Source organism: Falco rusticolus, chromosome 13 (assembly GCF_015220075.1).
Source record: "Falco rusticolus isolate bFalRus1 chromosome 13, bFalRus1.pri, whole genome shotgun sequence".
Taxonomy (NCBI): domain Eukaryota; kingdom Metazoa; phylum Chordata; class Aves; order Falconiformes; family Falconidae; genus Falco; species Falco rusticolus.
The window spans coordinates 5853564-6315922 of NC_051199.1; the positions used below are offsets into that span (position 1 = coordinate 5853564).

Genomic DNA, 462359 nt, shown 5'->3' on the forward strand with positions numbered 1-462359 from the left:
CTATCATAAGGACCAGGCAAACAAAACACTGCTTTGTGGAAATGACCTTCCAAGGAAGATGGATGAAACAATCTTATTCATGTCCTTGAAATTGTTCACTACAGTGGGTGTTTGCCTGGAAAAGATTTTAGTTGAACTGAAATTAGTTAAGTTGAACAGAATTCTAAAAAAGGTCTTAGAATCGTGGAATCATTTTGGTTGGAAAAAAACTTAAGAGTCCAACTGTACACCTAACACTGCCAAGTCTACCATTAAACTATGTCCCTAAGTGCCACATCTCTGCATCGTGGGTTGATATTTTATTAATCCACCTTAGGGTGGTTTAACATTAATAAGTTTTTCTGAAGTGACTGTTTGTAGACAACTTCTTCCCATGGAATATTACTGTGCTGTTTGGTCCAAAAGCAGCATGTTATAGCATGCGTAGAAGAAACACACCAGATACCTGAATCATTTGCCTTTGGGGTTTTCCCTGATCTATCTGAACAGGACCAAAGGAGTCACCAGGGCAAAGTCACAAGCACTAGGTTCCTGTCATTCTTTTCATAAATGTCTTGAGTTTTGTCTTCAAGATTGTTAGGCTTCTTTATTTGCCAGAACCTCAAGGCTGAACTGATTAGCAACCTTGTAAGGATGTCTCCACACAAGAGCTAGAAATTCAAACCGAGACTGTTTACCAGAGCCCAGCTATCGACCTCTCCCAGGTCACATAAGTGAACTTCTTGGATGTCACTGTGCCTGCCCAGCACTTTAAAGTGAAATGGAGAGCGGTTGACTTCAACGTGATTTGGCAGCTGGGGGCAGTAATCCTTTAACAAATTGCAATAGCATGACTCACTAAAGGTATTCTAATTTATAGCCTAAATATATTTCCTGGTCAGTTTTTCCCCTCTTTTCTTGTGCCAATATTGGCACTTTGTTTACCACTGCTCTCTTCCCTCTCCCCGTGGATTTACAGTGCAGTTGGCTGCTGTCTGTAACCTACAGACTGAAGGGAGTCAGACACGCGTTCCAGGGACTGCGTCTGTGCCATACAGCACTGGAAGAATAATTAAATCTGCAGTTAGGTCTGTGCCTCAAGATCAGTTTCAGTGTCATGAGATATGGAGAATCTCCAGGCAGGTTAACAAGCGCACAGCTTTGGGTTTGAGGTTTAGTTCATTTGCAAAGATTTGGATAATTCTTCAGTAAAACTAATTAACCTCCTGCAGTTTTAGTAACTAATATTAGAGCGTCTACTCCTGCTGCATCAGTTGGCTGTGTCATTTTCTAAGGGAAGTTTCATATAGTAATAGGTCAGAAGGAAACTGTCGTTTGTCTGGTTGCGCTCGAGGTAGCCCTGAGAACCCCGGGACTACATCCCGGCGCCGGGGACCAGCACCAGCTGCCCCAGGGACAGGTCACGCAGCTCCCACAGGCAGTTGTCTGCTCTTTGCTTCGCTAGTCACTGGTTTTGTACACTGAGGTGTTGTATGTCCTTTGGACAGAAACTGATTGTGGCCATTCCCTGTGGGAGGTGGGTATGTATGGCAGAGGGGAGAGGGCCTGTAATAGGAAAAGGAAATTACAAGTTTCCTTGAAACTTGATTTCTGTTGCCTCCTGTCTCCACCCCTACCTCGCTGCTGGTAACTGAGGGCACAGCACTGCTAGTTCTTGCCATTTTTTCACAAGCCTCGTGATTTTTTGCATCTTCATAAAACTACTGATCCTGAAAGTTTTTGTTTTTCAGTATTCTTGTAGTCTTTCAGACTGCAACATGAATCCAAAAGGTACAAAGAGCAAGAAGGCGAATAAAACCATCTCTTTATGAACTGCTACTAAAATGTCAGAATTCCTGATAGACTCATAGTTAGGAGAGGGAAAGGAGCCAAGCTGTGGTTCTGCTATTTCATGTTTGTCAGTGAGGGATGATCTGGCTGACACTTGCCCCAGGTCTGCAGATGTGGCTGGGGAGCCACCACAGGAGAGACAAGAGGCTGTTTTCTGTCTCTGACATGTAGATTTAAGGATTTTTATTTGGAAGTTTATGTGGACAACTTTTTTCCAACTCAGCAAGTTATTTTTCTCAAGAAAAAAAATACAAGTTTTGCTACTAACATCATGGGAGAAAATCAGCAACCAGCTCCTGAGGGCTACTTGTTTTTAGGATGATTCCCAGTAGGAAGAATTGGTCAGCTTCAGCAGCCACTATCATTGGTTTTGGCAACAAGTGAAGATAGAGAATCGCAGCTCCTCAAGGAGAAAGGGACACACACCCCATTCATCCACCTTCCCTGTCCCTGTAGACCAGCCAGTACTGCCAGCCAAGTCAAAGGTGGTAACTGTTCTTCACAAAACTTTTTGACATCAAATACTCTTTTTAAAGGGCATTTCTTCGTCCCCTCTGAAAAGGAGAGTGGGATGGGACAGCCTGGGACAGCATGGAAGCGTGAGAAGTGCTGCACCCTGCAGAACAATAGGAACATAAAGAGGGAAGGGGGCCAATTTAAAAACCAGTTGAAAATTGACGATTGTGGGAAAATAAGGGTGAGAAAATGGTGGGGACTGGCTCCCGCAGAGGTGAGTTTCAAGGCATGAAGCAGATTCCAGGTGACAGGATTTTGTGCCATCCTTCTGAGGGAAGGACACAGTGGAAACCTGTTGAAGGGCATGCATCTGCCCCACAGGGTGCATCTCCTCTGCTCAGCCTGCGTGGTTGCAGCAGGCTTACCAGTGCGATCCGCAGGCACTGCCGTACTGCTGAGCACTCTGGCATTAATGTGGTGAAATTAGGAACCCATGGGTTTTTTCTCAGCCCAGCATGCGAGAAATACTATTTTTAATACTGTATTAAGGCAAAAGGAGACGTTACAGAGAGGGAAGGAGAATGGAAGGAGTCACTGTTCTCTGCTTGGACAGATTTGTTTTGCACAGTGTTTTCTGTCTTGATTTAATGGTGAGTTGGCTCTTTCCAGCAACTAAGCAGGGGAGGAGGGATGGGAGTATGTTCCCAGCCTTTGGCCAAGTGTGTCCCAGGCGTGACCTCTTCACTGTTTATTTTTCTTTCTCTACAACTGACCCAGATGCTGGACTCTCCTGGCCTGTTGAACATTTTCCCCTTCTGGTACAGCATGTGATGGTCCCGGGAATCAAGGCTGGGAACAGTACCTGGAACTGTTTTTCTCTCCAGCACACTGTTGTGTCCGTCTGCGTTCCAGGAAACCGAAACCCGTGAGAAAACTCCTGGGCGAGCACTGCCACCCAGCGGGGATGGAGGCGGGGATGCGAGCAGCCGGGGGGCCGGGCCGCGCTCCTGTACGGCAGCAGCGAGAGGAAAAAGCCCTTCAGGCAGAGCAGTGAACCACCCCGGCATACAACAGAGAAACGAGGGTTTGGTCTGCGTTATTAGAAAACAGCTACAGTGACTATCCAGTGGAATCAGATTAGCGTTTATTTATATTTGCAGCCTCTGCAGTCTCTTTCTTAAAAATGACAGCAAGGTTTGCAAACAGAGATGGATATTTTTTTGGTCACGCTGAACTGAAAACCTAACAAAGTGTCTTCAAGCAAACAAACAAAAAAAACAGTTTTAACTTAATGTAACGTGCCAACCACAGGGGAAAAAGCACAGCTTTGGAGGAAATGATGTTTTGTTTCACCAGTTACAAATCTTTCATTCCAAAAAGCATTTTCTCTTTTTCACTAGTAGGTGCTGCAAATCAAACTTAACACAATAAATAGTTGAACAAACTTCAGGACCAGGCTGAGCCAGTTCAAGCACATTTCAGGGCAGATATAGCTGGGAAGCAAATTTCCAACCTACACTTCCCATTTCTTTGCCTGATTGGAGGTATTGTGTTGGCAGGAGTAAACTACAGCTGGTCCCTTTGTTTTTCTGTGAAGGGAAGGAATTAAGATAATTTAAGGATATACTGTACAGAGGAAATGCAAGGGCTGAGCATATATACAGATACTCCCCAGAGGACCCCAGCGGTGGTATTTCCATCCATTGCTACCTGCAGCTAGAAAACTGCCACAGGGGCACTGGAGGTACTGGGCTTCTTTGCAGTTCTCCTACAGTCAGACAGAAACTGCCCCGGGCACAATCCTACGGATGTGCGTGTAAGACTTCCTGAGGGTAACGCTCCCGTGATGAGACACCCCCCGAGGCAGGACACACTCTTCTGTCAGCTTCTGAGTTTCAGGGTCCCAGCACAGCACTGTTGCAATGACTTCGTTCTTTTCATCTCGGCCCCCGGTGATAAACAGCTTGTTGTTGCAAGGAGAAATCCCACAACTGGCTCTCTCATGGGTGAACTGAGTCACCAGGCACCATGTGTCTTCTTGGGGGCTGTAGCAGTAGAGTGCTTTCATTGCCCCACCTGGAGAGGAAACATATCAGTTTGCACTTGCCATTCCCGTAAGAGATTTTAATTAAAGCACCCGCTTCAACAAGGCTCCATTCCTGACATTTGTAAGAATGATTTATGCCCCAAAGCTAAGGTCACAGGATACTTTATTGTTTTGAAAGCCAGATCTGCAGAAGGCCACTTATTGTTCATAAGGCTGTGGAATTCAAGGCCAGAACAAACTTCTGTGGTCATGCAGTTGTGACTGCAGTGCACCCAGAAACAGACCTTTCCCATACCTGCTCCCTCAGCTAAGGACACAACTTCAGAAAAATACAATCGTGTTTGGAACAGCTTAGATGATGAAGGACTAGGTGTGGTAAGATGTCACTATTAGAAATGGGTACACATTTTTTTCACTGACTTGTCTTACTTCAGTGTCCATCTGCCCATCAAACCTCCTTCTGCCTGGAGCTGGCTGTTTTCAAAAGCCTCTTCCTTCCTCATTTAGGGGCTTGTCAGACTGAACTAGTAATCTTCTTATGGGTATGCTAAACAGAGAGGGACCTTCAGTTTCTCCATGTTTCCCAAATCTGCATTCATACTTGAAACATTTTGTGCGCCTTTTCCAGTTTGGCAGGGTCCTTTTCTCTTGAAAAATGGTCAATAACCCAATACTTAAGAAAGGCTATGGAAATATATTCCCTCCTGAAAGTACCAACAGCTAAATGGTTCTTATTCTGAGATTTGCAGGGACTGGACCTGTCTTCTATAGCAGCTGTGTAGAATAGGGCTGGGGAAACACCGAAGCTGTGGTCTTATTGTGAGGTGCAGCAATGCCTGGGATCCTACCTGCTGGCAAAGTGAGCGTTTGTCTGTTGTAGTTACAATAAATGCTGGTTTGGACAATACTAGCCCAGTACTTGAGGGATGACTGAGTCATTGTGAAGTGACTTAAGTTTTATTTCCCAGTTGGAGCAGACTGAAAACATACATGTTGTTAGTTATAGTGATTCATCTGGCGGTTGGTAATTCATTGGTCTGGGCAATTTAATTGCTTTGGATGGAGTAACCAAATGTTCTTTTATCTTTTAAACTTCAGGTGGGGCTAATTTCTATCTGATTGAACTAGATTTGTTTCTCAGATAGGTAAACAACAGGTTTAGTGGTGGATGTTCCTGTCTGGAAGATGCTGAATGAATGTAACTGGAGTATCATGTCAATTTTTATCGAGAGTTGTATCATCTAGCCCGTAAGTCATGCCTTCTCTTTCTGTCTGTTGTCCTGTACAAAAAGGGTGAGGTCAATCCCTGTGCTGAGGAGAAGCATGAGGTGTTCATGTACACACAAGGTGCACACATATACATATATATATATGTGTGTGTGTGCACACACATGCAAATTATAAATCCTCCTTCAGAACACCATTTATTATTTGGTGATACTCTGGCTCTCTGCCAGCCCTCAGCACCATATTGATCATGCTGCAAGTGAGAAACTTTCTGCACCAAGGCTGAGAGAGGGAAGGGGAACTTTTCAGAGCTCCTGTTTTGGAAACAAATGTTCCTCGTTCCTCTTTCCTTCTTTTGGTTTTTCCAGCACTGTCTGGAAATGTGTGCAGGCTCTCTCCTCCCTGCACAGTTCAGCTCACCACCATTAAACTCTTGCTCTTCCATCTTTGCTTCCAGTTCTGGCAACTGACAATTAAACCCAAGCATGATCTAGTGAAGAGGTCTTCGTGTATCAGTGGCTCTGCTCCCATGACCTCCTCCTAGGACCCATATCCCTACATAAATCCCGTTTGCAGTGGGCTGTGTAATGCCCCTGGAGAGAAGAGGGGACATGATATAGCCATGAGATCATGCCCTTGCCACTATGAACCCACTTTTGGATGGCTTTAAGTTATTTTTGGGCTAGGTCCAGCTTTTCAAGATACCTACCACACTAACAGGGAGTTTGACCTGGTGACTCTTCACTACTGTTTGTGAATGTGCTGGATCCCCATCCCTCGCTAAGCTCAATGGGAAGAGCCATCTGACCATTTGATTGTACTTCATGGAGTTTGTCGGTGAAACTAACACACAAAAACAAGCCCTGCCGTGTCTATACAAGAAGGAGCAGTAACACTTTGCTTACCCACAACATAAATGTGATCACGGAAACTCGCAGCATTGATGCATTTGGCTTCTACTGGCATGGCAGCTTTCAGGCTCCATGCGTTGGTCGCAGGGTCGTAGCACTGAGTCTTGTCTGTCGCCAGCTTCCCGTTGGGGCCTCCCCCGATCACGTAGAGCTTCTTCTTGTAGCTTGCTGCTGCAAAGGAGCTCACATTGACCATGAGGGGAGCAGCCTGTGTGACAGCAGAAAATCGTTAGTAACCATCTGAAGTAGTCAGACTGATGTCTATGGGACAGGAGCCTGCTGAATTTTAAGTCATGTATCCCTTTTAAGATGATCAGTAGGGTTTGGAAGATGACATTTCTAGGGATAAGGGTGAAATACATTTCAGATTTTTCTTAAGACTGTAAAACCCTGAATAAGAATGTGCTATGTGCAAATGCTGTTCTTAAAATTATGTTATCAATAATTCAAAAGCTAGGAAACGTCAGAGGTGACCAAAATCTCCTTTACATAGTTATGTACATTGAAAAAACACAAGAAACTTGTTCATACCGACCTTTCTACTTGAAGCTGTGATTGTTAGATTCTCCACATCACTTTGTATCATCTAAAACCTATAGAGTTTCTATCTGCCATTATGATGCCTAATCTCATTACTTTCATGGATTAATTGGCTGCCTAATACTCTCCTCTCATTGCTTGAAGTACACTTAGTAGAACTGGGTTTTTTCCATCCTGTTTACCTTGAAATTTGTACTTTCAACTTAAATATAAAACCCATACTGTATATGGTGTATATGGCACAGGTTGATATAGACATTGTATATATACATTGTGTATCAGAGCAGTAGTTTTCAGCCTGTGCTCTGGTTCATGTATACTATGTATATATGTTCATGTATACTATGCTCTTACTCACCAATTACTCACCAATGGACTACTAGCTTTAAAAGCCAACTAAGAAAATGAAATTTAGGCATTAGATATCTCACAGGCAATGATTGGCAGGCCATCCTGTGATATTTACTTTCTGAACAGTATGCATTTCTATAGAAAAAACATTTAGGGTTTTTACAGACCAGAAATACTTAAATGAATTGTACTAGAGCCTGTCATGTTCATTTTTATGATTCAAAGCCCTAACATTTTCTGATTAAAATGTTCTAAATGAGTAAAATGTTACATGATGCAGCATCTTACCTCTGACCAGCAGTTATGAAAGGGATCATATGCTTCCATGCTGTTGATCCTCTGCATGCCATCAAACCCACCAATGACATAAACTTTGCCACCCAACACAGCCATTTTATGCCTCCATCGCCCAATATTTAGATACTCAATTTGTATCCATTTGTTGATGGAGGCGTTGTATTTCCAGACATCATGCTTTGTTTCTTTGCCACCTGTAGTGTACATGACACATGTAAATATGATAGCGTAGCTTGTATTTACTCAAAATCTCCAATATGTTTAAATTTTAAAATGTTATCTCACAATAGAAAATAAATTACTGTTAGCTTCTCAATTATCTACACCAATGGCCTGGCCCTGTTATACCAGAAGAAAATTTCTGCATTTCATTTACTTAATAATGAAGAAAACTCTGAACAATTTCTACAACCAGATATTTGGTAAAGATAAGTCACTGTTCCTCACTTTACCAGACCACAACCACTTTCATTTTAATACTGAGGGAATCACCAGCCACACACAGCATGGTGATATGCAGGTGACTTTTGTGCACCACCAGGGCTTTGCAGAATGCTTCCAAGTGACAAACAAACATGATTTCATTAAGATAGCGGAGGATGCCGCAGCTGGTAGCGCCAAATCCCAGCAAGATAGGCCTGGGGAACTGCCAGTTTGTGCAGGGTAGATCCAGTCAGCTAGCCTAGTACTTTACACAAAACAAAAGACCTGACTCTGAACTCCTATCAACAGTGGCCCTTCATGGCATGTTAGAAGCTTTACTATTCAACCTTGGGACCTATGGCTGGGATCTCATTTTTGTGCCTTTTCTTCTGGTCTCTTTCTCTACTGATTTGGATTTGCTTCATGTTTATAGATTGAAGATCAGAACTGGACCCTGCAGGCTTGCAAGTGAATCTTTACTCATCCTAAAGCAGAAAGCAGTCTTTTAAACAAGCACTTTTGTTTGCCTGTAATTTTTGGTGCAACTGCAATATAAATGGATCTAGTTAGGCCTGAAACCACGTTTACAGACTGAGTAGCTTATTCCATCATCTGCAACCCGATTAAACATTTGCTTCAGTGGTGAATATACTGAAAAGAGAATTCATATTCCATTGAGAAAGTGTCTGCCTTCATTGGTATTCTGTGCTGCAGCCAGATCACTGCAAACTGATGGAGCTCATCTCTGGGCCAAATAGCAGATTGAATAGGAGATAATTAGCATGCTAGAAAGAGTCGTTTGTAATGCTTTTGTCTCAGTATTTTTCACATGTATGTGTTGAATTTTATTTGCACTCAAATAGCTGAAGTGGCTGAAGGGCCTGAATGCAGCATTCATGGCTACAATGGGGCTGAGAGACTGCAGGTGTTGCCCTTACCCTCCCTTAACATTTCTCTTTTACATGAGCTTGCTCTTGCCTGCACAGGCTGAAACTCTGGTAGGAGCCTGAGGTGGACTGGGTGGGTAAATTTGTGGCACATCGGGGGCAGGGAGAGATTTTTGAAAGAACTGGAGGTTTATTGTGTTTCTGTTCTTTCTCCAGACCACAGTTCTTTCTAATTTGAGGAGAAAAAATGAACTAAATTAGTAAAAGTAACAGAACGGTGAGTGCTAATTCATGTAATTTTTAGTTACATTACAAATGTAGTGTTTCACTCCATCCAGTCAAAGCATTTAAACTGTTTGGGGAAATGGTAATCTAAAAGTGGTCATAGTCTTGTGCAAAGAACTTTCCTACTGTTCAGATGCTAAAAGAGTGGGGAAGACTCCAAACTGCACCAAGACACTGAGTGAAATGAGCACGTTGGAGGTAGGAAAGATGTAAGTCAAGTTCAAAAAGAACCAAGTCGCAGGAGCTAAAAGAAAGAAAAGGAGTAGAAGGACACACAGCAGGTGGCAGATGTTTAATCAGGATTGAGGCACTAATAACTTGGTTTAGCTGGAAAGAAACTACTAATTACTTTGGTCCACTCAGCCTTTTATTTGGGTGGGAAGGGTTAAAAGGAGGTAGGAGAAAGGCTAAGAGGGAATGGAGAGAGGAAGTCAAAGATACAAAATTAAGCAGAGAAGGAAGAAATAGGACCTGTGAGAACAGCAGCAAGAGGAAAGCCAGCTTAGAAACACCATAGCAGTTCTGGAGGCAGCCTGGATAGAGCATAAAAGAAAAGCTGGATAAGATGTCAGGAATAAAAGGAAGCAAAAAGACCTTGGGAAAGAGGAAAGGGTAAGAAATTAAAGGCAAATGGAAAAGAGACCTCTCAACTCAAGGGTGTGAAGGTGTGAGGGGTGTTCCCTAGTTGGGATGTTTGACTTAGGTTCCCCTCTGCAGCTACCTTTTAACACAGAGTCTGTTGCCAGAGTAAAAAGAAACTCCCTGTGGTGGGCTGAAAGGAGAAACCTCCTTTATTTGTAACTAGGGAAGGAATAATCTAATTCTTATCCCAGGATAAGAATTTAATAAACTTTAAGTTGGAACGAGGTAATAAAAATATGTGGCTTTCCAAAGGAAAGAATGCAATGGCAGATATTTGAATAAAAGCAATGGACTGCTATTCATACTGGAGCAAAGCATTCATGCTTTGGCCCTCCCTCCTCCTTTCTACTCTCCTGTTTTAAGTGAGCATAGCATTTGGTGGATGATTTTGTAGGAAAAAGTATCCTATCCGTGGAGGCACTGCTCTGTATCGTGGTCTGTAACGTGACAGCAATTAAAAGCTTGCTGTCACTTTTCCTCTGGAAAGCAGAACAAGACCATCAAAATTGGTTTTGACAGGCCATCAAAACCAGCTGTCAAAGTGACCAGCAAGCTTGAGTGTATCCTTTCTGTTGTCAAAGTGGAAACTATAGCTCCAAGATCAACCCCCTACATGGAGCTCAGCTGTGTTTGCGTGGGAAGTTAAGTGTGCCTCCTGAAGCTCTCAGGATGACGATCTGCAAATGGGATGCTCAGACCCATGCTGTGCGTCTGGACCGTTGGGTTTCATCTGGCTGTGACAGTTATTATTGCCGTTAGCAAGTGGGCACTTCTAGAGTCCTGTCTGATGGCTGTTGAAGTGCTCCTGAAAGTGTGGTTTTCAGGTACCAGCCAAACAGTGGTGACAGTTCCCTGCAGGTTCTTGACTGATTCTTGCAGAATTAATCAGATTCTGGCAGGGTTTGGCTTATGCATGTGGAGCTGCAAATGGAGGTGTTACAAGAAGATGCTGGAGCAATTGTTCTTCATTTTAGGTTTGGTAAATGGTTCTCAGGGGCCCTTCCGTGACCATGCTCACTGAGTGTGCTGCACACAAGTAGCCATGCATATAGATCAATGTTGTTTGAAAATTAATCCTGTGCTAAAACCAGGGCTAGGCAGGACCTCACATGTCCAGCGCTTCCCTGGAGCCTGTTCAAAGCCGAAGCATTAGGAATACCTGTACTGCTTCATTCTCCTAAAGCTGCCTCAAGCGTGCTCTCAATAAAAGCTGGAAATAATTGTGAGAACCCTCTGCTCCCCTCTTCCACTCCCAATGTCTTGTTCCTTACCCGATATGTAGACTTCATTTTTTAGCGTAATGCATGCAAACTCCACCCATTTTTTATTCTCATTCTCCGTCTCCTGCTCTGTGATTGGTAATTTTGCTACTTCCAGGCGGCTTCGCCTCAAAGGGTCCAGACAAGTCACTTCTGCTACAAACTTCTCATCTTTCGTACAGCCCCCTATGATCATAAACACCTCAGACTGGAACTCGTGCATCCTGGGCTTGGTTCTTTCTGTAATAATCTAAATGCAAGCAAGACAGAGTGAGTACACAGGGCACTTACACCTACAATTACAGAAAGATCTGGCAACCTTTTTTCTGATTACCTGTTTTGCAATCAGCTGAAACAATTATCAAATGCTTTCTAAGTTGAAAGCCTGGAAAGCATCCTAGAGGCATTCAGCGGAGGTTGCTGTATCCTTCTTTCAGCAGGATTTCTCCAACACTGGACTTAGTTGCTTTTGCCTAGCCACTAGGATCTTTTCAGATCCTCTCGGGAATTCCCAGGGTGGCACCAAGAGCTGTGAAGGTGAGCACTAGTGACAAGGCTGGGTGCATGTGAGGCAGCTGGAAAGGACAGGTTTTATTTGGGCTGACAGAATGGGAACAAGGTAGGAGGGCCCCAAGGTTTAGTGTACGCCCTGGGGAGCTTGGAGAGGGCAAGGCTGCAGTTAGCAGAAAGTGCTCTCATCATTTGTCCTGAAGAGATATGTTAAAGTGTCAAAGCCATAACAGTTCTCAGCTGAGGGGTTTTTTAAATTTGTTTCTTTGTTTATAAGCCTTAATTTTAAGCCAAAATTAGAAGATTTACTTAAAGCCAGCACCAGGCTCTGAAATGTGGCTAACTCTAATTTACTGCCTCTTGGCTCAATTTATTGACCAGGTCTTTGTTTCAGGGACACTGGAAAAAGCCACTTTCCGGGTAGATGTTCACCAGGAGCAAAGAATGCAGGGGTTGCTTGGAAACTTGTGTTCTGCTTGGAGGAAATACTTGCAAGGAAGGGGAAATGAGTGCATTAGTGTCCAAGGTATGCTGGCTGTGTGCTGAAGGACAGAAGGAATAATGTTCTTTACCCTCCCCTACCCCCCAGTTTTTCATACTGGAAGAAATGCAGTGTAAAAGGCGTGGGGGGCACATAAAGTTGTTCCTCTGCTTATGCTGTAACTTAGGGCATTTGCCAGTTTGCAGATCCTCAAAGCCTGCTAGGAGGGATCTGCTCTGAACTCTGAAGTACTGCAACTACTCCTCTGAAGTAACGGTGGTTGTTACCTTATGCATGCCCCAGAAAGGCAGTTCGTGGAGCCACAGGTTAAATGCTGTGACAATAGGCAGCTTGCTCAGTTTTACTTCTCTTTCTACTTTTAATATGTTTCTATAAATTGGCATAATTTATCTATATTAAAAAATATTCCTAACGCAGACATAAATCTTGTATTTTTCCTATGTTTAGGAAAGTATCAGGCAAGGTTTTTTTAAAACATCTGTCCCAGAATTCACCAGCTTTCAGAATTTTGTTTTTAACCTGTCCGTCACCACTGCCAGGCATCAGCCCCAGGGAGGGTAGCTGGCAGGGCTGCCTCTGTCGGCTGCCCCTTTGAAGATGAGTGTAATGAGTGTTCAGCCCTGAGCAACACTCCCTTTATCTACCCGCGTGGAGCTGACAGCACTGCTGAGTGGGGCAAGGCTTCCTCGAGGAGTTCCCACCCGACTGGCCGGCACTGCCCTGGGTCGGTGTGAACTGTCTTACACAGTCACTGGCACAAAAAGCCTTTGGCCTCTACCCCCCAGCCAGTGACACATCTGCTGTTAGCGATGGATCCACAACATGCTCCTGAGCCTCCTGCCTTCCTCTGACCCTCTGAGGAGGCACACACGTTTCCTCACATGCTCACATTCCTTTGCTCCTGTTGTGAAATCTGACCTCTGGTTGCTCTCCCCTCTACCCCATATTTTGAGCCAGGAGATGTGACTGATACCTAACTTTCCAAAGAGGATGGGCAGTTGAGGAACTGGAGATCCAACACAGCCTACCTTGAGCAGGCAGGACAGGACTCAACTGGATGTCAGGATGAACCTGTCTCGTTGGGTGCAGGGACCTCTGCAAATGAGGAAGATAGGCAGACCTCTCCTCTGGGAAGAGACTGTCTTCACAGGAGGTTCTCACTTTCTGAGACATTTCCCCCCATAAGTAACAGATGGAGATGTTACATATTTGTAAGTCATTACAGATTGTGGCACAGTTTAGTGGGAAAATTATTCTTCCTTTCTTAGGCTTCAAATAATAGCTAGGAGGGTGAGGCGTCAGGAGTAACACCGTTTGCCTTTTTACTAGTTAAGTAACGTGGGATCTTTGTTTAGCTGGGCAAGCATGTGTGTGAATGGTTGAGCTTGGGTGTTCATAAATAGGAAGCTGTACACTTTGTTTTAAAACAACCTACCAAAGCTTCTAAACTCCCTAAATCAGCAGGATAACTGGTGAGGCCCACCTTGACTTTTCAGTAGCACCAGTCAGTGCAAGTTCAGCGTGAGTACCTTTTTCTCCCTCACGGTACTGCTCCTTCCGATCGTATTTTTGAGCAGAAGCATGAGACATTTAGAAAAAGCAGTAAGTACCTTCCTTTTTTACTAACCTCATTGCCCGACAGATGGTACATTCTTGCTTCCTGGAGCAAAGGAAAGACATCTGGACACTGTCTAATGAGTTGATCGGCTTCAACAGTCTCTACAAAATACCAGGGGTCCAAGAGGGGCAGCCGGACATTCTCCAGCACGTACGGCAGGAGAGGAAACCTTTCCGACTCCTTGTAACGAACCCAGTTCATTACAGTTTCGAACACCTGTGCCTCTTCCGTGACGTAGAGGTCATCGCTCTTCAGCGTGCTGCAGAGAATGTCGGCCGGCAGCTCCAGGAACTCCTCATGGTTCAGCACCTGGGTGAAGTTCTGAATAATGTAGTCCTGCACTTGTTGTTTCAGGCTGTGCAGGGAGTGTGCATCAGCCAGCCTCAGGATGCCCACGCAGTTCTCTGGCTGGAGGGCTTCTGTGAGGAAACTGGCACAAGCATCTACCATGCGAAGGAACTGTGGGCAGAAAAGCACGTATAAGCACAGAGCAGTTACTTGTATGACTGTATCACGGAAGAACTATCGAGCTTTGGGGCTGAGTCCCAACCAGCCACGTGCAGTACAGCAAAGAGCTGGGGGAGACAAGAAATCAGTCATATGAGGACAGGTATCTCCCAGAATCTGCAGTCTGAAATGAAAATTTCCTCCTCAGACTGCTTTTTCCCCCCTCTGCAACCATACTGCTTCTTTTCCCTCTTGCAGGACACGGAAGACCTGTGAACAGCCATGGATTTTATTTGTTTCACAAAAGTGAAGGGTTTTCTACCATTCCACTTCCCTCCATGAGATCTCAAAGCGCTAGCAGCCATGGAGTTACAAAGCACTGGTGAGGTCCCCAGGCTTCAGATGTGCTTACCCTGCTTCATCTTGTATGTCAGCTCAGATCAACTAGAAGAGAGTGGTTTTGCAGCCCAGGTGACTTCACTTTCTGCATTTATGCTCCCACCATCCAAACTCTGAACGTGTCTGAGGCCTTGCAAGGGTGGTGGAAAATGAGTGCTGAGGTCTGGGATGCTTGTGTCAACATGTGCCCCCCCGCCCGCACCAAGTGCTGGGGCATGTTGTCCTGTACTGGGGCACGTGGCAGGAAGAGACTGACCATCAGCAAATCTTCGAGTTGCCTGACAGCCAGGGTTGCCTGGCAAGCGTATGTTGTGAGGGAGGCCTTCAGAGGTTTTAGTGACCTTGTCGTCACCATTGGTTGAAAAATACATAGATCTGCATTTCACATGCAGAGCCTGCTTAATCAAAGAACTTTCCACGTTTGCATTCAATAGGGCATCACAACTACTTTCATTCATTCCCTTTGCACAGTAGCCCCACCTGAGGGTCCCAGATGTGCAGATCCTGGATCACAGACATCTGCAGGGCATTTGCCATGAACTATGACGTGAGCTGGGTTGCTGGTGATTATTCAGCAACTGGGATACCAGTTTTGGGTAGAACTGATAAGTTACAGTGCTTCATGCTGGGCTTTCCATTGCCTCCGTGGTTTCAGATATGGATTTCATGTTGGTTTTGCCACTGAGCTGTGCAAACAGCAACATATAGAAGGTGGGTCAGAAATGGTGCTGTGCATTTCTTTCTATGCTTTTGGGGTCTTTTTTCCATCCAGTGTCAGCAAGTAAACCATTTTAACTCATTCTGTCCCACTGGGGAAAGTTGCAGAACAGTAATTTAGGGGCAAAGGGGAAACGAAACATTTTTAAACACTTTAGTATGTAGATTTGTTTCAGTGATTAGGCTAGAATCTTCCAGACGCGGCAGTGTTGTGTTGACACATTTAGACTGTTTACCAGAGCTGAGTGATTGCAGACACTGCGTACAGACTACCTGGTTCCTGTTTTACATTTAGATGTGGTCAAGTGTTTAGAGAAATGCAACTGACTGATGGACGAGGGTATGCGAGGTCTCAGAACATGCTGCTGCCGTAGTGATATAAATTTGTCAGTGGCACACTGTGGCACTGCGGCAGAGCTCAGCGGCTCATCGGTGCCTGCCATGCTCGTGTTGCCTGTTCTCTGGGCTAGCACAAGGCTAACGTTTTGAACTCAGCAGTGCATTGCCCCGAGGATCTGAAAGGACCTGCCAGCACCAGGTAGTCCTCAGACCTGCCTCAGCATTAGCCCTTTGAAAGCTGGCAGTAAAGAGATGTAAAAAAATCAAATCTGGGATTTGCTGAGGCCACTCATCAAGTCATCCACAACTCTGGAAACAGACCCCAAAACAATGTTCTCACCAGCCTACGGCCCAACCACTGTAGAGGGCTCTAATTATTTATACATGGCTTGTTAAGAGCAATACTCACGAGATGACACCAGAGAGTTTTCTTCCAGGCAGTGCATGCTGGTCTAACGGCCACGCAGGCACCACTAATCACGCTGGGTAGCTGTGTTTGTGCCAGATAAATGAGGAACTGTGAGGTGTGGGTGTGAGAAAGGGTCCCCACCAGGGGCTTAACCAGAGAGGTTGGGCTGCTTGGGAGCGTACCAAGGCAGGACTTTCCCCGGCTGCTGCTCCTTGTCCCCGTGCTGCACTGCCTCCCCAGCACTCCCTTCATTTAGAGACAAAACTCCCCAGAAAACTCCCCTGAACTTGCTGGACACGGTTCAGTCAGTCCCATGAGAGCAGGTGACTCAGGAGAGCACCCAGGAGGAAGACAACCGTGAACCCCCTGAACCTCTGCTTCATCTGCTCCTATTGTTCTTGCAGAGCTCTGAATTTTCTTCTTTCCTTTCTGCAAGTACCCCTCCTAATGCCACCCCAGGCATTTTAAAAGACCTGTTCCCTGGGAACAATTTCTTCAATAACTGGGTCCGTCTCCTAATACCCCTTGAATTCAGGTTCTTACCTGCTAGAGACATGCCATGTGATTATGAGCTGCCTTTCTGAATAACAAAACGTATTCACCCCATTTAAGTCCTTGCTTGTCCCAGCTTTAATTCAACTGTCTAGTGTAAGCAGCCCTGCACCCTGCCATGACCCCCAGAAACGGAAGGGAACGGTGGTTGAAAAGGCTCTTATTCATAGTCCCTCTCTGTATGCAGCACACTTCGGGGTCAGATCCTGCACCCTGCAGCTGCGCTGCCCTCGGCCACCCGCTCTGCCTGTGGCTGCAGGGGCAGCACGTCCCAGCTCGGCAGGACCACCTGCGTCCCACGGGAGCCGGCTGGGCAGTGAAGGGGCACAGGCACCCTCGCAGGGTGGCTCGCCAGGGAGCCAGCAGCTTTCTGAGCCTGCACACCAATGTCTGACCTGGAGCTGCCTGGAAGCTTTGTTAGCAAATCATGGAAACATAGACCCATAGAATGGTTTGGATTGGAACGGACCTTGAAGATCATCCATTCCCACCCCCCTGCCACGGGCAGGGACACCCCCACCAGCCCAGGCTGCTCCCAGCCCCGTCCAGCCTGGCCTTGGGCACTGCCAGGGATGGGGCACCCACAGCTGCTCTGGGCAGCCTGGGCCAGCGCCTCGCCGCCCTCACGGGGGAGAATTTCTTCCTCATATCTAATGTCCATGTGCCCTCCTTCAGCTTCCAGCCATTCCCCCTTGCCCTGTCGCTACGTGCTGCCTGGGCTGGCACTGCGCGGTAGCTGCGGTGTAACTAGCACTGTCCTGCCACAGACTCCCTGGCCGTTCACTCTTACGTGGCTACAGGATGGTTTCCAGATAATTGGTGAGGTATTTTCCTTGTAGCATCTTGCTCCTGAGAAGTGGATTCACACTGGGATGAGAGGTGCCCTGGGAGTCAGTGATGTCACCAGGCTGGTGGTGCTCCAGCCGTGTGGGGGGGCAGAGCAGCCCCACTTAGAGCAGCCAGGGTGAGACAGCTGGGGCCACCCCCCACTGCGCCCACTGCAGCTGGCATTTCCATGGCTGTGGTCATCACAGCCCCCATTTTACCTCTGCTCAGGAGCTGCCTTCCCTCCCACCGTCGCTGCTTCCCCCACAGCAGGTGCTGTGGGCCTCACCCAAGCTGTGCTGAGGGAGCGGGGTAATTCTGGGGGGGCAGGAGGGGTGTAGACGGGTCTGAAGGCTGCTGCTGAATTACCGCAGGGGAGGCAGAGCTCTCTGCCAGGGCCCTGAGGAGCAGCCGGGGTCTTGGCACTACGGAGAGGATGAGCAGCATGGGGAGCAGAGGGTGCTGGGCTGGAGCCGGGGTGGGCACCAGCCCTGCGAGCCTGGTGGCTGGGCAGCTGCCAGCCCAGACAGAAGAGATGACTGTTGAACTCATGTTGCAACTGTGCTCTAGGTGGAAAAAATTTGTCTGGGTCACTTCAGGGTGAGGCTTAGCTGTGCAGCAGCTCCCTGCTCCGAGCCCTTCACCTGCTTCCCCGAGGAAGCACAAAGCACACTGCCTGCTGCTCCCACCGAGCAGCTTCCACCTCCTCCTGCCCTCAGCTGTGGCTGCGTTTGGTCAAAACTTATTGGAAGCGACTAAGGGAAGGCAGAATCACATCAAACTTTGTCCGAAAGAGTTTCTAGAGAAAAGTGGAGTATCTATATTGGAATATCCAGAACTGTTCAAGTTCTTTCTTTTGTGGTTCTTTGTCAAGCCTGAGAGATTGAAAAAGGCACTGCCAAAAATTGTTGCGACTCAGATAAAATACTCCTATTTGGAATTTGGTTTTCTCACACGTCATTAATTGGAAAGGAAAACATTTCTCAAACAAAAATGTTACAATAAATGGCAGAATTAATCTTTTCAGCTGTTGATGTATTGAAACATTTGACTCTTTCAACTGTTCCTGTTTGTTCTTCGGCATAAATAGCAAAGACAAGCTGGCAGAATGCTAGTAGTTACTAAATATTTTTTACACAAAACACATTTTCAGCCAAAAACCTCAACCGTGTATAATGTGAGCCTTTAAGGCCTTGTAAATCTTGATAGTATCCAGGACCGTTGCATTAAGACTTGGGATCACTGCTTTTAGTTGAACGTTCCTGAGTTTCTAGGTTTTTGTAGTTTACTATTCTTGCTCATGGCACCCACATGATTTTAGCGTTACTTTAACAACATTTGATAGTTTTTCTTAAAGCACCAGCTTTGGGAGTCAAATTTAATCTTAATTTTAATGAAAAATAGTGAAGAGAAATGAAAAAAACCTAAGTTTATACTTTTGACAGTTTCAGGGGGGAAAAAAACACCTGGGGAATGATCCTAAGGAAAAAAGGTTCCCAAGAAAACAAAAATAGCATAGAAAAGTGTCCTGAAAATGGACCAAAATAACCTTTGAGGGCGACCAGTTCACAGTATTGGTCTGCTGAAAATGCCAGTAAGTTCCAGCACTCTGGCCTCAGGTGACATTAAAGCTACACCACCTTTCCTGAGTTACCTTGGGGAGCACTTTTTGATAACTTTCCCTTCTCTCCCCACAGCAAGTACCAGCTCCCATTACCCCAAAGGCCACAGGTTCATTTCAGAGCAAAACTTCCCAGGTAAGATTCAAGAATCTGACATTCATAATGAACCACAATGATAATGAAGTCAGGTGTTTCTTGCCTTCCTTAATGAGAAGACTGGACACACATACACACATTGGCACTTTGGCAGGTTATGCTGGTTGCAATTTGTTAGCAATTTGCAGTTTGGTGCCAGGGACTATAATTTGGTAGACCTCACAGATGATTTACACGACACGTGAATACCTCACGGACCAAAGGCTGAGTAACGCTGCTCAAGTCTGACGTCCCACATGTCCCAGGTCATGACTAAAACCCTTTACATCAAGAGTCCTACAAAGGACGATGCTAACTTTGGCTGCTGAGCCTCCATCTCAAGGCAATGGAGAGGGAGAGACAAAGTTAGCTTCCTGGCCACACCAGCTGCTGCCCACTAACTCTTTTGGGCTGGAGGGTGACCTTCGCAGGCTGGCCTGAACCCTGGGGAGCACTGTCCCAGCAATAACCCTGCTGCCTGGCAGGCAGCACATGGGAGCAGCTCTTGGAAGCAGAGACCAGCTGTTTGCCTGTTTCCCCAGCACCCAGCCCATGGCTGCGACTGCCATTTTTTACCACAGTGTAAGTAAATACAAAGCAAAATGCTTCCAGAACCCATGAAAGCAGAGAAGTTTGCAGCATGTTAACGAGGGTAAGACATGGTGTTGCCAGAGCAACAAGACTGGATCAGTGCATTTGACTTATCTGTACCTGAAAGAGGCTGGCAGCTTCCAAGACTTTCTGTACATTTTGCTTTGTGATGAGCATCTTGCTGGTGTAGGTGTAGTCCAAGAGTATATTCATGGTTTCTGCATCAACTCCTTTAAGTATGATCTTCTCTTCATATTTCTCTCTTAAATCATTGCAGAACATGGCCCTGAAAAGAAAGACGTTGATCTTTTACTGCACCCCAACCAGGATGAGGCATTCTAAAGATATTTGGTTATATAGATTTCAACACAGAATACTCCGATTACTTCATAATTTATGCAATTGTAGCAAAGTAGCACGGCAAATCCTTTTGTTGTTTTCATACCTCTCTACTCATGAGTGTGATAAGGCATACACACATGATGGATACGCCAGAGCTGGACTCTACAGTAGACCTGGAGCTCCATGGAAGCAAAAGGCAACTGGGACCTTCTCTGGGTGGTGCTTTGTGTCTGGACTGATGCTGCTGAGCAGTTGTGATGTCTCACCTGCCAGCCTCTTACAGACTTCTACTCCTTCTGTTTCTAGTAGAGGCCCTGCTCATTAAGCCCAAATCTCCAAGCCACTGACATTCTCCTTACTTCGTTAACACAACACATGCACCTTGTAACCCTTGGCAAGGTCAATACCCCTGCGCTTGCAGGCTGCAGAATGCTGCTTAGACTGAACCCTGAGGGCCAGACCAGATCCACGTCTGATAGCCTCACCTCTAAGCCTTCCAATGTATCTTTGACCCCATTAATACCAGGGATGGGCCAGGAGAAAATAGCTTATGGATTTTCTTCTAATTAAGAGGCTGACTTTTCCTCTGCTAAATGTTGGGAGCTCCTGGTAGGACTGTAGAGTTGGTACCTCCTGGCTGGAGAAGTACTTGAATAATCATGAGTTGAAACTACTGTTGGTGAGAAAGCGCAGAGGTTTCATGCATGTTGGTACCGTCTCTTCTTTGGTGGGTAAAACTGCATGTGAAAGGTGACTGCCACGCACACCTTTGGCACCAGTCAGACACGTCATGTGGGACATCAATCAGAAATTTCTCTAAGAGCTATTTAAATCCACTTTGCATTGTGACAGCTGCAAGGCAAACACATCCATCTCCACCTGCATTTTCAAGTTCATAGTTTTAAGTGTTTCTTCCAATGCTTTTGCTTTTATTTAGAAGTTTGATCCATTCTGTCTTGTTCACTGCATTCAGAGAGTGAGATTTCACATCATTTGCAGTCTGGCTCAACAGATTAGAAGTATGTGAGTGCACTTGTAACTATGTTGGTGAAAAACATGTGCAGATCTAAAGTGTAATTAGAAGCACTCTTTACCCTGAATACCAAACCCTTCATTAGTCATGTACAATGTTGACAGGACAGCACAACCTGGGAAGTGTCTAGAGGTCCAAAGTCTTAGGCCACGCTTTTCTTGTAAAAGCAGTGCCAGAATAAAGCTGTCTGATTCACCCATCTTACTCGTACCAAGTTGTAAACAGTTTTTATTGCAAAGCAGTTAGGCATGATGAATGGCAGATGGATGGAAGATGCCAGCTGCTTGATGCTCTAAGAGCTACCTGCTCCTTGCCTCAGCAGAGATTTTACAGCAAGAGAGCTGGCATTAGCTATCTTAGTGTATAAAACTGCCTTTTGGATAGAGAGACCTAATTTTGAGCAGGAAACCTGGGAAAAGAAATTACTTGTCAGAAAAGATGTTCAGGCAGAATTCTCATTTTCCCTTCACTTAGCTTGTTAGAGGTTATTTATTCACTGCCCTGCTCCATGGTCCAGTTTCTGCTGCCACTGAAATCAGAGTATTTGAAAGGCATTAAGACAAAATGCTCCTTAACTTCAGCAAGCACCAGACTGGGATGCTCCTTAGCTTCTCTCCCTTTTGGCAGTGTCAGATGCTGTATGCCTGGGGCATGCAGCAGGTGGCCGTTTGAAGTCAGCCCTCCTCAGCACCCGCTGCTCCCTGGGCATGGGGCTTCCACGCGGAGAGGGAGGTTTGTACAAAACAGCCGTTTCAGTTGCGCGGGATTGATAGGTGCCGAATGTTTCATCTGAATCAGAAATACGCCGTTGTAGGATGCAGGTGGTGTCTGCTCTTGTTCCTTTTATCTCTTAAGCTGGTGATTCTAGTCTTGTATTTAACCATCCCTGTCGGGGAGATGAGAGCTCTCACTTCTGTCCCGCTAAGCCAGAGTATTTGGCGGAGGTTGGCTAGAGATATCCAGCGTCATGCTGTTGCAAGGCTGCTCAGAAACCAGCCTCGGGATTCTGGTGGAGGCTTTGCACAGGGGTCTTGTCAAAGTGCTTTCACCTGTCTGTCTCCTAATCTGTGAAATTGCGTTAGAGTTGCCATCCACTCCCTGTCTCACAGGGTGCAGATTCATGTAACATGGGTGCAGCCTGCAGAAATCACACGTCTAAAGCACCGTGCTCTCCCACCAGTGCTCCTCTCTGGAAGGTGGCAGGGCTGAACTGGACAATGCTATCCAGGAGAGCCGACTTCTGGAGTTGCCTGCCTTCTGCTCCGATGGGGAGCACCTCATTCCCACCCTATGGGCCGACCGGAGGGAACACCCTGACACCACTCAGCACTGATCAGGCTGAGCTTCTTCTCTGCTGGGGATTAAAATGTTGCTTCTGAACCTTTCTGTGCTTACCCAGAGAGGTGTGTGATTATTTTCTCTGGGGTTCTAAATCCTTCAGATGTGGCTACTAATTCTGTTGTCTGTTTCCCTGTTTCCTGTTCCTGTGTAATTCTAAACTAAGCCTTTGAACCAACGTTTATTCTGAGGAATGCACATCCGAAGTGAGTGCCAACGGCCAAATTTAGATACCTAAAAATGGGTAAATTTAGAAGAAACAGGGGAAAAATCTCAATTAAATAAACGAGGGGTTGCAGTTTGTGGAGCACTTTTTAAGCACCCACCCACAAAGGATTGCTTGTGCTAGGAATTACGAACCCGACTTCAAACAACCGTGCTGGAGCTTGAGGATGCTCTGGAAAATATTGCTTCAACCTCTCCCAGCCTCATTCTTCCACTACCTTTGGCAGTGCAGGAGTAAAGGATTACTGCTCCACCTTGGTCAGCTTGTATGTCTCTTCTCTGCTTTCTTACCTTCATCTGGGTAAATGGAGTTAATGCTTCTATGTCTGTAGATGCAGGATGCGTCAGAAGTACTAGTCTATCTACTCTGCAGCTTTGCTGAAGGAAGTCGACTTTATTTAACTGTGTTTAAGTTAGCTGCTATGGATTGCTTGCATTATGGCACCCAACATTCAGGAAGAGGGTTGTGTAATGTGCTGTTGCAGGGGAATGAAGCCCATGACTCACAGGGTCCCTTTGCTTTGCTCCTCTGCACCGGTGTTAGAGGCCCTGTAATAGCATGGAAAGTACTAACAGAATAGTGTGATTTAAGTATTTCTTCTTTCTTTGGGCCCATGCAGCTTGCAGTGAATTACAGCAAGATCAAACAAGCTGCCTTGTGAGTAGCAAAACTAGTGAAGCTCAGTCCTCTGCAGGCTTGAGTGCTCCTCTCCCTCTTAATAACCTCAGCTTCCCCTTCCTGAGCCCTCCATTCTCTCATTATTCCTCGCACACACATTTTGCAGCCCCTCTCAGGACACTCAGCTTGCTGAGCCCTCCGTTTCTCTCCCGTTATCCCTCTCAGGCACGTTTCAGTGTCCCACTCAGGACACTGGGCTGTGTGCTGGCTGCCTGTGCCCACCCCAGTGAGGGCAGCGCATGCCTGGCCTGTTCTGGGCACCGTGCATGTCAGCTGGCTGGGACGCGGTGCTTGTCACCCGGCTGAGCACCGTGGGGGCACGGTTCTGGCTCTGCCTAGCTGCAGATTTCCATCAAACTTGCGGGCACTTCAGTTTTGGGATTCCCAGCCTCTGCCAAACGTGACTGAAACTAACCCAAAGAGTTGTGACAGGAGACACTGGCAGAGAGGCAGACAGCGCTATAGAATAAATCTCCACTCCCTGGGAAGCCTGGTCAAACACGAGCACCCAGGGGGGCAGACCCTACGCACGTGCGCAGTTGCCTTGGGATGAAACGACCTCCAGCCAGGTATCCCCCTTCCTTCAGAGGGACAGGCTGTAGCTCAGGGCTCAGCGAAAAACCAGCCAACAGCGGTGATCAGACAACTGTCTTGCTTGTTCTTAACTGTTGGAGTCCCTTCTGATTGCAGCAGCTTTCCTCAGAGCAGAAGAGGAATTGTTTCTTGTCAAAATATCGTTATGGTAATTCTGATTTTTATTTGTGCATCTACTCTTCTTCCTGTGCACAGTGCTGGTAAGACATGTTTGGGCATCTCCGCTTTTAGTTGCACATTTTCACATATGCAATATATGTCATCTATCTGCAAAAATAATACCTATCTCTGTATATTCACAGACCAATCTCTATTGTGAGATGGTAAAAACAGAACTGTTCTTCCAGGCACTACTAGCAAAGTTTACTAGACTCCATTAAAATTAGCTTTCTGCTTATGTCACAAGTGGTCACAGGTTCTTTTTTCTCATGTTTCCTCTGTAACTATTCAGTCATCTGACCAATTTAGCAGAAAAAAAAGAAAGAAAGAAAAAAAATCCCAGCCATGCAAATGTGATTGTCTACAACGATAATGGAAAATCTGTGTTAAAACTGATACCGAGTTCCCCTGTGTTCTAAAATTTGTTCTTGCTGGCCAGTAGTCTCAGACTATCTGCTGTAGTACTGAAAGGATTAAAAATTAAAGAGGACCAGAAGGAAGAGGTGAAATGGTAAAATGGCTTTCAAGGAGAACATTGCCATTGCAATTGATTTTCAATAACCCTAGGAAAGAAGGAAAATTCCTTCTCTTTGCTCCTCAATAATTTTATGCAATACATATTGTTACCACAGAATGGTAATGGGAAAAATTACCGAGTCCCACAAACCCACTCCTTATCTCAATAAAAATACCGTGTGATCTGAATGAATATTCCTCTTTGCCTGAATCTCAAATGGACAATACAAGGGGCTACAGATACTTGGTTAAAACACCATTTTCTCATCCACTTGTCTGCCAACCATTCTCTGTTCCTTTGCATGCCTCCAGCAGACTTGCTGAGTGCTGCTATCAGAACTCCGGCAAATCCACAACTTGGCACCTGCCTTATTTGAGTCACCAACTTTAAAAAAAGAGCTGAAAGGTGTCAGGAATTACAGACTCACTGCAAATTTGCAGAGTTTAACGCCCAATTTACCCTCCTTGGAGATCTTCAGTTCAAGCCTAAGAAGCAAAGTAAGTTTATTGGGTTTGTTTCTTACGTGCCTTACCTGAAATAATTGCTTGCTGCCGCAAGGACCACTCGGTGACAGGAGAATTCCCTGCTGTCCACGCACAGGATGACATCTGTAAGGGAATTTTCAAGCCGAAGGTTCTCCAGGCCATTCTGGAGCACCAAGGAGAGACCTGTATCATCAAACTTGACCTTTTCACCACTCGAGACTTCCACCAGGTCCCCCATTTTCGTCGAATGTTCATTGTCCGAAGAGATCTGGGGTTCCTCAGAGCTCTTCTCCAGCGTGTCCCCCATTATTCTGGCCAGCACTGTCTCATTCTGTTGGTGCTTCAATCTAAAAAGAGCTCCTAGGCTTCAGACGAGTCACACTGCAGAAGTTGGGCGGATTTCCTGTCCAGAGGTCTCTGCTTATCTGTAGCTGTCACACACACATAACAGGAAGCCTTGCACTTTCTCATCCTGTTAACACAAACAAAGGCTGCGTTTTTTTTCAGTGAATTTCAGGCAGTATCAACGTGTTTAGAAAGGACTTAAGATGCCTCTGGATGTGAGAAGATTACAAGTGACAGGGAAGGCTTGCTTCCCACCCTACAAGCCAGTCCCTCACTGTTATCCATCTCTGCTGGCTGCAGTGATAGGTGCGCCACGGCCATCAGGTCATCCTGGCAAGAGTGGGCTGCTAAGGGGAAGAGGGTCTTATTTAAAAATGTCTTTTTCCAGGTATGTGGTTATTAATCATCAAGCTGGTTTGGCGGTTGTTTTAGGTATTTAATCATATGCTCACCTATTCAGAAATCCCTCCGAGTGGCTGTTTCTGTCTTTCATGACGTGTTAGCTGACAGGCATTGGGTGGCTTTTCTTTAAGGCTAAACCAGTGTAACTCTCCAGGACATGGAGCAGCACCAAAGATCTCGCAGCTGATGGTCTTCAGGCCACGCTGCTGAGCACAGTGATGTCCCGCATGGGTCCATGCAGCCACTGCCATGCCACCAACTCAGTCTAATAGTGGAAGCTAAAGGAGAGAGCCTAGGGAGCAGTGTAGGCATGCCCATCCCCACCACCCCACTGCTGGAGGTACCCTGAGACACATGTACACCTAACTTGCAGTCCCCAAGATAAACTGGGATGGTGGTGGGACTGTGGGCTGAGCAGCCGGCAGTGGGCACGCTGCAGGGGGGGGCTGGGGCTGACCCCCCAGTGTGACAGAGCACACAGAACACAGGGCTGAAGGTGTCACTTTCACCTAAGATGGAATTGGGTCTACTTGGACCTCACCTAGATGAGAAGCTGACCCAAGCTCACTGAGATAAGCCACACAGCCTACTGAAAGTAACAGGGTAAACCCCCTGGCTCACTGTGGAGTTCAAAAATCACAGCCCCCCTCTTTGTCCCCACCCCCCCTTCCCCGAGAGGAATGCAAGGCTAACCTCTAACATGGGTAGCCAGAGTGCTAACTGACCTTGCCTTGGTGATACTTACTTCTAGGAATCCTCCTTTGGCCAATCCTCCTGTTTTTATTGTGTGTTTAGTTTCCTCTTTTGTCTCCAGCTTGTACAGCTGAAGCTGAACTCACGGTGTTAGAGGCAGCTTGGCTTAGTAGAGGAAGGTGAAAGCAGCACTGAGAGCATGCCACATTCAGGGGGTTCTTGTATAGGGTAGGATGATCAAGAGGAAGGAAAGCAAAAAATCTCCCTCCTGCTTTCCTCTGCCTCCTTGTAATAGGTTTTTCTTCATTTTGTGTAGTCTGTGAAGCACTTTGGCATTTTCCTTTCCCAGCTGATGTAAATGTATTCCAGCTGCCTTTTGTGCTAACTTTTGGTAATGAATGCTTCCTTTTCTAAGGCCAGTCCCATCTTTCCACCAAGTACTCCTCCAGGAATACAATCAGAAAATGAAGAAGACTTAGGAGACTTCTCAAAAATAGCAGGTGTGCTTTTAAAATTACAAATTTTTAACCCTATCTTGGGCTGTTTTTTCTTTGTTTGTCGCCATGACTTTTGACCTTAGGGAATTCATTTTATCAGGCTTTTCTCTGATGGTGAGAAGCTTCATATTTTCTTTATCTGTTTAAGTGAAAGCTGAGATTCAGCAGTGATGATTTGATTCCAGTTGCTGAAGCTCTAAACAAAGCATTAACAGTTGTGAAAGCTGAAGTTAGATTGTATTGGCTGTGAGCGCTGGGAACGGAAACCCTGTAATAACTAGGTCAGTTGATAGCTGTGGTGTTGTCTGTGTGCTACCCATTAACTGCACGGCAGAAAGGACCTTAGTAGCTCAAGCAAGTGTTGACTAGTGGTAGCAGTGATCACTATCTGCAGTCTGTCTCCTATTGCCAATGCTTATGATGTAATTTTAACCCTTTTTTTTTTTTTCTGCCAAGCACCTCCCTTCCTTTCTTCTTCTGTCGGTCTGTTTTTATAGGGCTGCCTAATATTTACAGAATCCCTTGCTCAGGGATTAGGCTGCCAGTGTACTAGCTAGTTTCATTATTTGGACAAGCACCAGGGCAGGACTGAGGTAAATGTTGTGCCTTTGCAAATATAAGGGAACAAACCCAACAGCAGGGAGCTGCTTTCTTGAGCTCTTCTGTCACCCAACACTGCAGCAGCAACACGTTATTTAATCCTGGGGCAACTCCAGCTTACTACTTTATGGTAGCAACTTCCAAATACATTCTTCTTTTTGGCCTTCAGAAACTTGTCCTGGCTGCACTCCTACTGTTTTCACTAAAGAATTACCTGCTAGCTAAATGAACTGCTCAATCTGGGAAGAGCTGAAGGCATGTCTGTTCATGACACGTTTGTCTATCACTTTTAGCTTAAACATACTGAATTGACCTATTCTCTACTAGCTTGAGCTAGCTGCCTGGAATTACTGGCTAAATAACGTATATCGATGGCTTCTGTCACATAGTAAGTTTACAGAGCTACGTAACATCACAGACTACTGCTGGTACATATGTATCTCTGGTTTTTACATGTTTAGCAAACTGAGTCCAGAGACTGCTTTGCATCCTTCCCTGACCTTCTTATTCTGTGTCCTCTGTTACCCATTGATCATGCTCCTTGATTAAATGTTGAGCTGTAGCCAGCACCAGACCGTTTTCAATGGTCTGTTCCCGAAACCAGCATCTCATCACTGTGGCATTTCTGTACTGTACAGCTTGACCATGCCAGGTGAATCTGCCCAGACTGGCCAGGGGTCCTGTGTCCCGTCTTAGAGAGTGCAAGATTCAGGCAGTCCCTGGAAAAAGCCATGGGCATGGGGCCATGATTAAGAGGAGGGTCAGAAGAAACCACAGCTGGGACACCCACCAACAATGGACTGAGAACAAGGAGCCGACACATTCTTAAGGCAAAAGCAGAAACTTAGAAACTTATTTCTGAAAGTTCTTGTTACTTGTTTTGCTTCACACAGTCCTTGTAATTTAGCTAACAGAGCCCTTATGAACCCAGCGAGTCTGAGAGTGACCAGCGAAGAATAATGGGAGCATGTGGCTGCCTCGGGGAAGAGGCCAGGTGAAGACTGAGAAAGAAGATGCTGAGCCAGCTTGGTATCGCATTGAGATCTGGAAACTTCCTCCTCCAGGTAATGAGCAGGTTGCTGAACTTGAAGATGGCAATGACCTTGTATGTATTTCTGACTTGGAAAGGGACTCTTCCCCGAGTGTCCTGTCTCTGCAGAGCTCCCACAAGGCACGTCCTTGTTGTTTGTCTTCTTCCTCTTATTCCAGACCACGTCCATTTTGTGACCACCGGTGTTGCTCCAGGTATGTGTGATCCATGACCAAGTGGCTGCTGTTGGCTGTTCCCCCTTATACTTCCCCCAATGCTACAAAACTCATCACCAGAGCTGCCTAGGAGCAAGCACATAACTAGTAAAGCTGAATCCACCCAGCAACGTATTGACAGCTACATCTTCAGACCTCAACACACTTCCTGATGGTTGTGGGAGGGAGCATTCGTTCATCTGAAGTGGCCTGTTCAAAGGTGCTAGCCTCCAACAGGAGGACACAACAGCAGAAGAGGACCCTTGGGAAGTTTTTGAGTTCTACCTGAAGTCCCAACACTGCAATCACTTCCACTGTGCAACCAGATAAACGCCGCAGAAGCAGCCTCACGACGTGGAGTGCCCTGCTGGGGGGCTTACAGCCAGCTGCGTGATGCAGAGGCAGTTCCTTTGTGTGGAAGCAGAGATGGGGACTGCAGCTGGACAGCTGGACACACATAGCGAGGCTCACCTCACCATGAGTTATTTTCTAGCACAATGCAAAGCCTGACATAACCTTGCCAAGCCTGCAAAGTTGCTGGATTTTTGTCTGTGTTTTCAGTACATTAAATACTAGCTTTAAATAGAACCATAGAATCATAGACTCATAGAACCACAGAATGGTTTGGGTCGGAAGGGATCTTAAAGCCCACCCAGTCCCACCCCCCTGCCACAGGCAGGGACACCCCCACCAGCCCAGGCTGCTCCCAGCCCCGTCCAGCCTGGCCTTGGGCACTGCCAGGGATGGGGCACCCACAGCTGCTCTGGGCAGCCTGGGCCAGCGCCTCGCCGCCCTCACGGGGGAGAATTTCTTCCTCATATCTAATGTCCATGTGCCCTCCTTCAGCTTCCAGCCATTCCCCCTTGCCCTGTCGCTACGTGCCCTTGTCAAAAGCCCCTCCCCAGCTTTCTTGTCGGCCCCTTTAGGTGCTGGGAGGCTGCTACAAGGTCTCCCCAGAGCCTTCTCTTCTCCGGGCTGAACAACCCCAACTCTCTCAGCCTGTCTGTAGGAGAGGTGCTCCAGCCACTGATCATCTTCGTGGCCTCCTCTGGGCTCGTTCCAGCAGGCCCACGTTCTTCTTCTGCTGGGGCCCCAGAGCTGGACGCAGTGCTGCAGGTGGGGGTCACAAGAGCGGGGCAGAGGGGGAGAATCCCCTCCCTGGACCTGCTGTCGGTCACGCTTCTTGTGATGCAGCCCAGGATGCGGTTGGCTTTCTGGGCTGCGGGCGCACACTGCCGGGTCACGTTGAGCTTCTTGTCCCCCAGCACCCCCAGGTCCTTCTCCTCAGGGCTGCTCTCAATCCATTCTCCACCCGGCCTGTATTGACACAGGGGGCTGCCCTGACGCATGTGTAGGACCTTGCACTTGGCCTTGCTGAACTTCACAAGGTTCACACGGACCCACCTCTCCAGCCTGTGAAGGTCCCTCTGGACGACATCCCTTCCCTCCAGCGTGTGACCGCACCACACAGCTTGGTGTCATCGGCAAACTTGCTGAGGGTGCCCTCAGTCCCGCTGTCCGTGTCGCTGACAAAGATGTTGAATAGCACCGATCCCAGTACGGACCCCTGAGGAACGGCCCTCGTCACTGGTCTCCACTTGGACACTGAGCCGCTGTCGGCAGCTCTTTGAGTGCAGCCATCCAGCCATAGCATGTTCTTATTTTAGCTATGGGGAGACAAATGTGATTTTCATTTCTGAAAATACATCTAGAATTTGTGAATCAGATTTTCTATAAACTGCAAGTTGGCACCTTTGTTTTATCACAGTTGTACCCCTTTTCTGAACCAGCACCACCTTCCATTTCAAAACCTACTCCTTGAGCCTCCTCCTATCCCTCCCTCTGGGCAGCTGCAGTTGGTCAAAGTCAGCCCCCAGCCGTGACTTTTTGAGGGTGACCTGTCTCACCTGCTCACTCTTGAAAAGCACCTCCTTTTTGAGAGTATCGCGGTGTTACTCTGCTAGTGCTGCACTTATCTTCCCAACTTTTGCTCTTAGACTGGTTTTGCTTGTATTTGAAGTCTCTGGGATGTTTCTAGAAGAATTGCTGCTTCCATGTTTTGTTTTCTTAGGGGCAGTGGGATGGCCAGGCATTGTGCTAACAATCCAGATGAGTGACTCCAGACTGTGCTTTCACCTTGTACGAAAGAGAGGTCCCAGCTGACCAGGCTGTAAATGCCAGATTATTTGGGTTCAGCGTTCGAAGTCTGGTTGTCACCCTAATCACATTACTCCCGTGTGTGTTATTGACTTATAGAGGTCAGCAAGCCTTAACCCTGACGTGTGGATGGGCCAGCTGAGCTTGAGAAATCTTTGATCCTCTGCTCATAGGCTTTTCAGGGAGTGGTGTAGGTAGGCTACTATTTAAATCAGCCTTTATTCTATTTGAAGAAGTTGAATTGCAGTCTGGGGGTGCAGTATGGTCACTCCCAAAGCCGCAGGCAGAACGAGCTGAGACATCACTTAGTGCTGTATTTTAAGACCTTATAGCCCAAGATGAGATGCACCCAAGTGAAACTGGAAGGACTGAAGCCCAGGGATGGGGCTGAAGGTAAGAATCATATGAAATGCAGTAGGTGCAGGCCATGGGAGCTGATGAGGGCTGTAACCAGCCTTCCCCATTCAGAACAGTCTTTTCCTTCTCCCTGGAAGAAGGGTGCTCTTTCCTCAGCATTTTGCACCACTACAGATTTTTCGTGCGAACAGACAAGTGCTTCCTTTTTTCCCCCCACCAAGAGAATCAGTTTTTGAAACAAAACAGCGGCAGTTACTTCCATTCCCTGTTGTACGCAAACGGGGAAGGAAATGTGATTCTTGCAAGTTGGTTTCTACTAGAAGTGCCCCATTTTCTTTTAACTTAGTCCTGAATTGCTCTTTAAAAGATTTTGCCAGTGTTACTCACAAAGAGGTTCTGTCATCAGCATCAGACTCCCTCCTGCTTCAGTTTATGTAACCAACAAGATGCTTGGGTCACTTGTCTAGTGCTGGCTGCCATGCCACCCATTTGAATTTAAAAGCATCTTCTCGGTATTATTAGTTAATGGCTGTTTATGCACAAATAATTCTTCTTCTAAGTAAATTATACCTTTGATCTCCATAAGTGGACACGGCCCATGCTAGGAGAAGTAGAGGCCTGTTGTCCTCCGTGAGATTTTGATCTTGTATTCTTCCTGCACCTTCATCTGCTACTGCAGCCAGGCTCTGGCGTCCGGCATGTCACGGTAAGAAATGCAGCTTCAGTGGGAAGTAACTGCACTATAGTTCAGGCCCTTGTTCCACGGCTTGATAAAACATGACCACCAAAGCAGCTCTTGAAATGAAGGAGAGCTGTTCTGCTTGGCAAGGGCTGGGAAATGGAGGAAACTGCCATTTATAGTGAATTATGTGGAGGTCTGTGCTTTAGGGCATGCTTGATGTTAATGGTAGGGACATCGGCTGGACTGAAACTTCAGCTCTTGAGTCTTTTCACAGAATACGCTAAGTGGCCCTGTGAACTGCTGGCAGCGTGACCCCAGCCCATGGGAAACAAACCTAGTCTCGGATTGTACTGAAGTCTAAAGCAATGCTGACTTCTATTTTTCACTGAGGCTTGTCGATCTCAGCCAGTTCTGCGGACACATACCTAACTGATGAGTTCACACTCCGAGTGACGCTCCAGAGCTGTGACCAAATTTTGCTTTGCTTTTTGGACTGCCTGAAGCTTAGAAATGCTGGCCCCAGCATCAGTGCGGTCCTTACAAGCCTCGTGATGGGCTTTGGCTAGTTTGCAGCACAGATTTTCTTCTCGGGTTGTAAAGACTCTCAGCCTGTTACTTGGGAAGACCGTAAGAGGAAAAGCCAACACGATGCTCCGTGTGCTCCGTACCCGCACCACCTGCTGACTGGCCTCGGGCTCCTGTGTTCCCGTCTCTGCAGCATTAGGTCTATTGGACTAGAAACCCACATGGACCCAAAACAAAAGAAAATGTTCAAGTGAAGCTCAATCAGAACAGGCTAAAGCCAAATGAATCTTTTTTGCCACAGGTCGTAACAGGGGAAGGGAGCAGGACATTTTACAAGAGGGAGTTGGCATTTTGTGTGGTGCACACAGCAGCTCACAGAATCAGTCATTTCTTTTGACCACAGTATGAGATAGTTCCTGCTGGTGGCTGGTGTGGGGTCATTTACCACCGTGTCTTATTATGCAAAAAATAAGGGTGCCTTTGGAAAATATTGCTCGTCTTGGAACATGAGTTTTTCACTCAAAAGCCAAAATTTATGTAATTAATTCTTGTCTCTCCTTTCCTGACTTAATGAAGGGCAGAATCAGTCTGCTCCCTGGCAGCTGACTTCTGACAGCTCAGCCTTGCTCGATCTGGGGGAAAGAAGCAAACTGGAAAGAAACAGAATTTTACACGTTTTCAATAAATAAATACATAACTTTTGGTCAAAGTGCGATTTGACTTAATACACTGCCACACATGCTCTTCTGTACAAAGCCAATACATACATCTGTGTGATTTCCAGTTTATTTTTTTCCTCCACAGCTATTTTGTTTTGCTCACAGCTAACCTTTCGATGCTCAACTTGACAGTGGGAGGAATGGCAAACGTCTGATGAACGTGAACGCTAGTTTAAAAAATTGATGATAGCACTCAGCTAGTTCCACGTCATTGTTACAGCAGCTGAAGTTTCAGCCAGTTTTAAAATACTGTTAAAAACCTGAGCTTTTGCAATTTTTCAGCAGGGTGTCTTAATTGTCGCTTTTGCAAGAAATGTAAACTTGTGTGAAACTGGTCTTCGGGCAGTGTCGTCAGCTTTCAAGACAATTCAACATTAGTTATAGAGGAAGGGTGTTTAATCTTACCGCTGCACGGTGTGAGCCAGGGAGCTGGGGAGCGTGGAGGAGCCCTGCTCCACAGCTCCCACCTCCCTGCAGCCTGTGGAGCAATGAAGTTGGCACATTGTTAGCTAAGTAGCCGAGCAGGTGAAAAAATATTAATCTGAACAGATATTATGCTGTAGAAATTTACTTTTTGCTAATTATTGCTAGTAGTAAAAATCGTTATTGTTACGTAACTGAATTATGAATGACCTAAAGTTAGAAACAGCGTCGGTGAGTTAATATTCTTATGCAAATAAAGGTATTGCATGAAGTGTGATGATTTAAAATATGAAAAGAGGAAGTGCTGAAAAAGTTGTAGTATTTCCTGATGAGGAACGGAAATTATCTGAGTATGCTTTAACTGCCTTCGTACTGAATTTGAAGGTGTTGTGCTGTGAGGAGCCTGTGCGTTTGCTTGTTTGTTTTTTAAGCTGCTCAGAGTAATCTTAGCTTAGCAGAGCCACAACTTTCCGACTAGGAATACAGCAGCTTCCTGGCAGCTGTGGCCAGAAAAACACATTACAATGTTCTAGCCCAAGCCCTCCTCCTCCTGCGGGATGAAGGCCAGGCGGTCCCATGCTCTGTGAGACCCGTGCCCCAGGCTCTGCAGTCCCCAGCTCCTGGGCAGCGAGGGCTGCAGCCCGCTCCCCAGGTGCTCCTCCAGTGCCGCCTGGGTGCCCACTGACCACCCCGCGGGTGGGCACCCCAGCGGGGCCGAAAGCTCTGCGGCTGGACGCACCAAGACTGGCGTTGGCTTTAGCCTCGGTGGCCAGCAGGCAGCTCAGCCAGGCTAGGGAGCCCATGCTGGCCGTGCCACACTGCCGGTAAGCCGTGGTTTACCCAGGGCAGGGAGCGCGGGCAATACGTGCTTGGGGAAGCTCGCAAGCACCGGTTGGCTTGCAGCGTTGTCATACCCCAAAGCCTGCCGCTGCTGCAGACCTTGGTGGCGAGCAGCAGCCATGAGTCCCGGGAGGTGCTGTGAGGGCTCCTCAGTAGCTGTCGGGTCCGGGGCTGTGCAATCCGTCAGGGAAGCTGTCTGGAATGTAGGGCATTGGGACAGCTGCGCCAGGCCAGGCGAGGAGCGCAGGAACGCGCAATGCTTTGGGTTTGGAAAGCGTGACAGATACTTGCGCTGGCTGGTATCAGGGCCAGGAGGTGGAGCCCAGCGCGGTGGCTGCGTTAAGTGTTCCCGAGCGTCGGGGCAGGAGCCGAGGCGCGTCCAGCTACGTGTGAAATTTGGGAGGTGTGACATTGGAGAAAGAGGGGAGCAAAGTCACCTTAGACTTGAGAAAGCAGGTAACTTTTACAAGTTTGTCACTTCTCATTTTAGAAATTTTCGACTTTAGAAATGCTACTTTAATTTTTCTGCCAGTCAATATTGATTTAAAAAAAACCAACAAAACATTTTCCCATTATAAAGAGAATGAAGAGTTTTGATATTCCAATGCCATTTCCATGGTATCTGCCCAGGGGAAAGAGAGAGTAGCTTCAGAATTTCATACTCTTCTTAGTGTGTTTCTGTGGTAGAAAAAAGATGGGCATTATTAGGTTTATGTAGTTTTGGGAGGAAAAAATATAAATATAGCAAACTTCTAAAGAAATGAGACATGCATTTGCCTTTTTATTGCTTCCTGCCTACAGTAATGACATGTTCCTCATTTCAGTTCTCCTCCCCTTTTAAGATTACAAAATGTTATCTCCTATACATAAACATGTTAATAAAAAAGGCCAAGAAAGCCTGTCATACCATACGTAGTATTTTACACCTTCCATTTTTGTTTCAAGGTTCAGTACAGTGCAGACGTATGCCAGAAAAGTCTAGTAGCCAGCTGTGACAAGACGGAACAACCTGTTTATTCTCAGAAGCTCACCGACCAGCCGATGTGAGCCTTACAATCATTTCTGTGTACCGATACTGGTTATGAATAGGTTGGGTAGGGTAGGCTTAGGATCAAAGAGGAAACCGCAGATTTCACAATGGTTTCTTGGCAAAACAACGTGTTGATTTAGCTGCTGCACTGGAATCTGCAAACCTTCATTAGTGTGTTTTTCCTGGGATTACTTTGGCTACCGTTTTCTTTCCTGTCTTCCTGTGACAAAGCTTTGTCCAGGACCAGAGATCTGAAGTGGCTTTAGTCTGGCTTAGAATTTCAACTGAGCAGAGACCTTTCCTTACAGAAACACGCAGTTCTTTTCCATAGGAGTATTTCAGGCTCAGAAACAGTCCCGTTTTAGACCTCCAGGCAGGTGCTCAAAAGCTTGTTTACAAAGGAGGGAGCGACCGGGGTGTTGATCGAGGCTGGGATTTTGGGTGCCACTCCGGAGCAGCTGTATCAGCACGGCAGCTGCCGCCACATCCCTCCCCAAGCATCCATGCCCAAGGCAGCCACGACTTTTGCACAAGGCAGCAGCGTTCAGGCTGGGAATTCCAGGCTGGTGGGTCCCACCGGTGGGTGCTGGATAGCAGGGGGGCTCTTTTCTGTGCTGCTCTGCTGGGTGCAGGAAGCCTGGGATTTGAGGACAGATTTCCCAGTTGTCCTTCTGGCATCCCACGATTCCTCCATCCTCTGAGAGCCGAGTCCTGTCAGTCAGCTTGGAGAGACACCGTTTTGCACCGCAGTGCCAGTAACGGCGAAGCAGCTGCTTGTGTCTTGGAAAGCTGGTGCTGTGCCATTCAGCGCGTCTGGCTGCAAGCAGGGGTTGGGGGGAAATCGTGGAGCTCCTGGTGACCTAACCCTCCCTGGGTTAACTTCACCTGGTGAAGCTTTGTTGATGACCAAAGTGAAGGGGTACCCAAAATTATAAGATGGCAAAAGTCATCTACTGATCTGCCCAAGCATCACCCCGGAGGCGCAGCAGCAGTAGACTAGGCGAGGACCTCCTCGGCACGCAGGGTGGCTGCACGGCGGCTGGAACCTCAGTGTCCCAGCCACTGTCAGGGCGAGCAAGGGTGTCCATCCAAGCCAACCCACTTGTGAACTTAGGATCAATTCCTCAGCCTGGTGCCAGAGGGGTGTGTACAGCACCAGAGGAGCTGGTGGCACGGATCTGGGAGCAGGGAGGTCACTGGGAGCTTGGCAAGCGTGGGATTCCCAAAGGTGGAAGAGTGGCAGGCACACGCCAGTTCAGGGTTTTTTTTGAAACCTGCCTTGTTTTCTGCTTCACTGGCAAACAAAGCTTTTCACAGTCACTTGGGTTGGAGAAAGGATTTATCTAACTTGTGAAGCACCTGAAGGTCTTGGAGGTGAAGAGGTGCAATGCTCCTGGCCGTCACTTGGTCCCAGCATTGGCAAATGGTTTGAGGAGGGAGCTGAAGTGCGGCTGAAGGGCAGAGCTGGAGCTCTGCAGCAGGGAGCTGCAGAGAGGGGGGGCCTGTGGCACAGGGACGTGTGAGAGAGCACTCGGTGAGAGAGCACTCGTGAGAGAACACTTCACGTGAACGGTTGTGGGGCTGTGGTTGGACTTGAGGTTACGGGGCTGGGTGGGAACGTGGCGATTCTGCCACATCAGCTTGGGGAACTGTTTTTGCAGGTACCTGCCTCGCTCTTTCACTCGGTCACTGGCTGCATGTGTGTCTGTGCTGTTCTGCAAGAACAGCTCCCTCCAAGGCTTCGCCTGTGTGGCCAACAATTTTTATTTCTTTGCTTCTTATTTCTCCCTGAAGAGAAGAACCAGACAAACCCCAGCAGACTCTCTTATCTCCCCTAGTGAGGCATTGGTTTCATGTGTCTCAATACTGTTAAAAAGAAATAGTTCAGTGTTTATAGCAGCGGTGGTGCAACGTTCATTCCTCTCAGCTCTGCAATTACACTCCCAGGCTTGGGAAATGGGAGATACTGGGTGGAAAAATGAGACACACACTTTCTGCACAGGAGCGCTGTTGGCACTGGCCTTGTTTAGAGGTGCTGACAGCAGCGAACGGCTACTGGGATGAGTGGGAAGAGAGGGGATTTGCACGGGTCAGGAACATGGGCTGGCCAAGTGAGGATGGGGGCTACGCAATGCTAATTGCAGGGCTGAATTAGCGAACATGTTATTGATGTTCTTCCCAGGTGGCTTTTGTGCCTAAGTGAAGTACACCCTCTGTCATCCCAGCGTCCCCACGGCTGTGATCCCAGTGTCCCCACGTCTGAGCAGGAGTGAGCCCCGAGCATGCAGGCAGTGGGACAGTGCCCAGCACCCAGCCCAGCACCAGCCATGCGGATCGGGCATGGCGTGGGGCTCCAGAGGGTGCCCCGTTTCACTCCCCGTGGCAGGGCCCGCACTCATCCTGCCCCTCGCCACTGCGGACGCACGCCCAGGGAAGCACTGCCGGCCTGAGCAAAGGGCTGGGACGCGCAGCACGCGGAGCCAGAGGGAAGGGGGATCTACAGAGTCAGCCAAGAGGCCGGGAAAATGGAAATCCTGAGTAAGAGGTGCCTGGGGAGAGGGGGTGCTGGTTTGCCAGGGCCCTTCGCTGTTCAAGCGCCAGCACAGCAGTCTGTGTGGCAGAGGACGTTCCCTGGTGTAGCTGCTGTTTCCAACAGGTGATGGGAAGGGGAGAGGCTGCAAGGGGCCAGCCCTGGAAAAGTGCCTTCCACCCCGAATGCTCGTACCTGCTGATGATCCCACAGGGCAGCTCAAGTCGGGGTGGCCCACCGGGCTTTCGGGAGGATGATAGTGAGAATCTGCTCAAAGTCAAGGGGAGGATTTTAGCAAGTTTTGGTGTGTTCTCTGTAGTTCTTTAAGAAGTCTTTTACCAAGCGAAGAGACTTTGCTGTACTTTCATCGAAATCCAGCCTCTTCTTTTTAATGCTATTTCCATACACCTCTTCCTTTTCACTTACTGCACCTTAGCACTTTTTCCTGGTGTACTGAAAAAGCAAGTTCCTCAATGGTTACTGAACTCACTCTTCTCTTCCTCACAAATTTTTAACATCACCTTTCCCCTTGCTCAGTACTGACTGTTGTTTGTAATCCTGCTGAATGGCTTCTGTCATTACGTTTTGTGCCTGCTTGCATCAGGCTCTGCAATGATGTTGTCACTCAACACCACCTCTTTCTTTTTGAAGACTTCTGTCCACTACAACTTTGTCTAGCAATGCCAGAACCTGTTCCCCCTCCTTGTGCTGGGAAGGATTTGTTTCATCTCTGCTCCACTCCTTGCACAGCTCCTCATAACGTTCCTTATGTTGCTTATTAATTGTCAGTCATTATCCTGCACTCATCTTAAATGTCTAAATTCTGTCTTTTAGCCAGTGATAAAATCCACGTTGCATTCAGGGTTTTTAATGTTGTTCGCTAGTTAATGTTGCTCTTCTCTCTGATCAGCAATCAGGGTAAGGGACAATCGGGGTAAGGGACAATCGGGGTAAGGGACGTGGCACACAGGCTGTCCTCTCCCCCCGTATTCTCCTGCAGCTTCCTGCTCTCAGTTGCCGCGGCTCACCTGCATCTCTTCCTTCCTTCAGCTCCCAGCCCTTCCCCGGGCTGGGTAGGATAAGTGTCCGTTAGCAGTAAATAGCTACTAAAAGAAATCACGGACTTTCTTTGGTTGTTTTCTTCATTTTACTTGAAAACCATCTGGGTTATGCTTAATTTTAGAAAGATCCAGGCAGCAGCTACAACGCTCCTCACAGCAGAGAAAAATTCTCAGGAGTGTACTGGCACACCGCTTTCCAAAATAGTTAGTCTTGATTTGGAGGAATGCACTGACCCATTTAGGCGGCACAGTGCATCGTGGAAATGTGTCTGAAAAGTGCCGGATGGTGGTGGTGTTCAAATGCAACACCACCAGAAAAACACATGAACTGTTGGGTGGATGCATGCCAACATTTTCACGCAGACTTCTAATTTTAGGCTTTAACCTTTGGGTGCCCCAAAGATGCCTTGAAAATCTGCAAAATCACTGACCTCTTCAAAAAAAATTGGCCTAAATGTTTTACAAGTACTTGACATTGTTAAAAAAAGTATTAACAAAGCTTTATAGAAATGAGTAATCTTTAATAATTGGCTTCAGCTTCTCAGGCAGCATGTAACTGCTTATTTTGAGAGAAATGCTTGGTGCAGCTTGAGCAGGAACAGCCAACCCCCCTGCCAGCAGAGGAATGAAGACCAATAGGATGTAGTAGCAATTCAGGTATCCTTAATTTCAGACATCCTTGGTGACGGTGGCTTTCAGAACTGGAAGTGCCTGGATGTGACTGCACGCATACATGTGCACATTATGAAACAATTGATTGCTCAATGAGTGTTTTTAATTAGTATTTTCCTTTTAAATGCTCCATTTACCCCCTTCACACAAGGTATTTTTGCCACGTGCAGGTTTTATTGGAGTAAACATACTCCATTCAGATAGCTCCTTCAAGCCAGTTCAGAAGTATCTTGACCCTCTTTCAGTTTTTTCCTTCCCATGACGCATTCCTTTAATCCCGCTGATGTTTTCTGAAGTGAACTCTGCACAGTCATATTGACCCCAAGAGTTACAGACGAGAGGATATATCAGATAAGAGATCCATTTTAAGCAAAACATTCTTCTACAGTCATATACTTTTTAGATTTAATGTCTTTGTAACAAGTAAGACTTTGGGTTATGAATCTTTATCTTCAGTGGGTGGAATAAGTTATTGCAACATAACTGTACTATATGAGGTGAGCTGCCTGCTGATTTTCTCTCAGCTTTCTGTTGTTTGGGGTCCTTTTTCCAGCCAGAGGATGAAAAATTGACCGAATGGTCTCACTTCTAATTAAATCTGTTATGCATTTCTGAGTTTTAGCTGAGCAGGAAAACGGTTGCAGGTTTCATTTGTTTAAGATCTTCATGAAAACAATTTACATGCCGAAATCAATTGCCATGTTCAGTCTATTTTCAGAAATGTAGCCTTTTAGTTAGAAATCCGAACTGTTCTGCAAAGCTGCAGTTTACCTGACCCCAGGGAAAAGCAGAGCTCATTTAGCCTGCAAAAATCTGAGACTGGCTTGCTCCAGAGAGGATCGGTCCTGGAGTCCAGACGAGGATCGGTCCTGGAGCCCTGGGCATGTGCTGCTCTTGGAATAGTTTCAGTCAAGGAGCACCATCAGCTACCGTGAAGAGCACAGGGCTGGCACCCACTGCCCGGGGAGGCAAGAGGAGGAGTATCCCGAGGTCAGCAGATCGTGTAGGTTCACTAAAAGGTGAAGATGTATTATGCCTGGGATTGACACCTAATATATAGGAGAGCAGAGTAGGTGGCAGCTAATAAAAGAATTCTTCCTTCCCCTGGGCACTCAGGGGCAGGAGGGAGAACTCATCCTTCTAGGAAGGCGAGCGGCAGCCAGTTACCTGCCAGCATCAGCTCCACGACGTTGCATAAAGCCTTGTTTAGTACCTGGTAATGATCTTAATTTAAGCATGCACATCCCTGCCCTCGCCTCGCTACTCTGCATGAGGGACTTGCAAGTTTGCTTATGCTAAAGGGCAGAGCAAAAATAAATTTCCATACTCCCAGGCATGTTCCATCAGCCTGTGTTGGAGCATGGGCCGGTGTCCAAATACTTTGGATATGAAGCGAATCTGGGCTGCAGGACAGGCTCAGACCTGCTCTCGAAATTGCAGGGCGATGACACCAGGGTCCCGCTTTGCTATCTGCAGTTGAGCCGCTGCCACTGCTGCGGCCCCCAGCCGCCCTCCCCGGCTTCTCCGGGGGCTCCCCTTTCGGCCACTGCGGAACAGGGACCGGTGGGAAGCTTTGCCGGTTGGAAATGGGGTGGTAATTGGGTGAAGCTGGGGCTCAGGTAGAGAAAGGCCCTCGTTTGATGGGGTTTGGGGGTGTAACAGTCTCCGGTTTGGTCATGTAGGCTGAAGAGGTGCACTGGGACTTGTGGCACTTGTCAGTCTGGGAGGTGGCTCGTGTTGGGGGGTCCTCGGGCTGGCGGCAAGGGCCCCCCGGCCATGAGTGCCGGCAAGGGTCCCCTCGCCAAGGGTGCCGTCCGAGGCCCCGCTGCCTCACGGGGGGGACGACCGGGACCGGGCCTCCGCGCGTCCCCCGGGCCGCAGCGCCGCTGGGGGCTGGCCCGGCCCCTCCGCCTCCCTCGGCCGTTCGCCCCCGGTCCCACCGCGGCGAGACGCGCCGCGGGGCCCGGTGCCCGCGGCCGGCAGGGAGCGGAGCGGCGGGAGCGGGCGGGGCCGGGCGGGACTACAGCTCCCAGGGCCGCGCGGAGCCGGTGACATCATGTGCGGTGGCTGCGAGGTCACATGCCCCGCCGGCCCCTTTGTTTTGAGCGGCGCTGGCAGCGCGACCAGCGGCGGCGAGGCCCGAGCGCACCGCACCGCTCCGCTCCTGCTCCGCTCCCAGCCGCCCCGCTCCCACCGGCCCGGCCCCGGCGGCAGCTCCCGCGGGGCGCAGCGCGGCGGGGCCGCTCCCGGCTGTGAGTGCAGGGCTGCGGGCCGGGGGCGCGGGCGGCGAGGGGCCCCGCGGCGGGCCGGGGGCGCCGGGAGGAGGGCGCGGGGTGCCGGCGGGGCGGCGGCCGGTGCGCGGGGCCGGCCGGGACCGTTAGGCACCGCGGCGGGAACAGTGCGTCGCGTCCCGGCCCTGCCGGGCAGCGCGGGGCGATGGCGGGGCAGGGCCGTTGGCAGCGCCGGTGCCCCGGGACCTGTCGGCTCTGCGCGTGTGTGTGCCCCCGGCCGGGGCGGTGCGGGGCTGGGCTGGGGGGTCCCGGGGCGCCCGCGGCAGTTTCGTAACGCGGGTCTCCCCCGCGCCCCTCTGTGCCCCCCGGCGGCGGCGGCGGCAGCGGTAGCGGGGGTGGTGTCTCAGCGGCCGCTGATTGGGCGGGCGGGCGGGGGGAGGCGGGGCCTCAGCGCGGGACCGCCCGGGGATTGGGCAGGGTGCGGGGGGGCTGTCGCTAAGGCGGCCCGGGGTGAAGGTGAGCTGGAGGGCGCGCGTGCGCGCGGCGGCCGCGGGCCGGGGGGCGGCGCCATGGCGCAAGCGCTGCCCGTCACCGCAGGGGGGGCGGGGCGGCCCGGCCCGGCGGGCGGCGGGAGGGGCGGGAGCGGGGCGGACCGCGGCGGGGGCGGCCGGGCTGTGCGGGCGGCCGCGGGGCCGGCTTAGGCCCGTGCCCGCGGGAGGCGGCGGGGTTGCGCCCTCGCGGCCCGTACCTCCGGACGCGGCCATTTTGTGCCGGTGCCCCCTGTCCCCCGCCGCTGCCCGCGCGTGCTGCTGCTTGTCACTTGCTGGCTCCGGGTCCCCGCGCGCAGCACCGCGGGGCAGCCTCGGGGCGCTGCGCGGTGAAGCCGCGGGGGGTCCCGGGGCGCCCCTGGCCGTGCCCCCCCTTCCCCGCCCCGGGCCGTGCCGTAGCGCCGTGTGCGCGCCGCAGGGCGCTCGGGCCGGGGAGCCCCGGGGCCCCTCAGGGCGGCTGGCGGCGCCCCCCGCCCCCCGCGGCGGTTTGGGGGTTCAGCGCGTGGCGCGGTTGCGGTGACCAGCCGGGGGTGCAGCCGTTGGGGGCGTGTCCGGGTGTTTGGTTGTTTTTTCTTTGAACAGACTCGCCGTGCAGAAAAACAGCAGAGAAACCCGGGGGGGGGGGCTCTTTCCCACCCCCCACCCCCACCCCCACCCCCCGATCGCTGTTGCGCAGCGCTTTTGCTTCCCCCCCCCCGGGGGTGCTTCAGCGCAGTCCCCTGCGGACCCGCGCGCCCTGCGCCGCTTGCTTCGGGTTTGGTTTCTTGTACCCAATAACCGCCAGTGCCGTGTCCGAATCGGCTCCTGTTTTTCCTGGGTGATTTCTGAGGACAGTTGGCTTCTTGTGTGTGTCATTAGCTTGGTTACTCTTCAGTTTTGGCATTCGAAGTATATATTTTTTTAATCAAAACAGTGTCTTACATTGGAATAAAAAACTTGCGTGCAACTAACTCCTGTCGATCCTGTTGTTTATTAGTCAGTCTTCTTAAAGACTTCATCCTGAAGGCATCCAAATGCTCAGTTGCTGTTGTAAAACAAGCAGATTTTTTTTTTTAAAGTCCTTTAAAACCAACAACTTCTTGGTTTTTGGTTGTTTTTTTTCTGATGATACAAAGATAGAAGAAGGAAAAACAAATGCTCTGTTTTGCGGAGGAGGGAAAGGTTATGCCCCTCCCCCCCTCCTTCCTCTCACAAGAAAACAAGGGCAGCACGTGCTGGGGTTGCAGTGGGGGCACCGGGGGTTTTGCTCCGCAAGATCTGCTCTGCCTCTTGCGGTAAGCAGCCATCTGAGAGCGGCACATCTGCGGTGGCGTGAGCTGAAATCACAGATCGAACAGCTCCAACCCCAGTTACGGTTCCCACGCTGCAGGACAAAAATACCATTTCTTTTACTAAGTTTGGTCGCGTTACCTCGGGGGTGCCGGTACTGATGTCCTGCCAGGTAATAGCAGGCGTGACTGGCCCGCCAGCTGCCGCGCTGGCTCAGCCGTGCCCCAGTGCTGGGGCTCCTGCCCTTCCCCGGGGCAGCGATCCCAGCGCCTCCTCTTCTCCCTTCGCAGACGGACACCGATCCGGCCACGGACACCGATCCGGCCGCGCCAGTGCGGGTGCGGAGGCGACGCGGCAGCGGGCGCGGGGTGGAAGCCACCTCCGCTGGCAGCAGCAGAAGCCCAGCTCGGCTTCAGGTACTCTTGAAACTGCCCCCTGAGGGCGAGCCAGCCGTGGAGGCAGCGCTGGGGCACACCTGATGACGAGGTTTTACCCAGGGCCTCGCCCCAACCCTGGCTGCGTGGTGCCTCTGCTCCTGGCGGTTCTGCTAACGGACCGGGGGAGTTGGGTGGCGCAGAAGTGGCACTAAAAAGCTCTTCCAGGAGGCTGCCGGCCGGTGCCAGAGCTGTGGGTGAAGGGAGAGGGGTAAAACCCATGAGGATGTTGCAGTGGAGGAAGGAGGAGTTTAGCGCAACTTGAAAAGTAGTTTGCATAGGAGGATTTACTGGGAGAGGCTGTCGGGGCAAACTTTTTATAGAGCTCATTTACCGGCTCCTGAATTGGGCTCTCAGATTATTTCTGGGGAACGTCTTGTGTAGACAAGCCTGCAGATAATACAGATTAAGGAAATAAGAGGAACCTGGTCTTCTGGTGAACCCAGCCTAATTTATAGAGATACGCAGGTAACATCGTGCTGGAGCCATGTAAATTTGTGAAGCATTTTTAAAAGCTGTTGATAGAAAGTGTGACTTGTCTTTCCTTTCCAGCTGTTTCAGTAGGTAGTCTCTGATGTGCTTAAGGTCTGTCCTTGCTGACCCTGGCTCAGCCAAGCAATCCAGTGCATTTTGTATTTTTTTGATACAATAGTTTCAAATTGTATTTAGGGGAGTTCAATTGAAATTTAGGGGAAATTTCTTCTGTTTTTCTTTTGCTTCATTTAAGCTTACTGAAGAGATCTCAATGTTAAATTCTGCAATTAATAGGTTCTTTAAAATGCAGAGTCTGTAGGCACGTCTAAGGACCTTTATATCCACGGGAGAGGTAGGCAGGTGTATCTCTGGAGCGTGTGTCCCTCCTTTGGGCACTAAACGGTGTGGCATCAGGCACAGATTCCCCTTTGCCTTTCCAGCTTTGGGGCTGAAATGTGGGGCTGTCAGCTGGAAGTGGTGACATTTTAAAACTGCCAGAGCAAGATTTGCAAGAAGGCCATATGTATGTCTGAGAGAGCTGAACATGTGATAGTGTTACTGGTAGTCTTTATAAAAGGACTTGAGCAAACCTACAGAAGTAATTAACTGGATAGAAATCAAAGCCTAGGGCATTAAAAAGCAGTAATTTCTGCCATGGACTGTTAACTCTTTTTCCTTTTTATTCTTTTATTTGTGAATTTGCAGTATTTATCCCCTTGATTAGTTTTTGCTGCATGGATTATTTTTTTTTTTTTTAGTCTCACATTTCTTTAAACCATTGGGACATTAAAAAAAAAAAGTCATTTGCTGACTGATGTTCTGTTGTTCCAAGCTTAAAGAAGTCGTTGCTTCCTTCAGTGAGCAGTCTTAACTCAGAGCCCTTATTTCCATTTATTGGTGATTGCATCATATAGTGTCGTCTTAAGTCTCCTAACATAATGAGAAAGATTTAATCTTGAAGCTTCTTTTGCTTAGTTGCTGTGTTTTGCCCTTTCATGCAACATGCCCCTGTCTTGTTTCTGATTTCAGGCTGACTTTGCTTAGGAAAGCTCCATTAGCTTTAATGAAGTTCTTCTGATTGAAATCTCTGACACTGGAGTCAAGCCTTTAGGCTTTATATTCTGATTTTCATGGCTGCATTTTCCATTTCTGCTGCTGATGCTTCATTTCTGCCCACATTCTCATGCGGAATAGCATGGGATTGATTGCAGATAAAGGTCAATGTCAGGGTTAGTGTGGTAGCAGCAGAGCCGGTAAGGAGGTGGTGGTGGTTCGTGGTTTTGTTTTTTTGTCCAGCCTGCGTCATGACAGGGTAAAATGGTTGTGAAATACACTGGATAGAATATCAGCTACAGATTAGACTGTCCATTTATGTCCTGTTAAAATCTCTCTGAAGTGATCTGTTACTGGATAGGCTACTGGATAGGCCCATTGCGACAGTGTTTTTCAGGCATCAAAGTGACAACTGATCCTTTCTAATTCAATTAAAATTAAATATTTTGCAGGGTAAATGAGCCATACCAAGATTCTATTTTGTAAATACATGTAAAAAAATTTATATGGCAAATGATAGTTTTAAAACCTCTTTTCTCAATGAGTAAATGTACAGCGCATGTTTTTTTCTTACTCTTTGTTAAGATGGTGCCTTTTAAAGGTGCTGCGTAAAAAAGCGTGTTCATTGTGTTCTATATTAAGCGATGATGTAGCCAGACTTGGATTGGGTAATTGCAGCTCTAAAGATGCTAGCACGTCAGGAAATGAAATTGCTGTCGGCAGCTGACGTTTACTGACTGTGTTAGTGGGGAATGAGGGACACTGAATGTAACCTCTTGGAGGCATGAAAAAAATTTCCATAAGCTTTAAAATAATACAGTGCGTGCCCTTCTCTAAATGTACAAGTAAATATTCCATGCATTTGGAATGATGCCTCTGTCAGACCCAAGAGGGGGGTTTGCCCAGCCTCTTGCCGCCTCAGTATATTTTCATCCACTTTGTTTTAGAGCCCAGGAGTGGCAGCAGGCCCTGTTGCTGCTGGATCGGTCGATGACGTTACCTCCAATATGCACTATCTGCAAAACTGGCTCCCTTTTTCTTCACCTACAGACTTTAATATCTACATACGCTAATGTTTGAGGACCTGATTTTTGCAGCTTCAGTGCTCCGGTAACAACAGTGTGTTTTAATATTGGGAGAAATGTCATACACTTGTATCTGAAAGTGGAAAGCGTTTGAGCAAAAAATTCTGCTAATAACTATTTGCTAGTTGTAATTTGGAAAACAGAAAATCTCCCTGTCCTCAGCAAGTTGTCTTTGGTTCTTGTCTTCAGTAGTTTTACACAATGAAATACAATTTTCTTCATTTTGTTTTGTGCGCTAGCAGTTTACAGTCATTTTTAATTGAGTCTTAGATTATCGGTGAACTGATTTTTAGATGCTAGGAATGAACAGGTAAGAACTTACAGTCAAGGTTATCCACTGAGATAACTGAGTATTATTAAACACTAATATTGTAAGACTTCATTATTAGACTTTATAATGAAAAGGGAGTGATTTCTCAACTGAATTTTTACTGTAAAAATTTCAGTTTGTTTGGGTTTTTTCTTCTTCCCCTTTTGACTAGCATTGTTATAGTAGTACTTGGATGCTCCAGCTGAAATGAGGATTACACTGGAAAATTAGAACAGCCCAAGCTCTGAATCTTTATCCAGGAAATTTTTGGCTTCTGTCAGCCGGGTGATTTGCTGGAGCTGAGATTTCAGATGCAATTTCAGCGGTGCTGGGACGTTCAGAACTTGCCATCCATGAGATTGTTCTGTGTTGGTTTGTGTTTAACCTGTAGCAGATAAGGCTGCGTTGCCCTGCACAAGGTGCAAGGTAACTTGCCTTGCAATACTGTGTCACCTCTAGTAAAGGTCAAAACTTGTACCAGTTCTTTGAGTAACCAAACAGGTATCTTGTCTGATTCTTATAATGAGATTAAGAACGTATCAGACTGAATACCCAAGTGTTTTGTTTTCCAGACTCCAGCACTGCGAAGGAGAAACTCTGCAAATTCTTCTCAATGACTCTATAGCCAACTGATGTAACAATGGTACTAATATTGGGACGCAGACTGAATAGAGAGGATAGTGGGATACGAGATTCCCCTGCAACCAAGCGGAAAGTTTTTGAAATGGACCCAAAATCGTTGTCAGGCCCCGAGTTTTTCGACTTCTCCTCGGGATCATCCCATGCTGAAAGCATTCTCCAGATCTTCAATGAATTCCGAGACAGCCGGTTGTTCACAGATGTCATTATCTGTGTGGAAGGAAGGGAGTTCCCCTGCCACCGGGCGGTCCTCTCGGCCTGCAGCAGCTACTTCAGAGCCATGTTTTGCAACGATCATAGAGAAAGCAGAGAGATGTTGGTGGAGATCAATGGCATTCTGGCTGAAGCAATGGATTGCTTTTTACAGTATGTATACACGGGCAAAGTAAAGATCACAACAGAGAATGTGCAGTATCTCTTCGAAACATCAAGTCTCTTTCAGATCAGTGTTTTACGTGACGCCTGCGCCAAGTTCCTGGAAGAGCAGCTGGATCCTTGCAACTGCCTGGGAATCCAGCGCTTTGCAGATACGCATTCGCTCAAGACGCTGTTCACCAAGTGCAGGAATTTTGCGCTGCAGACGTTTGAGGATGTGTCCCAGCACGAAGAATTCCTTGAACTGGGAAAGGATGAGCTTATTGATTACATTTGCAGCGATGAACTGGTGATCAGTAAGGAAGAGATGGTGTTTGAAGCTGTCATGCGCTGGGTGTACCGAGCAGTCGAGTTGCGCAGACCAGTGTTACATGAACTGCTGACACACGTCAGGCTCCCGTTGTTACACCCAAACTACTTTGTTCAGACTGTGGAAGTGGACCAGCTGATCCAGAATTCCCCAGAGTGCTATCAGCTGCTGCATGAAGCCAGGCGATACCATATCCTTGGAAACGAGATGATGTCTCCCAGAACTAGGCCACGCAGGTGAGGAAACTGGTTTTTCCCCCCCCTCCTAATTTCTGTAGAAGGACATAGTTTGATGTACAGATGCTTGATATACACATGCCCAGAAAAATATCTCTTGCAGATTATTTTATTTTGCTTTCTGGAGCCACTACAGTTACGCTTCTGTACTTCCCCATAACATGTGAAGCTCACACGTGTCTTGAAAACGTACTTAAGTGAGTCTTTCTGCACAGATCACTTTATGAAATAAATGAGTGTTCAGGTAAGTGAAGCTGTGTTACCTTGCAAGTAATATATTTTCTAAAGGTTAACGTTTGCTAGATGAGATCTTAAGTTATTTTATACAATAGCAGTGTCTACGGTGCTATAGCAGGTAGACTATGCCGTTTCCCAACCTTCCTTCTTTTTATAACAGTCATGTAAGTGTACAGCACACTACAAAGGATGGGGATTCAGAGCATTCAGTTACATCACAAATACTTCACAGATGGAGTAGTACACACATTTGTAATAGACAGCAGAACAACAGGTTCCTAACTATAAAGAAACTAAATTTTGCATTTTTAAAGAATTATGAAACAGTCCCTGAAGTATTTCATGCTTATTCCATGACATTTTAATAATTCAGAATTGCTGCTGCTTAATAATGTGTTACACAAATAGGTGACTGAAGCTGCAAGAAGAAATGAGGAAGAGTCCATTAGTGGCATTTATGAGCAATGGTGGTTATGATTATTCTTTTTCCCTGAAATACATTTTCCCAGCCTTACCTCCACATGATAGTTGACATGATAGTTTATTGTGAACTCCAGTTGATTTTAAGCTGCAGTTATAAAATCATGTGTTAGATTAAGACAATGCAATGATCTGGTCTGGACAACAGATAGTGTTAGGAATTATTCCTCTGTTTACTTTTAGTTGTATGTGGTTGCTGCTCAGTGACTGTGCAGGGAACCTTTATTTTTTTTTGGCATGTGTTAAAGGCTTGCTTATAGTGGGGGAAATAAACATTTGGCAAGCGTTTGTCCCATTAGTGGCTTTCCAGTCTTCAGTCCTGCCAGGAGAGAAGAAATTCTTAAACTCTTTGCAGCCCGGCTGCCAGTTTTTCTAAGCTGTACGCTGCCAGTTTGTTTCATGAGCCATCGGAGAGGGGCTGTATCTTGTGGTGTTTGTTCTACGTTTAGCACTCAATTTGATAAAGAGAGCAAATACACTCAGACTTAACAGTTTTGTGCGGGTGCATGGTGTGTACATGCTTGAGAAACTGAATAGCCTCAGTGTAGCATTGCAGTTTGTGAGCAAAGTGCCTTGCTTAACACAGGTGATTTCTGAAGCTGGGGGGTGAGGGCAGTGTTGGTTTGGTATGTTGTGGGTTTTGGTGGGTTTACTGCTGAGCTTATTAAACTGCACTATGAATTCGAGTAGGCGGGAACAAGAGAAATAATTTACAAAGAGAAAAACTGGCTGGCCTCCCAGCAGGAATATTTTTCCCCCCCTTTTCTACATTACATTCATGGAATAGTTCTTTGTCATTTGTTTCTGTTGCCTATAGCAAAAAGAGATCGTGTTTTAAAATAGTTACCAGGCACCCTTTCCCCCATGTTTTCATCACACATTTTTTGGGCATTTCTGGGGGGTTTGGGGAGGACACTGGAGGAGCTCTCTTCCTTCTTTCTTGCCTTCCTCCAGATTCTTTCTTTATATAAACTGTTTCTAAAAGGAGACAGGCTGCAGGATCGGAAATTCCTATGCCATTGTTTTTATTGAAACTTCTGGAAATTAATTGTCATTGCTTGTATGGGTATGTGTGCACCTACGGTTGAAGTGTTCTTTTTTTAAAAAAAGTGTGGATTGCAATTCGCAGTTGATTTTTTTTTCCTTTTCTTTTTGAAGCCAGTGAACAGTTCCCTGAAGTAAATAAAAGTTTAAAATGTGGTGTAAGGGTTGCCTGCTTGCCTTTTTTGCCACTAGGCATGGTTGACAAATGCAAAAGGTCTTTTTGTAAGAGCTTTTCAGTTATGTACTTGCAACAACATAGTGACATCTTGAGGCTGTCTCTCCTGCTCCTTTTAATTCTCTCTTGTCCCCTGCTGTTGTGTTGCACAGCAGATCTCTAAGCAGAGATCAAGCAGTGAGCAGTAACACATCGCTGTATACAAACCAAAACAGGCTCTTTCTGCTGCTGTATGCTTTGAATTATCTTCAGATTTCCATGTACCTGTGAATTCAATCGCAGAGCTTCTGTTAAGCTGTCTGGCAATGGTACACGAGTGCTGTCTTCAATTAATGAAAGTTACTATTTTTATACATTTTAACACCTCCTTTTTTGGTTGCCTTTGGAAAGCTTTAATGGTAGTCCCTTATTTCCACCCCCCCCCCCCCCCCCCAAGGAGAAGAGTTTTTATTTCACTTTGCATTTCTGTTGTCACATTACTACTAATAAGTGAATTAACCGGGGGCGGTGGGGTGTGTGTGTGTGCAAAAAAAGTAAGAGATTTACCAGAACTCCTGTAATTTGTCTCCCAAACTTAAAATGTTCTTGAATGTAATCTGCTTGAATTACTGCAAGTTCTTCTGTCCAGCTGACGCTGTGCTGGTTGGTGTTCTTGCCTCGTCTGGAAGTCTGCGTGTAACTCGGGACCCCTTGGGACCTGTTCTTGGGAATGCCTGGGATTATAGGATATCTGCCATTCCCCTTTTCTATGTATTACATCTCTTCCTGATGGCAAGGTGTCTCCTGGAACATCTCTAGTGCCTGTTCTAGCACGCCTCTGTTACTTTGCTCACACCGTTTCTGCTAAGGGTTACAAGGAGGACTTTCTGTACCACTCATTGAGATCATAGCTTTTTCTAATCTCCATGGAGAATCCTTAGTTCCTTTCTGTAATTAGCCTTTGCCTGTATGCTCTTTTTGTGCACTCCCACATTTTCAATTTTTGTTTTTTTAAACTGATGTGGCCTCTGTAATTTGCAAAAAAATCTTCTGGAACTAACATTAAAAGCTATGAAGTGCAAGATTCCTTCAAGAAAATGTACTGGAGAAAATGCTTCTTAACTGAGGAAGGGATATGGTTATCTAGGTACTAAAATGTTGGGAATTTTTTTTGTAGTCTGTGGATTTGAAATACTGTATTAAATATTTTCTTTAAAGGGCAGAACTTCCATCATAGGAATTCATAAAGAGCTCTCTCCAATCAGAGCTTTTTGGTTCGTTTAGTTTTAAAATAAAAATTGATAATCTGGTTCAGTAAGCTTTTCAGTAAGTGGACGCCTTAATTCTAATCTAGAAAGTAATCAACAGACCAGCCTCTTTCATACATACAGTTAAGCTGATGTGTTTGGGCTAGCTTCTAAGGCAAATTGAGATGAGTGTCTTGCTTTTAAGGAAATTCTGTGCCTCAGTAATGCTTTGCTGGCATAGGAGCTTCCCCCCTCTTATCCTTTGAGAGATTCTTTTCAGAGTTCTTCCTCAAAAAGCAAAAAACAGTAACAGTAAATACACGAGAGTGAATTCAAAGCTGAGCAGCCGAAGAAAGTGTTTCTTTTGGCTAGTTCAGGTGTGCAAGGTTTTCCCCTTGTATACATCTCTTCATTTACATATTTTTATAGTACATTATAATTTAGTATTGCCTTTGCCTATTTAAAAGATGCTAAATAGAAATATATATGGTATATTTAAATTATGGTCTGTGATGACAAAGAGATAGAGGGGCTAACTAGTTTTACTCCTGATGTTTCAAAACAGGGAAGGTGTCATCAGGATTTGTAAGTTAACATGTGCATGAATTCACATTACGAAGTCTGGGGACAGATCATGAAACTTAGGTCAAATCCAGTCGTAAGTCATATTTTCTAGAGAGAGGACCTCAGCAGTGGCATGAATGAGATGTCTATGCATGTCGGGATCAAAGTTAGAACACAACACAACAAAAAGCCTTACCAAAAATAAAATCAGTCTTGCATTCTGTTTAATTTAATAGACAGTAGTCTTTGAAATAACTGTATCAGTACAAAAACCTTTACCTTAAAAATGCCCTGAAAGGAAAGGATTTTGACAAATGATTACAACAAACTATAAATTTGAGAGGAGGAATAGAAGTTGGCCATAGTTTGATTTGCACATCAAAGATGGTTGGTTGATTCTCCACATTCAAATGTGGATGAACATACGAGTTACTGCTGTGAACGTAGGATATGTATAATGCAGAAGCATCAGGTTAGAAGGAGAATGTGTGTGTGGAATAGAATTCAAAGCCTTATTTGTGAACATTGCAGACTGTCTAATGCTTAATTTTTTTCATATTGAGTTTTAGTTTTTGTTTTAGGCCTGAATTTTTCTTTCATCATTCTTTCTATTGCTACACTTGCCTTTCTCTTTTTTTAACGATGCATTGGCTCTAGGGTCTCTTTCTTTTCCCCTATTTCGGTGACTATATGCCCTCAGCTTTTTTTTGCTGGAAATAACCTAAAACATTCCAAACTTTTTGAATATTTAAGCACTGTAAAGTACTGTGAATTTTGTGAAATTTGGTGGGGGACACAGGGACTGGTTTCACTGTGAAGCAAACTGCTCATCTCATTGTCTCAGGCCTTGCTTGAACTGTATTTCTGATATCTCTACATTACATAGTCAAAGGAAAAGTATTATAGTGTAAAAGCTTTCTGTATTTTTTCTTTAATTATTTGGTTTTTACATAGAACGTTATGCAGTGCAATTTCATTTACACGGGACGCCTGTTGGTGTGATAACCTGCAGTGTAATGAGGCAGCTGGAAACAGTGAAAATTTGCTAAATTACTTTCTTCCTTTCTATTTTTTCTCTTTGCTCTATAAGTTAATGCTACATACTAAATTTTCTGATTTTTACACAGTTTCGAAAACAGTGTTGTTTGGCCTCCATGTACTGATAAATATCTTCTACATCTTAGTTTTCTGTGTTCACTTTTTTAGATCAACTGGTTATTCTGAGGTGATAGTTGTTGTTGGAGGCTGTGAACGAGTTGGAGGGTTTAATTTGCCATACACTGAGTGCTATGATCCTGTAACAGGAGAGTGGAAGTCACTGGCCAAACTTCCGGAGTTTACCAAGTCTGAGTATGCAGTGTGTGCTCTACGGAATGATATTCTTGTTTCAGGTGAATAATCCTAAAAAAATTTAAGACTTCTTCCTTTTCTTTGTTTTGGTGGGGTTTGGTGGTGGGATGTTTCTGGGTTTTGTTTGTTGCTTTTTTCTTTTTTTCAGCATAGTGTGGCAGATCTTTATACTGTGAACTTCCAGAACCTCAACTGAAAGTCATTTTCACTTTCTGATGTAAATGGTGAACACCAGCCCCAAACTAATCTTAGAGAAAAGTGTTTTCTGGGATTTTTGTTTGGTATTAATCATCTTTTTTTGGGGGTATCAATCTGCAACAAATATTGGTTGTATTTTAAGAGACTAGCTCATGCTCATAAAGTATGCCGCTTTAAAGTATAGTTGTGGCCTGTTTGCAGCAACAGTTGGAAAAATTACAAGCAAAAAATCCCAAGCAGTCTTTTCCCAGCACCACTTTCTCCGCTCCAAAGCGTGCTGTGTGCTGTTTAAAAAGACGAGTTGCCTAGGAGCACTGCGGTGCTGACACGTTGCTGGTGACACGCTTCTGTCCTATCATTCTATCTGTGCCTAGACTCTAAAGAAAAACAGTTAAAGCTGCTTCTCATCGTGAGAATGTAAAATGGGAACAAATTCCTTTGAGCACCCAAGTTGGGGATTCATTTATGCCAGTCATTTACAGTGAAATAAGCAATAGCTGTACGGTTTCTAACACCTTTCATTCACAATTCTTTTAGCAAGGGTAAATTACAGGGTACAGCTGATGGTTTAGACACCAGGCCCCCTGTGTTAGCTTAACCAAAGAAGTTGTCTCTGCAGGTGGGTAGTACCTGGGTCATTTGAACAGAATGTAAAATGAAGGAGATGTATGCATGAACCAAACAGAGGAACAGCTAGGGGTAGGGATGTGCCATGAGACACATAAATGGCTAAGATTTAGAGTCTCATCCAGGTAGGGACACTAAAGGAAATCTGAAGAGCATGACCAAAAGCCATTAAAATTAATTCCAATCTCAAGAAATAATCTAGTGCGATCTCAGCAGTGTTACTGGGAAAGACACACATAAACTTACTGTATGTTTTCATGTTTGAAATCCATTGAAACCGACTTTTCTCAGTCTAATGTATAAATGTAGATAGATCTGTATTTCACCTAAAGAAGATACAAAGTTGTCATTGCCCATGTAGAGGGGCCTGTTAATAGTTAACGTTTCTCGTCCAGTAAGGAATTTATTCAAATTGGAATATTTTTGTTTTTAAAGGTGGAAGAATCAATAGTCGGGATGTTTGGATTTACAACTCGCAACTTAACATTTGGATCAGAGTTGCCTCCTTAAATAAAGGCAGATGGCGTCATAAAATGGCTGTTCTTCTTGGTAAAGTAAGAGAAGTATATTTGTAATCTTTTTATAGTGGAGATGTTTGCTATATGTAAGAAAAGAGTGGAGAAGTCATACATGCATGTTTAGTATTACTTTGTATTTCCTATCAAATAATTTTAAAAATACATAGTTTCAAATAAAAGAATGTTCTAAACAATTAATCTGTTATCAGTCAGCTGCTACCTGTGGACATGAAATCATGTTACCCCTCAGGTCTGGGGGGGGGGGGCGGTGGCGGTGTTTTTTCTTATCTCCAAGAAGCAACTCTTTGGGAAGCAAAGAAGCATCTGAATTTGTGTGTACTTCAAAGGTGCTGTCAGAATAAGTTTATGCAGTTATTAACAGAAACTGGTACTGCTCTGAGTGACAGCTCTGTGCTCTTTTGTTTTTATACTTATATTTTATATTACATCTAACCAGATGTATGCTGTGGGGAAATGGGAAGTTTTGTTTATATGCCTTAACATAAAACTAGTAGTTGGGATCAAGTGCTTGTGGGGATTCCATTAATGGACTTCTTAAGAGGTGAGGCTTGCAGCTGGAGCAAACAGAGGGAAGAAGGTAGATAAAATAATAATGAACTCTGCTGCTTAGATACAAGAGAAGCAACAGGAAAGTAAAGCAAAGCTTACAAACTGTGAGGAAGAAAAATTTCTGTAAGCAAGTAGGAAAAAAGCAAAACACAGAAAAGCAAAGGTAAATTCATATGGACTTTTGCTGCTGCCGTTGCTGAATGTAATCTGTAGAAAAAGAGAAATGCAGAGAAGTGCCTTTTTTAACAAATGCCATTCAAACAGGAAGTTTCTAGCTCACTATTAATAATACTATGCTTTGGAAGTGTGTTTGCAGTGTCATTCCACATGTGACTGAATGGAACTCTCCAGGGAGTCTCTACCTATTATTTGTAGACCATATGCTTCTCCTCCTGTATATAAATTACACATTTGAGGAAAGTATCCCTTTACAAACTTAGCCAATTAGAATTATTGCAGCTTTAATTTAATTTCATATTTAAATGTAATAACCATTCTAGAAATGAAATGATGATAGTTTTCACCACTTTGCATAGGTATATGTTGTTGGAGGATATGATGGGCAAAACCGCCTCAGCAGCGTAGAGTGTTATGATTCGTTTTCTAATCGATGGACAGAGGTGGCTCCCCTTAAAGAAGCTGTGAGTTCTCCTGCAGTCACCAGCTGTGTTGGCAAACTGTTTGTGATTGGGGGTGGTCCTGATGACAACACATGTTCTGACAAGGTCAGTTAATTGTATTTGATTGCATCTTCTATCCATGGTAAACAGTACTGCTGGTTTAAAACGAGGTCGTACAGAGATCTGTTTTAATTGTTTTGCTGAATGGAATACGGAATTATTATAATACAAAAAATACAGAGTAGAGAACGTTAACTCAGTAGTACACAGTTACCGGGGAGTTTGTTCATAAGTTCTGTGAATTCTTAAACCTGCGTGTTAGGAAAATCATGTTGAATATAGTGCATATGTAGATGTTACTGATACATGGACCAGTGTTTATATTGACTTCTGTTTTCTTGGTGAGGTATTGCCCACCAGGTATTGCTGCTTGGGCTCTTCATGTATAACCTGGGTGGGTGTGCCAGGTTATAATTTCGGTGAGGTTTTTAAACTGAAATGCATGTATTTGTTTCCAGGTTCAGTCTTACGATCCTGATACTAATTCTTGGTTGCTCCGTGCAACTATCCCTATCGCAAAAAGATGTATTACAGCAGTGTCTTTAAACAACCTGATCTACGTTGCTGGTGGGCTTACCAAAGCAATATACTGCTATGATCCAGTTGAGGACTACTGGATGCATGTACAGAATACATTCAGCAGACAGGTAATTAACACTAAAAAAGCCTCTAGACATCTGAAAGGTTTTGAGTTTTTTTCATTAATATCTTGGCATGAAATGAGTATCCTGTTAAAACTGCATCTCTGATTCCATATTTGCTTTACTACTTCATCTGCATAGTTCAAAACCTCACAGAAGAGGAAGTTTCTAACCCAGTGGCTTTTCAGTTGGGTGTCAGTTAGCCAGTCCAGACTTTTTTTTGAGAGCAGTTACTGTTGGAGAACAATGTAACAGTATAATGGACGATGTTTTAATTGTGTTGGAATTGATCTCTGTCAAGTTACGCTACATGTTTTAATTTAGACTGAAGATAGTAACTTCCTTTATAATTGATTAAAGCCTTTCAATGTGACAAAAAATATTGAAGGAGGTTTTTACAGTGTGAAAAAAACTAATTTGTCACAGAAAGTGTCGACTTCAGCAGCACGAGCTGTATCACTTCCGTGTATGGAACACTGAGCAGAATTCAAAAATGTATCCCCTCAGTAGTAAAGTGCATGTATACCAGTTAATTTTCCCTTATGTTTTAAAGCACCAATCACATACTCTACCTTATCTACCTTAACATAAATTTGTTCTTCTTTTTCCTGGCCTTCTCTCTATTCCTTTGTTTTGATCTGTGTTCTCTATTTAACTGATTTTTTTTTCATGCCCGCTTTTAAGGAAGAAATAAAATGCTATCTCTTTTTGTTTCAAGTAAGACATAGGATTCTTTTTCTGATGCATTCTTTTCTTAGTCATGGCTTTTTTCCTCTCCCCTGTTTAAATCCCTCTTCCTAATCTATTACTCCTCTAAGGTGCTTCTCCTTGTTCGCATTTTTTTGCACTAATAGTACCTACTGTGGTCCCTCTTCTGAAAACCTTTGTTCTCTCCTCCTTTCCTTATCTCAGATGTTTAAATGGTAAGTACAGTGTTCGGCTGTATTCTGTTGTATTCCATTGTATGCCTTGTCTGAGCTGCGTACTGAAGGCTTAGACCTGAAGTAGTTCTTTCTGTAGGATTTTTCCGTAGGATTGTGCTGCTGCTTTCCCCAACTATTGTGCTTTCTGCATTGGCCCTTTCAGGAGAGTATAGGCCAGTCTGTTAACAAACGGTAGTCACAATGCTCTCCTCCTGCACTGGGGTAGACAAGCAGGATTTGAGGTCTTGTTTTTTCATTAATCATGTATTCCTTTGTGTATTTTGAAACAGGAGAATTGTGGCATGTCTGTGTGTAACGGAAAAATCTATATCCTTGGTGGAAGACGAGAAAATGGTGAAGCCACAGACACTATTCTTTGTTATGACCCTGCAACGGGCATTATCACAGGAGTAGCAGCCATGCCCAGGCCAGTATCATATCATGGCTGTGTGACGATTCATAGATTTAATGAAAAAGGCTTTAAACTGTAATTTTCTTGAAAAAAGAAGATGATGGCATGAATGAATCCAGTGGTCTGCTGCAAGACAGGCTTTTTAAAGATTCCTGAAATGGGAAAATGCCCTTTCCCTGCCTAAGTGTCATACGAAAATTATATCCTGTGCCTTTAGAAAAAGGGTTAATTTAACTTACAAAACAAGTCTACAAATCTATCCAGTAACCAGAGTTCAGTTGTATCTGCTGTGGGCTCTGATACAAGAGCAGTAGTAGTACATTGTACTGGTGTTCAGCAAGTTTTTCCTGTATGTGATTAGTAATTAAATTCTTGGAAGCTTTTAGGAGAAAGTGCCTTCACAGGCATTTGTGCCTGTGTCCTAAGAAGCGGTATCTGCAAGGTGTTTCAGGTTCTGCTAATTGGAAAAATACATAGGCAAGTAAATTCCAGAGAATCATCTAGGATAACAAACTAAAATTAAAAAAAACTTATATAATTCATATGCACAGCATTCTTACAAGCAGATTGCTTGGCTTAACCAAGTAGATTTTATGTTGGATTATGCATGGTTTGGAATTTAAAAAAAAAAACAAAAACAAAGCCACCCAAACAAACAAAAACCAACCAAAAAACCCAAACTGCATAGGACAAATACTAGAATCTGAGGAATGCTTTTTTTCTGAAGGAGAAACTGGTTGTTCAGTGAGCCACTGCGACACGCTGCAGTGACGATTGTGTGCCTTAACACTATGGACCTTATTCATAGTGTTGCTGAATGTTCATCAGAAGTACAAGGCTCCGTGACATGGAAAACTAGTGACCACTGGGCTGTAGGCGTAGAATCATAGAATCATTGGGTTGGGAAAGACCTTTAAGATCGTAGAGTGCAACGGTAAACCTCACACTGCCAAGTCCACCACTGAACCATGTCCCCAAGTGCCACGTGTACGCACTCATACTATCTCACTTCTTTAAAGCTGGATCTCAGCTGCCCTGCAGACCACATGGGAAGAAGGCAGACTAATGCATTTGAGTGGACTGCAAAGCTTAGTATTTTTTTAATTTACATCACACTGCATAGACCCGTCAGGGTGTGAAGCAAATTTTGGATCCTAGTTTTTAACTTTTTCAATAGTATGGCTGAAGTCTGAAAATTACTGGGTTCACTCTTTGCTCGCTGCAAAGTATCTCTAAACTGTTCAAGAAATAAGGGATGATGAATTCTGGATTCTTCTGCTTTTCTGAATCCCATGATAAATTACCTGATGATAGAGGTGGGGACTTGGGTTGCAGCTTACAGCTTATAAATTGGTCTTTCAGATATCTTGTCTGCAGAGATGGCAGGGTACCTGCCAAGTATTTCTTGGCTTTTCTTCAGACAATCACTTACTTTAGCACAGTTAAACTACTGTATAAGCTGCTTGGCCACAGATAAAGTAGTTCTGGAAAGTTCCTTCCTATCACCAGAAAAAAAACTGTGGACCTATCCATGTAGCCATATGAGGTAACTCCCACATAACATGTTCTGGATAGTTTTGAAGCCTAGAAGGGGCCTGTATTTTATTGTCCTGTCCCCTCATCTTTTTTTTTTTTCCCCCCCTTTTTTAAGTAAACGTATTTTTTTTTAAGTCCTTCCTAGATTTCTGTACTAGAACTCTTTATTTCCAGTACACAGTTGCATAGTTGAGGCACAAGTTCGTAAAAACTGAAGTAGCACTTGAGAGTTGGAGAATGAATAGGATTGTCTGTGTACCAATTTCCTGTTAATCGCCAAAAACCTCAGGAACTGCCCTTCAAAGGAATTCTGAGGACAGCAGCCAGTAAGGAAGTTGGTCAGTGCCAGGGCAGGGGAAAAAAAAACCCAAAACATAAGGCCCCTGCAGAGACAGCCCTGGCCTCAGGCTTCTGGTCTCCATGCTTGCTCAGGAGGGTGAAAACAAGCACCATCTCTGGAACATTGTTCCGCTGGACTTTCTTCATCTGTTTTCCCAGAGTATTTCTTTATGAGATGGAAATTCTGACCCTCAGTGAAGCCATGCCAAACTGGGAGTCAGCATTTTCCATAAGATATGGTCATGACTTTTAAAGAGCACTGGGAGCTGCACTTTGTGATGCATTAACTTGTAACCTCAGGAAAGGACACAAATTTCAGGTTCTGACTGAATACCAAACACTGCTTTGTATATGTTAAAAATACTGATAAAATACAAATTTCTGTGTATCAGTGATGTAATTAGGAAGTTGGTCCCTGAGCATGTACATTCACATTGCCCTAAAAAAGATTAAGTCCCTTGGTAACGTAAGACAAATGAGTCAGATAAATTAATCCTTTTCTAAGTTCCTTGTGTTTCTGCTCACCAAGTGTTACTTTAAAAAGGTAATTTCAGTACCTGTGAATAAGGTCCATTGATAGCAATGATAATTGCCCAGTAACTGATACTGTATACTAACACTGTATGTAACTAGTGCCATCATTGTAAATGAAAATGTAAAAAATGATAGGAGCACTTAATTAGAGGTGCAATTTGAAAAACGTTCTCCTTTCCTTTGATTTCCTTCTTGCTTGTATTGAGACTTCTAATGTTGATTGTCATGCTAAACTGGTTTTAAACATTCTTTATTCTGTAGAACAATGTTGTTTATGTATAGATATCTTTTAACCTGTTCATAATACTGCACTACTCTGTAAATAACAAGATACTGCTTTCTGTGGTTTTGAAAATTCATTTTATAGTTTAGTTGTCTTTTCTTAACAATGTATGTACTGTTACCTATTATTTTGAAAATGACAGTGTTTAATGAACCAGCAAATGCAGAAATGTAGATGTAGAAGAAAACTTCTGCTTACAATTCTTGAGAACCTATATTCAATGCTGAACAGTTACATGTGTGGAGCATTGCTAAAATGGCAGTTACTCATGCAATGATTTCCCTAAAACAAGCAGTGAAATTCTTTTTGTTTGTTAACTGTAAATAATTTGCACTTATGGCCTGCTCTGTTAGAAAATTATTTTTAGATGTACTAGAAAAGAACAATTCGACTTTGGCTTAACGAAAACTTACCGTTTTTCTAGAAGGATGCATTAATTTGGAAGTAGCACTGCTGAGCCACCTGTTCTCCGATGCATTTCACTTAGGTATAGATGAGTTCAAAGATTTAAACTCTCACTATTACGCTTGTAGTTTATGTGCAATCTGGCTGCTTCTAGTTTATGGGCTTGAGCAGCAAGCTGGGGTCTTTTTGTCTCAGGAGAGAAAACTATGTCATCTAGTATAATCAAAAGATTTCTATCATAAATGTTTTTTTATGATGGAAAAAAACATCATAATAGGTTTGGTACCTCTGCACAAAGATGTAACTTCAGTCTAACCATACATGGCAAGAGGGCTCAAGTATCTCAAGTCACACCTAAAAAAAAAAATTTTAAGAGTTGTCTAATGTTTCACCCCACTAAATAGATAATTAGAGAAATCAAGTATTTCAGTCTTAAATAAGGGTAAATGTTTTCCTCTCAATTTTAATGTCCACTTCATGAATTACATCCTTCTGTTCTTAGCAATATGATGTTAATTGAAAAGAAAGTCAATGCTTTTTGCAGCCTGACTTCGAGAAGGTTCTGAATAGGTAACATCAGTCCTGCATTACAGCAGAGCTCATAGCCTGCCGCTTTTAGACATACCATGCATTCCCTTATTTTGCAGCCATCGAGCATGTAACTTTGCCTGGTAATCATTGTTTCGCCTGTAGGCTCCCTTCTTGGTAATGCTTAAGTAGGCATATTTTGTGGAATCTCTTCCATTTTTACCATCAGATGATTCCTGTTACACTATGTGCCTGGTATGCATTTTGAGGATTGGGCACTGTGCTTTCTGCTTTTGGCACCAAGGGTCCAGAGTTGTAGTTACTTTCTTATTTTAATTGGCACCAATGCAGTTCTCATCAAAGATTGCTTTTGTTCCTATTCTCTGAAGCACAGGTGTCTTTAATGCAGATTATGTTGATATGAAACCTTATCATAATTTAGTCAAGCTTTTTAAATGGTATTTTTAATACTGCACATTTTTGAGAGAGGCTGACGATGCAGGGAGAGGAGGTGCTCACCTTGACAGCAGTTCAGAGGAAGCTTTGGTCGCTTGTGCTTCAGAGTAAGGACACTGCTGACTGCTCCAGCTTCTTCCTCAAAATAGTTGAGTTTACCACATTATCTTAGATAGTTACTCAATTTAGCATGCTTTTGTTTTATTTGAACTGCAAGGACAAAACAAGAAGCAATCCCACTCCCTGTGATTTCATGTTCCCCTTCAGCCCAAGGCACGGTGGTGTGCTGGAACAGTCACCCCTGGCAGCTAGGCAGAGCTGTGAACTTAGTCCAGCTCCAAAGAGAGAGATGAGAGAAACTCATTGGTGCAAGGTGAGAGATACCAGGAGGAAACACACTGCCTTTGGGGTTTGTGTGTTTGGCTGGGCTCGCCTAAACCAAGATGTTCTGGATGCTCATAAGTTTCCAATTCCAGGTGTTGAAACTCAGCTGGTAAAAATATTTCGCATTTGTCAACTTGGTGAACTGAGCTGAGTGATAAAGATGCCTATATGGTCACAGTCTTCTAGTGGCAGCGTTCAAGAAAGCCAAAGATTTGTATTTCGGAATTGCCCATCCGGGCAAGCATATGTGGGGCTTTTTCTACCATTGAAGATGGCAAAAGCCAATTCAAGAGCGTTAAGAAACTCACAAGACTTGATCACTGTGAGGCAAAATGAGTATTTTCATCTGAATGTAGTCTTGTGCACACAAGAAAGCACAAATGAAATGGTTTGTTGTGCCTGGTTAAAAAAAACCTGAGCAACATAGAAAAGGAGTCTACAAGATTAGATGAGATTTTTAAGCAGACGTTTGCTGTCTGGTTGGGGGCCAAGCAGTAATTTCTTTTTAAATACATCCAGCGCGCAAGTTTTCTCAGTGTTGAATTATTTCAGGTGGCATTAATAAAAATGGATCTGACTGTCAGTTTATGATGATTGTGTCAGTGCTATGCACATTGCCACAAAACAGTAAGCAGCCTCCTGCCAACCCCAAACCAGATGTGTGAATCACAGGTTCTCTGCATGCTGGCCTTGCGTCAGCAGTCTTCCATAACTAATGTTACACATAAGTTCATGTTACTCAAAGTGTATCATCCTGATAACGTTACTAAGAACTCTTATTTACAGGAACATTTCTCTTTTTTTTTTCCTAATGTAGTGCTCCAGTCTATGCTCATGTTTATTGTGCGCACATCTGCGCGTGTGAGTAATTTTGTGATCATTTTCTGGTAGTGCTGTTACAAGTAATGCACATAAGAGCCCCTGTGTACAGCATGTAATTATGGCTTACTTTGTATTATTAGTTCCAAAGAAAATGTGTGTTAATTCTGAAAATGCCTGTGCCTTGAATTTACCTATATTTTTATCTATTGTGAAAAAGAGCTTGGATTACTTCTCCCAGTTTATCGTTATTAGGATCGGTCTTGCTGTCTAGACTGTTGATGCGCTTCTAAGAGAAACAAATCTTGCCATTCATTAATTAGAATAGTTAAACCTCTTGTTTAGAATATGCCTAGAATGCTTCCATTATTGCAGTGCTATGGCAGATTTAATCTAGGGAAATTGGTACTTGGTTTTCTCCTATGTTTTGTTTCCAGCACTCCTTGGTGACGAAGGATTTGAGTTCAGTCTTTGACTTCTTGTCCATAACATGTACAGTCTTGTGTTTTAGTCAATAGCTTCTGCAATATTTCTGAATGCTCTGACTTGTCAGTCATGAACCTCTTGTTCAATATACATAATATGAAGCAGTGATATGGTGCAGCATGGCAATAAGCAAATCAAGAGACTTGAATGTAATGTACTATTACTAACTTCATCTGTGTAAATGCTGGACCTATGAGTCATTCTCCTTTTGGAGCACCTGTAGCAATTTGGAGTCGGATTGTAGGAGCTATTTGGCTGTGGAAAGAGAGTTTACCTCCTGAACTGTTACTCCTATGATATTTTATCTTCACTTGAAATCATGTTTTGATTTTCCTTTTTTGCTGAGGAAAACAGCAGTTCATGTTATTCCTTGCCAGTTCCTTTATTTACAGAAACATAAAAGGCATAGTTGCGTGAAGAGCTCATCTTGTCTTCAAGAAAAACCTGGTGCAGCACAAATGACATTTGAACAAATAAAGTGCAGACCACTTACAGTGTGCCAGACTCAATGTTACATTATCTCGCATATAACATTAAGGTCTTCGGATTGTGCTGACAGTAGAAAAGTGATTTTGTAATGTAGCACAATTGCAATAACACCTGTTATATTTAAATCTATTTCTTGCATAATTCTACAAAAGTTTTTTAAAGTTCAGTGTACCTAATAAACATTTGCCTTTTCAATAGTTCGCTGTGTTTTATTTAGGTTATGAGAAGTTCCAGGGTGGGGCTTGGTGGTGCAAGGAGGAAACTCCTTCCTGTTTTTTCTGGTTCATTTCACTTCAGTTCTGCCGCTTTGCAGTCTCCATATCTGTCAGTCAGTCCATCCTTCTCTCTCCCAGTCTAGGTGTTTTCCCTGGTCATCTTTCTGTCCTCCTCATGGAACTTAGTATTGATGTGAATAAAGGCAAGCTGGAGGCCGTGCAGAAGAGTAAACTTAAAAGAGAAAAATGATACAGCCAGGGGGTGGGATGTGAAATACTGGTTAGTCCTGGGTGTTGTGATGAGCAGACTTGGAAGACAAAACCAGCATGGGAGATCTGGAAAAGGTAACAATGCTAGGGAGGTGACTGGCAACAACACAGGTTGGAAGGAGTCCTATAGAAAGTTTATTTTAAAATTAGAACTTGCCTGTCTCAAGGTTCCACTTGCAGATGGCAGAGTAAGGGTTCAGACTGTGATGGAGAGGTACACCTGCAGCTGAACTGATAGGAAGAAAGCATTTGGTTTAATACCCTTTTTTTTTTTTTTACAGATTAATCCATCTTTAGTGGAACACTAATCTGTACTCCTGTGTTCCTCTTCCCTATAACATGCATTCTGGATCTCAGACTTGGAACTTGTCCTTCATGTAATCCTAGTCCTGCCACCTTCCCAAAAACATTTCTTGTAGGTATTGTGGCAATCAAATACAGCTTCCATAGCTTTGCACTGTAGCCCATGTTGATCTAATCTATATCACAAGTCTATTCCTGGTGATGTATTCAGACATGGGGTGTTCTGGATACACAAAAAATAAAGACCAAGGCACTGGGGCCCTGATAACTCAATATACTCTGTGTCTCTGACACAGAAGTGTAAAAGAAGCTTTTCGTAGAAATAGTGCCAGAAATTCTGCATTCTAATATAATCTACTTAAATGGACACGATAATACTGATACATCCTTTATGGGGTTTTTTTGCAGTTTTGAGATGCAGAAGACTGAAGTAGCTGCACTAGTTTCAATAGTTTTGAACCTGCCCCCACAGAGATGAGGGAGTGTATGTCAGTACTATTGGGATATGTTGTGGTTTTCAAATACCTTCTAACACGAAATAAAACTTGGCAAGCCAACAGTGTCTGCTGCAGTTCTACACTGCAGCCAGGCTTATTTACAGCAACCAAGTGGCTCTTGCTGTGGTGCCAAAAGTAAGTTACAACCCAAGTTCAATGCTTGCAGAAGTTTACTTTTCTGGAAGTTGCCTGAGACGGAATCCACAGACTGCAAAGCAATGGAAGTATTTTTGAGGGACTAGAAGCCCACCTTAAGGTGTGTCTTAAATGTAGTCAACTGGTAGCAATATTTCAACAGCAGCCTTTTCTTCCTCTTTCCATATAGCAGGAGGAAGAAAATAAAATTGAACTACATTACATACATACTTTTCCTGATGAGCATGATACAAATGCGAGTACAAGAGTCTCCATCGATTTGCTGTAGTTCACGTTTGTTGCTTTGTAAGAAGTCGGAAAGCTGTTGTAGTAGTGGTCCTGAAATATAAATAAATAAATAAATAAAGGAATTCAAGGGCTAAGCCTTGAACATTCAGCATACACTTGCTAATTAGTGGCCTCATAAATGAGCTGCAAGTACACCTCTGAGCGGGATGTTAATTTCTGCCGGTTAGCAGCTCGCTGCATGGGCCGCGGGGCTGCCGCAGGCAGGTGCTACAGCCCGGCCAAACCCGAACCCCCGCTGCAGTATTAACTACGCAGATTTGGGCAGGTTTACCTCAGATTTGAGGGACTATGAGACACGGCAAGCAGTAAGTACGGTACGAGATTTTCCTGAAGCCTATTTTTAGTCAGATCAGGGCAGGAACTCCCTTCAGCAGCCTTGTGTGGGCGGGGGGCCGCCGTCCCCCCGGGCGGGCTGCTGGCACCTCACGCCTCCCTCAGCCCAGGCCTCGCCTCTTCGTTGGTTTTTTGGCGAACTGTCAGCCTTTCACTGAACATCTTCCGTCTCGAAACGTCTTTCTCAAATTTTATGACTAATAACAATGCGGTTGTTCCACCCAGTAAGTCAGGACTCGGCCAATATATGAATATACCCCCACAGGAGCCTCTCGGTGTCGCTCACCGCGGGGCTGAGGGGAGGCGGCCGCCCGCCGCCACCGCCGCGCTGAGGGAGGCCCCACGGCCCCGCATCCCCGCCCCCCCCCCCCCGAGCCCCGCCGCGCCGCCGCCCCCGCCGCGCCGGCACCTGCCCGCGGCAGCAGGTGCGGGACCCCCGCCCGGGGAGGCCGCCGGCCCCGCCCCGCCCCCTCGCCGCTGTCCGCCTGCGCGGGCCCCGCCCCGGCGGCTGACGGGCAGCCCGGCACACGGCCCTGCGCTCATGGCGGCGGCGGCGCTGCTGGCGGTGGTGGCGGGCCGGGGCGGCGGGGGCCGGCGCTGAGCGCCCCGGGGCGGGGCGGCGGGCGGGGGCGGCCGGTGGCGGCGGCGGCGGGGCCGGGCGGCGCGCGGCGGAGCGCGGGTGAGCGGCGGGGCGGGCGGGGGCGGGGGGGGAGGAGCGCGCGGCCGCGGCGGCTTTGTGTGCGCGGCGGGGGGAGGGGAGCGGCGCCGCCGCGCACGTGGGCCCGGCCGCGCGGGGGCACGGCCCCGCCCCCAGCGCGCTGAGGGGGCGCCCCGACACCGGCCCCGCCGCCCCCCGGGCCCCTGGCGCGCCGCGTCCTCGGCTTCACCTCACACGGCTCCCGCTGCCGCCCCACGGCCCGGCGGGGCGCGCAGGGGGTCGAAGCGCCGTCCCCCCGGCTCGGAGGGGCCGCGGGGCGGGGCGGGACCGAGCCCGCCGCGGGAGGGGCGGGAGGCCAGCCCCCCCCCCGCACCCCCCAGGGCCGCCCAGCAGACCCCGGCCCGGCAGCGGGGACCCTCGGCGGGGCGGTGCCCCTTGAAGCCCCCGTGCCGGGCTTTGCAGGTTAACCTGTGGCGACGGGGGGAGGGGTGTCCGGCGCCCCGGCCGCAGGCCTGCCCGGGCTCGGGGGTGGGAGCCTGCCCGGGGGGTCGCGGTGGGTGACCTTAATGCTTTTTATTTTTCTTCTCAGTGGAGCAGTGGGGAGATCATGTCTGGGATCAAGAGAGTGATCGCGGAGAAGGACCCCGACTACGAGGAGATCACTGTCGTGCATCCCAACAAGCGTTACAAAGCAGCCGAGCAGTCAGGTAGGAGCTGGCTGAAGTGAAGGGGTCTCCCGGGGGGAATTGGAAATGCTGGGGGTGTGCGTGCTGCCTGCGGACCGGGCGGGAAGGGGCCGGGGTAGGAGCTGAGGGGTCGGACGAAGGGAGCTAGCGATACCTCTGAATTACCAAACGAACGTGTGATTGTCATACACGGTGCGGTTCCAACCCACTAGCTGAACCGTAAGTAAGGTGTGAGGACGCAGGCTTTGGTGCGTGGTAGCAGCTAGAGCACGAGCCCTCCAGGGCCCCAGCCGTGTGCTTTGGTTCCCGTTGCTTGCTGAAGTATTATTTGCCAGTGCATCTTCCCAGCAGTTACCCATGCTGAGATGTGCTCCTGACTGTGCATCTGTTTTGCAGTTTCCAGAAAGATTGTCTGGTAGTTTGGGGGATACAGGTCGCAGCACAGCATGGCAGGGGGAGCAATCCATGACCCGGCAGTAGGAATTAGAGAAGTCCACAACCCTGCGGTAGGTAGAGTGGCTCTCGGAAGGTGACAGATGTTTGCAAGAGGAGTCAGATAAAGTGAAAGGGAGCAGCATAGAAGGGGTCAGCTAGGGAGGAGGAAGGGGCTTTGAAAGATGCAAGGGAGGAGGAGGAGCAGGAGCAGCTACTTGACTGAACGAAAGGTGGATAAAGAAGGTGTAGTGTAGAGAGTAGCTGGATGAGTAGGTTTGTGTTTGGCACGCTTGGATATGCTTGCTTTGGGAACCAGCCTGTTGGCAGGGTGCCAGGGACAGGTTGCAGTCATCTCTGGGCAAATGAGAGTAGAGCTTCTTGCCCCTGGGACAGGGAGTAGGCTAGTGATTTTTGGCATAGCACAGCTAGTGAGAGAATCGTGATGGGAGGAGCTGACAAACAGGGAGGTGAGAAAACCGAAGCTGGCTGTGGGATCTGAAGAAGATCCAGGAACAGAGCAGGATGCCAGCGCTGCCAGTTGGAGAGGGACAGATGATGGCTTTGTGGGTGATGCTTTGGACAATGGCATACAGCTGGACAGGTCTGAGGAGGCTGAACTCTGAGTTGAATGTGTTGCTGGGCAGGTCCTGTCTGCCAGGTTGGTTCGGGGCCCCGACAGCGAAGCTGTGCTGGAGCTGGCCGTGGCAGAAGAGCCTCACCACTCCCAGCCGCCTGCCCTGCCTGGCTGCCAGAAGTCGCCACCCTCTGTGGTGGAGTGTCCCAGGGACTGCAGACAGATTTTTGATCTGCTTCTGAAGCAACTTTTCAGAAGGGCTTAATAATTAGCAGGCAAAGTCTCAGGGCCTTGCAAAACTGTCCTTGCCAAAGTGAACTTTGTCTTCTCCTCCAAATTGGCTTCTTTCTTGCTCTTGTGGAAGATCTTGGACTTTCAATACAAGAATTCCTTAAGTATGCAAATTTCACTAGCACGATCTTAATTAGGGACTGTGGTTGACACTAAGCTGGGAAAAATATAAAAATAAAGTGTTCTTAAAAGCCTCTGTAATGGAACCACAAATCCTAAAGTGCTTTAGTTATCATAATGCTGGTGTTGCATAGCATCAGTCTCGGGAAGAGATGCAGTTGTCCCTGTCTGAACTGTGTGTCTCATACCTTAACCTGTGCAGGTTTATTTTAAGTGTAGCCTTACATGTGAATTTCCTAGGCATGGTGTTCATGGCTGGAGGAAAATTATATCCCTCTGGTATTTAGATTTGCATTACTCACACAGGTTCAACCGTAATTCTTTTTTAACGTTGGCTTTAACTATTTCTGGTCCTAGAATATACATATATGTACACACGTGTATCTAGAAATAAGTAAAAATATTTAGGGTACCCCTGTTGCATATACAAGCATCAGCTGCCTTACTCCTGTTACAGGTACCTGATCAGATGGTAAGATTATGTATGCTAGCTGGAGCATAGCAGCAAAGTCTTGACTTGCTTTTGATTTATTTATTCTTTCTATTGGGATATTAGAAACCTCTTCAAACAGCTATGTACCCTTCAGTAAAACAAATGCTTCCTCTGAAGCTCAAAACAAAGTCTTGCTGCTGTTGCCTCCTATTCCATGTAGAAACAATGTGAGACCTTTTTCAGAGGCACCCGGGCTGTTTCTCTGATCTGCTTTGCAGTGGGGTCGCTGTACTTCTGACACAGGCTGGAGGACCTTTTCCGTGCTTTCTTCTAGAAGTACAATTCCTGCTTTTCCAAGTTCTTGCTTAGAACTTGATAAAAAAGATGTTGTTTGAACCCCCTTGATATAATCGAGGTGATATAAAGGAAGGGAAGTATTAAAGTCTACAGTAGGTGTAGAGCAAAAAGAATTGTTCTTTCTGTGTTTATACGTGTTCGAGAAAAACACAATGAGATGCCAATTTAGTTCTTAGCTGCTAATTTCCATAATGTATTTGCACAGTTTGAAATATTGAACTACTTGCTTTCTACCGAGGTCAATAAACTACTGAAGGGCTAAAATTTTTTGACTGCTGTGCTGGAAGTGGGTTTTGTAAGAGGTAGACCAGCTTTCGATACTGTAGTTTCCTTTGTGGGTAATAAAAGGCTTGTAGGCGCTCCAGAGCAGGCTGCGCTTCACGCCAGCGCTGAACGTATAAAGTACTAGTTTGCCTTATTATTGCTGCATGATGTGGTGTAAATTTCCTGGATATGAATCGGGCCAAAGAGAGCAGAAAAATGTACGTAGCGTTCCAGTGTACTCCTGCGCAATCGCAGCAGTAACTGCACTTGGCCATAGTACTTTAGAGTTTTCCTTTTACTGTTTACAGCTTTACTGAGACAGAAGTAAACAAACTGGTCCTGTTCTTCCCATCTTCTGTTATTTGTCATCTCAGACCTAAAAAGGGAAAAAATAGCTCTCTGCATAAGCCAGCTTTTAAAGATACATGTGGTTTTTGTTAAGACAAATTACTTACTTTTGCAGAAAGATGATCCTTCCCTTTTTTTGTGTGTGCTGAACTTACTATCCCTACACTTCTCATTCCATGATGATTTGTGATGTTTATGCTTTCAAATAGAGCCTCAAAAATAGAAATATGAAACTTCCTCCTTCTTTATTTTCCATGTGTGGCCTTGTACAGCTCGAGATGTTGCTGTGCAGAAGATTGAGACAATTATAAAAGAACAGTTTGCCGTCGAAATGAAGAGTAAAGAACATGAAATTGAAGTTATAGATCAGGTAAAAAGGTTTTGTTCTTAAAAATACACAAGGTCCTGGTGTATTGGGGTTTGGAGGGATTGCTGCAGTGGTTACCCATTACTATATGTTATCTCTTCTTTTTGTAGCGCCTGATTGAAGCAAGAAGGATGATGGATAAGCTGCGTGCTTGTATTGTGGCTAACTATTATGCATCTGCTGGTCTCCTTAAAGCTGGAGAGGTAAAAATTGCTTTGGGAGTAATAAGATTTTAGGGAACGTTTTCAAAGGACGATGTGTAGTTCACTGGTTGTTCAGCTGATACTTGTTTTTGAGATGTGATTTTCTGAAATGGTGGAATACGATCTGCAAATGGGGTGGCAGTGGGAGAGGACACCTGTGCATCACCAGCTGGGCCTCAGGTACTTGGCAAAGTCTTCAAGGAGCAGTTGAAAAGTCATTCAGCAGCCCTCAGTTCTGGTTTCTGAAATGCTCTGTGCTTTTTTTTTTTTTTTATCAGTTCTTGCACGAGAGCACCTTGCTTCTCACACACTGCACAGTTTGTCCTTGCAAAACGATGAAAAGTGGGGAACATGGTTTCCCATTTTGCAAGAAAAGAGTGGAAGCAGATGGATTTTGGAACCTCTCAGGAAATAAAAATTAAAAATCAAGACTTCTTGAGGCTTGGGCAGTGCCATGACACCATCCTCCTTTTACCCTGGCAGCCAGTCTGTTAATGATTTGGTGAACAGACTGATGGCAGCAATAAAGCCTGAGGTAAATCAAGGAGATATCACAGAGAGATTAAAAATTCACAACAGGATTAAAAAAAAAACCAAAACCCGAACCCTGTTAGTGAAACCCCAGTTCTGAGCACTCTGTCCTTAGTGGGGTGGTAATCGTAGGGTGTTCATGGCTCGTGCGGACTCATGCAGATTGGCGTGTAGTTCACTACCAGCATAGGTATTTAGTTAGCATCTTTCAGTACAGGGAGTTGATCTAATTTCCAGTAAATATCTGAGCTGATTTTTGGAAGCTGTAGGTGGATGCTGCAGACCTGGGTTTTACTCTAGTCCCATGAGAATTTCTGTTCAAAGCAGTGGCTCGCACTGATCCTCCTGGTTTTCCTGTTGTGGTTTCCAGAAGACTTGGAGTGGGGTAAAAATAAAAAGGTCTAGCTTGTTTTTCCCTCACTGAACTTAGATTGAGCAGCTGGAGTTGAAAAAGGTTGTGGTAGTATTGGGAGGCTTGGAGATCCCTCTTTCCGCCCCTGGATTTTTGTGTAGGCAGTTGAAGAACATGAGCTAGATTCTGATCTTTGAAACTACTTTCATTCAGCATCACCGTGTGTCAGCAAGAGCTGTACCATCCCCTGTTCTTTACTCTTTCTGCCATGCAGGGTGTTCGGTTTTTCCTTGCTGATTTTCATGCTTGCCAGAAATAGCAACTTTTGTAATTGCTTCAAAGCATTCACAAAGTTTACTGGCGCATCCTTGCTTTGTTTAGTTTTCCTGTAGTTTTTATGAGCTAATGTAGCTGTATCTGCAATTACATTTTTACTTTTTTTTTTTAAGTCCTGATTTGCATGCAGGCTCTATCATTTCTGTTTTTGTTTTGAAGTTGTTACTGCTTTCAATTTTCTTTGTTGCCTGATTTTAATGTGTGCTTAATGTATGTTTGACTTGGCAGTGAATGATTGTCTTGTTTCTGCTTCTGGTAGAACGGGAGTCTTTGCAGTTTAATTCAGAACCTCTAAGAAGATGATCTGCAAATTCCTAACCTGTTCTCATAAATATAAACAGTTCTTCATCCCAATGCTTGCTGGGTTTTGAGGCTTATGATTCTGTATAGTTAGTTTATTATGTTTTTCCACAAATTAGTGGACAAGTGTTGGTCATTTTACTTGACTAGAGGTTTTAAAAAAAGAGAGAGGTTCTTGGTGGTTTGATTTGTGTTTTGGGGTTTTTATGGTCCTGTTGTGTGTGTGCCTCTGCTGTTGGATATATGGATATGACTGTCATAAGCAGGTAATTGAGAGTTGGTAATTGCTTCACTTATGTACCTAACAGACAACTGGAAAGAAAGCTCTCAAATGGAACTTTGGAGTCCCAGGTGGGACAATGTTTAACTCCACTACTTTTACTACCTCTCAGGGGCAGTTCTGCTGCTCCGTGGTCCTGGTGTCTGTCCCCATGTCACGCCCTCAATCACGTTGGCAGAATTTTGAATCAGGGAATTTATATGGATTTAAAAAAACCCTGCAAAGGAAAAAAAAAAAACCCAAACAAAACCAACAAAAAAAACAACCAAACAAAATAATTCCAAATCAGTTTCTTGATTTGTTTTACTTTGTGACCTGCCCCCTCCCCATGAATTATTGTGCTGTCCTGGCTGATGCGGGTGATTCGTGCAGGGAAGAGGAAAAGCTTCTTTCAGCTGGTACTGCCTGCAAGAAAAGGAACTCTAGAGTGAGTCTGTGGCTTCAGGAGCCAGAGTGAGTCTGTCTGTTGGTGCACTGCTGCTGGTAAGAGGGGTGTTTCTGCTGACTTGTTTCATCATCAGACCAAGGTGATGGGCAATACTGGTGACTGGGAGAAGTGGCCAAGGGACACTTGCTTTGAGTGATGAGTGTTTTCCTTGCTGTTTCTGAAGTTAAAACAAATGCAGGAGAGAAAAAAAAAAAAAGGGGTGGGGGTGGGGCAACGGGCTTTGTTACAGTAATGAAAAAAACAAAAGAGATTTAAACATTCCTCTGCCCTGTCCTCCCCCTTGCAGGTTCAGGAGGATCTAAGTTTAGCTCCGAGATGTCCATTTTGAGGAAAGTTTGCAAGCATGCCTAAGCACCTTATTCTTTATCCTCTCTTATGCTTTGGGAGCAGACAGGGTCCTATGTAGCTTGCCTCATAGGCATTGACAAGACTGCCAGGGAGTATCAAACCTAAAGAGCCTGATGCATTTATGTACCCTGCTTGCCTGCAAGAATCGGGCAGCTGTGGCCTTTCTATGGTAAAAGACCGTAGGTGTTGGCCCAGGGAGGGAAGACGTTATTTTCAAAGGGACGTTATAGGTATTTGAGCTGGCTGCAGTCCTTTTCATAACCAGGTGGGTGTCTGAGATCACAGGGTCTAAAGGAACAGATTCAGTGTGGGGTGCTGTTTCTGTAGAACCATTTTAAGCTTTTATCTTCCGCAGCATATGTTTTTCCTGCAGGGCAGCTGATTAAATATTTGTTCTTTCTTCATACATTGACCTTTTCTCTTCTGGCACAGTTTTATTTTTACCTGGGCTGCAGGGAAATAGTAACCGGATCTGCCTGACCTCTTTGTTGCAGGGCACCAGGTCATGTGATGCAACAATTCTTAATCACCCTTCAATCAAGAAATTCTTGGAATCTCCCTCTAGATCATCGTCTCCAGCTAACCAGGGCTCAGACACTCCATCTGCCAACCACTCCGAGAGTGACTCGCTCTCTCAGCACAATGACTTTCTCCTGGACAAAGACAATAGCAACTTGGATGCAGACGAGCGGCTGACAAACAGCCTGGACCAGAGACAGAGCAGAAATACTGGCCGGGTAAAGTAAAACTCGAGTGGTGGTCAAGTTGTTGGACGTGTGTGCTCTGTCTGGACTCAGTGCTGGCACCAGGAGCTCTTCATGTTTTCACCCACCTTGCTGAAGATCTGTTTCTTACCCTCTCCAACTGCTTGCTCCCACTCTTTCAGCCTGGCTTTGCTGTAAGGCCAACTGAAGTGTATGTAACCTGGGTAACTCTTTTAACTCAGTCATGGCCAGCAGAGAGGTCAGCCAGGCAGTGGTGGTTGGTAGCCTCTGGGGAAGGAGGAGTTTCACAGCTTGAGCAAAGGGTTTTGCTGTGCAGATGGAAGTCAGGTCTGGAAGGGTAGAGCCTGGAGAGAAAAGCCAAGATGTGTCATTCCCAGCAGAGTTTTTAAGAAGTAATGCTGCTGCCTGTCCCTGGGTGCCCATGGGGACTGCATTGCTCAGAGTGGTTGAACCACTGGAGTTTGGGGTTTGGCCTTCTCAGCAGACTGTGGTGAAAACATAGTCACGCCGGTGGATTAGCTCACCCTGGGAGCATGAGCTGGCAGAGCCTGGGTGGATAGTTTGTTTTTCTGTTGGTGGTGCTGCTTGCAGTTGTGCTAATATCACTGTTTGCTTAACTCAGCCAGACTGACCCGGGTTAAAAATGCCTTTTCTCATTGTGTCCCTATACTTTTTTCTGGGTTCTTTGTGACCTGGATCCATTCCCTTTATGGCTCGCTGTGCAGCTTCAGAAATGCTTTACCTGTTCGCTGCAGTTAGCTGCGCCAGGGAGGCTCTCTCACTGACTGCAGGTGAAATGTGCCTTAGTAGGTGAGATGAAATTCCTCTGTTTCCTTTCAGTTCTTTTAAGCTGTCAGGCCTGCCAGAGGAGTAGAGCCTCTAACCCAGACCAGGGATAGGTATATCTCTGCATTCTGCAGCTGAACAAGTTGTAATAACATGGCAGAAAGAGCATCGATTTCTGCCTCCACTGAGCAGCATGACACCCTTGATAACAGGGCTGCAGTTTGCTGAAATTCTGCCTAGGGTCTATAGCAGAAGGCAGATACACAATGTGGACCCACCTATATCATAAACCACCAGACCAGTGTACTTGTTTCTGCACTGGGGGCATTGGTGGAGCAGTTGTGTATGTCTTCGACCAATGCAGCCTGTGGCCCAGAGGTGGCTGAGGGAGTGATGAGGAGCAGGAGCCATCCCAGCCTTCTCTGGCTCCTTGCTTGTTTGGGGCATCACTGACTTAACAGAGGAGTCATAGTGCTCCCCACGCTGACCCTCGTCTGATGAGTGCTGGGTGGATTACGCTTCAGGAAGCTGCAGCACCAACCCTGTTGTTCGTGAGAGAACAGCAGTCTCTTAATCTGTCGGCATTCGCTTCATCCAACAGTCATAAAAAAGCCTCTCGTTGCCATGCAAGCAGCGGTGCAGCCCGCGCTGGCACTGTGGGCAGTCATGGCATCGCTTTACCAGGGAGTCTTGGCCACTGCCTGATAGCTGAGGTTGTGTTACGAGGTTGCTGGATTTATAATGCCCAAGTATTACAGTGGATTTGTAGGCTTATCCAGATGTCGGTGATGTGGTATAGCTGACTGCTATCCCTGTTGAGTTGGAGCTGAATTCTTGTCTCAAGCCCAGCCTCAGTTCTTTACTGGGAAGCAACACTTGAGTTCCTCAAAGCAGCAGAGGCTGGGGATGAGAAAGATTCAGATTTTCAGAAGCCACTCGTGGGAGATTTAGCTTTGTTTCTGATTAGTGACCAAAATGATGCCACTCTAGCAGTGCTTGACTTTTTTTCAGATAGTGCAGTGGCAGTGCTTTTGAAATGCAAGCTGAAATCGTGGCTCAGATCCATGGTATGTCGCATAACGTACACTCAGTTAAGCCATGCAGTGTACACTTGGCTGGGCAGCATATCATTGTTGCGTGCCTGAGTCGCTTAAACGTGCCTAGATAGCAATTTAAGTATTTTTAGGGATGTTTCATTGTTGGTCTCTCATTTAACTATGCAGGTTTACTTTTTTTAACAATACCTTGCTTTTCTAGCACCAAACAAAATGATGTTTAAGAGGAATGTTTGGTTTTTTGTTTGCCTTTTTGTTTTCTTCCCCTACCCTCAGGACAGTTCGGGTGTTTCAAGCTCTCAAAAACCAGGACAACGAAATGCCGGACTGTCAAATGATGAAACTTCACGACTTTATGTGAAGAAAACGATTGTGGTTGGCAACGTCTCCAAGTTAGTATACGGAGTCTGAGGGATGGTCCTTTATATCAGGATTAAACGGAATAGGAGGTTAAAATTAGGAGACAAATAAAATTGCTAGGCTGTCACAGTATGAGGTATTGCTCTTGAATAATCACTGTATGAAAGGCTACCCTCCTCAAGTGTCCGCATGATTTTTTTGTGGGATGAAAAGTGTTTTAGTAGTTTATATATCTTTATATAAAGGTTTAAAGATCTGTTTCTCTCAAGGGGTGTCTTTCAGCCTGTTCTGACCAGTTAGAAATCCCAAGTTTTTCCATGAAAATTTGGAAAAGCAAGTTGTCCTGATGGCTAATTCAGTGTGTCCATAGGGACAGTGTGGGGTTTTTTTTTAAACAAAACAAAAAAAAAACCCCAAACCACCAGAATGAGGAAAATTGTGAAAGTCCAGCACAGTCTGAAGAAATTAATTTGTGCAGTTTTTATTTATAATTTTTTCCCAAAAAATTTTAGAACGGGTAAATAAATATACATAACTTCTGAACTTTGAGGAACTTGGTGGAGAAAAGCATTCATTTTAGGAAACTATGGACAAGCCCAGGTTTTAACTCTCCACCCTTGCACTACTCAAGTCAGTCTTTTCCTCTTGCATAGAAAGTAGCAAACATTTGCTGACGAAACTTACAGTGTTAGAATTGTCTTGAAAATCTGCCTAAGTCTGGGCCTGGAACCAAGTATTGACTAAAGTTTCTTAAAAACTTAAGAATTGTTATTTTTTGTATTTATGGTAGCAGAGTTGCTGATGTTGTGTTTTGGTGCAGTTTTATTTCCTGATATCTGACAATAAGATGGGGAAAGAGATTTCACAGTGGTGGAATGTTAAAATTAAGTATTTCTAAATAAGTGCCAAATGTTTAAATGGACAAATTTCATGTGGCAGTTGTGCACTAAAATAGAGGAAGTGTGTTAGAAGCATAGAGTGGTTTATGGGACTTGTATCTGGTTTTGGATGACCTGTCAGAGTGAAAAACACACAGGCATTTTACCATCCCCAAATTTTATGCCTAATCTTGCCCAAAGTACTACTTGTGGTATTTATCTATTTGGGATTTTTATTGTGCATTTGTTTTTTAATTTCTTTGCCAGGTACATTCCCCCTGACAAGAGGGAAGAAAATGATCAGTCAACCCATAAATGGATGGTGTATGTCCGAGGCTCTCGGAGAGAACCCAGCATAAATCATTTTGTCAAGAAAGTTTGGTTCTTCCTCCATCCCAGTTACAAACCTAATGACCTAGTAGAAGTGAGGTAATAATGAGTTATTCTAGTCAGTATTCCAGTCTTTATGCTTGCAAGGCTTACCGTGCCAAATTTCTTAGAAAGTTAGCAACTTCTTTTCCTTGTTTAGTATTCCATGTCTGTCTTTAACCTCTGGCTTGGCTTGACTTACTCCAAAATAATAGGAAAAATAAATTTGTGTAGCAAATGTGCCAGACAGCTGTGGGTTTTATTTGTTGGGGTTTTTTAATTTCCTACTGAGAAAAAGCATTCAGTTGCTGCATTTCATATTATTCGTATGAGTCTGTGCATCTCCTGTATGTGTTGCAATGCTGTGCAGGTTAGATTTCTGTTGCTAAAAGAGATGTTTTCTACGTCCCTTCCATTCCAGTGTGGAAAAGAACAAGGAGTCTCAGAAAGCTGTTTTCCCCACAGTTTTAATAATACGTGTGCATTGGGCAAGAAATTGTGTCCCTCTCCCAAATATTTCTCCACTGTAGTGAGATCAGCGGCACTGGCTTTATGCTTCAGGGTATTTCCCATCAGTGTGGTGGTGCTGGCCCTACAGAAGCAGGGCAGCTTTTCTGCCCTCTCCCAAACCTCCATTCAGAGCTGTAACCCTCCTGAGATGAGCGGGGTCAGTTCTCTGTTGACCGCTGCAGGCAGGGAAATGCCCTGTCTGTATTTCCTTCTCCCAGCTTTGGACCAAGAGGGTGGGAGGATGCCTTCCAGCTACTTTGTGTCTTCCCAAAGAAATTTCTTTCCACAGAGAGGGTGGGGAGGCTGCCTAGGTACAGAGTGGCAACTTAGTTCTTGCAAACTTAAACTGCTGACAGGCAACTCCAGGAGGACTTTTATCTTAGGTAAGAATTGTTGATAGGGCTCAGTAATGTTTCTGAGAAGGCAACCCTGAGCAAGTTGAAAACAAACTTCTTTGTATTTCTTGTATGACATAACTAAAATTACACTTGATTGCTGTCTTTTTGTGCCTTTCTCAGTTTCCACTATGTGATGTCAGTGTTTGTATTCTGTTTTAATTCCATCTGGTTAATTGATTTCTTGTTACACAGTTCCAGTCATCATAGTGACCATTAATGTTCTGGACTAAAAATAGCCTTTAACTTTCTTGGGTTTTGTTCCCTTGCAAAACTACATTTGTTACATTTACAGTAACAACAAGCTGAAATAACAAAGTAATGGTAAATGTTAAGAGATAAATACACCCTTCTTTCCCAGCCTGGAGAATGACTGTGGTTGAGTTTGCTTTTCATTGTTGTCTGTATGTTCTTCCTCTGGCGTTCTGTGAAGCGTGTGCCTTCTTGCTACTGCACAGGGAATAGCAGAAGGTGATTTCAAAATGCTGCATTGAAAACTCACCTTACAGCTGTGTCCTAGGAGATGACTTGGGTTTTTTTTGAAACAAATGTTTTTTATTTGGCATTAGAGCCTTCGGGTTTTTTTTAAAGTGCTTGTTTCTTGCATTCTCTCATCCAACAGTGTTTTACCATTTTCTTCCCTGTCCCCTTGTGCAAAATAAAAGTATGTTTTCAGCTGTCCAAAGCTGTAAAATTCTACTTTCTGGGATTGCATTCTGTGGTGCATAGCAGGCCTAAAGATAGCTTTAGTTGTTAGCTAGAAAAGCAGCCTTTGGCTTTCTAAAGAAGAGGTAGGTGAAAGCTGTACCACTTCTGCATCCAAAATGTGAACCGCTATTTGTTTCCAGAGAACCTCCATTTCACCTGACTAGGAGAGGCTGGGGAGAATTTCCAGTGAGAGTCCAGATACACTTCAAGGATAGCCAGAACAAGAGGATTGATATCATACACAATTTGAAGGTATTTGAACAAAATATTTGAGAGAAAGACAATTAAATGAGCTCTCTTGCAGAATCTAGAAGAGGCTCCACTTGTGTGTCTGCTTCTCTTGTGTGTGTGTGTGTGTGTCCTGCTGGTTATTTGCACATGAATAGTTGAGCTGGAGAAGGAAAGCCTCTTACCCTGGCTATTTTGGAGTTGATGTGGTAGCCAGGGAACCCAGCCTTGCAGAAGCTGGAACTGATTCTGCTCAGAGCAGCAAATCGGTTACCTGCTGTTTCCTACAGTTTGAGATATTTGTCGTGCTCTTACTGGCTTTCATTTGACAGGGTGCTGCAGGGCTGTTTTTCTGTTGGTAAAGTGATTGCTGTATCTGCTCTGTTCCTTCAGTGCTTGCATGTATTGGGTAGAGATTCTTTTGTTAGAGTGGCAGGGAGGGGCCAAGATTCCCCATTTGCTCCTTTTTTCCTTTTGAAGCGAGTGTTATTTTTCAACTCTTTTTATCAGTCCTGCAACACTTAGTAGGATTTGTAGTATGCAGTATGCAGCAGTCCTGGAAAACTAGGCCATTGCTCTTGTTTTCATTAATTAGTAGTCCCTACTGTTAGTGGAATTAAGTCCTGAGCTGGTTTAGTTTCCCATTTCTTTGAGCAGCATGATTAGTTGTATTTAAACTCTGCCTGTATTAATGAATTTCATGCTAACATAGATACCTCCTCACAACCCCAAATACAGACGGTAGAGAAGGTTGGAAATGTTCCCCTGGAACTTAGGGACATTTATATGCAGACAATGAGTGAAATATAGTTGGAGAGAGATAACTGGGGGAGAAATAGGTACCAGTATGATGGCCATTGTGCAGCGAAGGAAGCTCAGCCAACAGAAGAAAGTTGAGCCAGTCTGTTGCACGCAAGAACTCAAATCGGCAAATCTTTGCTGTTTGTGGGGTGAGCCTGTGGCTGCTGTGAGTCGATAGAAGTGAGCTGAGCCTTCCACAGCTGGCAGCCTGTCTGCCCCTGAGCTCCAGGGCACCACAAGTCTGTCAAACCCAGCTTCTCTATAGGTATTTTGATAGATGCCTCTGGGATTTTCTGCCTCTTTATCAGCTGGTAATCAGTGTAAAAGAGTGATTTAATCAAAAATTATGGTGTAAACATAGCCTTTGTGCTGGTCAGTTTAAATCTGATTTTTTTCCTAGTATTGTTTCCTCATATTGACATCAGGAATAAAAAAGGACACTCTGAAAGACTCCTCTTAGACTGAAATAATAGTTCCCCAACAATCTCATTGCCTTCAGCTTTTGCTCCTTCCTCCTTCAGTGCGGGCTTTGGGTTGTGGTTGCCTTTTTTGCAGAAGAGAGGGTACTTAACAAAGCACACAGATTTCTGACCCGGTGGCCTCAAAACTTTGGAGCGCTGCTGCTCAGCTTAGTTTCATCTTTTTCAAACAGATTGTATTGTAAATTCTAGATAAGATACTGTTTTGCCCTAGTTAATATAAATATATTGTATTGTTTTACCCAGTTGGACAGGACCTACACAGGCCTGCAGACACTTGGCGCAGAAACGGTAAGTCAGTGGGTCATGGGTGGATACTGTACTTTGATTACCTTACGGATGTTTGAAACGATATACAGGATTATGCACTGAGTCAGACCCATTTGACTTCACAATTTCTGGAAAGCAGATTTTTGCTCTCTTGTTAAATGAAATGATGATGACACCTTGTCACTAATCATGACAACAGTAATTTTTTTCCCCTTTCTAGTTGGGGGAGACTGTTTCCAGCTCTTCTTTCATAAAGAACTTAACTTGTACTACAGTTTTAATGTTTATTTCTTTGTGGAGCTTCTGGTACCAAATGCCTTGATTTGCATTCTGATGTGTTCCTGTGCAACCCGCTGTAGGTGACCCTGCTTTAGCAGGGGGCTGGACTAGGCGATCTCCAGAGGGCCCTTCCAGCCCTGACCAGTCTGCTGCAGATCTCATACATAAAAGAGATCTTTAAGTTAAAGAGATCACCTAACTGTCCTGCTGAAATTTTGCAGTATGTTAAGTATTTCTAAGTTTCTGCATCTGTTGAGATTCAGCATCTTCGTGGAAAATGAACTCTTAAAAACTTAAAATAAGTGAATTAATAACTCAGTTTGCTATATCTCTAAAGGTGGGTTTTTTATTACTTTCCCCTTGTTGTACGTAGTGAACGGAAATTTTTGTGGTGAAATTGCATTACTTCAGCTTTTCAGTCTGTGGAGAAAACATTAATGCGAGATGTCTACTGTGATTAAAGAACACTTTTGAAGAGTAGATAATGTGGTGTGTTTCTCAAGGCCTTATGAAAAAAGGCAGAAAAGGCAAGCTGCAGTTTTGTGCTTGTCCCTAAGGGGGGATGCTGTCCTTTCCTTAGTGGGATGCTTGGAGCTGGGCTCTGTATTCCTTCCAGTGTTCACTGCTCAGATTTTCACATGGACTGAGAAATGTGCTATTTTACTGTGGAGGTTCAGTGTTGCAACATTTTTTGTCTTAGCTCAAGTGCTGCTGGACCTCTGTGAAGTGTTCCTGAAATGAATAGAAATGTTGTACAGAGGTGGGGAGAGGAGAGGCAGAAGTTTCTAGACGTTAAAATTAAAAGAAAAGACAGTTGTTTTCATTTTTTGTATCTTTACTTAGCCACCAAATATTAATGTTGTCCTTTCTCCTCTTTTTGGAAGGTAGTGGATGTGGAGCTACACAGGCATTCCCTTGGCGAGGAGTATCTCTTCTCCCAGTCTTCAGAGTCTGACCTTTCTGATGTTCCTACATCTTTACCACTGCCATTGAGTATCCCAGCACCAGTGAAAGCTTCTTCACCAATTAAACAGTTGCGGGACTCCAGCCCAGATGCTTCTGTGGACAAAGGTAAAGCGAATGGGTGTTGGTGAAATTCAAATTCTTGGAACTTCAGCTCTTCTGGATACCTCCTTTTAGTTGTTTTTGTGCCTTAAAGGTTGCCAGTGCTACCTGCTTATTGCTCAGCCTAGGTGATTGTTTCCTCAATGTACTCTGAAATGTAATTCAGAAATTGTTACGTTTTTTGGGGGGTTGGTTTGGGTTTTTTTGTGTGTTTTTTTTTTTTTTAATCTGGAGTTTGAGTGGGCTGTTTTGCTAGATGTAGTGAATATGGAGCTTTATGCAGCAGATACAGTTGGAAAAATGGTTGTTGGATAGCACTCATAGTTTTGTTCTTGGCAGACTGTTTTCAGAGCAGTTTTTAGGTTTCTGAATTTTGGGCGGACTGTACGCGTTTAAGGAATTGGTCTAGTGCTGTGTTCAGTTATATACATTGGTGCCTAACATGAGTTGACCTGGGGAACACAAATGACTACATAACTGTGGTGTTGGACATAGAGACTGAAAAAGATGTAGTGTATGTTTGTCTGACGGGTGGCATCTGTGCATGTCATGGTCTCATTCTCCTCCCCTTGTAAGGTCAGGAAATGCACTGCCCGTTGCAGTGGGGCACCACTTGATGCCTTAGGATCATTTGCAATGCCTGAAACAAGCTAGTGCTGGCCCCTGGGGCACACTGTTAGGTTTTTAGTTCATGTGAGGTAGGAAAAACTGTGCCTCTGTTAGCATTTAACTTTACTCTCTAAAATACGTGGTGTCAAGGCTTACGTGACGGACCTTGGTTAACTGGGCTGAGAAAGAAGGGTGTCTTCTATGGTTTACACATTTCAGTGTGAGAAGCTTGCTGGAAACAGCAACTTTATGTTTCAAAACACAGTGGCGTGCAACATTGTCTGATGCCTTTCATGATTTCTCCTGGCACTTCTGTGTTCAAGGAATGGCTTTAAGCTGGTGTCGTGCATGGTGTGCTTTCTGGTAGGTGCCACGATGCTACTGGCAGTGTTCTGGCTCAGCAAGAAGAATGTCCACTGTTTAAATGCAGTGTTCTCTTGTGGCCAAAAAAGCAGAAACACAACCAAATTTTAAATTCACAGGCTTTTTATTTGAACAGGAAGATATGCAGCACCTTTAGGTGAGCACTGCTACAGCCAACAGGAAGCAAGTAAACCTGCCTCTTTCTTACACTGACAGGCAGTGGCTTCTCTCGTCAGCTCCAGGTTAATTGATCTCCTTCTGCGTCAGATAACCCAGGCCAAAAGGCAGTAGGTGTTCTCCTTGTGCTCTTACTCGAAAAAATGTGCTGTGAGATGCTCTCCGAAGGAGGTCCAGCCTTAGCCTTGTGGAGCCCTAACTGAGGACACTTGAAACTACCAACAGCTTTTGGTCAATGGAAAGGTCATTCCAAGAAAATGCTTGAGAAGTGGCTGATCACCTGCCACAGCTGAACAGGCTGTGCACAGTAGCGTTTTATTCTTCTGTTCAGAGACGAATCCAACAAGCTTGCGCAGGAGGAACCCCCTACCCCACTTTCTCCCTGTTCAGCACTGCCCGCCGGTTGTTTTTCCTTCCTTCCTTCAAGAACATGTTTGTCATACCTGAGTTTTGTTTGTGTGGAGAAGCACAGTAAGGAATTAGATGTCTCAGCCTAAGAACTATTTCTCTTGTTTTCCCTGTTTTAATCAGGATTCCCTGGGAATGCTGAAACCGAAAGACATGCCACGTTTTATTCCCTGCCATCTTCGATAGAACGGACTCCCACCAAATTAGCCACACAGAAAGTTGCCTTTGGCTCTCATGGAAATTCAGCCTTTCAACCCATTGCAGCTAGCTGTAAAATAGTGCCTCAAGGTCAGAGTCCAAGCCCTGCAGAGTCACCAGGAAAATCCTTCCAGCCTATCACCATGAGTTGCAAGATTGTATCAGGTGAATGTTAGTTTACTTATCCCAGTGCTTCACCCTGGAAAACGAGAGAGTGAACCAGTTGGACTTGTTTTGTGTCCTTCCCCTGATTTCCTGCCAATCTTTGAACATTGGGCAGTAGGAAACTCTATGATAAGGAGCTAAACACACTTCTTAATGTTCAAGAAAAAAACCACACAAGTGTGAAATGCTTCACGTTGGATCAAAAGCAGGATGAGAGCTGTTCTCTCCCTGTTCTTGAATGCTTTTAAGTACGAAAAAGATAGAAAGATAGACTTTAGCTGGACTGCTACCCACAGAAAGGCCCAGGCAAGGATGCAGCTTCCACGTCGGGTATTTATATGTGGGAAGAAGCCCACATATGTGTTCTTCTCCCTCCTGTTTTCAGACAGCTGGGATGGATTAAGAAGAAAATTTTTTTCTGATTATTGGCAAATAATTAGGTTCGACCTTGTACACTCAAATAGTCCCTCTTGTACTTGCGATATATCCTCAGATGGAACAGCTTTGCTCTTCCTCTTCCAAAAGTCCACCCTCTGTTGGATTAAATTGTCAGCTGACTGCAGTGAGCAATGTGATACACTCTTTTGATAGCTTCTGAATCAAACGTGGTCAAGGTGCTGTTTACTCATTTCACTTATAGTCCCTTCCCTGCCCTGGGCATGATGCCATCCACTGGATGATGTTTTACATCAGAAGGTTTTAATGTGCAGCTCATCACGTCATATGTTTTGAAGCTGAAAGGACCTGTTAACGTTCCTTCATTTTCTGGTGTTCTGGGTAGAGAGGATGAAGCACCAGCTATCAGTATGTGTGATTTCTGATGATCTGCTCCCAGATAATTTTCCTCAAGTGTGTCTGGTTTGTTGGTTTTGTTTTGTTTTTTTAAAATTACATTTCAATACTGTTCCTTGACATCTTAAAACTGTACTCAGGCTGATTTACATTTGAACCTATGCCAAGTGCTTTCTTCTTTCTTAATAAGCTCTCCTCTTGATCTTCTTTTCCCAAGGCTTCCCAGAAAGCAGGAATTATAGGGGCCATCCTATCCTTAAAATCCTTGGACTGCTCTCTGTTGATCTTTGCTATTTAAATGTTTCCTTGCTAAATATTTTCCAAGGTTCTGCCATCTGCCAAGAAGAGTCACCCCTTTCAGATTCCAAAAGCAGTTCATAAGACACGGAGATTTTATTTGATCGGCATTTATGTTCCATTTTAATTGTCAATCACTGCCAAGAAAGCAGATTAACAGGCAGTCAAAGCTTAGTGTGCTTGCTGCCATCTCTTTTTCTCTGATCACTGCCTTGCCTGTCCTTTTCTCTGCATTTCTTGTTTACTGCCTCATGCAACTTTTTTCTTCTCTGGTTTTTCCCTTTCCTGGTCCTGTTACACAGAAGTTGCACATTTTACAGTTAAGGGCTTCTGCTGTAGTGAGAGCAGCGAAGGGGCAAGAGTGTCCATGACTGTCTGATGGCTGCTGTATCGCACAGCCTTGTTACATGAACTGCTCAGTTCCTGGCTCTGAATGCCCGTACTGTGGGCTCCACAAGAGAAGGAGAGCACCTCTCAAGGAGCTCAGCTCTTTTGCTTTCTTCCTCTCCTTGGATGGACTGGTCTTGGCAGTGAGAATGATTTAGGTAACATCCCTCAGGATTCAGGGACAGAACATTTGGCTTCTCAAGGTCCCTTTGAACCCTGCTTGTTCTGGTAGGCAGAGAATGTCCAGGGTAGGTATGAGCCATAGTGCTTTACATGCCTTTCCTCTCCTTCTGTCTCCTCTTTCCTTCTCCAAGTCATGTGATCTCACTCAGGCTGGGAAATGCATCCTCAAAAAATGTTCCTTCTCTAAGCCATTTTAAAAAGTACTACTATTGCTGTATTTTTATGTTCTTACAACATTTACAAGATAGAAGCATTGGACTTTTTTTCTTAAGGTTCTCCAATATCGACCCCTAGTCCATCTCCGCTACCTCGTACCCCAACCTCCACTCCGGTGCACATGAAGCAAGGCTCTGCTAGTTCAGTCATTAATAATCCGTATGTTATTGTGGACAAGCCTGGACAGATGGTTGGAGCAGCAGCCACAAGCACAGGTGTGTAGTGTGATCACCAAAGGCAGTGGCTTAGTCTTACCCATTCAGGTTTATTCTTCCTTTAAAATGATGAGTGCAATAACAGTATTTCAGTTTGTCAAGGTGGAAGAGTGCTCGGCAAAGAAAGAAGGAGGTATTGTTGGTGTGCACAACTGGCCTGTGTAACATGGTTAAGGTATCTCAGACTTTAACATGACTTCCATTAGGAAACAGCACATAGCATAAGGCCGAATGGGATCCACAGACACCTCTTCAGAGAGAGCCTGTTCTTTGCAGGCAAAAAGGGAAGGGGAGGAAGTAATGTAGACTGTGGTGCATGGAGATTTAGACAGAAACATGGGTGGCTGGGTGAGAACTGTGTTGCGGATGTGGGCACAAAGCATGGAGAGCTTGCAGTGACAGGCAGATCAGTCTTCAAGTCCCAGCGTACGGTGCTTTACATGTGTTGAAATGCATAGACCCATGTTACCAGAGCAGCCGTGCTGGGTTTTGTTACTGCTTTTAACTTATAGCTGGTCCAATTCCAGCCAGTTTGGATTCCTCTAACTGGATTATTTTGGTGCTTCAGTGGTGCTGTAAGCCTGGGTCCAGGGGGAGGAATGAGCTGCAGGAGATGGGTGACGGGTGTGGGGGTCAATGGGTAGTTTGTGTCAGTGCTAGAGGAAAAAGTTACTCAAAAGTCTTTCATTTGTTGTGATTTGTGGCCAAGAACCACTGTCTATTTAAAAACATGTTTGTTTATGTATGTGTGTGCTTGCTAGCATCTCAGAAGGATGCTCAGAGCTATGTGATGAAGTGCAGTGTACATGTAATACGCAAACTGTTTGCTGGGCATGGTTGGAAAATGCAAATATTCTTCTCTTAATAACAGTTCCTCCTTTTATCTGAGGGAACACAGCTGTCATGTTCATTTTAGCTTCTTCACAGAGGGAATTGGTAGGGGGAGCATAGTCATAGCTGAATTTTTCAAAGTATGTTTTAGGAATTTCTTGCTAACACTGAAGCTGTTTCACCAATAGGTTTTTGGGGTTGGGTTTTTTTGTTTGTTTGGGGGGGTTCTGCCTTTTTTTCTTTTCTGTTTCTTCTTTACCTCTGGCCTTACTGTCTGCTCTGCACACGTGGTTTATTGTTGTTTGGGTAACTTTTGTATTGTCCTAGTAGAGATTTGCACATGGAGGGTAGGTTCTGTAGATGCACCAGATGGTTTGGACATATAAATCTCAATGCTGTTAAAGGTGCAGTTTCCCACCACGTTAGTGTGGTGTAAGTGCAGACTGGCCTGGAAGAAACTGCCTGCTGCCTCTCCCTCCCCTGCGCTCCTGCTGCTTTGCTCGTATCCTGCACAAGTCAGATCAGGTCAGTGGCAGAGCAGAAAATTAATGCCCTCCTCTCCCCAGACTGAGCTTTGTTGTCAGATAGCTTCATCACCAGACCCTGTATGACAGAGCAAGAGGGAACGTGGAACTGGCTTTTTGGCTACAGCAGCCAGGCTGGATTGAGCATAATGTGATACTACAGACAAAGTCACTGGGACGTTTTTGATAAGACTGCAGATCATATTTAAAATGAGTGGCAAGAGCTCTATGCTCTGAAAGCCAGCCTTTCCAAACCCCTGAAATGGCTGCTTGCTTGCTTTTAAATTTAAATGCAGATTGTAGTACAGCTGTGTGAGAGACTATTACTGTGTTTTTGTGTGTGTTGTCTGTGGCTTTGGCATTTCTTGAAGAAACAAAACTAACCAACCAGCCCAACAGCAGTAATAAACTGCTGCTGAGCAACAAAGTGTTATGTACACACTGATAATGCAGGGTAAGTTTACCACTGAACCCCCATCCGTTTTGAGGGGTCAGGAGAGTGCTGTGGCACATATATCCATATGTTAATTTTGCAAGAGCAGTCTTCTGCAGATAGAGGACCCTGTGTCTTAATTCCTTGGTTTTGTTTCTTCCTTCACCCTCCTCACTCTGTCCCTTCCTCATGTTACTCCTCACTTTGTCTCTCTCCTTTCCTGGCCTTCCTTTTCCTTCCTGCTCCAGCCTCCTCCAAGCCTTCCCCTCTGCCAGTGTCTGAGGCTGGTGTAGGTTCAGAGGGCTTCTGCAGCAGGTTCTCACTGGCAGCTCGTTTACTGTCCTAATTTCACATGTTTGCACCTGTAGCCGATACCCTCAGGCTCCGAGGAAGGTGCCTTTCCATTTGCCTGCAGCAAACGGAGCTCTGGGTGCAGAGTACCCCCTCTGGGGCAAGGGTTCTGCCGGTGGAAATTTGGTAGTGGATTTGTTTTGTGCCCATGCCAACTCCCACTTGACGTACTTCATGGAGAATACACAGTTGAAAATAAATGCTGTGTGTCGTCTTAGAAGAGGTTTCATGTGTTTGTTGGCACGGCTCGCCAGCCCTCACCTGACATGTCCTTTGTTTCCTGATACGCAGGGAGCCCAACCAGCAAACAGGCCAGTGTTTGTCAGGCCTCTCACGGAACTGGATCTCCTGTATCAAAGACCCATGGGAACAGTTTTGTCACCTCAGCTGTCAAGGTAATGTTCTCGTTAGGTGTGTACTTTCCATTTAAAATTCAGCTTCCTATTAAATAGGGCTTTTTAAGTGTTATAAATCCTGCATTTCGAGGAAATTCTTTAGGTTGTCATTTCATATGAAGATTTACTGTGTCTAACAGAGGGAGCTGTGTGAGAACATGGTGGTTATACAAGATGATAGTGTCACTTCATGCAGCTCTAATTAGACGTGCCTACACCTCTGTTAAAGGCATTGCTTTTTTGCATTTTCTACAAGGGGATCCATGGAGAGCATAGCTCTCAAAATGTCTTGTCTTTCAAAAAAGCTCTTCTGTAGCTGACTTTGATCTTTTTCACTTTTAGTGACAATATGTGATTAAACCAGAGGTGCCTACCTCAAAACCTTCACTCTGTTCATTATCTTTGTACAGCAGCCACTCCTAGCAGCCTGAAAATAGCCCATTTAGTGGTTTTATAACTGCCTGCTTTTAGAAAAATGTTTGTGTAAACAGTGGAGTAACCCAGTGTGTAAACAAACAGTGATAAATGGGGTCCACCATGCATCTGATCTGCAAAGCCCAAAAGGTATGGAGCTGAACTGTCTCACATAAAATCTCTCCCACATCTTGTGCTAGGAAGGCTATTTCTGGCAGGGAAGCGCCGTCAGTGTGGCTCTTTCTGAAAGCAGCTGGTGGGTGTGCTGCTGAAAGCAGGAGCGTTTCCCTGTCTCCAAGTCAGAAAAATGTTAATGCAGGATTTGGTGGGGAGCAAAGGCTTGCCAGTCAGCCTGCGGAGACCAAATCTCTTTATATTTGGAACTGAAATACTTCCTGTGTCTGTTAGGAAGAAAGTGGTGAAGGTTGCTGTCCGAAGCAATTGGTTTGGAGTAGTGTTTTAAGTGTCAGGTGTGCAGGTAGCTCTTCAGCTTTTAAGAGCCTGTCTGCTCAGATGGATTTCACTTAACTATGCTGAAAACTATTCATGAGTCTTTAATTTTCACTGATTTGGGACAGTTCTTTCTGAAAGGTTCTCAGTGAGTCAGAGTAGGCGCGTGTCATTAGTGACAGTTGAATTCTGTATTTCCAGGGCAAAGTTAAAAACTGAAGGTATGTTAGAAAAAAAAAGATCATAGCTCTGTAAACAGTAATATATTTTGATTAATGTCTTCTGGTTGGTGGAAAAGTGTAATTTTATGGTTTCTTTAAAGAGGAGGGAGTGCCTGATAGTTCACTGTGATGTTACAGATTGTGCTTAACTCGCCACTTTTCATCACTGTGCTAGCTTTCTCTGTATTTTTTTATTACTTAAAGCTGTGTTTCTTCAGCCACCTTAAAATGACCGATATGCAAGCTGCTGTGGAGAGGACTGGTTGTGCCTCTAGCCTTGTCTTCACACTCCCCGTTTGCTGCCACTTGTGCAGTGGTGTGGTGAACCACAGCAGGCAGATGATCTGGTTGAAAACTGATCTGTTTTCAGCTGTATGTGTCAGCACAAGGAAGATGGCAGGAGCGCTAGGATAGAGCCTGAGGGCTTGCTTTCTGGTCATGATCCAACCCAAGGATGGGCCAAGTGATTGTGAAACCATGGCTTTGGAGTTCACGTTGATTGTAACAGAGTACAATTATTTTACTTAAATAAAACAGAATGGTAACAAACTTCCTCAAGTGCATTTGGTTTTTCTACCAGCCTCAGATCCAGAAATGCCAGGTGCATGATTTTGCAGGTGTGAAAATATTTTTAGTTCAGTTGCTTATGTATCCTCACTGTTTCTGCCAAATAGTGAGTTCTGCTTGGGAAGACCGTATGCCATCGCATCTTCCTAGTTACAGGACAGCAAAAATTCATCTGAGAGGATTTTGCTTGCAGACTTAAGTTGAACATATTTTTTCCCCTTTGTAACTTGTTTCTTCTTAGATTGTCTTCTCTCTCTGAGACTGTGTATAGAATAACAGAATGATGGAGGTTGGCAGTGACCTCTGGAGTTTGTCCAGTCCAACTCCTCTGCTCAGAGCAGGGTCAAGTAGAGCAGGTTGCTCAGGAGTACATCCAGTTGGTTTTTGAGTATCTCCAAAGCTGGAGAGTCCACAGCCTCCCTGGGCAACCTCTTCCAGTGTTTTATGTCCATTAAATATTTTTTTTTCCTTATAATTAAACAGAATGTCCTGTGTTTCAATTTTTCAATTTGTGCCCATTGACTCTTGTCCTTTCATTGGTTACTGTTGATTGTTATCTGGCTTGATCTTCTTTACACCTTCGCATCAGGTATTTATATGCATTGATAAAATACCGCTTCAACCTACTTGAATTTTACAGCTCTGAAACACTTTGTATAAAAAGCTAGCCAGGGAAAATGAGTCGATTTCTTTCACCTATGTGTGATATAGTAAGAAACAGTTACTGCTGTTGGAGATGTAACATTCCAAATAAAGTTTGCTTTGTAGGTTGTATTAAGTATGTTACACTCCATTTAATTAATTGTTGACTGATTCTGGAAATGTCTTTATTTGTGCAGGTAATTTGGCCTGCCTAGATGGTCCATACTACCCTTTATTAGCAGTCACTTGTTTTATTACTTCCATTAGACATTTCACTGATTTTGTGCACCATGTCTTCCTATTTGCAGCAGGAGGATTCTCTGTTTGCCACCATGCCACCCCTCTGTCCCATTGGGAGCCATTCCAAGGTGCAGAGCCCCAAATCAGTCACTGGAGGACTTGGAGCTTTTACAAAGGTATTCCTCTTGGCTTTTTTGCCAGGACAAGAAGCCCAATAGTGCCACTTCATGCTGTCTTGTGCCACAAACCACGTAACTTCCAGTGCATGGAAAACTATTACTGGAACCAATGCGTCTTCCTGCCAAGGGCTGTCTAGCACCTCTCAAAAATGTTTGGGTTTGTTCTTTTTTTTCTTTTCTCTCCCTGTGGCTTTACTGTACCTGTCATCTTTCTTTTTACCTCCTCTTTAATCCTTTCTTGGTTTTCTTTGAATCACTTTCATATTGAGGCTGATGTTTTAAAGCTGTTTTTAGTGGGATACAGTGAAAGTGAACTGCAGTAGATCTGTCAGGAGCTACTTAAAAAATGATACAGTGATTTCTGAATGTCAGATGTTGCTACTTCTGAGTACATTTCCTTAAATGTTGTCATCCAGAATTATAAGTTGGTTCTGGCAGTATTAGGTGATCCAGGTAAAAGGTGGAAGAATGCTTCCGACCAGTTACAGTGCCTACAGCAATCTAACACAAAAGAAACCCCAGCCTTTCTTGAGTCGCTGCTCTTTGGGATTAGATTTACAGCCTGTCCCAGAGAAACGTGAAACATGTACATGAGAGAATAATGCCAGCTATAATAATTTACGGTATCTATAGCTATAATATTGGTTGTAATATTGCAGGATATAAAAAAAATATGGAGGTTTAGAACATGTTCTGAGCAGGAGGGTGCTTAGAAATTTGAAGCCTTAGGGTATTGCGGCTCAGTGTTGAGATGCAGGGCCCGAAGTCGTCAGGTCTGGTAAAGCCCATTGTTAGCATGACTAGTAGTTGTAATATTACTTGCTGTTTCTGTGATTCTGTAATTTCTATGAGCACCACTCAAATCTGGAATGCTTTGTAAGAGCAGACACCACCCACACACCCATGTTGGTAGTAGCCCTTGTCTTGGAGCTGAGTTAGTGTCCACCTGGTGGTAAGAACCATGTCTGACTGTTGGCCTGCCCTTTCCTGCAGACAGGCTGTTTCAGAAATGATCCTCGACAATTTAAGGTCTTTGCTTTCTTATTATTTCTTCCTATTTAAAAGGTGATCATAAAGCAGGAGCCAGGAGAGCTGCCCCAGCAACCGCAACTACCAGTGACAGGGACAGCCACGCAGACCTCTGTGCAGCAGTATGTCACTGTAAAAGGGAGCCACATGTTAGCCTTGTCACCGCAGAAGCCGGTCGTGAGCACAGGCGAGGGGACAGTGCAGTCTAAGGTATGAGGCACTTGGGTGTCTTTGGTGTGGTGTAAGCTGTCTTTCTTGTGGTTTTATTACAACATTTTGTGCTTCTCTTGGGGATACAGGGTTGCTTCTGTCTCAGACCCAGGCAGCAGCACCATGCTTAGCTCGTTTTTCTCCATGTGCACAGTGGATCATACCATGCTTACCTTGTATTACCTGCTTACCGTGAGAAGGGAGCAGGGTGAGCAGGCACTATTGCATTTTATTACATACAGGGAACATCTCCCGCTTCTGTCTAACCCATTGCAACAGTTGGGATGGGGGTGGTTTTGAACAACCCAGACAGCGGGCTGCCATCATCAGCTCTTTCTGAAATGCATCCAGGTATTTCTGTAAGAGGGGTCAAATTCTTTCCTTATTTCTTTGGACTGCAGTCCAAGGAAACAAGGCCTGCAACAGAAAAAAGATCAGGACAAACAAGGAGTGGGGTGGAGTCTGAGCCAGAACTAGCATTAGGCAGAAGCAGTGCTACTTGAGTGACAGCTGAAGTGTTCTATTGTAGGAGTCTGTGCCAATGCAGTGCTGCTATAACAGGAGTGACACAGCTTCTGAGAAGGCACAGTAACTGTGCAGTGACAAGATGACAGATGTGTCAGAAATTGTCTCCGTTCTTGCCTGTTTCCATTGTGGATAGAGTCAAATCATGTGCCAAGCACAGGAGACTACGTACAAAGCTTTCACTTTTGCATAAGTAAATACATATTTACATTTGCAACAGTTTGTTTCCATTTTACTTCCTTATTTGCCTCTTTGAGCAGGTATGCAAACTTGTGTTTCCCTGCAGTTATTGTCAACACGTAAAACTGAAGCAGTTTGTGATTCTGCTTTGAGGCCATAGTTTTCCCAGGGAGTCTGTTCCCATTAATGTGTTTGAAACTAAATTTCTGGATCTCTGTGCTTTGCCAACGCAAGCTTTATCTTCAGCTGGAATTAAGGCATTGCTTATATATGAGGGGAAAAAATGGAAGTGCCCTGTAATTTGAATGTTCTTAATCTTTTGTGGGTGCTCTGAAATCCTGGTTGTGTTTATCTTTTTGCTTAGGATTGACCTCTTGCCAATTTAATTTTGTTTCTGAATTAATAGCTTTTATACGTGACTAGACATGTATAAAGTGTCCTGAATTGTCTAGAGATGGAGGTAGCTACCAGCTAGAATTCACATGATTGCTCTTGGCAGCACTACATCATCCAATACTTATTTCTTGCAGGTTGTTGGCGTTCCAGTTGGTTCTGCTTTACAGTCGACAGTGAAACAAGCAGTGGCTATAAGTGGTGGCCAGATACTTGTGGCAAAATCTAGCTCTTCAGTAGCAAAGGCTGTTGGTCCGAAGCAGGTTGTGACTCAAGGTGTAGCCAAAGCCATCGTGAGTGGAGGTGGAGGGACGATTGTTGCTCAGCCTGTGCAGACTATAACAAAGGCGCAAGTTTCTTCCACAGGTGCTCAGAAAAGTACATCTCAAGGCTCAGGTAGAGTAATTTTACACCTTGTTAGTAGCTCATGATGGGTAGTCTTTGAGGGTCTGTAATGATTTCTCCAACTGCAAAATAACTATGTGTGATTGAAAAACTTCAAAATTACTAGAGAGGTCTGTAGGGGAATTCAGGCTGACTGAGATTAGTTATAAAGCAAATGTTCACTCATTATCTGTAAGGGGGAAGAGGAGGGAGCACAAGTACTTTAAAACATGCAGTGTTCTGTGAGTGGAGATCAGATATGCTGGGGAATGTACTGGAGAACTAGCAGTCTTTCATGGAGCCAGGTCTCACATTTTTGCCCAGCATTGTGGTCCTTAGATGCTCAAAAAGCTCCACATCAACAAACAAGAGCCAAACTGCCCTTAATGTATCTTCACATCTTCCCCAGTTACAAGGGTTGGGCAGAAGCACCCTGCCTGCTTCTGCCACAGCTGGCTTTAGCTGAGCATGTTAGCTCAGGGTCTGGACTTCCTGAAGGATGATGTGTAGCCTCTGGGCTGGAGGATGCCTCTAGACCCTGTGGCTGTGCTGCTTTGACCTGCAGCCGTAAGTGATTCTGCATGCAGCGAGATTATTTTTTTTTTTTTCAGACCTATTCAAAAAAGCATCTGTGCATCACTGGTGGAGTTAATCTGTTAGGCCAGCTACATGTGGATTATCAAAAGGCGAGCTGCATGTCGCTCCTAGTACTTCCGTCCTGTGCAGATTTCAATGCGTGCTACTTTCTGCAAGCAGTAGTTTGATTTCTTTTTATTGTTTCTTTCTTTCTAGTTATGGCTACACTGCAGTTACCAGCCACCAACCTGGCAAACTTGGCAAACTTACCACCTGGCACCAAACTGTACCTCACCACCAACAGCAAGAATCCTTCTGGGAAAGGAAAACTGCTTCTGATACCCCAAGGAGCCATACTGCGAGCCACGAATAATGCTAGTTAGTCTTGCAGGGAAATCTAATGAATTAAATAATGTAATCACTGCATAATTAATATGTTTGGCATTTTTGCTATAAAGCATCCTGGTGCTGTGGAAGTCAGTAGTGGGATGGGGTTTCTTTGTTCACAACAACACAGTATATGGTGCTTTTTAAGACTGAGATCTTACAAGTGACTTCTCGATGAAACTGCTTTTCCTGCAGTGCTCTCAATGTCTTTCTGTGCTGAAAGCAGACAGTGTAATTTTCCTCAGAATTCAGCAAAGGGTTGTCTTTAACTCTTCCTTGTGATCTTTAGGAAGACAACTGCATTTTCACGATATTAAACTGAGATGGATTTGAATGTGTTGTGAAAGCTATTAATAAGTAATGGAATGACACCCTGGAGAAACTAGAAGCATAAGGAGCTAAGTTTGAGAAGGACAAGATACTGTATCTGGAACTAGTGGAAGAGACCGTTTTGAATAGAGATACAAGGTTTGGCCCCAAGCTGTTGAGACCAGCAGAAATACTTTTTTGGTAATGGGCCTGTCAATCAAGCTTGCTGTGAAATACCTGGAGAGTAACATTGCTAAAATAGTTCTGATGGGCAATACTTCATTTTATAGTGTGCTCTTGCTGTAGGGAGAGAATACTGCAGGTTTTGGACTGTGTAGATGAAGAGTTTTGTCGTGAGCCCTCTCCCGAATGCCCCTTTTGAGGCTGGGGGTTGGGATGGGAGATGGATTTGGTGTAAAGTTTTTGCTCCCAGTTCTGATACTGGCAGTAAGGAAGAGATATTATTCAGCTTAATATGTAAGGCCGTAAATACCAGCAACATAGCAATAGAGTACATGTCACTGAAGAAGTAGATACTCTTGGTGAAGGTATTTCTGGGCTGTAGAATGTGATGGGAGCCCCATTGCTTGAGATTTAGAGAGGAAGCTGCGGCAGGCCAGCTTTGACAAGGAAATAATCTCACAGGCATCAAGGACGAGCCAATACTTGTGATTTTTGTGACAGAGCCATAAATACTTTGTAATCCTTACTCCTTAATGAGAGACTGCAAAAAAAGTGTTCAGGCTGTTCCTTCTGGAGACAGAGCAATATCAAAGTGTCACTGCAGATTACCACTGCATGGTGTCCATGATCTAATACTCTGTTAACAATTGCACTGGACAGCCAACAGAAGTAAAATTAAGAAGCCACTGGGATTCATAGTCTTTCTAGGGCTTTTGCTGCAAATTCATAACCTGCAATAGACTGATGAAAAGACTGTTCATCTGTTGGACAGCATTTTCTTTTGATAGAAAATTCAAAACAGTCTGAAATGACATTTGCTTGCCCACCAGTCCTCCTTATTTCCCCCATAGCTCCTTTTGTTCGCAGTGTTTGCTGAGCTTTTAGACAGCATCTATGAACTGTGATGTACTGGATAATAATGATACTCAGCTGTAAAACGTGTGTCAGCAAATGTCTTGCAAAGTGTTTTTTAATTACAACTATATACAGGGATGCTTCAGCAGTTGACAGTGTTGGGTAACCAAAGGGTCAAGCCTCTTCTTCTGGTTGTAGGTCTCCAGTCTGGTTCTTCTACAAATAGTGGAGGAGGAGGAGCCCAAAGCACAAGCAGTAACTTGTCACAGCACCTCACCTATACATCCTACATCCTGAAGCAGACACCCCAGGTCAGTGGCATAAGCATCTCATTTGAAGCAGATCAACATTTCCAGGCTGCAGTGGTGTTAGGTTGGTGTCCTGTGGTTCTGTAGTACATGAAACATTCTTGGACTATGGGATCTAGATCCTCTCTTAACAACCCTTCCATCTCTTCCCTCTGCCAGGCATCTACTTTACCACTTGTTGCTGTTGGCACATCTCTGCCCCTCACCTCCCCTTGAGGGTTGTACCCTCATGGTTCCTTGCAGGCTGAGAAAGCAGCAGTGAGTAAGGCCAGGGTAAGCAGTGGGTGGAGAAAAGACAGTGTGGTAAGAGTGCCTGGTGGCAGGGCCACCAGGGTCACTGAAACAAGAGAGGTGATACGATGGAGTTACCTTACACAGTAGGATATGTAAAAGTTGGAGGAAAGCATGAGAGCGAGCAGAGTAAGGGGGAGTTATTGGAGTGAAACAGCAAGGCTGAGTAAGAAAGAAAAATGAGGAACCAGAAGATTATGTGAAGGGATCCATGTGTGACAGAGGGTGAATGAAGCCTCTGAAGGGGGTAACAACTGAATATCGATGTGAAGTAGGAAGGGTCTAAGGTGATAGGTTATTATAGTGTTGGTGGTGTGATTTCTGCATGCCGCGCTCTGAATGTATAGCTTTTGTGAGGGGACTAAATACATTTTGAAGTGAGACGGTGTCTCTTTTTTTTTTTTTTTTTTTTTGGCCTTGCCCAGCAGTAGCCTCTCCAATCTTGCTTGCTAAGCAGCATTTGTCACAAAGAGTAAACTTGAAGAGCATAAAGTTTGTTAAATTGTAGTGGATGGCTCTGACAAGATGGGGAACTGAGTGTGGCTTTTTTCACCCCTTCCCTTGCATCAGAAAGTGTTCTGCGCCAAGAATAAAAGGCTATGTCCCGCTCTTAGTGCAGAAGCATCCACTGTAATTAGCAGTGCCACATTTTAGAAGATTAAATGTTATTGCATAATAGCTATAGGCTTTTATCCTGTATTGACACTCCTAGATTTCTGTTGACTCTTAACTGTGTTTCAAAGTGGTGACCTCTCGTAACTTATTTCTGGAGCAGGGCACCTTTTTGGTTGGCCAGCCTTCTCCTCAGAGTTCTGGGAAGCAGCTGACTCCAGCTTCAGTTGTTCAGGGCAACGTAGGAGTTGGAACATCTTCCACACAAGGACAAGCATTAAAAGTGATAACTGGACAGAAAACAGCTCTCTTTACACAGGTAACCTGCAAATGGTGTGTTTCTCTCTTACCAGTTAGTATTTTGTCAGATAAGGTATAGGAACCACAGCTGCACGTTGTAAGAGCTTTTCCTTTTGTAGTTGTTTGGTTTGGGTTTTGTACAATTGTGATGCTGGCTGTACTGTGGCGAAGAAGGCACATGAAGGCCTGCTTTCATATGCAGCTATTGGACTGCTAACATTTTTCAGCTTTAGTTCTGTTCTCAGAGTGGGTCACATGTAAGCTTGGGTTGCTAGTTTGTAAACGTGCTCTGGGATTTCTTAGTGAAACAGAGAAGTAAATACAGTTAGATGCAAAAATGTTCTTAAATATTTGAACCTTAGAAATGGGTCATGTGCTAAAGCTCTTAAAATGTTGGGGTTTGGTTTGACCTTTAAGGTCCTTTTCTAAAAACTTCTAGGTAGTCCCTGTAAAATTCAAACTCCCCAAGAGTACTTGTAATTCATTGTCCAAAATTCAAGATTGATGGACATATTTTTGCAGTCAACAGTTTGAAGTTGATTTCTGAGGTCATAATTTTGTTCCACGTATTGTTGCCACAATTTCGTCATCATCGAATGATTCGGGTTGGAAGGGACCTTAATGATCATCCATTCCCACCCCCCCGCCACGGGCAGGGATACCCCCCACCAGCCCAGGCTGCTCCCAGCCCCGTCCAGCCTGGCCTTGGGCACTGCCAGGGATGGGGCATCCACAGCTGCTCTGGGCAGCCTGGGCCAGCACCTCGCCGCCCTCACAGGGAAGAATTTCCTCCCTATATTTAATCAAAATCTACCCTCTTTTAGTTCAAAGTGATTCCCCCTTGTCCTATCACTACATGCTTTTGTGAAAAGCCCCTCCCCAGCTTTCTTGTCAGCCCCTTTGGGTACTGGAAGGCTTCCATAAGGTCTCCCCAGAGCCTTCTCTTCTCCAGGCTGAATAACCCCATGCCTTTTTCAAAAGTCTTCTGAAAATATTTTTCAGTAATACCAAAAGCATTTGTCTTATTTGTTTTATTGTTGTGATTTTGGGGAAGGGTTAAGTAAAAGAAAATCCAAAACAAATACACCTTTTTCCTTACGCTGAGTTCTTTCTCAAAGGCTGCGCCCAGTGGACAGACATCACTGGTGAAAATATCAGATGGGTCTATAAAATCAGTACCTGCCACATCCCAGCTCTCCAAACCTGGCACCACTGTGCTGAGAGTATCAGGAGGTGTTATCACCACAGCTGCTGCTCCTGCCGTGGCCCTTCCCACAAACGGGGTGGCCCAGGTGAGAAACAACATTGCCAGAACTCTGTAATACAGTGTTAGCGCTCTAGCTGATACAATCTCCAGGAAAGGACTTCTTTTTTTCCCTATTGGCGTTCTTCTCAGTCAGCATTGCTGGTGGGTTTGCTCTTATTTTTGTGTACCAGCACAGTGCCCACAATTCCTTTTCTGATTGGGTTGTTTGCTGTTTTTTATTTTCTGCGAAGAAACAAGGGGAGAAGAGAAACTGAAACTTGTGACACTTGCACTCTCTTGCTTTTAAGGTTGTTAAAGCCTTCCTTGTCTACCTGAATTTTATCTGGAAAAGCTTTTGCAGTCATACAGATGAGATCTTTTGAGTTGTGCAGCTCTCAAACATCTAATCTGCTGCTGGCACAAAAATTTGAAGAAGAATGTGAAGTGCCTGACACTTCGTATCCAGCAGGCCAGTGAAAGCCAGCAGTAACTAGGCTGTAGGTCTCCTCTCAGATCACAGACTCTCCACAGTGCTTAGTGCCCAGTCTGCTGTCAACAGATTGCAGAGGCCGGCAGTGGCCAGCCTGGACTTCTGAGCAGTAGGGAGACATGAAATGTTCCTGGGTCACATTTCTCATCTGGAGACCTACCTGCTTGCTGATGTTAAGGGGCCTGGCTCCGGGCACTATCAAAGCAGCTGTGGTAGCAGTTCCAATGTGCAGTTTCACTTCTGCTTGAAACCGCCTCCATTCTGTATGTACCATCGTCGTATCTGGGCTTTTGGATATGTGCTTGAGAACATTTTGCTGCGTAATGACAGACAGATAAACGTTTGGTTTTGCTGCTTCTGGATATTGTTACTTCGTTGTGCTTATTGTTATCTGTGACACAAAAAGGACCTTGTTGTTCTTCTCTGCCTCTTTTATGCAGCAAATAGATAATGCAGGTTCCAGTTCATCATCTTCTGGAACTCCTGTAGCAAAGACATCGGGACAGCAACACCAAATCTGTATAAGCCAGAGCCAGTCTACTTCATCAGTAGTGAATAAGACTGCCACTTCCACTGTTGTAAGTGTTGCTTCTCTGATGACTACACCAACGCCTGTGACTGGAAAAGCTGCAGTATCAGGTATTAAACTCCCTTTCATGCCTTTCCTATAGCAAGTTAGAATCCAGGTGTGAGTTCTTTAGTTGTCTGCACTGTAAATGGAAGAATAATCACCTGCATTTGTGAATGTGTAAAAGTAAAATCCTGCTTTCTAAAACTTATCTTATTAGTATAACTTCTGGCTTAGCCGAAGAGATGTCTAAATAATTTGGCATCCTATCACTCAGTGCATTGACTGAATCTGTTACCAATAATAGTGCGAGTTGCCCATTGGTATTAGAGAGGGATTTTAGTTTTCATGCCGAGTTCTCATCTGCCTATTCAAAAGCACAGTGTATCACTGAATGCTGAAACTGTTAAGGTACCAGCAATGCTACAGACTTGATTAGTTTGAAAGTGAAACTCCACTGAAGTTGGAGAAGCTGCATGAGCAGAATTTGGCTCTGAGGCTTTGCATCTGCTGTGTTTGGCTTGGAAAGGAGAGAGATGTTGGTTGGGGGGATCTGAAGGCTTTAAATTTGAAATCCATTAAGTACAGTGAGGTAGACAGGATCTGGAATGCTTCAAGTTAATAAAAATGAGATAATAAAGGTGGACTGCCCTTCTGTAGAGGAGAGTTCTCCTTGTTTAGTTTTCTTGTCTTCCAGTATCTTTTGTATCAGTATTTGAGTATTACACGTTAAAATCGGAAATTTTAATTTTGAATAATTTACCTGCTGGCATGTTCTGTTCACTTACTAAGTGAACTTAAGAATGGCTTACTAAGTGGAAACAGAGTAAAAATACAGAAAATAGAAAATAAATGACACTGAGCTCATCTGACACTGTCTTTTGAAAACAGCTGCTCTTGTTTCCCATGTGCACAGTCTTCCAAACTCCTCCTTTTTCATCACTCTGTTTTTCCCAGAGCTTGAAAGTAAACAACATAGACTGCTAAGACTGCCACAAATCTGAAATCTGCAATAAGCAGTTGAGTGTTTTCGTCTTTGCAAACAAAGCAGAAGTTTTTTTTGTAGAAAATACGCCATTCTGAATAGCTTTCAGATTAAAACTCCCGTCTTGATGTAAGAATGTTACCTAGATCTTGTTTTGGTTTTTGTAACCTGAGGCACTGACTTCATCATGAAAATCTATTTCTTCAAGAATCCCAGAAGAAGCAGTAGCTATAAACCATGTTATTTCAATGTAAAACAAACAACCAACCCCCCCCCCCCCAAAAAAAACCCACCCAGAACCAAAGCAGTGATCAGATTCTGAAGATTTGTATTTTTAAAGGCAGCTTTTCAAAAAGACAGATTTTTTCCCTTGTTTTGCAACGAACAATGTCTGCTACCCATCAGGCTAATAGCGTTAGTTGAAAATGTCCCTTCTTACTCTCCTTGCTGTTTGGGTCCCTTGCTGTCCCATCCTGACACGTCTGTGCATCCCACACAAACAAATTGGTAAGAGTGGGTTAGCTGCCTTGCCTGGAGGTGAAAGCCTAACTGACCAGTATCTTTCAAAACCAAGAGACATCTTCACCAGATCTTGCATGTCTAGTACTTGGAAGGCAGCTGTGTTTCTTAAAGAATAATAGTAAAATATGTGAGAATGAAAACTTTATTGCAAAACAAATCGTGAGTATAAAATTACCATCATGAAACTAAGAAGTCTTCTGTTGTCCATGTTCTAAAGTAGAAGTCTATTAAATTTCCACAATCCGAAGAAAAGTTAGCTATAGATTGAATACAATTATATTGAAAATAGCCGATTTACCAGTAGAAAGGATGGACGTAGACCCAATTCACAGTGTTAAGAGTGCTGGCTGTGGTGGCTTGGGATGTGGAGGAGAGAGCTGGTGGACAGGTGATGGGCGCTACTTGCTGTGGCACGGCTTGGAGCTGTGCTGATTTCCACCGAAGTCCCTGGGTGCTGCCATTGAGAATGCAGTTAATGCCTGAATGTCCTGCTCGTTCTATTAGCCTTGACTGAAGTTGGTGATTTCATTCAGTCCCTACTTCAATACGCTTCATAGCTTGAGTAGCCATCCTTATGGATGTGTTCAGTGCGCGTTACAGAAAGACACAGGACATTCGGTCCCGATATGTCCTTCATCACACTTGCTGTGCAGCCTTGGGCTTGTCACTTAGTTGAAACGTGGTGGTTTGTGCTCCGCTGACTGCAGCGGGTGCTGCTAAGCTGGATGGCAGAGGTGCGTTCAGCACTTGGATACCTTGGTGAGAGTGGCTGTGTAAGTACAACAGAGCTGTAGTTCACTGGCTTACCAAACCCTTGAGCACAAGGTCTTGTTCTGACAAGTGTTTTACTCTGTGCTGAGCCTGCTTCAGCTGGAAGGTTTGTGTTACATCAACTTCTGCTTAAGATTACTTAGGTAATGAGGAAACTTGCTGTACGAACATCAGAGCGGCGCGCAGCATGGAATACTGCTCACTCTGTGGTGCAGCACCCCAGTATTTTAGCAATCATTTGTCAGTAAAAACTTGTCTGACAGGTCACTGAACTGTGACTTGTTAAGAGGGTGGCAGTGCTAGCTTACATACCATCCTGGTTCAGGCAGAGAAGTAGCTGGAGATAAACTAAATGGTGTGTTTTATTTAACATTTTGTCTTCCGTTCTTCTTGCAGGGTTGCTAAAAATCCACTCAAATCAGTCTAGTCCACAGCAGGCTGTTCTGACAGTTCCCAGCCAGCTTAAACAGCTCGGTGTAAACACAGCTTCTGGAGGTGTTCAGACAATACTCATGCCTATGAACAAAGGTAAAGGGCAGAGGAGGATGACAGATGGTGTGTGAAAATCCCCTTTGACACAGGGTAGCTCTTGGTCACTGTTGGCATACATGGTCCAAAGTTAGAGGTAGAAGAAAATGTAGCAAGGAAATTCATCCCTAAACCTTGTGCTGCAAAAAACACTGTTGCTTCTGAACATGGTTATTTCGCAAAGTGTATGAGGTTTGATTTTTTTTTTTCTTTGTTGTCTTTTTTCCTTCTTTCTTTTTCCTCTCCAGTGATACAGTCACTTTCTACCAGCAAAGTTTCAGCTGTTTCAACTGTCACAGCAGCAAGTACGATTGTCCCTAGTCCCTCTACAGCATCCGTCACTAAAGGTAACAAGGAATTTCTCAGTAAGATAAAGCTGGTGCTGCTTTATACAAGTGGCCTCATGATGAAAGTAGAGCCTGTGACTGTGGGTTCCTTTATTTCCATTGTCAGTAGGGTTTAAATAAAGCAAAAATAGCACTTGGGGACTAGGCGATTAACAGTGAATTCCCCATGAACAAGTCCCAAAGCACAGGCAAGGACAGAGAAAAAGGGGGATGTTCTAGAAAGCTACCATGAGTCCCTTAAACATTCATTGTTTCAGGCCATTGCTGAAATGCATAGAGCAGCATGTATTTAATCACAGTTACTTCTGTCCTCAGAACAGTGGCTATGGTGAAATGTACTAGAGAATGCTTTCCAACAGCACTAGCTGTAGACAGCACGTATGCACGTGCACAGACATGCGGGGGAAAGATGTACATGCGGTACTTCCCAGAATAATGCATAGACCAGAGCTGAGAGACTCAAAAGTCCAGTTCTTGCAGAACTGTCGTGTGTCTCTCCCATCCCAGATGAAGGACCAGACTGCCTGGCCGTTCTTGGTTGGGAATGTGTCTCTCCCTTCCCCTGTCTCACCAGAGTTCTGTCCTAGACATGAGAAAGTTCACTGATGTCAAAACCAGCACTGTCTTCAAAAAAGTTCTCACTGAAATGACACTTCTTGCTAAAACTGTTAGTAGTTTTCTATCCAGCTCTTAGTTTACGAAGAGGCCAACGTACACTTTCAGGCAGTTCAGTTTAGATCAGGCAGTCATACGGAAAACATCTCAGCAACTGGTTACGCAGATTTTCTAAAAAGGATAAGATGTGAGCACGTTAAGATTTGGAGGAGGGGGAACATGTTCTGGTGGCTTGCTTTCAGCAGAATTGAAGGTCAGATTTGTTCATGCTTAACAATCAGAATGCAAACAACAAATGATGTTATGTAAGACCCTCAGTCTTACTGGAGTCTCACAAGACACTATTTATCAAGCTGACTGGTACTTTTTGTCTTAAATGTGTTCTGTTTCTTTGAAGTTAAGATGGAGCCTGATTCAACGGGACAGAACTGCAGTTCTGTGGGTACCCAAGAAGGCCAAGCAGCAGTGAAAACAGAAGAGAGCTCCGAACTTGGGAATTACGTTATCAAGTAATTGTTCATTTCTCTGTAAGGTTTTCTGATCTTTGAAATGCCAGGGGGAATGGAGATTTTAGGGAGATGTGCAGCAGTGTTAAGTTTGACCTAGAAATAGATTATAAAATCTTCTGTCCCATATGCTGCTGTATCACTGCTAATCCTTTTGAGTGGCATTTGTTTTGGACAGTATTGCAATATTTTCTTTGCAAATGGATTTGTATGCAGGGCTTATGAAAGGGGGAAAAAATATTTAAAGGTTTGCAGTTGTTTTGGAGTTTGCTAAAATCTCAAGCTGCTAAAACCTCTGTATCATCCACTGCTTGTGTAATTCCCATTGCCGTTGTGTGTTCTTGCTGAGGTCCAACTACCCAACAAAATGCAGGTCACAAAAGGGGCATCTGAAATTAGTACGGTCATCTTGCCTCTCTAGTCTTGTTAAGCTCATATACTTTTGTAATTACTCAGTATGAAGGCTGCCTTGGTTCATAACTGGAATTAAGTAATTAAGATCATTGGAGTATTCTGAATGCTGTGAAATCGAGTGCCTTGCTTTGATGCTCTTGCAAGTACTTGTTAGTGATTTTTCAGCAGAACTCAGTTGGCAAAATTTTCTCTGCATATTTCTTGTAATGTGTAGGATGTTCCTTCTGCTCTTGATTCCTCCAGTGGCTGACTTCCCTGATTCCATATTTTGAGAAGTTTTGTTATCCCGACATATACCCTCCATCAGGGTAATGTCTGCAGGGATGTGTAGGAGACAGGAATAAATCTTAAGTCACTACATGCCAGAAATTATCTTAGTTCTAAAGTAACTAACGGAAAATACAGTACTTGGCAGTTAGATACAGCGTGGCAGGTTAAGTAAAATTTACCTAAACTCCCTAAGTTCAAAGTTTCCCATGCAGTATCACATGTTCCTACTGCAACAGCCTGCACTTACAGGTGTGTCTTATCCCTCAAGTAGTGTTGCAGCTTGCAAGATGATGCAGGGGTTTCTTCCAAGCTTGCCCAAAAAAGCCTCTGATGAGTTTCCTCAGCTTGACAGATGCAGCTTCAGATGTGGACACTTTGGCAAGAGGAAAGGCTGTTTGAAATACCTTCTCCAGATTCAGGCGTAACAGTTTATCCTCCCATTACTATTGCTATAATGCCTTGTGGCTAGAGACTTTAGACCATGCAGTGATTTTTAAACCTTTTGCATCTGGTTCCTTCCTTCCAGCAGTATTCTTCATTGTGATTCTTTTTATCCCTTGCAGCATAGAATATTTGGAGAACATCCAGCAGCTTTTAACAGCAATAGTGAAGAAAGTTCCATTAATTGCTGAAAAAAGTAAGCAGTAAATGAAAAGGCTTTGCTTTCTATTTTCATTGTATCAACAGAATGCCTTGCATACCCTGTAGCCACAAAAATTATTAAAAGGTGGAACGAAATGAAGCCATTCTCCTTAGAGAGCTTATTCCAGGTGTTAGTCTAAAGATGCTTGAAATTAGGTTCTTCCAATAAAGCCAAATACATTGTCACAAGTTATTAACTTTCATCTTTTTTTTTTGTTAGAAGTAGATTTTATTTCCTCACACAATGGCTGCAAATTGGTCTTCTTTCCCTCATTTGTCCTCAGTGGATGTGGTGGGGTTTTTTTCCTTCTTTTTTTTAATTTAACATCAGGGTTTCAGAAATGCTTGCAAACACAATAAAATAGTTCAGCATTGTAATGATTGTTTTTCTTTTTTTTTTTTATTAAACAAAAGGTAGTAGTTTACAGGGAAATCTATGGTACTTTATAGTTGCATAACTCTTACTCATGTACATAGCTGAAAATCTTAACAGCTTTCTCTGGTAACTAATGCAGTTTGCACAAGTGGTCCTGGAGACCGGGTAGGGCAGACCCCTCTCAAGATTGTCACAGTGAGCCAAGCAGGAGTGGGTGGCACGGTAAAGCTTTCATTACATTCAGCTCTCTGGCCTACAGTAGCATTTATGAATCCATTGCTTAGGATTCGTTTCCTCAAAAAGATTTTTGCCAGGAAACCTTTTCACTGTCGTTTCATTTTTATGTTGTAATTCATTTGCAAAAGAAAAAGGTTTTCCAAAGGAAGAGACTTCGACCAGTAAGACAGATCTACATTTCTACATCATTACAGTTTTTTGAGGAGAAAAAGACTTAAAACAGCCCATAGCCACAGATGTCTCTGTGTGACTAAGAAGGGTGCTGGTTTTGCATCCAAAAAACAGTGTCTGCTGCACTTATCTCTGCTGTGCTCAGAGAGAGCACGGCATTTGTAAGAGCGAGAGAGTTTCAGTTCCCAATCTTGTGAGCATGAAACATATTTCCCTCTTTCTCTCTGCTAAATAACAGAATTAATCTTACTTCACTTACTATAAATTTAGTACTGGTTTTGCCTTTGTGTTTTCCAGGTGAAGATGCCAGCTCTTTTTGTGCCAGTTCAGTGGAACAGTATTACAGCTGGAATATTGGGAAGAGGAGGGCAGCCGAGGTAATCCTCTCCTGTGTTTCATAAGCAGTCACTAGGGACACAAGAAGGATTTCTGAATTATGGAACCTCCCTTGTTGTTAGCCAATTTGTTTTCTGAAACGGTCTGTCATATTTTAAATGGAAGAATTCCTTACTGCATGATGCGCTGATTTGTGTCCAGATAGTGATCCAGTTTATTGTTCAGAGAGTTTCTTGAGCAGAAGAGGCTGTGAAGGTCATTTTTCAGTTGAAGTAAGGTGTTTTTGAAGCATTTAAAAAATCAGAATTTTTGCAAACTGTCCTGTTAGCACTTTATCCTCATCACTTCTCTGTGGCACGTTATGGTCATGGGAATTTTACCCAACGTACTTTGTCTTTTCATGGGCTTTTTTCTGTTTTCAGTAGGAAGAGGACTGAGGGATCTGACATAAGGAATGCTAGTGCTGAAATAGATTATCAGTTCACCAAAGTTAAATATTTCAGTGTATCTGGGCCTTTTTGTGTTGTGGTTGTTATGTTTCTCCCTATTTCTTCATAATTTTGTCATCTTGCTATGGAGTTTTGTGTGGAAGATGTTAAAACTGATTAGACACTCTGCTGTTGCCAGCTTAAATGATTGAAGCATCTAACCAGCATTTGAAGAAGCATATTTTACTCTACTGGATTTCTTGCACTATGCCATCTTAGGTGTCACTTGGGAGGTGAGACATTTCAAGTCAAGACAAGTGTATCTAGGCCCCTATAAATGTGTGTCCCTTTTTTCTGAGGTTTTGTTTGGATGACAAAGCAGAGGTTAAATGACCTGCCCTACAGCTGCCTGGTATCAGAATTAGGACCATCTTCCATATTTATTTTTCCTTGTCATTCTGACTTCTGAGAAAATCATATTCCTTTTGTTTTCTTTGCAACCTGGATTATTGGTCTGGGCCATGGTCTAACCTTAAATGTTTTAGCCAATTTGATGAGCTTTCCCTTCGGTTTGTCACAGTGGCAACGAGCGATGACAGTGAGAAAGATCCTTCAAGAAATCATAGAGAAGCACCCCAGGTTTCACAATATTACACCCCTGAAAACAAAGCACGTGGTACACTGGTGTCGATGCCATGGCTACACTCCACCTGACCCTGAGACCTTGCGGAACGATGAGGACTCGATTGAAGATGTGCTGACACAGATAGACAGTGAGCCAGGTGAGTGTGGAGGGACCTTTGGAAAGCTCCTTTCTGCCAAAAATGCAGTTTACTAAGTGGCTCAAGACTGTATAGACACACATGTGCTGCTGCTGTAGGAGAAGGGATTCTTACTTCCTTTGGTTTTAATTTAATTCACTCTGGAATAAGAAAAGTTGGAGGTAATAAGGGCAAGCCTGCAAGTAAGGCTGTCCCATGTCCCTGTCAGTCCTGATGTTTTCTGGGGCATCTTTTGGGTCTTATTGTGCTTTGGGGCCCTTGGAGGCCCAGTGTAGATAAAGCGTATGAGAGAGGATCCTTGCCCCACGATATAACCATTTGTAAGTGGGCACACAAGTGAAGCATGGCGAGTAATGACATTTCTGCCCTTGGGTAAGCTTAGCCTCTGTTAAGACTATGTAAACAATATGAATGAGTTCAGGTACAAAAAAACCAAAGCAAGGCAGGGAAACCTGGCAGTGGCAGTGTGGAGCTCAGTGGGGGTTAATTTACCCCCAAAAGGGAAGTGAAGTTCCACATTATGTTACTACAGCTGCTGCATTATTCCACTAGGCATAGCTCTGGGATCTTCACAGTCTATTTTAGTATGTATTAAATGTACATCTGTTAATTTCATTCATTCTTCATAGTTAAGCTCCCTTGTTTCACCTTCAGATAATCCCTTTCCTAAAGCTGAATGGTTTTTCTGTTCTGATCATACAGGGATTTAAGGTATTTCACAGAAGTGTATGGATTTGATGATTATTTGCCAAGTCTGGTACTGCATTGCCATTGTTGAAGGTGGAAAAGAAGCCTACGTCCACCTTTTAATATTTTTATCTAAATAACTAGATTTGTGTTTGTCTTAGAAGAAAAAAAATGTTTATTGCATCGCTTTCCACAGAAGGTTTTACTGGCTCGTGTCGAGCATGCAGAGAAGAGGTTGCCGTTTTGTAATTCCACTGTGAATCTGTCTTGTGATGTTTCTTAAAAAATATACTACTTGTCATAACGTAAAAGATGATTTAGTGCTACGTGGTACCCACATAGTAAAAACTCAGTTTCTCCAAGCAAGTGGAAGAACAACAGGCTGCTTTGCAACTGTCAAAAAGCTTCTGTGAGAATGTTTAGGAGGCTCACATTAGCCTGGTTTTGTTTGAAATGCAGCCACCTTTATTGGTGTAGGGGCAGATGAGGGAGAGGACCATGAGTGTCATGACGATATAATTAGAAGGCTCTCAATGACTGCTTGCGTTTCTGTTCATCCTTATGTTTGGTAGGAACTACAAAAATAACTTGCAAGTACCTTAATTTCTTACCATATTTTGAGTGTGCATCTGTTTATAAACAGCTTTCCATAACCTGTCATGTGTTTAATTGATTGCTTCTTTTTCAGAATGCCCTTCATCTTACAGCAGTGGTGAGGAGCTGTGCCGAAAACTAGAGGAACTACAGCAGTTTCTGAAACGAGAACCAGAACATGAAGAGGAAGTAGATATTCTCAACTTCAACGAGCCATTAAAAATAAACATTAAGAAAGAACAGGAGGAGAAGCAAGAGGAGATGAAGTTTTACTTGGCTTCCTTGCCTGCATCAGAGTTTGTGAGGGATGCTGCAGAGAAGGTAAGAAGTGACTCGCAAAGCTAATCACAACTAGCTTAATAACAGTTCTTGTCTTACATATATTCAGTTGCCTTTCTTTAATCTATACGGCCCTCTGGATGCTTTATGGAGTTTTTATAAATGCCGTGGAAAAACTGGAATTTCTGACTCATGACACTCAGCTGGCTAGTGCTAGCAGGAGAGAATGAAGCGTGCCAGCTGGGAGGTCATTTGGGAGTAGCTGTGTTGCAGGGCTTAGTACCAGGAAAATCATCCTGGAATGCTAGGAGAAAGGGGAAATGAGGGAAGAGGAGCACCAGCACTGAATTCTTCCTGTCCCATCATGTGCAGTTGGACCAGTTGTTGCTTGGACCAGTGCTGTTTAATAGCAGCTCTTGAAGAGGGGTTGCAGTAAAGCTTAGACCACAGCAAACTTCTCTACTGCTTGGATTTCTTCCCTCTGTTCAAATTAGGGTAAAAGAAAGGGAGGGGGGGTCTTCTGCCACAGCAGCAGGGAGGAAAGGGAGGAGACTGACTTGGCCTGGAGGAAAGAGCGCTTGCCATTGTGCCAGCAGAGACAGAGCGACAAGAGGGGTTTGCGTGCAGCGGTTGTGGGAGAAAGAACGGTCATCTCCACCTCAAATGCCAGCATCAAGGGACAAACCTTTGGTTCTGCAGTTTAGCTGTTCTCTTGCTAAGTAGGTGACACGGGCACAGGCGTGATGAGGTGGGGGATGAAACAGTCTTTTGATGTGGAGCTTTTGTGCCAGGAGTACTGTTTAAAGTGGTTTCAGTTGCCATAGTTAGGTGTGGGGAAGATGATGAATAGATGGATTGAATATATGTGCAGTTTTAAAATGCAGCTTCTGTTCTCAATCAAAAGGTACCCAGTGCAGACTGGTTTTTGCGTGGACTTGCTGAAACAAAAATTAAAACCTGCTTTTGTTTATTCTGTGTTTTAGAGGCATTTCTGCAGGCTGTTCTAATGGTCAAGCTGCATTTCTCCAGATTTTTTTCTTGAGATTATACTGCTAGAAAGTTCTGCAGTGTCTACTTGCTTGTTTTTTAACTACCCTTTGTAATTGATTTTTTTTCCCCTGTTAATCTCATTCTCATCTAATCTGTAGTACAACGTGGGTTGTGTTATTTGATGTACTGATTTTTTTTCTCTTGTATTTTATAGATAGGGATTTCTTTTCAGCCTGCTGAGGTACAAAAGAATGTTTATGCATCAGTAATAGAAGATATGATTTTAAAGGTAAGAAATTACTTCACAATAAGAACTTTTCTGTAACCATTTTGATTCAGTAATGTAGAAAAAAAGATGGAATATCCTTATTGATATGCATTTATCAAATCAGAAGATGCAGAGCCCGATGTCTGTCTTTGTGCATGTATGGAAAAAATACGTAGCTGGCCAAACAGTCACATACTTTTGTGTGTGTTTCTAGCTTTCTAACTGATTTATTGGCTTGGACATAGAGTAGTGATGTGCAGATTCTTGCTGCCAGTAACATACTGCCTCATTCGGTAACTTTGGAAGAACCCTTTCCTTTGTCCCACCCTTCAAAACTGGGGAGGAACCTGCCAGACTTCTGTAAGACTTGAATATTTTATACAAGGTTAGCTATTTTTTTTCATAAATACTGCGCAGTTCCTTTTGGCCTGTGTTGTCTCTGCTGGGAGAATGCTGAATTCCTGGAGACAGTAGCAATTCTGCCTTATATGAGAAACGATTTCTATGTCAGAAACACTTCTGGAAAAACAGAGAGTGTCTTACCAAAACTTTGAACAGCATGGAGTTGGAGTTCTTGAGTGTGGACTGAAGGCTAACACAGCTTGCTTTTAGCACTGCTCTGCTGTATTTCAAGCCAAAGGCAATTTTTGGGGTTGTTTATACAGGCTGCTGCTTATCAGATCAGTTTTACAAAAGCTAATTGATTCCAGGTTACACATGCACTCGCATGCACGCTTCTGCTCTGCTGTTACTTATAGTTGGAGTCAGATACATCCATTTGTAGACACAGATGGTAACTGTCAGATTGCTCCATTATAATTGTAGAGTTATGCCAGCTCTCCTGACTGAACATCCCAGAAACCTCTGCTCTGTTCTTGATACAGGCACAGAAAGCCAAGAGCCTTAATTAGCTTTTGACCGAACCTTGATTAAGCCAAGTATGTAGGGTACAGGGCTGCCATCTGCTTGCTGTCCAGGCTGGGAGGTTTTTGTGAAAGTGACTTGACATAAGCCTAGTGACCACAGGGGGTGGCTAACAAGCTTATACCAGCTCCCAGGAAAATACCTGGAATCTGCCATGTGCCAAACAAGCTTTGGTGTGCGAGAGGAAGGGCCCTAAAATAGGCTTTGAAGCCCAGGCTCTGGAACATTGGATCCACCCTGCTGTGCACGTACTGCTCTGCAGGTCCAGAAAGAAACCGGGCCGGGCAGTTGCAGCCCGAGCTTTGTGCATCTATAGGTCTCTTTCTTTCTCTTAAATATACTTGGTTCTTATTACTGTGCTAATAAAACACACTTGGACGTCTTGAGCTGCTCCCCTGCTGATCAAGGACAGGACTGAAGTGAGCTGGAATTCAGCTGCCCTTACACTGATACTCAAGCAAACAGCATGTTTCTTTCCTCTTTTTGTAATACTGTCTCCTAATGTTGTCTTTTGTCACAGGCCACTGAACAGCTTATGAGTGATATCCTGCGGCAAGCGCTAGCTGTGGCATACCAGACGGCTCCTCACAACAGGTACGGCAGCTTATTTCCTCTTGGACCACTTATGCCAGCATTAAGGGCTGAACTGCTTGAGGACTTAAGTCAGATTTTGTGTGGCTCAGACCATGTGAATGAGGGAATTTGAACTATATTCTGGGAGGATCCAAGCCTTATAAAGGGGTTGGTCATCTCCTAGCTCCATAGTGGCAAAGTAAACAACATGAAAAACTGAGGCAGGATTCTCTGGTGTTGCCATGCCCAAAGACAGATGACCTGTTCCTACAGAGACATGTTGGAAGGACTTTCTCACTCTTGGCCATCTCAGGTTACCCTGTAGACAACTTAGCCATGGCCTGCCAGAACTTAAACAACCTAAATAATCTCCTTATTTTACCAGTATACTCTTTTTCAGGCTCATGTGATTTTTTTTTTAAGGTAACAATTGGGCCTCATTTTGATTTCTGTTTAGCAGCAGGATTTGGGATAGCCTGAAATTGGGGGGGGGGGGAGGAACACTACGAGAAAATGCTTAGTTTAAATATTGTATGCAATATATAAATATATATTTATTATATATATATTATATGTACATAGTTGTGCTATAGAAGTTCAAGAATTCATGCTTCAGCACTTGATTTCCCTGTCCCAATGCCCAAGATGTTTCCCCCAGTCATTTGTCTTTTTTTTTTGTGTGTTCTGACATTTTAATGCTCTTCCTGTCTTGCTCTAACACCTGCTCTTTTATCCTTTTTTTTCAATTGATCTTCCCCCACTCCCCTCTGTTAGTAAATTTATTGACTTGCTGCTTGATGGACACGTGTCTTTTTATGTATTATAATGGCATCTCTGATGCATTCCCTGCAGGACTCCAAGAGAGATCACAGTGATGAATATTCACAAAGCCATCTGTAATATTCCCTTTCTTGACTTCCTCACAAACAAACATATGAAGATACTAAATGAGGAACAATGAAATAGAGCAGAGAAGATGCTACAGGAAAGGTGGATTTATGACTGAAGTTGGGTTGACAAATCCAGTATTTCTGTAGGACACTATTATATACATTTATAACATTGGGCTACTAGATTGTTACCTCCAATTAAAGATGCACCTTAATGCAACAAAATGATGCTCTGTTCCAAATCAAGTTGTTAAATGTCAGTGTTTACTTGGTAAGTGTATGTTCAGTGGCTGAACAAACATTGTCAGTTTGCATCGAGTTGCGAGCTGTGAGAGACTCCACAGGCCTGGTCCCTCTGAGACAGCTGTATTGATGAGATGGAACATTTTTTTTAAAGAAAAGAAATTATGCTTTTTTATGCAGTCTGCATATGAGTTGTTTCCCCATGCAGTGGGCAGAATAGCTGCTTTGGCTCTCTGGATATGAGAAAAGTCGAAGGCAGATTTTAGAGGTGGGTTGTTTGAGTGGATGGGTGGGTGGGTTGGTTAGGTTTGGGTGAACAGAAGGCTGATGGCTGCAACAAATTCTGCCAGTCCTGCTCGAGTGTGATATATGTGACTGAGAACACAGCTGGGTAGACTTATGATGAGCTTATGCAGCTAAGTATCACCTAACCAAATTCCTTGCCTCTCTGGTGGAGGTTTCTTGGTCACCGCAGAAAGGCTAGACTGGCACATGCTCAATCAGGATGAACAAACCATGGCCAGGCTTGGTAAGATTAGACTGACCACTTGTCCTGCATGGGAGAGGAGAGGCACGAGGCCAGTATTCAGTGTTTATGGGGTTGGACTGGCTGAAACCCTTTGCTTGGCTCAGTGAGTGCCTCCTCAGGCTGCTAGCAGGTTTGGAGTGTGCTGGAAGGCAGGTGACCAGCTGTGTTGTACAAGTCTTAATGTTTTGACAGCATTCGCTGATGATCAGCTTGGATTATAAAGTGCTGTGGAAGCAGCACCACTTTGGCTTAAGTTCTGCTCAACGCAGAGAGGCCTGATAGGATCAAAACATCAGAGATTTGCTGCTTGTGGGGAGCTCCTCTGATGTCTTGACTGCAGATCCAAGTTCTGCTACTAACCCCAGCACTTACCTGTCTCAGGAACATCACTGGTGTAGGAGACACATCTGCAGCCTGGCTGTCAACACCTCGCTGAAGAAGGCTTCGCTGACAACATCCTGACCACCCCGCATCCACCACCCTTTTGTCCTGCCCCATGGGTGCTTGCTAGTGGTGTGAATAAGCTGGTGGGACTCCTGTTGGACTGTCGTGCTTTCAGGGTGCTTGTTTTGTGAGGCAGTGCTGTCATGTGGCTGGAGCATGGGTCAAACAGCCAGAACCTCCAATGCGCTGATCTCAGCTGGGTCTCTGATCTGCTGCATGGCCTTTGATTTAATCACTCTGTGCCTCAGTTTCCCCATCTCTGAGCATGGGGAGCCAGGATACCTACCTCACAGGGGTGTACTGAGGCCTCGCTCTTGTTGGTGCCGTGCTTTGACAATACAAAGCCTTTTATAAACATTAAACTACAGTTATCTTTCCTGGCCTGGGGTAGGAACAGAAATCTTCAAAATGTTATCTTTTGGTGCTTTTTTGGGGCTGGAAGACAGGTGATGGTAACTCAATGTGCAGGAACTGTGGAAGACAGGTCAGGTAGAGGGTGGTTTCAGGCTTCCGAGGAGAGTAGCATAGGTTTGAAACAGTTCTTAGGCTGAGGAAGGTACGACGTACCTCGGATGAGATGCTGCCTGTCTTCTCCACCTTCAATAAAACTAGGGTCTGCAGGAAACTCCCTCTCAGTTCCACAGAGCTAGCAGGGAGGTATACGAATATACGAGTGGCAGAACCTAACCCTTGAATATAGGAAATGGGACCAATGGACAAAATGCAAACAGTATTCAGAGGACTTAAATGCCCCCTAGAAAGGGCGTTTCAGATGCTCTGGATTCAAAAGATAATCCCGGCTTGTTGGGGTGACCTGAGTGCAGGGTTGCCTGCACAAGTACAGTGCGCAGCTCAGCCCTGACGTGAGGTTTTTCAGCTGAGGTCAGCGTGAAGGAGCCAAGCGGTGGCGATTATGTCTGAGCTCAGTGCTGAGAGCTGGGAGGAATCCAGGTAGCTGGGGAGCTGCAGTGAACTCCACATCCGTGCTGCTTTCAGGCACCCCTGTACGCAGCTTTTACAAAAAAAAAAAAAAGGGGGGGGGGGGGGGAGCATTTTCAAGATATCTGTCACTACTGCTGTGACAGCCTGCAGGTTGAGTGGGAACAGCCTTTTGGGCAAACTCAGTTGTGCTATGATCTTCTGCAATGACACGTGCATTTCCAGCCCCCGTCTCGTGTGGGCTTCGTTTCTGGGATGTTGATACGCCCAGAGCAGCTCTTGAGGATGCAGGAGCTCGTCTTTGGGCATCTGTTGGCAAACTGTGGCTTCCTTGCCTGTGTCCTGCTTTTTCTGTGAGGAGTGGAGTTTCAGAGTGAGTCCTGAACTTGGCCCTGAAGCAGGCAGGTAAAATGCCCCTTGTTCTTAACGGGGTTCTTGCAGTGGAGGTCTGTTGCTGCATTTCTGAGCAACCACAGGTTACTCTCCTAGGAGATGCTATATTAATAACACATTAAGTTTGCTGAAGAAAAACTTGTTAAAAGCAGATAGAAAATAACACATGTGTTTAGTCCTTCAGATGTAGGAAACGTTTGCAACAAGTTCTTTGAATTTTGAAAAGCAGTGGGAGAAAAATGTGTCGGTGAGAGGTTCCTGTGGGAATTGCTTGGAGATGAGTTGGAGGCTGTGGATGTTTCGTGCACCCATTCAGGTGTGTGTGGAACGCTACAGGTGATACGGTGTGTTGAAATGTTACGGTATATTTCTCTGGCTTTCTAAAGAGTCTTGATGCAAGTTAAAGATCTCTTTACAAATATTGCCCCTGTTTGTAATGCTGAGTGTTTAAATCCTTCATGTTATCTGTATTATACTGTATAATTGTGTAAGATACGTATGTTTACAATAAATTCTTTTATTAGCTGTGCTAGGATTGTCTTGACTGTCACCTGTCACTTGAAGTTTCCCCAAATCCACAGGCTTTTGTGTGCTCTGTATATTCAGAATGTTTTGCTGGATAAAAATCAGTAGTTGGGGAACTGATCTGAAGGAAATTTTCCCCTTTTTGAGTTATTTTGAAAAGCTCTTGGGTTTGGAGGCTGGGCGAAGAGGAGCACGGCAAGCTTAGCTCCTCCAGCTTTTCATCCTCCAGAGCAGCCTGTTTGAGCGGCAAGTAATTGCTTTGTATGGAAGATGGAGAAGCCTGGTGGGTTGATGTTGGCTGGCTGCCAGACGCCCACCCAGCTGCTCTCACTCCCCTTCCACAGAACAGGGGAGAAAATAAGACTAAAAAGCTCATGGGTCAAGATGAAAATGGGGATGTTGCGTACCAATTACTGTCACAGGCAAAACGGATTCAACTTGGGGAACATTACTTGAACTTGTCCCTCAGAACAGAGCTGGATGGTGAGAAACAAAGACAAAAAACCCCACACCTTTCCCCCTACTCCTTTTTTTCCTGAGACTTGACTGTTAGTCCTTCATTCCTGACTCCCACCTCCTCTCCCCCAACAAGAGGCACAGGTGTTGCTTTCTTAAGCATCCTCTCACAGGGGCAACACTGGCTCCTCTGCGGGGCTCCCACCATCGGCTGCCCTGGGGCCACTGGCACCCCCAGCCGCTCCTCACAGAGACCCCACAGCCAGCTCCCGCTCACGGGCACCTGATATGGACAGGAAAAGGAAGAAAAAAAGTAAGAAAAGCTAACTTGTCCTTTTCCCCAGGCTGTGGGGAGGAATTGTAGGTGCTTATGAGCAAACTTAATGGTAAAATCCTGCAAAACTCATTCTTGTTTGTACTAAATCCCATAAAAGTGCCTCCTCAGTGAGCAGACGCTGCCATGCCTTTACGCTGCCAGAGCCAAACAAATGACACCAAGGTGGCCAAGGAAGCTGGCTGGGCCCTTGGTGCTGATGCCTCCCCTCCTGGCTGCCACAGCCCTGCCCTTGCGTGGCTGACCGCATCTCCGGGATGTGGTGGTAGGTGCAGTGTGCCCCCAAGGCACTGGACCATCCGCTTCAGAAACAAAGCTGTGGGCACACCGAGCTGGCACGGGAGCAAGTAGCATGTCTGAGTCCCAGGGTGCAGCCTTGGTGCCACCAGAGCCTGTGCCACCAGGAACAAGGATTCGGCAATCCCTTCTGTGCCACTTCTGCCCTGAAAGCAAACCCAGCCTCTGCGCTGCGTGGCACCAACAGCTGTTTGTGGCAAGCCAGGCTGGTCCTTAGGGTCGTACGTTACTGTGATGGCCAAGGTAGAGAAAATGGGTATGAATAAGGCAGAGGTGATAGGTTTTCATCCAACTGTTCATCCTCCATGAATTAGTGCAATGCGAAGAGAAAGGTGCAGTTTATGAAAGCAGACAATTCATGAATGTGCTGCTTGTGAACTTTTCAAGTTCAGGTAATGAGCTGTCCTGAGTAACGGGGTTATTTCCCATGCCAGAGCTTCTCCTGAACACATGGAAGCGCAGATGCTCACAGCTTCATGGCACAGGGGATGCAGCTGGCACAAATCTCGCTCTCAGCATCCCAGCAGGCCAGGTGTCAGCAAGATGGAATGAAATGAGCACACTCAGTGTCACCCTATAGGTAGTAAACTACAATGCTTCAGGTGTAAAACCTTCCTTTTAAAGGATGTTTCTTCATGTGTCAAATAACCCTTGTTTGCAGTGTGATTCACAGTTGGAAAGCCTTGAATGGACATGGACGTGAACCCAAAGTAATTGAGAAGATGAACAGGAGTGTGAGAGCAGCGCTGGAAGCAGTCCTGGCATCGTGGGCAAACCCTGTGTGGCTTTGCCCTCTTCAGAGGAACGTGGTGCGGTACCTTTCAACCTGGCCGAGGCGGTGCTTTCCGGGCAGAACCGCGCATACCGCAGCCATCGGGAGCCGGTTGCATCACCCTGTCCCTTGCCACGGTAAGTACCTGCTCGGTTTTCCTTCCGTTTGTCTCTTCTGTCGTTGGAACCAGGCAACGGGTCGTGAGCCTTTGGCTTTCTCCTGGAAGTCCGAGGCACGGCTAGAAGAGCTGGCAGCGCGCTGTCCAGGGAAGCCCGTTGTACCTGCAGCACCTTTATTCACTAAAATGTTCTTGGGAGCAACTGTAAGGCGATGGTCTCTGTTAAAATTCAAAGCAAGCGCTAGTTCCCCGTAATCAGTGTGAGATGGCGGAGGGAAAAAGAGGTGAAAGGGCAGTTCTTGTCCCTTTCCATTAACAGGGCGCACGGTGGGCACCACAGAGAGGGGACCTGGAGAGTATGGCACCTGTATCGGGGTCGATCCAGCCTCTCAGCGTTCGATAGTGAATGTGGCAAACTGGTATCATTGGTTTGTCCCTTCTCCCTTCCGCGCCACTGGACTGCTTGCTGAATAGTTTGCTTTCCCTTTGCAAGCATCTGGGAAAAATCCCCGAAGTGATTATGAATTCTGCAGAGCCACAGCTTTCCTTTGGAAAGCAGCTGCGCTTTCAGATCCCTGGTCGGGCCACAGCTTGAAACGTGCCTTGGAAGCCATTCCTGCCAGGGGCCCGTGCCAGCAGGTAAGCCTGAGGGGTAAGGAACGTAAGGAACGGCTGCAAATGCTGTCGCACATCTCCTGGACACCTTCCTTGCTGTCCTGTGTGCCCCGCCCCTGCTGCTCTGCGAGGGAGAAATGCAGCAACAAATTGTCCTGCAAGGCTGAATACTCGAGGGTTATGCTCTACAACAAAAAAATATTTGGGAAAGAACCAATAGCCAAAATACATTTTAATTTATTAAATTAAATCCAGTCCATTTGATAAAATACAAGCTTATTATATTACCAGTTTGTTTACAACTGGGTTGTTGTTTTTTTTAAGAAATACAATGAATTAAGAAGAGATACTGAATAGACAATTTATCTTTTTTTTTTTTCTTTTTTTTTTTGCTGTTAATAAAGTCCAGGATTGAAATGAACTTAAATTGTTCGAACAAAACTCTTAAAAACATTATAAAGAGATTAAACAAGCAGATTGAATTCTTAGAAACATCTAACATGCAAAACCTCTAGTACAGTTTGAATGCTTCAAATGAATTTCCTGAAAAATGAATCTCCTGAAAAATTGTTTTGGCGAGCACTGGTATTCCTGTAGGTTCCTTGGGGTCCAAGGGGAGTGTGGGAAGTGCCACCCCTTGTCCCACCCCAACACGGCTGACTGCGGATGGTGCCTGTTCTCATCCCACTAGTGCAGCGACCAGAGGTGGCATCCCTCCGTTCTCACACGGTGCAGTGAGAAGATGCTGCCTGCCTGGATTCCAAACACTATCCACATGCCAGCAGTTCCAAAATTGTTCTTATGGGAATTAACAGCAATGCATACATGTTTGCAAAGTCCCCAGAGATCATTAAATGTGCCTTAGACTTCAGCTAGTAGGAAGGTTAAGAACAGATTCTCCTGCGTTAAAGTCTATTTCGTTGCAGATGAATGAGTGTCTGATCCCTGTTCAAGTCTGAGGATAGTTTCTTTTCGTTCTAGCTAACACACGTGTTGCAAACTCATAAAGTAAAAGGTTTTTAATTTTTTCCCCCCAAATAATTAGTAAAACCATTAAATGAGCAGTAGTCTAATAATATTGCATAAGTCATTCAGATAGAAACTGTAAACTCACTACAGTCTCTGAGGACAAAGGCTAAAAAATGGTTTCTTAAAACAGGCGTACCTCAGCAAAAGTTAAATGCAAGCTAATCTAAAAAAAATCAGCTTTAGAGCAATGACACTTAAAATGGCCTATCTTAAAAATGAAGGATGTCTTACATTCTACGTGACGTTTGTCTTTAAGAAGAGTTCCTAAGTAACATTCGCTTCTGGTTGTTCCTAGCATTAGCATTACCAATATACAGGCAATAATTTAGGAATTTCAAGGCAATATTTTCCACCTCGCATATGCAAAGAGTTAACATGTGTTGAAAGTAGAAGCATGTCCTTTTTGTTAAAGGATCGCACATCGCTTTAGGTAAAATCCATGTACAATATTTACACTCACCCTAACAGCTATACAGACTACATAAATATCTTTGATGCTCTGGACCCTGGAAGGTGCCAAGCTGGCGGCGCCCACCAGTGCTCTCCCGGCCAGGCTGGCGCGTCGCTGTCAGGGCTGTGTCTCTCCCGAAGCTCAGTCCCCTCTCGCTCTTGCTCAGCCCACCAGTTCTGGAAGCACCCAGCTTTCCAGCCTTAAAACCACGAGACACTGCATGCGCCAGCTTTATTTAGGAGTTCAGCGATGCTGGCTTCCTCCAGCTCCTAAAACCACCCTGGAGGTTCAGAGCAGCCCTGTTTCAGGATGCTGTGATTTCTGGGGATGCCCTTTGAGGTCCTATTTCCAAAACCCCTCAAGCAGCTCAAAAGTCAGCCAGACACTCCCTGTCTTTCACTGGCCTATTTAGAGGGTGCTGCTAAATAAACCTCTTTTGGGGGGGTTTAATTATCCATCCCGCTTGTGATTGTTTTCCCTCCCGCCCTGTGTAGTTACGCATGGGGACGCTGCCTGCAGTACTGCCTTCGCTGCCCAAAGTCGCTCTCCCAACACGATGCCAGCTGGCGCAGGAATGACCCTGCTCCCATGGAAAACGAGGTCGCTCCTCGCCGTGCGTTTTGCCAGTTTTGAACCAAGCGCTTTGCGGTTTGTTGTGTTAACAGAAAGCCTGTGTGTGGGTGCATATCATTAATCGCCGAAGCTGCTTTTGATAATACCAGTCCTTTGATCTTAACACTCCTCATGAAAATTGCATAGTGATAGATCTGAACAGAAACGCCGCGTTTAAGCTGCCTGCGTGTGAGGAGGGTGCGGGTTCACACGTTGAGGATCCGTGACGGCGCCTGGAAAACAGCAGAGGGGTTGGGGGAGAACCTGGTCTTCACCTCTGGGATCTAGTGGGGTGAGGGGGGAGAGAAACATTAGTGCCACGTGGGGTACGAGTGACCGGAGAGCTCAGGGGATCTGGGCCGTTGCGGGGACCTGCCTGCCCTGTAACGTGCCGCTGCCCCGCAGCGCCAGCTCTTGGCTGGGTGTCGGTGAGCCCGGCCCCGGTGGACGGGGCGATGTGAGGGCACATGTGATGCTGCACCACCGAGGAGGGGCTCGTTGTAACCCAGCCCTTGGAGCCCAGAGGGGTGCGGAGTGATGGGGTCACCATGGCTGGGCAGGCTTGGAGGATGCAGGCATCCTGCAGGATGGAGAGCTGCCCTCTTCACGTGCTCTACAAACGTCACCATGAATTCACCGCGGGATTTCAGCGAGAGGCACCGCAGTGGTGCATGCCTGGTCCTCAATCTTTTGGAGGATGCCACCCAGGGTCTGTCAGGGCGCTCCGCTGGACGGGGCGACAAGCTGCAAACAGGGGCACGCACCTCGGGTACCTGCAGGGGATAAATGGGTACCTGGCCATGCCAGGCTGTGGAGTTGCAAGGACTTGGATAAGGATGGAAACTGCTGCAGCCTGGGAAGGGCAGAGCTAACAGAGGTTGCTCTTTCTGACGCCTGTGGAGCCAGAACTCCGGGTGGTGCGTAGCTGTTGTGGTTGTACGGAGGCACGAAGGGCACCTGCATGCTTTTGTCTTCCCTAATGCTTAAAACCCAAAGGATTTGGGACAGGACCAGCCTTAGCTGCACAGGCAAAGGCAGCGCAGGGAAAGCTATCGACTTGTTTGTTGTTGTTTCATTGCTCTGATATTTCCATTCCTCTGGAGATGCATCTGACACGCTAAGGAACAGGAGGAGTGTCACAAGCAGCCTGTGCACAGCTCGGGAGCTGGGGAGCACCAGCGCTCTGGGTCTTCCCTGCAGGCTGTTGGGACACAGCGTACGCCTGACTCCCGGGTGTCCAGCCAAAGCCGTGGGCTTCAGGCAAGAGGGAAAGTCCCCGTGGCTGAGCGTAAACCAGGGAGAGGCTGACTTCTCTTTGAACTGGTGGCTCCTCGGCACCACCTTCGTTCCAGACTACACCTTCCCCACGGTGTCCGCCAGAGGGGCCGTGGTGGTACCCTGGGGCTCCAGGAACCGGGACCTTTGCTTGCACGGTCTGGAGTGCCGCATCCGTGGTGGCGTGTCTTTGTGTCTGGGATGCCAGTCTTCTCTTTCCCTTCCTTGAGACCTGGTATGGGGACTTGGAGGGGTTCCTCTAGGACCCTCTCCTTTGCATCCTATCTGCCAAATAGGAAGACACTATATTTACCCCTGCAGGGTCAAAATACAAGGTTTAGGGTTAAATACCCTCTATGCCGTTGCTGCACCACAGTGAGCAGCCCAGACTATTCAGAGCAAGGAGGGAGTCGGGTGAGGTTTGCCAATTCTGTTTTGCCTGAGGTCACTGTCCCACTTTCAGTGGAGCTGGATATACCCATCGTGTGCCCTGTCGCAGCAGTGTGCCAGCAATCCTCTGCGGACGAGGCACTTGGCTCTCTGCTGATTAAACACTCCTTTCTTGCCTTCTCCAAGGCAAAGATTTACTTTTTGCACTTGGCCCTGGAGTAGCTGCCGTTACCCATACTGGCACAGCACGCCGCAGCTGGGGAATTCCGCCCCAGCTCTGCTTTCCAAGTCATTCAGCGCAGCCTGCGCATGGCTTTAGTGGCTGGTTGTGTGAAGTGCTGTTCTCTTTGGTGGTCTGATGCAAAAAGCAGCTAAACCAGAGCAAAAAGCAGCTAAAGCAGAGCCTCGTTGGCATGCGCTTTGCTTCCCTGTGGGGACGGGGAGCAAGCGGGGCCCTGCCAGGGAGAACGCTGGGTACAGAGAGAACATTCCCTTGTGGGATTTTTAGCAATGCTGAGATGTATTTCATCAAGAAAACGATCTTACGCTGGTTGTAGAAACTTGCAGAAAAATGCCGAGGAAGCCTCAGAGGCCCAGGACCTGTGCGGCTGCTTCCACAGCTGTGTCCCCCTCAGCACTGGCAGCGGGGGCAGCTGCTGCCGGGGGGTCTGTCCTGTCCGGGTGGGTGCTGTTCCTTAGCGATCTGCAAACATTCCTGTGCAAACACCCCTGTCCATGGCCGGTGTTAGCACCAGAGGTTTCATCTTGTGCTACAGCCCTAACGCTAGCGCACGCTGAGCGCTCTGCGTGTGCGCAGGGGTGTGCGATGCACCTTGCACGGAGAGAGAGGTACGCACACCTTGTACGTAGGGTATCCAGTGGAGGGAATCCTAACTCCCTGACTGTCATGCAGTTTAAAATCCTGGTCTCGGGCTGAATTATGGTAAGTCACGGTATGGCAGCTCTAACACATCCCTCTGAAAGCAAGGGATGGCCACGTTACCTGACAGGCAGTGACAAGAGTGGTCAGTGAGGACACGGCTTTATGCTACACGCACCACATCGATAAAAAAAATGAGTAGCTCCTGATGCATCCTTTACTCACATTGACACTGGGATTTTAAAAAATCTAGGAATTTAAAAAATGTTAATTACCTTAAAATCTGCCTTGTAGCTTGTTTCCTGAACAAAATGGTCTTCCGGGATAGTGAAGCCTTGCTTTGTCTTTATAGGCTTGGATGGTTTTGCTCCGGTCCATGGGCGATACTCTTGCCTGAAATGAGATTGTCAAGACAGAAGAACTTGTAAAATGCAACATACTCACAGGGGTACTTCTGCTCAGGATGGTTGCACAGCCAGAAGGCAAGGCTGGTTACGATCAGCTCGTAAGGCTGAGCATGTCTAAGGCACACCGAGAATAAAAGACAACCTGTGCCCAGAGGCCCGCCTTGGTCAGACAGCCCAGGCTGCAAGATGCGGCAGGGCACAGCCGGGGCTGACTGCTGCCCTGACTTAGCTCTTCCTTTATTCCCGGCAAAATGTGCCCTCCCCCAGAGCTGCTTGGTGCTTTCCTCCTGGGTAAGAAAAAGTCAGGGTTACTTTTTGCTTGATAGCTCCTTGACCGCTTACAATGTAAAACACTGGCTCGTCGGGCACCTACAGCGTAAAACGTTGTGGTCTGGGGCCGCGAGTGCCTTGCTCACGCGTGCGGAGGGAGGCTGCCGGCGGTCCCTACGTGGCCCTAGCTCTGGTGACAGCGGGCACGCTGGCCGGTGTGTGCTGTGCTCGCAGCTGTGGCAACCTGGTCTGAAACGCATCCGCAGGAGACGCCACCTCAGCTGGCAGATGCTTCCGCTGATGATTTTCCTTCAGATGGGGGCAAGTGCTTTGACTTTGCTTGATGATGCCTGAGAAGGTGGCACTTGGCTGACTTAGCCTGGGAGCAGTGACATCTGAGAAACGGGCAGCACACGTTTCACGCACGCTGCCGAGCAGTGTGGCAGGGTCTGGCTCAGCTCTGCTGCCCGCTCCCTCCTGCAGCTTTCCCTCTGCACCTCTTGTCACGCTTCCCTCTGCTTCTCTGCACCTCTTGTCACAAACAGGCTTTACTAATGCCCCCTCCGTGAGGACTTTTGGGATGCGGCAGCAGCAGCCAGGTGAGCTGAGCTGGCTCATCTGCTCTCCGAAGAGAGAAGCCTGCTCGGCTCATGTTTGCATCTCTGGCAACAAGCTCAGGCGGCGTCTGTAACCAATGGGGAGGCAGCTAAGCAAGGTGGGACAATTTTATGTTTATACCCCGGCATACTTAAATAACAACTGCATCTCACTAGCTGCTTATACGCAGGGTCAAACAAGATCAAGTCCTGAGCCACATCCAGGCGAGGGAAATAGGTTGTGTTTTAATGTGCCGGGCTTAGCTTTGATCACAGCCTCTCTGATTTTAATTCTTCCCAAGCATGCTATTTGCTATTTTGATAGTAGCTGCAAATTCCTCTTTTTAAAATCTTATCTAAAATGTCTAAGTATGGAGTATTATTTTAGAATGTGTAGTTTGCTACTGATCCTTTTAAATATATTACCAAAATATCCACTGCCTGGTTTATGCTTGATTTCTAAACATAAACTCGACCTTAAAACGCTGCCTCTTTTCTTGGTTGATTTGTAGATAGAGGGTATGACCCTGGACCGTGTTTAAGTCAAGCAGAAATATTAATACAAAATATTAATATTAATACAAATATATATAATTATATATATTTATATTTATTTACATATATATAAATATATATAACATAAAGTACAAAAAAAATAAGTAACTGTTTCTTGACAGAGTTTGCTGCCAGGACGGAGGCGTATGGGCACAGGCACAAGGGAACAGGCAGGAGCCCGCGGCCAGGGCTGACAGCGGCGTGCCAGCTTGACCAAAGGTGGGGTGAGTTCTTAAATCCACCCAGTAACAGATAGTGCTTTACGGAAGAGCTTCCAGAAAGCAAAACCAAGCCCCTGTCAGGGCTGTTTACGTGCACTGCAAGCATTGCCTGTGCTCGGTTCGCTCTCCCCATGCTGAGCCTTCCCCGCACCTTGCTGTTCAGGCTTGCTCGGGCAGCAGGTAGGTGCCTGCACAGCTCTCCCGGTGCAGCTCCTGCTGCTCAGGATAAGGAAGCTCCTTTGCAGAAAGGTGATTTTGGCCAAGCGATGCCCCGGGAAGGCAACCTTTCAGCAGGGAATCCCAGGCACGTGTGAACGCCGAGTTAAGAGTTAAATCTGACCTCTGCTGTGCCGCACAGCTGGAGGCAGGGCACAACAGCTACTGGGCAAAAGACCAGCAAAATGGTACAAAGCCACCAATTACATCCCAGCTGCTTCTAGGAACTGGAACCTGCCACCCCACATAAAGCCGGACTGCCTCAAGGATGCTGGTGGCATCCATTCCTAACCACTCCTCCTCGTGCCAGCCCGTCTCCCCGCTGCGTTCTGTTGCAATGGAGTGCCTCCCCGGCTTTCAATGAATGCCTGTGTCACCCGGCTCCGCGGCCAGCGCCGTCCCGCTGCTTTGTAGCAGATCATTTGCTGATTTGGCAGGTCCCCAAATGCAGCCCTTTTGGATCACGGGGCCCTCGCTTTGGCTGGAAGCCAAACTGTTCTCCTCTCAGCCTTTGGATGGCCAAACCGCCTTTTGAGGCACCTACGTGCAGTGAGGAGATGCTGCCTTCACCCACGGAAACAGAAACAGAAACGTGAGGGCAGACAGTCATGGCTCAGACCCACAGCGGCGCTTCTTGTTTGGAATCATCGGGATCTCCGATCTCCCCCTGTGCAAACGCAGGACTCTGAGCCCCTGGGAAGGGCTGGGCAAAACAGAGCCGACTTACCTCCTCTGGGAGCTGGGGAACTTGAAACAAGAAAATTATAACCCCTGGTGCAGAAAGTACAGCTAACTAAAGTCACTCTGTCTTTCAGCTTGCGGGACACTGCCCCCGTCTCCCGCTGTACAGCCAAGAGCCAGCAGGAACGCGAGCCCCGGCAGAGTTCGGTGACTTGACATCAGCCTTGGAGTCACGAGCGGAGTCAAGATGCATGAGCCACCCAGCGCCTGGGGAAGGGGGATGACGTGTCCTTAACGTTACTTCGCTCAAGGTGTCAAGGTTTAGTCCTCCTCCCCCTTGTGCTCCCTGGCGCAACACTCGCTCCCTGTGCTTGAGGAAGCATCACGCCCGGCTCAGCCGGTGCATTGCCTCTCCCTCCCTTCCCCACAGGCACGGCGGGTGCTGCGCGGTCCCGGATCACACCGGTAGCACTTATTGGCAGGAGAACAGGATGGTGGGAGAAGCAATTAGCAAAATGGCATGGAGAAGGGCAGAGGGTGACGTGCCATCCAGCTGCTGCTGGGGATGGACGTGAGAGGCATTGGCTGTTGCTGCTGGAGACGTCATCTTCGTCCTTCCTGCCGTATCCCTCCTCCTCCCCTTGTCCCCAGACAGCAGCAGTCAGGTTACTTTGGGGCCGCAGGGACCTGCAGCGGAGGGGAACTAGCCTCCAGGCCCATAACTCCATGTCCAGGCTCTCTTTAGGTTCTGTTTTGTTCTCCACTGTTACAACCTAGAGGTGAGATTTTTGATCTGCAGGAATAGAAATGACCCAGTGGTACTTGTAAGTACTAAAGCACTGGGGTTGTGAAAGGAAAAAGGCCTCCTAAGTTGTATGCAGACTTTAAAATCGTGGAGATCAAAAGGGAAAGGCTTCTTTTTGAACACTGTGGCTTCTTTACCGCCGACTCACTCCAGGAAGGAAGAAGCAGCAGCTTTTTGCAGGTGGATGCCCCGTTAGTCTGTGGAACAACTTTGATCGCATAAATCACTGCTTTGTAGATTGTTTCTTTGCTGTTTCTCATAATCAGTTAATAGGGCCTGGGGAAAGGTGTTTCTTTTGTAATATGCTGGGATGTGCCTGGAGGGAAAGGTCTGGGTCAGTGTGGTGGGGGGAGCGGGGACCCAGTTTAACCCCCAGTGGTGATGAGAAATGGAGCAAGTGGGAGCACAGCTATCAGTATATGCCAGGAACAACAACAAAAAAAACCACAACGCGTTGGACTGTCAATTACCAGGGGGTTACTACGAAGCCCAGCTTTGAAGAGCGCTGTGTGTGTGCCATCTCCCTTCCCGGATGAGCAGGACTGCCTGGACCAGGGCTGTCAGACAGCATCCACAGGGGGTCAGGCTGCGGGGGGAGATGCTCCCACCACAATTCACCGAGTGGCCTCGCAGACTTCAGGGCGTGATTTGGGAATGATGGATCCAGGATTGGTCCTTCTGTTCCTTCCAAACACAACATGCTGCTGCTGCAGCTCAAGCTGCTGGGTGCCACGACCCACGCGGCTGCCGGCCCCTGTGCTGCCTCCAGCCCTTCCCGTTTCATGTGCTTCACAAATGTCTTCGGGCCTTGCAGAGAAAGCCGCATGCAAACTCTTTTTTTATTTCACTGATCTGGTGAAAATCAAACTTAGAAAGCTTTTTAACTTCACTGAGCTGGAGAGCATTTCTGTTGGGCATGGGGAGGCAGAAGGTAGAAATACAGACGGTGCTGTTTGTGATGCTGGGGCTGCCGTCTCCAGCCGGATTCACCTACAGCATTTATAGCGTTCCTTTGCCCCGCAGTACACCACCAGTGCCATCACAGCTGTACCATCATTTTAGTACTTCATCTTTATGGCATGGTTTGCTTCACATGATTGTGAGCTGCTGCATTACAATCCCATTTCTCATTTAAGAAATGGAGAAAAAGGCTGATTCTGTGTAGCCGAACGTAACTCCGAGCCACACTGCCCGAGCCACTCCGCATTCATCCTGCTGCTGCCCTCCTGCTTCTCCTACCCAGCACGCCCGTGAGAGAGAAGCAGCATAACGAGCATTCGTCCCGTTTTCCCTTCAGAAGGAAAGGGGTGCGCAGCCTGGGGGTCCCTTAGTGCCTTTCCAAAGCACAGGCTGCCCACAGTGCCTGCGGGGGAAGCCAGGCCGGCGCGCCAGGCTTCGGGCAGAGGGTGTGGGGTGTGAAACCTCTCTCCGTTCGGGACACGGCTCCTCGCCCACACCTGGCACGGCCGTGCCTCTGCCACTTCAGGGGGGCAGTTCTCCTTCGCTCTCCCAGAGGATGGGCTGAGGGTGCCCACGGCAAAGCCCTGCAGGGACCAGGCTGCTGCCACATCTCCTCGTCAGCGGTGGGCCGCAAATGTTACGAGCCACGGAGGCAGCAGCAAGAGCTCTGCGCGATGGACAAAGCCAGGAGCCCTCCCGGGTGATGGAGCGGTTACACTGCCTTTCTCTGAGCCATGTCCGACACCGGTGGGGTGGCTGGGGGCCCTTCCAAGCCTTGGGCACAGGAGCAGATTGTGCCCCTTCCCCGATCCAGGCAAAGAGCACGGCGCCAGGACAGACATGGGAGAAAGGAAAAGCTGATAGGAAAAAACCTAGAGGGGTAAAGACCAGCAGGCAGGGATCAGAGAGGAGGGACACAGAAGACCCCTGGCTGCTTCCCACCCCGGCTCTCAGTGTACCAAGGTCAGGCAGTAGTCAGAGCGGCTCTTAGCTCACGGGGAAGAAGCAACAAATAAGACTGGACTGAAAGGCCAGGAGAACGCCCTGAAGTCTCAGAGCGCTGTCTTAGGGGGAGTTTGGGGAACTCGCTCTGCTCACAGACAGACCCCCGAGGGGGGAGCACTCCCAGTGGTGTGCTGGGACAGGCAGCCGCTTCCCCCTCAGTGGAGCCCTGTGAGTTGGGGGCTCTGGGCAGCTCTGAGGGTCTTGGCTTCTGGCATTATCCCACTTCCCATTCTTTCCCTCTAATGTAAGTTTGGATACACTTTGAGTAGAGAAAATTCCTCCTACCTTTACGCAATAGCTTTGAATCTCCCCCCTTGCAGTTCTGCAGTGTACTTCGCACAACAAACATTCTCTCTTAAGCCTCTGTTTCCAGCCCCCCTCGCTCTTTCCTCCCACGCCTCTGTCCCCCCCCAAGCCCTCCCCTCCCCCAGCCAGGCTATGCAGCGCACTGCGAGTCTCTGGATCCATCCCAACGCCTGCACCAAGCAAGCTTACTTCTTAAATAGCGTCAAAACCAGGGGCTTCAGTATTAATTTCCCCAAGCAGCAAGATACTTAAGAATGTCAAGACAACTGTAAGCCTTGATTACAAAAGCTTTACTCTTATTATTGAGGATAAGCATTCATTTAAATATCTTTTAAGGATCAAGGATGGAGCTCCTCATACGCAGTACTATTAACCCTGCCAGCTCAGGTGTGTGCCACAATCCCATATGCTGAACACGAGTGCAAGTGTTTCCTCTGATTTCTTCTGCACAACTGCACTAAGATGCTTTTCAATGAGAAGCAATCACCACAGCTCACCTTGCCCTTCTGCACAAGCATGCTTTGAAGGCAGGTGAATAGCACAGGCAGCCAAGCAACGAGCTCTGTGACTGCATCCATAGTTATGGGGAAAAGCGTCTTTCCCCTTCGTTCAGCAGCATCTCCCCTGGTAGGAGGATTCTGCCCCACGGGCAGGGCGCAACAAACAGCACGTGCTGAACACTCGTGCAGGAAGGTGGGAGTTCAGTTTGCTGAAGGATCTTCTACCCCTCTATTCCCAAAATCATTAGCAATGGCACATCAGGCCCTTTCCACTTAATGACCCCAGTTCTTTATGTGTCTTCATCGAAACAAAACTGCTCGCTCTGGGCAAGCAAGAAACCCTGCTGATCCAAAGCCCCCGGTCTGGTTTGCTTTACTGCTCTGACTCCCACCTGCAAACAAGTTGGGCGCTCTCGACTCTCGCGCCTGCTCAAAACACTCATAGCGCAGAAACACCGACTGCAGAGACCTGGCGCTGTGCATGTCACAGAAACTCCCCTTCCCCGAGCGCTAATACAAGCAAAGCCAACGGGTGGGGGAAGAGCAGCCAAAACCATCGCTCACAGCGCTGCTGCCACGTTTTCACTTACACGCTGAAGTGCTTTCCAAAAGCTGGCAGGTTACCGAAGGGGAAACTGAGGTCTGGAGTGACTGAAGGAAGTACAGCTGAGCCTGGACCGGGGCTCTCCTCCCAGCAATACCAGCCCCAGCAGGGAGGTTGTGCCTTCATCCCCGTCACCTTCTAACAAGGTAAGATGACATCCAGAGAACAGAGCCAGCTGGAGATACCTGCTGACAGCACCAGCTTGTCTCGTCCACTGTAGAAGGGAGTTAAGGAAAGCACTTACCTATTCCTAAAGTGTCTGCTAAATGCAATCAGGACCTAGCAGTACCATTAATCCTGTGCAGAGCCAGGAGTACACAGCACCTGCAACTTGCTGCTGGAAGGGAGAAGCCACTTGCGTGACCCCAAAGGACAAACCCTTGGGAAGATGCAGAGGGGGCCGCTCAGCACTCCCTCCTGCCTCCTCCAGCATCAAGGAAGGTGTAATCTTTTGCAAGCCTCTGCAGCAGTCCCTGGGATCTTTACACAGTTGGAGCACATCCCATTTTAGCCTTTCAAGTGCGGCTTGTATCCACCTGCCTCAGCCTGTCACCTCAGCTCCCCCTCGGGTAGCCCAGCTGGGGTTTGACTTCAGTCAGACCCTGCAGAACTCCAGCTGAAATCCAGGGACTGGAGACAGGAGCCACCCCAAAGATCTGGGGACATGGGGCAATAGTTTGGAGGGCAGGCAGCTGTGCTGTCCCTTTGCTCTATACAGAGATATTCTTTCAAAATTAAAAATAACTTTTCCTCCTCACAGGTACAGGTATTCTTCCAACACCCCCTCCGCCTTTATCCTTCTGCTGCTTATGGAAAAGTTCCTGCAGAAGTCACTTGGAATGGGATTGGTCTTGGTCACTGATCCTGGAAGCTTGTTTTGTTCTGGGAAGTGCCGGGTCAGGCTGGCTGGCTGCACCATGTACAGCCAGTTTTGTATGCAGCCCAGTTCCCTTCTGAGCTTAAAAAAAAAAAATAAAAAATAAAAGAGTGCGGAGAGAAGATGTAACAGAAACTTGCAGAATGAAGTCTCAGGGGAGCAGTGCCCTGATGCACAAAAGCCTGTCAAACCGAACGGTGCTGAACGTTACCAGGGTCTCACCGAGACACTTGGGTGCTTCACAGAAACACACAACAGGCTGTGTTGTAGTAGAACCCTGCAATCAGCATCCCAGGATTAAAAAGCAGCAAAGCACAAAACCTTAAAAAAACCCACCTAGCACCTTACAGAATAAAGCAATAAAACCACTACTGCTTGTGAAAGCCTGGAGTGGACCATGCATCAACCCCAACTTTTCTGCACTGTCCTGCTCAAGCCCAGTCCTTCCCCGCCTTCAAGACCTTTTCTCTTTCGCATGCAGCAGGCCCAGGCAGGGTCACAGAGCGCAGCCGGGGGCTGCTGGCCACCAGGAGCCCGTCCTGCAGCACAGCCTTCATGGTGGGCAAGTGGCACACCAGGCTCCACGGACCCATTCCTTGTAGGAGCGGGCACGGCTCCCCAGGGCCACCCTCCCTGCTCCCAGGCAGAGCCACAGGGAAGGGCTGATACTCCTGCAACAGCAGAAAAGGGGGAATCTCCCCAAGGGTCTTCCTAGCAAGGAAATGAGAGTCACCATAAATAACCAAAAAAGTGCTTCCCACACCTTGGCTCCTCTCTAACCATCCACCTGCCTCGGTCCCTGCCTGCATGTCTCTGTGCAGGGGACACTCTCCCTTTTTGCCAAATCCCTTAAAGACATAACGTGCTTCACCAGCCTTCATCAGCTGCTCCTGTTAACAGCCACCCAGCCCTGCTTCTAGCACAGCTGACCTGCCCCTCACCCACACCTGTGGGTGGGCACAGCCTGGAGCAGCGGGGCCGTGCGGCCACCCAGGGATGGCTTAACACACAAGCAGCATCCTTCTGGCCTTCAACAGGGAGGATGATGAAGAACATCAACGCATAACGCTGCTGTTCAGCTGCTTCCTGAAGATAAACGTCTGCAGACTGCAACGCTGCCTTTGGAAAACCAGGAGGTAAGAGGAAAGGAGGGCTGAGCCGTGGTGGTGGCGGTGTCGCTGCGGTTGCGAGTGCCTGACTCGCAGGAGGCGGGTGTGCTGGGGATGATGCCTGCCCTGCCACAGACCCCGGCACTGCTCCTGGGGCTGCGGCGTGACCAAAGCCACCAAATGCAAACCCAGTGCCCCAAGCGTAACTGAAAATGCCTGTAACTCTGCCAAGTACCTGGTTAGTTGTTCTGGAAAGGAAAAAAGGAACAAATCAAAATCGAAATAGACTCTCTGCAGCCTGTGAAGCTGTTGCGGACTTTTCTCCTGCTGCTTGTTGTGACTCTGGTGTGCTGGGTGGCATGGGGATTTCTTAAATTTGCAATGTTGTGAGAGGTGATAATTCAGAGAAACTGTGGGCAGTTACCGGAATAAGATGAAGGTGGTTTGCCTCGTATAGTTCTGTCTGCACTAGTTGTAACCGTACCGCCTTCCAACAGCTTAAGGACTTCATGTGAGAACCTTGCGCTGCTGTGGCTGCCCTGCCCTGTGCCTCCATCCTCATCCCGCACCTCTCCTCCTGTCAGCCGCGAGGAGTTCCTCAACTCCCTTGAAGTCTTACTTTGTGGAAAACTTGTTTTGATTTGCGTGTTGGTACTTTGTTGTGCGATACGTAAACTTCTTGCTCTTCCAAGACTAGCCGAGAGCTCTGTGTAAGAACAGCCACGGCCGAGGGAGGAAGGCTGCGAGAAGGGGCTCCTTGCTGAGCACTGCAACAGCCGTAGGGAAGCTGCAGCTCTAATGCAGGCTAACGCACCCTGCTCTGGGGTCAGGCTACGACCTCAACGTGGAGATGGATGTGTGTCTGAAACACACACCTGGCTAGGCTTGCTCGAGGCGGGCTTCTCTGAAGTAATTCCTGCGCTGCTTTGCAATTGAAAAGCGCTTTTCCTCAAAAACAACCATTGCTCTGTGAGATGCAGCAAGGGAAAAGATAGTGCATGAATTCAGGCACTGCAGTGATCCCTCCGGAGCCCGTACCCTAACTGCACTAGTAGCAGGGCAGCTGCCTGCACTGGGAGGAGTGGGATCAGCAACACATTCCCCCGTATTCCAGGCCTGTAATCCTTCCCGGGGCCCCCAGCGTTTTGGTCTTAAAAGCGCTGTGATAAATAATCCAGTGAATTGCAATTATGAGGAGAAACATCTCCCAGGTACATAACGGATAAGAAGCATCTAAATACTAGGGAATCTATTGGAATAAAAATAATTGCTCTATTAATATACCTCGTAGGTATATTAAAACCTGCCAAACACCATCACAAGGGAGCGTGCGGTAATGGTGTGGAAGCGGCGCCGTGTCCGTGTCCGACAGCAGCCTGGCAGGGGCTGGAGTCCCCGCTCGCCCGTGGTGGATGCCGGTGGGAACAAGGGGTGAATCCGGCGCATCCCCATGGCTCGTTCCAGAAAATAAATGCCTGTAAGCAGCCAAGCGCCCGCAGGGAAAGGAAGGCACCGACCACGTAAAAGGCTCCTAAGAATTTTTAAAGGCTCTTTGGGAAAGGTGGCTGGTGACAGTTTTTCCCGTTAAATGGCACGTTTGGAGCCCTGGAGCAGGCTCTGAGGCGTAACGTGCCTCACCTTGAGCGGGGCAGCCCAGGAGTTTTGCAGGGCAGGAGGCGGGGGGCTGGGGGGGCACGGCCAGGTTGGGGGCACTGCGGCCCGGGCACGGGGGGGTGCAGGCCCCGCTCCCCCCGGCTGCACCCCGGGCGCCCCCCCCGCTCCCCCCGGGCGCAGCGGGCAGGGCAGGGCTCAGCGCCCCGCGGCCGCCCCCGCACACCGACGGCGCCCCCCGCGCCGGCCCCGACCCGGCTCTGGCGACCGGCTGCGCCCCCCCCCCCCCCCCGCCCCGGTTCCAGCCCCCCCCGCCCCGGTTCCAGCCCCCCCCGCCGGCACCCCCGCCCCGCGCTGCGGCGGCGCTCCCCCCGCGGGCGGCAGCCCCCCCCCGGGCCGGGGCGGGCGGCGGGGCCGGTTACCTGTAGGAGGTGGTGTGGGCGCCGTCCGGCTGCGAGCGCGGCCGCAGCTGCTCGGGGCCGCCGCAGCCGCCCGCCGCCGGCCTCCCGCTGCCGGGCAGGGCGCAGGCGGCGCGGCCCGGGGCGGGCTGGGGGGCGGCCCCGTCCCTCCCGCCGCTGCTGGCGCTGACCCAGGGGAAGGCGTCCCTCCTCGGGAGGGGCCACGCTCGGAAGTCCCGCCGGTACTGGGTCTCCGCCGCGAAGGGCTCCCCGGCGCCCACCGCCCGGCCCTTCCTGCGGCCGGCCGGCTGCCCGGCGGCGGCGTCCCGCGGCGGGCGGGGGGCCGGGGCGGGCGGGCGGGCGCTGCCCCGCGGGGGGGGCCCGCCGCGCTGGGCCGCCCCGTCCTCCTGCTCCTCGATGTCCGAGTAGTTGTGGATGGTGAGCGGCACGGAGAGGTCGGACTTGTCCAGCTGGCTCCAGAAGCGGGCCAGGCAGCACACCCGGCTGATGCAGGGCCAGGCCATGGCGGCGGCCGCAGCCCCCGCCTCGCCCGCAGCCGGCCGCGCTCCCGGCTTCAGCCCTCATCGGCGGCGGCAGCCCCTCCTCCCGCCGCCCCCTTCCCCCGGTAATGACACCCCCTCGCCGGGATTACGGCCCGCACACGTGACCCGGGCTGCCGCCGGGAGCTCCGTGCAGCTGCCGGGGCTGGCGGCCGGGCGGGGGAAGCCGCGGGGCCGGGTGCTGCTGCGCGGCCGAGATGCTTGCCCCGGGGGGGGTTACCGGCCCTGCCCGCCCCGGGGGGGGTTACCGGCCCTGCCCCGGCCCGGGGGGGGGGTTACCGGCCCTGCCCGCCCGCCCCCTCGGCTCCGCACGGCGGGATCCCGCGCCGCTCCCGGGAGGCTCCGTGGCGTGTCCAGCCGCGGGCAGGGGCCGTGCCGGGAGCCCCGCCGGGAGCCCGAGAGCCCCCCCGGGAGCCGGGGAGCCCCGCCGGGCTGGCACTGCGCTCAGCCGTAACCGCTGTGACCAGCGGCAGCGCTACCGGCGGAACCCGGCGTGTGTGGGAGGTGGCAGCCGGGCAAGGGCAGCGTCCCACGACGGTGTGCAGAGCACCCACCCCTCCAAACGCCCCCCATCTCCATTAACAGCTTCACCCCTTCACGTTTAAAAACACTAAATGGCCAAATTAAAATACCTAATTACCAAAAGCCAGGCATCTATTATAGATCTTTTATATATATATATATATATTTATGGTCCTTATATATATATGGTCCACCTCATTTACTGCTTGCCAGAGGCCAGGAATTGCAGCTTTTCCCTTGCACATTCTGGTTCCAACCCAAGCAGCCCTGTCCCAGCCCACCGACGCCGGCAGGATGACATTGGGGATCAGTCTGCCTTTTCCCATTTGACATCTTATGCAAGAGGTGGCTCCAGGCCATAACGCTGCTCCACGATTCCCCGTTCAGTGGGTTGTTACGGAGGAAGCAGGATCTCCCAGTGGGTCACCCTGCTGTGAAACATCAGGAAGGTGAGGAATGCAGATAAACGGAGGAGCCACCTATTAGAAAACCATCGGTTTAAAGGCTGACTAGGCAGGTACTTGATTTCAGAATGTGACAGCCTAGTTACAGGTGGATACTTGGTAGGATGTATTAAGAAATTAATTTTGCAGGGGAACTTGAAAAGCAGAGATGTACCGCTTTATTTCAGCTGAGCAGTCCATATCTGCAGCGCATCAACACCTCAGGCTTCGGTCCGGATTTGCGCCTGCTTCTGGTGGGGAGGAGGGATGGGGAGGTGGGTACGATGGAGGCAGATGGCTCCGTGAGCAGCCAGCCTCTCCTCGCAACACTGCTATCAAGGGGTGGAAAGAAATTCCTTCGCAGATGATCCTGTTGTCCTAAATACCTGATGTGGCACTTGCTGGTGCTACTAGTGGTTTTGATGTCACGCCCCTGCCATGCGTGTCAGTTAGGACAAGGAGGCTCAGAAATTTCGGGCAACAACGCTTTGGTCCCACACAGAAGTCTTGATGCAGTAACATATGGGATAGTGGATGCTGCGTTTCATTTCTTGCCTGAAAACCCCCACAAACATCGTTCTACTTTTAGGAATAAGCAGGAAGATATTTCCTAATTTTCTGCTGCTCTTCTTTTCTAGCAGTACTCTGCTCTAGTTAGTGATTTTTAAAATGAAATCATATTTGTGTGAAGCGCAGAACACTTCACCCTGGTAAAGAGAAATGAGCTTCCCAGCCACGGGAGAAAACAGAACATCCGCCGTATCATCTGTTATCACTGGCACAGTACAAATGATGCTCTGATCCTTGTTCCGAGGCCTGACTTAGCAAAATGCATGGGAGAATAAATCAGATGGCTCTGCTCTCCCTGTGCCTGCCGCTTCCTAGCACTGAGTTCAGCTCTGGCACTCGTGTCTCGGAGCCCACCTACGGCATCAGGGAGTGCTTTGAGCAGCTGCTCATCATAGCTCGTAGGATGAAATTGGCACAAAGGCTGTCTCAGACAGGGAAACCAGAAGAAGCTGGATGAGATTAAAAAGTTGTCTGCATTTAGAAGAGATTTATCACGATTAAAAGCTTGGGGGGTGGGGTGGGGGGTGGTACTGCAACTGTAAGACGAAGGAAAGCCACCAAATCGGAAAGCAAAACAGCTGTTGCTGCCAGGGATGCGGCTGAAAGCTCCAACGGGCAGTTTGCTCTAAGGCTAAACTGAAATGTCAATAGAGCACGTAACAGCACTGGAACAAAATATTCTTTACACATGGCAAGGCCACAGCGGACTTTCTTAAAGCCACTGAAAAGAGGCTGAAGGGTTCTGTCCCTCCGTGATTAACCACGACTTGATACCTACTGCTATTTTCCTACACAAACACTAGCTGCTGTCTCTGCCAGGTGTCCCCATAATTACCACATTGTATTTTTATTCAGATTAATAAGCTCTTTGAGAAGGGGGGGGGGGTGTAAGTCGTCCCATGTGGTTAGTTTTGCTTTAGGTAGCTGTTTTCTTTTGGTTGTTTTATTTTTTCCCCTGGGTTTGGCGGTTTCTGTTCATTCTTTTCATTTCTTTGCCATTCGAAGGGGTGACTAAATACTGAGATACGGGCATATACTGATGACAGATTTTGCAAGAAGGACACTTGCTTGCCAGAAAGGTATCTTACGCGTGAGCTGTCATAACTCCAGGCCATTCCTCGTCTGACTGACTTGAGTATTGAGAGTCATTTTGGACCGGAGAAGATAGTGTTTCCCTTTGGCAGACAATGCAACACAAAAGCTCAGGTGCAAAATGACATGAAACCCACTGCTTGGCCACTTTAACAGATATTTAATACCTTTAGGGCTTCTGTAAGTGAGGAAGAATCAGGTATTGAGCCTTTAGAAGGGTGAAGGCTGTTGGTTCAGGTGAAGCTTAGGTACAAGAACCTCAAACCACAGCCACTGACTGAAAAGACGGTGACCTCCAAGCCTCTCTGGCAGTTCCAGGCTGTTTTTTCAGGAGCTGTGAGCCCCCACAATGCCAAGAATCCAGTGGAAGTGCAGGTATTGCCTCTGAACCGTCAGCCTGAAAATGCCACAGTGCCCACTTGTCAGCTTGGGGAAGGTAATACCACACTGCCTCAGTGGGTCTGACAGCCCGCGAGTGGCACTCCGGTCTCTGAGTGGCACTCTGGCCTCTGCGAGTGACACAGGGGCATGACTCTCACGCCTGGAGGTAGGCACTGGCTATTATGGTGAAGGACTTAACTGGAACCTCGGCTTATTTTTCTAGACCCGCAAAATACAATGTCCTTCAGGGTTTATATGCTTCAGAATTTCATTTCGGGCAGTATTACTCCCTGCTCCCTGCTGCTTTCAGCCAGGATCTCTAAAAAGCCCTTGGAAACCAGAGAATTGTTGAAGAGAGAGGCAAGTTCTTGAGTGGACAAGACATAATGCAAGGAAGAGAAGGGCGGGAGGGCAAAAATAAAAGGAAGCGGACAAAGACAACAGATAAGCATCAAACGGGTAGAACACCTACATGCGAAATCCTGTGAGCTATGGCTGTTGAGCTTCTTTGGCATGAAATACTCCCTTCTGACAAGGCTGTTCAGTGGCCATCTTCTGATGCTGCTGGCTTCTCCCTGCCTCCGCGGCAGGCAGTGGCTGCTGGCAGCGGCACGGGAGCCTCGCTGCGCATTCGGCTGCCCTCTGCGGCAGGCAGGGCTGCACTGTGGCTGAAGCCCCAAAAACCGGCATGCTTGTCCTGAGTACCAGGGAAAGAAGTAGGAAAGAAGTGATGGATTAGGAACTGAAAGCCAGAAAGCTTCTGGAGCTGAGCAAAGGAATATTAGATACTCCCAACTCCTTCATTTTTTAAGCGTTTAAGTTGACAGGCGCTTAAAGGAACAAATCCTCAAGTTCCTCATTTTCCAAGGGAGAAAAAGATTTAGACTTGAGCACCGGCCTGTGGCAGTAAGGGAGCTTACAGCACTTTTGTATGCCATCATTTATTACAACTGGTGCCATTTAGTATTAGGTCTTCTTTATCCTTCCAGGAGATGTTATTTTCTGCAAGGCACTGTTGTAAAGTAAAAAACGCACAAGCTGCTTCTTACAAATGCAAAATGTTCTTTGGCAAGTCAGTCCATCTAGAATGACTAATTGAGCCTACAGGGAAGAGTTAAGGGGTTGAACCCACCAGCTCCTATCTGGGCAGATTCCTCAGCCATTTGCAAGGGGTCTGGTAGTCATCCTTGCAGGACAGGCGTGGAATAGCAGCACAACCGAAGTCCAATTTTTTGCTAATATTTGTGTAATAGGAACACTTTGGGTTTACTTTAGTAATTACTCCTGGTTATAGTGTTGCTGAGCTCAGGCACCTCGTCTATTTTTGCTGAAGCTGCTTATTTTTCTAGAACAGGCACATTCTGAACCAAATGTTACTATTTTAAAATTCTTAGAAAAACCTTAAAGGAGACTAGCAATACAGCAAAGCTTAAAATAAGAAAAAAATTCTGCAGTGTAAGAAAATAGAAAGAAATGTAACTCATAGTAAAATATCCCAAACCACATTGTAAATCATTCTTCCGCTGCATGTGATTATGAAAAAGGTATCACTGTCATAAATTCTAACAAGATGTGACAGCATCTTGGAAGCAGATAGAAATGAAAAACAATAGGTTGACTAAGCCCCAGCTGATGAATAAAGCTGGCCCATTAACCAGTACGTAAGCTTTGGCAAACAATCCAGTACTGCTTCACGTATTTCAGGATGAAGACCAAAAGAGACCATTGGCTTATCCAATCTTTTCAACAATAAAGACCACTGAACTTCACATTAAGCCTTACGTTCAGGCCAGTCTGTCTGAAGCATGCCTTCTACAAAAGCACCTAGTGTTGTTTGGCTGACATTAGGAGGATGTGGGATCCATTAACTTCCTCAGTTTTAAAAATGTCGATCTTCCTAAGTATTAACCAGATGTACCCTGTTTTGAAGCTTTTTGGACAGAGCTTTTGGTCACTTCATTGGAAAGCTTTTTTTTTCATTCTCCTTTAAGAAAGGTAATGCAGACTGTTACTTCAGAAAGCAATAGGATAAAAACCTTTATTGTTCCACCTTTGTCAAGAGTTCATTTTCTATTGATACGCATTTTTGTAACTGTAGTTTACAACAGAAACTTCAGCTCCTTAGAGGCTTAACGTGGAGTAGCAAAAAAACCTTCAACACCAATCTGAGGACAGGTCTTCAAGTAATACACCACTCGGGCACCAGGAATCCCTAGGATCAGAATCAGTTAGATCTTCCACCTCCTCCCTTTCCTGCATTCTTTGTCCTCATTTCATGCCAAGCCTTCACCAGTGGTTCTCTGTTCTTCCATATGAGCTCATGGCCATAAGTTACGTACCATCTGAGAAAGAAAAAATGAGTTAAAACTTAACTCCAACTTTCCTCTGTATCTAAGGAAAAGACGGATCACTAAATGCAAGTGACACAAATGCTTAGTATAGGAGACAAGAAAAACTGAGGCAGTAAGAACAACATTTTTGGAAAGCAGCAATGACAGGCAAGCCACTTGTTCTCTCGACTCCTAATCGTTAACCTCTTTGTGTTCTTGCTTGACTCAGTACTGAGAATGAATGGTTTTCATGCCTTTACTTTCATGCTTTCATTTCTACTTCTATTTCCATTTAGAAGACTGTTAAAAACACTACTGTTGCTTATGGTAATCTTTACCAATAACACCAAGTATTTTTCTCATATGTAAATACAACTGTCCCATAATGAACAGCCACATTCCATTCAAAGTGCCTTTTCTTCTGTAACCATCTAAATGAAGATTTAATCTAGCAAAGTGTTCTAGCTTAATTTACACTCACAGAGAACTATAAATGCTGATATATGAATATTAAAATAAGTGATTAAGCAAGGGAGGTTATGGCGGAGAGAAGAGGTGAGAAGGGAAGCAACTGCATGGAAACAGGTTGAAGGCTCTCCCACAAACCTAACATCACACCCCCATCCTGAACAACAAAAACACTTTTACATGAGCCATATCAGCCAGCGCTAGGTAAACTGGCGATTCCTTTAAATCATATAGCTGCTTTCTGAAGCAGGCAATTGTCTGTGAGGCAATGTACAGAGAATACTTTGGCCATTCATTGGCCATATGCCCTAATTAGGGGCCCTGTTTTAGGATGAAGTGACCAAAATGATCAGAGTAGAACATACAGGTAGAACCTATGTAGGTGAGGAAGGCAAGACACTTGCCAAGTCAAGAAAATTTTTACTGCAACTGCTATCCTATTATGTGCGTTATAATGAACAAGCTGATACAGATACACCATGGCAGAAAGCAGTTATGAATCAGCAAGACTACGTCAAATGCATCTATGATGCCAGAGAAGGGGGGAAAAGGAGACACTGCAGCAGAGAACTTACCGACAGCGAAGCTAAGAAATAGCAAATACGTTCATAGACCAAAATAGGAGTCTTCCACCTGCACTTTGTCTGGCCTAGTTAAATCTCAGGTAAGCTTTTAAAATGCCTACATAAACCATTTAAAAATACTCTTAGCAATAAGCGCACAAATTAAAACAACACTGCAATCAGATAGGAGGGGAAAACCTCATTGGGTAATGTAGTTCAAACATGGAACAATGCAGAACTGTTTCCTGCAACCTGATTTCTAGTACTTCTTCCCAATTAAGAAGGTTCCACACAAAGACAACACAGCAGCACTGAGAAACAGCAGTAGATGCTGCTCGAAGGAATTTGGCCTGAGTTTATACTAACTCTGCAGCGCGCTCTAAATTGGCAATTAGGGGGAGAACACTGAGACAAAGAAACTTTCTCAGCAGTTTAATTCTAAAGTTATTTTAATTTGTCCATGCTGTGTTTTGTGAGAATCTTTCCTGCCTTGTAGCTCTCTTCAATGTGCTGGGGGGAGCAGGACAGAGACAGCCAGCCCGGGTTATGGTGACAGAACAACCTGACATCTAATCTATCATTCTAAGGCAGTTCAGCTCAATTTCTTTCAGTTCTAAGCATCTGTTAAGTTTTCCCGCACAATTTTATAGCACTACAAGGAAAAGACTGAGTTGTCTTCAGTGCTACTTCAGATAACTTTCCATAAAAACCCCATACTTCGGAGATAAAAGGAAGAGGAAAAAAATCACAGGATGAATTTAAACATGAAACAAACAGAAGTTAGTAAATACAGACTTACATTCCAAAGAGAGCTCCCCCGAGATGTGCAGCATGGTCAAAAAGTCTCCAGCCTAGAGCAAGCCCTGCAGTGTCAAACGCAATTATGGCTTTTAAAGCCTGGAAAGGAACAGAATATGGAATGGAGAGCATCAGTCACAGCATGTAATGGTCACTGATAACAGCATTTCCTATTCAGGCAGAAAGTAAAAATCTGGGATCGTAAAGGATCACATAAATTTTATGGGAAAGCAATCACTGTAAAAAAACCAAACAACTAAACAAAACCAAGCTGTTTTAAAACAACAGACTCGGTGCTTAGCTGTACTGTGCTGTCAAAACACAGACACGAGCAGCTACAGAATATTGTGGGGTAGGAATGTACCCTTTTCAAATACTCAAGTCTCTTCCAATCTTCATTTCTAAAGCTACACATACATTCCAAACTCAGGTCAGAAAAAAGAAAAACGGAAGTTACTTGAAAGAGTACATGCAATAAAAGACACCACAAAAGATGTAATTGCAACATTCTCATTCACTAATTCTGACATAGCTTAGATTTATGTGCATGTGTCCTCCCCAACACAACCCTTTAGTGGATGGAACATGTGGGGCAGTATCCCTGTCACCTTATCTGATAAAAATTCATCATTACGCTCTCCTAAATGACATATCCATTGGCAGGTAGAAAATCAGGATGATGGTGAACAACTCCATGACTGGAAACAGCGTGAGCCACAGCACACATCCTCAGGAGACACAAACCACCATAACTGTAATTATGCAAAATTTCACCGAACACCTCATTCCAAAAAGACCAACAGATTTAATGTTAGGATGAAATGTTACTTTTAGGATTTTTTTCCTTAAGCGTATGTGTTAGAATAGCAGCTGCATTGTGCCACATTGGCTTGTTTATTTTAAAAGCTGATTACAGTGTACGTAAGGTAGGCTAAAGGAGTACATAAAGCTTAGAAATACAATTATATAGTAGGGCTAAAATCATTCCAACATTTATATTACAATAGCCAATGCTGCTCTTGTTTTACTGCTGCAAGGAGTACTTCCTCATGACAATGTTCTCTGTGGCTCTGACAATATTTCTACCCAGGCAATCTTTTTTAGGAAAGATCCAGTTAAAGGGTAGCATGCAAAAAAACAGGTCCACTCAAGCAGAAGCTACATCTAAGAATGCTTTCTCAAATCTGTAAGCTTCAATTACAAAAAAAAATATTAAATCTCATGATCTTCAAATGACAAAGCTTAACCGCTTAAATTAAAACAGTAAAACAACTTTAGTAGACCAAAGATGATTAAGATGATTAAAGCCAAGACATACATGAGATGCTTTTCTTAAATGGGGCACTGGATGTGCTTAAAAGAACTTAATGAAACAAAGAAGGAGTCCTGGTACTACATATGAAGAAAAGACTCAGTAGTTTATTTCTAATCCCAGCAGTGTTGTTGGAAGTATCAAAAGATGGTATGAATCCAAATAAGGCAGCAGGTAGTCCTCCAGGGCTGAAATGTTATTTCCCTTGAGAAGTGAAATTCTGTGTTTCTCATTGTGATAAATTTTTCTTCAGAAAGACTGTATCAGTATTAGATTAGCCTGTTAACGAGCGCTCCTATAAAAAAATATCACCTGTCACAGAAAGAACAGTATATGTGTGTGCCCATCTCCTCAGACAGGTGCATCCAAGTCCCTCCCAACCTCCTTCACCTCTTAGTATCAGATTTGAAACATATCCATGGAGGATGGAATTTGGGATAAATCTAAAAATCACTACACACTTGTGTCATGACTGTGCTAGTCTGCAACAATTCAGAACCAGTCTCCAGGACTTCCATGACCTGTATTCTCGTTCAAAATAAAATTAACAGCTTGGAAACACAAACAAAGAGGACACACGCTCAGATACTGGAGAGGTACGGGAAAAATGTTTAAAGAGTAGGATTTCTTTGAAGTTCAAAGGCACTTACATTTCCTGCTGTAAATGTGAACATTGGAAGAAATATGATGGCTAGTTTTGCTTCTGGCATCTTTGCACATACGGCTGCAAGGACAGTCATTATAGCTCCTGACTGTAAACACATTAAAACAGACAAAAGTAAGCCGAGACGTTACATAAAGGAAAATTTATTTTTCTGCATGTGAACATGTTTTCCTTTTTTTCTTTTATTTTCAAACGCGTCCCTGTGGTAAACCTCAAAGTAAAAAGCACCACAGCAAAGTTCAGAACAAAAATAGAACAAGACACCCTTATTTAATTTAAATATCTGAAATCATAAATACTGTGGAAAAAAATAGCCCTCAGATGCTCTTACGTAAGAAATAACCTCCCTGATTTTTATGGTAACAGTTTATGTTAATATGCTTTTTCCCCAGAAACCCTAGAAATCGTATTAATCAAACACAGACATTTCAGATGAAGGGAATCATTCTGAAGCTTGTACCAAAACAAGGAAAATAACAGATGGACAAGGACAAAAATCTTTTGTCAATGAAACAAGCAATTCCCTGGTCTGTACTGAACTGACCATGGGCTTTTGTATCCAGGAAACATCTCAATGGAAAGGCTGCAAATACAGTCAACTAATGTTATGTGTGGCAATTTCAGTAACTTCAGATCAGTAAGACGAATGGGAAGTAACTTGCTCCAGGTATAGTTAATTCACAAGATAAAGGGACAATCCATAGAAAGCACTACCGAAAATGCTAACCTTGGGACAGCTCAGTGGATTTTTTCATTGCAATTGAAAAATAAGAATCTGACTTTTGGCTTTTATCAACATTATTCAGTAAAGTTAAGAAGCCTTTAGAACTTGGTAAATGGCTAGGCTCACCTCAAATGTATAGCAAGTTAAGTGTTTTAAAATGTTCTACTACTAAAAGTACTTGTAAAGAACAGACACCACCACCTCCTCAGCCTGCCTTGTCTCTTTTATACTGTGAGACTTTTGGCAGGAGTGCAGCCCGTTCTGCACAGCATGCCCTACAGCTTCCACTAGTATCACATGCTGATTTTGATTGTCTGATTACATTCACTCTAAAATATTCTATTTTCAATTAAAGCAGACTGATACACAATTACAAAACAACATTTATGAAATAAGTTATAGAACTGAAATATCTGCTCAGTGACAGGAGCTCCTGCTGTTAAGGACTCATTTACAAGCCATTAGCATTAAGTGGCATTAGTTCTGGGCTGCTGCTGCAACACAGTCAACATAACTGAAGAACAGGCAAGTTCTTGCATAGGAATCACAGCCTGGTTACTTGGGTTTGGTAAACTTTCCCAGTTTCCATTATCCCAAATATATTCTTGGCTTTTAAGCAGGTTAAAGAATACAACAGGCAGCGAAAATAGCTTCAGAGATCATTAGAAGGTCTCCCATATTCTGAGATACTTACAGCTCCAAGGGATGGTTCAAACCTTCCAGTGGCCATTTTAGCGACATAACTGACAAAAGTGGAGATAACCCCTAGGAAGTAAAAAAGACTACTGAAAACAATGTCAGCAATGCAGACAAGCATCAGAAAGTGCAACAGTGTTACTGAACATCTTCCTAAAGAAGCTAGTGTAGGTGCTGTGGGGTTTTTGTTGTTGTTTTGGGGTATTTTTGTTTGTTTTAACTTGAATCAACTGTCATCTTTTCCCACAAAACTCCCATGAGTCTATATTAAGAGCTATTTTATTTTGGTAGCTACGCATGAATTAAAACCAAATATTTGTATTGTCATATATTTTGAAGCCCAGTGTCTTAAACCCATCAAAATTCTGTATGACAGCAAGTAAGTACTGCAGTTAGTATAGAGCAGTAAGTGGGACTGAGCAATGGCCACCTGCCATCATACATCTATTAACCATGTACACACTTTACTTGCATGAATACATATTTATACTTTTTAAAGTGTTGTAAAGATATATAAGTACTATTTTAACATTACCAGCAGAAAGATATACTGCAATGAACTGCTCACATCCCAGAAGAGAGACAATGCTGCTGGAAAAACTCCATAAAACATACATATTTGCTGCCATGTGGAATAGAGAGAAGTGACTAAATGTAGAGAGCAGCATGGGAGAACAGAGGGCTCCTACAAAAGACAAAAACAATTACTGAAGCAAAAAAAGTCAGTGTTCCAATTGGCTTCAACTTGCATGCAATGCAGAATAGAAATTTATCAAGATAATAGAGGCTAATTATGTTTAGAATTCTTAAATACAAGCTAAGTAATAAGCCCAGAAATGTAACAAACTTCAAATTCTACACAATACTTTTTGAAAGGTAGAACACATGCCCTACAGGTATGCAAGCTGTACAGCTACTTTAGAAAGCCTTAATTACCTACTGGGGAATGTTTCATATAAAACATTTATCTTATGACAAAACTCCTGTGCTTTGGAAAGGAAAAAAAGAGATTTTATTTATGTATGTATACGGTGAAAGATTTTTAATGTATTATCCGAGCATCTATATAAAATTATGTTGCTACAGAGATGGACTCATAAAGATAAACTAGTCTTCTTTTCAGAAAGCTACTAGCTCTCCTCACTGAAACAGCGGCCTTGAAAATGCAAAAAAGCCAATTAAAAGGTTTGAAGGTCAATATTATTTAAAATAGTTTTTGGGGTGACTGATGCTCAGATCTGTGTAACAGCTGTCCTTAGCTTTGGAGTGCATGTGGAGAATTGCTTGGGTTTCCACTTTTTTGGCAGAAACTAAGAGGACAGCATAAAGTACTCTCCTAATGCATGTTTGTCCTTTTAATTCTTTACTGTAGAAATGAAAACTAATGCCATTAAATACCAGCAACCTGCTTTCCTAAGTTAACCTCTTCAAAACATTCCACAGTGAAAGCCAAGTTTGCATGTGTGGTTTTTTTCTTTTTTAATGTGACTCAAAGCACAGCTTTGAAACAAGGACTCCGTACATAACACACAGACTAATGTTTGTCTATTGACAAAAGCACACATGCATGTGACTGATGACTGTTCTACCAGCATCCCACAGAACACTGCCAGGGATGGGGGGGCAGGGAATAAAATCACATTTGAGTGTAATTTTTGAACAGCATTACACAGTACAATTTATTTTCCTCCTTCCCAAAGCATGGCACGATTCGCATTCTGTCCAGGAAAGCAGCAGGGGTTGTTATCACTGGGAGAAGTGCCTCTTCACCTTCACAAAGGCAGGAGCTGCATCCTACTGAATGCAGTAAAAGGCCAACGAGCAGGCAATAGTTTTGACATTACAATATTTAGAAAAGCACCAGTTTTGTTTGTTTTAAAAACCCCACGATCCTCTAACTTTTTTTTTCTCCCCTCAAACCAGTTACTGTCTAGACAGAATGATGTGTTTGGGTAGGATTGAGATTGCTCGTGGGTGATGGGAGCTACAAGCCATGCATCATCTGAAGTTTCTGCAGTATGATCAATTACATCAATTCCTAATTATCATTAGTTCAATCACATCCCAACGTAGAAAAGTTACCCACATGACTGTTCACTTACTGGAGGATGGATCTGAAGTGAAATATGTAAACATAATCCGTCGCATGCCAGGCAGCCTCCATAAACAGAACACAAAGACATTTGCAGCTATAATACCTATCAAGAGGGGAGGAAAAAAAAGTATAAAAGCAAATTATTAATATAACACACCATAATGCTTACTGTAAACAAGCATTCAAAAGTAAGCTTACAAGAATCATCCTCTTTCTTCACTATTCCATTAAAAGCAGTAGAGTTTAGAAAAAGCAAAGAAAAATACCGGAAGCTAGATTTATACAGTGGAAGTCCTTCCGAAATATGACATCTAATTGTTACTGGTTTAAGTGCAATGAATGCAACAGTCCAGAAAATCTGAAGACATTCAAAGGATCGTCTCAAACTTTTGTTTCACTGTAGAACCAATGAAACAGCAGCCAGCTTAGGAGGTCCCATTTCTTCCCTCTCTAGCTGTTTATTCCCAAATGCCACCAATCTGCTGCACGGTTGCATTTAGCTGCGCATGGAGGGGAGCAGGCACAGGGAACCATACAAACACACAGTACACATCCTGTCCATTTTTCTGGGAGTTTTGGTTTTGAGGGAATTGTAAAGGTAACATTTATAGATCAAACATAAAAAAATGAGTTGGCTTTGTTATGCCATAGTCACCTTTGGGAGACAGCAAACATGCAGCTTTTTACTTCACAGATGTTTACTGCAATCTTACTTTATTTTAAATAAAAATATAAATTATTAGAAACATAATGATGCAATTCATCATTTCCTGTTTAAAGCGCCTTCTCTATTTCTATCCAAGCATTCAGGTATTTAAAATGTTTTATAACAACTAGAAACATTAAAGAGGAAAATAATTGTGATTCCTTACATAGTGGTAAATGTCACATAATTAAGTTTGCAACAAAATGTAAGAACTGTGGAAAGCTACGATATATAAATCCTAGAATCAACATTTCAATTATCTTGTCTTTTGATGCTCCATCCTGTTTCACCATGCTCTTTTATTAGAGGAAATGTTTTCCCTGCATGCTAAACCAAAACATTACAAAACTGTCAACTATTGCAGTGCAATAAGCCCAACTGTGTTATAGCAATCAAGGGCGAGTAGCTGAACAGCTCAGGGTCTACCAGCCAGAGTTTGTATTGCTTGTTAGATCAACTAGATGTTGAGGGACACTCTAGAGAGCGCATAATCAAACTTCACGACCCCTGCCCCAAATGCCATATTTGTATCTGCTTCGTGACCTGGTTTGCATGTCGAAGAGCAATTCAAAGCATTATACAAAAATTCAGGACAGCACTTGTAAATTGAGTGGTCTGAGATTATTTTTGCCCAAAACATTTAGCACTTATGCAATCTATTCTCAGACTGGGAGTCAACTCATCAAAGAGTATACTGCCTGCAATTTTTTTTCTAAAATGCTTCTGTAGAAAAGTAAATGACATGGAAATAACATTTAAGTAACCTGATGCTAACCACCTACTAATATAGATTCAATAAATACTTAACATAGAATACGTAACAGCGGGTATGGCTCAGCTACATCATTTGGATTTGAATCAAATTCTTATCAGATTCTCTCCACACATTACATTTATCTTGGGGACTTCAAGTGACGTTAAGCTAACCAATCAAAACTATATCATAATGAAAGGAAAGCTCACAAGCTTTTTTTTTTTTGCTGTTTTACATACATCATCCGGCAGACAAGATGCAACTATTAGGGAATTTTACTTCCACATACCAGTGGAATATAAATGCCTGTTCCTTCTGAAAGTTTTTGCTGGTTTTCACAGTTCCTGAGAAAAAGTCGCTGGGAGAGGATTCTAGTTAATCCTTCACCCTTTCTCGTACAGATGCATAGGAATTTCTTTAATGCATACAAAAAAGTTTGTGCAAGGAAGTGTAGCAGAAATAGTGTGGTGCAGGTATAAACTTATACATGCTTTGGGCCTAACAACCTAAACGTGATATGAAAGCCATCTGTTTTAACATACTGTACCTGTTTGCCATATTTCTCTTCCTGTGAATGCCTAATACTTGTAAGCTAACACAAACCTGTCACAGTCCGCTGACCCTCAGTCAGGTTATTCCACCAGCTGTTAACCTGGAACGGAATTGTTGTACATCAATGCCACTGCAGAGTTATTTGCAGTTTCAGAAACAGTCAGGTACAGCGCTACCTTTTTAAGAACAGAAAGCATTTGTTTGGAATCTGTTAAGTAAATCGGTTTTAAACTTTTTTATTTCTGATTGGTTTAGCCTTTCAAGTTGGCATTTCCTTACTCAAGAGTAGGTATCTACCCTCCTTTTTATAAAATATCCCAACACAGATGAAGAGTTTCTTCAAGAAGAATGGGATTTTATTTATTTATTTATTTTACACAATTCCATGGGTTTAACTCTGCTTGTACTAAGTAAGGATCTAACCCATAATGCTTACTTTAGCAGATTAGCCAAAGTTAGCATAAATCCTGCCTCGACTAAGCCTCACCCTAATGCTGTCTAACATTACACCACCCACCTTTGAGAGATTCCACTTTTGTGCCAGGGTCACTTTTGCAGAAGTGGCTCACAAGATGTGGAATCCATTCCCTCTTGCGTCCAGCTCACCCAGCCCTCCTCCAAGTTTAAAACCCCTGAAAAAGTTTATTTTGAGTGTAGTCAGCCCACAGACAACTTCCACCCCCTTTTCTCTTCCTCAGCTTTCAGAATAATTTTGGACAAATATTTCATTGATAGCTCAATGACCTTCCAACCATATTGATCGGGACGATGTCATAAAAATTATCTGTAGGTTGGAGGCAGGGGGAAATAATGCTGTATGAAACAGATAATTCACTATTCGTTACCAAAGTAACAACTTCATTGCTTTTTTTTGTTTAATTCTCTGGCACAGGATACCAATACCAGTTATTTCCTACAAAGTTCTCCAGTATATGAACACTAAACAAACATGATTTTTCTACAGTACAGGAAGCAGATGCCCTCAGAAACTATTGGGGGATCCTGAACTTTTAAAATAGAACTTAACCAGTTGAAGACAGGGATCGGGAGTTTAAGCCTATTAACAACAGGTTAATTTTGTTTTACTTTTTTGATAGCTGATTATGAGATCTTTCCCTTCAGGTTTTGAAGGAAAACAAAAGTATAAAACCAAAATTATTTAAAATATTAAGTTACAATCATAATCTCACCTGCGGTTCATAAACAATGAGCAAGAAAGCATGCTGTACTGGGCCTGGCTAGGGTATAATTAGTTTTCTTTATAGGAGCTCATACATGGTGCTGTGGTTTATGTTTTTGACTAAAACAGTACCGGCAACACACTAATGTTCTAGCTTTTGCTGAACAGTGTTTGCACAGTATCAAAAGATCTTTCCCATTTCTCACTCTGCCCCTGCAGTGATAGACTAGGGGTGTGCAATAAACTGGGAGGGGATATAACTGGGCAGATGACCCAAGCTAACCAGAGATATTCCACACCATATACTATCATGCTCATCAATAAAAGGAAAAAGAAGGGATTTTAGGAGGTTTAGTCATCTTTTGCTCATGAACTGGCCAAGCATTGGCCCCCCCACAGGAGACTATGAGTGACTGCCTTTGCATCACTTGTTTTGTGTTCTCTCTCCTCCCACTTACCAAACAATTTTTTGGTTATTGTTTTATCTTTACCCCCAGTTTTCTTGCTTTTAATGTTCCTTTCCTCTTCCCCCATCCCACTAAGGGTTTGTGGGGGAACTGAGAGAGCAGCCGTGTGGCACTTAGCTGCCCACCAGGGCTAACCCACAACACATGCCCATGTCAAAAGTGGTGCCAGAGTGCATGCAACACACATTGCAAAACCTCCTCTGCGTCCTACGCAGGACCCTGTGTTACTCTAGCTCCACATTCAGCCCCACCTCCCTTCAACACGCAGACCTGGAAGAGTAATCATGCCTGGTCTACCACAAGCCACAACAGTAACCTTGAAACAAAGGTAAAACAAATATGCATGTTTAGTTAGTTTTGCGTGCACCTAATTAAAAACTAAACGAGTGATACTTTTGGGATGTCACCTAGATGTGTAGTAAGTCTTGCAGCACTTGCATTGCTCTTACTGCCCAAAGTACTTGCAATGAAATGTCAGCTCTCAAACCAAAAAAGCTCTCTAAACCCTCGTATTTGTGAAGGCTGAAAATACAACTGCTTTTCAGGAGCCAGAGCATTAAAAAAATCTCATGCTTAAGGTTCAGAATTTAAGCTAGCTCTGTCCAATCTGGGAACCCACAGTCATTTTGAGAACGCTGAGATGCAGCAAGAATAGTTTGGGTGTTTTTTATAGTGAAAAAGCAAAAGGTACCAAGTTTAGATATGCAAGCTGCTACTACTGACCCATCTTCCCCACATTTCAGGGTGAAGACGGTATTTTTCCCCAGTGTAGCCATTGCAGATATTGCCAGTTACAGTCTTCTAGAACGAATTCTATCTGTCTTTCTCATAAAGAGACGCATCTGCTGCAATTTGCAGAGAAGCTGTTATTTCTCCAAGGTGCAGAGCAGGCCGAAAGGCTGCCGGGGCGGCGGCCAGGCGTGCCCCCCGGAGCAGGCCGCGGCCGTGCTGGGGCGCGGCGGGGCCCACGCGTGTGCCGGCGGGCCGGGCCCCCCACCTGCTTCCTGAAGTCGCCCCTCTTCTGCGGCCGTATCTTGTCCAGCCAGTCCGCCCGCGCCTCCTCCAGATAGGTCTGGACCCGCGACTTGAGCGACTCGTACTGCCAGATGGCGGCGCATCCGAAGGCAGAGCCTGTGAACTGGGCCACAGCGGGGACAGTCAAACGCGAGGCGGCGTCCCCCGGCCCCGGCCGAGGCAGCCGGGCTCGCCCCCGCCTCACCTCGCTCCCCGGCCCCGGCTGACAGCCAGGGCCCGCCGCCGGCCCCACAGCCCCCGGCCCGAGCCACTTACCCCCACGGCGAAGAGGAGCGGCCTGAGCAGGCGGCGCGGCGAGGGGCGGCCAGCGCGGGGCGGCGGCGGCGGGCAGAGGCTGCGGCGCGGGGGCGGCGGGCCGGGCCGCGCCTCGGCGGCGCTGGCGGCGGGGGGCTCCTCGGGCCGCGGCCGTGCCCGGCGGAAGCCCTGCCGCGGTTCCAGCAGCACCATCAGCCTGCTGGGGAAAGACGCGGACCGTCAGCACCGCCGTGGCCGCCCGGCCAGCCCCCCGCGGCCGCCCCCTCCCCGGTCCCCGGTCCCCCGCCGCCGTTCCCCCCTCCCCGGCCCGGCCGTACCTGTACGGCCGCGGGCCGCAGGCGCGGGCCCAGCACCGCCACGCCATGTTGGGCGCCTCCCCGCGCGCCAAGCCCTTCCGGGGCAGCCGGGCGCCATCTTGCGGGCGCTGCCTTGGGCGCCCGGCGGCGGGGCCGGGGCAGCCGCTCGCTCACACCCCCCGGGGCGGCCCCGGGGCTCCTCCGCGCCGCCAGGCCGCTCAGCACGGTGGGCGCCCGCGGGGCTCCCGGCGCCGTGCCGGGACGGGGGGCACGGCCGGCAGCGGGTCGGATCCGCCCCGCGTCCTGGCCCGGCCGCCATGTCGAGAGGGTCACCCCGGCACTGCCCCGCCATAGCGGGCGTGGCGCCGCGAGCCCCTGTGGCCGCCATGATGAGCGTGGCAGCTCTTTGCCGCCGTGCTCCGTCGGCGGCTAGCCTTGGCGCCATGCCATTGGGGGTTTCCATGGTCTTGATATATTCTTTTTCTAGAAGCCCTCTGGAATATACAGAGCCTGTCTCCTAATGCAGAGCTCAGCCTGCCGCGGCCCAGGAGGCAGGGAGGCAGCTGGGGCTGCAGCCTCAGCCTCGCCTTGCTCTGCCGTGTTGCTGCACTTCACCCCACCGCGCCTCGCCGTGTCTGCTCCTCTGCCTCCTCTGCCCGGCCTGCCCATTGCCTGCTGTGCATGGCCCCACTCACGCCCCGCAGCTCCTTGGGCTTCTTGGCCGTGCTCGCCTGCGCTGGGTGCCCCCAGGTGTGCCGTGCTCCCTGTGCCACCAGCCGGGGCTCCTAGGCATGGGCGCTGTGCTGCTCTGCCATCTTCCTGCCTGCAGGGCTGGTGAGGTGTCATGCTGGCACCGAGCAGTCCCTGCCCAGCCGGTGCTGTAAACACCAAGGCACCCCTATAACTAAGCAGAGAAAGAAAACAGGCCTGCTTGCTTTGAAAATAAAGTGTGGTTTGTAAGTTTCAAGAAGTTGCATGCCCCTGTCCGGTTATCTGCAGTGCTGTGGAGATACTTGATGAGACAGCCAAGCAGCACAGGCGCCAGCTGTGCCTGGGCCTCCAGAGTGCAGGGCTGCCGAAGTCAGGCCGCTGACTAAAGAGTGGTTTATCAGTCAGGCCGCTGACTAAAGAGTGGTTTATCAGTCAGGCTGCTGACTAAAGAGTGGTTTATCACAGAGGTGTGGGGGGGACGAGAGGCAGCAGCCCTATGTTGCAGCAGGAAAAGCTGTGCGTGGGTGTGAGGAACACACTGGGTGGGAGGGCAGCTGTGCTGTCTCCAGCCCCGAGGCAGTGCTGTATTGCGACTGCTGCTCTGTTGCGACTGGGCGAGGCTTGGGCAACCTGGCCCAAGACTGAAGCTGTGCTTTAGTGGCAGGTTGGCATCGGTGCGGTCCCTTCCAACCCAAATTACTGTGTCCTTCGTTGTGTGAAGGGAAAGTTAATAGCAAGATGAGAATGGTTTGTACATTGCAAGTGGCTATAAGCCTGATTACACTATTAACGTTACAGCAACTTCAGGACCACGCTTACAAAGTCAAAATGTTTGGAAGTGGAGAGGAAGAGAATTAACATCGTTCCTGGTTTTTAATTTGTGTTTTGTGGTTTTTTTGTTTGGTTTGGTTTGGTTTTTTAAACAAGTATTGAAAGAATTTGCTTTCTCAGCTCCAGGCCAGACTGACCTGAGGAAACCTCTGTAAGCTTGTGGTGGGAGCCTACTCTAAGTGGTTTAGTACTGTATATAAATCTGCATTTTATCTCTTTCTGATTATGCTGGTGGCCATGGGTCAGCCTCAGAATTTGCTTGAACTAAGAACAGATTAGCAGGTTCAAAACCGTATATTACCGGTGTTAAAAATGTATCTGTGCATAAAATGAAACCAGTGTTGTAATCAGTGGTCTATGTTTTTCTATGTATCAAAATGAAAAAGAAGTGCAAGGTTTTTAACTTTACAGTTTAGACACTTTTATCACTTGTTTTTACTTCCAGACACTTTATCAGGACTGATTTGTTTGTTTAAGTGATTTAAATATTTTTGTTAACCCTTTATGTGCTCTGTTCAAACCACATACATTTTGGCTGTGCTGTTTTTAACGTTAAGGTGATCTTTTTTCTCCCCCAGCTCCCCCAGGGCTTGGGGGGTTTTTTGGGTTGGTTTTTTTTTTGGTTTTTTTTTTGATGTTACAGCTCTTAGTTGTATATAGCCTCTGCGTGCAATTTGTGAGGGATGATGGTCTGGGCTTTATGTATTTATTTGGGTTTGGTTTATGGTCACTCTTCTTTGGAAAGCTGCAAAGCATATTTGCTGTTAGTCGTGCCATCATCTGAAATCTAGAAACAGTGAGAGTGTATGGCAGCGAGTACAAACAATCAGGTCCTGAAGGGTAGGGTGTACGTGGTGCAAATTGAAAGAGAGGATGGATGTGGTGTCAGTTGGAGTAACAAGGTGCTTTTGAAGGCTTCTCATTTGCAGATGGTTTCTATTAGCAAACTCTCACCCTGTTAAAGCAAAGCATTTTTGTGACATTACTTTTGCTGTTAAAACTACAAGAGTGGTAAGAAATCAGTGCTGCCATCGCATGGGGACTGCCATCTTGTGCATGACTGGTGTCCCAGAGGGAATAAAGTGTCGTCTGGGCTGTCCCATGGGTTTGGTGTGGGAGCAGCAAGGTCGGGAAGGGATAAGTGAGAGTGGCTGCTTAGGGCAGAGGAAGGCAAAGAGGAGGAACAACAGCAGCAAGGTGGTTGCCGAGCCCTCTGGGGCTGCCAGATGACTTCAGCCAGGAGCCCAGAGGTCTGTCCTGCCTCGGGGCATGTCTGAGATCACAGTTTCGTTTGTTAATGCGATCCACTGGATGGGTGTCTGTCTGCTCTGATTGCTGACTGCAGGGCTTAGATGCAGCCAGGGAAATGTAAAAAAATTAGAAAAAATGGATTTTTTTTCAAACAAGCAAACAGCCCCTCTCCCCTCTTCTTTTTTTTTTACTGGCCCTTGTTTTACCCACCGGAGACATGCATTTCAGGAGCAGCCCTAGCGCTCTCTGCTTCTGCCTTGTGTGGCCTATTGATATGTCACCCATCATCAGGCTCCCGGTCCCCACTGAGGTACCAGACCCACTCCCTGGCCCCTAAGATTTCAAATGCCAGCACTGTATGCTTTGCTTTCTAAGTAGTAAAGATTTTCTTTGCATGCTTGTCTTAAGAAGATCTAGAAAATAAAACATTGTGTACCATGCTATCAAAGTTTATTCTTCTTGCCACTTTACGTCTCCCTGTGTATTGAATTGAAATGTCACCATCTAGGTTCAGACCACATGTGCACTTTTCTGTTGAGGAATACGCACCCACAGGAGGAGCTCACGGATGTTGTATCGTCTCTAACAGGTGCATTGATGTGGGACAGTCATTTTAAAGGTTGCAGAAGGACACTTAGAGTGGTACTTGCAGTCCTGGTATAGCATGGTTGAATTTGGGTCAGGGTGAAGGAAGGTTGTTACTCTGTATTTGTGAAATCTAGTTCCCAAGCTTCCTCAGTTTGAAACCTAAGGTATTTTAAATTGTTGTATTTTAATTAGAAGTTTGTGTTTACAAGTGACATATGTCCTACCCATAGTGATAGTGCAGAGCATATAGTTACAACAAATCCTGTCTTCAGTTGTTTGCCTATCTTATATGGACACAAGCCTCCTTTCATAATAACAGTGTCTTGATGACAAGTGCAGCAAATTTTCAAGTAAAACAATTGTGAAAATGGTAATATTTCTCTGTATTGCTTTGGAGTCTGATGGTGTGTGGGCAGCTCCGTGGTGCTGACACAGCAAATTATATGCCAATGGTTGCCAGGTTAATCTAAGCGTCTTTGGTACTAAATTACATGATTTTGTTGTAGTTTTCTTGTTTGAGTCGTCCATTTCACTGAACCTTTGCTGTAGCAAAAAGCCATGCCTCAGCCTTTGTGCAACAGTTGGGCAGAGCTTTGGCCCTGGGTCCTTGATTTTTAGAATGGGGGGAAAGGTCCTAAACAGTACGAAGCTTTCACTTGTTTGATCAAACTGGTCCTCACATAGTGCTGACACTAGTGTCTAGCAGGAAGGTAGATGAAACAAGTAAGAAACGTACTGTAAACGTGAGTATCAAAATGTATTTTGTTTTAAATTTGTATTGATAAGCATTATAATTGGGAGATGATTAATTTATTAAAGCATTTGATAGTTTTAGTTTGTAAATAACGTTGAGTTAGCAAACAAGTAAAGAATGGATGAAACATTGCAAATTCAAGTTAGAGAATTCCTCAGCTGGGTCCTCTGTTTTTGCTCTGTTGGTATTTTTTTGTGGTAAACATGTACAGCAATAAAAGTGTTCCTAAGAATATACTCAGATGTCATAGAATATTCTAAGTCTTCCAGTTATTTAATGAGATTCAGATTCCAGTTCTTCAGTTCCCTTATATGATAAATTATTTTGTAGGTAGGCATCTTTTTGGTGTTTTTGTAAAGGTCAGGTTTGTGTGAAGATAAATCCATATACCGTATGTATAAACTGTTTCAACAGGTTCCTAATACCAGAAATTTTGGGAGGCTCCTTTGAAAACAACTTCTGTCAGAAGAATGGCATCGTCTTCCCTACAGATTTGTGCATTGCTGCTGGCTTTAGCAGGATTTACCATTTTACTTGTTACTACCATGTCCAACAGATGGAAAATTTCAGACTCTGCAACAGTGCTAGTTACTGCAGACTGGATTTCTGAAGGTCTTTGGATGGACTGTGCAGTGACTGCTTTTGGATCAATAGAGTGCAAAAAATTTCCCTACATGTTGAGTTCAGAGAGTAAGTGTGCGTGACATATGTATATAAAATCCTGGGATGTAGTTTTATTCCTTCTTTCTGGGCAGCACGTTAGCACAGTTGGACAGCATACACTGTGTTATCACAGAGGGTCTAGTATGGACAGAATTTTTCATGTACTACATGCAGACAGGTTAAAGGGCTCCAGTGAAACCCATATGCTTCATCTTACAATTCAGCTCAGTAACTGCTGTGGCTTTTGTTGCCATCTCTGTTGTGTTGACATAGAGATATGGGTGATATACAACAAATCTAAGATTTTTTTAATATATATATTGTTTTGGAAGAAATAGCATCCTTTTACTCAGCCTAATTCTTAACTACAAGCAGATCATAGGTCAATAAGCACTGGTGCTTGTTTGTGCTTTGGTATGAGGCAGGACTGCTTGGATATTCCAGAACTTGTTTGATACTTTGTGCTAAATCTGTGTATTTGTTCTGGAATTTCTCAGAGGTGGCCAGCTTAAATTAAAATACATCTGCACAACTGATGCTTTTGTGTTTTCTGAGGTAGACTGTGCTAGAAGAGTAGTTAATCTACAAATAGAAAGAGAAGAACTGTCTTTGTAGAGACTGGAAGTTATTGGTTTGGATTGTTTTGGATTTGAAAAAACCCTTTCTGTAAACACCATTTTTATGGCAAAGGACTAGGAAGGACTAACATTGAAGTTCTTTCCTCAGAAAACTGTGCAGAAGCAGTGACAGTATAGCCTTTGAAAACTGGTATTTTGTTAAGCTTTCTGTCTTCAACAGAACTTGTGTTTATTCTTTTACAACTTCCAGTATTGTACAGTCACTTTATGAATTATATAATGGAATCATTTCTTCAAGCCTTTCATGCTTTATAGATCCCTGATTACTGCCATTGCTGTTTGCCTGGACTCTTTCCAGCTGATTTATTCTCGATAAGAAGCGTTCAAAACTCGCAAATACCATGCCTCGCAGACTATGAACGCTTGTTGTTGTGGACTCTGCCGGAGTCAGAGCTGCCTTACCATAAGGCAGTTCTCTAAAATGCAAGAGTTTAACTCTCAAGAGTTAACAGTCAAGATTTAGCATATTCGTGGTTCTTCCTCAGGGCCCTGGCTTTGGTGGCCTCATCTGCTTTCACAACGATGGTGCCATAAGCATCAGCATCCTGTAACAAGGCCAGAATTTGTAGCCTCAAAAGGCTAATCATGTACTTCCCAGGATTTTAGACATACTACTCGTGTCAGAGACAATGTCAGCTTTTCATACCGTTCTGGTACCCATTCTGCTTCTCTCTAAGACTTCCTCTACGTAGATACCAGATACCTAAATGTCATCTAGAAACTTACACATGATTTCTGGAAATCAGAGTGATGAGATGGTGCCCACAACCCTTCAGTTCTCATACGTGGTAGCAAGATGGCATGGATGCTTATGGTGGTGTGGCAGCTCTGCCTTGTTTCAGCCCTGTTATGGAGACAAGCAGAGTCAATATAGGACAGACTCCTTTTTTAAAAAAACACAGTTTCATTACACTCAACACGGAAAGATAATATTCCCCAGGAACAGAAGAGTTCCTGGGCGAACCAAAGCAGTTGCCTCCCAGGAATTCTCTTCCCTTCCTTCCTGTGGCCCCCGTAATTGGAAGAGAGGATGCCTGGCTGGCAGGGCTGGGTGGATCGTCTTCAGCTGTTCAAAGACCTGCATGTCTCCTAAAATCAGTGCAGGGTTCCTCGTGCTAGCTGACGGGCATGTCATGTGGCTGCCTGCAGAGTAGTTGCTATCTGTTGCAGGACTGTTTCTCTTCTTACAACGCTCAGTCAGCATTCCTGGGTCTTGGAACAAATCTACAGAACTGATCAAAAAGGTACAGCTCATGCTGATCAAACATTTAAGTTAATATTTTTCAGTATTTTTTTCCCAATTTTCTGATTTTTAAAAATACTATTTCTGCCTGTAAACCCTCTCTCAACCATATTACATGCAAATATGCTCTGTTTTTGAGAATATCAGAGGGGTTAGGAGCAATTGCTCTCCTTGGTCATATATTGCTGCAGTCATATATGTTCATATCTTGGCACACTTTATTTAAATCAGGATTTTGTAATGAATTTTCCAATGAATCCCATTTATTGCACTTGGTTTGCATTGTGGAATGGTCGTGGAGTGTGCAAATTGGTTTCCTCGTGAACGAAGCAGAGCAGGGAAATGTGCTCCAGAAGCACACTTCCAGGCTTCCAGCTGTTGATGGCGATTCAGTTCACCTGACTGGGTTAGAGCACGTTTGTAGGAGAATTCCCAGGTTGTGGGTGGTGTTGATGTGAAGCTATTAACACCAACTCTTCTACACTGCTGATGGTAGCGCCTTCTGCAAGGCAGCATTTTCTTTTATGCCCACTGCTTACCAAACCATAGTTTAAGAAATTTAGTGAAGAATAACCCTGTGTTCTTCAGCACCACCGGAGAGTGATTTCCTCAGTGGAATGATTAAAAATGCCTGGTGCCATCCAGGAAAACTCATATATTCCAGGTCTGCAGTTTAATATTTTCTGTTTATATGTGCTTTATGACTGCCTGTTGAAAGAGTTTTCTTAATTAGGAAGAGATATTTTTTTAAAGAAATGAAATTCTTATTATTTTTTTTTTATCCTTGGCAGAGTATAAAATCTGGGGACACTTAATTCAAGGTTCCAACTAAACTCAACCTTGAAAGTGCTGTCAGCAGAGGTGATTGCTGAGGTAACCAGGGTAGCACCTATGTATGGGTAAATTAAATTGAAACTCTTTGAAGGGCTTTAAATGGTATGCAGATACTCCATTACGCTGGTACAGTGTGTTCATTTTAGTATGCCATCTTTTTTCAAATTGCAGTGACTTAGCAGAAGGAGGGAATTCAGTAAAAGTCACTGGAGAATAATGATTCTTACCTAACACACCATCTAGGTTTTTTAAAGGACTGCAAGTGTAGAGCTGCACAGGATCACACTGGCTGTGCTGCCAAATCTGTCCTTATTTAAATCAGTGCCAGCGATTCTCTTGGCTACCAAAGGAGCAAAAATGTCATGGTGGCACTGTAGCATCCTTTTGCAGCTGAACCTGCCAACCTACAGCATCAGCTCTTTAAGTCGCCAGTGAATTTTGGAAAAGCAAAACAAAAAAACCCCAAACATATACCTGTTATGGGCAAGTTGTGCCTCTCTCAATGGCTAATCCTTCTGGTAGTCTTTGTGTAAATGCTGCAACTGTTACCATGTTGCATCATAGCAGAATTATTTTATGAAGAAACTCTGACTCCATTTCCTGGAGATAAGAGCAGGTTATCGCTGCAAAAGAGGGTTAACCCCATTTGGATACACAAGCAGTTTAAGGTATTAACATTAGTGGGTGATGTGAATTGAGTCTATGACTTTGTCTAGTCAAGAACAGAAGCAAGTAAACCAAGTCTAACATACTTCTACTTCGCCTAGAATAGGCGTTTTTAAAATACTAAGATATTCTGGCAAACAGACGCCATCAGCTGATATGTATTATTTTTCAGATAGCTGTTTTCCTTCATCATTTTATTCCTTTGAGATACATCTGTTACACTGTCTCATTCATTCCCTTATATTTCATTTCTGTGAAACATAGATTATTACAATTGTATTCCACTGTAACTGGGACTATTTTTAAGACTCAATGTGTTTAACTATAGATCAATAGACTGTAAAATATTAATGGAAACCAGTCATCCACAGACTTAACCTTCCTGAAAGAAGTTGGCAGTACAGTTGCTATGGATTACTTATGACCATAACTCAAAAAAATGCATTAGATTTTCTAGCAATAGAATAATGTTCCCATTCTCAAGCTTGTTAATACTTGAGTCATCAAGAAAATAACACAGTAAAACTTTTTGATTTGAGATCAATAACAAAATTACAAACAATTTTAACCTGTGTAAACCCTAGCTGACTTCAGAGGAGGGAGAGAAATAAAGTATTTGCCAATATTATCACTCTTAGAAGATATTTTGCAGAAATACTGGCTGGACTTTCTAGGCTGAGACTAAGAATAGGCTCATTTTGTCACTTCCCATTAGGAAAAGAATTAATATTGTCATTTAAAAAAAAAAGTTAATATCTTTATCATGAACTGCTCCCATTTCTTATTGTCATGCACTGTAAGCCTTATCTCTGGGGTTGAGCAAAGAGCAAAGGTAGCCTCATTTTGGAGTGAAACCCAGAGATAAAACAGCAAGGAGGCTTCTGAAAGGCTTCAGTTGATTGTAATCTAATTATAGGGATATTTAACTGTTACTAGTCACAAGCATGACTGCTGCATTGGAAATTGTTGGTTTTCTTTTGTGCTTGAGTGGGTGGGCACTTATTGGAGCTACTTTGCCGAATAATTACTGGAAAGTCTCCAGTATACATGGTAGTGTGATCACAACGTCTACATTATTTGAAAACCTGTGGAAGAGCTGTGCAGAAGACAGCACTGGAGTATCCAACTGCAGAGATTTTGACTCTATGCTTGCACTGCCTGGTACGTGACTTCACGCAGTCTTGTTTCTGTTGCTTAAAAATTTGTTGGAAAAAAAGTAGTAAGGCTTTTGTTTCAGTAGTCTAGTGGTACTGGAAAATAATTGGCCAAGAAGGACGTTGTGGGTTGTAGTAATAAAAATCTCTTCAGCAGCAGACTGTGTCAAGCACATTAGGAAAGGCTATAAAGTAAGGCAAATGAAGTTGTTTGATCAGACATTTATTTTAATAGGCATTTCAAATATGGTGTAATCTCTTTTCTAGCATCTTGTAGGAGGAATTAGTAGGATGACATTTTTGAACACATTTTATGACAGTTCCATGTTTATTTGGAATTCTTGTACAGGCCTTCTTTTGCAATACTTGCTAGCTAATGTACTGTAGCTGGAGTTTTTCACATAATAGTTAGGAAATACTATTTGTAACTAAGATGTGGTAGTGGGTTTTGGGTGTTGAGACTGAACACCATACATAAAGCAAGAAATACAAAGAGTATATGTTATACATTTCATAACATAATCATAACATACTATATTATAGGTTATACAATGAGTATACGTTATAAATTAATATACTTGGCAACTAATGTCTTCTTGGATGTTGTTCTAAATATCAGGAAATTTAGATCTGCTGGCTCCTGTACTCTGTCTCAGTTGTCAGCAGAACTGTGGATTGTCCTCAAATGCTCAACTAAGGCAATGTTCTTTGGATAGTGAGCATGTTTATAGACAGTAAAGCTAGTTTTAATTAGTCTTGAATAATTCCCAGAATTATTCCCAGAATAATTATCCCAGAATAAAAATGCCTTCCTACTTATTCAATCTATATTGGGAGGCAGCTAAACTAAATAGGTAGGAGGATACTCCTAATCCGAAGAATATGTAATATAGGATTAGTGGGAATTCACTTTCTCTCTCAGTCTGAAATAAACTGCTGTTGGTGACCCCCTCTGACCCTAGTGCAGCAATTCTCTGAAGCTGCCTATGCCCAGTATTTAGGGAATAATCTGTTCTTTTCATCTTTCAGTGTTATCTAACAATTGGTTTTAAAATGCATGTGTGTATTAAGAGGAACATAACCCTATTTAAACTTCTTAGACTCAGTGATAGCAGGATCATGTCCATCGGACATTATCCTCTGCAGAGTGCTTATGTGAGTGTGCATTTGGTTCATGTCTAAACCACTGCAAGGGCTGGTTCATAACACTGCTGCTGACTCTGGGCAGCATCTTGTCATTGATGTATTTACACGGAGTGTTGCTCTGAGAGTGCCACAGAGCTCCCGTGTGTGCACATGTGGGCAACGGGGCCACATCAGGTCAACATCTTGGACCTGCTGAGAAAAAAGTGGGTTTTAAAGAAATGGGGCTGGGGGTGGGGGGTGCAGAAAAGAGAATCGTGAGTAGATGTGCTTAAGCAAAAGAGAAACAAATGCAAGCAACAGCAAGGCTAATTGAAAACTGCAGGTAACAACATGGAGACAGGAAGGAAAAAAATGAGGCCAGACAGAAAGCAAATGAATACGTCAGGCTCTGGAAGTGAATTTCCGAAGATTAAATTTCATCAGTTGAAGACATCAGTTGGGCTGTTGAGAAGATGGCAGTATGTTTGAGAGGTGTAGGCAGGGGGAAAGGGAAGGTAAAAGCAGCTTGCAGAATTGTAGAGAAAAAAGGGATTTAGAAAGGAGAACTGGAAAAGAAACAATTTAGAAGACACTGAATTGTAGAAAAAGCCAAGAGGGCAAGGGCAGTTAGGGAAACAAGGAAAGAGGAAGAAAGTGGGGTTGGTAGCAAAGAGGGCTGAGCAAACAGTGGGACCTCCAAGAAATCTCTGTAGCACTTGCAGATATGAGCCAAAGCAGACTAAAAACAATCGTGGCCAGTTTAGGTGTGTTTCAAATTGCTGTTTAGAAGCTTAACTGAAACTGCTGCAGCAGAAGATGCCAGGGATCGGTGGTAGGGGAAAAAACAGGAGTGTTTGTTACCTCTCATCAGAAGGACAGTGAAGATTTTCCATGAAGGTTTTTCCTTATTGGCAGCTGAACTGTGTGGTGTACCTCTGGTTTTTGTTTTGTGCATGGGAAATATCAGATGTGGTTCTCTGAAAGAGATTTAAAGCTTTTGAATTCAGCAAGCCATTAGTCCAAATCACAAATGTTTGAAGTGAGGATCTTTTTAAAAGCAATACTGCATAAGATTCACTGGCTACTATGTATAGCTAGCAGTAGCCATCTAGTCACAGCTAGATTAAACATTTGGTATAAAAACATTATTTACCTGCTAAATGTTTTTTAAACTATCTTCCCCTCCCCATCCCCCCCCCCCCCCCCCACTTGTCAATGTTCCAAAGGTTTTTCTTCCAATGACACAATTTTGGAATAATTTCTTACAATTAGTATTAATTGCTAAAAATGAACTGACTTTGTATCTTGTTCAATAAAATCATTTTTAAGTTGAAAACAACAAAAAAATGAGATTTCTGGACTGTGAAGTAATCTTCTCAGTTAAGGTTGCTGAGGTTATCATATTGCGGGACAAAGAGGGTATGGTATGAAATCTTTTCTGTTAAAATAATACAGCCATTGGCTTGCAAGCAGTTAGCCCGAGGGTACGCTTGTGTGGCTGGGAAGGACATGGGGAGTCCCATCTCATACTGCAGGAGTCCCAGAGACCTGAAATGTAAGTCGTTGGGTCCCTGCTATGGGTAATTCCTGCTGCCATGGTGTAAGATCCCCAACTAGAAAGCAGCAGTGGACTTGAGTGCTTGTCCTAACAGCATCTTTTGCAGGGAAATGCCTTGACTGTTAGTGGTACTTGGAAGGGTCTTTTCACTTTTATTAGTCAGATTTTTTTCCCCTGAAAATTTTAAAATCAGTGCTTGACAATACATTAATTCCTCAAGTGTTATCCTTAAATTCTGTGTATTTCTCTCACGACTGCTTATTACTGTCTTTGATAACTCCTAAGCTTGCAGGACCAGTAATCTTAAGCCACATAAAGCTATACACCCCGCTGAGTCCGAGTGTGAGTCTATCACTTTGCCTCCTGTTTCTGTGCCTGATTTTTGTTGTCTGGAGTGTTATGGGCTCACTGCACTACAGAGCCAGAGAGTAGGTTAACATGGAGGACACAGAGGTGACCAAGGAGCAAGAGCTTGAGCGTTAACATCAACATTGCAACTGTCCAGATGTCGACCAGTTCAGACCCTTTTGTTGTGTGGTTAGAATCATTTAAGTTGGAAAAGACCTTTAAGATCATCAAGTGCAACAAAGTTAGCAGCCAAGACCTGCTGGATTGATGACACTTGGCACGTTTATCTCATAATAAAGGTGCCAAAGTGCCATTCGACCCGTAACCTGCCAAAGCCAGGGTGTCATTTTAAAGGAGCCTGAAGTCCCTGTCTGACCTTCCTCCTTAGGCTGGTTAAGAATCTAGTCCTGGTGTTTGTGCAGTTGCTACCTCCATGTGAAGACCAGGAGCTAAAGTGATGCAGAACTGTCAGCACACCAAATTCTGCAAGGTGCCCTCAGCAGCTGTAACCTCTCCACGGGAGTGTGTCCTCGGGAGGAGTGCTGCAGCTTCCCGATCCGCTCGTCTCCTCTTCGTTACCCTGACTCGGAGTTTAAAGTGCACTGCTAACTCGAGCACTTTCTTTCCCATCTCTTGCTGGAAGCAGCAAAGCTGCCACGTTTTTCCAGTGCCTCTGTAGTGCCAGAGCCCCACACATCTTGGCTAGGCGTGGGTTCAGAGGTGTCCTCTGCGCTCAGCTGTTCAGGTGTAAGGAAGGCACCAGGACTTGGGAGTAGGAGGCTTATTTCTGCTCCTGTAAATGACCATCTATGCCGCTACACGTTTTCCACAGGACTCAACACATGTATACTGTGAAGGGCTTGCTATAATTTTTCAGGATTTACTAAAGGCCCAAGAGGATTTACTGAGCTTATAAAGTGTAAGTGTGGTTCAGCTCTGAAATCTGATTGACTTGAAGGCTAAACACTCCAGGGTTTGGAACCTTCTTTGAACCAAATAATGAACAAGATTCACTCATTACTCCTATTAATTTCATCACTCTCTCTAATCACTTCTATTTTTTCAGCACAAGATTAATTTAATTTCTGTATAGAACCTGATTTGTTTTTCTCTTTTTCTGTCTTAGCTCATATTCAGGCATGCCGTGCCTTGATGATTACTTCCATCCTTTTGGGATTCATAGCTACAGTACTCTCGCTGCTTGGTTTGAAGTGCACAAACGTTGGGTTGAGCGATGAAGATGGAAAAATGAAGTTTGCTGTCACGGGAGGATTTCTCTTTATTTTAGGAGGTAATATCGAGGCTGAAATGAGAATGCTATCAATACTTTGTATTGCTTTCACAGCTAGACTAAATGAAATGAACACTTGCTCTTGGTTTGAAGCTGTTATAGCCATTAAAGGAATCACTCATCCGTGTGCTTTTTAACTTTTCCTGGTAGGTCTCTGCTCCATGGTGGCTATTTCTTGGTATGCTGCGATGGTTACCGCTCAGTTTTTTGACCCATTGTATGCTGGAACCAAGTAAGTTGATAGATCTGTCATACCAAAGTCCCATCGTGTTTACAGGCAGCTGCACCAAGAGATGTTGGTGGGGAGGGAGGAGAGTTCTCCAAGGTTTAGTGACTGTGTGTGGAATATAAACCCCCCAGCTGAGGGGTTTCTGTACTGTGTTTACATTTTCTTGTGAGACTCATTAAAGTGCACATCTCAATTCTATGAAGAAGAAAAGGTTAGTCTTATATTTTCTTTGGCATTTAGACCAAAAGAGGTAAAGAATTCTAGTTATGGCTAGAATACAATGCCATAGATGTACAAGCAAATGAAAAAAACATACAGAAACCAGCGTCAGTTGTGTACTAGTGACCTGCAGATAGCTGAGAAACGTCATTGAAGCATGCTGATTGTCTTAAAGAAGTAAAAACATATTTTTCACTACATATTAACAGCTCAACTCTTGTTTGCCTTCTTACGAATTAAAATGAGGCGCAGCTGGTGGGACTTTCAGCCCATACAGTTGTGCACAAACAAGTTCCGAGGCATAAATGCCCTTATTCTTGTCCAATATAAACCCAACAGTCTTCAAAACCAAATGCCTGCTTACAGCACCTTATCTAGGTGCCACACTTAGCAATGAGGAACAAGGGTAGAGGTGACCGGGCCTCTCCTTCAGCGAGGGGGAAAAAGGGACAGGGAAATGTCATATATTGTCTGTGGAACATGAGAGAGCTGGTTTGGGGGAACAGGAACATTTCTAATTTGCCAGTACCTCTACTGAATGTATACTTTTTAGATCAGTAAACTACAAATCTTTAGTTGCTAGGATCATGTTTGAAGTGTTTTGTAAGCTTCCTCCTGAGAATCAATTCAGGGAAGTCAGAGGTGAAGTGCTTTGTTATCAATCAAAGTACTTTAGGCAATTGCTTTGGATGTTTGTCAGTTTTCCTTGTGTTTTCAAAGAAGCACTTACAAAGAAATTGCACTTGTGAATACTTTTTGTTGTTTTATATCCTCTTGAGAGAATTATGCGAAGGGTAATAAATACGTTAGAGGACTGAAACAACTGTTGATAAGGAATTTCAGTTAGTGGGATAGTTGGCGAGTTTTATAGTTACCTGGTACAGCTCTGGGGCTTCAACATCAATGCATGTTAATCAGTTACCAGATTGTTTGCATTCAGTAGCTAAAGAAATCTTTTTTTTTTTAATATCTAAACTTCATGTTTAAGGCTATCAATACACTAAGCAGTTCTTAGTGAATTAACTTTGATCATTGGTAAAGCCAGACATGCTCTTGAGGAAGTTTGTGCTCCTTGAACTCAGTGAGACATGTTTAAATTCAATTGCAGGTCAGTATTGATCCTCACTCTTAAGAGAGTGACAGATCTATTTTTTCAGCTTGCATTTTTTTGGCCTGACTTAAGCAAATTAGTAAAGTTGACCTCCTGTAATTCTTAGAGGAACTTCTCATACAGCTGTGAAGGCAACCAAAGTTCTGCAGAGCCCTCCCATATACTTTCCTTTGGTATGACATCTACAGCATTCCTGTCTACAGGTGACTGGTGAGCAGAGATGTTTGCACACACTGGACAACACTCGCTGATTGTTCCTTAGTATTCCTCCAGCAACTTGCACTCCTGTTTTTTTGAGATAATGATTATCTCCTTGTTCCATGTTTGGGAATTGCCTAGAACAGCGGAGACCTTGTGGCTCCAGTGTGCGATGAGAACATGAAAAGCAGTGACCCTGTGTGAATCTTCCTGTTAGCAATTAATTCTGGACTAAGAAACTTTGACACTTGAATAACAATTTTGTGTTTGCAAGTGGAAAAAAACGCCACATACATGGTTTCAGTATACCTTCTACGCAGTCCATGACACTTATTTTGCCGTTACGTTAGGCATCTCAGACCACAGAGGTCCAGCTGTATTGTGGATATAGTATTTGAATATAAAAACTTGCTTGCCTTTTTTTGTGAAACTCCTGCCAGACTTTCCCAGGCTCAGTTGTGTCTAGTCTTTGGGTCAAATTCATTGTCAGTGGATTTCTTGGACTGGACTTGGGGGTTTCCTGAAAGATTTTGTACAGTGTTGTGGTTTAACCCCAGCCAGCAACCCAGCACCACGCAGCCACTTGCTCACTCCCCCTCACCCAGAGGGATGGGGAGGAGAATCGGAAAGGAATGTAAAACTCAAGGGTTGAGATAAGAACAATTTAACAGGGAAAGCAAAAGCCGCACACACAAGCAAAGCAAAACAAGGAATTCGTTCCCCACTGCCCATGGGCAGGCAGGTGTTCGGCCATCCCCCGGGCAGCGGGGCTCCAGCACGTGTAACAGGTACTCGGGAGGACAAACGCCATAATGCCAAATGTCCCCCCCTTCCTTCTTCTTCCCCCAGCTTATATACGCAGCATGTCATCATATGGCATGGAATATCCCTTTGGCCAGTTTGGGTCACCTGTCCTGGCCGTGTCCCCTCCCAATTTCCCGTCCCCCTCCAGCCCTCTCGCTGGCAGGGCCCAAGGAACCAAAAAGTCCTTGACTTAGTATAAACATTACCCAGTAAAAACTAAAACCATCAGTGTGCTGTCAGCATTGTTCTCACACCAAATCCAAGACACAGCACTGCACCAGCTACTAAGAAGAAAATTAACTCTGTCCAGCTGAAACCAGGACATACAGTAAAATGGGGAACTATTCTTTTCTTTTCCAGCCTGGGATTATTCATAAATGTATTCCAGACATATAACCACAGAGAGTGCTGAATATTCTTTAGGACACAGAAGTTTGAAAACTAGCCCTATACAAATAGCTACTTGTAGGTGATCTTGCATTGTGTCTATAGAAAGCTGATTTCTATGGTTTCTATGTTTAGCCTTTTTTTATGACATAGACAGTAAGGTCTGACTCATTCAGTTTCACAAAATGACTTCAGTGGCACAGCTGATACAATGGCAAAATAAGTGTCGTGGCCTGCACAAAAAATATATTATTATCATTTATTATCAGCAATTTATTAAATATATGCAAGTATTTATTGTTACTTATCTTTATGTTGCTTAGTACTGCCTGTACTGCTGCTAATTTGGCAAAGCACTTAAATATACATCTAAGAGTTTTACTGAACAGACACAAAGACACATCTGTTCTCTTATCTGTTTAAGTACCTCTCAGTTAGCTGATTTCTCTGCAGGCTAGAATTTGGTTTTGCATGATTTGTGCACCTTACGACTCAGTTGAAAATAATGGCTTTGTGATCCTGTTATATGCTGTTTCCATAAAATGTTTCCTGTTTCAGGTATGAATTAGGAGATGCTCTGTACTTAGGCTGGGCTGGATCTGTTCTTTATATGCTTGGTGGGATCTTACTGACTTGTTCTTGCAAAGGGAAGAAAAAACAGGATTACAGGTAACCTTGGATTTGTCATTTGAAATAGTAGCTGTCAAATAGGTACCATTTTCTACCTGTATGCTGTGCTCTTTCTCTCCCCACTTGCCTGGTATAAGCCTGTAGCCATATAAAGTACAAAGAGGAAATTGTACCTATTAATTCAGTGCTTTGGCATTTCACAGACTTGTGATGGCAGGGGATGCCGTACCAAATACTTGTACCTCCTAGACAGTGTAGTTGTTGATACTTTGCCATCAGTGGTCACCTATAACTAGTGTTTGGTAATCCTGGGTACTGCTGATGGTTCTAAGATAGACATAATGAAAATGAACATTGAAAAAGCAAACTTATTGGCAAAGAAAAAGTATATAAAAAAAGATAGTGTCTTATATTATATTCAAGTGTCTCTGCAATACTCACTACTATGGAAATACTCAAGCGCCATTGAATTTGCAGAAAGCGTAATGTCATTTCCTTCCCAATGCATATCCAATTGATCATTAGCCGCATAGGCTTTTTTCCTTGTTTCTTATGGAAACGTCTTGTTGCGCAGCAAATCAGAAAAGTTGAGATTTCTGGCCTCAGTATTTAACCGTGCCTGGATTTTTTTTTTTTCAATTTTAAATTATTCACACATACAGAAGGTCCCTTTCTGAAGGAGAGGGATGAAATTGTCAGAAATAACAGAGGTCCATATATACCCAGAAGAACCCAAATGACTTGGAGCTGTACTGGCTAAGCCTGAAAGAATGATAACGTGGAAGGAAGGAGCATGCTTGCTGCTGCTGTATTTAATCTTAAGAAAGTTATGTCAAAAAACATAATACGTGAGAGTGTTCCTCTGGTACTCCATTGCCTAATCTGAAGCCATTAACTTTTATGGTAATATTTCATCAGCCATGTTGGACTTTAGATCTTGCTCACCATACTTTGATACAAAGTACCAAATATCCTGAAAATCAGGTAAAACTGATGTATGAAATAGAAGCGCAACATGAAAAATGACAGCTGAAGGGGTTGGCTGAAGACACTTCTGTTTTCCTTTCGCACCATCTTGATCTCTGTCTTAAAAACTGCAGCTTGCACAAAGGCATTAAGGTCTAGATTCTTTTCTGCTTTAGGGACTTGACTAAATCGCCATGAGGAAGAGCACATGTGAGTTAGGGATCCCGTCTGTTTCTGGTTACAAGAGAGATGGCTGTGCTGCCTGTCCAAGAGCTCACCTCTTTCCCCTTAGCTATAAGGCTGATGAGACTGATGGGCCTCTAATTTCTGCACCTTTGTGAAGCTATTGGTGGGATGGCTAGGGACTTAAATGAGTAACTTCCTAAGTATCTGAAGCAGTGGACAGGTGTGTAGTACTTATTATTTTTTATCTTTTTTTTTCTTCTTAATTTACAGTCGCAACAAATACACATATACAGCAGGCCAGGCACCTCATCAGCAGCGCATTTACACCAGCAACTCTGAGACAGTCATAAGCAACAAGGAGTACGTCTAAACTTGCTTGCACGTCGCTTGTAATGTTAGCAGGTTGTGAACTCGAATAAAGAAGTGAACTACTTCCAGGGTTCCAGTTCCAAGTTGCAATCTTTCATCTTAATTTGGAGCAGTACAAGGAGGAGTATAGTTTTCAGTGTAAATAAGAATGGTTTTCCAGGAATGGTTTTCAACAAAAAATGCTGTGATGTGAAATCCTGAGGCATGAAGGTTTGCTGCGCGTTGAGAAGTCTGGTAAAATTTAACCACAGAGTGCGGTGTATCCTGGCAATCAAAAGCAACTGTTTTATTTCAGCTGACTCAGAAATGCGGAACTGTTATGCTGTAGCTGACTGCAAGTTAATATGCCTCACCGATAGAAATGTATTGTGTTTGCATTACTGTTCAGCTTCCTACTTTTATGTAGCAGCTTTTGCTTCTGGCAGGAAATAAACTTTATTCCACAGACTAACTGAAACAGATTTTTGGATGAGTGGTATCCTGGCCATTAATAAGGATATACTCTATATACTATGGGGTTGAAGTCTCATGTTTTACTGAAATTCATATTATCTATGATAGTTGAGCTTTATAAAAGCTACAAAAAATTTCCTTACAACCACTCACCTCCAAATCTGCAGATGTGCAACAAATTTCCTGTTGGCTGTAATGCAGATAGCAAAGACAAATGGTACAGAATGAACCAAACACAGCTGGGAGTGGAGAAAGCATCTGGTCCAAAAATGCCTTGTGATAACTAAGAAGAGGATAGCCCATTTTTTTAATTTTTATTTCTATGTTTTCAGCTTTTAAAATAATTCTGTTTTAACTTTGAACAATCTTTGACTTTGGGAACTTCTACTGCATCTGAATTGTCTAATCCATGTAATTCCCCAGTGGCTTTATCCTCGTCATTGTTTCATCATTAGAAATTCTGCCTTAAACCACACCACTGGCAGGAGCATATGTTTGCCTTGTTTAAGCACTTAGATGACGATGAGGTAACTCTGCTTCGTATTGATGTTTTGAGCAACGTGGACTGGAATTTAACACTGCAGGTTCACAGGTTTCGTAACTTGTCCCTTTTAAATTACAAATGTATTAATACAGTTCAACAAAATACCTTCTCTCTGCTTTTAATGTCTTGTGATAAACATCACTGTAGCCTGATCTAGAAGTTTCATGCAGCTTCCTTGATATCCCAATAGATAATTTCACAGGGCAACCTGCAAACAGTCTTTACAGAAATGATTTCGCCACCTTGCTTGCGTGCAGATACAGCTGACTTGTAAAACTGACACATTAAGGCGTGAATTGGCCACTGACAGATCTCGTCAGGCTTAGTAAGTAAAGCTAGAAGGAGTTAGGGTTACTTTTAGATTGCTAGTGTCATCTTCTGCCCTCCACCATCAACTACTGTTTTTAAAAGAATTCCTTTGGTATTTTGGAAAATAATTTCAGAAGCTGAGAAGGGACTTAACTTGCCTGGTGGGAGCTGAACTCCTTACCATCATCTGTACGTGCTGTCCTCTGGATTTTTAGGTAATTTTGTGACAGTATTTTGGTCTAGTTGACCACAAGGAAAATTCAGAACTTGAGCAGAGATAAAGCAGTTCCAGTGTCAGTTTCCCACAAACGGTTGTGTCAGCTCATGAACATGAATTATGATTCAGTAGGTGAGAGAAATTCAGAACTTCCTTGGTCTGGCATCAGATCTTCTAGTGATGTCACTGAGAAGTTTAATTAAAAACCAGGAGAAGTTTAATTGAAAACAAAGAGTCAAATCCCTATGCAGTAACTCACTCATTTGTTCGATACAGTGTTACCGTATTCAGTGTCATTCAGGGGAAAATAAATGTGGAAGATACCATGCCTTTTGCTGCTTTGTTTACAGTCCTTCCAACCATTTTCTGTTTCTGCTGCTTCTCCCTTTCCCAGCACCTTCAATGGCAACGCTCTGAACAAAGTCAGCGAACCATCAGCTCACTTCAGGGAGTAAGGCGTTTTATGTATAGGTGATACTTGATGTGATTACCTTATTTTTTTTTAAAAAAATCTCCAGCAAGCCACTTCACTCCTTTTATAACATCTTCACACATTGCTATTTTTAAGTCCTTTGCTCAGCAGATCAGACTGCTTTGCTATCTGCAAATCTTCTTCATATCTCTGCAGCTGAGACCAAAATCCTGCATTGGGTTCTGCTACTGGTCTGGCAGACTTCACAGTCTAGGAGAAAGGAGAGACACTGTAGGAGCGAGGGTGGGTATCGTGCAGATGGATTATTTTCCTCTTAGACTATTGAGAAGATTTACTTTGGCTTTGATTTGGCTACAGAATAATAAACAGATATTTTGGTGAGCTGACCTCACTCTGCACTTGCTAAGGCCTCCTGGCATGTGGTCCCTCTTATAGAACAGATTCGCGGGCAAGGCATGAAAAGGAGCTGTTGGATTTACGGGAAATGTGACTGTCTCACAAAGCGGGGTGGCATCGCCCACGTTTCAGATCGTGTGAAACTTGGTCACATACCTGCCCGCCTCTGTCTGGTACTGAGCAAAACAGTATTATCGAAATGAGAGACCTCAGTGGTACACCTACCGGGTGGGTGACGACTAAAAGACCGTAGAGCACGAGCCATATGTATTGCATGGGCATCCTAATAAAGTGGAGCTACTACTGCCCGTAGCCAGCTCATCCCCAGCTACGTAGCAGGCCTAACTGGTGATGTTTCTTTGCTGTGATAAAAGCAAATCCTGCAAAACAACTTTTGCACGGACCTGCATCCATTTCACTCATTTTCTTTGTGTCTCGTCTTTAACATCACTTACTGTGACTAGGCAAACCACAGGGAAAATGTTCACAAGCCAACCAACTTTGCAGATTTGCTACCAGTCCTTACGGCCTATTTTGCATTCGTGGTGACACTCGTCCCAGAAACCTCACAGTGAAAGCTTATTTGTCCGAGTTGGGGGCGAAAAAAACTTACAAGGAAATTTTTATTCCAATATTGACTCTCTGTGTAACTGCTAATAAACAGGTGAGAGCAGCACAAGAATTCTATGAGCAATCATCATTACCCATAATAAGCAATGCATTTCTTACCCAGAAGCTGTCTGAACATAAAGCTGGGCGTAAGTACAATACCTCAAACGCGTCCTTGAGTGGCAGCTTTCGGTGTCTCATCAGATAAGCCGTGCAAATGGCAGCTGAGCGGCTGCGGCCGTTTTTACAGTAAACCAAGCACTTCCCACCGCTCTTCACAGCCTCTTCTATAGCATCGCTGCACTGCTCGAAGTACCGGTACAGGTCTTCGGCCGGGTCATCGAACACCGGGACCCGTATGCCCCGGACCCGCTGGAGCCTGGGGAACGGCTGCTGCCTGGTGACATTAACGCAGAAGGTGACTCCCTCTCGCGTGAGCAGGTCCTCGTTGCAGGCCGCCCTGGCATTGCTGATGAGCAGCGAGGCCGTGACCTTGCAGAGCTGGACCATCGGCCACCGAGGCCACCTTGTCACTGGCCCCAGTGCAGGGCTCCTGGCTGGCTGCTTCTGTGTGGCGGCCGGGCTGCGGCACGGGCTGGGGTGCCGGGGGATCAGGGTGCCGAGGGGATTGGGGTGCTTCGCCCAGCAGTGCGTAGGGAGCGCTGCCTGGCAGCCAGCTGGGCTGGGCTATATTTAGCCCCGCTGCACAGTCGTAAAGGCTTCAGGCAGGTCCTAGTGCCTGCGGGATCCTCAGAGCTGCCTTTAAAAAAAGCTAAAAACACTTTCAGAGCCCACAGATCATTTGCAAAACAATTGGATTTGTACCATCCCTGTCCCCACAGCAGCTCCTTACAAGAAGCCAACACCCCCATCTCCCTTGCAGGAAGGCTGCTGCTGCTGCTGCTGCTGCGGCTGCTTCTGCTGCTGCTTCTGCTGCGGCTGCTGCTGCTGCTGCTGCTGCTGCAGCGCGAGGCAGTGCCGATGCAGCGATGCAACGTGGAGCTGATCACCTCCAGGTCACGCTGCTGCCCCTCACCCACAACAAACGCAACCTTTGCGTAGCCAGAAGATGATTTCCCGGACTAGCTAGGTACAGTACCACTAACCCTTCCAACCTTCAGTAGAACTGCCGGTGCGGTGCCAGGGCAGAGGGAGCGCAGGCAGGGGTCCAGCTGCGAGGGGCCGGTGGGGATGGGGCCAAGGGCCCAGCCGAGGCAACGCTGCAGCAGCCGGTGGCTGCAGGGCCAGAGGCAGGTACCAGCCACAGCTGGTGGGCTGAGCCTGGGGCTGAGCATCTCAAACAGTTTTCTCTCCGGTCACGATGCAAAAAAAGAGCCTGTGACAGGTATTTGCTGCTGGCACAAAGATGGACCTGGACTATCACAGCAGCAGGGCATGGACATCAGGGATGGTGTGAGACCCAGTGCCACAGCAAAGGCTCAGCTGTGAGGGATGAGGGTGAGCTTCTATTCCACCAGGGAGGGAGGGGAAGCCCACCTGCTGCACACCGGCCACCACTTGGTCAACAAGGGCCTGACGGAGAGGTGCCAGCTCTGGGGCCAAGGCAGACACTCCCCTGCATGAGCACAAGAGAGTTGTGTCTCCTGCGCCTCTGCTGCCCTTCTCTGCCCCACTGCTTCCTTCGCCCAGGGCTGGCAAAAGGCTCTTGCCAGCCCCAGGACGTTCAGGTCCCAGGAGCTGAAAAGGATAAAGCTCAGCAGGAGAGCATCGCCCTGATGCTGCCCGCCCCAGCAGTGTGAGGGGGCCCTTGGGTTTTCCTGCAGCCACAATTTGGGGGATTTTTTTTTTTAGGCCCTCCCTGGCACCGACTGCCACCCAGCTCAGCGGTGTCACCGCACACCCCCACCGCCGGGCCATGCTGCTGCAGGTCAGGCGAGGAGCCTTTCTGCAGCCACTGCCTGGGATGTGCCCCATCGGCCGGGCACACACCAGCTCCCCGCACTGTGGAAAGGCACCAGCCACTGCCCAGCCTCCCTCCTCCCACCTGGGAGGTGGCAGAGCTGCTTCTTTCTTCTTCCTGCCCACATCAGTGGCCTTTCTTGGGCCCTTGCAGGGGTCCCTGCGTACCGGTGCATGGACATGCTCCCATTCAAACCTGGGTGCAAGGAGAAGGCACCAGCGTGATCCAAGGCAAGGCAGCCCCTTTGCAGCACACAGCACTCGTCAGAGCCATTTCGGCTGTGCTGAAGGCCATCGGTTTCCAAAGCAGAGCGCACTGCACCCCCAGGACGCCAGGGAATGGCATTGCCAAGCAAAGCAGCCCAGGCCATGGTGGAAGGGCAACGTTGCCTGAATTCCTCTGCGTGGCCCGTGAGTCCTGCCTGACGGCATGGCGGCGTGCCAGGGGTGCAGCTGACAGCCCCTCTCCCGTGGGTCCTGGCTGATGCCACACGTAGGCACAAGAGCAGCCAGGGAGGGTGCTGGGAGCAACTGCTCTGAAGGCGGCATTCCCAGCATCTGCCTGTGCAGGCAGGCCCAGCGCTGCCAGATCAGACCTGAGCCGCTGCCAGCGAGGTCAGCCGAGGGCTGTGGGCATGCACGTACCCTGGAAAGGTGATGATGATGACGGTGATGCAACTGGAGTAGGACAGGGAAGCTGCGGCTGTTGCACGAGGTATCACCAAGTCCAGCATCCCTGGGACCTCCAGCAGAGGAGCACAGGGCTGAGGGAGGCCATGCCGAGGAGGTGACCTCTTGCGCTGACCAAGGCAGCTGGCTGCCCGCTGCCACAAGATGACACTGCCTCTCTGAAACCATCACAAGTGCTGTGTGATCACCATTAGCCCACCCTTCTAACGAGCTGCCCAGCAAAGGTGTGATGCCACATCATAAACCACCCATCTTTTCTGTCAGGGCAGCAATAAGGATGCTTGAGCAGGGACTGGTTCTTGCTGACCTGAAAGCTCAGGCTTTGGGGCATCCCTGCTGTGGCTGAGGCACTGAGCACTGCAAGAGCTTGTGGGACTGGAGGTCAGGTCCCATCCAGCCCGAGGGGCTGCCCAGGTCCTGGCTGGCTGAAAGTGAGTGGTGCTGGCAGGAGCACTGCGGTGGGATCTCAGAGGGTGAGGAGCAGTGGAGGAAAAATGAAATTCTTACGCTCAGCAGAGCTTCTTCCAGGCTGCCCTCTGTCATCATTTCCAGAAAATCATGGTAGTATTTAATTTGCAGTCATGGGTCTTTAATGAGGGTCATGCCTATGTCCCTCAGGATGAGCACGCTGGTCTTTCCCTTCCCGATGCAGCAGAAGAAGAGGGACATGGTGTCCTGGATGTGCCCCACCGCTCTCTTCAAAGACATAAAAGTGGCCACAGCTATCTGAGTGTGCCACAGGGGCTCCAGAACTTCCCACCTGGAAAACCACAGAAGTGATGGGGTCCATTATTGCAGCTGCCCATCAGCAGGCTGTGATCGAGTGCTGGTGGTCCCAAGGCTCTTGGGTGATGCGTCACTACAGGTGACAGTTCTGAGCTGTGGCTGGAGCCAGCGGTGAAGGGCCCTGTTTCTCATCGAGCAGTTTTTAGGAGAGTTGGCTGTTGTACCCATTACACACAAAGGGTCCATTTTTGGACCCGCTCCACAGCAGGAGGTTTGCTTTGGAGATGTTTGAACTACTCTCCACCCTGGGGGTGGGATATGAGATGTTCAGTCACCCGGTCCATGCGGCGGGGGAGCCTGCACCCCCTGCAGTGGCCAGGGCAGCAAGGTTTTACCTGCAGGTCTTACCTGGCATGTATGCCTTGTCGTCTGTCAGGCAGGAGATGTCAGTGAGGTTCCTGGCTGGGGAGAAGACTGGTCCCTGCACAGTCAGGTCACCTTTCCCAGCCTGGTCTCCTGCAGGGGTGGTGTTGGGGGAGCGGAAGGTGGGCATCTGGACACCCTGCAAGCAGAGGAAATAGAAAGACGGAAGGGCTGGAGAGAAAGCACTGAAGATGCCCTGCCAGAGCTTTGGAGAGGAGCTGCCAAGCCCTCGCACTCACCATGAAAGCTGTGCTGGACCCAGGCAGAAGCACCCTCAGCCCCAGTGCATCCAAGAGGCTTCCAGAGACTGGGATACGGACCACATCTGTGCGGGGCTTGGCCAGGAGCCCTGGCATGTGGTCCCTGCTTCCCAGGGAGGGGAAAAGTAATGACAGCCTCTGGCCCAGGAGCAATTCCTGAGCCCCCCCCCAGGTCAGAGACGGGGTGGAGGGTAGGAGCCCACCTTGCGCAGCTGGAGCTGCTGTTGAGCATAGGCAGCCAGTGTCCCAGATGGCAGCTCCGGCTGGGAAGCAAGCGAAAGCCAGGCCATGATCTGCATCCACCAGCAGCAGCTCTTCAGCTCACCACCACTGGTGCTGTGGTGGCACAGGGAGGGTCACGGCTGCCCCCAGCCCAACTGGAGACATGCTGGAGAGCAGCGCAGCGCCAGGACTCGCCCTCGTGATGCTTGGCTGCATGGGGAGATTGGTAGGGGTGTCCTGACACTGCGATGCAGTGACGGTGGGTTGTGGCCTGTGGACAGCCTTACCTTGGGTGGTGGTGGGCAGCACCATGAGTGCCGCAGCCCATGTCCCAGAAGTCCATCCTTGCTCATCTCCGGCTGGCGGGTGCTTCCCCATGGCAGGGGGCTGTGGAGAGCTCAGCCCTGCCCTGAGGGCCCCAGGGGCAGCCCCACAGAGCAGATGGGGCTGGGGTGCTGTGGGGTAGGGGGTTGATGCCACTGGGGCCCCGTGTTGCTTTGGCAGGTCCTGACACCTGTCTGCCTGGGGGGATGCTCCACGTGTCCCCTGCGCTTTGCCTGGCCTGTGCTGTACCACATCTTCCAGGCCCCCACGGTGGGAGCCGGGTGCTGCTGCGGGGGTGGCAGTGCTGCCAGCCTCTGCCATGGGGAAGGCTGCATAAGCAGCCCAGCAATCCAGTCGAGCATCACTAGCATCTTCCCCAGCCTTCCCTGCCAGTGGGGGGGCCGCCTGCAGCCCCCCTTCCTGCAGCAGCCCTGCAGTCCCCACGGGCGACCAGCTTGCTATGGGCCGTGTGGAAATCACTGGGAAGAATCTGTAAGTGGCAAGTAAAGGAAGGAGCAAGTTTGTTTAGGCTGTGGTTGCCTTAATTTGTACAGTTAAATTGCCATTGCATCATGACGAAGTGTTTTCCGCTGTCCCCTTTCTTCACCTGAAGCGTAGGGCTGATGCCCCGGGCAGCGGGAGATGCGGCACAGCCTGTTGGAGGGACTCGCTCTCCTCCCCGTGTCTCAGCTGCTGGTGTGGGGGGGCCTGGCCACTGCCTTTGCTGCTGCCGGGCTGCGCTCCGTGGTTTCGGTGGGCAGCGCAGCCTCTTCCCCCCTTTCGCCACCCCCCTGGCAGCTCTGCCCCCCCGCCTGCCCCGCGCTCCATCCCTCGCCCCCGGTGCCAGCAGCGGTGGCCAGGCGCTGCCGTGTGCCCCCCCAGGGTGGGGAGGCTTCCAGTGCCGAGGGGCACCGAGCCGGGCTGAGCCGGCTGCTCCGTGCGAGCCCCTCTGCCCTGTGTCCCGCGCCAGCTCCCCATCACCTCCTCAGGGGTGTTCCTGCCGGGCACCGTCACCTCTCACCAGCAGAAAAACGGCTTTCGCTGCTTTGTTTTCCTCCCTGAGCACTTGCTATTTGCTTCTGTGTGTCAGTGCAGCCCAAAAACCTGTTTAGAGGGCTTACCCCGCCGCAAGACAACGGCTAAGGGCAGAGCGCCGCTGCCTTCGCAAGGCGCCGCTTGCGCTGGGTGTCCCCTCACGCCTGCTTGTTACCCAAACCGTGATTATTTTGCGTGGCATCACGAACCCTCCACCGATCCGTATGGGCAGCTCACGCTGGGATTTGCCAGACACGCCTGCTGGGACTTAATGGGCTCACCAGCCCCCGGCAGCTCGCCCCAGCACCGAGCTGGGAGGGCCCCAGTGCCACCAGCCCGCAGCAGCATTGTCACACCGGCACCACCAAACATCACTGCCTCGCTAGGAGGCTATGGATGCTTACGAGCCGCCTGCCTGCAGCCGACTTGAGGACGGTCCTTCTTGCCCGAAAGGTTGTCCCCTCCCACCGCCTGCCCTGTCCCTGTCCCCGCGCAGAGGGACCAGGCGCAGCGCAATTAGCGGTACGTGCACGCTTAACGATCAGCTAAACGCAAACGCCATCTCCCGGCAGCCAAGCCAGTCGCCTGTTCTGCGAGAGGACGGTCAAACGCATCCCCCGGCTAGAAAAGGTGTGATGCTTCAGTCCGCATTTTGCTGGGGGGGGGTGGGGGGGTTGTTCAGGCCTTGGTGCCGCTGCCGGTGGGGGCACGGGTGGGAACGGCTGGCACGAGCAGCCCCGGCTACGCTGGCTCTCGCCCGTCCTCTCACCACGCACCGCTGGAACTGCCCCCATCGCCTCGGCCAGCTCAGCCCTCACACCCCCACGCCTTCCCCACGCACGTTCTTAGCGGGGAACCTGCAAACACACGGCGTTCAGCAGCATCGCAAACCCACAGCAGTGTTTTCCAACGGCTTTAATACACGCACAGCTCCAAGTGGCCATTATTTAAGATCACAATTAGACACAGAGGAGGCAAAGGAGGTGACTGACCAGTCTGCAAACAAGTTCTAGGAGGTGGCCAAAATTTCTACACTTGTCTGTATTTATAGAGAAGCGGGCATGTGGTGCCAATAGCTGTAACTGCAGGACAGGAAAATAAAGAAATGCCTACTCACTCAAGGGTATCACTCAATTTATTACATTTAAGTGATACTTGCTTCCAGGCAGTTAAGATGGCTTTTAGCAGTTTCCAATTACCCAGCCTGTGTCAGACACTTCATGAGCAGCTTTTCAGCGCATCACCTTGACTCCTGCATTCCCCTGCTGCGGTGGCCAGGGCAGGGCTGCAGCACAAACCTTTCTGCAGCATCACTTCAGCCTCCAGCATGTGCTCGGGATCAAACATCCACGTCACCGCCACGGCCCAGCGGTCTGCTCCACACGCTGTTAACCCTGCCAGCGGCTGCACTACTACAAGACCACAGTAAATAATCAGCACAACACTTATTAATGACAAATACCGAGGATACTTCTGATTCCTTGTACGATCATGCCATGACTTTTTGGGCATCTGTATGAGGACGAGAACATTCAGCATACTTGCTTTGCTGACTCAACTCCGGTTCAACTTGTTTCCACGCACATCACAGCCATGCAACCTGTTCCTCCAGGCTGCACGGGGCTGAACACAGGCAAACCGCTATCGCCAACACTGGCATCGGCCCATTACAAACCCTGGGGCTGAAAGCATCATTTTATACCTCGGGACTCCTGACCTGGCCTGCATCTGTGCTTTAACAAGGAAAAAGAAAGAAAACTCCAAACTCAGCTTAAATGCAGAAGAAATAAAACTGCCCTGTAAATACAGATTTAAGTCTCCAGCCTTTTTATTTATACAAGGATTCAAAGAACATATTTCAACTTTAGATAAACAGTGCAAGAGAGTTACAAGTACCTTGGTAACAGAAAGAAATAGATAACTGTCCAGCTATGCCAATAAGTGAAATAATTCTTACTCCTGCAAATAGAAATGCATCTGTTTAAAGCAGAGGTGGACTTTAGATATTTTGCTATACCTTAGCCCCTACCAAGCCCACCGGAAAACAACAGGCAGTTTGTCATTTGTAAATGATAAGTAGCTGCACTCTCAAAGCCTTTTGAGACCCTCGCCCTTAGTTAAAACATACACATTATGGCACAAAAGAGCAGGCTGAAAGACAGAGACACTTGGAAATCCACTATTTCTGGTTCTCCCCTTTCCAGGGACAGGGGTCCTTGCCAATATTTTTTCCCAGACCACCACCCCACTCTGCATCCCTGTGAAGTTCAAGGCCTTTTCAAACCAGACCACCAGGAACCACCACCTTGGTAACACGGAGGCAAACATTCCTCCCCAGCCACCCCCCTCCCAGAGCTCCCCACTCGCGTACCCGGCCCAGGGCAGCCCTCCATCCGCCTCTGCCACGGGGCTGGGCACGTCTGTCCCCTTTCTGAGCGGGCAGTGGCCCAGGAAATGTCATTTATAAGCGCTGAAAGGCCCCAGGCTCTGTGCCAGCCCGAGCATGGGCTCAGGGCTGGCCTGGACCTGGGGTGGCTTCAGCTTGTTGAGCCCTGCCAGCGGCTGTCCAGCCACTGGGTTAATCGCGGGTTGCTTTAGGGGGGCTGTAGTTTAGAGCGACACGAGCCGATACCCTGGGGGGACCTGGCCAGTTTGGCTCCCCGGTGGAAGGTGACATGGCCGAGCACAGCCCTGAGCCACCCGTGGAAGGTGGCATGGCCACGCGCAGCCCTGAGCCACCCGGTGGTAGCGGGTCAGGGGAACCACCTCAGCGCGATGAAGAGAACAGAAAAAAATGAATAACCAGGAACCGACAAAAAGCAGCAGCACAGGCTGACCGTGTGAAAAGGCATACGAAATAAACTCAAGTGGACCTGGGGCTGAGGCGGGAGGAAGCGTCAGCTCCAACATCTTGGGATTCCTGGGAAAGAGGGGGCAGAGCCCCCGGCACTGCCCTCGCCCGCCCGCGCAGCCTGTGGACGCTGATGCTGGTCCAGCCCCCAACTCGGTGCCAGGAGGGCTGGAGCGGTCACCCCTGGGGCCCAGAGGGACACCGAAGTGGGAGTTCAACCCCAGCCAAGGGGGGAGGCATCACCAAGGGCTTCTACTGTATTCTTGAGGCTTTGCCTTATTAAAAAAAACCCTGGACTATCAGGTTTTATTATGGTAACGGGATCAATAATTGGGGCTATTAAATTGTTAAAAAATTAATTGGACAATGAATAAATTCTTGGCTTCATATTTAAGGTGTGCTCCCCTTGGGGCCTGTGAGAAGGTTCTGAGGGTGACAGGCTGACAGCAAATGCTAACTGCACAGGAATGGAAATGACAAGGACTTTCCGTTCAGTCTCCCATTCTGCAAAGCAAAACATTGACCTCAGCATCCATGTGTTAAAACTCCAATCCAACCATTTTTTTTGAAGAAGGTACGATGTTTTAATGTCCCCTCCCCCTGTTCTTTTGCTTTGGACATAAAGTTTCTGCAGACTGGTTGTGGGGATTTCTGTAACTGAAGGCTACATTCGTATTGGCAACTCTGGGTTAAAAAAAAAAAGAAAAAAGACAGGAACCCTTTAGAGCAGTAAAAGTAGTATGGAACTTGCCGTATTTCTAGAAGTAAATAAATCTGTATAAATCCATGACCTGTATTTGTCCACTCCTGGGTTCTGATGGGTCTAGATGGATCCTTCAGCCAACGTCCAGCATCCTGACCTTCGTTTCTGAAACCCTACCAGATTAGATCAGTTTTAACCTTACAAGAAGGTGAGTACAAGGCAGAAAGGATACCAGGTCAGTAACATTAGTCGCTGTGACTTGGAGAAGCCAGTCAAAGTTGGCCTAAAATCTCTGCCTAGTCTGAGGCACCGTCAGCATCGTTACCTGGCCCCAAGTGGGACCCCTGCCCCAGGGAGGGCAGGTGACAAGCTCCTCCCTGCCCGCCTGTACCAGTTCTCAGCGTTACCTTGCTCATGTTCTCATCTTCCCTTAAATTGCACATTCTAGAAACTGCTAATGTTAAATTTATTTTTTTTTCCCTTTCTTTGAAAAGCCAAACCCCAACCCCATAATGTTTGCTCAGCCCAAAGACACATCTCCTCTAGCAGGAGAGGAAATGCTCCGACATTCGCTGTGCAGACCAGTAAGGCAGAGAGATGCGCCTCTGCCCTCCCTCTCGCCCGCAGCACAAACACATCTGAAACTCAAACCCAGCCCTGTACAAACGAAGCCCAAGCGCTGGGCATGCTCTTGGCCCAACCAGGCACGGTGGCTGCGCTGTATCTATAACATCTGCTAAACCTACGCTCCAGCCGATGCTTGCCATACCTGCCAGGTACAGAAGCCTCCTGGAAGCCCTGAAGCACACAGCCCTATAAGCACAGACACTCCTACAGCTACATGAGGGTATTTATATCTGTCACTGACCACCCCCAGTCTCAAAACTCAGTACGGAGCCCACCCCACCAAGCGTTTCGGGGTCAGGGCAGCCGCCCGTGTGACCCAGAGGCTGGTGTGTGGTGGGACGGGGCAGCAGAGGCTGAGCCTGGCCCTTCCCTGAGCCAAACCAGAGCTGCTGGCGGGTGCCTGACCCACCGTCTCACCCCATCCCCGCAGCCGTTAGGGAAGGCGCATCAGAGGGTAGGGAAGGGACATGGAAAGTGGGGATTCACTTAAAAACCTACAATGCAACAGGAACAAACACCAGAAGAAAAATAAAAATCCCAAACGAAACGTGTCCCATCCTCACATCCCCCTGGTAGATGCTACCTTGAGTCCATCTCCTGGGTGGGGACAGTGCCCAGGGCTAACGGCCACCAGCCCTGCTCTGCCCCAGGGCAGCTGCCCCGGGGGCACTGCCATACGTGCCAGCTGTGAGCTCTCACAACCAGCTGCAATGCTCCAGTTAGTAAAAAGTCCCTGGTCTTTCTTATTTACCAAAAAAAAAAGGGATTCCCACCCACAGCTGGGGCCAAAGGAGGAGGAGGCAGCACAACTGTCTGTCAAGTGGAGAATCCCACTGTGCATATTTTCATCTCTCTGTTACCTACGACGGTACTGCACTGCAGGTAGAAATTGGACCATTATTACTTGGGTAAAAAATGGCTTTCCAACTAGCATGCAAAGAAAAAATACCCCAACCCCCAACCCTTAACACTCATTCCCAGTCACTTAGATGTAGGAGACCTACATTTCAAATTGTCGTCAGCTACAAGCTCTAGTCAAGAAACCCACTTGTGACCTTTCCAAAGAAAAAGGGAGTTCTGCATTTTTGGGTCCAACAGCCACTGCCAAACCGTTTCAGTTCAACCCACCGAACCTGCTCACGCTCCTACGCACGCCGCTGGAAGCGAAGGGCCATCTCTCTCTGCCTGGGAAGTACAGAGGAAAAACCCGAAAGAGCCCCTGAATGCAGCACTTGAGCAGCGCTGACGCTCTCGGTCTCTCCGCGGTACGACGTGGCGTTGCTCTCGGCACCGTCCTGCTTTCGGCAGCTGTATGGGAAGCAGCGCTCTGGCCAGCGGCTGGGAAACAGGATCAGGGCAATTGCATATTCCATGGGGGCAGCAGAAGAGCTGCCCTCGGAGGGGCCAGCCGGGTTCCCCCCGGCAGCCTCTGCAAAGGCTCGTTTCAGCCCCGAGAGCCAGTTTGTGGCAATAACAAAAGTAAAACAATGAGGTACGGAAAGAAGGGCCCAGCACTGGGGAAAAGACCAAGAAAGAAGAAAACAGCTGCTCGAGCACTGCCAGAAATAGCAAACAACTGAAACCTTTTTCTCCTCCCTCTATTTTTTTTTTTTTTTTTTTTTTTTTTTTTTTGCCAAGGTGAATTAAATATGTCCTTTGGTTGGTTGGTTGGTTGGTTGGTTGGTTTTGGCAAAGTGAAGCCCTCGGCCGCAGTCTCTTTCCTGGCTGTGCTAGTGAGTTACCGCCACAAGTGCTGCACGGCGATGAAAGCCACCGAGAGGAGGAGGAGGAAGGCAGAGGGCAAAGATCTGCTGCTGGCTCCATTGATGCCGTGTCCAGACTGCTTAGGAATAGCGTGCGTTTCTGGCTGCCTGGTGCTGGGGCTCTTAGAAAGTCTCTTGCCACAGACGTCATCAGGACAGCTGTCGCCACTCCCGGAGCCACTCATGTCGTCACCTGCACAGAGACAAACGTGGGGTGAGCCCCGACTGCCTTCCCTATGGTGGGTGCCATCCCTGCCTTCCCCTTGCTGCCACCCAGGGAGTTCTGGCCACCAGCCCTGCCCTGGCCACCTCCTCCTCTCTGCGCCCCCCCACTACGGGATGCAAGCCCACACCTGATCTCCAGCTGATGTTAAGTGCCCCCGGCAGCCAAAAGCCAGGCCACCACGATCCCTCTGCCACCAGGGCCCAGCTGCGGGGGCTGCACGGAGACCCATGCAGGCTGCCAGGGCTGCTCAGCCTCTCCCGCCTGCTGCGGACCTCTCCGGTCCTGCTAAACTCACTTGCGTCTTGGAAATCCACGTCGTTCCCAATGTTAGCGTTGCCCAGCCGGTTTGTCATGATCTTCAGCTGCATGATTTGCTGGCGAATGGTCATATCTGGCTTGGTGATGTCCACCTCCACCTCCGGGTTGTTAATCTGATTAGCTAAGCCGTCCCCCATCACCTCGGGCAGGTAACTGCGAAGGAAGGTGTTAGGTTTAGATGTCTCCCCCCAGCCAAGCTCACCTCTCCCTGTTACACCAGTGACCATCCAGCCTCTCTGAACTGCAGAGAAGCTGCAGGCAGTGGCGCTGGCTTGTCCAACAGCCTCCGCGTGCTGACGTTTGCTGCAAGGCAGTCAGCTCTGTGGATGGCCAAGCCATGCTGCTGTGGCCAGACCCCACCAGTCCCCTGGAGGTCGCCCTGAAGCCAGCTCAGCTTGCAGGAGGTGGCTGGTGGCCTTGCAGCATCACTGTCCTGGCATGGGGAGAGGTTTCCTGCAGGACAGGCTCTGTGTGGGGCTGAGGGGTTGCTCTCAGGCCGGTACCCACACAGCCACAGCGGCGCTCCCCATGGAAAAGCTCTGCCCATATGGGAGGCTGCAAACACCTCCATCCCTGCCCCAGTTGAATGCTGTGGGGAGTGACACCTGGGACGACTGAATCCCCCCAGCCCCGTACAACGAGACGGGCCCCCAGGGAAGCTTCAGTCAACCGGGGGCTGTCAAGCAGCGAACAGAGCCGCGCTGCTCCTCTCGAGTGCCCCGGCCCATCTGCTCCTGCACAGCTGCGGCACTGCAGTAACGACGTGAAATATGGAACAACCGAAGGCACCGGCTCCAGGCTGGCAGAGATCAGCCCAGCAGGAGAAAGGAGGTGCAGGGCCAGCAGCTGCCCATCTCCCCTCACAGCCACCCTTTAGCTGCCAGCCACGGGTGGGAGGTGTTTCTGCAGCCACTTGATGTCACCCAGGTGCCTCCTCTCATGAGGGAACAGCATTTCAGGGCAGGTATGGACAGAAAGATGCGTAGGCAACTCTCAGCAACAGCTCTGGAGTTTGGGAGGTAAATCCAGCCCATTTGCCTTCTGAGTGCACGTGGCACTGCAAAACTGCTTCATTAGTACAAAACTACACAGTTATTTCATGGTTAGTGCATTTCAGTGCTTAACCCTCCACCACATAGCAAAATAACAGGCTTGACACTCCCAAGCACCAGTTTTTCAGGAAACACAGCATTTCTGTGAACAGGGACAGACCTTTTGGCTCAGTCTGGACAAGTGGGGCTGGCTGAGATGATGGCTAAGTGCCTTTTATCAAAACCTCCCTCCCCCACCCTGGAACAGTGCTATCCTGGCACCTTGACCTTCTCCATACCTGCCCTTGCTCATCCCATTCCAACACTTGTCATCCGCCACTGAGCTGGCCATTACTTTTTTGCTGCACAGGCTGCTGGGCAGGGTGATCCAGTAAGTCTTGAGAGCTGTCAGATTCCCTTTGGCATCTAAAACCTGTAAACAAAGAGGATGCTCAGGGCCAGGAGAGCTCTGGGGCACTCTGAGGCTGCGGAAAGCACAAAGATTTTTCCTATTTTTTTTGTTTTACCATCACAAATTCTGTTTTTATGCAGACAGGGATATATAATCCCCTAAAGACCAGCCTTCAACCCAAGCACTCAAGGCTGAAGGTGACATGCTAGAGCATGTTCTGGTACTGTAAGATTAACCAGGAGAAGATCATCTTCTGGGCCACGAGGACAATACTGAGAAGCAGCCTTGGTGGGAGCCAGCAGGGCTTTACTAGGGTGGGACAGGCAGGTGTCTGTGGGCGAGGAGCCTCTGAAATGTGGGACCACGGCAGATCCTGCAGCTCATCGTTCACGGAATCCAAAATCTCCATGGAGGAGGACCTCTGGCCCCAATATCCAGGCTGGACTGCCCGAGGCTGAATGACACCAATGGCAAGGAGCCTTTTCAGGTAAGATGGGCACCAAACCCCTGATAAAGTGGTTATCAGCAACCTAGACCCTGACCCTGTGCCAAGGCAGGATCAGATCTGCTTAGGTCATGCCAGTACTTGCCGATCTGACCTTCTTCAGACTCGCCAGCAAAGGCGATTCAGCAGCCTGGGGGTGGTGTGACCCGACCAGCAAGACCCAGTGCTGCGCTGGCTGGGCTCCCAGGGCTCCTGGCACACCAGCAGGACCCAGTGCTGTGCTGGCCGGGCTCCCAGGCTCCTGGCACACCGGCAGGGAGGGACCTTTGGAGGCAAACTCACCAGCATCTCCAGTGCTTGTGCAGAGGATTTTGCTTCTAATGCGACCTTCCCCCGCCTTTTCTTGTCCTCGCTGCTGGAGCCTTTTGTACTGATTTTGGGATTTCCACAGCCTTGGAAAACCTGAAAAACAAACCAAACTCTCTATCCTATCTTTTGATATTATTTCTTTAATTAATTAGCACTCCACAGTTATGTTGTTTTTTTTCTTCTTAAGTATGTTTATCTTTCCTACCTGCAAAATCTCTGAGATTCTGGCTTAAGTTTTTGGTCAGGTTATTCTTGTGCCAGAATGTGTTTTCAGCACACTGTAGCTGGCTTTGGTTACCGCTATCAAGCAAAATGTTCAGCAATAACACAAAATTAGCACATGTTTTTGGATGAGTCACCGATGTTGCTATTAAATTATTTCTAGCAATTTTACCTGTTCCTATTATGACTGAAAAATAAAATTCTGTGAAGAACAAGATGGGAGTTGCTCACGCTCATTACACCAGTGGTGGGGGATTCAACATGGCAAAGCATGTGAGCTTTGCTGATTCAGACAGCAGACCGGGGGCTACTCAGCACCCACACTGCACGTGAATGCCCGCTCTGACCAGGGGAGTGAGAAGACGGCAGGTGTGTCACAGTCCGTCAGGTTGGATTTTCATTTCAGGGGCAAATGAGGAAGCCAAACTGATTTACCTCCTAACTCTGGGTACCTCCTGCCATCCTAATTACCCATCCAGGAGCGCTCTGTAGCCAAAGGAGAGCAGAAGCCCTCTGAGGGTACAGATCCTCAGACTTTGCCTCTAGGAGGAGACGAGGTGTGCCCTGGAAGTGCTGTTTCTCCTGGTCTCTGCATGACCAGTCCAGGCGACCACCCCTCTGCAGCAGATAGCCAGTGCTCAGGCAGCGGAGCCTCACCAGGGCTGGTGGAAGGAGTGCTTGGACAGCCGGACTGAACGAAGTGCCAAAGGTCAGGGGGCCTCTGCACTGTCAGTTTGAGTCAGGAAACATCAGCCTTTACAAAGCAAGCCATCTGATTTGAAAAGATGGCTCCAAGCTTCTTGTGGTTACCAGGGCGCTGTCAGAAGCTATCGATAAATTCAACTTTGCATGGTGTCCCCTTAAAGCGGAGAAGTCAAGACCTCAGACAGGAGCACTGCTGACGCAGCTCGTGCCAGCTGCTGAATGCTTTTGCTACTGGATTCTGACAGCCATCAGCAAAGTCCTGAGGTAGACAAGAGTCCCCTTGGTGACAGTGGGTTTCATTGGTGTGGCTGCGGGACATTCAGCCTAGAAAGCCCCCTCCTGGGGTGCACTGTCCTGCTGACCAGATGGATCTGACTGGGGCAGTTCAGCACCAAGCCGATTTGTTCAACTGTCTCCTTTGGTCCGTGCAAAAAGCCCCACCTTGAAAACTGCATGTAGAGGACTTTCATTTTGGTTTTACCAAAACAAAATCAATTCATTTTCACTGCTGTATCTTTCTTATTGGCCTGTTGCTGTCGTTAGCAGGAGACAACTCTTTCAGGAGGTAAAAGCCCTGGGAGGTGTGCAGGACAGCGGCTCTGGTAGCAGCTCCAGCACAGCATGGTGTCAAGGTGATCTTCTTGCCAGCCCAAGGGCTATAGGTGAGCAACGCCCATTACTGATGGAAAGAACACGTGTCCTGCAGACTCCCGCATGGTAAGACCAAATCGACATTTGCAGCCTCTGACAGCTCCTGCTGCCTGAAATCCATCAGCGAGCCACAGGGAGCGAGGGGGGTTGCGAGGAGGCAGGGAGAGTGCTCAGCAGTGCAGTGAACCCATGACTGAAGGTGTCACTGGATCCAAGGGCCACTTCTGGCTCGTCTCACAAATGGCAGACAGCTGGCAATGTTTGAAGCCCCCAGCTGCAGCCTGAGCCTGCTGCCCTTGGCCCCGAGAGAGGTCCCTGTCACGGTCAAAACCAGAGCTTAGAGCTGCAGTGATTTGCAGCTCCTGATCTCTGCTACCAGTGCCACCAGCAAAGACTGCCGCATCCATCTGGTCACCAGATCATATGGAGAAGCTTATCAAATATGTTTGGTTGCTCCAATTGAACACCAATTAGCCTATTTACTCCTTTTCATTTTACCAGATTTACTATATGCCCCTCAGAAACACCTTTATTTGCAGATGATGCCATGTTTTCCCACATCATGGGCTTGCTTTTATGTGGACAACTTCAGTCTCACCTAACAAGGGAAGAAAGAATATGGCCTTTCATGTCACAGAAGAAACCTAAACGAGTACTTGGATGCATGCTGCTGTTAGCGCTTTGACATGTAGCCAGTGAATTCCTGCTTGGCTAAGCAATACTTCTGGCCCTTCCCTTCTCCAAGACCCAGTTAGGACCTGCCCGGCTCCTTTCATCTGCATCTCTGCCCCAGCTGCGGGATAGCTGCAGGACTGGGGGAATGTCTGGGCAAAAAGCAGAAGCCCTGGAGGGCTGTTTTTGTTCCCAAAGCTTCTCTTACCTGCAGCTACAGAGGTGGCTGTGGTTATGTGGATAAATACACTAAAAATAAAGACCAATAGAAGACAGCTTCATAATATGCTTCCTGGAAGGCAGGTGAGCATCAGGAGAGCCTGTTTTATACTCTCCAGATGGACTGCCAGATTGCAACTCTGTCCCCCAGATAAAACCTGATAGCCCAGTGTTTCCTGGGCAAGGCAGGTTAAAGCAGCTGCCTCCTGTCACTAGGGACTGTGCACTTTCTGTAAATGCCTCAGCTCAGCCAAAATACTTGGGGACCCTTCAGACACAAAGGCACCTGACAGCAAATGGCACCACGCCTCCCACAGCCACTGCATGTGCAGTCCCACCTTGTGTGTCTGCTCCTGAAGGCGGCTGGCTGGATGTGGCAGGGAGGAATATTTGGAAACACTTGAGAAGGTTTTTGCCTGTGTAAGATGGGTGGTCTCATATCATTAAAAGAGTGGGCATTTGATCTCTTTCACCCTTCATTTCCTTTAGTTCAGTTGCACAGTGAGCACAAAAAACGTTTGGTCCTGGCAGTTCCACGTGGTGTATCCTCAAGCCAGGCCCAGGCACACACTCTTACCTTGGCTGTGATCGAGTCTTTGTTTTCCTGCAAGTTAGAAATAGCTTCAGCGATCCTCATGTGAATGGTCCCTATTACAGTATCTACGTTGTACGGTCCGTCAATCCGGTCAGCCACTACGACCAGGGAATCTAGCGAAACAAGACAGAGACATCGCTCATCAGACTCTGTGCAAGCCAAGTTAAAGATCACGCTCACGGTGGGTGGGATAAGCTGTTGGTCCCTCGGCAGGCTCGTGGGGAGACATCCCTCCATTTTCACTACTGCCCAAGTGCACGCTCATTCTCCCTCTGGCATGGGAGAGCTGTCCCTTCCCAGCACGTAAGTAAAGCCACCTTCAGTGGCAGGCGAACAGAGGTCACCTCTGGCAAATGGCAAATGCAACCTGTATTCACACAAAGTGACCAACACTTCCCGGGGTGCTACAGAAAGGAAAAACAAAAAATTGGGGAAAAAATGTTAAGTAACGCATAGCGGTGCTTGGCCCTAATCCTGCTACTCACTGCACTGCAGCCAGCAGAAAGTGGGAGAACTGGGCTCAATAAAGTGCCACAGGTACTGGATGTGGGCAAGAGCTTCTAGGGCAGTGAAGGCCTGAGGAAAGCGGTAATGCTGCTCACCATCACTTCTGGAAGGACAACGTGTGACCAGTCAGGGAAATACCAGGTTATAAAGGCAGAGAACCAGACCGAAACGCCCACAATTAAACCGATACACAGGACAGGGAGTGACTGAGGAGTGCCTCTTGCTCTCAGTTCCTCTTATCTTGGAAAGCTCTGACGTCCATGTGCTCCTCCCTGGCCTGGAAGCTCCTGCCTTGATGGTTGGGGCTGTGCTTGGCTTATAAAAGAATTACCCACCTCTGCCTGCCTCCAGAGGTGATTCTCAACACTCCAGCTGGGTCTGAAGCAAGGACAGCCTATATGCTCGCAGGGCTCGGGGCACTCGGGTATGCCACCGCAGAGGAACACTGACATCCTTGGTGTTCAGCAATATTTAAACAGGATCTCAGGGTGGGGCCAAAACTGGGTTTGCACTTCTAAAATGGGATCTTAACCAGGTCTGACGTTGCCAGTCAAAAATTATAATACTGAAAGTCACTGCTATGCTGCTACTGCCTCAAGTTTCCTACCACTTGTGCTTTAGTAGCCTGAAGGCCAGCTCATGTATAAGCTTCATCAGCATTGAGGGAGTTGGCATTTACGTGTGACCTCAGATGGCTCCGGTGTAGTCTGCGTCCCCCAGGGCACAACAGAAACCTCCTGGCAGGACAAGGGACCAGTCAGAGCACTGGGGTGGCCCATGCTCATCTGGAACAGAAAGTGCTTCGTGTTCCTGTGGCCCCGTCACATGGAAGAAAAGTGACATGGCTTCATGTTCGTTCTTCTCTACGCAGTGTCAAGTCCCAGGGTTTAGGTTGGAGATCTGTCCCATTCATAAACTGAGTTATTCATTAGGAGTCATTAATTCTTCTGTCCTAAATCCTGATACCTCAACCTATCAGCCTGGCAGGAGACTGTCACAGCAGATGCTGTGATGTTACAGAAAAGTTTATTCAGTATGAGTTTGTACTGCCAACATTATTCGTGAGCAATGAAACCACCAAGTGACTTATACCTGGCAGTTCAACAGAGTCTCAGTAAAACACGTCCTTCAACCTACACCATCCCACAGCGTGTAGGTCACCTGCAACACTGCTGTAAAGGACTGACGCTTATCTTTGAGCCACACAGCAAATTTCCTTTGAACCGGAGTCCAGCCAGCTGGGACACAACCACAGCCAACAGCCATTTCAAACCTGTGTGGGAAGTGTTCAGTCCGTTGTCTTGGCAAGCCAGCAGGACTCAGCAGAAAGACCCCAAAGGACTTCCACAAGGTCTAGGTGAGGTTTGTGTAGAAAAACGAGGCCCATGGTGGATGTAATGTGTTAATAACAAAGGTCTGATCCTGAGCCCACTGCTGTCAATTTGAAAGTGTACGCAACCCTTGCAAGTATGTTCTCTCTGCTGTTACATGATTGATGTTCAGAGCCTGACAGCTCTCCGAGAATGACCAGGTCAAGCAAAGACTAGATGATGGACAGCACAAACCCACAGAAGATACCAGATCATGCCCACAGGGCTCACAGTCTGAAAACAGGTCCAGCCTGTGGGGAGCGAGGGCGATAGTCAAACAACTGGGGGGGCTCAAGCCTCAGCCAGTCTGGAGCATGGATCGCAAAATACTCTTTGCTCAGGTCTATAATATAGGATTTAACAACATGCAAAGTCACAGCTTGGACACATCACATATTTTTTTCAGCACTTAAAAAAAAAGAAAAAAAGGTTTTGTTGGTTAGCTTGTGCAAGAATGGAAGCAAGGGCCACAGTCCCCAAGTTAATGTGCTCTTCTCCTGCAACACAATCCTATGGCAGCGCTGATTCCTAAAGCTAAACGTGCCATACAAAGGGGTAATGTTTTTTTGTATTCTGGGAAATAGCATCTCCTGCAACATTAAAGAGCTTGCAGTTTAACTCTGCTGCCACTCAGGGGTTGCAGCGTCACCTTTGAGACTGTATTTTCCAGACAATTTCAGCTTGCAGAGGCACTAATGTTGAGATACAGACATTTAAATCAAAGGCTGCACGCCAAAATTACTGATAAATTATGTTCAAACCACTTAGTATAAAAATCTCCCTTAATTTGACCTGCCCTAATTTGTCAAACTGAAAGAGTCACTCTGTGTTTAGCGTAACAAAATCCTCTTCAGCTACACAGAAGGGCCTGGAGAAGGGTGAAGAATGGACAATGCTGGTGAACTGTTACCTTTGACTCTGTGTTTTGCTCCAGTCCTTGATCAAACTGTGACCTCTGACACTAAAATGTACAACTGCAATTTGAACAAACTCCTATTTCCTCCTAGTCATCACCCCTTGACAATGCCTCTTGGGGAAGAGGGAGCCAGAATAAGTGCAAAATGCACCCGGAATTGCCTCCCTGTCAATCACGGGGAGCTGTAGGGCTGACCTCTGTGAGACGGGCAGTCACCCTGCCAGGAGAGCAGTGACAGGTACCGGTTGGCTTGCTCTGGTCAGAAAGGCTGAAGCACCATCAAAATCCTGGTGTAAACCCTTGGGGAAGGGACTATTCCCACTCCCTGCTTTAGCAGCAGCCTCTCAAGTTGCTGTCATGGGGAGCACTTCCAATTAGCTGCAGTCCATTGCCACTTGGTTCGTTAGCGCCCGGAGCGGGGCGGGCAGCTGGCCAACACACCTGACCCAGCAAGTGCTCCGGCCTCTGCGTGAGTGGTTCCCTATTTATTTTGCAATGTCCCTTGAGAGGCAGATGACACTCCTTGAACTGCATCGGGGTCTTTATTGTGAACACCCCCACATGTCAACCCTGAGCCACCCTGTTGGGCTGCAGCTGGCTAGTGAGCTGGCAGTCTTGCTGGCCAGGCAGTGGGTGCCAAGGCAAGGGAAAAGGCCAAGCCTGAAGCTCGTCTTGTCTGGCGCTTGCCTCCCGTGAGCCCAGACGAACATCAAGGCTCCCTCTGGTCTCAGATCACTCCAGGTATAAACTCCAGGTATAAACCTGAGACAGAAAGAGGAGCTGGCTGGCTGATGATGCTCTGTGGGCACAAGGAACAGCGAGAGCTTCACTGCTGCAACCGACCCTCCCTGATGGACAGCAGATGGGGAGAGGACGTGTGCTGTAACATAGACACCGTTTTCTAAACACAGATCCTCACCAGCCTTAAACCGTGTCCATTAGCACCACAAGCCACTCTCAGCAGTAGTTCACGTTTTAACCAGGAGCCACAGGCTCTGGAAAACCAGCTGAATGACACCTGAGGTCGTCTTAGGAGGGATGCCTGGGTCTGATCAGGCAATGCAGAATTTCCTGCAGAAATGCCAGGTTGAAGTTCTCCAGCTTGTGTTGCACCGGAGATCTGGCCACACCATCACAATGGCATTTCTGGCTTTAAACTCAGCAAAACGGACACCTCTGCACACATACCACCCACTTTAAAATAACCATCATCTTAGCTGAGTAACACAACAAAAATGAAATGAGCTCATTTCTTATTTAAAATACAAGTCCCATTCTTCCATTCCTGGCGATGCCTGTGACCTCCCCCTCCCCAGGTATTTAAGACACCTCTTTCCATTCAGAAGTATGTGATTCACAGCCCTTTGCTTTCCACCCATGGAAACAGTTTATGGCTTTGTGTCTCCAGATTGCCTCCTAAGGAGGGCAGCAAGTCCTTCTCCCGCTCTCACAAGTGCTCTGGCGCGGATAAGGTGGCGGCTCTGACAGCGTACAGGTGGCAGGATCCGTCCCTAAGCTTCAGCACTTGGGAGGGAAGGAAGGACTACTTGAATGCAAAATGGGGGCAACCCCAAATGAGCACAGGCAAGATGAAAACTCTTTAAGCCCTTGTTAGCCAGCCCAGCAGTGTGTTTTCTAATGGTATTAAAGCCCAGCAAAACTTCCTTCAATAGCTTCTAGGCATCAGATCACAGAGAACCCATAGTGTAAAATAGCCTCCAACAGTCCTTTCTTTACTCACCAAACACTGTCTCAGAGAGCTCAAAAAATGCCACGAGGGGCAGCTGCGCTGTAGGAGAGAAAGGCTGTCTTACCCATCAGGTACTTCCACTCGGTGTTGAGGTCTGCTTGGTTGGCCAGGCAGCCCTTCACGACGTTCAGGCAGTAGTTGTTGCACGGCTTCACGCTGGACATGCCCCGGCAGTGCGGGCAGTACATCAGCTTCATGATGGCGCGAGTGCACTCGTGGCTGAGGGAGACCTGGGGGTGACAGATCGGAGTCAGGCACACGGCTGGTCGGGGGGCAGGCGCACCAGCTCCCCCCGTCCCTGGGGTGAAGGAGCTTGGCGTGATCTGAAAGGTGGCACTGCTCCCCAGGGGCACAGCCCTGGGAAGGCTGCTTCCCTCTCACTGCCTCTGCTTCTCCCCACCCTTCCTCAGGTTTTACTCCTGTTGGAAGGACAGGACCCCCGAGGCAGCTGCTAGTTTCTCGGGCTGTGTTTGAAGCCAGGGTTCTGGGAAAAGCCCGTATGTGAGCATCATCCTCTTTCCAGCCAGGTCTGGTGGCCACAAGGACAGTGCAGGTTGCCCACTGGCTGTAATTGTGACCCGACTAATGGTGCACGTGTGGCCCTGGAGCCTCTGCAATCAGTGCCACCGCCATGCCCTTTCTGCAGGAAGGGTTTGTTGTCACTGCCTGGCAGATGCAGATGTCCCCCCACAAACTGCATCTCTGGCTTCCTGGGGGGATGCACAGCAGTGGCCTGGACACGGCAAGTTCTCAGCTGGCATCTTTGGAAAGGAGAATGGTGTTGGGGAAAGACTTTAACAATTCCAAAAGTATGGGCAATTGAGAGCACTCGACACTGGGAAGTGATTGCTCTCTGAGAGTACTTCAGGAGCCGCAGGCAGCCGGTGAAGTGGGCCAACACATGCCGTGCCAGCAGCTCACAGGCACCGCACCTGCAGCCGATGCTTTACAGAGGTGACTCCGGAGGTGGCTTTGCCACCTTTAATTAAACCACTCTGGCCCCAGAAGCACAGAGCCAGCGCAGGTGCAGAGCCCAGAGAGCAGGGCAGCAGCCTCTGCAGCACGTCCAAGTCCCCCCTGCCCGTCAGCCATGGGACAGTGTCCCCCTCCGACTGCCACAGGCAAGGGGCTGTCAGTGCCAGCTGAGGGATGAATAACGACCTGGCAGACCCAGCAGAGGTGCTGGCAGAGCTCAGTGCTCCCCTGCCTCGTTGCTAAAGTGTTTTTCTCCTTTGTGGTCTTTTTCCATCTTTGCTCAGATCCATTTGCAACTCCCTTGTCATTCTTTTAAAATAATTTACAAAAATAAATGTAAGTGTCTGTGCTTGGTACCCAGTACTTGGCACTCACAAGGAGCCCAGAGGGGGAAAAGTGATGGAAGGGGCAACTCTCCACAGGGCAAAATCCCTGAGCCTCAAGCTGCAGCTGCAATGCTGAGAACGGCCTCAACCTCGTTATTATTTGTGAAAAATACTTTGAACACGGCCTTTTAAGTTCCTTCTGGAGGACTCCAGAAAGATCCCGTTCTGAGGTACCCTCAGGAGAGGGAGAACATGCTGAGCCCACCCAGCCACCAGAGGTTGAGCTGCCCCCTCCCTGAAACTGCCTGCATGGTAGCACCTCACTCCCAGTCAGCCTTGGAAAACAGCCACTGGATCGTGCTGGGGCTTCATCATGCAGGAACACATTAAAATAACCTCGTGAGAATCTATTTCAGGACCGGGACAAAAATTTCAAGGTCTCAGAGAGGGAACCCAAACAGAGAGCGCATCCCTGCCTTGGCAGGCAGAACAAGCCCTGAGATGCCTGCGGATGCTCCACCGCGGCCGGAGGGGCTGACAGGGAACACCATGCATGCCAAGGCTTCTCCCCGTGTCCTCAGCGAGCTTTCTGCCTCCTTGCTGGCACAACTCCCTCAGCCAGGAGCCAGCGGGCGGCTGCCGTGCGGCTGTGCTGCCAGGAGATGGAGGCTTCGTCCCACCGCACCGCACGGGAGCCACATGCTCCATCCCAGGGAGAAGCTGCAGAAGGCACCTCTGCCTCTTGCCTCGGCGATCTGAGAGGGGATGCAACAAAGCAGAGGGACGGGCAAACAAAAGAATAGCTTATATTTCATCTGGGGCTTTAAATAACCACGACTGGACTGAAGAGACAACAGGCAAGAGCATGTTGAACGCTAACACAGGCTGTAGCTGGAACCCTTCCAAAACCAGAGCATTACACAGAAACCAGGAGACGCAGCTAGGAAAGGAGCTGTGACCTCTCCTTCCCGACAGAGCAACCATGAATTACACCAGCTCCAACCAGAGCATGTAACCTGGGCAGGCAACCAGACCCTGAACACAACTTTGTCTTTTACCGGCACTCCCTGTCACCGCTCGTCCTGGCTTACCCAGCTGTGGCCGCGGAGCATGGTCACCTCGCACAGCACAAAGCCTGGGAGCCGTGGCACCGATGAGTCACACAGCTGGGCCCCGAAACGTGGGACTTTCCACAGCGCTGATGAGAACCAGCGAGCAGCCGGCTGGTTTGCCTGCACCCACACCCCCCCGTGGCACACGGCGCAGCCTTTGCGAGCGGGGGGAGCTGAAATGCTTTGGTGGACAGCAGGAGTGCGGCATCGCCAACGCAGGGAACACCCCAGGCCAGCCATGCAGCGGCAGAGAGGACAGCCAACAGCAGCTAGAAAATAAAGCTATTTGGTACACTGCCAGAGCCTGTGGGGGACAGGGAGAGAGGCAAGCGACAGATCTTGGCTCAGAAAAGCATCTCCAACATGCTTAGCTTTCAAGTACGGTGTAAACACAGCAATAGTACTGGAGCTACGCAGGTGACCACAGTGAGCCCGTATTTAAATGAAGCTGTGACAGCCCCAGTGGGCATTTCACATGTATTTCTGCTTGCAGAATTTATCCTGGTCTCTGCATTTATTTTTGTGAGTGTCTTCTGCAAAACAGAAAGGACCTTCACACCCTGAGCACAGCACTGCCTCACCCAGCGGCGCGTAATCGTGCAGGGCCACCCGTGCCCTGCCACCAGGCAGAGCTGCAGATGGGGAGCAGCAGCGGGGGCTTGCTCCTTGGTGCCCACCTACTCCACCTGGCCTTTGGCACGACTGGCAAGCGCAGGCAGCTGCCAGGGCTCCCTGTGATGCAGACAGCTGCCTGCCGTCCTACAACCCACCTCCCTCCAACCTCTATGTGGCTGTCCGCCAGCCAAAACGGCCCGTCCCCAGCTACACCGCCTGCGTCCACACTGGTGCCCACAGAGCGGCCACCCCCTGCCCATGCAGCTCTTGTGGGCTGCTGCCACCTGCTCTGGGGCAGTGCGTGTAGGCAGAGCACCGTGTGACAACGGCACCAGAGGCTCAGGATCAGCTCCCGAGGGGCTGGAGGGAAAAAAATCTGCTTTTGTACCTTGGCAAGGATCAGTTCTGGAAGTCAGAGAGGAGCTGTGTGTGTGCTGCCAGCCTGTCACTCTTGCAAGGTGGCTTTGTCTCCTGGAGGACAGCAGAGTGCCACCCTGCCCCAGCCTGCAGCACCCCAGCGAGGCAGCACCCTCACCTCTGAAGATGAGCAGGTGACACATCCACCACCAGCTGTTGCTCCACTGAATCTGGCAGGTGCCAAGCGTTCCACTTAATCTCTTGGCAGAAGGGGTAAGTATTCATTTTCGCAGGTGGAAGAGGCCAGGCTCCACTCCCGTTCCCCAAAGAACAAGGCAAACCTCTCCTGCTGGCAGCAGCACTCCTTTCTCACGGGCAGGCTGCAGAGGTGAACCCAAAATGGAGGGATGAGAGGGCAGGAAGAGGAATTTCAGGGAGTATTTTCTGCATGCTTTGCTTGGCCAGAGCTCAGTTCATTGTCGTTCCACCCAGCTCATGCACTCCTGCTCCACACAGGGCAGAGGGGAGCAAGGGCTTGGGGCTCTCAGGGCCCCCTGCCCCAGCCCTCTGGGGGACTTGCAGCATGTTAAGAAACAAAGCCCTTCAAACGTTTCTTAGTCCTTGCAGATTAGTCTGCTGAAGTCAACTTCCAGTTTTTTTTCAGGCATGCTGTATCCACACAGGGGGATTCCAGCCCCCATTAGGAGGAGCTGAGATTCCCTCCCCTGTATGGATACAGCAACACCCCCAGGAGAGCGCTGCAGGTCTCCTGCCTGCTCACCTCTCGGGCACATCCAGCTCCAGCAGTGGGACCACGCGCCCTCCACGGCAGCTCGTTCCAGACAAACACCCCCACGGGCAGAGCGGAGCCATTTCTCCAGGCTGGCAAAGTCAAGACTGACCTTCACTTGCATGCTGAGATTCCTTCACTGCCTGTGTTTCTCCTTTCACCTTTCAGCCTCTGAAAGAACCTGAAACGTTCTGACCTAGCCCCCTGCCCACCAGCTAATGGATGCCAGCTGAGACCCAGCCGAGAGCCCCTCTGGCTTCCCAGCGCGGATCTGCAATAACTGACAGATCAATAAGCAACGTCCTCTAGTCATCACAGGTGGCCTGAAAGCAGGAGCTTGCAAACTCCTGCAGATGGAGTGAAAGCTAACATAATTTCTTCATCTTTAAATGATCTGGCACAGCATGAGGATAGTACATGACAATAATTGATTTCTCTAAGTACCATCAACCTGGTCCAGCCTGTGACTTGTACTCCTTTAAGGAGACATAGTTCTCCTCTAACTTTAGTGGCACCTATAGTCTTTTCTTAGCTCAGTGACCTAGAAACTGCATTAAGATGTCAAGAGAACATGCACAATACATTGAGGAAGCCATTTTCCAAGGATCTGAAAAAAAATTATTACTGAGAGGTATGGCTTGGCGCCAGGGGCACTCCTCATTCAGTTGTCAGAGGTATAAATAAATATGCAAAACAAAGCTAAGCCCAGCTGAAAAATACATTGTTCCTACGCCATTGCTCAGTTAAAATCCACATGCTCTGTTCTGATCCCAGTGACATCAGTAGGTACGGTCCCTTAATGTGTAAGCCCAGCGATGAAGTGATAAGGAAAATATGTTATTTTCTAAGATATAGCCAAAATAGGGGACAAATAAATCATTTTAATGAAAACTACTTTACAGCTGGGGATACAGTAGTTGATTTGAGTAGCAATGAGATAATGCAACGGGAACAGGTGGCTGCCTCATAAAAAGCCCCATTCCACCATAAGCGCTGACATTTCAAGGAGGTTGTCATCAGGTATTATCCCGTGACTGTGGCTTGTAGCAAGAGCCGAGCGCTGTGCTTTTCCATGGCTACTTTCCAAAGCCTGATGTGCCCATGCTTTGTGGATGGAGCCACTCAACCAGATGTGACTTGCTGGAGGCAAGCGCTTCGCCGGAGCAAAAGATGCCCGGGACAGAGCTGGAGCTTGCTCACAGGTCTGCGCAGCTCACGGCACAGCCCCCGACGCGACTGCTGGGCTGGGGGCTCGCCTGTTCCACACTGGCATCTGCACAGCACCCAGTAGAGAACAGGCACGTGTGGAGACAATATGACAGAAAATTGAGAACACGTCATTCTCAGCATTCCGAGTGGCGCTGGTTTCCCTCATTCTTCCTCCTCCTGAGCAATGTTTAAATCAATTACAGTAAAATTAATGACTTCTGCAAGCAATTTGCTGAGAGGATGGGCTGGGGGATTAGTCACTAGCTGGGTGCCTTGCCACCCACCAGCCAATTTAGAAAACATTCAGTGTGAAAGGCATCTAACAGTTTGGGATGGCCAGGGCTTTAGTCCCTGTAGGACACACAGCAGCAAGGCAGTGCTCTAGTCAAAACGGGATAGATTTTTCCGGAACATGGGAAAAAGCCTTCTTAACTTTCCTCTGTGCCTTTAAAGAACAAATCAAACTTGTGATTTGCATGTTAAGCCCAAGTTACCCTTCTTTGCACAGATACACACGCTCAACAGAAAAAAGCAAGTTTCACAGAGCCACAGGACACTTCCCTCAGCCCCACCATTATCTGTTCTTTCTCCCCTGAAAGCTCCCACCCAGGTTATATGTTGATTTTCCAACCAACACCCGCTGATTTGTAGACCTCTTTTCAGTGTAAGGTTTGGTGCAAGTCACAAGGGATGCAAAAGAGATGCAACGCCTCCTGGCCTGGCCCTGGACCTCTCTGAACCTACAACAGCGGGAGGTTTTTACCCTTCTGAACTGGGACCTCATTTGACAAGTCACACAAAAGAGAGAGGTACAAAGAAGAGACGTGTCTTCTGCCATTACCCTAATGCCTACTGCTTGGAAAATATTCAAGACCCTCCAAAACACCTTGAGTAACATTAGGGCACAGGAAGGACCATGGAAGCGATGATTAAGTCTTACTGAGTTTTCACAAGTGCTTTGTCTCTTTTAGCTAAAAGCTGCTACACCCTCCTCACTCCAAAAAGCATTTTTTAATCCAAGCCAATTATTTCTTGAAAAGATGGCCAGAAAGATGGAAGAACGAAGCGTGGGATGCAGAGAGGAAGGCCCTGGGGAACAGCAACCAAAGAGGCACCAGTGCCGGGACAAGCTCCGTACGTCACGCCTGGGAGTTACGTTCATGTCCAGGAGATCGAGCAATGATTCTCCCTCCCCCTGCCAGCTTCCTGAACGCTGGAGAAAGGTTGAGCTTTGGGAAGCCACAGGCATCTGGAAAACCGTTTCACCAGTGGCAGCACCGAGCTGGTGCCGCAGCAGCATGGTGTGCGGTGGGGCTGTGCTGCCGGCTCTGGGGCACGGCACAGCGGCTCCGGCCAGCGGCGAGGGCTGAGCCCAGCTCCACTCCGGCAGCCCGCGGCAGGGCTCCTCCTGCACCCATCACGAGGTGGCCAGCTCCTTCGGCACCCAGAACCTGCAGCCAAGCTGCGGATGCTGCTTTTGAAGTGCTGGCTTCAAACAAGGGAAAGAAGAAAAAAAAAATCAAGGAAAAAAACCCCAAACCCATTCCCAAATCCGCTCTCCTTTTGAAGCCTGGCTTAAAAGCAAATGAGAACCTGTAGCCTCGCTGCAATGTGATGGGACTCCTCGGCCTTCAGGGGCCTTTAAGTACATCTGAAAGGCATTTAACACCAATAAAATAAGCTGAGCTCTTGCTGGTACTTTTCCTACCCCCCCTCCCCTTGCACACTCCCCACCATGCTGCTGTGAGCCATCTGTGCCTTGCTTCCCAGGGGAAGCAGGGTTAGGTACAGGGGAGAGGTTCAGGGATGGAGAAAGAGGCCTGGGTGAAAAATCCAGGCTGGTGGGAGTGCTGTCAGTCCCTCGGCTTGTCATGGGGACACAGGCAGGTCGGCTGACGGAGGGAGAAGGCTGAGCTAGTCCCTAATGCTGTCAGTGGAGGTGTCGTTCTGTGGGCTCTGTCCCCTCTAAAGGTTTTGCCCAAGGGGGGTGTAAGGGTGGGCTGCAGGGAGGTCTCGGCAGCATGCCGCTGGTGTTCATCGAGTGGGACCATGTCCCAGCTGGGCGGCCGCTCTCCTGGTCCCTTCCTGGCTCCAGCCTCCGCGGACCAGCGCAGACCCAAGGGGGCACAGGGACCTGCAGGAGCTGGCTGCGGCTCTGGTGAGATGCGGGGATGGTTGGAGTGAACACAAAATACCTCCAGACATGTCAGATACACGTCAAAATGTACGTGTCACTAACTCTCACTTATATTTTTCCAGGTAGAAGGCCTTACCATCTGAACAGCCATTCTAAACTCCAGAAACACCAGTTAAACCCAGTTTAACTTAGGTTTCCAAACCAACAGAGGCTTTACACCCAGCAGGTAACAGGCAGCATCCCAGAGGCAGGCACGTGCGCTGGGCAGCCAGGGGCAGAGCGCACCCACAGCTGGAGCCTTCCACCGGTTCCGGGGGCTGGACGCAGCTACATGACGGTTGCAGCCAAGGTCCAAGCACCCTCGCTTTCCTCCTCACGCATATTTTAAAGGCAGGGGATAGAAGTAAGGGGAGTTTTTCCTGCCAGCTGTGAAAACCCCATTCTGGGGTAGTGTATAAGAGAAAACAGGTCAGCTCTTCAATTCACAGATCAGGCTGTGTGCGCTGCAAATGCAGGTGGGCGTTCAGAGCCACTCCAGTTACCCCAAATCCCTCAGCTGGAATTGCACAGTTGGGATAAAGGTGCCAGTATGAACAACAGCAGCTACAAGAAAAAGGCCAAGGAGGGGAGCAGATCCCGCCAGGTGGGTGGCGAGGAGCACTGCCGAGCTGCCCGTGGGACAACCCAGAGCCCAGGAGCGGGCTCAGAAAGCCAGCCTTGCCCTCTCCTTCACAGCAAGGCGCTGGGAGGACAGGTGGTGTGTTTCGCCAGGGAGCTGGCTGGCTCGGGAATCAGGGCGATCTGCAAACGTGGCAATTTCATGTCGGGAACCATTTCATTTTTAGTCTTCCTACAGAAGAACCTTCAAATACTACGACCAAAAAAAAGAGCAGGGCTGTGTTGTTCTTTGCATCTGCATGGGTGCAAGCTGGAAACCAGGGCTGTGGCTGCTCTGTGCGCTGGGCTGTCAGCGCCCAATTTCCCCGGCGAAAGGAGCAGGAGCTGCAGGTGCTCCCGGCCCTCCACCGGCGCAGGGGAGCTGGCGCGGGGAGCAGATCCCGCTCTCTCCACCACATGGTCAGCAGCTGCCTTGTGCATGTTTATGCCAGCCCTGATGTAATTAGCACCTTGACGTGTGTTAAATGAACCAAGCTTTCCAATCTTTCAGACTAAAACTCTAAAAGAAACAGCTGCGGGGCTGACAGAAATATGATTCTTTCAAAGTCTAATGAATTGTATAATCACTTCAGTCATTATTTTGCATCTTCCTTCCACAAATGCACAGCCACGAGCCCTTGGAGCACAGTGACTGTAAGGTGTCACCAAGCCCATCGTTCAAGATACATCACGTGCATTTCCCAAGCCCCGTCAGGGATCAAAACGCGAGCGGGGTGCAGGCGCAGCGTGCGGGGTGGTGGCTGTGCCGGGGTCCGGTGGCAGGGGCAGGGCACAGATGACCCTGCAGTTTGGTGACCCTCTTGCTTTCCCCTCACTGTGTTCAGCTCGGCACAGGCTGAGGGACTCAGAGCCTGGAAAGCTGATGCCAAATTCGTGCCCTTCATGCTCCAGCACACCAGAGCTGCTGTTAAGCCTGAGGCCAGACAGACTGCCTGGGTCCAGCCCCACCAGCCCAGCCGCCAAATGGCCATTTTGCAGACTCAGAAAAACCCCCCAAACATTAAAAAAAATGAAGGCTAGGGTAATCTAGCCAAACTGGTGCAGCAAAACAGGGAGCGGAGGTGTCCCCGTCTCCCTCTGCAGCCAGTGGTGAGGGCTTGTCCAGCGGGCAGTGACGATGGCTCCAGAAGGCAGTACAGCCTGCAAGGGACGCCAGACCTGAGGGCAGGACCCACAGCTAACCAGGGGGATCTGCGCTTTCAGATTCCTGTCTAGCGCCTAACTGCCTTCAGGTATTAAAATGAGGAAGATTCATGTGGGCAGACAGACTGCTGTTGTGCTCCTCTCCCTCTGGAGGAAAACACTGCAAGCCACCACCTGCCTATTCAACACACTCCCTGCTCTGTTCATCTGAGGCAGTTATTTCCAGCTGGTACAATTTTCAATCCTTTGAAAACTAGATTCAATTGACTTTTAACCACCAGGTAAATATGGAGACATATATCTGCTTGCCTGCATTATTTCTATTATGTTCAGAACACCTATAGGTTTTTATCCCCAAAGGGTTGTTATTTAAACATAGTAACAGATAGAAATACTGGAAAGAAATATGTGAAATACATCAGGATGTGTTCAAGACTGCATGCTCCCCATCCAGTTGGATTTGAATCTGCCCAAACAAATTCCAACATTACCGCAAAATTCTCTCCCTAGCTTTACATGTAGTGGTGCTGGAAAAGAGCAGTGGGCTGCGAGGGGGTGTGTGGGGCTGCAGGAGCTGCTGTACCAAGGTGGTTAAAGCAAGGAGGCAGATGACGGCAGGCTGGTGACTCGGGGAGCACAGCCAGCTTGGGGAAAGGGATACTGAGCTTCTGGGTTTGCAAAGGGCATTGGCCCGACTGGGACTTAGATCTGAAATGTTTTAAGCCATGTAATCCCACGTATGAACTGGCCAGGGACAGCTTTCAAACACGAGACCCTTCAGCAGAGGTGACACTGACCCGTGACACTGATCTCAGCCAGGAAGGGCATGTCCCAGCCCTGCGCACCCCGTGGTGCCCAGCCGTGAGGCAGGTCTCGGCAGCCGTGCCAGGGGCTGCGTGCGGGCAGGAGGCAGCGAGCACAGCAGCCGCTGCAGGAACTAGTCCCAGGCTTCTCAACTCCTGGGACTTCAGTCCTCCTCCTCCTGAATACAGCCAGACCTGTAAAGGGTGCTGGTGGCATTTTACACCCTACGAATTGCTGCTGGGTCTGCAGCAGCAAACATTTAGCACAGGCACTGACCAGCTCATCGTCAGAAAGGCCCATCGGTGGTTGGCAATGACAGTAGGGAAAAAACCCAGCATGCTCCTGCAGTTGCTGTTTGTACCTGGCTGTGGCGAGCTGCATCCCTGCCAGTAACGCCAGCACCCTTGGGACCCACAGCTCCCCACTGCTTGTCCCCCACACGGAGAGCCCACAGGACTCCATCTCACATTACCTCTCCTCATTTTTTTAAAGGGGGATGCCAGACCTGAGGCTGAACTCGTGGATGATGGCATCTTATCAAGCAGAACTGTCTAGAGGTACAGGTAGCTGCTATCTGAAGGTGAGAAGCTCATAAAATCCCAAGCAAGCAAACAGATGATGTCCCTGAAGAAAAATGCTACCTCCCTTGGTGGGAGCAGGTCCCAGATGAGAGCTTCTCCCAGATGGAGAGATAATGTACTGTGGCACCTTATTGCTCCTTGGGGCAAAGCTAATCTCTGCACGATGGCATCCTGCTGTCAAGTCATCTCCATAACACAAGAACACACACTTCTGCCACATAAAAACTGAGCAGCTCGAAAGCCAGAGGTGGGTATCATCCAGTGAAAAGGAAATAAATGTGGTGCTACAAGGATATTGCCACTTGCCAGTGCCACGGAACAACATTCTCATGACATCTATTTACAAACACTAATACTGTCTTTTCAGGATCAAGAGAAGGCCAATTTAGATAAATGCTTGATTTCATTACAAAAGTGAAAACCCTTAAATGAAATAAAATGTTATTTACAGTTGTATGTACTTGCTGCTGATGCTCTGAATGAAGACAAGCCACTGAAAGAATGGAGATGTGTCACCGAGCACACGGGACAGGAGTTCACTGCACTTGAGCTGTTTTAGCCCAGTGGTTTCGTAAGTGCGTGAAGATTATAATCTTCATTTTAACCAGTCAGATCAATTTTATGCCTGCTTTGCCCAAAAAGCAACTGGAAGCTCAAAGACAGAAGTCAACTATGCCCTTGCAAGCTATGGAAAAAAGTGGGGTATGAGAAATGGCTGCAATCTTAAAGGACATAAGGACCAGGGACCATACTGTCTTTGTTATATTATTGACTTGTTGGAAATGTAAAGCATGTTTAGATAAACATTATTTTCCATGTGTCCAGCACATTCACTTAACTATGAAAAACATCTATAAAAATTCTATTTTTGGGCCTTTTTAATTGGAATTTGGTTCCCATCCATATGTAGCTTGACCCACCATGTGTTTAAAAGTTACTCATATGGTAAATAGGAAAGCTGCTATTGACCTTACACTAACACAAAAGTTTAAAAAATAAGGCTTAAATAAAAATATACTGATAGAAGACCTTCATCGGTAAAATGAAATACAGGATTTAGTGAAAATTCTTATAATTAGTAAAGAAAATCATCATCAAATCGAATGAGAATCAGCCTTAAGAACATTTACTCAGAAAAGTAAATGCAAACAACTATTCAAATTGATTATTTAAGTAAGTGTTTCTTCCTTACATAGCTGGTCTTGCTTCACATCAAACCCCTCACTACCATGAAGAAACTTAAAATTCAGGAGCAAGAAGCAATGAAGGTCCAGCAAAGGAAGAACTGCCCTAATAACTCATTTCCTGACCAATAAGCAAAACTAATTTGAAAAATGCCTTCTTCTCCCTGCCTTTGGAAATGGAACATTATTTCTTTTCTTTTTCTGCACTCTCACTTGAGCTTCACGGGTTGTCAGGTCTCCAAGGGGAATTTCAGGACTCCGGATGTTTTTTGACAGGCACAGGGCAGCTCTCCTCCCCGTCTGTCGGAGCAGCACGGGTATGGTGCTGAGACGCAGGAGCCCACCGAGGCGCCGTGCACAGCCTCCCTGCCCCTCCTGGGTGCCCTGGTGCAGGCAGGATCACGCCTGCTACCTGTCCCCACAGCGCTCTGTACAATAGTCCTGACCTAAGACCTAGATGCCAGAGCAGTATCATCATCTGAGTAATACGTAACAAAACCAGCCAGGATACTCCTGCTTATCATGTTGCACCTCTCAGAATATTTTGCTTTTGTTTTATAAGGGTTTCTCTCTCAGCCCTTGCCATTTTTACCATCTCAGTTTTGCTTCCCCCCCTGCTGTATTTCAATTCACTCACTCCACGTATTTCATAGGAGCACATTCTTGCTTTACTCGCTGAACACGGCAATTGCTCACGCCCAGCGTGGCTCTCTGAGCAGCAGCTGGCAGCAGCAAGTCCCCCAGCACAAGGCCTTCACCTGTTCACATGAAGCTCGGAGTTGCAGCAAAGACTCCTTTTGGGCAGCTGTTCATCTCACAACCAAAGAAAGGGATACTAACGAGAACTGGGATATTTCACTTCTCTTGCCCTAGCACACAGCACAAGGTGTGCACCCCCGGGGAAGCCCCTTTTCTGTCTGCCCTTCACTAATGATTTTGTGGCTGCCGCAGTTTCAGTAGCTGCTAATTCACGGAGACGATGAAAAATGCACTTGATACTGTGCAACTGAAACAAAAACCTGCGATTTGTGCTGAAAGGATAGCTACGGAACTAACATGGACACAGAGATGCTGCCCCAAGACCCCCACCCATGCACAGCGCATCAGTAACCCCTAACCCCGTACCAGGGCAGGGCACCAACCTGCACGTCCATCCCTGGCCCTACTGCTCTGCCTGGGCTGCAAAGAGCCACAGCAGCCACGTGTGTGCCCCCAGCCCCCTCCCACAGCCGCCATGCAGATGGCAGCGCTTCCGCCGCTGTCAGCGTGGGGCCAGGTTGGTGGCAGGAACTGCAGCGTTAAAAGCTTTAGATCTTGGTGTCAGAGCCTGCAGCCTGTCAGGGTGACTTTGTCTTAAAAGCTAGGACGGCAGTAAAGATGAAAAATTGTTTTGCCATTTTCTCCCCGGCTGCCCTCAAACTATTTATCCCCAGCAGGACGCAGAGCGCCTGCTCCCAGCACACCGCTCCCGTTCCTGCCCCTGCGCTCCCATTCCTGCCCCTCCGTGCCCACCAGCCACCGGCCGGGGGCTGCCTGAAGCCATGGCTTCCCGTGGGATGGGGCAGCTGGAGGCTGGGGAAGCAACACCCCTTGGGAACAGCGGAGAGGCAGCAGGCATTAAAGAAACCTCAGGAAATTCCCGTCTGTAGCTCAGCCAGGGAAGGCTCTTCCCCATTTTAAATCAGCCAGAAAAACTGGCCAACAGCACCGTATCTCTGGAACGCCCAGTAGCGCGGATGCTGCACTGGACCTGGAGCAGTGACAGGATACAGGTGACAAAGACCAAACCGGAAATGTCAGAGAGCCGAAACCAGGAGGGTGTTAATAGAAATCAGTAGCTTTTCTGGGATTTGCAAATAAATAAAACTGAAGTAATCTAATTTTTCAGAAGCTCAAAGCTAGGTAATTTATTTCTAAGTGTCCATTTAAATTAGATTTTCTCAGACTTCCTGACCAAAACACTCACCGCTGCTCCGTACAAAATTTCAGCTCAAAGAGTTATTTTTAAAGGCTGCTGCTGCCAGCTGACAAGGAAGTCGAATCCTAGTCTCTGATCTTAATAGAAGTCTTATACACTTTCTCCTAATGTTGTAACTATAAAGCAACATGAAAAATGACTTAAACCAAACCACCAGTTGTGGATCGAGCTCAGCACTTCACATCCGTTCAGTGCTAGTGTAAATCCACATCTGGTAAAGGACAGTGGGTAAACCAGGCCTTTTATTTCAGACACAGCTGAGGGCTATCAGGGCATCCATAAAACGGATTTCCCACCTCAGCCTTCTCACTCCCTCTTGCCTAAAGTACCGAACCCATTCCTGAAGACAGGGGAAATGGAGCAGTTTTGGCCTTTGCTATAAAATCAGCTCTAAGGGAGGCTTTGCTGAGGTTTCCCGACTCAGTTCATGCAGATTGTGTTATAACAACAACATGCCAGGTTAACTGCAACCCCACGGAGGGCTCTTGTGAGAGAGATGAATGGTTGGGACCATCCTGGAAGACCCTCTGTCCTGGAGGAACGGGCTGGGGAAAGCAGAGGGAAGAGGAGGATCCATGACTGGTCGTGTACCCACATCCTGTTTAATAAGCGATGCCGACAGAAGGAGAATTCAGAAAGGGGGGACTGGAATCCAAAACCAACGGGTCAGAAGCCTACATGAAGGTGGGGGAAAAATGTACTGCATGTCTGTGTCTCGGGTCCTTCCCTTCCACTGATACCACAACTGCAGTTGCCTTGCCAAACTGCTGTACCCACCAAACTCGGCTACAGGTGGAATCACGCACATTGAGCTGGAAAACTCTGACTTTCAGAGGATTTATGACAAATATTTTACTTTGGTCCCCCTGAAATTACATCATTCTCCTCTTTTATCAGTCTTAAGTGTCATGAGAGTATGATGTTAATGAGATGTACAAAGGCTTTTGGGTAGCTGAACAGTTTCACAGTCCCACATTGATAAATTAAAGCATTTGTCACTGTTACCACATTAATGTTTCTTCCGAGATCAAAGTCTGGATTTGCTGCATCAAATAGTACTGTCCTCTACTATGCATTACCGTGCATTACCTTCCAAGGAAATGAATTGTGATTCTGTATTTCTATATTCACAGCTTAATCATGCCCTGATTCTTATACCTGCTGACTGCCATCGCCACACGCAGTATGCAAGGCATGTTTTAGTATGGATTTTCTCCTCGTTACCTGTGTGAAAAGCCTGAATATCTTGTTTCAGGACAATCACTTTTTTCTGGCTCTGAAAGGCTGCTTCTGCAGTACCGAATACAGCCAATTTCCTTCCTCCTGAAACCCTGGAATCGGTCAAGCTAATTTAAATTTATATAGCACCTTTCATCCCTGAAGATCCCAATGCACTTTCTCAAACTCACCCTCTCTGTACACAGAAGCTGTACAAATATACATGGCTACACAAGCAGACACAGCAATCCCATCACCGACCGCTGAAACGCATCTCGCCGCATGTATTCCCAGCACACTTGTGGCAAGCCAACTCTGCACACCCTGCAGCATGTCACCATCACGGAGGAAAATAAGGCAGCGTGATATAGAGGCATGTCAGGGAAACGCGAGGAATCTAGGCAAGCAACAGAATGGCTTCTCCACCTGGGCAACTGACACCTTGATGCTCTGCTGCGTAGGTTAAAATGAGGTAAGACTGATTTGCGGTGAGTTATACCTCACTGCTGCTGCACTCTCAGTGCCTGCAGAGGTCCAGGCTATCTGCTCCCTTCCACCAATGGGTGACCCTCAAGCAGTTTGTTTTATAAAACTGAAAAGTATCTGCTTGCTTTGTAATGAAAACGTAAGGAGAAATAAACCCTCTTCTCCCCGACAGCAGCAGTTGACTGGCTCCGGCCAGTCTGAGGATGGAGGAGAAGGAAGAACATACCTGAGAGACCTTTCTGACCACGTCACTGCCCACCAGGAAGCCCTGCGCGTAGGAGCGTGCCGCGATGAAGGCTCGGGTTGCCTTCACCTTCAGGTCCCTGGGAACTTCCCCGAAGGGTTTGTGCTGCTCTGCATGTTTCACCATGCAGTCCAGGTACTCGTCTGTGATATGGTACTGGGGATTCATCAGCTTGAAGAGCCGCTCCAGCAAGCGTGTCCAGAACTCATTGAGGGCCTCTTCCAAGTTGATGTTGGAGCCCCGGTAATAGCGGCGTAGCTCGCTGTACAAGTCCTTGAAGACCTTCATGTTTTGAGTGTACAATTCTCCATACATGCTTGGAAAAGCATCATAAAGGGCCTTTTCTGACTTGTTCAACAAATCCTGGAAATAACCTGAAGAGAGAAGAAAAAGGACACTGTGATGCATCAGCGGGACAAGCAAGAATCCATCGGGCTGTGCTGTTTGGCAGCACAACCCAATGCCCTGAGAAAATAAAAGGGCCCTAACAGAGCTTTTCCTCCAACTGACCTTACCCAAGCTCTCAGCCTTGACCCTTAGCTGAGAAGAGTGAAGGAGGAACTCCCCAGTGCCTGAGAACCATGGGCTGGGGCTCTCCACCTCTTCTGGCAGCCTCACCTAGACCCAAAACTGAGGCTCTTCTCTGAGTGCATAAGGTGCCACAGTGTTACTCACAGGTTTTCTTTACAAAACGCATCAGCTGGCATTGCTTAAATATACCATAACGTCCCACAGCTGTCAGCCAATGCCTTACAAGATGCTCAACTTTGAATCAAGAACCAGCTGCTCCTGGCACAGAAGTTGACGCTTGTTACACATCACTAGAAGATGCAAACACACAAGGATGTCTGGACGTTGCTCCGGCAGTGGAGGTCTGACCCGTACCAACTGCTGGCAGAGTCAGTCCAGCCTATCAATATTAGCACCCACACCAGAATGAAGTAAGAGAAAGACTTCACCTAGAAGATAACCTGAAGTCTTCCATTTCACCACAGGAAAGATTGGAATTTCTCCAGCATCACCCATTCTTACCATCACACACAAGTGAGGGCTCTTCTGGCGAACACTGCAACTTCAATTTTAAAATGGAACTTACCACCCCACCCCACTACCAACCCCTGCCCCCTCGATTTCCTTTTTTTCTTGGAATGCTGCCATTCCTGGCTAAGGCACTGATGATCTGGAGAAGCCAGCAGGACTCCAGTATGACATACATGTCTGAAGCACAAAGCAAAAGCGGTTTAAGCCAAGGTCCCTGCAGGCTCAAGGTCTTCTTTGGGGCAGCACATGTACCTGAAGAGGACGTGGCTTTACTCTGACTAGCTGTCATCTCACTGACCCAACACCACCATGATCCGCTACACAACCTGAAGCTGCCTTTGGAGAGATCGCTGCAACTCGTCTGAGCTGCCTTTCCTGCCTCACTGCTGGTTTTCCAATATGTTAATTCCAAAGCCCTGGTGAGATGGAGCAGGGCTGCCACCTGTGATGATGCCCAACCCTTCAGAGATGCCCCCATCAGCCTGAGTCATCACAGCCAGCCTGGCTCCTTGGCACAGCCCCTACTGCATGTGCCAGAGTCCCACGTGCTACAACAGAACAGGCACATCTTTTTATGTATTTAAAGACGGGGTTGTACTCTAGTGTTTTTGAACTGAGGCCAACGTCACCATGTCTGCGGTTCTCATCCCATTTGCTTATTTGGATGTGCATCCTGCTTTTGTTTAGGTATTAAACAACGGTTTTGCACCCCAGGTTCAGTTGTTGTAGAAGTGACAGAAATGTGACTCTCCTACTACATACATGCAGCAGGGTAGACAACAGGTTCGACTCCTTCCATACCAACATCTTTTAAGTATTTCCACCCTCGAGTGTCAGCAGGCTCTCTGAGACTGCACAGTGGGGAACCCATAGCAGGACCAGCCTGATTCAATTTATTGATTTACATAAGCAACTTTCATCATCTTTTAAGTCAGTGAGAGGAAAAATGATTTAAATAATCATTTTAATTTCAATTACCTTTGCACTTTTTATGGCCTTTTTGAAGCAAACGTGATTATACTATTCTTTAAATCTAAAGTACTATTTTTGTTTTTCGTGATGTATGATAAGCTCTAGTTGGAGAGAAACTGTTATTCAATTAAAATCACAGCATGTATTTACATATGTAAATTAACTCCACTGTGCTAAGCATATAAGAATAGAAAGAAAAGCTTCTGAAAAGGGCATACTGCATGTACAAAGTTTTATTAAACAAAGTGTTTTTTGAGGGAACAGGACTGCCCACAATTAAAGACCTCTAAGATTTTAGAACTAGTAAAGCTCATTTCCATGGGTCTTGTTTATATCCACAGACTGGAAGGGCCATACAAGTTTTCCTACATTTGTAAACTCTCATTGGCTTCTCATGCTTGATTGAAGCTGAAACTCAACAAGCAGATCACAATTGAAAAGACCCTCTGCATCTGCACCACAGGCTCTTAATGCTGAAACTGCCTGTATTTTACCAAGCTGATGCAGAGCATTGATAGCCTGGCTTCCTCCAGCCACAATCATTTACTACTTAACAGTTTAAAATTTAAGTGCCTTTAGAAGACTGTGAGCAAATTAGGTCGTAGCAGAAGTTTGGTTTAGTCACTTATGCAGAAAGTAAAAATGTTATCTAAAATGCTGAATTAGAACCATGGTTTTCCACTGTACTTTTGGAAGAAATTTAGAAATTTATTCTTACTCAACCTGATCTGGCTGGCAGTTTGTATCTCCAAACGTTTGTACTGGGATCCCTCTGTCTCTCACATAACTGACTTGCATGCGTTCTCCATCTTCCCTATTAAAACCAGTTTTCTTCCTACAGACGCCAGTGTAAGTGTGCTGCCAGGGCACTTAGACCACCTATAAAATTACCTTGTGATGGGGGTCCTTACTATGAAAAAAGTCAGAAGCTGATCCCATTAAGTACTTTGGTAAAGGACCTCAGTTTAATAAGAAAAGATGCCTGCAGCACGTACTGTCCTAACCCAGCTCATCAGAGCCTCTCCTGGGGAATCTCGGCACAATGATTCAGTCCCTGCTCTCTCTCTGGGTCCCAGCTCCTGCTCCCCTGCCCCAGCTGCCAGAAAGGAGAAGCTTGTCTCTCCCAAGGCAGGACAAGCTTTCTGCAAGGCCCAGGGCCCCTCATCCCAGCCCAAGGGACCTTCGGGTGTGGATCTCCTCCTACTCCAACGGTTCAGCCATCTCTAGTCCCAAAGACAGCAGCACGTGGCAATTTTTTCTTGTGACAAAATTACCTCTACAAACTGCAGGGGCTAACACAGGTGAGAGCTTTCCTTTTACCAAAAGGCCTCATCTACACTGAATAATTGTACAATGTGTAATCAAAACTTGGCAAGGGTTACTGGCACATAGATAGCATCCATCCTGGTAACCCATGCAGGCTGCTCTGCTTCTGCGAAGCCTTCCGCAGCTCCGTCCCCAGCGCAAGAGGTGTGTGCACCCGCTGCTGGGTCATTCTGGCTACTCCACCAACACGCGAGAGGCTGCAAGAGGACGATTTACCATTTGGGAGCTTCTCATCCAGCACCCCTCTCCTGCCCTAGCCTGGGGGCCAAGGCGATCACGGTGGGGCAAGCCCAGTTTGGGGCTGCCGCAGCCCTGAGCTCCCAGCCTGCCCGCTTTGGCACTGCTGTGAGCTGACTGGGGGCTGATCCTGCTGCAGCATCACCGCTTCTTGTTGAGTGGTGTTGTGGTTTAACCCCGGCCAGCAACCCAGCACCACGCAGCCACTTGCTCACTCCCCCTCACCCACAAGGATAAGGAGGTGAATCGGAAAGGAATGTAAAACTCAAGGGTTGAGATAAGAACAATTTAACAGGGAAAGCAAAAGCCGCACACACAAGCAAAGCAAAACAAGGAATTCGTTCCCCACTGCCCATGGGCGGGCAGGTGTTCGGCCATCCCCAGGGCAGCAGGGCTCCAGCACGTGTAACAGGTACTCAGGAGGACAAACGCCCCCTTCCTTCTTCTTCCCCCAGCTTATATATGCAGCATGTCATCATATGGCATGGAATATCCCTTTGGGCAGTTTGGGTCACCTGTCCTGGCCGTGTCCCCTCCCAATTTCCCGTCCCCCTCCAGCCCTCTCGCTGGCAGGGCCCAAGGAACCAAAAAGTCCTTGACTTAGTATAAACATTACCCAGTAAAAACTAAAACCATCAGTGTGCTGTCAGCATTGTTCTCACACCAAATCCAAGACACAGCACTGCACCAGCTACTAAGAAGAAAATTAACTCTGTCCAGCTGAAACCAGGACACACGGTCACCTTCCCTTGCAGCATCTCCTGAAGGGGCTCATTCCTGGGCTTGCTCCTGGGCTCACAAGGCAAGCAGATTACTGCCAGGCAGACGATTTGTCCTGGCAGGACACTTTTTTGGGTATGATTAAGCTGAGATGGCTTCATTTTTCTGTTGCCACAGCCCTCCTATCTGTACAATGAACAGAAATGGCATTCGCCATTTCACAACAGACACAAAAAACAAAGTTTCTCTGCTGCTCAATATCTTAATGTATCACTCCAAGTGCTGGTTACCCATTCACAATTTAATTAAATTGAGCTCAAACTCTTACTTGTATAATCAGTGTTCTTTTCTCTGTGACAAGTGACACTAACGGAATAAATTGCTCAGCAATCCAGGTACAACATGTAGCTTGGCACTCACCATCAGGAGGAAGAAAACACCAACAAACACAGCCCAATTTGTCATTTCAGGGTAAAATGACTTTCTTTGTATTGCTACAGGAGCAACAAGATGTATATCTTCCTGTCAAAAAATTGGAAATTGCTCTCGAAAAAGTCCAAGCTAATTAAGAGTTGATGAACTGTTACTTCTCACCTAAGTGAGAGAACACCAATTACAGTCAACTCGTTTGTGGCTGGTTCTCAGAAAGTTCTTCTAGATGTCACACGCTGAGAAAAAAAATATATCTACATTATCTCGGGAAAATTAATTAGCAATTAAGACTAAATGTGTTTGTGATGAATGGCTGACCTGGCAGGGAATTTAAATGCCCATTTTGCAGCATTAGAAGGCACTAAGCAGCGGGGTTTGTCAAAGGGATGCAGAGAAGCTTGTGCTAACTGCCCTGGTCCTTGGTGTGATCTCAGCCTGCAGCGCTTGTACACTTAGCACAGGTATCTCCAATTAACACTGCATCTTCTCCCCAACACTTCTTGCCTGCTAATATCCAACCTTTAATGCATTTAGACATGTGTCGTAGATTAAAGATACGCAGGGCCTGGGGATAAAACAACTTGTTCAGGCACCTGTCCTTGATTACAGGTAGAAGCAATTATTCATTCGAGGGGAAGCACCCCATTATCTGTAGGCATGGTGGGTGGGGGACCCTTAGGTAATCTGGGTGGTTGGAGACCTCTAATAATACAGCTGTCCCGCGATTTCTATAAGAATGTAAAAATGACCACCCAGCGGGTCCATTATTAAGTCTCACTTGGTCCACCGCTGCTGGGTCTGCCCTGGCTCCCAAAGGATGATTAGAGTGACTAGCTCAGGCAGAGCACAAGCACATGGAGGCTTCATCCAGGTCACATCCTGGACATCCCCCAGGCCCCTGATCTCTGCTGATGCCACATGCTCCAGGCCAGCAGCAACAGGCTCAACCTGTGTTCACGCACTGTAGTACACGGCTTCATTAGCCTCGGGATTGGCAGGGATGGAGGGAAAGGGCTGACAAAGGGTCAGTGCTGGAGCTGTAATGCCCTTGTGGCTCCAGGAGTCACCACTGCACTCCCATCCCTGGCAGCAGGTACGCACACAGCTGCGGTGGCTCTGCAGAGAGCCAGCTTCCCTCTGAAATGATGTCACTTGGTTCCACGCTGAGTCACAAGCAAGCAGTTACATATTTTCTGGACCCACACTGAAAAACCACGGATGCTCTCAGCTTCTGCCAGCCTCAGAAATTTTACAGTGAAGGTGTACTAGCCAGAGATATCTTTCTATGAGTCACCTGCTAAATCCATGGCTGGCTTTCCCTCTTTCAACGAGTTTTCTCAAAGGGCCATTGAACAGGTGAGTCCGTCCTCACCACCACCGGCTAAGGGCTTCACAACACTGCAAAGCCCAGCAGGTTATATTCTAATGCCAGTAATTCAGACAAATCCAGCTCTATTATCCCCCAGCACAGCTCCTCACTCAAGGCTGTTCCTATGTGAAACATCCCCTTTCACACTCTTGCTGCAGAAGTATTCAAAATAATAATAAAAAATGAAATGGCAGTCTTTTATTATTATTATTATTACCCTTACTATTATTGCCTTTCACTCCCAGGCTCAGAAACAAGACAACTGGCTTTGCTCAAATGAAATCTGCCTTTTGGCAGAGGCCAGGTGTGAAAAACCTCTGCCTCAAATACAAAAATGCCAGAAAGTTATGAGCAAACAAACGAAAGGTTTTTACAACTGAGATAATTCTGCAACCTTGGCCGCTGTTCTCTTACTGTTGTAGTGACAAAAATATCTCAGGGAATTAAGTTTTCAACCAGAATCTATAACCTTTGCATCCAAGATTGATTGTAAATCCCCACCTATTCCTCTGCTTCACAGCTTCCCAGTGTTTGCAGCTCATATTTTCACAGTTTCCATGTTTTCACAACTCTGGATTCAAATTGGGAAGCTGTGAACAGCAAGGAAGGGACCAGCAGTTGCTCTCTGAAGATGGAAAGTTCTGAGTTCCCCCTTCCTCACCCTCCCCAGCACCAAGTACTTTATCCAAGCTCTTTTATACTATTTGATCACTCAACATCTGGAACACACTGGGGTTTATTCAACTAATATAATGATGGAATGGAAATGGATGTAGGAGGGAATGAAGAGGGCACCGAAGGAAGAACATCCACATGCTCTTTGGGCATGCAGCAAATCAGGCTTTCTTCAAAACCCATCAAATTCTAGAGGCATACTAGAAAAAATATGAGAATTGGAGAAAGGTGACTGAATTATTTTCTATCTGAATGTTATTAAAGTCTTAAGCAGAAAACTGCAGTACAAAAAGTCTTAAGCACAATTGGAAAGAGCAGTACCAGATTGGAGGAGACGAAGGAGGAAAACACATTGCTCAGATGATGCCATTAATTCCAAAATCAGATTTTAAGAAGAAATCTGTTCCTAAAGGCAGGTTTAGCAGTGATTTGGTGAAGACTCTGGACAACAACCTTTAGCTACATCTGGAAGTCAGTCATAAGAGGAGGCGAAAGGCACCAGGGTACAGGGCTCCAGGAGGGAGGAAGCAGGTGATACCTCCAACCCTTCACTTGCCCTTGGAGCAGCAGAAGCAGCACACAGGCTCTGCCCTGCTTCTACCTTCCAGCTCCAAGCTCTCCTCTACTTCTTCTATTCTTAATACAAGAGCAGACTGCTCCACCCCAGGACAGCAAAATTCAATTTTGCTTATGCTTCTGGAAAGCCTTGCGTAGTCCCTGCAGGATCTCCTAATGCTCCTAATGACTTATGCTGCAACCATGTGGCACAGCAGTGCTCCACAGCTACAGAGGTGTTGTTCTTCTGCAAATGTCACCAAGTTTTTCAGCAATGGGGCAAGAGGAAAACCCTTCTGCGGGATGGACAGCTTTGCGTGGCGAGCTAGGTTTGTGGTCCCAGGGCCTTGCAGTGCAGCCATAAACTGCCAGGACAGCTGGAGGTGGGGGCAGAAATGTGAGGAGGATGAAATAGCAAATCCTATCTTGTAGTTTCTCAAGTTTGAGCAAGCACACGAGCCTGTGGTGGAATCCAGGCAGGGCCGGAACCATAGAGCATGTCTGCAGGTCTGGAGGGAGGCAAAGCCAAATACGTTCACCATCAACGGTGCTACCATGTTTCAGGAAGACTGGACTAAGAGCAGGAGAGAAAAATAAGCCGACTCTGTGGTGTCCTGAACACCAGTAAAAGCAGGGAAAGAAGTAGGATGGGGATGTCTGCTAGAGCAGAGCTCCCTCCCAGTGCCAGCCCAGTTGGTCTGAGGCACAGCATTTTCCTGGGCTGAGTTTCTACTTAATACACTGCTGCACATCCCAATACCAATTTGCTTCTCCAGTTGGTTTTAATGCTGTCCTTGCAAACTACTATTAGAAGAGAATAATTCAGCAACAGATATAAGCCATTAAAATCCACATCTAATGCATTCATGTCTATTTTATTCACTTCAGCAAGTACGATGATATTTTATTTATAGAATTGTTACTACTCATTATTAATTTAAGTACTCCCCATGGCTGTGCTGGAGAGCGGACAGCAGTACAACAGCAGCAATATGCTCCGGTTTGTACCTTAGCTGGGTGCTGCCAAAGGAAATAACCCCAGCGAGACCAAGGCATATAAGGCTCCATGTACACATGGCTCTGCGCGTAGCAGCCCTGATGGCACTGTTCTAGGGGTTTACCTCTCTCCTCGCAGTTTCATACTCGTGTGAAACAGCTGAGCTGTCTCCTCAGTCCTGACTCACCCTGGAGGATGCAGTTCCTCCCTGCTGTATTCTGGATCATCTACAACATCCCTCCCACACTACGCACTGCCCCTGCTTGGCGGCTGTGACCAAAGAGGCACCGGGACAAACCGAGACTCAGATTGCAAAAAGCCCAAATAAATGGAGATAAAATCACCTCCTAGAAGCCAAAGGACAAATGGTGTGAACAAATGTGCCAGGACACAAGAATCATGATGCTTTCAGGGGACACAACTTCCAAACTTTTAGAATTCTCTCTAAAGAGCCACTTCACCGATCTCTCCTCTGCACACTGTGTCCTGGGTGTGTGTGATAACAGCACAGGAACACAGGACTGAAGAGATGCTGTGGGTCAATGAGCCAAGTGTCAGCTCTTCCATGCAATCATCGATTTTGTGCTCTCCTAAACCTGCTCAGTGCCCAGCAGAAGAGAAGTTAGAGATTTTGACCTCATTCCTACTGGAAGGCTGGCTCAGAACGCCTCCTCAGATGGGTGAACTCCTTCATTTCTGGTTTAAGTTCACTCCTTATCCACTTGGTCTTTACCAATGTGGTCCTACAGTTTCAATAGTTGTTTTTGTTTCCTAGTGTTCACTGCGATGTTTATCCACAAAGCCCCACCTTTTCTCACCATCCGTGCTGCAAGCAAAGGTACTTTCCTCTCTCCACACCTGACAGACTCTCTCCAGTCCTCTTGATCGTTCCACTAACTCTTCTCTTCACCTCTTGTGGTTGGCATTCATTTTTCTTAACTGTGGGTGGTCAGGACTACAAAGACCATTTCCTTTTCTTCACTGGAAATAACGCTGTTAATACTACAAGGACTGCACTTACCTTTTTTAGGAATGCATCACATTAGCATTTCACAGACTTTCTGCCACCAGCTGGTACATCCCCGACTCTCCCCTTTGCTTTTTCCAACCAATTAGTTCCCAGCTGTATATCTCACTCTGGAATACTGAATTTCATCCTATTTCTATTATTTTTGTCATTATGGTTATCCACCATCCTCTTCAACAGTGACAACCTTTCCCAGCACTGTGTCATCAATTAATCTCATGAACACATTTCTCATAATTTGTGCTGGTCTTTAATGGGGCTGTTAACCAGGCTGGGGTTAGGAGTGTCTTTGAGAACCACAACGTCCCTCTAGCCCAGGAGCTCTTCTTTCAACACACTGTATTGCTGCCTCCCCCTTAGCTAGTTCACCTGATAATTCCCTTACTACTTGCCATCTTCTTCAGCTTAATTAACTACTCAAGGCACAGATCCAACTGTCTTTCAAGTCTCCTGAGATGAGATTAGTTGACAGAACAGATACACGATGAGCAATAGTGGAAGTAGGCAGCTATAAAGGATTTGACCTCATCTGTACAATAGCTGGCTTTGGGTAAGAGGAAAAGATGGGTCTACCTTAAACCGGTTTTAGACTGGGATATACAGCAGATAGTTTGTTTATTTTGTTAGGGAAAAAAAAGAGATTTTTTTTAGAAAACATGAATGTCTTCCTGCAAAAGAAAGTTGCCATTGCATGAAAATACATTTGGAACATGTATTTTCTCTGCTAGTGAGAGCCCCTGGGAGGAAGCACCTCCAGTCGCTCCAAACAAAGTGCACTTTTTCTGCCAGGACTTGGATAACATTTTCATACTTTATAATAGAAGCATTCTGCCCATTTGACACTGTTTCGAATGGCAGAGAGATGTAAGTATTTGCACCTACTTTTTCTTCTGCATATTATCCCTTCTCTGTTTCTACAGTTTTCCAGGGTAGTTTGCTTTTATCTAAGGCAAGCAGGACTGGATCCAGATATCAGAATAAGGGAGTGGAGGACGTTCCCTGGCAGGAAAGTTGGCCAGAGGGTAGAGGTGACCCTCACTTGAGGAACAGCAAGAAGCTGGATATTCTGCTTGTCCTCCTGGTGAGCAGCATACAACTATTGGGGGTCCAAGGAAACCCAAGGTGACAGCAACAAGCCTGGGTGTCATAAGTACAGCTACCATGACCCCCCCCCCAGCTCCAGCAGCAGCTCTCTCCAAAACATGGCGAGTGAAGAAAGCACTTTAGGCTTTTATGATCCTGAATCACGCAGCATTACCTTCCTAATGGTCCTTGGAAACAGATCTGGGCAAACTTTAAGACACCCCTGAATTCAAGTTCATAAAACAACATTGCAAAGGTAAGAGCCGTTTGGGGCTGGGGGGCAAAGAAGGCTAATTAGTTTGTGTGACTGGCAGGACATATAAGCAAAGCCTGTGTGTACGCTGCAGCGTTAACAGCAGTCAGCATCCCCACGCCAAAGCACCCGAGCCTGCTGCGCTATTCCCTTCTGCCTGGTGGAAAAAAAGCAAGGACGGAGCAGGAGCAAGTGGCACGCACCTGCTTGGAAAGTGATTCCAGGCGCCACACAACACCCTCGCAGACCCTGGGATATTAAATACCACAAAATGTAATGCAGCTGACATCCAAGCCATTTGCCTGGTAGGTCCTCTATTGTTTAGGCTCAACATTCCCACGTTAGGAAGCTTGCTGCAGTGCCACACCAGGGGCAGGAGGAGGGTGCGTGGGGTGCCGGCAGAGCGGCAGCTGCTCTGGGCTGCACACGTGGGAGCACACACGTGCTGCGTGTGCAGCCATGCTCCAAAGGTTGAAATGACTGAGCGGCACTCAGCTGTTAAGGTGTGCCAAGGTCTGTGTGCACAATGACAAGGTCAAACGGCCTCCAGCGATGCACGCAGTCCGATGGCCCCTTGAACGTGCATGGCTGGAAATATACAAAAGTTGTATGCAACTGTGGCTTTGTGTCCGCATGTGGGACTGGAAGACACGCTGCATGTAGGCTAGGTATTTCACGTGGTTTTCTCAGATTTGGGCCTCCAACCAAATTTTAACCCTTTTCCCTGCACTTCTCTCAAAACCTTTTTCTGATGGAAGCCTATAGACCAACACAGAGCAACAAGCCACTGAATTGTGTCTCTTCTCTGGATACTCTGAATATTTACATATGAGGCTATAGTGGGTCATACCAAAGCGATACAGTCTGGAGTTACTGGCAAGCATGCAACCCTAGAGGCAAGGCAATACTGCATGCTTAGGAAGGGCACTAACAACAGGACAAGGGATGATCTTACCCCTCAAAACCCATCCACTAAAAGGTTTCCTGGCCAAGCCTCAACATTTAAGACTCACTGTTGGTCACCTGCTTCTGTGACTTGTCAGACCCTTTTTACAGCTTATGTACACTACTGGGCTATTGCAATGAGCCCCACATTTAGTTATATTTTTCTGGGGAAAAGTACTTCACTGGTTTTAAATCTCTACAGTACAACAGGCATAAACTTCCTAGTGCAAGAAATACAGAATACTCACTCCTTACTTGCCACCTCCAAGCATTTCACAGACCTCTATCGTACCTCCATGTTTTTGCTAAGGTGAAGAGTCTTATGTATAAAAAGTAACTGTGTTCTTTCATTTTCTTTGGCATTACCCTTTTTCTTCTCAGCACAGACGCCTTTTGCCAGTGTATCCAGCTGAGAAGACTCTTGTGGTCCAAGGTCCTACAGTCCATGCTGAGGAGCCTTGTGCTCCTGGTAGAGAACAAAGAGCTGTGCTGCAAGGTCCTGCTGCAAGGAAACCTGCCATAGGCTGAAAGCCCTTGCAGATGGGATTTTGTCTGTTTGCATCCAGGGTGGGATAAGCAAATACAAGAGATGTGAATCTTAAGATTATTTTCCCCGCGTGTGTTCCTGGGATCTGAGCTGGCAAGGGATTTTAATCATGGCTCCCTCTAAATATATCCATGCTACAGCTACGGACTTGCAGCAAATGATGAACTGCAAGTATTGCCTCAGCAGGCTCTTATCAAACAGATTTCACTGCAACCTCTCTGCGAGATAAAGACTGGGCAGGCACGTGGGTGGGATTCATCAAACAGGAGTCAAATCTGATCTGGAGGCTTAGACCTCACTTAAGGAAGAAAGGGCACCTCCCTATTTAGCATGAGCTGAGCTCTTCCTTAGGGCCGCTCATCTCTGTGGATTGTAGTAGGAGCTGCAATAACTAAGCTAGAGTAGGCTGAACTTTTGGATAAATGAAACATTGTGAGATCAACTCCATTCTCATTTTTTCCCTCTTCGAAAGCCTGCATTTAAAGGCAAAGCAACAAGCATCATAGCTAATCACTGACAGGAACATGAAAGGTGGTAAAAGTAATTGCTAATACTGCCTGTTCCTTTCCAGGTTTATTCAGTAAGACCTGAAGGGCTTGATTTCTCTAACACTAAAATAAACTCAATACTGAGGGTTGCTGGCAGTTTTAAAAAGTGCGGTATAGACCCTGGATAAATGCACAGTGCATACCTATACAGCAGAGGTATTTTTCACTCCAGAAAGAAGTGAAACTCCAGAAAGTGTTCCTTTCCTGCAGCTGAAATAAAGGGTCAGTTATGCAGAAACGTGCTCTCCCAGCTGCAGACAAAAGGGAGCCAGCCAAGATAACCTCCTGGCACCCCAGCTGCATGCCCACGTACCGGGCTGGTATGAGCTGCAGAGACATGGCATGAACGAGAGAAGCAAAGGATCTGCTCAGGAGATCCCCATGCAGGTTGTTGTTACGTTTCCAGCAACACCTTCCCGATCAGCCTCGCTGAGGTTGGCTTTGAGTTTCTGCTCCTTTCAGCAAGCACCAGACAGCTGCAATTTCACGCGTTCACCTGCCAGAGCAAAACATCGCCGCCTCCCTCCCTCGCTTCAACTCCACGCTGCTGAAGGTTGAAAATAATTAAGTCTTTATAGCTTTCAATACACATCTTCTGAGTTCTTCCTTACTTATAAAAGATACCATTATCACGAACCAATTTGTCACTAAGTCAGGCTCTTTGCAGTAACATTCTAATTGAGAAAAACATCAGTGAGTGATTAGCTCTTTAGAACTAAACGCATTTCATTGTGTCTGCAAAAAGCACAAGGAAAAAACCCTGTAGTTTGTGCCTATCTTTGACACTTCCCATGTTCAAAGAGGGACTTACGCACTCAAGCACCCTCACTACATAGTTTTCAAGATCAAAACGCCTTGTTTAAGTTTTCAAAAGCTGTAGGCTTCATACTGTGGCAGTTGGACAGAACTGACTTTGGCTTTTTATCTTTTTCATTAGTGTTGCCCTCTGCTCAAAATGGCCTCTAGACAAACTATTTATTTTTGGGTTAATCAGACTACTTGAATCTATGCTTGCCATCGCATTTTTGCAGTATAGACTATCTAAGACACATGGTCCTTGGATATCTTGAGTATCTTTAGTATCTGACGTGGGCTTTCCCAAAGAAACAAGGACAGAAATCACCAGCTGTGGGGATAATACTCTAGACAGGCAAAGTTCCCCTGTTATTATTGCAGGAGTTTATCTAAGTCTGTATAAAGCTCTTAATCTCTAGTTTTCTCTCTTTCAATGCCATTAAAAAAGAACTTGTCTCTGTAAAAACAATTTGCTTATGACACTCCCACCCATGGAACCAGTATGAAAAAGAGAAATAGGTAAAGATGAGAGAAGACAGGCAACTCGAACTATGCAGTATGTATGTGTATCTGACAGCTGGATGTGGAAAGAATGTACATGTATTCAATAATACGCATGTCTGTTACTTGAATAATAGGCTAATTAGTATCAATTGCTATTTTAATATAGCTGAAATATGAATGTATTATATACAGCTACCCTAAAATAATATTAAGACATTAGAACACACTTTCAGAAATTAGGAATAGTCAGAAGGATGATGGGTAACACAGCATCCCTTCAGCTCTTCAATGAATGGGGAATATACTAGGTATAACCACACGGCACTTCTTTCCCGAGACGATAGAGAAGTGTGTCCTCTTCCCAAATTTTAGGTGCCTCCTTCAAAAGAAGCAAATTTTCTCAATTGTTAAGTAAAAGGAATTAATGTTCCATGACAGATATTATACACACAATAACAAATCCAGTAGCAAATTTTAGTTCCCCTCCCATCTGATGGCACCTGAGCCAATGCTCGCAGTCCAACAATTCAGCTTAATCCCTGTGGCTAGCCACGCAGGCTACACCTGGTAGTGGTGCATAACGCAGCAGCAATCTATAAATATATGGCTAGTGTCACTTCTGCACCCTCCTCCTTCACTCTGTATGACCAGGGCAGACAGAGGACATCAGCATTTCCACTGGCCCATGCGGCATCTTCACTTTGTGCAAGCATTGCAATCCTGAACTTCCCTAAACACAATATAGTCTTTATTTAAGGGGCCAAAGTAAAGCAAAACAGAAACTAATTCCTGCTCGGGATGTCCCACCCCTCCCAGTCAAGCATGCCTCCCCCAGCCGGGGCTAACCTACAGACCACCAGTCACCTCCTCCACAGTATCTGTAGGCATTTAAACCCATCAGAACCTCATTGGGATTAAATACAATTTTGAAGGCTTGGGAGAGCCTGCGAGATGATGAGAAATGTCCCTTGTCTGCCATGGTCACTAATTCCATTTTAAGATGTACATACAATACATGTTATTTGTAATTTATATGAATCAGACAGTCTTAGAATTTGCAAGCATTAAAAAAAACCTTAAAAGACCACATGTTTGGGCACCTTGTGCCTCTCAGGACTATCAGCTGGATACATCAATGACTGAGAACATCTGCATCCGCCATGGGCTGTCATCATGCTTACAGAACAGAGATCAAAAATGCATGTTAAAGAAAATATTAGCTGAGAACCGGAATGCTAACCGCACTTTGACTGCAGCTATGCTTAGAAAATAAATAGAGGAAACTACATGTGCTCCTTCCTTTTAAAAATTCATTTAAAACAACTAAATAAAGGCTTTGGTTACCCTCAGATGCTGGCAGTCTCCTCCTGCCTGAGTTGGGGTTTCTGCCGCTTTTGAAGCATCTCTGGCTCAGGTCCAAGTTAGAAGGATGGGAGAAACAGATACTTGTTAAAAGCCTGTGCTTGCTCCCCTTTACCCAACTTAAAACTCTTTTTTTTTTCCTGTCAGATTTTATCCCAAGTACATTGCACCAGTGAACTGGATACAAGTAATAAATTCTGACCTCTTTAAAATGTCATCCCATGAATTTAGAATGAAATCCTCATTAAACAGCTAGATATCTAATGCATTGAGTATGCATTTATGAGGATGCACAGAGATGTTGACAAGCAGCTGTCATTCACCATTTTCTCTTATCACAAACAGCTGGGGACAATCAGAGAAATCTCAGATCTGGCAGAAGATGTAGCACATGCAGACATAAGGAAATACTATTCCAGAGAGCCGAGTTACGGAAAATCTCACCCCTGTTACAAATGTCCTGGATGCTTAAGACTAAAATAGACTCAAAAGATGGTCAAATCAGGAAAAGGGAAGTCCATTTGGTGGACATGAAACACGATGAATAAAGTTGTCCAGGGTAGCAGAGGAACCACAAAACACTAATGGGGCAGAAGGCACATAAGATGACTTCGGTGCTGACTCTGTAAGCAAGTGTGCATCTCACTAATTGCCATTACCCTAATTACCCTGCGATGCTGTCAAGACTGAGGTAAGAACCAAAGCCAATTTTACTCTGGGAAAAGAAATTTAAGAAACTGGTTGCTAGACTCAGAACACGGACTCACCAAAGTGCAGCAAACCCACAGTGTCCTGGCCATGGACTGCTCCCCAGAGCCACCTCTGCTCCAGTCCACAGGTTCTGCTCCACTCACCAGCGATGAGGCACCCCACAGCCTGCTACAACCAGGACCTGGGACAAGCTCTTCTTTCTGGCAACTGTACCCCTGAACCAGAACCCTCTTCTTATCGCACACGGTGTGTGACCTTGTGCTTAAATGTATCCCCAGAGATATTCCATAATTTGGAAACTGAGTGATTAACTGAACTGGGATAGCAACCTATGTACCTCCTGTTACTGAAAAGCCATATGATACACCACCAGACGATGACGTGCAGACAGACGTGCTGTCGGTACAAGAGCTCAGCCTAAGTGAAGCAGACCATGCCATAACCCAATTGATTCACAGACATCTTGTCCAGATGACACAGATGCAGCCTTTTCTTTACAAACACACCGGTGGGGGAGACCTGAAAATCTCCTCTGCATGTAAGTGAATCCAAGTAAACCTACAAAGATGTCTTATACTATCAGTGCAATGATGATAATACATGCAGCTTACTGTCAGCCCTGGGCAGAGGCAATAGATAACAAGACACCCTGAGCAGTACCCTCATTAGGGCTCTCTGGGAAGGAGAACCTATCATACGTATTGACTTTTCCACGCCTGTTGTGGTAGGGTGTAATTTGACAATTTGACTCTGATTCCCTTAGGATGCCCTGTCTTGGGTTCAGATCAGTGGCCCACCCGGCTGTTTCAGCTGGAGCCTGCTTTTAACCTGCTGACTGCAAAACAGTCATATGAATTTCTGGTGTGCTTAGGAAAAAATATTAGTGGTCAAGTGATGCATATTCCCCAGAGCATTTCATCTGAGTGAGCCAATTTGTGTCCGGAGGAACCAGTTTTGGGTTGTGTGAGCTTTCCAAAAGGATATAAGTACTTTCTGTGCAGTTTAGATAGGACAAAGCAAACAGACAGACCCATCCCAATGTTTGAGGGAGCTGAAGAGCTGCTCCCAGCCCCAAAACACCATGGATGTGGAAGCTGCCAGCCGGAGGGGCCACGGAGGAGGACCACCCCCCTGACCGAGCACGCCCTCACAGCACCTATTCTGAAATCCTCATTTACGCCATTTAACTGCTGCACATAAGCAACAACTTAGGTAGCTGATTTCCTAGACTTTTAATTCCAATTTCAACTATATGCTTGGCAACTTTCTGTTTATACCGTTCCACTCTCTTTAAAGAGAAGAAAAGCAGCTCCACTCCTCATTAACGAGGTAGGGGGCAATAGCACTTCATTAAGGGTTCCCTGTGTCCCTCTGGTACACTCAAGGGCTCACAGCACTGGATTCTTCACACAGAAAAGAATAAGGACTGTAAGGAAGGGATGGCATTTGTGTGCCACTATCAGTAAGTTAAAGACAAGAGACACACACACCCTATTTCACACAATGGATAACCAGAACCTCAGGCTTTGAAGCATTTGACATTGCTGTCTTCATCTTTTGCCGTTATTGCTCTCGCACACAATGAACGGAGGAATTGCCCTGCACGATCTCCAGCTGCCCAAGCCCTCCTTCAGCACCTAATGGCAGTTCTACCAGCAATGGAGGGATGTCTCTTTTCACTGACTCGTAGGCAATTGCTTAGATTAGACACCTGAAGGCCTCAGCTGAGATGAAACAACCCCCCAGCCTTCAGTCTCCCTTTCAATTAATGGAATTAACATCCTATGCTCCTGGGACCACCTCCCTGCCCCTCATCATAAATGCTTGGGGAAGGAAACCCCTGGAATCTGCGAGCTCGCCCCTGCTTCAATTTCTTTAATCGGCAACCTACAGTGATACAAACCAGTGCTGCTCTGCAGTGCTGACAACCGGGAAGAAGTCATTTAAGGTCTTTGCAGCTGTTCAATTTGTGGCACAGGCTTTGATGATCCCTGGTAAGGTTTTTTGTGTGCAGTCTCACAAAGCTGACAGCGTGCAATGTGTCTGCAGTGTCTCTCACAAGAGATTAGGTGTCACAGAAGCCTGTATGTGCACGTGGAAATCTGTGCAAGTGGATTGGATTGAAGAGTGAAAATGAAGAAGAAAAAAAAAAGGGGGGGGGGGAAGAAGCGCATGGTGTCCTATCTGTGCTGGCCTATCCTTTGGGATAGGGCTGGAATGTGCTGGTGGATTCAGACCAACACTAACAGAGAGGCGGAATGAGATGGGTAGTAACACAGCTCCTACCAGTCTCATGAAATGAGGAAGAGCAGGCCAGGACGAGGAGAGGGACCCTCAGCATGCTGTCTGCATGCTAAAGCCTTAGTGGGCCTTTGGCTTACGGACTCCTAGAGAATGTATGGAGGAGACAGCCAACATAAACATACCAACTCCAGGAAAACCTTCAGTGGGATCCTACACCTTCTTTGACATGAAAGTCAATTGTGTATGAACTACAAGGCCCTAGAAAAACAGACTTCATTAGTTCTAGCGCTCACAGAACCACTTGCACAATACGTTGAAAAACAATAATAGAAAAACTGGTCATAAAATATTGGCAGGATGGAGCTGCATGTCCAGAAGCTAAAATGAGTCAGAACAAGAAAGAGAAGCCAAATAGCTGCAACTTATTTATTAGTGATCTATTGAATAAATGGCCCTGGGAGCTACTATAGCAATTCATCCTCAAAAAATGAGAAAGCAAAAGCTGCCTCCTTAAAAAAACTGCCTTAGAATGAAATAACCTGTAGCAATATTAAAGCAGACTGTATTTGTGATTATTATTTTTTAAAAAAATTATGCAGTACTGCTTTTACAAATCTAACAGCTAACCTTGGAGGCTGGGCAGGATCTGTTACACTCTTACTAACATACATCTAATTCAGCAAATTGCATGGGCAAGCACCTTGAATGCAAGTGGCTGGGGACTGAAGTCACCTGCATTTGCCTGTAAATACACCAGCAGAGGTGTGGAGTGACGCTGCTCTGCACCTGAGTACAGGGCAACTGGTCTCTGACGGGTCCATGAGGACTGACACCACAGCACTGATCACTAAGGTGATCAGGTGTGGATACTTCTCTGCCAAAGCGGCTGAAGCCCTGTACAAGCCTAATTAGTACAAGCTGAACCACGGAAAGGGAAGGAATAATCTGTTAGATTTTCATTTCTGTTCAGCCACGGCAACAGCAAGTGCTTCAGCACGAGGCTGGGAGAGAAATGGTGTTCAGCGTTAAACAGAGAAAGGCATTCCCTTCCTCCCTGCTCCTCTGCCTCCAGGTACCGGCTGTACAACAGACACCAAGATGAGGCTACTTAGAGAATACACACACTATCAAAAGCAGAGCATGTGCTTTGTAACTAACTTCAGTTGCGTTACCAAAAGCTTTAACTAAGTCTAATTAATGTTTTTAGCCCATGGCATTTCTACCACTTGGTCAGATCTAACAGGATCTAACACTCCTTTTCCTAATCCTCTTAAAACAGGCTGTTTTAAAGGTTTACTCCAGCTGACATCGAAAGCATGATGCTGAAGTTTTGTTATTATGAACAAAGCTATTCGGCTTTCATTAGCCAGATGACAATTAGCTGAAAAACAAGTGTAGCTTCAAACACAGGACTCATGCCTGTGTTTTATCTAATTTTTTCTGAAGCTCCTAAGGACACCAAGCCACAGACGGTGCTAATGAAGGAGGGAGAGAGGCTCCTTTGGCTCCCCTGTGGCAGCCAGGCAGGGAGAATCCTGAACAGATCCCCAAGCCCAGGCAAGCACCTTGCCCTCCTAGGAGCTCCACTTGCACAACTACAGCCATTTTCATTATCAGCTTTTGTGGAACTATCTCCTTTCAAATGCTGTCCTTTCTTTTCCCCTCACCTTTTTTCTTTTCCTACTGTGGCTCTGAACGGATCTGAAGGGCTTCTGCTGCCTGACATTAAACAGATACCACAGAACAGGACACTGAGTTATCACTACCAGATTTATTTTTGTCTGTCTGTGCCACATGAGGTTTGAATGGGTTTCTGAAATATCACTGTGGCAGACTTTGGGGATAACGATACTGATTTTGATCTTCAACCAGCTGTCTTCTCAAATATAATCAATGTATTCTTTCCTCTCCCCACAGTAAGCATAGTTAGTTTATATTTGAACTTTTCCATCTTTGAGAACATGTTTACCACTGCCTCCTTGAAGGACACTGGATCTCATTTACTTGGACTTCCTCTGTTCGGCTCTTGCTGTGAAGAAAAGCCCTTTATGTCGACGTGACACTATAAAAATCCATAATCATACAGTTAAAAATAACCCCCCTGCTAGAATAATATCAGCTGAATATACAAAATTGCGTTCTAAAGTAGTATTTGATTCTGCTCTGTTTTCACGTTTTACTTCAATTAAATTAGTTTTCTCTAGCAATCCAGAGGCCTTTAAGGAACCATATGTCACTGAATATAAAAATCATGGTGTATTTATCACATAAATAAGAGTGCACACAATCACAGGTAATCTCACTTCAGAGTTCTTATTCCAACAGAAACTTGATTTTCACCACTCAGCAGTTGCCCCCAGGGACCCACGAAACCCCAGAGCCTGGAAGAGCTCTCAAAACCTGGGGGGCTCTTCAGCTTGCACAGTTTTACTGGATGCTGTGCTAGCAGGGCTGTGGTTAAGTGGAGCACTGTACCATCTCACAGCCTGTTAGCTGCAAAACCAGAAACTGTTTTGGTGCTGAGACAGTGCTTTGGGCCAGGCTGCCTTCGGAGTCCTCTTCACCTGGCATAACCCCCCAGCCAAGGCGCTGAACGTGCAGCCATGACCCACAGCAGCCAGTGTCACCCAGCCATGTGAGACCTGAGCTTTACAACCAGAACCACAGGAAACCAAACCCTTCGACCCTGGCAGAAGCAAATGCCATTTGGCACGACACTTAGCCCTCCCCATGGCAATACACACCAGTACCAGGTGCTGGTGAAGGCAGTGGGGTTCATCACTTCCAGCACCACCCCGATGTCCCCCACTGCAGCAGTCACTGCAGGGGTGAGGGACCACGGCTGTCTGCACTGTTTTCTGCCTTTTTTTCTACAAACCCCACTGATGCTGAGGAGGTGCTAGGCAGGTGAGAGGAAGGGATGGGGATGAAGAACACGTAGTGGCATCCTTTGTGCAGAGTATTTATTGCAATCTTGAGTCATCTGCTGTGGTGGAGTGTTTGATTTTCCCATAATTTCACACTACATAAAAATCGAATCTTTGATAATTTAGGTAGGCTATTAAGTACTGCTGATCTTGACCATAAACAAAGCAAAACCAGTAATTGCTTTTACTGAAAAACTACGTGTATTTTAGGGTTTTAACACTGGACTATCCCAGGGGAAGGAGAAGAAGATTGGAAAGTGTTGTTTTCAACAAACATGAAATTGCACAAAAACTAGCAAAAATTAAATGACACAGAATTTCCACACATAAAAGCCAATAAAAATTCTGTAATATTGGCTTCCTCAATTTAATCCAATCAGCCTTTGAGATTTCCATTTGTTTTGATATGGAAAACATCAATTCATCATGATACTGAGTTTTCCAATTACTTCATTGTGCTTCTATTAATAAGGAAAAGCTATTGATCTAAACGTTGCACACACAACCATGACTTCTCAAACCAGAATTCATATTTTTCTTAAAGGTTTTTCTATTGGTAAGCTATTAATTATTAGAATTCAACAGCAAACCAGTAAAAACAACATACCCAAAGGGTTAAATCTCACAACCCATGCTCTGTCCCAAGGGCCAAAGAGGGCACATGCAGCATCCATGCGTGGCAGCCCAGGATCACAACCCACCGAGCCATGTGAATGCTTAAATACAGCCCCTGACAAACATCACATTTATGGCCAAATTTTCTGCGAGGGTGGAAAAAATAATGATGTATGTCTACGACAAAAGCTTTCCAGTCCTGCGGCTCACAAGCTGCATGGCAGCTCCTGGCAGCCTGCAGTCAGAAGTGTTGCAAAATTTAATACTAAGACTCACAGACCTCTGCAACTTAAGGAGTCAACAAGATCCCCAGCTAAGGTTAGGAAGGCATGAAGAAGGCTCTAACTAAAACAGCTGGATTCAAAGACCTGAAATCTTTTTAGAATTTAAAATACAAAACTTCTCTTCCTATACTGCCAGAGTTTTACTCCTTTCTCTTTGCTGCTCCACAGTCTTACAAGGCTAAACTGGGTGCCGTTAATTGGCTGCCATTAACTCCTAAAAGAATTTCAGGTTTATCACATAGGATTTCTACTTTTACATTTAAAATATTCCTATAAGGTACAAAAGGAAAGCTTGGGGCTTGATGGTGCAAAAAATCCTCACACTGAAATTACAAGAGTGATTGACTTGGCAGTAGATTGACAGACTGAGTGTACTGAGGGCAAGCAGTAGGAAAGCCGTAAGTCATCCGTGCCTCTCCTGGGCTGCAGAGCCACTGCCCTGCGCACGAGGAGCTCACCTTGAGTCCCGCTCCAGTTTTGGCTATAAAGTACCCATTATCTTTGCTTGGTACATACATAGCTTTTCTTAAATTAGCACAGATGCTATCTCCTATTACAAAAAAATTTGTTCCACAAACAGGCATTTTCAGGATCAACATCTGTGCCTGTGCTTAATTTGCAGCATGCTGGTTGTCTGACAGGAGTCAACGGGAGAGGTCACATCAGTTAAACTAGTTGGGAGACCTGAACTTCGTGGGATTGGAGCCTTCACTTGTCTTTCGCTGCTGCTTGGTCTTTGCCTGCTGGATTTTTTTGCAATATTTCAGTGACGGCTCCTGTGGGATGGGAGGGGGTTATTTGTGGGGGTTATTGGAAATGCCAGCCTTTGTATTTCAGCTATTGGTTTTAACATGAAAGGCAGTTGTAAACGTTTTCTAAATCATTTCAGAAAGCCTCAGAGGCAGTTTTTTAGAAGGTAATTTTTAGTGGCATTGACTTGAACCGTTCCATGCTGCTGACAGGGCCCTTGCATGTGGGTCTCCAAGCTGCTGTAATAAGAAGTGGGAAAACGGGCCGTGCCCCCTAACCCAGGCAGGTGGCAAGCTTGGCAGTCACAGCCAACGCTGAGCTCAAGGGCTCTGTGGTCCTTCTTGTGCCTGCAGCACCACTTACAGCTACCGCGAACCCAACAAGCCCTAAGACACAACGGGCCCGTGCTGTGTGCTGTACCCTCGCGTCAGCACAGAGCCCGTCACAGCTGCTGGCTGGAGCCTGTGCCCAGGGAAGACGGGCATGTCCATCAGGGATGCTCCCTGGAGTGGCAGATAGTGCCAGCAGCCCCCAGGCTGTGGGGTACAAGGATGGATCTCCCGGGAGCCCTGCACTCCTCCATCTTCTACTGCCCAGAACAGTCTCCAAATCCTGGCACCAAATCCATCTCTCACCTGGCAGTTACCCAGCCTGGTGAAACTCCCCTGGGACTGGGAACACCCTGCCAACTGGGCAGGGACACCCGTGGACACCCGAACAGCACCGCAGCTGCATTCATCAGGGTTCATCCTGCAGAGTCCAAGGCTGTACTTCTGCATGCCTCCAGCCGGAGGCAAACATTCTCTGACCTGCCCTTTACGGTGGGTGTGCGTGGTGTGCGTGGTGTGGCTCGCGTGCCAAACCTGAGCAACACTGCAAAAAGCTTTCCAGTGACAAGCAGGAAAGATAAGAGGTCCCCAGTGGCTCAAAGGGTAAACTGCTGCTTTTGTACAGCAAATAATAGATAACTGCCCCCAAGAAAATCTGTTATATGCGTAAGATCAGAGGATTTTACAAATCATTCCTTCCTCCTTTTCCAATTTTCTCCACACCCATAATCTATAATTTCACGTCTGGTATAGACCTGATGGATTGCAGCACTGTTGACATACTGCAATAACAAATAAACAGTTATTATTAATGGGACTATAAATCACATGATCAACCCCCGTGCCAGCTAATTGTAGTCATTTACATTCTACCTGCAACACTGCTGCTGCCATTGCAGCTGAACGTGGCATTCCCTGTCGTACTTGGCCATAAAACCATGGCCTTGTGGAGTCCTACGGCTGCTCTGTCCACTCCAGCAGTGGCTGCTCCTCCAGGCATGAGCGATGGGAAACTTTCTGCAGCACGATGGCTGTGAGGGAGAGGATCCTGATACAAAAATTAGTGTACTCAGGTTTTTATCTCTGGCTAATTTACTGCTATTAATATATGAAAACTGGAATGCTAATGCTGGGAGCTGGTATGTCTGGGTGTTCATTTTTCTTATCACTGCGAAGGAACGGGCAGTAGGCTTTCACACCACACCAAGGGATGACACTGCAGCACAGCTCCATCCTTCAGCCAACACAGTTTGCAGCTCCTTGGATATAAAATTCAGCTCAGCACGTTGCCGCAGGCTGCCGGATTCCAGTGACCATCAGCTGTGGTGGTTAATCATTTAATCTTCATCTTGTGAAACCCTTCCATGCATTCCTTCAGCGTTATCTTCTGTTGGGTTGGGTTTTAGCTCAGGCAGCTGCCCTGGGACCTCAGAAACCAGCAGGATGCAGTAATTCCCTTTTTCTTTGGGAGCTGGTGCAAAAAGTCAAGTGTGCTGGCCTGTCCTTCTGCAAGGCTACAGCCGTGTGGTGACACGCGTGCTGGCCCAGCATCACCTAATGGCACCGTCTGCATGGGATGAAAATAAATACTGAGCAGATTAATTGGTAGGAGGGTGCTGGCTGGTATGCAGTTGGGAAAATGCCTGCACTGATAATGAGAAACAAAAATGCTCACTTCCAAACTTTTCCTCGCAAAAAATCAGGCCATAATAAGCACTTGTCAGCAGAAGAGGAAAAAAATGTTTCAACAGCAGCTTTCAGTAGAGTGGGAAGGGAGCGGAACAGCAGCAGGAGATGTGTCATCTCATTGTTTCTCCCAGGCTCTCTGCCCCGAGGTTACAAATTCTTCCAAGTCTTCCTTCCAGGATAAAATTTCCCCCCTGTCCCCGGAGGCTGTTCCTCCTGATCTTTAATGTGTTTTCATTGCTGAAAGAGAAGAATGTATCTACTACCAAACTTGCTGTTGACTTCTGGCAGGGCTCAGCTACCCTCTCTTGGCTTGAAAACATGCTGAATTAATTTGGGATGAGCAAATATAGACAATAAAACAGGCTTCTAACACAAGCGCTTATTCTGTCTTGTTTTATATAAAAGAAAACTCTCTGCCACTTGAAGACGCCTCCCTTCCCCAAGGGAGGTTTTTCAAACAGCCCAAACCATGGGAAGGGTCCAGGTCAAACACCAGCTCTTTAATCCCATCAGAAATACATACACACAGACTTGCCCATCACATCATCCAGCCTACTCCACCCAGAGGCATAAGGTGAACAGCTTTTACCAGTGCCAGATTCGTTATCTTTACTCCAGTGAATACTTGAGAGGCACCAGTCCACCCAGTGCCTCCCACTATGCTGGAGGATGCCCTGCAGAGGTGAGCAGAGGTGACTATTGAAACCCCAGCTGACCCTGGCAGCGCTGCTTGCCTCTCACAGTCCCTCTCCCCAGGGTTGTGGTGATCCCACCTACCACCCTGCACAGCTCCTCTTCTTCCTTCCTCCCGCTCTGGCACACACAAACCTTGCTCACTCCTCTCGGGCAGGAGAATATGGGGGACATAGATTTTCTTGGAGGTGGACAAGGTAGGACCAGGAGGTTGGCGTGAGACTGGACAGGCAGAAAGGAGAATAAGGAGGTGCGCTGAAGGCATCAGAGATAGGCTGAAATGAAACTACTGTGAAAATGTAGGATGTACCCACCTGGGCTGAGAGCAGCAGTACAAGCAGAAAAATATGCAACAGAAAAATATGCAACAGAAAAATATAAAGCAAAGGAAGAAGTTGCCAAAACCACAATGGCTCTTTTTTCTACTGCACCAGGCAGCTCCTGTGTATTCACCTATCTGGACGAACGGCACTGAGCACATGGTTATATTATCACAGAAACAGCAAACTGCAATTAAAAATACTTAAAGAAAGGGTTAACCAGCATCATCCCCCCTGAGCAGCACATTCCTCCAGCAGTAATCTCTTATAAATACAAGAGATTAAAAACTAAGAAAGTACAACAGTGTCTGGCCCCTAATTTGCAGAAATAACAAATCAAATGCCTTAAAATTGGTAATTTGGTAGATTAAATTATCAAAGACTAGTTTGTTGGTGTCCACATCTGATAGCACTTTGATCTTGTTTATATCTTAGAAATTGTTTCATGGACTAACTTTGTTGATTATCTTCAAACCGTGACAGGTTTTATTCCATCAGCAACTCAGTTGCCTTCCGAGCAACAGCCTGCTCTTTAAAGTGCAAATTAAGAACCAGGGAAGAGAAGAAAGGATGAAATTGTTTGAAGGAGCTGCTGGATGTCACCAGAGGTCAGCGCTTTGTTTTTTATTTCTTAACTACATATGTACAAATGATGCAACGCAATCCAAAATTAAAAGCTACGACCAAGAGAGGAGGAACAGACAACTACAGTGTTTCAGCATCCCGAGCTCATGGATCTGGCCACACCAGCCGCAGCTACTGGGACAGTTTTGTAGAGCAGATGATAGACCACAGCAGATTCCCTCCTGGAAAGCCTACACCAGTGGGATCTTCCAGTGAGCAGGAGGAGAGGCCAGCTTAATTTTTTGCTAAAATATGTAATAGTGCATGCGACTGGGGGAGCACTATGCAGAACAGAGCTTTTACAAGTGGCAGTGCATTGCCCATACAGATACCAAATGAGTTGGCCATAACCCAGAAAATGCAGGAAAAATACAGCTTATTCCGCTTCCAGTTCTTCTGGGAGTAGAAGAGGTTAGGAGAGGCGGCTACGAGCTGGCGACTGCTGCAGCTGCCTCTGTTTCCTTGGGAGCTGTCACTGCACAAACTACCGCGCTAGTCCTGCAAGAGAGATGCTAACCCAGGGCTCTCTCCATCTGCTCGTGGCACTGCTGGCCAGGCTGGCACATCGGCCACGGCTGCCCGGTGCAGCTGGCTCACCCTGGTGCCCAGCCTCTGCTAAACCAAAGTGACTGCTGGGGCTGCCCTGGGCAGCTGCCTGCCATAAGCTCCGCACGGCAGGGCTGCAGGGTGCCGGCGCTCGCCCGCTCCCCGGAAAGGGAGCCTGTCCAAATTCAAGTGCTCTAACTGCGACAAGCAGCCAGTATTAGCCTGGCTTTTTGAACTAGCCCCAACACCGCAGTAAGATTAAATCTTTATTTTAACAAGATTATTATGGTTTCCTAGGCGATCCAACGCATACAAAGAAAGGAACTAACAAAACATTGGATAAAGTCATATCGCTTCAATCCCCACGTACTGCAAAACACTGCTTGCCCTGGGGGAACTCTGTGGGGAAAACGAGAATGCTTCAAGAAGCTTAACCCTGAAGAAATGAGCTGAAAACTTCAAGTCTGACCAGTGTGAACATGTTAGACACCGTGCAGCTGACATGCTATCTCCAACCTTACTGAGTATCTCTGAGCCAAGGTCTTGCCCACACCACGTGAAAGCTTGCTTATAGACATAAAAAGAGACAATTTACATACGTATGCCTCTATCTTGAGAAACATGACTCTGCACCCGAGGGGCTGCTGTATGATTTTTAAAGAGGCTTGACATTAACTTTATTGTTGTTAGTCTTTGTTACTGTGCTTCAGCTCAGCAATAGCTACAGTCAACTTCAAATTATTAATCAAATAAACAGGTCCAGAGGGCACGATGCCAAAAGCAAGCAGGCAGTTCAGTATACAGGAGTATGAATTTGTCCAGAGCTGAAATTCAAATGAAGCTTATTCTTTCACAAACCCCAAACAGTTCATCCATCCCAGACTTTGCATGAACTCATTTGAGTGAAAAATATTTGACTTTTACGCCAAAACTGACAAGTCTCCTCTACGCTTGACACTCCTTGTCCTCTACTCAATCTGCAGCCAGTGTTCCTGGCGAGGACCCACAGCCCGATAAAGCAGCCCTTTTGCTGCTCAGAGGGGTTTCCTCCTGTGCAACAGAACCAGCAAAGCATGGCTAGCAGCATTCAACAAGCTGTTTCTGCACCAATAATATTTCAGAGCACTTCACTAAGACAGAAAGATCTCATTTTTATTATTAACTGCCCACCATCTATCAGGAACTTTGGTGCTACCTAAGATTTGAGAAACACAAAGAGATTGAGTTGAGTCACACCCTGAGACTCTCTCTCTCCCACCTGATAAAAATGGCAAAGACACACACCTGGAAACAAAGCCAGGGAGCTCCCCTTCCATGCCCAGACTCATAAGGAAAATGGTCTGACTCAGACTGACTTTGGGATTCAGCTCTGCTTCACCAGCTCCACTCTGCAGCTTCCTGCTCCCACTAAAAACCAGTGACATGTAACGCATGCTGTACAGCCATGCTTCATGCTGCAGCACAGCATAACTGGCTGTTGAGCCAGGAAAATGAGAAATGCCTTCTTGGGGTTTTGATGGGGTCCACTCAATGCACTCATTCTGCTTAGTGCTGCCGTCTTGTACAGGAGCTGACCACAAGCTGCTGATAAAGAATTTGCACAGCTTTGGTAGAGCAGATTGCTCATCAGTTTAATAGCTCCGCTTTGTTTTCTTAATAAACATCGGAAGACATCTTCTGCATTCCCTAACTGACCTGATCTATGGGGTACCACACAGAACAATACTTTTTTTTCTTTGCCTATAAAGCTGACAGCAGTAATAAATTGAATTTCCACAACTGAAATCAACACATCACAGAAACATTGCAATGCTGCCCAGAGAAGAAAACCTTCAAAGAACACCAGCTCATATAAACCAAACCCCACAGAGCTCAATACCTGTTGCAAAAGAGAAGCACCTATTTTGCTGCTAAACAGGTTTGCCTCCACCTATCTCCTTCATGTAGACACTGATATAGTAAAAGTTGGAGATCTTGCAGCATATTTCATAAAGAGCAAGGATCTCTTGGATCAGGCTTGCAACAGGTCCTCCCTGCTGTACTGATAACACAGGTTTGAATGCTGAAGGCTGTGGAGGAACTGAAACCATTAGAGCCGCTAGACTTGCCTCCAAGGCTGTAATAACAAGATCTTTCACAGCATTATAATACCCTCACGCACAATCTCTCAGACCCAGTCTGTCTCAGGACTGGTCTGGAGTCTAGAAAGTAAGACATCTCTGAGAAGAAGCTGTTGACAACAAAGTATGTGTCCCCAGGTGCATGATGCTTCCACAGCTGGAAAGACCCTGAGTCGAAAAGTGCCTGTGGGTTATCTAGGCTGACCAAGATTTTCTCATGTCAGAGACATCTAAATTTCATCAGCTGCATCACAGGAATGCCATAACTTGCATTTTGGTAACGCCTATCTTCCAGAAGGGTATATAAAAAATAGACTCCATTGCTCCTCTCAGAAATATGTTCCAACAATCTTCCTGGGTGCTAGAACATGCACCCTAGTTTACATCAAACTGATTTTAGCACTCAGCTTGCCTGCTAGCAAACTGCCAGCATAACACATGTAGGAGCCTTGCAGAGCTGAACCTCTCAGCCAAGCTCATTGAAACACACTGGGTAGGAGCAGCCCTAGCGGAGAAAGATTTGTCCAGGGGGTTAACTGAAAGTACAGAGTTTCCTCTCTTTAGGCTACAGTGGAGTATTTCAGACACCAGCAGCAGAGGTGAGGGCCACGATTGTGCTCTGAATCAATCCTGTCTGAAGCACTTGTGCATCCAGGATGAGCTGATGGAACGCATGTTTTGCATAGGCACCCACCTAAGTCCTTTCACGCACAGAAGGACCCCTTTTTAAATCATACAAATCCTACAAAAGTATCAGTGATGCTGTGATTGCTCCCTGTCTTTTAGATGAGCATTTGCCACTAGGGGCTTTAGAGTCCAGGACTGCGTCTTCGTCCCGTATTTATACAGCACCTACTAACTGAATTGAAGCCTCGATGGGCACTGTATCTTTATCTCTGTATAGACACTTCTTAGTCCTGTCGTTAGAGTCTCTCAGCAACAGAATGAATGTTTACTCATTACATTTATTTTCTCTGGAAGGATATTGCCTTTTGTTGTTTTGGGGTTTTTTTTGGTTGTTTTTTTTTTTTTTTCCTCCTAAACCACGTGCTTTAATTTCTTGGCAAATGGTGCCAAGAAGAGGGGAAAAAAACCCCTCCTGGCAAATGGTGCTAACTAATGGCAGAAATGCATCTCTTCATCTTACACCTCTTCAACAATTCTTTGCCCTCCCAAACAAGCCCTGTTCTCTCTAAGACCCGACAGCACTGCTGCCCATGGTAATTACAGAAATATTCACAGTGCCGCAGCCTGCCACAGCTGATGACAGCTCTATAATCTAGGTGCAATTGGATAAGTTGCCATGCCTAAGTCAGCTGGTTTGTGTCGGAGGTTTCAGCGTGGCATGCCTCTGAACTGATGTAATCCTCCATGTTTTGTCTAAAAAGTGTGGCTCTTTGTCAAGTTCCTCTGGAGCCCAGTGAAAGAAACGTATATTTTTCAGCCCCTCCTTGGCCGCAGTGCTAGCTGGTGGGAGGCTGCCACATGTAATTCAGAAACTCAGGCTCATCCCTGGGCAGCATGCAGAGCGCCTGCCTGCAGAAAGCCAGCTTGCAGCTGAAACCAACCCAAATTACTGCCTGACTTTAAAAAAAACCCACAAGATTCAGCCATTCAGAAGCAATAGAGATTTGCCAATCCAAACTGAGTCCCTCCAACAAATTAACTCCCATTTGTTTATTACTGAGTATTTACCATCTTGCAGTATCGTGAAAAACTGAAACATACTCCACTTGGGGGAACTGCCAGGGGCTGTTTTGTTGAGAAAGGCTGACATGCATATTCCAGCCTCGCCGATGCCGTGGGGGCCACCCCTTCCAATCTGTGCCCTTTTCTATCAAATCCAAACCCTCAAACCCCATCAGCCTTTTCTATTTGCAGCCGCTGATTCCATGCTGTCCTTGCCCTGCCAGGCTCCGTGGTTTCCTCCAACATTACTGGATTTTCAATGCCATTTTGTCAGCAGGCATAGAGAGAAGCTAACACTCTGTCTTCGCCCCGGTGAACAGGCACAAGACCCGCTACCTTAACTTGGATTGTTGGATGTGGCCAACACTGCTGCTGCCTGTGAGCCATGGAGAGGTTTGTAAGCTCTGCTTGCACACCCAAAGGGTAAAGCCTTTACCAAGGAGTGGTGCTGGGCTAGTTCCAGAAGGCACCAGAGCACCATGAGCCTGTGAGACGGAGGGTGTCAGAGCAGTACACAGTCAGCAGGGTATTGCAAACTGGGGATTCTTCTGTTGCTGTTGGGGAAAATGGGCTTCTATGAAACGTTTGTACACTCCAGAATCGGCAGCTTGGGGACCAGCTCGTGGCTACCCCGAATAGAAAACAAAGGGCCCTTCCTTTCTGAAACCTCGTAAATCACAGAAAATCAAAATAAGAACAACCTTGTCTCCTCTCACTACAGGCAGGTCTGAACAAAATAGCAGGATTCTCTGTAATTAATTGCTACTGTATCCAAAACAACAAATCAACCATTTTCATCTGTTACCTATGCATGTTTCTGTCAAGGGAAATGTAAATTTAGAGCTGGATAAGAATTACTTCCGTGGACTGGGCAACAGCGCTGGAAATTATTTATTCCTTTACCCTACTTTTTAAAGGTACCTTTATTAAATTTTAACCCTCAGCTACACTTTTTCCACATAACATTGGATAAGTCATGCAAATTACCACCTTACTGATACGGCATTACTAGCAATCTGCTCATAAATCACAAAGGGTTGGCTTTTTCTTACTAGGTCACTACTACAGAAAAATTGTTTCAGAAGGGAAGTAATGGACTAATCTGTACAAAAAGCTTTTTCAGGGCTGACTTTAAGACCCAGCACACAAAAGCAGAGATGTCAGTAGCTAAAGGCAGACAGCAAACTTCCTGATTTTCTTTTTCGCTTCAGGCAGATTATTGAATATACAATACACATTATGACCCTGTAATGGAGCTACTCCAAAATCCTGGCTACTGATACTGCAAATAATTCCCAAGCGCTGCCCTTTCATACGCAAAGTTAAAAAAAAAGAGCAACCGAAAGTGACTTTTGAAAGCGGTGAAAAGTTAATTTCACAGCTATTGGTTTATTGTAATAATTTATCCATGAACTGACATAGCTTCCTTGAGACTGCCAGCCTACCTGTTTGTGACCGTGCACGTGCAACGCGTGCCCAGCTACAGCCATGCCCGCAGCACGCACCGCTGTTGCTTGCGCCCCTCCTTGACCCATGTCCGTTGAACAGAACTGGATGCTTTTGACAGGTCTACCTTAACTATCTATGCAAAGCAAAAACTGGTGAGCCAAGAATAAAAGTTATTTGGTGAAGGGGGTAAAGAGAACGACTGAGAGCCTACCCAGACATCCCTTACGTACAAAGGCTGCAAGTGTAGGCTGGCCAAAGTGAGTCTGATGGCAGGGGGGCTGCAGTGGAATTACAGTTCCTGTGCTGGTCTTGCTATAGGGCCTTGCTTGTCTGCATTCAAATGCATTCAATGCATTTTGTGCAAATACAGAAAGATTTGCCCATAATTTTGAGTCGTATTTCCCAGTATGTTGCATGCTTTTGATGTTGTTTCTTTTTTAAACATCATATACATCATGCTGTTTGGTTTACTTGCCTATATACATGTGCATAGATACAAAGACGTATGCAATCAAAGTATTCGAGCTTTAAGAGCCAGGATTTGGGGCTGCTTACGTACTCAATGTATACATTACATATAAAGCCATAACTAAAGCATTGTGGTAACCTTCAGAAGAGCCTCCAGGTGATGATGCATGAATAAGGGACTTGCTAAGCCTAAAGCTACAGAGTAAAAACCCAACCCAAACCAAAGTTACACTTAAATCTAGTATTAGACACCTGTTGTGGGGGATTTATAAGACGACCTTAAAGCAAGTGATTCATAAGCCATAAGCAAGTGACAAACAGATAAGAAACAAAACAAAACAGGCTGGTATGAATCCCAGGGGTGTACTGGTGAGCCTCACACAAAGTACCCGTCCTGCTACCCAGACACACCCTCCACGTTCCTTAAAAATGGCATGACTCAAAAATCAAACCACAAAAACATGTTTCATAAGAAATAATGTGTGATGGCAAGTTGCCTACAGCAACATTTAGTATTTTTCCTTCTGTCAGCAGGAAATCTGGAATTTTCTCCCTTGCCAGATGAACACTGTCCACACTGAAAGCCAAGGGCATGCAGGGCTGCATAGTAGGGAATAACACTTCTTGGTTGCTTTCATTAAAATTACTTACTTTTCACAGTATTTAATGTAATTCAGCTTGTGCTCAGACTTCTCTTCAGAACTCTTCCCCTGTACCCAGTTGAGAAAACTAATTATATCTAAACATTTAAAAAAGCTTCCTGGGAGCGTAACAGATGATCAGTGAGGTCTAAACCTCAGGAACACTTCTGTGCATGCGAGTCTTCCCACGTCAACTCAGATCTTTTAATTTTTCGGAGACGTTCTGGGATTTAAGCCTTTACTTAAGCCAACATTTTCCATTCTCCACCGTTCAAAACAGTTTTTTATAATTAAACCCAACCGATGCCACAGTGGGAACCACTTGGATGATGAGTTGCTATACAAGTCAGTCTGTCAAGACGAATCAGTTTGTTATATATCAACTTAGAAAAATAAACTGCATTCATGGCAGAATCCATTGAAGTTAACAGTGGATTATGGATACTTCCCTCAACACGACGTGCACCCGCAAGATAAGGTTATTTTTTTCAGCAAAATCTGATATGTAATTGCGGCACAGAAAAAAAAAAAAGCCAAAGAAAAATGTTCAACCTGCCCTTAGAAATGAACAAACCCCGTATGCAAAGCCAAACGCTGCACACGTGTACTCTGCTGAATACACTCTAATTGTATTTGCACTGCGCACACTCTCTTACATAAAGGCAGTAGAAGGAAATATTAACCAAATCACAATGATGGTCCTTTTATGCAAGAAAGGAAAGAAATGCAACAGATACAGAAGAAAGTATAGTAAGTTGAATGGAACAAGCCACAGTTAGCTACTCAGCATTTTTTTTGTAAAAAGGCAGACCATATTCATAGCTAGGGGTCTAATTGAAAGCCCTCTAAAAGAAATGTTCCTACTGACTTCAGCAAGATTTTGGATCACATCCAGCAGATCCTGAATGCTGGCCATTATCATATGATGGATGTGAATATATTCCATCATTAATACTCAAAATATCAGCCAAAATATCAGCTTTTAAAAACTTTATAAACAGACAAATATAGGAGAGAGAGGAGGAAAGAGGAACTGCTGAGGGAAAAATCAAGGTTAAAAAAAGGCAAACAAACAAATTATTAACGCTCATAAAACTGATTATGTAATCTGGTGATGGGGAACACATCTCAGAGGCAGATGGAAGCCTGAGCTGTGGCTTCAGGTTCCCACACCCTCACACTAAAATGCATAGTCCGCACAGAAACCTATTCAAAAGTTCAGGTTCAGAGAAATAGGCAGAAAAATTGCAGCTTGTTGCCCATTTACCCAAATACATCCACATTGCCTTCCTTATGTTGTTTGTATTTGTTCTTCCTACTTGCTCTTTTGAGATCTGTGTTTCTGCATCCAGATGAAGCACGGTGAAGCTGACACACCAGCCGTACGAGCGTTAGCCCATTTCTAACTCTCAAAACTTCCTTGTGTATAGTTTGATTAGGAACTGGGGGTGGATTCTTGTTTTGTTTAAAATGTTTTTCCTTTTTCAGACTTGGAGTTTTCTCTTGACATCATAAACAGTGTTTTAGGCAGGCAGGTAATTAAACGCTCATTAAAATAACTAATTAGCGTAGCACCAAAAAGATGAGATTTTTATCCAGTGCCTTAAGGGCTAGGGTCTTCAGAGGGAAAAAAGTTGATTTGAACCAGAGAACTGACAGAAAACCGGGGCCTCTATTAGAGTCTCAAATTAAGTCTAAGCTGCAATTGATGTACCAGAATTATAACATCTTCTGTGGTCACCAGCAGATGTTATTGAACAACTTCAAAGCTAAACACTAAGTACAGAAGAAAATAAATATTCTTCTGTACTAAGAAAGGGATTAGCACATCACAGCAAAGTCCGCAAAATAAATATCTAACTTCTAATAGTAGCTCTCGGCATTCTAATTACTTACTTGCCCACCACACACATACACATACCCCTTTGCTAAAAACTGCAAGAGGGGTCTGTCTGTGCTTACCAAGTTGTTGCACATTAAGTTGTACAATCTTATTACATGTGCACTGATTACAGCTCACAGCAAGAGAGCTGTGCTGCTGAGATGCTGTTTACAGAGCCAGTTCAGTTCTCATCACAGGCAGGAAGAAAGGGCAGGCTTGTTACCTAAACATTTAAAAAAAAAAAAGAAAAAGAAAGGCAGAGCTTTGCCCTCCGTGTATAAGATGAGACTTATTCTGTCAGACAGTTTTCACCATAATTTGTGAATAAATGCTTTTATAAAACTGCAGAGACTGCATTTATGATCTGATATAAAAATCAACAGATGACTGTTAAGTTATTATAATGAAGAACTTGTTTGACGGGATTACATTCATTGTTGTAAGTGATTTACATCCTATAAATCACTTCTTTGGGGATTTACTTTAATTTTCCTTTGGCTGGCAGTGCTACGCACACTGTTCCTGCTATTTTGGAGATGAAAGTTTGGAACATCTCACATATGTAGAATGCATAAATATTACAAGACAGGCTGAGAAAAGCTGTCCTGTTTGTCAAGTGCCTTTGGCTAAAGGAAGTTTTGAGCTTCTTGTACCATCTGTGTCCACACGCACATACACTTGCTACATTCAAGCCTGTTCACGCAGCTCCGGCAGTTCCAGCCTCGGACCCAGCCCCCTGGCTGGTGCAGCTCGGTGGATCTCAGTGGATCTTGGCTGATTCCTGCCAGGGAGAACCCTGTGTCTTACTGGGAATGATTTCTATAACTTTTATTTGGATGGTGCAATGAAGAAGAATCGCAATGACCTGAAAACAATTTACTACCATGTCAGTGGAGAAGAAACACACCAAAAAGTGTGGCAGCCTGGAACAGAGCAAGGTTGGGTTTCATGTGTCCCGAATGTCCTGCCTGCAGTGCCACAGCAGGGAAATCCAGGCTAGGCTGGACCTGAAGTCACAGGGAAGCATTAGAAGCAGAAACCATGGTTTGTGCTTGATTTGCAATCAAGCTAAAACAAAGGGGAAAGCTACCTGTAAAGTCTAGATAAGCAAAATTTAATGTGGCACAGAAATGGAATCAAAATCTAAGGGGAAATAATGCCAGGGAAAGAGACCTGGAAATGGAGAGTAAGTCCATTGCAGTCCTAAAGGCTTCAGGTACCTCAGTAATGAAAGCTTGTCTCCAGGTGAAGCCATCTTCAGTGTACAGAATGTAATGGGGAGATACGGACGAACAAAAACTATTTAACGTGTGAAAGGTTGCAAGACTGAGTCCTAACACCTGAGCTCTTCCCCTAGTAACTCCCAGATATCCATCCCTGCTGCTCAGCAGCTCTGTGTGTTCTGGCCTCTTTATCAGGAATGCAAAAGGAAAGCCGGTTGACTTTGAAGTTTGTATGATCACTGCAAGCTTTGTCTTGCCCTCATCCCTTTCACTGCGTCTTGGATTTCAGTATAAACTTCACGTACCCAGATGCAAAGGCAGAATTTTGAGTGACATCTCTTCTGCCTCTGAAAGCCTCTCAGGGGTGGAGGTCCTGTGCCCAGAAAGTGCAGAGAATGATACAAAACACAGCATGATATAACTGTGTTATCTGTGCTATATGGTACAAAGGCTATTACCGTACATGGAAATTAAAGCCTTTAAAAGTGAAGACTAGACGGGTAAGAATTGGTATCAAACTCCAAGGAAGTTTCACCTTGGTATTAGCCCTTTGGGAATCATAAGGATGAAGTGGGATCAAGTTGAAGGGGAACTGCACTATCCTGTAAAACCGACCAGGACCAAATCACTTTGGATGAGCGAGGGAGGCTCGCAAATGCCTGCCGGACATACTGGGTGCCTGCTGAATAGTTAAAACAACAGAAAATGTTCTAGAACAAAATCCCTACCTGCTCCCCCCTGAAATACTGAATCCTACTGACTCCTCCACATCAGAAATCATACTATGGAATACACGAGCAGCATCTAGGAAAGTTCTCCAGAACGTCATAGTTTCCTTATTTTTTTTTTTTTCTTCATTTTTTTTCCTAAAAGCAGCTGGAATACAGAATAACCCAGAACAACCAGCAAAAATATTGTGCCTCCAAAATACCCTCCCAGCTGGGGCTCAGCAGAGGCACACTTTCTGAATGGCCACAAGCCATGTGGCCAGCTGTTGAGCAACCACCCTGGCTGTTCAGCGAGGCCTCTAATCTTTCGGTGACAATGGTGGGAGCCACGGCTGCGGGCAGCCGAGCAGCTCTGGGAAGCCCAAGCATCTCGTGTGTCTGCAGCCGAACAGCTGCGCTATGGTGGCTCCGGCATAATCACTCCCATCCCTCTCCTGGTCCCACAGGGGGTCGGTGACTGCTGCCTTGCCTCCATCTGGAGGAGCAGCTGGACGTGACACACCAAAGGAAAAAAAATTCCAGCAGGGCAAAAATAAAAATCTCTCAACAAACCATTTTTATGCTAGGAAATATTACCAACTCAAATTCCACAGGGTCTCACTAACTAGTAATTTAATTATTCAAATCCCTTTCCAAAGGTGCTGTTTTTCCCACTGAAGAACAGGCTGGTGACTGGCAGCCCTATAGGGAAAGGAATGCCTGTGTGGTTTTTACATTCCTCTCCCTTCCCTTCCCCTCCCAATTACAACTTTCCTTTGCTCCATGAGCACTTACTTTGCCCCTCAGACCACCTTTCGTACGAGCCATTCTCTCTATTTTAGCCACACGCACCCCGTGTGTGGCAGGAGCGGTGGGGACCTGCATGGCTGTGCCTGGGCTGGGACCCCAGCCTGGCTTTGCTCCCACCACCCATTTGTGGTGCCGTGGCTCTCCCACCTGCTGGTGCAGCCCTGGGGAGCAGCGCAGGGGACCCCAGCCCCGGGGGACCCCAGCCCTGGCTGGCTGTGAGCCAGGCAACCTCCTTTCCCCGAGCTAGAGGGAAGGCAGGACTCATCCATGCTGTGCCACCTATGGCCAACTGCAGCAACTGGTCCTGTGCAGTACTATCCAAAACCACGCTCCATGATGGAAAGGAACAGTCAGTCACCAGAAATAACCTGGTCTTTAGCCACACGGCTGACAAGACCCGTTCTTGTTCCAGGAGGCTGTGCTCTTTAAAACCTGGAGTCACCTCACTGAAGTCAAGGCTCCCTTGGGGAGGTTATCAGCCTTTTAAATACGCGACTTACTCTCTAAGAAAATGAACAAACACACCAGCACTATATTTCTCCTGGAAATGTGCATTATCATCTTCAGCAAAAAGATATTACTTTTATTTTCAGCAAAAAGCTCCAGGAAGCAGTGCTTATAACCAAAAACTATGTTATTCCTCAAAGAGCCAAGAACAGTGCCTTCATCGGGGCTAGCCTTGAAACTGTGTTTTTTTCCCAAAATGACCCAGGATTCTTTAGAGAGGGATGAACAGATATGCCAAGAAAAGCCCTCTTAAGGAATGACTTGGAAAAGGAACACCTGGCTAAATTACACAGGCCTCAGCAAGTGTGGAGCATCTCCACGGGCCTCAGCAAGTGTGGAGCATCTCCACGGGCCTCAGCAAGTGTGGAGCATCTCCACGCAGCCCCCGTGGGAGCTGCCCCGGAGCCCTGCACATTGCTGCTGGGTACTGTGTGGGTAGCCAGCTCCCCCTGCCAACAGCCCTGCCCCAGGAAGCCACACCGACCTCTGCAAAGACCCCTGTATTACCGAGACAGCCCAGTGGTACAGTGGGTTCCCAATGCAGCATGGGCTTTAATCACTGCAGAGATCGGAAAGCGTGTTGCCAGGTCAAATTAACAAGACGTACTGTGTGAGCCACAGCCTTCCTCTCCTCTCTGACTTCACAGGATACTCGAGCAAGAACACCGGTTTTAAGCTGGAAGTTAATATAGACATGTGATGTTTAAAAATGTCAAACAATTTAAAAATACAACTCTAAGCCGAGGCGTAATATGTTGAGCCATTGTGCCCCTCTGCCCAGGGAGAACAGCAAAGGAAAAGCTCTTGGCAGCTCTCCCCGTGATGGACGGATCCTTCCAGGTGCAGGCTGCACAGCGGGCAAGCACTGCCCTGGTCTCTAACATATCAATACTCTTATCGCCACAGAGCCAGCTTTCAATGAAAACACGGTTAGCGAAGCACTCTGACGCATCAAAATTCAAATACTTTACTTATGCAGACCCTTCTGCCCAGAGAAAATGGTATCTCAGTGGAAGGAGTCCTCAGAGGACGACTTCCATGCCAGCCCTCACCCCTCAGAGCTTTCCCAGCAGTTCCAGCACTGTGGCTGCCTGCTCCAAGCAGCATGACAAAGGCAGAAGGCACAGGCGCAGCTTTTTTGCCAAGGGCAGCCCAGGTTAATTCCCCTCTCTGAACATCCGTGCAACAGCAAAGGCTCTTCAGAGACTACAGGAGAGACAAAACAGAGAATATGCCTGAGGTACTTCTGGTTGACCAAGCCTTCCTGCCTTGCTTCATTTTTGCTTCATCATTCAACCTTCTCTGTTTTTGGAAAGTTGGAGCAAAATCAAGGCAGCTGGTATTCAGCTGGACGAGCCTAAAAATATGCCTTCTCCCCATCCGCGTGGAACAGACATTTTTGCAGCTGTATGGAACTGCTTAGATCAGAGGGCCAATTTTCAGCTTAGCTGTGCTGATGTCCAGTACATTTGCCAACCTACTCCAGTTGAAGAGTTGGTACAAAATATGTCAGACTGTTGAAATGCACAGTGCAAATGTTCAATAACATCCTATGAAATCAAAAGCAAATACACCAAAAGTAGTAAACAAATCTAATAAAAATATTATATATTGGCCGGGTTTTCCTTCCACGTGTATCAAAAGGAAACCAATAATTCCGCTAGATGACTCTTGCAGTGCGTTTTTAAAGAGGTTGCAATCAAGGACAATTGATTAAAAAGTCTGAATGCTGAAGGTACCTAAACATTTCCACTACCTAGCAAGACACGGTTTGAAAAGAGAACTAATCTCCTTTACTACGCCAGCCTCATGATAAGATCACAACCTTCCCTTTTGTCGGAGTTCAAGCCTACATAGGGTCATGCTATTAAAAACCCAGTCAAATTCCAGTATCAAAACAGGCACATCTGAACCAAATTACAGCCTCTTGTAACTGAAATAGATAAGCACAAAAAGAAAGCATTTAGAAACCAGACAATTTTGAAGTTTTATATATATTTTTCGACTCTTGCTTTTATTGTTAAATACTCATGTTCCGATTTTTTTTTACTTATTTATTATTTTCTCTCTCCTGGATTCCAGATTGCAGCACTGCAAGTTAGTCAATAATAATGGGGAATATGCATTTTCAAAGCAGTTGATAAGGAAAGACCTTGAACTCCAAGTGACTGGGCAGCATATAAACTTAGAAATACACAACTTAAGCCTGATTGTTGTGCCCGAGAGTTTGAACACTGTGATGGAAGTGGATTATTGACAGCTGCCTCTGCCAGACATCACCAAAAAGAAATGAGGTAAAGCCGAACTACATCATATTCTGGGGTTGAAAAGGGGGTGGGTGGGTGGGGGGAAGAGTGACAAGCACTTAGAAAGCTTAGGAGAGGAGAAGAGATAAAGAAGACTAGGCCAGAAACAAAACAAACTGGAGGGTAAGGAAAGCAGAAGTGCTGACAGCATTAATATAGAAGCAGATGACAGGGAAGACAAGGAAGATGGTTCGTGGTGAAAGGTAGGATTTATGTATCGCATTTCTGGCACCGTTCCGGAACATTTCTAAGGGCACAACCTCCAAAAAGAACTAAATTTAATGTAGAGTATATTCAAAAATGCTTGTGCCCCTCTAGCTGCCTCAACTGCTGACTCCAAGGTTTCCTTTTCCCCAGCTCAGCTCTCCTGTTCGTTTGTTCGAACCTAGCTGGGCTCTCATCACAAATTAACAGGTTTGCTAGTTGCAGCACGAGATGATGAACACGCTGAACGCCTTCAACCCGTGAGGAAGCTCTCATCTACTTGGAGAAACTGGTTCATTTCTTATGGGAATCGCTCAGCGCTAAATGCCAACCTTTCTGTTCCCACAGCTCCTCTGACACTGAAACGCATGGCAAATCTCTTCACAGTTTTCAGAACGGTTTGTGCAATAAATCTTAACAGCCCGCTAAAACATGATCAGTTGCTGAGGTCCCAGTGGATTCATGGGAAATTTGGTCCCCCCCTTCTAACATTTACTAAGGAAAAAAAAAAAAATATATATATAACCCTCCCCCGGTCCTCAGACATGAAGACTACATAGAGAGAAACCCCTTACAACAGCAGCCTCACACATCAGAGAAGCATTATTATGGTCTTCTGGGCTATTAGGATAGAACAGCGCTTCTTTGTTAAGGCAAATGTCAGCAGCAGACACCGAACACGTCCCTCAGACCTGAGCTGTTCAGTGTGCAACACCCTCCAGCGAACAGCCTTGCCCACTTCATGTCATTGAAACGTGAGCTCCAGGGCGCTGCAAATGCTCCGAGCAGCTGCCAGCCAAGCTTCAAGCACTGAAAAAATGTTAGTTAAAAGCAGAAATAAATAATAATTTTGTTATCTACAGGTACCATTGTATCATCACTTCTGAAAACCTCCCCAGAAGCTCTGAGGATCCAACGTGCAGAACAGCCCAGAGGGAAGAATTTTGCGAGCTGGAGCTGGGGCACTGTCAGTCATTCCACAGCTTTGGCTTCCACCATCCCCATAATTTGTCTGTAAATATTGAATCGGTTGCTAAGGGATTTCACTGGACAATATGATATCATTCTGTTATTGCATCAGTGACTACATATCATTCCTTGAAAACAGAACAGCGTTGTTTAAACCCAAACTTAATTTTTTTTGTCAATACAGCTGTGGTGGGAAACTCTTCAGAAGCCATGTGGTGAGCCAGCTCCCTTCAGCTGCTGAGCCTGCCGATGGCGCTTTCCCCAGCATGAAATGCAATACCTCCCCACCACGGTGGGAAACCCTAGAACCGTTAGGACAGAGCTTAGGATAAAACAATCTTCAGCAGCAAGTACAATCTCTCCACTCTAAGCAAATACACAGAAGTTGATAGCAAAAGGCATGTTGTAATAATACATCACCTCCCAAGAACAGAAGCATGTTCATGAGAAAAGCTAAACAATGGCTGTTATTCCCCTAGAAAATCTGGTTTAGTATTTTGTGATATGGGATGGATATGCATGTTACAGGCAAGAAAACACTAGGCAATTATTTAGTTTATGTTTCTTCTTATATACCATCCTTTGATTTGAAGGTACCTAATGATTTCCACGGGCTTTTTTATTTTGATGAGCTTTATCACAAACTGTTTGCAAAGAATAACTGTTGCTTTGTATTATAAGCTCCGAGGAATACCAGCCCCCAGCCCCAGGAGGGAGTTTCAGTTCCCCAAGTTGGACAAGAGGGTCTGAGAAAGTTTTGTAGCGTTTCTATAGCTTCACGAACGGCAGCGGAACAGCAGCAGGAGGCAACTGCTTTCCTTTCAGGGCAAGCTGTGCTGGCATGGGCACCTTTCCAAGGGAAAGGGAACAAGAGGTAAGAGCTAGCAGTTGGATTTAGACTCTATTTCAGGCTTCTGCACGACAGTCTGAGCTGCGAGAGGGTGGGGACCGATGGTCTCGTGCTCCTGTTAGGCAGCATCCCGTCCCACCTCAACATGCCACCACTGCCCTGGTTCCTTGTTGCATCGCAGGATGGGTGGTCCTGCCCGCACACGGCACTGTTGGATGCTTCTCTCAACCATTTAACTGCCTAATGCCAGGGCTCCTCAGCGGTTTTTGTCAAGCAGTATCACAGGGAAATGCTAGTGCTAATACAAGTGTTCAAGTGCCAACATTTAAAATGCTCTTCCGCGCCGCCCCGTTGCAAATAAACTCCTCTTTCTCAGCTGTGCACAGGACTCACAAAGAGAAAATGGTTGAAGTATAATTATTTCAAAACACAGCCACTCTGGGATATCACTTTGTGATATTCACGGTGGGCCGAGGCACATCTGTGCACATTTCTCAGAGGTTTTACAGGGCCAAAGTATGCGAAAGTTTGCGAAAGTGCTTGTTGTTAGAAGCAGAGCTTCCCACAGCTCTTGCAGTGGAGCCAGATTCCTCTGGCAAATGCTCTCACTCCCACCCAGGGTTGGGTTGCCCCAACCGCTGCCCCCTTCCTCCTCCTCCTCTTCCTCAGAGGGTCTGGCTGCCTCGCAGGAGAGGCAGCCCGCAGACCTCAGGTAGGACTGGCTTTTCCAGAGGGTCAGCTTGGACAAGAGTATGTACGGCAAGTCACAGATGAAGGGTACATAATAGGTGATAAATAACTTCCTAACACAACCAGCACATTTGTTCTTAATTAGCCTCTATTCACATTAAGTGACTTTATGTTACTGCTGTTATTAAAAATCTTTGCAGAGGATAATCAATATAAAGTTACAACAGCAGAATGCTAACAGGCAACGCGTTATACATGGATGCATTTTGAAAATCTCCATGCAGTGTGAAATGACCTTCAAACTGTACGAAAACACTAACTGCATTTCCAATGGTCGTTCTTCCCAGCAACATGGATTTTACTGTGCTTTTGGGCAGATCTCTTCCCAGTCCCCCCTTCCCTCTAAATAGTTTGATGTGATGGAGATGATCAGGATCACTGATCTGCTCAAGTAACTATGAATTTTTCTGACATCATTCTCTGGGGGGGGGGGGTGGTGGTGGTAGAAAAACACCACCACAAAACACAGCCCAAACCAAAAGGCGCCCCCCTGTTTGAAGGGTCTGGACCCACGCTGTGTGACGCACGCAGCTGGGGGAGATGCACAGCTGTCTGACTTTTGCAAAATGCAAGGTGACTCGATCATGATGAAAGACTTTTCGGTTGTCTCTGTGCTTAGGCAAAGCAGGGATTTTGCTGGGTGGGGATGAAAAATGCAATCAAAAAAATTCTTGCTACTGAGTCATGACCTGATGGAAAATAATTTAGTTATTTCACATGCTTGGGAAGCAAATAATTCCAGCCAGCGGAGACAAATAGGGATTATCTAAATCAAACACAGAGAAACATCTGACTCCTCCTGGTATTTCTTGTGTTTAAGTATGCGATACTGTGACGGGTCGCTCCTGCAAAATGTTCTATACTTGATCTGGCTTCTGCAGGCCTAGACTTCAGCACCTCAGTAACAGGATATATTTATAACAGTAATGGTTATTTTTTCCCCTCCAAAAAGCTTGACGATTGGTTACTATAATCATTATCTACCAAAACAAGAATTCTTTCTACTGAGCCACATGCTGGCCAGTGTTTCAAATCCCTTCCTAGCACGGACCAAACCTTACTGGAGAATACACGCCGAGCCACGCACCGCCACTCAGGACGACAGACATCCCCATCTCCTCTCACGGGGCAGTACCGCCACAGAGGCTACAGCAACAGTGTAAGAGAGAAACACACACCTGCTCTTTGTTGCACTTTAGAATAGGGATAGGGAAAGAATGGGCTTCAATGTCCGTCTTCTAGCAGCGTTAGGTGAATCCTGTTGTATAAAACACCATCTATTTTAGATCCCGAATTAGCATACCTCCAAGGGTACTAACAACGATTAATAACTTCTTGAGAAACCAAGTAAATTAAATACATATCGTCCTTTTTGACACATCAAGGGCAGTACAGCAGAATAAAGGTGGGCAATGAGGAGTAACATACATAAAGTGACTAAAAAAAAAATAATAAAATCAATAAAAACTTAATCACAGAAGAATATAACCGACATATATCTGATCCACTGAGACATTCACAGGGGAGTTCCAGTTTCAGCAATAAACCAAATTCATTTCAAGCTAAACTAATATGGACATCTTGAATTTATTAGTGAAAATGAAAGCAATGTGAACGTTAAGTTTTCAAAAGCAAAAAGACATTTAATAAAACTTCTCTCTTTTTACCATGGGACTAAGGGAAAAATCCAATAACATATTACTTGTACAATTCTGGTAAGGTATGGATTCTTATTTACAACACGTTTTAGCTTGATTTTATCTTAATATTCTGTAATGATTTGCTGTCATAATTGAAATTTGTCCTATTGTTAACCATTATCATAACAAAGAAAAATTATTTAGTTTATAACTAAGCGAACACAACTAACTATTGCTATTAAAGACAGTCTGTGGGTATGTTGCCTGGGGCTGGTGTGACTGTTACACTCTACTAAATTACAAGTATGGATTACTTTAATTGGGAAATAGTTTTGAGGTAGGAAGGGATGGTAAAAGTTTTCTACAGAAACTTGTATTACTGCAAAAATGCTTTTAAGAAAAGCATTTTGCCAAAAGCGTTTTTTTCCAAGGAAGGACTGAACCTGAGATATTTCAGTTTGGACAGCCTGTGAAAGGGACCCCTAGTTCAGTTCCCTCGTGTCCACCACCCCATCTGTGGGTTTTTGGTCAAAGCACATCCCTGGGCTCCCGTGATACAGTGTCAGAGCCTCCCAGCTCCGGCAGGCAGCCCAGCCAGCAAGAATGGAAACAACCCACAGCTCCTGGCACCACTTCCACCAAACAACAGTCTGGGTTTTGGCCCAAATGTTTAATTTGCAATTAAATCTGTAATGTTCAATTTGCAGCTGAAAAGACAAATATGTTTACAGAAAACTGACGCAGTTTTTCCCCCGTGTTCACTGTAATATTCCATAAATTCAGTCCTGTTGTCAAATGACTACCAAAAAGCAGTGCTTAATAGGCTTCAGCCTGCTTATTTTCCAAGTGGGCACCTAATGGCAAACACTTCTGACAAACAAGCCCTGCGCTGTACCTGCCGGGCACCCACTGAACTGCCAAGGGCTGCAGGCTGCTTGCACCAGGCTTGGCCCATCCAGCCTCCTGCCAGGACAGGTTCCTCAGACCTAGCTGCAGGATGTCTTACAGGAGGACTAGAAACTAAAATCAGCATCTCATTTTCAGCTATTAATAATTTTTTTTCAACTCCCAGAATACAAATAATATTGGGATTTCTTCTTCAAAAGACAACACGATGAATAGCATGAACAGGGAACATGATCAAAACAGTGAATAAAGACTAAAAATCTGACAATGAAAGGCTGCTATGAATCACTAATACTCAGTGATAGCTCTCTCGCCCATGGAGTTCAGTTTTGAAACAAAGCTGACACAGCTGAAGTAAGCACTGCCTACATTTAAACCTTCTTCTTTCTCAATTCTTTTTGATAAGTAGCTCTAAATTTTAGAATATATTTATAGCACATGACTCCAGGAGAAGTCCTACCCACTGACCAAGCACTTGCACAGGACACCAGAGAAAATACAGGCAATGTGCCTGGCACGCAGAGAGCTTTTACATACACACCACCACACAAGGATCAAGTCCACGCTTTGAAATACTGCAGTAAGAAATTATCTGGACTTCCAAACACCACCAGTTGTACCACCACGCCCGTTTCCTTTGAGACGCAGCATGTCCCCAGGATGGGGCCAGGATGGTGCACAAAGGCACGCAGTGATGCCGGCAATGCATGGCTGCAGAGCCCTGCACCCCACGCTGGCTCAGTGCACGGGCAGGGTGCTGTGCAAAGCTGTCCTGGCCTCTCCACAAAGGCACAGGGCTGCCCACAGCACCCCCAGCACCTGCCTGGTTCGGGTCTGGTCCGCATTTGTCTCAGAAAGCCTGTGCTGCCGTAAGAGACATCTGCCATCCTGGAGACCCAGCCTTTCCAGGCTACATGCTCCCAAGTAATTTGCTCAGCCCTACTTAGATTGCACGTTTATCCTTTCTGTGAAAATAACAAGAAACCTTAGAAAGAAGCCATGAAAAAAGCCTTTTCCTTGCCCGCAAGAACAAACCTGTGTGAATAGGTCCACCAGACGTGTAAACAGCAGGTTGTGCACCCCGTATTTGTTTTTCATCTCAAACAAGGAGAGTGTGCTTAGTGATGAAGGAGGCTGAGCACAGACTTTCATCTGGCTACTTCTGATCTCACGATTTCTCTTGAACATCCTGAACTGCCTGAAGGCAACTTAGAAAACCCCGCAAAAGGCATAAGGTACATTAACCTCAAAGCAATGTTTGTTCCTCTCGCAGTTGTCTCACGCTTTCTTCCCCCACTGCTCACTTCCTCCGCCCTCTTTTCCTCCCTCTCCCATTGCTCTGCAATTTATTTTGTTTCTTCAAAAACACAGTCCCTACTGCGAGCATGTCTGTGTGGAGCTCTAGTGAGCTACCAGGTTATCTGACAGATACTCTTCTTGTGCTCCATCCACTCTTTCTTCCTGTAGTGCTGTAGCACATCTATTCAGACACTCACAAACATTTCTCATATTTTCATTAAAAAGGTCCCAGTGCTTCAGGACAGACAAATGTGAAGGGCCACTGGGCCACCTGCACCCACCAGCACCAACCCACCCAGCTCCTCACATCAAGCAGTGCTGAGCTTCGCCACACCATTAGAATTCATAGCCATGCTTCTCTCAAGTTCTGCGGTCATTCAGTTTGGTTAGGGCTTGTCTTTCCTTCTGACACCACAAGAACAGTAAAACCTTGTTTAATATTTAACGCATGCCTCAAAAGCAGACGGGCACCTCCCTTCTCCCCGCCGGAGCACCAGGGGCCTTCCACGGGGCGCAGGTGGCCTTTCCCTCCTGGCACGCGGAGGGCTGGCTCGGGGACTCGGCCTTGTGGAGGAGCTTTCAAGGAGTGTCACGCACGGCGAGTGATGCAGTCTGGCAGCATCACATCGCTGCGCGCCCGAATGGAAAACCTCTGACGGAACAGACTTCAAAGTTAGTGTTAAAATGCAACACTACCTCAGGGTAGAAAAGACCTTAGAAAATCATCTTCTCCAGCCCTCCTCAAAGTTGGTAGTGAGAAATTTCCTTGCTTGTCTCTTCTGTGTGGCTGCTTATTAAAAATAACAATTACTACGGACTTCCTGCAGAAGGAGGAGTGCATGACCTGAATAAATCAGGTGTCCCAAAGTGGTCTTTCCACAGACCCTCTGAAGAATACCTTTCGCGCTCTTCATAGCCCAGGCAGGCCTGCGCTTGAGCGCAGAGGAAAGCAAGGAGGAGAATCTATAGCCAGAAACAAAAAGGACGAGGAGAAGGATTTTAAGAAAAAATGAACCTGAAAAGAACCTTCACAATTACCTGGAGCTATTTCTATGCATTATTAGTAGACTTGCCAAGGATAACACAAAGGGGAGAGTAATTATATTTGCTCACTATTTAGAAAAAATTCAGATGAATGCAGTGCAATCACAGTGTGATGACCAAATAGTTCTCATTTCAGCAGTAAATGTGAAACAGTAACAACTGAAATAGCACATTTAAAAAAAACCCCAAACCTTCAGTTACACAGTATCTGGGAGTGCTAAAGCTGCTGTAGCTTTTATAGTCGCTTTTAGTAACCCATAAAACACTGGACACATTTCAAAAGAAGAAAACTGAATGTTGTACAAATTCTGAAGAAGGTAAACGAGCAGCTACAGCTCGGCCAGCCTGATGCTCTGCCTGACACAGGGTTTGACTTGTAAGGAATTAAAGGAAGATGATACCTTATGCTGCCTGTCAAACCAACTTAATACAGGGAACTGTTTAAAATCAGCTCTTGTGCCAGGAAAAACATCATGACCACAGCCAGTGACTAGAAGGTAAAGAGGATTAAGCCCCACTTGCTAATTGTGAGGGTAACACCAGCATGAGTTGCTCTACAGGCTACAACTAAAAGCCCCACCACTAGAAGGATGAGCCTAGCCCAGCCACGCCAGCAGGACCAGGATTTTGCGGGTGAAAGTGCAAAAAAAAAATAAAAATTAAATGACCTCTTAGTCTGGTCATCCGTCATGCCCGAGCGACGGGGTCTGGACCACATCTTAAAAAAAAACATGTGCCCTGCTGCAGAAAAGAGCTAACAAGACAGAAACATTTGGGGACTGGGAGGATGCTGGAAGGTGGACCCTTTGGCCTCTTTATACCCTCTTTATTTTCCTAAGCTGCTTCTGAATTGTCATTTTTTTGTCCTGATATCCTTACCCATTTGCATTCTCTTCCTTATTCTTCTAAGTTTAAATTTTCCACCCTCTTTCATCTTTCACGCAGAGCTATTCAGAAATTGGCTGTGATATTCCCACTCGTAATACCACGTACTGGTGAGCTAAATCCTACCCAACACTATCCCTTCCTACACCTAGATTTGATCCTAGAAGATCACTTCTACCCTTCTGCCGACCACAGTCAGCCAGGTTCTCGCTGTTCGCAGAGGTGGATGGCATTGCTAATGGGTATGTATTACGTACAAGCAGAAATCAATGCTGTGTGCTGTACATCTGAATCAATATCATGGAAATAAAAATGGATTCTGGACATATGAATAAAAAATATATATGTGGCAAAAAAGAAACCAGAAAATCTTTAAAGAAACCCATAAAATGAAAGGCAGAAAAAAGCAGCAATTCCACCACATAAATACCTGATTTTATTTGCAGTGCAACTATTTTTAGGTACCCCATTTTAGTCACTAACCTGCATTTATTCTAATGTGGGTTTTGGTGGTTTTTCTTTTAACTGTCTGTGGAAGCTTTTTGGTCAGATATAGTAACAAGCACTCACCACAGTAATTTTAATTAACAAGCTCTAATAAATCTGCACATGTTGCAATATACAGCTCTAAAAATACACGTGTGCATCCCCATGCCGATGGTCAGATTGCTGTGTAGCAAGGCTCCCCAGGATCCATTGGCTGATTTTTGAACATCAAATCCAACCTTGATGCCGACATCACTGCCGGCAGCACCTGGGCGATGCCCTCCCACCCAAAAGCTGCCCCCGGCTGCTGCCCACCCAGCACTCACACCCTGCTTCCCCCGCCGCATCCAGATGCTCCTGCAGGCCTGATGCTGTATCCAGCTCTGCACAGATGATAAATATTGCTCCCTCATTTTGGGTTAATCTTATTCATTTTTGCTAAAGCCAAGCCGTCAGTCAGAGGCCAGACTTGGTGGCTGGCAGAACCACAGTTTGGCAGCCGTGCCAAAGGGGGGGGGGGAAATGAATCTCAATTGTGTCAAAACCTTCCAGTTCCCACTGAAATCCTTCAGTGCATTGATGTTTGCCCCCATTTTTTTAACCTATGGAAGGCTGTTCATGATCAGCGTGAGACACCGAGCAACAACAGAGGGAACAGCTACATTTTTCCCCAGTTCTGACAGTCCCCAGCCCAGACCTGACTCCTTTTCCTTTGGGAACGTCGCACGCTTCAGTCAAGGCCATCAAACCCAATGCAGACACAAACCCCATCCGCCCCTCCCATCCCACGCCCTGTTCCCAGATCTGGTCCTGATCTTCTGGTGCTGATGTGGTCCCGCTAACATCAAAGAGACTGGTGCCAGGAACAGGAACTTAATAGGATTAGTTTTATATTTTCAAGCAAACCATGGCACAAGCATGCAAAGCTATGGGGGGAGCAGCTTTCCTGGTGACAGCCTTTCCAGCCTGAGCTTTTCGCAGCTGCCCGGGTGGGCGCCCCAAGCCCCACCAGTGTGCTCCCAAACCCACACAGCTAGCGCAGGTGTTTGAACCATCCGCACAAAGCTGCTGTGGATCAGGAGCGCTCCTGAGAAATGCAGTGCCAGAGCAGGGATGGGGATGGGGACCAAGGAGCAGACCACGCAGCGGGGCAGTAACCCGCAGTGGGAGCGCGTGTGCTGCTGAGAAAGAAGAACATTCTTTAATGGCACCTGTGCAAAATAAAATTGCCAGTGATATGTAGATGGCCAATTGAGACTGGATAATGGTAACATGGACAGTATCTGTTGCATGCGACGTGCACACAGCTGGTCAGTCTGATACCCACTGGGGTTTCTCTTTTTCATATAAGAGAAAACACGGTTTCAGGTGAATATTATTTGTGATACATACATCTTTCCCATCACAGGCATTTTAGAGGTGGTATCGGTCAATTATCTTTTCTCCCACAGTAAACTGTTTCTTGTTTCAGGGGATACACACCTAAAAGGCTGTAATGTACTTATCACAATCCAGAAATATCCAGCCTGATCATTATGTTTAAGTACTTAGAAAATGAGAAAGCATCAACATGTGCTCAACAGAAACAGGATAGCTGCTTTTAGGTTTGCTGAACCTTTCCACAGTTTGGAGAACTTCAGAGAGTTACACCCTGCATAGACAGCAACATGTTCGCAAAAATTTTTTCTGTGCTGTACATTGTGCCAGCATATGGGAATGTCATACTGATGCTATTAGCCAGGACTCTTTTGACATGATGTAAAGCATCTAATAATTATACAGCAAATATGATGAGATGGAATTGAACCTGATCTCAATTAGCAACCAGAAGTATCCTTCCAACTGAGATTAATATTGATTAAACCATAACAAGACTAGTACTTGCCAATAAGAGCTCTATAAAATCAAGGAAAGGTGAGGCCAACCTCTAAGTTGGGAGCACTTTGTCATGAGCTGTAAAGACAAGTGATTCTCCTATGGCCTAATTTGTCCTTTTCAAAAATGGAAGTTTGGCTGTGTATAATTCAGGAAATTACAGTCATTTCAGCGGACAGTTAGGACTGGCCAGGAGCCCAGAGCAGAGATCAACAGCCTTTGGGAGACAGCTCTGGTTTCCTTTCAACTTTCCCTATCCCTGGTACGGTATTAATCACACCAAATCCCACTCCTCTCTCCCTTCCCCCCTCTCAGAAACACAAGCTAAGATGTGGTTCCCACTGCTGGTGTACTGTACTGCAAAATACAGGCTTCTGCTTTTTAATTTTCCCCCTTGCACCAAATTAAGGTGGATGTTTTGAAGTTGAACACATATACGGGATTTATTGGTTCTTCCCCCACATGAGGTATAACAGTTCCACCAGTCAAATCCTACATTTCCTTTACATGGAAATTATTGGATTTCTTGCTAGCCATTTTTAGACAATATTAAGTCAGACCATACCAACAACTAAGCACCCTTTAGGGCTTACTGCAGATTATAAAATTGCTGCTTGAAAAACAGACATGCAAGGGCATGAGAGGCAACAATACAAAGCTTACAACAAATCTTATTTTCAACATTCTTGATCAATTTTAAGTAACGTTTTAAAATGTTCAGGCCAACTTCAGGGAGCTGTTATGTAGCCCATGAAACACTGATAATGTTCTTCAAATTTAAAAATACAAACACACAGAACTTTAATTGGCAAGTACTTGTTAAAGCAAACTCATTTAATAAGTTTTTGTTAATACTTTTCCAATAAAGAGCTATTTGCAAAGAACAAAGACCAATGCAACAATTATTAATTACCTTAAAATGAGGGTAGGAGGCAAACAAAGCCTGAGAACCTCTACACTCTTAACAAAGTTTTCTTGGGAAATGATTTATGCCCATGTTCCTAGGCTGTCCAAAACAGAAATGCTTCCCTAAAAAGGGGCTTGAGCGCTTTCCGAAACAGTAGCCACATGGCCTTGCCCAGGCAGCACAAGCTGCAGCATTTCATTAACATGAGCTGCTCCAAGATCTGCTCCACAGTATGCCCTGAAATACAGACCTGTCTGTCCCTGTGAGGAGATATCCATCGTTCAGTAGTTGAATAGAAAAGGCACTGAGAGTCCAGGAGAAAGAGGCAGCAACTTTTCCAGGCTAGTACTGGAAAGAACAACTCTAAATGCAACATAATAAATACTACTGCAAAGACAGAGCAGGCCAGTGAGCTACAAGCACAGACAATGAGTATTACCTTGTCAAGGAACTTTTCTAGCCATTTGAAATTTCACCTGTGCACAAAATTACAATCCTTCACATTCAACAGCAGGCAGAAATCAGCCTAACGTGGTGAGGATAATGAAATGTAATACAGAAGCTTATTAGGAAATAGACAAGCCTGTCTCCAGCAAGCCATGACAGGAGAGCATCAGAAAGCCAAGAACCACCAAGATGCTTTTTTTAGTGGGTGCAGCCACTGGGACTTCGGCAGGTTACTTGGGACGATGGCACAATACTGGCACAGTGACATCCAAGTGCAACAGAGTTGCAAGAGAGCAGTAGCTACCCAAGGATACACTCACGCTTGCTAAGCCTCTAATCCCAGCTTGGGTTCCTTTTTCCCTTCATAATCAGTTCAAACACAGCTAGAATTAATCACCGTTTGAAATTTAAAGGTTGCTTTTCTTCTCTCTGCTGAGGATCTGCCTTAGGTCACACATAGGGTTAGCATGGGTGAAGACCTGATCCAGACCCTCTCCAAGAGCCTGGCATATTCCCCTGCTGCACGGTAACGCCCAGAGCAGCAATAATAGTAATAATAATGATGCCACAGTGATAAAAACCGCAGCACCTACTTACTCAGCAGTGGCTCTGACTCAGGGGCCACTCCTGCCCATTTCCCGGACCCACCTCTGAACAGGCTCTCACACCTCCATCTAAACCAACTCTGCCCATCCTGGCTCTGGTCTAGCCCAGCTCTGCAGTCTATTCTCACTCACCTCTTCCCTCTTCTGGTACACTGTTCCCCCATCCATTCTTTCTCTGAGATCAGATGTGTTGAGTAGAAGCCCTGGCCAGACAACTGCAGGCTGGCCAGGCCAGTACCTTCCCTCGAACGCTGGCCAGGCTCAGTTCACATTCTCAATTCAATTCAAATCCTCAATTCACATGACGATCCTTGTAGCTTGCTCCGAAGTTGGAGTGGGCATTTTGGCTGGCACAGCTGCAACTGATTTCCAATTCAGGTCACCCCCACATCACAATGACAATCAGGTTTCAGTGATTAGGTTCACCAGCATTAATGATCCCTTTGTAACTCTTCTAGATGTTATTACATTGCACACTCCTTTGTTTGGATTATCCCAAAGCATCCCACTTCTTGTTATTATAGAAAGTCAAGAAACATAACATGAGCAGGGCTCCTAAAAATGAGATTTATGCCCAGCTGCACTGTGCAAGCAGAGTTACGCTGCAGAGAAAATTACAGGCAATAAATAAACGTGTATATAGATAGAGGATGTCTTTTAATACATATCTGCAAAACATTCTTTGGAATGCTTAATGAGAAACCTATTTCTGGTCCTCTAAAACCATTTTCTTAAGACTTAGTGAGCTCTGTACTTAACAAGGGTTAGTAGGCCCGCAAACACAGTACTTTTCATTTCCATTTCAAAGTATTCTAGTAGAGTCAGATATTTTCAAACATCACATGTGCAAAATACTGCTGTTATTAAATCTGTGAGACAAACTAACTGCGTCACCTGCCATAGAAAATCTCAATGTCATTTGGAATGCCACTGGAAGTGCAGAGGGACGGCAGACGTCCCTCCAAGTACAGGTAACACCCATAAATCCTCTTTCACTCACCCCATGGCCTTCTGTACCTGATTCTCTAGGATCACGTAACACTTCTGGAGCTGACTTTCAAAAAATGGACATAGCCAAGAGTCTACAGTAGGTTTTTTGTCCTTGGCTTCCATGGTCTCCCAAAGCAAGGTCATGTGGATAGATTGCGCTAAGTTGATAAAACTGCCTACTAAAATAATAGCTAATACTCAAAGATGATCTGAAAAATACCATCCAGCAAGGTTCATTCCCCACTGCTGCCCTCTCTTGCCTGGAAACTGCCCAGGATTAATGAGCATCTCTTCCTCTCACCACTGTCTGCTCAACTCACACACCTCCTGGCTCCAGAACACGTTGCTATTACTCTGGCCGGACATCCTAGCACCCAAGATGGACAAAGACCAGGATAAATCATGTGCTTTCTGCGCACATGCAAACAGAAAGGAAAGCACTGCTACCTCTTCAGTGGCATATCTATCACCCAAGAACATCACAGCATGTTTCACAGCTAGCAAAACTCTATAAACGCTCTTTGAGTCAATACACAGGTCAGAAGTACACACTGCAGTCAGTAAAGAAGGTGAAGATGTGGAGAAAGCTCATAGATGACAGACAATAAACACAAAGAGTAAAAGATGAGAATGCAACATCACACTGATTTCACAACAAAGAAGAGGTGGGTTTTGAGAGCTAAAACAGGCAACTAATAGAAACTGACATATTTAAGTTGAAGATAATTATCATGAGAAACCTAAAGACTCCCCACGCATCAAGAAAATGAACTTGAAAAAGCAATGACTGGTTGCACCAGTAATTTATAATCTCTCAGCTGCTGAGATTGTGAACAGTGGCACTTTGTAATCTTATAGGGACAGCAGCTCCAATGCCATCTGGTCATGTATTTCTGGCCAAGATCATTTAGTGGAGCCTGTAATGAAAAAAGTTGCACATCCTCCTAAAAATCCGAATTATGCCAGCTGTGCCACACTGTCACTTGTGTTTTCAAGGAGAAGGACAGCTGTCATTCCCTTTCTCTGAAGATAGGAAGCAGACTGCCTTGCTTAAGAGACCTAATTTTTCTTGGATCGCCCTAAATTATCTTACCTGTCACTAGGAAAAGAAAAGGTGAAGCCCCTGTTAACATTTCTTATTTTATTTTTGCTGACATATACACCGCACTGGGTTTCGATACCCACCTTGTTGAGCTACTGTGAAGAAGGTGGTATTTGAACCTTAACTCTAATCTGAATTGAAGCCAGTACAAAGAGAGTACAGGCTCTACAAAAATCAGCAGACTTGCCTTGGCATGAAACCAGTTTTAGAGAGAGTGCAGTTAAGCTCGTCATCTTCACCTCTCCTAATGAATGAGACTTTTCATATTTCAGATATTACCTCAGCAACTTACTGCCAGTTTTAAATTACTCTGTCATCTCAGATTAGCACTCATCATTCATGCTAATGTAAACTAAATGGTACCTCTCCTGAAATATGTGCAAAAATAAATGGGATTACAGTGAGGGTTGCAGGGTATGAAATTTCTAATCTGTGAGCAACTAATTGTCGTAGGTACTTCTTGGTACTTCCATCCACTGAGCCATCAATTTGAACCCATATGTTTGCTATTACATTATTTTAAGGTCAAATCTTGTTTGCCTTAAGCACACAACTACTCCCACTGGCTCCAAGGGGCTATTTGCAAAGGCAAAGACATATAACCTCAAACGAGCAGCAAAAGAGATCCCACTACCAAATTGTCTACAGCAAACCCATACACTTCCAGGACACAAGGGCTAAGAGTGTGCCTTCAAAAGGACGTCCCGTCTAGACTCCTCCACCCGCTCACAAAGAAAAGCAGCAGCAGGGAGAATTATAGCCCAATACTCAGTGTGACAGGAAGGAAATAGCATTGGGAAATGCTTATTTTAATGATAGAAAAATATTTGCCAGGCTTGGGCTTAGCAGCAGTAGAAATGTTATTACTTTCCAAGCTGGAAGAGAAAGTATTTCAAGGGCTATTTTTGACACCTTCACTGTGGCTTGATTTCTGCATCTATTAAGAAAAAGTCTATCTAGCCTGTGCTGCGGGTGCTTTGCAAATCTTTGCATACAACTCCATTTTATAAGGCCACAGTGTGATAGAATTGTATGTAATTTACATCAGGCTGAACAGCTACCAAAAGTGAATCCGCATGAAATTATTAGTCCCCTTGGTTTTGTTTTCAAAATTAATGCTAAATTCAATGTCGTCTTTATTTTACTACTTCTCAGAGTACATGGAAGCAAGCAGAACAGTGCCCCATGAAGCACTGCTGTGTAAGGAGGCCTGACTGCATACAGCTTCCTTCCTAAGTTTGTCAGCCTTTTAACCCAAAATATCCTCAAAACGTCAAGAATATTAAAGCTGTATTTCCTAGCGATTTGCAGTTTCATCTTCCCAGCATGCTTACGTTGAGTGAAATCCATTTACAAATACCATCATCACAAGCACTTCAAAGCCTAGGAAATGTCTTTTAATTGTAATTACTGTGCCTGTCTCGGGCCATCCTGAGCCTCCTTTCAAATGTCCATTGATTTTGGTGGGACTGCAGAGCACTGAGCAATGACACCGGTGAGTACATTAGCTCTGTTATGCTGCTCTGAAATTAGAGGAGAACCAATATGCCTGTGCTGTAAAGTTCCAGTAACCCAGACAATCATGGGAAGTGCAGTAAGTGAACGGCTTTGAAGGATGAACATTTACAAATGTGGGACCATCTAGCTCTGGAAATTACCTCTCGGAGTTATGATGATGTACTTTAGCTTCTCCCTCATTATGTGCAGGCAAGTTTTTAGTCTAATTTCTGGGTTCAGGGCTTTCTGAAAAGAAAGAGTCACTCATTCCATTTTGAAATCAAGAGAAATGAGAGAAGAGAAAAATGAGGCAAAGACATGTCTACAAAAATGCTTCTTAATATGGATTTCTCGTGGCTATTGCTTATTTCTCAACTGCTCCTCTTTAATAGAGCCAGTCTCTGTTTTTAACACATAATGTTATCTTTCCTCTATCACACTCTTTCCATGCATAATAAAGTGCATTTAAGGTACTTATATGGCTGTTGTTACTGAAGGATGTGTGCACCTCTTTAGTCTATCTATCTTCGTAATACCAGTGGGAGCTGGGAAAGTCCTATTACAGTTGCAGGCTCAGAACATCAGAGATATTTAGAGGCCTGCCACCGAGATAAATGGGATTAACTGCCCCATAGCTTTTCTGGCTCAGAACCTCTGCTATGTCCCTAAAATCACAAAGGACATCTTAAATGAAGCAGGGAACCACTCTTTAAGAGTCCCACTACCTAGGCTGGAGGGCTCATTTCTGGCCCAGCTTTTCCTTTTCGATTTAGTCTTACGTTGCTAAAGAATGAAGATATTGGATAAGGTAAAAATCATGTCCATATTCTCTTCTGTCTATGCATGCCTTAAAAGCTTTCTACTGTTGGCATATACCAGCTACAAGCACTTTGGTGTACTCTGCTTTACTCCAGCTTGGTTTTCTCTCCAAAGGCTCTGCATAAAAGTCTGCAAATAACTACCGAATATCTTATTTAGCTCAACACTCCCGACTTCTTTCCCTGCAGAGCAGCAAATAGGCTTTTATTGCCCTTTGCACCTGGCTTTGTTCTGCAGAAGCACCAGTCCTTCTGCAAAGCAGAGTGCTCAGGTGAGGGCAGCTATGCAGTGTCTGTACGCCCGCACCCTTGCCAGCACAGCTGGCTTATAAAGGAAATTTCCATCTTTCCTGGGGAAACTACCAGTTCCCTGCCCAATTCTGAGCAACAGATGTACAAAACACACCAACCACCTACCCACACAGCACAACAGTAGCAGCCTAGCTCCTGTCCTCCACGCTTGGGAATTTGTCTAAACACACTCTGCTTACGAACATGGGTGTATTTTGAACGTCAGACTTCCCAAAAGCAAACAGCAAAGCAGTCTAAAACAAGGCAACACTACACGATTTTCATAAAGAAACAAAACCTCACTGTCTCAAAACTGGGCTTTGCACAGGCACCTTCAGGTGGTCAAACAAGCAGCCACCCTGAACCTCTTGCCTTGGGTGGGTTACCACAAGCACCCTGACCTCCTGATGCAATGGCACCGTGACCTTTAGTGGCCAAATATTCATAAGGACAGCATGGGCAGGGTATTTTTTCTTACTGCAACCACAGGAAGACATGATTTTTTCCTTCATGGTCACTAAGGAGCTCAGAGTAACCCCAAAATACTCTTCCGTCCTAATCACCACAGACATACTCCTTTGAATAAAGAAGAGACCATTTTTTCCACTTCCTCAAAGCAATTACCTCTTAAGATATGCGTTAGTTCAATCCTTCCAAGATTTAAGTTAAGCCAAGTATTAAATCATCCAAAGCTAACTACCTGAACATTTCCAACATCTTAAAAACAGTCAGTCTTTGATGCTTGTTACTTTAAAGCCACAGAATTTTGTCTAGAAATTGACCACTTAAATTCCCTAAAGTGGAAGCTGCGAAAAAAAGAGAAAGATTTATTTCCAGATGCAAATTAATATTTTATTATTTAGCCTGTATGTGAAAAGTGTCTTGAGTCTGTTAGGTGGTTTTTTATATTAATTTGAGGTACTCTAGGATGTTAAAAAAAGGGGGTTCGTATTAGGCTTACAAACCAGAACAACCACATTTGCACATGTGTTGGGCGTGGGATGGATGAAGATGAGAACTATCCTCTATGAAGGATTACATCCTCTATGAAGGGTTTTTGGACTTGCACTATTCACTTTGTCTAAGACAGTAACATGCTAGCATGGTCACAGTGGTAGTTAGTCCCTTAGAGGATGAACACATATCTCATTCATCAGATCAGCAATTCTTGTAAATAAAAAAATTACAAATTGTCTTGGTAATTTGACAGTGTTGAAAAATAATTTTGCTCCTAATCGGAGTTCAGAGTGTGACTGCTTCCTGCCTGTTTGCAGCAATCTGAAATGGAAGTATTTTATCAGCTTAGCTCGACACAGTAGATTTCTATTATTGGAAGAAAAAGAACTTCAGTATCCAATTTCAGGTTCCAAACTGTTTCAGTTCATTGTGAATCTCTGGAATTATGGCGAAAATGTACTCTATTTCTTGTTTAACACCGCTACGAAACACCTTAAATCTGCAACTCTATGGATAAATGTCTGGGTTTACATACAAAGAGGACAAAACACTAGTGAAATAATTAGCAAGATTTACTGTAGCACTATGAGTGCAGAAGAGATCTGAGAAGATTTAAATGTGCTGATGGTGGCTGCTTGCTTCCTGGGTTGCTTGGGAAGCTTTTGGTGCAGAACACAACAAATATCAAACGGTCCAATTACTGTGATGAAAGTGCTCAGTCAACACGCTGTGACCCATCACTCGGGTCTGGCAGGGAAGCATTTTATCTGTATTGCGGTTGGTGGTTTGTGCAGGTATCGCCTGCTATCTCAAATGCCTGTCCTTTTAAAATATATTGCACAATAGAGACCTGCAAGTTTTATGACAGCACAGATTGCAATCTTTTCAGTCCTTTTAATGAAAATTAATCATCATACTTTTTTTAATGGAAAAAGACCAAACCTAAACTTTGCCTGCTGACAGACTTCTATCACTCCTAATTCCTTTAAATGGGCTTTTCGTGTTTGCAAGGAATAAGCCTTTTCTCTCGTTCCCTATATACCTCAATCTATCCCCTTGATGTCCAAACATGACCGCTGCTGATCAGGCTATTTCCTTCTGACTGCTGTCTGCCAACATCCCCTTTCTGCACGCTCAGGAATACGCCTCTAAAGAGCCTGAATGGAGAGTGTGCAAGTGTTACTGGTTACAGGTTATTTATATATTCTCCTGATGTTAAGCTACCCCTCACCTTCCACAAAGAATCCTTCTGATCTGCAAATACAGAGCATACAAAGCAGCAAAATTGTCAGCCCCGATGCCCAGGAGAGACAGCCTGTTACAACTCAGCCCTTCCAGCTTCTTCACACCTAAATCTCAAGGTGCTTTTTCACCTTATCCACACAGTGTCCACTTCAGTGGCCACGGAAGCGCCCCTCCAGCAATTTCAACAGCCTCCGTATCAGATACTTGCCTTGTGTCATGCTTATTTAAACAGAAGGGAGGTTTTATACTCCGTAAGAAGGGTCATGGGGCTACGAGCGTGTCTATTTGTTTAGGAATGAAGAGCAGAGATAGCAAGGAAAGAGCTGTTGCGAGGACAGGCCAGTTTCAATAGCCTTTTTTTTGGTGGTGCTCATTTCTGCCTGTTGCAGGGATAAGTCAAAAGACTCCCCCAACAGGGATGCAGGGACGTGCCCTTCCAGGTAGGATGAGGCATGTGCTTCCTCCCCATCCCCATGCCCCACCACTTCCTATGCTGAAACGAGCCAATGCTACCAGGATCGCTGCCCTCCGGCACTGCAGTAACTTAATGGCCTTACACGTATCCCTTCTTTTGGAAGTCTTACTACAATGCTTACCTCTGCTCTAATAAAGGCATTTATTCCCACAGCTAGATTTCTACTATTGCTCTTCACTCGGTAGTTGGGTTTGATGAGATGATTTCTCCAGGTGACTCATACTGTACCCTTGGTTCACCCGGGCATACCCGAGGCAGCAGTTCTCTGGGCAGCAAGCGTAGGTTAACAGCAAGCATGTCACATTTCGTGCTGGCTACCTTCTCCCTTCCCTTTGAAGATACACAAGACAGATGCTTATCGACCCTCTACCATGAACACCTCCAGCAAAAGTGTCCCTAACTGCTGCCACCAACACGTCCAGCTCCTCCAGGAGTGTGACTGATCTTGGCACCACTGACCAAAGAGCTCCCAGCTGCAGGGGCAGCCCCACCAGCGCTCGGAACGAGTCAAGGAAACGGCCCCAGAGAGCTTAGAGAAACCTGCAGCAGGCAGCTCTGGTAAGGAGAGGGCTGTGAGCCCTGCAGGCTTCTCTCTGAGCTCAGTAACTACAGGCTCAAATAACAGATAATCAGATCTTGTAAACTCATTTCCCTTAGCTCTGCTGACCAATGGTTTCTTTCCCTGTTTTACACACAGCAGACAAGGGCTTGTTCTATTTTCTTTGGCCCCGAGAGATAAAAGTTTTATATTTGTCACCGTGTATTTAATTTTCTGGGTTTCTTTCAGATTGTTATAGTCTGTCACAGCTTTATTCTCCAGTGCAAACCTGAAAATCATTGGGCCATGTCCTAACCCAGTTACATCAACTTATTGAGTGTCAAAACTGGGCTCGGTTTTACAGAAAAGGCTCTTCAGTGAATTAGTTTCCCAGGAAATCTTCAGGGATGTGAATCCACAGGCGGGTCCTGCTCCACTATGATACATGTATGATGTTTTCCTTGGCTAGGAATAAAACAGAACTGCTTCAGACACACTGTGCTTCAGCTGTATAAAATGTCTCGATTAGCATTTCTTGTTGTGTTTTCAGAAATAAAAGGAAAGAACAATAGACTCCAAATCTCATTCATAGCCGAAGCTGGCTTGCATAATTAAATGTAATTGTTAGCTTCTTAATAGCTTGGCATTTTCCACTGCACCTTTTGGAGAAGAGAAAAATCCAGACGGAGGAACTATTGAATTGTGAATGTTCATTCAGCATTCTCAGTAGGCATTTTCCTCTTGTATTTAAGCCAAAACAGTAAGTAATGTAGGCAGGAAGCATAGAGAGCAATTGCTTACTGGTGACCAAAGGTAAGAAAGGTCAAACGTTTATTTCCTATGTTGCTCTTATGCGTGCAGTGCCCAGAATCTTTTAATTATATTTCATGGTACTCTGAACTTGTACAAGGACATAAAATATATTTATAGCTCACTTAAACTCTTGGTAATGAAACAGTCATCCTACGTAGGACCTCTGCTAATCAACTGAAGACTTTCTGTGCATTAACTTTAAAAATGCAAAAAAGCAGTTGTTCGTTCTCCAACTGAAATGCTTATCACAGTTTAAAGGCAACAACAAAGAAAAGATACTCTTTTCCCCCCTTAGGTAACAGTTTCAGTCTGTATCAGTTCACCTGTGATGTTTGAAGTACAAAAATATAATTTCACTGGCAATGAATATTTATCACAACTGTTATTATGGCTCAACCACACTGTGCCAAACACTGAAGAAACATATAATAAAAAGATCACACCCCTTTAAAGTTTTTCCTGCCTGAATATGTCATTTTCTCTCTTTTAGACAACAACAAAAAAGGGGCAATCAAACAGAGAGGCCTGTAAAGATTTCACTTAACTAATCATACTTGATGCAAATTTCCGATGAGCAGACTGAGAAGCTCCCCGTTTGCTCCTCTGCTCCTGTAATTACACACCTCACAGCAAACCTACACATCTTACACAGATCTTCCATTCTGGGGACCTGTTTAAGGTGAATTTTGGGAAAGAAAATCAGCCAGGCAGGTTAACTGTTTCTAAGGCTGAGATTAAGGAAAGGAGTCAGTGCCTTACAACAGGACCAGCTGGCTGCCCTTGCTTTCCTTTCACCCTCCCAAAAAACGTCGGGCTGCGGCACACTGGAGTGGGTGGTGGTGCTGGGGAGGGGGGGAGGCAGGCTGGCCCTTGGCTCAGGCCAGCAGCACACATCCTGCTGCCCCACAAAGCTGGGAAAAGGGCTGCCAGACCACTGGGCTCCCAAACTGGCTACTGCTGATTTGATGCCACAAACCAAAACCTCTGGGGTGCAAGTGGGGCCTTGTTGTAGATTTGTAAAGACTACGGTCAAGTCTGTCTTATAATTGCAAAGCCAAACATCCCCATATTTAGGGAAAGGAAAAAAAATCAAGTTGCTGGTGAAACCTTAATTCAGCTCCCTGATGTGTGTGCACTGTGATACAATCTTTAATTAGCCTACGAGGAAATTAATAATTATGTACTGAGTGCAGGATTTGGCTGCTGTACAGTAAATAATGCACCACGCTACCCAACAAATGATGCTGATTCAGCAGACATCATCTATCATATGCCCTGCAAAACGCAAGGGGCCTGTGAAAAAAAAAAAAAGTCTAGGATCACATCATTAAAGAGTGAACATCAATAGTTTATTTGTGCCAGAGAGGGAGGCACAAATTAAGTCTGCACAGGGAATCACAGTGCTACCTTTTGCCTTCTTGCTTTTTCATGGTGGACCATGCAATCACAAAAATATTTAGTGTTTCTCATTTATTTCATACAGCAGACATGGCCAAACAGAAGCTGAACTGCTACACAGTTCAGGGACCTGATGGTGAGAGGTTGGGCACTACCAGGAAGACAAACGCACTGCTGGGCTGGGCTACCCTGTGACCTGCAGCGAGTTCAACACAGCGAGGGGGTGAGAAGGCAGTTTGCCCGGCTTAGCTCAACTATGTCTTCTCCAACCTGACTAAAAGCTGTTGCGACAGACGCAAAAGGCAGAGGATGTGAAATCCTGCAGAAACAAGAACAACTACAGTCCTTTTAAAGAGTTCCTCAAGCTGGACAAAATTCAGGTTTGAAATAGCCACGATTTTTATGAGCTGCAGCAAACGCACGCCTGATCTCTAAAATACTGGCTGTTTTTATCATGGGTACAGCCAACTGTGTAGCCTTCTGATTCACTCAAAAGTGTGAAGGGGGAAGATCAGTCGGTGCTCCCAGGCTCTTGATGCCAGCCAAAGCGGTGAGCACCGGAGGAGGAGGAACGCTACCTCTCTACAGTTATTAACAGGAGCCAAAACTGGAGAGCAAAGACACAGACAAGTCCTCAATTTACAGAGAACCAAGAGAAACAGGATGCTTTGCTTTTGCCCTCAGATGTCACAAATAAAGCACAAAGCAAACAAATTATGGCTATATATTGTTCTTGGCTATGTCCACCTAAGCCCTTGCTTTTCCTAATGACCAGCAGGGCAGGAGCAGAGCCGCAGGCATGGGTGGGTGCACCAGAAGACAGAAGAAATCCTGCTCTCAGGAAAGTAAATTCCAGCCATTTCCTCCCTGACAAGTTTACTACATGCTGCCGTGCGATACTTTTATTGGCATTCATTAGTCCTTGAGGACCAATTTATTCATTTTTAGCAGCATTAAAACAGAGGTTGCATTTTACAAGTGAATTGCTATACTGCTGGGGCTGTAGGACGCTGCTCAATTATCTCCAGTGTGTTAAAAGCTGAATCCAGACTCAACACTAACCTTAAATTGTAACAAACATTATTTCCCCAAAACTTGATTAACCGACAGTCTGATCCCCAGCTCGCAGCTGTCTCGGGCTTTTGGGGAGGGAGGCTGGGGGGTGTTGGGTTTGTTTTTATTTATATCATTGCCATGCAGCTTGGGAACCTGCAGAGCAGAGACAGTCACCACTGGGGTGCTCAGCAAATACATTACCTGCAAAACACTACTGGAAATGAAAACCAAAAGATTGAGAGCCCAGTACTGACAGTGAAGCTGCTCCTCTTTTTGCATCTGATTTCTCCTTCATTTGGAGCTTCACTTCTGTTTAAGAACAGCTGGAGACCACAATTTAGCATTTAGCTAGGTACCTGTGGCATTCCCAAGTCAAATTAACAAGCTTGTTACCTCTTGATATGTAAATATACTATAATATTCATTCCCAGTAACACCTATAGAGAAACACAAATTCCTGAAATTGGGGCTTGCTCCACTTCAACTGAAATGCACACACTTGGCTACATATGCACATACATATATATATTTTTTTATATATTTGACCCTTTCCCTTAATCAGCATCTCCAAGCCACTGAGTTTCAATTAATTCATGCTCTTGGCTGTACTACTTTAGAAAATATCATAGCCCTCATTCTACATATAAGAATAAAAATGCAAGCAATTTTCATGGCTCTCTGTATGGTAATTTATCCTATTTTGTTTAATTTTGTTTCAGACTGTCATTTGGTAGCTCTCACACGTTGAGCCATGGAAAGAGATTACCGTTATTGTTTTAAGTTGCAGGTGTAGTGATCAACGTGGACATGTACGTATCCCTCTTGGAGATGTAGCTATGACACATGGAGACAAGAGTTCCAGCATTACATGCAAAAATAAAGGTAATCAATAAAAAGGGGCTTTGGAGGGAAAACATTAATCCTTATTTCTTTTCTCCTTCATGAATGTTGCCTGACTTTTTCTGCCAGGGCTCTTGTATGGGCTGCTTTCATGTTGGCCTTCAGCTGAGGTGTGCACTGATGCCACCCCCTCGGTCAGCAGGAATTATCGCTGAGCAGTGTCGAACAACTTTCTGCAAGGGACGGATTCTGCTGGGAAAGCAGCAGATTAGAAATTAGAAATCTTTAAAAGCTCCTGATGAAACTATCATTTTTGTAAGTTCTCCTGAAGATGGTAATCTTGCTGAAGTAAAATTTGTAGTGTATCCTAGCCCTGGCTCCACTGACTCAGAGCACCTGACGAGAGGACTCTCGTTTTGCAGAACCAAGTCCTATGGAAGCTGGGTTTTCTGATTTCTATTTCTCCTTACGGTGAAACCCCCCCCCCCGCGCCCCGCAGCTCATTGGTGTCGTGGCCAAATCTGCAGGTTTAATGAGAATGACTTAACACTACCCAGTTTCTTCAGAGGTAGCTATGAACTGCTGGGTAAAATGAGGGTTTTCTTTCCCTCTAACTTGGCTAATTATAGAAAATACAAGAAATAGAATCAAAATACTCCGATGTAGCTTGGAAGGGAAGTGAGGCACTGGAAAAAGCTCTGCACATATTACACCGTGTTAACTGTGCTTTTAAATGCAAGAAGCTGTGCAGGTCTGAAGAGAGAAAATTAAATGACAATAGGAAAGGGGGGGAGAAGTGAAGCACCCTTAAGCAGCTGTAGCAAATACAAAGGTTAAATGTTCATCCACAAAGGCACCCAGCCTCTTTTTACCAGAAACAGGGATTATGTTTGACTCTCCCTGTAGATAGATCAATTCTCAGCCTACTTTTCACAGGCACATACCCATTGGTACTGCTGGTAGCCAGGCTACGCCCTAAAAACCAGCCCAACTCCCCTAATCACACAGGTTACCAGATGCCAAAAAACTCCTTTCCCCCATTTATCCAAGTTGTTTGCAGACCTCCCTCACGATTTTGACCATTACTTCCACTTTGGAAGGGGCCTTACACAAAAACCCCCACCTCATACCGACGACCCAAGGAACACTTTGAGCCAGTGCCTATTCCCTTAGGTTGGGGTTGCTGAGAACGAATGTATGGAAAGCTCTTGGTTGATAAACCCCTGTAAGACATGGAATGACATGATGTCTTTTGGTCTCTCACCAGAAAAGGGTCACTGCATTTTATGAAACAGAGGGACTTGTGGCACTCCTGCACCTTACCCAAAGCCAAGGGACCTGAGCAATCTTCCACCTCTAGCACAAGCCGTTTGCATGACCTTCCACTCATCTCTTCCCTCCATAGTCCACTCACCCAAACCTGTTTTTTGGTTTGTTTTTTTAAACAAAGCCCTTAGACCACAGGTTGAGTCTTAGACAGGCAGGATGCCCTGCAGGGCGTCAGAGTAACGAGAAGGTTCTTGGCTCTATGGATGCACTAGTTCAATGCCAATAACTAATAAAGCAGAATCAACAGTTTGCTGCGAGCATTTATGGTGAGAGAGAACAAAGTACTTCTATAATCTCAAATGAGAACAGATATCTTCAAGTACTCAAAATAACACAAACGCCTATGTCAGGACACGCCACACACTTCAGTAGCATATTTTCAAGCTTATTGTGTATGCCGATCTGTAAGCAGGGACAGTACCTTGCGGCTGGAGCCCTTGATGCTCTGGAATTACTGCAGCACCTGGCTAGGAATAGAGACGTGATCTTGGCAAATGCAAAGCTGTGGAGGAATTAACCAACTCAAGAGCTGATTCAGAGCACCTACATTTCTTTGCAATAGGGGTAAGCCCAGGCAATCCTAGTATCTTCCTCTTATGAGAAACACAGAGCATCAGAGAGCTGAAGGGTGAAAACTGCTTCACATGGAAACCAGTACACCAGCTGGAAGATGGAAACTGGTTCAAGACACAGGCTCTTCAGCAGAGCCATGCAGAAAAAACTCAGCTGTTTGTCTCCCATTTCACTGCTCTGACCTCCGCCTGGCCATCTGGGTGTAATACTGCTTCAGTCACTGAAGGCAACATCCAGCATTTGTAATAAAGGTTTGGCTGCTTGCTCTGTGAAATAAAGTTTTCAAAGAGCTTTGTGCATTAATCCCTGAATGTTAAAATAAACCCTGCCGACGCTTTCTTCTGAAATGACTATCTGGACATCACTAATTTCTTGCAAAATATGCCTGTGTCATCCGGTATCTCGGAAGAGCAGGTGCTTTCTTTTATGTCCCCAAGCAGATGCACATTTCACTGTTCTCTGAGCACTCAGAGGCAGCTTTTTTTTGACTATGTGACAAAACATGTTGACAGCTGCTGAAACCGAGATGCCTGATCTACCTTTTCTACCTAATCTGACTTCTGCAGGGATGAAGCAGCTCATCTCTTGGGGTGTGCAAGCCCTTGCAGGAGGCACCCCAGTGCAGAGCTCTCATCCCAGCCACTGCCTTGTTTGTCCTCTTTTCTTTCTATAAAAGAGAATATTGTGCCTATGCCATCTGTTAAGCAAAGTGCTGCACGTACATTGCAATATACCCTGCAGCACACAATGGAGCCTCGCAGATTAAATGTGAAGAGAAGTGGCTGTAAGGGGAGAGAAAACTCCAGGTGCTGGAGCTGTTACAGGTGAGCCTAAGCGTTTGCTTCCCCGAGGCAGCTACCTGTCAGGATTAATCTTGCTGAGTCCAGGAATGCGCCTTGGTAGACACCGCACCCCATTCCAGGAAACCATAAATACCAAACGAGGTGTTCAGCACCACACATGAAAGCATCTTCCTTCTGCAGAGCATGACTGCAGGGGAGTGACAGCCAGACTAGCATCAATCCTGCCTCATGCTGGGGTTTTCTTAAGGTGGTTCCTTGGGGGAAACAGAAGGAGGTGAGCATGGCTGCTTGCTGCCTTTCTCCAGGAGGTCTCCAAGGGAACCCCTTTATTTGTTTCCCTGTTCTGGATCCACCTGGGACCCCGCTTTTTTATTTCCAGGTTAAAGGATGTTCTTTCTGCCTCATCCACAAACCAACCCTAAGGGAAGGAAGTCCAGGGGAGCCAAAGGAATCATCTTTGATAGCCCCTCTTATAAGTACTTTATAAGATAATGTGACCAAGAGGCAAAGCTGGGGGACAACTAGCCTTCTTCTGAATGTTCTGAATGTTGTTGCCCAAGCAGCATGCAGGAGGGGGCACAAAACAATTAATGGTGCTTTGAGTAGCACGATTTTGCCAAACAGGGTACCCCTGGCCTGCCAAAGAAATGCAGTGCAGGTGATGAACGCTTATTTAGCAAAAGCAATTGACTCCCAGGTTTCTTTTCCTCCTGATTTTTTGTCATCTCACCAGGAAAAAAGATCATTGAGCTTCCTGCTTGTCCAAAACACCTTCCTCCTCCCCTTAATTCCCCCCTCCTCCTCAGTTTCCCTGGCTCTACTAGCTTTTTGTTTGGAAGCTGGAGTGGTTCAGGTCCATTTATACTTTTCTGTTTGGAAAAGATGCTTGTCCATGGGCACTGCTTGATATTAGATGTTCGGTTATGAGATGAGCAGAAGGCCGACACAAGGCTGATGTTTGGGAAGGCAAACATCAGGTGAGCCATGGAAGTCACCCTGATATCCCCATCTTGTATACCTGGAGGGATGGCTAAGCCTTCTGGCTCATGGGGTGCTGGCACCCGCTGCTGCCTCCCACCTGTCTGAGGATACCCCGGAGGCCAGCGCTCCCCTGCAGAGCTGAGCCCATTGCCAATGCCACCAACTGAGGCCACACACCACAATTTCAGGGGCAGAGCCCCAGCGTGGGGAGTTACCACAAAAAAAGAGCATTCCCAGGTAATTGTGGGCTTCGGGATCAGAAGCAATAAATTTAAAGTCCAAGCTCAAACTTGGCCCAAGGGAGCAGCCAGAGCCAATGCCAGGGGCAGTGGGAAGCAGCCAGCTCACCAAGCACAGACTGGGACAGCCAGAAGGACATTGCTGACTCCAGAAATGCTCCTTTCCACAACCTTTGAAACAATGGATTTTATTTCTAAAGACAGCATCACTTCCATATTTTGAGGCATAAGCAGCCCCTGGAACATTTATTTCCTGCTTCTACATATACACATCATCGACGGCACCCCACCAAACCCAAACCATGCCATGGCTCCACAAAACACCCATGGCTGAGACTTGGCGCAGTGGCAGCAAGACACTGGAAGTGCAGAGCAGTTGTTTTGGGGCAACATGTTTAGGCACACAGGCATTGCAGTCCCTATATCCCAGACAATCATTGCTTTCGTCTTGTGTCAATCATTTTCCGCACAGCGCAGTGCCCCATCTCTCAGAAGACATCTTTTGGTGCATGGGCCACCGAATTTGGATACCTTAAATTTCAGGCTGGCAGGGCTTATGATTCACGTTATCATCAACTGAGAAAATACCTGCAAAATTCAGATTCAGGTCTGGATTTTGTAGTCCGGGTTTGAAGTAAGTGAGGTAGGACAGAACTCTGCCTGTGGAGGCAGCTCCACAGCCTCCTGATTAGCTTCCTTAAGCATCCATAGGCTATGTAAATAAAGTCTCGCTCCCCAGACAGTCTTTTTAGGGGCTGAAACCCTAGGTACTGTGGGTTAAATAAGTCAGTTCCTCTGACAAAGACACATTTGGTTCAATTTTAAAGAAGGGCCCTTTAGAAATCTCTAAAATTTTAACCATCAGTATGTAACAGCTTCTGGGATGTTCCTCACCTTGTAACACTTAAAACAATGATTCATCTTCATAAGAAATATGTAACTGTCTAAAACTAACTCTCAAATAATGTTAATTATCTGCATGGTCTGCATTTTAGCATATGCGATTTCCAGTTACCAACACTGGACATTATTAAAGCTTTTAAGTGACATCAGCTTTCCAATGAGCAGCCCCCTATAAAATACATAATTTTTAATCTGCCTTTGATTGCCACAGATTAAAAATCTCAGAATTTACGAGAGCTACAAATCGGGTTTAGACTGTGCAGTGTGGAATAAAAGCCAAGATTTTTGGTTCCGCTTGTTGATATTTCCTGAAAACATGAAACAATTCTGAAAGGACAGATTTCCTGGCTCACAGCTAAAGGTCAGCAGTCACAGAGGGAGCGCTCGCTAAGTGTACCAAAATGATTGGGAAGGAAAGATTGCCACAACATTGAAGTATTATTAAAAAGTGATTTAAGTGGGGGAAATGGGAGAAAAGAGAGAGACAGACAAGGATTAGACTCTGAACAAGCGAGCTTTCATCAAGACTAGAAAAACAGCATTGTTCCTTGCTGCTTGCAGCCTCTCACTGTCACTCTAAGCATCACTCACTCCTGTTCCCTCTTTCGTCCCCTCTCCCAGCCCAACCCATGCTGCCACCCCAGCCTGCACTGGCTCTGAACGGGACTGCTCCGACCAGGCAACACAAACCACTTCTCTGGCCTTTCCTGCACAGCCCAGAGGTTTTTCCTGACTCATCTCTATAACAGCTTGTGGAGGTACAAGTTTCATTGGGAAGGACAGGAGTTTTAAAGTCCCATGGCTTTGTGCAAGGCTGACATACAGTTGTGTGATATGCAAGAAAAAACTCATTTTCCCAAGGGATCTTCCCCCAGCCTGCCCCATGTTTATAACTTGCTCTCAGCACAATTCCAGAACCAAAGCACTTCCCAGGCCAACCCCTGCTCTGCAGCCGGCAGAGGGGGCAGCAGGCAGCTCACAGCAGTTTCCTGAAACCATCTGCTTTAACAAAGTTCCTTGTCCAAGTATTTAATTTTATAACAATTGATACTGAAACTTCCCCATCCAGTGAGATGATACCAGTTTGAAAACAAGCACAACCTGCAATTAAAATCTCTGAGGCATGTATAACGTTGGTAAACACCTCTAAAACAATATTTAGTACCAGTCTCAACAGAGACTATCCCAGTTCCCTCCAAGACTCCCAAGTTTGTTTTCAATTTTATTATTAACTTTTTTTTTTCTAATAAAGTATGGGGTATGTACAATTTTCCAGGCAAATAAACTCTGACCAAAACCAACCTAGCAGCCTCCAGCAGGTCCCTGCCACAGGCTGTGCACCACGTTAATGATGCTCCACTCCCTGCCTGACCAAGAGCTGGGGGACATCAGAATTAACAAAGAATTTGTGCATATAATCCTTCTAATGAAATACCACAACTCTGATCTCAACATCCTCCCTAACACTGACTTATCAAAAGCATATGCTCCCATCACTCATGGTCTGTGCATTTGCTTTTGTTTGGTTTTTTTTTTTCTTTCTTTTTTTTTAAATTAAACCAATCAGTTGTAGAGCAAAATACTACCTTTTCAACTAAAACGTTAACAGCAAGCCAATGACCGCATGTGTAGCTCAAATCTGATGCCCCCAAATCCTGTTAACTACAGTAAACTAAAGCAAAACAACAAATGCACTAGTAAGCAGCTAAGCAATACTGTAGGCTGTTCAACTTTAAATTGGCAGATTTAAATTAATTGGCAGAAACTTTAAAACTGGCAGATCCTGGAGGAAGGGAATCCCAGAAGGCACGTGTCCTCGTCCTATGCAGAGAGCACACTCAAACCATAGGATCCTATTCTGCATATATCACTTCAGAATATATGGCTATACCTATCATATGTCATCTGTATTTTGTATGTACGTTTTCTCTAAAAATACTCTGTATGAGATAAAGGACACTGCTCTTGGCCACAGAGCATTTGCCCCAAAAGCAGCCAGTGAGACTGACACAACAGATTATAATTCCTTGCAATGGGATAAAACTGTAGCTCAAAGTAGAGGTGCGCTAACAATTTAGGGCTTCACAGACCCCAACCTGAAAGGATGAATTATTCTCCAAAGCAAAATGTTGAACACTAGCATAGAGAATATTACTTCAGAGGCAGATTATAGTAGCCTTGCTATTTTCCATCTGGAGCTTCAGGGCAATTTACAAGTAGAGACTATTGCCATGATCAGTGGTGAGATTACAGAAGCAACATTTGCTGTGATGAACCTAAAAAAGGCAGCTCCAGGCCTAAAGTTCAATGTGCCACACCTGCTAGCAGAGAATATATGAATAATCTGATCTCCAGGCTGCAAATATTACAAGAAAGGGTTGGACAGCCCCATGCAGTGGAGCCTCACCCACTACATCCTCCTAAGGCCAAACAAAATCACTAATATGAAGACAAGCTGTGCATCGATACCTGTGCAACCCCAAAACAGTCTAAGCTGCTGCTAATGAAATCCAGCAAAACCAGGCATCCAGTGCCAGAAAGACTAGAACTCATCTCTCTGACATTAAAAAATTCTTTTATTGAACAGCTCTAAACAGTACCACCTGCAAAAAGCCTTGTTAACTGTGAGATTAATAACGTTAGCTGGAAGATAGGGTGGTTTCTATGGCATTGCTTCAGGACCTGAGGCAATTCCGCTGCCCCATCACCAGAACTCCCTCAAATTTTAAACCATCTATGCATTAGCTAAGGAAAAAAACCCAACCCTACTGCTTATAGGTAAAGTCATGCTTGAAACTCAGGCACAATATGATAATTTTTTTAAAATAATGTCTTGCATAAATTATAAACTATACATTGATTGCAAGAGTAGTTAAGCAAACTAAAAGGGTATAATGGGAGCAGGAGACATCTTCCTGGCCTTGTGGGCTCAAGTGGAGGTTATTCCCACTGCAAAACACCAATGATCTGTGCATTATGGTCTGTAAAGTAATACTTGGCTTATTGAACACTTACTTTGTTTGAAGCTTAAAGGAAACTTGGGCATGCACCACAGAAATAAAGCTCTATTTTTGTAAAATGCTGGGGAACAAAAACAAAAATGGAAAGCCCTTACAGCTCTAATTGGCATCTCAAGACAAGCATCCCCCTTTCATGGTTTTGCTTACTATTATTCTTATTGCTGTTATTATTAATCTACCAAAACATCACACGCATACTAAACCGTTCTTCACTAGGCAATTTCTGCTCGTCAATTTAATCCTCAAAGCTACCATCAAATTTTGCACTCTCTTACATGACAGATGTAGAACTATGTTCTTTTGAGTGTCTGTGGCAAAAGCAAAGAGCAGATGTACCAGCCAATGCTGCAATAGGCAGTGGAGGGAGGGGGTACCAAGGCCGGCGGATGATCTGCATTAACCCCTGCGAAGGGCTGGATTTCACAGGTCAGCAAGCGCACTCAGTGGCTGCTGCGTCAGGTCCCATTCAGACATCAGTCCAAGCAACCAGCATTGTAAGGCTCTTTTGAAAATCCTTGTTACCACTTCTTAAGGCAGGTGAAAATCAATTAATTTTGAGGTTTTAAAGAAATGCCTTTGCTGTGGTCAACCTTGGCCACACAGTTACAATGCATTTTGCAGAGATGCACTGCCTTTTCTTTCTATTTAGTGTAAAAGCACTTAATCTTGGTTACCAGCTCCCTGAAGGTCAGGCTTATTTCTTTAGATCTATTATTTACTGCTTGAAATTTCCAGTTCCACCTTTCCAGCTATTATAGCTTCTTTCCCCAACTCCTATTCTTTTCACGATAAATACATATGACGACTGTTGATAAAGTTAGGAGGACCGTCATTCTAAATGTCTGACCTTCTTCAAAATCTGATAATGGATACAGTTTCTGAATCATAGGTCATCTCAATTTTGCCAATAAACCATTTATTTCCAGTGGCCTTCAGACCTTGAGGTTTACTGTGCGCTGCAAATGGATTCTTCAGGGAAACAGAAGACAGCCATCCTCAGCCTTTGCTTAGTGCATTAGGAGAGATACTGTCCTTTGGAGAGTTTGGTTGTCCACAACATCTCATGCACCACAGTCTCTAAAACCTTCACTGCCATGTAACATTTTCTGATGTTTGTATGAAGCTCAAAGCTATAAGCATCTTGTGTGAACTAACCTCCTTTACATTTGCAATTTATATGAAAAGGGCAGAAAAAAAATCTATGCTTCCTTAAACCCTCCCAATCTACTGAGGGCTATCCAGTCACCTTTACCATATTGTTCAACTTAGAGCTCAAGGCACAGTGCCAAGTTTTACATCACTACCTCAAATGTTATGCTGCTGTGGTAAGACCCGATTACGCCATGCTCGTAAAAGCTGTGTCAGTGCCAAGGTACACAATTTGTTGGTAGGAGTGCCTGCCAGCCTCCTTCAATGGCTTCACTGAAATGAGTTCTCAAAATGACTTGGTCTTGCAAAAACACTGCCAGAGGTATAATTCCTGTTGAAGGTCGACACTTCACGTAAACTACTGAGCAAGGTGCAGAGGAAGGCATTGAACACAAATGCCTGGCTTGATCAGTGCTTGGAAAGTTAAGCAGTGACTAGATCCTGAGCAAGGGGGAACTGAGCAGGATTTACTTACCGTCAAAACTTCTGTGCTGCGCTGTTAGGGTTGTCTGCACAGAACGACCGGCTTCTTTCATCATGGCTTCAAATTCACTTCGGCTTTTGTTTGCAAAGTTCTCCTCCATCTCGCTGGTGCAGCAAGTATAGCCTTGTGGGCAGATTCGCAGGTGCTCCCCTAAAATGAGAGAAAACGTACTTGAATGGCCAGGTCTGGAAAAGGAAGGATTTCAACCCAGACAACCTCAGCATAAAAACATTGCAGCTCCCTATTTACCTAGATCTGCATCAGGCTTTACGTGTTTACCTCCTAACTGGACTTATCCTGCATTATTATAGTGGTTGGTATGAATGCAAGTACAAATTTTCTCACTGCTGACTCTGAGCCAAGGACACAAAATTCGTCCGTGGGGCAAGGAGAAGGGAAATACAAGCGTTTCCTGCTCAAAGTCTGCCCTACAATCCAGCTCTGCCCAGAATCCCAGAAGACATGGAAGTCTCTTATTCAATGACGTACTAGTCATCCTCACTAGACTTAACATGTATATTAGTACAACTGTTTGAAACTACTTTGTCAAGAAAAAAACCAACTCCAACATTTTCCCTGACCTCCCAAACTATCCCCCCACTCCATCCTGAGAAGGCATTTCCTTAACCAGAGAGGTGAGATTAGTGAGAAGTTTTCAAAAGACAGGGATGTGCTGAATGTCAGTTTGGGTGACTAATTACCCTCCACAGATTTTGAAATCTGCTCATTTACTATTTTTTCAATGAAAAATTTCTCTCTCAGAAAGAGACAAGACCACCCAAAAAAGGGGTTGCTATGACAATTACTGATGGAATATACCCTTGGCTATAGGGAAGGACAGGAAAGGTAAGAGGACTCGGCAGTCAAATTGAAAAATTCTTCAGTATCAGAGCTCCTCCTGCCCTCTGCACATCTCTTTATTGTGGAGAAGCAAGTGTTTGCACAGGCAGAGTCAGCAACATTTTAAAAATAATTGCTTAAGTTCTTATGAGTCCTTACAAAGAAAGACACATCCACCTGCAAACACACCCTACGTTTCTCCTTACCCAGCAATACGAATTCATTTGGATGAAATCAAACATCAGGGGTATTTTTTTTAAAGAATAACACCACCACCCCCCGCCCTTGGTTCCAAGCACACACTGAGATAAACCAGTTACAAAGAAGTTACTGTGCTTAACATAATTTGATTGGGATTGCCAATGATTTTGCTGGCAGTTTTACAGGACTGCTGTCTTAACGTCATAGCTGAGCTGAAACATACATTTACAATCATGTTTTATCTTGTGAGTCTCGACAGCTTCAAATCTTGAACCTGCACAGTCCTCCAGAGTTTCCCATTAAAGTCCTGAGCTATTTCCAGCATAGAGCCCTTAGCAAATGGGTGCCTCCGGGTAAAGGGTCTTTGAAACTGGGCATGTGTCCTTCCCTTGTGAATGCCATGTCATTAGTAGCCTGACTAAGAGCAATTTTGACAGGAGTGCTCTGTAGCTGATGTACTTTAGGCAGAAGACGTTCAGGATGAGTTTGCATTTTGCTGGCCCTCAGGTCCGTGCTCACAGATGGCTCTGGAGCAACCTCTGCAGGGCGCTGGGGTGAGCTTGCCCTTGGAAAACAGGTTATCGCGTCCACTTCCATGGACAGGGCAGCCTTCCTGCCTATGTAATGGGAATTGCTGCCCACCAGCATAACTCCCAGCATCAGGCTCATGTTGTGCTCCCAGCTGAGAGGAGCGTCAGTGTCCTGTCTCCCACGGGACCCCCCTCCCAGTCCCCACGAGCACCCAGGCACCACTGTGACACACCGTCAAGAGCAATGGGGAAAGCAGCAACTTGCTTCAATATAAAAAACTAAGAGTTGAATACTAGCATCACGCGGCTTAATGCTTGCCACGCAAAACACAGTGTAAGGTGCAGTGCCTGCAAGCGGGGCTGCCCCAGCAAGGGGACACCTACACGTTCATCATCGGCTTAGGCCTCTCCTTCCTTCACAAACGAGATCATTGCAATTCATTCCCTGAGATCCCTTCTGTAAAGCTGCATTTGTACAAGAAACTCACAGTGAGGATGGCTGATGTGTGACCGAGAGGCAGAAAAAAGGAGTGGTGACTTTTTGACAAGACACAGCTTTGTTTCCTGTGGTGGCAAACTAAAAACTTTCTTCTCGTCTGGCCTCTCCCACCCGATTTCTGCTGCCAGGGGGTTTCTGGCAAGGATCAGTCGTTCGCTGGCAGCTGTTTTACTGCGGCGTGCACCCTTCCATGCTGCTCTCAGTACCCCCAGGACCTCTCTGAAAGGCCTATCAACAAGGAAACGGATCCCAAAGGATCCCAATGGCTCCCTAAGACTGCCTTTACCACCATGTCTCAGTTGCTGACACATTTTGCAGACGAGGCCCTGGTTGCGTGACCCCTTGGCCCCCAAGGCACCCAAAAGCACGAGCGCTCCCGCCACCGCTCCATTCCCCACCGGTGCTCGCAGGTTCAGCCTAGGCCTCGGGCACCGCCTTACCAACCCCCCATGTTGGTACACCAAGGTAAAGCAGTGGGAAGCCGCCACCTGGGAACCCGCAGCTCCCGGCCTGCCGGCAGTGAGCCGGCCCGGCCGCGCCATGCTCTGCTAACCCCTCCGGCACGGCCAGGCCGCAGCCCTGCCTGGAACCGGGAGAGCAAACGCGGCTGCCAGGGCTACCCACCCGGGAAACGTTCACTATTATTATTTAACCAGGAGACACCTACAAGTTCACCAAAGCTGCTGGTTCCCCAAACAGGCTTTAGGAACAAAAAGGGGAACGTGTGGGGATTGCCTCTGGGGAAGAAGGCGGCCTGCCCACAGTGAGGAAGAGGACGTGGAGGAAGAGCCCCACAACGCACCCCAGCTCCCTGAGGAACGACGAGGGGTGGTAGAAGCGCGAGGCCTGCTAATTAAAACGTAACGTGACGTGACTGGACAAACACCTCTCCTCTCCCGCCCTGGGCGGAGCAGGGCGCGTGTTTCAGCAGGATGGCAGGGGTCCAATGCCTTGCCATGGAGCACATCTTCCAGCAGCTGCCGGCCAGCCCGCACCGCCGGGTCGGGGGGAACAGACAGAAAGCCAGCGAAAAGTCACACCCATAGCTAAAATGGCTTCATTTTACACAACTTTGTGAATTGCATATAGAATTTAAAGCCTGAACTCACAGCAGTTTCAATCCCTTTTGAAGCAACATTTATCTTCGGTTACTGCAGGCATTTGTACGGGTACTCAGCACCACAGCACTTTATCTCAGTGGGGAGCAAAGTTTTTACCATTTGTCTTTGTAATTCAAACTCAGTGCACACAAAACAGTCTTACAGCACTATAAAAATACTTTGCTTTTTAACCTGACCCACCCTGGAAACATTATACTATTATTATTTAACCATTTTTATTGACTCCAAAATAAACGCACTCTCGACTGTATTTTTGCTCTCCTTGTATTTCAAAGTTCATTTGTTTGCTAACTTGCCGTCACCACTGAAGCTACACTATAAATATCTCTGGGTTCCCTTGGTAGGAGATTATCTGCAGATACCTACGGAGAGCTGGAGGTGTTTTATGAGGAGTAAATCTGCAAGATACCCTGCGCGTTCTCCTCTCCACTGCTGCGTCAGAGAAATTTCCCCTCGTATACAGCTGACATGATGCTAACTGCTTGCTCCAGAGCACATGCTCCTGGTGCCTGGAAGAGCTTTATAGAAAGCACATGAGCATGGCAGAAGCTAAACTGGCAGCAAGCAGAGGTCCATTCCAAACCTCCCTGACGATAACAAAAACACTTTCAGTGACTCAGGCCAACTCCATCAGGCCCAGAGAGAATTACACTGCTCCATGTGAGTCTGTAAGTGAAACCCAGCCATCTTCCCTGAGCCCTTGACTTGCAACCCCCCAGCTGAGCGTGGCTGGTAGTGGAGCACGGAGGTGCCCAGGGTGCACTCAATGGCTCAGCTAGTACCAGCTCCACGCTGCCCTAAGCGCTCTGGATTTAAGACACACTTGTAAGAAAGACAGGATGCACTTTGGGATGCTCGGCTTCCCTTCAGAAAACTATTGGCTTGCCCAAGCCTCCAGCAGCCAAAATATGTGGTTCCATCTGGGTCTCCCTTGAAGAGCCACCTCTCCTGCAAAGGCTGCCGAAGGCGTGGTGGGATGTAACCCACCTATTTCACAGTCTCTTGGAAATGAAGACAGGGCAGAGCATGCATGAAAACAGCATCAAACAAATATCTCATTTATGATTAACTGCCCTAGAGTGGAAAGGAACAGGCAGGAGGCTGATGACAAGAAAATATCACACTGCCTGGCTACAGGCTTGAATTGTCCTTCAAATACCCTCTCAGCTGGCTGGGTTAACAGATCATTTTGGCTATCAGATTCATTACTGCCTTTGAGAGTGCTGAACATGAAATCACTTGACAACTTCCTCGTCAGGGGTGGAGCCGGCTGGGCTGCTTTGCAGCAGGGTCCTCACAGGAGGAATACCCCTGCTCTCAGCCACCACCAACACAAGCTGAGACGGGGCTCAGCTCCCCGCTTCTTCCCCCGCGTGCTCCCAGCACCACTGCCCTGGCCCATGCAGGCTCCCCTTGGCCACGGGCCCGCCTGCCACGGGCTGTGCCGGGAGCTGCTGCAGCCATGGCGTGTGGTGTAACGCACTGGGGCTGCACGATCTCAGCTGGCTGAAGACGGAAAAGCTCTCTAGCTGTTCACTGCGGCTGTGTTTCACCCCACCATGAGGCTCCATAGCCATGGAACCAAGAGAGAAGGGCAGTCCCAGGGGTGTAAAATGCAATACTGAGAGATGAGTCCTTGGCTCCTTTAACCATGTAAATAGCGCTATTTCTATTTCTCTCACAGGATGTTGGAGATTGAATTCATTACAATGTTTGCAGAAGGTTTCGGGTTATTCGGATGTGTCAGAGTATCTAAATGCAAATTATTACAAAATCATTCCTCCCAGAGGTTAATTTACTTCAGGCTGTGATAAATCTGTCATGATTCTTCCCTCATATTTGTAGCCCTCCTCCCACTCGCTTTCCAAACTGCTCCAAAACCTCTTTTCACACTCCTAGATCAAAACTGACCTCTGGTTGCCTCAATCCAGTCCCCCATGCCAGGACACCTACTGCCCAAACCCCCTCCTTGGGGGTTTCTGGGTGGATATGTCTCAGGCAATCAGGCTTGCTGAAGTCCCACACGGCTGAGACCCCCCTGCCAGGCACGGCAGGGACACCAGGATGCAGCCCCTGGCCAGGTACAGCCAGTAAACATGAGAGCACCCAGCAGCTGAGGAGCTCCAGCCCTCTCCTCCTGCCCCTGGCAAGCACAACCACCTGTTGGCCTCTCCCTCTTCATACCTAAACCCCATCCAGGGTAATGAGCAACACAGTCAGGAACTGACGGCCAAACAGTGGAATTCAGACCATGAGTTTTTGATTTTTTTTTTGTTCTCCCTTCTGTTGCGTGGTGTTTGGTTGTTTTTTTTTTTCCCCATGTCAGAGTGTCTGCAGCGGATACAAAACGAGCCTGGAGGTGGTACAGATGTTAAAAATACCTTGCAAAGAGGTACCGCAATGAAAGTAAATCCCCTTCCTTATGCCTCCCAGCTTTTCCTGCTTCAGGTGTTCCTGTCCCCATCTCTCTTGAAATACATCACTTTAAAGAGAACATGATTTAGCACATGCTGATAAGTAACTGACAGCATGGCCTCTAGCACTAGTACCCTGATGCTATCTTGAAACAGTCTTGTCACAGATAACTCCTAGAGGGAATGGGGGTACCCAAAAAACGTTCGGACTAGGAGACAGTCCTGGCAGACCGCCCTAGGAAGAGCTCTTCATGCCCTTTTCATTCTAGATGCACTGAGAAACATCAGCTGATAAGCCATTTCCAGACACCTACGCCCCATAAAATTTGTGTAAGGTGTCCGGATGCACAGCTGGTCTCTCATAGTAGCTACTAACATCAAACTGAACTGGCTACCAGACTACTCTATTAAGGAGACTGCGTATCAGGAATTTTCCCATATCGCAAAGGCAGGTGTTAGCTAAGAGCTGTGCAGCCCATTTCTTTGCTTTGCAGTCAGCTGCTGGCAAAACACGGTATCTTCTATTTTCTGATAATGTACTAAGAGAATTGTCTTTGGCTTCGGTTTGCACATAATGTCACAGCAGGTCTGAATATTAAGTATTAGTATGGCAAGGCTTTACACTTTGATCAAAATGCACCGGGACATGTCCTCCCCGGTCTCAGCGATACCACCGGCTGAGGATATGCATGGTGAGGCAGGGCTGTAGGCTGGCCAAGAGAAATCAGGGCAGGATATGGTCATGAGGAAGGGCTGTACTCACGTGAAGTCATGATTTTCCTGCACTTTCATACCAAGGAGCACCTCAGGATAAGTAGAGGTGGCAGGGTGTAGCTGGGAACCGGCCCCACCACTGACTCGGTGGGCACCTTGGATGAGCCAGACTGGGAGCTAATGCAATGAGGGGGAGGGGAGAGCCAGAGATAAGCTGTCTGCTTTACCAGCACCCTGCTGGAACCCCCCAATGACATCAGCACGTGCTACGTGGCAGGACCCAGGTTAACCCAGCCCAAGGTCACTGCACAGAGGACTGTGAGGAAGAGGCAGATGCCATCTCACATGCTGCATCCACAGCAGCCTCCCCATGCACATCAGTGCTGCCTCCCAGACTCAGTAAGGCGAGAGGGATTGGGTTCTAGCACAACCAGCCCCTATTTCTCTTTGCTGCTGCTGAGGGAGTAGCTGGGTATCTCAAGGGACTGATAACAAGGGCATGAAGTCTTTTCAAGCTGCACGCCACAGGTCTGAATTTGTCCCGTGTCAGCAGCTTTTGTAATGCCTTACCATCTGACTGCTGATCAAATAGCTTGTGCTATCTGGGATGAACTAATGTTTTCGTTCCAGATAAAGAAAACAAGCACTACGTTCCACATCAGTGATAAAAACAGCAAACCAGAGAAAATAGCTAGAGAATATGCTTATTCTCTTAAAGCAATGCACGTGTTTAAGATGAGACAATAGCAAAACATTAAATGCTTGTTCTCACAGTTTATCATTCAAACCAGGATTATACCAACAGAAGTGAACAACCAAGAGCAGATAATCCATAAGATTTTCTTTTTCCACGCCTTACCTTTCTACTCAACCAGGATTTAATAAACTATCAAAACACTGTTAACCAAATAAGACAACTTAATCTGGCTACTGTGCGGAGTTGGCTCCCTACCAGGTTAGCAGGGTTCTGTTATTGCATTACGGTGAAACCCTGACACAGGGACAGATACAGGTATTTCTGAGAAATATCACAACTGGCATCCTCAGAGCAGAAAAGCACAGATGGGTGGGAGGGCTTCGGGACTGCTGCGTTTCCTACTGACACAGGCCATTCAAGTTGGGAGCCCGGCTCCCAGGGAGCTGGGTGGGAGGGTGCAGGGGAGGCTGAACGGGGATTTCCTCTGTATTTGCTCTGTTGATGTGTTGAAATACTTTGGGCTCCTTAGGCTGTCAACTCAGTGTCACGCTCACACGCTGCAAGGGTGGTATCAATTTGTTTAATCCTAGACCCTGATGTCAGAGGAATTTATAAAGCAGGCAAACATGGTTAAAAAAAAAGAAAAGCTAATTAACAGAGGAGAAAGAGTCATGTCTATGTCCTGGAAAAATACTGAGTTCAGAGCAGATGCCTTAAGAAATGACAGTCTGAAAATCCGGATGTCATCTATGTACGTTACAGTGGCAAACTGCCCAAAGGAAGGGGACAGAGAAAATGTCACAAATGCTGACAACAGACCTGATTCTTACTGAAAACACTTCACCCATGCATTGCTCCTTTCCATTTTGGGAGTGTCTTTCTGAATGAAATGGAAATACCCCTTCCCACCACTCTGCTCCCCCTGTTTCTCACTCAGGACCTGGATCTGCCCATAGCTACATGGGCCTGACTGCCTCTGCCTCCGAGATGTGCACATGCAGCAGGAATCAGCACAGGGTGCAATGATCCAAGCCTGTGTTTAAAGACAAAGTAGGAAACACTTTATAATTTGCAGCAGAAAATATTTTTTTCAGCGGTTTGAGAGAGGAATTGAAGAATGAGAGCCAAATCCACACATTCCACAAGTAATGAGGGACCTCTATCTAGCAGAACTGACTGAACACACCAAACCCCAACACTCCTCAGATGCTCTTCTGGGCACTGGACCCACTGTTGGGAAGCTCCTGAGCAGGTCTGTGCCCCAGGAAAGGAGATAATCCATTATGAAAGGCTTCAAAGGGGAGCTGGGACATGGTCTACAATTAGCACTCTCCAAATAAATCAGTCTTGAAAGAAGCCCTCAGTTCGGACTAGACCAGTCGCAAGGATCATGGAGAAACACACAGGGAGTTCACTGTTACACTCTTTCCTCTCCCCTTCTCTGAAAAACAGAAAACTCTTAAAAAAAAGAATCTTAGACAAGGGAAGAATTATCTTGTCTCTTCACATAACACTTGTGGGGACGTATTGAAGTTGTGTGTTGTAATCCATCACTATCAACCTCTTTCAGAGTTGTCCTGAGCACATCAGCTTCTCACCAGATGTTTTGGTTCTTTTATTTCTTTCCTTCTTCTTGGAACAAAGAGTCTTTTTATCCTCAGTTTGCTGCAATCTAAAATAAGATCAAACTGGAAACCTATCACTCTTATCAGATGCAGCTTCACTGGAGGCTTCATAACAACATAAATATGTTATTACATAAGAGGCAAAGCAATTCATTAAGCAGGATCCCTTTTTCCAATTTCTTCTCAGAAAAACATCTACTGGAGAAACTGTCAGCTCTTCCCCATGGACTAGCAGCTTGCTGCCAGAAGGATCAGACTGGAAAAGGAATCTCAGTAGTAAATTGAGGATTAAAGATGTGGTTCCCACTAAGAGGTTTAAGAGGTGAAGGTTTTTGGTTTATTCTCCATTAAGAAGAAGAAAAAAAAAAAAAAGCTATGGGGCAATAATTCATATGATCCATGACAGAAACCTGAGGAAGAGTTTGGTCAAAAACAACAGGCTTTTCCAGCCCCCTGCTGAAGCCCTACAAGGAAAATGGTGACACTGCACTTTGGGTTATTTTGGGGTAAAGAGGCTAAGGAGCTTCAGAAAGCTTGTAAGATTGTTGCTCAAGAATGGGGAGTGCTTGTGGCTAGTCCCAGTCATTTCAGTGCAAAGAACAAACCTGGATTAACCTCTCCCAGAGGAGTCAACATTCAGAGAACATGTCCTTCTAAGCCCAGCAAAGCTGCTCAAGCAGTAGATGTTGGTGTGAAAATCATGAAAAGCATCTTTCTGGGTTTCAGACACATGCTCAACACCAGGTTCCTGCAAGGCACCCCATATTTCTTACCCCTCTGCCACCCTTGCAGGATGCTGTGCTGAGCAGGATGTACCACACCAGAGGAGGAGGTTGGGCACGATGCACAAGTGGGCTGGCACGGCTGCCCACTGTGATGAGCTACACTCCTGGCTGGTAGCTTGCCCAAATGAGGACCACATGCTGCTTCCTCCTGCTGAGCACAGCTACAGACACTGCTGGAAGCATCGGGGACTCTGGGGGCAGCCCATTCCCTTCCTACAGGAGGGTGTATGCGCCCAAGAAGGATCTTGCCTTCTAGCAACAAAAATCTCCCAAGGGAAAACAAACAAATTAAAAAACCTCAATCACTCTGTCTGCTGGTAAGAATGAAAACGACTCCTGAGTTTGCAAAAAAACTTGTCTTTAAACAGTTATTAAACAAACTAAGGTCTTAGATCTGAACCTGATTCTGAGAGTTTGCAAAACCAAAATGCCTATGCCTAAAAATTTAAGAAATTAGGTTTAATGACACTCATTAATCTTGAATTCCATAAATATGTGTATACTTTTCAAAATTAAAAGTAAGAAGATGCATGTAATAAATTGTCTGCACCCCAAAAATTCAGGATCATCTTTTTACAGATCGTTGTAAAAACTTAAAGAGACTTTACCTACGCAGAGTTGTTGGCTTGTGCCATACATTAGGAATGCTTATATCTTCTCCAAAACTCTTTGCTGTATGTGTTGGCAGGGATGTGGGAAGGTGCAGGATTGGAGGGGCAAGTTCTGATTGCTGTGGGCTTTTTCACTTTGCAACTTGAAGCTCTTGTCAGCCCCAGAAATACTTGGTACTTCTTCAGCTTTATTTGTCTCATGAATATTTTGGCCGGCAGCAAAAGCGCTGAACAACTGTGGAGCCCTTTCCTACAATTTGAGTCACAATGAAAGGAAACGGCAAGTACGGGGTCATCTTGTGGGAAGACAAAATTGCAGACTTCCAGTTTGACAAAACTGATGCAGCTGAAGCAGAACTTGGACAGACGAGTACCAGCGTCAAGGCTGGAGTCTGCAGAAGCCTCTGGCCACTGTGTGCAAGAAATCTGCAGCAGAAGGAACTCAATATGCTGCCTTTCACTTCTGGTTGCAGAAGCATGTAGGTGAAACCTGTGCCATCGCTCTTCTTTTTTATGTTTCCATCTGATCTTCCAAAAGCAGGTTACAGAAAACTGCCTGTAAACCCAAAGATGCAATGGATATCCATAAAGAGCTCCTCTTCCACCCCTAAAATTAATCCAGGGGTATAAGGAGATGAGGGCACCAGCCTGGTCCTGCCACAACCATTCCATGAACAGATTTCTGCTTCCACAAGAGTCAAACCCTCACCTTTGACCCCTGCACAGAGAGGTGACCCAGAGGACCAGGTTTAAACTGGGATGAAGATGTAAAATTCCAATGCTCTGCTAGATCTCAGCATGGTTCATAGTGCGTATGCCCAAAATTTTACCAGAGAAATTTATTTTAAGCAACTTCTGTTTGAAAACTTAATGGAAGTGTAGCTGTTCTCCCCTGAGCGTCAGGAACAGATGACTAAGAAATGTTGCCAGTATCTGTCTTTCAGCGAGATTAGTGTTGGGTTTGTGTGGTATCCTATTTATAACTTTGACAAACAGCTCACCCAATCATTTCATACTTAATCATAGCTGTCTGCCCAGCTCCCTTCAGAGAAAAGCTTTTCAAAAAGTATGTGCCAACATAATACGAACAAAAGGAAGCAAACCACAGTCAAGAAAAAATAGACCTTGCTCCCCAAACCAGCAACCAGCAAAAGCTCACGAGCTATACAGAAACCAGGTCTTGGTAAATCATAAGGCGTAATTAGAGCATCATTATTCATGGGACTGCATAGCTATAGTTAGTCAGTGTTTCCACTGTAAACCCCTATTTTCATAGAGGTTTGCAACTCAGCTGCAAGAAATTAGTCTGTGATGAAATTTGGCAGTAGAAATTTTAGAGCAAGGATTATTTTTTTTTAAACCATTCAAAGATTCCACCCCCCACCCCACCCCCCTTCAATTCCTCTCTTACTTCTGAGGCTGTAGCAGTACTTGTAAAAGAAACAGAAAACACTTCTGCGTGCTCTTTGATGTTTGGTTTCTGTGCATGTCTCCGTGTGGTTAATGGGACCAAAAGCACCAATTTAGTGGGGATTTTCAAATATAGAAGTCTTAAAAAATTGAAGTTGCGACTCCCACAACAATTACAACTCTACTTTCCTTTGGATGTATTCATAAGTATTACGATCTATGGTGTTAATTGCTACGCATTAAGGGGCCTTCACATTCAGAGTAAACCCTACATATTCACCAAGTGCCAAAGACGGGTTTATTTTTCATGGGATAGAGCTGTTAGATTTCTTTACATCTTTCTTTCTTTGAAATAACATTTTCCAGGGATTATAAGAGATTACTTTCTGCTGGACTCGTCCTTAAGCCGTACATTTGCCTGGCTGCTTCCTCCCTGCCTACCTGATTCTTCCAGTGGGGCTCACGTTTCAGCACGTACACAGGCATCCTTGCGACCACTAAGAGCAAGCAGGAGGATATGAAAGGGACAGAAGAAACATCGTGATGGGACATTTTATCCCAGTCAGTGCCAGACAGAGCCTTTCACAACATTTTCAACTACTTAAGAGGAACAGACTGCTGTTTGCCTTTGTAAGAACATTAGAAGAATGCATTTGCTCTTTTCCAACTAGCTCTGGCTGAAGCAATCCTAGAGATTCAGCATCCCCAGATATGAATGAGATTTACTTTCACACATATGGACCACATGCTAGCAAGGTACAGCAGTCTCTGGGCACTATGCCTGGTTGTCACTGCATGCCACAAGCGGCATACATCAGAAGGTACCTGCTTCAAGTGCAGTCCCAGCTCAGAGTGGTGGAACAGTTGCTCAGCTTGAAAAAAACACTGTAAAACAGTGAGTCTGAAGATTTACAAGCCTCAGTTTGGAACTGGATCACTGTGAGTGGTCTGAGTGTCCATCCCCATATCTTTGGTGGACAGGTTTTTAAAGAGCTGACTAGTTTATGCAGGCAATTTGATTTTCTAGTGAAACAGATGCCAGCACGTAGCATCACCATGCTTCAGACCCTGTATTCCTGGACCTTGACGTTGGCATATGGGGAAGTGGGCCACCTCTGAGCTTCTAACACCTTGCAATGTTCATGCCTGCCTTGGAGCTCCCCACCCCAGCTCTAATGAGCCTCCCCTCAGACAGCTGACACCAAGCTCCCTGCAAACCCAATGCACCCTTCAGAGGACTAGAACAGCAACACCATCTCTTCTGACTGGGAGGAAAGCAGATACACCATCTCCTTGACCACTACGATTTGTGAAAACCATGAAACAAAACTTCTCCCCTTCAGACTGAATGTACTTACCTCTGCTACAAATTGTAGCAACCACAGTATCTGTGTTGCACTGAGGATGTGAACTCCTGCCATGTCTTAGAAACAGTACAAAGCAGAATTCCTAGACACAGTACTTGAATCTGCTTTTCAAGGCAGTGGTTAGAAATTAAGAGGCAAATGAACTCGGTAAGATTACTCATGTACTTTCAATCATTTACAGGAATGTTAGCAAGATCTTGGTTTCAGAGGGCTGGATCACGCTTTCCCACTGCAACCATTATTAACCTGACATAACATGTTCATACAGTAAGAGATGATAACGATGCTGTAACTGGTCTCCATAGAATATGCTTATGAATAGGGAATATCTTAGAGAAACTGTCATTCATTATGTGCTCAGCTAAATGCATAAAGATGGGTGAAGGAAAAGCTCTGCATCTTCATGAATTTATAACTTAAAAAAAGTCCATTCTTGACATTTTGGTTATTGGTCTTTTTCACTGGCGTGTTGCCAAGAAGCGGCAGAGTCAGTTTAAATGCAAACTGCACAATTGTTTTCTTCACCTCTTTTCCCTTGAACCTAAATGTTCAGTCTTCTGCAGCCACCTTAAAAGGCATCCCAGGCTAGTCAGTAAAAGATGCAACTTTTAAAACCTGAATTTATTCTCCCAATACTCTGTATCCAAGTAGGTATGTTATTCCCATCTGGGAAAATCTGTAGTATTTCAAAGTGCATTCTCACACATCAGGTCCCAGGTACTTAACTAGGTCTAAACCCAGGATCCCAGTCCAAGTGGCAAGCTCTCCTGATTCCTCTGTTCTCTGAGCTCACCAAGATGATTTTGCTCTTGAATAATCACATTCTTTGTGCATCACAGCACAACAACACTGTCACCAATTCTTTCTTTTTTTGTCTTAGCCCAAAAGAAGGGACCATCCCCAGGATTCAGAAAGCAGTTTTATCAAGCCTGCAAGTCAACTCCACTTCCAGATTCAGTTAAGCCAGTGGGAAATGCTCTTGGCACTCGTAAACATGCAGTGTATTGCCTCCACACATCCCCCAGTCTGGCCGCTATTAGCCCAAGTCATGAATATAATTCAAAAGCACTTTCTCTTTTTGCAAGATCTTAGAAAAAATTTAGTATCGGTCTAACCAGTAAGTAAATGACCATCATGATCAATGTTTTTCAGCAATGCCTTGCAGCATTCTTCCCCCTAGCCTTGCCCACCTCATGGATTGTTTCTGAGCTACTGACACAAAACCAAGCACCCACAGAGAAGCAAAGGCTCCCAGAGCAGGAGACTGCGTTCTGCAGAGCAGTCATGCTTGTGTGCAGGTTGCTTGCCTCCCACCAGCTATGTGGCCTTTTACTAACCAATTTGGTTGGAAACTGGAGAGGATTTGCTCCTCTGAGCACCCATGGAAGTAAACACTGTGCAATTCTCTTGGTTTTGGTGCTCACAAGCAAGTCATGTTCCAGCCTTCAGGCTTCCCCAGGGTACTGCTCCTCTCCTACCATATGTGCTCACACAGCTTGAATGCCAGTCATGGTAAGCCTCAGCGAACCTGCACTGGAGAAAATCCAAGTGGAAATCTCACGGGAACAGGTGTTGTCACTGGGGATGCTTAGAAACAGGCTGGGCAAACAGCTCTAAATATACTCTACTGAGCAACTCTTACTTGCTGTATCCGCTGAGACCACACGGTCTCAGATGACTTTTTCATCCTCCATTTCCCAAGATGTTATGACCTGCCCATCCCCCTGGCTTGGGTGTCAGGCAATGGTATAAATCATAGCCAAGGTTCCTGCACCCCACTTGGGAATCAGGACAACACATCGCCACGGTTGAACGATGCACAATACAATTGCTTAGCGCCCACTGATGGATGCCTGGCCCGTCTCTTAGCAGTAAATGGCCAGCTCCCCCCAGTTTATATACTGAGCATGGCATTCTATGGTATGGATTATCCCTTTGGCTAGTCTGGGTCAGCTGTCCTGGCTCTGCTCCTCCCTGGCTTCTTGTGCCCCTCCTCACTGCCAGAGCATGGGAAGCTGGAAAGGCCTTGACTTAGAGTAAGCACTACTCAGCAACAACTAAAACATCAGTGTGTTACCAATATTATTCTCATACTAAATCCAAAACACAGCACTGTACCACCTGGCAAGAAAATTAACTCTGTCCCAGCTGAAACCAGGACACATCCATCAGGATGTGAGAGTGACAGTCAACTACACTTAGCCAGCATTAGAAATAAGAGGGTGCGACAAGATATGCAACTTTAATTGCATCCTCATTCCCTGTGACAGCTGAAAACCCCTTAATTAATACACTTCACACACTATCTGTTTTTGATCTAGTTCAAATTCCAACCATCAGCAGAGTCTGCTTGTCCCATTCCTGCTGAGAGATCCCCTGGGATTTGTGATGCCCATCACCTGGCCTCGCTCGAGCAAGGAGACAGCAGCAGATACCTCTCCCTTGCTATGAAATACTCCCCTCCCCTCCCTTCTGAGAACAAATGGCTCCAGAAGCTTCCTCAACACTCCCGATCATCCTCCTTCCCTCGGCATATGGAATTTAACCCTTTAATAAAACAAACTCCCTGTCCCCCACCTGTCTTCCAGCCCATCTCTGAAATTCAACCGTGAGACTTCTCTGTTCTGTTACAAAGGGTATGTGACTGGTCTCCTGTGATCAACAGATTCTACTTGTCCTCGCACACATATGGCTCATCAGCTGGGGACGACACCACATTACTGAAGGAAGGAGAAGGCTGCATGGTGGACCAGCAGCTCAACTGTCATCTCTTGTTCTTCCTTCCCAGGCCCTTCTCACTGACGCAGATTACCCACTCACTCCTTCCTCTTCTTTGACCCCTTTCACTGCAGTCCTGTGGTTCCCCATATTGACGCTGGGTAAGCAAGCAGTGCTGGAGCAGCAGCACAGCAGCTACGCTATGAGCTCCACAGCTCCTGTGAAGCACAATCTTGGTGTCCTCAAAGTCCCCACTTCCCTCACAGCATGCTGCATCAGGGACACAGCATGCTGCTTCTATCCCAGCGTGACCTCCCACTGACAACCAGCTAGTCCCTCTGCTTACAGAGTTCTGCATCTGCCTTAAGGTATTCATTATGGTGCACAAACAACAAAACCTGCACTTCGATCAGCAGTTGCCTTAAGCCAGCTCCTGAGGCAGCATCTGACAAGGGGAACAAATGGGAACGGATCAGATCTCCTTGCAGAAGGAGCTGCTGTTAGAAATCCAGCTCCTCTTCAACATGACTCAAAGCACTTGCTGTAACTTCAGCTTGTTGCCCACCTGAGGCCTGAAGCTTCTCCCACTGAAATCAACAGCAAAACTCACGCTGACTTCAAAGGCAGAGGGACCAGACCCCCAGCGCTTTCAACTCTTGCAACCCACCTGTGTGTTTAACAGCAGGTTAGCCAAATTGCAAAGAGGCTTCATATCCATCAACCCTCTTCTGAGCGGCAGAGAGGTTTGTCCAAACACAGGCAAAGCCTTTTGCTCACTTACTTGAATCACAGCCGCTATACAGTGATTGTCACGATGTCAGGAGCTTGAACAATGTGTCACTTTTCAGAAGGGAAGCATGCTGCAAGTGAGACGCTTCACAGACACTACTGGCCTGAACCAATAGTTCCTGCAGGGTGGACTTCATATGTTCTGTGCCAAACAGCCAACTAAATTCCTAGCCATGACCCTTTAGACTCTGTAATTAAAGACACTCGCAAAGCTGAGCTTCCTTCACAGGTCTTGAAAGCATTCTGACTTTATGCTTTTACCTGCCAGAAGATGTGGACTTCTAGATGGATTTTAGGGTTTCATTTTTTTCAAGCCCGAAACATGGTATTTCAATAAAGGGAACCAAAGGTGACGGGAACAAGTTAGCATATACTTCCTGAGGCATTCAAAGCTACCAAGACTTCATGTGAAAACAAAAACAGTAAACCAGTTTCAGGACAGAATGATCTCAAAGCCTTACCACGCTCTAACATGGGCAGTTTTCAGCCTATCCCTTATTCATATTGTCTAATTCCTAGCAAATTCCACTTTCATTGCTGATTTGTATTCAGAGAAGCCAAACAGAGCAGCCTGCAATACAACAGCAGTACTGTATTTTTTGGGACCATTGTAATTGTGGACTATGCTACTCCTTCCCTCTTCCCTGGATGCTTCCTCAACAAAACCTCACAAGAAACCCAACAAACCCACAACACTGCTCCAATTCTGATGGATTTCTCTGCTACCTTTGGAAAACTCTCTACTGTGCTCACTAATTCATCTGACCAAATGGAGACTAGGAAGGAAATTTAGATACATTTTCTCTAAAACCCCCATGTACCACTCAGGAAGCACCAGGCCAGGATGCTCCTGAGCACAGTGAGTAGAAAGACCAAGTCCAAAGAGCACTTGCCTATTCCATTCCTGTGACCCAGCACCGAACCCAATCCTTTCCGTGCCCTTTCTTGGCTCCCTCGCAGCAGCCCCTCAGCCAGCTCACAGCAGTGGGCTGCAGCCCCCTTGCCAGCAGGAGCCCTCTCCCTGCTCAGCTGCGTGGGGCTGAGATCGGCTGCCAAAGGGGAGGCTTTGCCTTAAAAAGGAACTAATGCACAGCGAGGGCATTCCAGAAGATCACAGGCTCTTGCAGCTTTACCACCTACCAGTTTAAATCCCTGAAAGCTGTTACTGGTGGGAAACCTCAACATTCCAGCACCCTGTGCCATCTAGCCAGCCTTTCCTCTTCTCAGCAGTCCTTTCTTCTCTCACATCTCCTACTCCCACTTCACCTATTCAAGCATCTTCGCCATCATCCTTTCTTTCTCCTCATCTTATAGATAAGCAGCTTGACACACTAGGAATTTTAACTCCCTGAATGCAATGCTGAGGTTGCTTGCTTAGTAGGAAGAAATAAACCCCATCAGCTGCAGTGCCATGGATTCACTGTCTCTGCAAGGCAGAACAGGCATCCCTGCGGTGTTTCTTTTTAAAGGAAAACAAACTTCTCATAGGAAAGCTCTCAGTATCTCGGAAAAGTAAACATTTAATGGAGCAGCCTTTCTGAAAGCGTGTGTTGCACTAAGGCTTACAATCAAGTGGTTTATAATAACAAGCAGTGCTTATCTTCACAAAACCACCAAAGCAAAGGCACCGCTTCTCTCACCTTGAGCTGGAGACATTAGGCTCAGCCCTCCACCCCAGGCAGGCTTGGGGAAGCCCCCAAAGAGTACTGCTGCCTACCGACACCTGAACCACCTTCTCAGGTGAGATGAATTATGCTGGTAAAGGACTTTGGCACTGTGTCCATCTTGGACAGGCACAGCAGAATGGCTGGCAAAGACGGTGGAGGACCAGGATAAGAACCCCCCTCACCATATCCCCTAAACCAGCTCATTCATAGAAACCTCCACTGCGTTGGGCTGGGTGTCAGCACGCCCACCCATCCACATGCAACTCGCTTTGGCACAAACACACACACACACACACACTGCCATAGCTTCGCACATCTCCACAGCTTCATGAAGTGACTCCCCTCCACTGGAGAAGCAGCTGGAGAACCCAGGAGAAACAAGCCCAGCAATTCAGATGCAAATGTCAAATCTGCTTGTGTGGAGGAAGCACTGAGGGAATGTGGAGCAGGCACAATCCACAGAGCTCCTGCATAACAAGCAACAAGTCTTTCCATAATCGAAGTGAAAATATCACTTCCCTGAGGAACGAGGTATTAATTATAAGCCTACGCAGTTTTAGCAAAGACTGCTATGTTTATTTTGATCCTCACTACCACACACATAGAAGCAGCAATACCATCTTTCCTTGGAAGTATTAGACATTACAAACCTCATTTAAGAAAACAGATTTTGCCAGCAGGCCATCAGAAAGATAAGAAATTACCTGACTACACTCTGGGCCATAATTGTTTCAGGATTTAGCCACTGAAAATACACCTTTGTAGCCTGCTAGGGTTCGGAGATAGCTTCTTTTTTAATCACCTTTGCTCAAGCCCTTCAGATGCTGTTTAACAGCTCTATTCAGACCTAGAAAGCGCAGTTCTGGGCTGTCCGTCATTCCTGCTTGCAATCACTGTTTGTTTCCCGTGCAGTAAAGGGTTGCTGTCAGCTAGGACGTATTTCTTCTTTACCCTAACTGATGAAAGTAAGATTGTGGGAGGCCCTTACAAGAGCTTCTAACCCTTGTCTATCCCAGCAGCACAGCCACTGTTCTGCTTTTGGTTCAGCTCCCAGACCATGAACCTCTGTGCCAGTAAATTAAGCAGTATCTGGTGTTTACATCTCCCACTGGTCACTGATATTTTTTCCCCCAGGGCCTGACTAACACTCAGCCTTTTCAACTTACGTGCTTATCCCTTATGTTTTTCACTCACTGCAAATCTGGTTCAGTGTCAGCTAAAGTGGGATCGATAGCCGAGAGCTGGACCCAGACAAACCTTTGCTTGCATTCACACGCCGAGGCCAGGCCACCACAGAGCCCCGGGTGGGCACACACTGCAGGGAGACCCACCTCGCCTCCTCTTCCCTTTGCCCAAAGTCTCTTGCATCTGCCGTGGGAGGGATGTGCCACACTGCGGAGCAGCGGCCGCTGCCCCCTCGCTTCCAGAGCACGCTCAAGACTCTGAAGCTCGGTCTGGGAAAACTTGCACTGTTGGGATTCAGGATGCTCCGCAGTTACTGCTACAAACCAGCAGCTGAGCAGCCCTGAACATGGTGGTCCTTGACCACGTCTCTTGAGGTCAGGGCAGGTGACTCGTGAGGGAAGCTCTTAGTTTGGGTATCTTCCTGCCCACTCTGGCCATTACGGCCCAGGGCATTGAATTATTAAAATAATCTGATTAATTATTTTCAAGAATGTTTTGTTATTCTGAGTGACTAACTCCTGGCATCTCAAGCAAGCCTAGTTTTCAGAAAGCGCTGAAACTTGCCCTCCAAAATGCAGCCTCTCTTGTTGCAGCAAACTGAATAAGTTAAGGCAGTGGAAGCAACTACGAAAATCTGGCAGCAAATGAGGAAAAGTGAGAGCATGTACCAGTCAGGAGCAGCCGCCTTTCTGCACTCTTTTTTCCATGTTTCCAATGTTACAAACCCATCTTTTAAAATTCTCTTTCTGTTGAGAATAATGAGGTACCCATGGGGAGAAAAAAAAGCTGACTATCTCAGTTGCTCTTCCCACCAGCTGTAGGCCCTGCAGCAGAGTGAGGGTCGGGCTCCCACCTCTCCAGCGACATGATGCGCCAGCAGGTGAAGCACCCCTGCCCCACGGAGAGCCCCTGCCCCAGCGGCTGCCTCCCCCTGCAGCACAGGGCAGGAGGCTGAGAGGCAGCCCACAAAGGGGCCGAAACGAAAGAGGGTGACCCCTGGGCTGGTGGTGCAGGCAGGCTATCATGGAGCTTCTGACAGGTCTTCCAAGGCGCTGGCCGGGCGAGGGGAGCCCGTCGCCCCGAGCGCCGTGCGCAGCAGAACAGAGCGCAGCAGCTGCCGGCTTACCTGGGGCTCCAGCTCCCAGCAATCCCCAGTGAGCACCTCGCTGTGCCCCTTCCAAACCCCAGCAGATGTGAGTTCCCTGCAGGGAGAGCCTTCCCCCTTCACGGCACAGCAAGGCGCCAAGCAGCTATGCCGAGAGCGCCAAACCTGGGTCCCTCAGCTCAGGTAAAAATGTGTCTTCGCTGAGCATGAAGGGGGCTGCATGATGCTTCAAATCGTGCCTCCAAGCCAGGACAACCAGGGCAGGCTGTGTCCAGGAGAGATGCATGTCTGGAGGGGCCAGAGGTGGTGCTGGACCCTACACACCTCATCTTACAGGGGCGTCACAGCTCCCGGGGCGAGCAAGGGCTTTGATCTTGTACTGACTCAGAATGGCAGATGCTGCTCCGAGACGGGAGCGAAATCACCACACGAAACCTTTTTAAAAACACCAGGGAGCTAAGTGGTGTCTTTAAGGACAGCAGTAGGCTTATAAGGATACTGCTGTGCCCAAATCATATGGCGATGAGCAGCTACAGTTGCTCAGGGGGAGAACACGGAGCTGCGGGATCAAAGGAAGCCATCACCCACCACGCGGAGCCAACTCCAGCCAGCCAAAAGCATCCCTCCCCCCTCCCCCTCCCCATGCCACCCCGTGATTGCTGCAATCCCCGGTGGCTCTTCTGCATCATTTGGACAAGTTTGAAACTTTCCTCAAACAACCGCCAGGTCTCTGCAGTGCATCTCCCCGTCCTCTTATCTGACAGCGTGTGGGAGATGAGTGAGCAAGCGGCACTCTGCGAGTCGCGGCACGCCACCTCCCAGTAACAAGGCTGTGTTTGATCTCCCCCTGACAAGGAGCGGCTGACGCTCCTGTCTTTGTCTGCCATGCTAAGGGGAAAAGAAAAAGAGACGGGGGTGGAGAGCTGCCTGGTCCAGCAGAGCCAGCAGGCAGTGTCTGGAGAGTCCAGCCACGGAACAGGAGAAGCACTGCCGGCTCCCCAAACGCCCGGCACCATGCCCCCCTCAGCCCCTGGGCCAGCCCTGTCCTGCAGCGAAGCCACAGCCACCTGCAAGCGTCCTCTGGTGTGAACTTGGCTGCTACTCCCCCATCAGAGAGCACTGCTCCCTGGTGGTTCCAGTTTTATACACTGGCTCACCTCCAAACGAGATTATCCCTATTCCTCAGGGTATAAAAACCCCTCAGCACTTTGGGCCTCTACTGCCTGGGCCAAAATCCATCAGCACATTGAGGTACCTGAGTGCTCGCAGGTTATTAGCTGCACGCAGTGCTGAGGAGAACCCGTGGAGTTGGCCTCCGTGACCCAAGTGCAGCTCCCATGGCAGAGCAAATGCACTAAGCCAGCAGAGTCATAACCGAAGAGGATTGGGGCAACACCTTTCCAGTAACGCATCCTTGACTTTGCCATCTTCTACTTGACTCCCTTAATGCAGCCAATTTATTTTTTTTTTCTGATTTAAGGAGCACTTCTCATACATACTGCTCTAGGATTTTTTGCAAGATCTTAATTGAGCATGAATGGCATGGGAGGGAAAGATGTGAAGTTCAGATATGTTCGATATTGATTTTATGCTATTGTTTAGTATTTTAATGCAGAATAGACAATCACAAGCTACAACAAGTATTACGACATGTTGCAAAGACAGTGCGCACGCAGCACAAGGGCTCCCAGCTAGAACAGGCTTGGTTTAAGCAGTAATCAAACCAGTACTCTTGATATCACAGTAGCAGGCTGTTTCCTGAGCCCAAGTTGCTTTCAAGATATCATCTACCATTAGCAGTAATAGGTATTCAAGGTTCCTTCTAAATTACACTTTGAGAAAATATGCAATAGGATGCAGAAGGGGTAGTTTGTTATTTGCCATTTAGGTTTATCTTGAGGAACAGCTCTGAGAGCATATATCCACCGGACAGAGGTTTGTGTGTGACATGCTGCACTGCATACCTAAATGTTTTTATCAGTTCTTTGGCTGTATATAAAGCAAGGAATTTATTTTACATGCAGAGAGAGCATTTAAGTCAATAAGTGGACTTCTAAAATACTTGCAGCTTCAACAACCTAAGAGCAAGAGTGAAGCATCTGAAAAGCCCTGTCTAAACCACCCAAGGCACTTCAGACTACAGCACATGCTTCCTTTCCTACCACCCTCTGCAGAAGCCACAGCACCCAAAATGCAATCTTTTGACTCACTTCATTTCTGTGGTCTACCTCTCCCCGCAAGACTCCTTGGCATGCACCAACAATATCTGGAATTTCTTTTCCACCTCCCAGGGCTAGAACTGCTTTGCTTGCAAGATTAGACACAAGCCTATGCATTCAAGCCCAGGACAGATGCTGCAGATCAAACACGCCACTTGTTTCCAAAGACACTGCCTTCCCTACTGTCTTTTTCCGAGTGTCTCTTTTCACTGGGTTAGTGACAAGATTAAATTCTGCTCAGATGATCTGCCCGGCAGTTCCCTTCCAGCAGCACGCGCAGCCATGCCTGAGAGTACCTGCTACTAGCCTTTTCAAAATCCCTTTTCAATTCTCTATGATGGCAACTAAAGAAGTTTGAGAACCAACACTTCATCCTCCTCCTCCCTGCTTCCAGCCTCTCCTTGTCTCCCCTGCTGACCATGGCGAGAGCAATCTCGCAGCCCCTGTTCAGCTGAAAAGGCACGCTGTGGAGTTAAGCCTGTGTGTCTCCATGTTTCATCCAAACCACTCAAGTGGCAAGGAGTGAGACAGCCTGCCTGCTGAATTCCCAGTCCCCAAACGCTCCCCCGGCACCCTGAAAGCTGTCATTTGCATTCCCCAGTTTCCAAGTGTTGAACAGAGTTCATCCGTGCTGAATACATCTCTACTGTTGCCTGCCTTACCAGCTGTTTCACCTGCGACGCGCTGCTGTTTGCAGCCTTCTGCTTACCGTGTTCCAGTGACTCCTGTTTCACGTGTGCAGCAGTTGAGAATAGGGGCCAAGCCTCCTTCCCACTGATTCCAGCTGTAGCCTTGTTACTGCAGTGGGTTCAGGGAAGGAGACCTGTATATGTACGTATGCATGTATGTATGCACGCATGCTGCTGACCGTTACATCCCTTCCCCAACTGGTCACCCTGCAAATTCAGCCTGGATCTGGAGAATCCGGGGAGACAGATCACAGTGGGCTGCTTCTCCTGCTTCTCCCCAGTACCTCCAAGATATACTAATTATTAAACAAAAGATTCAGCAGGCTCAGCGCAATTGCATCATTTCCTGACTAGAACTGGGTGAACCTTTTGTTGAAGATGCAAGAAAAAGCAATGAAACCAGCTCACTCTCACAGCTGCAGCAGGCTCAACACATGCTGTCCGTTAACAGCAACATTTGCTTATTTTGGCCACAACTTCGGTAAGTAACCCGCACTCTTAAAACAGCCTACCTGCACATCTACTGCGCACAGTCATTTTTCAGAGCAGAACTGTTCTTCAGGATCAACTGTTTCAATGAACTGCAACTTACAAACTGTTTTCGTTCAAAATAAATCACAGAAGAGTTCCCTGCAAAACAGCAGTGCACCTAGGCAGTTACTTAAGGGCTGTTACTCATTTGCTGTTTCAGCTTCATCAAGGTCCCGGTATTGGTGTCACTAAATGATCTCCATGAATGTGCAAGAAAGTATAGTTCTTCCGAGTTTTCCAGAGGGAAAATCCCTTGTCAAACACCATTACAACCCAACAACAGAGAAGACCCAGCAGGCAGTCTACTAGAACAGGCTTGGACATAGAAGGTTAAATGCTTCCAACCTAAATTCAACAGTAAGAGCACCTCATCCTGCTGCTTTCTGCAACCGGCAGTCCTGGCAGCCCATCTTGAAATTGGTGACTAACCTACAGCCCACAAACACCGAAACTGAAGTCGAATCCCTGTTACACTGCTCTTCCTTGTGAATATATCGTTCCTCTTTCAATACAGCCAAGACTATCCTGAGGGATAGCAAGCTACCAACATCTTAACATCACATCTCAGTTCAGGCAGGACACACCTGCTAAACTGCCGGTCTTGCATTCTGTATTTACCCTTCCAAAGAGGACAACAGCTGATAGGCAATTTTGATCATTCGTGACCATTAAATACTTCACTGAAACCACTGTGTGCTCTGCCACTTGGAAAACAACATTTGAGAAGTGTGGGTTTTCGGGTTTTTTTGGTGTTTGTTTTTAATATTGGTTAACATAAATTGAAACATAACACACTGTACTGGGAAATGTCAAGATTTGCAGTCCAAAGGGAAGATTATGGTGTCTTCCTGCCTTCAGCAACTTGTGTGTCCTACTTCTCCTGCATGAAGTTCTTCAAAAAAGACTTGCGTCCCTGTCAAGCACTCTTTTCTTTGTACCTTATGCTTAGAAACAGCAGACTGACAGCTGGCACAGCACTTCCATGAGGGCAAAACCCCCAACTTACTCCCAAGAAAAGCCCAAGCTCTGCCACAGACTCCCATTCCTGTGGCCTTCTTTCTATTCATTACTGGTGAGCAGCCTCCCAAGCCCTGGTTTCCATCATGCCTTCCCTGTCCTACGCCTGTCTGCTCCGCTCCTATGAACTGACAGATTACTGAAGGCTATAAGAGCGCCATTCTTGTACATATCAATAACCTGCCTGTTCCAGAGAATAAGCAGGCTGACCTAGCGGATACTAGGAGTGTGTCTCAGCTGAGAAATAAGGTCAGCAGAGAGCCACTGGGTGTAGGAGGTCTGGTCCCATCAGCAGCGTGTGTTTGCTGTTGCTTTAAAAATTTATTCCAGTACTTGCTCCAGGGAACACCTGGGTTGGTAAGAATATATATATATATATTTTAAATAACAGTGATGCTCAAGGATAACCAGGTGAGTTGGGTTGGATGTGAGGCCCAAATCCAACCTTCAATTACAGTAACAAAAGCAACAGCCTATTATTAATGGATGTAGTTCTGATACAGCAAATCGGCTGGTGTAAGCCAGAGCAATTCAACTGGCCCTCATTTGCTAATAGCTAGCATCCATTAATTATCCTTATTGCAGAGGAGTATGTGTAAGGGCTGCTGAAATGCAAAGAGACTGCACTGCATCATTTTCTGCTGTCACAGACCTCCACACAAGGGCTAATCCTGAGCAAGCCTCCTCCACGCTACTGCCAAGGAAGAGCTTTTGATCTCTTTGCATCTGGGCATGTATTGGAGACACAAGGGATAGACGATAGAGGGTTTGGAAGGAGCTGGGCTACTGCCTGGTCCTTGCAAGACTTGCTCCAAGGGTGTCTACGGGCAGATCCTGGGAGGGAAAACAAATGGCAAAATAAGTGTTCACTCCTCATTAGCAACTGTTTCCCTACTGCCAGCAGCCATCAGCCTAATAAGGGTTCTGGCTGCACGCTTGTATGGATGTACAGCGGTGCTTTCTTAGCTCTGGGAAAGGTCTTTCCACATACCAAAGAATTTGCAGCCTAACTGGACATTACAGGAAAAGAGCAAGCCAAGGAAGCTCTGTGCAGAAGGGGTACCGATTTGCTCAAGCTTATGCAGCAAGTCTGCAACAGAGCCAGAAACCGTATCTACAGCTCCTCCATCTCCTATCTGCCCTTTAACCACCAAGCTGTTCCTCTTTGTGAGTCCTCGTGCTATGTCTGACAGGCGAGTAGAAAGAAGGGCTGTCTGCACAGGCCAGGGAAATGCAGTATATCTGGCTCCAGAATCCCCAAATTCCATCTTTATACAGAAGTTTTGTGATAGAAAAAGGCTCTGTGAATGTCAGCATTTCCATATTATCACTGTCTGTACACAGATTGCCATGGCAGTGAGAATTTAAAAGATAAAAAAATGCAATTTAAAGATAAAAACCAGTTTAAAGTTGACAGTCTCGAGCAGTTTCAGTCCCTTGCATCTCTCATCAGTTTTCAGTCATCTCATGTTTTCTTTTAAATACGCTCAAGATACTTGGAAGGGAAGTGCTGTGCCAAAGAACACAGTTCTGCATGTCCCCCCCAGCATCACAGCCCAGGGAAAAACCAGCACTAATAACACAGGGGAGGGCTGACTCCTGCATCCACTGTTTGCTGCACTGTATTACAACCCATAATCTGTGTTTAACCTCTCACGTCCATCACACCCACCCAGCCGCAGCAGCTTTAACAGACGCAAAGCCTGCAACAGCGAAGTGTCAGCGAGTATCAGCTACAGTCCGCTGGCACGGGTGTTTATCCTGGAGGAGAACAACACCCAGGGCGAGCACGGAGGTATTCTCAAGCACACGGTATTCTGGCTTCAGTAAAGAGGAGATAAACAGGGTATCAGGAAAAATGACAGTGTCTCAGAACCCTGCCCACGTACCCACTTTATTGCCATTTCATGGATTCAACCCCAAGCAGCTTTTTTAGTATTTCATTACCCAGCTACCAAAAGACAAAAGGCCAGGAATACAGCCAAGCAAGTAAAATGATCATAGTAGTTATGGCAATAGCCACCTTCAAAAACCATCGTGCGCTACTTCGTGATAAGATTAAGAGCCAGAAATGTGAAAGAAGCCACTGACTGATACTGTCCTTTGTCCAAGGAAAACACTGACTCCTGCTATTTGGAAACACGAGACTTGCAGAGTCGCTGGAAGCCTAGCTCTTGAGACAGAAACCATCCTGTAGATTCAGTACGGGTCCCCTGGCGCAAGCCAAGGTATTTCTTCGTTTCACTTCCACAGAGGAACACTTCACCAAAGAGCAAACAAGATGTAAGCAAAGGGCAGCCAGCACCAACATGCCCACTGAAACGGCCTCTGCTGTTGCAAACCACACTGCTGGGCCAAACACAGGACTGGGAACGGGAGATGAAGTCTCTCATTTTCAGGCCATTAATCTGAGCCTGGACAGCACAGCAGTTGCCACCACCTAAAGCTGTTACAGGGTCTGCACGGCCTCACTGGTGATTTTACTCCAGCTGAGGCCAAACGAGGACCTTTGCTCCCAGGTGCAACCCTGCCAGCAGCTGTTGCACCTACCAACTTCTCAGGGAGCTCTGCTTGCCCAGGAATCGCGGGATTGGAAGCACACAAAACAAATCCCCCGCTGACAGGATCGCTCCCACAGTTCAGGACCATCTCCTGTTCCCGTGATCCTGCTCCCTGTCCAGGGAACAGGGGAGGACTGTGCTGCACTCGGAGCTGGAAGAGTGATACTCTCTTGCTTTACGAGAGGCCTCTCACATTTGCCAGCAGCACTGTCAGTTTTTTGTTCTAAGATATTTTGGGGCTTGTTTGTACCTGAGACGAACTGTTTCTTACACACTTTCCTCTGTGTTTTTTAGGTGACCTAGAACATTTGAGAAGTGTTTAATTTGAGAAAATACCTGGCTGTATTTTGAGATTTTGTCTCTGCCTCTGACACAGTCCACTTCTTGAATTCCCCCTTGATTTCAGGGAATAAAATGAATGCCTCCTTGCCCTCCCACCCACTGTGCACCTTTGGCCTTTTGATGAGAAGCCAAGAGACAGCCAGCTCCATTTCTCCAGCCAGCGCAAGAGAAACGACAAGGAAAATTTGTCATCTCTGCTGCAGCACCCACAAAACTGACGTGCAAACCCAGCCTTGTGCCAATCAAATACACACGCCCTGCAGGCTGTGAAGTCCAAAGGCAGGAAAAGGAAGAATTTTTCATGGCTCTCTCCAGCACTGAGACTTCACAGAGTCATCTCTCTTGTACAACCACCTCTGACACTTGGGGAAACCTCAGTGAAGTCCTGGTGTTGCAATGAGACGGGTAATACACTGCGTAGGTCCTGACCTAATTCCCTTTGCACTCTTCAGTTTTGGGAGGGAGAGGACAGGTTACATTGGTGTTGAACATATTTCAGAACAAGAGAGCACCAATACTGTTTAAGGCTGTTGTCTCCATTAAGTTGCATGCCGCGTTTCTGAGTGTATACCGTGCATTAGTGAGAGGGAGCGGAAACCTCACGGTCCCCAGTATAAGGGATACCGTGACCCAGACCTTCATGTGCTGGAAATCAGCACAGAGACCCACCACTATGCCAATTAAAACCATGCAAAGAGCCTGTGTTCCTGACTCAAAGCAGCAGAACAAATAGCAAGTACCACGTCCATATTCCTAATGATCAGAAATGAAGTGGTACAGGTAAGGAGAAATTGTAAAACAAAGTACTGGAATAAAAAAAGGGGAAAATTGCTCATCGTTTGCACCCCATCTGCCTTGAAAAGGCATCAGTGTTTTATTTCCTTTGGTACAGGAGGGTTTGCATAAAACATAAACAAGGTTGTACAAACCCTTGGGGTTTAATTTGATTCTAGTTTATCTTTTGATCAGCACATCAAACAATTGTGCAGCATTTTCTCCTCTTGCCTCCCCTCCCAATTTCTAAAACTTGCCTGAAATACCTGCGCGTTGTCTCTCATCAGGACAGCATAGAGCCTTCAAGGTAATGCCATTATATTTAAAGTGAAGTCTTTGCCAAAATAGCTCGACACAGGGACCTGTGCCTGCGAAGGGTTTTAAACAGTAGATTAAACATGCCTTTCAGGTTTTTTTGAGCCTCGGTTGAGTGCAGAGGTTATTACTGGATGGAGAAAGTAGAGGAGAAAGCAAAATTATGACCCATCACAGCAACTGCAAGAGTCCAACCTTCTGCCATCTGCACCACCAGGGACCTGTCCCAGCTAGACAGCAACCCAGATGTAAATGTCTGTGACCTGTCCCCATTAACCAAATCGCTGGTGGAGTCTCATTCTGCTCACACATTGGATTACTGTCAACACGGTTTCAGGGGCTACTTCAAAGTAGCAAAATCTTGGACCTTTCAGTACAAGCAGAAATACCCGCTGCGCCACTTGTGATGGGGGGCAAGTCCAGAAGGAAACCATCCTGTGCCACTGAGCACTAATGCTCCTCTGGGGTAACTGGCCAACTCAACGGTTCAATCACAGCTCATACAAAATAGTTTGCCTGGCTCATTACGTACATGTGTGGACATACCTCACTGCTTGCAAGAAAATAATGATGTAATAAGAAAAGAGGATTACATTTTCATATGCAGCCTATAGGCTGCACAGAACAAAATACAAGCTTTCCAAAAGTTTTTTTTTTTTGGGGGGGAGGGGGGGAGGGGAAGCCAGGAGATCTGAGCCACCAGGGACAGTGCTGCCTTGTTTCAGGGAAGCAGGAGATGTATCTGGTCAATCCTTGCTATAGGTGGGAGCTAACAACAATCCGGTGTATGCAGTTTCAGATCTTTTTGTTGCTGTTGCTAAATCACATTTGGTTATAAATTACCCCAGTGACTTCTTTCTGTCCCTTATGTTCACTGCTCCGCCCCACAGGGCCACAGTCTCCACACACAGACCCCTACGAATACACTTCACTGCTACCAAATATTTCTTCAAAAACATAATTAACCTTTAAACCTAATGCGACACTATTCCCCATAAAAGGCATTACATTGCCGGTCCTGTAAACCAAAGCCCTCTGTTACTTACGGAGCGTAAGCGGACCCGATGAGTAGGACGAACCATAACACTCCTAACCGCAGTGGGCGGCAGCAGCCCTAACCCCCGGTTGACTCCCACTGCCTCCGAAAAGCCCTGCGCTCACTTGTATCTAATAAAGCTAATGAGAGTCCTCCCGCTCTAAGTGCTTGTGACAGAGTCCTCAGTCCTCCGAGTGCGTCGCTGCAGCCCCCACCAGCAGAACGCGCTCATGATGGCGTGGATGGATGGGGCGCCCGCATGCAGCCCCAGGGACCGTGGCAAGCCACGTGAGCTGCAGGGCTGGTCCCGCTCTCCTGCGCACGTAACGCACTGCTGCACGGAGAGCATCTTGCTGGTGATACCATTGCAGGAGTCGGACAACTGAGGTAACGAGCTGTCCCAGCAGCAGGGGAGGTTTCCCGACCACCTGGGTTTACCAGGCTCTCACGGCACCTCGTAGAGACCGACCTGGGGGTGTCCCACCGAACACCAGAGCAGTACAGCAAGCAGAAGGCCCTGCAACGCCTCAGGCAGTTTGCTGTGCTTTGTATTATATTCAGCTCTGACATTAGATTAAACCGATTCAGCTGTCCTGTGCGGGACACCGGCTTATTTTAGACACGCTTTGTTTCCTGTTTTCATTCTCTTCATACTTCTCATAATCTGGTATAAAACTCTGGGTTTTCTTTCAGCACCTTCTGTAGCTTGATTTAAAGGCTAACAAAGAGCTCAGTGCATATTTTACATTTGAGGATAATGGGGAAAAAATCCTACATTTTTATGACCAGAAGGGGGCCACTGGATCATTTCATGTGACCACCTGTAAAGTACTATGTCCCTCTGCTGAGCCCAGCAACTGCCTTCAACTTAATTAGAGCTCGAAGCATTGACAGTTCTGCTGTTCCACATAAAGACCAAGCACAATATAAAACAACTTTAGAACAGTAAAAAAAAGTTTGGAGAGCCTCCTGGGTGTTCCTCACATATCATAAGGAACTTAAAAATCCCTTAACAGTCCCTGCAATGTTTTTTTTATGCCCTAGTCACAATTTCTGTGAATAAAAGCAGACATTCTTCATTGACCCAAATAAGCTGCAGTGATCATAAAAAACTGATCTTCCTTGTGGGGTTTGCTGCTCCTGATATTTAAGAGATTTTCTTGGGCAAGTCTTTTTTAAAACCTCTCTACACTTGGCTACATAAACATTCAGATCCTCCTGAGTTCTTAAACAAAAGCTCAGAGAAACCACAAGGATGGCAAATTAAACTGAAGAGTTATGAATACAGAAGCAGGACTCTTATCACTGCACTTAAATTCTGATGGTAAAACCTTGCAGAGGCCACCTCTAGCTCCCTTTATTAGCTTCCTTGCCCTTGGTCGAAAAAAAAAATAATATTACAAATCAGCTCAGCAAAATAAGCTTGTTGAGTCGTGCACCAAGCTGCATTACATTTCCTTCCTCGCTTAGAGCAGTTAAGCTGGCTCTACCACCTGATGGCTTGGCGCTTGTCCTGGATGGGACCGTTTTTTCGGGAATGTGCTGGCACTGCCACGAGCCCCCTCCTCGGCCCTGTGCCCCGTGCACCCAGGCACGGACACACTCTGGGGCCCTGGGACCTGCTGCTGGGGTGACCGCAGCCACTTTTCCGGCCAGCAAACACTCACCTTTCATGGACGTTGCAAATAAGGTAAGATGCAAGAGCAAAGTTTGACCTGCAAAACTCTTGCCACTGCCGCTTGGTTTGGGAAGAAGACCTCATGACGTCTTCTCAGGTAAGGTATCACCAAGAGTTTATTTTCATTTAGGAACATAAGCCATGCACTGTCCTACTGTTATTCCAGCATCAGGAAAGTGGATTCAGATGCCTCAGTCCTCCCCCTCACAATAAGTGCGCACTACAGTCCTGAAAGTTCACTTTGAATGCTTCTGCTCTGGGGTCTCCCTCAGAGGCATGGCTTGAAGCCCACCATCGGGACAAGAAGAGTTCCAACTCCTCCAGCTTTAGAGGGCCACAAATGAAACTGAATAAACCAACAGATAAATAACAGCAGATGGAGCTGAAGGAGACAACAGAGGAACAAGGACGTCAAAGTAAAGGGAAAGGTGGCCTTGGCAGAAGAACAGGACTGAAATATGTCCCAAATATTTCATAGTTCGTGTACTATGTGGAGATTATTGCTTGGCTTTTCAGAGGCACTGAAAGGAGTCAGCTGTCCAGCTAACCAGCACTGTGAGGCACATAACTCACGCCTTTAACTGCTTTGGAATTCCCAGCTCAGAGTGGCAAAAAGACTCTGCATTCATCACTTTTGCAGTAGCATGATTTTTCCAGTATTTATTGGAGTAAATTCACTCCTCATCCCCTCATGCTGGCAAAGACCTCCTGCTGTGTCAAGAAACCTTTTTAGAGGCTCCCTACCTAAAGAACTGCATGCAAGTTAACAAAAAGCAGTTACACACATGCAAGTTAGAAAGTGCAAATGCTTCCTTTGCACGTGACTGTGACACAAGTTGGTTTCAGAAGTGTAACAAACCCTTCGTTCCCCCACTTTGCACAGAAAACAGAAAAACTGGAGAAAAAGAAGAAAAACCCCACAGGAGTGTTCACTCTCTCCTGACTTCAACAAATACGTCAGGACCTGAGACCTACCTTTAGACCAGCAGAAACAACCTATTGTTTTCTGCATTAGAGGAAGTCCAGTGGAGGGAACTCACCTCTTACCACCCCCTGGATCTGTGCCCCAGAGGGCTGAGACCGAGCTATACTCCATTTATTTAGGCAAGCTTTACGCCTGGAATGATGCTAGGCTACCTGGATGAATAAAGAAGAAAGGTTATTCTTCACCTTATTGCAGTTCCCACTGGACCTGCTGAGATTGCCCCAATGCCTCCGAAGAGCAAATGAAGTTGCCACCCTGTACAGCCAACACTCTCCATAGCATGCATCATCACTGTGACCAACCGCCTCCAAATATGTACTTTAAAGGCCTTATTGCGGCACCAAAGATTTAAGTCAGCCACGTACACATTGCTCAGCAAACCCCTTTTTCTTGTTCAGAGCCAACAGGAGGCACAGAATTATTTTCCTCCTAAAAACCGTGTTACCATAGGAAGCTCATACCATAACCTCTCCTACCAGGACTAGAACATCACAACATTCTGTGCTTGAGACCATCCCATAAAGCAGTGGTCACCTCTGACCCTGCAATCATTTGGAAGAGTTAAACTCTGTTATAAATCCTAATTTATATGCCAAGTGAGTACTGCCATGGAGCAAGGGATCAGATCTAGCACTCACAAGTAAAAGCCCATAAAAGAGGGGGAAATGTGTCATTAACATTTACTCCACCAACAGGCAGGCTGGAAAAAAAAGCATTTCTCATTTCGACAACATGGCTTGGGAAATTGGAGAATGATATCAAGGCTCACACATCGTTCTGGAAATCAGAATCTCTGTTTAGATGCATGATGCTAATTCAGCTCTGTCTTGCTGAGGTAAATTAAAGGTCAAATATAGATCTGAAATCTTGTTTAAGCTTCTTACTGCTTTAATAAAAAGCACTGAATTACTTGAGGGTTTTCCTAACAGTGAACCTGTTTTGAACCTGTTACAGCCAAATACATTATTTCCACTATCTTGTTACATCAGTTCCGACCTGAAAGGTAAATTCGTCCGTCATGACCATGACTGGAAAATTATAACACATTCCACAGAGAAGGATTCACGCTGCCCCCTTGGTAGCCAGTCAGAGCTAATGAAGTGAAGGAAATTAATATATTGGGAAAAACTTTTCAGACCGTAAACAACCACACTTTTTACCTGCCTACTGTTACTGGAAAACTGACTGTGTACTGTTCACCCTAACAGGCAGAAAGAGCACCCCCTGCCACTGCAGATAATCGCTGAGAGGTATTTAAATTGATATCTGAATTAAATTGCTTAATTAAGCAATAAGTACAGTAAGTATGCACCACTCAGACATTCAGCCACCCATAGGTGCAATATTTGCCATGAGGGCAAGCATCTCGCCAGCCTAGGAAACAAGAGATCCACATAAAACTTGCAAACCAGTTACCACCGACTGGGGGCACAGGCGACTGACCTGCACCCGCAGGAGGAGGGGAACTCTGCACTTGCAGCACAGCCCGTGCTCTGGTCAGCAAACAAATGCAGCTCTGCGAGATGCCCCCGTTCAAACACCTGCCATGCACGGAAAGGGAGCATCCACTATCCCACGCCACGTTCTCCACAAAGGCAGCAAGACCCAAGAGGCAGCAGCAGCGCCCAGGCTCAGCACGTCCCAGCCGCCCAGCTCGCTGACACGTGGGGAGAGGTGCAGAGAAGCCAGGAATTCATCGTGGAGTCCAACGGCGGGAACAGCAGGTTTAAAGATAAAGGTTGTTACAAGAAATTGTTCTGCTCGCTGCAGGCGAAGTAGGTTGTGACTTGCATGCAGCCTATGTGACAAACTCGACTGCTACCGAACTGCAGCAATGGTTTGGGGCAAAGTCAGATATCGAGCTGCTCAGATGCTCGAGATGGAGGGTACTGTACACGGGTACCCGGGGGTGTACCATGTGATCCACCAGGCAACAACAGCATGGCACGCTGACTGCTTTCCAAAGGTGGTTCAAAAGCAAAGAGACCTTTTGAAGAACTAGATTTCTTTTCCTCTTGACTGGTCTCCCTGCCGTACCAAAGGTGCTTTGAGATTCTAGCGGTGATCGAACTGGACGGGACACTGACATAGCTCTAGACGCTTATAACCTCAGAGGGTCAAGGGACACCTATTACTTCATTCTCCTTATGTCATTGGATTGTAATGACTTTTGGCAGGGGAAATTATCTGACTCATAGCAATATCAATGGGAGTTTTATCTGCTGAATCCCGAGTCCAGGATCATACCCATTCTTACTTTAGGCTAGACTACTGCCTAGGAGGAGATCCTGTAGCACAAGGATAACTGGGTGTAAAAACCACCACCAAACGATTCCAGAAAGTTATGAGTGACATAAAGAGATAAGCACCGGACATGAGCATGGTGCCAGTACTACTTGGGAAGCTATAGCTGCTTTAAGAGGCCAAAGCCATACATACGCTCAGCAGCCTGAAGCAGGAGCCTCACCTGGTAAAGTGACGATGACCTTAGCACCAGCTCTAGGAAGGCTGCAGCAGTTTCAGGAACCCACACACGTCGCCCAGCACCACACCAACGCACCAGCCCCTGCCAATGTTACTGGCACCAGTCCTTCCTGCCCTACACGGGCGGCTTTGGAAGCATCTGAGCCACCCCCTCCATCAAAGTAAGTGGGGCACGACTTGACACCTATCAATGATGTTGAAGAAGATACGGATGTGTGTTTGTTTGTCTGTCTTTGTCTGGTCAGTCAGCTCTACCTTTTAATTACATCTGTCCTTTATTACGCTGACAAATGGCTGGGTGCTCAGCCATATTTATTGTTCCATAATAAAGTAAACTCTGCTTGATACCACCAAAACAAGAACAGAGTTTATTAAAGTCAGGAGGAATTGTCCATTGTATTAATTAGTTTCATTTCGCATTTAAAGCTGGGTTTAATAGTGGATAAAATTAAGTAATTTTTCTCAATTACATAAAGTGCATATGGTGAGCTGAATTGTGTATCATACAATTACACATAGGTTTGGGATTCAGAGAATGGACCTGTACCACAAAACTCTCAGCAGAGAAAAGCCTGGGGCTAATATTAGTGAAATTACTTGTATAACTTGCTCTTACATTAATGTGAAAACAGACTATGTTTAAAAGCTGGAAGCTGGAGAAAGGAACTATCTGGACCAGTTTACTAGACCAATGCTGTTTATTAAATTCCAAAAATACTGTAGGACATAGGGGTTAAAAAAGGAGAGATTTTAGAAAATTGAGATGCACCATTTCTCTACAGCAGCTGGCTAGGCTGCACCACCCGACCTGCGCTTGGTACGCACTGTACATTCTGCATGTCCATTTGAATTCAAATAACAGTTGCTTTTACTACTATATTCTCAGAAAATTAAGGAACGAAAGAACAAGTACAAGCGCTAAAGGCTGAACGAGGACTGGTGATTCAACTGTGCAGCTAAACAGAAAGCAAAGGGCACATGCCTACAGAAACCAGAGTGACGCATGGGACTGAGCTCTGGCCTTGGCTTCCCACACAGCGTTTCAGAGCTTCTCCACCAATATCCACGTGCATGCACAGCTGGGCACCTCCCTTCACCTGGAGCACACGTGAGGGTGGGCGTCTGTCTTAATAAATTGGACATTTCTGATCTACATACAGGTTAACCAAATTCTTTTCTTCTGGAAGATGCATGTGCTTAATATAAATGGACAGAAAACTAGTCTATCTGTGGCAGCTGGAATTTTCCAGCTAACAGCTTACCATAGCAAAAATGAGAGGACGCGTTCCTGGGAACCTCAACTCCCTTCCTCCTTAGTCTGCAATTAATTTCCTTTAGCTTATACTGAAAGGTCTGCTTGTTTTTTTTCTCAGGCTTTCCCCATGGAATGGAAAGAGAATTTAACAGGGTTTTTGGAACAGATGTTTGGGGAATCTGGTGTTTAGTCTATGACAACTGCTTTGTAGAACTGTTCCTTACTTTTGCATAAGCCACTTCATAAACCCAAATAAATAAAACTGTTCCAAAGCTGCCCCTGTTGACTCTGCCAGCACTATCACTGCTGCAGTAAGCACTGCAACTTGAGCTTGTATTAAGCCAACAACTGAGCCTTCCACAGCATTACAAAGTGGTACCACATAATTACATCAAAATTGTATCCACTGTGATTATTTGTGATCTTGCTAGAAGGGCACTGAAGATAGTCAGTTGACAGAGAAAGGTAGTACCAGATAAACATCCATTCTTTTTGCAAAAAGCCAGAAAATCTCATACTGGAAGGGAGCTACTAGCTACCAGCAGTACATCTGCTCTCTAACTTACCAAGCACCTGCTCTGCAGAACTTTGACGGAAATCTGTCCGTCTGAGCAAGCACTCGCGTTCCTTCAAAACGAGTTCTAGTACTGTTCATCCAAACAGGGAGACCCACTTCATCAGTAGGAATTACACATTAATGCCATGCATATTTCTGAATAAGTTTCAGGGGATTCTACCCAAGTGCCACAGGAAGGACCATTCCCATGGCAGCTCTGCCACTACAGAAAGCTCTCTGTACCACAGGAGATTTGGGAAATCCAGGCACTGAAATGGGGCTCCAGCGTCACCACACGTTCTTGTACACATGGAAAGAGCAAACGAAAGATTTCCAGTGGTTATCAGAAAGTTAATTCCCCAAATGCAGTCCTCGGAGCTTCAGAAACAGACAATGAAGATTTCTGAGTGTGAAAGTCTAAAATCAAGAGTCACACCAAGGGGTATACAGATTTCTGGAAGCTGTTGAGGAGTCTGCCCTTCTGAAATTGAGAAAAATGCTTACATTTGGGTTCAATGAGCCACATTTAGGTTCTTCTGTTGGAAGATCTCTACATACACACTCATTATGTCAAGACTACTACGAGCTCCCCCAGTGCAGCGCTGAGAAAGCATACAAGTCACAGGATTTTTAACTTCTGACTTTGCTCATCTCTCAAACTCAAACACTGGCCCCATTCTGTGCCAGAAGGAATGGTGAGACTATTATTATTAATCACTTCTCTGGGAAAACAATACCAAAGATATCAGAAAACCAGCACTTGAAAAGTCAAGATTCTTCAAGACACCATGTAAAGCTAAATCTGCTTTAACTGTTTTACGACAGTATCAGTGCTACAAGAAGGGAATTCTGATGGGATATTTTCAATAATAAAATATTCATCAGTCCTTTTGGAGAGTATTCATCAGGCTTGGCACCACGTCAGCCACATTCAGCATCACTTTCGCCCTCTGCGCCTCAAACCTCCCACAAACCATTACACCTTCAGCCTGGAAGACGGTCTGGCAAAACTAGGAACAGGAAAGAAAATCAGGTAACAGTGCTACTACGGCTGTGCCTGCGGGAGAGTTACCTGGCAGGAAGAAGTGGAAAGTATTGCTCATTAAAACCAGGTTCCAAGTCTGACTTTGGACTTTCTGAAACTTCACTGAAATGTGAATGATTTAACAAGCCCTAAAAATAAGCAACAGATAATATTGAAAGTTCATGCCTGATCTATCTCATTGACAAACACACAGCTCCCCATCAACCTGGCCTCTCCCACCTCCTGTTTCTTCTCCTGCCATATGGAAGGGCACATTATCCATCCAGATAAACTAACCTTTGAGCACACAGGTGAGCACAGCCTGTGGCGAAAGCCTTGCCTCCTAGAGACTGCCAGGAGGGGAATCAAAGCAGCCAGGGAGGCATTCAAGAGCGGAGGTCCAAGCACCATCAGCCGGCATACGTGCACAGTGTTCTGCGCCTGTCAGCTCCCCCTAGTAAGAAAACAAAGCTCCTGCCTCTCCACCTTTTCTGATCTTCTGTTGTGCTTTTCAATTAACACCTCTACACGTGATGGCTCTTTTTACCTTATGCAGAGACTGTAACATCACAGCCTATGACCATGGAGAGCATACTCTTCCTCTCTTTAACAAGAACATTGTGGTATTTGAGAGTTTTTTTCCCAGCATGGCAGATGTATTTATTTTCCACTTATAAGTGACTTAAATCACACCTGGCAGAACAAGGAAATTCATTAAGACATATTCTGATCTTGCTTAATGTTTTAACCAAGTCACCTACCACGCACTCCACCTTTTAATATCATCTAGGCAGGTTTAACAAATTGCTAAGAATCATTGATAAGTATCCTGTAGAAAAGCAAGCATTAAACCAAAACTTCTCAGGTTGTAGGGAACAGTGACCCCCCCCGAATTCATAGGGTCACAGCATAAGGCAGAGGTGATGGTTTTCTAATCACACAAGCTCTGTCCAAACCTCACAGCTATTCCCAAACTGACAACTGCATCAGTATCTCGCAGGAGGAAAGCAGGGCACATCTGCACAAAAACAGAGATAAAGGTAGTAACACAAAGAGTGGCTGACTGTGTTTTCACTGCTGGAAAAAAAGAGAACAAATAGTTCACTTAGTCTCACGCTACTGTCAAAGATGGAAGGACCTCTAATCTTCTAGGGAATGGAGCCAGAGGCATGCTGCGGCAGTCTGAATGCTAGAGCAGCAAGGCTCTGTGGAACACCGTGCAAATGCCAGTTTCATATGAAACACAGTGATGGAAATACGCAGAGTTCAGGAGGAGAAGTCTTCCCCTCTCTCCCAACGCCAGCCCAAGGCCTTCAGCTGTATCCGCTGCCCTTCAGTGACCGAGCTGCTGACACTAAACCGATACCAGCCTGTCCCTTGTCTGTATGCCAGCACCTCCTCACCTCTTAAAAACACTTCTATTTGTAGCAGAGACCCTTGCAACCTATCTGTAAGAAAACTGGAAACCTAGCCACCTGGGGAACAGGGAGGGAGAGCACATTTGGCAGTCGGACAGGAACAGGGCCAAGGTGATCCACCATCCTTTCCAGCTGCCTCCCAGAAAAACCGCTACAAGCCCCCATCCACTTCTGCCCTCGGAGAGGCTGCGGGCAGGCGCACTGCCTTTGAGAGCTACGGCCACAGACTTCACCGCCCTGGCACCAAGGGGCTCATCTCCCTCCCACCCCATTGCAGCACCCTGCTCCTGCGGACGTGCCGATGGGCAGGGCAGGACCATGGCAGCCCTGTAGCTTCTCACCCAAGTGAACACTGTGATTTACTCGCCGCAGCAGGGAGCGTGCAGATCTGCTCCTTCACACAACGTGCTCCTGCCAGCCCCTTGGAGCCCTGCACTCCCCACCTTGCTTGGCCACGCACTCCTTCATGTTTTTCTCCAAGGAATTTGTGGTGTATTTGGCCAAGACTTCCTATGACCCATCTCTACCTGAGTCACTGCTCCTCTCCAGATCTCAGCACAGCCATAACAGGCATACAAGACCTCTTTCCCTTGGGCCTTAAACCATTACAGCAAAACCTTCTGCCACCCTGAGGCCAGTGCACAGCAAGGGGAACGAAGGAGGACGCGCACCATGACTCTTGCCCGCTAAACAGGGTGTTACGCCTTGCAACTGAGACGCACAGAAAGGCATGCCGAGGAAGAATCAGGCACAAAGGACTAAGGTGGTTTCTCCTGACCAGCTGCAGCCGAGCACCCTGTGTGCCCCTGCCGCAGACGGCATCCCTGGCTGCTCGAGTGAGAGCCCCGCCAGTGTGACACTTCAGTTGTCGTTCCTGGCTGGTCCACCACATCCCAGCCTGCAGAGGAGTGACTGCAGGTCACACTTACAAGCAGAAAGGACCCGAAGAAGTAGAGAGGTTCCTCAGAGCTTGGCAAGGAGCACACTGCTTTCTCCAGAAAAACACCAAGAGCCTTCCAGCTGGGTTTGTTTCATAGCAAAAGGCTCTGTTACAAAGCTGTGTGGGAGATGGAAGGAATAAATGCCCCCAAGGCTGTTGTGAAGAGCACACTTCAGAGCAGCTGCTCTCTCTGTTATCTAATCTTAATTTTAATTGAGGTTTTTTCTGGCGTTGCCTGGGGTACCCAGATCCCTCTGCGCGTGCTCCTCCTGGGGCAGCCAGCCACAACCTGCCCACACATGCCGGCATCTGCCGCGGCCGTCGCTGGCCCCCGCGCTGCACACCGGCTGCTCCCCAGGCAGGGCCAAGAACAGCCTTTACACACACTTTGTGCGAGCTCCCCTCTGAGACTTTCCCTTTAATGCCACCTCTTCATCTGTTAAATGTCTCCAAATTGCCAAATCCCTCGGGGATTCTAAATATTAAATGAAAAGGGTTATTGCAACACACCCAGCAATAGAAACTGGGGTGAGGCTGATGGTCACGGATAGCCTGAACCAGAGTTAATTACTACATGCTCACTCAGATATTTTTTTTCCTGTTTTGATAAAGGGCAATTTATAGTTGGCATGACTGTCACAACGCCTCATGACCCTCAGTCTAATTATAAAATATAATGTGGAACTGCAAATGCAAGATCCGAGGGAAGAAAAACCCTGGCTTCTGCAGCTTTTACTTTTTCCCATTCCAGCTTTCTTTTCCCAGGGTGTAACCGTGGCTCTGAGTGCATGACAAGCCCAGAACATTAATGTGTGTTTATTTAGAGACACTTCTAATGTGTTTGTGTTGTGTGTTTCTAGAGCTACAGACCAAAACAGGCAAGGTAACCGCTAACCAACTGCAGAGCAAATTCCCAGAGGGAAGACAAGAAGGGTTAGTTGCTGAATGCATCTTAGTCAGGAGAGAAGCTGGAGCTGTTTTAATTGTTCATCAATCAATTAACGGTACTCTCAGATGTCTAATTAAGCAGACAACTGGAATTAAGCAAAGGGCATCTCTGAAATACCAGCCCTCTTAACGAAGGCACTTCTTACGTTCAAGTGAGTACTTGATTAAGGTGTGCTTGTGTGGAGAGATCTGCAGAAAAATCCTCAACCAAATGATTAGTATGTCTCCCGGGCAAGCCTATGAAAAATCAATCCTTTGGTAATGCAACTTAACCTTCACATCCAAGCGAGCACTTGAGCTAGGCAGCAAAGTGCAAAACAAATTAGCCTCATTTAGCATGCAGGACCGTGGCGCAAAGGCTGAGATGCCCTCCGTGGGCACGCTGGGCTCAACCAGGAAAAAAGGGAATGGGGACGAGGTTCAAGGCCTTACTGCGACGGAGCCCTCGAGGACGCCAAGGACAGCACAGCAGGCCAGAGGTTTTTGGCAGACCCTCCCGCAGCAGGCTCAGACAGCAGCAAGCTCCTGAGGGTTTGCTCTCCTTCCACCAAGCCAAGGCAGGCAGCGACCCCTGCAAACGGGGCAGCAACTTCAGGGCCCCGCCATCAGCTGTCAGCGTGCATCAGCCCGGCACAAGCCTGTGGGAGGACGTATGTCCCTCGGCAGCTGAAAATCATCCCGCGGAGGGGGTGGGAACCAGATCGTTATCTCAATGGAAGGAGGATGACACTGAAATCCTTGTGATCACTGGAAACAGATGTCTGCTCAGCCCCCCGGGATTCATCGCAAAGACAAGCAAGGGAGTATGGAGATGCTGCCACCATCAACTGCCCATACATCAGGGACAGCACAGACCCTGAGCAAAACCGCACAATAAAAGCAGAGCAGCAGCAGCAGGAGATTTAGCATGTATCAGGGAGATTCAAAACTGATCCTGTTTGTCTTTAGTGCTCACAGGTATCGGGAAGTTTCCACAAAAGCCCCACAACTGGTTCCACACACTGCATTACACAGCCTATACCTGTGAGTCCGTGCCCTAGCTGGTTAGCATGATGCAGCTGGTTAGCCACAGCTGCATCCGAATACATTTAAAAAAAAAAAAAAAATAAAATCACAGAAGAAAAAAAACCTCCAGGATTTCCCTGGAAATCTTCTACCAAGGGGCAAGGCTGTTCCTGCTCACTAAAGTTACCCACAGAGCAGCCTGGCCAAGAAAAAAACCCGAAGTCGTCCTTCGAGAAGAGGATGAGAAGCGACAGGGCTCCATCTGCCTCGCCTGGCACATTTACCTACACAAGGAACTCCTGAGCCTCTCCGAGCTGGGGTTAGAAGGACCCCAAAAATAACCTAGTGAAAACTGATCTATCCTAAAAATCTCTCTCTAGGCTTAGTTCTGAAGTGTGATACTTTGATACCGACTTTGGCCCTAAGCCGAGCTTACTTAGTACATACCAGCCTAGGGAGATCACTTTTCTTTCATCTTTATCAGCTTTTTTCCGCCCTGGCAGATACTCTGTCTACTTGTCTGCTTCTCCAGTTGCTCCAACATCACAAATTACCATCAAAACTTTGCGTACTCGCTTTCCAAACATGTAAGCTGATAAAATAACAACTGCTAGGTCGGTTTTACTTTGCAGCAAGGGAGCTGTGTCAATGGGATTTATATTTCTAAACAGATTCTGACTCTTCCCTGGGCATCTAAGGGAAGAAAAAATGCTGCAAGCTTACAAGAATAGAAACTATTTTAATACAACAGTTTTCTCACATATATAATCAAGGTAGAAAGACCTGAAGTGCAACACATTTCTTGTTTTCCTTAAATGTTTTCAGAAAATCCTAGTAATTATTTATGCTGTTGCTTCTGGAAAGAAATACTCCACAAGTTAAAAAAAAACAAACAGAAAAAAACCAGTCATGACCACAGCTCTAGCACTTCCTTTCGGCTCAGCTTCAGCAAACTAATATTGGCATGTTGTAACATTGATACATTTTTTTCATATATTTTAAAAAAAATTCTACATTTCAGACTTCATATAAAGGCACCTAGATGGTACAAAATCATACCTGAATAAGAAGAAATCCAGCAAGCTCTTCCACAAAGGAAATTACTATCAAAATTGATGCCTCCTGCCGTGTTAAAATTCCAATAAGCATTTATCTCAGCAAATCCATGGCAGCCTCTGACATTTCTATTATTGGGGCTGACTGGGTTCATCCTGCCCTTATGAGAATAAATAGTGGAACCTAAAAGGGGAAGGGAGCTGCTGCAATAATATGCACATCAGTCATCAATTTAAAGCCCCTCTTCGGCAAGTGCAAAAGTTGGCTTTTTCCAGATGTGATGGCAAAGGGAAGAGGGAGGAGAGGACAGATTCAGCAGCTGTATCTGCCCTGGTACCTAACGAGGTTACAGTGGTGGTGCTTCACTGTCCATGAGCCAAGCAGTGCACAGTGTGGCTATTTTTCAGGCCCCTGGGGACCAGGGTTAAGGAAGGTACCCAAGAGCGAGAGCTTGCCTGCTCCTGCCAAGGGCCACTGCCCATCACCCAGCCCGTCTCCAGGTGATCCAGCAGGCAAGGAGGCCTGCCGGCATAAACTTGGCCAGGAATAGCCCCAAATGACCAAACCTGAGATGGATCATACCCACACTAGACATGATCCAGAGCTCATCTCTGCCTGGTATTGCTCAGGGTTGCTTCAGATGGCAGAGGAGGCTGGGTGAAAGCAGACAGGAATGCAGTGAGGGAAGGCAAAACCCAAAAGTGCAAAGTAAAGCAAGCTAGCACAGGTGTCCCAAGGGGAAGTGAGCCCCTAAGTTCACGGTAGGCAAACAGCTCTAGAGGAGCAATTCTGGAATATGCACTTATCTACAGGCTGTCCTTGTCATTACAAGGAGACAAATTACTGCCACACTGAGCCCGGTGCCACCAGGAAGGCTAATTCCCTGCAGCCAAATTAGCCACTGGCCCGGCAGGGTGCGGGGGAGCCCTGCTGCTCTCCCTCCGTGCCCCTCCAGCTCACACACAGGTTTGCTCGCTACCGCTGTGAACAGCTACTGTACAATATGCCGCCTGTCACTGCTAAACAAGAAGCACCAGTGCCAAAACACGAGTGCCCTTCCCTGGCTGAGAACCAAACCCTTGATTTAAATGTTATTTATATGACTCCTTCCTTGCAGATCTACAGCCAAACTTAATTCTTTTGGGAAACTAAGAGACACTGTCGTGCAGCCTTTCATCATACATTTGCTCTTTCAGAAACAGATAACCTCATTCTTTTAACCCACCCTTTGTTTGTTGGTTGGTTTTTCTAATTAAAACTCTTTCAGTTCCTAAAATTAGTGGTCAGTTTGTCCTTGGAGCCCACAGCAGTACTGCCAGTCAGCTCAGAGGAAGAGAGCTTGTGGCTTGCTTTTGGCTTTTCGATTTAGAAAGCCAAGAGAAAAAAGAAGCAGTCTTGTAGCTTCTTGGCTATTTGGAAATTATTTTCTAAAGTAACTTCACATGTGGAGACTCTCCAAGTAACTGTGCATTAGTAGCTCTGCCTTGCTGCAACGCTGCAGTAACATACACTCTCATACCTCATCCACAAACCATTTATGCATTCTCACCCCTTAATACCGGCAGTCCCAGAGACCCCTCATGTAAGAGCACCCCAGAGGGCACAGAGATCAGTCTCTCTTATATAAATAATCTATAGAGCAGGAGACCTCTTAGGGAGCCTGGTAACCAGAAAGACTAGTAACAAAACACCTCTCTTCTGCTAATGCCTGGTTGGGTAACAAAATTTCTCTCTCAAAGGTACCTTCAGGGCAGGGGAAGAGAACAGCTTTGCTTTGCCAGCGGGTGCTGCCAGCACAGGGAGGCAGCAGTGCCCCCCTCGCTGCTGTTGCTCTGCAGAGCAGCCCTTGCTTCTCATCCACCACGCTTGGGCTGCGGCGTCCGACGCGGCTGAGCACCGCTGTCACCCTCTGTATACATAACAGCCTGACAGCACTTCAGAGTTTCAGAGAAACAGAATCCCATTAAGATAACGCACATGCGATACACGTGTCGCGAGATAAAATGCCAGAGCCTGCGATAAGTCGGGGTGTGAAGGGTCGGCATGTACCCTGCCGGTGCCGGCTCACACATGCATGCACACGTGCATGTCAGGCACGGTCCTGCATCAGTTGCTTGCCCAAACTGCCACTGAGCAGATAGGCAGGTGTTGCAAGGAGGGCAAGTGTGTCAGCAGGAAAAGGGCTTCTGCAAGCCTAAACACATCTTAGCTAGAAGAAAGAGCACAACCCCAGAGCCCTACAGCAGACTGTAAGGTGGCAAAAGCCTCTGGTGTAGCATGGGCGTACTCAAGGCTCCTCTCGGACCTTTCAGACCCAGGTTTCTTGACCAGACCTGAATTCATCCTAAGAACAAGGGAGGACTTTTTCTCCTTTTTTTTCTGTCCCTTCTTCCACACGACAGAATTGAGCATCATGTCAGGTTTTGGTCCAGTTCACCAAGGTATTAGTAACAAGATGAAGCACATTCAAGTCCACCTGCCTTGGTGGGTGGAAGGAAGGAGGATGCAGTCAGACTTATGGTAGTCGCTGCTAGAGAGAAGGCTTGGGGGGGATCTCATCAATGCGTACAAATATCTGAGGGGATGGCTCAAGGAAGATGGAGCCATGGTCTTTGCAGTGGCACCCAGGGAGAGGACAAGAGGCAACAGGCACAAACTGAAACACGGGAGGTGCTGTCTGAACACCAGGAAACACTTATTTTCCTGTGAGGGTGACAGAACACTGGCACAGGTTGTCCAGAGAGGTTGTGCAGTTCCCAGCCACGGTGATACTCAAAAGCCATCTATCTGTATGTGGTCCTGGGCAGCCTGGTCTAGGTGATCCTGCCTGAGCAGTGGGGTTGGACAAAATGACCTCCAGAGATTCCTTCCAACCCCAACAATACCATGATTCTGTGAAATTATTAATATACATCACAGGCTTAAGAGCAGCCTGGCAAAGGCAATGCTTTTCAGAAGAGCACTGATGGCCTGCTTATACAGCAAGGACATCCAGCTCTCAAGGCAGAGCTACAACGGGAAAAAGCAGAGAAATCACTCTGCAGATCAAAGTTAGCTTTGGCCTCTTGAAAACCTACAGATACTTCATTTTTTCTGAAATGTACAGCCAAGCACAATTTTTCCACTATTTTGAGCAATAGGATGGGAGAAAAGTTTAAGGGGTTACTTTCATGATATTTGTATACTGTATAAACTAAGGGTACAGTTAGGAAACAACTCCATTAAGCTTGGAGAGCTGCTCACTCTGGAAAGCCACGCTCAGTGGCAGAACAGGAGCTCCAGCTGTACCAGCAGCCGGGCAAGTGTCCAGCAATGGGGATCAGCATCCAGGAGTGATGAGCAGAGCTGTCACCAGGGAGAGCACCTTAATCTGCTGTCTCTCCACTTTGCTGCTTTGCTTCCAGTTTTGTAAGCCAGGTACAAACCTTTTACTCTGCTGGAGTGCTTTTTGACAAGGTCTATTTTTAACAACTTCTGGCAGCAGGAGTAAACTTGAGATAATCTGGCAGGCACTGCACTCCGTTCCTCAAAAAGCAGCAGATCTGCCTGTAGCAGGATGCAGATATCTTCTCTTGCTACCCCTGCTGTGGGAGTAGGGATGGTTCATTCTTCCCACCAAGCTGCAGCAGTAAGGAGTTTCTCTTTGAAAACTTACTTAGTACACCTTTAACCTTCAGTGTTGAGGACATGTGTTCAGACATCTGCTCTGCAATGTTTTATCCAAAATTGGTATTTTTCTCCTATCATAGTATCTCAGCAAAAGTGAAAAAATGTGTTCTTGTAACACCCTGGCTTTACTTCCACATATCCCCTAAGATCCAAAACCTCCAGGCTTCCCCTATCTGTTTGAAGATGGTTGCAGAACGCAACAAGTCTATACCCTTCTATTTTCACATTCATTTTTCTTCCCCACTGATACCACAGAGCAATCTCTAATTCATAATCACATCCGTGTCAGGTTCCCAATCTTAAGAGAAGCACTTGGCACTTTAATCTTCAAGCAGATTACACATTTCCTGTTAGGACTTGAAATCTAACTCTGTGCATGTGTGCGGGTGCCTGGATGTTTCTTAAGATTTGCTTAAAAAAAAAAAAAAAAAAAAAAAAGTAGTAAAAGGGAAGGATGAACAAAGGGTTGAGACTTCTCTATCAGGGGTCTGGAATTAGTTTCACTGATGATGAAAAGATGAAGTGGAAGTGACTGCTTTTCCTCCGCTCTGCCTGTGTGACATCATGGACACTTTCTGTACTAAAAGACTGTCTGTCCCTGTGCCCCCAACTCCTTACACACGGTGTGCTGGAAGCACCGAGCCCCGACTCTGCAGGCCACGCTGCAGCACTGTAATTACACAGAGCAGGGCCATTTGTGATATGCATGTTTGGAAAACAAGGCTGGTTATCCAACATAGAAAAGCTAACCATAGAGGAATTTACAGGAGGAGAGAAAGGCAAACCACATTTTTGACTGCGAAATACTCTACCACTGAGAGACTGATAAAATAAGTTTAGCTTCAGCAGCCTTTCTCCTGGAATGAGCTGGCATTCACAAGCCTGCTCCAGAGCCACTAACATCCAGCCAAGGTGGAACATAAACCACCATCTCCCCAAACAGGGCTGGGGCGCAGGAAGGACCTCCAGATGAGATCTTGATTCAGGTTACCAAAGGCTGGCACGAGCCCTGCTATAGAGGGAAGTGCAGGAGAGATGAATGATATTAGGAATACAATAAAGGTTTTGAATAGTGAAATTTGACATGTTAGTAACTGCTTTTAAAAATATCTTCCCCTTAAATCTGTACTGGCAGCATATTAGTAGCAAAGTTACTGATACCGAGGACACACAAATCATATGCAGTGTCAAATCAGAACGCTCTGCACTGCTCCGCTTTAACCTTGATCCAAAGGGATCGCTTCTGCTGCCTGGAAGCCTTCGAGTCTCCAGGTTCATCCATTCCCTGACTTCCCATCTGAGGCTACCAGTAACACCGCCAGTTGGTACTTCTGTGATGTGGAAGGCTGTCTGCTAGAAACTGGAGCGGGGTCAATAAATCAGAGCACACACTGAATGCAGATGAACAGCTGTTCTATACTGCAAAACTTTTGGTCACCAGCAATCTGGTTCTGATTCAAACCAGAGACTGTAGTTCTTGAACGCCTGCAGCACTTTTACATTCAAGCGATGGAATGAATAACTTCTTTTAAGCAGAATGTAGCAGATTTTAGCTAGGGAAGAGAGTACCTTACATTGGTATTTTGAACATACATATATTTATATACCCATAGAGTGTATAAAGAGCAGGATAAACATCTCTCTCCCTTTTGATACATTTTGCCAGGAACTAAGCACAGTTCCTGGAGTTTCAGCTGTGTTGCGGGCTCACCGCTCCTCAGCATGACAGCGGGATTGTGCTGACGGCTGAAGAATATCCCCTCTCCCAGGGATGGAGCAGAGAGCTGTCAAGGCAGGAAGGGTTTGACTAAAGCTGTGCCTGCCAGTGAGTCTGATGAGAAAAACATGGTGGTACCTAAAAGCTAGCAGTTACGGGATGTAGCACTCCTTCTCTCACTCATTTTCAGAACTATTATAATCAAAGGGTGCTCTTAGCACTTTGCTCTGTATAAACTGGGGACAGAGGCCAGCAGAGTGTTTTGGAGTTAATCATATGGCACAATACAAAATAGCTGTCAGGCAGCTGCCCCCATACTATTATTAAAGGGGGAAATGCAGCAAGACTGGTAGCGTGTATCTTCACTAGTTCGTCCCTGCTCAGCCTGGTATCTCATGCCCACAATGCCATCTAATCAGAGCAGCCTCTTGCTAGGTTGCCAGCCCCAGTGTCACAACCCACCAAGCCAGTGCTGAAACGGTAATCGATAAAACACAGGCGACAGCCTGGTATGAGACCCCAGGAGCTGCCTTCTTGCAGCATGTCCCAGCGAGAAACCGGGCTGGCTCACAGGAGAGGCCAGAACAGCTCAGAAGGAATAGCAGGTCTTATAAGGAAGTAAAATATGATGAAAACAACCAGCAGAAATAAATTTAGACTGAGTATCAGGGCAATGTAGTGCTTTGCTAGAAAACAAAACAGTGTCCCCGAAGTCCTGCTCATAGACAGCTAGTTAGAACTGGGCTGGAGAGGAGCTAAAAGGATAGCACATCTTGCTCCAAATCAATATGGCCTCAGGTCTTATTATGTTTTTTCTTGTCTCTGAAGCCTAAAAAAATATGTAATCACCTTGCCTGTTTGCTCCCTGACCCCTCCATGTCAGTCACTGTGAAGGCCAATTAGTGCAAGGTGAGGTGAGTTTTCTACTGCTTTATATCTCCTGGCTTGGAGATGACCCTGGTTCTCCACGCCGTTCTGCAAACACAGGAGAGGGTTTGTAAGAGAAGAACCGCGCTCACCGAAGCGCAATCAATGGTTTGGAGGTGTTTTTCCTACATAAACACACACACGGACACTCTGTACTTGGCATAAACAGCCAAATCTGATCCAAACCACTGGGTAAGTAAACACCTCGTACCCAGCAGAGGCTAACAGACGTGAGAGAAGGGCACTTTGGGAGGAAATGGGACATGAAGCTCGAGAGGGCAGTTAGAAAATGCTAACTCTTACCACCAACGCACTGGGAACCCAGGAAGCAAATATCCAACATTCACTGGAGATCTGCTGTCCCGCATGATTACAGAGCTAGTCAGGCAGAGGTGATAAGTGAGCTGGGTGCAGTCATTATACCTCTCAGTCTGGGAGAGATTTATTCAGGCCCATCAGAAAGAAACGAGACAGGACTGTGTGACCTGCCTTGCAATAAGCTTCAAAAAAAGAAAGTCATGACCAGGGCAGGAAATGAATTTGGCAGAGTCCAGGACAAACCCAACACATGATACTGGCCCTTAGCTTCTTGCTCATATTATGCAAAAAAAACCCCATGTAAAAATAATAGCAGTGACCTTTAAGGACTAGAAAACAAGCTGAACTGGGGCAGTTCTCAAAATGAAGGATCTTAAATAATAGGGGATATTATTGCCTCTGATCCCTGACTCCACACCCACAGAAACAAAAATAAACCTTCGTTCCAGAGAATTTTTACACAATAGTGTTATTTGTTGGTTTGTTTTCTGGTTTTTTTGTTGGTTTATTTCCTAGGATAAGCCTATGTCACATTGAAGGGCAGGGGAGGGGGCAATGAGTCTGGAGATGTTTGAGGGTAGCTGTACACAGATCCATTCCCAAACTATTGATCCAGGAGCTCTAGAGTTGCATAGCCCCAACACCCTTTAACTGGGAAAACAAAAATCCTTGTAAGTCATATGTGGCTGAGACCTTCGCATGCCGCCACATTACAAATATTAAGGAAATAATTTTCCAAAGACCTAGATACCACTTTTAGGCCAGCTTCCCGCACCTGACTAAGCTGGTATTAGTCAAAGCTCGAATCCCTTCTTTGCTTTTGGTTTTGTTGGGTTTGAGCAACAGAGACTGACCTTTAGAGAGAAATGAACTCATGCAGCCTGCAACGGTGCGCTCACATACACAACTACTCAATGTCCAGCAGCTTGAAGGAAGCTAACTTTTGGACTTGGTATTTCAGATCTAACGCGAGATGTTCTAATCCACGCTTGAACCTTCCAGTCCTGTTATGTGCATGCTAAATCAGTGGGCCATGGGCAAGTGCAGAGACCACTGAAACTGCACGTTACTCAGTCATATCTGGTGCTCGCTGTTCAGCACAGACCCTAAAGTTCCCTCTTCCTAAAGCAGGTCCTAGATCCCGCAATGAAGGAAACCCACCTATCCCGCATTAATGCGGGGGTTTAAGTACCCAGCAGTATGACAGCTCAGCACGCTCAGGGTCCTAAGGTCTCTGACCCACGTTATTGAGGTATGCAGATGAAAATAAACCCAGTACCTGCGGACTCAATTCCAGTTGCTTAGTGCAAGTGAGCTAAGGAAAACGGCAGCTCTCCAATTCATATTCCAGCGTGCGTTTATGCTAAAACTGCAGTTTGTAGGCAAGCGCATTTCAGAGGCCATCTCCACGTCATCCCCACTCACCATGCTTTGGCTCACAAGGTTATGGCAGCACACGGCACAGGCAGGGGACTCTTTCCAGCTGCAGCTAAGCAGAGATGCACACAGGAGCACAGCAGATACATCCACTGCTTGCAGGCATCAAAATGTGGTAAAATCCCCCAAAATGAGAATGGCTTGGGCACTTGGTCTGTGTGTTCCACTCCGACATGCCACGCTCTCTGCTGAGGAGCCTGCGGGGCTCATGCATGGGCACTACGGTCACCTGGTGCCCCCCAGCAGGAAACCACAATCTATAATAATAAATTATTATATATGTTATTTGTACAGCACCACACAGAGGCCACACAGCACACATGGAAGTAAGGCTCCTGCCAACCTCTCTGCTTTTCTTTGTGTAGTTCACTTTGTGAAATACACACTTTGTGAAGTGAGCACTTCCTTGTTCACATTTTTTCCTTCTTTCCTACTTCTACCTTTTATCCACCTCTCCATTCCTTTAAATTCTGCTCCCGTTTTCTCTTCATCTCATTTCTTTTCCTGTTCTCCCCTGCACTCCCCTAGTGCACAGATTCCCTTTCAGTTCCTGGTCTTTGCCTTTTTCCCCACTGACTTTTATTCCTTTCTGCTTTCATTAAGTCTCCTACACTATTTCAGTTGCTTATGAGAAAGGTTTTAAAGTGACTAACTGTTGTTAGGAAACCCCAGTTACGGGTCAGGTCCATAGGGCTATGTGGTGTGTACTAAGGTAGAACATTCAGCTCATGCCTCTACAAGGACTTTACAACCCGAGCTTAGCACTTCTCCGCCTCTACACAAATACTCCTGTTTGCAGCGTGCTCTCAAAAGAAGCCACACAATGACAGTCATGTTTAAGCACAGGACTGAGGTTTCCTACCACAGCTGGGTGGGGAATAAGGTGTTTTTAAGTAAAACAGACTTTGTGGCTAAAGGAAAGCCAAAAACCTATGGCTATTGAGGTTAGCCCTCTCTTTTCAACCTTGAATGCTAAGTATATTAAATAGAAATAATAGCCCAGTATTTCCACAGGCACCCAAAGGCACTAGACTTACAGGAAGGAGCAGCATGTTGCTATTGCCTCCTGAGAGAACAGGTGTTTGCTCTCCACATTTCTTTTAACGCCTTCAACTTTGCTACAGTGCGTAAGAGACAAAAAAATTATTACCAGAGCTGTATGAGAGTTTTACTGTTTCTGCTTTGCCACAGAGAGGAGGGACAGTGCAAACAAGATGGAAAAAATAAAAATAAAAAAAATAAATCAAGCAAACTCTAAAGACTAATGTTGTGGGAAAGCTTAGCAAGCATAGTGGCTAGAAGATTTATAAAGGTGTGTAAGAGCATACTGACCAAGACTATTGCAGTAGACTCACCAGAGACATTCTGAGCACAATTGATACCTCCTTGAAGGAAACCAGGTATTAAAAAGAACCTTATTCCCCTGTATTTCTTATTATTTCCCAATAACCATATAACACTTCTGTGGTAAAATAGCGATGTGAACTTATGCTGACCTTTGATATTTGAACTCAGACTGAAAAAATAGGAAATGTCGAGTCCGCGAGAGGCCAGAGGTGAATGGGGCTATTCATAAGTGCACGCTGTGGGGAGGCTCGCTCGTGGTGGCAGCCCCCCAAACCACGCGCTTAACGCTGCACTCAATACTCTGTTACTCCTTGGAGAACAGGACTGGCTGGTGTGTACTGGCCTACAAAATACACAATCATTGCCACCCTGTTCAAGACATACATCCACGATGCCTACTGATCATGTTATTCTCTTTTTTTTTTTTTCCCCCCTCAAAGGCCAAGCTGCACGTTTGCATCAGGGAGCCACAGGCTACGTACTGCTGGTTGCATGGAGCTCACTTCCAACAGAGTGCTAACGCTGCCTTTGGCTGGGCAGCACATGGGTACCAGTATCACCACTGGTTAGTGCATTAAAAGGGCACTTGTGATGGCAGCCAAAGAAAGGCATCAACTTCAAAGGCAAAGCACATGAGGTAATTTTGATCCTGCATTCCACCCTCTTCTTTTTTTTTTTTTTTTAATAAAATAATCACAGTGACATACGATATGTCTGCTAACCTTAGGCTTCCAACCACCTCACTAATCCTTCCTCCTGCAGAGGTACCTCATCTGAACATGCAAGAGAAACTGTTCAAAGGATTCTTTGGAGGACAACCTGTCTCATTTAAACTGGAGGTAAGTTGCTCTCAATAGGAAAAGTTAGCCAGACCCAGTTTCACATCTGACCACACTCATATGTCCCAACAAGCACCTTTGGTACAAATGCATTTGAAGTTTTAAGGATGCTGCCAACTTCCTAGGCGCTTAACACAAAAAAAAGGTAGCCAGGGGAGATGCCCCAAGGGAAAAAGTTAACTGTAGAGGGAGATTAAAAAAGATCTTCTGAATACAGAATGTGAACTGTGCCAAGACATGCTCAGAAGTTTCCTTCATAACCTTGTAAAACACTGGAGAAAGTCAGAAGTGAGAGAATTTCTCCTTTTAAGAGGGAAATTTATTCCATTGTAATTCAAAATGCAAGCCCCGTTAAATTTATAGACTTCACATTTTATTCAGCTGTAAAATTCCTGCCCTTATTTGCCAGATCTTGTCCGAGCCCTCAGCCCAAGCCTGCAGCAGTGCAGTGGTGCTGGCACTGCACTGTGGGGCCGGCAGAGCACTGCAGACAGACGGACACTGCAGAAGATCAGCACAGGCACCTGCCCCACCACACAGGACAACAACGGATCGAGCCTGGCTTTCAGCTTCCCCTTCGACAACTTCCACCCACCCACCCACCCCCCCCCCAAATGGGTTTTCAGTAAATGGACTCTCACGCGGTCCCACCAGCTGCAGTGCTGGCAGAGGGGCAGGGGAACGTGCAGCGTGGACTAGAAAGCTTGGTGGTCCCCCTCCTGTTTTCCATCAGAGAAAAGCCAGGGGAGACTCCAGCCCTGTAGCCAACCCAAGCTCATTTCAGACAAAGATTGGATTACTTGTGGGCAAAGTTTCCCTAGGGAGCATGGTTTTGCAAGATGGACTGCTCTGGACATTGAGTTCAGTTACCTCAAACTCAATTCTTTTCCCAGAGCCTGTGGGAGTTCAACACCACAGTATGGTGTTTAGAGGCATCTGCAAAGTTTCCAGAGCACTTGCATTACAGGTTAATCCTCCCGAGCTGCTGAGCAACATCAGATGCATTTGATGACAGTGCCAGGGACAGGGATGCTCAGACCCTACACATTTGTCTAACAGCATTATCACACACTTTACTACAACTGTGAGAGCATTACATCAAATATAAAGCCAAGATGAAAAAAATATGCATTTTAAAAAGAAGCTGAGATGATCATCAAAGCTGTTTTTACAAGCCTAGAGAGTGGGTTTTCTGTTCCTTAATTAAGTTCAAAGAACAACATTCAGTGAAATCTATTCATCCCAATACTAAGTGCTGCAACTTCAGGTAAGTAAACTCTATTCTTTGAATCATGCTGCCAGTCAAAACCTCTTATCAAAGCTGTTCATTTGAGTGTGTCATCATGAAGAAGCCACGACACTCCATCCTTCTCTAGAATAATACTGCTGTGTCTTTATATCCAGCTTCCTAAGACACGTTGTCTTTCTTTTATTTTATTAAATGCTGGAATTATTTTGCTGCTTGTTGAAGGTGACACACTCTTAGGGTAGACAAATAAAGCTCATGCACCTCATTCGTGATCCGAGTAGTTCTTTGCAGATAATTCAGTTTTCCAGTCAATCTAATTATAGTCTGAAGTTATTGCAGCAAAGACTTTCAAGTACAAAGCAAAGAAAATCGAGTAGGAGCGAAAGCCGTTCATTAATCCCGGCTGGCATTGGTAGGAGTGGCTTGTGCCCTCCGGCTATTCTCCCCACCTTAGCATTCAATCTTTATCTTACCTATTATGCGAATCAGATGGTAAATATTTTACCTTCTTCTAAACTACAGTAACCCTTACGGTGATTGCAGAGACAGTTTGTTTTGTTATATGAATTTCTTTCTTCCAACCTAAAACATTCCTGAGCAAGATCCCCAAACAGTATTAACTGACACCGTGGCGATGATTTATTGAGAGGATGGGAATAAGAGAAGAAAGCCTGTTCATGAGAAGAATTTCTGCCTCCATAATACCTTTAATAAAAACAATAATCTATTCATCCTTCTTTACTTTTCATCGTCTCTCCCTTATTTGAAGAAACTACATCTGCCACATCAATTGCTGCTAGAATTTCATTTTTAAAACTTCAAGTCAGTAAAATCACAAAGTAATTTTAGAATGGCAGACAGAGAACCTCACCACTTTGGGGCATGATTTGTTACAAGGAAGGGGGAAAACCCCCAACCCAACACTCCAACACTGCAGGTATGAATTCTGCCTTTTCTTTTTGGTTTTGTAGGGCAAACAGTTTGTCTTCTAAGATGCAACCTGCCTCCTGGGAGGAAAGAGGTGAGCCTGCCTGGGCCAGCAAGGTCCCTGCGTGCACAGCCCACCTGGGAACGATGCCCATCTGCCACATGCTTAACCTTGTCTCCAAACAAACCCACAGCGCTTTGAGGGTTTCCCATTCAATACTGCAGCCAAAGGCTATTCCAGAAAACGCTTCACCGTTTCTGGCGTGGTTATAATATGCAGCCATCTGCACTTCTGCACCCACAAAACAGCTTATAAATCATAGCAGAGCTGGTGGAGCACTGATAGGTCTCCCAAAGTGCTGGTATGCCAGGGTTTGTCCAAGGGCAAGCGCAGGAGGCTTCCAAGCCCTCGCAGTCTGTGCTGGGCAGCGTTCCTGGATGCCAGCTGTGGGCAGCCGGGGATGGGGCTCGTTTCATCAGGCTGCATTCGTCCATCCAACAAAGGAGCGCAAACCCCCTTTTCTCCCTCCCCTCCCTCAGAGGAGGGGACCTTTCCCTGAAAAACCTGCATGATGAAGGCACAGTGATGGCTGGCTTTGGGGGGAAGCACAAGGGAGTGTGGCTTGAATCCAGCGCTCAATAGGTGAGGCAGAACCAGGCAGTCCCTCAGCTCCGCTCCTGGCATCTCGCCAGTGCCACAGCCGGGCCACAAGGATCCCAGCTCTCCAGTGGGGCTGGATCAGGGCTAGCGAGGAGATCCCAGCCCCTGTGCCACCTACACCTGCCACAACAGCAGTGACCGTGAGCGTGCTGTATTCCAGATACAGGTTTGGCAACTCTTTATGAACGGTCAAAACAAAAATTAAGTTTGTGAGGTTGCAGCATGATGTTCTGAGCAAAGCTCTAACAGCAACACCTGAAGTCACAAGTTACTATTCTCTGGAAATGTTGGAGGTCAGCACCCATTACATGCACACTGCTCTGGTGCAAGCCCTGAGCTGCATGTGCCAGTGGGGCCACCACTGCTTTTACCATCTGCTCTCATTTCCAAAGCCAGCAGTCTTTGGGGGATAGCAAAAATTACCAAACAAGCCCGTGGTTCCCAGTTTGCCAACAGACCCATCAGACACTGCTGCCCATTACAATTCACAGCCTTTCGCCAGCCTGCCTGGTGCTGTTAATGGCATTACGAAAGGACTGCTGCAGCCCGGCACGCCGGTCCCAGGGGGTCCCCTGTGCCCAGAGGGGAGCAACATGCACCTCAGCAGCTAGCAGTGGTTTAAAATCTACCACTATCGTGGCCGTGTGTTGTATGGGTGCCAGGTAAGCTGAAGCAAAACACCTGGAAAAGGCCACCACTACCTCCTCTATTCAGCACCAACAGTCCTTACACCTCCTCTCCCAGCTCCCAGGCTCATACACGGCCCCCCAACACTGCACTACCAACTGCCCAAAGCTCCCCCCCACTCCCGCCTCTCAGCTTTCATGTCAGTAAACGCCGCACACACTCCACCCCGAGCTGGAGGAACTCCTTACCTGCAGACAGAAGCATCTGCTGCTCTTGACCAAAGCACGTATTTCAAAGGTGTTGTAATTGAGTGTAAAACATGAGAGAGACAGAGGAACCCGAGATGGCATTTGTTACCTGGTAAGCAGAGGTCTGCACTAACGTTGCTCAAGGTAGTTTAAGGTCTGTGCATTCATTTATCATCCTGCGCTGGCAGGGGAGAACCTTTCCTTCGTGTTGTACTCCAACACGAGCCAGGCAGAGTTCACTTCTGGGAGCTGCAGGAGAGTGGGAGACTGACATCTGCTATCCGAAAGGGAAGGGATTCCCCCACCCCCCAAAAAAATTTCAAAGTGGATGGATGCTGAGACTGCCTTCAGCACAGAAGTTGCAATATGCTTTCTGTGGGCAGATCCCGCTTCAGCAGTGTTCATGGTAAAATCACACAGTAATAAAAAGAAGTCTGAATGAATGAAGGGAGAATCTCACGTCTAGGCACATAATCTGGAAGTCCAATTCAATTTCTCTATGGGATTTCAGATTAAATTCTTGCTTATTTCATATGCCAGATGAAGACTTTTATTTAAAGCTGTGTCAGAGTTCTGAAAGACAGCTTTCATTAAACCTACTTAGTTCTTAAGTTCTGCTTTTTGGGGTTTTTTTTTTGTTTGTTTGTTTTGTTGTTCTTTTTTTCTTTCAAAAAATCTTTCTTCCCTACCACCCATTATTCCCATCTAATTGTCTCTCATTATTTGTTCAGCAGCATGTAACACTACTCTTTCTTTTAAAAAAAAAAAATCATCACTTGATTGCAGTGATCAAAACCAGAGGAATATAATAAGAATTTTGCTATTCAGTAAATACGATTGGCAAGGTATGCTATAGGGGAGTGGCATAAAAAGTCAAAAGGACATCCAACCATCCTGTTCAGACTAGGTCTTGCAAAGAAACCAGGCAGGACTCCCACAGATGAGTACAAACTGCACAGAGCATCTGCCCGTCACCCTGCTGGGCGGGTTTCCTCCAAGGCAAGACGATGGCCATGTACCCATGTAGTTTAATGAGCACAGTGACATGGTGCTGCTTGGAGGGATGGTGTCCCCATCACACTGCCTTGTCACCTCTCAGGTGCCACAGCACCAACAACGGACACGCTGCGCTTCATAACCACCTCTGGGATGGGGGGCAAAGGGCACCTGAATCAAAGCCTGAATCTATCAGGTTGAACCCTGTCCTTCTGCTTAGCTCTGTTCGTTCCTCTGTTATTTTTCTGGAAGGGAATGAGTCCAGCAGAGACCACCAATATGTGTTTTTACATAAACAGGTATTTCAGAAAGGCTGATTCCAAGAAACGAAAAAAACCCTCAGAATACAAAGCCCCCCTTCAAGACCCTGAAAACAACCAGAGCACCCTAACCACAAGGTTTAAAGAAATTACTAAAAAAGCCCAACAAAACACCAAAACCCAAATAAACAAACCAGCATGGTTTATACATACCTTTTGTATGTGCCTTCCAGAGTTTAATGCTTTGGGGTGTATCTTTTATCTCTTCCTCTTTATCACGAAGAGGTTATGTTTTCTATTGTGTGAGGTTGTGTTGTGTGTTGTTTTTTTTTTAATTGGACTCAATCTTCTCACAAAGCCCCACTCTTGGCAACAAAATGTTCCCTATCACCAGGCTTATGATGAAACCTCATGAATTATCAGTGCTGCGATCTACATATAGCAGCAGAGTGCAAAAATTTCCTATTCAGATCCCAGCCGCAGCATGGCTCTGACAGGGCTATCAGTCACACAGTTAAGCACATGTGTAAATCTGGACTGCTCTCCATGTCCTGCGCTCTGACAGCCTCTAGGCACATGGATATTGCTGCTTTATGTAAACCCAGACAACGTCCCATGACTGTTCTTTGCTTTGATGAGGAGGTCCTCCTTAACAAGGCACCTGCAGCATGAGTTTTGCCTAATAAAAATATTGCCACATTAGGAAATACCATTTTTTATGACCTCTCCAAAACAAAACATGTTCCAAATAAATCTGAGGTGATATCTTTTGATATCACCTCAATCAAAAATCTGAACCGAAAGGGAGGAAGAAAAAAATAAAATCATTAAACTAGTTGAAGTACATGGTTTTGATCACATTTTTTAAAAAAATAATAAGATAACATCCTTCAGCATCTCCACAGACAACATTGCTAAACTGAACTGCCAGCTTACACATTGGAAAGCCAAGCATATCTCAAACAGAAGATGTCTGGGTTTGAGCCATTAAAACACACTGATTGGAAAGGAAGCAATCCAAGATATACTGCCTGAACAACTTCAGGGGAAATGCACAGTTTCTGTAGCGCTCCAGCATACGCCCCTTCGCACAGGTAACAGCATCGACGGGACCACGGGAAGCTGGTACCAAAGCCCCCGAGGAGGTGCTGCCCGTTCCTCCCCAACCTGCGACAGTTTTGCCAGTGCCAGTCTCCCAGGCACGCAGAGTATTAATCGGTCTCTCTCCTCCCTCCTGCACTTCCATTCTCACAGCAAGTCTCTCTGAATGCATTTCTAGGCTGTGCAGAGAGGAACTGCTGTCTTAAATGTGACACCACTACGGTGTGGGCACCAGCGAGCTCTCCCAGACCCCAGGAGAGACCAAAAGGCTGGACAGTCCCACAGGCAGCGTCTGTTTAGCTGATATATTGATGCATTTAAGGAGATACCTTAAGGACTGAAATGTACAAGTCACAGCTCCACGGAGGGGATTTCCACCTAATAACAGCAAGTCATTTGAGATTTTCAAAACATAACTTAATCTGTGTAAAGACAGGAGGAGCTAAGCCCTAACTATTTAATTATAAAACCTTCCCCCACAGAGACTTGTCTGCACTTCATTTCTGTAAAGCAAGTGAAGAGTATTTCTCCACCCCACAGCTCAGTTCCCAGTTAAATTCTGTGTCAGTAAGCGATGGGCCTAGAGGAGTTCTGCAGCAGATACGTATCTAGTGGCCATCCACAAAGAAGTGCTGCAAATCCAGACTCCTCTGTGTGACTAAGCATCAGCTGTCATCTCCAGGGCCTTACATCACGACCCTGATCTAGTTCGCAAACAAGAAAGTCAGTCACTGTGGGTGACTGAAATTCAACATCTTCCTGATGCTGCTCCTGGAGTGCTCCATGAGTAAGCACCAAACACACACTGGAACTCAGCTGTCTCTAGAGAAACCCTGCAGACCGTTTACATAGCTACACAGTCCAGAGAAGGCACTCATGGCTTTGCATCATACCCAAGACATAAATCGGCTCCATCACTGCACTGCATCTGGCCGTCATCTTTAGTGCTGTCCTTCCCTGCTTGTACACGACAGTTTCTGATCAGATCCTCCTCTTCTTTCAGTGACACCTGGTGAATCCTTGAGTAAGAGCTTTGCCTAAAGACTTCCGTGCTTTCCTCCTCAGCACCCTGCACACTGGTGCTGCTCCCCCTGGGCACTTCACTATCCTCACAGCTGTCCCCAAGGCTGCCCCGTCCTGCCTGCAGCTGGCAGGAACCTGCCGAATCACTGGGACTGACCCAAGGGCAAACTGGGGGAAGCCCCCACGTATTTTCTCCTGAAGCAACAGATGCACATATGACTGCAGGGGTACTTTGGGAGAAGTGGGCGTGATGTGACTCCATATCAAGGATTACACTCAACTGATGCAAGAACAACCACACAGAGCCAGCAGCTCAGTGATCTTCTTTAAATTAACAAGTTGCAAGCTACCACAATGCAATAATAACAAACAACAGAGGTGGAGTGACCTACACCCACCAAGATCTCTGCCACAACACAGACATCTGATTACAAGCGTGTTTAAACATAAAGCCAAGACTTGCACATTCCCTGTAATTTTCTATTTCAAGCTGAGCATCAATGAGGCAGCAAATTTTATCAGGAAGAGGTTGCTTTCTTCTGGTATCATCTATCCTGACACTATAATGCAAGCAGTTAAAACAACTTCAAACTGCAATCCCTGCTACAAAAGGTTGAGGGAAAACATTGTTCACTGGGCTGGGCAGAGTATATGTTTTATTTCTGTTTGTAGAAGCTCCAACAACTGAACTTTGAAAGCTGTTAGACTGTTGTAATACAACATAAGTGTACAGCTGAATTGAGAGACAGGCACAGGACACAACGTACCTTCTCTTCCCAAGTATTATCAAGCAGTCAGTTGCAGTCTGTGTTACAGCATTACTTACAAAATGAGGAAAGTACAATTCTGCTACATTTGATGAAGAGAATATGCAGCCTCACAAGTCCTTTTACCTTTACAAGGTAAAAATTCATAGCTGATTTCATCTCAATAAACTGTAACAAGTCCAATAATATGCCATTTTACATATCACGAACGTTACAAATTGGCTGTGGGGAGGTGTAAGGTTTGGGAGCTGAATTTGAGAGATGTCAAGCACCCAACACCTGTTCTTGAAGTTAAAGAGGACTTGTGCACATTTGGCATGCCTTGGGATTAACCCTTAGGAATAGCAACTCCCCAAACGCACAGCAAAGATTGACATTGCTGAGGCAATTGGTCAAATTTTACTGGCTTATATGGCCACATCTGTAGCTCATTAAAAGTGAGAAATTAAAAAAAAGAGCTTACCTAGCAAAATATATTCAAACCAGTTTCAACCCCAAGGACCAGAGAAGAAATTAACTGTGACATATGCTAGTCATATTGCTTAACATGTGGTTGGAAGGTACTCAGAAACCACAGAGACAGCAATATCAAAACCTGAACAGAACAAAAGAGACAGCCAAACATCTCCAGGAAGCATTACAGCATAGTCTATGCCCAGTGTCAAAATAAATAATATCTCAACTGACTACATGTACCAAAAATTGAACAAAAGATTAATTTTGCTTTCACACAATAGAACCAGGATATCTCTTAATTCTGCACCCCGCACCTTAGGTATTGACACATTTTTCTAATATACTGATTTGCTTGCACATATTGCCCTCATAAATGCCAGGGTTTGATCTCTTGATCACTTGAGCTACTTCAGGATTTCTGAAAGCCATAACCAATGGTTACAGTCAGGGTAGTGGCTGTCACCTGGGATCTCTGCACTAACGTCAGCTCCCAGTGTTTCACTGTATGAATTTTCCAGTCTCAGAAAGCACGAGTTACATTGACAGCTACTGCTTTAGCACCTGCAGCACCGGCAACAAGCGCAGAGGCAGCTGGGTCGAAAGGAGACAGCCAAAGAGCAGTGGCTGCTCAGTTCAGATGGCTGAGAAGGCTCCTGATAAAATTTGCGAAGGCAAAACAATCAGAGTTGCCAATTTGGCTTTATGGGAACCTTGAACCAAACCTCACTCCCTGGGACCTCACTTACTGGGACTTGCAACACATTGACGTTCACAAAGACAAAACATGGAAGGTAATGACTCTGTTCTCACTGCGATGAAATCTTCACAAGATGTGATGTCAGCCCCGATTGGCAACAAAAGTCCAACAGCAGGAACCACAGAGGCACGGAGACGGAGAGATGCCATCACTGACAGGGGACATGGCTGGTCTACAAAAAGAAACCTAAAATACCTCAGCAAACACCTCACGGAAGCCTGTATGAAAGCAGAGAAGGGCATAAAGAAACACCAGTGCATTGCTTAGAGGGGTACAATTACTAAATGACTGATACCCATGCAACACAGAAGACCATAATTTTCAAAGCATCTCAGTCCACATCACTGTGCAAAAACCAGTCAAATGCAGAAGTCAGATGGCAGATCAAAGTCTCAGCCTGACGGACAGCACTGAGGTTAAGCCATGTCCAACGGAACTGATGTTCTTATAAAGGGAACAGGACTGGGGGGGGGGTGGGGGTGAGGGTGGGAGAAGGTAACAAAAATACCAAGAAATGCCAACCACCTCCTCTTTGCAAAACATGACTTGCAAAATACTTCCAAGAATTCTGACTGCTTAAAAGGGAAAAAATACAGCACATAAAAATAACAATTGGCACTAAGTGAAATATAACTAAATGCAGGAATACACTGTAGGGAGAGGTTATCAGTATCAGACTGACAGAAAATGATGAACTCCATCATTGCAGGTCTTCCTTAAAGTCTAAAACTGAAGCTATAAATTAAGCTAAGTACAGATTAAGAACAGGACTTGTTCTGATCGAATTTAAGAGAAAAGTGCTGGTGGAACAGAAAGAGGACGGAGACCCACAACCTCTGCCCACGTACCTGGGATGAATGAAGAACCCGGGGAGCGTGGGGGGAAATCCTACTGTGACAGAAACCTCATCATCTTTACTGCAACTAACAGTTTAGAGGTTTAGTGGAGTTACAAATTTTCCTTTACAGATTTATTTCATTGTTTTCTTATGAGGTTTATTACTGAGAAGAGTAAGATGGTGTGGATGCTCGGTGAAAAGTGTTCTCCTATTAGTAAATGGCTATTTCCATCCTCTACAAGTGACTTCAGAGTTCTTCAGTTGTTCGCTCACAGCCACAGTCTCACAAAGCATCTGGTACAACAAATAAAACATAAAGCAGTACAGGACATGTCTGAATTCAGTGGTTTTGATGGTTCTACTGAAATCAGGAGGTTTTGGTAGTGATTGCCATATGTTTCGCGCAAATTTTGGATTTGCCAATTTGGCATGGTCTGCTAACAGTCAAGCCTCTGCTGGTCTGCAGAAAAACTGCTTACAGTAGTAACACCAAAGGTGCAGACTGAAGTGTAGGAGGAGCTCTCACTTTATATCCAAGGAAAGGGTTAGGAGCTGTATTATCCTAACTTATCAGCTGGTTTTAACAGGAGGTATTACCTCCCCTGCCAACCTAGCCCTGCTTATAGTCTTCGGCTAGCATACTTGGAAAGAGCACAGAAGACTGCAATGATCAGTAAAGCTGGGAGAAAAGGTTTTGTAAGACTCTTAAGTCCAAACTACGTGCCCCTGTATCGTTACAGAACACTACAAGTAGAAACACTGCTACAGACAAGCAAGACAGATCGACAGAGGTCTGTCCCCACTGGTAAGAGCCAGACCCAACGGCTGCAGCTTCCATGGAGTCCTTTTCCCACCTTCCGTGGGCACTACCGCAGACCTTTAAGGTCATTTGCAGAGGACACACAAATTTGTCTTTCGGAGGGAGTGAACAGGAATAGCAAACGGGAGGCAGAGGTTAACAAAAACGTTTGTTAACAGTACTTTTTACAAATGGGAATTTTGCAAAAATTCCATTTTGGCTTGACACAATGCATGTGAGCTGAAGTACGGCTCACTAGGTGGGAGCTGCCAGGGGTGGCAGGAGCTTGTCCATTGGGCTCCTTAGGAAGTGTCACGAGCCCCATGAAAGCGGACCCAAGCGCCAGTGCAGGTGGCCGTGGGGCTCTCCGCCCTCCGCAGCTTATCCCAGCCCCCGCGCATCAGCCAAGGTGTCCATTACCACACTGTGGGGAAAGAGCAAGGCAGCAGCTATTTTTTCTTGAGATGAGAATGCCTACTAACACATCCCAAACTCGTCCTTACAAAACTGGACTATTCCGCTGCAGTGACTGGCCACAGATTAGATCTTACACGTTACACGTGGGGAAAGGTTTTTCCATTCTCCAGTATCAGAATCTTACTATGATTCTGTACTACAGAAGTTTATCGAAACCCTGAACAACCTGCGTGAGGGGTTTGCTATACTGGGCATTTTACACCTATGCCATGAAAGCTGGTTTTAGGGCATTCCCCAAGAACAGGGAAATAAAATGAGCAATCACTGTGTCTGTTCCGCAGTTGGAGCCACAGGCGTTCCCCTGCCAGCTCTTGAACAAGCAGCTGTTTTGTCACAGCACCGTGACACGCAAGGCCATGCAGCCCCTTATGGCAGGGCACCAGGCCAGCTACAGAGCCTCCAGCACTCAACTGAGCATCTCCGCACAGCTCTGAGCAGGGGCAGGATCAAATGCCACATTTCCAGGCTCTGGCTACACAACCTGCAGCAGCTATATGGCCCAGAGGATGCGTTCAAGGTCACAAAATTGACCAAAAGCTCTCCCAAATTTTCAAAATCCTACTTCTGGAAACGTTAGATCTCCTACAAGGGAAGAACAAGAGTATGGGGAGGGGATACAGAGAGAGGCAGGACCATCCCTTTCAGCAGCTTCCAGCAGCTGAATTAAGTTAAGCAGGACACGAGGCCACACTGCCAGCCACCCTTGAGGAGTCCTGTGGCTGTGTGAAGCACATACTGTCAAGTAAAGAAGAACAGGAATGACAGCTAGAAAGAAAAATGGAGAGTGATAAGAGAAGCTAACAGCAGCTCTAGCAACTGCCTTAGGACACACTGGGAAATTTAATGTATTAAAATAACACTTTTAAATAATGGTCTGGTTAACTGATGCTTAATTACAGCTGAAAGTCTGTAGAAGTACTTACAACATCTGCACTAATACCAACTCAGCTCATCAGGATTAATACTATTCTAATACATGCCTAAGGAATTAATAAGTATTGGTACTTTAAAGACTTGAAAGTGATGTTTTGGAATAGTTTACTTTCCTACCCCCCTCTCCTTCCTCTCAGCCTTCACGAAAGCTTGTTTGCAAAACTTATTAAAAATAGAGGTGTCTTCACAAATCTCATCCACTTGAATGATGATGTTATTATGCTGCTTTCTACACCTACGACTGGAGGAACACTTCAGTTCTTGCAACCACCAGAAAAAGAGGCGGGCAGGCCTGGTGCAAAATTAATACCCTGTTAAGAAAGCACACGCAAAAAGGAAAAGAAGGTATGACCACACCTCTCCACCTTCCATAAACAAGAACAAAACCTGAACTATTACCTCTCGGCCAAGCTATGATTACAGTAGTAAAAAATCCGAACGCTTCGCTCTTCTGTTCACGTACAAATAGGGTTCAATGCCTCCTTCCCACTGTGCTCCAAGTCATCTGGGAAACAGAGGGCTGGAAGGGGCACGGGTGGGGAAGGACAGTGCCTGTACCAGTCCTTCCCTTCTCGTGGTGACAGGACCTACATGCCATTGTAAAGCTCTCATAGCTCAGAGGCAGCAAGAGCAACTGCACAGCAGTTTTGATGGCTCGGCCAAAGGAATTGCTTCCCACAAGTCCTGACCAAAGCGCCTTCCAGAGCAGCCAATATTTCAGCTCTGAAAGCCGCATGCTGGGTTGCAGGTGTTAACTCACAGGCGCTCTGCTGTTATCAGTCTCAAGTGTTGTTTTTCAAGCAGTGACACACAAGGAGTTATATCTAAAAACCTCATTAAAATTTAACAGGATTTGGCGCCCTTAGCTTTCTGCTTCAGAAGTGAAGTCTCCAGCTCAAATAGTCAATGTTTTTATTTTCATATATCACATTGCTTTTCTCACAATACCACACGCTAAGCAGAGTAATTCAGTAGCTGAAAATCAGCCTTTCATGACTCCCACAATTCATTGCCTTTCACATTCTTTCTTTTGTTAATTGCTAAAGATGGTTTCTTTTTCCATCTTGTGTGTTTATTTTTGTGTCAGGGATATCCTGTCCTCAGAACCCACCTTCTCCTCCAGCAAGCTTTCCAATAACAAATCTATGCCAGAGGTAGCTCAGGAGAAAGACGACAAATCATTAATGAATGGAAAGCCTTGAGTTTCTGATACTGAAAGAATCACCTTCTCAGGGGTTCAGGGTTTGAGTAAGCAACAGCTAAAGGGAGCACTAGTACATAGAAAAGCATATGCTAGACATTAAAAAAAGCTAAAAAAAACCCAGAAAAAAATCCCACAGCAACCACAGAACAGTCTGCCTGTGCCCAGCCAACCTCCCTCCTTAACTTGGATGCACCCTGTTGAGGTGTCACCATGCCAGCCACTGTGATATGGCAAGTAGAGGTAAGAACTATCAGAAAAATGGAAAATGAGAAAAAGTTAGGACATGTCCAGTGATGTCAAGAGTGCCATTTAAAGGCTATTCCATAGCCTGATAGAAGGCAGAGAAGCTAATGTTCTTTAAAATTAAGCCAGAAAGAGATGTAAACCAACAGTAATATGGCAGTCCCAGCAAGACCTTTGATTCTCAGGGAGTGTGGTCCATCGGCTAGGATCTTGCTTTATAACCGAGGGACAGCAGTCCAACCTTCATGCTGTGGGGACGGTGCCAAAGGCTTCGCTCCAGCCCGGGCAGCCACCACCCGCAGCCTGTCCCTCACCCGTCAGGGGGGTCACCTTGTCCCACAAAGAGATCAGGGCAGCCCGGCAGGCCCTGCCTGCCATAACCCCGCGCTGGCCGGGCCTGACCCCCCGGCTGTCCTGCACGTGCTGGGTGATGGCGCTCAGCACCGTCTGCTCCGGCACCTTCCCCGGCACCCAGGGCAGGCTGGCAGGCCCGTAGTGTCCCGGATCCTCCTTCTGGACCTTCTTGTAGATGGATGTCACACTGGCTGACCTCCAGTCTTCTGGGACATCCCCAGTTAGCTGGGATGTTGATAAATGCTGGAGAGTGGCTTGGTGAGCTCTTCTACCAGCTCCCTCAGTACCCTCGCATGAATCCCATCCAGCCCCACAGACCTGCATGTGCCTAAGTGGAGCAGCAGGTCACTCACCATTTCCTCCTGGACTGTGGGGACTTCATTCTGCTGCTCCTCGTCCCAATGGATGTGGTCAACAACCCCACTAAGCAACTCCAAGAGTTCAAGGGGAAAATTTAGCAATATTTAAGGAATTTGAAAAAAAAATAATAATCCAATTCTGAAGCCTTGAGCTTCAGTTGGTTTTTTTGTATAATAGCCAGATTTATACCCTAAAATATTATGAAAAAATACATTTAGTTAGCAACAAGAAAGTGCACCAAAGCTTTCAAAATTTTTCTCAGACCTTTTTTTCCCTTCTTCCCATGGAGATTATTATTTAGCCATTATAATGCACTTCTGTGACATATAGGCACAACAATTGAGTCCCTTCCATTTTAATCAGTGTAAAGGAGTAGTGAATATTAGCTAAGCAATGCCTTAGAAGCAAGATCCTAGAAGCCAGCTATCAGCCATCGCACCCTAAAACCCGAGCTGTTCCGCTGGCAGCAGATGCGTAGCCAGCGGGGTGCACATGCAGTTATCCGGGCTCGTCGTCCGCAGGCTCGGAGAGACCGCTTCCCCATGAACTGCAACGGATGCTTCTTAACGCCAGGAAAAGCTGGGGCAGCATGAAACATGGAGATCATGGAAACACAGCGGCATGTTCATTCACACACGTTCATATTTTCCAGTCCTGTTGTTTCTCAGCAGGCCCAAAAGCTGAGCTCTGGGACTAAATGCAAGACGTTCATATAGAAGATGGAGTGTTATGCTGGCAGGAGCGTAACCCATGTCAGCCTATCTATTCTGTGAGCTAAATACAGATCAAAGGAAAGAAAAACAAATACTCTTTCTAGCAAAATCCCAAGTTGATTAAGGACTTTAAGGAGACAAAGTATTAGAAAGGACTTCTATAAAGACACAAACACAGCAAGCCCTGATAGATGTGCTTGCCCCCAATGTTTTTTGTCTGGTTGCACCCAAGTGGCAGGAACGGGAAGGCGGTGGTGGGCCGCAGCTCCCCAAAGCCCTGCACAGGGCACACCTTTGTTCTGAAGCCTGAAGCATTTGGATGAGAAGTTTAAAAAAACTCAAACACACAGTAGAATTGATTTGTGGTTAAAGGAAGGATTAAATGCTGAATCTGGGGCAATCAATAGCCATGCTAATGCTTACTGCAAGATTTCCTGCTCCCGGCAAACCCCCTTTTCTTTGCTTTGAGACCATTGTCCTTATCAGTGGAAAGATGATCCTTTGAAGATAACGTCTGTCTTTGTTCCCCCCATCCCCCCATCCTCCCCCCCATCCCCATCCCTGCTGCACTACAGCCCAGCGCCTGCAATGCCACTGCCAGCCAGGCGACAAACCCGCCAGGACGCTCATTTCCCAGCCAGATCCCTGTCCTTATCACTCAACCGCCCCTTCCCCACCCCAAAAAAATCCACCCCCACCCCCAAAAAACAAATACACCCTTAAAAGCACCGAAGGTACAAATTCACTCCTAGAAACAGGGGGGCTGCTCCACTGGCCCGGATCCAGCTTTCTTCTCCCACGGGTGAGGCTGTATCTATGCAGCATGTTTACAGACAGTGATGTGGGATGAGGCTAGCCCCACTATTATTTTTAACTTATCAAAATCCATAACAACAGCAATTAGCTCCCATTAAGCGAAATATCTGCATGCTTACACTTCACAGCAACAGATTTTATTTTTTCTCTTGCAATGAAGTATTTTTATTAGCCAGATGGATCATGAAATTATTACCAAAACTGGGATATAAACTCTCCAAAAGCACCTAAAGTAATTAATACTGATTTATAAACATTCAGGATTAGACAAAAAATACTTATTCTCCCCTAATCCATCATCCAGCACTGCTTTGTGGTCCAACATACAGAAATATATATTAACTGGGCCAAAGTTAATAGCATTTGAAGGACAGAGCTGATCAGTCATGCATAGCAGCACCATGATATGTAATATGCTTCCACAACCGATTTACTGTAACCTGCAGGATTAGGACAAATTCAAGAGACTGTCACTTTCCTGTTCCATTTCCAGCTTTCCCCATAAATTCACAGGCACTGAGATTAAAGATAGCAAACCCTTAAAAGAGGATAAAACTGGACACCTTATAAACCTATAAACCAGTGCACTACACTGGGATTATGTGCCAAAACTGGTATCACCGACATATTATTTCCATTGAGCTTCATGAGAACTGATTTCTATTCCCAGCCCTGCCAACAATGTGCTTTATGACTTGGAGCAAGTCACATCTTGGCATTTCTGTGTCCCTTGTCATCCTTATCCACCTCCACTGTTCAGCGGGTAACACCTGGGCTGCCTCTCACTGCAGCAGAACCACCTGCAGCACCACTCACTTCCAACAAGGCCACCAAGTGCTGTTGTAATACAATTAATAATAATACAAGCCAACATCTGGTACTATTAACCTCCGTTTCAAGCTATGTGTCCTCATGAAGTGCACTGCTTTGACTGTGGGAAGGAAATTAGTGCAATTTTCTGAAAAGCTCCTAGGAACAACTTTGTAAGCCAAATTTTTTTTGTCTTCTCTCTACCTAGCTGGTGGTGCCCTTTCTGTTCCTGCCGGTTACATGACGACTTTAAAAAGGAAGTGTTTAGTGTGTAAAGGAAGGCCTTACTTGCTTCAGTGCTGGGTAGTTTTTTTTGGATTAAAGATGCCATTGAGGAAAAAAAGCCTTGTCCAAAACCTGATTTCAAGCAAAGCACAAGAACTGCCACCCTGTTGCATTATCACACAAGCACCCAGTGATTATCACAAGCACTACTAAGACTAAAGCCAGCTAGGCGAATACAACAGAAGGCAGGCGGATCAAGCCCGCTGAGGCAGACACATTGCATTAGCTGCAAAGACCCAGGAGGGGAGGAGAGGAAAAGTTGTACAAACACAACAAACACAATGCAGGCTTACCCGTTGGTCACTCCAGTTCATCTAAGCATCACATGGAACAGACAATCTCAGAAGGGAAAACACCTAAATGAAATACTGTTGTCTTCTGCAGGGAGCAAATGTTTCCCTGCAGCAGCTGTGCACCAGCATCATCAAGAGTTAGCCCTTCATTTAGCACAATCATGAGTGCGAGGGTTTCAGGTGTTTTACAGCATGACCTTTGCCCACAGTACTAACTCCAAGGTCTCCTGCACATATTCTTTTCCCTTAGGAAGTCCACTTGGCCCTCAGGTGAGCTAATATATATCAGGAACACTTTTCACAGCATCTTTCCCAAAATAATCAGATCTTGCACTTGTGGAACACTTGAACTCTCAAAAAACAGCTTGGTGTTTTATGAATTTAACATGATAAAATACACATTCTCTTTCTGGGTCACTTCATCCAACACCGAGGAGCAGGCAGCTCAGGGATGAAATGCTGCTGCGGTTTAATAGTTCACTACAAGTTTTATAGCAGCAAGAAAAGACCATCCTGTGCACCAGAAACTACATCTTGATACTTGAAACTGGGAGTTAGCCATGCATAAGGGAAAGAGAAAAAAAAAAAAAACAACAAAAAAACAAACCACCAACTAACAACTCACTCGTTTGTGCCTGACACCTAGGTTTTTTTTATTCAGTGCTGCCTAACTCATGTATCAGAAGAGAAAGAACAGTTGTTTGCTTTATCCTCCCTGCCAGACTTTGAACTCTATCTCTAATATTATTTAGTATGTGCTCTCACAGCTGCCTACTGTCAACTAATTACCCACAGCAAAACTACCCTTAAAACACAGCTTATCACTAGAGGTGCTTTTTGAAGGGCCACCAACTCTTCTCCATCCACACCAAGCAGTTTTAGAAATGCAGAAAAATGTTGTAAGTATCACAGCAGAATTAGGTGTTTTGCAGAGTGTTCTCTCCTTCACTGCTCTCCCATCACTGGCAGCTGACAAATCAGCTTCTGGAGACATGCAGGAAGCTCCCCTTTGCTCAGTGGAAGTTGGGTCGTCGTTTTCAGTGCAAACCATGTTTCTCATTTCCCCAGCTCACCTCTCACTACTCTCTATGCTGTCCCTTCAGATTATTTTAACATTGTTCATAAAAGCATCCCCCATTGCCTACCTCTGCTGGCTGGAACAGCAGCCCTCTTAACTGTCAGCCACATCAATCCTCCAACTGTTTCCAAGTGGTCTTCAAAAACCTCTGTTGTCACTTCTTAGCTCTCTTGGTTTCTTTTCTCCTCTATGATTTTGATGTGGTCATTCAATTTAATGGAAATTTCCCCCAGAAAACTGGGTATGTGCCACCAGTTACTTTTTTCACATGTATTTTTAGGTATCTGATCCAATGAATAGAGATGCATATAAAATAAAGCTATTTTATTTCTGAGCTGCAAGCACTGACTCCCAACATTTGTTCCAAGAATTCAAAGTAAAACACCTCTCTACTGCTTCATGTAGTCGCCATTAATGCTAGTGGATGTAACATACAACCAGTGAGGAGACATTGCTCTTGGTTGTAAAAAGAGTTTATTTGTGCAGATGTTTTAGAGCAAGACTGTTTAACTCCAAGTCTGTTCAGTGGCTCAAGGACTACCAAGTACTTGGCAAAAGGAGTTCCCCTGTGCAGTTTCAGGCAATTTAGGACTGGATGCTGAAGCTGTACTATTTTACCACAGCGAGCGAGTTTCTTTCTGGGAGATGGAATAAGGGTCTTTAGAGGTCAGACTGGAAGTAAGTAACAGAAACCTTTTCATATGCTGCTACATGGAGCCTCCGGATAAAACCTCAAGGAACCTTCTCCAAACCAAGGGGGTTAGATTGCTCTATGTGGGTAGAGATGCAGCAATTTCAGGACTTCAAAAGCCAATATGCCTGGGAGACCAAATTTATACTTGCATTTAAATTACTGTGCAAGCCACATTACACACAACATATGCAGGAACCTAATGAAAAGAGATTTCCATGTTACTTCTTCATTCTCACGGGTAAGAAAGTAAGTCAAAGTGAAAGCATTACAGATTAAGTACTGGATGAAGATACAGTACCATCACTTGCAGAAGTATTTATGCTGACAAATTTTAAAGCTCTTTTAGGAAGCTAATCTCCTTATATAAGTGATGGAGACAGATCACAGAACCCAGAGAGCAAGAACATCCAAACACAGGTTGGCCTGTGTAAAATAACCTGAAGCTGGCCTACTCTGTGTATTGTATGACATCTTGCAGGAACTGCATTAAGTCCCATGAGCTCCAGATCAGCTTTCCGAAGTCCCACGTGGACTGCCAGGACCATCCTGCCCTTTCCGCTTCTCTGATAAGGCAGAAGCATATTTTGGCCACCCACCTCCAGCATTCCTGCGAAAGGAAATGAGCTAATACTTGCTCACTATTTCAAGTATTCCCCATAGAGGATATACCATCATTTGGTTAAACAGTAAAAGTTTCCTAAGCTCAACTTGTGTAGGTGGAAAGGGCAGATGTATCACTTACTAGTCCTCTCCAACTCCCAAGCCCTCTGGAGAAGCCTGGAAATGCAAGCTTATCACTCAGCCATTTGCTCTCAAGATTCAGCCCAGATATTTGACATGAAGGCCTTGACTTGGTACTTGCCGCATCAGCAACAGCCCATAAAGCTCACTTTATGGGGAAAAAGCTTAATTTATGGGTGCGGGAAATTCCCATGCAAATTTCAGGGCCTTCCATCTTCAAGTGAGTTGACTTCAGGCTAGTTGGTAACGAAGATGATGAAAACAGCTCCTGAAGATACTGAAGAAACACAGCTCCCGAAGCTTTAAAAAACACAAGCTTGTAGATTGTGCTTAATCAGCAAGGAAACTTGCTCTATAGGTCTACAGCATACAGGGCACCAGAAACCGGAGCCCCGATGTGCCAGGCACAGACCCCTGCATACAGGTAACTCACTGTCAAGGGCCATGGCTAGCCCTTAACTGATGGATGAAAAGCAGATGGGATGAGGGACAAGGTAGCAACGAATGTGGTACCTGTATAAAGATGTGCCCTGAGCGCTCACCATCACCAGGACTAGTTACTCACAACTAAAGCGAACCGAACCATCTCCCACTCCGTAGCATCACTGCCTCGGCGCACTCCCTTTGGCTACGTGCTGGCTCCACAGGGGGCCCAGGAGAGAAGGCAAAAAGGGATGTCCGTGGGCTGCATCACCTTGCATCTGTACCAACATCACGGTGCAGCCACTGCTGGCCTCTGGAGCCGAAGCTGGGTATTTGCTGAGCGCTATCACACTGGTCATGAACTTGAGTGATATTTGCTGCAAAGCACCTTGTTATGTTCTAATGAAGGATGCCAGGAAAAATAAATGATAGAGAAGTAATAGTGCCTCCTAAAATGAAAATCTGGGAAGTGTCCAGAGCGAGCTATGCAAATTGTATATTCTAACCACAGGATTTCTGCAACAGTTTTCTATTAACCATCAATCACTAGTTTTAAATCTAGTCTGCCTTCACTATAAACCAGAAACAGAAACAACTGCAGTGGTCTTCCACATTAAATATATTACAACCTCATGCTGCAATTTACCTTTCTCTAAATAATGCTATTTCTCCCTATGCTTAATATAAAGAATACTGCAGAAACAGCAATACCATTACTTACTTGCAAGGGGAATGGAAAGGTTAAAGGCGAACACTATATAAACAATTCTTATTTATAGGCCACAATGGTATGCTTTCTACAGTGGAAACGCAGAAGAAGATACTGTCTATTCCCTAGAGAGATTTCATTTTAACTGAAGCAGAAACAATACTGAACAGTCATAAATGGTACATACAGTGGAGGAACACATTTTGAGCTGCCCTTATTTCTACATGGTTATGTACATTGATTACGTCTAGACTTATAACCTCTCATACTTTGTATCTACGTCTCTGTACAGTGCTTTAAAGTTCAGTGCCTCCTGGAAGAAGTGCATTTTAAAAGGAAGGCTTTATACAACTCACTACTGCCAACCTGAATTTTATTAGGTGTTGTTTTTCAGGTGAAAGCGGCACTAGCAAAGTCTAACACCCAATTTATGGACTCTTTCAAATTCCCTACTTGCAGAAACAAGGCAGGCATGCAAAAAGGTCCAAGACCATTAGGGGGCTGCAGGAGTTAATGCCTTAAAAATCTGTAAATTCAGCCCAGATTCTAACAGCCATGTACCAACCAGGGCCAGGAGCATCTCTGCAAGAAAACGCATGCACTTCAGCCTCTTCAGTCCTGAAGGTACACATATAGAGTAAACCAGCAAATTCAGTACCTAATGATCCAAGACTGAGATTTTCTTACGCGCCTTTGGAAGTTAGGTGCCAAAACCTCACTCCAAGTTATGTTGTTGAAACTAGGGGAACCCATATAGAACCACTTGCATTTGTGGAGCTGTTTCTCCAAGTTTTACACATAGGCATTCAAGTGCAACAGTTAACAGCTGTACCAAGTTGGTGCAACAGAAGTATTTTCACAGCACAAACATTTCTTCCAGCTTTGTCTTCAATTCAAGGCAACTTCAGCTGGTATCTTCTATTATAAAAATGCAAAATAAGCAACCTTACATAGTTTTGTTAGGTAGTCTTTGACATATACGGGTTTTACCAAGTTTTTTCTTGATGTTTTTCTGTGATCTGGGATATATTCAAGCCCGAGATAAAAACCACCTGAGTGCTAATGCAGTTCTATTAGCAATGAAAGGCACCAGGAGAGACAAACCTCATGAGTAGTAACACAAATATTGCCCACCAACAGCACAGGACACAGTTACAAGAAGTACAGTTTGGATCTGAGCTCCTTGCTTACAAGGACTTAGCCACCTCCCCCAAAAAGCAAGGAGATTCTGCAAATACAAAAAGGTGAAAATAAAGTCCTCCTCCGAGTATCATTGCGGAGGTATGGACTGTTGCCACTTGTTTCAGTAGCTGAAAAAGAAATGCAGGTTCCCTAACCTTTTCTCTTTTGGCAGGTCAGAACATTCATACCCAAAATTATAAGAACACCTCTGGAAAACCTCCAAACCCAAGCAGCATAAAGAAAAAACAACGGGCAAATCTTGTGCAACTTTTCTGAACACAGGGATTCTAAAGGCGGTGTAGGATTGCTGGGCTCTGCCGTCCAGAAGATAAATGGGATTGGTACGAGGAACAGAAAAGCACCAGCGTGGTGGAGCTCCATATGCATAGCTGTATAGGGTAGATTCAAAAGATGATCCAGTGCTCACCCATTGCCACCTTCTAGCCAAGCACTTAAAACCTCAGCTTTTAATCTTGCAGCTTTTCTAAACCGCAGCACTAGCCACACAGTAGGGAAACCCTCTTTTTCCTCACAGCCACCCCAGCTCGCTTTGCCTGCGCAGCGCTCGGCTGCCTGTGCTCTCTGCACCCCCCCTATAGACTGGGAGCGTATGGAGTACTACCAAGGAGGATTTGGTTTATCATTATGACTGGCCTAAGATCCAGGAGCTCCAGTATAAACCCGAATCCCACTGCACGTGTGCCAAAGCCGCACAGGACAGACACGGTCCTGCCCCAAGGACGCCGCTCGCGAGCTGCAGCGGCTCCTGCTACAGCCAAGCTCTGCTGTGTTATGTGATGTGGAGACCTGGGCGCAGCTTCAAAAGCCACGGCAGTAACGAATCATGACACCACTTTACTCATAGCTTGCTGTAACGTCTAGGAAAGCGATCAGAAGTATTTCTATGTCCAATATACAGAAATTGCCACCTCCTCCACAGCAGGCTAAAGCTACAGCTGTTACTCGCCTCAAGCGGACAAAATATAAAAAGACTGGAAGGCTGAACAGAAGCGGGGGAAGCGACCAAAGAACACGACCCAGCTCTCGGGCGTGCCAGGACCAGCCGCAGGTACAGCGAAGGTAGAGGGATGTAAAACAACAAGAAAAAGGAAATCCAGCACTGCACTTCTGTACTCAGACCTGCAACTTTGGGCCGACATCTGCAGCCGGATGACTCCAGTAAGAATTACGAGGAATTAGTCTGTACATTGCCAGGTACATCTGTTTTTAAGGAGACTGAAAATAAACATACAGCGGGCTTCATGACCTCCCTGTGCACTACTGAATCTGAGATGAGGGCAAATGGGATTTCCAAGGTACGAGAGCATTAGCTCATGATGATGTGAGACAGTGTGAAGAGTAACTGGGTCAAGCAAGTCTCCCAAGGCCCGACCACACAATTCATCTCTAACAAGTATTTTTTGTTTCCATACTCAGTATCCATATCATGCCTTTGTTTAACTGAACGTATTTGAGATCTCACTCTCCCTAGCTACATGTTCATGTTTTCCCAAGCGTAATCATGTAAATCGGCACCAAAAAACCAAGCAAAAAAACCAAGCAACCAAACAAAAAAACTGGTGTGCCAACTGAAACGAGCATTGGGTTGAAGGCTATGCAGAACCAGCCCTTTATTCTCCTCCGTCCTGCATTCACAGTCACAATGGTTAGTTAAACCCTGCATATGCCTCCCCCTCCAAACCATGCGATTTCCTCACATGCATGGATTTTAGTCAGAAAGCAGACAGACAAAAATGCCACACCAAACAAATTCACTAACAGTAGCAACATTCTGGTGCCGCCTCTTATGGAGAGCTTTCAGCTATCCGAAGTTTAAATTAACTTTCTGAGAGGGCACAAAAGCCAGACCTCAGGTAATTACATACTCATCTCTCCCTTGGGCTCAATATTTATTTATTTTAGGATGTCTAACAGCTCTCTTGGGCTTGCTCTACAAGTCAGGAAAAATGATTACTTAGTCCCTGAACCTGCAAACTCTATTCTGTGTAAATTTTACACCCGGAGCTATGCAGGGTGATTAAAAAACGCAGAGTTTATCAAACTTTCTGAAAGCTTGATTTGCTTCATGGCTTATCTGTCTTCATAAAACTCACTGAAGGCTGAAACAATGGGTAAAATTTCACAATCAGCACTTAAGAAAGAAAGAGAATGTGTATGCAACCACTTAACTTTATTGATTTTGATTTTTATCTTGTTTTCTTTTCATAATAATTGGTAAAGGTTATTTGTTTTGCTTTTTTAAACAAACCATCTTATGAGGCTATTAATAATAACGGAACAGCACACTATACTTGGAATCTTTTTGCAACTCTCAAAGGGGACCCAATCCACAGACCGAAATGGGGACAATCTTCCTGGCCTTAAAATCTATAAGCTTTTATACCGATGTTTCTATTTACACTCGAGTCATTCCCCTGGAACACCCAGCAGCTTGTCTCTTCCAGGCTTTAGAGCTTCCCACGTTGTCAGAAGGACCTTCTACCCCACATACAGATGTTTTCCCACCAAGGTGCTGCCCTAGAGGTCCATTTAAAAGACATTATAGTGGATATACGAATGTATGGAAACATGCAGTTTTAACTTTGGGGGTGGGGGGGTGGGGGGTGTTTGTTTTGTTTTTTAAAAAGGTTATTTCATAAAGTGCTTGTTCAACAGCTGGAACCCACTCAATGACTAGGCTACACTGAAGGGGATATTAAGATACATGAAAAATTGAGCATTTGTGTTGGTATAAGATCTGCATTTCTCACGTCCATGTAGGGAAACATGATATGTTATCTCTTTTCGTCTGTAATCTGAGGGTAACTGAAATGAGCGTTCTGTGAGGGTGCCGTGGACCTTTCCCCCTCCTTTCTCACCAGGCAGCATGTGCAGTTTTTACCACCATTCCCAACACTTGTCTCCACCGCAAATGGAGAACAGCAAGCCTTGAACAAAGCCACATTTCCAGGAGGGGCAGAGAGACATCACTTGTCTTTAACTCAAGCAGCAGGTCACCAGGAGGCTGGCAGCCAAGCTTCAGACTGCAGCTTTAACGTGTGCCACGCACAATACAGGATCAATGGGAAACGCAACCCTTTACCCACAGCCGTCCCGACTCCTCCCCTATCATCCTCACACCAACAACGCAAAAGCGACCAGAAACACTGTGGCTACACGGCATGTTTGGAAGGAATTTGCCTGCTTGCTCAGATGACCGCCCGGCACACTGCAAGCCCTCCATCACTTACTGCACCGGAGAGTTGCTGAAGGCCAGCCGTCCGCATGACGCATCTCCCGAGGGTCAGCACACCAACAGCCCCGCACAGCCGAGGGGCGCGCTTGCTCTTTAGCCAAGCCACAGCCAGAAGGGACATCTGACACACAAACACACTACAGCCACCTGCCCCAGAGAGCTGACGAAGCCCAAGCTGAAGAGCTGTGTGTGGCCCAGGCTCTCACGCTGTCTTTGCTACTTCCACCCTGGAAACGGCTTTACTGACAAATTGCTCAGGCTCTGCCAGTGTCCTAACCCTGGCCAGCAACACAACCTAGATTCTGACGATATTGCGAGCAAAAAAATCATTGTATCTACTCATGCTCTGGTCTAAGGACTAAAAAAGAAATGAATTTCACACTAAAGCATAAATCACATAAAAGCTGGTTCTCACTTGACATTAATTAGCACCATAACTCTACAATGTCTGTTACTTAACATTCCAGCCTGTTAGTTTGTAGCACAGGTTTTATCCATCCAGGCTCTTTACAGCACCCCTGAACATTTTGGTTTGGCTGGCCCCATCAGCCACTTCTGGGTCTCCAGCTTGGGGAAAGCTGGATTCAGCCAGCAAACCTCTCCTCCCCGGTGTAGGGTGACATGGCCAGCAAGAACCGTGCTGCTGTCCTGAGACAAAGCAAGACTAAAAGCAAGCCCAAAGCTGCACTGGCGGAAGAGGAGAGAGGAAATAGGCATGAAAAAAAGTGTGATTAACAGATATAGTCTCATTTTATTCTTAGCCTAGATGAATCAGTTGCTTATCTCTGACCATCCTGTGTCACTCTAGTTTTACATGTAGAAATTCATAACACTTTAGGATGCCGTAAAAAGTGAAACTATATTAATGAAAATCAAGGAAATTAGGATACATAATTCTGAGTACCGAGCTCTCAAAAGCAACTTTGAGCAAATCATTCCACTTCAGAGCAACTTGATTTCCCCAACCACAAAACCGGATAGCAAATGCTTTGCTGTTACTTTATTTGAGCGGCCGTTCTGAAGTCTCTTAGGATATGCTTCGCAGATGGAAAAGTTGATGAGATATATATATATGCATATATAAAACATTCATATGCCTCCACTTGCTGAGCTTCCAACATGGCAAAGAAGCAATGGCAATGATAAAGTGAAAAATATCATTTAACTCCTGATGGTAGCTTTGAAAACATAACAATATATGAGTTCCTTCCTTCCACAGGTGCAATTACATCCCATAGCATACCTAGGGAAGTGAAGTGGGTTCTTATTTTACCAGCTATGACCAGTGCATCCTTATTGCTGTTCACTAGCGACACCCCTTTCTCTGATTTAGGTCCTGGAGGAACAGGAGGAAATAAATACCTTATCAAGGCAGAAGACAGCAGATAAGTCTGCAAAACATTGCATAAATGTCTCCAGATAAACCTGTTAGCTCTGGATGATGCACATTTCCTAAATGCTTAATATTGAAATGACTTCCCAGAAGAGTTTCTTTGCGTTTTGCTAAACTATTAAAAGGCAGGCAGCCCAGATCCATGCAAGAACCTCCAGCGAGGAATTATTTAGTCAACTCAACTGCATAATAATGGCAGATTTTGAAAGTTATGCATGTGGTTGACTGCTGATGGCCAGAAAGTGAAAACAATATCAGTGAGGGGCAAGTCTTTATGAGGTTTTCCAGGGGTGTCTGGAGGGCGACACCACCAGCCTGCCACAGGGCTGTGCCAGTCAGGAGAGCAAGTGAGAGGGATGTTTTGCACCCAGGTCCAGACAGACACGTCTGCGTGGCCGAAATGGAGCACGCTGCAATGGGTGGCTGGCACTGCGCAGGACAGCCAGCTCTGATCTCACAGCACAGTACATTCCTCTGGGAAGGTTTCAGGCAGGCCAGAAAACTGGAACTGCTAATAGAAATCAAGAAGGTTAGACTCAAAAATGAAAAAAAAAAAAAAGTGATACTTCAGGACTGCTTTATAATGCAGACATGAAACAGATGATAACTATTTAAAATACTTCATAAAAGTACTGAAACTAAGCATCTCCTAGAGGCAGAGCCCTGACAAATCGCCCAGCCACCTACATGCATTTATGGTTGTGGCTGTCCAGGGATCACTTAGAACTAAATTACCAATGGAAGTCATTAGACAAGGAATAATTCCAAGAAACTGGAGTCTCAAAAGCCGAAAGTGAATCAAGAAGTCATAATTGCAGGCAATGGGGCAAAATGACAGCATACCAGACAGACTATTTCCTCAATGAAAGAAATGTGAATTGTAAAAAAGTCAGGTAGTCAGCATGTGGCAGAAGTGCCCTGAAGAGACTATCCTTATTTCTCCCTTTAGGCTACAGAAGGCCATTTAATGCTTTCCATTTCAGCGGGAAGGCACATGATGAGGTCCCTTAAAAACCATGAACACAGACTCTTCTGAGCCTGAGGATCGCTTCTGCCAGGTGTAATTGCAGTGCCTCAGCCCTGTCAGGCTGCGGAGAGCCGGCACCCACCCTGCAGCACTCACCACACAGAAATAGCCTGGCTTTTCTGCAACAAATTTATCTCTCAGAAGGAACAAAATTCAAGGAGACTTAAAATTGAAGAAGAGTACGTGACCTACACTGCTATTTCCTGTAGCCTGTTTGACAAAATGTTATCTGATATTTCAGATGGGCAGACCTCTTCAGCTACTGTGACAGGATGAAAGAATTTGTGCAGGAAATCACATGCTGTTTCTCCCTCCTGATGTAGTATAGCAAAGGTGCTTGAAACTCCCTCGATACACTATGTACTATTCATTTCACAGCCCTAACGAGAAACTCCAAAAACGCTGTTAAACCCTTAGCTAAAGCCACAGATCTCAAGTCAGGGGGAGCGTTCTGGGACAAATAATCACAATATTTTCACTCTTCCTCAACCTTCACTCTTCCTCAAGCACCTGCATTTGGTGTCCATCAAAGACAGGGACTAGTGAGCCATGCAGATGTTTGCTCTGCTGGATTATCCCTTATCTTTGGATCTCCGCCTCCCACTGCTGATGTCAGGCTCCATGCATGCACATACAGGCTCCACACATACATGAAGGTGGCATCAAGCCCAACTTTGGTTCAGTTTTCAGCCTGCTGTCCCTGCAGAAGGGCAGGTGTGAGCCACAAGGCCAAAGAGCGTAGAAAGAATACGACCAGCAGCACTAGTGTGGCTCTCACAAGCACAAGAGAAGTTCCTGGTAATGGCTCCAACCCATCCAGGAGAGAAGCAGCTGTGCAGCTGCCAAGTGTTGCAAACCACAAAGGCTTGATCAAATGGAAGCCCTTACTGGCAGACACGTGTACCAAACTGGGACAGCTTTGCTTTTTTTTTTTTTTTTCCTCTGTCACTGATGAACATGGCAGAGGAAATGCACTCTGGATACACACACGTACCCAAACCACAGACAGCTCTCCCTGGTGACAGCTCAGTCCTAATAACAACCAGGTCCCTGTTGCCGGAAGCCTCTGGTCCGTGTTTCTCAGCCCTGTGATAGTGACAGAATTCCATCACACGACACAGCCAGAATCCAGTTTGGAAGACACTGCCAAAACAGGCATGGGAGCAGCCCTGCCTGCACGCACATGTATGCAAACCTACACTCCTCTCCCAAGGCACAGCCCCAAAACGCATGGACTGCCTTTCTTCTCCATGCATCAGGGCACCGTCCCTGGTAGTGTGGTTTGTAAAGACTGGTTTTCATTTGGTCAAGATTTAACACTCCTTCCCTTTCCATAGCTTCCTACTACCCACTTCCCCTTCCACACGGATGAAATCACATCCCAGCCCTTTCCACAGCCCATCTTCATCAGAGACCGAAGCCCTGAGCACAGGTAGATCCTACATACCTGGTCCCTCACAGGAGCCAAGGCACAAAGACGTGCGTCCCCACCTCACTAAGCAAAGGCCCTGACAGGCTGGAGAGGGGGGCACATGGAACCTCATCATGCTCAACAAGGCCAAGTGCAAGGTCCTGCACATGCGTCAGGGCAGCCCCCTGTGTCAATACAGGCCGGGTGGAGAATGGATTGAGAGCAGCCCCGAGGAGAAGGACCTGGGGGTGCTGGGGGACAAGAAGCTCAACGTGACCCGGCAGTGTGTGCCCGCAGCCCAGAAAGCCAACCGCATCCTGGGCTGCATCACAAGAAGCGTGACCGACAGCAGGTCCAGGGAGGGGACTGACACACACAGCCCCAGCCTTGGTTTTCAGGAACAGGCAGCTTTTGAAATGACAGAATGAGGCATCAGTGAGCGGGCTGCAAGGTAGGTCCAAGTGAACGGACACAGGTATCTGCTGGTCTGGGCTTGTAAAAGCACTCATTCCAAGCCCAACAGTTTCCAGTGAAGTCGAGAGAAACTGTAATAGAAACAATTCAGTCAACACAGGTTGTTTTGAAAATCCTACTCTTAAAGCCCTTTGCATGCCATCAGCTGCTGCCCGGCCAACTGAGAAGCCCTGAGGCTTCAGCCCGGTCGCTTTCCCCCATTTGTTCCGAGCACTGGAGCTCCCACCTGGCCTGAGCCCTGATTGCTGACAGAGGTATGTACGCAAGAAGGTGCAACAGAAACATGAAGACTGAAGTTGTGCCCTGCTCAGAGTTACCAGGGAAGCCCTAAACCCCTGGCTGCGTTTCTCTGTAACAGAGAGAAGATTCCTGGCTTCAGAACCACTAGTGCATATCCTTTCCTCATGACTAAATTCAATAAAACTCAGAACCCTGACCTCTGTGTGTGACAAGTCAGATTTTCACCTTGTCAATCCTAATGAAAGGTCTTTACAGACCATCCTCGCGCACCACGGGCAGCCCTCGCGGGGCCTTACCGAACGCCGCAGCACTCCTGCTGAAAGGAGAACCACCCAGCCAGATGGCGGCTTTGGGGAGCCCTGGAAGCTGTGATCCGGACACGCAGGAAGCAGCGCCAATTTGCCTAGACTTCTGGTTTCTTTGTAAGAGGCTGGTGTTTACGTAAACAAAGGGAAAGCAGAGGCTACAGTGGTGACAGGCAGCCTTGAGAGCTTCAACAGAGGTTAGGACTTAGGATCAGGTTGCATCTCAGAAGCATTTTTTAAAAGGTACTGTTAGCTCCCAGATCGGACAAGGTAGAGAGCTTTCCTTCATGAATTATAGATAAACCCTCTGATGTAGCAAATGCCAGCTATCCTGATGCTCAGCTCAATGCAAGGGAGGAGGGAGAAAAACCATGTAGACACACCTCATTCTCCAATCTGATGTGAGCTTATAATCAAAGATTTTTTAGAGGCTAAGGGCCAGACTTCCAAAAAGCACTCCCATAAGGATCTAAACAAGCGGTTAGATCTTCAAAGAGCTCAGCTCTAATTCAGGCACATAAATGAAGTGGCCAGATTAAAACCAAACAAAAGCAAAACCCACGCTGAGACAACAGCAGCTGTCTGTGTCCACAAGCAGCTGAGAACGACAGCTGAGAGAGAAACGTGGGCCACTGGGGAAAGCTTCGGCGACGGTGCTTCGTCAGCCGGCCAGCCCCGACGCTCCCATTTCTGTGGCCGCATCCAGCAATGCTGCTGGGAGAGTCCCATTCCTCCTGCAAGGTGCTGGGTGCCAAGTGCTTTGCAAAATCTGGCCCTGGGAAACCAAGCGGGAAGAAAGCAGCACGGGCAAGCCATCAGAAAGTGTTATATGCCATCAGGGGACGATACAGACTCGGAGATGGAGAAGTGGCCTTACAAAGTATGCCCTCTTTCAGCAGAAAGGATAAAGGGTCCCGTGAGATTTGGCAACTCAAACACTCACATTACTGCAAACAAACACTCCAGCTTTTGCAGATGTCTGTGAAGGACTGTCAGGCAGCTGTGGAAAAGGAGTATGAGGAAATTGCCCATAAGAAAATGGTTAATTCAGACCAAAAAAGGCAGGAGTGAAACAGCTTGGCAGATCTTCTGAGGGTATAGTTACAAACCTCGCTTATTGAAAGTCTGGATACTGGGAAACTCGATCTGATAGAGTTAAAAGACACTATTTTGGCCTGCCAGAGCCCTGAACCAGCCAAGTTCAGCCCAGCTGCTGCTGTTCACAGCTACAGCAGCACCTCTGAGCAGCAAACTCCTCGAGAAACACAGCTTTCCCAGCACATCAGGGAGAAAACTGTGCACCACCAGTTAAAAAAAGTAATAGTCATATTTACTTCAAAATAAATACATATTGGGAAAAAAATCCTCTTTTTAATTTAAATTATTAAATGGTTGAAAAGGTGAAGGTAAGGCATTTTTAAATTATTTCATCTAGCTAGAAGGTGGTGGTAGGTTCCTTTTTTTTCTGTTTGTTTCCCACCAGCCCCTTGCACTACCGTGTCAGAGTTGGCTGCAGAAGTGAAAAAAATTACTGTTAAGGAGATAACCACATTTTCTACTAGTTTTAATAGCTGGTTTCCTATTGCCAGTGCTATGCTTGGCCCTCTCGTCCTCCACTCCAAGATATTTCTACCAGTTCTCATTACTAGTTAGACAGCTTCAGGAGCTGGCAGACATTGCTGCTTCTGATGGACGTAAGTCTGGAAATGGCTGTTTATTTTACTAAGGTGCACAGATGCCAAGAATCCTTCAGTTCTACTCTCACCTGACTCCCATAGCACCAAGGATCCACTGCAGATGGCCTGTCCTGACCCGAATGGGGTAACTGGTGCCCGCAAGTTTCCTGGGTAGATTGCAGTGAGAAGGCCGATGGCCAGTGTGGAAGCAGGTGGCTGCACTGGGACAGCCCCGGGGTCCCCAGGGATGCCATCTGGTGTGTGTGACGGGGGGCTGTCAGTGCGCTGTGCCCCTGGAAGAGACCTGCCTGCAGAATGGCAGGTATTATTTGTAAAAAAAGAATAGCAGCCCCATTGCTGCCCAAGCCAAGTGATAAAACCTCACTTAGTTCACACCAGCACACACTTCTGCCCCATGGAGAGGCAGAGATGGGCCGTCAGGAGAACCATAAAGTTGCTGTCTCACAAAGGAAGATAAGAAGCTTGGGGAGCCCTTAATTACAGTTTCTTTTCTAACATGTCCTGAGACACCAGTGATGCTTTTGATCTCACCTGCCACCTCCTCATTATTGGCCTTCGCAGCATTTCACGGCTAGAGGTGTCTGGGGGCACATGGAGGTCGTTCAGCAGAGCTTCACACGTTTGGCTGCACGAAACATTAGAGAACTGGTTTTCACGGCCCAGTTGTCCTTTCCAACTCCATGCCCCTACGAGCTAGCCTGCCAGACTGTTACTCCTTCTTACTAAAGAAAGAGTTCATTCAGGTAACTCAATTATCAACAAGGGATCAACCATGTTAGTGCAGAAAACAGAAATTAAGGATAGACACGACTGTATGGATAGTTAGTTTCTTGGTATACTAAACTCACCGGGACATCCCACTGCTCTGCCTTTTTTTTTCCCCAGATGAATTTTACAAAACAGTTCTTTGATTCTGCCGCAAGCATGTTTCTTTACCAAGAAGCAGCCTTTCTCCTTTCCTCAGAACTAAAGTCTGCTCTATACAGTCCTGAAAATAAGATAGGCTGTGATTATCTGTCACTTGAGAAGTTAGCTTAGGTAGTTTTTAATAGTTTGTGGTACTCATAACTGGTTTTAAACCGACAGGGAAAGTGATAAAAAGAGTAAAATCTGTGTTTCTGAGCTCACATCAAAGAAGAGCTTTAAAGAACAAGTAAAAAGGCTGTCAAAAAAAAGGAAGGTTTTACCCAGCAGCCTAACAAAACAAGCTTCAGTAAAATAAGAAATAGCATCCCAAAATGAATTAACCAGATAGGGAAAACGCTAGCTGAAAAGTAAATATTTAACAGGGTCCATACCTGCTAAGAGAAGGACCAAGAAAAGCCTGAAAAAAACCTGATCACAAAAGAGATGTTTTTGCTGTAGAAAGAAAGGATGGCCATAGGATTTGGGAGTACTTACAGTTCTTTTCTGCACTACTGACTACGTTAAAAGTCATCAGCCTGAGATTGGCTCCCCATTACACTCCACAGAGTCTTCAGATTATTCACTCCCCGACATGAATTTCTCTTACAAGGCTTCTCTAAACTTCCCTTTGTACCCCCAGCTTTTTAACTGCCATCACAAACCTTCAAGATTTAACCCTAGGAGACAAAGCAGCGGTCTCCTGATGCAAAGGTTAATGCCGCTCCACAAAGAACTGCAGACACATGAATTATCCACAGGTCTTTCATTCTGACAGAGCCTTTTGCCCAAAGCAGTTTGCAAGACAGGTACACCCACCCACCCACCCCACCGCTGCAGCCGAGCCACCTCTAGGGTGAAGGGCGGCAGCCGGCAGCGTTCCCTTGCTGGTTGCTTCCCTCTGGATCTGCAGTGCACAGAGTAAAAGCAGCTTCTAGGGCTTTTTCTCCTCTGCACTAAACTGTCCCAGAGCAGATGGTGTTCAGTGCTTCCACCTGGAGCAGCGTTTAGCAACCCCAGAAATGCTTTCTGACGCACACTTCCCCTAAGTTGTCTTTGCCATTTCCCAAACTAGAACTCAGCCTCACGGAGAAGCAGCTCCTCAGTCACTAGGCTCGAAGGGAGCCCATCACCCAATTCAGGCGAGCGCTTTGCAGTGTGCAAACAGAAAGTGGTTCTGGCAGCACCCACTCCTGCTGCCACCCAGGATCTCCCAGATCCTCAAGTCACTCCAAGCAGCTTCATTTCTTTTCTAAAGCTGCACCACTACAACTACCTGATATTCTTCCTTTCCCCAGGGCATCCCACGGGGAAAAGAAAGTGCAACCACTTCCCCAAACCTTGAATTGTCTTTTGAATACAGCTCCTCCTTAATATTTGGGCTTATTAATAAAAGCCTTTTTACCGATTCATCTGGCCAGACGATCCGAATGAAGAGCAGTCATGCAAGCTCAAGTGCTTTGCCAGTTTAAAACAGACAAAACTAAGCGCTACTTACATAGTGGGAGGTGAACGGGGCTTGCTGCCACAGGAGTTTGTGGAGACAAACCATATCCAGCAGGTTTGAAAAGAGATTAGGCAGATCCATGGACAAAAGGTCTGTAAAGGACAGGGCAGAGATGTGTTCCCTGACAGCACCTCTTCAGGAACTGGGGGTGCTTGGGACTACAGACTGAGAGACTTTGGAAAGGCGCAACAGCCGCAGTCTGTTCCTAAATACAACCTTCTGCTAGCGCGATGAGGCACAGCTTGCAGGGCTAGTCAGACCACGGGGTGACCTAGTCAGACACTTCTTACATTCCTGCAAGGCACCTGCGGGGCTCCAAAGCCCCAGCACACCACTCCCAGGTGGGGCTGGGAGGGTGAGAATCAGCTGCCCTGTGAGGGCCAACCAGACATTGCATATGGGTGTATGAAACCATCAGAAGCCCTAGAGCTCTGCTCCTGCACCATCATCAGGCAAAACAGGCAGTCCAAAGCACTGGGTGTGTAGGACTCTTAGTGTTGCCTTCACCCTGCTTGAGTTCTTTGCACACATGTTTAAATCTAAAGCCCACCAGTGAGTCCAGGGAACCTGTGTGCAGAGGATGGTCATGCAAGCACATTTATACACAACAAGGGAAGGAAAACAAGTCACCCAATCCACATCAATTGTTATGCCAACGTGGTGTGTTGCGTGTGTGATTACTGCAGAAATCAACATGGGTAATTACAGCCATCTGCACCCATCACGACATTGTATCTGTATTCACAGTAACTGCATGCTAGTTAGGCATGCCACTGCACAAACATATTAGACAGCTAATTAATTAAAAGAACAGACCTCCTCTGCTTAGGAGCAGACCATCACCCACTAATCAGAAGAATACATTTTCTCCATCTGTTAGATTATTTACCCCCTCCCCAAGGTCACCGGGGAAGATGCAACTGGCCTACAGTCTCAAGCAGGCTCTGCTGGGGTGGTGAGCTTTCCATTCACGTGACTTCCTTTGTGTAGCGAGGCTTCAGACCATGGCTGCTGCTGCAAGCATGACCCTGGCACTTCCACAGAACAGCCTAGTGCTTTTGGATTACCTCGGGTGACCTTAGGATTAGACACCAACCATCTTTCCACCACTCCCAGTGCTCATCTGCCAAGCACGGAAGAGGATAACTGCATGCCCCTTTAACAGGGCAGCGCACCAGCAGCCCAGGCGCACATCCCGTATGATGCCTCTTGCCACGCCAGTTCCTCTCTCAGCTCCTGTTCCTACAGCAAACTCCTAACGCAATAGTAGAGTATAAATGCACAGAGGATGGCTGTGCCCCTGTGCTTCACTGACATATGGTTCTGTCTTCGGTAAGAAGCTATGGATTTAAATTTAGGGATGGAGCAGGAGGTTAGGTTTCAAAATTCCAAGATAAATCCTCCCAGAGGAGGCAATGAGACACCACAATTCTGTCCCTCCGGTACAGCCCTAAAGCAGATGGGAGCATGGCGTCAGTGCTGTTGAGCAAACTGCACTGCTTGTGCAGCCCTGAAACGCTGTGCCCAGCTTTTCAGCTGTTCAAAGACTGCTGTAGCTACAGCCCTTCGCACCAGCTGCTCCTGCACCACCAGAGCAGTCAGAACTCTCACTGGACGTCCAGACTTTGGGTAGAAATAGTGGCTCCAGCTATCGGCTTATAGTAATTGCTCATAATGCAGCAAAGGTTAGCAATGCTCTGCCTCAGGTTGAAGCAGCACCTTCATTACGTCCCCATCCCTTTCAAAACAAGTGTTAGTGTCAAGGGGTAATAAGCTACAGGCCTAACAGCTTTGGCAAGTTTTCATTTGTGATGAAAAAAGGAACAAAATAAGTTTCAAATCATTGTGAAATATTTGTGAAACAAACCAAACCCCTCCTTCCTCCACATATGAAACACAGTGCTGAAGAAGCTACTACAATCCAATAAAATGCAAAATGCTTTCATCATTTGGCACTTTAAATGCTTACCCTAGTTACGGAATAGCTCAAGACAACTCTACAGTGGAATTTACTTTGTTCTCCTACAGACACTTCTCTATCTTTATGTGCTTTAAAAAAAACAAACACCAAAATACGAAATAATTTCTATTGCTCCAGATGCTGTTAAACAGGCTGCAGCTGACAGTGCTTTGTCAAATGGGACCTGTGAAAATACTGTACTTGGATCACTACAGTTGTTGACGCAGTCTGATCGTTTTATACTTGCCAAGAAGTCTTCTGACATCTCCTGCTCAACCCCCCAGTTTCTACAGCTCCAAAGATGTCCTAACCTCTGTACAGCAGAGAAAGGCAGAATACCATAGCGTGGCTCCTGCCTGCAGCTCCTCCAAATTGCTGCTGCAGGACAGAGGGCTCAAGCAAGCGATCACAACACATGGGCACCTGGATCATTTCTAGATGCTTCTGCTGCAGGACATCAGCATCACTGCGCATGTGCACGTTTTACAAACCGACGCACTTTCCTTACACTCTCCTCCAAGCACAGACTATTTGCTATTGTGCAAAGCACAAGACTATACTGACTAGAGCCATGATGTGGTGCGGTACCTTGTGAACTAAGGAAAAACGCCTTCAAAGAAATTGCACTCAAATGCGGTCTGAGCAACGCTGCCTTCCCCCCCGCCTCTGCCTCCCTGCCCTGTGCCTGCGGGAGGCTCAGACCCAAGCAAGCCTTCCCGGAGAGCCTGCAGCCCTCAGCACCGTCCCTGCCAGGAGGATGTGCTCCACAGGCAGAGCCCTTATCCGGGTGTTATCCCCTCCTCCTGCTGCTTGACCACCTTGGCCTTGCGGAACCCAGAAAAGTCATCTAAACAAAACCTGCCATCCTCGGTCCCTCAATCATATGAGAAGCAGCAAACATGCTGAGTTAAGTGCAAGGTAAGCAGTATTTTTATTTGTTTAATTAGAATTTCTCATCAAATGAAAACAAAGAAGTGATTTACTGCAGAACTGGTACAGGTAGTTGTTGCATAAGTACATTCCTGCATATTTGGCTACTTTAGGAATGTTTTTTAATTAACAGTTTCTCTTTGGCTAAAGCAAACCGTAGAAAATAAGAAAGAAGTTTCACACAAGGACACTGCCGAATCCCTCAACTGCCAGATATTTTTTTTTTTTTTTCTTCAGGGAGGATTTTAAATTAAAAGCAGATTGCCTTCATTAGCGTTACCAGAAGCCATGTAACTGCCAAAGCTGACAGAAACACAACTGTGATTTGCAAATTTGGCAAGTGTCATTTTCTCTTTCTACAAATGCGGGTAATGTAATTCATATTAAGAGGGCTTTTGTGGGGGACACTATGCAAAGAACAACTCCTTCCCCAGAAATGGAAAAATGTCTCCAGAGCAGCGGGCTGAGAGCAGCGGGCACTCAGGATCTCTCTCCTTGTTTATTTTGCAAGAAAGCACACTGCATTAAATTTGTGCTGAGAATGGTCAGACAATAAGAGAGCTATGAACTGTCTTCTCCTGATGACTGAGCAGAATACAGTAGCAAGCCCGTAATAAACATTTCAACACTGTTCTTTGACATACAGCCATACTCGACCTTTCCATGACACGTTGCCAAACCCTCAGAAGCCATTCAGCATGGCTTCTCACTAAAATCCCGATTCTCTTTACTTCATTCTTGCTGAAAAAGCTGATAATATGCCAATAGGAAAGTTACGTTTCTACCAAGGGCAACCGTTTGCAGGCTTCATGGTCTGCTCCAGTCTCAGCCTTAGTGATAAGGGCAGAGTCTTGTTAGTATCTTCCCTCTCTTTCAAATTCCCGTGTGAATAGCTGCAGAACTGAGGGAGGCATGCGTGAAGCTGCCTGCCAGGGTGTAAGAGCAGGCAGCGACGGCTGAACAATCTGCTGTTCACTTTTAGAGTGACTCCGCACGTCCTGCTCCCCTCCCTGCCACGCTAGTCTCCTCTAACTTCTGCTGTCGGAGGAAAGCTTAATGCACATAACCAAGGTGCTTAAAAACATGCCGGTGTATTTTAGTTTGCGTTAGATGTGACACAGTGGGTGTTGGCTTTAGGGGGTAAACCAAGTTGCTGCTGTGAAAGCAAAGCGAGGGGGTGCCCCTGACCTGTGCACACTCTCCGGGGTCGGCAGCAGCCTCCTCAGCACCAGCACCCAGAAGCTGCCACCAGCACAGCGCAGCGGGACGGCTAACGCCTGCTACGTAGGGTCCGCTGAGCCTTCCACGATGAAAAGACAACAAAAGTTACAGGACGAAGAAACGAGAGAAATGAGTCGTCTCCAAACAGAACCCACATGCTCAGCAGCATGGCACTAGCGACCACAGCACCCCTGAGTGAACAAAGTATTTATTCCCCCAGCTGTAGCTGATATGGGAAGGTCTGAACACACTGTTAAAACTTTGCAGGAAATAGTTTAACACAGTAAGTATTACCGCAGTCACAAATGTGAAGTCTGTCTGTAGTAATTAGGACTGCGCTACATAAGATTTTATTAGACACCGTCTCATAATCAAGACAAAAATAGCTGTCTACATAGCAGTCGCCAGTTTAACCGTCTAAAAATAAAGTAACAAATGTAATGCCATGCCAGGCACAGAACCAACTGAAATAATACTAACCTATATTCAAGCCTGCAAAGGCAGCAGTGGTACATACGCCTACTGGCAACCTTCAATCTAACCTAGAGTTAAATGCTCAGTGAGTCTGCAATTTTGGTTTGTATCTTCAAAAGAACCGGAGAATCCAGTTCTGTCTCTCTAGTCCAACTCTCTTCCACCAGGCAGTGAACAGAGTTCATTATCCACTGAACTAACCACTAAGTAATGAGTTAACAATAATTAAACTGAAAGAGATACAGATTAAAGGAATTTATTATTCCCTGATCTGCCAAGCAAATTGTTTAGATACCTGAAATCAATGAGTAATGATGAAACAAAATAAAAACCCAACAAACCAAAAGAGCCAACAACAGGCTCATAAAAATCTGTTCGGTAAGGCCCGTGTATCTTCGTTAGGTTGAACAGCATTTTAATCAACAAACCCCTCCTGTCTTTATACATCATGAGAACAGAGGTAGAATGTGGCCCTAAATTATGCCGTTACTGTTTATTATTCATGTATCACGGGACTGATGAAGATGTATGGTCCCATTGTGCTAAGTACTGTATAGTGAAATATAGAGAAATAGTGAGACTTAGTACTCCAAGACTTTATAATTTAAAGACAAATTTAAACCCCAAGATATTGTAGTTTCATGACAGTAATGCACAGATGGAGATTGGAGATACAGACAGATTAAGCAAGTTGCCTAAGGTCACGCCAGACATGTGCCAGAGCAGAAAATTTGACTCTGGAGTACCAGCACAGGTTTTTACTCATGTAGGAGAACACTGCTTCTCCTCTTTGATTTCACCAGATGCCATATTTCATAAACTAATAAATAAATTCAAAAAATACAAATGTTACATGGTAGTACTGGAAGGATTGCCTTTCACGCCGCCTCCTCTGAAGACCATTAACAAAAGAGCTTTACTTACACATACACCCAATTTCTCTGTGTATGGCACAATTGCAGCATTCACACAGCATCACAGAATAATTTAGGTTGAACGGTCTTCTGCAGACATCTAGTCCAAACACTAGCTCAAAGCGGGGCCAGCTAGAGCAGGTGCCCCAGGGCCTTGTTCACTCAAACTCTTAATACCTTCAAGGATGGAGATGGAAATCCCACCACCTCTCTGGGCTCCCGTTCCGTGTTCAATCACTCATGTCAGAAAAAGTCTTTCCACATATGACATCAGAATTTCCCCATTCCAGCCCGTGTCCACCACCTCCCATGCCGTGCCCATGCCCTCAAGCCTACCTCCATTTTCTGTTCCCACCACTGAGTAGTTGCAGACAGCAACGAGATCTCCCCTAGCCTTCTTTCTTCTGGAACAAATCCAGATTTCACAGCTTCCCCGTGCACATCACGGGCCCTAGCACCCTAACCATATCCTGCTGGCCAGTGCCAGACCCGCTCTGGTACAGCCATGCCTTTCCTTTACGGACCAGCCTGAAACTGGACATCACGCTCCAGATGCAGCCCCACAGTCACTGAACAGAAGGGTATAAGGCACTACACACACTTTTTTTTTAATAAAGCAATATTTAAATAATTTTTTAAATAACTGCAAACAGTTAGTTTCCTTTCATCAGTTACTGTATTTTTATGTTTTCTAACTATACAAACCCTGCATCCCTCAGTTTACAAAACAACACAGGAATACCGGTCTTGCACACCACTTCTGGAAGTTTGCTGTTGCAGGGGTGTCAGCACACGCAGGCACACCAGGCTCTGAGTGCAACCGTTGCTCCCGTAAAAAATACAGGAAAGGGGCTTTTCAGATGTCTTATTCCCTAGCTGACAAAAAGGATAGCCCGATCAGCTTGAATGATGTAACATGCTCAAAATGTATCAGCGATAGCAGGATAACACAAGACACCATGCTGCTGGATGCACATACATCAGCAGATATATTTAGGAATTTAAGTCCTAAACCCTGTCACAGAGTGTATTGTAACAGTGAAAAATATTTAATGTATAACTGTGACAGGAGATTGCTTCCCTGCAACACAAACAGTAGCAACAGTGTTACATGAAGAAAAACTCAAGCCCCCAGACAGCTGATCCAGGGTAGTGGGAGAACTAATACTGCATTTAAACACAGTGGCTTTCATTCCTGGTTCACAATTGATACCTTAAAATAAACAGAGAGGAAATACCTTCTGACACGAGAGCAAAGTCACAGCTTAGGCTTTATTTATTTATATTTGCTGGCACCTGTGAAGATTTACCAATGAAAATTTCATTTTACTTAGTTCTGCAAAAGTGCTATCAACATTTGGTTTAGGTTTCCGTTGAGCGTACTGTCCTATAGAGCAGCACAATCAGTCCACTCAGCAGCAGGCAGCCATCCTGACATGAAAGGCATCTGCGTGGCGTGGAGACATTTGGGGCTTTAAGTGATCCCACAACTGAACAGCACAGCACACATGGGTACAGCAAAACACGCTGACCTCCACGCTGCTGTCCAGGATGGGACAATCCAGTTATGTGCCAGGAACAAGCATGGCTCTGTACCTAACCGCCCACCTTCATCTTGGGAGGTTCCTGCATATCTGAGCTCAGGCAGGGATGTCTCATCCCACAGGGACATTGACACAAGCAAGCTGCCATGGGAGCAGCCCCTCCACAGCTGGGACTGAACCTGCAGAGAAGCAGGCCCAGACCGGGACACATCCCCTCCTCCAGCCAAAACCAAGAATGGTCCAGTCTACATCTCCCAGAGCATGGGCCCAAGAGCTGCTTGTCAAAATTCCCCTTCTGGAGCTACAACCCCACGTACGGGCACAGACACTTACACATATAAATATATAAAACCCATGAGCTGCTTCCACTTTCTCGGCAATAAACCATAACCTCTCTTATGGCGCTATTTCATGCAACAGCAGCAGTCAGCTTTTCAAAAAGACGTAGCTGTATGCTCCATCCCTTTCAAACACAAAGTTGTTCTGGATGCTAATGGCACCTTTATACCAACGCTGAAAGTAAAGCAGAGGAGCCCCGGCTTCACACTGGGATGAGGCATTCCTCCATTTAGAGACATATTTAAAGCCATACCAATGATTCCTTGTGCACTGCGAGAGCAAAGGTGCACGCTACATCAAAGTACACGTGCTGCATCATACCTGATTGATTACTTACCCAGTTGCACAACAGGTGTGAGTTTGTGAACACAGGGCACGTGGCCAGACCACGCTCTCACCCATCACAAGCCCAGCATACACCCACCATGTGCCTGCGAAAGTTTGGATTTTGGAAACACAAGAAACCTGCCACAAGTCATAGAATCGTTTAGGTTGGAAAAGACCTTAAGATCATCGACTCCAACCCTTAACCCAGCACTTCCAAGTCCACCACTAAACCATGACTCTAAGTGCCACATCTACACGACTTCTGAACACGTCCAGGGTTCTCCACACCACCTCCGCGGACAGCCTGCTCCAATGTTTGACAAGCCTTTTGGTGATGAATTTTTTTTCTAATATCCAATCTAAACCTCCCCTGGCGCAACTCGAGGCAGTTTCATCCTGTCACTCGTTACCGGGGGGGGAAGAGACTGACAACCACCTCGCTAGAGCCTCCTTGCAGGTAGTCATAGACAGTGATATTTAACATGGCAAGAAGTGGCTGTGACACTTCACGGACAGAGAAGCGAAGAGCAGGCCACCAGCACACCACACGCCTGGGGCTGGACATCGGTTACCTAAACAAGTCCCTTTCTAGCATGAGTCAGCTCCCTTATACTCTGTAACTAGTCAAGTAAAACGCTTGCCAGGTAAACCTGACCTAAAGAGCAATTTACAGCACTCTGCTTCACTCTCCCACACCTAATTCCAGCCCTCTACGTTCAACATCATTTTGACCATCTTGCATTAATCTGTCTAATAAGCAGCATCACATATTTTCACCCCATATAAACTCTAGCATACAGAATAATTTAAGCTACATTTTCCACATCTGAACTTTTTCTGCCCCTAATGTCAACGTGTAGCAGAGAGAATCAAGTTATTGCTTACTATTAACTGACCAAATAAAATCAAATACTACTTTCCAAGACAGCGTAAGTCCGACAGACGCTGTTCTAAATCAACTTAATGTAAAGCCTACGAAGAGGACAACTGTGCAATCTCACCTGGGAAGACACAACGTGGTATCTGCTCCCTGCCCCAAGGACAGCACCGAGGAACAAGGGGGTTTCCCCACTCTTTCACTCTGCACAGGGACTGCACTACCTGACACGTTACAGAGATTCATCCATCTGTTTATAGAACATCATACCACTTCTGGCTTCTCTGGGCTCAAATGCATTTAGAGAACACGCTTGTGGCAGATAGAAAGGCAAAAGGCAAACTGGAACACTTCTCTGACCTCCCGGGGCACTTCCCAGTACCCACCTCCACCCCACCCCCCAACACCAGCCCCCAAAGCACAAGTAGTCGGGATGCTGCTGCATCCTACCACGATCCAACAGGATGGGGCACAGGCCCCGTGGAGCCTGCGGCTGAGCCGATGGCACTTCTACCCACGGGTTCCCACTATTGTGCAGCCCTTCCTCAAATTCACAGCAGATGAGTCTCTAGCTACGGTTTGGACTTAGAGAGCCTCTCTTAATAAAAATACCAGCCTCCTCCTCCCTCAACATGGAAGCCTCTATGAGACCTCCCACAAATGAAAGGGCAATGAGACTGGGCTTTTTTTTTTTTTTTTTTTTTTTTTCCAGGGCTTGTTTGGTGTTCTGTCACAAAGCCAAACACATGTTTCTAAAATCTAAACTGGTTATACAACTGTTTTAAACTCATGCAGCTGTGCGGAGCAAGCAACTGCATCAGGGGAGACGACCACTGCTCTTTTAAGGCACTCGTACATCTAGGGGCTAGAGTTTTATAAATCAAACTTCCCACGAGTTACTCAAGCTCGCTCATTCCAATTTAGTGTTTATGGTAGAGGAAACTGCTGAAAAAAAAAAGCAAAGCGAGGTGGCTTTTCCACCTTCATGGTGAAAATCTGCATCCATATGGGGACTGGGAACAGACCTCCCTCCTGCGAGACCCACATGGTAATTACAGCACCCAGCTTCCACCCTCCAGCTTATCTGGGGAGATGGCAGGAACCGATAATAGATGCTAATACAGAAGCCTCCTGCTTTGCCACTCATACAAAGTTCACTTTACACTGTGCTTGGCCATTGCCTCAGGATCAGTTATACAACCAAAGCACTGCAAACTTTACTGCAACAGCGTGAACGGTGAGCAGTGGAGACTGAAGTAGCCTCCTTTCATCTACATTTTTACAAACGTAAAATTAATATTAATTTCTGACAGTGATTTTATTGTAGATTTTCATCGTAAATAAAAATACAACTAGAAGAATTTCTAAAATATTAATATTTTAGAAATGTGCCTGTCTGCTCCAGCTACAAGGCAAGAGACTTGGATAAAACTAGTGGAAACACTTCAACTAAATTACACAGTATAGTTTTACAGTCCTATAAAATACCAATTTTTTGCAAGCCCAAACTATTTGTCATACAGTATTTGCATTTTAGTCATATATAAGATTGACTGTCTGCATAAGTACTATCGTGTTGCTCCCTGAGACCACAGTAAAACTTTTCTGTTGTTGTTTTCTTTTTTTCAATACTTCAGAAGAATGCATGGCAATTTAAAAAATTGTTTTACTTGTGTTGCTAGCATAGGAGTTTATAACAGCTGGATAATTCTGTACTTTTGATTCACGCTGCACTGTATATGAAAAGGCACCAAAAATTAAATTAGTTTTATAATCTCTGTACAGTCAACATAATTGTGATTAATGTATTTTTCTGAAACTCAGAGCAAGCGCGTTGTAACTGTCACAGCACACACTGCTTATTCAACCTGTAAGAAAGAGGAAATAAAGAAGTTTTCCAATCTGAAGAATTCCAAGTAAAACAGGAACACATTACTGCAGAAGTGACTGACCCAGCTCACAGCTCTGTCACGCATAGACACGCATTTTAAGTGTCTACAGTCTAAAGCTTCATTATTTTTTGCAGAACAATCTGGCAACGGAGGTAACCCGATTCCCTGGGAATCAGATGTTACTTAAAGACAGGTTTCACCTGTCACAGATAAAACATATTCTGAGCAACAAAGCGTCAGGGTATACGGACTTCAGAGCAGAGGGCGGTCTGTCCTTCTCGGGTAAGAGGCGGGGGGAAAAAGGAAATTTTCTGCTTTCGTAGAGTTTTGAATTTTATTTTTTGTAACTTCGAGGGGAAATGTCCTAAAGCAATGGCAGCTACAGCAACTTAGTACAAACAAACTACAAAACATGATGGAATAATCTTCAAGCAACGGCTACCAGGGTTCCTGCAAGACCCTTCCCTAGGTCCCTCCCCATCACGATGGGGCAGAGTTATCCTCACAGCTGTCAGGAAGACTCTCTTAATCCTCGTTCCATAGTCAGGAAGGCAAGAACATGACTTTTTCCAGGCATATTTTAAGATGAAGAGACTCTGGATGGGCTTGCTCAAGGCCACCACCCAAGCAGCTGGCCTGCCTGCCCCACCAGGGTGCCCACTAAACCTCTTCATCCTTCTGAGCATCTGAAGGATCCCTGAGAGAGATGGCCCAACCCTGACCTAACCTACACAGGCGGGAACAAGGAGGGGCTTGCTTAGGATTTTCAGAGAGACTTGACCTATACAGAAAGTTCAAGCAGGGCAGATGAAAGTCAGCGTCAAGTGCCCTCCCCAGCTTCACTGTTGCGCAACCACAAACAGCACGTCCACCTCCTTTCAGAGGTAACACTCGACTAAGGAAATGCCCTTCCACAGGAAAAAACAGAGGTTTTTCTGCAGCACGGAATGCTGGAGCCAAGCCCTGCTGTGTCGCAGCACTGAGCGCCGGGAGCCGGCTGCACCCTGCCGTGGCAGGGCAGGATGCTTCCCGGAAAACTACTCTCTGCAGGCACTTTTGTACTGCTGCTCCGCGCAGGAGCAACACGTGCATGTACCACCTTAGAAGCTGCCTGCAGATGCCCTGCTTGCAGGAAAACAAGGAATCGCATTTGAAGGGAACGTATGCCCTGTTACAGAATGAGGCAGAGCTGGCGGGGCTAACTGTACACTGGAGCAGCACGCTGCCTTGATGCCACCCCCTTCCGGGTCGCTATCTGCCCGACACATGTACACAAAAGCACCTCACAGGACAAAGAAAGGAACCCAACATATAGAAATATATCACATTCAGTAGAGGCCTGGGCAGCAAACAGAAATGAAACGTTGCCCTCCAAGGAAGCCTGCAGATTCCCACAGACTCGGGATGTCTATTTCCCTGGTTTTCCCCCTGTAATTCCCAGCCAGTATTTCCAGCTGAACGCTGAAAGCAGGTACGAAAGTTCTCCCTATGCCAGTGACACCTGCCAATCACCCTCCCACCTCCCCTGCTTCCACAATCCCGCAAGACAAGTGATAGGACCCCCCCGGCTGCTGCCAGGAGACCAAACGCACAGCGCCGGCCCCAGGCACACAGTGCCGAGACCACAGCACGCAGCAGGGTCGGGATTATTGCCCAGACCAACAGCTCTGAGGCTGGGGCCATCCTTTTATCCTGCCTTCACTTTCCATACTGTGCCTAATGCAATTCGATGCTGCAATAAAAATAGATGATACTTAACCCCCCTCCCTCGTCCCTGAGCAGCGGTGGGGAGGGTGCGGAGCCTGCGCTCAGCTGCTGCTGCTGGGCAGGTGCTCCGTGGCCTCTGTTTTCAGTTATCACTGTTGTGACCCACGAAGAAAATAAAACCTCTGGCTCTAAATACACATTTCTGATTATCAAGGTAGCAGCTCCCTCCTCGCCTTTGGTTAAGTCAAAGCATACATAATTATTGAAATTACCCAGAGGAATATAACTATCTGGTCCCCTCAGTCTGAGATGATTGTACGGAAAGCACTAGAACATTAAACCAACTGTTTCACAGTCCCTGCCAAAAGCCACACATCTCCTATCAAACTCATCCAGCGTGTACAGAGATTGACACGTGTTCTTAAACAAAGCAGGGCACTTACAGGGCAAGAGATGAGGTGAGCTCTGCAGGTTCACACAGGGGCAGAGGTGGTGGGCGTCTTCAGTTATAGAGGCATGCAAATTTTTTTCTTTTTTTTAAAAAAAGAAAATATCAGCCTTTTGCTTCACCAACAAAAGAAGCTGTTGAAATAGTTTTGTCAGACACAGCTGATAAGGATAATTATGTGGTGAGAGCTTAGTCATCCATATCACAGTGACAGAAAGGCAGATTCTCTTAAAAATAACGTCAACACCACAAAACACCGAAGAACATCAAGAGCATAAAGCCTGGCAGATTTCAGAGGTGCCTTAGGTAAGCACCGGGGCTGCCAGGGCTCGGGCTCCGGCGCCTTACCAGCCGCTAGAGGGGGCCTATTTTTCTCCATAAATCGAATTTTCCTAATTGTTCTGTAGGCACACATGCTGCAGTCACGAATTAACAAAACAATCGCAGAGCGTAAAATATGTACATGCCTATGTATATTTTAAGTTAAACAGAAATGGGGATGCGCAACCTCCTCTAACGCTCGCAGCAATACGCTTACCAGATGGGAGAAAAGGCACAATTCCTTGTGTTTTGCCTCATTAGAAACGGCACTCTAAACCAAGCAGGCTACAAAGGCCATTCCGATTCGCCCCTAACAAATTCATTAGCGTAAATGGGTTGATATTGCATTTGCGAGTTCACCGTATAGCAACTAACCTTGAGAAATCCTGTCTGCCTTGAGTAACTAACTACAACCCAAATATAACAACAACCTCAAAAAGCGCTGGAGCAACAACAGAGTGTCCCCTTTCAATTAAGAAGTAAAGAACTTCCCCTAGGAGCGGAGGAGCCCCAGATTTCAGTTTTCAGACCACAGATGCAAGTTTGCCCATCTTTGCATTTACGCCTTTTGTGCTGCAACTGCTAGAACATAAAATGCCCTCCAATACTGGGTTTCATTACCCTCTTCAGACTTGGAGAGCCTCGTCAAGTCCCACTCTGTGCCTGGACTTGTTCTCTAAGTAAAGCTGTTTGGAGAAGCATTAGCCAACACATGCACTTGACAATGTTTTCATTACAGCCTATAAGGACCAAAAGATTTAAAAAATTATCCTAAGCCCTTTCAGCTAAGGAACGAGGGAAGCATTCATGTGAGATATGTGACGGGATGGGCAGCAATATGGCCTGGCAAGGTCCAGATGGCTTTTTTTTCTGCACACTCTTTCGCTGTGTTACACCCATCACCCGTGTCAACAAGCTAACCTAGCAGCGAGCCAAGTCTAGGAAGGATTAATTGCAGGAATAAACAAACCAAAGCAAAAGCCTAGCCCAAACAGTGAGCAAGGGCCAAGCACATCCATGTCAAATCACATCTCTCAAGTCTTCTCCAGTACTTGAGAGAACTCCCTGTGCTTGAGACACTGGGGAGCAGTCACCCAGCCAGCATCAGGAACCTTAAACCACTTCACTGTCAGCACAGAGAGCCGGGTGTCCTCCCCGAAGCACAGAATTTTCTGCCATCGGCTCGCTCTCTTCAGTCACAAACCATGCTGTGAGCCCAAGAGCAGCCCTGAGGCCAGCACTAGGAGGTACACCTAGGGCAGCGCACCTCTCTCCCTCCGTCACCAGGGTAGGGGACCTGCAACGGGGAGATGCTGCCGGGTAGCAAGAACGTTGAGAAAGCTGGAACTGAGGCTTGCCACCTCCAGATGACTCGAGAGCAAACAGAAGAACTAGAAGCTTTCAAATGTTTTCTTGTGTTTTGTAGCAATCTCAGAAGGGGGGTACGGGTCATCCAGCCAGTGAGTGGGAACACTGTCCAACACACAGGAAAACTTTGCTCCGGTTAGTATGTCTTATGGAAGCAAGTGTCATAACTTTCATAAACCCAAGGGGTAAGGAGCGTTTCCCCCAGCATTAGCAGCTTTCTTCCAGGCAGGTCTTTGAGACTCTGGGTGTACGTCTGTCTGTCAAGATTACTAATACGGGCAGACGCTTCTTTCATGTTTGGGAGTTTTGCCATTGACTTCAAAGTAGTGAGATATAACACCTTGTGTATTCCCTAAACACACTTAATAACAGCACCCGACACATTTAAAGTGCTTAGACATGTTAAAGGCATTGTACAACATTAGCAAAAAACCAGGAAACCCTGTCTAGGTGGTTCATGAGAAATCTGGTAAGCCAGGAGTCTAAGCCTGAATCAGATGCTTATCTATTAGCCAGCTAATAACTGTGTGACTGCTTCTTTAACTGATCCGTACAAGTCATAAGCAGGGACTACCTTCTGGTGAGCTGTGGAGACTTCACATTACTCATAATCCTCTTAAATCATAACAAAGAATAGAGATTAGAAGGTGGAAAGCGTGCAGTAAGTGTTCTAAAACCAATATAAACACAGCCATCTCAGCCTGAGTCACAGCCTGCATCATGGGAGCTTACTGAACTCCTTTTGAAGTCAGGTTCTGGGGGTGCAAGCAGCGTGTGGTTTGGCTCCCGGTGCCAGGCTGGTGTGAAGGCAACACACACCAAGTAGCACCTGGAGCCAGTTCATAGCAGACAGGAGCAAGGTCAGCGTAGCATGGCAGCACCACTGCGGGGGCAAGGCTGTGGGGCTATGAAATTAGGCTGCCCCTTTGCTTCAGGCAAGCAATGGAAAGAGAAGGAACAGCAAGACCCGCCTGGAGAGGGACAAAGCGAAGGGCCTTTGCCTCCAGAGGGCTCAGAAATAAGACAAAACCATGGTTCCTGAGGTAGCTCTTGAACCTCTCTGACAACATGGAACAGGCCACCATGAGGAAACCTCAGCACAGGTCCAACCGGAGCCACCACTGAACCGCCTTCATCAGCATTTCTTAACTTGGCCAAAAGTTGTGATACGTCGATGTGTATGCACTTAGAGGTGTCAGTCAGGTGTAACCTGACAAGGCTCCACACAGATTACAACCCCCACGGTCAGCAAGCTGAATCTAATGCTGCTGAAACCAGCCTTAAGCCATGATTTATTTTGAAAAAATGTGGAATTACAAACTGCACGATCCTGTATTTACCACATGTGGGGATACTGCAGGAGCGTCTCAAGACTCTTCTCTTTGTAGAAAACAAACCCAGCACCAACTTCTGCACTAACCTGCACGACTGCTAAAAAGCATATTCGATACACAACACTATAAGGACCATTTCTGAGGTCAGCGTTAACGTACATCAGTGTTTTAACTGTACTGGGTAAGTACTACAGCAACAGAAAAGCACGTTCCTGAGTGTGTATCAGTCAGAAGGTACACATCATAATTACCAATGAAAATCATTAAGTCCGTTAACTCTTCTAAGTACTGGGCTAATAATATCAGCAGCAGGTTTATGTGTGGAGCCTTCTAACCCCAAGCACTTCTTCATATTACTTTCCACGTGGTATTCCTCAAGTTTTCGTAGCATTTATCCACAGACTTTCTCTGTTTACAGTAACAGAGATGCCCAGCTTGATACTATAATTTTACCTACTGTTGCTTAAGACTGCCAGCATACACGCAAGTAGCAACAAGCAGTAGGAAACAGAACTCCTGGCTCCTAGAAATCTGTGTGTCCTCTGTCACTTTTCGAACCTCAGCCACTTGTAAGTACAAGGTGCTTTAGTTGCCGCTAACCTGCAATACGCAATGCTTGTAACCATGGCTGATGCGAATCTGAATGACTGCCCCTGTAGTACTATCTGCGCATACGATGCTGCAGCCATCTCCACGAGTATTTGTAAACACGTAGTCTTCCAAGAACTTTCCACTTGAAACATGACTGCTAACGTATCCACATTTGTAGTAATTAGATGCAAATGTATAAAAAGCCACTTTCTTGTTCAACAGAACTACTATTCTATTAATAGTGACGTTCAAATGATTTTGAAATTCCCCACTGTTTAACTTCAAGGACTGCTCATTTTATTTTGGAAATTTACTCTTGGTTGCAACTTGACAAAGAAAGTATTAATTTGTTCACATTTATGAGACATGAGTACGGTTCAGCCTTTTCCATTCATGGGTCAGATAATGAATTGGTTTCCCTGGAAAACTACACAATGAAATATTCAACATAAGGCATTCTGTAGCTTAGATGTGAACTACAAACTGCAATTTTACTGGGATGTCCCTGTAGGTTGGCTTTGGCACGTACGCCTGCATGTTTTATGCTTTGTCTGAAGGAGGAAGCTCCCACAAGTAAGGAGAAAGCCCTCGGATATGGGTCACAAGTCGGTGTATCAAAACTTAGAAGAGAATGAAGAAAAAAAACCCGACCCAACAACAATACCTCAGCATATTTCCCCCATGCTTTCAGGAAAAAAAAAAAAAAGAAAAAAAAAAAGAAAAAAAAACCAACCAAACAACCCCACATAAACCAGACCTTGAATATTCTTTGGTATTTCAGTGGTTTTCTGCCAAGAGGAGGAAAGCAACCAAGGCTCGCCAAAGCCCGAGGGAAGGCAGGGGACACTCTGATGTAGGTTGTCCAGCTTTCCTCTGTGCTTTGCACGCTTGACACAGGGTCGGTTTACTCCCGTTTCATTTTTAACAAGTGACAAACGCCATTTATAGGTTCGTTTCCCATCCAAAAGAAGATTAAAAGAAATCAATTCTTCTCTCTCCTAACCCTGTGACATTTTCCAGCTCCAACGCCAAAGCCCATTCCAGTCTGATTACCCTGATTCCTGAACCAAAACCCTGAGCCCATTTCAACGGTCCTCCCAACAGAAGAAACGAGACAATGAAAAAAAGAAGAAAACCACCCCCGAACACTCGGCGCGATAACCCCCACCCAGCAGCTTCGGTCGCATCGCCCCCCCCCCGCCCCCCGCCGCTGGAGAGACCCTGCCCAGCCCGGGCAGCGGCTGCACGGGGTGCTGCATGGGAAAAGGGGGTGCTGCACGGGGAGGGGGTGCCGCACCGGGGAAAGGAGGGGTGCCCGACCCCCGGGAAAATCTCCCGGGTCCAACTTCTCGCCGCCCAGGACCCGGGACAAACTCCAGCGGCGGGTGGCGAGCGCGGCCCCCCGCACCCCGCGCCGTGCCCGGGGAACCCCCCCTGCCGCTCCGCGGGACTCACCGGAGATCTCGGCCTGGGGCACGCCGCTGAGGCTGAAGCCCTTGGCCCCATACAGCTGCCGGACCTCGGCGCAGCTCCTCGCCTTGCTGCCGCTGTCACCGCGAGCCGGGGCGGAGGCGACACACAGCAGCCAAAATCCCCACGGGAAGAAACGCATCCTTCTCCGCTGGCCCCGCCACCTGCCGTGCGAAGGGCAAAGCCAAGGTCCCGCGGCGGGCAGGCGGCCGGGGGCCCCGGGCGGCGCGGAGCCGGGCGGCGGGGCTCCGGGGCGCGGCCCCCCTCCCCGGGCAGCCGCGGCGGGACGGCGGGCGGGGGGGAGCCCCGGGTCGCAGGCGCTGCCGCTGCCCGCGGCGTGCGGGGAAGGCGCCGGGGAGTTCGATCCTGGGCACGGCCGCGGAGGAGCGGCGGGCGGGGGGGGGCAGCGATCCAAGTTTGGCCGGGTCGGGCCGCCTTCACGCCCCGGAGCGTGACCGCGCAGAGGGCTTTTGTTCTTAGCGCGGCTGCATCCCCGGGCAGTCCCGCCGCGATGCTGCCGGCTGCGGCGCCGCCGGGCCGGGCCGGGCGGAGCGGGGCGGGGCGCGGGGCGGGCGGCGGGGCTGCTCCCGGGGCCGGGCTCGGCGGGGCTGGGCTGGGCTCGGCGTGTCGGTCCGCTCGCCGGCACCGCTCCACCTGCGCGCCGAGCCGGGCGGCGGGGGAGGCTCCGAGCGAGGCCGGGCTTCCCCCGCCGGACGTGGCATCACGCCGCCCCGCGCCAATCCCGCGCAGGGCGCAGCCCCCCGCCCCGGGCCCGGCCCCGCCCCCGCCCCGCGCCCCCGCCGCGGGCTCTGCGCACCGCCCGGCCCGGCCCCGGCCCCGGCGCCGCGGGGCAGAGCCGGCCTCCGGCTGGGCGAGCGGCGGGGGGTCTCGGCCGCGGCGGCAGCCCCTGCCCCGGCGGGCTCAGAGCCAGCCCTGGGGCGCGGGCAGCCTCGGGCACCGGGGGGCTGCGCGCCGGCCTCAGGCAGGGAGGTAGCGCAAACGGGCGCTGTACAGCCCCCCCCCGCCCGCCCGGTGCGTAGCCTGAAGACCCCGAGTGTCCCCAGGTTTGGTGGATAACGACCCCTTGGAAGCCCTTACACAGCACGTCGGCAGAGCGGTGAGTAGCATCGTCCCAGCCGAGAGCAGGGAGAGCGCCCCGCTTTAAGCGCAGCTGTGGAAAGAGGCGACCTTCAGCTACTGAGCCCCAGCTTTGGAGTTTAGTTCCTCCAGCAGCCTGCCAGCTCCTGCAGCTGGTGCCCCTGCAGCTCTGCCAGCCACGTCCCAAACTGCTTCCCACAGAACGCAGGCACCTGTCATCACCCGTGTCTCCAGGTGATGCCGCGGGGTCTCCCCCCAGATGAGGTCGTAGGCTTTGGCCGGTGCCTACAGCACTTTCCACAGCAGGGAGGGGACCCAAAGGTCCTCTGCATCTTCTGAGAGCAGCTGTTTTCTGCAGGAAAAGTAGAGGGCATGTACCCTTGCCTCAGCTGAAGCATTCCTGGGAGCTTACACCTTACTAGGCATCAGCAATCCCACACAGAAAGACCACCATGCCCTCCGCCCAAAAAAAAACAAAACAAAAAAACCCCCAAAACAAAACCAAAAAAACCCACCAGCAAAATTTATTAGAGATTGTACATTTTGGACCAGTCGCTCAGACATGCAAAAATATGTGGGAAAGTTGGGTCGTTCACCTTGTTGCTTCAGAACTGCTTGTTCTCCCGAGGAATGAGTAAGGGAGAAGTAAGTGATGGCAAAGGGCCCCAGGGAGGGGAAGGATGGCAGTAGGGAAGAGACAAGTTGTTGCTTTCCTATGAAATCACCTAGTGATTTCCTATCAAATCTTCCTAATTAAATTCATCTACGAGATAGAAAAAAGCAGATTAAGGGGATCTAACTGCGAAGACAGGGAGAGTTTTGTAATGAAAATCATGACTAAGGTGACACATCATTACCACCGAAAGTTAAAAACTATGAGTCGGATACACCCCATACACCCAAATCTTAATTCTTCTACAGATGACATTATGCTTTCTGGTGTTTTGCTGCATCTCTCAGAGATGCACAGTTTAGAAACCAAAGGCTTACAGAGTCCCAGCAACTTGGGGGACACTTGCTTTGTGGGTTTTCTGGAGCATGGAAATGGGTCTTGTTCCTGGAAATAACATGGGGAAAAGATCTGCCATGGATAATGTAAAGTCTGACCTATCCTGTTTTCAAATGGGATCTCTTTTGTAAATGCAAGAGTACCGCACGCATAGCAGGTTACCAAGTACGTTATGTGTCACAAGGTTATTTCAGCTCTTACTTCTGGGTATTTATTCTAATTTTATAGCCATAACCCTTTCCCCACCCCAGGCTTTGAACACATCATTCAGAGACCTATGTGAGGGATCTCATCTAATTAATCCAACTGCCATGACAGCAGAAATCAAGCACCAGAGGAATCCATACAGCTACTTGCCAGCACTACAGGAACACCAGGATCTTGGTTCCCCCTCTTGGAAAATCAGAGGGAAAATCAAATACAGACATGCAGTTAACAATGCTCTCACTCGGGTCTGTCAAGGGGAATGAACTCCAGGAATGCAAACTCCAAAGAGACAAAGTGCTTGGTTGAGAAGGAAGGCAGAGTCATAAACCTCTTATCTGGTCTGGCCGCTAGAGAATGACTCGAGGTGACACAGGGGACCAGAGTAGTACCTAATTTTCTCTTTTCCTTCTCAAAGCCTGGCGTCGGCTACTCACCGCCGTTGTATATCGAGGGCTTGCTTCCAGCTCTGCCTGAAGCACCCTTGGGAAAGCTCTCTGTGAGCTACGGCTGCAGCAGGAAGCCTTCCGCAGTCATACAGCTGCTGAAGTGCACTGAAATGCTAACTGCTGACAGGGGAAGAACTGGGACTGAAACCCTAGGGATCTGGCCTTGGGACCATCCCCCGAGCTAGAGATCGTTTCACAGACCGAAGTATTTCCCTTCTTTACACACGTCTCACTTCCCCAAGCTGAGTGATAATAGTGCCCATGGCAGGGACTAAAATCATATCATTCCTGATAAAATCCTGAGAGACCGCAGCACACACTCTGCTTATTCACATGCGCTCTGCTATTCCCATGGTGAAATACTGGGCTACCAACTGCCAGCACAGATCACATTGCCCCAAACCTCTGTGATTAGGTGACCATCATCACTTACCTCCTAAATAGGGATAAGAGCGCTTCTTAGCTGAACACCTGTCTGTGAGGTGCTCGCATACTATCATAATGAGAAGCTTATAAGTAGACAAAATAAAAATAACCCTGAACTGATATAAGCTCTTCAACAAAGAAGCTATCTGCAAGTCTAGACAGGATCCAACCCTGAGCAAACAGATCTTAAATTATGAGGCGCGTCTATTTGTTTTGCTGTTAAATTTGTATGCAGACACAGGATTTGAGCTAGGTACGTTTTAAGCAAATTGAAATAAACATCTTCAAAGTGTCATGGTGAAAATGTATTTTTGGCTTCCATTATAAATTTGATGTCTTCTGTGTGTATCTGAGGACCAGATCCACACATTCTGAACATTCTCAGTTATAAAGAATGGAGCTTGGCAAAAAGTGAACAACAGATTGTCCAATGACGGGCAGAAAGAGCTAGAACTGGGGAAGATAAGAAAAAGCACAGTAAAACACAAAGATGAGTAGACAAAATGCAGAGGAGGAGAAAAGCACACAGCTAGCCAGCAGGATAGTCAGAGGAAGACAGAAAATCCATCCTGCTGTGGAGATCACCTCTTGACAGTCCCAACAAAAAGTGCTGCCCACTGAAAAGCTGATCCAAGCATTATGAAGAAGCAATAATGATGAAGAAGAGCCAAATCATCTGGCACAAGTGGGGAAGGCTACCCTTTAAAAAAAAAAAAGTGAACAGAGGCTTTGTACAGCCTCAACTTTCACAGGGTTGTCTTGTTTCTCTAGCACTGTCCACAAGTTTTGCAATGCAGTGGACATGCCTCTCTGTTTCATATGGATGCAAATCAAGAATTGCACAGGCAGCAATGCAATTACACCCACCAGTCCTCCAGCTGTTTCCAAAATGGACCTATGCTGAGTTACAGCCACCTGGAGTCTGACAGCAAAACCAGAACAGGAGAAAACCAAGATAACCTTATCAAATTGCATTGTATCTTTGAAGCTGCGTAAAAGAATAGAGCATTCCCACGTGAATTCAGTGGCGTTTCTACCTTTTTCACTATGCGTCCAGTACAGAGCTCACACAGAATGGGGAGTGGGGAGGGAAAGGAGAGAGGCAAAGCATAAGTGGGCTACAGCTTCCTCCCTCTCACCAAAGTCACGTCATGAAACCCTCAGCACCTTTCCCTCAGCCAGTTCTACACTACTTTTGATTCTGCGGAAACATTAGAAATTCTGGCACCTTCAGATTACAAATTTTCATCAAAGTAGGAGTATCTCAGTACCTTTTCCGCCTCTTTCTTTTAATCTCTGCTATATCTGTCTCCTACAGGATTCATGAAAGCTGCCCCCCTGTTCCCTGCCCCCTCAACATTGGCCGGTGTTCAGCAGAAGCTGGACATGTGTTTTGCTGAGTCAAATCTAATTAAGTTATTCAGAGGATTTACTAGATTACACCTTGCTATCTATAGCTGCTTACTTCTTCACTGGATCTTCCTTCATTAGAAATCCAGCACCTCCTCCTGCCCTCTGCACATTTCCCTGTGAAGCTTTTCTGACCTGCGCAGGAAGCGCATGTGTGGTTGTTTCGGTCACCAAAAATATCAGATCAGCCCCTTTGAATGACTGATTAATCCAGCCTGATCTCAACTGACTTCGTAAGAAGCCATTTGCCACACAGAGATGATAAGGCTTGTTAGGATTTGTGTGTTCAGATTAATTAATCAAGAATATTGTTTGATAGATGTACAGAGGTGGGGATCCTTCCCAGGACTTCAGGGAGCCAGATTCCAGACCCAGGCCAAGGATGATCTCAATTCTGGCTGCTGAGGAATAGAGGAAGGGGGTCTGCACCGAGGACAAGCGCAGCAGCATATGCCGAGGCTCGGCCAACCTGCTGTTCGACCCTTCGGTGGAAGAGACCAATTCCCTTTTCATGCAATGCTTAATTCCCCCGTGTGGCTAGTACTCTGCAGAGGGAGGTTCTGAACAGCTAAATAATTTCAGAGAGAGAATCTGGCTAATGCGGGTAATTGCCACTCTGTGCTATGGTTCAAATTGAACAACCCAATTTTACAGCAGCGACTTAAAGGAAGGTATTGCTTTAATGACCTCTTACAAATGACTCCACCCTGCAGGACTGTACTTGTATTGTATATGAGTCAGAGATTTCCCAGTAGAAAGAAGTCTTAAAGGCCAAAAAATAAATAAATGCCATAAACTCATTAGAGAAACTGCTGCTAATTGGGTCTGCCCCAGGAAGTACATTTCATCCTTTCTGGACACGACGTTCAGTAAAGCTTTTCCCACTCCCAGCTCCGCCAAAACATATGCAACAATGAACAAAGAATATGGACGTGGCACTGAATCTGTTTTATGTTTGATAAGCAGAGCTTAGCTCGATAGTACGAAATGGCTCAAAATTGGCCCCAAAAATACGAGGTTAGAGATGTGTCGTTTCAGCATGCCACTGCAGTGATATGTAGATTTCTCCCACTTCCTGCAGAAGTTGCAATCGAACACCTTCCTCCTATCATTCAAGAGGTTATATTCAGAAGTTGACCATTTTTGAAAGGGATTTTTCAAATAAAAATCTCCCCTCGTTCTCACTGTCTGATCAGTCTCTGGGCATTGGCTTAAGAATGCCCATGGGACCCACACTGCGTCTGGGTGAGTGCTAGCTCAGCAGCGCATCCCTGACCATTGGTCCAAGGCACATGGAAGTGGGACAGACATCCTGCGCTTCTGCGAGAAAAAAAGTTACAGCCATGGAAAAAGAAATGTGTGAAGTTGCAATGCAGGCATCTGGCAACACTAATGGAACTTCTCAGCTGACACTTCATCCTCAGATGTTGCTACATTAAACACTACAGGCTAAAGCACTTAGATGAATTAATACAATTATCTTGCGTTCTGCTCAAGTGTGTGTTTTTTCCCTCATATCCAGTCAGGTACAGTGGAACCTGCTTTTCTAAAGAAACTGGCTGTGAGGAAACACTGACAACACTGTACTGAAAAACACTGAATACCTTCAGTTGTGAGCAGAGGCTCCCACACTCCAGACTTTGTCTGACCAAAGAAAATAGGCAGTGCTGAGTGTGCAGTGCAGGTAACAGCCAGAGGTGCAGGTAAAGCAGGTGGAAACACCAGGTAGCTGGCAGGATGGCTAACAGCAAATGCTCAGCAGCCTTTCACACTTGGGGGAGAAAACCTGACTTTGAGCTTGGAAATGCATCCTTCCCATGCTTTTTTCTCTGCATTGTTAGTAAGATAATTACTAGGTGACACACATTTTTTGATGTGTGCCAGCTTCACTTCTGATATAACTGGACACATGAGTAGAGTTACAGATGGAATGGATTTGGGCCAGCATGTTTTTCATTTTAAGATGTATGGATTTTGCAACACAAAGCCAGTGTATGAATCCGCTATGGCTACATAAGTTTAAAGGTGCTCAGAGACCAAGTCCTCAGAAGATAGTGTGATGCCAGTGAAGGTACACCAGTTTTTCCAGGCTGAGGATTAAGCATCTTTATAATCCAACGTTGTTGTGTAATGTTACTGTCTCTCTGGGTACTGTTTCTTTGGTCAGGACCACATAAACATCCAGTGCTGGATTCTTCAAGATGCCAGACAATGCAAACCCATCTTCTTAAGATTAAAAATAGAGCTCTTAATCTGATTTTATTTCCTCAACCTGCTAGAATCCAGAGAGCATGAATACCAGGAGATGCAGAGACACTGGGTATTAGAAATGATAGAACTCACCGGGACACTTAGTTCTTCTATAAAAGGTTTTCTCTTTGATGGCTGATTTGTTTTTACAGGGCTACTTTTGAGCATCACCTTGAAAATAAATTGTTTGTAATAGCTATGTATTTTTACAGCACATACATAATTTTGCCTTAGGCAGGACATTTCGTCTGTGGCTAAAGGAGCAAAGCTTAGTTCCTTTGCCTCTATTGTAGCAGATGCCAGGGACATTGCTTTTTAAAGCATTTTAAATAGAAGTTGGGGGACTGGGGGACCCTGGATCACACTTTCAAATCTTTCTCCCTGCCTTACAAAAGCTAAGCAGTTAGGTCCAATGACTCACTCACACTGACATTTTTGGGAGAGAATGATGCCTTTTATAATAACATTGATATTCCTCCATTGATGTCTCAACACGGGCTAATTTAGAAAAGAAACATGTAGTGCAAGGTTGAAAGGTCACAGGCCAGCCAAAGAACTCATGAGATCATGGGACCATGAAAGAGTCTCCGGCTTTAAAATAAAATAGCCTTTTTTCTTTTTATTTCTTTTTTTAAGGAACAGACAAACTTTTCTGAAAGGCCAGGAATTTAATCTGAGCTCTTCTTTCACATACTGTACAAATAAAAACTACACTGCAGAACTACTTGGGGGGGTTCAGTAGTTTATCTCCAGAGGTCACTTTAATCTATATTGAGTAGGGAAAGAGAGGGAGAAGGAAGGACACACATTTACTTTCGGAAAGCTGCCAGACCTCTTTAAGCTCTGATGTTACCATTGTCAAGCCAACACCCTTCTTAGATTTTTCTCCCCACCGTCTGCAATGCCTCTGCAGTCTAGTGAGTGTGAAATTAAATTATGAAATATTGGATTATTTGTGGCTGTTGCGTTCTGCTCTATCCACACTGTTCTTTTCCTTCTCCCAGTCTCCTGATTTTTCCCTGTCAGAGCTAAGGCGGGGTGCTCACGCTTACAATATAACACATTTACTTCAATGTAATGAATTTACTTCCATTGTGTTCTCTAGAATGATGTTTGCACCCTCAACAGATTTTAACACAGATTCAGGTTTGAGACGAAAATCAGGGCCAGGTTTTCTGGCTCTGATTCCTTTAAATGACTGCTAACCCAAGACGTATTCTTTTTTTTTTTTTTCGTCTCTAAAGAAGATTCTATCAGTTTCTTCCCACTATTAGGTGTATATAAAACCAATTACAGTCAGATGGAGACTATCTTTCAGATTCCAAATGAAACAGAGCATCCTTTCCTTTATAAAGGAACCTGAAAACATTAATGTTGTATTTAGAAATGGATTTGCAAAAACACAAGAGGCCCTAATGTGTTCCCTCTTCCCTCCAGTGCAGCAGCAGCTAACAAATATTATTTGTTGATGTAATATATATAAACCATATATCGTTAGTATGAGAGTTTGTTATTAAACCAAGGCAATTAGACATGGAGTGCGTTCATAACTGTAGCTGCTCAATCTGAAAAAGACAAAGTGGCTTCCTAATGGAACATGCAATTGATAAGAGAAGAAATTATTCTTTCATAGCTCATGTCTTCAAAATTTAAGAAAATAAAGACTAGCTCCTCCAATGAAGCACTGTACTTTAGCCTTGCTGTGCTCCCAAATTTTCATAATAAAATACTTCATTTCTCTGCTTTATTGGCTCTTGGTTTTGTAACGTTAACAAGGTTTATAAACTCTAAGGTAACCAAGTATGAGGCACCTGTAAAGCTTACTGACCAGTGAGAAGAATTTACTTTTGGGACGTACCCAAAACCACTACTAGAAACTGCAAGCATTTGATTAACCGAGTGAGGACTTGTACTGGATACCAGTATATCCATCGAGTTCTCTGCTTAGAAGACTGATCCAAAGTGCTATTTGCAATCTCTGACTGCCTGTCCTTCCTAACTCCATCTTGGTGGAAACAGGAGGCTGTCTCAACATACAGAGACACAATCCCCTCAATTAAGAAGCTAATGCAGTACTTGCCTGTAAAAAATTGTAACCTCCCTTCCACTGTGAATCCTGTTGCAGGTTAACCCTGGTAGGCAGCTAAGCACCACATTGCTGCAAACCCAGTTCACAGCCCTAAGTACTCACTGTTTTCCCAGGCAGGATGCTGTAATTCATTTCTTTAAAAGTCAGAATACAGTTCAGGGCATTTTTGGCATCTGCTTCTCACAATGTCCCGTCCCGTGTCCGTCGTCGTCCCCCCCCCCCCCCCCATTTCAGAGTTAATTTAGTTAGTTACTATCATGAAGAATTTGGCAAAAAATATTAACCCCGAACCATTGCAGTCCATGCAGCACTCATCATGAAAATAATTCTAAAAGATCTCCACTTTCACTCCTATGGCCTCCGCTACTGTAAATGCATGTGCTGATGACCCTGCAGGGAATGACCCTGCAGGGAATGACCCTGCAGTGAGCCCCTCAGTCCTCCATTAGCAAGTCTGTGTCACTAACATCTCTGTTACTGCCATCAGCCTGATAGCTCCAGTTCATTTACAAAAGCTAGTATCAGAATTTAGAGTAGTTCACCTAACAGCTGCTGTCGCTCCCATGTCCTCAAGGCAGACGAAAGTTGACCCATCTATGGCTGCCATTGGCTTGATAGGTCACAAGGTGAAAGCACTGTGCGGTCAGCCCACAGTGGCCTCCTTGAGTATCAAAGCACAGCAGTGTCTGTAAATCCTTATAAATTATAGCAGTACACTATCTAACCTTCTTATGTAGGCTTAGACAATTTCCTCCCTCCTCCCATTGCTCATTTTCCACAACTCACAAATGTCTGTTTCACACAAACAAGAAAAATGAGCTGGCAAACACGCTGCCCATAACTCAATTTCAAGGCAGAGAAATACAATTTTCCCCAAATCTTTCCTTCCTAATGTTTTGTGAAATGAACTGTTTAAAACTATCTATTGAGAAGGAGCTGAAAATCCTTCCCTTTAAAAAGTAGCATAATAAATGTACTCTTCAAGAGATGCAGCGCAGCCCACAAGAGAAAGTCCCCTTTTTCTCCATTTATGGGTTTTGATTAAGCATTCTGTTCATATGGATTTGGATGTTTTGATGTCACCCTTTTAACTGTTGCTTTTGTATATGAAAAGCAAAATTGGAGATAGCCAAATGCAAAGAAAAACTGCAAAATTATCTTTCTTAGCTTAGTAGGGATGGCTGGAATCTCTTTTCTCAGACAAACTCCCCTTAACATCAGTGGGAATTTTACATAGTGATTAAGCACAGATATCACTCTAGGCTGGAGAGATCCTGAGGCACAGACTGCTGGAAGCTCAGTGTGGAAGCACTGCTATAAGTTCTTCCTTATAAACACACTAGTGGCCATTGTCAGAGATAGCCCTTTGGTCTGACCCGTTCTCACGTACACTTTACAGAGTCTCAATTTACTAATATGGTTATCTGCAACCGTTGTAAGTTACAGTGACATCAACAACAGCATTAAGAACTCAGGTGACTCCCAGTGAGGCTTCTTTGTGCACTGAGGTGCCTCAGCAGCAGCACCTTGGTTTCCCAGGATCAAGCAGCTTAGCTCCAGGGAGCATGCACGCCTCGGGTGGTGATGCTGAGGACTAACTCCTACCTCTCTGCCCTGTCCTGCAGTGTGCAAGGAGCCTCCTGTGAATGACTGGGTGGTCTCAGCTTTCTTGGCAGTCCGGAGGAGTGAAGTACATCTATATAGTTAGGATTACATTTGGGGCCGTAATGGATATAAAAAAAATTCTGAGGTATCTTAATGCCTTTGGTGTGGTTCCTCTTCCCAAACTGATGTTTGTTTGTATGACACACATATAGTGATGCCGGCAAAGAACACTAGTTACAGATACCCAAGGAAGGTCACAACACCACTTGATTCATCCATCACAACGGTACCCCTTAGCACATGGGTGCAAACCCTCCAGTCACACTGTATGTTATCTTTCTCTTCTCCCACACTTCATGAATCTCCCTGCTTTCCCTGCCTACTGGTTTTGTTCTTTGCTCGGCTAAGGAGCTGCTATTAGGATGCTCTTTCTCCTGTTTAGGCAGATTGCTTTGCCTTTCTAATGCTCCTCCTGATCCTGCCAGGTCAGGGAGTGTGTGGATCAGAAAAGGAACTGAACTCACATCTTCTTAAGAGCAATCACAAAACCTGCGGTGGATGAGCTTTCACTTGCCTTATTCTGTATTCACTCAGCAGTGACCCACAGCTACAAAGAGGTTTTGTTTGTGTGCAATAATCAAGAAAGTCAGGAACTCACCTCAGAACTTGCCATGGAGGACCGCTTGTAGCCGTAGCACTGACTCAATGATACATCAATTAATTTGATTGATAGGGTTTATAGAAGGTCATAAGGGCCCTCCTGAGAACCAAAATCAAAAGAAAATAAATCCAGATATGAAGGTACCCTGTGTCTTTCTAAAGCTTTTCTTAGTTGGGAACTAAGCTCATCTACTTTTAATTTCATATAATGAGAAAGCACAGACTTACCTTAGTAAGAACACAGCAAATATTAATTAAGAACCAGAAAGTAAAAAGAATGACAGTAGCTACCAGTGAGGATAACTCTGAGAGTTTGGGGTTTAGACTGTATAAGGCTGAAAAAATAATAATAACCAGAAAGCATGGAAATTAAAAGCCATGCTTGTTAATTAGAGGATATTGAAAGCAGCAGGTTGATGAGAAATGTCCACTTTTTACCTGTGACAATGGAGACAACTCCTTCCTAGAATTAAATCTCTGGTCTTTCTGTATGTGGTCCTGTTAGAGCAGAGTACTAACGAAATCACTATGTTAGATCACTTAGTTTAGCATATGCAAGAATTGGATTGTGCTTTAACGTACTGAGGGTTGTCCCCTAAACCATGTGGTGGTTTTAAACTGACCTCATGGAGCTAAAACACCCATTTGTAAGAAACTCTGTCATAGAAAAAATGGAAATTCTATCACTATTGTTCCTACACTGGCAGAATTTCAGTGGGGACACCTGACAGACTGACTGTATCTGCATCTGTGGCTTCCTTTCCCGCTGAGCTAAAGCAGTTAACAGCAACTGAAGATCTGCATCATGCTTCTGGTTTCAGGCAGAAACCTATTTTATTAGGAGCACAGAGACAAACAAACTATAAAGAAAACTGCATAAAAGCTTTACAAATCAGTGTTTTAAAAACTTAACTTTTCATCAGTCTATCTGCTGCTCTGCTCTCTGTGATGCCACTTTATCTCAGCAGAGACACAGGCAGCCTGTATTCTTTTAACCTCAGCAGGCTGTCACTGGTCTTTGATATAGCAGCTGTCTCATAGCTACCACTAGATTTCAATTAAACCAGGCTATATTTAGGGTGAAAATAGGGCTATTTTAAACTGCCATACCTGCCAACTTTTATTCACTCTCAGCAGTAGTTATTTTATTTGATGTTCCTGGTTTTAAGCTGTGCCATCCATAAAATTAAAAAGATACCAGAAACTGTGATGTATCTTACATTCACATCACCAAAAATCTATCATTAAAAGCAGCACTTCTCTAGAGAAGAACACACTTAAAGATGATAAATAATAAAATGCTCTCTACTCATAGCCAGGGCTGCTAGCACAGACTTGCCATGGTGGGGCAATACAAATGATTCTCCGGTGCCAAGGAGAATTAAACTCAATACATTTTTCACTGATCACAGGGGTCTATTGCTAACACTGTTAGTGCCACGGAAAGAAATGACGTGGAGGATGTCAGCCTAATGCTTCCATGTGGTCCAACACAACTCTCTTGTCTTAGGGTCAGATTATGTGAGTTGGGGTAAAATAGTTATGTATCCTCACATTTTCACTTCAGACAGTCATCCCTTTTGCCCTCTATCAATAACGCATCATTCATGTTTCATCAGCAGGTAACATGCAGAAGACCCACTAACAGACTAACTGCAACACCCATTCTCCTTCATTGTGGTGGGGCATGCTTTCCAAAACACCGTAATGCTCAACCTGTGGTCAGCGTGGTCCACTATCATAGAAATTCTGTTATATGTACACGCGTATGTAAATGCAGGCATGCACACATACATACTGTGACGCTAACCTGGCATTTAAGAGAGCATCTCTGTTCTAAAGCGTGTGAAGAACCCATATTTTTAGATAATGCAATTACCTGCATGAAAATGATGGTGCACATTTTTACTGGAACAAGAAAGAAAATCTTATTTGAGTCATCTAAAATTTAATAGGCTACAAACACAGCTAAAGCAAAAGATAACTCTCTCATGCAAAAGCCTGCTCATAAACAGTCTGTAATTACACTTGCTGCCTTTTGGTTGAAGGCATGGACTTTATTTAAAGTGCAAGAGCTGTTTTTCTGCAAGAAAGCTTATTGGAGAGGGAATTAAAACAAGCATGATCACATCCTGACATGCATAAAATGCTGATTGTCTCACTTGCCTTGTATGTCAAGTGCTTACTCTTGCAAGGTATCTGGAGCTGTCAACGCCAGCTGAACTCAGCAAGACAGAGAGGTGCTCAGCGCATCTTAAAAAACCCTTGGCATCGGGAGCAGCCCTCAGATACACTCGATGTTTGCCAGTAAAACGTACCACGGGAACGATGGCAATTACAGAGCAACTATTTGTGCAAGCATTACTGGAACTCCATACCACCCTTCAGAGAAAGGAGCTGGCAAGGCGGAGGGGGGCTGCAAAAGAGCTACAGCTGCGGCTTGAAGACTGCAAAGCTACCTAATACTGAGAGACTAAATAAACCACACCTCTCTGCCTCGTTAGGTGTAAAATACAACGTAAAACCAACACTGTTTTGCTTAAAGGGTCAAATAGAGACATTAAAAAATAAGAAAGCCAGAATAGCAGGGTCAAATAGAGACATTAAAAAATAAGAAAGCCAGAATAGCTACACCTACAATCTCTACAACATGTTCCGCCATAGCCTTAGGTATGTATGTTTGGGCATATTAATCGTCTGCTTCAGCTGGGGCTTAAAATGGACAGGGCATAACGCGTTGGGTAGTTATTCAACGTTTTGGTTTACCCTTGCTCTTCCCAGCAAGGCCCCAAACACTGCCTTGGTTGCTGTATTTTAACCAAGCCCAGCTTTGAAGGCAGAACAATTAATTTTTATTATTATTTTATTTAAATGGCAAGATGGTATCATGGCACTTCAAAACATCATGGAATTTATTTCCACAACAAAGATACACCTTTCCAAATGCTACTCAAGGCTTTTGTTTGTTTTTGTTTTTTTTTTTTAACCATTAAAAACAAACAAACCAACCAAAGATCTGCTTCCCTTTGCTTATTCTTGCACATGACTGAATCATTTTGGCTGAAACGTACCAAAAAAAAAAAAAAAAAAGGCATAAGCAGTCATTACGCTTGGAAAATAACGCTGACTGGAAAATCAACTTCACTGGTTCCAGTCTGGCAAAATGATAAGCAATTGGGAAGAAAAGAATTCTACACTGAGAAGCATCAGGCAAGCGTTATATATCCTTGAGACTGTTCAAGAGTGAGTTTAGTGCTAAGTGTTTATGTGGAGAGGGGATTTCACAAAGGAAAGATCTTCATTACCTGGGAGATAAGGACATAACAAAAACCTCTGAATGGGAGCAATTCAGATAAGATACTTCTTTTTTTTAACCCCCAGGGAAGTAGATATGAGAGCAGCCCATTCAAGGATGTGTCATAATTTCCATTTCTAGAAGTCTTAAAATCCCTAGCAGACATACATCTAAAAATACGTTGGTTCTAACAGATGCTGGGAGATCAATGCCAGAATCTTCCAGTGCAGTGGCCAGAGCTGTGCAGGATGGTGGGCTGCAGAATCCCTTCTGCCCCCAGATGCTACTCTTTCCACAGTGAACACACTGAATAAGAGTGAATAAGAAATTAGATTTTTTCCTGATATGTATGGCTACTGCTTTTTGAGTAGTCTGGGGTCCTCTAAGATTTTTCTCCTTCCAATATGTAGACCAAACCTCTCCTTTTTCACTGGGAGCGATGCCATAATGGCAGCTGATCCACACAAGGTTGCCTACTGAGGTTTCAGCACAGTTGTAATGAGTATGAGCTTAGTATGTGCTTAAACCAGGTGCTCAAAGCTCTCTCCCCGCTTCCCAAAATTTTGCCCGTGTCTCTGGCATCACAGACACGCAGCAGTTATTCTGCAAAACCTCATGGCTTCCCACAGCTCCTGCTCTAGCACTAACCAGCACAGCTGACTGAAAACTTGTAATCTGTTTTTCAGTTTGATTACCATAATTTCTGCCCCTTCCAGCTTCCTTTTGCTGGAGTTCAGGACTATCTCTGATCTTTTACCTTTCTTTGGCAATAGTCACAGATTCTTCACCTTTTGCTATAATTTAGAACCATTCCTGATGTTACAGAGCTTGCGCTCGTGCAGTTTTTCACTGCATGTCTAAAATATATCTTTAATTCCTTGTTGGGTTTTCAGTGCTCTTGAGCTCCAAGGCCTTCATATTTCTCTAACCACTCCTCCTCAATTTATTCCACCTCTGATCCCTGTGTGCTGGTTGCCAATTTTTCCCCTCGCTCCTTATTGTGAAGCTGACAAGAAGCACAGCAAAACTGACGTGGCGAGGCACAGAGATCCTGCGGGAATGGCTGAAAACTGACAAGTGACGGCGAAACAAGTGGCAGTGACCAGGTTTTGACCCTGAGATCTGATTTCACATTTAATGTTCCTTGAGATGATATAGGAATAAACAGATATTTCAGTTTTACTCCTTTTTGTGATCTCTGTTATGGAAATATGACTAGTTTAGACCCGTTGCTCAGAGGAGTCTCAGTTTGGCTGGGATTGATAGACCCTAGGCTCACTCTCATTTTCTGGAGCCAGAGGCAGGCCGGTGGGCCTGATAAAATCTGACTTGATGTGATGGTAATGAGGAACCAGGCAGAGACAGCAGAAGATCAGTTTTTCTGGCCCATTGGAGGCTCACTAGTGTGCCAGGAACAGCCCAAGGCTTTGGCACCAAGCCCCCAGTGCCTGCCCCGTTGGCACACTGGGCTGGCAAAGTGACAGGGCTGGGGGTTCATTGGGGCATCTCACTCACTGCAGAGGAATCTGACTATGGACACAGCTCAGGGCCCAGGCTTCTTGTGCTCTACCTGCCTGGGGACACCTGGAAAAATGCAGAGCGGCCCTATTTTTGTCACTGTATATAAATAGTAGCCACCCACTGTAAGCACTGTCATTGTTCTTCCCTACCTCAGCCCAACACATAACACTTCTGCAGCAGTCTGACCTTAAATCTCAATTCACTCCCAAATCCCAAGGGAGAGGAGCTCTGTGAGGACTCCAGGGGATGGGTCATGAAATTAGCATTTTTGTCTCATTAGCTTTTGAAAGCAGCAGTTACAGCACAAGGGACTTGGCCCGGTGATGTACCTACATATGCACAGCATGCTTCTACTAAATCCATTAGAGCACTGCATCTGCCTGGAGTACATTTTTTTTTCTGGCCAGGACCCATAATATTAATCTCCGCTGTGTCCTAAATTCAAAATCTGATTTTACACCTACTGTTCTGGGAGATGCTGCATGAATAAAGGGATATATCGTTCTCGCTTCTTTTGCAGATGGAGCCACTCTGGGCTCCACTCCAGTGCTGCAGGATCCACAGGTGAATTTGGGCATGACATGGGGACTGAGGGGACCACAGAAGCCCAAGAGCACTGGTGAGGGTAAGGGTGGATAGGCAGCAAGACAAAAGGAACGTAGAAAGCAACAGCAGCAGTTTTGGGGTGAGGAAGGTGAAAGGGGGTGCTAGGAGGCTACTTTAATAATCAGCTATGAGAATTTTGACTGTTACCACATCAAGTTGCACACATAAATATATATGTGTGCGTTCAGAAGGCTCTTCTTAGCCACGTCTGCACTGGCTTTCGTAAACAGAATACATGGATGTGGAAACCAATGCAAAGAAATATCACTGCAAGCTGTGCTTGCATTAAGGCTATATGTTTAACCACAAGGTCCCAAAATAAATATCCAGTTTATAAAACTCTTTCATCTGGATGTTAATTTGGCAATAACCATTACAGAGAAACAGAGTTTGCATTGCACTGTAAAGCTATCGGTGCCTCTGCTAGCCGGTATGAATGGCAGCATGCTGCAGCTGGACCCACCACATACGCATAAACACTGAAGATACATTTGTTGCTGTTGTCACCCTGTACTGAACTTAACTGTGCAGTTCACCCATACCTGGCATGGAGATCACTCCCTCCAAATTCTCTGCCTGTACCTGCAACAGCAGAAGGAAAGCTGATATCTAATGTCCTGCTGTGCCCGGCAAGATCATGGAGCAGACACTCCTGGAAACTGTACTAAGGCACATGGAAAACGAGGTGACTGGTGACAGCCAACATGGCTTTGCTAAAGGCAAGTCGTACCTGACAGATCTGGTGGCCTTCCATGGTGGGGCAACAGCACTGGTGGATAAAGGAAGAGCAACCGATGTCACCTACCTGGACTTGTGCAAAGCATTTGACACAGTCTCTCACGAAACCCTTGTCTCTACATTGGACAGACGTGCATTGGATGGATGGACCACTCAGCGGGTAAGGAAGTGGCTGGATGGCTGCACTCAAAGAGCTGCCGACAGCGGCTCAGTGTCCAAGTGGAGACCAGTGACGAGGGCCGTTCCTCAGGGGTCCGTACTGGGATCGGTGCTATTCAACATCTTTGTCAGCGACACGGACAGCGGGACTGAGGGCACCCTCAGCAAGTTTGCCGATGACACCAAGCTGTGTGGTGCGGTCACACGCTGGAGGGAAGGGATGTCGTCCAGAGGGACCTTCACAGGCTGGAGAGGTGGGTCCGTGTGAACCTTGTGAAGTTCAGCAAGGCCAAGTGCAAGGTCCTGCACATGCGTCAGGGCAGCCCCCTGTGTCAATACAGGCCGGGTGGAGAATGGATTGAGAGCAGCCCTGAGGAGAAGGACCTGGGCGTGCTGGGGGACAAGAAGCTCAACGTGACCTGGCAGTGTGCGCCCGCAGCCCAGAAAGCCAACCGCATCCTGGGCTGCATCACAAGAAGCGTGACCGACAGCAGGTCCAGGGAGGGGATTCTCCCCCTCTGCCCCGCTGTCGTGACCCCCACCTGCAGCACTGCGTCCAGCTCTGGGGCCCCAGCAGAAGAAGAACGTGGGCCTGCTGGAACGAGTCCAGAGGAGGCCACGAAGATGATCAGAGGCCGGAGCACCTCTCCTACAGACAGGCTGAGAGAGTTGTGGTTGTTCAGCCCGGAGAAGAGAAGGCTCCGGGGAGACCTTGTAGCAGCCTCCCAGCACCTAAAGGGGCCGACAAGAAAGCTGGGGAGGGGCTTTTGACAAGGGCACGTAGCGACAGGGCAAGGGGGAATGGCTGGAAGCTGAAGGAGGGCACATGGACATTAGACATGAGGAAGAAATTCTCCCCTGTGAGGGCGGCGAGGCGCTGGCCCAGGCTGCCCAGAGCAGCTGTGGGTGCCCCATCCCTGGCAGTGCCCAAGGCCAGGCTGGACGGGGCTGGGAGCAGCCTGGGCTGGTGGGGGGTGTCCCTGCCTGTGGCAGGGGGGATGTAAGTTGATCATCTCTAAGGTCACTTCCAACCCAAACCATTCTAAGATTCTTTAATATATGCCCTGCTTTCCACAGAAGGTTGGAGCAGATGAGGTCTCTTCCAACCTAGTCTTTTCTATGATTGTGTAAGAAAGAGAAGGATCAAGAATTTACGTTAATTCTGGGAAACTTCGTAGAGAAAAACATGCATAATACATAGTTCTGGATAAATCTGGTGGAAAAAAAAGACCAGCGTGCCTTGTTCTGCTAATGTTGAAGTTTCTAAGCAGTTACAAAATTTGATTAACACATCTAATAGGACAGACAGTACCTAACAGCTGTCAGTAATTATTTAGCCTCTGGCTGGCTTGCTTATCCTGAAAAGATTAAAGAAGCTGCAAATGTACTTCACAGTGGAGACAAGGAACTAAATAAGATTATTAGCCTTTATGAGAATGAACACTTCACCAGTAAAAATGACATGGGGGAGCCCAACTCTTATTTCTTGAACAAAAAGAAGTCACTATTCTTTATAAACTTCGTATTTCACAAATGCCAATATTATGTATCTTGGGAAGACTTGTGGGATCTAGTTAAGCACAAGAAATTGCATTCCCCAGTCTCAGATACTGTGATGTGATATATGAGAACTGGGCATGAATGTGCATGTTTTGCCAGGAGATGGAGAAGCACCATTCACAGGAGCTGTCTATGTTTAACAGTTTCTTATATTATGGTACAGAGAACAGAAGTTATTCTCGGGAACCAGTTTGCATTGTTTTGCATAGTGGATATCTGTCTTTAACCTAATGGCAACATTTGGGGCTATTTTACTACTACTCTGATTGTTAGGAGTAAGATTAGCGCAAGTTTACTTCTAAAGGTTGGCCTATGCTGAATCCCATACTCTGAGGAAGATTTACGCCAAGATTTTGGGGCAGACAGTGAGAAATACTGTATTCCCCCTACAGCCAGGAGAAGCCAGATGAGAGAGATGGAAATGGATGGAAAACAGTCAGCAGGGAATCTAAATGATTAATGGACAGATGGCTCTGCCAGGCAGTACCATGCTAAAGGTTAAGCCTAGTTTTAAATGACAGACTATACGTTCAAAGCACCTCCTTCTACTTAGAGCTTATTACTGAGATCTGCCAAGTCAGTGGATTGCCTTTCCGTTACATCTAGGAGGCTGCAAACGTCCCAGAGACGGGGTCTTTATTCTAAGTATTCGCACAGCATGCAGGCCAAGAACTATCTTTGTTGGGAACTCAGGACTATAATGAAATACAAACAACAGTTACCAGGAGGTAGATGCTCGGTGCCACTGTTACCTTAGGCAAGCACAATGTTTAGTATTAACTGAAGAGAAAAGTGACATTGAAAACAGCTGAATTAATCCACTATTAGAGGTGTTTATTCCACACAGCACTGCATTTCAAGGAATTTGTGAGCTAAACGCATTTCTTGGTTACCTACTCGCGAAATTTTGACGTCAGAGTAGAAAAGCATTAAACATTAACTGATTCCCCAGAGGGCTTGAGATTATTTCTTTCTAAATAGTCTAAAAAAATCTACTGTTAAAAATTATAGCTGAAATTTTAAAACTTGGCAAGTAACTTCACGTTACAGTGAATCTTTTACATAAAGCAAAGTTAAATGCACTGATTTTAAGTTTAAATCTCACGAGGAACAAGTGCTAGCTGGGCTTAGCAAAACAATTCCATATTTGTGGAATACTAAATTAAGAAGCCCTAACCCAAAATAATTCTCTTCTCTTCTCCCCTCTTTTTAAATAGAAGGTTGGTGTATATCGATCTCTGTCATCGGTTATTATTCAAATTGAAATAGGTCAGGTCCCTGAACATCTGTAAATTACCCTGGAAATTCCCTCAATTAATGAAACTTTGTCTGCCTGAATTTATCCTGCCTTCCCCACAATGCTCAGACAATCATAGCTGTAGCATGTAAAATTAATCTTATTCTGTTACTTTCTGTGGAAGGGCATTTTGACGGCGCTCTGACCCCTGAGAGAAAGGTTAATACCTGTGCATTCTCCTCCACGTTTTGCTCAGCAGCCAGCCAGCCCCTGCAGTCCAACCCAGCAGGCTCGAGTTGACAGTCCCAGGGCCCGAAGAAGCAGACCACAGAGCTAAGACCTGAATTTGCAGTTCCCCACAATGCATGTCCTTAAAGCAAGACACAGCGGTTTAAAGAGAAACCAGTGTAAACCACTACCTTATTTTCTTACTGCCTCTATATTGACACAGCAAGTTTCATATTTAATTTAGTTAGAAAAATCATTCTTTTTCAAAAAGTCCTTCAGTTACTTAAAACTATCAGTTGTTCTGACCCCTTCTTCCCTTTCTAATGGCTTGTGCATAAGGTTTCTTCTCGAGCACTGCACTGTGCTGCAGGGTGCCATCGTCCCTGGGATTTATAGGCAATTCCAACCGAGCAGATGTTGACCTTTTCCAGCGTTTGCTCCAGGGTTTTCATAAGGTTTAACTTTGCTGCTCTGGCTATAAGGCGTTGGGCCACTCACCATAAATGATGCTATTTGTAACTTGTTCCTACACTGTCAGAGACAGGCACTGTAGAAACAGAATGACTTAAGTGAACGCTCTCAATTAAATAAAATGTTGTCGTCTTCAAATAATAACATAAGTGATGCTGATTAAAAACAAACAAAAAAGACACAATGCAAATGGGTGAAGTTTAGTGGTGGATTAACTTAAGCACGTACATATCACCAGCTCCTTGGTGCTGGTTTTGATTGGGTGGTCTTCAACCCCATGGAAGAAAATGCTCATTTGCACTTACTGCCAATGTTCAAATCCCATAGACAGGATAAAATAAAGTCCTATTTTTAAAAAATGTATGGGGACAGGGAAGGACTTTGTTGAAATGCTGGGCTAGGATCAGAAAAATCCATCTTACCCTCAGCCTGTGCAGAGTGTGTTTTCCCACCAGGCAAGATAAGCGCATCACTGCCTGCAGCATCCCTCATCCATACTGAGCCTGCCTTGGCCCCAGCCTGGCTCTGCCGCAGACTTCAAAGGGGACTTTGGCCAAGGCTTTCTCTTTGCTGCTCTCTCCAGTCATGAACACCACGATGCCCCTTCTGTTCCCAAGTTTTTACATTGCAGGTACCGTCTCTGTCTGTGCTGGCAGACTCCATCTTCCAACACACTGCTGAAATGGAATTTGTACCCTCAGGCCCTAATTCAATCATGTTCTGCCAAAATCTGGTGTTGAAGATAACTGCTGCAGAAAATTATCAAAGTGCTCAGTCTTCAGGAAAGACTCAGTTCTCCTCACAAGAGAGAAACTTGTCCTTTCCCTTCTCTTCTAAATATTTGAAATGTTTTATCTAAGTGAACCTAGATTAAAAATGAATGTATATAGAGATATGGATACAGATATATACATATCTATAAATATAATGGTCCTAAGCGAGCCGTCAGACATGAGCTGAGAACAAATCTGGAATAGTTTAAGCCGTTTCTGCTGGTCAGGACCCAGCTGAAACAGACAATGTATACTCACATGATGTGAACAAGTTAGTTTTAAGTCACCTTCACTGACCAGAGGTGCCCCTAAATCGCTTTAATGGGGTATTCAGATACGCAATGAAGTTAAAAGAGCATGTCTAATTTACATGCATAATTATTTTAACCATGTATGCAAATTAAGCTCTGAGGGCCAGCCCTGAAAGAGGCAGAAGCAAGAAGCTGTTGTAGGACTTCAGAGTAATAAGCAGCTTCAAACTCAGGCAAGCACAGAGCTCAGCCTTGTGGCCAAGCAGAGCCCCTTATTTTGAAAACCAAAAAAAAAAAAAAAAGTCCGGCTACTGCACATTTAAACTTGGGCTCTGATCTTGCAGGTTACAGGGACTCCCTGGGCTCACACACAACATCACTGAACTCTGACCACACCAATTAGCTGGTTATGGAGAGAGCCACAGGTGACCAGGCTGCACTGCAGCATGCAAGCAAGAGTGCTCACGCTGACCTTTACTGCAAAAGTGCTCCTTCTCTGCAACATAACCAACTGCTACAAGGAGAGCTTATCCCAGGCAGTGTTATTTCTAGACAGGCTGTGCCAGAATAGCAAAAACCCAAGAGTTTAAGAAATGTAGAGCATTTTGCTTAGGAACTGTCACTCACTTGAGGTTCACCCTGCCCTGTTCAGCTGCGGTTCCCATCTGTACCCTCTGTTTGGTTTTCTGTTCATGTTCTGAAACTGAATTGGTAAGCAGAAAATTTTAGTTACTGAATAAACTACGGCCAAAAAATCTCTAAAGGATACACTGAAGAGCAATGAGTGTGATAGGCAAAGAGCAATTTCCAGTCCAGAGAAACTCGGTGCAGTTTCCCACTGGTGTGGTTAGAAGGAAAGTCCTTCACAGCTCCCCAGGGAAGCTGTAAGTCATAGCTCATGGGGTCACACACACCCCTACATTCCCCGTGCCCATTCTAAGGGTGCAATTAATTTAATTTTGCACTTAGTGGTTTCCACTCCTTCCACCCACTTGTAGTTCATGCCTTGTGTTTGGCCTAGCAATAGCCCAATAGGTCCGTTTTACATCCAAAATTCTGCCGTTGAATACAGCATATCTTTAAGAAACTCTTGATCTGAAGACATAAACACCAATGTCCTTAGCAATGTTCTCATTTCTCACCTGCTAAAAATGCATGCTTCGTTTCTAAATTTGATGCAAATTCTAAACCTGTCCACCATTGGCTTCCAGCAGTAGGTTTCCATTATGTCCTTCTTTGCTGGTTTAAAGAAATCTGTACAAGATGGTATTCCCCCTCCATGATGACACCATTCATTAAACAACTCTCCCCCCTGCACTTTTTGATAAGCTAAATACACTGAATTCTCATATATACATACTGATCTCTAATTGCTGTCTTCACTGCAGAACCAAAAAAACCTTGAATCTAAAATTGCCATCTTCCTTCCCTGTAGCTTTCTAAAAAGCTCTTCTTACACAACTCCCATTTTCTATTTCTTTTTTCCCCCCATTTGAGTGCTGCGCTCTTAATTTTCTTTATTTGGAAGAAAGAGAGCCCTTCTGAACCATCATTGCTGGTAGAGGCTGCCATAAATTTGCTCATGAGCCCCAGAATCTACATACTAGCCCTAGTTCCAGGGTTAAAGTTTTTCTTTCATTGCAAGGTCCAGACAGGACTATCCTGGGGGATGCTTCTGCCATTAGAAAAGCAGTCAGCTGGTGTAAGGTGTAAGCTATGTCTCTTCCGTATATGTCACTGCAGGATGGCTACACTCCCAAATACCAAAGTCTTAGTTGTTTTTCCTATAGCCATTTTTCCATAAACATCTTGTACCAAGTTCTGCTCGTATCCTCCAAGTCTCATGAGCTCAAATGTTTAATGACCAGTGGAGGTACTGGAAGAAAATCAGACGACTGCAAAGAGATGAGATCGTGAGAGCAACCCTGGTGTATAATCTGCAGTTCTGTAGGACTTGGGACATCTTTCCTGCATGAAATGGAACACAACACAGAGATCTGTGAGTTACTGAAAGCTCAAGGCAGAAAAGAACCTCATGGTGAAGTTCTCTGGTGGCTCCTCAGCCTTGGTTTATCTGCATTGCCCTTGGGTTGTGTTGGAGTGACAGCTCACTCTCCCAGCCGACCTTTTACCTCTATGATAGTGCCTAACCAACACCCGCATCCAGGCAGGAGCCTGCTGGCACCCAGCCCCCAGAACAGGCATTCTCTTTTGACGCAGCACAGCAAGCTTAGATCTGGTCTCTCCGCGGGCACAGACCGACCCTCAGCATCACGGTCCGTTAGGTCACACACTCGTCCAACAGGCAGCGGGTACAGCTCCTGTCCAGAAATTAAATTGAGTTGTGCCACTCTGATGAACGATCTCTCAGTGACTGATGGGATCTGCTGCCCAGGAGTCTCTGCTACACGGCTCTACTCCTACCATACCTGGCACTAAGGGACAGGCAGGAGGTGCCAATTGTGGGTACCTAAAGGGCTGACATTATGATTATTAAATGAGCTCTAAAAAACACACTTTGTGCAGAAACTGTCCTGAAAGGGCAGGATTTCTTACAGTTGAGATGCTTGCTTCAGACCTTGTTTTCACTTATTTCACTGTGATGCCTGAAATTCAGTTATTAGGAGCATTCAGCTTATCAGTTAAATGGATTTTTGAGTAGCTCTTCATCATCTCCCTTCAATATTGTCAGGTTTTGAGGCAAGATGTTTATAAGCCATTATATAGAGACATCTTTTATGTGTGTTAAAGAGCTCTTTGTCCAAGATCTTTACACTCACGCTCTAATGTATAATCAGCTTTTACAGCTATATTAAAAAGTCTTCAGAATAGGTGGTTGGTTTCCACAGTGGAAATCCCTGGTACATCCTTTACTACACTGCTGCTCAATACAAGAGGATAGGAATACATTTAAAAGGATACATACAATATTTTATCATGAAAACTGAAATTACTTTCAATAGAACAAGTTTCCAACCAGAAAAGCTGACCTGACTGTTCTCTCGGCAAATGCTGAAACCAGCACTTACACATTCCAAAGTAGGAGACAATCTCTTCTCTGACAGGACAAGTTATAAAAACTAATGCTTATACTGTAAGTAGCTTTAAATACCATATAACATGGGTGTCAATTAGGGTACCATTAGAGCTATACTCATTTACACCAGGCCTCTACCTAGCTTATAACCCCATGTAACTCTATTATTAATTACTGGTGTTTTTTTAGTGAATGGACTGTTGTTAGTTCTCTCAGCAGGCATTCTGCATTACCGGGTGGATTGCCTCAGCATCCATCTGATACACCGAGAGTGATGGATGTGCTGTAACTTCCCAGCAAAGGAAAACAGAAGTTTTAAGTGTCATTCCTCATATCTCAACATATATTTCTTTTGTGTTTGCGGAAAAAGAAGGAAGAATGACAGCAGTTTAATAATACAGAGCCTTTTACAAATCTTTGCAATCAGGTCTTCGGAACTTTTGTGGCTGTCACACAGTGCAATCGCTTTATACAAGTGAGAAACCAGCATGGGGTACCCTGATGAAGTTTAGTACATGAATCAGCTAAGCCTGGGCATGCTACATTAATCTTTCTGGTTGGTGCCTTATTTTGATAACTACTATATTTCTGACAATGTTTGTCTAACACTAACGTAATAGATATAATTTGAGAGTGAAATTTAACATGTTTAAAACCGTACCTAAACTCTGTACGTTGTGTGCATTCTGCCAGTATTAGCACAGCTGAACGCTGTGAGGCATATTAACAAATCTCATCTGCAATCTGTTTTAAAAGAACTTTTTTTGTGGAAGTTCTGCAGCCAATTCACTATGCACGTGAAGTCAGCAGAACAACTCATTTCCTACTGGAATAAGACTCTAGTCTCTGGTTGGGATGGTTGATTGCCAGAAGAAATGGCTTTCTTAAGAATGGAAGCACACAATTGCCTTTCTTAGCTGGTCTATTATTCATTGTCAATGTAATGACCTTGCCATTTGTTTTTTCAGCATTGATTTGGAGCTTTCTTTTTTGTTAAAAGGACACATCACCTTCTCCCTCTCCTCAGATAATTGTAAATTATGTAACTACTAATTTTCACAACAGCTTAACTCACACGTGCAACTTTCCCTTATTTCTCCCCTGTATTTGTGCATTGCCCAGCTCCTCAAACAGCATACATGGACCTGATTCCATTGACTCTGACGAACATACTCCAAATTGTCTCAACCAGATTTTAGCATATGTTCCCCAAATTACCAGGTACCCACCTTCTGGAAGCCAGGTCTACTCAAGGCCCTGCATTTAAAACATGAAAAAAATAAATCATCCAAAGCTGCTGTGCATATGTTAATAGTAATTAGGAAGGCTCACATGGTAACCCACATGGCCTTGGCAGGAAGACATGCATATTCCAACAGTCCAAAACATATATTTTTAATGAACTTCTAGAAGGTCTTATTTACTCCAGATCTCTTCCTTTTCCCCAAAGCTATATTACTTGGTCTAATAAAAATACTTCAGGTCTCTCTGCCAAGCTTTCTCATAATTAGTATGAGAATATTAATATGGGAGCGAGCTAGCTGATGTTGTCCTTGGACACTCTGGTGAGACTTGGGACATAAAGCCATAAATTAGGTCACCTGTCCTCAGCAGACTCTCCATTTCCTTTCTGTATTTTTATTGCGCCTCTACAAAGACCCTCAGCACAGAGAAAGAAGAAGAATAATCTCTAAATTCAGGTTAGAAAAGAGGAAGGGGGTAGAGGAATATTTGAGCATTTTATGCACTTGTGCTTTCTGGGGCGCCCATCAGTGAGATGATTCCATGATCAGTGTTTATTTTCCAGGACATCAAATTAATTTCTCTGTTTGAGACCACTGTGTTTTCACCTATGGTTCATTCTCTTCTTTCAGGGTTAACTGGAGTGATGTTTTTCTACAGCTTAGGAATGCATAATATTTTTTAAATAACTATCACTAGATGAAAGTAGAAATTAGAGCAGTCAGTTTGCTATAGTAGGCATTTGTTTTCTTTTATAGCTTTCCTGGCTGCTACAGTCTGAACAGAAGTTTTGTAGTCTTGATATTCACTGATAATTTCACTGTAAATTTTCTGACAGTCTTCTGTTATTGCATTTGTCTGCACATCTGAGCAATGAAGAAAAACCCATGAAGTATTCAGTTCAGTCCTGGCAGAAACAGCACAATTCCCTTGGACACTAATGCCTATGGCACCTAGCAATATCATGATATGACCCGAGACTACATTTTCTCCTTCAACACCCTCAAACAGCTCTAAGAGCATGGCAAGGCGCTAGATCTTTTTATAAACTCATTCATACTGAGCTTTCATTTCTTTCATTCAACCTCACAGGGACAATGAAGGATTGTTTCTCCTGCCTTACTCGAAGTTTTAACTCTTTTTACAGTTTTTTAATTTAAGGAGGATGCCTCTCATTAAATACAACTTCTTTTGCCTTGCTGTCCGTGTGGAGGAAATGCAGCCAAATTTCTTGAAATGAATCAACTAAATATCCCGAATATGCACTCACCTCTACCCCCACTCACACACAGAACAGGCCTTAGCACTAGGTACCATGGCACATAATGGAAAATGGTATTTCACAAATAAGGTTTTTTCCTGACCTACATGAACTTGTTACATCTGCCCTAAGTGTCCTGAACTTGCTCAGAGTCTCCCCAGTGATGTGTCTAAAGCCAAGTCAGCGCAGGTGTATGAGAGAAGAAATGGAGAAGTAACAACTAACACTGCTTAAAAATACGCATTACAAAAGGAAGCATTTCTCTAACACTGCTAAATAACATCTCTGAGCTAACCCTTCAAAAGAATCACAAATAGCCATCTCGGAAATACACAGGTTTGCCTCAGTAAAAGTGACAGTAACCTTTGTTTAGCTCTCACCTAAAAAGACTAAAGAAATATCCCTGACACCAAGTTATTATTCATAGATGGACAGGGCCAACGTCCTTTAAAACAATGCAGATTGCAGAACTTTATTTTATTTTTACTGACACATTCTGTTCGGAAACCAGTCTTGATCCTAATACTCAGAACATACCACTGCAAAAATCATCTGTTAAGTATTAAAAAAAAAAAAAAAAGGAAAAAATTCCCTCTCTATAAGAAGTTTGACTCCAGTGCTTCAGTGTAACTCACAAGTACTGACACAAGAGACTTGGACTTACTGTCACTAAGAATGAAGTGGAATAAACTGTGAATCCCAAAGCTCCAGTTAATAGAGGCATAAAGAGCAAATTGGCAGGTAGCAGTTAAACAGTGGGCAGAACCGTTACCATTGACAATGCCTATAAACAGATTTTTCAAAGACGAACACATTGTATTGCATACAAACATAATGCATTTTTCCACTTCAGGCTAGTCAGAGATTCTCATTTTTAAGAACAACCACTTCACTAGGTTGTCACAAACCAGATTCAGTCACTGCATTTTTATTCAACTTTACATATGCTTCTCATGCCTGCTTGATGCAGAACATAATACTGATGTGCAGTTCTAACTTCGCCTTAGACATGCATACTGAAAAACTACATTTATAAGCACTTTTAAAAGTACACCTTAAATGTCTCATGTTAAATAGAATCTGAGCATGAACAGGTGTCAGTCATTTAGTGCAGCTCCTGTATAACACTCACTCTCCAATTTTGCTTTGGCAAAAGCAGCAGCCATCACTGCAGGAGGTGCCTGAAAATGGCTGTTAAGTAGTGCTCTTAGCATCCGTGTTTATTAAGGCTCCAGAATAGCAGGACAACTGTAGAAAAGTTAAGTGGGATTTTCAAAGCCACTTGACATTTGTCAAACTTCTTTCCAGTGAGCTCAACAGCAGTTTTACCATTGCCCCTAATAAAAGCATAATTAGACCAGTGCTTAAGTGCTTTCAAATGCCTAATGATGTCCACACACAACGATTAATACAGATGCAAAATGAAGAGTGCCTACCCAGACACCAACAACTGCCAACTGCACATTACATTTAACTCAGATTTGGGTAGCTCAGCTCATCGAAGCATCATGGAGATGGACACAAAGGGGTGTCATGTTCTCTCAAGGAATGCCCAAAGCAACTAACCTGTTGGAGTGGATTTATAGTTATTTCCCTCACTAAACCAGCCTGAGATCCAACCATGCTTCATGGTGTGCCTTACACTTTAAATATTCCTGGCAGCTTAATTGGGTTAGTACAAAAGTAAAATGCTAGTTGAAAAAGAATACAGCTTCTGGTAAATCCTGCTCACTGTGTAGGATGCCCGATTTCCACCATCACAGGGCATATCAGAACTTGGTCGCTGGTATTTTACTGGAAGATGTTCTGTCAAAAATATTACCTTCAGGATGGAAGGTGACTTGGAAGAGGAACTTGAAGGAGGTACAGGAGACTTCGGCAAAGACAGCAGATGTAAAGTCCAATAGCAGGTGGAAAAGAAAAAAAGATGATGTATTATTAAAAAAGAAATTAAAAGGGGGAAAAGCATGACTGACATGCAGCACAAAGCAAGAAGCCAGAAAGAAGCAGGTCTCTTCAGCAACCCTTTTGTTGGTGCTGGTTTGCAAACAAATATGTTGATTTAGTGAGCTTTGGTGGAGGATTTGTTTGTTCATTTTTACCTTTCAGAAATCAACAGCTTTCAGCCTTAAGGTTTGAGCTGAATTCAAAGGCTTCAGAACACAAGCAATAAAAAATGTCATATAGCAAAGAAAGGAATATTGTGTTGTAAAGCTAAACACACCATGCAGACAGATATAATGACTCAAGTTTCACCATATGACCAATCTCAGAACAGCAACATTCAAAGAAAGAAAAAAATCAGTTAATGTCACTGGAAGATCCCTGTAGTTACACTTCTGTGCCAAACAAAGCTAGAAACCAAAGGGTCAGATGCTTTTGTTTGGAAGCGATGTTGTGAGAGAGGTTAAGGCCAGCCACATCTGCCTTGTCCTTTGCTGTACTGAGGCAAAAGTTCTTAAGAAATCTACACACACATCAAGCTTGCAGCAAAACCACAGTTCAGGCAATAATCCTGTAAGTTTCCATTACAAAATGGACTATTATGATTAATGTTTTCAGAGGCCACTTTGTTTAAATGCTATTTTGCTTCAGTGTGAGCTCATGTTGTTCCCGTGGTGGGAATGATGACTATTCTGAATGCTTTTATGCAAGCCACAAGGAAGTGCCAAAAAACACCTGTAGTAAGATGTGGCCACACATCTGAGCTTGGGATAGAAGTGAGAAAGACCGGCTACTAACTTTTTAGCTGAATAACTGACTTCAGTTAGTTGTTGTAGTCCGGTTGTCTATTTGATTCAATGAAATTGCTGTTCTGAAGCCCATTGGAATCAAGATGTCCATGAAACTGTACCCAGATGTGGATAAGACTACAGGGTTTTTTTTCCTTTTTAGCAAGTCACAGCATGGCTGGATAGAGAGACTTCACTCGATCTGGCTGCTTATTAGAGAATCTAAATTCAGGTACACAAAAAAGCTATGAGCAGCTCTACCCCTTGTCTCTAGGGAAATCACTTTTCATTTTAGGTATGTTGATGGATCATAGGGCAACGGCCGTGGCACACAAGATGAGCTGTTAGTGAGTTTGTCCCATAAGTTATCTGCACGTGAGATAAGACGAAAAAAGTTTCATTTGCCTTAAAGGCAGAAATGTTCCACCAGAGTGGAATGATTGACTGACTGATCAATTGATTGATTGATCACTAAGGCTGATCATTTGGCACTAGTGTAAATGAAAAATTCATCATTACTGATGATTTTTGACTGCCCTAGATAAACATAATATTAATATGGTTTAATATAGCACAATTGGAAATCCACAATGCAATAAAACTTTCATATCATGCTAGCACAGGGATTTCTTTGTGTTATTCATTCAAAGAGTAGGATATTCTCCCTCTCTACTTCAAGTCATTCTTTCTGGAGCTGAAACACTATCGTATTTCACCGAGTACCTTTCACCACCCTTTCAATATATGGACTCACAGGTATTCTCAGTCTTTCATAAACGATAAAACTTTTGTCCACATCTTACCACAAATTCTGAACACAGAGTCCTTGGATTATTTCCCCAAGAAATACTTGGATACATGCTGTATAAGTACAACAGTCTGTGAAGTACTTAGGCACTAGCAAACTCCACTCAAGAGTAAAAGCTGAGATAGAAAAAGGTATTTTTTCCTGAAACAGGTGACGGTGACCTTTAGAGGCTTAGAGCTGATAAACAGCCCGTCTATGACATACAATATCTATACACGAGACCCTCAAAGGTCATGAGTCAAAGACAAAGATTTCATATTTTTCCTAACCTGAAACTGAGATGCCACTTGTAGAAAAGAAATAATAGTCTACCTTGGAATAGTGTAAAATATGAATTAGCCGCAGGGGATTCACATTTTCTAATTAAATGCCGATTAAAATCAATTAAGAAGCTATAGCACTCTTGCACTAATGAGGGAAGTCATATTATTACCTCTGCATTAAGTACCGTATCATCCACTAATTCCATTTAATCACAGTGAATTTTTTTTGTTGTTAATACAAGGACCTAGATTAATATTGCAGTAGATTTGAACAATGAGTTATACAGATTCAGTGTCTCCTAGCCAAAGTAACACATTTTCCCGTATACTACATGCGATGGTGACTCTAAATGTGATCTTGTGAGGATGATAGAGGTGTCACCTCCATTTTTTAATCCCGTCATGTTTCAATAGTGGTTTTGAACTCTATGGGTTGCTAGTAGTAAATTTTACTTGTCCTGTTAAAATGCAGGTAGAATTATAAACCGTTGTGATACAAGATTTATAAAATCTTGTTACTATGTCTTAAGGCTCCAGTAGCAAACAAGAAAAAGCACAAAGATGAAGCTAACATGTACACTAATAAGAGAACAGAAATAGGTATACTAATCAAAATGTTAGGGGAGGAGACAAAAAGTACCCAGACATCTTCATGGCCATATGATGACCTAACTTTCTAAATACAAGAATCACGAACGGGCAGGAAAACTAAACAGGATCTTTCCATTTGGTTTACAGAAAAGAGCAAATAATCTTGTGGTCTGGGTAGCACAGACCCAGCTTAAAACAAAAGTAGGGAACGTGCTCCTTCAAGAATTCTGCAGGACACATTAACCCTGGACTAGGTTCAAATAGCTAATGAGCCTCCTTATAGGCAAGTGAAAGGCTGCAGAAGTTGTAGAGGATCTCTCTTATTCAGTATTAAAATTAATAATGTGTTTTGTTGGGTTTTTGCTTTGTAGCTTTGTCCCATTGTTGCAAATCTATTTTCCCTTAGCAAGTGATAAAGCTGATTCTCTATTAACCTATAGATAGCATAGCAATGCTCTGCTCCTTCAGGCAAACGCAGATTTATTACTTAAGGGGGCACCGACAAATTGCTGAGCGCATCATCCCACTGGGTATGGAGTCAGGAGGTTTCTAAATATCTGGAGGAGCCTGTCCCAGAGCTGCAAAAGTTTGTAGGAGTTTAACACCCCTTGCCCGTGTGTGGAGAAGAGAGGCTTGAGTCTCTTTACCAATGGGAAGAGTAAGGTGAGGATATGAAACTCAAGAGCTCAGGCTTTGCATTTTCCTTGTTGGTTTGTTTCTGGCATCTGATTTGTAACTGTTTCATGTTGGATTCACTTGTACAAAACTTACGTGGCTTGTCAAAGCAGCTATACATTGCGTACGTTAGTGCCTTCTTAGGCAACGGAGTATAGAAGTCACACAGAGCCCTGCGTGGCCAAGGCGCTTATTAAAGAGGCATTTACTAGTGCGTCTATCAGAGCTAAATTATAAGCTTCTCACTCTTACCAGCCACTAAACATAAATGTGTCTTAAAATGCTTTATAGTGATTACAGTGCTAAGCTGAATTGTGCCGACAGTTTATTCATGGTTACTGATATGATAATTTTTAATGTGATTTCCATACTTCACCAAGCTTCCCCCCCGCCCCTAAAGCGCATTCGCTCTGTAAATGCTTCTTCGCTCTGTAATTACACAGAAAGCTGGAACAGAAGAGTACCTGTGGATATGTTTAGAAACCTTATTGAAACTAGAGTGGGAAAGGGAACAAATACTGTCTTCCAGACTGGCACTGCTTACCACACTGATACTCGACAGAGAAGAAATATGATTGCTGCGCTGCCGCAAAGCATTCAGCAACCTGGGACCTGCCATACTGGATCCAACGCAGGGGTCTCGCAGCCCAGCTCCCAAGGGCACCTGGCACAAGCCACTCACGCAGGCACCAGGGACTGCACAGGAAGGTGGAAGAAACTAAGTGCTTACATTGATCACTATTTTAGAACATAAAGTCATCAGTGCAAAGCCAGTGTTCCTGGCAGGTGAAGAAATACTACACTTCATCCCCAATTTAAATGGAGCATGGCGACATGGAGAGGATAAGCAACTCATCCAATGATTTGTGGTGACTCAGGGAGCTGAACATGGGATAAATCTGGTAATATGACTCTCACCACTTTACTGGAAATGAGTATTGTATGACTCTGGATGTATTATTTTCAGAACACTCAGTCCCACCTGAATATTGCTGGCCTTTACTAGGGGGAACTTCTGGAAGGCCAGGCCTTGCTGTCAACCCTAGGTGGAACTCCATCACCCTGTAAAGGCTGCAGAACCACGTACCCTGGAAACCAAGGCATGGACGCTGTGGTGATCCACAGGGTTTAGGGAATAAGAAGAATTAGGGAATGAAAGAGAGCTCCATTAACAAGCAAAGTAATGGTTTGTAAAATGTTTTTAAAATGACACCTGTAGCATCTATCTATCTATCTCTCATCCTTGGGAAACTTACAGCGCCTCCAAAAGCCTCAACCAGAATCACCAAGCTCACAGCCTGAGCAGTTCAAATACTTTCTATTCAATGAGAGGAAAGTAATCCACCTGAGTTCTCATTTTGGGATGAGCCTTTATGCCTGGATGAAAATGAAAATCTGAAGAGGTACTGGTAGTACAACATGCTACTGACAGAAACAATGCTTTGAAGAGTGTACACTGTCAAAAAAATTTCCATATTGGCTTTTTATTAAAATGCTTGCTAACCCTTGCTAGGACTGATAGAGAGAAGGAAATATCTTGCAGCAGTGAAGGCTCGTAGGGCAATTGTTGCAGTTTAGAGCTCATCATTTTCCCTCCTTTTATTATTCTTCAGCCTGCTGTGGCTGACACTATGCATAACCAGCTCACAATCATTTCCTTATCGCATTTGATTTCCCATGTTTCACCCTGCGGATTTTATCTTGCTAATGAAACCTAGGCTATTTGTCCTCAGGTATTCACATGGCCCCCATTGCTAGAGAGCCTGAAGACCTGAACATCTTAATGGAGCCTTACAAATTCCACTGGCTGCTTCTGATCCACATGAGATGAAAATAAAGACTTTAAGTCATTCAGGCTGGGTCACTGGTGTTGTGTATCAATTATGCAGATTCTCTCAAATGGATTCTGAAAGCATCTGTCACACATGAAAGAAAAGCTCTGTGAGCCTTTGCTAACAAAAATGTCTTTTGTTCCCTGACAATTTTGTACATAAAGGTGTGAAACAAGACAGTTCAAACAGGCTTTCCTACCACATCGAGCAAGCAAAGCCTATTGCAGGGATGTGGGGAAGATAGCTTTTCACAGATTCTGAGCACTGGATGGGTGAGGTGGGGGCTGGCTATCCCTGGCCCAGGACTGGCCCTGGGGCAGTTCTCACTGAGGGAACCGCATAAAGGGAATTCTGTTCCCTCCCTGTGCACACAGGAACTCTCCGGGAGGAAATGCGCACAAGCACAAGGCTATGAAAGTTTCAAAGACTGTATAATGAGAGTGATATGCTGATAATCAGCTTAATTCCCATTTCAAATACCTAAGTCCCTTTGTGAATCTGGCCCTATAGACTTAATCCTGCATATAGCTTAATTAGCTTAATTGTTGACCATGTCTGGTAAAGGGAGTGTGGGCCCGACAGTGTGCTCTGGGGAAACTGTCCACACCCAGCAGGTCAAAGAAAAGCTTATGGTGGATGGGGCTTGGAGGGCTCTAAATGGAAATGGCTTTGTTTCAGAAACAAGAAGCCTGGGAAGAGGCTGCAGAAGTTTGTGTTCAGATAGGCAGAAGTAACTGGGACTGAATGAAGAGGAACCTTTTAAAGCTTTTCAGGACCAGAACGATCTCAGGCCCAGGGCACTGAGGTTTGTTTTTACATTCTTGTCTCCAGACAAATGTTTAATTTCACTATTTATGACTAGGGAAGTGAGCGTGTGAGGATCCTGTGACTGACTTCTGTTCAATCTGAAAGCACGCAGCCCAGGCTGCGCTGCTTTTCTTCCACATGTCACTTTTCTTCATACTTGCACTGGGACAGGGTCCATGTGCTTGTTCTTCTTTTGTAGCTTCGGACATCTTGCAGGATCAAGATTGTGCTGCTTAGCAAACTGCTTCCTGACACGCAGCAAGAACTGGAGGCTGTGAGCGAGGTCCTCCTGTGGAAGAGACTCTCAGAGCCACGATAAGAGCTCAGGGACCAGACCCGCTGCCGATGCCTTTGCAGGGACAAAGGCATGTGCCCCTCTAGCACCACAGCTGAACTTGAATCACTCTACAGTTCAGGTGCTTGAAGCCACATCTTCCACTATAAATTGCTAATAACCTGGCAAAAGAAACACTGGAGTATCTTGCTTTCTGTCAGAACAGTAAGATAGAAGTTGGCCTTGTCTGGGGAACTTCTGGGGAGCTATTTTCTGTTGCGCACAGGAAGCATGCAGTTTTACTCTATGCAGCAAAAGTCAGGTGTGTAATTAAATGAGTATCTACCTAACACTAAGTATCCATATAAACCTCTAATTAGGTGATCACAAATACTAGAATGAAAGTTGATTTTGAAACTTGTTTACCCTGGTATACATGGTTAAATGAGGAGAAAGTTGGGTCTACTAAACTGTCTATTTGTAGAAGGCTCATTAAAAAAATAAAATGAGCTGTCCTTTTACAGTGAAGAAACGATTAAATATAACTTCTATAAATATTTACTCTTCTGAAAAAATTCTTAATCCTAAGAGTTTGAGAAACAGAGCCTTGTTTTACTTGTTCTGCTATAAAAAGAATCCAAGCCTGCCCAACCTGATGAAGCTGCCTTTCTAATATTGCAAACACGCGTATGGAACTGGTTTTTACATTTTCCCACGTTGTCCCAGAGGACAGCATCATATTACATTATACACCAAAGCCACAAGCATTTAAACAGACATAAAGTTCATCCTGGCTATTAGCTAGTTATTCAGTCATTCAGGCAAGGCAATTAAACTGAGCAGAAAAAAGGGGAAATATAACTCCCTTTTTAAAAAAAGGAAAAAATGAAGACCAAGTAAACTACAGGCCGGTCAGTCTCACATCTGTGTCCGGCAAGATCATGGAGCAGACACTCCTGGAAACTGTACTAAGGCACATGGAAAACGAGGTGACTGGTGACAGCCAACATGGCTTTGCTAAAGGCAAGTCGTACCTGACAGATCTGGTGGCCTTCCATGGTGGGGCAACAGCACTGGTGGATAAAGGAAGAGCAACCGATGTCACCTACCTGGACTTGTGCAAAGCATTTGACACAGTCTCTCACGAAACCCTTGTCTCTACATTGGACAGACGTGGATTGGATGGATGGACCACTCAGTGGGTAAGGAACTGGCTGGATGGCTGCACTCAAAGAGCTGCCGACAGCGGCTCAGTGTCCAAGTGGAGACCAGTGACGAGGGCCGTTCCTCAGGGGTCCGTACTGGGATCGGTGCTATTCAACATCTTTGTCAGCGACACGGACAGCGGGACTGAGGGCACCCTCAGCAAGTTTGCCGATGACACCAAGCTGTGTGGTGCGGTCACACGCTGGAGGGAAGGGATGTCGTCCAGAGGGACCTTCACAGGCTGGAGAGGTGGGTCCGTGTGAACCTTGTGAAGTTCAGCAAGGCCAAGTGCAAGGTCCTGCACATGCGTCAGGGCAGCCCCCTGTGTCAATACAGGCCGGGTGGAGAATGGATTGAGAGCAGCCCCGAGGAGAAGGACCTGGGGGTGCTGGGGGACAAGAAGCTCAACGTGACCCGGCAGTGTGCGCCCGCAGCCCAGAAAGCCAACCGCATCCTGGGCTGCATCACAAGAAGCGTGACCGACAGCAGGTCCAGGGAGGGGATTCTCCCCCTCTGCCCCGCTCTCGTGACCCCCACCTGCAGCACTGTGTCCAGCTCTGGGGCCCCAGCAGAAGAAGAACGTGGGCCTGCTGGAACGAGTCCAGAGGAGGCCACGAAGATGATCAGAGGCCGGAGCACCTCTCCTACAGACAGGCTGAGAGAGTTGGGGTTGTTCAGCCCGGAGAAGAGAAGGCTCCGGGGAGACCTTGTAGCAGCCTCCCAGCACCTAAAGGGGCCGACAAGAAAGCTGGGGAGGGGCTTTTGACAAGGGCACGTAGCGACAGGGCAAGGGGGAATGGCTGGAAGCTGAAGGAGGGCACATGGACATTAGATATGAGGAAGAAATTCTCCCCCGTGAGGACGGCGAGGCGCTGGCCCAGGCTGCCCAGAGCAGCTGTGGGTGCCCCATCCCTGGCAGTGCCCAAGGCCAGGCTGGACGGGGCTGGGAGCAGCCTGGGCTGGTGGGGGGTGTCCCTGCCCGTGGCAGGGGGGCTGGAACGAGGTGACCTCTAAGGTCTCTTCTAGCACAAAGCATTCTATGATTCCGTGATTTTTAAACTGGAGTCAGAGTAAAGAGCAAGCACCACAGGTTTCAGCAAGAAGAACTTTTCACGAGCTAGCAGCCATTCGCAAACCAAGACCTTTTTAGTAGAATTAAACTCACCACACGCACGGATACATTTAGAAGATCAGAAAAGGAGAAGCAATACCCCTAAAATCCTCTCCCTATCCCTCTAGCAGTGCTCTCAGTGTGGTTTGTGCAGCAAATGATCAACGTTTCCTTAGCAGTGGAGACCTGGCTGGAGCTCGCTCTTCCTCCTGCCTAGCACAGCTCGTGCTGGAGGCAGGTATGTGCATGTGCTCAGCAAGGCTGCTCAGCTATCAGCCTGGTACTCTTTACTTCTCAGCACATGGGCTAAAATGTAAATCTCCTGCTTTAGGGCTGTAGTCCTAAATGTAATGTGAATATAGACCAGCTTGAGATAGTCCCTGTACCGATCAAGAGAAACTGGGGCCTTCTAAACACCTAGAGTCACATGCTTTAATGGTTTGGACCAAAGCCTGAAGACAGAGATCCCAAAATACAGTATTTCATAAGATGCCAATTTCATGGCATGACCAGTGTCCTTGAGTGATCATGTGCAGTCACTGATCTACCTTTGCAGGATGGGCAACTGCCGGCCTGTGAAGCAGCCCCCTGAGGCCAGCGGCACTCTCCATGTAAACTCTCATTTCACCGTCTGTCTCTGTTAAGCTGAACAACATTGCTGTCAAATACTCCACCTTTTCTCCCCTATTTATTTCAATTCCCCATTATTTTGGCTTTGTACACCATACTCTTTGTTTAAAGTAAAAAGTATTAGCATGTCTTCTTTTTTGCCAGTGCTTTACAATCTGTTCTGCCACTTCAGACAGGTGGTCTTTTTTGGTAGACCACGCATCTCATCTTCTCTGTCCTGACAGTCTTTGACCCTCTGTACACCCTTTTCACACTTCTAGTTAAATGGGCATCTGTTTTCTCCTCCTTCCTCCTTATGGGAAGGTTTCAACTAAATGCTTACCAGGCTCTGCTCTCTAACAGTCATTCAGTAACTCAACAAATAAGAATTTTTTTAGAGGAATTTTGTTTGACAGTTCATGCAAAAGCCTACTTGCCTCTTGAACATACTTGTTCAAGCTTATTTTGCACTTAGTTATTCCTGTAAAAGTAAACATATGCAAATATGTTTTTTCATGTAAGGCACAACTATATTATTCTATTAATTTAAAACATCCTCATGTACTTTTCCATGACAAGACTGTGATCCTGATTTGCAATAAACACTCGTTACAGCAAGCTTAATTGATACTTTAACACTGGAACCTATTATCATTCAGCGTTTGCTAATATAGTCAGTGGCTAGAGTTTATATTTCTCACAGAAGTACTGTTTAATTTTCTCCCTGTGTTACCTACCATTAGCAGATTTAGCAGCAAAAATCATACACGGTTCCCAGCCTCTGACTGGACCAAATCAATGTTTTTTAGCCGGACTGAAAAGGAGCAGTGAAGGCAGTTTTTTGAAAGGCCCCAACTCTTACTTTTTTTCTGGACTATGTTTTTTTAAAATAAAAATAAACATTAATACAAATATATTTGGCACAAATAACGTCTAGGACATGGCAGCAGCAATATTACTGAATCTAGCTCCTTTCACCCACATGAAGCCATCTGCTATTCCCTCAGGTTGCAGTTGTTAATTTGCTGCACCTTTCTATTACTGGTTGCATGAAAGATTAATAGGGGTGGGGGTTACTTGGCTTGAGAGGGTTCATGGGCTTCTACGTCAGTTGAAGTTATTTCATGTGAAAACGATGCAAACATTGTTTTCCCTTCTACACTATCCCTCATACAGGAAGGGATATCAGTTTGTTGCCTAAAGCCATCTAGAGCCTGAGGAAAAATACTATTTATTTCAATTAACATAACAGTCATTTAGACTCCCTCAGTATTCAGGAAGAAACTAAAACTGAAGATGGAGAAGCTTCATGCAGCCATGGCTGGGTTTTCAGAGTGAAGTTTAGATGAGCACACATACACGTGTGCACGCGTGATTGTACCTGTATATGGAGACTATACCTTGTACCTCATGCTTTCCAGAGCAGTGGTGTTGGTGTGAGGTCACCACTTCATTTAGCTTTTCTGCAAATACTGTGGAACATTTAAGTGGTCTAGGAAATACGATCTTTTAAACATCTTGTGAGATAACTTTGGCAGGGTATATCCTTCTGAGCACCTACCAGTATTACTGAATATAAATATACAGAGAAATACATTCTAATTTTTTAAAAAAATATTTTATACAGGCAAACACATTCGCAGTGTGGATATCTCCACATACTCTCCATGCAAGACGCATATATATGATTTTATGTACATATGCCTACATGTAAACTATATGCAAAACATGTATTTGGGTTTAAATTAGAATAGACACACCTACAAATATGAAGTTACATATAAATATGCAGATATATTAATTAGGACTGCAGTCTAGTTCTTAGTTTTATTTCATAAAAATTAGATAGGATTAAGTTGGAGTACTTAAAGAGATACAATAAAGTCTACTGTATTTCAAGGGATAAGGCACCAGTCTAAGCAACAGGACGATGTAGGTATTCAGAAGGCTGTAAAAACCTGTCAGAGTTAAGGCAGAAAGACAGGTATTTAGAGTACTGTTTGCCAGAGGGTTGATCTACAGAGTTTCTATAGTGGGCACTGAGAGAATGATTCTGTGACACAGGATCCCAAGGCTGTGATTAATCCCAGAATGCAAATCCCGGGCTGATAAGGGCCAGGAGGGTGAGAATGTATCAGTGCTGCAGACTGCAGCGTACTGTAAATATACCTGAGGCATTTTAAATAACCTATAGTGGGAACCAGAGGCAGCTTTGATGCAGTAGCAGAAAGCAGCGTCAGCTTAGATGCAGTGTAGACCTCTTCTCGCCAAGAAGGGTGCTGCTGTAATTACTCTGTGTGTAGTACCTCTGGACATACCTGAAGTCAGAGCATACAGTTCAACACCAAAGCACACATGACAGAGGACAGTGTTTACTGTTGGGCTTCTCAAACAGAAACCCAACACTGTGCTTCTTTTTCTCATAGTAAAGCCAAGACAACGTTCCACCCCATGTGATGCATGTTCTAGTATAGCATGTTACTGCTGATATCCGATTTCATACTTGTGTTCAGTTCTGGAATATATATATATATGTAATTTTTTTAAACTGACATCTAGACTTCAGCTACTTTTTCCTGTTGCTGCAGTGAAATACAGAAGCAGTGTGAAACTCATTCTGAGACTATGTGGGGAGTCCCAATCCTTTTTGAAGAGGATTATCCATGTTCTCATTCCCCTCTGCAGGGACAACAACAGAAGCTACTGCCATCAGGCTGTCTCCATTGCTCTGTCAAATCCAACAGGCAAGTTCCCTGTTGACACAACTCCGTTAAAACCAATGGACTTTCATCATCGGAGATTATAGCCCTAAAACTGTTTGCAAGGATTTCCCAAGAGAAAGAGCACAGGCTGACCTTGAAAAGAAATTAAAGGCTCTGTCATTGGTTGCCAATATTTGAAATTCAACAACTGTAAGCTCAGGGAGGACCAACACGTGGAAAAAATTCCGTATCTCCTATGGATAAAAATCATGCCTAAACAAAACACACACGCATGTTTTTATGCTTAGTCCCCAGTGACAGTAATGTCATGCCTAACGTTTACTTATACGTGTACTTGTATTGTTTCTAAGGTCTTATACTAACTTGAGAGTCCATGGTAGACAATGATACGTGTGCTTAGTTGCTCAGTCAAACTACATTAAGCACACTGTCTAAACATTTTTTAAAAAAATAAAACCAAACCAAAACCAAAACCACCCTGAAACATCACAACATTGATTTTAGGAAATGTCACTTCCAAAGTTTAGGTTCTTGCATTTGAAGTAATTCACATCAGAAATCAATGTGGATTAACTTTCCTTAGTATCTCTGCATACATATGTCCTAAGTACACAGTGAGAGGAATTCAAAACTAAATCTTTTTCCTTCACAGCTCCCCTCTCCTGCTGTAGTTTCCAATGAAGTCACCACCCTCTGTAGCTTGCCACAGTTGTCACTAAGTTTAATGAAGCTGTCACAGTTGCATAAAAAGTCAGTGTAAGGTTCCAAATAAATCCTTTAACACGGGAACATGCGGAACCAGACATGTAGAAGAAGAAAAGGCTACTCAAAATAAACATCAAGGGAAAAATGAAGGAGACAGGAGAGCTTGGTGTTTTGCACACACCTTGAGTTGCTAACAGCTAGATTTGCAGTTATGGTAGTTAGGCTGTACCAGGGTTAGCTTGAATCCATCCCTGGGAATTTTTCTGAGTGCTGTCAACAGTATGCCTAGCCTGGGTCTTATTTTAGCCATCCAGCTTAATCATTCTCTGTCTAAAGCCAGAAATGATGCACTCTCCTTCCATTGTGGTTCCCTCCTGAGATCAAGAGACAGAAAACCATCCCCATGTCTGCCACTGATTACGAGACAGTCCCATCCATGGATGAGGGGGAAGGATAAACAACATGTGGGGAGCTATGTGCGGTGACCAGGAAATTCACTGCACAGTGAAAGAACTAGGGGCTCGTGTGCTCAGGTTACACAAGCACGTCATCTTCATTGTGTACCAACAAACTGGCTATCATATCTAGGATATATGACATGGCTAGCTGTCATCTTGGATTTCTGAGTGTTTGCTGATTTTAGTCTGTTGTAACCGCTATCAACAATGCAAGACACTGAGGATTCAGCATGATTTGCTAAATGGATACACTTCCTTTGCAGGACAAGCAACAGAAATACTTCCCTCTAAGGAAAACTGTGTTTCTGAGACACAGCAGACCATGCCGAATCCCCTCAGTCCTCTCCCAGTCACTGCTTCCCCATCCACACGTGGAGATGAGGAGGAGACCTTCCTGCTGGCTGAGGACTCTGTAACTCCACTGAGTTTGTTCACATGAACAGCTAAGACTGCTGAAAGACAAGGTGAAGAGATTAGGGGCTTTTCTGGCTGATTATTTGAACCCTCAGCAAACTGGGTGCTTACCAGTTAAGTATACGCAAAACTTGCATTTGTTTAAAAATGAGAAGATTTGGTAAAAAAAAAACCAAACTTTTTTCCTTATCTTTGATCATGCAATGATGTGTATTTTACACTTTAAAATGCAAGAAGAGATAGAAGATTAACTTTTTAGGCAAATATGTGAAATACTCCTTGGAATTACTTTTAAAAGTAATTTTGACCCTCCCAAAATGAAACATGCTTTCAGAATGTTCCCTTCCTTTTCAGTAGCACAGAGAAAGGAAAAGAGAGGAAATGGGGGGAAAAAATTTCCACCCCATTTTTCCCAAGACTTTGGAACACTTGGAATACAGAGTAACAGGAAAATTGGGCTGCTCACTTTCAGGAAGGATGAGTGTTTGCAGCAGGCGGTGACAGCAGCCCGCAGGAGCAGTTGTGTGCAGCGGGTCTGAAACACACACGGTGCTGCGGGAAGAGTCAGATCCGCAGCAGTCATCTGGCCTGCATCTCTGCCCACAGCAAGGGTGTTCAGACAAGTCATTTACAGCAGGAAACATTCTGACCCACGCTTCTCAGCACTGTCATCAGCATTTTACATTGATTTCATTACCTATTTAGGCACTGGCTGGGACGAGACCCTAAGCCTATGGTTCTTGGGTGGTATCGTCAGTCTGAGCTGGAAATGCTTTTTCTGCAAGCTAGCTCAGATATGTTTATAAAAATTGCAGTCACTCGGAAAGGGCTTCTTTGTTAGCACCTTTAGAAAAGGCCTTCAAATGTATTCCTGGTTCTCTCTGGCTTTTACAGAATTAGGTGTCTCGTCTAGCTTGGTTCTTCTCTAGATCCCACTGGCCACCCACAGTAACCCTGTCAACATGATACCAAACATGCTCTACCTTAGTTTCACCTTTGTAAATTTAGAAAAAAAACACCCTAGCATTTCTCCAACTGTTCTCTCTTGAATACTTGACTTTCACAGAACAGTGCCTTAATCAATAATCAAGACAACAGCTTTGAATGCATACAAATTATGCAGGTCCACTTCACTGCAACTATAAACTGTAGTTTATTTTTCAGCTGATAAACATTTTCCAACAGATTGTACGTTAATGACACTGCTGCTGGCAAAACAAGCTACCTTCACCCTGAGCTGCTTCCAGATGCTAAACAAAGCCTTAATATACCCAGACTATCCTTAGAGGCAACTATCTCTTCACCTGTATGAATGACTTAACATGCAGTGCCATACATTTGGCATCGCTGGTATATAAGATACTACCTCCAAATATGCAGTGAAAGTCTTTGATCAAAGCACAAACAGAATGAGACTAGCAGCTTCCAGGAGGTTCTGCAGCTGGGTTTATTCAGCAGTTGCAGAGACCGTGCAGGAGTTTTCACTTTTTCCAAGACAACTATTTTGGAATGTATTCTCTGTGTATACAGAAGGTTTCTTCCAGATTATTTGTTTGTTTCACACCTATGCACCTGCCACAATATATACAATGAAAATAAATTCTGTGAGAGTCTTGCTGTTGGAAGAATATGGTAATCTCAAAAGAGTGATGGCTAGTCCTTGTCATTTCACCATATAAATATTATAGCCATAATTTCTTTGATGAAGCCAGAGAAAGATGCCAAATCAGATTACATCTTTGCAGTCTTCTTTCTTTGTAAATAAATGAATAAAAAAAAAGCCAATACATCACCTTCCAAAGACAGAAATATATATTGGTAGTAATAAAGCAACTCATAAGATATTGCTTACGCAAACAAGCAAGAATAGTCCTGGTTAATTCACCATCTAATACTAATAGGAAAGGGTTGGGACCTGGAAAGATCTTAATAACTCAGGACTCTATACCTGGAATGATTCTGTAATTTTATAAAAAGTAAAATGGAAAAACAATGTGTTCAGGGAAGCACAGAAAAGCATTGCTACAACAGCAAAACAAATCAAACACTGATCAATATCGCTGTGGTCACCCGTTAACAAAGACCTGTGATGCGTTTTGAATGCACTTTGTATTGAAGCCATATTTTTCCCTGTTTCCCTGATGCCTTACAGTAATGAAACACATATGAAATCATTTCTGGAGGAAGGATAGTCGTAGTCATCCTCTTCCTCCTATTTTCCCTTCATACATCCTTTGTGGTGGTGCCTAAATTGCAGATGAGGGTTGGAAAATAGCACTTAGAGCTAGATCTGACTGAAGATGATAGAAAGCCATACCAATGACAGATCTGAAGGACTTCAAAACAGGATTCAAGCAGAGTCAACCCAGTCACATTTTGGAACGATTAGTGTCTTTGTCTCAAACAGCTTCTGTCCTACCATCTCCATTCATATAGAGCCTGGAAGGCAGAGAACAGCAGGGAGGCTACTCTGACTTTCTTGACTGTGGAAGAATATAAAGAAAAAAAATTCTTTTAAATCTAAGGACCAAAATTTTAAGATCTCTGCCAGGCTGCTTCATTTACGAAAGCTATTTAACAGCCTAGTAAACCCTGTGTTCGCTCATCCCATCGCCAGATGCATGCAGTTTCTCAGGGTAGCAAAGTTGCTAAGCTCTGTTAAGGTGCTGATACCACAGCCTAGCTAACATCTTTTAAGAGGCATCCACTACACACTAGCATAGCTTTTGGGAATTGGCACCACCACATACCAGGGTGCTGCTCAGCGGTGCTCCTGCTCACGTACAGCCTGACAGCAACACAGCTACGGCCACACTGCACCTGTGTGTACACAGACCGGCTGGCCCAAACACAGGACTGTGCTGACACGGCGACTCCGCTTTCAGGAGCTGACACCCCCAACGTGGCACCAACCTGCACGGCACAGACACGTCCCTGTGCAGCACAGTTATCTCTGCTACTCTGGCACCTACAAACACCAGCAGAGGAGAGGGTCCCATTTTGCTTGATTCTGTAACTACCAAAAAAAGCCACAAGTGCTTCTGACACATGTCAGGAAGAGGTGACAGGAGGCTGGGTTAGAAAAGGAATCAAGCAGATGATGAAAAACAAACCAAAACAAACCCCACGCACTGAAACACACTTGGTTCCTCTGTTTTCCCATTGTTGTCATAGGAGTCAAAGCTATTATCAAGCAGTCCTACAGCATGACTAACAGCAGATTAATCCTAAACAGGTTGATCCTCTGCTCCGTTAGCTCAAGCAAAGACCTAGAAAGGCGTGTTTTGGCTAGCCTGTACTTGCAGGACACTAACTGAAAGCATATTTCTCTTTCAGATGAATATAGCTGCATTCAAGACCCTTCTCAAGGCATCTCTACACAAAGCAGCGAGATATTTCCTCAAGTATGAATGCAAGACATGCCATTTTCTGCAGCATAAGGTAACAAATGAAAATATAATAGTAATCAAATCAAACTCAAGTGTTTTAAAGAAACCCAGATTTTTTCCTATTTTTGAAGCCATTGACCAGCAGAAGTCTCTCTCCCTTATCTTTAGCAGAGGATTCTGCAGCAGAATCAACTCCCACATGCAGGGCTGGTTTCTATCCCTTGACAGCTTGACAAGGGTGGGTACGCGTTTTTGTCCGAGGACTGCACTTGACTCCGTGGGCCAGATAAATACTTGGGAAAGAAAAGGAAACTTTGTAGTGTCACCGCACCCCATTTCCACAGAAAGCTAAGCTGCCAAGCAAAGCTCTCTTAGAAACTGCGCAGAGAATATAAAAGGGAAAAAAATAAATCAGTATGTTTTCCTGATTGCAATGACTTAATACAAATATACCATATTTTACAGGGTACTACTTAGTTTAATGTTTTATCTTTAAAGAAAGAAAATAAAATCCATGGCTTCTTTTGGAAATTGTATTTTCTACAGATGTGGCTTAGTCTGAGGTTTCCAATTGGAAATATTCTGACAAGGATGTGATCTTCAGGATAGGTTTTCATTGCTTTCAGAGAGTCTCTGTAAGGTATTTCAGATGGGAATTTTAGGGATGCCCATGGAGCAGGGATTTGTCACTAGTAAACGTCTGAACTAAAGGGAAAGCAGATTATAATCCATACCCATGTAATAGTGACTGTGCTGGCAACACACAGAACGGAGTGGAGAAGAGCCCCATGCCCTGGCACAGGCTGCCTCACCTATGACTATTCTCCTGCTCACAGATCCCTCATGAAGACCTGTCTCCACATCATTTTCCTATGCTTTACTTGAAGTATTTCATTGTCTAACTTGAGGAAGCAATTTCTAGTTTTGTTCACAGTTGGTCTACATATTAGAACAGTGGCAGAGAGGAGAGTCAGCATGAGCATGCTACTCTGTTGGAGGCAGCCGAAGACAACCCTGCCATCCAGCAAGCTTTGATGTTAAAACCCAAACACAAGAAATCCACAATCCAGCAATGTCACCCTTTTCTGATTAGACTCTGAGATTTCATTCTACCCCCGCTGCAACACCTCCCCTTCTTTGCAGGCTCTAAAGAAAATTCACAGGAGCCTTTCCACCATCTAATACAGCTGGTGCCCTTCCAGCTCCTGTGATGCCAGCCACTGCTCTCACAGATCAAGGTGACAAATTTCCACCTTCTGCAGAGAATTGTATTGTAGGATTGCATTGCAAAGACAAAGAGACAGAGGGACAACCTATAGCATTATTTAGCAACAAGTTAATGCTGGCTTTGGTTAGCTCACAGAAAGCGTGAAATAACAGTCTTCACAGCCATTTTGTTATCTTTAGCGAGGATCTTAATGAGGCAAAGTTTGTGGAAAAAGGTAGTATCTTTGATCAGAAAAAAAAAAAAAAATAACCCACCCAAGTCTTCAAGCACATAAGACTTTCTTTGTGTCTGACCTAGATAAAAGAACACAGGTAAGTTTAGGACAAGCCTGAACCCAGGCTAACCATGGGAGGAAAGGATATGCATACATGACCATTTAGGTTGCATTCTTTCTGAGCTCACATAAAAACTGACCTCAGTGCAAAGGTTTCATAGGGACAAGTGAAAAATCATAACAAGCTCTCTGGAAGCAAAACTCCGTGAACTGCAGGGTTATAGCAACTCTCTCTCCTACTCTTTTTGTGACTAGAGCACATCTTATCACCTGCCAAACCTTCTGTTGTTCACAGCAGAAGGTCAAAGTGCTTAATAAGAAAAAAATATAGCAGATAGGTTTTGGATAAAACTGCATTTTTGATCTGGCCACTGGCTGTACAAATGCCATTCTAATTACTTCATAAAATTTCACTAAGTTTTAATCCTACTGGTACTTCTAGTGATTTACTTTCAGCCACATTTTAATTAGCTAAAGATGTAAAAAAATACTTTTAAAAACCCCTCTTCAGACAACAAAACATCTTCAGAATACAATGCATACTTTGCCACAAAAATCTCTGTGATGCTTGCCATTATAAATCATGTCTCTTTGAGGTAGGCAGGGACAGATTGCAGAGAAGCCTCACCCTGAATTCCTGAGAAACCTGGAACCACAGCCTCACACCTCACCCTTCATTTTCAATCTACTATATAGCACTGCCATTCTAGCTGGATATTTAAGCCAGAGTTTTCAGGTGTGACCCATTCTCCTCATTGCCAGACAAAACCCTTTCCCGCGCCAGGTGCACTCTATCATGCAGCAATAAAACCCACAAACCCTCAGAAGGCAAATGTCAGGGCAATCCTATCCAGCTGATTTCAGTTGCATTTGCAAAACCAACCATCTCCCCTGCACTCCCCCACCTCCCTCCATCTTCTGGTTCACATAGTTTCAGGGACTCATTCTCCAGTTGGGTATCGCTTCTGATTTGTCACCCTGCAATGCCTGAAAATCTTTTCCATTAATGACAGCAACAGCCAACTTGACTCTCCAGAGCTCTGAAACACAGCAAATTAAAACCATGGGGTAACAGCTGTTTCCCTGACCTTGACAACATATTACCTAGAAAAGAGCCTTCTATGCTTCTGCCTAGAAGAGGATTCAAATACTCCCTTTTTATAGATTCATGTTTATAGGCAGGGATTTTCAGAAAGAGTACAAGAACTCCACTGGCAAAATACTATCTTTAACTGTAAAGACGTCACTGTCAGCTCACAGAGGTACGGTTTTAAGGAGCAACAAGGAGATGAAGATTCTTAGTCCCCTGGATCTGCACGGGAGACATGGGCACTAGTAAACTGTTGCCAATGAATGGAACAGTCAGGCCTGGAAATTTTGAAAAGTTCATACTGAGGGAACCTGCCTGGATATGACATACAAGTTGAAATCTGCTCTCTCAAGCTCTCCTTTCATTTTTAGCAAGTCCCAACATGCATTGGTGCAAATTATAGAATGCACGAGTAATGAACAGAATATAAGATGTTGAATACAGAGGGAATAGGGGTTTGCATGGGATTATTTTTTCTAGCAGTATACTCAAGCTCTGATCTATAGTGCATTGGTAGCCTCAGTCGACACCTTTTCAGATGTTTGCCATCCAAATCCTGCGCTTCCACTTGCGCCAGGCCATTGAACATCAAATGTATGTTTGGTGTGTCACGACTGCTCTGCAAAAAGCCCTGCTCCTTTTCTTTACCGTATAGTGCAGCATGAAGGGAAGAGCATATGCTCCTTGGTCTGCAGCAGAGAAGCTCCTCTCCCTTTAGAGATGCATGTCTGGCAGCCAGTCTCTCTTTTCAGATGCAGTTTTTCCGGAGGCAATACCTCTGATTACCCCAGAAGTACCTGATGTTGCAGTTCAGTAATGAACGATCAGGTTATTCTCCGAACAGACTATGATCCTTCTTAGCTTAAGTGGATGGGATTTTGTGTTACTCTGCATTCTTTTCTTTCAAATCTTTGCCTCACATAAGGAATACTGGTTTGATTGCTGCAACCACTACATAAATAGTAAAGAGAGAGAGCTCTGAAGTTAGTAATTCTGGAGATTCAAAAGTTTCTCAAAAACTGCAGGGTAAACATTGCATGAATATCCATATCATGTCAACTAATAGTCTGTGTCTTGGATGCTTTTTAAAAAGCAGCCTAGAGTCAGTAAGTCATACTGACACGTTACTGATTTTGGCCCTAATTGATGATCTGTCTGAAAAGAACAAAGCTGCTGCTTTGGTTCTGGTTTTGAGACTGACCACAAATGTTCACATCCCAGGCCTGCTGGATTTTGACTGCTCTGGGTAACAGAAATACCTCTATTACAGCAGTGCCAAGAAGCCAGACTGAAACCCTACTGTGTTCAAGACACTGCACAGAGACGCGTACAAATCGTCAGAAACAGGGGTAGAGACGATGAGAATTAGCAATAGGTAAAGCAACTAGTAAAAGAGCACATGCCTGGTCAGCAGAGGCACTTAAAGCACTGACAGCTTTTCCCTAATGGGCTTGTTCTCCACCAGGGCCATTTGCGGAGTGACAGTGCTCTGAGCCTTACCTAGCTGAACAAGCTGCCTTCCCTATTTTCCTGCCTCCTTGGGAAGGACAATCAAGATTTCTGTAGGACACAGAAAGCTAAAAAGAGGTTTTAACTAGGACTGGGGAGAAGAGAAAAGGACAAAGTCCACTTACCTAAGAGGGATGCAGACAGAAAGAGGTTGGCAAGCCCTATACACTTTCCCTCTCCCATGTCTCCATCTGTCCCTTTTGCAGAGGAGACGCCATTCCAGTGTCATTCTCAGACTGGAGCAGGACAGATCCCTGGAGTTGCTCATGAGCACAGAGACGCTAAACAATGCTATGGAGAAATTATGCAGGTATATACGATAAGGATATTGTGGATTCGGGGAAATGGAAAAAGATCCACACCACCAGGCAGCTTTTTAGATAAATCTGTGGTAAGATGACCTTCTCTTGAGTTCACTTGGGGAAATTCTGGCAGCATAGCCCAAATCAATTTAAGCTTTACATTTGAGAGAGCTGGCAACAGGAATAGTCTTGCAGTATGTGTGTGTGGCAATTTCAAAAATCAAGCGTCCAGCTCAAACCAGAGCTCATGGCTTTCGGGCCCATCATCATCTCAGCGCAGGAGGTCTGACAGAGGAGTCTGAAGTGCTGGGTGTGGTACCAGTTTGGCTCTCGGAGCACCTAATTGTATGGTCAGTCTCTGAGCCCATACACTACACCCAGACTGCACATAAAGACCCAAATTTGGTTGGGTACTGGGAGCAGCACAGCTGTGTTGGCATAGCTTCATGCTCAAACACAGTGCTGTTTCAGGGAGGTAGTTTGGGTACCTCTACTTGGCATAATACTAGATTTAAGCAGATTTGTAATGTCAGAGTTAAGAGCACTAGAAAAGACACACTATGCCCTTATTTTTTATGTAAGTCTTAAAAAAAAAAAGTCAGTTTAAGCAACAAAGTAAATTTGATAAAAACTTGATTGAAGTGTTTTTCCCAGGCCTGTAGAGGCCTACACAACAATCAGCATGGGGTACTCCTGCACATACTTTCTGCTTTGGACGATGTTTGGACAACACTGGGTAGGCAGTCTTTCCAGCAGTTTCCTGCACAGCACCCTTACCTCCACAGGGAACAAGCATCAGTGGCTGCCAACAAGCCAACAAGATCTGAAGGAGACCAGCAGGACACCACAGGATTATATTACTATGCCAGCCCAGTCATTCAGCTGAATACATGTCAAATTCAGCAGCTGGCTTGTGGCCAACCTTCTATTTCTCCTCAAGCCTGAATAGCCACCAGTGAGTTTGCAAACAATTGCCCATGCACCAGACAGGCTGGCTGGTACCGTCTTTGCAGGCTACTGGGGTTTTCTCTGCATTGCACACAGCCTTTTCCTGAATTATGGCATCTGTTAAAAAGCAGCCTTTGCAGTTCCTGAGGAGCCTGCTCCTGCTCTCCCCAACATGAGAACCAGAGACTGGCCTCCAACTCTACCAGAGGGAGGATTGGGCCCCCATGCAGAACAAGTGCCTACCAATTAGTGACACTTACTGATTCTATCTGTAGAGAATCATTATGAAAAATGCAAAGCATTCTGCAGCCACTATTAATCTTCTGCTTTTGTTGCATTTACTCATGGTTTATGGCCCTCAGAGGAGGATAAATGATCAAGGCGTGTACTCACATTGTTATTTGTCTATTTGTCTGTGCAACAATACACGTGCTCAGCACTAAGTAGAAGTTATTTTTCATGGCAAATGCAGCTTTAAGGCTTTTCAAGGTCAGAAGGCTTTGTGAGGAAAAAAACCTGCAAGTGACTCCGGCTCATTTGCTGCCAGCTCTTCGTTTTAAAGTTACAACCCACACAAGACCATAAGCAGGCTAAGACTCCAGGAGGAATGGCCACAGAAGTGCTCTTGTATTTCTGTCTTTTGCTAGGGTACAGCATGGCACACAGGTGTGTAAGTATGACAGATAAGGTCATGGCTGTCAAATGACAATTCCTGTTGCAAGGTACTTGACACTGGTGGAACAAGCGCTTCCACTCTGCACTTGTGATATTGATATGATATTGAAATCTCTCCTCTCTTTACAGCTCTCCTTACTGGCTTATAGCTCATTAGAGCTATAACAATATTTTGGTCCAGTTTTGCTTATAGTAACAGGGATGTATTTCTGGAGGTTAAGTTCTAGCAAATTCCAGCTATCGTACATCTGCAGTGGTGCTTAACTAGCCAGCAGACACTAACAAATAGCACTAAGAAATGTTCTTTGGCACTGCATAGCTCTTTGCAAGAACGACCATGTCCATTATGAATACAGAGTACTTAAAGCAGTATTAGTCCAAAAGAGGAATGCAAAAGCAATACAAATATTTTAGTAGCTGGTACAGAAACTACATTCTAGTTAAAATGATCAGATTTCCATGTTTACTTTGAAAACTAACAGACGTAAGTACACATTTTTTATGTTTTTAATCTTAATATAGAAACGTGATAAAATGGTAGGGATGGAATTCAGCAATTTGAAAGATGATAAAGATGAAAAGTGGTATTAGTCATTGAATAGTCACATGGCAAGACACAGCATTTGTCCCTCGCTTACTCAGAGAAACAGCGAGACCGAACCTGGGCCAAAGCCAACTGTGTCAATGCAAGTCTTCCCGTCACTTCTGCAGCTTTTGGATCTGGCCTGGTATCCCCAAAAGGCTATAAACACAAAACATGGCTTCAGCACCATGTCGTGCAAAACAGGGAAGTAAAATGTGCTGCCAAAGTAGATATCAGGTAAAGCCAAACATCTGCTGCCTGATTCCCCCAAACAAAGCTCCATTCAGGCAAAGGATAATATCAAATATTTATAAAACAGTCACACAGGAACTCAGTTTCACACCTCCTGATTATCTTTTGTTCTTGTATTTCTTCCTCTCTGTTTCAAGTCAACCAAAAATAGCAAGAGAAATCTGAGAAGATGACTTTTCCCAAGATACTTGTTAAATGTATTCTTTAAAATAGTTTTTGTTTCAGAAAACTGTTCAGAGTGTTCACATCTGCATACATCAAATCCACTCAGTCATTCCATGGTGGATCTAGCAGTCACTAAGTTAAAGCAATCTAATTTTAGTAGATGTGCAAAGAACAAAGCTAGTGAAGTATTTGACAATAAATATTCAGACGTCTTTGAGAACACTGAACAGTATTTTCAAACTATTTCATGATATATGATTCAATGCATCTTGCTGGGTGATAAATGGCCACTGTTTGAATAGCAGATAGTTTGCAGGACATTATCAATGCTATGCCACGAATATTGTATTACTAACAATAAACGTTTTGACACATAACAATACAGTCATACATAAATCAATCAGTCACTACACTTCCAATTATCCATACTGTTAACTTTTCAATCTTTTTAATTGTTGTGAATGGTACCTTCATCAAGGATTTTGTCTGTTATAAATCAGAACGGTTCATTTAATACCCCTTGGGCAAATTAATTTACCTTAGTGGAAGTGCACGGATGTGAAGAGAGTAGAATTTGGCCTACAATGTTCGGAAACAATGGATTTCTTTTAACCTAAGGTATTGTGTCCTCCAGCTTCATTTACAGCAGGTGCTGCACTGATACCATGTCTTTTTAGAGACTGGGTATGCACAAAGCTCCAAACTTGTGTTTGTTGTTAATTACAGAGGTGTAGGGCAGGAGATTCTATACTAAATTGTTATCTTTACTATTTGAAAATGAGTGCTAAAGCCACACAGCATTTTACTATCTTTTTTCTTTAACTATAAACATATATTTCTACCCCATTACTTGTTGTTCCTGTCTTTAGCATTACTCCGAGTTGCCTACATTTTCTCCTGTTAACATTCCTATAGCTACTGAACTTCCTCCTGGACATACACAGAGAGAGGCTATTGCCTCCGTGCTCTGAGGACATGTCATCTGTGCTTCCAGAGCTGACAACTGCCTTGACCTTTCTACCTGCCACTTTGATTGCACTGCAAGTTCACTTGCTGTCCATTATCATTTTTGGATTGCACATCTACTTCCCTTCATGCCACTGAATCTCTAGGTCTGGAGTTATTTTTCCTCCTAGATGCCCTCTATGGCTTTTATCCAAGCAGATTCCTATTCACTGGCATTTAGGTCATATTTCTAGTACCTACACTTGCTGCTGTATCTTTCCTTCATCTTGAGTACCATCCATATCAAGACGACTCTGGCATCATATATGATTTCACATACCACCAAGTGCCCTTTCAGATTTCTAGAAAACATGTTAGGCAAGAATGGATCTCATCCGAATGTGGTAATTTCCACTACACATCATCTTCATCAACCCCCTGCTTTTTTTTTTCTAATTGTTTCTTTCCCTTCTGCCAGTTAGCAGCCAAAAGACACAAACATTTCAAAATTAAATTTTATGAGTAAAATATCACCAGAAACCACATTAATATCAAGTCAAGTCTTCATTTACAACAATCCAGTTTTCAAGACAGGTTTCATTCTTATAGCCCAAATTAAATCACATGTTTATGATTCTGCAGTGGGTGATGAACTTCAGCATACCTGCCCAGTCTCATATGGAAACCTCTGGCACCTGAAAAGGAGACATCACTAGTCCTTTTCCAACAGGGGCCTGTGACAGGAGGAGGGCATATAACAGAAAAGGAGAGGCAGGTCACTGTATGTAGGGACACTTTAGTACACTCCCTCTGAGCACCTGCTATTTGTTTGAGGTTTCCAAGCACGGCTGGAGCAGAAGCAGCAGCTCAATCAGAGCTATAGTTCCAGCTGGCCAGACTGCACACAGTTGCCACACAAGAGCCATGTGCCCTTGCATATATGCACAGTCTCTCCTGGGACTCATCGGAACTGCCATGACTGTGTTGAACATGCACCCAAATCATCGTAGAGTAAATCCTACACTGTAACCATTCAAGAAGTGTCAGACCTACTACACATCTGCAGTATGCCTTGCAGTGGGCCTGCATAGGCTTTTGTTTTCATTTGGGAAATCCTAAAATAGGTATGTCATCCCTCCCCATACGAAACAGCTTTTCTGAACAGAACTTTGTGCCAAGGGGTCTCTTTTCCTGAAGTTTCCTTAGAAAACCATGCCTTTGTCTCCGTTACTACAGAAAGGACTGGGTACCTATGTTGGTATCAAACCAAAAGAAAATATAAAAAGGAGAAGGCGGCTGCTGGGTCTCAGACCTCCACGTGTTTTTGGAGGATCTGTAATTGTTAGCTGTGGCTGACCTTTGTGGTCATCTCTGCACTGATGCTTCACTTTATAAAAGAGCATCAGCCTGCTCTTAGTGCTGCCTTCTGGGCTGATCTGCGGTGTCTTTCCATGGTCTTACTAGAGCTTGAAATTAGATCTACCAGACAGGAACTGCTAGGCTTTTTGAATTCTGGTATTTCTAAGACATTCACAAATGCTAGACATGTCTCTCACCCAACTTATACATCCTGGAGGTCAGAAGGAACCCCCAGAAAAGCATGACAATTCAGAATCCAGAAATAAAAGCTGTCAGTAGAATTTTATTACAGTAATGAAAGTTATCTGACAAGAATAAATGAACCCCTAACAGCTTTCTCGTGTACACACACACTTAGAAAAATAACCAGCAGAGGGAAAGAGAGCAACAAAAATCCTTTCTCAAAGGCTCCTGTGATATCTTTACTTCTATAGCTGAAAAGTTGTACTAGAGAGCAAGACAGCTGGTAGTCCTGAACTGTAGCCGGCAGGGCTGCCAGCATGGACTTTGCTTCCTAGTCCTTTTTACCTCGGAGCGCACAAGTGGTCTGGTGCCTCTGCATCCCGCACAGTCCCTCGTGTAGGAGGCCTCTGGTGAAAGCAAGTGGCAAGTGGAGATGTGGTCTGTGATGCAGAAAAGAGCTCCTTCCTAAGGCTTTCCTTCCAACCAAACTCTCCCTGGCTCTGCTACTGAGAGGATGGTAAAGATCCTGTCACTGCAAGGTTCAGGTCCCCCTTCTACCCCAGCATGCCATGGAAATACACTGTGAGCCTTTATCTTTCCTGTCCAAACCACTTCTCTTTCTACAGCCTGCTCCCCACTGAGCTTTCCATTACACTGTATGCACCCCAAAGCACCGGCACTGGCTCTGCAATGAGAAGACTGTTCCTCCAAGAGGAGTTCTGCGCCTACAGCTCTCTATACAGCAGGTTTCAGCACATTATACATACAATGCATTGCCTGGTAACAATTAGCAATGCCTGCCATATGGACCCTAAATTCTGCACGTCATGCACTCAATTCTAACCCCAATATTTAGAGGCCCAGATGGTCCCTTGGGTTATCTTCACCTGGAATCACATAAACAAGGGGCCAGGTAGATACAAGAGGGTATTGCTTGTCAGGTCCTCTCCTCTTTCACACTCACTGCCCTGCCTCTGTGTCCCTCTGCTTGGTCCTATGCATGGAATCAGCCTGTTTCCTGCCTGGACTCCTCTCATCTGTACCTAAATAAGAGCCTGGATCCACAGACTTCATTACTCAGGTCTGCGTTTCTCCGTCATTACTGGCATCACCTACAGAAACTAAAAGCTGATGTATATTCTTTCTCTTGTAGATAAAACCTGTAAGTCTCTCCATGTGCTAAACCATCTCATTTAGCTTGCCTCTAAGTCTTCAGCATTATATTTCACACGGCAATTAATTCATCCTTTATTTCTCAGTACACTGAAGGCTGTACCATATTGAAGTCTGTATCTGCACAGAGCTGGTAATTCATCAGCACTCCAATATCTCTATGTACAATGTGCTCATTTTGCTATAATGGGCTTTTTTAATCTTGCTGACAATTGAAATGTTGATATTGTTAAGGTTAATGACCCACTGATAAATACCAGAAAACACTTTTACCCTCAAATAGTTTTTAATCATGGCTGTTGCAAAGTGTGACAAGAATGCTTTGTACCTAAATAGGCTTTAGGAACGATACTTTCTAAATAACTGAAGCTCCCTTTTACTACCAAAGTAGTTTCTCTGACAGTTACTGGGTTTGCTTTTGTGCCAGGTTCTTAGGTTTATTGTAATGAGTTTGTGTATGAACTGGCTGGCTTTTCTTTCGCACTTCTTAATGGTCTGCATTGTGTGTTAGATGTGCTGAGATGCCTTCGATCTGTATCTTACAAACGATGAAATCAATTCAATCAGTAAGCAAGATAATGGAAAGAACCAAAAGGCTGTGAGAGTTTTATTGGGGTACAGTCACCTAGAAGGTACTCTCTCTGATGAAGTAAATTCAGCTAATGGTGACAGGGTCATAAGAAGGCTAGATTAACACTGATTTTTTCACATTTTAATACCAAGTTGCTTTTGGGGGTATGTTTGCACTGTACTAAGAAAAAGGACTGCCCAGTGAATTCATGTAATCGCTAAGCCAGCATACAGAGAGGGCTGGAGAAGTAGTTTCCATTTTTAATCCACATTGGGTTTTGCTGGACTTCTTCCAAGCACTGAACCAGCAAGAGAAATATGAAGCACTTTACATTGTGTTCTCAGAGATACTGTCCCAGCTCTCTTTAGCCAAAAAATGTCAATACCGCTTCACTGGAGCCTGAGCAGCACGTGTCTGTCAGCTGATGATCTGACTCTAAACAGAGATTCCTGACTGCATAAGCACTGAGAAAAAGACAACAGAGATGGATATCACATTATGTGCAGTATGAAGCTATAGGAATGCAAAAAGAAAATTCCCATCCAAAGCAAGCAGTATTTTGCAGCACTGAAAAGATTTGAGTGGGAAAATAAAATCCAAGATGTGCAGGTCTTCTAAATTACATTTGAATTGTATCTACATGAGGGGAAAAAAGCCTTTTGCTTTGACATTTACTGTCCTTGATTTGTCCTGTTAATTCCAAAAAAAAGGTGGCTGTAGGAATAGCTGGTACTTGCAGAGACTTTCAGATGAACCGAGTGTTTCAGAGCATGTTAGCCAAATGCCACTCAGATCCATTTTTGCCTCACTGAAGCCAAGCGACTGAGCCAAAGGACAGTGCTGGGGAGGACAATGAACTAATGGAAATGGCTAGAGATATATTACCTCTGAAAGTAAGAGGCTCAGTGAGAAATGATTCTTGCTATTTGCATTATGAAGTATAGCTCCTTCGGAAAACTCAAGGTAACCATTTTCCCTATAAAGACTAGCCAATATGTCTTAGCTCTGTTCTGAAATAGCCTGTGTTACTTATGATAGCAAGAGGGCTCCAGAAAGAGTCCACTTCCGACTGTGGATTTGACAAGGACTGGACCTCTAGAGCCAAGGCTGAAAGTGAAAACCTGCACAGCTCAAGTGCAAGTTATATGAACAACTTGAGGATGCAGGAACTGCCTCCCAGGTCAGATCGATGGCTCATCCAGCCCAGGATCCTGACTCAGTGGCAACAGGATAAACTATTTAAAGAGAGCATGTCAGCCTAGTCACTCTCTGATCTCCATTTACTTCTTACTCCCCCAAAGCTGTTGTATCAAGGATGTTATAGGGTATATTGCTCAGTCCTCTTAGTATCCATTTATAGACTCTTGGTCCATGAATGTCTAATCATACTGTCTGCCTCTACAAACTCCTACGGCAGCAAGCCCCAGAAGTTCACCACCCACTGCATAATGAAGTGCTTTCTTTCACTTATTTTAAACTTTTCCTACCAGCTTCACTAAGGTTTGTGAACAGCTGCAGTGATTCAAACATAACTCCTGCCGCATCACAAGATAACAATAAAAATTCGTATGTGGTCCCTGCTCCAGACACAAGAGTTCCAGAGTCCTACAGAATGGCTTGTAAGTCTCCAGGAACAAAGAAATGATCATACTTTCGGAATGATTTAGTTCTAAAGTACGCTAGCAACATTATGTTGGTTTAGCCCACATAACAGCACCCAAAGCAAAGGAAAAATAAAAAGAGTTCATTTTATATATACATAAACACACACCCACCCCCCAGATGTTCTATATTTTTAGCTTGTCTGCAGGTGTGTGTAAAAGCAGTTTTGGGACTCATTGATTGTGGAGTTCTGCTAACTGTCTTAAGCTTGTACCATTCCAAAAGAGTTATAGTCCTAAGAGCCTTACTGCTAACAAGCTAAGCACATTGCAGAAGCTGGCTTTTGGTTTGGCTACATTTATTTCAAACTGCATTATTCTCTGCTAATTAAACTTTTGAAAAGGAAGGTAGCTGACAAGAAGTTCTGAGTAATTTCCTCAGTCCTTGACATTAGTCAGGAAGTCTCAAAGCAGAGGCCACAGAAGTACAAGAACACTCTCCAAGAGAAGAAACAACAGTCCTTAATTAGAGTCTTAACTCAGATGTTGTTGTGAGGGATGAGCAGAAGATATCAAAGATATCCAAAACACAGATGATTCTGGTGGTAAGCGATCAGTTCAGACACACTGTGGCTGGTGGATCCCTAGAGGCAAAAAGAAATGGAATAAAGTCTGAGTATAGCTTGGAGACACAGATGCAAAGACTTGGCATTTGCCCTGTGGAATTCTTGGATGCACTTGAAAGGTTCCTCTCAAGGATGAAAGTAACATGTCTGTTTGTTTTGTGCCTGGAACGAACTGACACCACCATATTATCTCAGACTCATTGGCAAGTGGTCTCTTCCAATGGCTGCAACTGTTATTAGATTACAAAATATGCAAAATGACAGATGGCTGCTAAATAAATTGCCAAACGATTAACTTCATGCTAATGATGGAGTTTAACAACAAAATTTAAGGGAAGAGTCAGGTACGAAGGAAACCTCCCCTTGTCATGCCAACAGCGGCCAGGCTCTTTCTTACTAGATTTCACCGTTAGCCAAGGAGACACCTTTTTTAAAAGTCATAAGCAGCACATAAATTTTCCCTACCCACAGCAGGGATTAATAATTCAGGGACACTTCCCCAAACTTCTTTGAACTCATTCTTTAAGCAACAAAACTTACTCCCCTCCAATGCTCCAACTAAAACTACCCTCAAGTAGAAATTGTCTAAATGCGGTGTTTGTGGAGGCTCGGAGACAGACGTACCTTTTGGTCAAAAACAAATGTTACATATACAGATAAGTGCTGTTGATGTCTACAGCAACTCCGGACTGTGTAAGTAAATGACACTAAATCCACTAAGAGACATACTTAAACACCTCCCCCCCCCCCAACATGAGCCACAGATTTAGGCACACCCCAGTAGCAAAGCGGGAAGAATAGGACATACTTACAGAAAAATGGAAGGTCAGTAGAACTGTCATATCAGTAATACGAAAAAAGGCTTAATTTAACATCTTAGAAGCAACAATCACAGCCAAAAAGCCCATTACACAAGTCAGACTCAAACTACTGCCTGGCATGGCAGCTCCCATGCACCTAAGCTAAGGGAGGCTGCAGGACCAGCCTCCACAGCCTCTCACCCCCCTCCACTGCTGGGCAAAGACCCACACCATGTCCTTGCCACTCAGCGAGCTGCAGGGCTGCTCTCACACTTCAGCAGGCAGAAGCACTCTCCTGGAAATCACTGGCAACAAAAAACCTCTGATAAATTGTGCTGGTTTTTGTTGGGGGAAGAGTTAACATCCTTCCCAGTAAGCTGGTGTGGGGCTGTGTTTTGGATTTGTGCTGGGAACAGCATTGATAACACGGGGATGTTTTCCTCACTGCTGAGCAGCGCTCACACAGAGCCAAGGGCTCTTCTGCTCCTCACCCCACCCCACCGGCGGGGACATGGGGGGGCACAGGGAGCTGAGAGGGGACACAGCCAGGACAGCTGGCCCCACTGACCATGGGGATATTCCATACCATGAGATGTCTGCTCAGCATATAAAGCCAGGGGAAGAAGGAGGAAGGGGGGAATGTTTGGAGTGATGGCATTTGTCTTCCCAAGTCACCGTTAGATGTGATGGAGCCCTGCTGTCCTGGGGATGGCTGAGCACCTGCCTGCCCGTGGGAAGTAGCGAATGAATTCCTTGTTTGGCTTTGCTTGTGTGCACGGCTTTTGCTTTCCCTATTAAACTGTCTTCATCTCAACCCACGAGTTTTCTCACTTTTACCCTTCCAATTCTCTCCCTTATCCCATCGATGGGGAGTAAGTGAGCAGCTGTGTGGGGCTCAGTTGCCAGCTGGGGTTAAACCATAACATAAACAAACCCGGTCTGTGAAGAAAATACCACCAAGGCTTCATTGCATCCCATTTCCTACAGGCAGGTCATAGACAAAGCCAAAGACATTTGAAAGAGCAAAAGCAAAGCACTGCTTGTAATGGCAGCCTCCATTATTCTCTTCCCTTGATACATTATTATACACAGCTACATATCTTCAGTTTCCAGGCTTAGGTCAGTGCTGTTGGCAGCTCTCTGCTCACCATCGGTGCTCTAGACAGTGATGCAAGGACACCCCAGGAGCGCTCTCAGAGTCAGCTCAGCCTTGTAGCTCCCCCTGGCTCTGCTTCAGGCCTGAACGTAGCATCTGGGCTTCAGCTAGAGACACCCAGAGATGTGCCAGCTACATCATGTTCCCCGGCACCCCCAGCCAGGACCTGCACACCAGCTCTGTGTGTGCAGACATGAAAGCCAGGCAGCCGGGGCTGGCAGGGTGGCTGCCCCAGGCTCCCGCAGGTCACTTGTCCCAACCAAAGCTATATTCCGAAGCTATATTGCTTCAGAAACCAGGCTAGTCCCTGAGAACAGGGATCATGTTCCTTTCTTCCCCATACAGTTAATTTATATAAGACCAGCACCGATGTTTATTTAGTTCTGCATAATGCCTTCTGAGAGGTTCTGGAAAAGCCGACATTTGTATGTGATTCTGCACTGTGTCAGGCCTAAGCACAGGAGACAGAGGGGCAGGAAGGAGGCACACAGAGTGGTGGCCAGTGTCTCCAGCCCTGTTATACAAATTTTCAAGGTAAAGATTACTTTTAACTTTCTCCATATGAGTCCTAAAGCATTATTGTTCTGGCCTAGGTCATTATTATGTATTAGGACTCATATGACTAACAGTAACTGCATGAAAACATCACAGCAGATGACTGAGAACTACCAGAAAGCAATGTAAATTCAGTCAGCCAGCCAGGCCCAGAATGGCAATTTCCTTGCTCCCATTCCTTTTGCAAACGTGTGCTGACAATTTTAACTTTCATAGATGTAAACTTACACATAACGCTTTTGGGGGAATACAGCAGCAGAACTGTAAGACTCACGTCTCACAGTTAGCATGTACCACCAAATATTCCTCTTCCAAGCTGTCTGGCTGTTGGCATTTAAAAAAATAACAGTGTTCAAAACTCTGTTAAGGCTTCCTTATTAGCCCCACTGACCCACCTCAGATCCAAAGCTTTGTACAACAATATCAAACCTGCATTAAAAAAAAATACACTTAATTCTTCTACTCTTGAGTTTCTGCTAAGCTGCCCAAATGCCTATAGGGCCTTCCCTTATGTTATGTGGAATCTTTTTCTAGCTATTGGCCTGAAATACAGAGAAGAAAAACCCAGTTTGAATACCACTTTCACTTGGCTTTAGAGAATTTGGTTAAGTTTGTTTTGGGACATGTCACTATGATCTTTTTCCTTTCAGTTACCATGGCTGCCCAAGAGAGACATGACGTGACACAACATCTGCAGTTACATGCAGCTCTCCTCCCCAAGTACCAGACCAAGAAAAACAGACTGGCAATGAAGTCAGCTAACTACAAAGTAGCACATGACATTTTGTGTGCTTTTTGCTGCTGTTAAAAGTAAACCAGTTCAGAGTCCTGCACACACTTCCAGTATTTTTTGTGTGTGTGGTCCTACGTGTTTCTAGAAGTGCTCCATGAGATGGACTCTAACTCTGCATGTCACAGCACTCTCCAAACTAGCCAGCTGCAACAAGGTCTTTTACCATCTCATGCCAACATACTCTTCAAGCCAGTCCCTCTGCTGCCTTCTCCTAGTCTCTCCTCATCCTGGGCACACGTTCTCTCTTCTCTCTGCTTCTTCCTCCTCTCTCTTCCTCAGCTGCTCCCTCTTTCTTGGCTGCCGAGCCCCTTACCAGAACCAGCCACAGCTGCACCTTGTCTACATCGGCCAACCCGCCGCCCCTGAAGCCAGCCCACAGCTGTATATTATCAATGTTAATTAACCCAGCTTCATTCTTCTACATCTGCATGCAAAGCTGTATCACCTCTTTTCTGCTCTGTTTCCACTGCTGCTTTTTGGAGAACACAGCTGCCTGCAGTTATGGGATGGAAAGAAAACATGGAGGGGATGTGTCAAATGAAGATGGATAGTCACGTTTCTGGCTGGGAAGGAGTGGGAATGACCCCCCAGCAAACATTCGCTACTGTCTAATTTTTCAAGAGTTTTAAGAACCAGGGAAAGAAAAAAAAAAATTACACAGGAAAAAGTCTGTACATCCAACCTTAATTATGGTAATGGATCACAAGTGGCTTCTGGCACTCAGTTAAAACATGTCACCCTGTCAAAGTCCAGTGAGATGAAGCACCAACTTCCAGCCATAAGCCAGACCAAGATAGGTCATGAAGCAAAGCACCTTAGGAAATCCAAAGCAGGAGATTCCAACAACTTCACAGCTCCAAGCACAAGCAGGCTGGATAGCTACCCTGTTAAAAAGTCATCATACATAGTGGATTCATCACATTGCTCTTCAAATGCATCTTTCTGCATCGATTGGTACTTGTAGTTAGGCTTTGTCATTTCACACTGCATTAGCCTATATCTTGTCATATCATTTGGCAGCAAAATGATATGCCATGACATATACATGATCTGCGGCATGTCACACCCCATATTTACAGTATTTAGTATATTTAATTTAAATATCTGACCATCTTGTCCATCTTTTTCACACCTTCCTCTTGCTGAAGCTGATGGGAGAAACATACGAACAACTGACAGGATAATGACGATCTAGAAGCAGGAGGAGAGGATGAGTGACAATATAGTTCCAGTGGCTTATTACTAGCAGCATTGTTTCAGTTAACCTTGCATACTTCTAATTCCCCTTTCTGTCTATGGAGCATCCCTTGTTGTCATAATGTCAGTAAATGCCATTATGCCTGGATAGTGACTTGCAAAGTCTTGACTAAACCAATGGAATAATACTGAATTTTATTAAAGCTGTTCAGCTTCTTCATTTGGTCCCTTGCTTCTTGCCTTCTCAAGGATATCCTAAGGAATTTGATTGTTTTCTTCTTTCCAGATGAGGTCTTGTCTTTCGTGGCCTAGATTAAAGTCTATATGGCAGCTAATCAATTTTGTTGATTAGCCACAACCGATTAGAACAACATAATATATAACATATCATCTACATAACTATGATGACATATATCTATTTTGGTGAAATCTTCCTCACCTAGGGCTGGAGAAAAGATTTCAAAACAGACAGTCACTACATACTGTACTAGCATTCTGAAATCTCTCCTCAGCACTTATCAGATCAATATCAGCAACTGGAAAGAAACTGGTCTGGAGCAAGGCATAAGGATACAAATTTGTTACGATGCTGACGTGCCTTCAAGTTGAAGCATGCTGCCAAGGTGGAGATGAGAAGAGACATAGAGGAGCTCTGGCAATAAAGCACATTTCCTAATCTCCTAAAATTCAAGTACTTCACTTCAAGCACACCTGTTTTTCAAAACTAATCTGCTCTTGGATGAAGACTTGCACAGAATTAAAATAAAAAAAAAATTCTACATCGCTTGGAGTCACAGTCACAATCAATCACAATGGACAACCAAAAAATGCGATATATGCTATCTTCAGTAGAAGACAGAGTAAAATTAATGAAGATGCCCAGACCTGGCACCCATATACGATCATAAAAATGTAGACAACCCCTCTTGTTAAAAAACAAACTCTGTATAGAATTGTATATTGCTGTGCACATGCAGTTTCTGGGCAGTTTCTGTGTTACAGCACAGCAATAATTTAACTGCACACAGCAGCCCTGCCTGGCAGTTTATGGAGAATCTATAAGGGAGCACAATATCCAAATAACATGTCGAGGGGATTTAGGTGGGCACAGTGCAGTAACTGGAATTGGATTTGGGACGTTCTCGCAGCCTCGCTCACAATCATTTACAAGGCTCTTTGGATACACATGACTTCATTCCCACCTCCCCGACAGCCTGTTCTCAGGTACACACCTCAGGAGTGTCTGGGGATAAATACTGTCACCTTCTCCTCTCTCATTTAACCTGCTCAAAGCACCGCCATGGATCTGGGGCTAGAAAGCCCACAGCGGAGAGGGAAATGCCAGGCTGGAGGGTGGTATCAGTGGCCACAGCTCGGTGCCACATTTCTTCCAGGGGGATGTGTGCAGGCAAGGTGACCACCTGGGTCCTCACACTTTGTTAACTACGATGCCCATTTATGCTCTTTTTTTTTTTAAGAACTCAGTAATAGAACAACTCTTAACTTCAGATAAAGCCTTTGACTCTATTTGTCTAAGTAACCTTCTCACGTACAGATGAACACCGTTTCTGTTTATCCTGCCTTCTGTCCCCTATTTAACAGGCAATGCTCAGAGGTTGAAATGACCTCCATAAGATCTTTTTGCCATTTAAGAATTAGAATATAGAAAATTACTCAGATTAGAGCACATGCAGTGTATCTATGTCAAACATGCTGTTTGTTTGTGTCAAAGGCGAAGGTGTACAGTATCTGATGTCTTCAGCCCATTTCTCAAATTAATTGCAAAGAGCGTACCAGCAAACAAATAAGCATGGGAAGAAACAAACCACAAACAGTACAGCTGACAGATATGCTGAAAGAGCTCCCATAGCCAAAATTGCTGAGTGACCCCATTTTTTCCAGGATGCATAAAATGTGCTCACTCACTCTTCTCATACCTATGTCTGGCAGAGTTCTCATACCAATATGCTTTAAAACCCTAAATCTCTACTTTGAGATGGGTAGCTATCACTCAAGCCCACTTCTTGTTCTAGTTTTCCCTGCAGCTGGGTCTATTTCTGAACATCCCAGCTACTGTCTGAGACAGCTTTGTCTTTGAGGTGTGGGGCCCCCAGACGAACAACATTCCCTCGCTGAGCATAGGGAATTTGGGAGAACGGGATGGGAGGTCCTGACAGAGGCAGTTCCAGGTTACCCGAAGTAACTCCGTGTTACTCGGAGCCTAATTCCCCAGTATGGTCAGTGGTCCATAGGCAGTGGTGGTGGGAAGCGAAAGAGAGGAGGTGATTCCCAGCACTGAAGTAGGACCCCAGCCTCAGCAGTGGCACCATGCATTCAAGGCGAATACATGATGGAATGAGGAACCTCATGAGATTCTTCAAGGAAAGCGTCTCAACTAGCGACTCAGCCACCAAATGAAAAACATTCACTAACGTGGCTTTGCATTTCTTTAATATTTCATATTATGTACTTCAAGTTGCTCCTTTTTTTTTTTTTTTTTTTTTTTTCCAGTGAACATTTAATTCATTATCATTTATTGCTTGATGCCCACAGGAGACTTTCTCACTGAAGGTTCACTGGATTAAAAGCAGGAACATTTTCTGACCCAAGTGGAGCTTACCAGATTAATTTTCACCCATGTCAAGATGTTACAGCATCTTGAATCAACAGAGCAGTTTTGTGCCTACTGCTTAGTTCAGAGTTAAAGACAAACCTGCAAGGTTAATGAGTAGCAGGAAGCAATTCATTTCAGTTTTGATAATGTAATGTTTCACAGCAATTTCACTTCATAATAAATTTTACATCCCAAAGGAAGAACGAAACCTTGGAAAAATGTGCAGACCCGATGTAAGAGACTGGCAAGCAAGGAGGACTCCTCAGCACCATCCCAAGAATTCTGGCAGCTTTAACACTGTTTATGGAGTTCAGGTCTTTATTGAGAAGCACTTATTCACACTTATTCATTGAATTGCTTTTTTAAACGTGGCTTTTTCTGACAACATATTTCATAAAAACTTTGATGTCTTCCCTTTAAAAATTCAGTTCTGTATGCTAACATGCTCAGAACACCTGCAGGTAAGTTTCATGTAACTTACTCTGTACCTTGAAAATTGAACCTTTTTAACTAAGAAGTACACCACATGTATTTTCTGACACATACAGTGTCAGAAAAGATGCCAGACTGGACAGACATGACATCTGGTCTACTAAGGTGGTTTCTACAGTACCAACAAACACAAAGGAATTCCTGCAACGTCTTGGGGTCTGCAGTGGGCTCCACAGTGACTCCAAATGGTTTTGCTTTCCTTTTTAAACCAAAACTCCAGAGTCTAAATTAACTTCCCAAACTGAAAAAATCCAGAGATTTGTCTTTTTAGCCCAACAAGGATTATCAACTAGACTATTAAAATTTTGGCTTCTACTTTCTCCATCTCCCTGCTTCCCAGAGTTGCTCTGAAAACAAAAAGCCCCTCCTTCTTCTAACCAGTGAACAATAGCAAAAATATGAACATGACAAGAAAATGTGATAGATGACAGCTCTTGCAATAGCCGTTGAAAGCTAGGCCCCCCAGCACAATTCTACTGGATGCACAACATTACTGTAGTTACACATTAGAACAATGAAGAATATATTTATTTATGCAGTGATTATTATGCATTTTAGCACATTGGTAACTTGCATTTAACTTCTGGAATAACAGCTTAAAATCCAGCCATTAAATTAATTTTAATTAAATGTTTATGAATGCTTTTTGCTATTATATACTACACAGCTACCTCTAATGACCTGCACCATCTAGTCTGCATGTAGTATTGTTCCC

The 462359-nt window shown here is 45.7% G+C and overlaps 8 protein-coding genes and 3 long non-coding RNA genes across 28 annotated transcripts; 4 read left to right on the forward strand and 7 right to left on the reverse strand.

The window, feature by feature from the left end:
- Window positions 1-3408: 3408 nt before the first annotated feature.
- KLHL6 (kelch like family member 6) lies at window positions 3409-25591 on the reverse strand. 2 transcript variants are annotated; one of them, XM_037407165.1, is made up of 8 exons: window positions 25396-25486; window positions 25241-25316; window positions 19942-20107; window positions 13795-14244; window positions 11168-11405; window positions 7651-7853; window positions 6466-6679; window positions 3409-4362 (listed from the first exon to the last, which is right to left on the reverse strand). In XM_037407165.1, the coding sequence occupies exons 3-8, from the start codon at window positions 20101-20103 to the stop codon at window positions 4061-4063; spliced, it is 1569 nt and encodes a 522-aa protein (XP_037263062.1). In that variant the 5' UTR covers window positions 20104-20107; window positions 25241-25316; window positions 25396-25486; the 3' UTR covers window positions 3409-4060. The 2 variants fall into 2 exon arrangements, with proteins under 2 accessions (XP_037263062.1, XP_037263061.1); XM_037407164.1 differs by having other exon boundaries at window positions 25241-25591.
- A 9462-nt stretch (window positions 25592-35053) lies between these two features.
- On the forward strand, window positions 35054-65036 carry KLHL24 (kelch like family member 24). 5 transcript variants are annotated; one of them, XM_037406220.1, is made up of 8 exons: window positions 42072-42223; window positions 44310-44435; window positions 47948-48935; window positions 53868-54052; window positions 55272-55390; window positions 56461-56649; window positions 57063-57251; window positions 58459-65036. In XM_037406220.1, the coding sequence occupies exons 3-8, from the start codon at window positions 48016-48018 to the stop codon at window positions 58657-58659; spliced, it is 1803 nt and encodes a 600-aa protein (XP_037262117.1). In that variant the 5' UTR covers window positions 42072-42223; window positions 44310-44435; window positions 47948-48015; the 3' UTR covers window positions 58660-65036. The 5 variants fall into 5 exon arrangements, with proteins under 5 accessions (XP_037262119.1, XP_037262117.1, XP_037262120.1 ...); XM_037406221.1 differs by lacking the exon at window positions 42072-42223 and adding an exon at window positions 43421-44191; XM_037406222.1 differs by lacking the exons at window positions 42072-42223; window positions 44310-44435 and adding an exon at window positions 35054-35134.
- LOC119156477 lies at window positions 35254-35848 on the reverse strand. The gene is made up of 2 exons (XR_005107156.1): window positions 35586-35848; window positions 35254-35356 (listed from the first exon to the last, which is right to left on the reverse strand). It is a non-coding gene; the product is annotated as an uncharacterized LOC119156477 (long non-coding RNA).
- Window positions 61923-67242, reverse strand: LOC119156476. Its single transcript, XR_005107155.1, has 3 exons — window positions 66840-67242; window positions 66491-66598; window positions 61923-65555 (listed from the first exon to the last, which is right to left on the reverse strand). It is a non-coding gene; the product is annotated as an uncharacterized LOC119156476 (long non-coding RNA).
- Window positions 67243-67539: 297 nt separating this feature from the next.
- Window positions 67540-117458, forward strand: YEATS2 (YEATS domain containing 2). 9 transcript variants are annotated; one of them, XM_037406395.1, is made up of 31 exons: window positions 67540-67580; window positions 68149-68266; window positions 71340-71437; window positions 71545-71637; window positions 74727-74969; window positions 77075-77190; window positions 78304-78465; window positions 80159-80270; window positions 81773-81817; window positions 82960-83146; window positions 84821-85060; window positions 86992-87150; window positions 89581-89684; window positions 92287-92394; window positions 93463-93636; window positions 94872-95130; window positions 95911-96072; window positions 97627-97739; window positions 98803-98958; window positions 100058-100231; window positions 101116-101314; window positions 103918-104049; window positions 104298-104396; window positions 105409-105520; window positions 106765-106838; window positions 107925-108004; window positions 108972-109173; window positions 110549-110775; window positions 111938-112012; window positions 113436-113509; window positions 114341-117458. In XM_037406395.1, exons 2-31 carry the CDS (start codon window positions 68167-68169, stop codon window positions 114447-114449), a joined length of 4188 nt encoding a protein of 1395 aa, XP_037262292.1. In that variant the 5' UTR covers window positions 67540-67580; window positions 68149-68166; the 3' UTR covers window positions 114450-117458. The 9 variants fall into 9 exon arrangements, with proteins under 9 accessions (XP_037262292.1, XP_037262291.1, XP_037262298.1 ...); XM_037406394.1 differs by lacking the exon at window positions 67540-67580 and adding an exon at window positions 67912-68021; XM_037406396.1 differs by lacking the exon at window positions 67540-67580 and having other exon boundaries at window positions 68045-68266; window positions 114341-114478; window positions 115532-117458.
- Window positions 117459-120402: 2944 nt separating this feature from the next.
- On the reverse strand, window positions 120403-136441 carry MAP6D1 (MAP6 domain containing 1). 2 transcript variants are annotated; one of them, XM_037407421.1, is made up of 3 exons: window positions 135826-136441; window positions 124956-125073; window positions 120403-122368 (listed from the first exon to the last, which is right to left on the reverse strand). In XM_037407421.1, the coding sequence occupies exons 1-3, from the start codon at window positions 136323-136325 to the stop codon at window positions 122342-122344; spliced, it is 645 nt and encodes a 214-aa protein (XP_037263318.1). In that variant the 5' UTR covers window positions 136326-136441; the 3' UTR covers window positions 120403-122341. The 2 variants fall into 2 exon arrangements, with proteins under 2 accessions (XP_037263318.1, XP_037263317.1); XM_037407420.1 differs by having other exon boundaries at window positions 120403-122419; window positions 135826-136436.
- A 4940-nt stretch (window positions 136442-141381) lies between these two features.
- On the reverse strand, window positions 141382-154413 carry PARL (presenilin associated rhomboid like). Of its 2 annotated transcripts, none has more exons than XM_037406972.1 (10): window positions 154286-154413; window positions 153969-154167; window positions 153676-153816; window positions 151083-151131; window positions 149027-149122; window positions 147460-147609; window positions 146923-146993; window positions 145491-145592; window positions 143530-143627; window positions 141382-141711 (listed from the first exon to the last, which is right to left on the reverse strand). In XM_037406972.1, exons 1-10 carry the CDS (start codon window positions 154330-154332, stop codon window positions 141594-141596), a joined length of 1071 nt encoding a protein of 356 aa, XP_037262869.1. In that variant the 5' UTR covers window positions 154333-154413; the 3' UTR covers window positions 141382-141593. The 2 variants fall into 2 exon arrangements, with proteins under 2 accessions (XP_037262869.1, XP_037262870.1); XM_037406973.1 differs by having other exon boundaries at window positions 141388-141711; window positions 153969-154164; window positions 154286-154347.
- Window positions 154414-158282: 3869 nt separating this feature from the next.
- On the forward strand, window positions 158283-174167 carry LOC119156745 (claudin-15-like). 2 transcript variants are annotated; one of them, XM_037407026.1, is made up of 6 exons: window positions 158283-158388; window positions 158814-159089; window positions 167755-167919; window positions 168070-168151; window positions 171426-171536; window positions 172920-174167. In XM_037407026.1, the coding sequence occupies exons 2-6, from the start codon at window positions 158870-158872 to the stop codon at window positions 173017-173019; spliced, it is 678 nt and encodes a 225-aa protein (XP_037262923.1). In that variant the 5' UTR covers window positions 158283-158388; window positions 158814-158869; the 3' UTR covers window positions 173020-174167. The 2 variants fall into 2 exon arrangements, with proteins under 2 accessions (XP_037262923.1, XP_037262924.1); XM_037407027.1 differs by lacking the exons at window positions 158283-158388; window positions 158814-159089 and adding an exon at window positions 163305-163604.
- Window positions 174168-175048: 881 nt separating this feature from the next.
- DUSP28 (dual specificity phosphatase 28) lies at window positions 175049-176824 on the reverse strand. Its single transcript, XM_037407028.1, has 2 exons — window positions 176142-176824; window positions 175049-175223 (listed from the first exon to the last, which is right to left on the reverse strand). Exons 1-2 carry the CDS (start codon window positions 176487-176489, stop codon window positions 175089-175091), a joined length of 483 nt encoding a protein of 160 aa, XP_037262925.1. The 5' UTR covers window positions 176490-176824; the 3' UTR covers window positions 175049-175088.
- Window positions 176825-182330: 5506 nt separating this feature from the next.
- LOC119156958 lies at window positions 182331-186522 on the forward strand. Its single transcript, XR_005107326.1, has 2 exons — window positions 182331-184324; window positions 184386-186522. It is a non-coding gene; the product is annotated as an uncharacterized LOC119156958 (long non-coding RNA).
- On the reverse strand, window positions 183395-405671 carry GPC1 (glypican 1). 2 transcript variants are annotated; one of them, XM_037407431.1, is made up of 9 exons: window positions 405576-405671; window positions 289050-289208; window positions 213751-214142; window positions 197996-198161; window positions 193371-193501; window positions 190298-190417; window positions 189398-189531; window positions 188045-188220; window positions 183395-187716 (listed from the first exon to the last, which is right to left on the reverse strand). In XM_037407431.1, the coding sequence occupies exons 2-9, from the start codon at window positions 289156-289158 to the stop codon at window positions 187499-187501; spliced, it is 1446 nt and encodes a 481-aa protein (XP_037263328.1). In that variant the 5' UTR covers window positions 289159-289208; window positions 405576-405671; the 3' UTR covers window positions 183395-187498. The 2 variants fall into 2 exon arrangements, with proteins under 2 accessions (XP_037263328.1, XP_037263327.1); XM_037407430.1 differs by lacking the exon at window positions 405576-405671 and adding an exon at window positions 394363-395011.
- Window positions 405672-462359: the final 56688 nt, after the last annotated feature.

Excerpts from the sequence above, each read along its gene's own strand:
- KLHL6 (XM_037407164.1), bottom strand. The coding sequence starts at position 25,500 with ATGGGGGACACGCTGGAGAAGAGCTCTGAGGAACCCCAGATCTCTTCG. Across the intron at positions 14,245-19,941 it reads AAGCTGCCAGCCTCTTTCAG|TTCCTTCGCATGGTAGATGC; the intron begins GTACAGATAAGT and ends TTCTGCCCACAG. Across the intron at positions 6,680-7,650 it reads TTCATAACTGCTGGTCAGAG|GCTGCTCCCCTCATGGTCAA; the intron begins GTAAGATGCTGC and ends GCTGTCACACAG.
- KLHL24 (XM_037406222.1), top strand. The coding sequence starts at position 48,016 with ATGGTACTAATATTGGGACGCAGACTGAATAGAGAGGATAGTGGGATA. Across the intron at positions 54,053-55,271 it reads GAATGATATTCTTGTTTCAG|GTGGAAGAATCAATAGTCGG; the intron begins GTGAATAATCCT and ends TTGTTTTTAAAG. Across the intron at positions 56,650-57,062 it reads ACAACACATGTTCTGACAAG|GTTCAGTCTTACGATCCTGA; the intron begins GTCAGTTAATTG and ends ATTTGTTTCCAG.
- YEATS2 (XM_037406395.1), top strand. The coding sequence starts at position 68,167 with ATGTCTGGGATCAAGAGAGTGATCGCGGAGAAGGACCCCGACTACGAG. Across the intron at positions 96,073-97,626 it reads GCGAGCCACGAATAATGCTA|GTCTCCAGTCTGGTTCTTCT; the intron begins GTTAGTCTTGCA and ends TTCTGGTTGTAG. Across the intron at positions 104,397-105,408 it reads TACAGCATCCGTCACTAAAG|TTAAGATGGAGCCTGATTCA; the intron begins GTAACAAGGAAT and ends GTTTCTTTGAAG.
- MAP6D1 (XM_037407420.1), bottom strand. The coding sequence starts at position 136,325 with ATGGCCTGGCCCTGCATCAGCCGGGTGTGCTGCCTGGCCCGCTTCTGG. Across the intron at positions 125,074-135,825 it reads GCCCACACCACCTCCTACAG|GCAAGAGTATCGCCCATGGA; the intron begins GTAACCGGCCCC and ends ATCTCATTTCAG. Across the intron at positions 122,420-124,955 it reads GCTACAAGGCAGATTTTAAG|ATCCCAGAGGTGAAGACCAG; the intron begins GTAATTAACATT and ends TCACCCCACTAG.
- PARL (XM_037406972.1), bottom strand. The coding sequence starts at position 154,332 with ATGGCGTGGCGGTGCTGGGCCCGCGCCTGCGGCCCGCGGCCGTACAG. Across the intron at positions 154,168-154,285 it reads TGCGGCCCGCGGCCGTACAG|CAGGCTGATGGTGCTGCTGG; the intron begins GTACGGCCGGGC and ends GTCTTTCCCCAG. Across the intron at positions 151,132-153,675 it reads GGGGCGACTTCAGGAAGCAG|GTTAACAGCTGGTGGAATAA; the intron begins GTGGGGGGCCCG and ends ATTCCGTTCCAG.
- LOC119156745 (XM_037407026.1), top strand. The coding sequence starts at position 158,870 with ATGGCATCGTCTTCCCTACAGATTTGTGCATTGCTGCTGGCTTTAGCA. Across the intron at positions 167,920-168,069 it reads ATTTCTCTTTATTTTAGGAG|GTCTCTGCTCCATGGTGGCT; the intron begins GTAATATCGAGG and ends TTTTCCTGGTAG. Across the intron at positions 168,152-171,425 it reads CCATTGTATGCTGGAACCAA|GTATGAATTAGGAGATGCTC; the intron begins GTAAGTTGATAG and ends TTCCTGTTTCAG.
- DUSP28 (XM_037407028.1), bottom strand. The coding sequence starts at position 176,489 with ATGGTCCAGCTCTGCAAGGTCACGGCCTCGCTGCTCATCAGCAATGCC. Across the intron at positions 175,224-176,141 it reads CACTCAAGGACGCGTTTGAG|ACTGTGAAGTCTGCCAGACC; the intron begins GTATTGTACTTA and ends CCTTTCTCCTAG.
- GPC1 (XM_037407430.1), bottom strand. The coding sequence starts at position 394,519 with ATGCGTTTCTTCCCGTGGGGATTTTGGCTGCTGTGTGTCGCCTCCGCC. Across the intron at positions 198,162-213,750 it reads TGGTCAGAAAGGTCTCTCAG|GTCTCCCTCAGCCACGAGTG; the intron begins GTATGTTCTTCC and ends TGTCACCCCCAG. Across the intron at positions 190,418-193,370 it reads AAGACTCGATCACAGCCAAG|GTTTTCCAAGGCTGTGGAAA; the intron begins GTAAGAGTGTGT and ends TTTGTTTTTCAG.